Here is a 524,697-nt window from a genome sequence, read left to right as displayed (position 1 = left end):
CTGGCTGTCCCTGTTGTCTGTAGTGAAATATAAAAATTCACGTCTTTAACCTAATTAATGTAGGACGACTGGCCAGCAGATGGAGACAGTGGCCTGTCAATGATGTCCTGATTACAGAGAACGGCGCAAGAGTCGACTCATGTGTATTGGCTGTTGACTTGTGGGTTTAACAAAAAATAATTTTAAATAAATGCTCAGTGCACAGTAAATAAACGCTACAACTGTCTTTTAAAAACTCCCCATAACAATATTATGTATACACACACAGGACTTTATTGTGAATCTTGCAGGCAACATTTGATCACAACTGAAGACTGAGGGCCCTCTTCCCATCTGTGGGGTCTTCAGAGGTCATCATAGATGCACCAGTCTTCTAAAGTAGTAGATGGATACAGCAAATATGATTCAGCTTAGAAGCAACATGTTTGTCATTTAATGCCAAGGCAAGCTGATACAAAATATAGTGTACAGAATAGTATGGAAATTTAGAAAAATGTGCTGTTTTCTCTGTTTTTATTATCAAATTTAACATATAGCAGTACAATAAAACTGATACAAATATATTTTATTTTAATGCAGCAAAATTGTGTTTTTATAAGATGGATGCTTTAAAATCTCTTTAAACTTTGTGAAACTTTGAACCCTTTCAAATTATTTTGTTTTCAAATTAGTGTTTTTTTTTGTGTGTCAAGTCAAGTCAAGTCACCTTTATTTATATAGCGCTTTAAACAAAATACATTGCGTCAAAGCACTGAACAACATTCATTAGGAGAACAGTGTGTCAATAATGCAAAATGATAGTTAAAGCAGTTCATCATTGAATTCAGTGATGTCATCTCTGTTCATTTGAAATAGTGTCTGTGCATTTATTTGCAATCAAGTCAATGATATTGCTGTAGATGAAGTGACCCCAACTAAGCAAGCCAGAGGCGACAGCGGCAAGGAACCGAAACTCCATCGGTGACAGAATGGAGAAATAAACCTTGGGAGAAACCAGGCTCAGTTGGGGGGCCAGTTCTCCTCTGACCAGACGAAACCAGTAGTTCAATTCCAGGCTGCAGCAAAGTCAGATTGTGCAGAAGAATCATCTGTTTCCTGTGGTCTTGTCCTGGTGCTCCTCTGAGACAAGGTCTATACAGGGGATCTGTATCTGGGGCTCTAGTTGTCCTGGTCTCCGCTGTCTTTCAGGGATGTAGAGGTCCTTTCCTTTTCAGATCCGGGCGACTGCAGTGACCCTCTGATCTGGACACAGACTGGATCTGGTGGCCACGGTGACCTCGAAATAAGAGAGAAACAGACTAATATTAGCGTAGATGCCATTCTTCTAATGATGTAGAAAGTACATAGGGTGTTATGGGAAGTGTGTGTGTGTGTGTGTGTGTGTGTGTGTGTGTGTGTGTGAAAATGTCTCTGGCTCGCCGTTAAAGGGTTCGCTATCGATCTCAAGGTGAAGACATTATCAGTGTCTAATATGTATTTTCAAATGATCTTGGCTCAATTCATTGACAGATTGCAGATGTATCTGGCTTGCGTTCATGACAGGGAGGCCATAACTGGTTCAGAAGTGACAGAAAAGACTTTAGCAGGAGCTTCTAGAGTTGCTGTGTCAGTGCCATAAACTTTGAACCCTTAAATGTAAATATCAATGTTAATGTTTAATTATTTTAAACCATGCATTTTTAAAGTAAAGATCATAATTGGGCACTCGCAAGGCTTATTACATAATTATTAGACTGTCTGTTGTTTTAAATATTCCTAGGAGGTCTGTAATACTACTAGTTCTGCTGTAGGTGGCGCCACAGGGTATGAACTTGTGAGTGAGGAGAATAGCAGTCACCTCCCATCAGCTCTGTCGGTGCTTTTAACGGAGCAGGTGTGATGCTGAGCAGAAGAGGTCTGTGTAGTTACAGTGAATCAGAGCAGGAGCGCGTCATGGGACTCCAGTGCGCCAGAGAGGAGACGCGCGATCGGTGCGCCTGACTTACACACACTTTTCACGCAGTTTCTCACTAGTTCAGACTCGCAGATCGGATCCGTCTGATTTCTCTGACTTTTCTCAAAGTATTCTTTCTGGAAGGTCTTTTGATCAGCAGACATGAATTCTACATTTAACCAAACGGACAGCGGAATCTTCTCCAACCGGACTGAGGAGATCCTCCGGTGCTGTAACTTCTCGTCGGTGGTGACGGATAGCGGCTTATCGGCGGCGGCCCCGGATGAGAGGAGTCTCTTCATCATGAGAATAGTTCAGATAGCGGTGATGTGCGTCCTCTCCCTCACCGTAGTCTTCGGGATCTTTTTCCTGGGCTGTAACTTGCTCATCAAGTCGGAAGGAATGATAAACTTTTTGGTAACGGACCGGAGACCCTCCAAAGAGGTGGAAGCGGTCATCGTCGGTGCGTACTAGAGACATATGATTAGGATTATGCACTGCCATGTGTACCACCTGATGGACATGCATTTCGATGGCCTCTCTGCAAACAGGACACAGTGTTATGTCATGCTAAAAAAACAACAACTATTATTTGGAAATCAACTGAATTAACGCACTCTCTACATTCTGCGCACACGCCTTACATTCAAACTCTTCATCATGACACGAACCAGCCAGATTTAAGATCAGATACAGGCATGGAGTCTTACATTTGCCACTGAAAAAATACATATTTTTATGTGGAAACACAGGAGAGCTGTTGCACATATTGACTGATTTGTAATGGTCATGGATCTCCTATCTGTAAAACACATTGTGAGCACTGCACGGACTAATTATTTGTTGTTTAGCAAGATCAAAGCATCATGTTTAATACAATAAATTCATATTTCGAATATTTTTTTTTTCTGTCTTATTTGTTTTTATTAATAAATGTTGCTCCTTTTCACGAGCATTTCTGTGGAGATGTATTTACACTATAATACTAAATGTGCTTCATGTGGTAACAGCAATTTTCTAAGCCAAATATATTATTTAAAAAAAGAAAAGAAAAGAAACAAAAACAACAATGTACTGGACACTGAAGGTCATTTTAAGGGTCCCAATGAGTGTCTCCCTAAGGTATAAAAACAACACAAATTCAACTTTTACATTTTAAAACAAGTCTCACTGAAACATAGTTTGCTAATGTGTTAAAATATATTTTCGTTTTAGATTTTATTGATGATGCATGTTGACGTAAATTTCAAGTATCACTTAATCTGTACTGCTGCCGCAAAGTGAACTTTCTATTAAAGCAAATACAAAACTGTCTAGATTTCTGTTAGTATAATCTGTTTCTTTAAGTCTGCACATGATTTCACAGATCAGAATGATTGACACTGTTTCTTAATGTGGTGTGGTGGTAATGGATGTGGTGCTGAACAAGTAAGTAGTTTCCTATTTGTACCTGTCCTTTTCGATCTTCATGCCCTGTATAGACACAGCAAGATATTTGGGGACATTTATAAATAACACTCTATAAGACAAGTATACACACAAAACACTGACAGACCTTTTTCAGACCAGATAAATCTAAAGAAAGTACATAAGTCCCAAAGGTTTTACATAGAGGATAATGATAATTTACTGTTTTTTATTATCCAAAACTGAAATTACAGCATACAGTTTAAATTCTTTAGGTGATCGTTTAGTTCAGGTTTGTGAAATGTTTGTTTGAATGCACAATTAAGCAATGCAACAGTGCATTTTATAAGCAGGCATAAATGGGATTTCTGTTGCGCAGGTTTGGATAATTAAATGAAATTCATCAGAGGTTTGAGTTCAAAGGTAAACTAATTAAATTCAGTTAGCTGTTACTTAATCAGACAGCAACACAGCCCATCCTGTTTCAGCTTGGCTATCAATAACCTGTAATTTTCATAATGTTGATATCACCAAGATTGGACTAAATTAGACTGCATGAATGGGTAAATCTCTTCTAAATGTGTTTACCAGTGCAGGCGCAGGGCTGTTGATGAAAAAGGCCTGCCACTTTTAAGACACATCTATTTATAAGAGTGTCTGTGAGAGCTTGTTAACTTCACAATGAATAATTTTGCAGCAGTCGCTTCAGTACGGAGCCAGACACTATGCAGTGACATCAGCTTTAATAGAGAGAACCGTCGTTTTGATTTTACACTTCCCGTGAGAGACACGTACATATTCAGTGTCGATCATTTTTGATTCTGACTCAATATTGAAGATGTCCCGAAGAAAGAAAATGATACAATACTCATTAGCTGATTCATAACATTTGCATTTGGTTTAACATTTGCAGAGATCTCTCAGCCCTATTTGTGTGATTTGCAAGTGCTTTCAGGGCACTTAATGTGCACCTCATATTGAAGTTGTGGATTTAGAGCATATTTATTTAACAATAGAAGGCCAGTTGCATAATTTTTAGGACATGATTTTTGTATTTGAACATTTACTTTGTTTGGGGTTTATTGCCATCTGGTTTTGAAAAGAAGTATGAAAAACTATCCCCAAAGCTATCCATGTAAAAAAACATACATACACTTGCAGCATACAGGTGGATTTACATCTTAAAAGTATATTTTTAATTATAACAATAATACAAATTTGCTGATAATATGATATTAATGAAATAACAGGCCACTTAAGTGTCACTTAAAGAGAGCACACGTTTATGACGTTCACTTAATACACTTTTAAAATGTGCATGTAATAATGTCAAATTAAACATTTATCGTTAAAGTGCATTTAAAAGGATTGTTTATGTAATCTTTTGGCATGCTTTAAACAAATACAACACATATTCTAAAACACGTTAAGTAGCTTACATGATTGCAATTTGAACTGTTGTTTTATTCAATGTTAGTTAATATTATTAAAATGCAAGCTCATATTGTGAATGTTTAACTGTGAATATATTTAAATACATAACAGATTTTAATGAGCATTATTGCTTGTCAGTACATTTGGCAGTACACTTTAACAAAATTTCAAAGACAAAAAAGTAATCATGAACTTCCATAAAGATGTACTTAAGTCAAGTGTGTCAAGAAGCACTGTTAAGTAATAAACTAATTCAACAAATATCAAAACTTAATATGAAATTTAAATAAATTAAAATAGCATGCAGATGAGTGTCCAAAAACACAACCTTTCAGTTTGCATACTTTTTTAAAACATTTTATTTCTGTTTTTAGTATGCTTAAATGATAGACGTCAGATTTCTCTTGAAAACAATTTACTTCAAAGTTTAAATGTTTGGTATGGAAGGAAATGCTGGTGCATTGGCCTAAAATAGAGCAGATATTGTCTTCCTCGTGTCATGTCCGCTCCTGTCATGAGTCTGATGCAAGGGTGGCAATTGAAAGGACAGGGCGGCGCTAACACGAGGTGAGGCGATCGTTTCATTATTATTCTGCATGACTACTTCTAACCACATCTCCCAAAATGTACAGTGAATCATTGTGTGTTGTGCTGAAATGTTTTATCTAGACATTGATGGCACATGACGTAGAAATAGACTGGGACATGTAGACCTCAGAGACAAGTGTCTGATACAAAAACAGGGGTGCACAGTGAGTCTCATTTTCCAGACGTGAGCGATGATCACACGACGGAGCCCTGAGCTCCAGCTCATCCATCGGCTGATTGACAGATATGCTCAGAAGCTCAGCGGGGTTCATCAATGATCATGATGTTGATTGACAGCTCTAGACGGCACTGTGACAGAGACATCATTCCTGGCCCTGTGTTCTTCATGTACCTTTGAGAAAGAGAATTGTCACAAGTAATACTGTAAGAGTGTTAGAAAGAGTACGAGTTGGATTTCGTAGGTTTTAGGGAGTTTTACTGGAGAAGATTTAAAACATTATGATCTTTTACTGCAGTGGGTTTTAAAGGGATAATTCAAAAATGAAAATTTGCTGTTAATCTCCCATCCTCAATCCATCCAATATGTAGGGGTCGTATTTCTTTTTATGTAGAACAAAAAAGAAGATTTTAATCATCAATAATGTTACTTCATGATTCAGAAAATCAAAATGAATACCTGTGACTCTTGACGATGTATTGAGGTCTAAAGAGACTGAACATTACTTACATCATTAGCTTTAGCCTCAGGCAAACAAGGAAGTCTGATTCTTGTTTCGAAGAACTGATTCACTGATCCATCATAGACTGGTATCTTGGCTCATTTCTTAACTATAAGAACCTTAACATCATCAGGACCCACATGTATTCACTTTGCATTGCTTGATATGCATTTTTGACTGTTAATGTAAGGGTAGCTGTTAACTTGCAGTTGTACAAATCACTAAAAATGTATTTAAGCTAAAAATCTTCTTTATCATTTTACCGAAGTAAATTAATAGCTAATTTTATTTTTATTTTTATTTTATTTTTATTTGTTTATTTATTTATTTTTTATTTTTTTTTAGGGGGTTTGCTGGGGTGAACTATAATTTAATTGGTTTCAAAACAGGACCAAAACTGTTTGTGAAAATATATTTAAAAACTAACATTAAACTAAACCCAAACACTAAATCTTTAATAAGTCAATGATGTTAATAATGAATATAACACTATTTAAAATAAAGGTTCTAAAAGGGACGTTTTGCAGTGAGAAGTAATGGCACTTTTATTTTATTTTTTTTTATTTTTTTCACTATTGAGGAGCTTTTGTTAAATGAAAGGACATTACATTTCTTCATGGAACCACTAATACCAAAAAATAAGAATTGTTTAGAGACTTATTTGTCTAACTACACTGTATTAAAGACATACTGAACTGAAGTGTGACTTTAAACCTTTAAATAAGTTTGGTTTATTATTGGTTTCTAACATCACAAGTTTCCCTGCTGTCTTTGTGCGGTCAGTATCCGGTAGTTCACAGACAGCACCACATCACGTTTATCTTATAGGTACAAGTGAATCTGTATTTAGCATTGTTTGAGTTGATTCTTCTTTTGACTTTGACAGTATCTTTGCCGGCATCTGCCTGATGTCATTTAACTTGTTTGACAAATGAATCTGTGGCAAAATGCCATGAAGTTTGAGGGGATATTATATTTCTTCTGGAAATGTTTTTCCTCAAATCGGCTTGCCATTTCCATTTTTTTTCCTGAACTTTCTTTAATGGACAGTATTCTCCAAGATATATGTGAGAAGACATCAGTAAAACAACAACACCATTTGTCTCTGTTGTTCCTGAGCTGCAGCAATCGCATTGTTGCTTTGAGTAATTTGTCTGAATTCACTCATGATGTTTGATATTCACTCGTTTCACAGAATGATTTCACTTGAGGCGATGTTCTTTTGATTAGCTGCGCAGAAGCGACTGGCCTCGATCATAAAATCTATTTAGACTGAGAATCAAGCTCAGCCCTACTGCTCTTCAGTGCAGCATCTAAACTGATTTGGGCCTAACTTTGCTCCTGGATCCTTCAAAGTTTTCTCCAAGGTTTCTAGAAGATACTTGGGAATGCCTTTTGACTTAAAAGGGACAAATGCTGCATATTGTTTACACAATAGTTAAACATATTTAAAATGTTTAGTCTGTTTACGTTGGAATTGAGTTTATCACTTGTACTTGTTTGTTAACTTTAGGGATTGCAGTATTACACTGTGTGCTAACCAGGGACAATTTGTCTGTTCATACTAAAACAAAACTGCTGGACTCAGCTACATGATCACAGCTACTGTGATGTTGGACTTCACTGTGTTTAGAGATACCAAGCCATTTCCAAAACACAGAAGAGGACATTAGAAGAGTCAGATATGCCGTCATAGTGCCTAAACTCCTGCAAAATGACTGTTAATGGAAGATCTCATGCAGTCTGATAACAGAACAATCAGTCACATATAGCATTTTCCAAATTGTTGACCGAGTGAAAAGAAGTATAGAAGTATTTTCTAAGGTTACTGTTGCTCATATTTATGGTTAGTGATTTAAATTACCATGTTTTATAGTTTTATAAAAAAAAAGAAAAGAAAAAAAAAGATTATACTTGCAGAATGAAATGAATGAACTTTAAGTGTAAGTACACTTAAGTACACTTGCACGGCTGTTTCTTAAGTACACACTTAAGTACACAAATGAAAATTAGCCCATGATTTACTCACCATCAAGGCATCCTGGGTTTATATGACGTTCTTCTTTCAGACAAATCCAATTGGGGTTGTAATAAAAAATGTCCTGGATGTTCCAAGCTTTATAATGGCAGTAAATGGGGGAAGTCGTGGCCTAATGGTTAGAGGGTTGGACTCCCAATCGAAGGATTGTGAGTTCTGATCTCGGGCCGGACGGAATTGTGGGTGGGGGGAGTGCATGTACAGTTCTCTCTCCACCTTCAATACCACGACTTAGGTGCCCTTGAGCAAGGCATCGAACCCCCAACTGCTCCCCGGGCGCCGCAGCATAAATGGCTGCCCACTGCTCCGGGTGTGTGCTCACAGTGTGTGTGTGTGTGTGTGTGTGTGTGTGTGTGTGTGTGTGTTCACTGCTCTGTGTGTGTGCATTCCGGATGGGTTAAATGCAGAGAACAAATTCTGAGTATGGGTCACCATACTTGGCTGAATGTCACTTCACTTCACTTTAAATGGTTGTTTTTATTTATTTATTCATATTTTCCAACAGTCTAAAAGAAGTGCAATAATCTGGGGGCCTTCTAATCTACTGTATGCATTTTTGTAAAATAAAAAAATAATAGAAATTAGAAATTACTAACATTTCATATATATATATATATATATATATATATATATATATATATATATATATATATATATATATATATATATACAATGTTAGAAACAGTTTTATATAGCTTCCACTAACTGTTATATGCAAATCTATACAATCACAAGAAATTGCCTTTCCAGCGGATGACGTATGATATAAATATGAGGTATAGTATAGTATAGATATAAATCTATACAATCTATACAATCAGATTTGTAAAGAAAAATGTCAGAGGATTTCAATATACCAGCCCATGCAATTATAAAGCGTTTATTTTTAGAATTGGCCAAGACATTTTTTTTTACTCTGATTAGATTCATCTGAAAGAAGAAAGTCAAATACACCTAAGATGCCTTGAGGGTGAGTAAAAAAGTGCACTTTGCAATAACATTAAAATAAATGTTTAAACCATTATATCTTGACAATTATTTTTATTGTGCTTTGAACAATTGCACTTATCTTGATGCGTTGACTAATATACTGAGACTTATGTTAACCGTTGTGTAACTACAGTCAGTGTAACAGTAAACAAAATTTACTAAACTGCAGCTTTGTCATCACAAATGTGCAATTAGAAATACATTTAAATACATGTTATAAAAGTTGTAATACTAATGGCATTATAGCACTAAACGTCAACCATATTTCAAATGCAATAAAAGTTATTAAGTCCACTTAAGTGGGTCAAAAACTAAATCTTCAGTTTTTCATTTAATAGAAATGTAAACTATAAAACATTTTATTATTATTATTATTATTATTATTATTATTATTATTATTATTATTATTATAATTATTATTATTATTATATAACATGCAATTAAATGTCCAAAAACACTGCTTCAGTTTTAGTTATTTTAAAGTACATTATTTCCATAGAATTTAATTTTTTAATTTTTTAATCTATTTTCTTAATTATATCTATTTACTCCGTGATACATTTATAACTTTGCAGTAAAACTACTAAGTAACTGCAAAATCAATAAAAAAAAATAAATTGCAGTGTTCGCTTTCCCAGTCATCTGCTGAATAATAAATGATGAATTCGAGCAGTGGCCTCATCATTTACTGAGGTGTTTAATAGCGATATACATTATTCATAATCTGCTTGTCTCAGTCAACACGTCTCTTGTCTTTGTGCTGTTTGTGTTTTAGCTCATTCATATTTCAGCATGTTTGCCTTCCGGCAGGTCTTCGGCAGAAGCAGGTGTCATACTTGAGCTGTGAGGGACGACGACAGTTGATGACTTTAAAGATTAAGGTTGCTCTCCAGAGGGTCTGAGCTATGACAAACATACGGAAAAGTGCATAAATGTGTGTGTGTGTCCGGGAAATACTCGACTGCATCACCATAGCAACCCGACAGCTGTAACACAGATGGTTCACAAGAGAATCAGCAAAGATGCAGGTTTCCTGCAATAGTGTATCAACCTCCAAGAACTGAAATTGTTCTGCGTGAATAGAAACATTTGCTCATTGGCACTATCTGGCAGGCTGTTTATCTTTCTAGGTGATATTTACTTGCCCACCTGAAGTCTCAAGTTTTCTTGTCCTTAGATATTTAAATTAAATTAAATTAAATTAAATTAAATTAAATTAAATTAAATTAAATTAAATTAAATTAAATTAAATTAAATTAAATTAAATTAAATTAAATTTAGGTATTGGGTAGAGATTAAGGGATCTAAAATATGTCCATGCAGAATAAACAGCCAATATAATAGTAATATATACTAGCACCTAGTTAACAGTGAGAACTGGCTCGTATATTAAAGTGTTGAAATAATAAATAAACAAATAAATACATACATACATAAAATAAATTGTAACACTTTATAATAAGAGTACATGAAAACCATGTACTAATGCCTAAATTAGTACTTAATTAATCAAATAGGCCTACTAATGATTATTAAGGTTGTTAACTAATCATCAGTCAATGAAGAGCTGTCCTTAACACAGTGTACCTGTGGCTCAGTGGTAGAGCACTTTGTTAACAGTGTAAAACGTTGTGGGTTTGATTCCTAGGGGACACACATACTGGTAAAATAATAATAATTTTGTAGCCTGAATGCACACGTTGCTTTGGATAAAAATGTCTGCTAAATGCACAAATGTAATGCTGACTACAACTGGAGTCAAATGGATTCACGCATAAATAATGGCAGTTTCTGATTACGTTAGAACATGCTTGATATCCAATGCATTTATACATAACATGTATGGGTAATCTAAATCAAACAGCTTCTTGAAGAAACACTATGGTTTTGAAATAAATTAATATAATAATTTGAGCTTTTGACATCATCAGTTTTATTACTGATCTTGTCTGTTTTGTGTTGTTATTTTTTACCTTTAATTTTTCCCTAATGTCACTTATAATCAGCTAAATAAAATATAAAACCTCAACATTTGTAGAACAGTCCTGAAAAAATCCCTGGACACAGTTCCTTCGCTCTCTGACTCTCTGAAAACACACCACACTTCTTAATTGGGCTGTGTTAGTACTAGTGTATTTGATAGCAAATATAAATAAATCGTGCTGAGTTTATTTGGTAGTTAACAGTGAATTAATTATGACTGGGCCCCCTAAAGTAAAGAAATGTCAATATAATGCATTACCAAGCCACAAGTTAATGTTAGAGTATGGGTAGTTAATAATGATGTAACGAGGAGGCTGAGGCAGTATTAGAATTCATTTGCAGAAGTTTATTAGGGAACGATCTTATAAACAGAGTCATTAAACCAGGCAACGAGTCAGTACTGTAATGGCAGTCCGATCTTTCAACATGCACAAGGGGAATCCAGTTGCCATTGCTAGGAAATGCTTGTTTGATTACTGTGTTGAGACATGCTGCGTTTGGTCGTGTACTCTATCGCATACGTTGTCAGTGTCGTGCGCTTGCTTAGACCTTTGTCATGATAAACAGTAAAGTGTGTTCAGCGGTCGCAGCAGGCCCCAAGTTAAGCCTCGTGTGAAGTGTGAGTGAAAAGTCCATCGACTCTACCATGCGACTCCACCAGGCAGGGACACCGGCAAGGAATCAAGTATTGTTTGATTAATCCCTTTTCCTTCAACTTGTTTCATTTAAGTTTGATTTTTTTTTTTTTATAACCAATTCTTACTATGTGTTTCCAGATCCCTACTATCAGTACAACTTGCAAACCACATATCACACAATGAAGGCAGCCAGTCTTAACAACCTGCACACTTTGCCTATGTCTGCTAATACACTATTTCTTTATTTCTATTGGTCTCTGGAATTGCCAGTCTGCTGTAAACAAAGCCGATTTAATAACTTCCATTATTAGTCATTCAAAGCTTAATCTAATGGCCCTGACAGAGACTTGGACCCAACCAGAGGACACTGCTACACCTGCAGCACTCTCCAATAATTTCTCATTTTCCCACTCCCCCCGCTTTACTGGAAGAGGTGGAGGTACTGGTCTTCATCTCTAATGGTTGGAAATTTAATCCTTTACCATCTTTGGGTATCAACAGCTCCTTTGAATCCCATTTAGTTACTGTTACCTACCCTCTTAAAATACATTTTGTAGTGGTCTATCGACCCCTAGGTCCACTAGGTAACTATTTGGATGAATTAGATGTGCTCCATAGCCCTCCCAGTCCACCAAGTATTGGAGCTGACCCACTCTCCTTCTGGAGTCCAATAGCTCATTGACCTTGTAGGCTGGTGCTCCATCAACGTCCAGTGGTGGTGGTGGTTCTTGAGTCTCACTGTTAGGGTCAGAATCCGGACGGGCCAGTTTGAGTAGTGATACATGAAAGGATGGAGAGATATGATAGTTAACAGGAAGCTCTAGTTGGTATTTGACCTCATTTATTCCTCTTAGAATTTTGATAGTACTAACATACCTTGGGCTTAGCTTCCTGCTTGGTAGCTGCAACTTGAGGTCCCTTGTGGTGAGCCAGACCCACTGTCCTGGTTGGTAGGGAGGGTGTGGCCGACGTCGCTTGTTGGCCTGGAGACCATGGGACCATGGGACCATGGGAACATAGTGGCCAAGGATGAACTGGGAAGGAGTCAGACCTGTTGATAAGTGAGTCAGTGAGTTTGTGCATATTCTGCCCATAGGAGAAATTCTGACCGTAGATGCTGTTCTTGGCTGCAGTTGGAAAAGGGATATCGGCCAAGTGGTTTAGTCGTTCCACTTGTCCGTTTGCTTGTGGGAGGTAACCAGACGTTAGACTGACATTAATATCGTGGTGCTTGCAAAATGCTCTTCAAACTTGTGATGTGAACTGATGTGAACTGAGTACCTGTCACTGACGATATCTTCTGGGATGCCATAATTTCGGAACACATATTGAAACATAGCCTGTGTGGTTTCCATGGCTGTGGGGAGTCATTTTAAGGGGACCAAATGACATGATTTCAAAAACCGGTCTATGATGACTAATATGGCAGTGAAACCATTGGACAGGGGTAAGTCTGTGACAAAGTCAATGGAGAGATGGGACAAGGGACGTTAGGTCACTGTGAACTGGAATCAGGTGAAAAAGAGAGACCAGCGAGCTTGGTGTGGGTTGAGTATTTTGGCACCTTTGATATATTCCAGGTTCTTGTGGTCAGTTATCACCTGGAAGGGATGGAATGCTTCATGACATGGTTAATATGTTCCTCTTCAGACTTTGAGAAGATCAAGATGTCATCAATGTAGACTATGACATACTGGATTTGGAAGTCTCGGAAAAACTCATTGATAAATTATTGGGAGACTTTTGGAGTGTTGGCAAGTCCATATGGCATGACCTGATATTCGTAGTGACCCCTAGTGGTGAGGGATGGAATTTTCCATTTGTCTCTTTCTTTAATTCGGATCAGATTATATGCACTCCTTAGGTCGAGTTTGGTTTATATAATGGCCTCACTGAGTTGTTTGAGGGCTGAAGAAACCAGTGGCAGGGTTTTTTTTACATTTTTTTTTTTTTTTTACGGTGATGCTATTAAGTCCTCTACAGTCATAATAATGCATGGCCTCAGTCCTCCATCCTTTTTCTCCACAAAGAAGAATCCTGCTGCTGCTGGTGACATAGAGGGCTGAATGAATCCTGAACTCAAGGATTCCTCAAGTTGAGTGGGTATGTTATATTTGTTGATGATATCTATATGATTGAGGTTTAATGCGGCTCTGGAGTGAATCATCCTGTTAATGAGACAGACATGTCTTCAGTATGTAAGGTAAGGGGCAGTCTGAAAGACTGGTTACTAGGTACAGAGAAATGTTCCAGATTTACCATTGTGGAGTTTTGAGACTTGTGTGGGCATCCCTGACAATGGTGGCCTGGTTCACCGCAATAATATAAGTGACATAGGTTGTAAGGTGACATTTTCACCTTGATATCTCATTCTCAGATAGCTTGGCAAAACCCACTTGCATTGGCGCCTCGATGAACTTGGTGGGAGATGTAGGTATGGCTTGGGTAATAGCTGAGGTAACAGGTGGAATCTCTCTCATATGCCTTCTTTGTGGGGGTTGTCTCATCAGATTATCGTTGTGAGCGTTACAAAGTCAGTGAACAATAAACTTTCTCAAAGTGGGAACACGCTGACTCATGTTAAATAGTGTTAAACAGAAAGTGACTGTAGAAGCAGAGGGAGCGATGAACAGTCAGTAATCAGGCGAGGGCTCCCTCTGCTCCCTTTGTAAGTCATTACAAAATAATGCGTTGACAAACCATGAGTTAATGTTAGTGTATGGGTAATTAATAAAAGTTAGAGTTAGTAATGATTGGCTCTCAAAGTAAACTCATGACACAATGCACAAAAATTACCAAATAAAAACCCTTACATGCTGGAAGAGTCATCTTTATTCCTTCAGACCACCAGTACAATAGACAACGATAAAGGTAATTTATCCCAGGAAGTTGTCAGCATTTGACCTCCTGTAGTTTGTCTCCGTGCCTCTAGAGGTCCCCTGTGTTCCCTTCTGTCTTTGTTCTTCTTTGTCTACTCTTGTTAGCGTTATCCAGGTCACCTGTGTCTTGTTTCTGTTAGAGTATTTTAGCTGAGTCTTTCCCTTGTTTGACACTAGGTTTTTGAGTTCAGGCTGCATGATACCAGCTCTGTATTTACTAGTTCTTCCAAGTCTTCCCATGCTACCTCAAGTAAGGTGTTCCTAGTTATTTGTTTGTTCACATGCTCTTGATTTGTTTTCTCCCCTTGTGGAGTTTTTATTTTCCCTTGTGGTTTTGTTTTCCCATTATCTCTCTTGTTATTAATTCCTCTGTCTGAGAAGAATTTTTGTTGGATTTTTTGGCTTGCAAAGTCCTTTTTTTAATAAACCGATATTGCTTGGAGTACTGCCTTGAGTATTTCAATTGGGTCCAACACCTCAGCCTCTGTGGCCTAGTGGCAGATCTCTCACCCACCACACCAGAGACCCGAGTTCTAGCCCGGCCCGTGACAGAAGTGACTCAGATCCAGAGTCTAGCACAGATAGGGCTCCAGTTTCCACACTCAGCCCAGAGAGGGCTCCTGTTTCCAAGTCTAACCCAGAGAGGGCTGCTGTTCCCATCTCTGTCCAGGGAGGACCATAGATCCCAAGTCAAACCCAGGGAGGGCTGTTGTTCCCACTTCTGGTCCAGGGAGGGCCTCAGATCCCAAGTATAGCCCAAAGAGAGCTCCTGGTTCAACGTCCAGTCCAGTAAGAGCTCCTGTAACCACATTTATCCCAGAGTGGGCTGCTGTTCCCATATATGGCCCAGGGAGGGCCTCAGTTCCAGAGTTTGAACAAGAGAGAGCTGATTTTACTGTTTCTGGCCCAAGAAAGGCACTTGTTACCACATCCAGCTCAGAGAGGACAGCTGTTCCCAAGGAGACCCCAGGTTCAGCCCAGAGAGGGCTTTGATTTCCACATCAGGCCCAGAGAGAACTGCAATTCCCCGGTATGGCACAGGGAGGGCCTCGGGCCCAAATCCAGCTCAGAGATGGCTCTTGTTCTCAAGTCACGCCAAGAGAAGGCTTCGATTTCCACGTCAGACTCAGAAAGAACTGCAATTCCCCTGTATGAAGCAGGGGGGCCTCTGATTCCTGGGCTCAGCTCAGAAGATGCTCCTGCCCCCACATCACGCCCAGAAAAGGCAGCTGTTTCTATGTTTAGCCCAGGGAGGGCCTCAGACCCAGAATCCAGTTCAGAAAGGGCTACAGTTCTCACATCACACCTGAAGAGGGCTTCCATCACATAGTTGGCCTAGAGTTGGCTCCTGTACCTGAATCTGACCCAGAGAGTGCTCACGTTAACGAAGATAGCCCTGATAGCCCTCAGGTTCCCGTATGGAGCCCAGGATAGCTGTCCCTAAGTCTAGCCCAGAGAGAGATTCAGTTTCCAAATGCAGCCCAGAGAGGCTCCCCATTCTTGAGTACTGCCCTGAGTGAGCTTCCATCTCCAGGTCCAGTTCAGAGCCAAAGGGAGCTACCATCTCAGAATCAGATCAGAATCAGAACTAGCTTAATTCACCAGGTGTGGGTAAACACACAACAAACTTGTTGTGGGTTTTTTGTAAGGTGCTCCTGGTACATACATACATAAATACATACATGCATACACATCTGACATGAGAAGAGAAAATAAAAATACATTTAGCAAGACTTAGCAATAAACAATGTGTATGAATCTGGAACAGTAGATTGATTTATGTACAGATTTGTTCATTTTTACTCAATATAGAACTATATAAATAATAGAGATATGCATATGTATTTACATTTTACTTGAGAAAGCAATAATTAAAGATGTAGAATGATTTACGGAAATGAATTACAGAACACAGGTAATGATTCATTTGTTAGCTGTTAAGCTGAAGATGACATGGGGGAAAACAGTTTTTATGTGTAGATGTTCTAGTGCACAGAGATCTGTAGCGTCTGCCTAAGGGGAGAAGTGAAAACAGGTTGTGTCCGGGGTGAGGGGGGTCTTTGGTGAGGTTACCTGCCCATTTCTTCAATCTGGAGTTGTACTGAAGACTGGGCATGTGCACACTAGAGGTGTGAACCTACACTGGTCTCACGGTTCGGTTCGATTACGATTATCAAGTCATCGATTCAGTTCGATTCGATTATCTCGATGCATCACGATGCATTGATGATGCACTGCATCCTTATTTTTCAATTTTGCTTCACATGTATACAATTTTGTCAATAAATACAAGCAGTCTGATATATGAACTGAACCTTTAATTTTACCTGAAACACGCTTCTTGAATGTATCAAACATCAAATAAAACTCAAGTCTAGGCACAGAAGACAACAGCAGCATTAGATTAGAACACACAAATGTAAGTACTAAAAGTGCATAATGCAGGGAGTGTACTTAAATACTTATATAGTGTAGTGTACTTTCTTGTAAAACAACATTTAAATATTGACAAATGTATAAACATGAAATTAAATTACAAACAAGAAAAAAATAAACAAGAGGCAAAACCTAATTCAATATAATCAATATACAAAAAACTAAATATGCACTTCAGCAGTGTTTCGGATTCTGCCCAAAAGCCTGGAGAGCGCGCCCACTTTAAGCACGCGCTAGGATGCCAGATTCAGCGTATGCGCAAAGCATGTTACGTGAGGGAATTTTCCGAATTGAGCTGCAGCGATCATGTTCTACGCATTATCTGTTACGAGCACTACATCCTTATGTGATAGCTGCCATTCATCCACGACATGAGACAGTAGCTCTGCCAGATGAGCACCCGTGTGAGACTCATAAACGGCTTTCGTTTGCAGCACATGAGACAAAATCTTCCAGTCATCGCTAATGTAATGTGCCGTTTTCCACTACAGAAAAGGGCCGTATATCCTTTGCAATAGAAGATGACACTGCTCTGGTAATTCTCTGCCCTCTCACTGAGTTTGGCGGCAACGTTGATATAAGTTGATCAATTTTTGGCTGAGCTGAGCTGGATCCAAAATGGCACTGACAGGCGTTTGCAGCTCGGCGTGAAAACGACTGACGTGGTTTCTCATGTTGGTGGTATTACCCCCTGCATATTTATTTTTGCGTGACATGATTTGCACACAGCGTGTGTCTTGTCAAGGTCGGGCTTACCGTGTTGTTGATAAAAGCCGAAATGTGCCCAAATGTCGGCTTTTAAAGTGGTTGGAGCATTTTTTTATTGCACGCTCAGGCGTTTTGCCTCCCTCTGCCATTGTATGCCGCGACTAAGCACGCGGTGCTGACGTCAGAAATGCATCAGTACATTATAACCGGTTATGGGCTATTACTGAACCGAAACCGAATCGTCCTCGTCTGCATCGCGATGCACCGTAGAAACGATTAATTTTGACACCCCTAGTGCACACCAATGATATTTCTGCTGTCCTAACAGTCCTTTGCAGTCTTCTTAAATCTGATTTGCTGGTTGACCCAAACCAGACAGTTATAGAAGAGCACAGAACCAACTCAATAATAGCCAAGTAAAACTGTGTCATCTGTACCTGTGGCAGGTTGAACTTTTTCAGCTGACGAAAGAAGTACAACCACTACTGGGCCTTTTTCACAATGGAGTCAATGTGAATGTCCCACTTCAGGTCCTGAGAGATGGTTGTGCCCAGTAACCTGAATGACTCCACTGCAGCCACAGTGCTGTCCAAAGATGGTGAGTGGGGAGAGAGCAGGGGGTTTATCCTGAAGTCCACAATCATCTCCACAGTTTTGAGTGTGTTCAGCTCCAGGCTCCTCCTAAACCCCAACCCTCCCTCCACGGTTGACATGTCTACTGCATGAGGTCATGCCTTCTGGGAGGGGCGAGTAATGTTAGCACTGGCAGGGAGTCCCAGTCACCTCAGTCAGTGAGTCTCAGTCACCACAGTCACCACAGTCATCAGCTCCAGCGCACATCAGATCCCAATCACCAGAGCACTGATTGCCCACACCTGCCTCAGCTTATTAAACTTCCTATATCACCGCACTCTCCCCACTGCCTCATCATCTGGTCTATAGTTCGCCTTACTGAACTAAGCCTGACTCATTACCTTGCTACTTACCTGGGTTTACTCACCCTAAGATGCTCTTTCGCTTTACCACTCCCGTTCTCCACCGCTCTTTCACATCTCCGGATCACCTGCACAAGACAATCATCTTTTATGATTGGCTAAGAGACCTGAAACCTTTACATCTGCATATTTCTCACTGTCACAGCCCTCTGTGTTTCTGGCCAAAAGGCTGAGTTTGTTTTATGTTTTTGTACTTTGGTGTTAATAGTATAGCATAGTAAAGGAAACAGGGGCAAATAATGTTGAATGGGGCTGGGAAATAAAGTCTCTTATGTCGCAGGGTCGGTGATACAAACTGCACAAGGACGAAGGAAATCAACAAGAAGTCTCTTAATCAGATAAATCCAGGAGAACAGGCATATTAAAACCAACTTAACATAACAGGTTCTCTATGGGTTTGAGATCTGGGGAATTGCCTGGCCACATATCCAAACTTTCTATGTAATGATCTTCGAGCCACTTCTTACTAACTCTTGCTTTGTGACATGGTGCTCCATCATGCTGGAAAATGCACGCATAATCACCAAAGTGCTCGTGAGTCATTGGAAGAAGTCGTTCTTCCAGGACGTTTTGATACCATTCTTTATTCATAGCAGAGTTTTGGGGCAGAATTATGAGAGAGCCCAGTCCCTTGGTTTAAAAGCAACCCCACACATGGATGGTCTCAGGATTCTTAACAGTTGGCACGTCACAGGACTCATTGTAGCATTCACAGGAGATGTTCCTGGCACTTGCTGGACACACTGTGATGTCCTGAAGACTTCTCTATTGCAGTCAAACCTCTCTTCTTGAAGTTCATGATGATCCGGCAAATGGTTCTTTCAGGTGAAATATTCTTTGTAGCAATTTCCTTGCATGTGAGGCCATTTTGATGCAATGTGATGATGGCTGGACATGTGTCTTTGGAGGTAAACATTTCTAACAAGAATACATTGATTGGAAATGCTCCTTACTTCCTTTAATAGCAGTCAGTCTGCTCTTACAAATCTATTTAGTATGACAGTGATTTCACCAGAGTAGTACTCATTCACATTTGCACCTGTGCTGCTGATATGATTAGTCAGTTAATGTTAGCTGGTCATTTTGTGTCAGGATCAAACTTTTTTTTTTTTTTTCAGGTTATTTATTTATTTTTAGCATTATCTAAAATGCATTGATCACTACACAATAATCTAGAAACAATGTGAATGAACACCACAACAGCTTAAGCAGCAAACTTTTTTTTTTTTTTTTACACACAAAATGTATGTCACTGGGAATACTTTTGGCCATGACTATACACGCGCACCATGATTTAAAAAGTCACTAAGCTTAGCAATTTTGTAGACTTTTTCATAGATCAGTGATTCTGCTCTAAATTCCTGATAATGAAACTTCAAGATTGCAACAGAGTGACCGTCTCAAGTGCAGAGGTGTGGAGTCAAACTGCCTGCTTGTAGTCTGTAAAAAATATATACGAGCACTTTGGATGCTACAGTACCCAGGTCGTCACCACATGCTGTTTATAGGTCTGATTTAACCGTCCCAAACAGGGGAGAGCATAAGATATTGCTATCATTTTATAATTTTATAGGTGGATACAATTTATCTTCTGTCTCCAGACTGTGTAGGGAGGCTACTGGCAATACAGATAACAACATTATCCAAGTCATTTTCTTTTTTGAGGTGAAAGACAAAATTAAAGAAATATTTTCTCTCAGTTAGAGATAAAGTAAATTATCCATAGCTGTAGTGCTGTTTTAAGTATCTCTCTATCTAATTTACTCTCTTATGTCACTGAGAGCATCTGCGTGAATCTTTAATTATTATTATTTTATCTAAAAACACTGAGTCTCTCTATAGACTGTAAGTGCAGATTGGTCTTACTCTTCTGCTTCATCATGACTGCCCCATCTATATTTCAGTTTACATGAGATACTGCCCCTACTGTGCTTCATGTTCGTTTTGCAGGGTGAGTTGTTTTGGTGTTTTGGATTGTGATGCACTGGTTAATACATTCGCCTGTCTGTAATTTTAATTTAATGGACAATTTGAATAAAGATGACTCAATGTATTTTTTTTTTCTGCTGAGAAATACTCTGTTGTACAAGAAATATCCTACAGCATAAGTGGTGTATAGTATGTGGCCTTGGTGGTGTATTTAGTGATAGATTAATTTTTAATTTGTATCTACTAATTTATGCATTCGTTGGCCTACGTTCCCCTTCATACTGGCTGGCATGGCTATGAGAGAGACTATATATTTAAAATGGTGATGCACATGATAGTATTGGTCTTTCTTCTTCTTTTGGTGAGAGTATGTCAATTTATTTGTTGCAACATTAGCGAATGCTTAATAATTTCATGTCACTGCCAGTAACCACTGTGAACCCCAAAAAACTGAAAACTAGTCAGCTCTGTGAACGAAATGAGTATAACTATCTGAGCCCTTTCTCTTTTTTAGGTATATTAATATAAGGTATAATACCTCAATACAGTATAATAGGATGATTGAAAAAAATAGACTGTTGGTTACCAGCAAATTGGTCCTCCAGCTGTTCTTTATATGTACATTTAACTTTTCCAGCCTCTTATTGCTACCTGTCCCAACTTTTTTGGAATGCGTAGGTCTCATGAAATCCAAAATTAGCCAATATTTGGCATGACATTTCAAAATGTCTCACTTTCAACATTTGATATGTTATCTATATTCTATTGTGAATAAAATATAAGTTTATGAGATTTGTAAATTATTCTATTGCTTTTTTACTCACAATTTGTACAGTGTCCCAACTTTTTTGGAATCAGGTTTGTAACTGTTGTAACAATTTTGGCTACCCATGTACATGTACATGTTACTAAACCAAACCCAATCCAATCCTAACCCTATAGTAAGCACATTCTGTTAATTTTTATTAGGGAACCAGTTTGACCTTTTAACAAACTGGTTATTTGCGTGCATGCAGAGCTTGGTAGTAATGGATTACATGTAATCTGGATTACGTAATCAGATTCCAAAACTCAAGTACTTTTAATTAGATAAACTACTTAAAAATACTCGTAATAAGACTACAGTTACTTTTTTAAGAATTACATGATTACATATTATTTGCACAATGGTAATACGTCATTCACAATTCAATAATTCTCCTAAGTTTCTTTTTTTTATATTTATATTTTTTCCTAATAAACCTGCCACTTATATACATTCGTGATTCTTTGAGTTTTTCCGACGGAGAGTGGGAGGGGTGTCAGAATCACGCTCAGAAGAAATCAGCAACAAGAAAATGGACAATGGAGGGGAACGCACCGTGACTGAACATCAATGGATGTTCAGACATAATTTCATTTTTAAAGAAAGACATGGAAAAAATGTCACTATTCAGTGTAAACTCTGACTACCATGGATTAATTTTCTGTCCATGGAAACTGGCTCCTATTAGTACTTCTAATGCACATATTAACAGGTTATTCTGCATGATCATATTTTAGATCCCTTAATCTCTATATCATGCATAAACATAACAACTACTTCATTAACTATTAATACACATAAAATTTGGAGTTTATTGAAGCAAAAATCTTAGTTAATAAAAGTCAGTTAATAGTGGTAATTTGACCTGAAAATAAAGTCTGACCTTTATTTCATTAAGACAGGTGGTTGTGCTTTAGATGCTCTAGTGTGGAACAGAGGAGCTCAAGGAGGCAATATGAACCCTGATGTGAGCTGGCAGTGTTGTCTGCTCTTGAACGCTAAGTATTTCAAATGCAGACCTTGCTCTACATCTCTCTCTGTCTTTATGATGACCGAAGATGCTTTTATCCACACAAAAGGAAGGGGAGTGGTAGAAAGTGAAAGTGTGAAAGTTAAAGTTACATGACATGTGGCCAAGTATGGTGACCCATGCTTGGATTTAGTGCTCTGCATTTATCCCATCCATAGTGCACACACTCAGCAGTGAACACACACACTGTGAACACACACCCGGAGCAGTGAAGATAGAAGAGCTGTTCTGTGATCTGAGGGTTTGACGGATTCAGCTACTCCCATTATTAACAGGTGCATCAAGCATACAGCCATGCAATCTCTTTAGGCTAACATTTTTTTATTAGAATAGGACCCCTTTTTTTGGCAAGAAATTGCCCTATACACATTGCCCTATACTGTAAACTGACTTGATCTGAACAATGATAATGTTGCAACTTGCCAGAGACCACATCACACCTTCAGGGGTCTAGTGGAGTCCTAATGGGTAAGGGCTGTTTTATATATATATAAATATATATATATATATATAAATATATATATATATTATGTCTGATTGGTGTAATGAGTTATTTCTACCTGATACAAATCCATTCAAAATTTATACTGTTGGTATAAAGTGATGTATTTAGGATGATTCAGTAATCACAAATATAATTTTTGATTTTAAAAAAATCAGTTCCAACAGATATAAAGTACTAGAGACCCAGACTTGAGTAAAAGTACAAGTGCTCTATCAAAAAAGTGACTTGAGTAGAAGTTGAAGTGCTCTTTAAGCACCCACACTTAAGTAGAAGTACTAAAGTATTCAACATTTTTTTGTACTTAAGTATTGCAAGTAGTTTATTTTAAAATTTACTACTCAAGTACTGAAAGTAAAAGTACAAGTATTGTGTTATTCAGTTATTAAAGAAAGTAGTCTTTTAACATATTGTTTTATTATTTCAAATGATTAACCTAAAGGACAAATCACAATTCCTTTGACTGTAACTTTTTGTAAACAAAAAAACAGATTAAAGGGTTAGTTCTCCCAATTTGCAAAATTATGTCATTAATAACTCACCCTCATGTCGTTTCAAACCCGTAAGACCTCAGTTCATCTTCGGAACACAGTTTAAGATATTTTAGAGCTCTCAGTCCCTCCATTGAAGCTGTGTGTACGATATACTGTCCATGTCCAGAAAGGTAAGAAAAACATCATCAAAGTAGTCCATGTGACATCAAAGAGGGTCGGTTAGAATTTTTTGAAGCATCGAAAATTCATTTTGGTCCAAAAATAGCAAAGACTACGACTTTATTCAGCATTGTCTTCTCTTCCAGGTCTGTTGTGAGAGAGTTCAAAACAAAGCAGTTTGTGATATCCGGTTCGCGAATGAATCATTCGATGTAACCGGATCTTTTTGAACCAGTTCACCAAATCGAACTGAATAATTTTAAACGGTTCGTGTCTCCAATACGCATTAATCCACAAATGACTTAAGCTGTTCACTTTTTTAATGTGTCTGACACTCCCTCTGAGTTCAAACAAACCAATATCCCGGAGTAATTCATTGACTCAAACAGTACACTCACTGAACTGCTGTGAAGAGAGAACTGAAGATGAACACCGAGCCGAGCCAGATAATGACTCGTTCACGAGTCAAGAACCATTTCTGTCAGACGTGTCTGATTCGAGAACCGAGGAGCTGATGATACAGTGCATGTGTGATTCAGCATGAAGCAGACCGACACACAGAAGACGTTTCTCAATGTCAAGGATACTTCCTTGGCAGGACTGATCCTTCCAAGTCACTTCCTTCAGAGGCTAGGCGAGACTCCTCTTTAGCATTCAGAGAACACGTAAATGGAACAGGCTAGCAAGTGCACGTAATTGCATCATTACGTCAGTGAAAAGGTCCGTTTGAATGGTATCGTTAAATTACTTTGGACAACTTAACTAGTTATTTATAAAAGAAATGCAGATGATGCAACCAAGTAAACATTTTTTAAATGACAGGTCCAGTTCATTTAACCATTTGTATTTGTATAATTTACACTATCAATATGGTATTAATTTGTACTGGCATTTAAACGTTAAACTTTACTTATATTTACTACAGTTATAACAAATGTTTTGTAACGTAAATAAAAACCGTTAATGCTCCGACTCCGCTAGCGTTCGACATTTTTGAATTTTTGAACAAGACAGCAAACTGTGTGCATAGGATTGTGGGTGATTTGAGAGCGCGGAGAGCCCAAAGGATACACATATGCATCCTTTCCTGTTTATGGCATATTTTTCGAACAAAGGACTCAGTCCTTGGTTGAAATTACGAGGATCCTCAACATTGGAACAGTCCTTCGACGGATGTCGATGACGTAGCATCCTCGAAATACTGGCTTCTGAGGATCCTTCCTTGACATTGAGAAACACCTAGAGCGTCTGAACCGAACTGATTATTTTGGTGATTGATTCTGAACTGATTCTGTGCTAATGTTATGAGCCCAGGTAAACTGAAGGCTTGCAGTCATCTCCAATGAGCAAAAGAACCGGTGAACTGTTTTCTTCAACCGGTTTATTGAATCGAACTATCAGAAAGAACTACTGGTGATCCGAAAACTAATGCAACCGGTTCTTCATTCGTGAACGAGTCATTATCTGGCTCGGCTCGGTGTTCATCTCTCTCTTCACAGCAGTTCAGTCAGCACGCGCAGTCTTCTTAATCGCTTGATTCGCTCAATGATGTGCCAGCTTCATCAAACCTGCCATCTACAGTTCTGGCAGTGGTAATGTGGGTTTGTAATGGAATGATTCGTAACATTTTTTTTTAATTGTAACGAGTAACGATGCAGCAAATAAAAAATAAAAATATTGGAGTAAAAGTATTAAACTCATCGAAAATATGTACTGAAGTAAAAGTGGAAGTCGGAGAAAAAAATAATACTCTAGTAAAGTACAGATACGGCCTTTTAGTACTCAAGTACGGTAGTGCAGTAGTTCTACTTCGTTACTATACATCTCTGCAGATATTACTATTTTTAGTTGACTATTTTCAGTGTTAAGGAGGACCAACTCCCCATTAATGCCCATGGTTTTGAAAATAAATGTTTATCAAGTATAAAAGTGTGCATGTATAAACATAATTTTGTCTGTTTTAATTAGTTCACATATTATTGTTAAAGAAAAAAAAAGAACTTCAACTTTACTATTGGATACACTTTATTGTTTTACATTTTTGCTCCATATTCATTTTAATAGTCTAGGTTACATTTTATTTTAAGGTGTCTTTGTTAAAGTGTAACTGTACATTTAAGTACTGATTAATTTTAATTAACTACATGTACTTACTATATGGTTAGGGTTGGGGTTTGTTTTAGGATTACGTGTGTGTAATTATGCTTAATTTGTTGTTATTATTACAATACTAAGTGCATGTAACGTGTAATAAGGACACCTTAAAATAAAGTGTTACGCCTGTTTCACACATAATCTGTCTGCAGTGCATATGCATTGCATATTTTTTTATGCACCCATGTTAAAGGATTACAGTGTTCACACTTCACACGGTTGCGGCCCGTCAGTGCGTTCCAGGAGCGTTGCGTCTGCCGCAGTGCAGCGATCGTTTACGTACCGAGTCTATTTTTGCTGTGCTGCACACGCTGAATTAAAGTGACTGCGCATTGTTCGCGGTAAAAATGAACATAGATTGACACGGAAATGCAGTAATTTCACAATACATGTATACTAATTAAAGCCTATTTTGTTTCACATGTCACACATGGTTTTTCTGTCTAGGTTTAAAACAAGAAAAAGAGTTCATTATGTCCTGTGGGATAGCTTGTAATAAAGATTTAAATGCAAAAGGCACGATAGTCGACTCTTTCTGTCAGTGGTGTTTTAATTTAATAATATTTGCAATAACCTAACAAGAAAAGTAGGCTAATTGTTATGTTTAAATTTTTTGCCCTTGCTTGAGCAGCTCATTATATACAAACCTAGAAGTCAAATGCATGCATATGTTGAATATATTTATTGAGTTTAAGCTATGGCTATGATTATGAAAGTTAAACATTTACTGTTAAAAATTTACTAAAAGTTAGAAATGTTTACTGTTCTGTGATAAAAGAGTCACAATGCTGAAAATGATCAGCAATGTTTTTTTTTTGTTGTTGTTTTTTTTACATGATTTGAAATCTAAATAATGAACAAATGTTGAGTTTGTGGACTAAACAGCCGCAGATCAGTAGTGGAATGCAAACGCATCCTGTGTGAAAGCACAATGAGTCCGTGCTGCTTCTGGACCACATACGTAACGCACACGGACTGCATACGCACTGCAGACGGAGCATGTGTGAAACAGGCGTTACCATACTCTATCTTTCATTGCCATTATCATCAAAAAGTTAATCAAAATCATTATTTGACTATATTATTGTTGCAACACATCAGAATGATTCGGATCCATTAGCAGTTTTATTAGAGATAGTCAAACAATACAGGGGTCGAATACTGGCAAGGCAACACGGCAAAGACTAGGCAAGGGACAGAGTCATGACACATGTGAGAAATCAGGGCAGGCGACTAGCAAACGCAGTCCAGCAGAACAATCTGAGTAAGGGAACAGTCAGGAGATCAGGAAACAGATCGAGGTCAATCACAATAGAAAAACACGGGTAGAATGCTCAGTAATGACAGCCAGGGCAAATCAAGACTTCACAGAGAGTCAGTGTGTGTGAGTGGCTTAAATGTGTGTGTATAATGAGGTGCAGGTGTGTGGGTGTGATCAGTCTCAGGTATGAGGGATGATGGGAAATGGGAGTCAGAATAAAGGACTGTTAATATTTAGGAGATGGTTCCCTCTGGTAGTGCGGAGGAGGCAGTATGGGAGCCTCTGTAACAGAGCACTCCCCCTGCGAGCAGCTCTTGATGTGAGGAGCCATCATCAGGTTTCAGAAGTGATATATGGAATGTGGACGAGATACAGTAATTAGATGGCAGTTCTAAATGAAATGATACTGGAGTTATTTGTCTAGAAATTTTGAAGAGACCAACATACCTGGGACTGAGCTTTTTACATGGGAGCCGAAGATGTTAATCTTTTGTCAGGAGCCAAACCCACTGTCCGGGGGTGTATTCGGGACTGGGGTGTCAATGGTGGTTGGCTTGTTGTTCCTGTCATCTTACAGCATGAAGTAGGGGAGTATGAGCTCGATCTCAGACCTCTTTGCTGTGTTGTTACCAACCTGTGACAAAGGCCAGGTCATTGGGTTTGCCCGACCAGGTAAACTGGTGGTTGAAAACCTAGAATACATTTGAAGGCTGGCTTCACAGGTCAGTTCTGTGCGTATTCTGCCCATAGCAAATATCTGCTCCAGTCTGATTGATGCTGCTGACAGTCCGATCTGAGGAATCGCATAACCTCCTGATTCAGGTGTAGTGAATCAGCTCAAAGGGGAAATATGAATAATCAATAATAACTAGTTATGAGTAATTTTATATATATTTAGATCCGGTGTAAGTATTTACTTGACCTCCTTTTAAGGAAAATAACTTTCTTACTGTACAATACTACTCATAGCATGTAGCCAAAAATCTGCACAGGGACTTCAGTTATAAGCAAACAATGACCAGCCTCAAATGTGATACAAGTTAATGTGGCTTTATTAACAACTTAAACACTTAAACTAGTCTAACATACACACACACACATTCAGTGGGCATGGGAAAAAGGGTTAAAGCTTAAGCAGTGAAGAGAAGAGAAATAAAACACATGAAGCTATCATACAATTAGATATTCAGCAGATCTACAGCCTGAAGGAAACATAAGTTTCTTAGTTCAAACACACCTTTGTAAGAGGTGTATATAATACTTAATGTATCAATTAATAAGACTAAGAAAAAGAATTACCCCAAGGGGGAATTTTTTTTGGAATTCTCTGATAGAAAATATTAATTGGAAAAAAGAATGGCTCTTACCTTACACATTTTTTTTTTTATCACCAACAAGGTGAAAGAACTACACTTAAGAATTTTGCATAATATATATCCCACTAATGAAATTACATCTACATTTGGAAATGTTAAATTGAAATATAATTTCTGTAAAAGCAATAATGAGTCAATTGATCATCTTTTCTTAAATTGTTCCCTTGTTAAACAATTTTGGATGGAATTGTCAAAACTCCTTGTTTAAAAACTAAAATTAGATATTGATTTTGTATTGAGAGATGTAATTTGTTATTTTTCTCATTTTAATCATAAAATAGAATATATTGGAAACATATTTATTTTACTGCCAAATATTTTATTCATAAATGCAAGTTTGCTCTAAGAGTACCCAAATTAAATAATTTTCTATGTGACTTCAACTACTTAATTAAGACACTGAAAATAATTAAAAACAAAAAAAGTGTAAAACTTTTGAAACTGTATGATGGCTTTGGAAAATCAGTTTATGATAGTGAGAATGTTAGTTTTACCTTGGGAATTGAGAAGATCGGTGATGAAGTCAATGGCAATCTGAGACCAAGGATGTTGTGGCATGGGTAGTGGATTTAGCTGGCCAGCTGGGAGCTGTCTGTATGACTTGGAGGTGCAACAAATGATGCAGTTCCAGAGTCAGATTGTGTAATCCAGTATGGTGGGCACCAGAATTAGTTCTTAAGCAGACGAGCAGTGGTGGCGATTCCGGAATGACCTGACCTGTGCGTAGCATGTGCCTGTGTGAGTAGTCATTGTCGAAGGGGTTCAGGAACATATTGATAATATGATCTGATGTGACAAATGTGTTCCTCGAGGGTGTCTGAGTATATCAGTTTATCATCGATGTACACGATTACCCATCTGTCGAGCATGTCACGGAAGATATAATTCATGAAAGACTGTAAGATTGACGGACTGTTGGCTAAGCTGAAGGGCATAACCAATTATTCATAGTGCCTACTAGTGGTAGAGAATGTCATTTTCTATTCGCCCCCCTCTCAGATACGAATTAGGTTGTAGGCATTGCGTAGATCTAATTTGGTGCAATGATTGGCTCGGCAAAGCTGTTCTAGTGCTGCTGGAGCTAGGGGCAAATGGTAGTGAAATTTTATGCTAATATCATTGAGGTAATCACTGCATAGCTGTAATCCTACATCCTTTTTTTTTTTTTACAAAGAAGGACCCGGTGGCAGCCTTTGGATAATTATTCTTCAATTTAGGACTTCATGGCTTCACATGCGGGTTGTAAAAGGGGAGAAATATCCCTACTTTTAGGAGTAGTAGTGCCGGGCATTAAGTCTATGGCTCAATCAATAGAATGCTGTGTAGGGAGGCTTTGGCAACACCATAGTACTTGGGGGTGGATTTAAATCATCTGCATGCCAATCAGATATGAGAGGGACATTTCTGGGAGATTTGGTTATCTTAGACAGACAGTGATTTTGACATGTAGCATCCCATTGAATGATTTGTCCCTCTCTTCAAGAGATATATGGATTGTGTGTGCAGCCTGGGTAATCAGAGGGTAATTGTAAAATTGGGTGACTGGGTGATGTAGAATTGGATGTAGTCCGATTGTAGGGTTTCTATTTGTAACTTAGCTTCTTCAGTGATGCGTAGAACTCTTCCCTCTCTGAGGGGGCATCGGTCGAGTGCCTACACTGCCAGGGGGGAGTTACAAGAAGTTAGCTTAAAGGTATAGTTCACTGAAAAATTTAAATTATGTCATTAATAACTCACCCTCATGTCGTTCCAAACCAGTGAGACCTCCATTCATCTTCTGAACACAGTTTAAGATATTTTAGATATAATTGAGAGCTTTCTGTCCCTCCATTGAAAACGTATGTATGGTATACTGTCCATGTCCAGAAAGGTAATAAAAACATCATCATAGTAGTCACAAAGTAGTGACATCAGAGGGAATTTCTTTCTGTTTGAAGAAAACGGTTCACCGGTTCTTTTTCGCTCGACATTATGACGTCATTGGCAATGATTGCCCTTGATTCAAGCCTTCGGTTTACCCGCGTTCATAACACTAGCACAGAATCAGTTCAGAATCAATCACTAAAAGAATCAGTTCGGTTCAGATGCTCTGTGTGTCAGTCTGCTTCACACTGAATCACACATGTGCAGTATCATCAGTTCATCGGTTCTCGAATCGGACGCGTCCGACAGAAATGGTTCTTGACTCGAGAACGAGTCAATCTTTCGTTTCTTTGTCTGGCTTGGCTTGGCCTTCATCTTTAGTTCTCTCTTCACAGCAGTTCAGTCAGTGTACTGTTTGAGTACATGAATTAACTCCGGGATATTGGTTTATTTTGACTCAGAGGGAGTGTCAGACACATTAAAAAAGTTAACAGCTTAAGTCATTTGTGGATTAATGCTTATTGGAGACGCGAACCGTTTCAAACAATTCAGTTCGATTTGGTGAACTTTTTAAAGAAGATCCAGTAACATCTAGTGATTCATTTGCGAACCGGATATCACTAAACTGCAGTGTTGTGAACACACTCACAACAGACCCGCAAGAGAAGACAATTATGAATAAAGTAATAGTTTTTGCTATTTTTGGACCAAAATGTATTTTCGATGCTTACCATCTGATGTCACATGGACTACTTTGATGATGTTTTTGTAACCTTTCTGGACATGGACAGTATACATACATACGTTTTCAATAGAGGGACAGAAAGCTCTCGGACTAAATCTAAAATATCTTAAACTGTGTTCTGAAGATAAATGGAGGTCTTATGGGTTTGGAAGGATGTGAGGGTGAGTCATTAATGACATAATTTTCATTCTTCGGTGAACTAACCCTTTATATGTTGCAGAGCAAACTCATGTGAAACAAAGTTGCCAGCACCTCCTCAGTCTAATAAAGCGGTGGTAGTAATTGCTTTTACATTAAAAAGTAACTTGACTGATAACTTTATGCTTGATGTAGATGTAGTTATATGAGTGTTGGCACTCACCGATCGGGAATTGGGCCATGGAGGCACAAAGCAGGAAGATTTAATGTGTCCAGGCTGGACACAATAGAGGCACAGTTGGCTCTGCATGTGGCGCTCTCGCTCTTGGGGAGTGAGGTAACTGAATCCCAGCTGCATGGGTTCATCTACGGTGGCGTTTTCAGGTGTGGTATGGGGCATGGCTTGAGTAGAGCATCGGGAGCATATCAAATTATCAAATTGGATAGCAAGATCACTAAACTCACCCAGACTCTTTCCTTCATCCCGGCAGGCCAGCTCAATCTGAAGCTCTGAATTAAATTCCTTCCGGAACAGGAGTTTCATCGTAACCTCTACCCAAACAGTCTGGGCCACAAGAGTTCGGAAAGCCAATCCGTACTCGGCAGCCGGTTTTCTTCCCTAGATCTAAGTTTCCTGATTTTATTCAAGTCAAAATATGATGTAATATTGCTGACTCGACCTAAACACTAATTAATAGCAACAAAACTACATTATTGATTAAATCATGAGAAACTTATATTTAAGGTTACAGTATTTGAATAGCACATACTATTGAAAAATCCTTTGTGATTAAATGTGAATGGAATTGAGAGTGTCATTTCTCTGGATAGCTGCGGTGCCACCTGGACACTGTCATGGCCTGTCATTGTAGTGACAGCACGGCTTCCCACAACACCTGTTCAAATCAATTAGCAACACATGCTGTGTCTGCATAAGAGGGGGTCAACTCTAACCTCATAATCTCATGGGCTGACAAAAATAAAGCCATAAGGTTTGGCCATAGAGACTTCACTTTATGATCTGTAGGTTTGAGAAAGTGTCTCTTGATTTGAAGGAGCACTTATGTCATGAAGTTGGAGTTAAAGAGTGCAAAGCCGCCCTGGAATGCGATCACGAACAGACTGAGGGGGCACCGCTTCCTACCTCACATCAGGCCCCCACGTCAGCTAAGGATAACCCTGCCAGTAATACCCATATATTTTGTCCTTGCGGGGCCATTTTTGGTCCCCATGAGGTAACAAGATTATAAATCATACAGAAGGATTTTTTTTTTCTTTTAATCTATAAGAGCATAATGTTTTCTATTAGGGTAGGTTTAGGCATATTGGATGCAAATTACAGTTTTTACAGAATAAAAATCATTAAATCTATGGAATATCCCCATAAAAAAATGGAAGCTCATGTCTGTGTGTGTGCATGTGTGCCTGCGCGTGTGTCTCTCTGTGTGTGTGTGTGTGTGTGTGTGTGTGTGTGTGTGCACTATGTGTACTGTTAATGAAACAGGTTAGGGTTTCAGTTAGTTAGTTTTATGTGCTTGTAAAAACTGCCCAGGAGGACATCTGAACATATCTCTACCCGAAAGCATGATATTGGCTGAACAAAAGTGGTCTAGCTGCACAATGTTGCCCTGAGGCATTGAGTCATGTCCCTTTAAAGGCTTTGTACATTTCAGCTGAAAAAATAATAACAACTAAAAATTTTAACAGAGGCATTGGGTTGTGTTTTTGCTCCACAAGATAAATTCACAAAAGGTTTTTAAGTATTTTGAGCACAAAAAGAGAAACATAAAGAAATTTATAATACCATTGTTATACTGTCAAATTATCATTTATTATTGCATTTATTATTTATGATTTCACATGTTATGTGTAACCTTGTTAAACTGTTTTGCAACTGTATTTGCATGAATGAAAAACAGCTGCCTGGGGGTAGTAAAGCCAAGCTTTTATATTGTATGGGCGTCTGGTTTGATTTTATGCTTGTGTTATTTTAATAACAAAGCAAAGCAAACAAAATCTAGTTTTAATTATTAATAGATTAAGTGCTCACAGAGGTTTGGAAAAGAGGAGCAGAGAGACTGGTTTGTTCTGTGCCATCGCTCAGGCTTTATGTTGGTACAGTTCCAGCGATCATTACACGTGTACCACTGACTACATGACTCTGAAATATGGTAAGACTGAAGATCAATGTAAGCTGTTTTCCAATGTCCACTCACATGTCTCACAGAATACACCATCGGCTATACAGGGATTCACACACGACCATACTAACACTACTGGAACTCAGCTTTGATACCATAACAAAATTTAACGGGAAAAAAATAGTTTTTATGCACACACGCACAAAGAGGTTTTTATATAACGGTAACCTCTGAAAATAGCCTGTTAAAGCAATTTGTCAAATTTGTTTAGACTGTTTGAAATGTCACTTGGACTACAACAGTCCTGAGAAAACCTTCAGTATGTTACGTGTTCTGTGAACTACAGAAGAAATGACAATTTGTTTTAGCATTTCTGCAACTTTTTGTGAAGTCAAAATGATTCAACAGTCTGCCTGTTCTTTGATGAACATCTTTTTAAGAGAACTATAAATAGTATATGAAGTCAAATTTTTCAGGATGTCATTTTAAATGTCAGATGATCATGAGACATAAATTATGACTGTTTTGATGCAAATAAAGACAAATCCCTTGTGAATGTGCAGTTGTGTAAATATATAATAACATAAAAGTCCACTTCAGCATTATGGCAAACCTACAGAGGATAAGCCATTAAAGAATGAATGGGTGAATATTTAATATGTTCTAAATTACAATGTAAGAATATGTAATACAAATATGTAATAATGAATATATGTACATTTTCAGTGCAAATGACAGTAGTTTACCATAAATGTAATTTAAGTGCATTTATAGTTCAAAGACAACAGAAATAAATACGAAATTGTACTTAAGTCTTACTCAAGTGGTCCAAAACACAAACAAATACACAAAAAATTTATAATAATAATAATAATTTAAAATATATTTATTTAGAATTTAAATTACATTTTAAATAAGGTGATTAAAAATGTAATTCCGTTTGTACCTTAAGTTTATTATTACTGTAATAAGAACTCTTTTGAAAAGTGTTTTCACAAGGAACATCAGAAATGGATATCAGAGTAAGGAAAAAAATTGGATAAAAATGAAATGACCCTTTTAATTGCTCTAGGCATGTGTTGTAGTGTCACTGTAATTAGCTCTAACTAAACCCATGTTCCATACTAAAGGTTAAATTACAGCAGCTGGTTCCTGTAAACATTTAATATGTTTGCAGTAAACATCTAGCATGTGTGAGAAAGAGGACACCATCTGGAGTCACTCAGGACAAATATGTTGAATCCCCGAGACATCTGACCGAGACGTGACAGCAACCCAGCCCTGAAGATTGCCCCCATAGAGGTAAAGGGGGGAAAACTACACCTTCGTCACACAATCCTTCCCTGAACTCATCACTCCATCCTCTTCTCACATAACACAGACATCATGGTTGACTAGATGTTCAGGCAGCTCCTGAGCTCCACTGGGACAAATGCACCGGTCTATAATACATACAAAGAATACAAAACCTATTAAAACATTAATGCCAATTAAGTCCCACTAAAGAACAAGTCACTGTAAACTTTTTGGCAGCCATCCTAAAGTATTATTATTTATTTTATTTATTTTTTCTGATCCAACTTGCATATGTATAAATTGCAATCTAGACAATGCTAGTCATCAATGCTGGATAGCAGACAACAGTATATTTAAGTTTATGGCAAAATTAACAAATATGCAAGTTATCTCAATTACATCATTTGCAGCAGACTTAATTGGTATAGAGCTCTATTGGTAGTACTAATAAATATTTCTTAGAATAAATTTCTCTAGAGAAAGTTTTACTTTTAGAAGCTTTCTTCTGTACTTTATAGTTTTAAATATATAATGCAGGTACTAAAGCACTGAACATGCTGATGGAAGGCAAATTAATATATTAAGATAATCTAAATCTCATACAATTTAATAATCCTGTTAAATTTTAAAACAAGTTGTCGACCCTGTGACAGACCTTATTATAAAACACAGAGTATCCATTTGGGCAGAATTCACACATGTGCTCTCTCTCTCTCTCTCTCTCTCTCTCTCTCTCACACACACACACACACACACACACATGCTGCAGTATCTACCCTGTTTACACTAATGTATTCCTAATCAGGACTAACAATCTCAACACAGAGAGAGAGTAAAATGAAATATAAACATCTGGAACATCTGGATCTCAAGCATGATATTTCATTATTACAGAGACATTTGTATAGGTTTTATTTATATTTGAATTACTTTTTTACTGTACAATACATACAGTATTTAATATGATTTAATATACAGTAAATACACTATACTATATATTTATATAATCATGTAAATTCAGAAGCAAAGTTAACTGCAAAGAGTTCACAAACCCTCTAAATATGTCTAAATACGTGAATTTAGAAAATGTTTATCATATTCAGCCAGTAATTCCAGTAATATGTAAACTCATTTTTGTGCATCAGAAGGCTGTTTTGTTAGTACTCAAGAATCAGTGCTTGTTTCTTATGTAGCAAATCCTCACACTTAGACATTTAATTCTTCATGTTCAGACTGGTGTACTTCAGCTCATGGGTCATTTATTGAGTGTGTTTCTTGCAGTTTCTTCTTCATCTTGTTTTTCATCTTCCTATTGGCTTCATCTGTGACATTTCTGGGAAATGCACTCTGAGATAAACTCTGACTTGAGTGTGCTTTCTCATCCGTTTTGTTTCTCTCGTGGAGTGTGGGGAGTCTGTCTGGAGCCTGAAATCACCTCCTCGCTCTGCTCGTGTCACAGGGGTTTTTAGGGAGAGCAATTACCGCTGACATTTAGGAGAGTGCTCAAAGGGTCAGACGTTTTTATGCAACAATGATAAATTATCTCAACATTTTTAGATGTGGTAAATGTCTCATGCACTTAGTTCATTCTTTTCATCTGCATTTGCAGCTTGATTTTAGGGGGAAAACTGCACTGTGAATCAGGAGAGCTTTATGTGTTCAGAATTTCAAACCTGACAGATACATATGGCCTCAACAGAAACCACTAACAAGGTTTAAAGTAGGGGCCTGGTTGCATGAAAATCCTAAAGTGGTTTGACTAAAGGGTACTGTCACGGTTGGTAAACCATGATCTCGGGTTGTTACACTTTGTGGTGAATTCTGTGTGTTCCGCGTCTGCACTGATTAGTTGTGGGCGTCTCCGTTAATTGTATCAACAACAGCTGTCACTCATTACTCATCCACTATATAATGGCTTGTCTCAAGTCCTGTGTTTGTGAGATCGTTGTTTCATGTCTATGTGTTTACCCCCCGTCTGGCTTCTGTGTTGTTTGCGTTGGATGTCTATGTTTCCCCAGAACCTCATCCACTCTTCGCACGTTCACTCAGCCACGGACACTTAACTTCGGCTCTATTCGCCGCAGTTCCTGTGCCACTCTCTCCTGCTGCCTCACGCCGTCAACATCCGGATTCCTCACCTTCTCTCCACCACCGTCTGGACTTCTCACCGTTACACCATCCCTCTGGAGTGTCGCTGTCTCATCGTCATTGTGTGTTTATGTACCATCGTCATATCTTCTCATTAAAACCTGTAACTCGCTATTGTTTCCAGACTGTCCTTTCACCAGCTGTCACAGGTATCCCTGAGGGGGAAAAATCCCAAAGGCAAGGGGCCTTTTTACATTTAACTTTTACATTTACAGTAGGCTATACAATATTTGATAGTTGATTGTGTTAATTTGATTCCAGGTGTGCCTCGATCCTCCCTGATGGATGTTCCCTGTTCCTGGACTCCATTAAAGATTGTTTTGTGTATTTTGCATCTCTTTGTTCCTCTCTACGCATAGAGCATGACAGAAGACCCGACCAGAAACAGTTACCTCCGTTTGTCTCCCCTCCGTTTGTTTTCTGGCTTTTCTAAGTCATTTTGTTTCAGTTGTGTTGTCCCACAGATCCGCCTTTTGCTAAGAATACCTCCTCTTCCTGCTGGATCCAGGGGAGAAATCACTTGGGGCCCACACCAAATTGTTCTGGGTCCTGGCAAGCCTCATCAACTACCTGGATGACACGCTCTGTACGTTCTAAGATGCCAGTTTAAACATCTCAAATTTTGCCTCTTTTGTGGAGTACACACTAGCGAGAAATGATCTCTGCTCCCCACCAGTCACAAATAGCTTATCCCCAAAGCCACTCCTGACCCAGAGCCCAGCCCACCATCTTCCCGCGATACGGTGTATAAGACCGAGCTCACCAATGATGGAGAGACATTTCCCGCCACGAGCCAGAGCAGAGCCAAGCAACTGAGCATAGGATCACCCCGAAAGTTGAGCCCAACTCATCAGACCAGGTCCGAGAGCTGGCTACAGAGCCTACCATGTGGGAGAAAGCCAAAGATTGTCTGAGCGCGGTGAGGAGCTCTGCCCTCTGCATCGTGGCTGAGGGTGAGCTGAGTATGGAGCAGTGTTGGGGCCAAAACCGGGAGGGGTCTCTAATAGACTGGGAGTCTGAATTTAAGATTGAACTGTCCCCTCTCCTCTTTCCGTTATCTCCGTTGGTCCCGTCCAGCACTCCTTTGTCCTTGGTTCCCTCGTCCAGCCCTAAAGGGGCTTCAGATCCTCCAGTGCCTGCTTCTTGAAAGTGTCCTCCAGTGTTCACTCTTCAAAAATGCCCTCACTTCCACCCACTCCAATCCCTTACCTCTGCCTTCAGCCTCCGAGGCCTGTACTCCTCCTCCGTATACCCACTGGCTCCACCTCGGCTCCTATCTCTCTCGCCTCCACCATCACCCGTCGATCCATCACCTCGACCAGGCTCCCTCATCCCTCTGGCTCCACCTTGGTTGGGCTTCGACCCGACATCAAGTCAAGTCACCTTTATTTATATAAAGTTTTTAACAAAATAGATTGTGACAAAGCAGTTTTACAGCATTAAATAGGGAAATAGTGTGTCAATAATGCAAAAAGGCAGTTCATCATTGAATTCAGTGATGTCCTCATCCAGTTCAGTTCAGTTTAAATAGTTGTCACAGTGTCTGGTTTGTGTTCCCTGAGTAACCACTAGATGTTCTCCTTCCCCACGGTGTCTGTTACTTCCTGTAACACATTCCCCACGATCTCTGTCTTCTCATTGCACTCAGCTGTCACTAATCATTAATCATTGCACTCAGCCCATTCCCCGTTAGAGTTTGTCATTTCCCTGTGTATTTATACCCTGTCTGTCTTAGTATATGTCACGGAGTCCTTGTATAGTTATCACGACGTTTTTGTAGTCTTGCTCTTGCCTTATGTTTTTGTCTGTTTATGTTGTTGGATTGCTACTCTGATTTTTTACCCCTGCCTGGACTGTTTACGATTTGGATTACCCCTAATAAAAGACATACCTGCACGTGGATCTCTCTGTGTTTTCCTGTATCCCGATCGTGACAGAAGGATTTTCTTCCCCAGCCACCGAGCAGGAGAGAAGCAATCAGTTTGAGGGAACCCGCCTGGTCGTGTTTCACGGGATCAGGGGAGACGCTGAGGAGGGAATGGTTGAGAGGAGGCTCAACAGAGCTCTCCACTATGGCCCACCTTTGACACGGGGCTCATGTGGGACAGATCAGAGCCACCGTCTCATCATGGTGGATGGAGAAGGGAGAGGAAGCGCATGTCTGCCGAGCCAGCGCCACTGCCCATGATGTCCGCAAGTCCAGTGCCACTGCACAAGATGGCCACCAGCCCAGAGCCACTGCACAGAATGGCCGCCGGTCCAGCGACACTGCCCAAGATGGCCGCCAGCCCAGTGCCACAGCACAAAGTGGTCACCAGCCCCGCGCCACGATGCAGGATGGCTGCCAGCCCAGCGCCACTGCCCAAGATGGCCGCTGATAAATTCTTGGATAATTTTTCCATGCTGAACAAGATCCTAGAGATTCCCAGGAGTGTTCACGTCACGTCTGCTGATCCAGAGACTGTTTACGTCACATCTGCTGCACCAGCGCCACAGTACAATATGGGCTCAAGCCCATTGCCACTGCACAAGGTGGCCGTCAACCCAGAGCCACTGCCCAAGATGTCGACAATGTCGCTGGAAATTAAGTGTCTCCAACTAAGCAAGCCAGAGTCGACAGTGGCAGGGAACTAAAACTCCATCAGTGACAGAATGGAGAAAAAAACTTGGGAGAAACCAGGCTCAGTTGGGGGGCCAGTTCTCCTCTGACCAGATGAAACCAGCAGTTCAAATCCAAGCAGCAGAAAGGTCAGATTGTGCAGAAGAATCCTGTGATATTGTCCCAGTGTTTCCTGTGATATTGTCCCAGTAGTCGTCTGAGACAAGGTCTTTACTGAGGATTTGTCTCTGGGGCTCATCTAGTTCTCCTGGTCTCCACTGACATTCAAGGCTGTAGAGGCCCTCTCTAGGTGCTGATCCACCATGGTCTGGTCTGGATACGTACTGGATCTGGGTGACTGCTGTGAACATTTGATCTAGTTACAGACTGGATCTGGTGGCTGCGGTGACCTTGGAATAAGAGAGAAACAGACCAATATTAGTGTAGATGTCATTCTTCTAATGATGTAACAAGTACATCGGGTGTTACAGGAAGTGTTCCCGGTTCCAGTTTTCCTAATCAGTGCAGCCTAAAAATCCTTTAACCGATTTGAATTAAAAATGTGTTAGTGTGTTATGTGTAAGCCAGGTTAACCCTCTGAGGTCTAAGGGGGTTTTGGGGGCCTATAAAAGTTTTGACATGCCCTGACTTTTGTGCTTTTCTCAGTTGCTTATAAACATATACATGGCTATAGTCTAAAAACACTGTATTTAGCAAAAACTGGGCTACAATAATATATAAATAGCATGTATGTACATGCTTGTGTTTTTGAAAAACCATGTTTATGTGTGGTTAGTGAAAAACAAAAATGTTAAAGTCATGAAATAAGGTCATAAAACACATACAAAACATTTGTCCACAAGACTGTCAAATTCAAACCTGGAGCTTGCAGCTTAGTTTTTTTTGCTTCACAATGTTGTGAAAATCATTTGAAAGGGATGGGTCTTTAATCTAGGTTTAAACTAACAGAGTTTTGTGAACACAGCGCACATGGAGGACTATAGTGCAATAAGAGCTTGTTCAAATACTGAGGTGCTAAACCATTCAGGGCTTTATAAATAATAAGCAAGATAAAATTCTATACAATGTTTTATAGGGAGCCAGTGCAGTGTTGACAGGACCGGGTTAATATGGTCATACTTCCTGGTTCTAGTAAGAACTCTTGCTGCATTTTGGACTAACTGAGTTTGTTTACTAAGCATGCAGAACAACCACCCAATAAAGCATTAGAATAATCTAACCTTGAGGTCATGAGGTTCGCATTTGACATTGAGAGACATTGCCATCGCCATCGCCTCTGAACTCTTCTCCTCTGGCTACGCCTCGTCTCTCTATCCCACTGGCTCCATTAGACTCCTTCCTCCCGCATTTTTCTATGAAAGTTATCTGAAATTATTAAGATTAATTTGTTCAGACAGTTTAACTCTTGTCTCTAGTTTTTGTCAAATTGTATTAAGATTTGCTAAACTGTAGTGAATAAACTGTGATAATGTGAGAAATGTTGAAGGTGGCTGAATAATTTTGTCTCTATATTGTTTTGAAAGTGAAAGTGACATAACATTCAGCCAAGTATGTGTCAGGAGAAATGGGCAGGATTCAAATGCGGGTTTACACAAGGCTTTATTTAAAGCAGAGGAGTCAGAGCAGATGAGTCACGTTCACTGGATTACTCGTAGTGACTGGATGAATAGTCGAAGCATATGAATCACAGCCGATGAGTAACGCTCCACGGTAATTCGTATGACCTCTGAGACCGGAGTGATGAGGACAGGAAGCTTCCAAGAGCTCTGCGCTTTGTAAGAACAGGGGGCAGAGAAATCAGCTAAACACACTGGAGCCTGAGGACAAGACACGACAAAGGTGAGTGCCAAGAACATCTAGAAGATCGGAGCTATTGAAAAGAGTCAACAGTCTGACAATAGACAGAGAAACACAGGGAATGAAAAAGGGAAAAAATTAGAAGAACATAGAAAACAGGTGGCGAGCAATTAAAGTTCACAACACAGAAACAAGGAGGGCGGGGAAAACTCAAACAGGTAGACGCGGTCAGCTGACAAGTGATACAAACACACACACACACACACCAAAAAGGCAGGTGATTAGTCCCGAGACCCGACAGTACCCCACCTCCCAGGAGCGTCACCTGACGCTCTAGGAAGGGCCCTACCTCGATGCCGCCGGAAGTCCTCAATCAACGAGGGGTCCAGAATGTCCCGGGACGGCACCCAGCACCTCTCCTCTGGACCATACCCCTTCTAGTCCACAAGATACTGAAACCCCCTGCCGCGGCGGCGCTCATCGAGTAATCTCTTAACCGTATAGGTAGGAGATCCATCCACAAGACGACGGGGCGGGGGGGGGGGGGGGGGGGTGTTCCAACTACAAGCAGGATTAAGGGGGGAAGAGAACACCGGCTTGACCCTGGAAACATGAAACACCGGGTGAACCCGACCAAAAGTTGGAGGGAGCTTGAGCCTGATCGCCACCGGACTAACCACCTTGGTGATGCGGAATGGCCCAATGAATCTGGGTGCCAGCTTACGAGAAGGCGCCCGGAGAGGCAGATCCTTGGTAGAAAGCCAAACCCGCTAACCACACACATAGGCAGGAGGAGAGGACCGGCGACGATCAGCTGCGGTCTTGGTTCGGCCAGAGGTTTGGATCAGAATCCTCCTGACTTTCTCCCAGGTGCGACGGCAGCACTGGACGAAAGCCAGGGCGGATGGAACCGCTGCGTCGGGTTCCTGTGACGGGAACAGAGGTGGGTTATAACCAACAGAACACTCAAAAGGAGACATACCTGACGCGGCCACCGGAAGAGTGTTGTGAGCGTATTCTGCCCAGGAGAGCTGCTGGCACCAGGAACTCGGATTGTTGGATGCTAGACAGCGGAGCATTCTTCCTAGATCCTGGTTGGCCCGCTCACACTGCCCATTGGTCTGGGGATGAAACCCTGAAGACAGACTTGCAGACGCCCCAATCTGTCTACAAAATTCCCTCCATAACCGGGAGACGAACTGGGGACCCCTATCAGAAACCACATCCACCGGAAACCCATGGAGACGGAAGACGTGGTCCACCACCAGTTGGGCGGTCTCCCGGGCGGAGGGCAGCTTGGGCAGGGGGATAAAATGAAAAGCTTTGGAAAAGCGATCCACCACCGTGAGAACAACAGTGTTACCCTTCGACGGAGGAAGCCCAGAGACGAAATCAAGGGCGATGTGTGACCAAGGGCAGGAAGGGATAGGGAGAGGGGTTAGCAGACCATCAGGAGGGCAATTGACTGGCTTACTTTGGGCACATGTGAGGCAGGCCAACACAAACTGTCTAACATCGGCGGCCATAGTAGGCCACCAGAAACGCTGTCGGATGGCAGACAACGTTCTCCGAATACCTGGATGGCAGACTAACCTGGATGAGTGACCCCACTCAAGGACCTCAGAGCGCAGCGCAGCCGGCACCGGCACCGGCAACCTGCCCGCCGGGCACTCTCCTGGCTCCTGCACCCCTCGACCGGCCTCCTCAACTCACTGCTCGATACCCCCAAGAGCCCCGACCACCACCCCCTCAGGAAGGATGGCCTCGGCCGCAACCTCCCCCCCTGGAGCACCGAACAGACGAGAGAGGGCATCGGGTTTGGTGTTCTTAGAGCCCGGCCGGTACGAGAGGGTGAAGTTGAACCTGGCAAAGAAGAGCGCCCAACGGGCCTGACGCGAGCTCAGCCTCTTGGTCGAACGGACGTATTCCAGGTTCTTGTGATCCGTCCAGACCAAGAAGGGCTGCACTGACCCCTCCAACCAGTGACACCACTCACCCAAGGCCAATCGTACCGCCAACAGTTCTCTATTGCTGATGTCGTAGTTACATTCTGCAGGGCTGAGACGACGAGAGAAGAATGCACAAGGGTGGAGCTTCCCATCGTGGAGGGAACGCTGAGATAGAACTGCGCCAACCCCGACGTCCGAAGCTTCAACCTCAACAATGAACTGGGCTTCAGGATCTGGAACCAACAGAACAGGTGCAGAGACAAAACGGGACTTTAAAATGTCAAAGGCTACCTGCGTCTCCCGGTTCCATCTGAAGGACACCTTAGTGGAGGTTAAGGCTGTGAGCGGTGCAGCGATCTGACCAAAATTTCTGATGAATCGCCGGTAGAAGTTGGCAAAACCCAGGAATCGCTGCAGAGCCTTCCGGGAGTCAGGGACCGGCCACTGGGCGACAGCTTCAATCTTAGCGGGATCTGGCTTGATCCCCTCCGTATAAATAATGTGGCCAAGGAACGTAACTGACTCAGCGTGGAATTCACACTTCTCCGCCTTGACAAACAACTGATTTTCTAGTAACCGCTGGAGAACCCGTCTGACATGCTGGGTGTGTAATTGGAGAGAAGGGAAGAAAATCAAGATATCATCCAAATACACGAAGACAAATTGATTGATCATGTCACCCAACACGCTGTTGACGAGTCCCTGGAAAACGGCTGGAGCATTGGTAAGACCAAACGGAAGAACCAAGTACTCGTAGTGTCCCGAAGGGGTGTTAAACGCCGTCTTCCACTCATCCCCCTCCCGAATGCGCACAGAGTGGTAGGCGTTGCGCAGGTCTAACTTGGTGAAGACGCGAGCTCCCTGTATTAATTCAAAAGCAGAAGACATTAAAGGTAGGGGGTACCTGTTCTTAATAGTAATGTCATTCAAACCTCTGTAATCAATACAGGGGCGCAGGGAGCCGTCCTTCTTCTGAACAAAGAAAAAACCTGCACCAGCGGGAGAGGAGGAATGGCGGATGAGCCCAGCTTGAAGTGACTCACGTATATACTTGTCCATGGCCTCTCTTTCAGGACCCGAAAGGGAATATAAACGACCCTTAGGCGGAGAAGAACCCGGGAGAAGATCAATGTCACAGTCGTAGGGGCGATGCGGGGGTAGCCAGGTGGCCCGGGCCTTACTGAAGACCACCCGAAGATCATGCTACTCCGCAGGAACACCGGACAGGTCAGAGGGATCCTCCTGAGGAAGACAAGACACAGAGACAGGAGGAAAAACAGCACCCAAACATGACACGTGACAAGACTGACTCCAGGCTAACACGGAATTGTTGACCCAGTCAATGTGTGGATTGTGTTTCTGTAGCCATGGGTGTCCCAGAATTAAAGGGGCCTTAGGGGAATCAATAATAAACAGCTCAATCAGCTCGCTATGGCTATCAGCAATATGAAGGTTTAACTTGGGGGTGATGTGAGTGATGGTGGTAAGGGGACAGCCAGCTAATGACCATGCTGATACAGGACTAACCAAAGGAATAAGCGGTATTCTCCAACGTTGAGCAGAAGCAGCATCGAGGAAGTTCCCCTCAGCCCCTGAATCCACAAGGGCGAGTCCAGCGTGAGATTGACTCTGGACGGAGAGTTGGAATGGCAGCTGAGTCCGTGCAGCAGGAGAGCTTGAACTAAGAACCGTGCCCACCAGGACGCTCCGCCTCACTGGTGGACCCTGGCCCTTTAACGAACAGTGAAGAGCGAAGTGACCGCCCCCGCCGCAGTATAGACATGCCCCCGACGACAGACGCTCCTGCTTCTGTTGTGGTGTAAGCCGTAAACGACCCAACTGCATGGGCTCCTCCTCCGAGGGCTGTCGGCCGGCTGAACTGGCTGAAGAGGACTCTAGGTGGCGCCACGGGGCGGGAGTTTGCCGTTGTTAGCGGCGGCGGCTGAGACGGCCCTCAATACGGAGCGCAAGACTAATGAGGTTATCCAATTCCCGCGGGAGCTCTATGGCCGCGAGTTCATCTGAAATGGCGAAATCCAACCCCTCAAGAAAGCGGGCGCGCAGCGCGCTCTCATTCCAGCCACACGCTGCCGCTAAAGTCTGGAACTGGATGGCGTAATCAGTGACAGAGCTCCTCCCCTGAGTCAGACGCAATAACTGGGCCGCCGCCTCGTCTCCCTGAGCTGAGCGATCAAATAATTTGGCCATTTCTTGACTGAAATCCGTGAAGGTTGCACAACAGGAAGCCCGCGATCTCCATATGGCAATCCCCCATTCGCGGGCACGGCCCGAAAGAAGTGCAACTTCTGGCCTCTTCATTTGCGTAACGCCGGGGCTGCAGAGCGAAAACCAGCGAGCATTGGGAGAGAAACGCTTGACAGGCGTTAGGATCGCCATCATAGACCGGCGGATTGTTGGCATGAGGTTCGGGCTCGTGGGACATACCGGTGTGAAGAACGGATCCGCTCGTTGCCTCTCGCTGAAGACCGTCCACCCGTGCGAGGAGCTCGGAGACCCGGGCAGTGAGAGTGTCCACATTCCACGTGGTGGTGCCGAGCTGGGTGGCATGCTGTCCTAACAAGACTCCCTAGTGATCGAGAGCCGAGCGGAGTGGATCAGATCCCGCTGAATCCATGATCTGCTCAGACTGTTATGTCAGGAGAAATGGGCAGGATTCAAATGCGGGTTTACACAAGGCTTTATTTAAAGCAGAGGAGTCAGAGCAGATGAGTCACGTTCACTGGATTACTCGTAGTGACTGGATGAATAGTCGAAGCATATGAATCACAGCCGATGAGTAACGCTCCACGGTAATTCGTATGACCGCTGAGGACAGGAAGCTTCCAAGAGCTCTGCGCTTTGTAAGAACAGGGGGCAGAGAAATCAGCTAAACACACTGGAGCCTGAGGACAAGACACGACAAAGGTGAGTGCCAAGAACAGCTAGAAGATCAGAGCTATTGAAACGAGTCAACAGTCTGGCAATAGACAGAGAAACACAGGGAATGATAAAGCGAAAAAATTAGAAGAACATAGAAAACAGGTGGCGAGCAATTAAAGTTCACAACACAGAAACAAGGAGGGCGGGGAAAACTCAAACAGGTAGACGCGGTGAGCTGACAAGTGATACAAACACACACACAACACACACACACACCAAAAAGGCAGGTGATTAGTCCCGAGACCCGACAGTATGGTGACCCATACTCAGAATTCATGCTCTGCATTTAACCCATCCACACACACACACACACAGAGCAGTGGGCAGACATTTTTATGCTGCGGTGCCCGGGGAGCAGTTGGAGTTTCAATGCCTTGCTCAAGAGCACCTAAGTCGTGGTATTGAAGGTGGAGAGAGAACTGTACATGCACTCCCCCCACCTACAATTCCTGCCGGCCCGGGACTCTAACTCACAACCCTTTGATTGCGAGTCAGACTCTCTAACGATTAGGAGACGACTTCCCTTTCATATGTCTCCTAGCAAATATGTTTTTGTGTCCAGAATGACCTGAAAAGTTCTGAAAGTCCTGAAGAAGACTTGTGATGCACAATTTTAACTCTGTAATTTTTTACAAAGTTTACAAGAGTGTGATTCCTAGTGTTTTAAAATATGTTCAGAGACTGAGGTGAACTGGTAAAGCTGGTTCTGGTAGGACAAATGGGATGGGGGAATCCAGAGCCGTCGGTGGGGTGACCAGGGGGAACAGACACGTTGCACACACCTCAGGGTTCACACAGGAGGGGAAACTTGGAGGATGGAACGCTGGATACACACAGGAGAGACACTGGAGAAACACTGGAAAGACACTGGGATCTAGGAGAGGAATCAATGACAGGTAAGTTGCAAGTTTGGTATAGAGTCGGTACAAGTAGCTTAACAACCGGGTTCCGTAATGCAGCTATGAGATTGAACGGTGAGTGTGACAGAGGTGTGTGCTTTTATGTGGAGGTGAGCTGTTGAGGGAATGGTGTATAGGTGTCAGTGATTAGAACTCAGGTGAGGGAGTGCGTTGGGATTGGCTGATTGGTGAGCCTGATCGATCTGTGACAATATCACACACTATAATAATTTTAACAATACCTTATTTGGATCAATAAAACTGTGTGTCAGTACTTTTCCTTCTCAATTAACACAAAAACAGCCAATGCCTTTGAAATCAACTGAAGATCTGTTTTGGCCCCTTCACAGGCTAAAATGGCTACTTTTCGCATACTTACGCACTATTCTATGACGTTTTGTAGTATAAATAGTGTGAGTAGTGCATTCACACTGAATATTCCAAAAAGAAAAAAAGTTCATGCACTCAACTGTCGCAGCTGTACATGTTACATAACAAAGGGGGAGGGGATATCAGACTCCAATTATAAATAACAAAATAAATGTATATAATTCATACACTAGATTGAGTACATAGTGCATAAGTACGTAGTGTATGAGTGCATAGTGCATAGTGCATCATTTTGGGACGCATCTTAAGGACTTTGTGTAATTAGGAAATGCTTATGCAATAAGGGGCAAATACTTAATGACAATTTTATGGTGCTTTAAGAGGAACCATAAGAATCAAACTTTAAAAAATCAAACTTTACACTAAGGGTATCCTTTACCTTAACTATATATTTATTTATTTTACTCATTTGGAGGCCTTGATTCCTCAGGAAAATATATCAGCACAAATATATCATCTCCTCTGCCAACCTCAGGATCTGAGGTATAATTCATATCTCAACACAGTGTAGCAAGAGCTAAAGTTCAATATTTATGGTTGAGGCTTTGTTCAAACCTCTTGACTGTGAGTATAATAATATTGATTCTTGTTATGGTTGGCTGAGAGCTGAATCACATAGACGCTGGAATGCACACAAGTCATAGCTTTCATCTGAACTCACTGAACCAAAACAGATGCTAGTGTACTCATTAAACACTGAAATAATCAGGGTCACGTGAACATCAATTAAAAAGCCAATAAAGATGTCGCTTCATTATTTCTCACATAAGGTTTAGTCGCCAGCTCTGCTGAACAGTCATTGTGTAACCATGGCAACTCCAGATTGCTTCGGAGAAATGTGTGTTCCTGAAAGACTCGGGGACTTTAAAATGCCACAGGTATTCACATGCGATGCTTCCTTCTCTATCATATCCATACTGTGATGCCGTATCCTCATTTCTTGAATTTCTCTTCCACTGATGGCGGGCACTGTTTGCACAGATTGTCATGTTTGCATCATGTGGGCATTCAGCATGACAAGCTCAGCCATGTTTGTGGTCTCTCCATGAACTTCCCATCACAAGGTCAGTGTCGGTGTCCAGCGGCTGATCCAGACACTCACAGCAGTGTTAGAAAACCTGCCAGCATTCATCTCACTGTGGTCCTTGTGAAGCTAGCGGTCCGAAACATCTCAAAGCCTACTGTACGAAGTGTCTGATATTTTTCCCTATTGCCCAGTGCATTAATGGTGTTATTTGTAATGCTTTTGAAAAAAAGAAGCTTGCATAATTGTATTTAATTTGCATACTTCAAATCATAAAAGCATTTGTATAATATATACACTGAAAAATATGGTGCAGAAACTACTTTATATATACAGTATATGTGCGTGTGTGTGTGTGTGTGTGTACATGCTTGTCAGTACTTTCATCAGTACACTTTATTTCAAAAACTACTGAAGTAATTACGTATAAAGATGTCCTTTAGTCCTATTCAAGTGGGTTAAAGGGCACTCTTAAGTATAACTGGTCGAATTACTAATCAAACATTTTTATTTAATTGAAAATAACATACAATTTGTACACTTTGGCATACTTAAAATAAAACAGTGCTCCTTTGCTCTGCTGTATTAAAATAAATCATAAAATGTGAGACAACATTTATTGAGTACAGTACAGTATGCCATTGATTCTGTGTAGGCTAGGATTCACAGTATTAAAGGCTGCTTTGCTGGGGATGGGGATTGATTATCGTTGCTCAAACTGGGTCTGTCTCTCCATGCGTGTGAATCCAGAAGTTCTCTCAAATTATGTGTTCTGTCTGGCTCTGGGACAGACAGCAGCTCACAAGGGACACCCAGGGTCCAGAGGACACAGCTGTCAGAAAAACGTCCTTTAACAGACTGTAATGAGTTCACAAGAGAGTAGATAAAAGAGATGAACTAGCAATGAACAACGCTTCCACAGTGTTTATCATTCTTAGTTCTTATTCACTTCAACATGCTAATCCATTACTAACACATTGTATCTGTATCTGTTAATATTCTGTTAATAATATTCTGCTTGTTGTAGCCAATGCATTAACTAATGTCAACCAATACAATCTCATTGTAAAGTCTTACCCTAATTTTAAGCTTTTAAGCATTAATGATTAAGACTATGAGCAGCTAGGACTGCCTCATCTGTTATGCATTTATGCAGTGATTGCAAATGACTTAATGGCAATATAAGTTTTATCAAAAACCTTTCCTGCAAGTAATGATTAGTGTTTATTTTGTGTCATTTGTCTGATGTTGTGATGGATTGAGGTGCCAGATGTGTGACAGCAGCAGCGCTCTCCACTCTCATCCTCACAGAGAGCTGTGCTGACCTCAAATCAGATATTAAATATTAATACGATCCCTGATGTCTCCTTCTGTCTACCGCACACAGAGCGAGCAGATGTCACCCAAGAATTGGCCCGAAAAAAGTGAAGTTCAATGAATAGAATAATCACCCAAAGAATGGTTATTTCTTGAAGAAATAGAAATTTGACCTATCTTAATCTGATTTGCAACCAATGCAAATCTATTTATTCAATTGCTCCTGGAAGCTACACTGGATAGAAATGACAACCTTTTTATCCTTTAAATTGTATTTAAAAATAATGAAGACAGGCCCATTTGGCTTAATGTCTAACTAAGAAGGTATTGGGAGCTATTTTTATCCTTTTGAGTTATGATTGACTAAATTTGATAAACACTTCCTTTAGAAATCCATTTAAACAATTTGCTTGCATTTTGGCTCTTCTCTCTTTACTCTAAACAGGCAGTGGATTTCATTTTTATATCCAACTCGAGATCAGTTCTGAAAGTATGCGCGTGTGTGAGTGTGTGTGTGTGTGTGTGTGTGTCTTGTGCAAATACACCGTGCTCTGAATAGATTATGCAGTTTACAGATAAGAGATCTCAATCAAGAAAATGAACCGCTATTTCAGAAATTGTAAACCAAAATTCTATTACATAACAGTCATTCAGCTGTTAAAGAGCTGTTTGTTGTTTGATGTTTTTCTTTCTTTTTTTTTTAACTGGCACACTTCAAACCCCTCATCAGCTAGCTGTATTTGTTGTGTGATCCACTCTTATTAAATATGGATTTTCCCATCCTTCTGTTTGAATGCTGATAGCTGATTACTGTATAGCAAATCATTGTGAAAATGTTATTAATCAGAGTCTGCTCTTTTATTTTTCTATTTCAGTAACAACTTTGTCTCTCAACATTCTTTAGGAGTTTTAAAAAATAGACTAAAAAGTATTTTTGACAAAGTACAGAGCTATAAAATGAATGTGGTTAGTGGCTAGGATCATTTGTCTTTAGAACCAGGCAAGGAAATTAATATTGAATTTTTTATATATCTTCCGATCTGAGCATATAGTTTATATCATTATTGAAAGCTCATCTGAAACTCTAAAGTAGAAATCAAAGCACATCTGCTCACTCAATTAATCACACTGCTGTTTATGAAAACAATTGCAATATTAAAGAGATCTCAGTTGAGATTTTCCTTTTCTGGGCAAACTCAACTTTGCCTTGCACTTACATAAATATTTAAAAGGGACATGATAGGAACTTGTTTTTAAAGGAACTTATTTCCTAAAAAGCATTTAAGGACACATATCAAACTGCACTCTTCCTTAAAAAAAAAAAAAAAAAAAAAAAGTACAAAATGTGTTTCCCTGCAGGTGACAAAATCATAGCGAGCTTTCTGGCTGTTCAACAGTGTTCCATCAAAGCATGATGACAAGCATTGTGTTACGGCTGCAAACACATATCCATTCTGTGTTATAATATTTGCTGCTTCATACAAAGACACAAATACATCATGACAGGCTGTCAAGTACAATTACAACACCTGTCTATGATCAGAGGAGCTGACATTCTTTGGAGAGAGAGACCAATTCACAGAGCTTGTCAGAGAAAACTGCAAGAGAAATAAATAATTAAATAAAGCGCCTAAATGTCCTGGACATTTTGCACAGATTTATCTCTAGGCATTCTCCTATTCAGTCTGAACATAACATTTTCTTATGTTAAAGTGTCTAGAGAGAAGAAATGGAGGCAGCACCACGGGTGATAATTGGTGGTAATTGATCAATTTGTATGTGTGCAGCCAGAATTTTTGGTCACACTTTATTTGGTCCCACTTTATATTAGGTGGCCTTAACTACTATGTACTTACATAAAAAAAATTATACAATGTACTTACTGCGTTGGGATAGGGGTAAGGTTAGGGAGAGGGTTGGAGCTATGGGTAAGTTTAAGGGTGGGTTGAGGTGTAAAGTATGGGTCAACAGTGTAATTATAAATGTAATTACAGAAATTAAATACAGATGTAATTACATGTCGTTTTTTTTTTTCAATATAAGTACAATGTAAAAGGCCACTTAATATAAAGTGGGTCCCTTTATTTTAAGGTGTCCTTGTTACACATTACATGTACTTAGTATTATAATAACAATAACTTATGCATAATTACATGCAAGTAACCCTAATCCCAACCCTAACAATATAGTAAGTAGGCCTACATGTAATGAATATTAATCACATGTACAATTACACTGTAACTAGGACATATATTCTAACCACATACTAATTAGCTTGTCCACAACTGACCTGGCCCGTTGTTTCACAGACCCCCCAAAAAATAGAGCAAACTAACAACTGACACAACTACCCAAAAATTGTATCAGTCCCCCTCTGAGATCAGGGCTCTTGGAATCATCCTAAAAAAATAGGTTTGGGATAAACACACTGTTTTCAACTAAATAAATAAATAATAATAATGTGTTTTGGCTATTCATTTACAACACAATGGCATTTTTGAGTGCTGAAAACATACCCTTTTTTGAAACTGGTTTCAAAATGAAAGTCTTTAAAAGTGATTCATTATCGTCTCAATGTAAACTGTGTGAATTTGTGAAAATGGTGACCTCATACACATGCGTAGTGGTGCATAGTGTTTCTTTACAAAATGATAATATGGCTTTTTAATCATTTTTATGAATCTTTGTAAACAGGGGTCATGTTGACAACATTATCATCTGTATTCAAAACTTAAAAATTATTTTCCATTTTTAGTACAATGTTGTCATGTCATCATAGCCTACAATTGTACATTTTCATACTAATCACACTGTAATTTTTATTTTGCTGTGTTACTCAATCGCCACTTTTTGTCTAACACTTAGTTAGACAGTTATGTTGGTTGCACTTTATTTTACAGTATGTGTACTAACTTGTACTTATAGTGTACTTTCAGTGTATGTATCTAAGAAAGTTCTGGTAATACAAGGTAACTACATGAGGTAGGGTTAGGTTTAGGGGTAGGTTCAGGGTTAGTACCTAGTTATTACATAGTTATTGTAATTGCTGTAATAAGTACATAGTATGTACATGAGGAACAGGACTGTGAAATAAAGTGCTACCGTTATGTTTCCATGAGATTGGTTTGGAGAATCTATAAAACAGAGAAAGTTCTAATAGTTTGGGCTGAGCAGCTTCTGTTGGAGGCCAATGCAGATGGACAGTGTAACAGCAGTACAACAGCACGACGAGAGCTGTGTGTTAATGAAAAACCCTTTCCCTGTCGCTCTGGACAGATGTGCTGTGACCGCGGGGCTATAAAGAGACACAAAAAGTCCTCACTGCATGTATGAAGTCAATGATACACACACACACACACACACACACACTGGCAGACAAGCAGCCTCGCACTGGCAGCAGCCCAACTGTTTCCAAGAGATAAGCGTGACAACTGAGCGCTTCAGATGCCTCTAATTTAATAAGACGGAGAAAGATGGTTCACAACATTGCTATCTAATTAAGAATCTGGGCTCTCAACAACAACAAAAAGTTTCTAAACCAATGTGATGTTTACAGTGTATTAGTCTGGGTTGTGGTAGGTATTCAGTGTCAATCTGATAACACACTACAGAAGTTTATCTAGAAACTGCATTGTAACTAGACAGACGGGGTACAGTAGCTATTCTTCTGTGACTGACAGCAGGTGTGCACAGAAGAGGATGTTGTGTGATACTCACAGTGTGGATTGTGTATCATTGTGTGGGTGAATCACATTTCATTAGACCTTGTTTTAATGTGCATGAGTTACCAAGCAATGAATAAAGAAATGGTTGCCTGTGAAAATGATCAATTGATGATCAATAATAATTCAAATTATTCAAAAATACTGATCATGATATGCAGTGAATGGCCAATCAGAATTCAAATATACACTAAATGTCCTGTAGTTTTCACATAAAAACAGTAATATAAACATATTTTTAGAACTATATGTTCGGTTTACAGGTTAAAATATAATCTCTATAAGTTGAGGTAAATGCTAATATAAATGGGGCAAGTTGTCATGCACACAAACACAAATCACCATCATGGTTACACATATAATGCTAAAATAATGCAATAATAGAAGCATTTAGCAACATACAAAACCCTAATATATATATATACATAACATTTAGTTTAGAAACTATTAAAAAATAAAATGTTTGAACAAAAATATCATCAAACGTAAAGTATCAGAGGGAATTTGAATATAAGTTTAATGTTTTCACTGTAATTATAAGACTTAATCTTTTGTTACTTCCAAAAAAAAAAAGATCTTTGACAGAGGAAATACATAGTTCAAGCATGAAATGCAAACAAATCACTAATTGATTTATTTATACGCCATAGCCTATCAGGTGTACTTCCTAATCCACGTAAGCACATGTATAGTGTATCCTCGAGACTCCCCCCCCCCACACCCTCCCTCCGGGGGGGACCGCACACGGGGACCTGAGGGAACCTGGGGGTAGGACAGACGAGGCGAGAGAAAAGGAGATGGAAGGAGGAGCGACAGAGACTAGACAGGGGAGAGAGGAAAAAAAATAAATTCCGGTTCCCAGACGCACTGTTGCTCGGCCCTCCACCAGCTGGGTGATCTCCTCCGCGGTGCCTGGCGGTGGCACTGGACGGCCCTCGGCGGACGGCACAACACTCCTCCGCCACCTGGTGGACAGCGACGGCTCCTCCGGTTTTGGGAACCGGCGCCGACTCCTCCGCTCCCTCACGGACGGCAACCGCCCCTCCACATCGCGGGCGGCCGGCAGCGAGCTCGCCCGTCCCCTGCAACTCGCTCCAGCCCACCACCTCGGGCGTCCATGGCGGAACACTCCTCGCCAGCTCGATGGCACCGCGGATTCACCACAGCGGCGAGGGATCTTCAGCAGCGCATCCCTCCTTCTCCCGGGTTTCGGCACCACTGTAATGATAAAATCTCCATATTTATCCGGAAGAAGGAGGCAGGAACCAGCGCACAATCAATATTAAACTTTAATAATCACAAAATAAACACAAAACAGCGCATCAGCCCCTCACGGACGACTGATGTGCGAAAATAAAAAGCAAAACATAAAATAAAGCCCAGGCCTGGTCCTCTCTCGTCCTTCACTATAGTCGCTCCAGTTTTATATCCTTCCATCTCCTACATGGGACTCGAGACCGGTGAGTGTCGCTGATTTCCCAATCATTCCACCGGCCTCACTCCTCGTTCCGACGTCCCTTGGCCCCGCCCCACTTGTCACAAGTACGTTGCATGATTATTAGAGCTTACATTACCCCTCCTCCTCCCCAGTGCCACCTGTAGAGATATGCTGGGGTTCTCCTTTTTTCTTTCTTTTTTTTTTTTTTTTTGACTAAGCTGAATTAAATCATGCTTCTGTATATTACATCCCCATTCCAATAAATTCTAATTGAAACTTTCACTCTGAGATTTATCAAGACTGAACTTACGGTATGGTGGTCATGTATTATAGTCAAATGTTTGGACACATTTTCTTGTGATTATTATTTATTATTTTACATATTTAATTCCATTAAAACTATACAATAATTTGACACAAATGCATACACTGACTCATTAATTAAAACATTATCCAGACACACACAACAATGCTGTTGTCACAAGTTCACCAGCCTAATCACCGACTGCTCCCATATTAATCCACTCCACTACAATTCATTTTAATTAAAATAAAAAGTCAGAAAATATAGTACACATTTAAAAACTAATTTCAAGCATTTAAGCTGAAACAAAAAGTTTTTTAGTTCTTTATAAAAATGCATCATATCAGTTTGTCTAATGTATTACAATACAGTAGTAGTACAGTCTGGGATTTCTCATCAATGGGTTGTTATTAACATGTAATGGAGAGCCAGTAAAGAGAGCCAAAGGGATACTTTGATAGCTTTTGAGAGTGGAAGTCTTGATTAATCTGAGCCATGGCGATCTCAGAGCAGACTGTAATGAAATATCAAAAAGAGTATTCATACCAACGGGAGACTGTGGCTGTTTTCTCTCTGGGTTTTTGTTTGTGTGCTATTAAATTGTAACTCGGCAGAAAGGAGAGCCCTTCATCCGGTGTTTCAGCTCTGGGTTCGTGGCAGGCCAGCTCTACAGGCTCATTAAAGCTGGGAGCAGGTGCACTTTCATGAGTGAATATTATAATGCAATGTCAGTCAGAGAGCAGGTTAGCGTGGCCGCTACGACACTGTCTCTCTCTCAGAGCACCCACTGTACGCCATTAATCATTTCCATGGCTACAGCAAATCACAGGAGAAGCTAGTCAGTGCAAATCACATTAAAAGTTTTACATAACCCCCCTAAAACATTTAGCGACAGATCATCTCTGTGCTGGAAATATGACTTTATTTGTGAAGAGTAGAGAGAGAGAAAAACAACCGAGGGAAAAGCATTAGCAAATTCCTCTTGAGGAAGCGATGTCAGGAAATGTTTGAACAAACTAAATCATATGGAGTTTTTAAAAGCACTTGTGTGCACCCAAAATAGTTCTCCCAAAAATGTATATGTACTTCCCACTTAGACCATTGAAGAAGTTGTAGATGAGTTTCTTTCCTCATCTGAACAGAGACCAAACATCTGAAAAAAACATCACAATAATCCACAAGTAATTCACACTACTTTAATCCATCCGTTAATGTCTTGTGAAGAAAGCTCTCTGTTTAAGAAACAAATTCATCAATACATTTTGAATTTATTACACTTCCTGCCATCCTCGCACTTCCAAATCCACTGAAATATCTGTTTAAAACTGCTTTGGACTGTTTGTCATGTAAACAGTGCTTGATCTGTGCATATTTCGCTCCTGATTCAGACAACTTGCTAAGCTACTGCATAACAATATTATGGATAAAGTACTTTTAGTCAGAAGCAAAGTAGTCTTAATGATGTGGATGTGTTAATTACTAACATTTTTACTTCACAAGATATTTAATGTTAATATGGATTATACATTGTAATAGATTATTTTATCAGCTCTTTTACCTCTCATTCTGATGGCACCCATTCACTGCAGAGGATCCACTGATGAGCAAGTGATGAAAATCAACATATTCAGCAAATTATCATTCCCGTATGAATTATTTAAAGACATAGCTTGCCCTAATTTTTTTTTTATTTCTGTCATTTTCATTTTCTGTTATTTTCTTCATTCACTGACCCTTGTGTTGCAGTAACACATGTACAAAGGAAACTAAAGTTGGAAAAAAATAGTGAAAATTAAAAATGAAAGATAAATGGAAAACTTCCATGTATTAAGTAAAATTAATTCCTTTAAAATGCTTACTCAGTGTTGCCATCATGGATCAGTTCAGATTTAGTTTTCACATCCTTTTAGTTTGAGCTCCTATAAGTTCAACTCCTGTGGCCTGTTACATAAAACAAGTTTATTAAATAAGCCAGGTTTATTTTAGTTAGTTTGCATTATTGGCAGTTGATGTGGTTCAAAATGAGTCAGACTAACTGAAATAATCCTGGCTTATTTGCTAAATTTGTTTTATGAAAGAGGCCCCTGTTGTCTTTGTTGACAGAGCTGTTCATTGACTCGGTTACTTATTATGTTGCACCTGTTCTTTTATGTTCTTAATTATGTGTTTATATGCACTCGGTTTGTTCTGCCCTTTGCTCGGCAATGTCTTTGTTTTGATGATGCTGTTGTGTTCCTTCAAATTCTCTTCTTTGTTTTAATTGTTAATACATTTAAAAGCAGCATTTAGATCTGCCTCCCCTTGATTCCCCTTGACAGTTGCAGTCTGCAAAATGTAATCTGATATACTTAAAAAAAAATAACAAAAATAAATGCAAGGTCTAAACACAGTTACTATATAAATCCTTCAGATTATCACATTTAATGGCTCATCATAATGTCCTAAATGTTTAAAATCCTCTAATCTGATTGTTACGATGAATATTGTATTGCTTTAATAGTGTTGATAATAAGCATAAATGACGGATCTGAAATATTTGAAACTGTATCTTTAGGTTACTGTTATAGTTGATAGTTGTGGCATTTTAAAGCACATGTTTTTGTATGTGCTCGTCCAGTTGTAGCCCTGTAACGTCCACACAGACTAGTGACTGCCCCCAGCTGGACAGAGACTGAGAGCAGCATTTGGACACATACTGGAATCAGACATCGCCCTCAGAATCCCAAACATGAACCCATAGTAACAAGTCTAGTAACAAAACCAACCTAATAAATAAATATAGGTGGAAATAAACACAGTTTATATTCTCATCTCATTTTTGCATTATTGACACTGTTTCCTAATTAATGTTGTATAGTTGCTTTGACACAATCTGCATTGTTAAAAGCGCTATATAAATAAAGGTGACTTGACTTGACTTGACTCATGCAAAACACACTGGGACTACAGATTTAAATGCCACCAATATGCTTTCAGATCAATTTAGATCTCTGCTCCTTTTCTTCATCTCACACAGCGAAACATCCAGATACTGTCAGCCTCATTAATCAATTATGGATGCTTTTTGCCAAAGCAAATGATGGAGGCTATTAGTTTTTCCTCTCAAGCCCCCAGTCAGTGTTTTAGGGTGTCCCAGTTTCAAAAGTGAGGGATAGAGAGAGAGAGAGAGAGAGAGAGAGAGAGAGAGAGAGAGAGAGAGAGCATTCAGTCACTAATAGAAGGATCTGTCTTATTGACTGTACAGCCCACTATAACCATAGAGAGACGTTTAATTTGGTCTTCACTATCGGTTCATTTAAATTAATATTTAGTTAATTCACTATACTCTGTTTAATGTTTACGTTGAAAGATTTGTATGTTTGTCACAATAAATAAAATGTATTATTATTGTGTCAGAATATATATATATTTTTAAATCAAATTAAATCAAATAGAGAGAAAAACATAAGTTACTTATAAAGGGATCATTCATATCAAGATAGATGTATTTCTATTGCACTTTTCAAAATACACATTGTTTTAAAGTGCCCCTGTTGTAGATTTTTGAAAATGACCTTTAATGCAGTGTGTAATACAACTCTAAATAAATGAAAACATCCTGCAAAGTTTTAAATCTGAAAGTGCACCTTGAATAATGTAATGTCTCTCAAAAGAAAGAGTCAACTCTGAATCAATGAAATGAGTCATTTTTAAAACGAATCCCAAGTAGTGATGGTTGTAACACGTGCTGGTGTGTAAGTAAAGCACACAAGGAAGAATATATATCTAAAGAGTTATTTTAATTATCACGGGAGAAAAAGGGCACCATTAAAATATAACATCAATACATTAATAGCTTCCAGAGAGGAACTGAACAGACAGGGTTTTTAAACAAAAGAAAAGAAATGAGGGGAATGGAAACAGGTGGGAATTAATTAATTAACCAAAAGTTAAACAGAACTTGACCAAATAGGAATAACACAAAAGGAACAGAAAGTCCATGACTGTGACAGTTCGCCCCTCCCGGAACGGTGCGTCCTTGCACCAGCGGGGGGAGGGTGAGAGTTCTGGAGGTGGGCGTGGGGCAGGCAAGGGGCAGGCAATGAGGGAGCATGGAGCATGGAACCAGGGTGGAGTGGATGGAGGGAGGAGCCAAGGAGGAGCCATGGTGGAGGAGCTGAAAACCCCAGGGGGCCGAACTGACGGAGACTGCACCGATGGATGAGGAGCCCAGGATGGAGCAGAGCAGCTGCAGAGCCAGGGTGATGCAGAGGATCTGGAGGACCAAGACGGAGCAGAAGGCTCAGGAGACCAAGGTGGAGGCAAAGCACCGGAAGACCACTGCGGAGCCGAAATGACTGAGGATGGAGGTGGAGCCGGAGGGAAAGAGGAGCCTGGCAGAGCCGGAGGGATGGAGTGACTAGGTGAAGCCAGAGGAATGGAGTCCCGAGGTGGCGGATGGTCAACGACTGACCGGATCTGGAGGGATGAGGGAACCCGGTGGAGCTGCTGGGATGCCAGTCCATGATGGAGATGAGGGAGGAGGGAACCCGGTGGAGGTGGAGCCATGATGGAGACGAGGAGGCTAAGAGCCAAGGCAGAGCCGATGGGTAGGAGATCCGAGGTGGAGTCCAGGGCTCGCAGGCTGGAAGCAGAGACAGGGGATCCTCATGCCAAGGCGGAGCTGGAGACTGGAAGACACGAGGTGAACCAGAACGCCCAGACTGCGCTTACTGAGGGTGAGATGAAGGGCTGACAGGCACCAGCGGAGATGGAGCAGAGGAACTGACTGGTCAAGGAGGCGGGAGAGGGAGGCTGGGAGGGAACATAGGAGGATCAGGACTGGACGGAACCAGCAGAGATTCAGGAGAATTAGGAATTACCTCCCCAAACCAGTCATCCATTTGAAAAATGCCCATTAATTCATCCATATAATTTCCAGAAACCAATTGCAGCTCACTCTCAAGGAAAGTAATGAGGGGAATGGAAACAGGTGGGGATTAATTAATTAACAAAATGAGGAACGGAACTTGACCAAATAGGGACAACAGAAAAGGAACAGAAAGTCCATGACTGTGACAATGGGTCGCTCTTGAACGATTTTGAACAATTTAATCTTTAATGTGACTCGGGAAGAATGAGTTGTTTCGGGGAGTGGTTCGTTCAGTCACGCATGCGCTAAATTCTTAAGGTTCTGTACTGGAATTAGTCTAGTAGTTCACATGTCTGTCACATGGGTCTGGAACGACTCAAACCTGATGATTCATGAAATGAACTAATGAATTCTCTTTCCGGCTCATACTGCATAGGTTAAAGTTTATGGGGCTGTCACGTGATGAAAGAATTACTCAATCCCAAAGACTTCAGATGAGAGGTGGGGTGAACTAATCATAAACTGAATATCCAGGTAAGCAATGAATTAATCTTTTATGTTTCTTATAGCATTATAGTTTTGTATTGTTTGTAATGTTTGCGTAAGTAGTAGATGTGTTAGGGAAGTAACATGCAACATTTTAATAACATTTTGATAAAAATTAACGAAATGAACAAAATGACTCGAAAAAAGATTAGTTCATTTTGCTGAACGAGACTCAAAGGTCAGAATTGGTAGAATTATCCGACTAATCTCACTAATCCCAAGCCGTTTCATGTTGCCATCAATATACAAATGAATATAGATCAGTGGGCAAGATCAGAACTTAGATAAGGATTGTCCAAGAAGTTGCTATTTTTGTCCCTAAACTTTTTTAAAAAGTCTAAAAAGGGGTGATGAAGTCGCTAAATCTAGCTACAAACTTGCATCACTGCAAACTAAGCAAGAATGTGTTTAGAGTGAAAGCTGGTAAAAACAATCTTCTGAATATACAGTAGGCTTAATTGTAGTAATATGAGTTTTATTAATAATGTTATGTGTATGCCATTAGCCTCTTTAGGTCATACTTCTCAGCATATCAGCACTGATTTAGTCAGCATGCCCCAAGCTTCAGAAAGTCCAACAGAGGACCCTGTGGATCAGTTTGCTACCATAACCCAAGAAAAACATTTGATACAAGATCTGTTTTTACTGACACAAAGAAGATTGATGTTTTAACAACTTCAGTATGCACTTTAAGATTAATTGACATGGAAAAAGTTGTTAATGTGACACTGAGGAAAATATTTCTACAGTGCTGTAATCCTGACAGATTAATTTCAGAAAGCACAAATATTCCATGTAGCATCTCAACTGATATATGAATCCGTTTCACAACAACTCTTATTTTTCCTAGCACTTTCACAGGCATTCATTCCTGCACTCATGAAATTGGCACTGAGCTTAGTGAAGGAGGCTTTGGAACTGTTTATTCGGAGATTTGCATGGATGATCAGGTTGCAATAACAATTCCCTCCAAAGAGGATATCAAGTATATCCACCTTGTAAGTAGTATTTGCTCTCTCTGTTTTTCAGTTTCAAACATATCTTATTAACAATCAAAAACAACGTTTATCAATGGGCAAACTGTCAAAACTGTCAAACTGTTTATCCAGAGCTGCTCTAAAGTGTTATTCGTGAAATGATCTAACCATCATATGAATTGTCTTTCTTCTGTGAGGCTTATTCTGAAGCCCTTCCATCAGAGCTGCAAGATCAGCACTCGGAGGACGAGGAGACATACAGGAGCCTTGGACATTGAGACTAAACCAAAGGGTCTCAACAAAGTCCTCTCAGGCCTTTCCGGACGATGGAGGAACTGCTGGGTGAGGGGGATCCTCACTCTGGCTATGATCTCTGGCTTCTTCTGCAGTTTTTATCTGGGTCCCATGGCTCTGATGACGATAGTGTTGTGTTTAGATCAAGTGCTTCTATGAGATGATCACAATCGGTTATCACTGGCACCGCCTGCCATGGTTCAAAACGCTAAACTGGTACTTCCTGCTGTACGTGAACTACTTCCTCTATGGGGAAACCTTCACAGATAAGTTCTTCACTGTAGTGCAGAGGGAGGAGTCTATACACCTGCTCAGCCAATCCCAAGGTTTCATTCCCTTGGCACTGTACCTCGTCTGTTTGCTCTGAGTCTGGTGAAGAGATGCCATCGCCCGCAGTTCTACTAATGCTCAGCTGGACTCTTATGATTTTGGTGACTCTGTCCCAAATTAATAATTCAAAACCTGTTTGAGGACATGATCTGGTTTATAGTGCCCATCTCTTGCATTATTTATAATGGCTTACATGTTTGGCTTCTTTTTTTTGGTCGCACCCCTCTCAAGTTGTCTGCTAAGAAGGCAGAGGAGGGCTTAACCAGTGGCTTCTTCTCCAGTGTTGTGTTTGGAATAGACTTTTCTAGCTTCTACCGGACCAAAGGCTACAGATATTTAACTCGATCAAAGCCCATTTAATGGAAGAGGCAGCATATATTTATGGGCTGCCCCAAATCTGGGTGTATTTTGGAGGAGAGGCGAGACTCTGGACGAGTTTCTATATGAGGACCCAGATAGAGAGTTTCAAATCAACCAGTTTATTGATAGACAAGATGCTAATTCAAATAAGCAAAAGAACAGCAAGGCAGGCAGTAGAGCAGGAAGACCACCCAGGGGACGCTGTGGAGGGCAGAGCTGAAGTTGAAGAGATGGGGCAAAAGAGTGAGGAAGGGCAGTTTATGAGAACCAGGCAGTGTCTGCGAGGAGCAGAGCCCAGAAACAAGAGCTCTTGGAGTCCAGCTGAAGAGAATGATGAGGGTGAAATGAAGCATAGCACACACAAGACAGAGAAAAATAGACAGAGCACAATTTAGTTGTGTTTCTTTAAATTTCATTTAAAAAAGTTATGCCAATATGACAAAAATGTCTTATTTATGAATTAAATACCTTGAAATGTACCCTCAGTACAATATAAATAATTAAGTAAAATATACATTTTAAAGCACCAACCTTCTCGTATTTGTTTCATTAAAAAATGTAGAAGTGAATAAAATGAATCTCTTTTTACAAACTCAAAGTGCATTTTTCATGGCTGCAAATATTTGAAGCAGCACAGAATGTCACCATCTCCATCCTTTGAGTGGAGGCTCACTTTTGTTTGAGTACGACTCGTTGCATTTTCTGTGAATGAGGCCACGCGCTTCACACTGTGGTTTGACTGCTGTTGAAGAGATATAAGAAACTGCCTTGACAATAAAAGCAAAACCAACCACTCACCACTTTCCTCAGCCTCCATCAAAGTTCTGTCAGTTTCAGAACATTTGGTTCATGTTCCTACAGTGTGTGTTTGATTGGACATAGAAGTGTGACTGGGGTTTATGAGCAGCCTAAAGCCATGCCACAAGCGGGTAAAATAAGTATTGAACACATTCTCCCAGTAAATATATTTCTAAAGGTGCTGTTGACATGAAATTTCACTAGATGGAATGGTTTTGTTCAGTTTGAGTACATAATAAAACAATCAATCAGAGAAAGTAAAATAATAATTCCTGAATGAGGGAAAGGAGTAGCTGGACCAGGACAAGTGAGAAGAAGAGTAAAGGGAGAGAGGAGTGAGAATGTGAGATGTTGCTCAAAGGAGAGTAAGTGCCACTATCATAGACCATGTTATAAACCATGGTCTGTCATTAATGAGAGAGGCTGGTGAAAGAGTCCAGCTTATTTCAAACTGACCAAAGCAAATTAATGCATTTCATTAACGGCTATTATTGCAGTTGTCATGTACCACAGTATTACAAATTATGTCCCTACAAGTTACACTTGTTACACCTTCCACAAAGAAAGAAATGGCGAATGTCATATTTTCACATATATTCAACTAGATATTAGTGTTACAAATTATACAATAAAATACAGCTCTATTGTAATCTAATTATGGTATTAATTTAATTATAGCTACAAAACCTACCCTCAACCTTAACACTGCAGACTTTCAATTAAATAAAAAAAATACTGTAGTTCCATAATTAAAACACTATTGTTATTATGTTGATAACTTGAGGGCATACAAATATATGATGACCCTTTAACACATTTGAATGATATATTGCTCTTAATCTGTAATATAAAAAATGACAGAGTAATTTAAGGCATTATTTATTAGGCATTGTTTAATATGACAGCTTTTATAATGTAATATAAAAATTATATATATGTTTACTAAAATGTTTAATATAATGCACTTATTGTGTTCATGTATAGCAAACCACTTTTGCTGCTTTTGAGGAGGAATACATGTAAATTTAGGGTGGTCTGTTTGGGTTTAAGGGTGGGTTAAGGTGAGTCAACAGTGTAATCAGAGATGTAATTACAGAAATTGATTACAGATGGAATTACATGCAGGTATTTTTGTGGTGTAATATGGGCATTTCATATATTATAGTTTATATTATGCAATATAGTATTTAATTTAATGTAGAATATTATTACTATTATTTTATTTTATTTTTTTATCATGTGATTTCGGGGCACACAAGTTCTTGAACCAAATGAATAATGAAATATACTGTACTTATCTCCAAATACCACTCGAAAGTGATATTAGAGACGGAGCGTGGATTTAGTGTGTGCAAGTTTCTGGCCTGGGATGTGCACTTATTTCCTGTTGCATGCACATAGCCAAGATTAGATCAAGATTAAATCGTGATCGATTTTAATACCGTTTCCAGGTCCAAACCTCTACTTCATTTCAAGAATATATTTCAGTAGCTGTTCATGAACACTATTTTTTTATATTCATTCACTCCTTCATTCATGATTAAGTCATTTAATCATGCTTTTGGTTTTTGCCATTCCTGTTATATACCCCCCCCCCCCCCCCCCCTTTAACAGTCTCTGTTATTTGAAGTATCATTCATGTCTGAAAGATAAAAGCAATTTCCAGGCTGAAGATTATTGCTATTATTGTTTTATATGAGCAATAACAGACTTAGCAAACACCAATGATAATAAAACTACAGCTTGATTCTGTCATAAATAGACAGAATGTAAGGCACAGGCAAAGAGAGACCGTGCACTTACTGATTTATATTCATGAAATCAGGCATCTTCGGAGAGGCAGAGGTAGGGAGTCTGTCTGTCTTTCCCCTCAGTAATCAGCTTCTTTGTGTCGGGCTTGAGCTGAAATCACAGCATACAGAGACACAATCAGGAAGACACATTTAGACACGTCCAACCACTGAGAACAGACACGAGATAAGAGAGATGTTAGAAGGAGGAACTGGACAAACATACTGTCACACCTGCCACATTGTTAATGAAATTATCATTACATAGGAAACATTACACTTTGTTTCTGATTTCTATTTTGAATTAATGCTGCTTTTGAACCTTCTATTAATAAAACATTGTCCTCATCTGTAAGTCACTTTGGAGAAAAGTATCTGATAAATGACTGAATGTAAATGTAAAATAATCCTAAAAAAAAAAATGTATCATGGTTTCCACAAAAATATTAAGCAACAAAACTGTTTTTAATGCTGATAACTACAATAATAATGAAATATTTATTGAGCAGCAAATCAGCATATTATAATTAATTCTGAAGGATCATGTGTCACTAAATACTGAAGTAATGATGCTGAAAATCCAGCTGCACATCACAGCATATTATATTTTAAATTAAATTAAAATAGAATATTAGATTCTTATATTTCACAGTATTACCGTTTTTGTCTGTATTTTTGATCAAATAAATGCAGCGTTGATGAGCATAAGACACTTCTTAAAAAACCATTAAAAACTTTACCCAAACCTTTGAACAGTGTTCTGTGTATTTCAATTTGTTAACTTTACTTGAAAAAATCTTGCAAACTTGATGTCCCTGAGACAATAAGTTTACAGAATTTTATCTAGCATCGTTTACATATTGTATTCATAAACTGTTTTTTTTTTTTTTTTTTTTTTTTTGATGTTCCAAAATGTAATGTAAGAATAAAAAAATAAATAATAATAATTAAGGTAAGGCAAGTTTATTTATATAGCACATTTCATACAATATGGTACTTCAAAATGCTTTACATAAATGAAAGTAAAATAATCATAAAAAAAACATAACAATAAAAAAATGAATTTAAAAACTTTTAAAATGATTTAACATTTTATTAAAATTAATTATAGTTAAAACTAAATATAGAAAATGATTATACATAAAATACAGTGTTATCAGCGCACAGTGCTCGTTCAATAATTGTAGAGTTAAACAGAGTAGTTTTTGAGTCTAGATTTAAATGTGGCAAAAAAAAAAAAATAGCACATATCTCTTCTTGAAGTTGATTCCAACTGCGGGTGGCATGATAACTAAAAGTGGACTCCCCTTGTTTTGAGTGAACCCCTTGTTATTTCTAACTGACTCGATCCTAATGATCTGAGTGCTCTGTTTTTTCTGGTTTATATTCAGTGAACATACAGTTTCTGCTATGTATTTAGGTCTTGGGCCATTGAGTGAATTATCAACTAGTAAAAGTACTTTAAAATCAATCCTAAATGTAACTGGAAGCCAGTGTAAGGACCTGAGGACTGGTGTGATATGCTCAGATTTTCTGGTTCTAGTCAGCAGTGTTCTGGATCAGCTGCAGCTGTCTAATGGTCTTCTTGTGAAAGCCGGTGAGGAGCCCATTACAATAGTCCACCCTGCTGGTGATAAAGGCATGAACAAGTTTCTCCAAGTCTTGGCTGGAAACAAAACATCTAATTCTTGAGATGTTTTTTAAATGATAGTATGCTGATTTAGTTACAGCTTTGACATGACCACTGAAACTAAGGTCTGTCTCCAGAATCAAACAAAGATTCCTGACTTGATTATCAGTTGTTAGACCCCTAGAGTCAAGGTATGCATTCACCTTGAGAACTTCATCTTTGTATCCAAATGCAATGACTTCAGTTTTCTCTGTGTCATACTGAAGAAAATTCTGGCACATTCAACTGTTAATGTCATCAATGCATTGGCAAAGGGAGTCAATGGGGCTGTAGTCATTTGGAGATAAGGCTAGGTAAATCTGGGTATCATCAGCATAGCTGTGAATTTGGTTCTTTCTCATTATTTGACATAGTTGAAGCATATACAGGCTAAACAAGAGCGGTGCAAGAATTGAACCTTGTGGGACTGCACATGTCATGGACGTCCACTTAGACTAGGGTGATCATATTCGCCATTCATACAGGACACGTCCCAGCCAGGATTTAATAATGCCTAAAACATCCAGAGCAGCTTGAACAATAACATGCAGGTACTGTACATAATCGACCAATCGTGGGGCTGTGTGTGAGTAGGTGAGATCTAGAGGGAACGATCAAAGCGATGCAAATATGTGCACGTGTTTGTTCGTTCATTCGATTGAATTGAAGGCAGTTGAACCCCACTCCATTATCTGGCTACGCACAAATCCCAAAAAAAAAACAAAGTGCTTCAAGTCAAACGAACGAACACACACGTGAAAACGATTCGAAAGCATAAGGCGCCGTCTGCTCTACTCTTTATAGCTCTCATGAATGTAACACAACGATCAACATGCACGGTGCAAATAGCCAATTTATATTTTAGGATATTTTAGGCAATATTAAAATCCTGGCTGGGACGTGTCCCATATGAACGGCGCATATGGTCACCCTAACTTAGACTTTTTTCTCTACTATACTCACATAATAACCTCTCCCTAAGTGTGACCTGAACCAATTGGTTACCATCCATGATAGCCCGACCCAGTTTTTTCAGTCTCTGTAGAAATATCTTATGATTAACAGTGTCAAACACAGCACTGAGATCTAGTAATAGCACCACTGATATTTTGCCAGAATTAAAGTAAATATAATTTATTATCTTGATGAGTGCTGTCTCTGTGCTGTGATACGGTCAGAAACACAAAAATATCATATGGGTTTGAGTATTTGTTTAGCTTATTAAAACTACCAACTTCAATAACCTTGCCCTAAAGGAAGATTTGATATTGCTCTATAATTAACTCAATATGGTGTTATCAAGATTGATCTTTTTCAGAAGGGGCTTAACAACAGCGTTTTTCAGGGAGTTTGGAAAAGCCCCAGAAAGAAGTGAGGCGTTCTGCACCACTTTAAGAGATCTGCTTCTAAACAGTTATGCACACTATTAAAAAATATATGCCTGAAGTGTGTCAAGATAGCATATTGACGATTTAAGGTGCTGCACTATTTCTTCCAAAATTTTGCTATCAATTGCTTCAAAAAGAGACATATTTTCTTCTTTTTGAAATTACAGTCGAATCTATCTGTCCTCTGCATAACTTGAGGATGTACTAATCACCATTCTGATATTATTGATCTACTCAGAAAAGGAGGAAGCAAACTCATTGCATTTGCTGTCAGATAGCATTCAGTTCACTGGGAGTCTGACTTGGGGGTTTGTTAGTCTCTCAACAATAGCAAAATGAGCGTGAGTGTTTAACTTACTGTTTATAAGGTTTGAGAAGAAGGTCTGGCTAGCTGTTGCAAGTTCCACATTGAAAGCACAAAGGCTGTCTTTATAGATGCTATAGTGAATTTCAAGCTACATTTCAAGTGTCTTCCGGCCACATCCATTTAGCTTTTCTGCATTGTCTTTTCATACTCTGTACTGCTGTTAATTTTCTCGAGGTGATTTGTGTCTGCCAGTCTTCTTGCTGACTTTCACAGGAGCTATGTCATCAATAACATTCTTAACTTTTGAATTAAAGGGATCAAGGAGAAGATCAACAGAGTCTACAGACATGCTTAGTGTTAAAGACATAGCCTTCATCAATAGCACACTAGTGTTCTAGTTAGTAATACATCTCTTTCTGACAGAGACCGATTCAGTGGTAGCAGAGAACACAATTCTAGTTGGTATCATAATTTTGGCTCAATCTAATAAACATTGTTTATTATGGCAATAAATTTTTTATACTAGACAATCACAAAATGAACCATATAATCTTTGAAATATTTCTGTGAAACTTCATGTTTTTCCATAGGCTCCGTACAGGGGAATATTCTTCTACTTATTATAATAATCATATTGAACGCTTTGTATTCTAAAATATCTAATTATTGTTTAAGAAAAAAAAAGAACCCTGTACACAATCCATTAAGTTTTTTGTGGGGAATCTGGTGAGCTGATTATATCTCTCTTCTCAGGCAGACAGTGAAAACTCCTCCTCATTAGTGTCAGGGGCTCAGGTGAGAGATAACACACTCTGTTTGTGTGTGGGCATGTGTATGTGCTAATGTGATTTTGTTCATGAGAGTGCATTCTGGCACGAACCAATCTGTTTATGTGTGAGAGTGGAGAATGAGAATCGAGTCTGGTGCATATAGGACTGACAGTATTTGAACATTCTTAGCATCTGCTAAAAAAAAAAAAATATTTATTTTTCTTAGTACAAAGACATTTTACTTTAAAGGTGAGAAGTCCTCATGTTGCTCACTATAAGAGATGAATGTGTCCTTCTTGATGTCACGTTCACTTTTGAGAATGTCAAATGCTGATGTCTGCAGCTGTCCAGGCGTTAATGAGCGTGTGTTGTGTGTTTGACCCTGCTCTAATGAGTGGCAGATTGTGTGTGTGTTGCAGATGTCCAGTGTGTGACCACAGCAGCGGTGAGTGTTTCTTCACACATCCAGCTGATTTTCCAGTGGCTTTGAAGTCAGCTTTACCTCCAGGATCCACTGATGACACACAATTACATGAAAATTGCTCCCTGTTCCCTAAATGATTTCAGTGTCCCTGTCTAGTAGATGTCTGTGAACACCAAAATATGTTGAAACATTATATTTCTTCCAAGAAAACTGAAATGGCTTGCTGTTTGAAATGCTAGAAAAAAAAACAGTTTGATATGTTAATGATTGTGCTGTACTGAAGGATCAAACAGCAAATAAGTACCTTGATGTGAATGATGCCATGTAATAATAATAATAAAAATACTAGTAAGAAAATAAATAAATGAATAAATAAATAAAAACATAGTAATAATAATAAAAAAGTAAAATGAGTGAAAGGTTTGCAAGTAATAGGCTGCACTGCGAGAAAAAAATAAAGAAAAATAAATAAATAATTTCCAATACAAATAGCTAAATACACTCTGTACCTCATAATGACAAAATGCAAACAGAATTTTAAAAATGTCTGTTAATGAATTTAATTAATATCATATCTTAGTACTCAGTTGAAGCACATTTGGCAGCAATTACAGCCTCAAGTCTTTTCGGGAATGATGCAAAATGCTCAACTGGATTTAGGGATTCCCCTTTATGAAATTGATCTGCATCAAAAACGCTTTGGGAACAACTCTGCTTGACCTTGTTCTGAAGCACATGTGAAATCAGTCCAATAGAGCAGCGAGACGGCACGAGTGGGGTAACGTGAGCAACCAGGAAGCATAAAATTGCATCCGACAAAGTGCAAGTTAGCTTCTGCTCTTCAGTAGCACTTCGTGTATGTGTCAGTCTTATTTACTGTTGTCTGTCAGTCCTACAAGCATGTCCAAGTCAAATCTAAGTCTGTGGTGAACCAACAGCGTTTCAGATGCTGTGTTCCTCCCTGCCCATGGTATTTGGCAGCGGGGGATACACATGATCAGTGTTTCAGGGCTCAGTAGGCTCCAGCGAGCTAATGTTCCAGCTTCAACTGGGTCATTCCCATACTAGGGGGTCTTGAGCAGTCTCTGGTAATGGAACAAGAAGTAAACACTCTCTTGAGGAAGGGGGACATAGAAGGTATCCAGGTTCTACAACAGTACAGGTTCTTCGTCATTACGAAGAAGGATGGGGGATTATATCCCATCATAGATCTGCATCTTCTGAACTGCGCAATAAAATGCCTTCAGTTCAAGATGCTCACTGTCAAACAGATCATGTCTCAAATCAGGTCCGAGGACAGGTTTCTTACAATAGATTTCAAGGACGCATACTTCCACATATCCATCCTTCCTCAGCACTGGAATTTCCTGAGGTTTATTTTGGGTGCGAAGTATACCAGAATCGGGTGCTTCACTTTGGCCTGTCACTCTTAACCTGCACTTTCACAAATGTGTGGATGCTGCTATGGCTCTGCTCTAACTCCAGGGCATCCGCATACTCAATTACATCGACGACTCCATGCCGCAGACCTGGGTTCGAGGCCCGCTCGGAGCGAGTGTGAGGTGTGGTGGTGAGGACCCTGGAGAGAGGGGTTACACAAAGACTAAAGTCTCAAATCTAAAGACATATTCTTTATAAAAGTTAAGATTCGTCCACACCCCCCTAAAACAGCTAATTACAACATGCCCCCACATCTCTTCTTCACTATGTGGGAAGATTTGCATAATGCCGTCCATATGTTCACGCAAAGAAAGAAAGCATACCTTTTATTCGCGTTGTAGTGTTATTGTTGCCACCCCCGCCATTTTGAATAGATGCTGTGTCTTTCACTGTGAAATCGAAACTACTTTGTTTGGCCTTCCAAAAGAGGACTATATCCACTTCGTCATGCCTGGAACTGATCCGTGCTGGTCACTCAGGAAATACATCAATTTTGCACTGTGGATAGCCGGAAACGGTGAAACCCGGAGGCACAAAGTGACCCCCGTCGCCTCAGAGGGAACATCACCAGACCCCGCCGCTTCGTGAAGGTCTGAAGCAAGCCCCGCCTCCTCGGAGGGAACATCACCAGTCTCCGCCACTTTGGGAGCATTATGAGTAGGCACCTCCACCTCAGGGGGATGGACAGTGGGCACCACTACCTCAGGGACCTCAGCCGCCCCAACAAAGTCCCTGACATAGTCCTCAATTCATCGGTCTCTCTGGCAGACGTTGAGGAACTTCCCCGTTGGACCCATGTCTGGTGGATTATTCTGTCACGGCCGGGTCAGTGAACTCACCATGTAAACAGGGGTCTGGGTCCAGATGAAGGTCTTTATTATAAATTCACAAAAATAAACGGAGGCAAACACTATCTAGAAACTGACCACAGGTTCAAAAACAGAAACGGGTATATGACACAACTGCGGCAACCTAGTTTTTGCATCAGTCCACATATAAACAACTAATAATGCACCTAGAGAAGCATGGGAAAAGAGTATAAATAGCCAACAGAATGGGCAACAGCTGTGTGTGTGAACAGGTGTGCGGAGATAAGGGAAAGGAGTCTGGGAGGAAAGGACTCGTGACACATTTCTCCTGGAGGTGAAGCTGGATCAAGAACAGTTGTTACCAACAGGGCCATCCATTGGGGGGCGCATTCCCTTTTAAACAAAAGTAATAAACTGCATCTTCAATGGCTCAGATATCGGGAGTAAATGATGATTACATCCAGCAACAAAGCACCTCAATCGCTAGGATTCATTCTTGTCTACATCTGCTCCATTGGTGAAAGAATGACAGACGGATGGCAGCTCACTCAGAACAGGTCTGTGAAAAAATACCAGTGTCAATCAACAATTGTGGGAGGGGCCTTGGATTGTGTGGCGTCACACAGACAGGCAAATGAGAACGGCATGTTCTCAGAAAGTGATTTGGACGTGGTATTTTGGGATTAAAAAATAAAATAAAATAATAAACCACTGGATGGCTTTTTATCACTATAGGGTGGATGTGTAAACATACTGCCAACACACATCTATGTTCAATCACCATATAAAAGTGAATTTAGGTGTCCTTTAATGTTCAATTAAATTAAATTCAATTCAAGTTTATTTGTATAGCGCTTTTTACAATACAAATCGTTACAAACCAACTTTACAGGTAATTATGTTTCTACAGTATTTAGTAGTAGCTAGTAGTTTGTGCACATTTGACAGGATTTTAGAAAAAATAAAAAATAATAATAATACAAGACGTAGTCAGCTAGACGATGAACTATCAATATTATTAATTAATAGTTATTATATGATGCAGTCACACATGTTTTATTTAACTTTAGTTTAAAAGTTTTCAGCACCACTTTTGTCAACAGATTACATCACTGCAAAAAAAACAAAAAAAATAATAAAATAATAAAAAAAAAAAATATTTTTGAAAGAGTAATTAAAAAGCTGATTGGTGTACATAACAATATTTAAGTTTTTCTAATTCAGAATTTCATGTTTAATTTAGTGTGCTACTTTCCATTTCTCTGTAATCTTTTTAATCTTTCTTTCTTTTTCTCCCAGAAACACATGAAAAAAAATACTACAGTAATCTATAATAAAAAGTGTTTTTGAGCCATACTATAGTAAATTGTGTAATACTGTATATATTATAGTATTTACAACACTTTGTTAATGAATGTTACAGCATAGTATTAACTGATCAACTGCAATTAATACTGCAGTATACTTTTGTATTTACTATAGTAAACTGTAGTGTATTGTAGTATAATGTACCTTATAGCTGTAGAAAATGTAGTACAGTATTTGGGGTAAAATAATTTGTTTATATTACCACAGCAACTATATAATTACCACAACAAATTAATTCAAGTACTTAACTATAGTATGGTTCAAAAACAGTATAGTATTTCCTATAAATTACTATAGTATTTTGTCATGTATGTGAATGCTGCACAAGAAACATACTGTCTCAGCATCCAGCATGACAGGCCGATCAAATATTCTCTGCTCAGACACAGGTGAATTATTTTATAAACTATGAGTCACCTAGGCTTTTATCAGGGTCTAACATGTTTCAGTCTCAAAATTGCATCTTCCTCCCCCGGGCTCGAGAAAATAAATGTTACGGTAAATGGGAACAAGCGGCCAATTAAAGCAGCGTGATGGATGACCGTGGTGCTGAGACGACAGGCCGAGTTCCCTGACTACCTGCCGAGAGTTTAGAAATAGAGCATGTGTCACAGAGACCATTGTTTCCTGAGCATGCTGGGCGGCTGCATTGATTTCAGTCCCTTATCCTGCCAAAGTTTTACTTGTGAGATATTCCTCATGACTCACTCTGTTTGTAGTCTTAATGTATCTCAAATTTAAGTGAGCTCCCATTAATGAACAAGCAAAATGTCAGGAGCTCTCTAAGGTCTATTGCTGATCAGTGACATTTGTGTATTAGCATTTATTAAAGCTCTCTGTCTAATGTGATCCTTAATTAACCAATTATTATTATTTAATTTATTCATTTTGGCAATTACTGTCATCCAGAGAATAAATAGCTTACGAGTATGATGGATTAAATGTGTTAGCATAGTAAATCAAACTATTTTTTGTTTATAATTCATAATAATGAAGGATGTATGGAAGAATGAGACTTCAGTGGTTCAGTCTCATCAGTCAAATATATTTCAGTTCAGGATTATGATTGACAGAAAAATGCAAAGGACAGTTTCAACTGCAGGCCAAAGACTTAAAACTTTTTATTTATTTTTTGTCCTCTAGTCAGGTCTATTTGCTTTCAGGTCATCTATATAGAGTGCTGTAGTGATGACATATTTCTAGGACAGCCCAAAAGTTAACATCACCCTGGTTTTCTGCAGCAAATTCCCATTGGGATCATTAGTTGGTGTTTTTTTTTTTTTGTTTGTTTTTTTTTTCATTTAATTCATTCATTCATTCATTCATTCAAAAAAAAAAATAAAAAAAATAAAAAAAATAACATGTAAGAATCATAACCTTTTGTTTAACCTTTTGTTTAACCTTGTTAAACCTTTACAAATGACTGCAACTTTTTTTGTTGTTGTTACATTTTGAAGCCTTTGCCTAATTGGCTGAAGTAATAAGTGAAATGTAAGCTATAAGGAAATGACGCATGACTTCACCTTCACCAAGTTTATGGATAACGCTTCATTTAAAAAAACTTTATTATAAACTTTCAATTATAAACACAATGCTATTATGAAAGCGATGTGCGGAGTTTATCAGTTTGGTTTGATGCGTTTAATTAAATATCCCCGGAAACCCATTTATAGTCACTATATAGTCCCATGTAAACTTTATTACCTTAAAACCCACTCAAAATAAAATAAAATAAAAATAAATGAAAAAAAAAAAAAATAAATAAAAAAAATATGGGCGGGACTGTATGCTGGGACTATTTCATAAATAATATTTATAATCATAATATTTCGTTAATTTTTTATAATATTGAATTAATTCATATGTTTTTATTGCTGCATTATTACTGCATTTCTCTGTTGTTTTTCACACAGTTAACATTGCAGCTCATCGCTGGCTAAATGTCACTACTTGTTGTCTTCAGAACTGCCTAATTTTTTGTTTTTGTTTTCTGCTTCGAACTGGTGCATGGGTACTTCCTACGCAGTGTTGTTGCACTTGAGACATGCCTGCTGTAGCTTGAACCCGGCAGGCAGCAGCCAATCAGAGCGCAGGTTTTTGACTCGCGCTGTGCCGCTGCATGTTCACTCATCATGGTGAGTCTAAAAAACTGACAGTTTATTCACATAAACTCAAAACTGGCCTATTCTAGTATTTAAAAACTACACATATACACACTGACCGGTTTATTCGCTTGGGTTAAAGTATTGTACTGAAGAAATGGGCATATTACAGACAAAATAATTGTGGGTTAGCATGTAAGCTAATGCGAATGAGTGGTTGATGCTAAAGCTAAAGCTAACGAGTGTTTGAATGAGAGTTCGGATTTATTGTTATGATTATTAAAGCACGTGTGTTAGACGTGTTACATATCTGATTTTGTGAAACATTTACTCTTGTAAAAAGTTTGTTTATGATTATCTGTTTGCACTGATATTGATGGTACTGTGTTAGTCTAGATGATATGAACTCCATCACACTGACTTGTATGATAAACTGTGTTTTATTGATAATCGGCGACAGATAGTCCATCTGATTCCTGATGAAAGTGAGACGGAACTCTTGATTTGTCAAACTCGGATAAAGCTATGCGAAACTAGTGGAGTCTGAGTGACAGTGATTGAGATTTTAGATTCTTGATTTGTTAAGGACAGTAAGATTAGATTGTAAGACATATATCTGGTTTGTTATACATTTGAAGTATGTATATTAATACGCTTTAAGTTATGCTAGTTGGTTTGAGTGAAATACTTATGAAACGTCTGCCAGTGATAGTTCTGCTCACACAAGCTTGCATGTGTTGGGTGGTTCTGTCAGATCAGATAATGTTTGGGAAAACCTCATCACACTTTAAGCCAGTGATGTGCAGCATCTTTATCCGAGCTGTAGTGGTTACTGTAATGAACTCTCTTGTTAATAACAGTCTTGGACTGATGCTAATAGTGGCCCCAGTCAAGCACCACCTTTCCCTGGTGTAACGTTACCACCTTCAGGAATCCCCCTGCCCTTTGTAAGTTGGTGTTGGAAAGCTCTGTCTTATCGACTGCTTGGTTGTTTTCATTCTCATTCATGCCTTGAATTTATTTTTGTGTTTTCAAAGATGGGGCCACCAGGAATCCCGCCTCACTTCCCTCCAATGGGAATGCCACCAATGGGCCAGAGGCCGCCCAGCATGGCCCCCATGCCCCCGGGAATACTGCCCCCCATGATCCCCCCGATGGGAGCTCCACCCATGGCACAGGTAAGAGCTCATTTAACTTTCACAGATTTCACTTCGAAAGGGAGCAGTGCTTTTAAATCAGGGTTTTACATGCTAGCTTATAGACGTGGTAATTCACAAATGCAAAGTAGACCTAGCTGTACAAACAGTTGCATAGTGCCGCTGACATTGTACATCACATGACAGTGCCGTTTCGGTCATCTTTATTATGTATGGAGGATGGTAGTTATATTAATGGTCATAAAATAAGTTCTGCTTCAAATGCAAAAAAGCATATTTTCTGAGAGTACACCAATTTGGATGCAATGATTGTCATATGAGCAATATGTAGCTTTTGTGATTTTATTTTTATTAGCAATCTGTATTTTAAGTGTGTGTAGAATAGTAAAAGATTTTTTCATTTGTAATTAGTCATATTTTGGCTAATGATTTGAAGTTCAGTGGGTGCTTGATTTAAATAATAATAGAGTTAAAATTAGTATTTTTTTATTGATTCAGAAGTGATTGGAAAAATCAGTTTAGATCATCTCATTGATATCGTAATAGTGGTGTTGTTTTATTCGACACAAGCTCTGTATAAGAACTTAAAGGGATATTTCACCCACACAAAAAAAAAAACATGATTTCCTCACTCTCAAGCCATCCTAGATTTATGTTACTCTCTTCTTTCAGATGAATACAGTCAATATTAAATATTTAAGCACTTTATTTTGCCTTAAAATCTCAACCACCATTCACTGCATTTGTTAAGCTTGAAAGAGCCAGGACTTTTATTTTTTATGACTCCAGTTGTATTTGTCTGAAAGAAGAAAGTCATATAGAGCTAGAATATCTTGAGGGTGAGTAAATCATGGGGTAATTTTCATTTTTGGGTGAACTAGCCTTTAAGAGTTGAGTGTCTCAATATCAAGTGTTGTATTTTAGTGTTTGGATTTTTAAATTAATCTCTAGTAATGTTAAGTGAAACAAAATAAATACACATGCATAGGGATGCACCAGTTGACCGGCCATAAATCGGAACCGGACGGTTTTTGCTTAAAACACGCGATCGGCAATCGGACGGTTTTTTTTTTGGCCGTTTTTTTCCGGATGTTCGCTCGCGTGCACAGACTACATTGTAATCGTTCGCTATGTCATTTGTGTGGAAGAGTATTTCGAAATCTGTGCGCAGGACACGGGCAGCCGATCAGTACTGGAAATGCAGAGCTTCATGTCTGAGGCACAGATAGCAGGAAGCGATCATCCGTTGGTTTACTGGCGCACAAATAAGAGTCCCTTTCCTGCGCGCACTGAAGCTGCGCAAGCGTTTACTGTATCTGTCCGCACCCTGAACACGAGTAGACCGTGAAGAGATGTTCAGATCAACTTCTCACGTGTTGGATGAGAAACGGAACTGTGACAAAACTGAATGTTTTTTTTTTTTTTTTGGTAAATTAGAACTTGCATACACGTTTAAAAATCCAGAAGTAAACGTCAGTTCTGCATTAGGATGATTATTTTTATTTTACCTTAAAATTGCATAGACTTAATTTGATTTAAAAATCACCTGCTGTAGCATGCTGAAAAAAAAAAACTTTAATTATTAAAGGGTAATGATTCACATCTATATGTTTTTACTTGAGACAATAAGTTATTTATTTTTCACTGGCTCAAGTAAAAAAAAAAAAAAGATCATTTCCCTAATCTTTTTTTTTTATTGGATGAATGAAACACTTTGCATCTTTGGTTTATTTGCACCAACATTATTTGATTTTAACATTTTGGAATAATGTATTTATATAGCATACTTTTATTTAGTCTCACTGGTAAAGACCAGTTTTTTTTCATTTGAAACCAAACTTAAAAACTAAAACAAATACTTAATGGTGATTAAGAAACCTCTTACTGAATGTGTGTTGATTGTGTTGTGTGGACTGTAGAACTATGCAGTTGTTGCCTTTAATTTCACATGGTTACAGTTAATCTTTTAATTTAAGGCCAGTTCTCTGTAGTTTCAACCCAATTCAAAAACAAAAGCTAAATGCTGATGTTTGTAACATCTATGTTTGTATTGAATGTAGTCTACTTACTGTGCAGTTACTGCTGTTAATTTCAGGTAGTTACAGTTATTGTTTTCAATAGCCAAAAGCCAGTTTGGACTATTAAATACCAAATAAACATCTTGTTTATGCACACTTCCCTTCTTTCTTGTTTGTTGCTTAAAAGATTTTAAAAAATCGGAAATCGGGATCGGAATCAGCCAGTTTGCTTGTAAAAAAATCGGTATCGGATTCGACCATGAAAAGTCATGATCGTGCATCCCTACACATGCCTACTCACACACATAAAAGATACTGCTGTCTGTTTTTGCGATCTGGTCACTTGATTTTCTACAGATTTAATAATACCTCACACATAAATGTATTGTGCTGCATAGGGCTGTGCAAAAAATCAAATGTGATTTTCATGTGCATCTTGTCAGTAAAGGTGCTCCCGATTAGTAGTTTATCTCCAGTATGTGCGTTCAGATCAGGATTGCCAGGTTTTTAAAACAAAACTGTGATTCATTTCCGATAAGAGAGCTTAGTGAGCGCCGATGCTCCATAGAATTTGCGATGCATTGTGGGATTTATTCATGGAGCGAACTGGAATGATTTTCGCGATTGAGAAGGCCCTTAAAATGGGCAATAGAGCTGATTTAGATGCACCAGAATGTTCTCATCCTTTGGCGTGGATGCTTATACAGTTATTTTCATCATTTTTTCATCATTGATATGATAGTTATAGTGTTGTCTTACTGGCCCTGATGCTCCATGTGTGTGAGATGGGATGAATATCGTGTTAGAGGATGTTTTGGGCTGTGAGTGTGAGGATCAGACCGTAGACTACAGAGCACAGGATGTGCTTTACACCCCTCATCTCACACCTTGCTCTCCCCCTGTGCAGTGTGGGAGGGAAATTAGCAGTTCACATGAATTGTTCATGAATCTCTTTTCATAGATGCCAGCCATGCTACCACCAATGATACCAGGAATGATGATGCCCCCCCGACTGCCAGCTGCATCAATCCAGCCTACGGGACCGGTAAGCTAGCCGCTATATCACACTGCTCCTCCAGCGCCGGTTAAATATAGACCCTCACATGCTGTCAGAATAGGGTCTGAATAACCCTAATGAACACATCGCAAAGTGGGAAAGTGTCCCAATTTAGAATCAACACCCTTTTATATAGCTCTTACCCATGTGACACGAGTGATACTAGCGGAAGAGATCAGCTTGCTCTGCTCATTTATTTCAGTGTGTGATGCTGTACGTCTCCTTCCCTGCATTAGCACACTTTGTTAGTATTCAAATTTAGTTCGACTTTAACAAAGGCATCATATCATGGACATTTGTAGTCCAAGTCCATGCTGAACATTCGACATGCAGTTTTCAGAAATCATCATGATTGAAATCACAATCATAAGCTCAAACATCCACTTTTACAGGGTAATGGAAAACAACAATGCAAATTAAGGTATCATCAGGAAGCAAACATACTGTAACTTTCAGAGCATTCATCGGGGATGTTTACATGCACTCATTTATTCAATCCAAAAAGTCTTGATTTCTGTTTTTGAATGTTATTCATGTAACTGTGCATTACATCCGTTCTGAACAGAATCTCAGTGCTAGCTGCTGCTTTAGTAAGAGAGAAAATCAAAAATATGGCTGAAAAATGTAAACACCAAAATTCAGTCTCCTCTGTTGAACAGTTTGTCGACATATGCTACGTTTCAAAAGATTTTACTTCTATTGAAAAGTGAATAGTATGGTAAAAACAATATCATTTATTTGAAATGGATTATTTTTTTGTTATAGTGTCAAATTTTACTATCACTTTTGATCACTTTAATGCATCTTTAGCAAAATGAAAGTATTATTTAAAATCTTACCCCAAACTTTTGAACAGTGCAATAAATTTCAATCTCAGAGTAATTTAGTTTTGCAAAGAGGCTATTACTGATGAATGGGGGACCCTGGTGACCCTGGACCACCAAACTAGTCATAAGGGTCATCTGAAAGCTGAATAATTAAGCTTTCCATTTCTGTATGGTTTAAAAATCACCTATAAAGTTGTCCAAATGAAGTTCTTAGCATTACTAATCAAAAATTAAGTTTTAATATATTTACAGTAGGGAGTTTATAAAATATGTTCATGAAACATGAGCTTTACTTAATATTCTAATGATTTTTGGCATACAATAAAATATTTTTGACCCATACAATGTATTTCTGGCTATTGCTACAAATTTACCCCTGCTATTTATGACCTCTTTTGTGCTCCAGGGTCACATTTTAAATCTGTCTCCACCCAAAAATGCAAACATTATTAAAGTTAAACTAGCATTACAAAATTAAATGTTAAAGTACATGATATGACCCACTTAAAGTCTGCACTGCTAATGTATTTCCTTAAAAGGAAGGAAGTACCTACACATTAGCTGTGAGCAGCTCTGAATGAATAATGGTCATGGAGAGAAATGTGTGGAAAGTGACCAATCACTTAAAACAGAAAAGTTCAATTAAAGTGGCTTCATTCATTTGTGTTTCAAAGCACTACTTCACTAATGAATATGGATGAAAGGACACCGTTTCAGTTCAGTGTGTGTATATATAAGAAGAAACTATACGTGTGCCGTCCTTTTGTTTTGAACACACCTCCTCAGAGGAGATTGCGATCTGCTTTCATTTAATCAGCGATATTAAGCATCAAACAGCCTGACGTTACTTAAGCATATTAAATATTGATAGCTTCAGTAATAATTAGCACAGGCTTTGAGCTGAAGATGAAGCCATCTGATCAGATACAGAAACCAGCTGACGCTCCAGGAGCTGTCAGTCACCGTGTCATTTCCCTTTCCTGTAATTTGGGGTATGGAGAGTGCTAATGAAGTTATCTCTGATATCTTTAGATCTGCTCATGGACTAATTTAATTCTGACTGTGCTTTCTTGGATGATATGAAGTTTCAAGTCATTTAAAAGATAGCACACATGAATGGTTGACTTTTTGTAATGAGACGCACTTTCTCTTCATGTCCTTCTCAGCCTGGTGTGAGTCCAGTGGAGTCTGCAGGTGAGAGATGAAATAGTTTCAGGTGAAAATCATGTTGATTTATTATTTCTAAATGTAATCAGTGGTTTTGTTGTGTTTCAGCACCGGCTGCTCCTGGAACAGCTGTAAGAACAAATAACCAAACACGTTACTGTTAATATTGTTTAGTGGGGATTCTAATGTAAACAATACTTTTGTGTGTGTGTGTGTGTGTGTGTGTGTGTTTTCCTTCTTCATGGATTTTTTTCCCCTCCTAGAGCACCACATCAACTGAATCTGATGAACAGCCAAAAAAGGCAAGACACAATAAACAATTATTACACATTTCCCATCCCTACAGAGGAGGGAACTATAAGAGTTCAACTGTGAAATGCTATGGATGTAGTTAGAGCTTAACTGAACTAGCGACTGCAGGATGTGGCTGGTCAAATGACTGCTGATAACTAATCACTAATGATGTACTGAGCGAATTGTTCATGATGTCTCCTGCAGAAGTCAGTATGGACTGAGCACAAATCACTGGATGGAAAAACATATTACTACAACACAGAGACCAAACAATCCACCTGGGAGAAACCAGATGAACTCAAATCACCTGCAGAGGTAAAAAAAAAAAAAGTCAACACAGCCTTCTTGCTTACAGAGTCGTATTGCATCTGCCAATTACTGTTCATTCAGGAGGTCATGACCTTTAGGCATACTCTGCATTTGGGTCTCTAATGTATTACTGTTAAAACAAATTAAATAAATGCTCCCTGGAAACTACTGCAGTGAATAATGGGCAGGAGAGCAAACTGGAGCTAACATCACAAGAAAAATGCAGACAGACAAGACAGACCCAGCTGAAAACAAAACCCTACCGTTTATTCAATTTATATATGAATACGTTAAAATGAAAATAAAGAGGCAATACTGTTTGATATGATATTTCGTTTCGTTGTAATGCAGGCTATAGCATTTAACGTTAAACATTTCTGCAGCTATTAATATGTTTAAAAGAAAAAGGAAAGGAGGCAGTAGTGTTTGATATCGTTTTTGGACTTGCGTCGTCCCGTCTGGTGGTAGATCACAGACTCGAGTCCGAACTACCGAGGATGCAAGTCCGAAATTTGAATACTTTGTATTGAGAAACGCGTGCAGACCTACATCTCCAGACTATTTGCCTAATCTTCTCGGTACTTTAGACCGGAGTGGAAACACGGAAAGCAACAGGTCTGGGGGAAAAACAGAAATACAACTCAAACGTTTTGTTGTGTGCATGTCATTTTATCAAGGATTGCTTCTCTAATCTTGGCTTTTATCTTCTTAATTTGGACTAACAAGCTCTCCGAACCACAACCTGTAAGTACGATTGATACGTTATGTGTACATTTTCAATTGAGTGCTCAAATGTGATGTATGCCTAGTGCAACTTTAGGTTTCCAGGTAAAGCACATTACTGTTTTACTGAAGTAGTTCTGATAATTGGCTATCAACCTGCTATTTCCTAAGACTATGTTGATTAATGTAGAATTACATTATTCTAATTAAGTCATTTAAAAATGATTTAGTGTAGCACACAGTCTTTATAGTGGTTGTAAAATTGCTGTTTATTTTGCTGCACCGGCAGTTATAGGGTTAATGTGGAAGATTAATTTAATGATTAGGTTAATGCTGTTCTGCGTTCTGATTTAAAAGTTAAATCCAAGCGTCTTTTTGTCTGCCGTTCTTCAAAACATTACAGTAGACATATTTTGGTTTACATATCGTTTCATCAGTTAGTCACGTTAGCACTCGGCTAACATATCCACCATTATTGTTATAAGTGTTCAAAGTTTAGCACCTAAACTTAAGCTGTAGTCACAATTCGCTTGTATAAGTCTTTCTGTATTTTATGTCATTATTATAAGAACAAATTGCAGCACAATATTATTGTTTAATGTAAAGATGCTTTGTTAATGGCAGCACTTACTGGCTCAAGGTCTTCTCTGTGCCAATCACAACAGACTTGGCCAGCTGACCAATCAGAGCAGAGTATGCTTATGGAAGGGAGGGGTTAGCTCCGATCTTGCTTGGATCAAACCTTTTCCTAATCATAGGCAAATGACTCTGGGAAAATTACAATGTTAACTGAGCTTAGATGCATTTGAACCTGTTGTTGGGACTCCAACACATTAGGACACTTTTTTTAAAATACCATATGACCTGCTCTTTAAGGGTAGTGGACTCCCCCATGACTTGCACTGGTCAATGCATTGATTTCTATAAAGTTTTCTATAAAGACAGCTTCAGTTTTTCCACACGGTTGTTTTTTACCCCTCATCACCAGCTTCATCCTTGAGCTATAGCTCGTGACCGGAAGAGAAGAGGATTCATTTTGAGGCGGAGGGGAGGTTAATGTTTTGATTAAAGATTATCAGGGCACATGAATAATAATAATAATAATAATAATAATGTACTGCACAAATAAATTATTTAATAAACACTATTCAATTAAAAATAAGATTGATTTCATGGTCTTTAACGATGTGGGATATGACATTATCAGTATTTTGCCAAAAACCCAACAAAACACTTTTATGCTGTGTTCACACCAAACGTGAATAGAGCGTCAAATTCCCGTCTACCGCATCTAGTTTGCCGCTTGAACATTTTGAGATCATTCGCTTCATTCGCGCATTAAATTAACTTCATAACAGACGCGAATTAGCATCACGGGGGGGCTTCTGCCAGCTGAGTTCACTCAACATTTTCAATCGCCATTTTATTCGGATATTTTTCAAAATATTACTGTTATCGTGTCATGAAATGTAGTTTTAAAAGTATTTTAGGCGAGAATGTAATTGTTTTAAACTCAAATATGCAGTTTATTTATAAAGACAGTATCTATTTAAAAAAAATGTGTTTCGCCGATTTCGGAGATGAGCTCCATGCGATCAGGGGGAGCTCAGAGCTCGTGTATCCACCGAGAGCAGCCTCACCTCGGCTAGATCTTCTGACATTTGCCGCTGGCTCTGATTTCTCTTTAGTGGTTAAACATAAAATATAATTAGTTTGGGGTAAAACGAAACGTTTCTTATCTTTGACCTTTATTCAATTAATCTATTAATGTTATATATATATATATATATATATATATAGGTCCTTTTTATTCCTGTCCCTATAGAAAAATGAACTTTTGTCATATAGCTCTGGATGACTGCTCACTGACAACATCAGTCGTTCCTCCATGTTGAATGAGTGACTCCTAGCAGGCTCCTGATTGGTTAACACGGCGCGAATTGACGGCAAAGTTAAAATGTTTCTACTCGGGCGGCAGACGCGAATTCGTGTCAAACGCTTAAATACACAAAATTCGCGTCATTGAGGCAAATTTGCGTCTTCTGCACTGCGCTAAATGCCTCATTCGCGCCGCCAGACCTCCAGACGCGCGTAGACGCGCCTTTGCATTGACTTAACATTTAAATCATTCGCGCCAGACGCTCTATTCGCGTTTGGTGTGAACACAGCATTACAGAGTGCCGTGAAGTCTAGTAGATTAGACTAGTGAGTGTGCGCATTTATACTGCATTCTTTCACTGTGTGATTCCTTCTGTTAAAATGCATTCAGAATGATCACAAAATTGAAGATTCTGGGGCTGAAAAATTTATATATTTATATAGTTTCATGTAGTAAATCAATATCACACAGAGTGATGTTTTTTCCTCAAAAAATCAGCATGATTAATGATTTTATTTTACAACAGTTCAATAAACAATAACTTAATAAAGAGACTTGTGTTTTAGACACCACATTGTTTTGCTCTATTTCGACAACAAAAATAATTCCAAACACTGCTCAGAGACACAAAACTGTGCTTTGGAGGCTATGACTGTGTTTCGTACCTGAATGAATCAACCGTACAAATGATTTGGGTCAATCGCAATGACCCACCTGCTGGCGGTTTTAATTTCACATTTAAAGTCTCTATTTTTACTTTAATTTTTTAATGAGTATTCAATGCAGTTAAATGCACCAAAGTCCTGCATTAAATGGTGTGTAAATCAGTGGTTCTCAAAGTGTGGGGTGCACGAATACTGCAGGGGGCAGAGGCCATCAGCAGAAAAAGAGAAGAACTAAAACAGTAAACAGCCAAAGACGTAACTTAAAATGGGAGATTGATCAGTTTGTGAAAGGGAAGAGAAAAGCCATAGATAAATGTTTTGGTATTGTCTGAATTTCATATTCTTTTAAAACATAATAATAAAATATGTAATCTAGAATATGCAATATCTTTATTTTTATCCAAAGGTTTATCATTTGTTTTGAATAGTTGTGTATTTTGAAACCAAATGAAAGAGTTTGTGTTTTGCAGCAAATGTTGTCCAAATGTCTGTGGAAAGAGTATAAGTCGGACAACGGCAAGCCCTACTACTACAACTCCCAGACCAAAGAGTCTCGCTGGACTAAACCCAAGGAGCTGGAGGACCTGGAGGGTCAGTCTACTAAACAACTAGCATTATCACACACATGCAGAAATCTCACGAGGAAATGGTTTAACTTTTTTTCTCTCTCTCTCTCTCTCTCTCTCTTTTTTTATTTCAGCGATGATAAAGGCAGAAGAAAACGGGTGAGCATCAGCTTTATTTAATAAGACCTTAAAGGGTTAGTTCACCCAAAAAAACCTGTGTGTCTCTTTTAATCTAAATTAATCTATATCAATTGAGTGATTAAATGGTGAACGTTTAATTTGGGCCTTCTATATATATATATATATATATATATATATATATATCTGGCTACATAGACTCATTTAATGTGGTAAGTTCAAGCTCAAACATGCTTGCTTTGACAGGGTTAATTCATGACAGAATAAACATTTTTAGGTGAACTTTCCTTATAATGTAATGATAGATTTACTGAAAGCAGTTTTAGGTTTCAAAATGGCTGACTATTCGTGGAAAACGGTCTGTTGTTGGCAAAGGTTGATGTAGATTCAACATTACCGGTCATTTTACACAAATTAATGGCTTAATATTGAATTAAAACATTAATAAAAAATAAATACATTATTATAATTTTTTTTTTTTTTCAGGGTCAGTGTAGACTTTTATTGTAATTCAAGTTTTTTTTAATTCCATAAATAAATAAATAAATAAATAAAATAAAAACACACACACCCCATTCAGTATTTATTTATTTATTTATTTTAAAGAAATTCAGAGATTATCCCACTATAATAATTTGTGTGTGTGTGTGTGTGTGGTGAAGGACGGCTGATGTTGTGGCTCCTGGCACCACCCCTGCTCTCACATCTCAGAGCGAGTCGTCTGTTACCGTGGCAGCAGTTGCTGAGACAGAGGCTACCATGGCAACAGTCGCCACAGAGGAACAGCCGTCTCATGTGCCTGCTCCGGTTGCTGATGTCAGCAGTGATGTCACAGTTAACTCCACTGAGGACACGCCCAGCGTAGAGACGCAGCCCAGGTACTGAACCCTCAACACCCAGAACATCCTCTCACATCACTCACTTCCCTTTGATACTGGGAGGTCAATCATATTTTACCAAAGAAGTGAATGCTTCTGTTCAACAAGGATGCATTAAATAGATCAAAATCTGAAGTAATGTCATTTGTAATGTACAAAAGATTTTAAAATAAATGCTGTTCTTACAAACTTTATATTCGTCAAAGAATCCTGACAAAACAATGAAAATTCAGCTTTGCCATCACAGGAACTTTAATATACATTTAAATAAAAATTGGTTTGTAATAATATTTTGCGATAAGACTTTTTTAAATTGTGTTTTTGCACAAATAAATGCAGACTTGGAGAGCATAAAACCTTTTTTGACAGTTATTGCTATGGTGAAAATAGTTAGATTACAAAGCATATTGTGAAAACAATCGAATTGATATAATTGCTTTTAAAATATCTTGTTTTATTTATTTATTTATTTTTATTTTTTGCAGTAATGATGTTTCTAAGGAGGAGAGACCTGAGCTGGTAAAGAAAGTTTACAAGTGGAACACAAAAGAGGAGGCAAAGCAGGCATTTAAAGAACTGCTGAAGGAAAAGGTAATTCTCTCGCTCTCTCTCGCCCCCCCCCCCTCTATCTCTGTGTCTCTCTCTCTCTCTCTCTCTCTCTCTCTCTCTCTCTCTCTGTCGCCCCCCCCCCCCCATCTCTGTGTCTCTCTCTCTCTCTCTCTCTCTCTCTCTCTCTCTCTCTCTCTCTCTCTCTCTCTCTCTCGCCCCCCCCCATCTCTCTCTCTCTCTCTCTCTCTCTCTCTCGCCCCCCCCCCCCCCATCTCTCTCTCTCTCTCTCTCTCTCTCACTCTCTGTCTCTCTCGTAGTGAAGAGGGAGGTGTTGATATTCTGGCTGGGTCTTTCTAAATTTAGTGTGTTTTAATTTGGCACACAAAGTGCTCCTGAGAGAGCCGCGGCTGTTTAATTGCGGTTGGTGTGATTAGACTGGAGTGAGTGAAACAGAGGACGCAGGAATCGCACGCTTCACAGAGCCCTGACGGTCTGTCAGAAACACACTCAGAGACCACGAACAAACCAGTGTTTGTGATTCTCCAAACCTCTTCTGTTATTTTCCCAGTGGACGCCATTTATGCCTCTCAACAATAAGACAAGAAATCAAATGATGTTCAGTATGTTGGAAAGTGTATTACTCATGAACAATAACGTGTTGATTACTAATTAGGTTCTTTAGAAAGCTAAAAAACATGCATTGAGTAAGAAGTAAGCTGTAGCTTTGGAGAAGACTAACTTTGCATCTCTCTCCCTCCTTGTGTCTACAGGGCGTTTCCTCCAATGCATCATGGGAGCAGGCAATGAAGCTGATAATTAACGACCCTCGTTACAGGTATCCAAACACTGCACACAGCATTAATGACATTTAATAGCATTTAAATCCTGTGCACTGTTCAGTGTGTCCCTGCTGTTCTTCACTGAACCGCTCACTGTGTGTGTGTGTGTGTGTGTGTGTGTGTGTGTGTGTGTGTGTGCGCAGTGCTCTGCCCAAGCTGAGTGAAAAGAAACAGGCGTTCAATGCTTATAAAGTCCAGACAGAGAAAGAGGAAAAGGAGGAAGCCAGAATCAAATACAAGGAGTCTAAAGAGACTTTCCAGCGCTTCCTGGAGAACCACGAGAAGATGACCTCCACCACACGATACAAGTGAGCTTTTAAAGCTGATGACAACCTTCTTCAAGGCATCGCTGTTCAATCACAATGCACAAACAGCACTCTCATCTTGAATCCAGTATTACTCTACACAGTGATTGATTAAAATCACATCAGCAGTGCTCTCGTGGTGACTTTCTGGGAGGTTTTGGTGATGTTACTGGTGTAAATCTCACCTGTATATAGCGCTGCTGTTTGTCGAGAGTCTGCACTGTGTCACATTAATTTCTAGTTCTGTGATTAATATGCTGTAATATCACTGCCCCCTGCTGACTAGTTTATGACTCGCAGAAGCGTTCTTTCACAAGGATAAAACCATGCTTTGTTAAATATCAGGGCAAAGCTGTTGTTCTGGGGTGAGTAAGTTTGTGTGGTCTTGTGCAGGAAAGCGGAGCAGATGTTTGGCGATCAGGACGTGTGGTCCTGTGTCCCCGAGAGAGACCGGCTGGAGATCTACGAAGATGTGCTCTTTTATTTAGCAAAGAAAGAGAAGGTTTGATCAGCTGATTCTGTTTATTAGTGATTAATCGAACGGTTTAAATGCTGATATCACTTTCATTTGGATTCATTTATAATATGCAAACGTTAATTATGAAGCTATAAACCAGATGTGGGAAAGATCATTTACACGCAGTGGCTTATTATAATTCTGAAACTTTAGCAACTGCAGTAAACATTGTCAAGAAGTAATTGTGTTTATTAGAAGAAAATAAGTCAGTCATATTAGTCATTAGTTGAGCAGTAGGCTGTTTACATTCGCTAATATAAGCAAAAATGTAGTTTAATTTGATTTGAAATTCACTTGATTTGTGCCTACTGGTCTCCATATATAAGATTATCTCCTTAAACGCCCTGATACAATCAATATGTGACCCTGGAGCACAAAACTTGAGCAGTCTTGAGGAGCACTGGTATATGTGTAGCAATAACAATATGGGTCAGAATTATTGATTTTTTTTTAAGCCAAAACTCATTAGGATATAAGTAAAGCTCATGTTCCATGAAGATATTTTGTACATTTCCTATTGTAAATGTGTCAAAATGTAATATTTGTTTAGTAAATGCATTGCTAAGAACTTCATTTGGACAACTTTTAAAGTTTTATTTTTTATTTTATTTTTTTTGCTCCCTCAGATTCTCAAATAGTTGTATCTCGTTCGAATATTTTCCTGTCCTAACAAACCATACATCACTGGAAAGATTATTTATTTAGCTTTCACATAATGTATGAATGTCATTTACAAAAAATTGACCCTTCTGACTGGTTTTGTGGTCCAGGGTCACACATGTGAGTGTTTTTGCATCATGAAAGGAAATTATGATTAATTGTCAAGAAAATAATGGAATTTATAAACAGTGCAACAATTCTTTCATGCTCTTAAAGTCAGTTCGGTTTTTGTATGCATATGTTACACAAAAACTTCTAACACCGAACAACTGCTAAGATTTTGGAGTTGTATATTTATGCTTTACTTTTTGTTCATCAAAAAACAAAAAAGCCCTCTCTATAGAGTTCTTGTCCTGTCTGACATCTAATGTGACAAGATCCTAACTCGATGCTTTCTTTCAGGAACAAGCCAAGCAGCTGAGGAAGAGGAACTGGGAAGCTCTGAAGAACATTTTGGACAATATGGCCAATGTGACGTACAGAACGACGTGGTCTGAGGCCCAGCAGTACCTTCTGGATAACCCCACCTTTGCTGAAGACGAGGAGCTGCAGAGTATGAACACACACACACACACACACACACACGGTGATGCTTTTAACCCGCATAATGAGATCGAGTGTGTTTGATATAGAGGAAGCTTTCATCTTCCTGTGTGTGTGTGCTTTAGACATGGACAAGGAAGATGCTCTGATCTGTTTCGAGGAACACATCCGTGCTCTTGAGAAAGAGGAGGAGGAAGAGAAACAGAAGACTCTGCTGCGAGAGAGACGCAGACAGCGCAAGAACCGAGAGTCTTTCCAGGTGACACACACACACACACACACACACGTGTGACTCGGTCCTGGTTCGTCCAGCTTTCTAATATGAAAAGCTCTCACCTTAATGAACTGGAACTTGATGCAGGAATATCAGCTGATGTCTGTCATGACAGAGGATCTGTTTGACCGAGTTTAGGGTCCTGCAGATCATTGTGCAGAGAGAAAATAAATCAATAATTAAGCAAGTCAACATCACTGGCGTGTTTAAGGCAATTTATCGAGAATGACTGATAACTGGCAGTGTATCATTAATGTGGGATCAAACTGAGTACAGCAACTGATGCTGAATTGCCAACCACACATTTAGAAATGATTTATTTAAATCTCCCATTTTATTTTCTACTGACACCGTTGCAGACTGGTTTGGATCAAATAATTGTGTGCTTGTATGCAATTTTGAAACGCTGAAATTCCCACCAAAGCAAACTAAGCATAACACACATTTTTTCTTGCTGAAAACATTATCAGTATTAATGCTTCGTTCTCTTGAACGGCTAAACCAAGAGGACTGAGGAGTAAAGGACAAGAGCTCTGGCATGTTTGTGAAGCGTTGTGTGTGTGTTTCAGAAATTCCTGGATGAGCTTCACGATCACGGGCAGCTGCACTCCATGTCTGCCTGGATGGAGATGTACCCAACCGTCAGCGCTGATATCCGCTTCAACAACATGCTGGGCCAGCCAGGTCTCTCTCTCTCACACACACACACACACACACACACACCAACACTCAGAGCGTGGCAGGCTTTGATGCTGATGAATAACACATGGAAAGGGTCCTGTCCTCATCTCTCACTCAGTGTCTCTGTTTCAGCGGCACAGTCTGTGAACTCCACATGGCACTTAAATACATTATCCTATGATTAAGTCTACATTACTTAACATAATAGTTGTTTATTGAAATATATCATAATTTATGATGAGTTGCTTTTAGATTGTGGTGTTTTTTTATAGTAACAAGTTTCTCAGTCGCGTTATGCTTTGTGTGTATATATATATTTAGGCTCCACCCCTCTGGACTTATTCAAGTTTTACGTGGAGGATCTGAAAGCTCGTTATCATGATGAGAAGAGAATCATTAAAGACATCCTGAAGGTGAGTGAGAGACTGTGACGGTCAGTGTTTGACATCAGATCGGTGCTGAAGCTCTCGATGAAGTGTGTGTGTGTGTGTGTGTGTGTGTGCAGGATAAGGGCTTGCTGGTGGAGATCAACACGGGCTTTGAGGAGTTTGGCTCAGTGATCAGCTCAGATAAACGCGCCACCACGCTGGATGCAGGAAACATCAAACTGGCCTTCAATAGTGTGAGCAGACTGCCCTTTTTAGAGAAAGTGAAGTGAATATATAATGTTACAATACTGAAAACTTCCAGATGTATAGTGTTAACAGTTGAGCACCAATAATAGTTGACAACAATTGAGAACCAAATCAGCATATTAGAATGGTTTTTGATGGGTAAAAATTGATAGCCTGAATGCACTGTAAGTCGCTTTGGATAAAAGCATCTGCTAAATGCATAAATTATTTTTTTAATTTAATTTTAATAAGTGTGACACTTATGACTTGAGTAATGATGCTGAAAATACAGCTTTGCCATCTTAAATGTTAAACGTCATGTAAAACATACCTCGTATTATAAAACTGAAAGTCGAAAACAAAGGAGCAGTAGAATTAAAATCAGTCGAAAGTAATAAGAGGAAATACAAAAGCAAAGCTAATTAACAATATTTTGGTTGCACTTTATTATACAGTACGTGTACTAACGTACTTGTAGTGTACTAACGTACTTGTAGTGTACTTACAGTGTATGTATCTAAGAAAGTTCTGGTAATACAAGGGTAACTACATGGGGTAGGGTTAGGTTTAGGGGTAGGTTCAGGGTTAGTACCTAGTTATTACATAGTTATTGTATTTACTATAATAAGTACATAGTATGTACATGAGGAACAGGACTGTAAAATAAAGGGCTGCCAATATTTCTATCAGTTCCTAGAGTTGGGAGCAGAGCACATTTCCTGATTAATGCCCTGTGTTTGATGTCTCTGTGTGTTTTAGTTGCTGGAGAAAGCTGAAGCACGCGAGAGGGAGAGAGAGAAGGAGGAGGCCAGGAAGATGAAGAGGAAGGAGGCGGCGTTTAAGAGCATGCTGAAACAGGCCACGCCCCCTCTAGAGCCCGAGGCCACATGGGAGGGGGTATGTCATGCTATCACAATTAATATCAACGATTAGATAATTAGTGAACTAGACCGGGTCCTTCCTCTGCTGATCTGGTGTGAATGACGTGTGTTGATTCTGACTCAGACACGAGAGCGCTTCCTGAAAGAGCCTGCGTTTGAGGACATCACGCTGGAGTCCGAGAGGAAGAGGATATTCAAAGACTTCATGCATGTGTTAGAGGTAGGATAGAGTTATAAACACTTTTAAAGCAACCAGGGCTGGATTTTCCAAAAGCATCATGAGCTTAAGTACATAGTAGACACATTGAAACCAACGGAGCTAGGATCAACTTGGGCTTGCGATGCTTTTGGGAAACGCAGGTAAGATTCAGATTTAAAAGAATTGCCTCAGGGCTGGGTGTGTATTCATGTTAAGTAACTGTTAGACTTTTAAAAGCCTTTCAGGTATTCAGTAATGTCTGTGATCTCTGTCTACAGCACGAGTGTCAACATCATCATTCAAAGACTAAAAAACACTCGAAGAAATCCAAGAAACACCACAGAAAACGTTCCCGATCTCGATCAGTGAGTCTCATTTCTCATCTGCCATTCTGCCATTGAAATGGCCTTGTGTGGGACGTTATATGACTGTATCTCTGAAGAGAACCGACTGTGTTCAGAAGAGTTTCTTCTTCATAACTGCTGTATAATGCCTAATACAGTGCAGCACTGCTTTGGGGACCTACTGTCAGAGAACGAATTTCCGTTTCTAAAAGCAGCTTCGCAGTAATAAACTGGAGAATAATAGAATCAATGATGCAAACTTTATTACGTATGAGACAAATCCAAATAATGCTGTGAAGCAGCTCTAAAAAGTCATGTTTCAGCTGCGAGCAGTTCAGTCTTGATTCAGTTTAATAGCTGAGCATAAAAAACATCTGCATGAAACAGAAACAGCAGACGAGCTGAACGAGATGCAGATTCACTCTCTGCCAGCAGGTGGCGCTTAAATCGTTTCCTCGGTTACCGCTGTAAACAAAGCAGCGCTGCACTTATGAACTTTAATATGCTTTATACAGAGGCAAGAGGAAAATAAAAAATGCCATCTAAACTTTTCTAAAGACAGTAATTTAAGTCGATTTTCAAGCGGTTAATCGCTCCATCCCTACTAATAAGAGTATTATTTGAATTATGATCCAGTCTGGAGATCTGAGGTATGCATTTACTCAGGTCTCACTCCTGTGTGTTTGTTCACCGAAGGGCTCGGAGTCAGAGGAGGATGAGTATCAATCGAAGAAGAAGAAACGCTCTGCTTCCAAATCTCCATCCGAGCACTCGTCCTCTGGGGAATCTGGTCAGTGAGGTTTAGGATCGATATCAGTGTCCTGCACAACACATCAATACTGAATACATCATGACCATGATCTTGATCTTTACAGAGAGGAGTTACAAGAAATCGAAGAAACACAAGAAGAAGGGAAAGAAAAGACGACACAAATCGGTGAGTAGCGAACGACTCAAACTCTCCAATGCTTTTCTGACTTAACCTGCAAGTGATTTGACATATGACACACACACTACCCATTGGATTGGCTTCGTTTAGTATATTTAAGCGTATAATTATGACATACTGATTATAATTCCAGTTTAAATAATGATAGTTATAAGTTGGATTCAGTTGGATTGTATATAGTTGTTTTCACAATACAAGTAATGATTGTAAGGTTTTCAAATGGCCTTAGCTGAATTGGTTGGCCATCATTTATTGATTAACAAGTGTCTGTCTCTGGGATTGAATGTACAGTGTATTAAATATGAGTGAACCATGGTCTGTGTTCAGTTTATGATGCTGAATGAAACTCGCATTCATTTAATAACATTGTTTTATAAAGACTATTATAGGATAGTTGGCAGTATGGGTAATATCACACTTTTTTTGCAGGGCTCCCCTGAGTCTGAAGGAGAGAAAGAGCGGAAAGGAAGAGAGAAAGAGAAGGATAAAGAGAATGACAAATCCAGAGGGAAGACACGTGGAGAATCCAAACAGAAATCGCCCAAAAGAAAGAGTACAAAAGAAGAGGTAAGCGGTGGTTTCTGAGACTCCTCTCCTCACACCCAGGCGAGATCTGAATCGCTCTGTCTGTCTCTCAGGGTGGATGGGATACGTCCGGGAGCGAGCTGAGTGAAGGAGAGCTGGAGAAGAGGAGGCGCACGCTCCTGGAGCAGCTGGACGCACCGTAAATCACTCTCTGTCAGTCTCTCTCACATTCCTGTCATGTGTTTGCATCGAGGGTTGGCTGTGAATCCTTCGACCGTCGTGTCGTCTCTCTGAGAGGAAGTTTGTCTGAACATCAGCACTCTTGATTTTGTAAGATTATTTTCAAAGGTTGGAAGTGTTACGTTGCCTTTAACTGCAGAACCCTTTTTTAGTTAGTTGTATATTTGTTATTGCCAATAGTTTTAAACATCACCGGTAATATGGGACAAAATGAACAGCCCTGCATAAACACAACTATTATTCAACTTCACATTAATCTGTAAGATGTCTGTAAAAGCCATTTTTGAAAAACATTTTTTTGTCTGCAGCATTGTTTTCAACTTGAATTTTGACAATAAACTCTAAAATAATGCATTTTTGTCGCTCTGTTCTCTGGAGATCCAAACCTGCTCATTATCATCTTTTTGTAAATCATATTTTCTTCAGTTACTTCACTGCCACTGAGGTTTTAGAAGTCAGTTGACAATTTCTGACTAAAATCTGTCAATTCAGTTAAAGAAAATCGATATTGACTATATTTATTTATATATATATATATATATATATATATATATATATATATATATATATATATATAAATCCAAAGCTTATAATTGCATATATGGAATGCATTAAGGTTGCAGATGTGATTTGAGAGACTATAAAACTAAACAAATAACTGTAGGCTACTTTAGTGCTGCAAAAGTATTGTACTTCTCAGCTGGCCAATCAAATCAAAGGAAGGTGGGAAGCCTAGAGTGACCTATTTTTAGATGCCTAGTCAAAGCGAAGTTATTTACATTAATTTCATAAAGAAATGCACATGGATATAAAAAAGTGTCACATGCTTCATGTTAAAAATAACTGTTAAACGCTATCCATCCATCAAACAAGCGTGTACTTGGATATTTCCATCTGTATTGCTTGAATTGATGGTGAACTGTAGTACAGGCCGTACAATACCTGCTATAAATGTCAGGTGTCTGTTAAAACATGGTCTTTTGCTCAAAAATATCTGGCTGTATTGCTTCCTAGCTTTGAATGTGGAAATGACCATGCTCCAGTTAAGCGGTGTTGAAACATGTGAACTAAACACACCACGATCAGCAGGCCTATAAATATGTTTTATAAAATAAATACAATTAGCTGGGTGATTTTGTCAATAAAATGATTTTACTATGAACTACTTTTATTTGGAGTGAGCGGTACAGGGGGAATGGCTTCCTCCAGAGCAGGTCAGCTGTGTGGTCAAAACCTTTTAAGTTTGCTCAAACCAAATTCATATTTACTAGCTTGGGAAGCCACAGAAATGGGCTTTATGCGAAGGGCCATAAGTCTATTATTCTGTGAAAATGCATTGACTTGATCTGTCGTCTTTGCATTGCAGACTGGATCTTGACCTTACGTTTTTTTTTAAGAGGGCAACATCCTACTTCAGTTCACTCGCTCAAGAACAACACAGAAGACTAGCATTGTGTAAATAGTTTAATTGTACACTGAGAAATCATACAATCATCTTTAATTTATTTTTCTTCAGTACTGTAAGCATTCAATGCCTAGATACATAGATTTTAGGGGGAAATGCCAGTTGAATCCAGTTTTTCTAAGTGGAATGTAGAGAGATGAGACAGACGCCTATAATTCTACTACTGCATCTGATTTCTGACATGCTTTAATATAGAAGGGACGTTCTAGTGTGATGTGGCTGCATGTCTAAAAGACCTAGTTCAAGTTTTCACTTTTATTAAATATACAAAATGCAGGAAAAAAAAAGAGAGATAAAACTATAAGTTAAAAGGAAGTAGTACAGAAAGAATATTAAACAGTATTGTTTTTAAACAGTATGTACAATATTAGGAGATCAAAAAGTTAAAAAGATGCAAAAATGTTATCAAAATATCTGTACATTTAGTAAACGCTTTTTGTGTGTGTGTGATTTAATATTTTTGTTTTTAAATAGAATAGATCTCAAGAAATGTGAATTTTCATTTGTGCAGGTCATTATTAGAACCACACAAACTTCAGTTTATATAACGGGCCTTATTTCCCATGACCTAGAACGTACATGACCTAGAGCCTGATCTCGTGTAGTGAAGAACAAGAGCCAACGTCACCGACTAACATCTGTCAATCACCATAGACTCCATATTTAATCATCTGTGTATAAAACAATATTCCATTTACCTCAGTGCACTTCCAATGGAAGTGTTTAGTTAAAGCACTTTTTGAGCTGACATGTTTTGTAATTTTAGCAGACTACTGTGGACTTCTAGTTATGTTAACTCTGGTAACTTCTGTTCTGACAAAGTTATCCAGTTACATGATCTTGACAGGAGTGTTATATTGCTGGTTAAGACAACGATGGTTTTAAAACAGAACAATCAAATACTTCTCCATCACAGTAGTCAAGTCAACATGGATGAAGTCTTGAGGTTTTAATTTAAAAACTACTTGTGCATTTGTTCCTGTGCAATGCCTTGCCCCATAAACTTTCATTTGAAGTGCTTTCATGTAAACGAGATTTTGGCAGAGCACAGAGCTTCACCTGTGTTGAACATGTCAATGAACTTTTGGAAATGACTCTTCTGACTCCATCATTTGTAAAGGCTGCAGACTTTTTCTGCTCTTTGGTTTAGGTAATCCTAACCAACCCACAGTTTGAAGACCAAAGCCTAATGCAGTCTTGCTTGTGCACCATTTTAATTAAGACGTGTAAGCTGTCTTTCAGAAACACAAGGTACTGGAGTTCTGCTGCCTCTGGTTTAGATTTCACATTTGCCTTTGACCCATGTACATCATTTTACATATAACACTTCTTCCCTACTTGACCGAACTCCATCTAATGCTGTCCATTCACAGCCCCCTGCAGTAACTCCACCATGACTGTGATCAACACCACCTGATTAGGGTTGGACCAGGATGTCAATTAGTCCAACAGACGACTGACTAGTGTGTTCGTTTATAATGATTTTTAAAGGGGGGTCTCGTTCCAGTACCCACACTTGTGATCTTTGTGACCACTTCAAAGCCATTTCCAACCCGATCTCATGCCAATTTTTACATATTTTAAGAAGTGGGATATTTGTATAACCTTGTTTAAACTCGTACGACTTTTGTTAAATCGTATGTATTTTACAAGTTCCCCAATTTGTATGAATTCATTCTGCCACTGGGGTGTAAACAAATCGTGTAAAAGTTGATACACAAATTCATACGAACTGGTGGTGAGATTTCCTGAATTCAAAGTTTTTACAGAGCTTTATTTACACATTTGGATTTTCAATACTTTGCATTTGAAGCACAAACTTGTAAATGACTGTTCAGACAACAATTTAATTGTAGCTTTGGCATTTTCAGACCTGGGATAGTCTTGTGTACTTCCTGTTGTTTACACATGCTCTCAAGTGGCCAAGACACAGGTGTGGGTCTTGGGAACAACACATTTAAATACCTTCAAATCAGGAATGTCATTATTGTGTCCACTGAGTTGCACCCTACAGCATGTCAAGCCATCAACACATTTTTACTAACTCTTACACAATTTTTTAAACATTTCAAATGATTCTTAACCTGTATTTCATTCTGTTTGGCTCTATCTTTGTTTTTTGTTTCGTTTGTTACACAAGAACGGCACAATTAAACAGGCTCTGACAGACACTACAGGATTTCTTTCTTAAGACAGACCAGTAGATTTGGGAAACCTGGTAGGTTTTGATTCATGGCAAAAGCACTGGAATGTAAGAAACAATCGTACAAGTTCATGATACTTAAACTGTTTTACATTCAGACACCTTCTCAAGAAAACACTGATCTCACCATACAACTGAAGCGGAATAAGATAAATGACAGATCAAGACATCATTTGTCATATAAAAATTCACAGACAGAAGACAATGACTAAAACATGTATGATTCAACACCTGATGGGACAGATGTTAAATGTAGGCACTTGGTTTTCAGACCGGCTGTTATCTTCATCAGTCCTTCATTAGCTCCTCCTCCACTCCTTCAGCCCATCCAATCACATCCACTCTGCCCTTGTCACATGACCATCTCTGCATTGTTCATTGGTCGCAAATTCTGATCATCAAAACGTCTTCGAATGCTCCTTCTGACAGCGTCAGCACGCCTGTAAGGCTGGTTTCTCAGATCTGGTGCAGGAGGAACAGAATAAAAGGATGTAAGTATTTGAGTTTAGATCCTCTGGACATGCTGGTGGTCAACTGGGCAAAGCAGCTTGAGTTTTTACTGGATTAACTACTTTTTTCAGCTTCTGAATTAGATGGGAATGGAGACTATGGTGTTCTCTTGAGCTCAAATGCTACAGGAAGTAACTTTTATGACGATTACTTTTAACAAACTTTTTTGGGGGGTTTTAACAGATTACAGTAGTCTTAGCATAAACTATACAGCATGGCAATGCCAAGGTCATGGGTTTGATTCCCAGGCAAAGCAGGATTTCCTTAAATGCACTCCAAGTTGTGAAATGCAGTCTAAGTTGTGTAAGAGGCTGTGATTTAGCTGCAGATAATCACAGCAGTACTAATACTGACTGCAGAAAACAGTTCAGTAACAAGATGTGAATTTTGCATAAAGTTTAGATACACACAACAACACACAATAATGTGTTTGACTGAATCAGAGTTTTTGAACAAACTGTCTGAATGAATGATTCAATGACTCTTGCCTATTGCCACCTACTGGCATATTTATGAAATGTACTCTGTTACTAATGTAACCTCGGTTCCCTAGGATAAGGGAATGAGTACTGAGTCGGCTAAGATGCTATGGGGAAAACTCCTTTTTCTCATGGGATCCTCAGGAAACTTCGACTGAAGCAATGACTGAGTCCTGCAGCACGGCCAGCAATGCAGTACTCATTCCTGTATATCAGGAAACCAACGTTACATTAGAAACCGAGTATGTTCCCTCTGATACTTCACTCGTACTGTGTCTGCTAAGATGCAATGGGTAACCAGTACAATCCCACCATGCTATGATAGAGGAACGACTAATACTTGAACTTGCCTTAAGCACCAAACAGGGCCCAGACTGACCAAGTATTTTGCAGGGAAGCCCTTCAAGAGGAAATATGGCCAATCTCACAGAGTTCGGCCCAGTGTTGAGTAAACATTCCAAGAGATTTTCATACAGCCTCGGAACTCAGAGAGGGCCAAAAGCATACAGTGAAGAAGGCAAATGGTTTAAGCACTGGCTTTACCATATAGCAAAAGTGAGCCCATTATGCAGAAAGGATTCAGGCCTGAAAGGCCTAGACAGTACTGAAGGGGTGGCATGCGAAGCAGGCCCAACTGAAGTACCAGAAACGAAGAGGCCATGAGGCCCAGCATCTTCTGAAATGCCTTGAGAGAGCAAGGGGCTCCAACTTTGAATGAGGCCACGAGTTGCTAAATTGGCTGAGGGACAGAGCACTCTTGGCCTAGGCATTCTTAGTAGCTCAGGAGGAAGGATCAGTGAGATAGTAGCTCGTCCTCCAACGGGGCCAGGATTAGCCAGTTATTGGGGTAATTCAGAATGCAGATTCTCATCTGTCTCAGCGGGGAAAGAGCTGCATCCATGCACTTCGTAAAAGTGCGAGGAGCTAGGGATAGTCCAGAGGGAAGGACTGTGTATTGATATGCCACTCCCTCAAAGGCGAAACTCAAAAATTGTCTGTGGTGAGGGGCTATCTAGATGTGAAAGTCTTTCAGATCCAGCAAAAAGAACCAGTCCCCTGGGCATTCTTGCTAGAGGATCTGTTTCAATGTATTCATCCTGAACTATGGCTCATTTCACCAGAAAATTAATCACCTTGGCATGCAGGACTTGTGCGTCCTTGCTCTGTACCAAGTTGGCGACCAGACCGCTGAATCATGGGGGTCTTTGAGCGAATTGAAATGTATAATCTCGTATAACCTCATTTTATTATCCCCAAAACCCAGTCTGACACTCTGGGGATGGCATGCCAGGCTTCAGCCTGTGTGGCAAGGGATTATTGTAGATCAGTTCAAGTGACGGGCCACCTTGTGGAGACCCGATGTTCAAGATAAGCGGAAGAGAAAATTTGCTCTCTTTATGAAAATGTTAAATTTTTCTCACTGTAACAGCGATGGGTTGTCTGGGCACTATTTGAACGGGCCCAGATTTTACCAAGATATTTACCACAAACACATTGCCCTCGGCATCTGGAGGTGAACAGGAGTACTTGGAGGAACAACAGAGGATGTTTGGGGTGTGTTCCAGTGACAGCAAGACTTTTCCCCCTCCTCTTCCTGTCCCTCAGATCAGGATGACACCTGAGGGGCCGGGTCCAGCATTAGCTTGGGCCAGGGTCCCTGGCGTTTAGTAAATGGATAGCATCTGGCTGAGCAGGAGCGATGATGGGGCTCAGGTTTAGAAGCTGGAGACACAGCCAACGATGAGGGCTTAGTGTGCTGCTGAGTCTTGGGGCAACTGTCAGCAGCTGCTGAACTGAACACATGTCAGGAAGTGTCGCATTGCCTGGGAAAAGGTCTGCGCTGCGGTGAAACAGTCAGTGAACCCTTCATCTGCAGGTCCAAACAGGCCAGAGGGGGTGACCAAGGAGTTGAGGAAGAGGACCTTATCCTTGATCTCTGTGAGGGTCAACAATAGGTGGCGCTTGATCACCACAAGACTGGCCATGGACCTGCTGATCGCCTGAGCCATCATCATGGTGGCGCGCAATGCTAGGTCGGTTGTGCTGCGCAGCTCCCTAAAAGCTGTAGGACCGCCATCAAGTGAAGCACAGAGGCCACTTGTCCAGCTGATGAGTAGGCCCTTCCAGCAAGCACTGAAGTCATTCTGCACCGGTTGGACGGGTGGGCGGCCTATGTCTTCCAGCCAATGGTCATGGGCGGGTAGAGATGCGCAGCCACTGACTCATCCAGGGAGGCAGTCTGTGAGACCCTTTTTCTTTGGCACTGTCAACAAATGTGAGGGCGGACCGATTAAGGGGCCCCACTGCTTTTTCCTCACAGGCTCCTGGGAGGAAGGAAGTGGGAGGGCACAAGGGGCGGAGTTACTTTCTGAAAAGAAAGCTATCCACGTGTGCAGTGAGGCAAGACTCATATCCTTGCAATGAGGACATTCAGTCTTGTTGAGTGCAGCTTCAGCAGACAGTGGCAGGGGACTGGGAAGACCACAGCTGCAGCAGATGCTTAAGGCAGCCGGAGAGCGGCAAAGTCAGTCGAGCAAGAAGGGGTCTTGATCAGCTGCGAGGCTTTGTTCATGGCGAAGGCTTCGAGTCTCTTAAAGAAGATCTTGCAGTCATTGCTGAAGGAGAAGAAATCTTAGGATCCTCTTGAATGAACCCAATGGTTCGTTTTTAATTCACTGCACAAACAAATGGCTGTGCAGTTACACTGCATTATTGAAAAGGCTTCAGTATTTGGAGAAAAAATATTTTCCTCATTGCATCTTAGCAGATGCAGTGTGAGTGAAGTATCGACAGGGAACTTGCTTGTGACTCTGTTTGCAAAAAGATAAGTATAAAAGCCATTTTGTGTATATTATTAATAATTATAAATAATACATTGACGTTCTAACATTTTTAAAGTGTTAATTAATTTTGGGGCCAGTGTACCTACTACAGAAGCTTAACTCAAGTTTTTAATGGCAATAATGCGAACTCAACTATCTTTAAGTGTGGATCAGTTCAACATGAGACTACACAGGCAGATTCTCTTTGTCTCAGGTCATGGCATCACCTAATCAAACTAATTTACAAATGAAATCAGTTCAACAGGGTGATGTACATGAGTACCTGGAATTCGGCCCTTGAGGGTCAGAACTCAATAGGCCTGACGTGTGTTAAGTAGAACGACAGATAGAAAGAGAACACAAAAAGATGGCTTTTGTATTCAGTGTCAAAAGCAACTCATCTACGATGGATGGAGAAGAATGAAAGACAAATAATAATAAAGAGAGAGATGCTTGCCAGGTCTGAGTAGCATCCACTGGGGTACTACTGGAAGAGTTCCTTACCCTCGAGTGCACATTGGGAAATTTAGTAATATTATTCTTCTTTAAGGCTGAGTGGAGAGGAAACAAAAATGGAGGTTAGATCGGAGTAGAGTGGACCAGACGCAAGTCAACTGCCCAGGGCTCAAAGAGGAAAGGTCAAAGGCCACAGGCAGCCGCTGGAGGGTGTTACTGAAGCTCTGCTAATACTGCGGTTATAAACTCTATGACTCAAGCTGCTCTGCGCAATGGCTCCAGCGTCCAGACACAACAAAGTGACGTCTGTGTGGTCACTACATGTTTAAAAATTGAAACCAATTACAATGTGTCAAGCCTCCCAGAAGTGCATTGTTATAGGCCAGAATGAACAGTAAGTGAAGCTCAAGTAGTCATGGTGCTTGGTGAAAACTAAAAGCAATGCAACGCAAGTGAATCTCACAAAAATATCCTCCCAGTCAAATATCATCACAATGTTTAAATGTATTTTACATAAAGTGAATGAGCCCTGTAATACAGTAAGTCCTTTTTTTGAGTTAAATTATGACTTGGATAGGATGTTTTTGGTGAGATTTAACCCTAAATTTAATAGCAGAAGTACATTTGAATGAGAAATGTAATTCAACCTGTGCAAATACATACAGTGAAGCAAATGAACAGAACATGCTTATGAGAGAAAACCATCCCAACATGCAAGTTAATCACATCTGCAACACATGGACTCATTTCCCATCAGAGCAGGATAAGATGGATGAAGAGTGAGAAAATGCAGAGAAACAGCATAATGTGAATAGCTACAAAATTCAATGATATTATATATTATACATACTCACAATGACATGGACAAATGAACACACGAGCAAACAATAATGTCACAAACAATGCCCAACATGCCAGCATCACAAACATGACTGTTTCTTAAGTGCTTTTTGAGTAATGATCATCCAGCTGTTTGTTTTAGTTCCACTTTATATTAGGTTGCCTCAACTACTATGTACTTACACTTACATTAATAATTTGGTACAATGCACTTGTTGTGCACATACATGTTTTTGCATTGTACTTAAAAAATACCTGCATGTAATTACATCTGCGATTAATTTCAGTAATTACATTTATACTTGCACTGTTGACCCATCCCTTACACCTTCACCACCAAACCTGTCCCTAAACTTACCCGTAAGATATTCCACCAAAATAGCAGCACATACAGTATTTTGCCATACAGTATCAACACAATAAGTATTGACACTTCATTCGAAACACAGCTGAAATGTACATAGGGTTAATTCTAAACCTTTGACGTGTTTGGGTTTTTGTGACATTATATTTCCTCTTAATACATTCATGTTACAATGATAAATGTGAATTTATGACACACTCCATGCAAAAGAAATCTGCGGTCTCCACATATGATCGCCACCACAAACCCCCCTTCATGCAGGAGTTTAGTTGGAAAAAGAAAGGAAAAATGAACACGCCCATGACATCACATCCATACGCCGGCCCACATCCAGAAGGGTCACCCCACAGGGAAATAAAACCAGGAATGTGAAGTGTGACACACACACACAGAATGAAAGAGAGCAGCTTTATCCAGCGACCTTTAAGAGAGAGAGAGTCTAAGCTTTAGAAGTGGAGCTCCTCGTTGAAGTAACGCGAGCTGCGTTTGGCCGTGCGCGCAGTAAAGGGGGCAGTCTTCAGCACTGCGTCCAGACGAAACACACACACACACACAAACAACACAGGGTTTAACTGCCAGAGCAACAAGCACAATGTTAGTGCACAACATTTCTACACATAACAGCACACACTAATAATCACATGGTACTATAGCAGCTATTATATTAAGCTCAAACTAGCTATTGCAATATGGATTATTACACACACGCCTAAAATAGAAATGCAGCTGTCAAGAGAAATACACAAAGGTTTTATACTACAAAATATTCTCTGATTCTGTTTCCTTAAATACTATAGGCTCATTACCAAGATTGGTTGTCATGGTTAGAATAAAAAAAAAAAAAAAAAAAACTTCTATAAAGGGGTCATATCATTGAATTCACATTTACATTTCACAGTTACAGTCACAGTTATTTTGAATAAATACATTTGTAATAATAGTTTTAAAATAATCCTTGAGTCCACAGTGTAGAAAACTTGCATTTAAATTATCTATCTATCTATCTATCTATCTATCTATCTATCTATCTATCTATCTATCTATCTATCTATCTATCTATCTATCTATCTATCTATCTATCTATCTATCTATCTATCTATCCTTTGATGACATTAATATTTTAATAATGGTTAGTCTATGTTCAAAGTTATATAAGGTTTACCCTCTTTTTTAATTTATTTTTTTAAGTTTTTTTGTCACTCTTCTGATGATCTGACTGTCTATAGGCGGGAATATAAAAATGTGGAAGTTTGATCAAAAGTCGCGTAGTTTTAACAAAAACACTGGAACTGTCGAAAAATGCAACTTTAATGCAAATGCACGTGTCCAACTCTTTCTGCATGCAGTACCCTCGTGTAATTGCTATGCACTATTTTGGATTTCTGAGCTGTTTTGATGGTTTTTATAGTTACAAAATGTAAACTCTATTATTGCTAATCTCTAATCTACTAAAAAATCTACAAGGCATGAAGATATTGAGACACTAACATTGAGATCTAAACATGAACATCATGATTGATTTTCCAAACATGTTTAATGTGAAATGCACTAAACAAATGAATATATGACCCCTTTAGGCCTACACGAATCACTGGCCACACAGCGTTTAGTAGCTGTTCTCCAGCCCACAGCTGTAAGCAGTAACAGCACACACACATTCAGCCTGTAATCACACTGCTCAGAAAATTGTTATCGAGCAGTGAAGCTTTCCTCCAGTCACAGAGAGCTAGTTAGTGGCTCAAACTAACTAATGTTTTACAGCAACAGTGAGTTACCTGTGATGATGTCCTCAATGGCTCCGTCTTTACCCTCATACACATGTCTGCTGTCCTTCACCTGCTTCTTCCTCAGCTCCGCAATCAGCTCCTGCTGCTGACGCTTACTCTTGTGAGAGGGAGACTGAACACACACACAATCACACGCCACAGATCAACAATTCATGCAGAATGGCCAGTCTTCAATCTACAAACCTCTACAAATGCTCATCTAACTGGAGAAAAATGTGTTTAAACACAGTCACACTTACAGAGGAAGTTAAAATACCATAAAAATGGGTCTCCAGAGAGGACTGGGAAATGCACACACACACACACACACACACACACACACACACGTTTCTGTGAATTGTGGGGACTTCTATTACTGTTATACTGACCAAACGATATGTTCTAACCCCTAACCCTAATCCCTATCCTTACAGAAAACCTGTTTGCACTGTTAAACTTTCAGATAAACAGCATTTACTATTTTTAATCACACACACACACACACTTTTGTACCTTCTGATCCTCTAGCGCCATCATAGCTTCTTGCTCAATCAGCTTCTCCATCATCATCTGCTCCTGTCTCTTCCTCTGTTCATTATCCTCCTCTGCTTGCTGACAGAGAGAAAATACCCATCAGTGAGGCGTTTCGATGATCGATACTGTTCATACGACTGGAGAAACTAGTGAAGCAGACGATGCAATGGTGTGATTGGATGAAGCGAGGCAGGCAATTGGTCGCTTTACCCTGTATGCTTTCACAAAGCGCACAAACACTGGGAAAAACACGGACGGCGGTGTTGTTTTGGCGTTTTCTCCAAAGAATTTCACCACTTCATCGAAGGCATCCTGAGAGAATGAGATACGAAAAGACACGGAAATAAACAACATTCACAATCACATGACTCTTCAAATTTCCATTTTTAATAACAATATGATGCAGGTGTCAAATGATAGTTAAAACCCTTTATATGAATCAAACAGTGTTCTGAAGAGACATACTTGCTCAATATGAAGAACATGTTCAATTGAGGTTTTTATTCATATCTGTACATACACACAGCTCATCAAATATGGTGAAGCAAAGCTCAAATTAACTTTAAGAAAGTTGTCGAAGGTCAGATTTGAGCCATTTTGCATCATATTTTCAATATATGCTTCATTTGAACTGGCGAGGAACTGCTGGGTTTTGAAATGTATATTATGTTTTTATGATTTTATGATAGTATCAAATGGAAAGCAAGATTCTCATGATGTTTGACTGATTGATTGAGTTGATTGAGCGGATGTGTGTGCTGTGTTCACCGCACCTGAGCGATCTTGGCGTCATCCTGGAGTTTTTTGAGTTTATTCTCATTTTGCTGGATGAAATCTCTGAGCAGTGTGTTGTGGCCGTGCATGCTGTACTCTCTCCTCATCAGATCCATCCCTCTCTGAAGCTCCTTCACGTCTAATAACACATTCTCCAGAGACACTGGGGAACACACAGACAGAAGTCATTCGGCTGAGATCTGTTCGGTCAAACTCTGATGTTTAGTGTAAACTGAATCAAACTGTCAGCATGAGGTGTTTCGTACCTGCTGCAGCTTTCTCCACATAGTTCAGCTCATTATAGAAGAGCGACACCTGCTGGTATTTATCCTTCACTACATTTGCGATATAGTGCAGGAGAGTCATCTTGCGGTCTGTTGATTTAGTGTCTAATAACTGGAACAGGAAAACATGCATGAATTATAAAATCATAATTGAAGGACATATATGAATGTGTTGTTTTACCTCAGAAGAAGAATGCAACTAGATTAGAGGAAGTATTACAGCTATTTGGTGCAACTGATTTTCATCAGCCATTTAAATGAATGCTATTATAATATTATAATTAAAATGCATCGTGGTGGTCATATGCATGCTATAAATAACAACAAGGATTGTAATAAATAGGAGGTGTTTTTGCTTGTGCATTCATAATTAATAAAGATTAACTCTTTGTTTTACTATGTAATGCTATGTGAAGTGTACCAGGTCTAAGCTCTGCAGTTTGAAGCCGTACACCGCTCCTCGTTTACTGCTGTTCATGTAGTTTCCCAGAGCCAAGATGATCTGAGAGAGAAACACACGCTCGATAAACACACGCACAGTCTGGAGAAAAATGAATCAGAGCAGAAGTGAAACACTCACTTCCAGGATCTTCTTGAGCTTTTGTGAGGACTTGATGGAGACAGACGCTGCAATAACGGCGTGAAGTTGCTGTTCAGACAAACACAAGAGACAATAATAGAAGCTGTGCAAAGGTCCAGATGACCATTATGATTAAAACTAGCTACCTTTAAAGCTAGCTTAAAAACAATTGAGTAGCAGTTAATAATGTTAGATTACATGAAAAATACCCCTACAGCATCTGTTCATCTTAGTTAATGTTAAGCTCAGCACTTACACAACACATAATAAAAAAAAATCATCAAATAAAAATAAGTTTTTGTTAATATTATACACTGGACCTGAGCTAACACGATCTAACAGTTGCATTTGTATTCACTAACTTTAACAAAAATGAATATGTACTGTAACAAATGTCTCATTGCTAGTTAATACATAACATTTTTTAAAGTGTTGTCAAAAATTATGAAACATCCAAAGTGATGCTATATGCACCAATTCAACTATATTACAACAATATTTGAGAAATATTAGATCATCAGTAACTATAAACTAATACTTGGTCCTAAACTAGCGACATCTACTGCTTAAATAAACTCTCATTTCTATATAATGTGTTTATTCACTGTTTATCGCTAGAGCAATACAATCTTTCAAACAATGAAAGTGTCTGCAAGTTTTGGTCAAATTAATATACTAGTTTGACCTTAGTTTGAGTTAGTTATTATTGAGTTAGTTCTTTTACTTTATTTTATAACATGGTTTTAATGGGAAGCATCATGTGAAGAAGGGTTATGAAAGATTCAAGAGACGGGTATTATGAAGAAATGAGGAGATCCTCGGGCTTGTCTTAGTTATTTCATGGTGCAGCCAGCTCTTACGGGAGTGAGCATCTGAACACTTTCTGTGAAGTTGCCCACGAACGCCATGATGGTCATCTTCTGCATGAGACGCTCGATCTTGCTGAAGTGGATCATGAAGCGGTCCTCATCCGTCAGGTTCTCCAGAGGTTTGCGCTCCTTCTCGTACTGACGGAGAACTTTCAGCTCCGCTTCCGTCGGAACGAACCTCATCAAACACTCCACGAAATCCACCGGGAGCGTCCGCAGGTCAAACCTCACACACACACACACACACACAGATCAAAGCATTATCCTCATCAGTCTTCACACAGCTGCAGTTATCAGTCCAAATATCAAATATTTGACTGATTCTAGGGATGCTGGTGATCTGTTGTACTGTATATACTCTGTGAATTACATCTGAATGGCTCTGCAGATCTCCTCTGATGTCTTGCCCACTTTTCTGAGCGTGATGGCCAGGTTTTTGGCTCGGTTGGAGTCCAGCAGCGAGACTTTACATGGTCCTTTCTGAGAGGTCTTCTGTTTGCTGGAGGTGATGTCTATGGCAGGCCCCTGTGCTTTCGTCTTAAACATCTCCTCAAACTCATCCACATTCAGATCCTGGAAAGACCAACCACAGTCACGGTTCACCGTTAAACTCACCGATCTATAAAATAACAGCCAGCCTGGGATCCCAGCAAATCAACATTATTCAGTATATAAAGAAAAACAAACTATTAATACAGTCAGGGCCAGACATACACAGTCTCCTCACACTGGGACATTCAACACCCATGCAAATATCTGTAGCGTACTATGTACAAAAATGATTTTGAATTATTCTGAGGCTGCATCTATTCAATCAAAAATGCTGTAAAAACAACAACAACACAAAGTAAGTGGTGAAACATTATCACAGTTTGAAATGCATGAATTATGCATTGAATGCACTTTAATGCCTTCATATTGCATCATATACTGTGCATCGAAAAAAAAACATGTTTCCATGCTTTTCTCAGTGTTTCCACCGCCGTGTCTGTCTCACCTCCAGGATTCGTTCGTCATCGATCTCGTTGAACACAGTGCCGTTGATCTGATTGGGCTTCAGCGCCACCCAGTTAAACACCGGCATACGAAACTTAGTCTTGATGGGTTTCTTGATCTTCACAGCTGCACACACGACAGAAAGCACAGGTCAACGAGCTGACGCCAGTCGCACAAACACAAGTGAAGAACAGCAGGCGCAGGTCTGAACGTGACGGGGAGACACGTGAACATCAAACCTTTGATACTCTCAGACGATAGCTCATAGTTGTCAATTCATTTTATATTTTAGTTCATTTTTAACAATAACTTTTTTTTTTTTTTAAATAAACAATAATAAAGATATTATATAATGACAGTACATTGAAGATTTGAAAATAACTACAAATAAACTATATTAATTACTGCATTCCCCCCAGAGAGATGCAGTGGTAACCTTAACATTTCATTTTATGATTTAAAGTTTTAAAGCAATCTAAATCTAAATTTAAATCTAAAAAGCAAAAGACTTTTATAATCTTTTGGATTTTAAAAATATAATATATAACACATTAATGAATAAATCAGTATATAAACAGAATATTTAACTTAAGCGTCATGTCATGTAAGCTATATTTTCTGAGCATTAAATCAAAACATACTCATGATTTTATGGCATCAATTACTGCTTTAATCATAAACACAGTCATATTATTTGTGGATTTTGCTCTGTCTTAAACTGTGCTCAGAAAAGATACTGTCAACTGCTTACACACACACACACACACACACACACACACACACACACATATATATATATATATATATATATATATATATATATATATATATATATATATATATATATATATATATATATATATATATAAAAGTGCCTCTTTTTTTTAATCTTTACACACAAATCCAAGAATTGCACACACAAAATGCAAAATGCCTCACATCTCTTGCAAAATGAAGCACTGCATTCAAAATATCACAAGCATATCAAAAAAAAAAAAAAAAAAACTTTACCGTCAAATCAATTCCTGTTAGGTTTTTGTGTGTTACATAGAGAATTGTGTGTGTTGTGTTTTGCAAAAAGTGTTTTCTGAGTCAACGGGCGAGAATTAGTGTATGGTTTGGCAGATTTGGTGTGTGCTTCTGCTGTTTGAGTGTTAGCTTTCAGAAACTGTGTGACAAGTAAAGATTTAGTGTGTAAGCAGTTGAATAAAAAAAAAAAAAAACATATATAATAAAAAAAAAATGTATTTATGGCTGCCTATTCGTTTGTTTTATTTGTGATTTATATAAATACCAGGAAAAGGGTTAGAGAAAATGTATGAAATGTGACTGAAAGCTTAATTAAAAACTATGAAAGAGCGTTTCTGAGCAGTGTGTTTGTCCTGTGTGTTTAGGCGATGAGACAGACCCTCATGGCTGCTCTTTTACACATGAGGATGTGACTCAAACAGTGTCTCAGAACGAGAATGAGTCGAATGCAGGCTCACACTTCCCAAAAATAACCCAGTTAATGACACACACACACACACACACACACACTGCTCTGATCAAAGGCTATGGAGATGAATGAGAGCAGGTTTGAGGTGAGCTGTGGGTTATGGATGATATGATGGTGTGATATCAGGCCATGCAGAAAGTGTGGCCAGAAAAACCAGAATAAACTCTCAGTGTGTGTAAAACATTCCTGAATTTACGCAACTATGTCCTTATCTGACGATCAGTCTCACGGCACACTGTTTCAACATGCAAACACAACACTATCAAACACTTACACAGCGGACATGGCATTTTCAGTCTTACTGCCTTATGATGCACATCTATTTATATAAAGGGACAATCAAATGTTAAATGTGGTCAATTGACAAAAGTTGATTAAAAGTAATTGTATAAATGGCTCAGAAAAGTGAAGTTAGTTTATAGGAAACTTTCTTTTTTTCTGGCAAATGCTACTTGCTTTCATGTTTTATTTTCAATGCAATGACATTCTGGTATTTGTAAGAGTGTCAGAAACAGTCTACAGAAGCCAGTGAATCCAGAAGTGAATGCTCTCCATCCTTCAGTTTGTGTTGTAGGTGAAACTGTGCTTGTGTTTACTGGAGTTCTGCCGTTCTTAATAGCAACTTAATGACAAATAGATGTGTAGATGTGGAGCTGATGTGAACTGTAGTTTTGTTTTCCGTGAGGTTGCGGTTCATGGCTTGAGCTCTGGAAAGAGGGATAAGAGCTAACATCTCATGGAACATGTGGTCTCATAGGTTGGCATTACAGTCCTGTTATTTGCTGACCTCTGTAAGCAAGGTCTAAAGAATGTTCCTCTCTGGTTTTTAAATGGTAAAGACATTTCTGCAAAACAGCCTCCAATTTCACGCTCAGTTTCAAGAGGAACAACCAGCAACGCAGCTTCACAGACACTGTCCGATCAAGATTACAGAGGAGCTGAGTGTGTTTTCTTAGAGACTAAAATACCATGACGGCACACACACACACACACACACACATATAAGACATGACGCAGCAAACCTACAGCACAGTTTGATGGGTCCCTCTATGGCGGCGCGACAGGCAGAGCAGACATGAGCAGAGAGAAAGACGTGGTTAAAAAGCAAATAAAACACAGCCTCTGATTCTGAAGATCTGATTGGTCTTTCCCTACAGTGTGCATTACCACTGAATCCTCAATACTGATCGTTTCATAAGGAACGATAAAGGTCATTTGTAGGGAGAAGTTACTTACCAACAAACTGTGGAGTAAAACACAACTTTTTATAATAAAAAGAAATTAAGTGAAGGCTTGGATAAAAAAAGCTGTTCAGATTTACTCTGCACTATGTACGTAGACTACCATTTGGTGTCAAGACTTTTTTTTTTTTTATTCAGCAAGGATGCATTAAATTGATCAAAAGTTAGAGAAAATGCATTTCTAATGTTGCAAAAAATGTAGTTAATTTAGGCAACATTTTCAGCCAAAAACGGGCAACTTTGTTATGCATTTCGCCTGATTGTTTATACGACAATGGCATTCTGGGGACTGAAAACGCATATTTTTGAAAATGGGTTTCAATGTTTTTTTGTTTCTTCACAAGTTTTTTAAAAACACTGTTGATTTGAAAGGCAAGCGCAGACAAACACGCACAACAATGGCGGAGTATGTGCTACGGTTGTCGCGGCTCAAGAGTTTGCTAACGCTTTAGCAAAGTCTGGATTTAATCATGTAAACGTAATCTTCAGTTCCCTACAGGTACTGTGTACTAACAAGGTGACAGCGCCAACTACTGGCCTGGTGTATGTAGGGGAGAGCAGGGGCGAAAGTACCATTTTTCAGAAAAACTTCATTTTAAAAGAATCTTGTAGACAGAGATATATTTCTGCTGTGGCCAGTAACTCAGAAGTGTGGTCTAACAATACCAGGTGGTATTTTGTAGAAATGTAGAAAGACTTCAGTATAATTTCACTTTGAACATAAGTTGAACATTGTTACTTTCGACCCCATCGGTTGGGACGAAAGTAACACACAGGAGGGTCAAATGTAACACAACAATATAAGCTAGATTTTTTTTCTGTTAGTCTTATTTTTCTTAAGTATACCTGATTGTGACCTTGTCAATAAATAACTGCAAACATATTTTGTCCTTTATCTTTTCAAAAAAATTATTAAATTACATTTTCATAGTTTAAGTTTCATCAGATGTCTTAAAACCTGACTGTATTTTTATTGTAAATTTCTATGTATTTTTATATAATAATAAAAAAATTCTACAGAATGCACAATATAAAAATGTAATCACATTAGCATAATAAAAAAACTCTAAACATAATGTAACAGTAGGACTATTTATGTTTCCATCCAGCTGTTTTTATGCATGAATTGAAAATGTGCATTAAAACATCTGGAAACACTGCAAATTCACAGGTGGAGGTGTAAAGGCTAAGATACGGCTAAAACCGAAATATAAATGTGACGTAGCAGCTGCCCAGAGAGAGATGTTCCTCTATGTCCAGAAACACAGTCTCAAAAACATCTGGATAAAACCAGACCTCTGTCTGTCTTTCCGAACCTCACTCAGACATATTATTTTGGTATAATATGACATAAACATTTTAAGAAATGATGCAAGACACAGAAATTTACAATATAGCTTGCACTGGAACAAAATAAATACTTTTTGTGACTGTAGCGGGACAAAAGTAACAACTGTTACTTTCATCCCGACAGGAACTCCTGACATTTAAACTCGATTTAATTTTATATTAAAAAAATTTGAAAATGCAAACTTTAGGATGTGTTAAAGCACTAAATAACCTGTAGATTGATCACTACTTTGACACATGAAACAAGAAAAACAACACGACTAATAAAAAAAAAAATACCGCTTCAATAATTTACTTTTTGTACTCGAAAACAGTTCTACGGACCTAACTTCGGGAAACGATGAGGAAATTACATGATATTTCTCAGCTCCGTCAAGGATTGCATTCTGAACATGCTGTCATAGCTGGGAATGCAAATGCAGAAAGAGGCTCGGAGAAAATCGCCTTGTTACTTTCACCCCGGTTCTCCCCTAGTACAGCCTTTCTTGTCCGTTTTCACAGATATGTGTAAGCGTGAAACTTAAGAAAAAACATTGTCATGTACATGTAGCCTAAAACTTGTTTTTATTTTTCTTGAAGAATAAAATGTTTGATTTTTTAAAAATGTTTTATTTTTTATTTTATTTTATCTGATATACTGTACAGTCAATGAGATTGTGACTCACACAGCAGACCAGAAGTGATTCACTCGAGCTTGTTCAGACATAAACCTAACAAACCGCTTGAGCTGTGAGGACTGTTATCAGCGATCGACGAGAGGAGACAGTGTGACAGCGCAGACGTGAACTTGAAACACAAACTAACGCACACTTCAGGCTCCTTCAGAAGGCTGTGGCATATCTGGGGTTTTCCTCCTCTCATGTCACTGTTTCGGTTCACTGTATCTCAGTCTGCACATGTGATGATGGCTGTTGATGACTGTTGTGGTTTTGTTTTTAGTGTGGAGCAGGTTTATTACCTGCCAGTCCTGAGTTCATGATGACGGTGGGAGATCCACAGCCTGGAAGTGGAGGAGCCATGGGGGGCGGCGGAGGGGGCATAGGGGCAGATATATCCACAGCGGGGAGAGGAGGAGGAGGAGGAGGAGCGGATGGACCGTTTGGGACTGGAAAACACAAGAAGGAGAAAGCAGGTTCTTTTAAGTCTCCTTGTTACACGTCACATGTATTTACTATTACAATAACAATACATTAAACATAATTACATGAAAGCAACCCTAAGCCAAACTCTAACCATGTAGTTAGTACATGCATTCAATTAATATTACTCAGTACTTAAATGTATAATTACACCGTAACAAGAACACCTTATAATAAAGTGTAGCTGCGGGTTTCATTCGGTTTATAAATTTGACTGATTTTGAATAATTCACTTCGTAAAATTCAACCAAAAAATATATATTCTTGTATATTACACTTTGCTTTTAGCACTGGATGATGACATCACTGATGACATCACTGATGAACTGCCCTTTTGCATCAATGTTTTCCTATTTAATGCTGTTCAGTCGCTTTGTTACAATCTGTATCATTAAAAGCGCTATATAAACACAAGTGACTTGACTTGATTTGACTAATATCTCATTTCTCCTCTTTAAACATCACATGCCAAACACACTGTGGTCGGTCTCTTTATATACTGGCTATGTTAGATGATTTCGTCCTGTCTAAATGGATGTATGTTAACCAGAATAAGCTGCACTGAGATTCATTTTCAGAGGTAATTTTTAAACCTTTATAAGGGGCGATCTTAAAAATGTCCTTATTAAAATGTATCTGTGTTGCCTTTTATGTTAAAGACTTGCATTGAACTACTTCAATCGGTCTAATCGATCAGAAGACTGTAGGCTGCTACCAATGCAATTTTAACATGCACAAGTAGAAACAGATTCGATTTTGGCCAAAAGTGGACAGCAGCAAAGTATTTTTACTCTGCTTTAAAAGTGTATTTTTAAGTATCTATACTTTATCAGTATTTATTTTTTATTTTTTTATGTTTTACTTCACGGCATTCGAATGCACAATACTGCACTTTTTACTGCACTACATTTCATATGTAATATAATTTAATACATAATTACATTAGAAAATTAGAAATCTAGTTCCTTTTCTAATTTTACTCCAGTAAAAGTGTTTCTACGGGGCCACGCACATGACATGCAGGAAAATATAGTAGGCTAAATTGTGCGCATGATTTACTAATTCATTTCCCTCAATTTGATAAATTCTGACGTTTTAGTATAATGAGGGAACGAATTAGTAAATTGTGTGCACAATTTATTTATTTTTTCTTGCATGTCATGCGTGGGGCTCCGCATGTTTCAAATAAATGATATTAATATAAATATTAATTTTAAATGTTCTTAAATAGTAAAGGTAAACACAACAACAACAACTTTATTTTATGTAATGTAGTAATGCAGTAAAAAAAGTATAACATTATGCATTGGAATTAGTACAGATACTTTTTAAATCTACTCGAGTATTTACTGTCCACCTCAAGCAAAACATAGTGATACAAGAAATCCGAATAGAATAAAGTAGACTATTACAATGTCAAACTCACATCCAGTGTATAGATTTAGGAGAGGTCACTCACGTGTCTCTGGCATTGGAGGAGGTGGAGGGGGCGGTGGAGGATCAGGCACGGTCAGGCCCTGTGCCGCCCCCTCACTGGACCCCCCAGCTACGCCCTGTGACCCTGGCAGATGCCCGTTCCCCTGTGGAGGGGGCGTCAGGATGGCAATGTCCCCGTCCGCTTTCTTCTGGATCTTGATGGTTCCCTGTTTCTCCAGCTCGTGGATCTTCTTCTCCAGGTTGCTCTGTTTCTGAATGGCCTCGTCCTTCTCCTTCACCATCCTCCGCAGGGTGTGCACCTGAGAGCTGGCGTCTTTATACACCTCCTGTCCCCACAGGGAGAAGTTTGAGTTAAAGCAAACTCCTGGGAGTCTGTCTGACAAGCGGCTAACTGATTGAATTAAATGTAATATCTGAATATATAAACGGGGCTGCACAATTAATAGAACTAAAACTGTTTATCACAAGCTGCGTATATAATCTGTAATAATGCATAACATGACCATTAACTGACATGAGAGAGAGCAAGTTATTTTTATTTGTTTATATTTTTATGAGCTGTTCAAATCAATATGAAACAACATTTTTTTTAAAAAGACTTCAGTAATTAAATGGAGGAATAAAAATGGGCACTGCATTAGAATAAAGTCATGCATGTATACTAAAGGTTGCACTTTATTCTACAGAATGTGTACTTAACAGTGTACCTACTTATTAATTATTAATACATATTATGTGCATGCGCACCATGACTGTAAAATAAAGTGTTATCAATGCTTCTTTATTCAAATTTGTTATTGTTATTGTTATCTGCTATTATTGACATAACCTTTATTACATAAATTATATTGTTAACTGCTGGAAAGCAGCACTAATACTGATTCACATTAATAGTTAATAAGGCTCAGGTGACATCAGTGGAACATTTTTTTTTTCGAGACAGTTTTGATGTTTTCTTTGGTGATGAGCACTGCATGTGTTATGAAAAGTACAGTAAAGAGTGGTACAAGTGTACATTTGGAGAGGGAAGGTTCTACAGATATTGTGAAATAAGTTTTAAGCATTGAAGAACCCATAATGAAACAAACCGCATTTCAAGAAATCATGGGGATGTGATGTAAGGACGCATCATTTACCCGGACAGAGTCCAGCTCTTTATTTTTTTGCATCAGTTGTTTCTCCAGCTCAACGATTTTTGCCATCGCCTCGTTCTCTGTGTCCTGCAACTTCTCCGTCAGCTAGAAAACCACCAACAAGAATCAACCAGAAATAAGATTCACAAAGACACAAACAAGTCACGCCGAGACAGAGCACCTAAATCTCAAAAGAGTCCGGCCAGGGTTGCATAAATATTCAACTTCATGTTGACAGCAATATCTCTTTAGTATATCTGAATTCTTGACCATGCGGTACACTGTCAAAATCAATGCCACACTATTGAGGAAATTACCTCAGGTCAGGAATTCATCCTTTGGCCATCTGTCACAAAAGGTCAAAGGTCAAGCAACATGTATGACAGGGTCCTATGATGCTGCATTATCATTAAAGGCTTTGAGCTGAACTCAATACTGCTCATGTGAGCTCATGTTGTTGGGCAGGTGGTGCACTGAATGGTATTCGCTCCTGAATATGGCACTGAAATGATTGTTTTTCTGGATTCTATTGGAAGCTTTTATTGAGTGTAGCTGTAAAACCAGTACTAACATGAGACATGTTCTCCTCCAGCTCCTCCACTCTCTCCAGCGCTGCGTTCTTGGTCTCTGCGTCCTCTAACAGAGCCCCCACATCAAACACGTTATCCAGGTACGCCTGAATCTGCACATGCAGCTTATCGCTCTCGGTGTGCTTCAGTTTCTACTCAAAGACAGCCACAGAGAGAGAGAGAGAGAGAGTGAGGGATCCTCACTAAACATTAGCGTCAGGAGACTCAGCTCTGAAGTTTACTCACGTCCAGATACTCGTCCAGACCCAGCTTGGTGAAGTCGTACTGTAAGTGCACTCTGAAATTCATGTCTTCCACAGAATGAACCACAATGTTTATGAACTGCATGCATGCAACCTGAAAAACAATACACACCGTACTACACTTCATCCCAATAAACCAGATACTTTCTGTTGATTTATTGATGAAAAAAAAAAGAGTTTTAACTATAGAAATGAAAATGCATAGCAATAAGAATCTTAATTATTACTCTTATTTAATTATTTTTTCTGTACAGCTGTGGATTGGGGCTATATATATATACATATATGTACATGGAAATGTGTATATTTGGATGGCCGTCTAACCCATACCATGAAGTCAAAGTTGTTATCTTCATTCTTGAAATGCTCCATGAGTTTCTCAAACCGCTGATCTTCTAAACACACCTGCAAAGCAAGAAAGAAGTAGCTCATGCAGTGAGATAGATCATTAAAATAATGCCCAGACAAAATGGGAATGGGATTTGATCATTGAGTGATCATCTAGAACACAAACTACAGCTTTTAAACAGAAAACAGTGCCTCTGTAATTCTGTAATCTGAAGGTGAATCATTTGTGTGTGTGTGTGTGTGTGTGTTAGAAATATCATTAGTGTGTATGTACCTCTTTAAAATGATCAAAGGCGGAGAGAATGATCTCGTGACCTCCTCGAACCAGACACACAGCAGCCAGCAGCTCCAGAACCAGAGCTTTAGTTCTGCAATAACACAATTATCATATATTATATATATATATATATATTTTTTTTTTTTTTTTTTTTTTTTTTTTTGAAGATACAGCCGATTTACACTACATTTCAAAGGTTTGGGGTCAGAAATGCATAACTGTTTTCACCATCTGAGCAGCAAATCAACATATTAGAGTGTTTTCTAAAGGATCACAGGATCACTGAAGACTGGGGGAATGATGCTGAAAATGTAAGCTTTGTTAATGAGATTAAATAGCATTTTAAAAATATATTAAAACAGAAAACAGTTCATTTAAATTGTCAGAATATTTCACAATATTTACTGTTTTTTTATCACATAAATTTAGCTTTAGTGAGCATACGAGACTTGTTTCAAACTAAAAAAAAAACACTTTGACCCTTTACACAGATGGCATAAAGAACCTGCACACTGAGATTATGGGGACTGTTGTTGTAGCTGCCAGTATTTATGACTCTGTGAAAGAGGAGGAATTAAAGCGGTGGATTCTGGGAAAGTAGCCTCTCTTTCAGAGACACACACACACACACACACACACACACACACACACACACACACACACACACATTTACTCCAGCTCACTGGGTTACCTGGGATTCTTATTGTTCAGACTTAGTGCAATTTCATTCACAGCATGAGGGTGAGACATGACCATGTTGAAGCCATACTGAGAGAAAGACAGAGAGAGAGGACTAATTAGTAAACATGGCAGGATCTCCAAGATTTATTATCTGAACATAAAACACGAGTAAGACCAAACAGCTTTATGAATCTGTGTGTGTGTGACTGTGTGTGACTGTGTGTGTATGTACGGGTTTTCTGTATAGAAGCACAGAATGTCTTGACTAATGAACTGAAACATGTTAAGCAGCTGATCCTCACTGTTTGTGATCTTTTTTCTTTAATTATGATAATGTCAACAGGTATTTTGTGAGTGTTAGAAGTTGGGTGATTTTAGCTATCGAAATGACAGAGATTTGGGGGAAGTTTACATTTGACACCAATGTACAAGTCGTACGACAGAGAGAATGTATTTAATACTACAGGAACTTCAGTATTACACAAATTAATACATTAATTTGACATCAAATATACAATAAAACACTGCATAATCTCTGTATTTAATAACTCGTTTTAACACCAAGCACATCCCACAATTGATTTAATTCATGCATGTTTATCACACTGACTTACTGATAATAACTTTAAGTAGTTTTGTGCTTTTTATGATTATTTAGCAGTTGAATTAATTATAAAGTTTGACGAAAAGGTGTCATTTTGTTGATTTTGCATTGTACTCTATGATCTGGAAAGCCCTATGAGAGGTCTTTACTAAAATAAATCCAAAGGTGTGTGTGTGTGTTTCACCTGGTAGTTCATGATGGCTCGTAGGCACATGATACACACATGAAGGTCGTCTTTCTTACACACTAATCTGGAATTCTTCAGTGTCCTCCGGCTGGGTAACGTGTTAGACCTGAGAGCAGAACAACAGCTGAAGTTTATTAACCGGTGAAATCAGTGGTTCATCACACATTACGAAAATACCGTCATCATTTAGACACCCTTGTGCTGTTCCAATCCCATTTGACTCTAGTTCTTCTGTGGAACACAGAAGATGTTTAGCAGAATGTCTGAGCTGTTCACTTTCACTTTCACTGCACAGAAAAGAAGCAGCTTTAACATTCCTCAAAACATCTCCTTTTGTTTTCAACAGAAGAAAATAAAGGTTTGGAACAACATGAGGATGATGGTATAGCTATCACACACCCTGTCAATCAAAAGTTTGGGGTAAGTAAGACTTTTTTAATATTGCTGAAAAGTATCAAAATGTCCACCAAGACTACATTAATCTGATGGAAAAAAAAATACATTTTTAAATATTTTTTTTATATTTTTATTTATTTTATTTTTTCTTAATGATGAATATTCAGCAGCAGAGTTCAAAAGAAACTCTACCTTGATAAATGTATTTGCTTTCAAAAAGTTTAAATATTAATTTCTTTAAAAACATAAAAAAAATCTCACTGACCCCAGACTTTTGAAAGGTTGTTCTTTATTTTAAAAAGCAAACTATTATTTTAAACATTAACTACTTTTCAAGATTGAAATGATTAAAAGCATGAAAAAGATGCATGATTTTCCTGTAAACTCAAATCTAGAGTCATATCCTGATGAAGACTCACAAGACTGAATCAAGACTGAATCAAGGTCTTTAAATGCAACAAGTGGTGTGTTTAGGTCTGTCAGCAGCTTTTCCTGTGAGCGATGTGTGAGGATCTGCATTGTCTTACAGCGCTCTGTGCAGAACACAACAGCAGCGTCATTGACATGCACGCCAGCCTTCGGGCCCGAGCCAAAGGCTTTTATGTGCGAGAATAGAGACGCACAGCAACAGATGAACACAAAGAACACACAGAAACATAGGTATAAAACAAAAACACATTTCACTAACTCTCACCAATCGACAAGGACATACACACACATAGAACTCACACACACAAGACAAAATTACGCTCGCAACAAACAGGCTCACAAACAGACCGGAGAAGGTTTACACACACAAACTAAGACAAAGGGCACACAGTTCTTTACAAGACTGTCACAAGACGAGCTTGGCGTGATTTTCTGAAAACACACACACAAACATAATGCAATGAGGAAACGTCTTGTAACACACATAGGTTTGCACTAGAGCTGTGTGATATGCATCATCTATATCTATGATAATACTGGGATTGTTGTTTTAACCAAGTGGAAGCCTAAAGTCATGCAATTTTGCAGAAAACAAACAAGAACACTTCCACTTTCACTGTGATGTAGCCTGGCAGACTACATTTCATAAAACATGGTTCACGTATTGATTGTATAATGTATGACACAGTGAAGCAATGCCGTAAACACAAGTGTGCAGGTGTGCAGTTTTCCCCAATATCAGCATGATTGATAATTTGATATTTATTTTGTTCATCAGTTCAATAAAATTAAATAAATATAGTGAGTTTCTGCTCTATTTTCACCAAAGAAAATCACTCCAAACAAAACCACGACAGAGCTGTTGTGCGTCGACAAACAGTGGTGTGTCATTACTGAATGAATTCGCATTTTTGAATGATCCAGTCATAAAGAAAGTCAACTACTTCGTTCCTAAATCAAAAAGACATTTGAATCAATCAGCTGAATTAATGACTCATTAATGCAGTGAACTCACATCAACTGGTGGTTTTAGTTTCATATTTAAAATATATATTTTTTAAATGTTATCATTATTTATGCAATTGTAATTGCAGTTTAAATACTTCTAAATACTGCTTTTGCATTACACAAAGGATACTGATTTCATTTGATTGGTAACAGTAATGTCTTACTCCAATTTAATTCATTGATTAAATGTAAGAAACTGACATAAAATAAGAGGCAAAAATCAGTCACACTTTATTTTAGGGTCCAATTCTCACTATTAACTAACCATAACTATGACTTTTGCCTCAATTAACTCCTTATTTGCTGCTTATTAATAGTTTATAAGGTAGTTGTTAAGTTTAGGGTATTGGGTAGGATTATGGATGTCATGCATTATATGTACTTTATACTAATTTTTCGTCTTTCAGCTCTGACGTGAGCGGGAATGATAATGTGTGAATGTCTTTACAAAGTTACGGTCTGCTTACATGTCAGTTGTAACTGCACCTTCTAATCTCTTTTGTCCAGATCATCACAAGCAGCTCTTGCAGAGAGTGTAATGTCTTTATCACGCTGTATTTCTGGATGTCTAACTGTGCTCATCCAGAGCCTCGTATCTGTCAGGGGGTTTCACAAACACACGCTTTAACACGTCCTCTACCGAAGCAAAAGTTGACACTCCAAGGTACGTGGTTTATGATAAGAGAACAGAAAATCATTTGGTCTCGTCTGTCAGTTTGAAATAAATAAATAACTCTAAAGAACCTACAGTTACAAATTTAGTTTTTTTTTAGTTTCTAAAAGTTTTTTTCGAGTATGGCTCTGTGTGATGTTAGATGGAGCGGAATTTCCTTATATGGGTCCTGAGCAGGGGCGATTCTAGGATTTTTTCAACTGGGGGGCACAAGAGGGGCCACGATTAATACAGAGGGGCCAATCTTGTGTTGTTTGAACTGTATATCCAAATCATTTCAAGAGTTCAGTAACCTTTAAAATCAGTAATAAACAGTGATACCCTATTATATTTTAATAGCAGGTATTCACTGCTCTAAATTAAAAAAAAAAATCAAATACAATTTGTATTAACTTTTCACTTTACAAAAGTGAAAGAAAAACTGTAATAAATAAAATAATCCAATGTAGGAATAGTGTACAACTCACAAATAATAATAATATAATTTATTTATAATAGCCTTATATAATATATATATATATATATATAATAGCCTTATTTATATAAATGCAGAATAACATTAATAATTCATAGAAATAAATACACAATTAATTAATTAATATAACTAATATAAATTTAATATAATTTCATTATATGTTTTTGTTTATTATCCACATCCCATTCAATTTGCATAGCAGCAGTTGCAGTAAATTTGCATTGATGAATAAACAAAATCAACTTATGTCAAGGCTAATTAATCTTGAGCATATTGATTTAAAAATATCATATATCCATACTTTGTTGGAAAGCTACTTGTTCAAAAAGGTAGCTTTAATTTAACATGTAAAATATGTGGATCCTATAAAACAGTTTAGAATAGCTTAATTAGTCCAGTGTTATTTTAGTATTAGTTATTTATTTTGCTATTTAATCATGCATTAAATAATTATGTATGATTTTTTTGAGAATGTTTCTGGGTGTCATCAAATGACGTTTTGTCAATAACTTCTGTGAAGGGAGGGAGAGAGCTAGAGAGAGAGCTTTCCAGGGTGCAGACAGCAATCGCGGAGCACCATGGTGATTTAGAACGGCAACTGAATTTATTAGGAATCTACAGACGCAAATAAACTAAAGGTGTAGAAAAATAAAGACCTATATGTGTATTTTGGACTTTTTTTCACCACAAGTCTGAAAGAAGACATTTTACTGAAGACAAACAGCCCCAAATCTCAAAATTGACCAGTAAAAAAAACGATGTTTTTGCATGTGTCTCACCCATTATAGACCCATATAGAAAAAAAGTCTCAAGTGTGGAGCGTTAGATAAACATTACACGATTTGTTTTGTCACCTCACTTGAATGAAAAAAGTCGCTAATCGACTGCATGATTCAATAATGACTTTATTAGAATTGCTATTATAGTTTTTTTTAAAAACCATTGCTTTAAATTGCGTTGTTGCCTATATCGGAGCGTTCGGCCGAAAAAAAAAAAAGTAAATCGTAACGCAGTAAACCCCTTTTACATTCAGCATCAGAGGAGCATAGTAAATATAATGATTCGCATCTTGGTCTGCTCTAGGAGATAACATCGTCATCGAACCTGGTCTGTCTAACACCGAAAGACGTTAACGTTAGTACCAAACACTTCTTGCACTGCAACAACTCGCTAATTGAAAAACATAAGCTATTTAAAATAGGTGCTTTTTTCGTTGGAAAAGAGCAGCTCGCTATTCTTGGTCCTCGTTGAGAAGCATCGCGACGCAATCATGAGTTATTTACTAAACTGAAAGATTATAATTTGAATTTGTGAGTGACAGACAAGTAGAAGGGTGGGGGCACACTGGGGGGCCAATCAGTTTTCAGGAGGGGCCAGTGCCCCCATGGCCCCTCCCCTGGCTACGCCACTGGTCCTGAGGGCACGTCTGCCGGAAGAGCGAGCGCTCCCGTATAGCAGAGCATTGAGAGGCTGAGCACAGACAATCACTGATCAGAGCGAGAGCGTCGCGAAATGTCACAAAGGAGTGTGTTTTTGGTTGCCAGGGCAAGACAACCCTGCACAGATTACCAAAAGAGAAACAGCATTAAGGGACCAGTGGATGGAGTTTATTTTTACAGAGCATCAACGGAGTTGTGCAAGTGTTTGTGTTTGTTCCCTGCATTTCGAAGATGCTTGTTTTACAAACAAGGCCCAGTTTGACGCTGGATTTGCACATGGTTTATTTCTTAAGGATAATGCAGTCCCAACGAAAAAGGGTCACGATCGTGTGTTGGAACCGCATGCGGTGAGTAAAACTGCTTCAAATACTGTTAACTGTTAACAAATGTTGTTAACTTAGCTATCGGCGTGTAAGCACATCAAGTAAACAACATGCGATGTTGTCATCAAACTGCACTTTCCACATGTACAGCTAAAAAAAAAAAAAAAAAGACGACATAAAGTGGAACTTAGTCATTTTCCAAAACCGCTAAGCAAATATATACAGTTTCAGTACATACCACATAGAGACGTCGTTGCTGATGCTGCTCTTGTTAAATTTCAGCCTCTGGATCTGATTCTGGATCATAAATATACACTGAATCTGACTGTTAGCCATGGTTTGTTTTGGATGTTTTTTTCCTCACGGTAATGTCACAGCTTCCAAACGCTCTCAATGCAAAAGCCTACTCGTGCTCGTGATTCTTTAGCTCCGCCCACACGTCACGCCTCCAGACGGTCATGTTTTTCCGGGAAAAATCGGTACAGACTATCTTTCTCTTATGAATATAATAAAACTGAAGACTTTTTGGAGTTATGAAGGATGCAGTACTACTCTATAGGTACTCAAGATTAACAGGAGATTGAGTGAAAACGAGCATTTCACCCCCCCCTTTAACTATCAAATAAGATTGCTGAACAGTTAATTTAAATTGAGCTCAATAATGCCACTTTTGTCTTCTGTAGAGCTACTCTAGTATAGTTAAAAATTAAGTTTTTGTTGCTTGCGAATTTTGTGACATTGACACTGATTATTACTGTGAAGCTGCTCTGAAGAAATCTGTATTGTATAAAGTGCTATATAAATAAACATGACATGACTTGACTGCACTGTAAGTGTCCAAATTGTGTTTTTAGTGGTATAATCTCTGATAAGATGCTACAGATGCAAGTTTCCTATAGGTTGAGTTTGCTCTGTGTAAACAGATTTCTGCAGATATTGACATCATGTGCCTATTGTGATGAAGGAGCTGGAAGACTGGATATAAATTTACAAACACAAGTTTAGCGAGTGAATTCATCACACTCGTCACGTGCTGTGTCCTGACTCATCTTGTGACTTTACTTCCAATAAGTGTGTATTTAAAGCAAATCCCGTTGCAGTATTTTGCCACGAAGACTTCCTCTGGAAGCGCATCACTACAAATGAGTGCTCCTTTATTATTATAAACTGAAGACCGAAAACCTTATATTATGATATGAGTAATCTTATTTCACAGTAATTATATATATATATATCACAATATAGTTATTTTTGGATTAAATAGGGTCTTTGTTATATTGAATTTTTTGATACCAAAATTTTGTCAGTAATATCACAAAAAGAGTACTAGCCTAAATGAATGAATGAATGGATAAATAGATAAAAACTCAAGCTCACTGAAGACTAACAAACAGTCAAATAAGCATAATAAATTATTTATAAACAATAGGACATTAATATGTTGTTTGATTAATATGAACGAGAGAGAGCAGGAATTTGAGACTGCTGTCACTTTAAGAACTGCCCGGGTCCAATATAAATTCCCACTATTAATTAGTTGCTTATTAGCATGCATGTTATTAAAATACTGGCTGTTTATAGTACTTATAAAGCACATATTATGCATGATATGATTCTACATGTGTATTCCTACCCATGAGCTTAACAACTACCTTACTAACTATTAAAGCATCAAATGAGAGTTTATTGAGGCAGAGTCGTAGTTACTGGTTTGTTAATAATAAGAACTGCACCTTTAAATAAAGTGTGACCCAGATGTGTTTTCTTTCTCAGCTGTTCGTTTCAGTTAAGAGCTAAATGACTGTGTTTACAAGGATACTAGAGGAGGGCGTATGTGGACACAAACAAGGGTGTGTATTTAACTGTTCAGGGCCTATAAAGCAGCAAGAATAACTCAATGCTATGAGCAGCGTTTTCATGTGCGCACGGCTCTCGAACAACACAAAATAACGAAATGACAAACAAACATTATAATAACTACCTACCTACTAGACACGATTAACACCATGTATATCCATGTATACAGTAAACCCATCTCAATTATAATGGATTTTCCCCATAGTTATAATACATTACAACTCTTAAGAACTGTTTAAGATCTAAACAATATCCTACAAGTAGAAAAAGCCTTCTTGTAAACATACAGTACATGTGGTCATTTTATATATATATATTTTTTTACAGCCGTACGTTATCATGAACGTGTTACATATATGACATTGGTTTGCACATTTTTTATTTTAATATAAAAAAATAATGCATTGTTTGTTAATGTTAATGGCTTAAACTTAAACTAGCTCACGCCGAAATTAACATTAGCCTCACTCGAAACACTCAAATATGTGAACACCCACTCCTAAAAACTCAGATATAATCCATTATAACACATATGAATATAACATGGTGTTAATCAAATCGCAAATATTTACTATTGTAATGTATTATGACTGAGATGATACAACAAATTATTATAAATATATTTTTTTATAAATAATGCATGCATTGTAATGCCTTTTGAAAGCCTTTGTAATGAATTATAAATACATGTTTCAGAGAAGAGTTACTGTAACATGAAGCTATATTATAAACAGTAGGTATCAATAGTCAACTCAGTAACTCTAACTCTAACTCTAACACTACACTATTTTATTTTATTTCTACATAATTCTATAAAAATCTACAAATCTGAGCTAAAATGAAACACTACATGCAGCAGACATACCCTGGTTTCTCTGAGCACTTTGGGCATTGTGGATGAGTCTGTGTTCTTCAGGAAGGCATTGGGAAATTTGAGAATGACTCTTAAATGTCTGAATACAACATATGATTAACATAAGAGCTGAGGGAAAGCATGGAAACTAAACTACTGTATGTGGGCAGAACCAGATTAATGCAATCACACCACTGGATGTAAAGTTTGTGTTGATAAATGATGAAGTGAACTGATAAATCCACTGCACAACACCATGATCTGATAGAGAAGGAAAATGAGTGATTCTGCCTGACAGACTACATCTGAGGCTGCAGGTACACAGCTAGCTACTGAACTCTGCTAGTCTAGCCTCAACAGTTCAGCACGTACGAGAGACACGGAGGGGAGAGGAGACTCTATCTAAAGGACCATACGAACATGCCTTGTGCTGCAGACGGGAACACACAACAGGAAACTGCAGACAGAGCGACAACTGCATTAATTACAGACCAATTTAACAGAACCTGTGACAGATTTCAGCAAAATGATCAGAGCAAAGGATGTTTTATTCATGTAAAGGAACACATAATTAATGAAACTGTACACCCAAAGCAAATTATAAGCACGTATAGTTTTCATGAATGCCCGTTCACATCAAGAAAGATAATTAGATCAATAACTATACAATGATAACTACACTGGCATCCACACCAAGCTCTGCTAGATGTAAGCCCGCACTGCAGGGTTATTGATGCAAAAAAAAAAAAAAAACAAAAGCAAAAAAAGTTTATTTTGAACTGTTATCCGTGTATATAGTCTAACACTAAACTAAAACTATTCAACAACTAAAACTTAAACCCTAAAAAAATGTTACTTGAAATACATTATATGTAAAAAATAATTAAATAAATAATTTTAGTTTAGTTGAGTTTCCATTGAAACATTTCCATTTAGTTTAACTTGAGGTACTGAAATAACTAAAACTAAAATAAAAATAAATAATACAAAAAACATATAGATAAAAAAAATAGAATTATTATTAAAAGTAAAAAAAAAAAAAAAAAAAAATATATATATATATATATATATATATATATATATATATATATATATATATATATATATATATATATATATATATATTATTAAAAGTAGTTAGAATTATCATCTATGTGAACAGTAAATGTAGAACGGGTGGTCTTCATTATGAATACTATTTTCAGTATTATCTCTAAGACCACTGAACTATTTGGCCAGTAAAAAAAAAAAAAAAAAAAAAAAAAAAAAAAAAATATATATATATATATATATATATATATATATATATATATAAAATACTAAGCCTACATTTATTTCTTTATAAAACTTGCTTATTCGGGGGGAGTCAGATCACACTGCATTAGCTCTGTTTTGTCTTACACTGTTGAAGATGCATGTCTCAAACATTAGCAGAATAGATATGAGCCCAGAAGAAACGACTGATCAGAATTCTAAAATTAGACTCTAGAATCCTCTAACTACTGCATGAGGGTTCGACCGTAATCCAGTTCAAGCGACAGGGGCTTAACATATAGACCCCATTCAAACAGATCCCCCCAGGCTCCGTGTAAATACTTCTGTCCCGTCATCAGGCTGCTCCATGACAGACAGGCAAGCTCCTGTAATAATACTCATGCGGTGGTGATGTGTCAGCTGTCCATTCTTCATCAGAATAAAACCGTCTAAACCAGTTCTGTGAGTCAGTGGCCAGACGGACAGACAGACACACGTTGACTGTTTCCTAAGCCATTTAAGGGCTTACAGGCCCCATGACTATACAAAAGAGCCTTTCAGAAATCACATGGAGTCCGTACACACTCTCTGCAGTCGGACAAACCATTTCACGTTCAGATTTGAACTATAAGACACTATCAGCATCTTGTTGGCTATGATTCTGCTGTAATAACAAAACATCAGTTCATGTGTTCACACCTTATGGTTGAATGTCTGCTGGCTCTGGAGATGCTGCTGCCTGTGACAGCTGATGAGAGGTGGTTTCCTCCGTGGAGATCTTCAATCGATCGATTCCAGGGTTTGGATTTATCCACAGAGTTTTCTGTGCTGCTCTCAGAACTGTCACCGTCATACCTGTCAAACACACGACAGCAGGGGCTCAGGACTTACCGAAATAACAATATTATATTGTTTTGTTGTTGTTGTTGTTGTTGTTGTTGTAAATCTTCTTGAAACATGGGACATTTGCTTACATGCACTGCAAAAATTAATCCTAACCCTAATTCACTTGATGTATTAATACTTTCATAAAATAAAACAATACTTTAAAAATTATGGTGAAACAATAATAATAATACATTTTTTCATTTATATATTTTTTTTTTGTAAAACGCAATATTTTTTTCACATTTTCACCTTTATATGTTGTGTTTACTTATGTGTATAGCATGAACACATTTATTAAAATGTGTGTAGTTGATGATTTTATCAATCAATCAATCAATGCATACTGAACTGGCTAATTACACTATTGTCGTCTTTTTTTTATATTTTGATCAAAAGTGAAAGTAAAGACTTACATTGTAACAAGAGCATGTGTACCAAAGAAATGCCTTTTGGGGGACAATACAATTGAGTAAGTAAGTAATTAAGTAATGAGTTAAGAGAATTTTTAAACACACTAACACATCTTATAGTGTGTATAGTATGTTGTGTTGTACACTGGGGAGTGATATCAGTCCTTTCCCCAAAAATACACTAAAACATTAATTATCAGGTTATAAAATACTATTGGTTGTAAATGATATCTTGTGGCTTGACCTGATCTCAGTGAACAGGCTGTGCACACACACACACACACACACACACAGAGCAGCGGTCTGGGTGAAAGGAGCCATTGTGTTCATTGTGTTCATGTTCAGTACAATCACGGGTGACTTACGTGACAGCATACTGTGCAAATGACAGATACTCCACCAACACATCCAAACCCTTATTCTCTTCATTCAGAAACTCCCGCACCCACCTAAACAGAGAGAGAGAGAGAGAGAGAGAGAGAGAGTTAAAAAAACCTGTCAATCAAAGTGTGTATGCATTACTGTATTACTTTGATGTTTTATCATTACTACATTATAGTGCTGTATCACGAATTATACCACTAGTAAGCATGCAGTAGTTAGACTAGATAATGCAGGAGACTCCACAGAGCTCACAGTGTGTCCCAGCATTAAGAGACCACACTTCCAGACGGAGACAGATATCATGAAAAATGCAGCATGGAACAGTGTCTCAGTAGGTTAAAAAACAGCTTCAACGCAGTTCAGAGATTGAAAGCAAAGGTTTCTGTAGCTGGATTTCTCCCTCAGAGCAGCAGCAATGAGAGATACTACAAAGACACGGCAGAGACATCCCAGAATACTGCACACACACACACACACACACACACACACATGCACAACAAACTTACAATCACATTGACAAAGACCGAGAGGATCCCAGAAATGATCAAAAGCCAGTTTGCACCTTTTCTTAGCAGGGAAAAGTAGGCCAACACTTGAAAACCTCACAGTTGTGAAAGAAAAAAAGAGTTATGTCTCTATTTCTTTAGATTTTCTAATGAGCAGTTTAACTCATATGTGACTAAATGCATTTATCTGAACATTATGATTAAACTACAGAATATACAACTAGTCTCATAAGTACATTGTTAAGTCTGTATACATTAGCATTGCATGGTTCTCGGGATACTCCATTTAAGTCAAATATTGCACTCTGTATTATTTTCAAAGGGTTTATTTTGTATTAATGATCAGATGATTGTACATTATCCCTTAAAATATAACTTTAACATAATGAACCAATGGGAGAAACATTGTTTGGGGAAACAAGGAACACATATGTGACTCTAGGGACAGGGTTTGAGTTACCATTCGGTTGTTTTGTGTTTTTCGAACCCTTAGTGAGCAGATAATACTGCTTTATCTCATCTAGATTAACTAGATCATTTTTGTAATCTAGTTTAGGACCATACGGCAGCTAAATCTCTGTGGGTTTTCAAGCAGCTCGAGGGGTTCTGGGATTGTTTGTCTGTTCTGAACAACCGTTGAAATAATTAAACTATTATAACATTAATTTATGTAATGGCAAGGAAAGAGTGTGTGCTGATCGGTACTGGAATATCACATCTTCCTGTTTTCCAACCTCGCCAAGTTCCATTAGACTTTCTACATCCGGTCAATCCTAGTTAGGTTAGGAACAGTTGGCTGTTAAATGCAATGCCTCACACAAAAAAGCATGATTTCAGCTTCATTGCATCTTACATGAGGACTTCTGGAGTGTGTCTGTGTTACTCAGAGCAGTGATCACAGGTCCAGTGTCAGCAGTATTTAATGAACATGCATACACACAGATGAACTCACCCTATGTGATTGGTCCGTAATGAGATTTCCAGCTCCCGCAGGACCTGCGTCGACTCCTGCACTCTCCTCCTGAACTTCTGCAAAAGAAAGAAAGAAGAAAAAGCCTTTACAGCAGTTTTCATCTACTAGGCTTAATAACAATGAGAAAGAAGTCTCTTTGCAATTGTCTCTCATAGCTATTATCTAATAACAAAAGCATTAAACAAATAGCAAATGGGAAAAAGACAAACGTAATCTCATATATGTACTCTACACTGACGCTGTCAAAGGATTAATCAATTCCAAAATAAAAGTTGTGATTTATATAATACATGTGTGTGTACTGTGTATATTTATTATGTATATATAAACACACACACACACACACACACACACACACACACACGCTTTACATAGTCAGGGGGTATCTCCTCATCCACCACCAGTGTGCAGCATCCACCTGGATGACGCGACGGCAGCCATATTGCGCCAGAACACCCACCACACACCAGCTTACTGGTGGAGAGGAGACAGAGTGATGGAGCCAATCAGCAGATATGGGGATTGATAGGAGGCCATGATGGTTGGAGGCCAATGGGCAATTTAGCCAGGATGCCGAGGTTACACCTCTACTTTTTTTGAAAAACATCCTGGAATTTTTAATGACCACAGAGAGTCAGGACCTCAGTTTAACGTCTCATACGAAGGATGGTGCTTGTTGACAGTATAGTGTCCCCGTCACTACACTGGGGTGCTAGGACCCACACAGACCACAGGGTGAGCGCCCCCTGCTGGTCTCACTTAACACCTCTTACAGCCTAGTTTTCCCAGGAGGTCTCCCATCCAGGTACTGACTGGGGAAATATTTTCAACAGCAGAAGGAACGGCACTCCTAGCCGTAACGAGGGGACTTCACCCAACTGAAGAAGGAACGGCACTCCTAGCCGTAACGAGGGGACTTCACCCAACTGAAGAAGGAATGGCACTCCTAGCCGTGACGAGGGGACTTCACCCAACTGAAGAAGGAATGGCACTCCTAGCCGTGACGAGGGGACTTCATCTGACTGTAAATAAAGGTGACTTGACTTGACTGAAGAGGGAACGCACTCCTAGCTGAGACGAGGGAACTGGATCCAACAGAAGATAGAACGGCACGCCTGCAGTGATAGAGTAGCTGAGTCTTACTGCGAGGGGAACGGCCCTCCTGGCCGTGGCAAGGACATTTAATCTAACTGAAGAGGGAATGGCACTCCTGGCTGTGTATCTAGGACTCAGATCATTGGCAGGTGACTTTACTGGGAGATACTCTGGACTCTGAGCCTTTATTGGGAACTGGTCAGTGCCGGGAGCTCACATTGGACTCTGGTCAGGCACAGATACCCTATCTAGGTCAAACTCTGCAACAGAAGCCCTCTCTGGGCTAAACTCCGGGACAGAAGCCGTTTCTGGGCTAGACTCGGGACAGGAGCCCTCTCTGAACTCAACTCCAGAATGCAAGCTTTCTCTAGACTCTGGTCCGGACTCTGGGGGACTCTGGGGCAGGAGCTGACACTGGAGCTAATCCATTTCTGGTTTCTGGGACTGGAACGAACTAAAAGGCTGGTCTGGACACTGAAAAAGGCTCTGGGATGGCGACCATTTTGGGTGAGGACTGGTGGTTAGCGGACTTGATAGGCGATGACTAAAGGTCAGCAGCCTGTTGCATGCTCTGGCTAACCAGCTTACAGCAATATCTGTTTGCTCACAATTATCTAGAAATGTGTAGTTGAATTGTGAATGTACGTTGTTGTTATTACTTGGAGTTATGATAAAGAATAGAGCAATACATTGGTGCACAAACTGCAGTGCTTTATCAATTAGTTTCTGCATTGGACTAACACATAATAGCACATATTTTGGCTGTTTACTACCAAGCTGTGGTCTAAGTAATGGTGATGGGTGTTCAGTTTTCGACATGAGTTGCATGAATTACTAATTTTACTTTTTTTATTAAAGTTTTATGGAGAGATTTCGACAATGTCTCGAACTGTGTTCAGATTTTCCAAAGATGCCAAAGTCAGCAATCAAAAGATCTCAGCATGAACTCAAACCTAGTCTATGTTTGTCAGCTATTGCTCAATTAGCATTTTTAATTATTATTTTATCTACATTTTAATCGTTCATTTTTACTTATTATTTAAAAATCAGAGATAAAGTGATTCTTAAATAAAACAAAATTGGGTAAATTTAACAATAACCCAGACACATTATTTGTCACATTCACTCTGTGTTCAAAGTAATGGGTGTTCTGGGATGTTTTCTCCAGTCAGTCTCATAATAGTATTGGGTCCAAACTGTGGGCCCAGTTTTGTTCTCTGTAGCCATGGTTACAGTGGTTTTGTGGCCGACCCAATCACGTGTCAGGTGAAATGCATGTGAAACCACCGTCCAATGAGAGAGACACACTGCTTTCATCAGCTGCATGAGATACGTTGCCAAATCTGAACTGGAAACTGCTGCTGCAGTTCTGCAACACTAATTAGACGGCAGCCTTGACGATGAGTGGAAGGCCAGGCATTAATAATCAATTTGATTCACTGATGTCAGACACTGAAATAATTGCATCAAAGGGTGTCAGAGAGGAAATGGCAGTGAAAAAGACAGGCAGACAGCATTAGATAGAAGGCATATTCGTATACTATATGCTTCAAGTATGTATTTAGATGGTGATAGGAATGTATACTTTTAAGTACGTAACAAAATAATAGCCTACACCAATACTGAAACATAATAGCCATGCTATAAAATTATACCTTGATAACACACACCCGCACATTTGTTACATAGTGTTTATGTTTACAAATTAGCATCTAGTTAAATCCATCAAATTAAAGTCAAGATGAAAAAAAATATATAACGTATTTACTTTCTAAATAAATGTTTCTGGTTTTATTCTATTAAAAGAAAAAAAGTGGTTACACTTTATTTTAAGGTGGTTTTGTTGCAGTGTAATTATACATAGAAGAACCGAGTAACATTATTTAACTACATGTACTTACTATATGGTTAGGGTCAGGATTAGGGTTTGGATTAGGGATACATCCATGCAATTATGAATAATGTATTGCTATTATAATAGTTAACAGTGCATGTAATGTGTAACAAGGAAACCTTAAAATAAATTGTAACCAAAAATGTTTGTCTTTTTAATGCCTCTCGTCACTGAAATCACCATACATCTGTTTTCCCCTGTCCAGGCCGGGATTGCTAAACTGCCAAATATGTATTAGGGCTTTTGTTTTACTTTTGTTTTCATACCTGCTGTAGGTAATGACTGAACAGTAGTTTGACCAATGGTGAGCAAGCATTGTACATTATGGACCAATCGGCTTGCGAGAAGGTGGGAACTACAAAGAATGGTCAAAGCAATGTAAACTACTTTCAACATGACTAATTATTTAATGAATGAGGACTGTAAAGAGCACATCTGTAGAAAAAATAAAAAAGCCAAAACCCAGACGTCTTAGAAACCCCATCCAGCAAAAAGACGTCGTATGTATGGTTACCATATTTTAACCTCTCCTAAACAAACTGAAGTAGAGACATCTACTTAAAAAAATCCCGGTCTACATTTTCCCTCACTGAATATCCAGTCTCATTTGAGAATATGTCATATTAATTAAATAACACAAGTAGTAAATGCCATTTCAAATTGACTTTTAAAGTTCATTATACTTTCACCTGAAATCAAGCATTTCTAAAAAGTCAATCACAAGACCATCCTGGTTCAAAAGTCCACTTGATAAATTATATTTAAGATGGATATTATGCTAATTGGTACAGAAAGGGACAAGTAAAGAGACAGACGTATAAACACAACAGAAATGGTGAAACAGAGAAACGGAGGGGAGTGTGTGCTCTCTTGTTCCCAGCGTGGGTGTGTTTGGCACATGTGGAGTGCAGTGTGTGTTTTCAGAGCTCACGCTCCCACCTCGACTTTAAACATTCCCAGCTGTGGAGAGAGAGAGGCAAAGAGAATGGGAAAAAGACAGCAGTTCTCCAGAGATGTCATCCTGGAATGGTATCAGTGGCACAGACATTCCTCAGGACCCTCTGGATCGACCCTCTTCCTGCTGCGATCTCATTGGCCGAGAGCTGCGCAGGGAATGCACTGCATGTAAAGCTCTCGGCGCACACAAAGTAACAATTGTTCACGTCTGCAGAAAAGAGCCATTGGCAGAACTTACAGCCATAACTCTCTCTCCCTCCCTGCCTGTTCCCCACTTTCATTATATTTGTCCTCTACTTTTTCTTGGACTCTCTGTTTCCCTCAGTTTTTTTTTATGCGTGGTGCCTCAAGTCTTTCGTCCTCCCTTTCTCTTTCACCACATCTCCTAATAATGCCCCATCCCATGGTGTCTGTCTCATTTCTCTCTTGTTCTCTCTTTCTGTCAGCTTAGGGACATGACGTCAACTGTCGAGATCAGATCAAGAACACCTTCAGATACCACACCACATAAACACAATAATATCTGACCTTCAATATTTAATCACATCTGTCTTCACTTCATTTCCGGTCTCTCCTCGTTTCTTCCAAGTCCTTGTCACTCCTCTTCTTACCTTTCCTCTCATCCTGTCTCATAGCTTCTTCTTTTTTAAAGTTAAGTTTTTATGACTTATCTTCAGGGTGACATCATAATTTATTATCATAATGTCACAGAGGTCCCACTTAAAGTCAAGTTTTTGAGCCAAATTACCATGAACTCTTAACAACCCAGGGTCCACTGAGTGGCCCTAAAATGAGCTTCAATATGTAGCCATTGCCATGTTTTTATACATTGGACAGGCACGCATTGCTGCATTTTTATTATGTTGCTTCAGGTATGTATTGCAGAGGTTCAGAATTAAAATGTCTTGCGAGTGTCTCTAAAATGTTAATGCATTATCGTTTTGCAAATACCCCCTACACCAAACCCAACCCTAAACGTACCTGATAGTGTTATGTGACACTAACATTCAAAAGTATGTTAGAATTGTTTTAAGGTCATAACATAGTATTGTGCAATGAACTGAGGCTTTCTTATTTGAAACTCGAGTATAAAGTTTTCACTGGCTCTAGTGTTAATTTCACCTGGAAACTTCACCAATTTTTTACACATAGGTATGCTTTTTGAGTTTTGCGCTCTTGTGCACTAATACCATCTTTGCAAAGAATCACAAACTCACAAATCTGCTCAAAAGCTGTTCAAACTGTTAAGATCAGAAAGATTTTGCTGCAAATGAATCTCCACTCATTTCTTATGTGTGATTTGAAGGTACACACAGCTAAAAGTACAAAATACGACTGGTCTCAACCTCTGGTTGCAAGGCCAAAGACAGCCCAGAGTGTGTTCATCGATTGTCTAAAATATTGCATGTAAAGAGACTTTTTTACTCTACCACATTTTACTCTAGTCTTTAGTTGGACTGATGTTTAGGAGTAACTCATAGTTTCCCTTAGCAGGAAGTAGAATGTAAGCTGTTCCTGTCCATAGCCAGCTGTCACAGTGTTGATACACTATAAGGACAGCACTAGTCAAGATAAATGAGTTATCAGAAGTTATTTCCCATCTGAGGTCACCCATCCTTAACACGTACACACATGTGCTGCTCCAAACTGGATTTGAGGGAATGAGACCAGAACTCACCTTCCTGGTCACGGCTGGGTCAAGATAACCCTGCAGCTTGTGGATGTATGTGTGAGGAGGATTCTTCACCTGGAATCGTTCCTGGAAGAGAGAGATATGGAGATTTATACTAAATTGTGTTTACACCTCTAATTAAAATCCTCCATCTCAGTGCCGTTCATTGGCTGACCGTATTGCATTAGAAGTTGCAATAAAAGATTGATGCAGACTGCGTTATTGATTTATTTTTAAGCCAAAACATTTGTTTTCAGAGCGTAACTGGGTTGGCAGATTACATACAGTATGGGATTAGGGTTAGGGTTTACAGAAATACAAGCACACTGCTTTAGAGAGATTAGTCAGCATTCAGACTTAACTACTATCACCTGACCAACTGTGTGAGGACACAGATACAGGCATTCAGTCAAACAAATACACATGTATTTCAACTATATAGTAATACAAACTGTATATCAAGCCAAGCAAATATCTAAATATATAGATATATTTTGCCAATTAACAACACTCATTAACAGTTTTTTTTTTACAGTTTGCATTATACAAAATCATTATTATCCCCATTAGTATGTTTCCTTATCAAACTTAGCAAACACTCCAGATCTTACAAAGGAAATGCTAGATCATTTAAGTAACAGTAAGTAGCGTTATTAATAATTGTGATTAATAATGATTATGTTTAATGATTATTATTAATCATTTATGAATAATAACTATTCATACTAATAGTTATAGTATATTCCATATCAAATATGTATTCCATCCTGTCACACACTTTCCCTTGGCAACAGCCAATCAACAACAGCACATAACAGGAAAGAGGAAGAGACCTAGTTCCCTTCAAAACAACACAAGGCCCCTGCACACACACACACACACACCACATCAGTCACGGATAACACAATGACATTTAACATGTGGCCAGCGTGTGTGTGTGTGTGTGAAGCTAACACAAGAGCAAGATTCTTCTTAGAGTCTGGAGTGGGTTGTAAGGAACAAAACGAGTTGATGTAAGAGAAAGTATATCATTTTTAACATTAGTATAAAAACCGCAAGCATTTTCTACACTAGAAGAACATACAGTATAAGTTAGGAAGTGCTCTATAAAGCAAACCTTTTATAATTGTCACTGTTTTTAGTGCTAGCAGTGGCAGGTCATCTGATCTCAACATACAAAATATTTATAACACGATGGCCAGAATAGTTCACCATTTCTGTCAATACGAGAAAAAGAAACACAAAACAGACGAGTTGTGTTGTCTTCATGAGAACAAGATTGAGATAATATGTTATGTCTGCAGGGACACAAGGTCACCTGAGGAACAAACAGTGACTCAATGGAGTACAGATTGCTTACACTTGTCTCACTCAAATGCTTGGTGAAATCCTAAATACATGACTGGGATCCATGGAAGTTATTTCTATGGGCACAACATGTGGCACCATGTTAAAGTTTAGCCATAAAGGAAAATGCTTTAATCATTTACTCAACCTCATGACTTTGTTTATTTGGCAGAACACAAAAGACGGCATTTTGAAGGATGTTTTGTCAATCCAATGACAGTCAGAGGGGTCCAAAAAAACACTTGTAATGATATGTGGGTGCGTAAACGATGACAAAAATGTTATTTTGGGGTGAACTACAGGTGACAATACCCCTGTAGTATCTTAAGGTTATGTATCTAGTCCATAGTTCAACCCATGCAAGTCCCAAACCTGCAACCATTCAAGCTGAGCAAGCATTACTGACCAGTCGCTCTGGGATTACATAAACCTTCAGTTCTATAGCTTCTAGCTGCACTTTACTCTGGATGAAAGACTGAGAGAACGGAGGAGGTAAGAGAAGGAGAGAATGTATTACCTGGTCACAAATGAGTTCCCATTTCTTCTCGTTGTCGTACTGTCGTAGTAATCTTGCTTTGTCTGGAGGCAGGTTCATTGAGTTCTGTGTAAAAACACATGGAGAGAGAGAAGTTAGTTAAAGTCCTGGCACTTCCACAGCTAGAAAAATGACAACGGATTAATAAATTAATTATAGCAATGTAAATCTCACAGATATATTTTTTTTTTTTGGGGGGGGGACCCTAACCCTAACCTCTTAAAAAAGAATAAAGTAAGAGAGAAAATTTACTGCAAAATGCTTAAACTAGTACAATTCTTAAAATTATTCTTTGAAAAAAAAAAAAAAAAAAAAGGACAGTAATGTAATACAACAAGTTCAATACAGCCAAATCTAAATCCAAATCGTTCTTAAACCTTTAAGTATTAATTCTCACAATCATTTGCATGCAAAGGCTGCAACGTGTTGCAACAACATTGGAAACTGGAAAGCATTCGGAGGAAAAGAAAAAAGAAGTTTCTCTTTGAGGAAATTATAATTGCTGGGAAGGAAATTCTCCTTGGGAGGCTGATTATATCAGGATGGGAACAAGTGGCAGAGGCTGCTTCAGCGATGACAATAGGTAAAATATTGTAGTAGATATGCAGAATTTAAAAAAATAATAATTGTTCATGCTAAATATTTAAAACAACCAAATCAATGCATAACCTCTTACCATTAAATATTTAAGACAAGTTAAAGGTCATCCTAACAATGAATTCTTTTAAGGATTTGATTTCTTTTTTTTACACAGTCTTGTATTTTTTATTTATTTTATCTTAGTTTTAGACGAGGATCTGATTGATGTGTTCACGAAATCTTCACCCCCCCCCCCCCCCCAACAACCTCTGTGAAGTAAATTAAATGAATACATTGGCTAATTCCAGAACCAATGACTTCAAATACTAATAATAATAATATGTAGTGCTCTATAATCAGAGTCTATGAATGATGCCACTTAATCAATCCAATGACATTCTCTCTGCAACAGTTTGCTATTGCACTGTTAGCTTTGTCTTTTTCAATAGGAGTGATTTTGTGCTGGAGATGTTTCTGCTCAAACACACAGCCCATCTGCACATGTGTGCGCTCAAACTCCAAACATGTGCTGAGATCAGACCTCCGCCTCTTACACAAGCGCTGTCCTCTACGTCTGCCCTACTTTCACACATCTGCTGCATGGAACTCCCCCAAAATACTGCAGTCACCCGAGCCCCATCCGTACCCCACCCAACACAAACACACGCCTCCCTCTCCAACCGTGTGCTGATGTGAACACTAACCCACTGCTGTTACATGACATCTTCTGTTTATCTGTGTGTGTAGACGTGGGCTGCTCTTGTTGTTTTTCTCTGTAGGTTTCCAGAGCAGTGTCATATCCACACAGGGAGGCTATGTTGTGTTTTCCAGCCTCAACACAGCAGCTGTTGGCCAGAGGGAAACCCAACACTTCAAATCTGATCTATACACGCAAAGCCAAACCATCGTAATGGTTTTGAAGACTGGTTTTATCAGCGTTTGACTGGGCAGCATCCTCACTGAATCCAGACCTCTCCAGCATTTACTCACAGCTGATTGCAACAGAGTTAAGCTAACCGTGTGATACATGTCTCTCATAAATATTAAGGAAAACTGATTAATCATTATGTGATTCACCATATATGATCTAGATTTTCCAATTTGCTTGCATTATAAGAGAGAAAAAGTATGGTAATGAGTAAATGTATTTGTAGTATACTTAGCATGACATAAATGCATTTCAGATACATTTGAGTGTATTTCGTTTTCACTCGGGGAGTTTCCCCTTATCTCTCTTTGAAAAGCCAAACATGAAGTTTCTGGTTCGATGCTTGTGGACAGACACTGATGAAGGCTGTGTAATATGATATTGCTATGACAACAGAGAAACCTAAATCTAATATGCAAGGCCAGATGTCTGACAAATGAAATAAAGATCTGCAGATCTACGGAGCTGTATTTGATAGGCAAATCCGTACCCTGAACAAATACACACGCTTGCTGAGCTGATCAATCATGCAAGTTCATGCCAAGTTCAAGTTTACAAAACAGCCGGCCCAATCCACACCAAAGTAACACCCTAATCTATCTTCAATGTTTCAGAGGCACATGATATAGACTCCTGGTGAACAAACATATCTAGACCGGGCAGATCATTTGTCATATCTGATGTAGTTAATTATATTTCCAAATGCAGATGGATAATTAGACAAGTAGATCCTGGCAGAGACAGATCGCCCACAGTCCGCTCACTGACCGTCTGATGATTATTACACACCTAAACAAGAGCTGGGCTCAACCCACTGATTCCAGTCAGTTCTGAAGACACAAAGGGTTCTGTATCTGTGAAGAGTCCAGCACTATTTAGGTTTAAATGGATACAAAATCTGATTACAAACTCTAAACAAATGTATTACATTTGTTGATAACACATTAGTATAGGAACCAATTCTCACTATTAATGAGTTGCTTATTAACATGCATATTACTAGACTAATGGCTGTTTATTAGTACTTAAAAAGCATATATTAATACCTTATTCTGCATGACCATATTCTAGATCACTTAACCCAACCCACTATTATTCTACTAAATTTTAATAAGCATATGCGACCCTTAAGTAGCACGAGTATATTTGTAGCATTAGTCAACAATACACAGTATGGGTCAAAATGATCAATATTTCTTTTATGCCAAAAATCATTAGGATATTAAGTAAAGATCATGTTCCATTTTTTACCGTAAATATATCAAAACTTAATTTTTGATTAGTAATATGCATTTCTAAGGACTTCATTTGGACAAATCTATGGGTGATTTTCTCAATATTTAGTTTTTTTTTTTTTTTTTTTTTTTTTTTTTTTTTTGCACCTTTCCAGATTTTAGAATAGTTGTTTCTCGGCCAAATATTGTCCTCATAAAAAAAAACATAGATCAATGGAAATCTTATTTATTCAGCTTTCAGATGATGTATAAATCTCAATTCCGGACACATTTACCATTATGACTGGTTTTGTGGTCCAGGGTCACATATAGTTAAAAAGTCATAGTTAATAGTAAGAATTGGTCCCCAAACTAAAGTGTCACCCCTATTTATTGTTGTCTGTACAATCATTTGGATAGAATAAACTCAATAGTCTAACATCTGAGCATTACTGATTTGGGATTTATTTTCTCTTAAACATAGCATTAAAATATGCTCTTTTTCTGTCCGAGTGCTTGTTTCTTGATCAGAATAAGTTGCAATGTGGACCAGACTTTATATTGACAATAAAAAAAAGGTCTGGCACTGCAAACAATTTGTTTAAAAGCATTGAAATAAATGTTTCAACATCTGAACTTAAGTGTCAAAAACTAAATATACCACCACTTCTGAGTCATCACAACCATATTTACCACCAGAAAATATGACTCTAAGATGGAAAACCCACTCATTTGGAAAAGAAGTTTCCAGGAACAACTGCTTAGCTGGCACACTGATGTCGTCTTGTAGGTATGGTCAGTTTGACCCTAAAAACCGAGCTCTGGCAGTACTTTGATCACCTGTGTCTGAGTGGCTTCGATGGGACGATCTCAAACATCCTGACCGCTCAAAAATCAAAATAAGCACCTACACATGCACCCCGCCCTGACCCAAACACCACTAAACACAGCTCTCCCAAAACTAGCACAGCTTGAGCATGAATAAAAGAGGGAGATATCATCATCATCATCACTTCATAGTGTGTGCAGGATTTAATGACGTGAGAAAGAAAACTTAGAGTTCAAATGAAGTAATGTACCATGCAACTCTGAAAAATGTGCAATCTTGTCATGCTTTTTAGACCATGGTAGCTATCTGTGTAACTATCGGCGCTCTATTATAGGTTGAAATTCTTTACAGTGCAAGTCAAGAAAGAACATGTTACATCAACGTTACAACATTTACATCAATCTTCCAAACAGAATTTAGAGTATTAACTTTTCAGTTTTTTATTTAACTTTTTGTTTTTTTTTCAGGTTCAGTAAAGATGAAGCTGTATTTGCATGAATGTATGCCTTTAGCTTGGTACTCAACAGGTTCCAAATTAAGAGAGATAATAATCAAATGAGATAAAGCACCTGTCATTTATAAGGTATTAGACTTGCTAGAAAGAAATGCTTTATGGTCCAATAACGACATTACCCCAAGAGATTTCCATAAAGAAAGAGGGGTGAATCTCTAGCTTATCATTACGAGAGTCATAATAGGACACACGGAAAGATAAATGAGCCTTTGTGCCAAAGTTTCCTAACTAAGAATTTCCTTCTGTTTTGGTCCCAGTTTAGACCTGATCTCTGGTCTATTTGGAGAACACTAATGAATCATGATTTTAGTCTATTTCTGAAGGGCTAATGTCTTGCTAAATTCAGCTCCAGTCTTCCCAAACACACCTGCCTGAAAATTTCTAGTTTCAAGCAGAGGTGTATGTTGTTTGATGGATGCATCTGTAGTGAATGTACAGTATGTTATGGCTTTAACAGGGCACTGCTATGATAGAGATCACATTAAACATTACACTTTAAAGTTATGAACAGGTGTCAACACCTCTAAACAAAGTCCCTCTATGGCAGCATAAATTTCCCTTTCTTGTCTCAGAATCACTGGATTTGTTAAATGAAGTCTCTGTCTGGTGTGAGTCTTGGATCTGAAGAGTTTCTCAGCATAAGGAGGAAGAGAGCAGCTCGCTCAGACTCAAATCTCTGCTCTTTCCTCTCAGTCAGGCATGTGATCACTCTTTATCACATTTCTCTGTGTCTGGTGGCGTCCAGACTGTCTCTTCCAGTGGACCAAAAACCCTATTAGTCTGGACTGAACTTTTATAGTAATAAATACCACCTGTGGTAAATCACAGTAAAAAAAAAAAATAGCAAATTCAAACAATGAATGTCATTTGGAGCTCTACGATGTGGAGCGACTGATCTTCAGTCGTAGCCTAGCGAGTGAGCACAAGCATCCCTTCCTCTTTATTACTAGTTTTAAAGTGAAATAAACATGAATGAACAAATCATGCATCACCAAACACAGTTTAAATTACTAAAAGACATCATTAACAGCTTGTAAACAATATGCATTGCTTGAGATATATCACACTATATACTCATTATATTTTACTTAAATTTATAAATCTATTATGAAACAAGTTATGGCGGCCACTGTGTCAATGTTTATATTTCAGCAAGATATAAGTTATAGAAGTTAATTTAAAAACTGCATTAGGGTTGCAAAGGGGTGGAACATTTTCTGAAACTTTCCAAAAATCCCTGTAATGTTAGCAAAAATTTCCACCCTAACCTGCATTATGTGCAATTTACATGTTTGCATACACATTTTTAATTTGAATGTTGATTATTATAGTTAAATAATTTAATATAAATAAATAGTTAAATAAAAAAATAAATAGTAATTGAATTTAAGTTTGGGCTCTGTTGTTAACTGTCACCTTATAGTAATGTAAAAGGGCCCCTATAGTTAAAAGCAGAAGCTGAGGTCAATTTTTATCTCTAAGAAAGTTTGAATTGTAACTGAATATCTTTAAATAAAAAGAAATTTGTCCAGTAATCCATTGTTTAGCTTTTTTTCCTCCTGCTCTACCGACATCATACTGAACCGTCGAGGTATGTACCAAACCGTCATATTGTATATATATATATATATATATATATATATATATATATATATATATATATATATATATATATATATATATATATATACTGCTTTTTTAGTTATCTTCCTGTTGTATCCAAAATCCTTAGCATATCCAAAACCTCCGAACAACTTGATGATGTAACAAAAAACTATGGACTCTCTCTTTTCTAGCACTTTAAATACAGTTGCTCCCTTACGCTTAAGGAAGGTTAAGAAAAACAGTTTGACACCGTGGTATAAAGAGCACACTCGCACCCTAAAGAGAGCAGCCCGAAAAATGGAGCACAGCTGGAGGAAAACAAAACTAGAGGTATTTTGTATTGCTTGGCGGGAAAGTAACCTATCCTACAGAAAAACATTAAAAACTGCTAGATCGGATTATTTTTCTTCTCTTTTAGAAGAAAACAAACATAACCCCAGGTATTTATTCAATACAGTGGCTAAATTAACGAAAAATAAAGCCTCAACAAGTGTTGAGATTTCCCAACACCACAGCAGTAATGACTTTATGAACTACTTTACTTCTAAAATCGATACTATTAGAGATAAAATTGCAACCATCAGCTACAGTATCTCATCAGACAGTGCACTATAGACCCCCTGAGGAACAGTTCCACTCATTCTCTACTATAGGAGAGGAAGAATTTTAAAAACTTGTTAAATCATCTAAACCAACAACATGTATGTTAGACCCTATACCATCTAAGCTCCTAAAAGAGGTGCTTCAGACATCATAGATCCTCTTCTGACTATTATTAATTCCTCATTGTCATTAGGATATGTCCCCAAAACCTTCAAACTGGCTGTTATTAAGCCTCTCATCGAAAAAACACAACTTGACCCCAAAGAACTAGTTAATTATAGACCAATCTCGAATCTCCCTTTTCTGTCCAAGATACTAGAAAAGGTGGTATCCTCACAATTATATTCCTTCTTAGAGAAAAATGGTATATGTGAGGATTTCCAGTCAGGATTTAGAGCGTATCATAGTACTGAGACTGCTCTCCTTAGAGTTACAAATGATCTGCTCTTATCATCTGATCGTGGGTGTATCGCTGTATTAGTTTTATTGGATCTTAGTGCTGCGTTTGACACAATTGACCACAATATTCTTTTGCATAGACTTGAACACTTTGTTGGCATCAGTGGAAGTGCATTAGCATGGTTTAAATCGTGCTTATATGACCGCCATCAGTTCGTAGCAGTGAATAAAGATGTATCATATCAATCACAAGTGCAGTATGGAGTACCTCAAGGCTCAGTACTAGGGCCGCTACTCTTCACGCGTTATATGTTACCCTTGGGAGATCTCATCAGGAAACATGGTGTTAGCTTTCACTGTTATGCTGATGATACTCAGCTCTATATTTCTTCGCAGCCCGGTGAAACACACCAATTTCAAAAACTAATGGAATGCATAGTCGATATAAAAAAACTGGATGACGAGTAATTTCTTACTTTCTAAATTCTGAAAAAAACAGAGGTGTTAATTATAGTACCAAAAAACTCTGCTTGTAATAACCTAGAACACTGTCTAAGACTTGATGGCTGCTCTGTCAATTCTTCGTCATCAGTTAGGAACCTCGGTGTGCTATTTGATCACAATCTTTCCTTGTAAATCTGCATTTTTCCATCTCAAAATATATCTAAATTGAATGAGCTCCTTTTACATTATAATCCTCTAAGTCCACTATGTTCTCAAAACTCAGGCAATTTGATAATACCTAGAATATCAAAATCAACTACGAGCGGCAGATCCTTTTGCTATTTGATGCCTAAACTCTGGAATAACCTACCTAACATTGTTCGGGAGGCAGACACACTCTTGCAGTTTAAATCTACATTAAAGACCCATCTCTTTAACCTGGCTTACACATAACATACTAATATGCTTTTAATATCCAAATCCGTTAAAGATTTTTAGGCTGCATTAATTAGGTCAAGCGTATACATATCCAGGCCAGATGGTGGATCAGCACCTAGAAAGGACCTCTACTGCCCTGAAAGACAGCGGAGACCAGGACAACTAGAGCCCCAGATACAGATCCCCTGTAAAGACCTTGTCTCAGAGGAGCACCAGGACAAGATCACAGGAAACAGATGAGTCTTCTTCACAATCCGACTTTGCTGCGGTCTGGAATTGAACTACTGGTTTCGTCTGGTCAGAGGAGAACTGGCCCCCAACTGAGCCTGGTTTCTCCCAAGGTTTTTTTTCTCCATTCTGTCACCGATGGAGTTTCGGTTCCCTGCCGCTGTCACCTCTGGCTTGCTTAGTTGGGGTCACTTCATCTACAGCGATATCGTTGACTTGATTGCAAATAAATGCATAGACACTATTTAACTGAACAGAGATGACATCACTGAATTCAATGATGAACTGCCTTTAACTATTATTTTGCATTATTGACACACTGTTTTCCTAATTAATGTTGCTCAGTTGCTTTGATGCAATGTATTTTGTTTAAAGCGCTATATAAATAAAGGTGACTTGACTTGAACTTGAATATATATATATATATATATATATATATATATATATACATTAAAAAGCAATTACTAAATGTAACAATTTAACATCCTTAATATCTGCCAATTTCTCTTCATCATAAAAAGACCCATTTTAATCAACAGTTTTGCCAGTAGTTTTGAGGGGAAACTGCGTAACAAGAAAGTCTCCATCTGGTACAAAAGTCCTCCCGCTCTTTACAGGCTTAACTAAACGATATCCCTACTTACAGATTAATGGCTAAATCCATTCCTGCAGAAACACTTGATGTTCCTCACTAATGTTTTCAAGAAACTGGTCAACAATTGACCGTATCAGTGACATCTGTACAGAGTGCAGTCAGAATCTGTCAGCACAGGGAAGTCAGCGACTGCAAACAGATGAGACCTCACACAGGAAATGATCTCTGTTTCTGTCTTTCGGTCCAAAGAATAAACGCTCCTCACAGATTTAGCCAGGTGGCGAGTGTCGTCCCGTAATTAGCGCAACATGTTTCCGTAATCCGGCCGATTCTGCGGGGCTACCCAGGTGTCCCCATCTGCTAGTGGATTAGTAGTGTAATCTCAGACCCCCGCTGTCTGCTCCACCCCAAAACAGACAATGAAAACTAGCTTACTACTTAGTGAATACTACACAATATCTACTGTACAGTATACTGGCCAAATTAATCCTTTAAATACTGTACAGTTAAGATGATTTATTCTCTTTTCCAGCAGCCAATTTATTTCTCCCTCTTTTATTCCCTTTCCAGGTGATATATCTCACTACACATCTGTCAGGTATATGATTCTGATCGGTCATTCTGCAATCAAACTGTATAATATAATCCTCAGAGGTGACTGATGTCCTAGAAATGTGTGCTAGTTTAATGTCTCTTGTATCACTTTTGTGTTCATTAACTTTAAATCAGTTTAGCACATCCATTTGGCAAACTGTTATATAATAAGTGGAGTAATTTCTGGTCATTTTGATTGTGTTGAGGTCCTGATCATTTTGATAATGACTGTACATGGTCTCTTAATGATATTGAAAATGATGTTTTAATTGTGTTTTGGGTTAATGATGTTTTAATTAAGGTTGGGGGTAAATATGCTTTGTTTCCTGCACATATATGACCACGTTTCAATTAGTGACTTCTACTATGTAGTAAAAGTATGTAGTTTGTGCTCTCACACAAGAAGCATTGAGTTCAGTTTGTCTTAAAGCCTTTATCAGATCCATCAACAGATAATACTAGACGCAGCTTGAAACTTAATGCAGCTATGCGCAGATCTGCTATCCAAGCAGCTTTTACAGGTACTTATCTATTTAAGTCACTTGTCCCAAAAGAAAGAAAGAAAGAAAGAAAGAAAGAAAGAAAGTAGAGTAAGTGAGGAGCAGAGTTGTAAAAGGGTGGGCTGCTGGATTATGATCATTCAGTCTCAAGTGTCTCAGCACACTAATAGTATGAAATGCTAAAGCATCACAATTACTAAGAGTAACCACAAACATAAACTCTAGAAACCAACAGACAACAACACAGCTGAGAAAAAACATCATAAACTGATTCCATTCATATAAAATCCATCATGTTACTTTATTATTACTGCGCTTAAAGGCTTCTGTCCAGAGTCGGCTGTACACATGTGATTTGTGCTGTCCTGTACAAATGCTGTTTGTGGGATCGAACCATATGACCCCAGTCTTGAGTAACACCCACGGCAGAATGTGAGGCATCAACTGTCTTTTTTGTTAGACTAAAAAAAGACATCTTAGTTAAGAACTGGAATGGTGGCATTCAAATAAATGCAAACCTTGAGCTAATTTTGACAATGTCTGTGCTGTTTCTCACTGAATGCGACCCAACATGTTTAGACACTGCCAGAACTTTCTAAGAAGACCACAACAATGATTAACTAGATTCAGTTGGTGGTTAATTTCAGTTGGTGAGTATGTCTAAAACTCTAAAAAGTCTAAAAAGGTTCAACTGGGTGACTTAAAACATCAGTCAATTCTTTGTGTTTGCGGAGACAAATATCAAACGTGAGAAGTGACTGGCTCGGAGTTTTATGTGTGTTGTAAAGGGTTCCACAAAATCCCCCTGAGATCTGACCGTCACACTCTGACAGAGCAGAACACACTGCTAATTCACACTCAGGACCTTTTAACCTCGTCACATGACACATCGCATCCATCTGAACCATTACACATGCAGCAAGACATACAGAGACAGACACTACCAGAACAAGATGGAGAGAGACGGTTTGATTTGTTAACAGTAGAAAAATTCAAAAACACAATTTTGTTCAAAGTTAATTCGTTTTTTGTTTATAATACATTAACTAATGTCAATTTAATTTAATTTGAAACGTTAAAATTGTATAAAAAAATAAACTAATTAAAATATTTTTAGAAATTGGTATTAAATTAATACTAATAAATAAATAAATAAATAAAATATTATTAATTAATTAATTAATACTCATCTCCAAACTCAACAAAAATGTGTTGAAGTCAATCAGCGTAAGATAAAAATGATCGCAAGTGTATTTATTTCTTGTCTCGGCAGTGTTTAGCACAGATGGCGTTGCTATGAAAAGCTTGTTTTGTTTACTGTGTTGAGATGTGCTGAGATCGCGTTTGGTCTCGTACAGTATCGCATACCTTTTTATCAGTGTCGTGCACTTGCTTAGCCATTTGTTGTGATAAACAGTAAAGTGTGTTCAGCTGAATTCATTTTCCATTTTGTCAAATGGGTATAAAAAAAGGATAGTGTGGCGATAGTGTAGTTTACACTCGCGGCAGAGTGTAAAGACCAACAACTCTACCGTGCAGGGACAACAGAAGGGACATAACTATCACTTTTGATTCGTCCTCTTTTCTACACCTTGCTTAATTTTCGTTTCAGTTTTAATGACCAACTCTATTTACTATTATTACCACTCACAAACCAAGCATCACACACTATAGGCAGCACAATCCTAACAACCTGCGTACTTTGCCTATATTCTCTGGGTATTAACAGCTCATTTGAATCACATTCAATTACTTTGACACACCCTTTTAAAATCCATTTTGTAGTTGTTTATCAACCCCAGGACCACTGGGTAACTTCTTGGATGAATTAGATGTGCTGCTCTCATCCTTTCCTGAGGATGGTATTCCCCTAGTTTTGCTTGGAGACTTCAACATCCACCTAGATAAAAACTTCCACACTCTGCTTGCCTCTTTTGATCTCAAGGGCATGTTAACTGCAGCTACTCACAAACCATCAACCAACTAAACCTTATTTACACATGACACTGCTCCACTGATCATGTACTCCACTACACACCTCGGATCACTTCCTCCTCACTCTTAAACACGGTTCCTGAAACAACACATACCCCTCCACATGTCAACTTTCGATGTAACCTATGCTCACTCACCCTCCCAGCTATCTGCTATGGTTTCATCTTCACTTCCTCCCGCTAAACAGTTAGCATCTCTTGATGCTTACAGTGCTACTGATACTTTCTGCTCCAATCTTACATCTTGTTTAGACACTGTCTGCCCCTTGTCTTCCAGGCCAGCCCATACCCCTTCTGCCCCTTGGCTGTCTGTTGTTCTCCGCGAACATCGCTCTAAGCTCAGTGCTGCTGGAAGGATTTGGTGCAAATCCTACTTACCGTAATGTGTATCAGTCACTCCTCTCTTCCTTCCCTGCTAATATCTCCAATGCTAAAAGGACCTACTATCATAGCTAAATTAACAATTCGTTTAACTCTTGCATGCTCTTTAAAACATTTGTCCTCCATCATTTGTCCTCCTCCTCCTCTTGATTATATCACTCTGCTGAGAAACAACATTTTTAAAAGTTCCTAGAATGCTACAAATTGTAACAATATTTAGTCCACGCCCCATCCAGTGAAACGCACAATTTACAAGATTTTAAGAGCATGAAAATCTGACTAAATCCCCATGAGAACCTACAGTGTTACACATAATCGAACACAACAGGTAAATGCCATTATCGTGGAGTAAATATATTTACTCTGCTTTTTAAAAATGCCATGTAGCCTGTGTTTCATATGCGTTCGGCCAATCAGCGTAAACTTATATCACTGATATTTCCTATAGAACTGTTTTAGACTCTACTCTGAAGTAGGAGCTAAATTAGTTCCCCCAAACACAGTTCCTAAAACCAAGTAAGTTCCTAGTTCCTGCTGTATGAACGTGCCAAAAACTAGGAACTTCCGCCATTAGTTTTAGGAACTATGAAAAGGTTTCTCCAGTGCAAAAGCACCTAATGATAGCAGCTTTTCTGCAAAACAGGTAGTACCGATTTAGTTCAATAGCTGCTGATGGAGGTCCAGTGTGTATTTATGTAAGCACTCTGGGAAGGACATCAAAGGTTCCTATTTCCAACATGTTTTGAAGCGCTAAGCATTGCAGCCAATCACAGACATTTCTGTTGAGCGCATGAGCGCAATGGCCAACCAGCCAAGTTTAGTTAATTAGTCAAAATTAGTTTTGTGTGGAATCCATGGCAGCTTTCATTGGCCAACATTTTGACCGACAAACAGCCAATCAAATTTCATTTCATTCAGCATCGCGTTTTTTGTTGCCACAGTAACAGGCCGTTATTTTAACGGTGTGTAAAACTCTTTAAAATATTTTAAAGATTCTATGCTGCAAACTTTAAATATTTCTTTACTTTACTTATTAAATGTTTATTTGATCCTGATAAGTGATTGTCGTCACAATTGTAAACTCAACGGCGCGTCATCTTTGTTTCCAGGTTGAGCATTAAAGAACGCAGCACACACGTCTCCCGGGAATCCTGTAGAATTCAACCAATCCGATGACAACTTTGACACTCCTGAAGTATTTCCACTTTTGTGCCCCATATGCATCAGACGTTTAACCAACGTAGGCATGACGTCTAAGGCTGACTAGTCAAAATATACTACGCTCACAAATCCTTCCATCATAACAAACAAAGCGTAAATAGAAAGTAGAACAGACAGACAGACATTTCTTCATGCAACACAGCACACACTGGAAAGTTTCTGGATTGATAACAGTGTTTAAATGTGAAACTGAATTTAAAACTTTTGAACCATAGCAACAGAAAGGACAAAAAAACAGATACTGCATTCGTTCTTGTAGCTTAGACATTAAATATATAAATCCCAATCTTTTTTGTTGGTTTTCTCGGTACCAAAATTGGACCTGAGAACTTTAACATTACTGGTACTGGTCCCAACTAACCAAATGTTGGCATTGTGACAACACATACTCATTTATAAACAGAATAGGCTACTTTTCATAGAAATCTGCATGCCTGGCAACCTCATGTGGGTCACAATCAGTTTAGTTTGATTTAATCAAGGTATCCTTGGACACAAATGTATGTCAAATGACATTTTTAAAAGCAAGCAGCATGTTGTTTGCCTTACATGTCCCACAGTCAGGCTCATGCTCTCTAAGTAGACAGCTCCTAACCAGAATAAGCTGCAATGTGAAGCAGAATTATAAATTCTGGCTGTATTCTATACATGGCCACTATAACTCAAATGAACCTTGTTTCCCTCATGATGCATTGCGGGCACAAGGACACCAAATATCAGGATCCTGAATTGGCACAAAAGCAAACCTCCCTAAGATCAAATGACAGGAACTTGCATTTGTCAAGCTGGATCTGTACAAACTAGTTATTCAACAATCGTATTCGCACTTTTCTTCATCTCTCTCTTTTTGAGCAATTAAGTACTCTTATGCTTTGGTACAGTCAGGATAACATCCGGATTCACAAACACTTGGCCTGGCCAAAGAAAACACCCACACACACTTCCCCACCATCTGTGCATGGAGCTCGGGCCACGCTGGAGCTGCTCGCAGCTGTCACCTTGGCCGACACCGTTATCCTGAAAGCTCCCATAATGCACTGCATGACAATGACGAGGGCAGAGAGCCCAGCATCCAGTCTGAGCAGTCACTGTTCACTGATGAAGATGCCAGACTGGCCTGTGACATCATCTCCTCGCGCTCAGTACAGTGAGTGACACAATACATGAGACAAAAGAGCAAACAATGTGTGGCACTCGGAGTTAATCAGTACACAGATACCCATCACATCTACTGATCGTGCAGGTCTTTCAGGGCTATAAAACAACCATAAAACGGGCTAAATTGCACCCTTAGATTTTATGAGGGTCTCTTAGGTTCGCTGCCTGCTTGAGAGTTTGATAGGCTACTGAAATCAACAGGCAGTACTATTACTATTAGAAATCATTAACCATCATTTGTTTTGCTGGCATACATGCTTTTGAGCTGTTAAATATATTTTTGACTTGAATAAAACAAGATGAGTTAGACTATTATTTTTAGGTGACCTTGTTTTCAGTGTGGCAGGTTTAGAGCATTGGTATGCATTGATATGATTTTTATTTATTTATTTTATTTATTTATTTTTTTATGGAATTTTAATGGAACTTATTGTACAAGAGATAAATGTTGATATCTTATACAGTATGTATACGTTCAGGGCAAAAGACTGTGATATTCTTAATTTACATTTAAATGTAAAAATGTCCAAAGTGGCGACTGAATCATAAGTTGAATCATAAACTGAAATATTTTTGAGCATACTAAAGAGTTGACTGACATCCAACTGGCGTTGAATTTGAAACTTAACCCAGATCTAATTTTGTTCAAACCCAGAACACTATTAATTATAATATCAGTTATTCTCATTATCATTTTTTTTTTTATTAATATTGAAATATAATTAAAACATAGCAATACATTTAAGTCATAATTGTTGTAAGAGATTGTATGACAGTCTGGTTAAACGCTTAAAGGAAGACCTGATACAGTGTATCTGATCTACTACATTATATACTATATACAGTGGGGCTCGAAAGTTTGGGCCCCCCTTGCAGAATCTGTGAAAATGCGAGTAATTTTCAAAAAAATAAGAGAGATCATACTAAATGCATGTTATATTTTATTTAGTACTGTCCTGAGTAAGATATTGTACATAAAAGATATTAACATTTAGTCCACAAGACAAAAAAAATGCTGAAATTATTAAAATAACCCCACTCAAAAGTTTGGGAACCCTTGGTTCTTAGTACTGTATTCTGTTACCTGATGATCCTCGACTGTCTTTCTGTTTTGTGATGGTTGTGCATGACTCCCTTGTTTGTTCTGAAAAGTTAAACTGAGAACTGTTCTTCAGAAAAAATATTTAAGGTCCTGCAGTTTTCCAGCATCTTTGCATATTTGAACCCTTTCAAGCTGTATAGTTTTTATTCATATCAATTTTACTTTACATTTAAATCATTTTGTTATGTGCTTTTTTTGTGTGTTTTGTTTTCATTTGTGTAATATTTTTAAATAATTTGAGCACTTCAACTATAAAAATCCCTAGCCTTTCTCTCACCCCTCCAGCTAGAGTTGATATTCTGCTCTACTATGGCTAATTAGCTGAGAGAACAGCCTGCCCCTAAACGACCCTGTGGGACCCTGGATGGACAGACAGAAGAGAGGAGAGGAAGGTCCTGCGGGCTCGTGCCAGGCTCTGCTCTGAGACTGAATAAAGAGTGTGTGTGTGTGTGTCTGGCGGCTGCACAGGAGCCACAGCTGTTCTCAAGCGTCTGCTGAAGGGTGAGCAGCTATTGTTCAGTTAGATTCATTAAGAGTCAGCAGAACAGGCCTGTGACCACAACACAACACAAACATGACTTTGCTTAAACAGTACAAAACATAAAACATATTGATTGATAGATTTTTAAAACTTACTGACCTAAAGAGAAAGCGAACATCACATTTAGAAAAAAACAAATTTGATTTAGTTGCAAAGCAGAACAAAGTGTAGTGTTCATCACTACAGTCTTCAGTGTCACGTGATCCTTCAGAAATTATTCTGATATGCTGATCTTCTGATCAATGTCGAACTTACCATCAAACTTACAGCTTTATAACACAGTCTAGAACCAGAATATCAACACAGTTCTGTTTCGCAAACACTAAAGGCTGTTGTCTGAAGCACAACAGGACTGGTAAAAGACAGATATTATAGTATTATGACATAAGCTTTCAATGATGTAACGCTGATGTCATCGACATATTGTCTAGCACCAGTGCTCACTCTAAACACTTTACGTACACATGTTTGACAAATAATGGACTTATTCTTCCAATGAACAACTGACATTACAAAAAGGACAGTAGACAAATGAAATACACAATAGAGAACGTTACTCTAAGAGAAAAGTCAGCAGGCTGCACATTACATCACTTTCCCAAATAACTCAATCCATTCGATTACAGAAGAAGTGTGCTTTTAAAGTGTATATATACTGTATAGGAGTATATAAAGGAGATAGGCTCGTTATCATAATGGAGGCTATAATATAACATGTAAGTCAAATGTTGAGTATGATGTGTATGAATTGTGTTCTCCAAACTGAAATTAGCATATATTCGGAAGCCAAGACTTTCGGGAAGCTGTTGGATAACAAGTGAACATAATAAAATGACACCTACATACATACATGAGTCATCCGTGCACACTGTTCCCAGGACGAGGTTAAACAGCGTTTTTTATATGCCATAACTGATTAATAAAATGTCTTGTTTTGATATTTTTGTGTTACTTTCGTGTTTAATAATGTGAAACCATCTCTACTTATTTTGTTACTCAAGCAAACATAGAGATATTGTCTGAAAATCATACTTTCTTTATAACTCAGCGAACACAACTTTAGTGAAGTTTCTTTGTTCATTAGGATCATTCTCTCTATTTTTAACCAGAGCTAAATTCTCAGAGGGGATTCTGTAAAGCCCGTATGGGGGGTTGCCCCCTCTTTACAGGACAAACAGTCTCCGTGTTTAATTCACAGCATCTGGCTAACAAAAGCACACTGAGTGATCCTTTAATAGAGGACTCAAGACTCGGCTCACTCTGTGTGGCCCGCACACCGCTCGAAAATTGGCCTTCCCTTCTCTTCAGATGATTAAACATGAAGACAGTCAAACTGAGAGATCAAATGCTCCTTTTTGCATCAAGCACAATCACAGTTGAATGAGGAAACTGTGGTAAACATGATACGAAAATCACTACAACATGAACTCGAAGAAAAAAGACAACCACAAACTCCAACTCTGTAATATCTCAGTTGTTCCTTCTACACAATAATCTGATTCATTTGAGAGCGAATGGAGAAAAGACCTGTCGAAACTCAGATCGGATTTGCCAGAAGTAAGAGACAAGCATTTCTCATTGAATACTTTCAAGAGCAACTAATGCAATCTATTATATCCACTGAACTGTACCTTTATCCTTTTGGGACATTTTCCAAGATGTTTCATTAATTTTGTTCATGTGAAATTGGCTTCTGAGAACCATAAGCAAAAGAATAGCATAAATGTTAACGCAAATGTTTAAATAAAGTGAACTTAAGGGCTTTTGCTGGTGCATGCTGTTAGTAAATATTGTTTTGTATAAATATTATTTTTTTATAAATATTCATTTATTTATTTTTAATCATTGCATTTAAACTTGTTACGTTTGTTTTAATGAATTAGCCTTTTCTCAACTCACCGACCCCTACAGTTCTCCCGTCACAAACCCTCGGGGATTCATGAGCCCCAGTTTGGGATTCTTTGCTTTGAAAGTTTAATATTCACACACAACCCAACAATCAGACAAAAAAAAGACATAATACAGAAGAGCACATATCATAATAACCCACTGATTAAAACAAGCCCTTTTAATGTACTGATCTGAGTAAATGCATATTAAAATCTCAGCTATAAACTTCCACAGCGTTTCCATCGAGCGATTCATGGAAAAACTACTGCATTTTTACAGATATATGTCACCTTCCTGCAGCCCAATGAGAAATGTTAGACAGTAAGCCAACATCTGACTCATATTGGGGGGATTTGGTGGTCTAGGAAATCTAATGTCTGACATTTCAGTGGTAGATTTAGGGACACATTGCATAATAAGTGCGTAAGATGAGGTAGACAAACAGCACGACTCACTTATAAACAGAGCCATCTGTGCAGGGCTTTAGTCAAGCTCATGAGCTCATTTTTAAAAGGTGAAAGTGAATCTCTACAACATTATTTTTGAAGCAAATGTCTAAATGACTTGTTTCAATCAAGGTAAGTCTTGTGTTTTGGAACAGAGATTTTCCTGTTGTTTCTCAGATTAATTACTCATGGCAAACCTGACTGTCTTACAAGCAATAAACTTGCATTGTGAGACACATTCCTCTTTAAAGCTGTAGTGAAGCCCATCGTCGTTCTTTACCATGCAGAAACGGTGAACAGCAGTGTGCGACTGCTATAGTAACCACACTAATGAGAACTAATTCACAAACTACAGCTGAAGAAAAAAGACTGCTGGGCAAAGACTGAACATGATACCAAGAAACAACTGAACCCAGTACAGTTGTTAAATGTGTTAAAAATTACTGTGACTGAAAATGAGATGATCTGAATTGATAAAACATGAAGGTGCCCTATCGTACACCTGGCGCAAAGAGCGGAGCAGGTGTTTTTGCTCATTTTTTATTTTATTAAAAGGCGTGTAAATAATATGCATCTATAGGTGGGTGCACCGCGTGCGTACACTTTGCTTATTGCACGAAGAGGGACATGCAGGAACTAGCCATGGTGCAATTGCAACTGGCTTTTATAGGGGATGGGAGATGAGACTCTAATTGGTTTATTGCATGTTAGGCCCAAAAAACACCCATTACTCATTAAAAGAATAGGGCCAACCCGTTTAGACCATGTGCCCAGCCGCGCCAACCATTTTCCCATCATTAAACTATCAAAAGTGAATTCGGACATTCCCTGAGTGCACCTGCACCGTGCACTTTCAACTATGTGCTTAGATCGTAAAAATAGGGACCGAAGACTGTAAGAGTGTACGGTTACAAACCCAGCGTCATTTAGTACAACTATATGTAAGCTATATTTCCCTAAAAAATATACAAAGCAAAATATGTTTGCTTGATCATCCTTACTAACTAATGCAGTGTGTTTAGAGAAGGAATATATATATATAAATATATATATATATATATATACATATTTTTTTTAATTCTAACACCAGCTGTTTTTAAAGATGAGGAGTTTTATTCCACTTGACCTGCTATAGCCTAGTTGTCTGCACATTATAAAGTGGGATAGGAGAAAATATGTTAACATCAAAAACACCACACACACACACACACACACACACACACAAAGTCAAATAACAAACGGCCTCGTTTTCATGGCCGAGGTCACATGTTGAGTTGCTGTGAGCTCTGATTTCAGAGCAGTACTGCAGCATGAACTGTGCAGCAAGACTAAAGGGCTTTTCTCAGTGGACATTAGTTAAAAAGACACTCCCTTCACTGTTTTAGATGAGTAATAGATATATTAGATGATAATGTTGACTAAGGGTGAGCGAAACAGCACTCTTTTGGTGTCTCGTGACAAGCCTAAATCTTCAACTATGTAACTTTCATTGATTTACCTGTTTGCCTATACAGTATACAGTATACAGTATATTACATATACATTTATATACAGTTTGTGTATTCAATCCCTGTCTTTGAGTTTATTTCTAGCATACAAATTTGGGGTCAAATCTGTGTTTTAGACAAAATAAGACAAATTGCAAAAACTGAGTGAATTGTGATATATTATGAATGAACCTGACCTCCTAAATCAGCCAAAAGCAAAGAATGACCCAAAAGAACCCTAAACACACACTGAATCCCTGAGATTTCAAAATCTAGCATCTAATATCTGGATCTAACTAATGGAATAAAAAAGTGCCAACTCCACAAAACATTATACAGTATGAGCTGAAAATCATCCTGACCCAGTTGGACTCAAAATATCTTTCCATCAACACGAAGAAAGCTAGAAACACGGCAAGCAGCTACTTATGAAGTCTGAGAACATGTAAGATGCATCATAAAAGCAGATGAAGAAATATCACCTCTACTGCTCAGATGCATGACAATAAATCTGATCATTCAGCTTCAAAAATTGCTTCACAGTAGCACATTGCTTATTACAATTATTGTGACTTTGATGCACTAAGTTTTACCCAAGCTATATAAATGCACAGTTGGTTTTAATTCAGATCTGTGTTTGTTGCAGCTGAGCAGCTTGAACTCAATGAAGATTACACTAGCTGGCTTGTGACCCCCAGGTCATTTCAGTTCAAGACCTTTATATTCAAGACTATCTGCTATCTGCTAACCGTCAGAAATTCCTCTCAGAGAGAAAGCAGCACTCAAGCAGGAGTCGATAAAAGGATCTTTCTCACTCAGTAAGGTCCGTGGGTTGACACGCACCAGGGCTTTAATAGCAGTAAATAGCACTCAAAGCTGCGATTACAGTGCTAAAGTGTTCCTAATGTCTCAACCACAGCCTGCCAAGAAAAAAGACATCATCTCTGCGAGCGGCCGCCAGTCTCTGACAGGACACTTCTCCCAGAGAGACGTGCGCTCTGCATCACTGATCGCTCGACTCTGCATGAGGACTCAAACATTGTCAAATAAACTCTGCGGGTGATTAACAGTGACACTAGAGAATGGTTAGGGTAAATATTATCTGTATTTCTGCATAGGTTTAACCTACAATCTTAAAAATGTTGGGAATAAAAAATAAAATTACAGTCAGGTGTGTGATTAGCAATGTATGGGCTGGAATTTCGGACATGTTTGTAATGTTTTAATATCTTGATCCCTTGTAGTCATATATAGTAGATTAGAGCTGGGCGATGATAATATAGTATACATATTGTGATGATGTAAACAATCAAGCAGTTTAGACTGACTTAACTTTATGTGAGTATACTACAGGTAAAGTTGAATATACTGATATGTCCAACTGTACAGCATATATAGCACTTTGCAATAATATACTTTAGATCTTGCAAAACAGAGCTGGGATTTGCTTTATATATATATATATATATATATATATATATATATATATATATAGTTCCAAAATTTATGAAGAGTTCATTTGCAAAAAACATGTTTTTCTTTTTCTTTTTTTTATCCTGCATTCCAATTAACATCAATCAAACTGAAGTTGGTTTGTTTTGATTAAATAATAATAAACAAAAACATACAGCTAACTAACACAATAAAACACCATTAAAAACAAGATTTCTGTATATTAATCAAATCTGTCTGTTTTTGCTAATACACTCATAACTTGACATATATTGTCAATAATACGGTTTAAATTATGCATTATTATTATAATATATAATCAAATATATTATAAACAACCAAGCAGTTGAGATTTTCTAAGTGATATATATTGTTATACATGAGTAGGTAAAATAGGACATACTCATAGCAGTTGGAGTTATAAATTGCTTTTATTTTTACAAATATTTTTAATGTTGTGATATTGAGCTTTACAAAACCAGTTTATAACTATTTGTATGACAACTCTGTTACTATTTGATGTGTACCTAAATGTTACTCAGTTAGAAACAGAAAATGTTTCTAAATACCTTCTTCCAAACGACCACAGTTTAGTTTGTTCCAAATATATACTACATAAACACTACAGTTTGGTGTTTTATTTTGAAACGATGACCATTTGGCTGTACATGTAATGCATTACCCCTTACTTTAATATATTACACTTAAAACAATAACATCTTTGGCCAAAAATTGAAGAACAATGATCATGTAGTCTTCTGTGATTCTCACATACACAGAGAAACATGGTTATTATTATTAATAAGACGCAGATCGTGATGGCTAGTCAAGACGATGGCATTCCAAAGCAGTGCTCTCTGAGACCATGAGAGACAGGTGATCTCGAAACACACAGATTGGGAAAAAAAAGATGCTGGAAGCAGACAGTGACGTCCGCCATGACAGAGCAGGATTCACGAGGTGCGGATGCGATTAAACCACCACGAATAAAGACACACACTCAGGGACTCCAGGTGGCCAAACACATAGAAAGTAAGTGAGAAAGAGAGTGTTTTCTCCCTAAGGATAATCGATGGAACGACTCATTTGGCCTTCTCAATTGGACAAATAACCACAGCCTGAGGATCTGAGGGACAAAACTCCCCCAATTCCACCACTAGCTGCTCTCCAGCTCTCTGAATGAGTGTGTGTTCATTGAAAGGGGTTGTCTAGTGCTAGTGAAGCATTAGGTCTGACCTACATTTATATGTCCCCATAAAACCAGGTCTAGCACACTTCAGGTAGCTGCATATTAATCGAAGACATTCCTCGCATTCTTCAGACACACACGGAGGCAAAGCATCACAGATTCCAACTTCATGACATCATTTCCTGTGCCATAATTGAGTCAGCATTAAGCTAAAAAGAATGGAAACAGCCAAGACAATGGCACATGATGCTAGAGTTTAAATCAGTGATGACATTATTATATTATTATATTAAATAACACATACTTGAATATCTGACATATGGATAATTATCAAGAAAAAACAAATCTGCAGCACTCTCAGCCCCAAAGACAGAACGATTTATGTCTTTACGAACACAATAACATCAAACTGAAATATTAATAAACACAGTTCATCTGCATTTGTTCTTTCATCCGAGCTGAAGTTGTTTACAACAGGTGACTGAACATCTCTGAACAAAAAAACCCAGAGACACACCTGCATTTCAAACAAAAAGTACCATAGCCTTTTAGTACCATGGTATTCTTTGAAGTATAAAACTATTGGCATATGACAAGTGATGATTAAATTTAGTACCAGTAAAGAGTATATCAAAGTACTGGTATTACCATCAAATACAATGGGACAGTCCATCTCCAGTTTTATGACTAATGTACGTCCACAAAACTGATTTATAAACTTCTTTTAACAGACCAGTGTAAAGAATAGAATAGAATAGAATAGAATAGAATAGAATAGAATAGAACTAAAATGACATATCAAACCGCTTTATATGTCAAAAATGGATCCATATACTTGTGAATGTAAGTAAATAAAATAACTAGGCTACTATCACGTTAACAGAACAGAATAGAAGCAAAGTAAACAACTATTTACATGCATTCAAAACAAACTGATATACTTCTAAATGTAAATAAATAAAAGAACAACTACTACCCAGCTAACATAATTAAAGCCTAAAGTAAAATGGCAAAGTTAGCATCTTTTTCGATGTCTACAAACTTAATAGAATAGAATAGAATAGAATAGAATAGAATAGAATAGAATAGAATAGAATAGAATAGAAGTGCAACAAAGAAAGAAGTGAGAAGCCAGTGCAGATTTCTCTCTAGCTGTTGAGCTGATAATAGAGTCATTACAGACCAGGACGAGCGCAAATCTGTCCTCCAGCTCGGCCGGCTCGGGCATGGGCAGTTTGAGGGGCATGTGGTGTCCTCTGGGGTCCGTGTGTTGGTTCAAGCTCCCTGCGTTCCCCATCTCTCCTCCAGTATCGCAGTCCCACTCTTATTCTGCGGGTCTGTCCTGTGTGTGTCCGGTCTCCGTTATCACTGTCTGTGCGACTTTCTCTTCAACACTTCACTGAGGTCAGCAGCAGCAGGGACCGTGCGCAGCTGCATTATAACTTCACACAAATAACATGTCCTATTCGCGTATTGCACAATGTTTGCACCACTCCCAGTGAGATCTTCTGTTCTCCATGGTTCAGACTCCGAAACGAAGTTCAGCGGGACTCCGAGGCGCTGGCGCTTCAGCTCCGCCCCCCCGAGCGCGAGCGCACTTCCCAACACTGCTACAGCGAGGCTTTGCTCATTAATTATTCATGAGATTCGCTTGGGACAGTGGCTGATTAAATCACCGTAAAAACATTGTCAGCAGTCATTTGAATGATTGATTATAGTCAATGTACAACATGAGCAAATAAAATAGATAAAGGTAATTGTCTTCGCTCTCTTTTCTTTTTACAGTGATAACATTAGGCTACAGAATAGAGAACAATCAAGGGAAGAGAAACACGCAAGGGGAATTACAATCGAACAAACAAGTCAAAATTCTAAATATGGTACATAAATAATTAAAACACACATTCCTCGCAATTGTTTTCAACTCTAGCCGACAGCTTGAGGAAGACACCTGTGGAATCGCACGTCACCAAAGCTTTAAAAATCCTTATTCTGTAGCCTTGAAAATTGTAGGTTTAATTTAATTTAATTCGGAAAATAAGGCAATTGTGGCTTTTCATTGTTGTCTTTATATCTCACTTTTGCTCCCTTATTTTGTCTCCAAGAAGACAAAGTCTTTGCATTTAAATATACATTTGTTAAAAGTGAATTTGGACTCATAGATGGTTACACTGTTTGCCAACTACCTACTTAAGTCTTTACAATGATCCTTTCATCACTAGTCACCATGATTGAGTCATGTGATAATTGTATGGTTAAATGCTAATCTTTCTGTATTTTGAGACACATTGTCGAGCTCCATGTGTGGTATAGAGACCTTCATACAAGAGACACAGGCAGCCCACAGCTGCTGAAACCCAAGACCCTTAAGAGGTCTAAGGGCACTACAAGGACTTATAAAATGCCAAAAATAAAGGAGGAAGAATAAAATCTCTGTTGCAGGAAAGGTGATACAAAACTATTCTGTGAGCTAGATGAAGGACGCAGTGTCCTTAAAGTCCATATACTTCATACAGGGACACAAATGATCCCTCATTTTACACCATGTTTGCTGTCACACAGACAGGAGCTGAACTCATTCACATTCAGTCTTCTATTTCAAAGTAAACTCAACAATGGGACCTGAAATGTTGTGTGGATTACTTCTCTTCCCAGGACTCGGTTAAAGTCTTGTCTCTGTTGCAGAATTTCAGAATTGTGACCCGAATTTTATACCGTAAATATATCAAAAAAAAAATAATAATTTTATTAGTAAAATATGCATTGTTAAGATTATTATTATTATTTATTTATTTATTTTATTTTATTTTATTTTATTTTTTGACAACTTTAAAGGCGATTTTCTCAATATTTAGATTTATTTTAAATGGAAAGCTTATGTATTCAGCTTGATATATAAATCTCGATTAAAAAAAAAATAATAATAAATAAATAAATAAATAAATAAATAAAAAGGAGAAAGAAAGGGGTTTTATGGTCCAGGGTCAAAAATGTTGTTTTTTTTTGTCTAAAAATGAGACAAGACCACAGCTCCATCTAGTGAACAGTGAGACATGATGAGGTTACATTTTTACGCTTCCTTTATTTTGGAATTCGTTTAGTAAAATAATGTTTAATGAATTGTGTCCTTTAATATTTTCCTTAGTTGTATAAAAGCAGCAATGATGCACTAGATTGTCAGTCAGTCATAAAAAAAAAAAAAAAAAAAAAAAAAAAAAAAAACTTTCAAATGACTTTTTATGTGAGAACAACAATTTACAGTATGTTTGTGATCAGAATTTATTCTTTAAAAGTGAATAACTACATTTGTAGTGTTCTCATTACAAAGCAATCAAACATGAATATAAATCTAAAAAAAAGAAAAATAAAGAAATATAATCTACAGACATTCCTAATCAAATAAACATGTGTCTCCAAATATCTGCTGAGTGCTGCTACTGTGACAGATGGTGAGAGGAGGAAAATGTCTCCAAACAAACACACAACCTTACATGAGTTTACAGTGCTTAAATAAAGACAGGAAGTGCAGCTCAGCTCGACACAGTCACGAGCGATGGTCATCACACAAACACATGTGAGTTTAGAAAAGCTTGGTTGGAATGACAATGAAGAACAAGTGAAGTAATATTGATGTCATGTGATAAACAAATCCGATATCTGACTTTGGCTGTTGCATGAATACATAAAGAACAAACTGGAAGTGCAATGAAGGAAATCTGAGGTCTTCATCATCCTCATCATCTGAAAGTCCGAAAAATAGTGGGAATAAAAGCACCACGTGTGAAAGAGAGACATGACAAAGCGGTTGTCTACTCCTCCTCCTCCTCCTCCTCCTCCTCCTCTTCCTCTCCTGCTCCCATCACCTCCACGATGAGTTCGGCGGTGCAGGTGGCCTCCCCGACGCTGTTCATGGCCTTGCAGGTGTACTTTGCATCATCATCACCGCTGACCTCAGAAATAACAAGACTGCAATTTCCATCTTCATCATAATCGATCTGAAAATGGCGCGTCTCTTTAATCGGCTGGTCATCCTTATACCACACCACCTCAGGGTCAGGGTAACCTGAGAGCAAACAGTTACAAAATACACATATTCAAATATAAATAAATGCATGCATACCAACAGATTTTACGTTTTATTTAGCAAAGACACATCAAAACTGATAAAGGGATTTAGTTACACAACACTGCTGCTCTTTTGCATGAAGGTGTCCTCAAAGACACTAAGCAGCACAACTGTTTTCAACACTGATATTAATAATCAGAAATGTTTCTCGAGGAGCATGTTGTACTGATTTCTGAAGGATCGTCTGGCACTGAAGACTGGAGTAATGATGCTGTAAATACAGCTTCGATCACAGGAATAAATTACATTTTACATAAAGAAAATTATGGTATTGGAAGTGTAATATTATTTCATAATAATACTGTTTTTACTGCATAAAATACTTACTATTAAAAACATTAAAACATCTTACCAACCTAAACATTTTAGAAGTAGTGCACTTAAAGATGAAGCTTGTCTATGCCTCTAGTGGCACCAAATATAATGCAAAAGTACAAAAGGATTGTTTGAAATGCTATTCATAATATTTCTAGAATTGGAAAATGGCTGTGAGCTGTCTGTCATATTGGAAAGTCATCTTCAACATTTGCATTTTATTTCACACCACAGTTATTCACATTTAATCGATGCACCAGACCTTATCAATTTATTTCACCTTCAATTTTGCAGTCGAACCGAGCAGCACTGCCTTCCACCACCTCGACGTCTTTAATAACAGAGCTGAACGTGGGTTTCATTAGAGGTTTCTCCACCAATTCAGCAGAAAACTGTTTATCCTCTGTTACGACAGACAAATACTCCACTTTAATACAAGACATATACTGTAGTATGATAACTCTCTGCAGTTGTAACAGTACTAATAACCAGGTTAAACATCTCATACATTTCATTTCAGCATGCTTAAAATGAAATAATAGAAAATAATAAAAAAAAAAACTGTTTGAAATTAAGTGAGAATTGGATGTAATATTTTTAGACACTTCACTGCATGTTGTTTATAATTAAATGTAAATGATTTAGAATGTATATTAAATGCAGTGTGTTCTTTTGACCTATTCAAGTTGAATTTAGGTATATTTTATTATCTCATAATTACTAATATGGTTAAAGCACCTTGCTGAATGTACGGATAAGCATTTAAGGTACACTAAAATATAATTTAATGTAATTTCAATTTAAAACGAGTATGTCACACATTCAAATATATTTGTGATTGCACATTTATAAACAAACTGTAAAATGATGAAATACATTTCAAATATGTTTTAAAATTCTAAATAACATGACAGTTAATATTATAATTACATTAACAATCTAAGATCTTTACACCAGCGAAAGATAAGGATACTAATTTAGAGCATGACAAAAACATCATTAAAAGATTATTTAAAATGAACAAAAATCTAAAAATGTCTTTTGAATTTAATTTTAATTGTTTGTAATTTTACTAAAATGGCACTTTTAAAAGCAATTTTAGCAATATTAATAAAAAAAAGCTCTACGTTTAAGTGGTCTTCTATTTAATTGATATATTATATTATATGCATAATTGAACACATTTTAAGATTGACATGCAGTATTTTCAGTAAGCACACTTCTCTATCACAAGGGCTTACTGTGATAGCAATTCACTGGCTGAGTCAGTATTAGTCTTGTATGCAAGGACAGAAACGTTGTGCACCTTCAGTGGGGGAGCCTTTTTTAGCATGAACACCCGCCAACAATGCCATGTTAGACAGTCGACCGATGGCTCGAACCGCATGCCCTGTTTTCTGGAGAAGAGAGAGCAAAAGACTTATGACTTTATATACAGAACTCACTGTATGATAAGAAGCTCATTTTAATCAGACTATCAACAGGCCTAATACAAGGAGAAAAACCAACATTTTATGTCAGATGATAATCGTTTAGCTCCTGACCTGCCACTTTCTTCTCAGAATGTATTTCTTCATCCTCTCTTTGGAAAGCTTCTTGACCTCCATGTTGGTGGTGTCCTGTTTGAGCCAGGGGTGCTGGAAACACTGATCACAGCTCAGGCGAGCTCTGCACACACACACACACACACACACGTTATGTTAATTACACTCTGAGGACAAGAAACTGATGAAACTGTAAAAAGAAGATGTGTTGCCTCAATCAGATGTTCAATCAGATGTTCAAAATGACTCGAGGACATTTTTTTGTTTTGTTTTGTTTTTCAAGTATTTTCTGAAGGCACTCACTTCATGTCTTTCTTCAGCAGGTTACTGATAAAGTCTTTGGCCTCGTCTGAGATCTCGTCAAACGCCTCGTCCTCAAAGTCCCAGGTGGCTGAGGTCACGTTAGACAGCGTCTCGTTATCATTGTCCCCCATGAAGGGAGACAAACCACTGACGCTAAAGAGAACAAGAAACAATCAAAGAACAAATAAGTAGAACTACACAAACCACACGCTAATATATCTGGCACTTAATATATATCAGATTTTCTAAAATGAAATATCGATAGTGAAATATTAGAAATAATACTGTACTTGCAGAAACGTATTATAATAATGAAATAATAAATGTAAACTGCACGACTATGTTTTTAACCCATTTAAGTAGATTTTTTTAAACATGCATTTTGTATTAAAGTCAAATGAAAGTTTTACTTTTAAAATACATTTTAAATCATAATATCATACATGATATGTAAAAATTGATAGCCTGAATGCACTGTAAGTCGCTTTGGATAAAAGCGTCTGCTAAATGCATAAATGTAATGTAATGTAATGTAAATCATTGTTTTAATAATCTGTCGTTGTGCCTTAAACAATGTTGACTAACGTACTAAAGCACATGTAAAGTGCTCGATTATGATATTAACTATAGTGTGATATAGGATATTATATTTAAAGTCAATTAAATTAAAATGTACTAATTGCAACTTCAGGTTTCTATAGAAATGACATTAAATTATATTTTAGTTACCTTGAATGCGTGTCAGTACATTTGACGAAACACTAAATATATATATATATATATATATATATATATATATATATATATATATATATATATATATATATATATATATATATATATATATATATTGAAGTAATTATGAAATTACAAATAGGGTTGCACTTGAGTCCTTAAGTGGGTCATTAAAATACTCTAAGGTTCAACTAATTGCATTTTGCATAAATTTAAACTATATTACATTTTAATTTATACTCTTTGCAATTCATGTTAATGCAGTTAAATGTCTAAAAACAGTCAACAATAGAAGTGTCGTACTCTCAGCTTATGTCTGCATTTATTCCACAGAATTTTACCATAAAATAAGCATGAGAACTTGCACTGCATAGAAAATGGGATAAAGTCTGCAGATGTCATGGTGATAAAGGTGATTTCTCTTCACAATGGTTGTGTACTCACAGGATGTAGCAGATGACTCCTATACTCCACATGTCTGTGGCGTAACTGATGGCCTCATAATTGATGACCTCCGGAGCCACAAACTCTGGGGTCCCGAACAGGACTTTCAGAGAGCCGGCGTTCTCTACAGCCAGACCAAGCACACAAAACAACCCACAGTTCCATTATTCCATTTTAGAACTAGACATGTTCTTAGAACTTCAATTTGAAATAAATAAATATATAAGTAAATGTTTTCAATTACATTTTCCAAATGTTAAAATTATAAGAAATTATAGTCAGCCTCGACCCAGCTTCCACTCCACAATATGTTTGATCATGCTCATTTCCCAAGATGGCTTAATTATTATAAAGAAGAAGAAAGTCAACAGTTATGTTGTTTGTAGACCATTTGGGATGATCACATCATGAGCAAATGGTGAGCGATTGTTAGATTGGGACAGGTGTGTGACACTGAGAACCATCTCAGACAAAGGGGTGCCAGAACTAAATTAACATACAGACTACAGCTTCATTTACATGAAGGGTAGTAAACTGCAAATCTTTAAAAGGTTAGGATGTTCTGGGTTCATTCTGACTCCGTTGAACCCAAGGTACTACATGTACTGTGTCACTGCTATGCTGCAATAAACATCTTCATCAAGATCTTCACCATCCTCATCACTATTTCTTACACTCTGTTAAAACACAGTGTGAGGGGTTTCTACTGACCCAGTCTGCGTGCCAGTCCGAAGTCAATGAGTTTGATTTTGCTGCCGGTCTTATTGACACACATGATGTTCTCAGGTTTGAGATCCAGGTGGACGATGCCTTTCTTATGGATGAAACTGACTCCATCCACAATCTGAAGCATGTATTTGATCACCTCTCTCTCCGTCAGCTCGAAGTCCTCGTCTATGATCCTCTCAAACAGCTCTCCTCCAGAGACCCTGAGGAACACATTCACATACAGTACGAGCTGTGAAATACTGACAGCCTCAAACAGAAATGTAATCATCTTTGACAAAACTCTGTTTATGTGCTATTTGACTTCATTTAGAAGTTCTCTGGGATTTCTTGACTTCAGATCTTCCTAGGAAGTTCAGGAATCGAAATGGCATGATGCTTTGTAGGGACACAAATGAACATGTAGAGCAAAATCTTATTTTACTGACTTTTCACTTACACATCTCCGGCTAACAAGACACTTAATCGCATCTTAATAACTTCTAAACAATATACTAATTAGTTCGGATATATCGGATTTAAACCAGTGTTTGCATAACAGTCAATAAGTCAATGAAAATAATTTCTATTGCAATTCTATTTAAACATTTGTGTTATATAAAGAAATGCATAAAAACTGTGTATTTAAAAACAATCACAATAATGCTAATAATTCAATGGCTATATCACTAAAATAATAGCATTCTTTTTTTGAGCTGTTGTTTACAGGCTTGATATGGTGAAAGCCAAAAAAACTAGAAAACAATAAATTCACATTCACTAAGTTAAGATTAAAGCTCATTAAATACATATACACTTACATTTCCAGCACCATTACAATGTCCGTCTTTCCCTCGAAAGCGTCTACACACTGCACAAGCTTTGGGTGACGGAGGTCATTCATGATCGCTATTTCCTGTCTGACATTGTCTTTTTCTTTGGCAGAATATGCTTTTATGAATTTCCCAGCCCACGCCTTTTTGGTGGATTTTTCTATCAGTTTGAAAACAGTCCCGAATTTCCCTCTAAAGAAAGAGAGAAAGAAAGAAGAATGAAAACATGCTAACTTTCAGATCCTGTTTTTGTTTTTTTGACAGATTATAGGACAACGGAAAAGTAGAAGGATGGCAGCAGAATGTCATTACTGTTTCAGTGTTATTTGATACTCACGTGCCCAGTCTGTCTTCCACATCATACAGGTCCTTCACCTTCACGTCTGTCCTGATCGTCACACTCCTGTAATCCGGCTCCTTCTCTGACTCTGAAGAGAGGGAATGGATCCCTATCATTCTGGACTGACTATAATCTGTCAAATTGCAATATTTAACTCTCATTTATCTCAGCTGATGGGGGTATTTGAAAAACCTTCCTGTAATAATTCAGAATGAAATATCACATTCTAACAGCACAAAACTAAAACACAAACATGTGCCTTTCATGAGAGAAATACACTTCGACATGATGTCAGACCTTTTGTAAAGATACCCCTGAAATTATTATTATTATTCAGGGATAATTATTAAAAAAAGTTATTTTTTGTAATTATTAGATTTGTTTATATTCATAAGGTCAAATGATTTGAAAAATGCCTCTGTTTAAGCAATTTATTAAAAGTAAAAACTTGAAAATAATTTGAACTATGCAATTGTTTGAGATTTACAGTGCAATGCTTTTCTGTATCTGACATACATATGTTGTATTTGACACGTATGGTTATATGTACAACCTCACCGTCTCATCTAATGAAAGGAAAGAAAAACAAAAACAAAAAGAGCAGAGAAACTTGACACTTACGATTTCAAAGATTACATTTCACAAACATGATGACACATACCATCATCTGAGGGCTCAGCTTCATCTTTATTTTCTGTAAAAGAAACAGCATTTTATTACAGCACATTTGTTTTATATAAATGTTAAATTAATACATTTTACTTCATTTTATTTATTAGCCTATTTTTATTTGAAGTTAACCTATTTAATCCCACTGCTCACAATAGTGACAGTAAAAATGTTACTTTAGTGCATTTTCTGTTAATATGGAAAAATAAAGTGTTACAATTTAACACTTTATTTTAATATGTGCCAGTGTCACATGGTTAGTGCAAACTGTCACATGACCAGAGCAGTTTATTTCCTGTGAACAGCTGATGGCTGCATCGTAGCTCCAAAACAAAAGGCTAGTAAAATATGTTAACATAAAGATTTTTGGTACACATTATCATTAAGGTTTCTAGTATTAATATGTAAATTCACAATTATTCAGTTTAGTTGAGTGTGGACATTAGGGGTTACTTATGACAAATCATTTTGATATTTTCATGTCTGAGCAAAATTTGGGATTAAATGAGTGAAGATCCATTCTTTGTGACTCCTGTAATACTGTTGATATCCTGAAGGTGGCGCTCACCCTCCTCGGCCTCCGGTCCCACCTGCACGGGCGCAGACTCAGCGCTGGGCTCTCCCACACCATAAATATTGACTGCCCTCACTCGAAACTTGTACTGTCTGTCTGGAAGCAGGTTCTGCACGTTATAGGAGGTGCTGTTACAGGACGCCAGATCTGTCCACTTCATGTCCACAGAGCTCCACATCTCCAGGTTGTAGGTCTGGACGGCGCTGCCCCCGTCGTATGTCGGCCCGTACCAGGACAGTGTGAGGCTGGACTTACGGATGTCTGAGGCTGCCGGGACACGGGCAGGAGGGTCGGGCTTATCTGGGAAGACCAAGACAGAAGCTGGATTGCATCCTAAAATTGACTAAAGTAGCCAGCTCACCCACATGTGCACTGCTTGCAGCCAGCATTTCAGCCCAGCATCGTGTGGACTTTCTATAAGTGGACTGTCAGTTTTGTCTGTAAACATGCACCTGAAACTGCCTGAGGTTTAAGGTCAAATGTCAAAACCATTTCTAATCCATTAATGCCAGGCAGTACAGCTCAGATTTCTAGCCATGCTCGTTCTATGAAAGTCAGTAAGTAACAGGTCAGGGGGAATGGTGATGAAGGGGTATTTCTACTGGCATTAAAAAATAAAATAAAAATGCATTACATATTTGTCAAAATATGACAAAGTGAGTGGGTTTATATTATGGTAAACAGTTTCAGTCTATTGTCTATAAATGTTCAGTCTGTAGTTTTACTAACTACTGCCATCCTCAATGTGGTCACTGTCACTGCTCTTTCATTCACAACATTTTTTTATTTAAAATGTTCTATTCAGCATTGTAATCAGCAAGTGGTGGACAACAGTGAAGTGTATTTACTTTATTATTGGACTTAAGTACATGTTAAATGTATCTGTACTTATTACCAAATATTGTTCCTTTGAAGATGTTGTTATTTTGAACTGATGATCTTTTCAGCTGCTAGTTTCAAATGATATAAACGAGCATGTTTGCATGGCATTCCTGTTAACACATTCTTTCTTAATGTGAATCTGTAAATCTGACAAAATCTGTCATTTTTTGTCACTAAATATTTACACAAATTTAGTTTTAATTTTATTTATTTTATTTTATTTTCAATCATTTGCAAACTTGAATTATCGGTAAACTAAATTGATTTCATTATTTTAACGCAATACATATTAAATGTCTGCACTGCATTTTTATCGACTAGTTCTGGCTAATGATGGTTGCAATTGCAAGTTATACAGTCAAAATTGTGAGTTATGAACTGACAATTGTGAGATAAAAAGAAAGTCCAAATTGTGAGATTAAAAAGTCACAATTATCTTGTTTAATTGGTGTTCTAACAAATCTCATCTTGAGTAAAACTCATTCTTGTTGACAAATGTTGTCTGCAATGTGTAAACACGATGGCTACTATAGCTCTAAATATGAACATTAAAATATTTTCATCTCACTTTTACAAAGACAGATTTAGAAGTCCTAAAAATAAATAAAAACTGAAATGCAAGCTCAAAATATGACGCAAACCTTTTTTTGTTTGTTTGGTGTGAAAGGGCTTTATTATATATTAAAAACATACGAGCAAGCCAAGTCCAGATGAGAAAAAGTAACCCAAAAGTAAAACAACACAGTACTAAATAAAAAGTAGCTACTGTAAGTAATACAATTAGTTACTTTTGTGGGGATTAACTTTATTATTAACTCAGTCTAATTATTGTAATGCAATACTTTTAAAACTAAAATTCCACCGCAATGAAAATCACATTATACTCGTCCCAAATTATTTTTAATGCACATAATGTCTTTATCCTGGGCTGGAACATTGTGTATTGTGCATCTTTCAGCACAACATCTGTCTTTCTGATCATATGCTTTATATAGCCTAGAGAGCTAAAAGATCACACTTTCTCTTTCCATTTGCTAATTTTTGTCAAACACTGTATTTCATCGAGGCAACTTTGTAAATGCCTTCAGTCAACTGTTTTGGTTTTGAACCGGGTGCAATACCTGTGAGTTGTTCTGTGCGCCTTACATTCTTACTTCACCCATGTATTAAATCAGTGTCCTTGAAAGTGTGCAGTTTTCTAACATATTTACTTTAACTTTCTTTGGTAATATCAACTTAATGTTTTCAGATGCATCTGAAATTACAAAAACATATGCATATATTTAATTGTTTGATCAAAATTATTGCTAAATTTGGTAGTCACTGGATATTGTTGGTTAATCCTTATTGGACCCCCCCCCCAATTCACCCCCCCCCCCAGTGTCCACTAGCGTCCACACTTACCTACTATAGTGAGGTTGAGTGCGGCCTGTCTCACGCCGCAGCTGTTCTTGAGCTCGATGGTGTAGCAGCCGCAGTGCTCCTGCTGGCCTTCTGTGATGGTCAGCTGACTGCTGCTGTCTGTGCTCACGATCGAGATGCCCTGACCTTCCTGAATCTGAAGGAGCGGAGGTGTGCATAAACAACACATACACGCGTGCCAGTTGCAGACATGGGCTACTTTGAACATTAGAGCTTACTAGTGTGATCATTGTGAAATAGCAGAATGTTGAAAGCATTGAAAACGGACTGGTGAGTCAGTGAATGAATGTGCATCTGCTTCTTTAAGTATGAGCATACAGAAGTGTTTCTCTCTCGGTCAGGGTTTCTGCACATGTTAAAAGTTGAAAGGACACTTACTGGTTTGCGGAACTTGAGCCAGGTGCAGCTGATGGGCTGAGCTCCAGTGAACCTGCACAGCAGACTGACCTCCTGACCCGCCAGGATCTTCATATCGTCTGGAAACTGCAGGATCTGAGGAGGAGCACCTGACACACACAGGCCACTTATACAGACAGCTTGGGCTCTGTTTATGTTTCACGAAGATCCATTTGCTCGCACAAGCAGATAGAAATGCATTGAACGACCCCACAGCAGACTGCATTTGTAGAAAATATAAAAGTGAGATTTAAAGTATGTGCCGCTATGAGAAGTTCACCTGTGCTCCCCCTGAAACACATCAAATCAAATGTGCTTGCAATTTTAAATGCACAAAAACTTCTGGGAAACTAAATGCTAAAAATACTTAAATGCTAAAACGGTTCCAGGATCAAACGTTTCAGTAACATTAAACATAAACATTCTTCTTACTGTAGATGCACAAACTAAATCATCATTTTGATGGAGGAACCTCTGCTCATACACTGCAATTCTAATCAAACTTTGTCAGTAACTTGGTTTACATTACAAAAAAAGGAAAGAAAATAAATCATTCAACTGGACAATAATAATAATAATAATAATAATAATAATAATAATAATAATAATAATAATAATAATAATAATATTATTATTATTATTATTATTATTATTATTATTATTATTATTATATAGTGTTTCCTCTTTGTAATTAAGATTAGTTTTGTTACCTTAATTAGTAGTTTTTTTATTCTTTTTTTAGGTTACACTTGCATGATTGCAATGCAATTATCCATTCAAGTACTGAGTAATATTAATTAATGGCATGTACCTACTATATGGCTAGGGTTAGGATTAGGATTAGGGTTAGGGTTTGCCTTAGGGTTACTTGTAAAGTTATTATGCATTATTCATTGTAATTATAATAGTAAGTACATGTCACATGTAACAAGGACACCTTGAAATAAAGTCTTATCTTTTTTACAACAAGAATCACAAAATGATTTTCTGTTGCAATCAACAGCATGCGACAGAAATACACACTGAAAGTAGTTTAACCCAGAATTGTATCTTTAAAGCATGGAGATGGTGATTGATTTGACCTTACCTTGTTTAGGAAGCGTTTTGGGTGTAGGTTTCTTTATTCTGGCCTCATCTGAAGTGAATAACAGAAGAAATAAACACAGATCAGATTATTACATGACAGTTAACAAAGAAAATAAGCTCGACATACAACCTCAGTCCAGAGAAGCGATTGTGAGCTCCAGGGGGTTTCTATAATAACCCCTATAAATACAACTAATTATATACTATAACACCTGAAAAGAGACAGAAATGTAAAAGTTTTTGGAGGGATGCTCATTTTTAAATCATACCCTATTTATTGCATCAAAGTTTGCTAATACTATAATAATGGGGTGGATAATTTTATCAGTTGTTTTTTATACATGCAAACATATATATTGCCCACCAAACGTGTTATCTTAGGATAGTCAAGATTAAAAAAGCCAGTACCTGACTGCCAGCTCCAGTGGAGCAGAAGGTAAAACGTTTATCATATTATATTGATGTGATCGACCCGGGTTCGAATTTGCCTTTTTGGCAATTTTTTTTTTTCTCCCTTTTGAAATTTCAAATCACATCAGAAAAGCATTTAGTTTCAATGAAAAATAAGTAAATAATCAAAAAGTTATGGGTAGGAGGCATCCATTAATAAGTTATTATTGCATTCTATTTTATAATGTACCACAATACTGAGGTGCAGATAATTGCCACTATTTGCAGTAAGTAGTATAAATAGCAGAAAATCCTGCTATTTTAACATAGTATAAATAGAATCTATAGATATTTGCACTTAGTGTAAACAGCCGCTGTCTTTTTTGATTATTACGTTACCAGACTAATGCCGGCGATGCTACAGTATGTCGGCCAGATGTTGATATTAAAATAAACAGAAACCTATAAATAAATAAAATAAACCAAAAGTATTTCAAATATTTTGGAAATAATGTAAGATAATGTTATCGCTGACCCTAAACCGCAGCTTCCTACCTTATTAACTTTCTAAAGTGTTAAGTTTAGCGGGAAAACAAGTAAAAAAAAAAAAAGCTTATAAGAGGCTGCATCTCGCGCTCTCGCTCACAACTCTCTGAAGACTCGTTCACTTTGGAAGCGTCTCGCAGCGATTATTTTCATACCACGGATGCTAAACATTCTGAATTATACATGCAGACATTCAAATGAGGAGTCTAGCAGCAAATTAGTCAATCGGAGAACAAATTTAAGTTTCGAACATGAAAAATTTACAGAGGTCCGGACCTCGGTGACCTCATAGCTGGCTACGGGCATGCAAGTCAGATATGGGGATTTATATGAATTGATGTAATCATGATGTTGACCAGCTGATGGTACTTTATCTTAAATTACTTTGCGTTTGATATACCTTCAGGTTTCAAATCTCACCCACACAAATGTTAACACTGACCAGTAGATCTGCTCATAGAGTATCTGAGACAACATGCTCTCTCACGTTTAGAAAACTTGAAGAAGGGAGGGCAGAATGAGAGGAAAGGAGAGATGTTTTTCTCTGGATGTTCTAGGAGAGATCAGCTGCTAAGGTTCTGTGCTCTTTGCCTTTTTTGGTCATACTAAAAATATCTCCAACTAGAATCCAGGAAATAGCTTTTGGCACTATTTATTTGACATCTGATCGCTGTCATGAAACAATGTGATGGCAAAGCCAATAAACACAAGCCTGGAGCTGCAGCGGTGGCAATGAAGATATTCTGATCTGCAGCGATGTCAAACTTCGAAGGAGTTTTTCTGTCAGTTGTAAGACATTCCAATCTCATCCCTCTCTGAGAGGCCATTCTCTCATTCATTTCTCTCTTTCTCTCTAGCCGTGGAAATGAAAACATCCTCTTTCCAACACAAAACTATTTTTGTTTCTGGCTCAAAATGGCCTTTCAGTGAGCTTTCACCTGAATCGCTAAAATATGGGCAAAACAGACCTCGAGCTAAGCCTAATCCTAATTTATAAACAGAAATAATGGAGTTAATCATATAGTACTTTCAGAGTAAATCAATTTTAGCACAAATATAGTAAAATCTGCAGATTTCCAATGCCTTTACATAATATATGTATGTGTAGAGTGTTTATTCTTTATGTATACATAAATACACACACAAAAAGTACACTATATATATTTTGAAAATATTTACATGTATATACATTTATATATTAATATTATTATATTTTATTTGATATATAAATATAATTAAACATAAATGTTTCTTAATTATATACATGCATATGTTTGTATTTATATATATAATGACAGCATATATATATATATATATATATATATATATATATATATATATATATATATATATATATATATATATATATATATATATATATATATATATATATATATATATATATATTATGCTGTCATTACAGTATGTTCATACATTTCGGTGTTTGTCCAAATGTTTGTCCAAATTACTAAAACGATTAGACTAGATTGGACTAGGGCTAAATATTTAAAATCGCTGAAGTTATCTAATGACTCACTCTCAAATCGTTTGTGTTTTGTGTCTACAGAAAGGGAAGCAATACTAAGTGGTTAACCGTACTACTTCATGTAAACATTCAACAAATAAACAAATCTCCACTGGTAACTGAATACACAGTTTAAACTACTCATTTGGAGTAAACACTCTGACATGAAAATAAGGATACAAGAATGGTAAGTACAGCCCTTTCAATTGGTTGAACTGTTGTACTGGGTGTTCAGCCAACAAACCTATCAGATACTTCCCAAAAAATTCCAGTGGACCAAATAAAATAAATAAATAAATACAATGCATGAGAACACTTTAGATGTGACCTTAAAACTATACAGCCTATTAAACATAGCTAAATCCTACCTAAATCATTAATTTCCTTGTTGTCATTCACATCAGATTAAAAATATAGTCTACTCACTCTAAGCAGTAAATAGGCAAAAGATGATGTTCCTTACATATTCTGCATGCAGAAGCTTATAGTAATGTTATGTTGGTAATCTAATAAACAAATTAACTGAATATAAGTCGTTGTACATGGTAGCAGGTAATATTAATGTCAAATGTGTTTCTCACATACTTTATTCTCTGTGCTAAGCATTACTGGCATATTCTTTTAACTACTCAGGACCAACAAATGGCAACATTTGCAAATTAGGCTGAATTTGGCAGTTGGATCTAGATCACTGGGAACACAACATATAATATTCAAAATGCCCCAGTAAACCTTAACAGTTAACATAAAGATCCAACAAAATCCAGTAAGCTTTGTGGTTAGGCATAAATGTAGATCACAAGTTTATTAGACCAATACAGAGGCAGTGAGTAAAGGCAAAGTCAGAGCAAATGCTTTAGGATACCAAACGACACACACAGGGCAACACCATCCCACTATATTATGTTTCAGAATGTTTAGTCTACATTGTCTGAGGCCACAGGATCAAACATATCTGACAAAGTCAAGACACTTAGATAAATAGATAATCTCTGCCCTTTTCTGCTTCAACAAATCATCCAATATAACACCACTTCACACTGTCAACCACTGCTGAAAATAAGCAGACAGACTAAAAGAAAGAAACACACAGTGAATCCAACGTATTCACTCAAACACCTGCATGGTGATGTATGGTGACACATAATAAAAATAAGAACGTTTAGTTAAAGGTATAAAATCTGACAGTAGAACAGTTGCATTGGTGCCGTGACCCAGATGGGAGTGAGGTTTGGGAGGGGGGCGGTGAGTGCAATTGAGGTCAGCGAGTAGGTGGTGTGTGGGTAAACCTAACACCCCTGATCTCAAGAGATGTATTAGCGACTGACACTAGTGGCTACAGTCATTTAGTCTCCTTATTAGTGCGTCCGCTTCCCATGCCAGAGACCTGGGTTTGAGGCCCACTCGGAGCAAGAACGAGGTGTGGCTGTGAGGACCCTGGAGAGAGGGGTTACACATGCCAAAGGATTTGAACATTCAAATCAATGGCAGCACATACTGTACTTAGTGGGATGAGTTGGTTTCAAATAACCAATTTCTGTGGAATGGTAACAATGATGCTTGCAAGCACAACTAATAAAATAGAAAACCGAACTAAGCCATTATGACAGAGGAACATAGCACAATAAGGACTCCAATCCACCAGAGGTACTTGGAGGTTAGAGTTTTCCATTATCCATGACACCACTGCTTATTTTTATAGCTTCACGATTTTTATTCACAGATTTTCCATGACTGCAAACAACTCAATGACCGAATGTAACCTCTTCGGTGGAGGACCTGCCTAACCTTCACTTAATACAAAATCACTGGAAACCTTCTACTGTCAGCCTCAGCCATCAATTGCTAGCTTGTTTATTCTCAGCAAAAGATACACATAGAACTATGGCATATATATAATTAATCAGTAAAATACCTCTCTAAAAACTAAGCATCAAACATGAGTCACTACCTCATAAAGACTGACCCTGTGACATTAAAATTGATATATGGAAACTAGGGCTAATCATCTGTGTTCCTGTGTCCTGAGACATGCATGTGTACAGCAGAATATAAATCAAAATGAAATGTTGCAAGGAACTGATTTGAAGCATTAGATGGTCAGCAGGTGCATTACCACTCACTCAAGAGTGTCAGCCAAATAAACGCTCACAAATGATCATGAAAGATTTGACTGCAGTGCTTGTTCCAGCCCAAAACTTTTTCTTCATAGTGAAAGCCTCACTTCATTCTTTAAAGAGTAAACAATCATTAATATCCCTGAGGCATATGATACATGTCTCTTAAGAGATGAGTGCACACATCAACAGTTTTATCCACTTCTGAAGATAAAGTTCAAGACATACAGTGAAAAACATAACAGCCTGCTGAGGGAAGGCAAAAAGTAGACTCTCTAGTATATAAAACCCTTTACAAGACAATCTGAAGAATGTTAGGTATGTTAAAAACACTGATGTTAGAAAACTCATACAACACTCCTCGCAGAGTAAGAGTCTTGATCGAGCCCATACATGGAAATCCAAAGCGGGTTTTGCCAAGCAGTCATGCAGTAAGAGTCATGATCCCTCTCTTTCTCACTACTGTCAGAAACATATCTCTAAAGCAAGCCTTTGTTCACTCTCCATTTTTGTCTGCCTCTTTCTTAATTGTTGAGGTTGTTTAAAATGTAAAATCAGTCATTGGCAGCAGTCTCCAGCAGCCTTGTCAAACATCTCCTCCGATGAAAAGTGTCAGATGTGAACAACCGGTTTAACAGTGAAGATTGACCTCCTACAGAGACTTTGTTTTATAGTATGCTAGTCTATGCTATACTATACTATAATATATTACAACCTCTGGGCTATGCAAAAATAATAGTCCAGTCTGAAATGTTATTTTGTTCACTACAGTTTTCATCGTTCCCTGAATCTGCAGATAATTATGAAAGAGGCAACATGCAGACGGCTGTCTTTGTTTGTTTGAGTTTTTACAGTTTTTCAACTGCTTACACACATTTTCAAAACATTTGCCTCTTTTTTCAAAGCTTTACACACAAATCCATGAACTGCACACACAAAATGCAAAATGCCTCAAATCTTCCAAAATGAAGCACCGCATTCAAAATATCACAAACTCATCTCAAAAACAAACATTTGCAAACATCTTTGCCATAATATTAAAATTGTTAGATTTTTGTGTGTTACATAGAAAACTGTGTGTTTTGTTTTTCACAAGTGTTTTATGAAATTGAAAGAAGGGTGAGAATTAGTGTATGTGTGTGTGCTGCAGTGGGAAAGGTTCACATCTCCCACGCCACTCCATATTGGGATATAAAAAAGGAAGTACATATTTTGGAAACTCACTCTCTGTGGTCGGGGTTGATGGCTTCCTGCTCCGCTTATCAGCTGGTGTGGAAACACTGGGATCTGAACACAGACAGACAGAATACAGAGAGTAACACGGAGAACAAAATTAGAATCAAGTTCATGTGACCACCATGAAATCAGTGTATTATGAGTCCTCTATTGCTAAGACCAAAACTAAGGGCAAAAAGTCAAACCTGAGGTTAAAAGGTGGAATTAGGAGAAGCTTTATTAGCCATTATTGCAAGTGACGAATAATATTAAAGCAATTAAATAAAACCAGCATGCTGCCATTTAAAATTGAAAATTGAAAATAATGATATCTCCAGGTCAAGGTGTTTTTAATGCCGGACAGATATGTCTAGAGACATCTGACGTCTTTTAAAATTAGAGACTGATAGATGAATGTAGGGACATGTCCTATAAAGCGGGAAAGAGAGAACTAGTGATGGTTGCAGAGACATGGACTGTTAAGCATAACATAAGTAGATACAACTGTAGGGACATTCCCAGTAAAGCAGGACAGCGAAATCTGGACAGGAGATCTATAAATATATAAACCGTAAAGACAAGTCATGGGAATCAGAAGAGAGAGAACAAGATGGCTTTAGGGATGGAGGGATATGGAAACAAACACAGGGATAGACTATGATCAGGTATTGGCTGACATAAACAGGACAAAAAGATCTGAAATGGATGGATCTAAAGATGATTGTTGGGACATGTCACATATAGCAGAAGAGAAAGTGAGATGACCTTATCCTGGACAAATGGACCTAGAAACAGTTCTCTAAATCAAGACTGACTGTTAGAAAATGTCTTGTTAAGTTGGATAAACAGATCCAAAGACAGCTCAAAACATCCTCTAAAATGGAATAAAGAGATTCAAAACAGTTGTGAAGACTTGAAAACCAGAACACAGAGAAGGAGACAGTTGTAGAGACACATCCAACAGGAGAGACATAGAAATCCTGTTAAGATAAACAGAGAACCAGAGATGTTTAGAGACAGCTGTAAAGACATATTCTACAAAGTGGAAAAAGGAGATCTTAGGACATGCAAGAGACGTTATGCAGGCTGATCTGGTCAGTAATTACCGGAAGATGCAGAGCTCAGACAAGGCCTCAAGGGAAATGGACAAACACAATGTCCAGCCCAAAACAGACAGACTGAAAACATAATACTCTCCTAGACCATAAAGATTTAAATGAAAAACGTCAAATTGTTTGTGCAAAAAAAAAAAAAAAGAAAACAACTACATTTTTGACACTTTTTAACACAGGCTACAGTACTACACCTCATCTCTCTATAGAGTTTTATAGAGTGGATACAGGAAGAGCATGCAGTAAACTCATTTATTGCACTGGTATGTAATAAGATACACTCACCATCCACTAGGACCATACAGGAACACTCTGTCTTGCCCTCGTTGGTCTCGGCCCTGCATACATACTGTCCTTCGTCTTCAGGCAGAGCTTTATCAATGCTCAGAGAGCACTTACCACCTACACACACACACACACACACACACACATTTATTATACAGTTAAATTAGTCCCTTCATCTAAGACATGGTTAACTTGTTTAGAAAGTCTCTCTTGCATGAATGATGTCAAAGACATCATATGAGGCAAATTACAGATGATGTTGGTAGTTCCTAAAGCAGAACTTCCATTTAATATTGCAGTAATCCATACATGCATATTTTAACTTCTCTTGGTCACAACACTGGTAAACTTGAGTCAGATAAAGTTTTTGTCAAACACACAGGGATAGTAATGGCCCAAGGGTCCAAACCACAGCCCTCAGTCTACAACTACAAAATACATTCCTCTTCTGATATCGCAAACATCATTACTGATAGCCCTATCGCATGCTGAAATACCTTGAATAAACACTCATCCAATTACACTCCTGCCATTTTATTGCCGTGACCACTGTTGAAAGATTTAGTTATGAACAGTTAGTTCTGGTCCTCGTGTCTGATTGGACAAGTGGCATTCAAGGAGTGTTTGTTTGCAGGAAAGTTATGTTTCACATAGGCAAATTTAGTCCAGCATTGGTGAACTGTTTGAAACACCAGGTATTCAATATTAACTTCTTGTTTAGAGAGCTGTTGTATAAAATGAATATCAAACCATGATTACCTCTGGTCTGCTGATGTTTGAATCATGTACTGTACTCAAGCATATAAACGAATCGAGCCCATCTCTGTTGATAAAATGAGCATATGCAGGTTAGGTACATTTTGAAGCTGGTTTAAACTGTCCATGTGCTGGTCCTAAGCAACTAGCTCCAGCTCAGGACCAGCTTAGGACCAGCACATGACCAGCAGTCATGCTTCAAAACATACTATACCTAACCAGTATATGCTGGATTTTTCAAAATGGCTGATAAACTTCCCAGTGCCAAACTTCATCCATGACAAATTAGTCCTCTTATGTAATATCAAAAAATGTGAAATGCAACACTGACCCTCATCAGCAATGATGATGAATTTGGACGGTTTGATGAGTTTTCCATCAAGCGTCCATGTCACTTTAGCAGGAGACTCAGATGAGAGTTGGCACTGAAGATGCAAACGTTCCCCATCCAATACCCTCACATCACTCAGTTTTTGCGTAAAAACGAGCTCTTTCTTTCCAGCTGCTTTAGTTTTTTCCTTTATCCCTCCATCCACACAATTAACATCGTTTTTCTTTCCTCGGGTGTCTTTATCGCCTTGGCTTTCTCCATTCCTGTCCAGGCATGGTTGTTTTTTCTTGTTACCTAACACGGATCTGAAGTCAACAGCTTCAGTTTTGTTGGCTTGTGTTTTCACTAAGGATCCGAGACCGGGTTTTGGTCCTTGGCTCCCCTTCTTTCCCAGCACTGCTCTGAAGTCCACTTGCTGTGGAGAGTTGACCTTGCGTTCCTCTTCTGTCTGGGTCTTGGGCTTGATCTGCCGTTGGAGGTTCCCCCTGAAGTCCATCTGCTCGGCCGTGATCTCCTTCAGGTCTTCCTCAGAGACGCTCTTAGTGGTGACCTTGCGGCCGAGCACAGTTCTGAAGTCAATCTGTTCGGCCTCCTGCTGTCGGATCTGGTCTTCCCGATGCTCCTTTGTCTCCACGCGCCGTTTGAGAAGCCCACGGCTGGCACAGCCCTCCTCTTCTTCCGGATCCTTACTGTTGTGTTCCCAGAGTGGCTCAGAGAGTGACACTGCAGTGCTGGGAGTCTCCGGCTGTCCTCCCCTGCCTGCCGCTGTCCTCTCCACCCCTCGACTGCTGCAGGAAGAATGAAGAAAAAACACAGAGATGGTTAAAGCCCCTGCTAGCTCAGCCCACACTGGAGAGCGGCTTAATCGAGAGGGAGAGTTAGTTCAACAGGACAGAGTTGCATCAGAGATGACTTCAGAGACCTTATAGGGAAATGAGACCCAAATGAGGCCCCTAGATGAACCCACACAACAGCACAGCTGAGAGAGGAAGCATAAACAGAGCGTTTGGTCATAAAGAGAGATTATGTAGATTAAGTGCAGGGCTCGAGGGGTAAGGGCTGTAAATATAGCTTTGGGGCAGAGGAGAGCAAGAGTAGAAGGAGAATGTACCGTTTATGAGAATCGTCAACAGATGACATGGGGTCCTCGCAGATGTGCAGAGCTGCCACTGATCTGCACTCTCCTACTTTATTCCTGAGATCAACAAAAGAAATTTGACCGCTAATGTTCATTTATTGTAAACTGTTGAATTTTAAAGTAAATGAGGAACTAAGAAAACACAATCATTCCTGATATCACAACGCTGTTTCCGAGCATAATTTCATTGCATGTGAACTTAAAAGCATGGATCTCGTGAATTTTATATATATATATATATATATATATATATATATATATATATATAAAAAAAAAAAATCTATGTGTAATGTGCATTTCTCTTTGCAAATTATCTTTGTCTAATCCTCATTTCTTACAGTTTATTTTACTGATGCAATGTCTTGGTATTAAAATCTGAATAAATTTAAAGCATTTCAACAAATACTAACATAATGTAGCAATACTTCAAAATTGAAAAAGTTCTTAAAATATTTTTTTCTATTTTTATTGTTATGTGTATTATTATTTTTGCATGGTCATTAAAATTTGAAGAAGAAAAGAAGTGTTCATAAAAATAATGTCACAATGTAAAACATAGAAGAATATAAACAATCAAACAAATAAATAAATAAATAAAAGTTTTTATTTGGGCCAGAGTTTATTTGATACTTTTTCATTTTGGGCTAAGTGTCAAATATTTCACATCTTTACATAAAATCAACAAAATTAAATTCAAATCCAAACCTTAAAGAATAATCTTAAAAACTTTTTTTAAACTTTATAATTTTGAAGCAAAACATTTAGATTTTGTGAACAAATAAATGTTACTGTTTTTTTTTTAATGCTTCCATACATTTTCAAGTCTTTACATTTTTTTTTTCAAAACATTACACACAAATCCAATAATTGCTCATACAAAATGAAGTACGTCATTCAAAATATCCCAAAAGTATCTCAAAAGCAACCATTTGCAAACACCTTTTGCTTTAACATTAATTCCTGTTAGATTTTTGTGTATTACACAGAGAACTCTGTGTTTTGTTTTGCAAAAAGTGTCTTTCAGAAATTGTGACAAGTAAAGATTTTGTATGAAAGCAGCTGAAAAACTGTAAGATCTCAAAGTGAGTCAATGATGATTTTAATATCCATGTTGATAATGGAAAAGATGCATTGGGATCAGAATTTATAGACATTCTGACCTCTATTGGGGTTAGACAACATGTTTCAGGACCTACTCATTGTCGAAATCATACTCTAGATTTAATACTGTCACATGGAATTGATGTTGATAGTGTTGAAATTATGCAGCCAAGTGATGATATCTCAGATCATTATTTAGTTTTGTGCAAACTTCATATAGCCAAAATTGTAAATTCTACTTCTTGTTACAAGTATGGTAGAACCATCACTTCTACCACAAAAGACTGCTTTGTTAAGTTATCTTCCTGATGTATACAAATTTCTTAGCATACCCAAAACCTCAGAACAACTTGATGATGTAACAAAAACTATGGACTCTCTCTTTTCTAGCATTTCAAATACAGTTGCTCCTTTACGCTTAAGGAAGGTTAAGGAAACCAGTATGGCACCATGGTATAATGAGCATACTCGCACCCTAAAGAGAGCAGCCCGAAAAATGGAGCACAGCTGGAGGAAAACAAAACTAGAGGTATTTCTTATTGCTTGGCGGGAAAGTAACCTATCCTACAGAAAAGCATTAAAAACTGCTAGATCCCATTACTTTTCTTCTCTTTTAGAAGAAAACAAACATAACCCCAGGTATTTAGTTAACGAAAAATAAAGCCTCAACAAGTGTTGACATTTCCAAACATCACAGCAGTAATGACTTTATGAACTACTTTACTTCTAAAATCGATACTATTAGAGATAAAATTGCAACCATTCAGCCGTCAGCTACAGTATCACATCAGACAGTCATCATTCTCTGCTATAGGAGAGGAAGAATTGTATAAACTTGTCAAATCATCTAAACCAACAACATGTATGTTAGACCTTATACCATCTAAGCTCCTAAAAGAGGTCCTTCCAGAAGTCATAGATCCTCTTCTGACTATTATTAATTCCTCATTGTTATTAGGATATGTCCCCAAAACCTTCAAACTGGCTGTTATTAAGCATCTCATCAAAAAAAACACAACTTGACCCCAAAGAACTAGTTAATTATAGACCAATCTTGAATCTCCCTTTTCTGTCCAAGATACTAGAAAAGGTTATATCCTCACAATTATATTCCTTCTTAGAGAAAAATGGTATATGTGAGGATTTCCAGTCAGGATTTAGACTGTATCATAGTACTGAGACTGCTCTCCTTAGAGTTACAAATGACCTGCTCTTATCATCTGATCGTGGTTGTATCTCTCTATTAGTTCTATTGGATCTTAGTGCTGCGTTTGAAACAATTGACCGCAACATTCTTTTGCATAGAATTGAACACTTCGTTGGCATTAATGGAAGTGCATAAGCATGGTTTAAATCATACTTATATGACCGCCATCAGTTTGTAGCAGTGAATGAAGATGTATCATATCGATCACAAGTGCAGTATGGAGTACCTCAAGGCTCAGTACTAAGGCCGCTCTCTTCATGCTTTATATGTTACTCTTGGGAGATATCATCAGGAAACATGGTGTTAGCTTTCACTGTTATGCTGATGATACTCAGCTCTATATTTCTTCGCCCGGCCCGGTGAAACACACCAGTTTGAAAAACTAATGGAATGCATAGTCGAAAAACTGGATGAAGAGTAATTTTTTACTGCTAAATTCTGAAAAAACAGAGGTGTTAATAATAGGACCTAAAAGCTCTGCATATAATAACCTAGAACACTGTCTAAGACATGATGGCTGCTCTGTCAATCCTTCTATTTGATCGCAATCTTTCCTTAGAAAGCCACGTTTCTAGCATTTGTAAAACTGCATTTTTCCATCTCAAAAATATATCAAAATTACGGCCTATGCTCTCAAGGTCAAATGCATAAATGTTAATCCATGCATTTATAACCTCAAGGTTAGATTATTGTAATGCTTTATTGGGTGGTTGTTCTGCACGCAAATACTGCACTGGTTCCCTATCAAACATTGTATAGATTTTAAAATATTGCTTATTACTTATGAAGCCCTGAATGGTCTTAGCACCTCAGTGTTTGAATGAGCTCCTTTTACATTATAATCCTCTATGTCCGCTACATTCTAAAAACCCAGGCAATTTGATTATACCTAAAATATCAAAATCAACTGCGGGTGGCAGATCCTCTTCCTATTTGGCACCTAAACTCTGAAATAACCTACCTAACATTGTTCGGGATGCAGACACACTCTTGCAGTTTAAATCTAGATTAAAGACCCATCTCTTCAACCTGGCTTACACATAACATACTAATATGCTTCTAATATCCAAATCCGTTAAAGGATTTTTAGGCTGCATAAATTAGGTAAACCAGAAACCGGGAACACTTCCCATAACACCGTACTTTCTACATCATTAGAAGAATGGCATCTACGCTAATATCAATCTGTTTCTCTCTTATTCCGAGGTCACCGTGGCAACCAGATCCAGTGTGTATCCAGATCAGAGGGTCACTGCAGTCACCTGGATCCAGTACGTATCCAGACCAGATGGTGGATCAGCACCTAGAAAGGACCTCTACTGCCCTGAAAGACAGCGGAGACCAGGACAACTAGAGCCCCAGATACAGATCCCCTGTAAAGACGTTGTCTCAGAGGACCACCAGGACAAGCCCACAGGAAACAGATGATTCTTCTGCACAATCTGACTTTGCTGCAGCCTGGAATTGAACTACTGGTTTCGTCTGGTCAGAGGAGAACTAACCCCCCAACTGAGCCTGGTTTCTCCCAAGGTTTTTTTCTCCATTCTGTCACCGATGGAGTTTCGGTTCCTTGCCGCTGTCGCCTCTGGCTTGCTTAGATGTGGTCACTTCATCTACAGTGATATCGTTGACTTGATTGCAAATAAATGCACAGACACTATTTAAACTAAACAGAGATGACATCAATGAATTCAATGAAGAACTGCCTTTAACTATCATTGTGCATTATTGACACACTGTTTTCCAAATGAATGTTGTTCAGTTCCTTTGACGCAATGTATTTTGTTTAAAGCACTATATAAATAAAGGTGACTTGACTTGACTTAGATTATTATTATTTTTTAACAATTCTTACTTGAGATGAATCTCATAGTTTCCAGCATGATATGTCTTCACTTTCCTGATGAGCAATGAGACAACGTCTTCCTTCTGTAGAATCTCAAAGTCTCCACCTCCAGATATGACCTGCCCATCCTTCATCCAGAGGAATTCTGGGAAGGGGTCACCAGCGATCGCACAGGACAGCAGAGCATGTTGACCCAGGGAGGCAGCAGTGGACTTGGTTTTAGTGATAAACCATGGCTGAACTCCATCTTGAGGCTCTGTGAGCAACAAACCAAGATTTACATCCATATTCAACGATTATATCAGCATATTTTACTTCAGTATCTAGTTGAAAATCATACCTACTTTGGTAATATATTTAATTATGTGATATTTCAGTGTGATTTGTACCTTGTACGGTGAGTGAGGCTTCGGTCCGAGCGACTCCGGCTTCATTCCACACCTCACAGGTGTAAGTCCCTGTGTCCTCAGGAAACACTTCCTGTATGAAGAGAGTATGCTGACAGCCCTTCCTCTCAAAATGGAAATCCTCAGACTCTTGGATCTCTTTTCCATTATGCAGCCAGATCACCTCAGGGGCAGGATTTCCTACACAACACACATCACACTTGCAATGATTAAGAATATTAGGGTTAGAGACAATGAATGGAGGTCAGTGGGACGAAATAAAGAATAATCAACAGCACTGGACTGATTTTAATTGAAAGGATTTACAAGCCACAGTACTGACACTTAAAGCATCAATAGCGAGGAAAAAACACCTGCTTTAATTTTTTCATATGACTTCATAAGGTCGCATGTCCATGCAAATAAACAGTCAGGAGAACCCTCAGCGTTAAACAGGAAGTGCTCTCAGTTATATAATCACCACAGTTAAATCCTCTGCTCAAACTCTCGACCCAACACGCAAATGCGGAGTTAAATGATGCCTCTTAAGGGAGTACAAAGGAAATTCCATTAATTACAGCTAAACACGGCAAAAGACACAGTATCAAGAAATATGTGAAATAGATATCGGAATTTCTTGATGTATAGGACAGATTTGACTGCAAACCTGCATTGGTATATGATCTGCATCAATGAATTGCTCAGGGCAACAGTGACAGAAAAAGCCTTACAATTTCATACAGAGAGACAAATAAACAAACAAATAAATAAATAAACATTTTGAACAACATCTATATACACTGCTGTTCAAAGGTTTGGGATCAGTAGGACTTTTACCTTTTTTTTTTAAGAAGTTTCGGTAACACTTTAAAATTAGGCTGTGTTAGTTCATGTATTAATGAACTAACAATGAACAATACATGAATTAATGAATATTAATCCACTTTGTTATTGTCCGTTAAAAATACAGTTATTGATAGTTAGTTCTTGCTAATTCACAGTGCATTAACTAATGTTAACAAGCACAATTTTTGATTTGAATAATGCATTAGTAAATGTTGAAATTTACATTAATAAAAATTGTAGAACGATTGTTTATATTTGATTATAATTTCAAATGAAATATATTCCTGTGATGCAAAGCTACATTTACAGCATCATTCCTCCAGTTTTCAGTTTCACATCATCTGGCAGAAATCATTCTAAAAGGCTGATTTATTATCAATATTGGAAATAATAATTTTCTGGAACCTGTGATACTTATTTTTTTTTTTTTTATAAATAAAAAGTAAAAAACGAAATAAAAATAAAATAAACAGCATTTATTCAAAATATATATACAAATGTATATATATATATATATATATATATATATATATATATATATATATATATATATATATATATATATATATATATGAATAAACTGTATAGTTTAATATAATTATATTTAATTAAATATTTAATATAAAGGTATGCAATATCATGTGTATTATTTATTTTATTAATGGATGATTTAATGTAATTATGTGATAAAAAGGCTATCAAACTGTTATATTAAATGGTTTTCATAAAAGTTTAAATTACTCTGAACATAAAATCCAGCAGGAAAATGTAACAGCTTAATGAAAAAGGTAATTTCTGACAATGGTATCCATTATGCATAATAATAATAATAATAATAATAATAATAATAATGATAATAATAATAATAATAATAATAATAATAATAATAATAATAATAATTAAACAAATAAAATAAAATAAAATACAATAAAATACAATTCTTACTCTGCTCTTCTCCAAAGGCTGACGTTTCATACCTGTCACTTCCACGGTCATTGTGACCTGACAGCCGTCCATGACTCTGAGATCCTGCAGACCTCTGAGGAACACCGGGACAGACGGCCTCCTCACATCAGTCACAGGAGGAGCAGCAGACCTCTTAACACCTGCTTTAGCTGGACAGCAACATACACACTTCATAAACTAGGGTGATCATATTTGAGTATTTAAAAAAAAAAGACAAAAAAATACATGAAACATTTTCTAAAACCATTAGCTTGTTAAAATACCACAGATCTATTCTAGATTTTTTTCCCCATCAATTGGTTATTAGTACATGAATTTCATTTTTATGTATTTATTTATTTTTTATATATATATTTATGTATGTGTATTTTATTCGCATCTTATGTTGTGTTGTTGTTGTCTCTGTGAACTGGAAGCTTGTGACACTAAAACAAATTCCTTGTACAGAATGTGCAAATATATTTGGCAATAAAGCTCTTTCTGATTCTGATTCTGATTATATCTTCAAGCAGTCCATGCACACACAGCAGCTTCTTTGCTGACAGTGTCCTCTTCAGAGTCAGTCACATGATTATTCCACATGAGAAAAGTTGGGCGACATCCTGTGTCAAACATGTTAGAACTATTAGATGATGTTAATGGATGTTGCAGGCCGTGGAGATGCCGTATCATGAGGTCAGTTGGGAATACAGCTGTTTTATATGACGCTACTGCTCCTCCCTTAATCTGCTCCCCAATATAAGTGTGAACACACATCATACTGGAACTACTTATTCATCACATATACAGTATTGTTCAAAATAATAGCAGTACAATGTGACTAACCAGAATAATCAAGGTTTTTCGTATATTTTTTTATTGCTACGTGGCAAACAAGTTACCAGTAGGTTCAGTAGATTCTCAGAAAACAAATGAGACCCAGCATTCATGATATGCACGCTCTTAAGGCTGTGCAATTGGGCAATTAGTTGAATTAGTTGAAAGGGGTGTGTTCAAAAAAATAGCAGTGTGGCATTCAATCACTGAGGTCATCAATTTTGTGAAGAAACAGGTGTGAATCAGGTGGCCCCTATTTAAGGATGAAGCCAACACTTGTTGAACATGCATTTGAAAGCTGAGGAAAATGGGTCGTTCAAGACATTGTTCAGAAGAACAGCGTACTTTGATTAAAAAGTTGATTAGAGAGGGGAAAACCTATAAAGAGGTGCAAAAAATGATAGGCTGTTCAGCTAAAATGATCTCCAATGCCTTAAAATGGAGAGCAAAACCAGAGAGACGTGGAAGAAAACGGAAGACAACCATCAAAATGGATAGAAGAATAACCAGAATGGCAAAGGCTCAGCCAATGATCACCTCCAGGATGATCAAAGACAGTCTGGAGTTACCTGTAAGTTCTGTGACAGTTAGAAGATGTCTGTGTGAAGCTAATCTATTTTCAAGAATCCCCCGCAAAGTCCCTCTGTTAAAAAAAAGGCATGTGCAGAAGAGGTTACCATTTGCCAAAGAACACATCAACTGGCCTAAAGAGAAATGGAGGAACATTTTGTGGACTGATGAGAGTAAAATTGTTCTTTTTGGGTCCAAGGGCCACAGGCAGTTTGTGAGACGACCCCCAAACTCTGAATTCAAGCCACAGTACACAGTAAAGACAGTGAAGCATGGAGGTGCAAGCATCATGATATGGGCATGTTTCTCCTACTATGGTGTTGGGCCTATTTATCGCATACCAGGGATCATGGATCAGTTTGCATATGTTAAAATACTTGAAGAGGTCATGTTGCCCTATGCTGAAGAGGACATGCCCTTGAAATGGTTGTTTCAACAAGACAATGACCCAAAACACACTAGTAAACGGGCAAAGTCTTGGTTTCAAACCAACAAAATTAATGTTATGGAGTGGCCAGCCCAATCTCCAGACCTTAATCCAATTGAGAACTTGTGGGGTGATATCAAAAATGCTGTTTCTGAAGCAAAACCAAGAAATGTGAACGAATTGTGGAATGTTGTTAAAGAATCATGGAGTGGAATAACAGCTGAGAGGTGCCACAAGTTGGTTGACTCCATGCCACACAGATGTCAAGCAGTTTTAAAAAACTGTGGTCATACAACTAAATATTAGTTTAGTGATTCACAGGATTGCTAAATCCCAGAAAAAAAAAAAATGTTTGTTCAAAATAGTTTTGAGTTTGTACAGTCAAAGGTAGACACTGCTATTTTTTTGAACACACCCCTTTCAACTAATTGCCCAATTGCACAGCCTTAAGAGCGTGCATATCATGAATGCTGGGTCTTGTTTGTTTTCTGACAATCTACTGAACCTACTGGTAACTTGTTTGCCACATAGCAATAAAAAATATAACAAAAACCTTGATTATTCTGGTTAGTCACATTGTACTGCTATTATTTTGAACAATACTGTATATGGCAATATATATCATACTTTATAATCATCAACCTCATTATATCATTATTTTTTCAGTAATATGAATCTCAGCAGGTCAGATTTCAGATTTTAACTATATGAAACCCCACAATTGTAAATAAAGAGCTATTTCTACAATTAAAAAAAAATATTTATTCGTATAAATTAATGAATTTAGTTTGACATATTGATGCTAATTTAACTAATTTAGGTGTTACACAACTAAACCTCAGTCTCCAGATACACAGTGTCTGTGGTTCTCATTAAAACATTAGAATTATTGATGTTTACAGTTAGAATATGAACTGGCTGCCAATGACCAAATTACAGCCATGCAAACGTTCAGCTCAGTTCGGCAGCACTTGTGAAGCTGCTTACGTGTAGATTGTAATAATAAAGCGATTGTTTGCATTTATTTTACAAAACTGGACACAACATATTTTCCACTAAATAATTTCAACATTCATATTTACAGTAAAAGTGTCTGAATGACTAAAGAGGAACAGTGCTGCAGGACCAGCTTTCAGTGAACACTATTTAAATGTTGCACAAACAGCTCATTGGCTGCAGAATCAGCAGAGGCCAATTAACTTATCCCATGTAATAAATTATGTGATATCTAACAGATTGCACACAAAAGACTTATTGCTGCATGATTTTATTGCTGTGTGTGTGTGTGTGTGAGAGAGAGAGAGAGAGAGAGAGAGAGAGAGAGAGAGAGAGAGTGTATGTGTTGGTTTTGCCCTCTTGATGTTTTAGTTTCACCCTGTCATTGCTGTGTACTTTTTTCTGCATTGTGTCACATTTACATTTACATTTAATTATTGAGCAGACACCTTTATCCAAAGTCATGGGGGAAGTTGTGGCCCAGTGGTTAGAGTTTGACTAATAACCTTGGGGTTGTGGGTTCGAGTCTCGGGCAGGCAATACCATGACTGAGGTGCCCTTGAGCAAGGCACCAAACCCCCAACTGCTCCCCGGGTGCTGCACCAAAAATGGCTGCCCACTGCTCCGGGTGTGTGTTCACTGCTATGTGTGTGCACTTTGGATGGGTTAAATGCAGAGCATGAATTCTGAGTATGGGTCACCATACTTGGCTGTATGTCACGTCACTTTTTTTCATTTTCAAAGCGACTTACAAATGAGAACAATAGAATCAATCAGACCAATGAGTTAACAACAACAGTATACAAGTGCCACGACAAGTCTCTGTTGGTCTAGCTATGTTTTTTTTGTTTTTTTTTTGTCAAGAATAGAATAGAATAGACAAGAAAAGGTAAGTGCTAGCATTAGTTGGTCAAGTGCTGGCAAAAAAAGATTAATCTTATATGTTTTTTGAAAATAAGTAAAGACTCGAAATGAGATTGGGAGGTCATTCCACCAGCTGGGCACAGTCCAGGAAAAGGTCAGTGAGAGTGATTTTGAACCTCTTTGGGATGGCACCAAAAGGCGTCATTACCTTGCAGAACGCAAGCTTCTGGAGGGTGCATAAGTTTGAACCAGTGAGTTTAGGTAAGTTGGTGCCGTGCCAGTGGTCATCTTGCATGGCAATCATCAGTACCTTGAATTTGATGTGAGTGGCTACTGATAGCCAGTGTAACCTGATAAGGAGAGGAGTAACGTGATATTTTTTGTTTCATTGAATAACTCTTGCTACTGCATTCTGGATCAGTTGCAGAGGCTTGATAGTACATGCAGGAAGGCCCACCAGGAGAATACTACAACAATCCAGTCTGGAGCGAACAAGAGCTTGGACAACAAGTTGTGTGGCTTGCTCTGACAGGAAGGGTCTAGTCTTCCTAATGTTGTATAAGGCAAATCTGCAGGACCGGGTCATTGTACCAATATGGTCTGTGAAGCTTAACTGATGATCCATGACAACTCCTAGGTTTCTGGCTGTCCTGGAAGGAGTTATGGTTGACGAACCCAGGTTTATAGAGTAGTTGTGATGAAACAATGGGTAAGCTGATTAGCTAATTGTCTTAGTAAGGTTGAGCTGAAGGTGATGGTCATTCATTTAGCTAGAAATTTACATTTACATTTATTCATTTAGCAGACGCTTTTATCCAAAGCGACTTACAGATGAAGACATTGGAAGCAATCAAAAACAACAAAAAGAGCAATGATATATAAGTGCTATAACAAGTCTCAGTTAGGTTAACACAGTACATGTAGCATGGGTTTTTAAATAATATAATAATTAAAAAGAAAACAGATAGAATAAAAATAAATAAATAAATAAAAGAATAAAGCAAGCTAGTTAGAGGTCTGTACACACACACACATACATATACAATTGCATAATAAATGAAAAGAAAATAGAATACAAAAAGATTAGAAAGGTAGTTATATTTTTTAAAGAATATAATTAGAATAGTGAGTGTTAAAGTTAGAGGGTCAAATAAAGATGGAAGAGATGGGTTTTAAGCCGATTCTTGAAGATGGCTAAGGACTCAGCTGCTCGGATTGAGTTGGGGAGTTCATTCCACCAGAAGGGAACATTTAATTTAAAAGTCTGTAAAAGTGACTTTGTGCTTCTTTGGGATGGCACAATCAAGCGACATTTAAAATGAAATGTCTGAAATGACATTAAGCAATGTCGCTCAGATAGGCTGCAATGTGAGCAGCAACTGTCGGATCATCTGATTGGAATGAGAAATAGAGTTGAGTGTCATCAGCATGGCAGTGATAGGAAAAGCCATGCTTCTGAATGAAAGATCCTAATGACGTCATGTAGATGGAGAAGAAAAGTGGTCCAACCACTGAGCCTTGAGGATTCCCAGTAGCAAGAAGTTGTGACTTAGAAACCTCACTCCTCCAAGACACCGTGAAGGATTTATCTTAAAGGTAGGATTTAAACCACATGAGTGCGGTTCCAGAGATGACCATCTTTCTGAGGGTGGACAGGAGAATCTGGTGATTGACTGTGTCAAAAGCAGTAGACAGATCCAGCAAGATAAGTACTGAGGATTTGGAAGCTGCTCTTGCCAGTTGCAAGGCTTAAGTAACCAAGAGCAGGGCAGTCTCAATTGAGTGTCTGGTATTAAAGCCAGATTAGTTGCTGTCCAGGAGATTGTTCTGTACAAGAAACATTGAGAGTTGGTTGAACACAACTCGCCCAAGTGTATTTGCAATGAATGGAAGTAGGGATAACGGTCTGTAGTTTTCTAAAAGTGCTGTATTTAGAGATGGTTCCCTTTCAAGGGGACTTCGAACTGCGTCATCTAGGGGGCGCTATAAGGGAACACCTCATCATGAGCCATGTCTGAAGCATACATTGAAAAAACAGTTGGCCAGCGACAGCCTCTGACGTCACCACCGGTGCAACTATACATAAGCAGCGGGAGAACACGTCACCCTCTTCTTTGTCTTCATTGACAGTTTTTTTTTTTTTTTTTACCGTACAGCATCTAGGAGTGCATGTTTCTCATCAGAGGCTTTGCTCTGATACCTGCAGTTCACACGGCTCGCATCCTGTGTTGTGACTTTTGTGTGTGTGTAGTGAAGAGAAAGTGCAAGCGTTCAGCTCTTGAGGTAGTTGGATGTGCTTTGCTCCACTCATTGTGATGTATTCGCAAGACTCAGAGGGGATGTGAGTATTTCAATATTTACCAGTGTTTATAGCAACATTTATAGTGCATTCACCTCTAGCGGGAATCGCGGTACATACACCACAGCAGTTTTTGCTCGATTTCTGTGATAATCTAGTGAATGGGCGGAGCATGTTTAGCTCCCGTGGGAGCTGAATAAATGCTGCGCATTGTGTCGCGGTGAGAACATGTAAAGAACCTGACAGGAAATTTTTCCCTCTCAGTAATTTCCTTTTGTTTATGCTGCACCTCGGCTTAAATTTTGTTTAAAATAAAACATAAAAAACCATGTTAAGCAAGCACTAGAAAAATGTTTAGAGGATGTGTGCATCCATGTCATCGTTGTTTGATACCCGATGACACACAATCTCAGAGTTGGTTGTTTGGCCTAAGAGCATGCATGCAATGTCCTTGAGGGGGCAATTTGCGTGCATTTGTGAGCGTTTAAAAATAAAATAAAAGTATCCGCTCTCTGTTGTCTCTCTTTTAGAGGAATGAGAGGCAGACATCTGCTTCCCTCAAGCTGTTGAGGTTATGGAACACTCCATGGCAAGGTTGGTAACGCCACGAGGTCGTCTCGATGAGTGTTAACTTCCTGGCCATAGCCCTCCAGCTCAGGAGAGCCTTCCATTTCTTCCTGATCTCCTTACAGAGATCAAGCAGAAAAGGAAGAGGCCATTTTTCTTGTGCGATTCCAGCATACCAGTATGCAATATCGAGGTGATGCACAGAAACAATTTCAGGGTGAGGTAGCGGAGTTGCATCACCCTGGCAAACATCTGGAAGATAGTAAGGCTTTCTTCTTGATGCTCCGGTCTCGTCTTCCGAATTTTTCAGTACCTCCGTTGAGACAGTGGTCGAGACGTTCAGGGAAGTGAAAGCATGTTCAGCGGCCTTCTATCCTTCATGAACAACCAGGGGTCCTGGACTGTCTCAGTCTGAGGATCAGAGACAGGCACAGAAAGCTAGTATCATGGCTCGTGCTCCTCCCCCACCTTTGGGTAGGTGTAGGAGGAATCGTGGGTCAAAGGAGGATAGGCAAAGGGAGGTGATCCAGACAAGGTGTCATCACTGTTGTCTGGATCGGAGTGATATTTGAGTATCTGCTCGCTCCCTTTGGGGGTTTTTACATCTTCCCCTTCCTAATTCCCCTATAACCACCAGCTCTCCACCTGACCGAGGTTAGGTGGGACTGCATTACGGTCTCCTCTTGAGCGGGGCTCCAGTGCGGGAACCAGGGTGGGTGAGTATGATCCATTATTCTTGATCCTCAGGCCCGTCATGGCACTGCAAGGAATTTCTGGGATGTCTGGCCAATTCACCCTGAGGGGCCTCCTGGTTGCTTGGATACCCCTTCTTGCTGATGCATTAAGGGGGAAGTGGAGGTGGCAGTTATGGAAGTCTTCTTGTAAATGCTGTCTCAGGTGATGCTCCCCTCACCAGAGGTTTGTAAATTTGAGCTTGCCTCTCCCATGCGGTTCGGCACCTCTGCGAAGCTTAGGAAGCTTTAAGTACACACACTAAACTCTGTGTACTTTCTGAAAACCATATAATGGTGAGTGTGCACGTTGAACACTCCAAACACTTTCTAAAACCCACATAAGTGGTAAGTGTGTACGCAAGACTCTGCACACTTTCTGAAATCCAATAGGGTAAGGGTTACGCACTCAGCTTCAATCCCTTTCTTCAAGATGATTAGACCTTATTTCCTTGGGCTCCACACACCAAGTGTGTTTTTATTAATACACTTCAAGCATCGCTTCCCTCAACATGAATCGCTATTGTGAGCTTGGCGCTTCCCCTTAAGTGCCTGAGTTCTCTCCCCTTGTGAGGAGTTGAATTCCTCACTCCAGTGACTGTTCTCATGGTAGTTTAGCAACGCTCCCCTTTACCAAAAAGGTTTCCTATGAGCGCACTACTCTCTTTCTGAATTCTGAGTTCGCGTCTAACATGAGAGTTGAGTTCTCTGTTTTTCCCAGAGCACCTGGCATCCAACAGCATCAGGTAAAGTAGGCCCTTCCTTCGCCTCTCTGATGCGCTGGGTTTTTGGCTAGCTTGCAGTACTCTTACCCTTCTGATTCTCATGATCAGGCTGTAGGTCGTGCCAACTCTCTTGTTGAGAGCTGTGGTTGTGCTCCCTCAGCTAGGCAGCCTGCTGCTGACCGTTCCGGCATGGAATATGCTGCAGGTTGGGCAAAGTTGTGAAAGTTGGATGTTTGTTCCTCCCCTCAGCTAGATATTTACTGCAAGCCGCTCCAGCATTATTACCATAGATCAAGTCTATGACTCTCAAACATAGTTTTGGGATGCACCATTCCATCTATGAGCTGCTCTGTCAAAGTGCCATGACAGACCCCCCCCCCAACTTAGAACATTATTTAAAACCCATGTACCTATGTATCCTCGGATACCTATCTAAACAGGGTGTTGCCACTAGGATCTGTTGAGACAGTTCCTTCCGCAAGCTTATGCAAAAGCAAGAAGTAGCCCCTGTGCGACAGGCAAGACTTAAGTATAGTAAAAAATGCTAAGTTGGGTATGTGGCCTAGGCTTTTGGCTATAAGGGATAATGTCATGGACAGCCTTCTTACGTCCCAGGGGCAACTCCCATGGAAATGGTATAGTTGGTACTTAGTGCTCACCATGATTCTTGCCTGCACTCCCCTCAGAATGGCGGCATGGGTATACTGTTCCCCATAGCGCCCCCTAGAGGACGCAGTTCGAAGTTCCCTTGAAAGGGAACGTCTCAGATTACAAATGTAACCATGCTTCACTGAGTAGGGAATGAGAAACTGCATCCTCTATCTTCCTGCTATGCTTTTGATGCAAGCTTCAGACGAAGAAACGAAGAAGTGGTTGACGTGTTCTCCAGGTGCTTATTTATTCTCCCGGTGCTTCAGACATGGGTCACGATGAGGCGTTTCCCATACTGCCCCCTAGAGGACGCAGTGTCTCATTCCCTACTCAGGGAACCATGGTTACATTTGTAACCTGAGACGTTTCTTAAGCAGTGGGCTTACCCAAGCCTGCTTATATGCTGAGGAAAATGTACCAGAGTGAAGTGAGGTGTTGATTATATGAGTAAGTGAAGGTATGACTGAAGAAGAAATGGCTGGAAGGAGGTGAGTGGGGATAGGATCAGGTGGACAAGTAGTAGGATAATTGGAAAGGATAAGTTTGGAAACGTCTGTGTCTGAGAGTGGAGAGAAGGAGGAGATAAATTGTGTGTTAGTCGTTATGAAGTTATCATCATTCTGCGGTGTTGAGAATTGGTCATTGATGGTTCTTGTCTTATTTTTGAAGAAAACTGAAAAGTCATCGGCTGTCAGAGTCGATTAAGGAGGAAGTGGAGGAGGACAAAGAAGAAAAGAAAAAGTTTTGAAAAGTGTGCGAGAGTCAGAACAGTTGTTAATTTTGTTGTGGTAGTATGATGTTTTAGACATTTGCAAAGAAGAAAAAGAGGAGAGACAGATACACACTGAGATCGGTAGAGTTACTTGATTAATGCCATTTCCTCTCTGCAACCCTGAGTTTAGAGTGACATCAGAGAGACGGGGGGCAGATGGGGTAATATGTGCTGGATGTGTCTGGATGACAGTGGGCAAAAGTTGTCCAAGCAAGAGTTAAGAGTGGACCAAAGAGTGTCAGTAGCACTCTGTAAAACTGAGAGGGTGAAGGAAGTGAGGATGAAACCAAAGAGAATGGGCAAGAGGGAGAGAGTGAGCGTAGGTTGCATCGAAAGGTGACCTGCTGTGGTGTGTGTGCCATTTCAGGAGTAAGTGTGAGGTTAGAAGTTAAAAGGAAGTGGTCTGAGGTGTGCAGACCACTGTGTCAGATTCGTAGATTGTACACTGAATTCTTCTCTGAATTTTTTGTGTTTTTATCTATTTCTCATTCATTTTCTATGTTCAGTCATTTTTAGTCTGCTTGACTCATGCCCTAAATTTTTTGTGTGTTCACATTCCAAATGCCATAAAAGTCACCAAGTTTTGTACCATTCCGGTGAAGCTGTGATTTTTTTAAATTCAAAAGTGACTAGATAAAGATAAAAAATCTATTTTTACTTTAAAATATTTTTAAATGTTTACACAGATGCATGTATCTAGCACAGACAGCACACTGGACAGTCTTCATGATTTTATGTGTTACTTGAAAGCTATTACTCACAGCTATAGTACAATGAAAACACCACTAAAGGGTTTAGTGAAAAAAGTTTAGTGAAAAATGCAGTGTTTGCATTGTCAGTATTTAGGTAATAAATAAATAATGTCCTTATACACTGTTTTGAAATACTCCTTCCTATCTATTTCTTGCTTCTAAATGCAGTATCACGCAATTACATTAAAGCATATTGTCTGAAAACACATTAGTGACAAAGTCATAAAACTGATATTCAGGGAGAAAGTGTAATTTCTCTTCAAGCTGTCCTCTGAGACTCGGCCGCTGAAGAATGTATGAGTGTGGGAAAAGACTGGTATTTGACATTTTTAACCCACTTGAACATGGAACTTCCACCATTAGACAGCCTCACAGACTACAAGAGAGCAGATGTTTCTCTAATCCTGAGGACCTTAAAATAACTTGCAGAAAACACATCCACGGTACTCACTGATCAGCTGCACACATAGAAAACTCCTCCTGCAGTGTAAGAGAGCAGTTAAAAGAGTTTTGGGGGAAGAAATGTATTTGGAACATCTGACAGAATCATATAATAACTTTTAAAATTCAAACAACACCATCTGCTTTATCTTGGTGTTAGAAAGGTTCCAGAAAAAACGAAACAAAAACAGGATTGTTTATTTCGTTGATATAAACTTTGTTTATAATAAGTTTGTTATTGCTATTATGTTATAATCAGTTGTTTTCATTTTTGTCATAACTTTTTAACGTTTGATAAAAGTGGGATTGCATTTTTTGGACCATTCTGCATAGTCTGGGCTCAGATGTTATATAAACAAAAACATGATTCACTAACATTTTTCACCCACAAACTGTCACAATACCATTTGCATTAATTTAATTTAAAACAATGTTTTTAGGAAATGTTTAGGTTTAAAGTGTGTCTGAGCTATTTTTACTTCAAGTAAATCGTCCTAGTTTTAATTTTTCTGTCTAATGCAAAGCAATTCAGACATCCATGCCACATATGCCTTCAGCATCCAACAATTTTTTATGCTAAATGTACTGCCAAATACTAACACAGAGAAAGGGGACGTGTGTCTTACCTTTAACCAGCACATGAGCTGTACACACAGCTGTGCCCTGATTATTCACTGCGACACAAGAATACATGCCTGCATCATCCAGAACAGCTGCCTTGACTGTCAGCAGAGCCATACTGTTCTCAAACACAGTGTGGGGATATGGAACAGGCTGATCTGAAAATACAGAACAATAAAAGACTGCATCAGCAATTGACCAACAAATCAAGTGCTGAGAAATTTGTAACATAACTTATCCCACTTAGACAGAGATGTGGATGACACTTAATAAATGATGCAAAAGTTGAGATGGATAGAGTGCAAATCATGTGTATAAAATTGCAGCTAACAAGGTTATCATAAAGAGAATATAGAGTGACGATATATATATATATATATATATATATATATATATATATATATATATATATATATATATATATATATATATATATATATATATATATTAGGGGTGCTCCGATCATGATCAGCCGATCGTTAATGCGCATCTCGTCAGTAAAGCCGGTTCTCTAATCAGCGGTTATTTCCATCAGGTACGTGATTTCACATAGAGCAGCTGTTACCACACAGAGCCATTGTTAATAGAGAAGATGCGCAAATCCACTTCATTTTCAGCGTTTTTTGGCACATCTTCTCAGTTAACAACGGCTCTGTGTAGTAACAGCTGCTCTATGTGAAATCACGCACCTGATGGAATTAACCGTTGATTAGAGAACCGGCTTTACTGACAAGATGCTGTCACGGGAGGAGCACAAGACAGACACAGTGGGCGTGGCGTCAGGCCTCGGAGAGGCTTTTATTAACAGAAATCATAAAACAAACAGGGAATAAAAGTGGCAAAAGGGGAAAAGTGTCCAAAATAACAGGGAATCTGGTGTCCTCGTCGTGCTGCGGGATTTGTGTAGGTCGGGCAGTGTTCATCAAGGAAGGGTCCAGGCAAGGGGCGGAGTCCGGCGGCCGCACGCGCTCCCCTCCTTGGTCCGGGGCGCGAGGGGCGGCGGCTTCTCCTAGCGGCCGCGTCTCTCTCGTTGGCCGCGGCGCTGGTAGGGGATGGACGGCCCGGCATCCTGGCCCGTCGGCCGTGTATACGGGTGCGGTTCCCATCCGGATCGCGGGTCCGGCAGCTCACGTCTTGGTGGCGCGGGAGTCCCTCAACGCACCCTTCCTGGACCCACGAGGACACCAGTGTGCATGCACGGGGAAGAGACCGGTCTCCTGAGGAGAGGCGCGTTGGGCTTTTAAACAGCGGCGGGGATGAGGCTCCATTCACATCAGGTGTGCCCCATCACACGCCGCCAGCCCTGACTCGTCCAGCGCCCCTCCTCTCACACACCCACTCCAGTCGGGAGCCTGGTGAAGGGCGGCGATTTAGGACGGGGTGCCGGTGACAATCAGGGAGGAGGCAGCTGACTCGTCACATTCCCCCTCCCAAGCGACATCCCCGTCCCCAGGGCGCCACCCACACGGGAGTGCTACCATCCTCAACCAGACTCCAAACGGTCGGAGTGGGCAGGGATTCCTCTCCGGGCGGTCCTCCCTCTCGCAGCGCGCCGGAACAGGGACAGAGAAACCGGGTTTTAGTGACAGCCTCAACCAACCACAGGGTAAAATGACAATGGAAAAGTCACTTACCCCTTGTGTGGCTGGGAGGCTGTCCCCAGTTTTCCTCCGTCCCAGTCTGGGTTCTCACGAACGTTTGCAAGCGAGAGGGAGTGACGTCACCAGACGTTTCCCCACTGCGCTGTCTAGGCTCCGCCTGCCCGCATTCTCCACCAGTGTCACGGGAGGAGCACAAGACAGACACAGTGGGCGTGGCGTCAGGCCTCGGAGAGGCTTTTATTAACAGAAATCATAAAACAAACAGGGAATAAAAGTGGCAAAAGGGGAAAAGTGTCCAAAATAACAGGGAATCTGGTGTCCTCGTCGTGCTGCGGGATTTGTGTAGGTCGGGCAGTGTTCATCAAGGAAGGGTCCAGGCAAGGGGCGGAGTCCGGCGGCCGCACGCGCTCCCCTCCTTGGTCCGGGGCGCGAGGGGCGGCGGCTTCTCCTAGCGGCCGCGTCTCTCTCGTTGGCCGCGGCGCTGGTAGGGGATGGACGGCCCGGCATCCTGGCCCGTCGGCCGTGTATACGGGTGCGGTTCCCATCCGGATCGCGGGTCCGGCAGCTCACGTCTTGGTGGCGCGGGAGTCCCTCAACGCACCCTTCCTGGACCCACGAGGACACCAGTGTGCATGCACGGGGAAGAGACCGGTCTCCTGAGGAGAGGCGCGTTGGGCTTTTAAACAGCGGCGGGGATGAGGCTCCATTCACATCAGGTGTGCCCCATCACACGCCGCCAGCCCTGACTCGTCCAGCGCCCCTCCTCTCACACACCCACTCCAGTCGGGAGCCTGGTGAAGGGCGGCGATTTAGGACGGGGTGCCGGTGACAATCAGGGAGGAGGCAGCTGACTCGTCACAATGCGCATTAACGATCGGCCGATCGTGATCGGAGCACCCCTAATATATATATATATATTTATATACAGTATATATAACCGAGAAGTTCCCTTTCAGTCGGTCACGTTCTATGTTACGTCAGAAAGAGACTGACGAATGGGGTCCATTACAAAATGCCACATGGCTGTCTTCCAGTGACCCTCGTGAATGGTAGCACCCTGTCACGAGGCCAGCACAAGTGAGGGCCTATAGCTTACACAGAATAGACTGGGTAGCATATTCCAGCTGGACGTATGCTAGCAGGTTGCCTGCTCGTAGGAGGACTTACAAAAGGCAAGTATCAACCAAGGTGGTAATATGCATGAACAGGCAGGTACCTAGCCTGCAGGGTGGAAGTTTCAACTACAGAGCTGGCAAGGGGCTTGCCAAGGGAAAGACACATGATGTGAAGAGACTTACTGTAGACAAACACATGTGGGATTGCCTGGAAAGGGGATTCACAACACATGGAGACACCTAGTCCCATACAGGCTGACCGAAGGGGCATGTAGGCAAGTGCTGGACATCAACAGTGCTGGAGGAACCCAGGGTTCTGAACTGAGGAACTTACCTGAGGGGAATAGCGCACGCATCCAGTCTGCGGAGTGGAATGGCGAACCAAGCAGATTGACACCAAGCAGGTCAATTGGCCAGGGAGGGGCTGTCGCAAGGAGTACAAGTTGGGGGGAACCAGGTCCGGCTGGGCCAAAAAGGCTGGGCCAAAAAGGCGCAACCATGAGGACCTGCTCTTCGTCCTCCCTGATCTTGCACAACGTATGTGCAAGAAGGCTCACTGGGGGAAACAAATACTTGCGCAATCCCAGCGGCCAGCTGTGTGCCAGAGCGTCCATGCCAAGGGTGCCCTCGGTCAGGGAGTGGCACAACTGGCAGTGGGAATTTTCGGGAAAGGCATACAGGTCTACCTGAGCATCTCCGAAGCTTTCCCAAATCAGCTGAACTGACTGGGGGTGGAGTCTCCATTCCCCAGGGTGAGACTGCTGCCGTGAGAGCTCGTCGGCTGCACGATTGAGCCTGCCTAGGATGTGAATTGCATGAAGCAACCTCAGATGCTTCTGACTCCACAAGAGGAGATGGCGAGCGAGTTGCGACTTGCGGCGTGAGCGTAGACCACCCTGACAGTTGATGTACGCTACGGTCGCAGTGTTGTCCGTATGGACCAGAACGTGCTTGTCCTTCAGCAGGGCCCTGAAGCGGTGCAGAGCAAGCCGTACTGTTAGCAACTCAAGGCAATTGACATGCCACTGGTCCCGTCCAGGAGCCTGACGCAGCATGCCCCTTGCACATGGCACCCCAGCCCGTGGCAGAGGCATCTGTTGACACAAAAACATGTCTGGACACAGGTTCTAGGGTCAAGTCAGCCCGTAGAAATGAGGGGTCCATCCGTGGGGTGAAGGTTCGGAGGCAGGCCAGAGTGACGGTCACTCAGAGCATGCCCAGTTGTCATGCCCATCTTGGGACTAGGTCGTAAGCCAGTGCTGAAACGGTCTCATATGGAGTAACCCAAGTGGTATGACTGCCGCCGCGTATGCTATATGCCCTCTGATACAGTTTCAGTGGAAGTGCTCTCTTGCCCTCAAATTGTCTCAGGCAATTCAGCAGTGACTGCGTGCGCTCGTTCATAAGCAACTTGCACATGGTGACCGAGTCTATTTCTATACCGAGAAAATAGATCCTCTGCACAGGGGAGAGATTGCTCTTTTCCCAGTTGACCTGAAGGCCCAGCCGGGACGAGGTGTCTGAGCACCAGATCCATGTGCTCGCACAACCATGCTTGAGAGTGAGCTAGAATCAGCCAGTTGTCGAGGTAGTTGATGATACCTACACCTCATTCCCTGAGAGGAGCCAGGGCTCCCTCCGCGACTTTCATAAAGACACGGGGAGACAGGACCAACCCGAATGGGAGAACCTTGTACTGTAATTCCTTCCCCTCAAAAGCAAACTGAAGAAACGATCTGAGTTGAGGAAGAATGGAGACGTGAAAGTACGCGTCCTCCAGGTCTGTCAGCCTGGAAGATCGGGGAGTAATGTCCGATCAGACTCCCTGATGTCTGCCAGGGTCAGCCATAGGTGGCGCTTCTGGAGCACCAAAGTGGACATCAGTGGACCCGGAAAGAGAGAGGTCGTTAGCTGTGCGCGCCTCCTGCAAAACCCCTGGGTCAGCACTGCACTCGTGCAGCTCTTTCAGCAGCTTGGCCTGGTAAAATTGAAGGGTGGCCAAGGCGTGCAGGGCCGAAGCGGCCTGACCCGCAGTTCTGTAAGCCTTGGCCACACTGTGGATGAGAACTTACAGGCCTTGGAGGGAAGCTTGGGACCACCATGCCATGCGGAGGTGCTCTGAGGACACAGTTGCATCACAACTGAACACTCCACTGGGGGAATCCCAGCATACCCCTGGCCACTCTGCCATCGAGGGCAGTGAAGGCGGAGGAAGCACCAGAATGGTTTCGGGCAGTTAAAGGTGCCCCCCATGAACTGATCACTTTCTGGTGCACTTCCGGAAAGAAAGGAACCAGCTGGGGTTGCTGAGGATCAGCACCAGCTGCCCCCAGGAACCAGTCATCTAGCCTCGAGCACTCGGGGCAGGGTGGAGGATTCCAGTCAAGCCCAATGCACTCAGCTGCCCAGGAAATCACGGCTGTAAGCTCGGGATTGGACTCGGGCAACACTGGCACTCCCGAGGGAGGCAACGCAGCCGAATCCATATCTCCCCAATACTCAAGCCCGCCTTGTGATTCGGTGATCTTAAGGTCTTCCTCCTGAGCCCCGAATGAGATCCAGAGGGCCCAGGAACTCATCCAAACTCAACCGGCTGTGTCGTTTGTGAGGGGGGTGTGGCCCGAGGAGGCTGGCTTGTCGGGGAAGCCCACACGGTAACCCTCAGATCACCTTGGCCACCAGCTGAAGTAGCACTCTCACGAGAAGAGGAGCTAGAACGGTGTGTGGCAGAGGGGACTCTGTACCTTTAAGATAATCAGGCTCAATCTTAACGCAGATAGGGTCGTGTCACCGCAATGAGAACATGAGTCATCCACGAATGCAGTGTCAGCGTGCTCTCGATGCAAATTCCACAGACCAAGGTACTCAACATACCATTGGCTCATTTTGTAACCACTCGAAGGTGATTGGACTCTCAGGCAAGATCCCATTCGTCAGTTTCTTTCTGACGTCACGTAGAATGTGACCGACTGAAAGGGAACATTATTATTGCTATCTAATTAACACAAGTTTAAAGCCAGTCAGCAGATAACCAACAAGTTCAATCAGCAGAAGTAAAATTCTGAGAGTTTAAATGAGCATGACTATAAACACAACAGGAGGACTCGTGAGTGCATGGGTTTTATTGTTCAGTGTGATTATATTTCATGTCCCAGAAAACCTCTGTATTCCCATTTAGACACTTTTTTAAGAAATAAAGAAAAAAAAAACATAAAAATATAAATAAATACAGCAAAAATACACAAGGAGAGAATCATGAGTTCGTGTTAACCACAGACCTTATTTCAGGCATTTAACCAACACACAGTTCGGTCTAAATTGATCTCCAGTGATTGTGCCCTCTGGTGGCACTGGTAGGATAACTTTGTTATTGCATCCGTCAAATTATGAAAGAACAGAACAGCATATAAGCATGCTACTCATACTGTGTCTCTTTGCAGTAGGATTCTCATTGTTAAATGCTTTTGCTTGTAAACTGTTTTCCTTGCTAAAAAACATAGAGACCACCGGGATTCAAAGAGCATTCCTCTCAATATCATGAGGAAAAGCTTCTTCTTCCTCTTTTTCTGACTTTCTTTTTGTAAAACCCAGTTTTTCCAGGGATTGCTGCTCTCTCTCTTAGATATCTGACTTACCAAGTCCATCTGCGCGTAATGTTTCAGGGTGAGTGATGCATGTTTTGCCTTTATATGGTTGTAAGGTCCCATATTTGCTCAAAGGCCCCTGCTGCGGCTCACAGTTTCTCAGGGAAACCCAGAGTCAAACTCAAGAGATATTCATCCAGGCTGTAGTGTACCACAGTATTACAGTCAGTGTGTTCCAGAACAGCTTAGAATCTACTGTTCATATATAATTAAAACTGCTGAACTAAATGGTAAATAATTAAAGTGGCAGAAAAAGCCCATTGTGTACATTAAATCTATTTACAAAAATAATATTAGCATGCATATAATATAATTTACATCATTTTTAGTATTGTTTGCTCAAATAAGCATCATTATTACTTTTGCTTATGTCTCTTTCTTTATCTTTTTCTTCCTCAAAATCTTTTTCCACTTGCACAATCGTAAGTTTCCACAGTTGTTAAAAGTTCTTATGGAACCAAAGATGCCTATAAATAATTTGTATTGTTAAGAGTGCACAGACATTAATGAAATAGTGCACATGGAGCTTGTGGAGTAGACAATAATAGACAATAATAAAAAGGGCATTAAAAAAGAGCTGAGAAACTCCATAGAGATGCAGTGAGGGACCCAAGTCACATCTAGAGACCAATATCACAGAGATTCGGGAATGGGCTGTTTTCCACAGTGAACAACATCTTTGTGTTGGAGATGTAACAGTGAGATGTATTCCACAAAATTAAGTTTTATATATCCAAAATCCCTGTAAACCTCTTATAGTGCAAGCGGTTTGGAGAATGGATGGATGACATATTTAGGTTTGTTTTAAATTGTTATTAGATGCTGGGATAATGTGACATTTTAGATTATTGTTGTATGTTTTTAATGTTTTAGGTTTGGCAGCATTGTTCAGACTCATTAGGAAGCCAAAATGTTGAAATTAAAATGTCAATACAATTAAGTTTAACAAAATTAGAGTGGCACTATTGCTATAGTCGTCGCTATAAAACTCAGCTATAAGACTGTGGTTGCATTCACAATTTCACATGAACAGCAATTATAGACAAAGTATAAATATAGGCTATGCCTATTTTAGATGGAAAGAGAACAGAGTGACACACACACACACACAAACCTTCATAACCCTTCTGTTTCAGACATGGGCAGAGACAGATATCTAGCAATTTATCTCTCTATGGCATACAGTAGTAGGTCAGGAATATTTAGACTAAAAAGAGTCATCTAAATGCATCTTTGTAAAGTACTTTTTTCCTTTTTTGGGTTTTTGAAACCAAAATAATGATCTTTAAAAAAGCATCATATTACCCCTTTAAAAGTTTGCTTAACTGTTTAGAAGCAGATCTCTTAGAAGTGCTGAATACCTCTATTCTTTCTGGGACTTTTCAAAACTCCCTGAAAACTGCAGTTGTTAAACCCCTTCTGAAAAAAAGCACTCTTAGTAACACCATATTGAGCAACTATCAAACCAATATCAAATCTTCCTTTTATTGGCAAGATTATTGAAAAGGAAGTTGTTAATCCGCTGAACAACTACTTAAACTCAAATTGATACTAGGGCAATTTTCAGTCTAGATTCTAACCACATCACAGCATAGAGACAGTGTTCATTAAGATTATAAATGCTATTTGCTTTAATTCTAATTCTGGCAAAATATCAGTAATGGTATTACTAGATCTCAGTGCTGCATTTGACACTGTCAATCATTACATATTACTAGAGAGACTGGAAAACTGGGCCTGACTTTCTGGGATGGTAATCAAATGGTTCAAGTCATACTTAGAAGGGAGAGGTTATTATGTGAGTATAGTAGAGCATAAGTTTAAGTGGACGTCCGTGACATGTGGAGTCCCACAAGGCTCAATTATTGCACCACTCTTGTTAAGTCTGTATATGCTCCCACTAACTGAAATAATGAGAAAGAACCAATCACAGCTATGCTGGGGTGATTCTGGAGACAGGCCTTAGTTTCTGTCCTCATGTCAAAGCAGTATCTAAACCAACAACATGTTTATTAGATCCTGTATCCACTAAATTACAGAAATAGTTGTTACCTGTAGCCGAAGAACCGATTCTCAATATTATTAACTTGTCGTTATCTTTAAGTCACGTCGCAAAACCATTTAAGCTGGTGGATATTAAGCCTATTATTAAGAAACCAAAACTAGATCCTAGTGAACTGGCAAAATATAGGCCTATTTCAAATCTTCCATTTATGTCAAAAATTTAAGAAAAAAGTTGTTTCTGCTCAATTGAGCTCCTTCCTGCAAAAAAAAAAAAAGAAAAAAAAATGTGTATGAAGAATTTCAGTCAGATTTCAGGCCCGACCATAGCACAGAAACTGCACTTGTTAAAATTACAAGTGACTTGCTTTTTGTGTCAGATCAAGGCTGCATCTCATTGCTAGTTTTACTTGATCTGAGTGCTGGGTTCGACACCATAGATCATAGATCATGACATGTTCATGAAAAACTCATAGATAGATTACAAAACTATACAGGTATTCAAGGGCAGGGTGTAAAATGGTTTAGATCCTACCTGTCTGATTGCTACCATTTTGTTTATTTAAATGGGGAGTCATCTCGTTTATCTCCAGTTAAATATGGAGTGCCACAAGGATCCATCCTAGGTCCCCTTCTATTTTCAATATACATGTTTCCCCTTGGTAATATCATTAGAAAATACGGGATTAGTTTTCATTGTTATGCATGATACTCAGCTGTATATCTCAACAAAACCAGATGAAACTTCAAAATTATCTAAGCTAACAAAGTGTGTTAAAAATGTAAAGGAATGGATGACCAATAATTTTCTTCTAACAAATTCGGATAAGACAGAGATATTAATTATTGGACCAAAAAACAGTACACAGAATCTTGTAGACAACAATTTGCAACTAGACGGATATACTGTTATTTCTTCTACAGTCCAAAATCTAGGTGTTATATTAGACAGCAACTTGTCTTTTGAAAATTATATTTCCCATGTTACAAAAACTGCATTCTTCCATCTTAGAAATATTGCCAAGATACTAAACATGTTACCTGTTTCTGATGTAGAAAAGCTAGTTCATGCATTCATGACCTCTAGACTGGACTATTGTGACGCACTTCTAGGTGGTTGTCCTGCTTCTTCAATAAATGCGCTAGGTAGTCCACAATGCAGTCCTTACCAGGTCAAGAGAATATGATCATATTACCCTAATTTTACAGTCTCTGCACTGGCTACCTATTAAGTTCTGTATCAGTTACAAATTCTCATTACTTACCTAAATGGTTTAGCTCCTGCATATCTAACTAGCCTTATATCACATTGAAATCCATCACGCTCCCTAAGGTCACAAAATGCTGGACTTTTGGTAGTTCCTAGGATAGCCAAGTCCACTAAAGGAGGTAGAGCTTTTTCAGATTTGGCTCCCAAACTCTGGAATAGCCTTCCTGATAATGTTCGGGGTTCAGACACACTCTCTATGTTTAAATCTAGATTAAAAAAATGCATGTCTTTCGCCAAGCATTCGAATAATGCATCTGACTCCAGTTGCATCTGATCAAATGTGCATTCTTATTCTTTAGCTTGGGTTAAACTAATAAATTTTACTTTGTTGGAACAGCAGCTATGCTAATGATGTCTCTATTTGTTTCTCTGTTTTGTGTAACTAAGTTTTACACAAGCTCCAGTCTGGATCCAGAACACCTGAGAAGAGATGATGCTGACTGTGGCGAGTGGGGCGGGGCCGAGAGGCGTGGGAACGAGGAGTGAGGCCAGGTGTAGTGATTGGAGATGAGCTGCAACTGCGCCCCACCGCTGGTATCGAGTCCCATGTAGGAGATGGAAGGATATAAAACTGGAGCGACTATAGTGAAGGACGAGAGAGGAACAGGCCTGGGACATTATTTTATGTTTGCTTTTTATTTTGTGCGCACCAGTCGTCCGTGAGGGGCTGGTGCGCTGTTTTGTGTTTATTTTTGAATTTGTATCAACAAACAGGGTTAACAAATATTGCTACAAGTGTGACTGCATCATATAATAATTGCTGTTTATAATGTGTCACGCTGTCTAGTCTCTGTTTCCCTGAGTGTCCACTTGTGGGCTCACTTCCCCTTAGGCACTTCACCGTAGGCACTAGAATTCCACTAGTCTTGTCCTTTCATCACAGGTATTGCACTCCTGCTAATTGCACCAGGTGCATTAATTGTCTTTAGCCTCCCTATATTTACCAGTCTTTTCCTGTTGTCTGTATGGAGTCCTTTCCATTTGTATCCCAGTCTTCTCATCCTGCGAGATTCTTCATTGTCTTCTCGTCCTCAGAGACCCCTCGTTTTCCGAGTTCCCGTTCCATTCCCTTTCCTGTTCCTTCCTTTGTTTGTCTTGTTTTTGGACTGCTTTCTGGTTTTGACCTTGGCTTGTTTTGGATTACGTTTTGGATTACCCCATTAAAACATACCTGCTATAGAATCTTTCTCTCTCTCCCTATGTTCATCTGGATCGCGATCGTCACAGAAGGACTCCATCTTTTAGATACAGCGGTATGTCTTTTTAAGTTTCTTCCCCAGCCACCGAGCGGGATAGGAGTGGTTTTGAGGGAACCCGCCTGGTTGTTTTCTGTGGGACCAGGGGAGGTCGCAAAGGAGTTAGTGGTCGAGAGGAGGTCCAGCATCGCTCTCCACCATGGCCCCCCTTCGACCCTGGGCTCGTGTGAAACGGATCGGAGCTGCCGTCTCACCATGGCGGAAAGAGAGAGGAGAGGAAGCGCACGAGATGGCCACGAGAAGGTCACCGTTGACCTTTTAGAGTCAAGTCAAGTCACTGTTGATCATCAAGGACAGAGACAAGTCACTGGTGAAATTCAAGGACAGAGTCAAGTCACAAAGGAGTTAGTGTTCGAGAGGAGGTCCAGCATCGCACTCCACCATGGCCGCCCTCCGCCCCTGGGCTCGTGTGGAATGGATTGGAGCCGCCGTCTCACCATTGCGGAAAGATAGGGGAGAGGAAGCTTGCGCCTGCCGATCCAACGCCACTACACGAGATGGCTGCCAGCCCAGCGCCGCTGATAAAGATGACCACCAGCCCAGCGCAGAATGGCCGCTGGCCCAGCGCCGCTGCCCATGATGGCCGCCAGCCCAGCGCTGCTATGCGGAATGGCCGGCGGCCCAGCGCCACTGCCCAGGATGGCCGCCAGCCCAGCACTGCAGCCCAGGATGGCCGCCAGCCCAGAGCCACTGCCCATGATGGCCGCCAGCCCAGCGCCATGGGACAAGATGGCAGCCAGCCCAGCACCTCAGCACAAGGTGGTCACCAGCCTAGCACCACAATGCAAGAAGGCCGCCAGCACAGCGCCCCAGCACAAGATGGCCGCCAGCTCAGCATCAAGACACAAGATGGACGCAAGCCCAGCACCAAAGCATAAGATGGTCGCTAGCCCAGCGCCACTGCCCAGGATGGCCGCCAGCCCAGCGTCACAGCACAATAAACTTTGTGCTGTGAATTGCCAGATCGGCTTTCACCGTGGACAAAGCAGAGTCAAGCCTGGGTTTGACACACGGTTGCCGCAAGCTCCTTTGTTTTATTTACAACACTGTTCCAGAACATTTTAACCTAAAAATTCAGATATGCGCAGAGCATTTTACAGAGGATTGTTTCCTGATCTGCCAGCTGTTCTGACTCATAGACTATTTTTTGTATTAAAATAATTTTCCACTGATTCAAACGCGAGTTTTGAGCTGTGTAGAGTAGGGCTTGTTGTTTGTCTTTTCTCCGATCACAAATGCAGACATGGCTCTATGTTTACGTGGCGCAATACAACACAACACATAAAAAGACAGTATAAATCATTATAATCAGTAATTACACTGAACAAAAACATAAACGCAACACTGTTGTTTTTGTCCCCATTTTTCATGAACTGAACTCAAAGATATAATTTCTCTCAAATATTGTTCACAAATCTGTCTAAATCTGTGTTAGTGAGCACTTCTCCTTTGCTGAGATAATCCATCCACCTCACAGGTGTGGCATATCAAGATGCTGATTAGACGGCATGATTATTACACAGGTGTGCCTTAGGCTGGCCACAATAAAAGACCACTCTAAAATGTGCAGGGGGATCAGAAAACCAGTCAGTATCTGATGTGACCACCATTTACCTCACGCAGTGCAACACATCTCCTTCGCATAGAGTTGATCTGGTTGTTGATTGTGGCCTGTGGAATGTTGGTCCCCTGGATATTGTCAGGAACTGGAACATGCTGTCATATTCGCCAATCCAGAACATCCCAAACATGCTCAATGGGTGACATGTCCGGTAAGTATACTGGCCATACAAGAACTGGGATGTTTTCAGCTTCCAGGAATTGTGTACAATTGTATACTTGCAATATGGGGCTGTGCATTATCATGCTGCAAAATGAGGTGATGGTCGTGGATGAATGGCACAACAATGGGCCTCAGGATCTTTTCACTGTATCTCTGTGCATTCAAAATGCCATCAATAAAATGCACCTGTGTTCATTGGCCATAACATACGCCTGCCCATACCAAACCGCTCACCCACACCATACCATACAGGCTGTCTGCCATCTGCCCTGTACAGTGAAAACCGGGATTCATCCGTGAATAGAACAGCTCTCCAAAGTACCAGAAACCATCGAATGAGAGCATTTGCCCACTCAAGTCGGATACGACAACAAACTGCAGTCAGGTCGAGACCCCAATGAGGACAACGAGCATGCAGATGAGCTTCCCTGAGCCGGTTTCTGACACTGGGCAGAAACTCTTTGGTTCTGCAAACCAATTGTAGCAGCAGCTGCACATTTTAGAGTGGCCTTTTATTGTGGCCAGCCTAAGGCACACCTGTGCGATAACCATGCTGTCTAATCAGCATCTTAAAATACTTTACCACACCTGTGAGGTGGATGGATTATCTCTGCAAAGCAGAAGTGCTCACTAATACAGATTTAGACAGATTTGTGAACAACATTTGGAGAGAAATAGGCCTTTTATGTACATAGAAAAAGTCTTTGAGTTAAGCTCATGAAAAATGGGGGCAAAAACAAAAGTGTTGTGGGACCCACTTTATATTAAGTGGCCTTAACTACTACGTACTTACATTTTAATTAATAATTTAGTACAATGTACTTATTGTGTACATACATGTTTTTACATTGTACTTATATAAAAAAAAACGACATGTAATTACATCTGTATTTCATTTCTGTAATTACATTTATAATTACACTGTTGACCCATACTTTACACCTTAACCCACCCTAAAACTTACCCACACCTCCAACCCTCTCCCTAACCTTACCCCATCCCACCTCAATAGCAGCAAAAGTGTTTTAAAATACAATATGAACACAATAAGTACATTGTACTTATTTTTTATGTAAGTACATAGTAGTTAAGGCCACCTATAAATATAAAGTGTGTTGTGTTTATAATATTGTTCAGTGTATGTAATAATAATAATAATAATAATAATAATAATAATAATAATAATAATAATAATAATAATAATAATGTTCTTTTTAGGAACATCATATGACTCTTTTAAATATATATATTTTTAAAAATAATTTTAAAAGTTTAGAATTCCTTGTTGTATTGTTTTGATTATTTTACTTCCTTTTATGTAAAGCACTCAATTACCATTGTGTATGAAATGTGCTATAGAAATAAATAAATATAAATAAACTTTTATTTACACAACTGACATTAAGTCTGGTCCACAAGTTGTTTAGGCTAAAAACAATCCTACACCATGGTAGCTTGTTTGTTTTATTATTGTATTTTTTTTTTTCTATAATCAAAATACTATTATCATTTTTAGCTTCTGTGTTTAAATATGTCTGTATATTTTATGGATTTTATTTCAGTTTTACTTATTTTAGTACATAAAATTTAAGATTTGTTTATATTTTGTTTTATTTCATTTAACAATAATTTTATTTCAAGTAACAAAAATGTTTTAGTGTAATTCTAATGGTTTTATGTGATATTTAGGGCGGAATATATGTACAATAATTAATTTATTATTTTGGGTTCAATCTAACTAAGTAAATTGTAAATGCAAAACAATAATATTGATAGACTAGTACACAATGCTTAAAGGTTTAAAGAATAAGATAGATTAGTGCAGTGAATGAACAGACAGTGAGGCGTCTGATTCAGTACAAGCTGAAACTAATCTGACTGATATTACACAACATTTTAAAGTTCTGCTGGGCGCTAAACTGAAGAACTACTGGATAAGTGGCCTCTCAAACAGTGCATGCTCTTACCGTTGTGCAGCCAGGTGAGCTCAGGCAGTGGTTTGCCCTCCACTGAACACTGCAGCATGAAGTCCTGTCCCTCTAACACTGAACAATCCTTCAGAGGAGAGCTGAACACAGGGGGCTTCACCTCCACCCTCACACCTACAACACACAAACATAACTGAACATCTGAAACAAACCAATAGGTGGCACTGTCACACTAATAATAATTATTATTATTAACATTAACATTAATATTAATATTGAATGCTAAAAATAGTGTCCATACACACACAAACATGTATCAAAATAATACACTGATCAAAATAATTAGTGAAGGCATGGAAAATGTCTCTAACAAAATTTCTGTTTTAAATAAATGCAGTTCTTTTGAGCATAAAAAAGATCTAAACAAATGTATTACAGACAGTTTCCTCAAAAACAATGATAAAAAAAAATATATATATATAATAAAATAAAATATACAAATATAATCTTATAAAATGTATGTAGAAAAATAATAGAATAATTAGAAAAATCTAATAATGACACACTACAGGACTGAGATGTCACTGCTTAACATGTTACCTTATAATGAACAATCATTTTTCATTTTTATTGTTGTACTTAAATGGCAGTCCATAATTGTAGATGTATAAAGTACCTACGTTTGACAGTCAGGCTCCAGTGGGCCTCAGTCTTTCCTCTTTTGTTAGCAGCGGTGCAGCTGTACTGTCCCGTGTCAGTAATGTGAGCGCTCTCCAGACACAGGACGTGCAGACTGCCCTCCTGTCGTGTGCTGATGCCTGATCTCTGTCTGACTGGAGCTCCATCCTTCACCCAGCTCACTGTCGGCACTGGAGACCCAGACACTGAGAGAGAGCAAAGCAGCACAACATTGACCTAAATCTGTCATACAAAGTAACACAACTTCCCACAACATCTGCAGCTCTTCTTAAATATTTCATTCAAATTGTTATGTAAATGTTTCATGGTAAACTATCTCTGTAAGGCAATTTTTTTTCATAAATAAATAAATTAATAAATACAAAAATTAATATTGTTTACATTTATATTAAGCTGAGTGTTTTTGAACCAACTTTACAACGCATTTAATTTCATAATTAATTGTCTTTGAAATATGGTTAAAGTGAACTACTGAATGTACCAGGATTTAAGGGTAAGGTTAAAATATACTTTTATATTATTTCTATTAAAATTTATATGTCATGTATTTAAATATATTTATAGTTACACATTTGTAGATGAAGCTGCAATTTATTATAAATTGGAACAAAACACTACAGATAAAATTATAATCAACTACTTTGTGATTTAATATATTTAGTCAATCCATCAAAATGAGCTTAATTCTTTACATTTATTTTAAAACGTAGTGTTTTAAAACAAACCAATCATACTTAACACAATTTGGCACAGGTTACACAAAATAATTGATTAAAGGGGGGGTGAAATGCTCGTTTTCACTCAATATCATGTTAATCTTGAGTACCTACAGAGTAGTACTGCATCCTTCATAACTCCAAAAAGTCTTTAGTTTTATTATATTCATAAGAGAAAGATAGTCTGTACCGATTTTTCCCAGAAAAACACGACCGGCTGGAGGTGTGACGTGTGGGCGGAGCTAAAGAATCACGAGCGCCAGTAGGCTTTTGTGTTGAGAGCGTTTGGAAGCTATGACATTACGTGAGGACAAAACCAATCAAAACAAACCATGGCTAACAGTCAGATTCAGTGTATATTTATGATCCAGAATCAGATCCAGAGGCTGAAATTTAACAAGAGCAGCAACAGCGTCTCTATGTGGTATGTACTGAAACTGTATATATTTGCTTAGCGGTTTTGGAAAATGACTAAGTTCCACTTTGTCGTCTTTTTTTTTTTAAGCTGTACATGTGGAAAGTGCAGTTTGATGACAACATCAATCAATCAATCAATCAATCAATCACCTTTATTTATATAGTGCTTTAAACAAAATACATTGCGCCAAAGCACTGAACAACATTAATTTGGAAAACAGTGTCTCAATAATGCAAAATGATAGTTAAAGGCAGTTCATCATTGAATTCAGTGATGTCATCTCTGTTCAGTTGAAATAGTGTCTGTTTTTATTTGCAATCAAGTCAATGATATCGCTGTAGATGAAGTGACCCCAACTAAGCAAGCCAGAGGCGACAGCGGCAAGGAACCGAAACTCCATCGGTGACAGAATGGAGAAAAAAACCTTGGGAGAAACCAGGCTCAGTTGGGGGCCAGTTCTCCTCTGACCAGACGAAACCAGTAGTTCAATTCCAGGCTGCAGCAAAGTCAGATTGTGCAGAAGAATCATCTGTTTCCTGTGGTCTTGTCCTGGTGCTCCTCTGAGACAAGGTCTTTACAGGGGATCTGTATCTGGGGCTCTAGTTGTCCTGGTCTCCGCTGTCTTTCAGGGCAGTAGAGGTCCTTTCTAGGTGCTGATCCACCATCTGGTCTGGATACGTACTGGATCCGGGTGACTGCAGTGACCCTCTGATCTGGACACAGACTGGATCTGGTGGCCACGGTGACCTCGGAACAAGAGAGAAACAGACAAATATTGGCGTAGATGCCATTCTTCTAATGATGTAGAAAGTACGGTGTTATGTGAAGTGTTCCGGTTCCAGTTTACCTAATTAATGCAGCCTAAAAATCCTTTAACGGATTTGGATATTAAAAGCATATTAGTATGTTATGTGTATGCCAGGTTAAAGAGATGGGTCTTTAATCTAGATTTAAACTGCAAGAGTGTGTCTGCCTCCCGAACAATGTTAGGTAGGTTATTCCAGAGTTTAGGCGCCAAATAGGAAAAGGATCTGCCGCCCGCAGTTGATTTTGATATTCTAGGTATTATCAAATTACCTGAGTTTTGAGAACGTAGCGGACGTAGAGGAGTATAATGTAAAAGGAGCTCATTCAAATACTGAGGTGCTAAACCATTCAGGGCTTTATAAGTAATAAGCAATATTTTAAAATCTATACGATGTTTGATAGGGAGCCAGTGCAGTGTGGACAGGACCGGGCTAATATGGTCATACTTCCTGGTTCTAGTAAGAACTCTTGCTGCTGCATTTTGGACTAGCTGTAGTTTGTTTACCAAGCGTGCAGAACAACCACCCAATAAAGCATTACAATAGTCTAACTTTGAAGTCATAAATGCATGGATTAACATTTCTGCATTTGACATTGAGAGCATAGGCCGTAATTTAGATATATTTTTGAGATGGAAAAATGCAGTTTTACAAATGCTAGAAACGTGGCTTTCTAAGGAAAGATTGCGATCAAGTAGCACACCTAGGTTCCTAACTGATGACGAAGAATTGACAGAGCAACCATCAAGTCTTAGACAGTGTTCTAGGTTATTACAAGTAGAGTTTTTAGGCTCTATGATTAACACCTCTGTTTTTTCTGAATTTAGCAGTAAGAAATTACTCGTCATCCAATTTTTTTATATCGACTATGCATTCCATTAGTTTTTCAAATTGGTGTGTTTCACCGGGCTGCGAGGAAATATAGAGCTGCGTATCATCAGCATAACAGTGAAAGCTAACACCATGTTTCCTGATGATATCTCCCAAGGGTAACATATAAAGCGTGAAGAGAAGCGGCCCTAGAACTGAGCCTTGAGGTACTCCATACTGCACTTGTGATCGATATGATACATCTTCATTCATTGCTATGAACTGATGGCGGTCATATAAGTAAGATTTAAACCATGCTAATGCACTTCCACTGATGCCAACAAAGTGTTCAAGTCTATGCAAAAGAATGTTGTGGTCAATTGTGTCAAACGCAGCACTAAGATCCAATAAAACTAATAGAGAGATACACCCACGATCAGATGATAAGAGCAGATCATTTGTAACTCTAAGGAGAGCAGTTTCAGTACTATGATACGGTCTAAATCCTGACTGGAAATCCTCACATATTCCATTTTTCTCTAAGAAGGAATATAATTGTGAGGATACCACCTTTTCTAGTATCTTGGACAGAAAAGGGAGATTCGAGATTGGTCTATAATTAACTAGTTCTCTGGGGTCAAGTTGTGGCTTTTTTATGAGAGGCTTAATAACAGCAAGTTTGAAGGTTTTGGGGACATATCCTAATGACAATGAGGAATTAATAATAGTCAGAAGAGGACCTATGACTTCTGTCTAACATACATGTTGTAAGTTTAGATGATTTAACAAGTTTATACAATTCTTCCTCTCCTATAGTAGAGAACATCGCATGTTGTTTACTTGATGTGCTTACGCGCCGATAGCTAAGTTAACAACACAGAGATATTTGAAGCAGTTTAACTCACCGCCTGTGGTTCCAACACACGATCATGATCCTTTTTCGTTGGGACTGCATTATCCTTAAGAAATAAACGATGTGCAAATCCAGCATCAAACTGGGCCTTGTTTGTAAAACAAGCATCTTCGAAATGCAGGGGAACAAACACAAACACTTGCACAACTCCGTTGATGCTCTGTAAAAATAAACTCCATCCACTGGTCCCTTAATGCTGTTTCTCTTTTGGTAATCTGTGCAGGGTTGTCTTGCTCTGGCAACCAAAAACACAATTCTTTTGTGACATTTCGCGACGCTCTCGCTCTGATCAGTGAAGTCTGTTGTGCTCTCATTGCTCTGCTATACGGGAGCGCGCGCTCTTCCGGCAGAAGTGCCTCAGGACCCATATAAGGAAATTCCGCTCCATCTAAGGTCACACAGAGCCATACTCGAAAAAAACTTTCCGAAACTTGTGACAAACCTGAAGGAGTATTTTTGGAACAGAAATACTCCTTCAAACGTACAACTTAATTTTTGAAATGTTTAGCATGGGAATCCAACTCTTTAACAGTGTAAAAACCTCAGTATGCATGAAATAGCATTTCACCCCCCCCCCTTTAAGTATCTTCTGGCCAGAGGTTATAGTGCAGACATGTGAGCTGCTGCTGGGCAGTGATTTAGACTGATTTTAGAGTGGTTTTTAGGTGTATTCTGACTAATCAGCATCAATACCAGAAGTAAATAACCTGCAACTCTATAGCTGATTCCGGTCATTTCAGTTCATTAACTCACCTTGGCATCTGAACGTGACCTTTTGACCCTGCACAGCCTCTTGACTCTCAGGCTGGGATTCAAAAGTGGGTGGAGTTTCTAGAAAGTCTGTTGTGCTCTCTTTGGTTGAGTCTCCGCTGGACTCCTGCTGTGATGCTTCAGGAATCTCTTCTGGAGCTCTTCTTTTGCCATGCGACTCTTTCTTTACAACGTTTCGACTTCTTTCATTCACAAACATCGATGTCTTTTGACCAGCTGCCGATCTTCCATCTGTGGAAATGCTGATAGGTTGTGAGGATGGTGTTGGTGTTATTTTTGGTTCCTCTGTTCTGGTCACTGACTGAACACTGGCTACAGTAGTAGTGGACAGTGGTGCTCGTGTCTCTGTGGATGCAGTTCGGAAGGATGTGCTAGAAGCTTTCTGTTCAGTGTCCAGACCATTGGTGCTGTGCTTGACCACAGATTGTGTAGAGAGATCTTGAGATGGTTTGGGCATGCTATGGAGAGAAACAAGTGAACAATCATTGCTGACTGTAAAGATGCAAAGATACGAACTGGGGTCTGGGGACCATCTGAGGACCACAAGGGAGAATAAGTAAATAAATAAATAAAACAAGCAAATTCGCATGTACATAAATATATAAATACAGTACTATAACAGTACAATACAGTAAATACAGTACTGTAATCACTAAGGGAAAACCTCATATTTTCCATATAATTTGGGATTTTACTTAAAGAAACTACATAGATTACTTTTTTTTTTATTTTATGATGGAGGATGCCTACTACTGAATTGTTCTTAATTGTCATACTGCTCATGAGATAAAAGTTTGTCCACCAAGTTGATGCAAGTTATACGATTCAACATGTAGATTACATAAAATGTAGACATTAGTGCTGTCTAATGATTAATCAAGATTAATCACATCCAAAACAAAAGTTGTTGTTTACATAATGTGTTTGTACTATGTTTATTTATTATGTATATATAGATACACACACATACAGTATATATTTAGAAAATATCTACATTGATATATTTATGTTCATATAATTTATATTATGCATAAATATATTTAATATATAAATATATTTTTCTTAAACATATACATGGATTTGTGTGTGTATTTATATATACAGTACAGACCAAAAGTTTGGACACACCTTCTCATTCAAAGAGTTTTCTTTATTTTCATGACTATGAAAACTGTAGAGTCACAATGAAGAAGAGTGATGGGGTGCTGCGCCAGATGACCTGGCCTCCACAGTCACCGGACCTGAACCCAATCGAGATGGTTTAGGGGTGAGATGGACCGCAGACAGAAGGAAAAAGGGCCAACAAGTGCTAAGCATCTCTCGGGGAACTCCTTCAAGACTGTTGGAAGACCATTTCAGGTGACTACCTCTTGAAGCTCATCAAGAGAAAGCCAAGAGTGTGCAAAGCAGTAATCAAAGCAAAAAGTGGCTACTTTGAAGAACCTACAATATGACATATTTTCAGTTGTTTCACACTTTTTTGTTATGTATATAATTCCATATATAATTCCACATGTGTTAATTCATAGTTTTGATGTCTTCATGGTTAATCTACAATTTTCATAGTCATGAAAATAAAGAAAACTCTTTGATTGAGAATGTGTGTCCAAACTTTTGGTCTGTACTGTACATAATAAATATACACTCATTTTATGTAAACGGAAACTTTAAGTTTGGATGCAATTAGACATATAATATTTTTGAAATATTTTTCAGAAAGTACAGTTCATTAGACTTTAAATGAAAAAAGAAATACTACATGTATGTGTAAATTCTGTCTGGTCTTTGAAATTTGGTATTTTGTTGTCATTTTATAGTGGCAAGCTGTAAATTAAAGGACTAAACAAAAGCTCTTCACTTACATGACTGTTTCAGGGACTCCATCTGCAAAAGAACAACAGAATAAACTATAAAAACTTCAGAATCTGAACTGTTAGCTGTTTCGCTGCGCTAGATAGACAGTAATGAAACCCATACACTGTAGTTATTGCTCTGACATCTGTTCTGTTACCAAAAAGGACCCGAGGCACCGGCCTTATTGGCGGCCCTCTCTGGTTGCAATTGTGAGAAGTAATATGCAAACAACTCTTTTCAAAATATGAGAAACAAAGTTGCAATAAACTGTGAGCTGAAATATTGAGAATTAATTCTTAATTTACAAAACACTTCACAAAAGAGAGCAAAAGTTTTTATTCAAAGCCCCTGGAGAAATTGGCGTTCAGCCTTATCTGATTCTCTATCACTCTAGATCCCTCTGTGTTACCTTGAGCAATGAGTTCAGCGGCTGCAGAGGCTTTCCCAGCACTGTTGGCCACCAGACAAGTGTAGACACCAGCGTCCTCTGAGCACATGTGGCGTATCTCCAGGAAATGCATTCCTGACCTCTCAAATATGTTAAAGTGATCTGACTGCTGGATCTTCTCTTCTCCCTGAAAGAGGAAATGCAGTGGAGAAATATACTACGACCAAACCTGTGACTTCAGATGCTCTTTAAACATGCATCACCTTATACCACTGCACCAGTGGCTGGGGTCGTCCCGTGATCTTGGCTGAGAATTTGCCGCTCTGTCCCAATTTGAGATACAAGCGAGAAGGTTTAGTCACAAACTTTGGGGGGCTTTCACCCCAGATACTGGGTCTGTTCTCTACCGCAGGAATACCCAGAGATCCACTGCCGACAGAAGAAAGAAAACATAGAGGAATACAAATGTATTACATTAATATGCTGTTTCTTGTTCTTCAAAACAAAACATATTTGCTGCCATCTCATGAATCACTGCAAATCATCAAATCATATCAGCAATGAAAAAAATGGCAGTACCAGCAATCAGTCAACCAACCAATCAACCAATCAGTCAACCAATCAACCAATCAGTCAACCAATCAACCAATCAGTGAACCAATCAATCAACCAATCAACCAATCAGTCAACAAATCAATCAATCAACCAATCAATCAACCAATCAATCAATCAATCAATCAATCAATCAATCAGCCAACCAATCAATGTTAAACAGGGTATACTCATTACCAAAATAATTTGGTGTGTTGTGTATGTCATATTCAAGCATGCAATTTCCTCTTTTCAGGCAGTATGTATCTCACCCTGCTCTGTTGGAGGAAGGAAGACTGTATTTTTTCCCTGCATTCCCTGTGTGGGATGGAAAAGGATATTCATTATACTCTAAATAGAAAGTATACACTTATCCATAAACACACATAATTCATTAGAAACATAAAAAGCAGATATTCCCCACTCTTCTTTCTCAGTTTCCCCTTCTTTTGTAAACATGGCTTGAGCAGGGCTGCTATTATCTGCAGCTTGTTGTAAAATACTTGAATAGCTCCATATGTTTGTGTTTTTGTGAGGTATGCTGGAGGAAGTTTATTAAGGATTTATTAGTCTATAAATCAGTACAGATGTGCTGCATCTCTGACTGTGGATAGATTTACTTTAGGCAAAAAGAGTGTAAAATGAGAAATGCAGAATACACTGTAATGTAAACTGTTGATTTGTGTTTATTCTACACTGTAATATTTAAAGGGTTTCTGCCACAGTGTTATGTAATTAGCATTTCCTGTACTGAGATTATTCATATCAGTATAGGAATATAAAATGCTTCATTGTATATGTATTCATTTATTTATTTGTTTGTTTGCCATAACAGAGAAAGAGAAAATTAAATAAAATACAGTTGAAAAAAAATAAATAAAAATAAACAGCAAGTGGTAAGACATAATGCAAGAATGCATTTTTTTTTTCTTTAACACACTTATTTTCCAATGAGGTACAACAAATACACTTAAATCAATGTATATTTTCTGAAAATGTGTTATCTTATTTGTATTCATTTACTTATTTCTTAGTCTATGGAATAGATTATGTTTTAATCCTAACATGAATTGTTTTCCCTGATTTTTCTAGAGCACCCACTCAAGATAAAGCTGAGTTCCATCAAGGTGATGCTTTACCTTCCACAATGATCTCCACTGTGACCTGGCATCTCCCAGCATCATTGACGGCTTCACAGGTGTACCGTCCTCCATCATCATCCTGGACATCCTGGACCACCAGACGAAAGCTTCCACGGGCACTTTGTTCCATAGAATAATGATCTCCTGCTATCAGTAGCTTCTCATTCCTAAACCAGCAAACCTGGGGCTCTGGAAAACCACGCACCTGACAGAGATCACACATACACACAGAAATGTAAAATCAGTCAAAACCTACATAAAGGTAATTATGTCTTTCTCTGTTGCAAAGGCACACAACCGCACAAACGCAGTGATTAGATCAGCAGTAATTAGTCAACACAACTGTCCAAGCAAACGAGTGAGACACAGATATATGGTAAGTATCCTGTCACTAACATTCCTAAGTCTGACCAAAGGAAGTTAGTGGATGTTTAAAGCAAGCCAAGACTGTGCTCCATAATTGAAAGTTTCAATGAGACAAATATGAACAGCATTCTGGACATGCTTAAAACCCAATGAATAGAAATGGGAACAGCCTTCATTATTAGTTACTCAGTAACTGATTATCAGTGTTGTCCTACTTATAGACCAAATGGCAGAGAGTAATGCTACTTATTTTATTAGAGCACTCATTTGTTTCTGCCACATGATTGACATCCAGTGGTAACTAGGATTTACACAAGCTTCAGTCTGGATCCAGAACACATGAGAAGAGATTATGCAAACCCCTCAGGGGACCCCAGATGATGCCAACCCTGGTACAACATAAACGACCAAATTTTGCATCAAGTTTGATTGCAACATATACAGGTGCATCTCAATAAATTAGAATGTCATGGAAAAGTTCATTTCAGTAATTCAACTCAAATTGTGAAACTTGTGTAAATAAATTCAATGCAAATAGACTGAATTAGTTTAAGTCTTTGGTTATTTTAATTATGAAGAATTTGGTTCACATTTAACATTTAATGGAGTCTTAGGTGGTCCATTTTGTTATCCAGTGAGCGTACATTAGCCAATAGTACTGATGGGAGAGCTGGTCGGCTTTGATTAGATTTGATTTGACATTTTCATTATTGGATTGCTTTATTTCACTCATCATTAATAAATGGTTTGTTGTCTTTTCCTTCTTTCTCTCTTTTGCAAACACTTAACCATCTTAATACACACACATGCTAAAACATAAACGCAACAAAATAACATCAAATTAACAAGGGACATAACATATTTGGGATATTTGGAAACATACACTTCTAAAGTGTTACTGAAATTTCATATCAGATGCAGCACGTCTCTTTCAGTATGTATGGTTATGCCAGAAATAAAAACAAATACTTATGAAAAAGTGCAAAAAATGAACCATGGTAGATTTACGACCATGGTTTGTTGGATATAGTGCTATAATAATACCAGAGGTGCACTAGTCTAGCTCCTGGGGGATCAGATTCTTCCTGAGTTAAGCTCCAGCCTGCTATAACACAACAGCCTGGAAGTTTTTCTTTTTGTAATCCAAGGCTACTGTATGTCTACAAGCCTAGCAAGCTGACTTGTTGCCTCACTGCCCTGTTTGCACCCGAAGGTACCTCCCTGAATTTATTTTGGACAGACTTCTGATGATGCACTGAAGTCGGATAGACAGTAATTTATGAGTTGAACACCCATGAATGACACCACGAGTCATTATTACGAGTGGGAAACTCAAAATTTCTTTAAGCCTAGCGTTACTGAGTGGGATGCAGCCAAATACTATGGATAGATATGCAGCTTCTGTTTTAACGGTAATTTTGTTGGAATTAATTTTTTTTTCCATATAAAGTAAAACTATGAAAGTAGTACATCATTTTATAGTTTTGTATATTTATCATAGAACATATTAATTCAGTTTACATCACCTTCATGACTAAAAACAGAAAAAAGCAAAAACACAATGATGCACATTCTTTGTTCCTTGTATTGTAGATGTAGAGTTTAAAACAATGATTGAATAGTATGTAGAAAAGTTAAATCGCCATCTTTTTCCTACCAAAGTGACTTGAAGAGCACTTGCATCATAATTTCAACATGTCAACTCATAAATACGAACTTCCCAGGAGCATACATTAACACACAAACTGGCTACCAAGCAATAATTTTTTTTGATTTTATTTAAAAAATCACAGACTAGAAAGCACAAGACAGTGGGATATTATTTTTTTCATCTTTCAGATGGGCCTGCATGTTTATTGTAAAAATGTAAAAGACCTTGATAGCTAGTTTAGGTGTGTTTAATCAGGGCTAGAGTCCTGCAAGGGTCCATTTTTAGAGACCTGCCAAACATTAACGGGTCTGGGCGGGTGCGGATATAATTTTTATATTATCACGGGTGCCAGGTCGGATCTGGTGCTGAACTTTGCAGGTACGGGCGGGCGCGAGTCTCCAAAAATGGAACCGTGCAGGACTCTTGCCCTGATTAAACACACCTAAACTAGCTATCAAGGTCTTTTAAATTACAATACAAATTTTTTTAATTAAATAAAAATGTTTTACTAATTATTTTTTTATCTCGCACCTCTCTCAACATGTGCTAATGAAACGAAAGTGTGCTTTGTTTTGCGCCATTCGAGTAGCCTACCATCCGCACCTAAGTAGGCTATGGAACCTGATAACTATACGCAAATAGACCTATTAATGCAAAAAAAAAAAAAAAAGAACAAGAAAAATTACATCCGGAGCCTGTTGCTCACAAATTATTCATTTAATTTCCCTTAAGGTTAATGTGCAGGAAAATTATATCATCCACAGTCCCAGGTTTAAGTTGCGTTCTCCGTTCTTCAATTACAAATCTGTGGTAAAAGTCTCTCTCTTGCAGTGGTGGTGACCTGATGGGTCAAATGTCATGTAGTTGTTGCATTTGTGTAATGGTAATTTAGACATACAAATATTGCGCGTGAATTTTAGGAATGTCAAAATCCACCCATTTCAGCCACTTTTATGCGGGTATCCGCGGGTACCCGACCCGTTGCAGGACTCTAATCAGGGCTGGAGCATGCTAGCCCTCCAGAAGCAGGGCACCTCTTCAAAGACTACTAGGGTAATACAGTAATGCTATAATAATTCCATATATGCACTTTCATGCTGAAATATAAACATTCCTTTTTAAACCTTACCAGATTGTTACACAGTTGCAGAGATGTTCTGTTAAGTATAAATTGATGTTATGTAATAAAATTAGGACTGAACATGCCTTAGCGTGTAGTACACTAACCATACATTATTTTCATTCATTCAGAGAAGTATTTGTCTTTTGCAGCATTGAATGTCTATCGATAATAGATCAGCACAATGAAAGGAGCACCTGATCCGTCTATAATAGAACAAGCACAAATGCCTGAGTCATTAGGATGGAAGCAGTACAACTGTGCTTCAGAGCTCAGACACTCTCATGTCCACTTCACTGATCTCTTTCTGCTTGTTTTCTTTCAGTTCTGTCAATCATTACAAATCTGCAGGCTGTACATGTCTAATAAAGACACCATATGGATGATCTTCCTCCATTCAGCCTCTCTTTTACCAATGCTGGCATGTCTCATTTCCACAGATCTCAGTGAAATTGTTTAACATTGCACATTGGAAGAGAACCAGAGTAAAATCGCAAAACACAACCTTCCTCTCCATCTGCAAACAAGCAGCATTGAACATCCACTTTACATTAAACAAAAATCAGAGGAAACTGGTAACCACTCCAAGCTGCAATGGATTTCAGATCGAATATACAAATTTATACGGTTTGATGGCTTAGTAGACAGTAGATTGATTCCAGATGCCCTTCCAAAATTCCTAAGAGGAGAATAAAAACTTTACCATACAGCAAGGGTTTCTAGTAGCATGTCAAGACTAGCCGTTCTTCCTTTCAGTCAAAAGTTACCTCCCGGTGACAGGTCCACTTTAGTGCAGATTTGCCCAAAAATAGCAATATCAGCTCTGAATTCTCTATTGAATCAGAGCAGCGCTGGAATTTCCTCTATGTCTGCTGCTGGTTTTTCTTGTGTACAGTCTCACAGTTTGAAGACTTGTGGTCAGGATCTCTACCTCAAAAATCCTGCAGGACTCAAATCTGATGCTGAGCGAAAGAAAAACACAGGGTTGCTTGAACAAAAACTCTGCTTTATTGTTTGTTTTCTCTCACACAACTCATACTGACAGCACAAGTGGGGAAAGTAAGTCTTCAGCAGAGCTAGACGATAGAAACTGTAGCTAACTGTTGCTAATGATGTTATGCAGGTGGTGGAGAAATAAATTCCACTAATTATTTCATGAACTACTTATTTCCAGAAGTATGATTCCACTGTGGCATCCTCATACAGTATTGTTCAAAATAATAGCAGTACAATGTGACTAACCAGAATAATCAAGGTTTTTAGTATATTTTTTATTGCTACGTGGTAAACAAGTTACCAGTAGGTTCAGTAGATTGTCAGAAAACAAACAAGACCCAGCATTCATGATATGCACGCTCTTAAGGCTGTGCAATTGGGCAATTAGTTGAAAGGGGTGTGTTAAAAAAAATAGCAGTGTCTACCTTTGACTGTACAAACTCAACTATTTTGTACAAACATTTTTTTTTTTCTGGGATTTAGCAATCCTGTGAATCACTAAACTAATATTTAGTTGTATGACCACAGTTTTTTAAAACTGCTTGACATCTGTGTGGCATGGAGTCAACCAACTTGTGGCACCTCTCAGCTGTTATTCCACTCCATGATTCTTTAACAACATTCCACAATTCATTCACATTTCTTGGTTTTGCTTCAGAAACAGCACTTTTGATATCACCCCACGAGTTCTCAATTGGATTAAGGTCTGGAGATTGGGCTGGCCACTCCATAACATTAATTTTGTTGGTTTGGAACCAAGACTTTGCCCGTTTACTAGTGTGTTTTGGGTCATTGTCTTGTTGAAACAACCATTTCAAGGGCATGTCCTCTTCAGCATAGGGCAACATGACCTCTTCAAGTATTTTAACATATGCAAACTGATCCATGATCCCTGGTATGCGATAAATAGGCCCAACACCATAGTAGGAGAAACATGCCCATATCATGATGCTTGCACCTCCATGCTTCACTGTGTACTGGGGCTTGAATTCAGAGTTTGGGGGTCGTCTCACAAACTGCCTGTGGCCCTTGGACCCAAAAAGAACAATTTTACTCTCATCAGTCCACAAAATGTTCCTCCATTTCTCTTTAGGCCAGTTGATGTGTTCTTTGGCAAATTGTAACCTCTTCTGCACATGCCTTTTTTTTTAACAGAGGGACTTTGCGGGGGATTCTTGAAAATAGATTAGCTTCACACAGACGTCTTCTAACTGTCACAGTACTTACAGGTAACTCCAGACTGTCTTTGATCATCCTGGAGGTGATCACTGGCTGAGCCTTTGCCATTCTGGTTATTCTTCTATCCATTTTGATGGTTGTCTTCCGTTTTCTTCCACGTCTCTCTGGTTTTGCTCTCCATTTTAAGGCATTGGAGATCATTTTAGCTGAACAGCCTATCATTTTTTGAACCTCTTTATAGGTTTTCCCCTCTCTAATCAACTTTTTAATCAAAGTACGCTGTTCTTCTGAACAATGTCTTGAACGACCCATTTTCCTCAGCTTTCAAATGCATGTTCAACAAGTGTTGGCTTCATCCTTAAATAGGGGCCACCTGATTCACACCGGTTTCTTCACAAAATTGATGACCTCAGTGATTGAATGCCACACTGCTATTTTTTTGAACACACCCCTTTCAACTAATTCAACTAATTGCCCAATTGCACAGCCTTAAGAGCGTGCATATCATGAATGCTGGGTCTCATTTGTTTTCTGAGAATCTACTGAACCTTCTGGTAACTTGTTTGCCACGTAGCAATAAAAAAATATACGAAAAACCTTGATTATTCTGGTTAGTCACATTGTACTGCTATTATTTTGAACAATACTGTACTTTTGGTATTCCCCAGGGGCTCTAAACTAGAAAACATGCTTACTATTATTTTGACAAGTTAAAAGGATTCAAATAAAATTTGCATATATACAGAAGGAAAGATTGTGCACGATACATCAGTACATAGCTTACTTACACTACATGGCCACTGAATGCTTAAATCTGATTGGCTGATGAACTTTCTAAGGTGTGAAATCATTTTCAGGGAAACGCACAGCGAACATAGTTCCAGGCAAGTCTCGACTGCATAACATGTCTGTATCACTTCGCCATATGATTTGAGTTATGTCAAAGGTCCTTACAGCCTAAAACAGTAAAAGAACCAAAACCCACAAAAATGAAAGTACATTTCCATGTTCTTGCCATAAAATTATGTTTTATTATGTATGGAAAGCATAGCCTACTCTACCTCTCTCCCTTACAGACTCACATAGTTTGCATACATTAACATACACCCTAATGTTGTTAGTGCTACTCTGGCAATTTGATCAGTAACATTTAAACATTTAATTTAAAACCTACTTGTATTCTCACAAACGAGGTAACAACAATGGCGCTGTTCATTGAAGAAAATTAACATAAAATTTCACTACAAGTAAAGACATTGCTTCCGAACACTTCTTGAATATATTAACTGCATTACTCTGCTATCAACATTTCAAGCCTCTGTTACTAGGTCTAAAATTATATTTGAAATTTGCAATGGAGGCGCTGTACAAAATTTGGAAGAAATTAATCTTTCTCCTCTTCACGTCGCGTCATGGTCGCATCACCACATTGGACATGCATTATTATCTAAGAATTCAGCGGCCCATCGTCAATTATTCCTTACTTATTTTGCTTTTCACTAACGATCTAAATAGAGGTTAGATTTCCAACAACACAACTTGTCACACTATTTGCAAATGTTTGTTGGGAGTATGGTTTATGGAAATTTCGGAATTGTTAAAATATGTCACAACTGGGTTGTAGTAATGCAACAGATGAGGAAGTAGGAAATACATGTTATATTTATTAAATCAGGAATACATAGGAACACGAGATCAGACAAAAAAAACTGAAAGAAACAGGGAGTATATATAGCCTACACAGAATAAACAAGGGAACTAATGAAAAAAAATGAACAGCAGGTGAACTGCATAATTTACTAATAGGTATAGAAAAACTGACAAGAACTCAGACAGGCACAACAAGAGCAAAAGGAAAGGAAAGGAAAGGAAAGGAAAGGAAAGGAAAGGAAAGGAAAGGAAAGGAAAGGAAAGGAAAGGAAAGGGGTATTGAGGGTGGAAGAGAGCACTGGTCATTTACTGCCCCCACCCACTCTTGCAGAAATATATCTTATCTGGTCCCATTCCCGTCTGCAACATTCATGTTTTGTCCCTTTCCCACCCGCAAGTATCGCATAAAAGTAACCTATATAGATTTTTTTCAGTACATCAAAGAAATTTACATGAAATGGTTCTATAATATCTCCTAAGCTCCACAACATCCCAGCATAAACACTCCCGATAAAACATTTGTTATTTAGGCTAAGCATCACTTTTATTTTTAAAAGAAAAACAAGCATCGGCTGCTGTGTGCATGGTTTGGCATGGCAGAATGTGAGCATTGTGCTTCCTTTATTATCACTAAAAGCTGACATCTCAGTTGATTGCAATCTCATAAAGGCTCATGAATCCTCTCATTTTAACACACTAAGTGTAGACACTGTGAAAGATTAATTGTGCATATATTTATTGTGTTGCTATAACACAATAAACATATGCACAATGAATCTTTCACATTGTCTAGTGTGTTAAAATGAGAGGATTCATGAGCCACAATTTCAGCTCTGCGGTCATTAGATTCTAACTTAATCACCTCTGATTGGCCATTGCATTCCAGAAATCAGCGGAGTCTGTGATTAGCTACATTATGCAAACCCTTTAAACACGTGTTACAAATATAAAGTTGTCCCACTCCACACTCTGTTGCGTTTGGACCCTCGGGAGTGCAGGTCTCTACCTGCAACCAATTAGGTTAAAAGTCAGACTCTCTAACCATTAGGCCACCCTACTGCCCCCTTCTGAAAAACAGAACTGAACAGAGCATAATCATGACACTATATTAGTAACAAGTTATAATAATTGGCTAACAATGCTTTTGGGAAACACACCCCTGGGCAGTTGGCAAAGAATTGCTGTGTGGTTGATTATTTCGATCTCACTGGAAAACTTGAACTATTTTGCAAAGTGGTGATTTCATATGATTGTGTACAATGTATGATTTTTAGAAAGAACGGGGATCCCAAACTCCACCCTGAAATATAACCATCACAGAGGCATAAGCAGATTGTACAAGAACTTAAGAGTGATACAAATTAGCCACTAATTGTGACGATCGTGTTCCAGAGAGACACAGGGAGAGAGAGATCCAAAAGCAGGTATGTTTATTGGGGTAATCCAAAATGTAATCCAAAACAAGCCAAGGTCAAAACCAGAAAGCAGTCCAAAACAACCAAAGGAAGTAAAAGGAAAGGGAACGGAACAGGAACTAGGAAAACGAGGGGTCTCGGAGGACAAGAAGACAATGAAGAATCTCGGAGGACGAGAAGACTGGAAACACAAAAGGTAAGGACTCAATACAGACAACATGAAAAGACTGGTTAATATAGGGAGGCTAATGACAATTAAGTGAAGGCACCTGGTGCAATTAGCAGGAGTGCAATTACTGTGATGAAAGGACAAGACTAGTGGAATTCTAGTGCCTACGGTGAAGCGCCTAAGGGGAAGTGAGCCCACTATTGTACACCCTCCTCCACGGAGCAGCTGCCAGATGCTCCACCCGAACCCAAGGGAAGACCAAAGACACAAAGAGACCAGTAGGGAGATGGAGCGGTGGAGGACCGGGGGAGGGATGGAGGGCCAGGTAAAATGTGGAAAACAGAGACAAAAGGACCAGGTAAAAAGGGGAAACAAAGACAAGACGACCAGGTAAAATGGGGAAACTGAGACAAGAGGACCAGGTAAAATGGGGAAACAGAGACAAGAGAAGTGCAACACAAAACAAGGAGTCCAGGAGGGAGGTGGACTGACGGAGGATCAGGGGGAGGGACGGAGGGCCAGTGGGGAGGCGCTGGTAGTTCCACAGAGCCATGAAAAGACTCTGGTAACCCCATGGTGTTTATACTGGATTCCAGATCAATGCTGACTTGACTCTGCTCATGAAGATCATTGGTGGCCTGACTCTGCTCATTAAGATCATTGGTGACTTGCATTTGTTCATGAAGATCAATGGTGACTTGCATTTGTTCATGAAGATTAATGGATACTTGCCTTTGCCCATGAAGATAGTCGGTGACTGGACCCTGCTCACGAAGAATACTGGTGACTGGGCATTGCCCTTGAATTTCATTGGTGACTTGCCCTTGTCCATGAATTTCACCGGGGACTTGACTCTGGAGTGTCAACGGTGACTAGTCCTGACTCTGGAAGGTCAACGGTGCCTAACCTTGACTCTGGAAGATCAACGGTGACTAGTCCTGATTCAGGAAGGTCAACGGTGACTAACTCTGACTCTGGAAGGTCAACGGTGACTAGTCCTGACTCTGGAAGGTCAACGGTGACTAGTCCTGACTCTGGAAGGTCAACAGTGACTAACCCTGACTCTGGAAGATCAACTGTGACTAGCCCTGACTCTGGAGGGTCAAAGGTGACTAGTCCTGACTCTGGAGGGTCAACGGTGACTAACCCTGACTCTGGAAGGTCAACGGGAACCTGACTCGACTCTGGAGGGTCAATGAGAACCTGACTTGACTCTGGAGGGTCAACCAGAACCCGACTCAACTCAGGAGGGTCAACGGGAACCTGACTCAACTCTGGAGGGTCAACAGGAACCTGACTTGACTCTGGAGTGTCAACTGTGGCTGTCATTCTGTGAAGAGGTGCTGGACACAGGGTGAGAGAGATCCAAAAGCAGGTATGTTTATTGGGGTAATCCAAAACATAATCCAAAACAAGCCAAGGTCAAAACCAGAAAGCAGTCCAAAACAAACAAAGGAAGGAACAGGAAAGGGAACGGAACAGGAACTAGGAAAATGAGGGGTCTCGGAGGACGAGAAGACAATGAAGAATCTCCGAGGGTGAGAAGACTGGAAACACGAAAGGTAAGGACTCCATACAGAGAACATGAAAATACTGGTAATTATAGGGAGGCTAATGACAATTAAGTGAAGGCACCTGGTGCAATTAGCAGGAGTGCAATTACTGTGATGAAGGGACAAGGCTAGTGGGAATCTAGTGCCTACGGTGAAGTGCCTAAGGGGAAGTGAGCCCACTAGTGGACACCCAGGGAAACAGAGACTAGACAGCATGACACTAATTCGCCAAAACATAAAATACTTATGGATTGCCATGATGTTGTGTTGGGCTGACAGTGTTCTGGGTGATTTTTTACTGGTGTAAGTCTGTTACCCAAGCCTGTATCATATTCTGGTCTCTAGATGACATTGGGAGCTGTTAGAAAACTAATATCACACCTCTCTTCAATAAACTGCATGAGTTATAATCTCTTTCAATGCATGAAGAGTTACATGCTGAAAAAATATAGAGTTTTTTTTCCTTGTTATGGTGTAATTATAATTTAAGCTCTGAGTAATTTTAATAACTACATGTACTAATGTAAGGGTTAGGATTAGGGTTTTACTTATATGGTTACTTGCATGTAATTATGTATTATATATTTTTAGATATTATAATAGTAAATACATGTAACATGAAACAATTATGCTCATACTGTATTAATAATAGCTCAACAAACCTTAATAAACACTACTAAATGCACTCTCTGTGGCTAGTGCCTTGAGATTAATGCATTGTGACTGACAGTAAGTGGTCAATTATTTTTCAGGGACACTGTATATGCACATTCAACCACAAAAGCAACAGCATAAGACAAGACCATATACTCAGCTTTTTTTTTAATATGTCAATAATAAATGTTTTATTATTATTTGTATTTTTTTATGCTACAGGATCACAAGTAATCAAATCCCACTCATCTTTTAAACTGCTGCCCAAAATGCATTCCTGGGAACATCGAACTGCTCAGACATGCTCCGAGGCGTCTCACAAGATTTCTCATCTAGAAGCCAAACCGAGACACAATGCAGAGAATGACCAGCTGGAAAGTTTTTTTTTTTTATGTTCTTGCATGCTTTTTAATGGGATATAATTTGTTTTTCAACAGACATTTCTTGTTTGTAGTCTAAACATGATGACAACCACCCAACTAAAACAATGTTGATGGATATTGTTCTGGAGTCTGAGATGTGATTTCATAAATAAGAGTGCAGACTGATGCTCCATGCAGAGTTCGGACGTTCTCTGAACTGATCTGGAGTCAGTATTGGGGATGTCCCACCTGGCTCTCATTATGAGGCCTCAGACAAATATTCACTAATGACCTGCTGTTACTGAAATACAGCCAAAACTTTACATAGCACTACTAACCATATATTATAAAAGAGTCACTGTATGCTCAATTTAGTGTATTCTGAGCTGTCCGTTCAGTAATGTACACATGCCACACACTCTGATAAACAATCCACTCACAGATTTATGAACGAAGTGTAATCTGACTATTATGAGTATAAACTAGTCTTGCATTTACTACACCATTTGCCATATATGAGTGACAGTTTTCACCTCATTGGAAAAACATGCCTGTGGTGACATTTCAGCTTTCAGCTTTCAGCATTCAGCATGAAATGTCCAGTGAGTTGCAGTAAAAATTTGCTTATATTCACTTAAACAGATGAATGTAAATCTGGCAAAGTTTTAATATTTTGGCTTGAATGTACTGTATCCATTTGGAAAACAAATGGTTTGTTGCATGTTCGGATATAATACCACCTACATTAAACCTAACTGATAGTGTCAACAAAACAAAAATTATGTAAAAACCTATTTACTGTGGCAATTTATGCAATTTAGCTTGCTTCTACAGGTCTTTGAGCTCTTTTATTATAACATGTGTTTCATTTTTAGTTTGGTGGAGTTCAGGAATACTCAGCATGACTAATGAGGCTTTAGGGTATGCACAACCAAAAATGAAAACAAATGCATTAAATGGTTTAAGCTGAATTACTTTTGAGGAAGGAAAAGCAGAACTGAGATGAATTTTAATACAGTCCTCCCTTTCATGCATTGTGAACGCCTCTCATAGCTCCAGCGGGTGGCACACGGTCGCTCTGAACGCCCCTCAGGTCATGAAGGTTTACGCTGTAAACTGATACACACCGCTCACATTCCACTGAGTAGTGGGCCGGAACATCAGGCTGTTGTTTGACAGAGAACTCAACCTCATGTTTCTCTCTCCCTCTCTCTTTCCTGTTATCACTTTTTCCTGGCTTCACCTTCACTGTTAAAACCTGGCGAGGTCACACACCTGAAATACTGCAGTACAATCAGTCCAGAGGCTCCCAGAGCACTCAAACACACTGATATCATTAACACATGCTCCTCTCTCTTACTCAGAACTCAAGCTCTTTTCTGTATAGATATTACCAAAATAGCTTGCTATTGCTTTAAAATATAGGAGCACAATGATTTTTATATAAATGCATCATTAGGTACACTATGTTTGAACACATTAGAGTGAATTTGTGATTCTCATTAATGTGAAACCTTTTGAACTAAATATGTTCACATGTCTTTACAAAAAAGCATCTGAATTTTTGTAATGGGTGAGTTACAGTAACTCCTTCAATGCAGTTTAAAAGTTATGGGTGTATATATTTATATTTCCCTTTATCTTTTCTTTATGGATCAACCTTTGCCCTTTGCACCAGGAGCATTTCTGTTACTAAAACATACTCTAAGTTATATAGCTGTGAACAATTTCTGGTTTAGGCCAATTGTTGTAATGGTAACAAACAATTCACGGAATCACACAATTCATTTAAATTTCTAGTTAACTAACTCCATAATAACAGATTTTGTTTAGGTGAACTCTATTGCCCCCTTGAGTATTGGAGTATTGGAGTTTTTGCCCTTGAAAAGTAGGTAGCCAGCTGACTTCAGATATTGTTTAGATTTATTATTGTTTAGATTTCCTAACAATGGCATGTTTTAAAATCTATGTTATTTATCCTTACCAGTTAAGGTACTGTATATATATATATATATATATATATATATATATATATATATATATATATATATATATATCAACATATTTTGGTGAACAAGTATTAGTGGGAAATTAGAAACAACTGATGTATTAGAACTGCTGTGATGAAAAAGGACAGAAAAAGATGAATAAGAGGGTGAGAAAGAAAAGAGAGAGGAAAAGCAATAAGTTCATGGAAGTAAAAGTCGACCACGTCTGTTTCCGATAAGCTCCCGTTCAATCCCAGTGTTCAGAAAGTCAGTGTCTCACTGCCTCTCACAGAGTGATCATTACTACTGTCACTATGGCTTGTACAGGTTAGTGACACACTAATAGTATTAAACTTATGCTTGTATTTTATAAGTGCATTAATTATCCTAAAATTATGTTCCATTTTGAGAAGAGGCGAGCTGTTTTAAGCAATCACATATTTAATTAACGCTTGCTGCAAGAATCTAATATTATAAGTGGGGCGGAGCTAGGTGACTCTGACTCCTTTGGTCACCCTGATTTTAACCTCTGCCTCCCCAGTCTGCTTGAGGGCCCCTACCTGGCCACAAATATGCTGGAAGTTTCAAAATCAACAAAACCAAACCTGTTTCGAAATATTAGACACCACTCCCAAATACGTACAGCATAATGACTGATATTGTTTATATTCAGAAAGTTTTTTTTCTATACAAAATAGATGGAATAACCACAGAAACTTCCAGTCTTCCAAAATTAAAATAAGGCCTAACGTCTGAAACATGATGTATTGTTGCCACTGTTGCTCTTTCCAGCCATAAGAAATGAGCTATGTGCTTCTCCGTCCCTGTGAGAGAGGTGTCTGGCAGGTTTATTGTGGATTCTCTTTCCTGATTAGATTGCTGCTGAACTGGATCTGTCTGAGGTCCTATGAAGAGTTTTAAAGCATGTCTCCCTCTACAATATCAAAGTAATATTGTAGTTTCTTATGGTTTTGTCCTTGTCCCTCTGTGTGTGTGTGTGTGTATGTGTGTGTGTGGTCAGTGATCTCAGACAACATGGACACAGATTGCCCACAGTCTGTTTATACACTGCTGATGCATCTTGTAAAATGTCAAAAACACATGTAACAATAAGATTTTTAACTTTGTACTATATTCTGCTATAATCAATTTAAGAAAACCCCGCCCTTAAGAGTATTGTAAAACATATACAGATTTTTGATGATCACTTCACATGTCAGTCAGACAGTCATTTCCTGTTTAATAGGGTGGCTCTTGGACAGATAAACTAAAGTCCTCAGGTCTGATTCTGTGAGATGTGTTAGATCTCAGTGTAACATGTTCTCATGAGAACTAGAAAAAGGTCTCTGCACATGGTGCCCTGAACTTTTACACTCCACAATAAATCTAGCACAAAAGGTTCCAAAAGTTCATGGGGTTTAAGGATTCCCAAAGTACATGCCAAAGACATTTAAAACATTTCATAGTGTGTGTGCATATATATAATCCCATTATTAAACATTAAACATCAACATATTATTTTGACTGTACATGTTAAAGGAAGAGCTGATTCATGAATGCATATTTAGTCATAATTTTACTTACCCTTATGTTGATCCAAAACTGTAAGACTATGGTTGATCTTTGAAACACAAATTAAGATATTTGTGATGAAACTTGAGAGGTTTCCATGCCTAGGTTGTTTGAATCTGGCACAATGTTGAAAATACTTTTTCATGCAGTGTGTAACACTGTGATTGAAAACATCCTGCAAAGTTTTAAATCTGAAAGTGCACAGAGTATAAAGTTATTGTTTCTCAAAAGAAAGAGTCAACTCTGAATTATTGAAATGAGTCATTTTTAAAACAAATCCCAAGCTCTTTAACATTAAACATTAGCATATTATCCTGACTACCAGAAAAAAAAAAAAAAAAATTGTGAATTTAGTATTTTGTCATGACTTTACTTTAAGAGCATTACAAAAAAAAAAAAATACATTTTCTTTTTTATACCAAACTTTATATAAAGATGATTCTCAACTATGTAATAAAATATTTTTTTTTCAAACCAATTTTCTTTATGCAAAATGTGTGTAAAATGGCTGTTTTTTTTTCTTCATTGTATACAATGTGCCTATAAACTGTATCTAATTTGAATATTGTTTTGTGGCAACATGGAATGAACAATAAGTGCAATAATGGGAGTAATAATTAGCAAGATTTTCATTATAACATCTAATATTTAATAATTAATAGGAATATTGATATATAATTTGTTCTCTTCCCATTTTTTGTGTCTCCCAAAATGTACTAAACATGCTCTTAAGTCAGATTTAAAACATTTCCATAAGGGTGTTACACTTGATCACTAAATTAATGTCAGCCATCTTTAAAGACCAAGAAGAGGGAGTGGTCATGGTGAAACATCCAATCATTTGGTATGTCTGAAAAGCCCCGAAAAATGTGCTCTGTACAGGACATCCAGATTGTGACTGTGGCATTTGAGAGAAATCGCTAAAACATAATATCCTCTACAGATGACAAAACTCCATAGCTGGAGTCAGGACACACAATAATCCATGTTCTACATAAATTCTATTCATGTACCTTACAAACTACAAACAAATTCTATTCAGTTCGAGTCTGTGGAATTCGGGACTAAATGATTGTGCAGCGATTTAAACAAACACAGACATGTGTGCGAATTAAAATGTTCTGTTCTGCATTAATATATAAGAAATTGCTCATGAAAAAAGGAATCCATGCATTTGTGCATCAGGCGACATGCGTGCATTGACATCTTGCTCGAGTCAATCGTGTTCTGTTCATTTGGATTTTGAGACTTCATTTTCACAATTTGCTGTATTTCACAATGCCCACACACACAGCTACCAATGAACAAGGTTCTGTGCAATTCCTTATTTACACTATTGGAAAAAGTTTGCTAATGTAGCGATTAAAATGTGCATTTGTCAGACGATCAGGAGGTGTTGCATTGTGTTTTCTTTGTTTCTGTTTATTTTGGCTATTCCCCTCTGCCCATAAAAATTAAATAAAGATGTTTTCTTGAACTTGTTCTAAATTAACTTGTCTTAAGACATAGAATAGCTTATAGTAATTTTGCAAAACAAGAAATTTGTGATGGTACGTTGTTTTTTTTTTTTTTTTCAACAGCACGTTGTCAATTATTCCTTCCTTCTATTATTATTATTAGCCTATTTTATTGTTGTTGTTATTAAAGAGATATTATAGTCGCTCATTTAAGACATTTACATGTATTTTCAATTGATTAAACTAATAAATTAACTTAAAGGGGTCATATGATGTGTGTATTTGGTGTAATGAAATGTGTTTATGCAGTGTAAGGTTTAAGAAACACATTATTTTCCACGTACTGTACATAATTTTTTCTCCTCTATGCTCCACCTTTCTGAAACGCATCATTTTTTACAAATCTCTTCCATCTGAAAAGCGCGGTATGCTCTGATAGGCCAGCTATCCAGTGCGTTGTGATTGTCCGAATGGATGGAAATATCATGCAGCCAATCGGACCAATCACTGCAGATTAGCATCACCCAAAGGATAGGTTTGGAAAAATGAATCATTGAGCAAATCATTTGGGAGTTGTTGAGCAAGTAAGGTAAAATGAATGCATATTATTAAACAATGACATTTTTTTGACCATGCATGCATTTCAAAATGTTGTTGGGAAATCCAAATCCAAAATATGAACCTTTCATTACCCATAGGGGCACTTAAAACTTTCTTTAGTATTCATTGATTATTACCAGCATCTCTTGTCTCTTCTTATAGTCCGGAGTAGCACTCAAAACTTTCCATTGTGGACAACAGAACAACCTTATTTCATTGTTTAAGCTAATTCATTGAGTTTATAAAACTAGTTTATTATTTGTATATACATTATACACCTACATGTATAACAATTCCACAGAAGGGCATCAGTGTCCACATTGTCTGGTCAAAACTTTAATGCACGAAGCATTACTTAATTAAGGACACTTAATTTCTGGCAATATTATCGACTTGATTGCACAAATACTATTTGAACTGAACAGAGCTGGATGATGACATCAATGATGTTAATCAATGATGAACTGACTTTAACTGAAAAATTGATTATCAGTCCTCAGTTGCATTATCGATACACTACTTTCTTGATTAACACTGTAAAGCTGTTTTGACACAATCTGTATTGTATAAAGCGCTATATAAATAAAGGTGACTTGAGTTGACTCCAAAAAGGTCATATGTTTTGTCAAATGAATTCATATGTTACAATACTGCAGTGAAACCATGCGTCAGTGTAACTTTTGATGCTTGACTTCACCTCTCTGTGCCCTGAAAGAAAACGGGAAGGAGTCACAAGACAAAGGTATTTTAATCCGTTTGTGCTCTTTCTGCTGTCTCACATAACTGCTAGAACAGACCACAACAAAATGAGAACTCACAATCCCAAAGTTACATTCAGCCCTTTAATATGAGGAATATGACTTTTATATCTTGGAATAAAATATTTAATTGTAAATAAGTTTCATTACATCTGAATGAAAACGATCAGAACTCAAAACACCCCACCAGTCTGAAAAAAAAAAAAATTATATTATTATATATTATTATTATTATTTCTATTAAACTGCAAAAAGATCTTGTTTCAAACTTCCACAAGCATCACTTCCTGATGTAGACAGATGAGGGGAACAGATGTGTATTTATCACCATTTATTATTATTATATCCTAATTAATATTGGAATTAATATTATTTTGAGGCACCTTTAAGCTGCTACAAATTCAAATGAAAAACTGACTTCAGTCAACAGCTGAAATGAAATTAAGATAGTGCAGTGTGTTGTTTTCAGGTGTTGTTCTCAGCCTAGGAATGTTAGCTAAGAACAAAAACAGACACCGTCTGTGTAAAAATGGATATAAATTCTGCCAAAGTGCTAATACATGAAGATAGAGGAGATCCTGACAGACTTTCCACTGACAGCCTTAACAAATTCACTCCAATCAGCAGCAGTATCTGTGCTCAGGGATTTCCTGTGTCTGCTAGAACACTTTGTGCTTGAGGAGCAATTATGAGTTATACTTGCAGAAAACCCATGCCATATGGAAGTACTACAGGTAGCAAAAACTCTCAGAAACTCAAGACTGTGTGACCTTAAATGGAATGTCTGATATTCTGCATGTCAAAAAAAATTACACTAAATAAGAAAGACAACTCGATTTCCCTTTCTGGCGTTCACTCCGATGTTGTGTCCAGTGTAAGACACTATGGCTCACTCTTGACGGCCCAAACACCTCTGACATCTTTGAGAAAAAGCCAATGAAACTGCCTGTGCAGAATTTGCATACAGTAGGTGGACAGCCAAAATTACTCTTACTGCCGCGTGTATGGCTGCAGCAGGGCCACGGCATTAAAGGTGGGGTAAGAGAGTTTTCCAAAACGCTTCAGAAAACTGATTTGGGCAAAACAAAATTGTAGCCAATCAGCAGCCGTTGAAAATCATTTGAAATGTGTGTCAATAAATCATAAAAAGAATGCAGCTGCAGTTTTCTGTCGTATTTGTCATTTTGTGCCGCACCGTATCCAGTGATAGACCATAACTATGTATATATAGTGTAGGCATATATCATAGTGTAGACAGCATCACTGATTATAATGAGTTCTATAGTATTGTATCACGCCATGCCACTTGCGATCAATGTAGACATGTAGTAACATTGGTTTTGCTTTGTTTCACAGAAAAAGCGTTGCCAGGGTTGCGCATGTATGTGTGGGGAGAAGCTATCAAAATAGGGGCGTGTTTGTATTGGTGATTTCAAATGTCCACAATGGCTACCAGAAATCGCTTCCCCACATTTAACTACACGTTACTCGTGTGTTAAAGACGTTCACTAAACTACCGCCAGGTGGCACAAAGTTGTCATCAACAATAACGGACAACCAAACAGGAGGATTAACAGGGGAAACAGTAGACCTGGAACCTGAGCCCTTCCTGGGCTGAACTGGGGATCAGGATAGCGCTTACATGTTGCTGGCACTGGAGGGCGCTCTGGAGGACAGACGTGCCCCCCTCAGAAGACGTGTCCTCGTGCCATAACATCAAAGGGGAGGGAGGGGGTAGCCGCTCTGGAGATCCCTCAGGAGATCCCTCAGGACACACATGGGACAGTGGCCCTCCAGAGTGGCACCTGTTTGGGGCACCATGGCTGAGCAGAGGACTTGGGACGCCATGGCAAAGCACCCACTGAGGCTGCAGCCCCAGCCTCTACCTCAGCCTTTATGGCTGGAGCCCTACTACGCCCCAACCCCCTCCCCAAACTGCATTTGTCCAGTGTGACACTGACACTCTAAATATACGAATAGAGGAAGGTCCAGTGTGAGACCCCGGGTAAAGTGAGAGCAGTGTGAAACGTGAAGCATTTACATTATTCCATGTTTCCTGGGTTTCCAATAACCCAAGGTTAGCTATAGTTCAGATGTGAAGTAATTTCTCTGCATGGTCTGAGATAACATTCATGTCTGTACTATAAAAAGTGCACAAATTTTGATGTTTACTCCCTCAGACTCTCTCCTTCTCTCTGGCCTCATACACTCTTAAAGGGGTCATCGGATGCCCATTTTCCACAAGTTGATATGAATCTTTATGGTCTAAATAAAAAGTCTATAACATACTTTGGTTAAAAATTCTCAATGGTACTGTAAAACAACACCTTTTTGCCATCTCTAAAACAGCTCTTTTCACAGTGACCCATTTCTGTGCATGTCTCCTTAAATGCATATGAGCTCTGCTCACTCCGCCCCTCTTTTCCATTGGGTGACAAGCCATTCTGTTTACCACATTTAGTCACTAAACTTGCTAACTAGCACATTATTAGGAAAGGCAATTGGCAAAACTTCATAAAAAAATAATTTAACTCACTTCTTCTGTATGTGAAGCTGTATCACAAATGATTTGCCTGAACATAGATGCTTTTAAGATAGCGGTGTTTAAATGAATCATTGCATCAATGCATCGCAATGTGGACATGGACAATTCTCGCGGCTGCGGTTAAACAGACTTGCATTTCTGAAAACTGTTATGATATGAAATTAATGTAAACACTATCAGTTATGTTTTCAGAACAGGACAAAACATCTATGTCAAAACAGATCTGTGCATTAGTGTGTGAATGCAGCCTATTAAAACTGCCACTGTCTATGGTCTCATCAGTAACACAGCTGCATCTCAATGAATGAGAATGTCATGGAAAAGTTAATTTAGTTCAGTAATTCAACTCATGTATTAAATACATTTAATGTATACAGACTGAAGTACTTTTTGGTTTTAAGTTTTTGGTTATTTTAATAGTGATGATTTTGGCTAAAATTTAACAAAAACCCACCTATCAACAAAATATAATATGGCGACATGCCAATCAGTTAATCAATTCAAAACACCTGTAAAGGTTTCCTGAGCCATCAAGATGGTCTCTCAGTTTGGTTCACTATGCTATACAATCATGGGAAAGACTGCTGATCTGACAGTCGTCCAGAAGACAATCATTGACACCCTTCACAAGGAGTGTAAGCCACAAACATTCATTGCCAATGAAGCTGGTTGTTCACAGAGTGCTGTATCCAAGTATGTTAGCAGAAAGTTGAGTGGAAGGAAAAAGTGTGGAAGAAAAAGACGAGATGATAACCAACCAAGAGAACCGCAGCCTTGTGAGGATTGTCAAGCAAAATAATTCGAGTGAACTTCACAAGGAATGGACAGAGGCTGGGGTCAAGGCATACAGACGTGTCAGGAAATTTGGCTACAGTGTTCGTAGTCCTCTTGTCAAGCCACTCCTGACCCACAGACAACATCAGAGGCATCTTTCCTGGGCTAAGGAGAAGAAGAACTGGACTGTTGCCCAGTGGACCAAAGTCCTCTTTTCAGATGAGAGCGTTTCATTTGGAAATCAAGGTCATAGAGTCTGGAGGAAGGGTGGAGAAGCTCATAGCCAAAGTTGCTTGAAGTCCAGTGTTAAGATTCCACACTCTGTAATGATTTGGGGTGCAATGTCATCTGCTGGTGTTGGTCCATTGAGTTTTTTGAAAACCACTGCACCCATTTACTAAAAGCACCAAAGGTTGGTTAAATGACTATGGTGTTGGTGTGCTTGACTGGCCAGCAAACTCACCAGACCTGAACCCCTTCGAGAGAATCTATGGGCTATTGTCAATAGGCAAATGAGAAACAAGAGACCAAAAAATGCACATGAGCTGAAGGCCACTGTCAAAGAAACCTGGGCTTCCATATCACCTCAGCAGTGCCACAAACTGATCACCTCCATGCTACATCGAATTGAGGCAGCAATTAAAGCAAAAGGAGCCCCTACCAAGTATTGAGTACAGGTACAGTAAATGAACATACTTTTATTGGTCTTATGAAGTATTCTGATTTGCTGAGATAGTGAATTGGTGGGTGTGACGAGTTGGGCAGGGCCTAGAGCCGTGGGAACGGGTCGAGGCCGGTGGAGTAACTGGAAATGAGTGGCACATGAAAGGTGAATGGCATCACTGCAAAAACAGAGACTTTACAGCACACACTGCTGCTTTCTCCTGTGTTTGCCTGCTGTGTCAGTCTGAGGCCGCAAAGAAGTGTCCAAACGCACCTCCTCCTGTCCACACTGTCAGAGTGTAATGAAACACAGATGTGTGTCTGATAAGAATATTCAAAAGAAAAAATCATCATATAATCTTGCATAATATTTTATATCTCTCTGCTATCAGCTAAGGACAAGGGAGGACGGCTTGATATTCCAAAAGAAGGGTCACATATTTTTGTAAACTATTAGAAAAACAGGGCCATCTGTTGACTACTGCCAGCTGTTATATATGCTGTAGACAGCAAGGCAGGTCTCTAGGTGTTGGAATAGAGCTAGTTTCTATAATAGATTATTGTTGGGAGTCTTGAATGAAAATCATTTGCAGACACAGTGTTTGCTTCATTACACTACTGGGGATCAGTTTCTGGTGGACTAGGATGGCTATAAAGAATCTCTCTCACCTTCCCTTCAAGGCGTGCGGTACCCCCTTGGCAGATGCGGGTATTACGTGGCGGGAGGGTAAAAACAGGGGGCTCTTTGCTGTGGGAACCTCGTCCCAGAGTCAGAGTCGTCTTGGAGACATGAGATCCCGTAACAAACTGAACATCACCCATCGTTCTGCAAACACAAGAACATCAGAAGAGTTTTAAATTCCATTTCAGTTTAATTTAAGTAGCAGAAAGACAAAAAAAAAAAAAAAAAAACTAAACGGGTACAAAAAGTCAGTGCATTCTCAATAAAAAGATAACTCATTAATTAAAATGATGAACCAACTGTAGTTTACATCGTTTTTTTTTTTTTTTTTTTTTTTTTTTACATGGACAATGATCCCTCCATTGAGTTTCAGGATTGTTTTGAACGTCACATGACCTATACTAAATTCGTCATGTTCACACAGAGAATTTAGGACTATATATGTTTATCCTTTTAATAGGCCTTCTAGAGCAATATGTTTTTCATAATGCAGTTACTATATAGTGGTCATAAGGATTTGTTTATTTATTCATTTATTTATTGCATGTATTTGTTGTCACATAACCACTGTCTCCTTTCTCTTTTTCTATGCTTTCTCCTTGCAGCTTAATGTGAAGACAATAAGTGATTCACTGATAGGTTGAATTAATGGTATATGGAGAAGTGTTTGGAGAAACCCATTTGAATTCCAGTTGGTAATGCTAGTGGCACAAAGATGTCACATTTACACTAACACTAAAAATAAGTATGTGTTATAACATAAGTTATAACATTAAAAATATTTATTAATCAACTCTTATGAAAAAAATATATTACCTAGCACAAACATGTAGTCAAGTTTAAACCTGAACTTAACTTCATTATCCAAGTAAACCTTCTAGCTGACCACAGACCAAGTGATACAATATGTTATACTTTAAACGGTATTCATAAATCTGCATCTTCCCTTAAAACGTCAGGAACTCATTCACAACCAAAAATTTAAGCTGATTTATGAGCATGCAGCAAAAAGATCTTTGCTGAAACATGTCATATTTGACCTCTGAGTTAAAGTGTAACCATATGGTAGGCCTTTCCTAAATCCAGTGGACAGACTATACCATGACAAATGTACTTGCATATTTTACACATACAAGCACAGGCACACTCGATGCACGTCAAACAGCAAGTGAAAACACAGCCATTTCCTCTTTAAGAGGTCTGCAGATTGTAACACATGGGGTGACCACAACACATTAACCAGCCGCAGTGAGCAGTCAGCACAGGCTGTGGACTTCAGACTTACATAGAGGATGTTTTACATTTGATTTATTTGGGTAATCAACGGAATCAATCAACTACCACCATGAGTGACTAGCATCCGAATTCTGAAGAGTACTTTTATAACCAAAACACACTTAACTCTGATAACAAACAGACTTGTATAAAAAGCTCCAGTGTGAATGCACCCTTAATCAGTCACCGTGCATTAATTATTCCTTCATCTGGATCTCCCGAAAGGATGTTTTATAACTTTAATTAAAGGGTTTAAATGTGACAGAGTACAGCATGCATTCAAGGCATGCAACCTCACAGGATAGGTAAATACAGCTGGATGTTTGATGGGCTTCCCTTTCTCTCCGCCTCTCTCTGTTCAGATTTTTCACCATTGTGCTTATTGGCAGACACCAGACATGCTTTCACATGGTTGTTTCTGAGTAATACATGCCAGTGTTATGCTTAACTCTTAATACGGCCAACTGGTCCATCTTCAGCCTGTTCTCAACTACTACTTGAGCTCATACAAAGTGTTTTGTGGTAGTTATATTAATTAACCACCAATTGCAAGGCAACTGTGTAGATCTAGGACTATTTTGCATCTATATGTATATATTTTGCAAGAGTGTTTACTTATTTAGACTTGTAAACACAACAAAGGCTCCTTATGGCATAGACACTGTCCAGCATCCCATAATTCCAGTCCACCAAATAGAAACATTTCCAGAAACCTGCATTACTCTATTACAAATTTAAATGAGTGAGCTACTTTACTTTGTTCTGTTTCTTTACTATTTATCTAAAAGGAACCTGAGTTAAAGCCTTATATTACAGTATTACTCTGTCTAATCTCTCATACCTCATGAGTTCCATTCAAAAGCTTGTTGCAATCAATAGCTGGGTTTCCATCACCCTGCTTTTATGCACATCAGAATCGAGTGATGGAAATGCTGAATTTTGAATGAAAATGCTTCAATTCACAAAAAAAAAAAAATTAAAATAAAAATTAAACTCACTTGAGGTGGTTTTTAATTTGTCCAGAAAAAGGGTTAATGCGAATAATGGGAGATGGAAATGCATCTTGCGAATAAATTCCTCCAAGCACATAAAAATGTCATGTGACTTCTTGCTATGGGATGGAGCAAAATCTGTCAGCAAAGTATCTCTGTATTATTGCCTCCCAGAATTGTTAAATGACTGCGTTCAAAAACAGCAGCATCCACCTCCGAAAGCAATTAATTGTGCTTCTTCTGCTCATTCTGAGGTGCAGATAGTTTATTATAGAGGAAAATTATTATATTCAGTAGTTTCTCCCACTTATGTATAATGCCAGTTCAGGAAGTGACGACGTTGTTCTCTTTGACTCGTTGGATGGAAACGGTGCTTGTTCACAAATGTTGTGCGATAGTCCAATTTTGCACATAAGTAAAATTCGCAACTTTGGATGGGAAAGTTGGATAATCATGATTTGTCCAGGACAGGCCAACTTCAGTCCTGGAGAGACAAGTCCTACAGAGTTTCGCTCTAACGCAGACAAAAATCGCTGTATAAAGCTACATCCAGAGGAGTTTTTATCAAGGTTGGAGCAAAACTGATGTTGGCCAACACATCATCAAACAGAATCGCTAAAATCATTGTCTCTCAAACAAAAATGAAACATTCTCATTGTTAGTCTCCCTGTGTTTGGACAGACAGAAAACCACTGCCCTAACAAGACTCAAGGGTGCAGTCCATTGACTTTGTATTGGGGGAAGCTGTCTCCTTGTCATTTTTGACTTATAACACAAAACAACAATATCTAAATGCTGCTGTGTGACAAGGTGTACAGCAAATAAGCTAAAACCCAGAACTACATTTTTATAAGCTGTCGACTCTAAAAACGAGTTTTGAAGGACACAAATATTTGTAGGGTTCAGGGTATTTCATGTTGGGCCATTCAGTTTCTCAAACAAAAGGAAGGTAAGGAAGAGGCATGCGCGTAATTTGCAGGGGGTTAAGGGGGTCATGACCCCCCCAAAAATCAGATCCAACTAATATAACTAATATAGAGGGTGCCAGGCACTGTGTAGAACCAAAGTCACTGAATTGTAACTTAAGTTGCTGTTTGCTCCAAAATAGTCACCCGTTTTGGGGGGGATTGCATAATTAAATTATGCAAATAAGCATCTTACCTTTGACACAAGAAAATAAATAAATAAATATGCCGTGAGTTTAACCCCCCCAATGGTAGACCCAAAGTTACGCCCTTGGGAAGAGGGATACTGACATAGGCCAATAAAATGCAGTTTCTCAATATATCTCCTCCTCTAAGGTTCACACAGGATGATGAAAAAATCCTTTGACGTGGTTAAAAATAATGAATGTTTCCTGCCGCCGATTACGTTTCCCTCCAGTGGGCGTAGTTCTCAGAGTAAGACCCCAAAATTAAAATTCTGTCTTTAATTACTCACCTTTGTGTCATTCCGAACTCAAAAGGGTCAGAGAGCTCTAAGAACGCATCGCAATTATCTTAATTTGTGTTCCGAAGATGAATGGAGGTCTTACAGATTTGGAACGACATGAGGGAGAGTAATTCATTACAATATATATATATATATATATATATATATATATATATATATATATATATATATATATATATATATATATATATATATATTGGGGTGGAGTAACCCTTTAAACACTTGTTTTTTTGGGTCGACAGCTTATAAAAACGTAGTTCTGTTTTTTTTCTTTAGCTTGCTTGCTGTACACCTTGACACAGAACAGCTTTTAGACATTATTCTGTGTTTTTGGTATAAGTCAGAAATGACAAGGAGGCAGCTGTCCCAGTGGGCATTACTAGCTCAATAATCAGAACGTGTGAGTTACAACAAACTATGCAAACGCTTCCTGCTCTACCAAGACAGAGACATGCAAAAGACCAAACATCTCCAACTGCACCAGTCAACCAAACTGAGATCTATGAATGCCAATGTCTCTCAAAAACAACTGCATGTCTGGATAATGACCAAGCTCTTTCAATCGGCTAACACAACTGATTGTTTTCACTGATGGTATTTTCCTTTCACATGGCATTTATGGCCCAGGTGATTGGCTCAGAAAGTTCTGTGGTCTAATGAGAAAAGATGTCAGATTCCACATCCAGCACTTCCAGTGATGCGTGCATCAGAAAAGCAACTGCGATGAGAGATGAATGCTAATGCTAATGGATAGATTTCTCCACTTGATATAGACCTCCTCGTGTTTCTCTGTAAAAATATAGATAAGGTCAGCAAATGTATGATGCCTGTTTTAAAATCTTTTCAGATTGTATATTTAGTTGCCTTTTATAATTTACAGTTGTGACTGTATTTCTAACCAGCTGCTGTTCATGACCCTATCTAGTCACTCATCAACTGAGAACTACTGCATATTAACTAGCTGGTACATATTCAGCACAAAAGTCTTGAAGCTAATACTCTATGGATGCACATCTACAACATTAATTTCTAACCAGACAAACAACATGTTTGTAAATGATATGGCCATATATGGTGAGGTGTATTTTTGTCTGTGACTGTAAACATGCCATTCTTTAGAAATAATGGTGTATTATCAGCAAAGCCTCAGTCAGGCATATGTTTTTTGTTTCTGGGTGTAAGTTTAGGCACTGATAACATGAACAGAGCCAGAGCTTTATCACTTTTCCACTGCACAGTACATATTCCACTGACTCTGTGTGTGTGTGTGTGTGTGTGTGGGTTGTGCTGATGCTGTTTAGAATGGCTCCCAGTCAATAATGACCTGATTCAACAAACATATTAATGATATTATCTGCAGGCTGTGAGGCCAGGACTTTCAGGAAAGGAAAGTGTTTCATAAAACATCATGATACTCGGATCAAAAAATCTGAAAACACTACAAATGTTTAATCTGGACTATAGTTACATCCAGTAACGTAATGCAAATGCCATGTGACTTGAGCCACAGAAAAATAACGTCATGACAGCAGCGACTGGCTGCTGCTTCTGCCACAAGAACATGGACAGTCTCAAACATTTTAAAGGTAGCAGACAAAAAAAATAAATAAAAAAAATAAAGTATATATATATATATATATATATATATATATATATATATATGTATATATATATATATATATATATATATATATATATATATATATATATATATATATATTCACACTGCTAAGAACCCTACAAAACCACTTAGCACTGGTAAAACATCTACTTTATGTTGAAACAATTGTGATTCAAGTGTTTGAAAAACTTTTAAAGAATATATTTAAGTGCAAACTGAGTATTCTGAATTTGTCAACACTAAATCGTTGCATGTCAGTCAATGAATGTCAATTGCAATTAAAACGTAAGTGTCTGTTATATTTTAAATGTATATTTAATGCAATTCAGGTTTTTTTTTTCAGTGTGTAAGTGTATCTCTATATGTACTTTCATGATTACTTTGTTTTGTACTGTATCTATGTACTGGAAAGCATTTAATGTAAGCTAAAATCTGAAATGAAAATGCAAACTATTTAATTTATATTGAAAATGACACAATTGAATTCATAATTGTAAAATTTATTAACTTGTAATATCAAATAATGTAGTTAAAATGATAAACAAGTACTCTACATGTGCTTTAATGTGTTAGAAACACATAAAAAATAAGCGCTTTTTTAAAGCACAAAAAAAAAGAAAAAGAAAAAGATTATTATTCCATACCACCATTGGCATTATTAGTAGTTTAACTGACATTACAAATTGCACTCTTGAAAGTGTACTCTCTTAAGGGATATATATATATATATATATATATATATATATATATATATATATATATATATATATATATATATATATATATATATAATATTCTATAAATTTTTTATCCCATGTATTTTAACTATACACTACACTCAAAAAACATAAATACATAAATAAATGCAAAGCTGTCACTGGAGTGGTATCCTGAGGTAGCTATTCCTAAATATGACATATTAGTGCTTTAAAGGTACATACATAAATTGTACATTTTGTGACACTTTTTTTTGTTTCTTTGTGTTTATATACAACACAGGAATCTCTGAACACGGTGACATCATATGTGTGTGTAATATGTGTTGTCTATGTAGACATGCGCAGCACGTGTCGATTTTAAAAGCAAGTGTGAATGAACAAACTAACACTTCTTCAGCAAAGTGTGGATTTACTTCACCAACAGCAGAGACGCATCATATAACACATATACTGTTTACTAACAAGTGACAGCGCCAACTACTGGTCTGGTGTATGTTATACAGCATTTTTTGGTCGTTTTCATGGATACATGTATGTGTAAATGTGAATCAATTTGAAAATGTTGTTACAATAAAACTTTTTAAAAATGCAAGGGAAAAATGTTTCAGTTTTTCACTACTCCGGTGTCGTGTAAACGTAACCTAAATGTATTTTCAGTGGGGATTTTCTTGACCATCAGGTCATTTACCTCCCAGAGCTAGTGTGATCACACGAGGCAAGCCATTCACACACAGGTGTCTGTTCATCCACCTGAACTGAGTGAGGTCACTGTGCACACATCTCACTCTCTCTGCCACACTTAGTTCCTGGATGCCACATACACACACTCTCTGCTCATTAACTGTTAACGCAACATTCAAGTGAAATTAAATTATAATCAGAACCAGAAGCGTGATTACAGATTAGTATGGCATTCCTATAACACAAATATCAAGATGATGATCTCAGTGTGAAATCAAGTCCAAATCAATCCTCAAGGCATGATTAGTCCAGATTTCAGCTCTGAATGAGTGAACAAGTGACACTTTATAAATCTCCTAAATGACCAATAGAGGGAATATTTCAGTGAATGAATGAATGTTTCATCCTTCTATGGTTGTCCTTGGGATCATGAGTTTTGGCCATCAGACAGATGACTCTTGGGTACTTCAGTATAAAGAGGGAGTTCATGGGTGACTCGATGACAGCAAGGTTTTAGGATCATTTGGCAGCATGACAAGGCCAAATCGTCTCCCTTCCATGCAGCACAGTGTTTGACAGTAGGTTTGAAGTGTTTGTGGAGAAACACGGAGTATAATGACCGTTCAGTCTGTTCTCATGACATTGTTCTACAAATATTGTGGATTGTTCAAATGTAACTTTAAGAACGCAAACCAGAGCTGCCAGAGAACAGGCTTTATCCTCCCTCACGCTCTTTTCTGGACTGTACTTTAACATCTAACATACACTAACAACCATTTAGGGTTGGTTCAATGTTTTCAACATTAAATTAAATAATAGAATATTATTAGGTAACACTTTATTTTGATAGTCCACTTCAGACATTCTACTAGCAGTAAGTAACTTTGCAACTACATGTCAACTAGCAGTTAGTAGAGTATTAGCAGACTGTCTGCTTAATATCTTCTAACACTTTCTTTGTCAACTAACTGTCAACTTATACTAAACCTACCCCTACCCCTAACACTAACCCTAAACCTACCCTAACAGTCTACTCTGAGTGCTAGTAGACATTTAGTTCAAAATTTCTGAGATTTAGTTGATATGTAGTTGACAAGTAGCAACAAAGTTACTTATAGTCAGTAGAATGTCTAAAGTGGACTATTGAAATAAAGTGTAACCTAATATTTTAATGTACATTACTAGTCAATAGTTTGAAGTCGTGTTCACAAAGGCTGCAATTATTAGATTAGAATACAGTACAATTTACAACTTAGACTGTTGTATTTGAATATAGTTTAAAATATAATTTACTCCCGTGAGGTTAAAGCCGAAGTTGCAGGATCATTATTTCTGTCTTCAGCATCACATGATCCTTCAGAAATCATTCTAGTCTGAGAATTTGATGCTCAAGAAATATTTCTGAAAAATTTGTGCTGTGCAATATTTTTGGGAGACCATTATACGTTTTGTTTAATTTGAATATTTTGTAAAATAAAAAATAAATATCATGTCTCTCTTTCTCTCTCTCTCACACACACACAGTGAATTTTCAAAGACTGCTCCGGACAGGAGTTTTCCATTTTCATCAGTGTTCTCTGTTTGTAAATCATCCCGAAGAATGCAGAACATAAAGAACGATTGCTTTCCAATTGTTCAGAAATGGCCTTATAATTCTAGTCAGACTGATGACAACCTTCTTTGTTGATCTATCCACATTCATGTTGTTCTGATTCACGACAGGGAAACTAGGCAGCAGAACGTGGCTCAGTCATGGTTTCAGCATTTTTGGCTTCCTTTGCTTCTGGATAAATAATAACAACAAAATCTGTTATGTGTTATCCGAGACATAGAGTTGTATAATTATAGAAGCCGGTGAAGACCAGATGATTGTTGTTTATGCTGTATTATGTAAAAAATTAAAGAAAAAATAAGTTGTAGTATGACTGTTGTTGACTGTTGAGGGTACGAGGGTTAAACATGCTCTGAATGATGTGTGGTTCTGCCTCAGGTAAAACAATGTAATCAAGCCCCAAAAATGCTCTGTCCTGTCAGAAAACACAGACTGGTAGTGAGGCGACTTGCTAAATGCAATCTGTATAGATTTGTCTACACATAACAAGAGGAAACAGTTGTATTCATTGACTCACAACACATGCAGATAAAAGACATGAACGAGCCTGATGCTGTCCTTATTGAAACACAATAAAGAGCAGCACCTGACCTGCAGATGACCATTTAAAGCACTGAATCGAACACATCTGGAGTGAGGGGAGCCTACTAAAAAGTGATCATACCAGTCACAGTTCAGGAAAATGACAGCAGAAATACAACTCACCCTTAATACTGTACATAATCAACTTACTAAAGAGCAAAAGTCTATTCATTAACCTCTGAAACAGAGGCTTCATTCATCCTCATGGGCATCGTTGTACATCATGCATTCACCGGGACACTTTTCCTGTTCTGGGAATTTAACCACAGCATTGGATCAAAGACATCCGACCGGAATCAACATCACATGTATGTTGATTAGGAGTAATTATACATGATAATGTTGCAATGTGACCACACGATATACATCTTACAGTTTATTGTGTGACATCCACATATTTCGTGCGTTCATCAAAATCAAAAAAAAATGTTCACACTTAAATATGAACTTGATTTGAAATAGCAATGCAAGCATCTATGATGCAGGACCTTGTCTCCTAACTACTTTTCTTAATAATTTGTTTGCTTCATTGACTTTTAAGCAGCGTTTTATTTTATTTTATTTTTTCAATTGACAGACTACACAGAGAGAGAAAATCTTTGGTACTTCTCAACTTTTTTTTCAGAATTTCAGAATATCTTTCTTTCTTTCTTTCTTTCTTTCTTTCTTTCTTTCTTACTTTCTTTCTTCTTTCTTTCTTTCTTTCTAACATGTGACATTTTAAAGTGTGTCTTAAAAGAGTTTTGGTGACACAGTTAAACTATACAGTTCTTCTAAAACTCAGCATGTAACAAAACAGCATCCCGATGTACATTTCACCTTGTATCATAATGAACAACTTATGTAAAATTCTCATTGACTAAAAAATAAATAAACACATAAAAAAGCCAAGCTTTCTAAGTGTTAATGTCAAACTTCCAAAATCTCCAAAAAGTACTCAGTCTCCTCTCCATTCAAGAAGTGCATTAGCTTTACCAATATCTGAGTGTGAGATTAAGATTTCTTCCAGGGAAACGTCATCCCATATTAAGCTGAGGACATAAAGAGTCAGAGTAAACTCACCCAGACAGCCGTGTTAGACTGGAGAGATTAGTGTCCGTCATTCACAGGGGTTCAGCGGGACACAGTGGTCCTGACTCTGATCTGCTCTCAACGGGTTCTCCCTGTCGGCACCCAACTCGCTGGCATGGGTCCTAACATCCCAGGCTGAGAGTTCCTCATTGGTCGCAGGGTTATAGCAGAAGGGGGAGGACTGAACACTGAACACACTAAAAATGAGATGTGTGCCTTGCTGCTTTTCTGTTTTTCTTTAAAGCCAGAGGAATGTGAATGTAGTACATGATTTGCATTGGCTATGCAATATTTATACCCAAGGCTTCCTTTGAATATGTGTATGAAGCAGTGTTTAGATAAAACTTTAGTTTAGGGACCAGTTCTCACTTTAGCTAGTTGTTTATTAGCATGCATATTGCCTATTTATTAGTACTTATAAAGTTCAAACAGCATTAATGTCTTATTCTGCATGACCATATTCTATATATTAACTCTACCCTATACCTAAACTAAACAACTAATTGCTAACTATAAAATAAATAAATAAATAAAAAAACAGAGAATAGTTGAATTGGACATTAAACTAAAGTGTGACCAGTATTTATTACAGCATTTATATTTATTATATAACAGTGTAATATATAATGTGTCTAATTCTGTCAAAAACACTGTACTGTATATTTGAAAGTTTAGGGTCAATAAGAGTTTTATTTTTAAAAGAAAAAAAAAAATATTCAGCTTAGATGCATTTGATTGATTCAAAGTGACAGTATAAAGGTTTTTTTTTTTTCTTTTTTTTTATGTTCTTTTGAACTTGCTATTCATCAAAGAACCCTAAAAACAAGTGTCAGGGATTTCACACAAAAAAAAAGAAAAACAACAAAAACAAAAAAATTCAAGCAGCAAAACACATTTTTAACACTGAAAATAATTCTAAAGGCTGTCAACAAAGCATAAAGCCTTTGGCAGAGCACCAGGCTATAGATTAATATGTGACATGTGGAATAGCCATCTTGTGTATGTCTCCGTGTGGTTGGGTTCGTATGGATTTTGACTGAATACAAAAAAAGTCTCCTACCTGAGGGATCTTTGTTAACACTGACTAATGAGAGGACAGAAAGACTTGTGCAAGAACCAGAAGTGACTGTGTGTCATTGAAAATAAGAACTCTCTGAATGACGGCTTCAATATATCAGTGTACAAACTGATAAAACAGTTAAAGGATTAGTTCCTACAAAAATGATGAGATTGCACTTACTGTACATCCACAATCATCACACTTACATTCATAAACCCACTGCTGATGTTCAGATCTACAGAGATCTTGAGAATCTTTACTGAGGAAACTATTGCGCCACCTGGAGGATTTCAAGAAATACTGGCATTCAAACAAAGAGCACCATCAAAGAATGTGAGTTCGCCAAATGTAGTCTCTTTTGAAAGCGTGTAGTTTACATTATTTGGGTGTTTATTGTAAACATAGGCGTGTGGAGGCTCTTATCTGCAAATGTGTTCCAGTAAGAGGAGGCTCCCCAGCATGGGCTGCACTTCCAGGGACACAAAGCGTCCACAGGAAACAGAAATAAACACTCTCAGGGAGAACTGCCCTGGACCCTAAACAAAACATCTGCCTGGAAGAGAGAGAAAAACTGATGGACTGATAGAGGATTATATGGCGATTCTGTACATTTAAAGAGACAGTACACTCAAAAATGAGGATGAGTATATAATGGCAGAAGTGTAGTTATGGCTTTAGTATTTATATAAACGTTCATATGCTGAATTATTTAAAGACCCTTTGTTTTTTTTAACACTGTTTACATGTGACTCTAGTGTTTGTAATATGTCTAAAGACAAACAGTGTGTTAATTCTTCAGATAACGTAATTGTTAAACTGTTTAAAATGGAACTGAATAAGGCACAGGTGACAATAAACAGTAAACCAACGAGGGAACCAAGAAAAGCTTTGACTTGTCGTTCCTATTTTGGGACTTCAGCGAACTGGGACTTCTTTCTTGTATCTTCAGGATCCACGGTTCAGATTTAATTGTCTTCCTGTTGGCTCTGGCTGTGGTTAGTGCTTTGATTCTCATTTATCTACTTATCACTGCAGTTCCCACAGAGATTTCCAGCCTGAGTCAGCAGTGCTTCCAGGTTTGATTACTTCTGCTAACAGACACGGTAACTTGCTGATTTTGCATTCATACAGTAAAATAAAGTGATACAGTAGTCAAAAAGTTACAAGATCTGTCATTATACACACACTGATGTTGGTGTTTTTTTACACAGTTCTTTGATTATAACACAAATTAATAGTGACCCTTTTTGTCAAAAAGTATTATATACAAAGCTTGAAACAAGTGGAAGAGTAATGTGAAGCTGCACCTTCTAAAAAACAAAAAAGGACACTTTAGCATACTTTTAAAAATAGTAATTATTGGAGAATAAGTTGTTTTTGATAATTGAACTACATAATCATTGCAAATTTTAAATAACTAGTTAAAATAACTAGCTGAAACTTTTCCATCTCTTTACTTTTGTATGTAATTTTGCAAATACTTCTATTATATTTGAAACTCGTATCATGAAACATGCTACAACAAGTGTGCTGTTGAATGTGCTGACAAGCATTTAGAGTCAATTAAAATACACTAAAGTGTATTTAATACAGTAAAACGACCAAGTGTAAACACTAAGTGTATTTGATCTTTTGAAACTATTTAAATACATTTGTAATTATAAATTAGCTATTCAGTACATTTAAAATATATTAACTTAGGATTTATTTTTTTGAAAAGCATGCCGTAGTTAACATTATAATGAATGTTGCTCATATCACAGATGTCCAGTATGCTAGTCAACACATCAAAATAAGTGTACTTCAAAGCATGACAAAAGATTGTTAAATCATAATTATTTAAAATGTGATTAAACATGCACGCTCTTTCAATAAGTGCCCCTTTATTTAATATTATATTAATGCAGTTTTCTTAAGTTTGCTTTTAAGAATTCATTCCCTCTGCACAGTATACATTCAATACCGTTAAAGGCACTCGAGTACAAAAACTAAACAAAACTCAAATCTTGTAGCAGTGTAACATGATCGACAGAAATAAACCTGGCCACATATTTTACAATATAGGATATTCCTCAACTATTTATTCCCTTGCGCTGTATTTTTGAACAGCTTTGTTCTCCAAAGCCACTTACAGTACATGCATTCAAGGTTCACGTTTGATCAGTTCATTCTCTGGGAATCGAATCAGTGACCTTGCATAGCGGACGCCAGATAAAGCACCTCTATCCCTTTCAGGAAATTCCCATCTGGTTCTGTTAGCCAGCTCATCTTGTAGCAAGTGGAGGCTCGGGAACGAATCAAGAGACACAGAGACCCACAGTGGTCTCTTAAATATATGTTTCAAAAGGGTAATGGACCTGGTTGCAGTATACAGTCAGAGGGCATATAGTCACCATAGAGTACTTCATATTGAACATTATAGTCATCATAACTGTTGATGTAAACTGGAGTTTATAGTCATAGATCGAACATTGTACACCCATTCACTTCAATATATTACAACACTATTAAATAAAGAGGGTAAGACTGCTGTGATGGACATGATGAGAAACAACTGTATCAAGGGGAGAATGAGAGAAAGAATGAACAGATGTTTGTGATGAAACACTTCTCTGAGTATCTCACCCAATAACAGTAAACTCACCCGGGGAGCCATTCCTCAACACCTGACCATAAACATGTCATTGCTTCTGTTCGGCACGGCTCATCTCTCACAGCGAACAGATGCGGGTCAGCACTCGCTTTAACCTTCCCAAATACTGGAGTTTATGGTGTGAAAACTGTGCTGAAGAAAACCTTTTATAAGCACTAGAGAGTTCGATTCACTTTCTCAGAAGTCCACCTGCTTCAAGAAATAGCTTCGGTTTAAAAAACATAATGCAAATCATTCAGATACTATCGTTTTATTTGAATGCTGCAGTACTTTGTCAGAGATTTCAGCTAGATAGAGTCTTGTATGTGACGTGGTGTATAATTCTGGCATTTATATAGCTAAACCATCTGCTGAATGTTTGAGTTACAGAGGCCTGTTGGGTGGCTGAAGGAAGCTGGTATTGTGCCCGCTTAGAGTCAGCTAGCGACAGATCTCCTGGCACACGCGCACACACACACACACACACACACACACACACACACTCTAGAATACACTGCCAAAAGTGTCCATGGTAACAGGAAGAGCTGGAAGCAAAATGACGAGACGTTTGTTGAGTAATCACATCGGGTTCCCATTTTGGTCCTGATCAAAAACAGGATACATTTTATATATATTTAAACACTGTGTATATAATTATTGTAAAACCATTATGTATGTATGTATGTATCTATCTGTCATGAAAAAAAATATATATAATGATTTGCAAGAGAAATTTATAAGACGTCCAGGTGAAATTACTAGTATTGATCTGAAATGTAATTTTTATTCATTTATTTTTTGTATAAGATTTACTCAACTTTAAATACAAAAGTGGTTATATCACAATAAAATAAAAATAAAAAAATTGCAGAATCCTAATCATAGGCAAAATCATAAATGAAGAAAACAAAATAAATTAAGAAGAAACGAAGTAAACAAGGGTTTATTTCTTTCTTTTAGTACAGTTCAAACTGGCATTAACTGGAATAAGGGTATTTTTTTTTTTCAAAACTGAGATTTATGCATCATCTGAATAAATATGCTTTTCACTGATGTATTTTTAGGATACAACTATTTGAAATCTGGAATCTGAAAATCACCTTTAAAGTTGTCTAAATGAAGTCCTAGCAATGCATATTACTACATTTACAAAATATCTTCATGGAACATGATCTTTACTTCATATCCTAATGATTTTTGGCATAAAGGAACAATCAATAATTTTGACCTATTCACTGTATTTATGGCTATTGCTACAAAAATACCTGTAAAACTCATGACTGCTTTTTGTGCTCCAGGGACACATGTAGTTTTTACCTAGTCTTTGTACCTAGCTTTATATCATTCTAGTTAATGATTTGATTCTTGGAGACATTTACAAATAAGGTGCACAGTGTTTCTGAACCACCCAAAACAATTGATTTCAACTGTGATGTTTAGTATCAGTCGCCAGGGGGCAGTAAATCATCAGTATCTCTCCTCTACAGAGACCCCACAACCAGTTGGTTTGAAATGTTCTCAGAAACAAACAATTTTCAACACTAAATAATAAAACCGTTATTTTAAAATGCATTTACGAACTGCATTTTATATATCAATTCTAAAGAACGAAACAAACAAACAAACAAAATCTATTCAAAACAAATTGAACTATTTCCCCATTATCAGCTACTATAGCTTACGAAGTAATATATTAAATCTATTTACTGAGATAAATGTGCTTAGATGCACACGTGCTTCCTATTTATTATGAAAATACATGTTCTCAGCATTAATAGAACATTCATCAATAGCCTGAAGATTGCTTGAGTGAAGGGGGCGTGATACAGAGGGAGGGTACACACACACACACACACACACACGTTTCCCTTCTGCTCTCCATTGTTGGAAAACTAGCCTACACTCCACAGCCGCAAACACAGTCTCTGGCGCTCCGGGGGGGCATCTGAGCGAGTATGCTTATGTTTCTAAAATATCTCATTAACTTTTGAAAGAAAATATTTATAAGAGAGGAAAAGAGTGACCAACAAGCCCTTGCTTCACATTATTCAGGATTCATGACATCATTCGCTTTGACGGTCAGGATCGCGCTCTGTCCCGTCTGACACACTCAGACCGCGCGCCGCTTTGTGTGGAGCTGATCCGACTCGTTTCCGCGAATCGGTTCTTTTGAACAGTTCATTTAAATGTAGAGATTCAAAAAATAATAATCATCATCATCATCATTATAGGTAATTTACGTCACACCCGACCCGTACCATTTAACATTTGGAAATCTTTAATATATGCAATGCAATTATTTATTGTGTTTTAGCCTGCTGTTTTAGCCTTAATTCACCTACAGCATTTTTTTATGTGTTTTATAGTTCACACTAATCGAGATTACCATTAAGTCCTGTTTAATTTACTCTTCTTTGCAAATTGAAAATAGCACTGAGATAAGTTGTTTCCTGCACAAATTTCTTAACTCTACTCACTTACTCTGCGCCCCATTAATCAACACATCCGAAAACTCGAACAATGAGGATCATGTTCAGCAGCTCTTGACTCAATCAGCGTCGGACAGGACTGAAACAACAGTTCAGTGCTTTTGAGAACCGCTCCGACCGGATCAGACCAATTCGCTAAAGAAGCGATCAGTCCGATTGAAGAACCAGTTCAAAAGAACCGACTCACAAGAATCCTAAAGAGCGATCGGAGGAGGAGAGGCGCATCTGGAGACAATAGAAGGCGATGCGGAGCTGCGCTTTGTCGCTCTGATCGAGGGCTGTGCCGTCAAAACACAGACATATAGAGATGATGGAGCGCTGAATCTGGATATATCCCCCGTTATCTTGAACTGTGAGATCTAAGAGAAAAGATGAATTCTGCTGAAGCGGCGGAGGACGGACCCAATGATTCAGACACGGATGCCTTCTTCAAAACAGGTAGATGAGAGGAGAGATGGAGAGACCGTGAGCTCTTGTTTTATTTATCATCCCTGCTTCATGATGGTTAACTCCCAGTTACCTTCGCAATGTCGGCTATTCCTCTTGGATTTACCAAGTGCTCATTGTTTTTATTTTCATAGATATTTAGTCATATTTTATTACATTTATTGTTAATTATTCCATTTGTATTTCGTTTATTTGGCGCTTTTTTGGCTGTAGCTGTGTTTGTGGAGAACACTAAATTGAAACCTCATTGAGAATGAGATAGACCTTTAATGAACTCAAAATGATGTTGAAGAAAAAGACTAAATTGAAACTAATGGGATAAATCATGGTTTGAGGATGCTGAGCTTTAGTACTGTTGTCCTGTTGGGATTGACAGCTCCATTGCTCTGAAAACCCAGCCCAGCCCATATCTCCTGAACAGCACTGACGGATAACTTCTCATGCATTATTTCTCAGGATTGTGTTTATCAGTTTGTATTCTGTAGTAGGCGACATAGCTGGTTCGTTGCCATATATTAAGTCTGTCTAAGTGTCAAATCACTGTCACTTTTGTGAATTTAACTGGGCTTCATGCTGGGCTCATGGGACAGGGATTGGGAAGGCGCTAATAACAAAAACACCTGTGTTTAATTGGTGTCATTTATCTAAAAGCTCATTGCTTGTGAGTGTTGAAAGTGCCACAGAGTTGTTGCTGGGATGCGTGCTTTACCCCAGTTTAAGAGAGGCTTTTATAGCTAAATTGCTTAAAAATCAGTCTCTTCTATGAGCTCTTGGTCTTTTAAAGATTAGTCAATGAAGTCAGGAGTTTACAGATTTTAGGTCTGGCGATTCTGTAATTGTTGCCACATGCCTATTTGTAACAAGCAAATTCCCGGTAATGTGTATTTCAGTCATTTATGTTGCTCTTATTGTCTTTGCAATGTGAACATAAATATTTATAATGTGTATGCTGAGTTGAGTGCAGTTGTCATATATTAGCAATGATGTCACAACAGTCCTTGACGTACGGGGTCAGAATAGAGGCAAGAGCTTGTATCGTGTGCAGTGTTTCTGGAGTTTACAAAGAGGAAATGGCTGGGAGAAATGCTAATGTTAAAGTAAGTGGTCCAGGCTGTAAGACCCCTGCTGAGGAGTGATGCATAAACCCTGCAGCTTTACACAGCGGGCTATAGGTCAGGATTCTGGTACACTACAATCACTCTCTCTCTCTCTCTCTCTCTCTCTTACACACACACACACAAACAGAAAACACATCTACACACACTGCATAACACAAATCACAAACTTTTTTTCCATTTGTTACCTCATCTACACAACTGTGCTGCATGCCTTCTGAATGTGAGCTTGGTTCAAGGTGAGGTTCTTTGGAGGAAGTGTGTGAAGTAGCTCAGTTTTAGAGCTGAAGGTCATATCTTCAAGAACAGGCTGATAAATAACAAAGAGTTTCAGAGAAAACCCGCAAACTACAGAAAGAATAATAGTTGGAACCCACGGACGTTGGGAGTGTGGAAATGTTGAGAGATTGAAACAGATTTGTTCATAATCTGAAGTTTCTCTTTCATGGTTTTGCAGAGCTTGCTGCCATAATAAAGTGCTGCCAGGGTTTTGTTTTGTGGTTGATAGTGTGTTCAAGGTGACCACAACAAAGTCTCTATAATATTCCATCCCTAATTCATGGGAAAACATAGCTATTTTATGAGGCACCAAAGTTGTATGAATTTGTGCAATGTGAATCGTACGAAAAACATAAGGCATGAGGGTCCACCCCTAAAAATAACCACGACTGGGGTGTAAACTAGCCACCAATTCACCAAAATGTAAAATAGTTACAAATTGCCATGAGATGTGTCAGATATTCTGGCGTCCCTCCATCGATGTTAGTGGGATTATTATTTCATCTGCTTTGTATGTAAAACCAATCACAAAGTAATAGCAAACTTCCTCGACTAGCTGCACGATTTAAATATCGCTCATGTCTGTTGCACAATGGTTCAGATTCACAATTATTTTTTTGACAAAATGAGATTTAAGACAAATTAGAAATTAAATGTATCATTTTATTATTGCTTGGACAAACTACTGCATGTTTCTTTGTGAAATTGAAATATAACGCTATAATAATATACTAATATAGCACTTGCTTATCATTGCTCTTTTGTTGGTTTTGATTGCTTCTTTTGTCCTCAATTGTAAGTCGCTTTGGATAAAAGTGTCTACTAAATATCAAAATGTAAATAAAATGTAAATATAAATAACAAATTGGAATTTTAAAACAAGCCCCAAATCAAATAAATAAGTAACACATATGAATTAAATATCTTCATATAAACAAAATAAGTTTTTTTTTTCTGTGCTCTTTCTATTTAAAACTAAAAGCAACCACTGCATTTTAATCATGATCCAAACAAAGATGCTGTATACATGATGCAACAAGAGCAGATTTTAATCTAAATTAGATTAAAATTTCAGTTTTGTGAAACTACAGTATACATAAAAAAAAATATATATATATATATATATTACCGCTGTAAACAAAGCAGCGCTGCACTTATGAACTTTAATATGCTTTATACAGAGGCAAGAGGAAAATAAAAAATACCATCTAAACTTTTCTAAAGACAGTAAGTTCCCCTCAGACATACATTCGTATAAACTCCTACACCTGACTGAATCGTGATTGTTTGGCATCTCAACCGATTTTTACATCATTTATTTATCGATTTACAACTGGCCCGGGGTTAATTGTTACATCTCTAGTTCCATAGCAATATAAAAGAAGCTTTTCTCACCTAGAGCAAGTAAAGAACAAAGCAGGCTATTTTTAAGCCTGATCATAAAGACATCGTTGAGTTGCGTAGAGCATTGGTTTTGAGATCTCCAGTACCAATGATCTGCAGATGTTTGGAGGTCTGGGTGAGGTTTCAAAGAGCAGAGGGGTTTTTACTGTGGTTTTACCCGGTGGAGGGGAGGACATCTGCCTGCAGAACACAGCCTATGGATATACAGATACATCCTGGCAGCCTGTGCCCCTGGGGCCAACAAAAAGACAGGAGGATATAATGGAGGAAGAGAGGACCGAGTGAATGGGACCATAAATCCTCCCTCTTCTTGCCACATCCAGTTGTAGTGGGTGTTTGCCCTCCTAGAGAAAAGACGTTACGTGGCTGAGTGAACAGTAATCCATTCACAAGCACCACATTCAGCGATCTGAAGAGGGTTTTATACCTTCAGCCACATGTATTCAGTATTTCTGGTTAGATTAACCTCTATACAAGCACAGGACTATGTGCCCTTGTGAAAAATAAGCACACTTTTAAACAGAGTTTTTATCATGGAAATAAATTTAAAAGAATATACTTTATATTGGAACATATTACAACCAAATGAACATTCTATTTTGTGGTACTGATTTAAATTGGTTGCTATTCTTGGTATGAAGAGGTTAGCTGCTGAGAAATTAGAGAACGACCTCTCTCCTCTCAACTGTGTTGATTGTCATGTTTAGACCCCTCCTTTATCATTCTTCCTGTTATGAGCATGTACTTCCTTCTGAAGTCCTCTTTAGCACTGCTTATTAAGTGACTGTGTGAAACTGCCTCACAACATCAGATGAGGCGAATCATGCACTGATGAAAGGATTTTCGTTGTGAAGCTTTGTGTCCCCTCTAAAGCGTTTATTAATTAATTACATAATCAATCACCTGATTAATACATTGGTTGCAGGTAGGCCAGGCTTTAAGGGCCATGAAGAAGATTATTTAATAATCCAGTCCAGAAGTGCTGCATTGTTTTTGACAGGGTTTAGTGATGGCTTTGTTCAGCAGGCAGCACAAATTTATTGGCGTTTCCAACTCACATACTTTTTGCTGTATGTGGTTTGGAATCCAATTAAAAAATAGATTTCTGGATTTTTGGAAGTAAACAGATGGTCCAGACTGTAACATCATAGTTAAAGTACATTTAGTGCCTCATTTCATTCTTTTACACTCATACGTAGCTTTGAATGTGTAATGAATTGAGATTGAGTTCATATAAGCATGCATGCATGTTTAAATACAGATGCTTATGTTGCCTGATGTGCCTCTCTAGTTTATATCACATCTCTTGACATTGTACTGACGCTTAAGTCATAACTTAGGCAACTGATTATTGACTATATCTGAACAAATGATCTGATTTCATCAGTGCAGACAGTCAAAACTTGATTTGTGGTGAGAACTTTGATAACCTTCTGCAACAAATGAGCATTTTGGCATAACTGGCAATTTTTGGCCAAACGTTGACCAACATGTTCCAGTAGCTGGAAAATGTTTTGACTGTGGCAGCAATGGACAAACAGTTGTTGCACTTTTTACGAAAGTAAAAATGATTATTGGAAAACCACAAAAAAGGTCACTTTCAAACAATAACTGTTCAGACCAAAACATTTGGGAAATTTAGATTTAAAAATCTAATTGGATTTCTGTATAGTGTGAGTATAATGCAAGAGCTTAGTTATGAGGGTGAGCTAATGAGAATTGATTTGGTCTTAAAGCATGAATCAGCCTTTATCCTCTAAATGTGATGCTGCACTGATGGTGCAGACCTGGTTTGGTTTTTGGCAAATCTGGATCTGTTTCCACTCAGTGAAGTCAGAAGGGAAAAGTGGAAACTGGCTTTGGCAAGTAAATAAAGCGTACTCGCCAGTTGGCCAGCCACTGTTATAATGCCGCTATTCGCTGTAAACATACAAGGGAAGAGTGGCAACATAATTCTCTTGAAATGTGATATACATTCCTATAATAAAGTGTGGATTGCAATTTTTTTTATGTTTTCAAAAGAAGTCTCTTATTCTCACTGTTTTTTTTTTTTTTTTTGTTATTGTTAAAAAACAGTTAAAACAAAGTCATATTGGGAATATTATCACAATTTAAAAGAACGGTTTATTTTGATCAGCTGCCACATGATCCTTCATAAATCATATCAAGTCAAGAAACAGTTTTCATTATTATCATTGTTGAAAACAATATTAGAGCTTACCTTTGCAACTGAATGCATGTATTACTATTACTGAAATATCTTTTAATTTAACATATTTACAAAAGGGACTTTTAAGTATTTTAAGAAACATTGTCATGAACATATACTCTCTTCAAGTGTATTTCATTTATATTTTTATTATAATCTTTGAGAGAGAAAGATAACAATTCAAACATCAGTTGTAATATACATGCTTTGCTTGAATGCTTCTATATGTGTTCATGTGTGCATGAGACAAGGCTGGAAACTGTAGATAAAATCCTACAATGCCACAGTCTGATTCAGCCTGATTAGACTGACACACAGCAAGAGACACGCACAGCCGGTGCTGGAAAAAGCCTTGGCTTCCTGCCAAAGTGTGTGTGTGTGTGTGTGAACACCCCCCTTTCCCCCACACCATGCTGTCTGTGCCCCGCTCTTAGGCTTCAGTGTGAGGAAGAACAATAGAGCCTGATGCTCCATTATCAGCGTGCACACACACACACACACACACACACACACACACACACACACACACACACACAATACACTCCACTGACGGCCAGCATGTGTCTGTCTGTCTGCCACATCACCTCTTTTGCCTTTCATTTCTTGTGGTTTTCTCTGTTTTCCAGTTTGCATTTTCCATTCATTTAATCTCTTTACCTCTCCATCTCTCTCTTTCACACACACACTCTTGTCTAGCTAACACACTCTAGACTTCAATTGTTTTATATAAAGATCACTATTATTACTTCAGACTAACCGAACACAAACCCCACCCACATTTTTTTCTAAATCAGGACGTCCCCAAACTCACATCTGGGGACACATTTGTCCACAAACCATAGCTAAGGAATCAAACACACATTGCTAAGTAATTACACAGACATACACACGTTTGCCAAATGAGGATGTGTGTCCAAGATATTTTAATTTGCTTCTGGGGACAATTTGATCTTTTTTAGTTTTCTCTTAACTAGAGCTATAAGTAACACCTAACCCCAACAGAAACACACGCACACACACACACAGTGTGGCAGATGGCTAATTGGCTGGTTAGAGGCAGTGGGTGTATAGCGCGAGTGAGAGCAGATCTGAGTGGATTATAGAGTCATGATATGACGTTGAGGGAGTTGGGCTTTAGTGAGAGGGATCCCCATTTCCGCAGTCTGCTCCTGTGCTACGTAAGCGTGGACGGACACTTAGCACTGCAGGCTAATGGAGTCAGATCTCATTAGCTGATCCCCGGCTTTGAATGAGGCTTTTAGATGGATTGAGGCAACTATTCCCTCGAGGCATGTGAGTCTGCATCTGTGCTCCACTGATAAAGATGCTCCACTCGCCATTCCAACAGCTAATTCTGCTTATTCCTAGTGTGTGATGGCAGATTATTACACATGCACATTTCAACTACATGTCTCACCTTCAGGCCTTTAAAAGGCTCAACGATAAATCAGACCCAAGGTGATGTGTGCTGACAAAAGTTTTGACACATTTGAAATAGTTAACCCTGAGTCATCCTAAACTGTGGGTTAACGTTATTTGCATATTTGTGGCGTCAACAGCCATGACTGGATGACTGCAGCACATGAGTGGTTTAAATAACCAGCTTGTGTTGCGCTTTTGCATCAGTGAGAAAAAATGTTGACACGCTGGCTGTTTTTCAGTGCAAAGGGTTTCTGTGACTGTACAAAGTTTGAGTTTTAAGGCACGCACTCCAGAGCAGGGCTTCATAACCCCAGGTTATGAATCACCCTTCTGAATTACAAAGGTAAAACACTTTACCCAAGGTTAAAAGCGACAGTAAACTGGGGTTAAATGCAGTGTGAAAAGCCCTAAACAGTCCAAATCCTGCTTTGTGAAAAATATCAATTCTCACTTATATTTTAGTCTAATTTTGCTGATATATTAAATAAATCTCATTTGTGATTATGGTTTTCTTATGGATAAGACCCTCTTCTTCTCGAGAAACACTTTTGGTTGTGTAAGGGTTGTTGTTGCATTGCATGCTCTTCAGATCAGCTTTTTGATGTCTGAACTGTGTAAAGCCTTGACTTTGTGCTTAGATTGAAGCTAGGAAATTAAACATTTCTTGTGGAAATTATAGGAAACTTGTTTTTTCGCTATGATATGTAAATGTGTCCTGTAGAACCCTTAGTTGTAGTTGGGACCTTTATTTAAAAAAAAGTATATATCTGCTGCTAAATAAAACAAAATCACTTAAATGCAGAAAACTATCTAGGGGTTCAGGTGGAAAAAGTATAGTCTATTTTGGATGCATTTTACACTTCATCAGAACACCTGCTCTAGCTGTTTCTGCTGGATTTGACGTTTCGATTAATCTGTAGTCAATCAACTTTATAACAGAGAAGTTTGAGAACATCTCCACGCTTTCATGATTTATGTTGTTTAATGAAATGAGACACCCAGGCTTTTGAAACTGCTTCTCAGTTGCTCCCCATTGATCTTGAAAAGAAGCACAGTCCCGCAGATCTACTCCAAACATATGTGCAGTCAAATGATGTGTGAAATGCATTTTTTTCTCCCCACTCTCCAACATAAGCTTCTCATAAGTTGATCTAGCATCTATCAGACATATGAAAACCATTCAAACATTTTAATTTGAACAGACACAGATATGTTATGTGCTCCGTTCTTTAGGTATTCGCTTTGTCTAAGATGTTTCTCCTTCAGTAAAAATATAAACAGACACAAATGAGGCAAATGTCGACATATAGTAAGAGTATACAATTAATATGAATAGGATCATTCAGATCACTTGATCTTGGAAGAATTTCATGAGAATAGGTCCTATTGAGATCTCTAGCTTTTATTAGGGAACTTTGATTGATAATGTCCAAATTTCAGTTTGAGACACCGTTGAGATCTCTTCTGAAACACGAGAGCTGGTTACTAGGATTAAGAGATTATGAGAAAGTCTGAGAAAGAGTAGAATTGAATCAAAAGGCCTCCATTCATTAAATCTTCATGTCTAGTTGAAGCAGTTGAGATCTCATGTGAGATGTTTCTTTCTTATGGATGTCTGTGTCTGCCAGGTTTCTCTGAAGGGTGCACAGCTCTGATAGAAAGAGGAAATGAAAATACCTGACCTATTGAAACAGTTCCATTGGAAAGAACATGATTCCTTCTTTATTGTTTTCACCGGGTGGGGGGTGCCATGAGCTAACCTCACCTAGGCAGAATGCACACGCTCACATGGCCACAGGCTCCATGAGGATTCATGCAGGGAACCAGAGAGTACTCATGCATATTTAATCTACTGCTAGCTGAGAGAGAGATGATTTCAGAGACAGAGACAAGGAGAACAAGAGAGTCGCTTGCAGTCAGCCATTAGTGGCATTTGCTTAGATATACCGTGCTTGAATTTGAACTGTGATTGATATAATGTTGACCCATTTATGATATAGACATAAAGGGCTCCTCAAATCATCAGTGATCAGACATACAGTTTGTAAATAAGTTTGCAAATGGGTGTTTGTGTAATCAATACGTGAACCATTTTAGTTTCCCCAAGAAACTTTATGTGAACAGTTAGAAAAAAAAACATTATTAAAAAAAGACATTATGTTCTGGAAATCCTCAACCCTCCCACCACCCGCTATAAAGAACCTTTTGTGCAATGGATGTTCTTCACAAAACCATCAATGTCAATAAAGAAACCATAGTTTTAAGTGTGTAGTAACCAACCACAACACCTTGCTGTTGATATAAGAAAGGGGCAGTGTTTAAGCAGACTACATGATCTGAGCATATGTCACCAGTCTCTCACTTCATCTGAAAATTGATCAATTTTCAATCAATTTTTTCACCATAAATAACATGCTTTTAAAAAGCTAGATTTTTATTTCATGCCAACTTTAAAACCATTCAGACCACTTTATGACTCCGTAGCAATGTGCTGGAACTCTTAGCAACACTCTCATCTTCTTAAGAACATGTAAAAATGCTATTTCTCTGATTTTACATATGGTAATTTCTTCACCCTGCAGTGCAACGCAGACTAGTTGTGTTCTTTCAGCTACAGTAATGTTCAAGTGCTCTGTTGTTGAGATGAAATTGTGAGGAGTTCAGCACTGCAGGGCAGGAGACTGCTGTGTTCAGCACACACACACACACACGGACTCACTCTCTCACACACACACACACACACACGGACTCACACACAAGCATGAAAGTGTAGGGTAAGCCAGCTAAGGCGAACAGACTGTCTGATGCAAGAAGAGCTGCTTGGCTAATGCATTTAGAGCGTTATATTTCACTGGGAGAGAGGCGAGTGGACAGAGAGATATAAACACAGTGATGCTTGATGGAGGATGTCTGTGACAGAGAGCTCCAATCAGTGGCTGTTCCTGAAAAAGAAGTACTTTAGCATACTTTCAGAAAGAGTACTTAAAAATAATAAAATAATATGCCAAGCAAATAGAATGTTTTTTGCCACATATTTGTATGTTAACAGCAATTCAATGAAAATGTTTTATATTATATGCAATTAACTAAATTTACAGTGCTTTTTTACTCACTTAAGTATATCTTTATATGTAATAAGGGGAAGAGGATTTGTGCAGGGGACAGAACCACACAGAACCTGTGGCTGGTTTACGATGGTCCAGCTGGTTTCTCAGCCTGGCCAAGCTGACAAGTGCCAGACCAGTTTGGAAGACCAGCTAACCAAGGTAGCAGAGTAAGCATGTTTTAATGTAAAGCATTGTGGCTTCAGTGTGCTGAGCTGGCATGGTTGTGCATATGTTTTTCTAGGGTCAACGCCCGCTCAGCTGAAGACGATAAACAATGACCGTAGCAGTGTGCGAGCATGTACTGTATGTGGACATGGATGACTATTTCTTGGCACTCTTCAGCAGCACACTGAAACTATAAACAGCCTGTGTTTATAAAATCCCAGAAAACAGAAAAACGTGCTGTCAGGAGTGAGTTTTTCAAATTTCCAACAATTATGATGTTTACAAAACGTTATTTCCGTGACTCCAGTTATATATTCTGTGAAGTGCATTCAAACCCAGTCCTGAGATTCAGTGTGGTTTGACGAATCTCATGGATATAATGAAGTGAACATCATGAGACTGAAATGCAGTTTTTTTCTGTTTGTTTTTTCGTTACAGAGAGGGGTAGTAATATCTTTTCACATTGTAAACTACACCGGCCAATCAAGTGCCCAGAGCCACTTCTGTTACATACAACTACAGTACAACTTGGTGTCTCTAACTGTTGTTTAAGGTGTAATACTTTTACAGTATCAACCAACATATCCTCTTGGCAATTCAAAGCTACTTTACATTTTGATGAATCAATGGCTAATTGTAGGAATTGTAATGTTTTGAAGAATAGCAGCTGGTTTAAGCTGGACCTGAGCTGGTCCTAACAAGGAGCAAGTTGCTTAGGACCAACTTAGGACCAGCACATGACCAGCTTATAACCTTATAACCAGCTTAGAACTTGCTCCTTTTGTTCTTGCATTTACTAACTGAGACTTGTCATAGCACTTACATATCATTTCTCTTTTGTTGATTTTGATTGCTTCCATTATTCTCATTTGTAAGTCGCTTTGGATAAAAGTGTCTGCTAAATGAATAAATGTAAATAAGCAGCTCAAACCAGCTGACATGCTCCAAAACAAACCAGCATATTGAATGTTTTATTTTATGTATTTATTTATTTTTATTTTTTTTATCAGGGGATTTACAACTGCATGTTGCTTAGATGTGTAAGTGGGCAATTTTTGTGTCTAAATATGCTGCAATTTGTACTGACAGTTACAAAATTTTCTCAGTGCTTCCAAAGCACAAGAGTCAATCAACAAATCATGCAGGTATTACTATGCATTAGCTCTAAATGAGACATGAAGGCTCTACGCAGGTGGACTGATGTGTGCAGAGGGCTGTAAATCCCTGCTCCTTCTCTCAGGGCGTTATAAAACTCTGAGATGTGTTTGAGATGGTTTGCAATGATATCACCCTCCTCATGTCTGTCTAGAGAGAGAAATGCGCTCCCCATTGACAAACTCTGCCAAAACCCTCATATATTTCTGCTTTCTGGAAACATCTGGAAAAACTATCCATTCTAAGAGAGAGAGAGAAAGACCCTCTTGTTGAAATCCTGAGGGGAAAATGTCTTACAGATAAGTAACATGCAGCTGGTTTCCTACCAAAAACAAGTGTGTGATTGTGGAACATGGACCGCTGGAGAAGGCTTTCTGTGAGGTGCTGTTTCACTCCTGATTCGCTCTTCTTTAGAGAAGCAAAGAAAATGACCAGCGCTCTGGGTGGAAAATCCTCACTCAACTATAAGAGCACTCTGGCTGTCACTAGTGTAATCATTGATGGTTGAGTCGGACTGAGTCACTGGCATGGAGCACCCAGCCTTTATTTTTTACTCAGATGTGTGAATACTGTGTGTATTTGGGGGATTGTGCTGGAGTGGAGCACAGCTGGTATATTAATGAACTCACCGGGAGCTTTGGCACAGTAAACCATACGGCTGACTGCCAGTAAGAACTAACTGTAGTGTTTAAGAATGGAGAGAAAGACAAAGAAGCTGTCAGAGCCAGCTTCAAACAACCTGATCCGTGTCACTTTAGATATAGGGTTAGAAATGATTCAGTGCCCTTATGAAAGTTTTACATTGTTACTATTAGTAACCAAGTTCAGTAAGGTTTAGATCTACTATCTGTCAAAATAGTTAGTGGTGTCTGCCAAGGCAGCAGTTCACAATGACCAAATTCAGGTTTAGGGTTTGAATGTGCCAGTGCTTCCTCAGAGTTTCTACCTTATTTAAGCCAAATAAGTAATTTAGTGTATGTGATTTTTTTTGCAGTTCTTGCTTTGGTTCATAACTTAAGAGTATAGAAGGACATTGTAGTAATTATCAAGCCATATGTAGAGACCATGTGTATATTTCCAGTACAGCGCAGTTTAACTAGCTGCATGCTTAACCAGCATAGTACAATGTATAACTAGCTAGCACACAACTGTCTCCTGAACATAGTCTGATCTCCACCATTTTTACTATGTTGTATCAACAATATAGAATGTGCATTAATGACATCAGACAGACGTTTTGAAGTAGTAATATCTACTAATTAATTCTATTAATTAATCACACACATTATATGCTCTAATTAATCTGAGATAATGACTTATAATTCGCTATTTTTTTTGTTCCCTGTCATTTTGCTTTATTTAATGATTGGATTCATCACAGTTTCCCTTTTACGGCTTACCCCTGGGTTACACATTTGCACCCCTTTTCAAAAAGGGCTCCTATCATAGACACACCAAAATATATAGATTTTTTTTGTATTTTTAAATGGCATGGATGATATAGATTGAACTATATCTTTATCTTGCTTATTGTGCCCAAGAGCATCATTTATTTAAACCCACATGTCTTACTAACAAGAAACTCTGTTTCTGGCGGCAAGTTGAGAACTGTAATTTCAACAATGTAAGTTTGCAATGCTATTTGCAAATGTTTGTTTGAACTGTGGTTTCAGGAAACACCGAATCATTGAACTATGTTGGTTATGATGGAACTTGTGACCATAGTTAGCTCACAATGCTTTTGGGAAATTCACCCCAGATTTTCATGGGCTCTTTTTATTCAGATAAGTAAGTCACCACCTAGCAACTAACCCTTACACCTTAGCAACCACCTATTATTGCGCTGGCAATCACTCTACTGTGGCAGGTTTTGCATCATTTACTTTTTTTTCTGAAAGTGAAAAACATAGTATTTCTCTTTTTTGTATTACACATGGCTGTAAACGGTTTAAAATATACCAGATTTTATATTATAGTAACAATAAATGTTGTAACTATGGCATTTTGGAGGACACAATGGTTGCTATGAACTGTAAGTATGTGAGAGAGTGTGTCATTGTATGAAGGCAGTAAGTGAACAGAGAGCAGACGGTTCATATAAACCACAAGAAACTGCAGTATTTGGAATCTGCTGTTTGATCGCACTCACATTGCACTTGAAAACGTATAATATGACTCATTTGAGATTCTTAACATGATACATGTGTAGTGCCTTGAGCAAAGGAATAAAATCAATAAAACTAATAAATTGCATCTCACAAAAACAGAAGAAAAAAAAAAACTGATAGTGTGTTGGTTGGTATATGTGGAAATAAATATACTAATGCAAACATTCAGACTGGCTACTGTGATGCATTTAACAATCTCCAGTGTCTGAAATGTTGGAATTTGCATCCTAAAAGTATGTGGTGAGGGAAATAAGAGCTCTGGATAGAGCGGCACTCCAGGACTGATTTCATATTGTACAGTCAGGCAAACGCACTCATTCCTACCCCATCATAAAGGAACCGCTTATACAAAAATTGCCATTATTTCACCCCATGACTGCTGTTTTACTGTGGAACTAAAAAGGAGAAATGATTTGAATGATTTTTATTCAGCTCTTTTCCTTACAGCAGCAATTCACTGTGGCTACAATTGCAAAATGCAAAAATTGCAAAATAAAATGTGGTTATATGTGGCAATAAGATTGGGTAAATAATAACATAATTTTAGGTACACTGTTTCTTTAAGGAATAATGCTGAAGTCTGGGGTATGCTGGTTGTTTCATACTGAGGTTGGGATGGCAGACATGCATGTGTGTGTGTGTGTGTGTGTGTGTGTGTTCCTACTTTGAAAAAGTTTGGACATTTGGCATTCAACTTGGATGTAAAAGACCTGAAATGCTGACTTGTATTAAGATGACATGGGAAAGAATCTACTTTTGACAATGACTCAAGTCTAGTCATGTCTTATTGCGGTGGTCTGTAGCATTTGACTGCTGCTGCCCTACATTGTGTTGGCAAGCACTTGGCCAACTGAATTTTTCCACTTTCTTAACTAAAGGGAAATGATGGATTTCTCAACTCCATTGTGTTTTAACAAGCAGCCAAGTGCCCTTTAGTGTTTGAGCATTTTTAGCATGCATGTGTCTGGATTCTAAAAGTATATTTAAAAACAGATGCCACCAGCAATTAAAGCTCATTTTCTTATATGTGGCCGTCTCCAAGGCAACCACACCACATGCTCTGGATGCATTGAATGAGAAAGACCATTGAACCACAATTGACTAAACAGATTGTACACACAGTACCACTGTATATTTTATTAGCAGAAGTTGGCTGAATGATTTTAAAGGTGCACTTAGTAAGTTTTATGTTCTCCAGGCACTTCTTCATCTCAGAGGTTTTGGACTTTGTACTGACACCTATTGGTGTGGATGCATGAGGTTTATAACTGTTCATGTTTTGTTACTGTTTCTCTCTGGTTTTATAAAGCACATATCCATTGAATATATCCTTCCATCTATGGATGAACAATACTTTTGCCCTTTTTAAATGTCCGCTAATGGAGATCTATGTTATTTTAAGCCTGATGGTGTAGTTACAGCATCTACCACCCTGTTGAAAAAAAAAACAGCATATGTTGGCTAGGTATGTTTTGAAGCATGGCAGCTGGTTTGAGTTGGTTAAAGCTGGTCCTGAGCTGGTAATAATCTGTTTATGAGCAGGAGCTAGTTGCTTAGGACAAGCTTAAGACCAGCACATGACCAGCTTAAACCAGCTCATAATCAGCTGCCATGCTTCAAAACATACCTAACCAGCATATGCTGTTCCTCTTCAGGAACTCGAGCTGTGTCGGAGGATACTTTGGAAACGCTTTTCCGCGTGACCGATTCTGAGCCACGTGTGTAATCAGTCCAATAGATCCTGTGGAAGGAATGCAGACTGGCGAATCCCTATCTTCTTCCTCAACCATCAGATCCGGTGCCCGCCCTCACGGTTTTGGAAGTCTGCGCTGCGGTCCTTCTTCCCAGGGAGAGGGCACGACAGTCTGCCTGTCTTTCTCCAAGGACATTGATATGAAGGGTGTCAGTGAGCTCGCCAGTTGCACAAGCATCAGTTGCACAATCATCAGTTACACAAGCATATTATGCTTGATATTATAATGAGCAGCATTAACGGGGAGTGAAGCTTGTGCAGTCGGCTCTTGGGGGGCTGATTGTGCTTTTTTGTTTTAGGCTCAGCTCGCAGCTTCCAGTCTCTCAAGGTTGCTGAGACCATCCTCCAATCCAGAGATCCCTCCATGAGGTAACTGTATGCCTTGAGGTGGAAACTTTACACCTCCTGGTGCTGAGACCACCAGCTCGACCCAGTTAACTACCCGGGTGGTACAGTTCTGGAGTTCCTGCAGGCCCTTCTCTCTGCAGGGTTGACACACTCCATTCTGAGGGTCTACGTGGCAGCCATTGCAGCCTACCGCGCCCTTCTAGGTGGCAAGTCAGTGGGCAGACATGTTTCCTATGGAGTTCACTGATGCTGAGGCCTCCCGGCCAGAAGAAGCTTATGCTAAGCGGTGGATCAGGATGCAATCCTGAAGCCTCGAATCTTCTGGTCTCCCCTCTCTTGGGGGTCAAGACTCACTCCTTCTGAAGTTTAACCATTGGGCGAGATGTCCCCGTTTACTTGTCAGGCTCCTGGATTCTCCTCTCGCATTAGCTGTGCTCTTCTATACTAGGCAGAGATTTGAAAGTCTGGCAGCATGGGCATAGTCGTTCCCATAGCGTCCTCCGATGTAGCTCGAGTTCCTGAGGAGGAACGTCTCAGGTTACGCATGTAACCATGGTTCCTCGAGTGAACAAGATGCTGTGTTTCGGGGCCATACTTCTGGCATCCCTGTCGGTGCTAGCTTCATTTCTGGAGGCTGACGCAGGTTTCACTCCACTTGCTTTTAAGCTTCCTGTTCGCCACGTGATTACGCACGTGGTTCAGAGCCAGTCATGATGAAGGGCATTCCCAAAGCTTCCTCGGACACAGCGTCTCATCCCCCAAGGAACCATGGTTACATGCGTAACCTGAGACATTTTTTTATTTTTCCAACAGGGTAGCAGGGAATAACCAGATCAACCTTGACCCTTTTGGAAGAAACAGACTAAAATAGACCATATAAATAATCTGAATTGGATATCTTCAGCCTTTTTGCTGAACCATCAATATTGATTGTATGGATGTTGTTTGAAATGGTTTCTGCATATAATGTGTGTAAATTATATAATGAACTCATCACACTAATAATACTGACAATGTAAGCAGTGTGTGATGCTAGCTTTGATTAGAATTGATGACATAAACAGGCTGCACCAAGAATCGACCTAGCTGTGTCAATAACAATTATGGACAGAGTGAGAGTCGTGATTTTCAGGTCACTCATATTAGGTCATACAGTGCTGGTCAGGAGGTATTGACATTTGATGTGTATTAAAAATAGGCTATGATTTCATAACTTTAGCAGCATACAGTATACTGATGATCAAAATGTTTTTGTTTAGTTCCCTCCAGCGGTGAAACTTATGTGGAATGATACTTTCTCTGCTGGATGCTGCATATGTATCACCGAAAGAAAACAAAATAACACTATTTTTGGAAGATAGGCCCTAAAATAGACTGCAGTTCTAAAATGATTGTGTGTATTGGGACATCATGACAAACCGTTATGTTGCAGCATTGTTTAAAAACTGCTTTGTAAGTCGTGAAAAAAGCATATATTGTGTGGTCCAAATCTCTCATTAGTGAGGTTTGCTAAAGCAAGTATTGCTATAAGCTATTTAGGGGGTTTTCAATTATTATATTTTGGACTGTAACTGATCCCACAGTGCTTGTGCTACAAAGTGCATGATACCGCAAATAACGTGATGTATTTGCTTCTTGACAATGCAAAGCTATATTGCAAGTATGCCTTTATTAAAAAGAACAAAACAAAACAACAACATTATTTTAATAAATATATATTTTTTTTATTAAAAACATAATTTCAAGAAATGTATGTAACAATATATTAATGGATTTATTTATTTGGTCTCATTTATTTCAATGTATTATTTTTTTTTATTTTTCTCTCCAATTTTCATATAACCTGTTCAGTTGTGCTTTAAATAGACGTTGGTTGTAGGATTCTTTAAGAATCAATAACTATAGGAGCTTTAACTAATATTCTTGTAAGAGTAGTATAATTATCTTATGCAGGTCCAAATGCCGAAGACCAGGTTTCAATGCTTAGATCCCAAATGCAAAGTTAAAACTGTGCTAACATGCATTCACTGTGTCCTGTAGTACAGTATACTGAAAATTCATGATTGTAACCTTTATCTTCATATTGAAATCTTACCAGACAGCAATTCTTGTCTGACAAGAGTATACAGTGTAAAAACATTTATGAATGAATAGGAAACAATGCATGAATAAATTAATAGTGCTCATAAACAGCTGTTGAGATCATATTCTGACTTGAAATGGACCAGAAGGTTGGACTTGGAAACAGGAGTTGAAACATAACGTCTCATCAAGAAGATATGGCAGACAGCTTAGGAACAGTCGCTAATGTGATCTTTACATATAGATTTGCATTTAAAAATCATATTTTAAATACTTTCATCGTCTTAAGTCTTTTTAATAAGTGTATGCTGAATTAATGTGTACAAAGTTTATCAGAAGTGTGTTTTCCAACCATTGTCTAACAATGACTCATGACATTTAGTGAGATAAATTGATTGTTATCTAATAAAGAAAAGCAGCAATCAGAAGCCTTTTTCCATCAATCATGTCTGTGAAAGCTATTCTCACTAAAGAGCCGCCTTCACTTCCTGATTATATTACCACTGGAGCCCTAAACTTTCTCTTGCATTCTGCAGTACACTTGAGATGCTATTAATAGCGTTATTTAAAGTCTTCCTGTTTCCTAGCCTAGTGTGCTTTAAGTGGTCTGGGTGCGTTTTGTGGGCTCTTTGTGTTCTAGAAATCTAGAACTGCGGTGAGGGAACGGCTGCTGACTCAGGCTGCTCTCTGTGACATCATCGGTAGCAGGCACTGAGGTCATCACTCCAGCCACAGCATTAGCTGAGTGAGTGAGAGTGGTTTAAGGATAATGGAATTATATCCCCGCCACAGAAAGGAGCTAGATATTGATGGCTTGCCTTTACTTACGACACATACTTACCTATGAGATTTGATGTCCTCTGGGACTGTGGAGACAAAAAGACCTGTTTGTTTTGTGTAGGTTGTGCTTGTGCAACACCATGTCTTTGTGTCTGCTGAAAAGGCTGCACATGGGGCTCAGAGTGGAGTGAAACACGTACTTGTCATCCTGTGGTAATGGAGGAGGGTTGGTCATTGCAAATACTGTAGCTGTGATTTATTTGATTTATTGTCCTCAGCTGTGTATCATTTGGTGTAATGGCAGGAAAGAGAGCTCTGCTAATGCCATGGAAACAATGGATTAGGTCTCTCACTTTAAAGCAATTATCCAAAAATGTACGCTATGCAAAGCCTGGGTGTACGCTACCAAAAATAGCCGGAGCTCATGGAGGTAAAACAATCACTCACTCTCTTACCACAGGAACCTACGGCCTCCAACTGCTGGTGCTGGAATCTGTTCCAAGACCTAGCTGCCTACCAAGACAGCATTTTGAGGTATTATCGTCCTCCTAACACAAAGATTGTTTCAAAAAGTTAGCAGTATAATTATTCTGGCTTTTAAGACACTTTATTTTGGTCAAATTTGGTGTAAGGTTGCAATTTAACTACACTGACTTCTTCACTATATTTTTAGAGTGACAGTAATTTAGCCTTTCCAGCAATGAGTTACTCTGTAAGTCAACATATAATCAAACCCAACAATTCATATATTCATGCCGTGGCTTGCAAAAGAATGCATTGTTTAAATTACCTTTTTTCACATCAATATATCCTTCATACATCATAATGATGAAGCAAAAACAGATCTGTGATAATTTTATTAAATATGAAAAAGATCCTGAAGTTAGTAGATTGCATAAGTATTCATCCCCTTGACTCAGTTCTTAGTTGAAGCCTCAAGTATTTTTGGGTATGATGCGACAAGCTTTGCACATCAGCATTTGGCAATTATCTGCCATTCTTCTCACATCTTTACCTATCAAGCTCGGTCAAGTTGGAAGGGGCACATTTTCAGGTTTCTCAAGAGATGTTTGATTGGGTTCGAGAACGAGAACGAGTCAGTCTTTCCTTCATTATCTACCTGGGCTCAGTGTTCATCTTCAGTTCTCTCTTCACAGCAGTTCAGTCAGTGTACTGTTTGAGTAAATGAATTACTCCGGGATATTGGTTTGTTTTAACTTAGAAGGAGTGTCAGCCACATTAAAAAAGTTAACAGCTTAAGTCATTTGTGGATTAATGCGTATTGGAGACACAAACCGTTTAAAACAATTCAGTTAGATTTGGTGAACTGGTTCAAAAAGATCCGGTTACATCGAATGATTCATTCGCGAACCGGATATCACAAACTGCTTTGTTTTGAACTCTCTCACAACAGACACGGAAGAGAAGACAATGCTGAATAAAGTTGTAGTTTTTGCTATTTTTGGACCAAAATGTATTTCCGATGCTTCAAAATATTCTAACTGACCCTCTGATGTCACATGGACTTCTTTGAAGATGTTTTTCTTACCTTTCTGGACATGGACAGTATACCGTACACACAGTTTCAATGGAGGGACTGAGAGCTCTCGGACTAAATCTAAAATATCTTAAACTGTGTCCCGAAGATAAACTGAGGTCTCATAGGTTTGGAATGACATGGAGGTGAGTTATTAATGACATCATTTTGATTATTGGGTGAACTAACCCTAACCCTAACATGGTAAAGTCAAAGTGTATATTTGTCAATGTGAATAATTTTTGGTCTCATTTTATTTAATTTTTTTACATTTTACTGGTTGTCGACTGTATAAAGTTTCTTTAATTTGGATAAACATTAAGGACACCGACAGCAGATAGTAAATTAAGCACAGTTACTTTAAGAGACAATGTATCATTATAATTATACACATCCAAATTCTTTGGCCACTGTTTACTTTCACTTTACACATAGCTGCCAGTTATTTCAAGGATACTCTCCAAGACGGGTATTTTGACATAATTTTCTATGCATTTATCGTTACAAGAGCAAGAAGAGGCAAATTTCGGTGTTCAAGCACTTTAAGACGCATTTCTCTGTCTGTGCCCTCAAACTGCAAATTGTATTTGTTCGTTTAGGTGAAGGAGAGCTCTGTTCGGTGTTGCTGACTGTGAGACGTGGCTCTCTGTATGCGCAGCGAACACGGCGCACGAGTACTCAGTTTAGTTTTTCCACGTCTTGTGTTTGAATGCTTTAAACTCTTCTGAATGTTTAAATGGGCAAGGCTCAAAAACATGTTTAAATGATAAGATTTTGTGACGATGCGCAGCCCATTAACTGTACTGTGGCCCCACCTCAGCTGTGGGCCCCTATAATCGTCACCTCCTTTCACCCCACTAGCGACAGCCCAGCTTCTGTGAACCTTCATTGTAGCATTTTTTTTTTTCTGAACTCTTCTCCAGGTCTGTGGATTGACACAATCCTTTATCTGAGCTTTACCATCAGTTTTTGACCTCAGGGCTTGGTTTTTGGCTGTTGTAAGCTCCTGAATAAATTTCTTGAAAGTGACGTTACACCAACAGATTTTTCTTCGATTCCGCATGAAGTATATCTATGTAGGCATTGGACGGCAAGACAGCTCATTAGAGTTTGGAAAAAGTGAATGCTGGAGGCTTTTCCACAGGGCTGTGTATTAGAAAGGCAAATTCTGTGAAGAGCTTGGAGTTTCAGAGAGACAGAACTGATGTGATGTGACTATAGAAAGACTGTGGATGGGTTGTAATTTGCATTGCAGAGTCAATCTCAGATTACCTACATTATGCATGAACCCCCCAGTGGATGTGTGCAGCTGATATTCTTTGGCATTTTGAATGTGTGTGTGATCGTGCTTTGGATAGGCTTCAGTGAGTGTGTTCTCATTCATACTTCGGCCCAGAGCACTGCTAATGCCATTTATCCCTTTCAAGTGGCTCTGATGATGAAATTAGTCTATTTGGCATGTTTTAGACCTGGCCTGCTCTCAAGCCTCAAACATGAAAGACAGAAAGAGAGCGCGGGGCTGAACAAGAGATGTAAAAGTAATAATGAAGCTGTGTTTCCAAATTAGCTGCTGGTGAAAAGATGGAATTCTCATTTGGAGCTCCAGAAAGTCTGAAGGCCTCAGGCGGAGTGAAATGCCATCACCTGTCTGGCAGACATCTGCATTAGATCTCTTTCCTCATTTACAGAAAACACACCTCAGCTTCAGCCATCAGGACATCTGGAAATGAAGGAAACTTTCAGAGAGAAAAATAATGAAGACTGATGTGAATGAGCCCTGAACATTTGGGTGACAGTACTATAGCCCTCTCATTTAACTCTGCCTTGTTCTGTCTGTCGTAAACACTTTCTTGTGCAGATGGTTTTGTAAAAGCATTAAAATCGAATTAGCAGAAGTAATATGAAATTCATTTAGGCAGTCTGCATTAACTATAACAGTTTCCTCTGTGCTGCAATAACTATAAAATTAGATTTTGAGACCTTTGAGAGCTGTCAACTCAGTGTGATGTTTTAATGCCATTTTTTTTTTCAGTCATATTTCCTGAACAAATCCTCAGTCTGTTGCTGACCAGAAAAAGCAGAGACTCCTACCCCAAACTCATACCATTGGTTGTACCAATGTTACTACACCAAGCTGGGGTACACTTTCCATACAAAAAGACAACATGCTGATAACTAATACAGTACAAAGCAGCTGAATGAATTAACAAGCTCTAAACTGCATGTTTTTGTTTATTTATTTATTTGTTTGTTTTGCTGAAGAGCATGCCCTTCACATTCTCATGTCATGCTAACAATAACTAGGCTAGTAACCACAGGTCAGGAGCTGTAGCTAACACCACACAACTTTGTGATGTTTGCAAATGTTTGTTGGAGCAATGGACTTGGGATACTCAGACATTGAAAAAAATGCAATATTTACTTAAAGTCGTCAGTGCATATCAAGCTGCGTGTTAATATTAGTATTAGTAATAAGTATTTTAACATCATAAAAATACATACAACACTTTTAAATTATACTGTATCTTTAAATGCTTCCAGCATCTGCAATAAATATTACATCTCATTAACTTATACACTGATGTGTAGGCGTTCTCAATGCTTAATAAAATCTGAAGCATAAAGGATGACAAGGGAGAAAAATAATATAATAGTTTACTTGTAAACTTGTTTAAATGTTAATAAGACATTGGCTGAATCCAAGAAATAGTGTGTACCCCGGTGGTGATACAGTACTAAAAATGTCATCTCAATACCGCAGACATCTTCACAAACTGTTTGTGCTTGTAAAAAAGCTTAGCATCTAGCTAGCATTACCATTTATTGTACTAAAATGTATTATATAACTGTTAGGTTCAAAGATTTGAAAACGACTGTGGCAGCTTTGGCATCCTCACCATTTATTTTTTAAAAGTTTGTGGGCAATATTAGTCCAAAAATCATGCACGGTTGCCAACATCTAAAATCCTCTGGAAACCGTATGCCATTCAATAACTTTAATGTACTGTTTCCAGCACACTATGGCTTGGGACTCACTAATTCTAATTAATGTACTCACATACTAAGTTAGACAGATGTGAATTGGGATTTAGCCACAGGCTAAATGATGGATCCAGGCTAACTCTTTTTTAAAACAAAGACAGAATCAGTAACTCAATTCATTAATCATCCAGATTTGAGCTACTGCCGAGGGGCTGTCTGTGTCCTGACCTGAGATCAGGTCCAACTTGTCTCTTTTGTTTCCTCATTTAATCGTTAGGCTATTGAAGCTATTTGGCTTGCTGTCTACAGTGGAGAGGCTCGAGGAAGTGGCTTCTCAAACTTCTAAATTATTCTGGTGCAAATCTTGCTCCTGAAGAGCTACCATCCTTCAGAGTTCAGCTCCAATCCCAATCCAAAAGACTTGAACCAGTTAATCAAGCTGTTCAGGGTTACTTAAAATTACAGACAAGTGTGTTGGAGTAGGGTTAAAACTAGTCTCAGCCTCAGACATCACACCCACAGCTGTTGGCTAAACGTCTGATGCATGTGGGACACAAAAGTCCCTTCAGGAACACTTGTGTAGAAGTCGTCATAGGATTGGTTTAATTCTACAGGATTTCTGCGAGTCGTGTGTGTGACACTATAATGTTCCACCTTGAAACAAAGATAGCATGGTGCCAAACCCCCTCACGAAGAAGAAACTGTGATGACGAGCCCTTATCAGGATCAATTAAGGGGGGGTGAAATGCTATTTCATGCATACTGAGTTTTTTGCACTGTTAAAGAGTTGGATTCCCATGCTAAACATGGACAAAGTTTCAAAAATTACGTTGTACGTTTGAAGGAGTATTTTTGTCCCAAAAATACTCCTTCCGGTTTGTCACAAGTTTTGGAAAGTTTTTTTTTTTTTTTTTTTTTCGAGTATGGCTCGGTGTGACATTAGATGGAGCAGAATTTCCTTATATGGGTCCTAAGGCACTTCTGCCGGAAGAGTGCGCGCTCCCGTATAGCAGAGCAGAGACATTCACTGATCAGAGCGAGAGACCGAATTGTCACAAAAGAAGTGTGTTTTTGGTTGCCACGGCAAGACAACCCTGCACAGATTACCAAAAAAAAAAAAAAAAAAACAGCATTAAGGGACCAGTGGATGGAGTTTATTTTTACAGAGCATCAACGGAGTTGTGCAAGTGTTTGTGTTTGTTCCCTGCATTTCGAAGATGCTTGTTTTACAAACAAGGCCCAGTTTGACGCCGGATTTGCACATCGTTTATTTCTTAAGGATGATGCAATCCCAACGAAAAAGGGTCACGATCGTGTGTTGGAACCGCAGGCGGTGAGTAAAACTGCTTCAAATATCTCTGTGTTGTTAACTTAGCTATCGGCGCGTAAGCACATCAAGTAAACAACATGCGATGTTGTCATCAAACTGCACTTTCTACATGTACAGCTTATAAAAAAAAAAAAGACGACAAAGTGGAACTTAGTCATTTTCCAAAACCGCTAAGCAAATATATACAGTTTCAGTTCATACCACATAGAGACGCTGTTGCTGATGCTGCTCTTGTTCAATTTCAGCCTCTGGATCTGATTCTGGATCATAAATATACGCTGAATCTGACCGTTAGCCATGGTTTGTTTTGGATGATGTTTTTTTCCCTCACGGTAATGTCACAGTTTCCAAACGCTCTCAACGCAAAAGCCTACTGGCGCTCGTGATTCTTTAGCTCCGCCCACACGTCACGCCTCCAGACACTCGTGTTTTTCCGGGAAAACCGGTACATACTATCTTTCTCTTATAAATATAATAAAACTAAAGACTTTTTGGAGTTATGAAGGATGCAGTACTACTCTGTAGGTACTCAAGATTAACAGGATATTGAGTGAAAATGAGCATTTCATCCACCCCCCCCCCCCCCCCCTTTAAACTCTGGATTTTCAAAAGTATGTGAAATATTTAAAGATTGGGCCATAGAATCTTTAAAATATGTCTGAGAGTTTTACACACGGTCTGTTATAGTGGTGACATTTCCAACCCTTGAAACGTGATGATGAATGAAACGAACTGTGATTTGTTGTTTGACATGTTGGTCAAACGACCTCAAGGGTGGGCATTAGGCAATGAAAGCTGCCTTGAATTACAGACCTTCAGCTGAAGGTCTGGCTACGTGAGAATAGTTTGGAACTGACATCTGCAGGTAATGCCCTTACAAAAATTAACCATGTTTTTACTAAATAATTAAACCACAAAAAACATGGTTACTATAGTTAAACCATGGTAACCACAAATTAACAATGGCTGTGCTACAATGGTTTTGTAGTAAAACTGTGGTTAAACAAATGGTAAATAATAAGCCAAAAAATTAGTAGGGTACATATTACTATGTGGTACTAATATGCACCCATTTGGGTTGATAAAGTACAGAGCTGTCCCTGTAAGGGAGGGATGCGCAAACCTGCAAAGTTTAGATGCAACCAACTCTAAAACACTTGCCTGAAAGTATATAGTGAGTCTGAAGACATTGAATAGCTGGTTCAAGGGTTGGAGCTAAACTCAGTGGTCCTCCAGGAACATGTTTGGACACCCCTGCCATAAGAGTTGGGGGATGCTGAAAAAGCTGATGACCTAGCAAGGTGATAATATGCTCCATCTGAAAGTTTAGGTGGGTTCACTCCTATTGAAATAACATTTAAGACCTCAATTAGGCCACATAAATCTTGCTCTTGATCCTATTTTGGAAACCTTGGCCTAGTGATTTTCTCTGGAACTGATCTTGTGTGGTTTTTATTTTGGTGGTGAAGAGGAGAGGTGCTTTTATTCCTTTTGGATTGAGGGCTGATATATGTAGGCTGTCTCTGTGGAGAAATTGAGAAAACATTTAGAAATATTTACATTTATTCATTTAGCTGACGTTTTTATCCAAAGCGACTTACAATTCCTATATATGTCAGAGGTCGGACACCTCTGGAGCATTTAGGGGTTAAGTGTCTTGCTCAGGGACACATTGGTGTCTCAAAGTGGATTCGAACCCGGGTCTCTCACACCAGAGGCCACCCCCGTAAGAAATATATTTAATCATATGTAATTATAAATGTAGATTATGCATTATTTCAAAATATCTACTGTTAGAGTTTATGTGTGACTAACGGAAGATGTTTGAAGATGAAGTTGTGCCACAGCTGTGGATGTCTGTCTTGAAGTCTCTGAGTTATTCTTCCTAGCTGATGCTGGGGGCGGCTCTGATACCCATCAGCCAGCTTAAGGACTGTGGTACAAGTGTCTTGGTGGCAGCTGAGAGACTGTTATCTGAGTGTGTTTCTGTCTGCGGTTCTCAGCAGCTGATACCCTGCACACAGAGGAAGTCTCTCAACGCGTGTCTCTGTCTTGCTGCTGGACGCCAGACTCTTTTTAAGAGTCCACATCTGACACAGGACCATTCACACGTGCCACTGTCAAGTTCAAGCGTGGGAGGAAATTAACAGCTGAAACTGTTAGACTTTTTATCTTTTCCGGATGGGACTGACTAAATTAGGTTATCATCTGTTCAGGCTTTTACAGTTTTTTATATCAACTGTGCACCAACTGCAATTAAACAGAGCATTACAATGAATTATTATTATGTTTATTTCAAAACCATGGTTGGAAATGTGGTTCTCCATAACAGTTTCCACTCCTTTACCTTCAACTAATTGCTGGAACATAGCATTTGGGATTTGCTCATATTCAAGAGCATTAGTGAGGTCAAGAAGCGATGTTGGGTGATGGAGTCTGGCTCACAATTTCAATGCATCCCAAATGTGCTCAGTGGGCTTTATGCAAGGCCAATCATGTTTTCCATGCCAAAGTCAGTAAATATTTTTTCTAATGGACTTAACTTCTTACACGAGGGTATTGTCAAGCTGAAATGGAAAAGCCAAACCAAGTCAGAAGTGCACAATACTCTAAAATGCTAATGGGTAAACTTTTATTTTAAGGATTATTTGCCACGATTACCTAGCATGCATATGACTAGAATCGTGGCTGTTAATTAATACTTATAAAACACATATTAATGCCTTATTATACTGCATTAGCATATTTTAGATACCCTGAGCCTAACCCATATCAAAACTTGCTGCTACCTTTCGAAATATTGATACAGCAAATTAAATGTTTAAAATCGCGATAAAAGTTGTAGTTAGTGGTTTGTTAATAGCGAGAATTGGACCTTAAAATAAAGTTTGACCGAAAGTTTTTCACTCTAAAGACATCGAGTGTTAGAGTCAATTTAAGACCCAGGGACATGCTTTCCCTAAAATATCACTAGGTTAGAAATACATACAAGCCAACTAGACCTGTGTCAAAATGCACTCTCAACTTTGATTTAAATTGCTTCCTTAATCCAGAGCTCGGTGAAACGAATGTGTGTGTGTTGTGACGGGGAGGCCGAAACAGCAACTACAGCTGAATAAGCATGCAACACGCTGCACATGGTTTTGGTTTTCTTCATGTTGTGCTGTACCTTTTGAAATGTTTTGAGGTTAATGTCTTGGTCGAACAGGGGGGATTATATTTTAAATAAACAGATCAGTAACTCTAACAGCTTTAAATGTGTGCCTTGGGGAAATATGTAAAATGTTTATTTTTCATTTTCATGTTGAGAAATGTGAAGAACTGTTTGTGCTCGGGGCCGTTCCTCTAATGGCAGGCACAAATGCACACTGCTCAGAGTTTAATGGTCTGAGGTTGTTTTGGATTTGAGGTATTTTTGAGGTACCTGTTTAAGCATTCCGTGTTTTTGTTGCCCGCTGATTCTGAGGCTGTTAGCATAGTTGAGCTACAGCTCAATCTGAGACACTGGTGTAAAATTGTTATACTGGTAAATTCTAAAAGGACTGAAAGAAATTTTAGACCCTGTAAGGTATTCAGAGTAACTCAGATATGGGAAAATATGCCGTTTTATAATGAGCTTTTAAACTTGATGCCTCGGGCCAGGCGTGCCTTATAGAGATATTACTTTCAAAAGCCTATAAACTCTTTAGAAAATGTTTGAAATACTTTCATGAAGCTCCATCTTTACCCTGTAAGTAAACATTTGCAATTGTAAACTTGGAAAGTTGGCTGATAATAAACATGCCTGCTTGGCTGATTAAGAAGTGTTACTTTTCCCTTTTTTTAATAAATGGAACACCCTTGTCAATGAATCAAAGTCATTTTCTACTTGAAATGTTTAAGTGAATTTCAAATAAGTATTAAAAGAAATCAATGTCACTATCCTGCTGCACACGGTTATTGTCCACACTGCTTTGTAGAAAACTGCATCAAATGGTTTGTCATGAATAAACCAAGCTTTCCATTGATGTATGGTTTATTAGAATCAGACAATATTTGGCCCGAGATACAGCTATTTGAAATATTGTTTTGATATATTTATGGTAGGAAATGTACAAAATATCTTAATGGAACATGATCTTTACTTGATATTCGAATGATTTTTATGAGAAAAGAAAAATCATTAATTTTGAACCATACAGTGTATTTTGGCTATTGCTACAAACATACTGTACCTGTGTGGTCCAGGGTAACATTATTATTATTATTATTATTATTTTATATTATTGGATGGAATCATTTTGGAGAGTAGGGGTATTTATAGAAACCCTACAACCACATAAAATAAGAATCAAGCTAAGAAATGAACTGACCTTTCATTAGTCATAGTGAGGCATGTGCTGGTGTGGAGGCCTCTGTTCATCTAACACAGAGAAACTAGACCCTAGTGGATAGAAGGAGGGTCAAAGGTTGCCTGCCGCAGCTGTCACTCCTGCACCACAGCTCCCACCTGCCTGTCCTCCTGTCATTAATAAAGCCGCATGTGACAACTGAGAACCATACAGTGATTGGGGTATGATATCTCTCAGTGACCAAGGGATGGAAATAACCACCTCTGTGACTCCAAGATACAAAGTACTAAGGACAGGGATGTGGAGGCTCACATAATCATATCCATATATTCTATTGTCAGAGTTAGGAGAGTCAATCTCATATATGAACAGAGTAGACATATATTGCTCAGGGGTTGCTTTTCATACACCCTTAAAACTAAAGGTGCTTAAAAGGTTCTTCACAGCAATGCCATATTAGAACCATTTAGTCAAAGGTTATTTAAAGAACCATCTCTTTTATTACCATTTTATAATCTGAAGAACCTTCTCTCGCCACAAAGAAGCTTTTGTGAAACGGAAAGGTTCTTCAGATGTTAAAGGTTCTTTATGGAACCATTTAGTCCAAAAAGGTTCTTGTATGACATCGTGAAGCATCGTGAGTGTACAGTATATCAGGAGAGTCAAAGCAGGTTTTAGGTATGTTTCACAAGTTTGACTTAATGGTAAACAAACTTGGCTTGTTGTTCTCAATGAAGGTTTGAACCCGAGGCTTGTCAAGCGAGGTTTTAATCTTCAAGTCTATTAAAATATTCCCATTTTATTAAAATTTTGTACTGCTCCACTACTGACAGAGATGAAAGCATTAAGTAGTTTTGGTTTGAGTTCTAATGTTTCCAGTGGGATCTTAAAAGATACTGACATCAGTAATGAGGGTGTAGAGCAGTGAGAATATACTTATATTAATCATAAATCAGTTGCCTGTATCACCCACTGTCTCTTGTTTGCTTCTGTGATCTGTTATTAATGAAGTTCTCATAAAACAACATCAAACAGCAGAAGTCTTTTGTTTTTCCGTCTTCTGTCGCAGTAGTCTGATCACTCAGAACGATGTCTTTGTGTTTTGTTCTTTTGTGGATTTTATTTGGAGCTGTTCATCTGTCAGAGCCCTTTGAGCTACTCTGTCTGGCTGATCTCTCATTTTCTTGAAAATGCTATTAAATTGGATAAATCTGTTACTAAAGGGATACTCCACCCAAAAATGAATATTCTCTCCTCATTTACTCACCCTCATGCCATCCCAGATGTATAGGACTTTCTATCTTCATGTAAAACTCAATTTCACTTAATTTGAGAAAAGGATCTCAAGTAGGTCACATCTTCTATCAACCGAGGGTAATTATAAAAATGTGCTTTCACTCCAGCTTCCATCTGAAATGAACAGCATTGGCAGTAAAAGACCAACAATGTTTATTACTTTTCCATTATGATTAGAGGATGAACTATTAATTCATAAAGAACTGTTTAAATACATATGTTGATGCTTGCATCACATAACAAGCTTAATCACTTAATCACTTACCCCCCAAACTTAGTTTGTCTTCTGAACACAATTTAAGATATTTTGGATGAAACCCGGGAGGCTTGTGACTGTCCCAAATAAACTACACTGTCAAGGTCCATAAAAGAATGAAAAGCATCGTCAGAATAGTCCATCTGCCATCAGTGATTCAACTTTAATGTTGCTTCATAATGTTACGGTTGAGACTTTTTTTTTTTTTTTTAAACAACTGACATTACAATTTTAGCACCATTAACACCCCACCCACCATTGATCTAGGATCTACAGTTTCAATGCGACTGTAAACTTCTGTGAAGTAATGTTCTGTGATGCTTATAAAAGACAAAGTTTTAAACCCTTATTGTAGTGTAATGGATGATTGACAGGTGGGCACTGTGGTCCATCAGTGCATCAGTACAGATTAGCATTTACCTTCCTGTCTACAGCAGAGATCTCGACTAATTATGGCATCCAAGGGTGAGAAGTAGTTAGTTGATCTACATTTAGTACTTCATGCTTCTAAAACAGGAAGAACAGTACTCATACTACACCTAAAAAAGTGTAGAAAAATGCACATTTCAGTGTGGAAGCATATATGCATGTGTAGGCCTTATGAATATTTTAAGACGCGGTGCATCTGGGCTGCGATGGCTATTTCTTGTCACAAATGAATCAGAAGCCTCCTCTGAATCTGACATTTTACAGAACTTTTTCACGCTCTATGTGACATATCTGCATATTTCGTGGCAGTGATTATATGGGTGGCCAGCTGTGGCATTTATGAGACTGGCCATGTACGAACTGGATGAGAGTTCAACCGCATTCTCCGCAGGAGACTGTCCAAACCGAGGCTACGCTCACACAGCAGGAGAACACGCTTGTCAGACTCGTTGTAGAGTGATACATTTGGTTACATTCTCACACGCCACTTGATGCTAATGTGTTTTTATTTTTTTATTTCAAATGGGGTTCTGGTAACTCTATGATATGGGAATATGAGTCATCTGAATGTTTCATATCCAGACGCTGTCATCTACCAGAACTGCTCCCATCATTTTTGTTTCCTGGCTATGAGACAAAAACTACACTCTACACTCGTTTTTAAAACCACTATCTAGTAATTACGATTTGACAAATAAACTTGTGGCCAGTAAGAGATAAACTGGTTAGAGATTTTCTCTCTAGGGGGTTTTATCAAGACACTAGTATTATAGCTCTAATAACTGTAATTACAGCACATCAGTGAGCGTTCTCTCATATATAAAACTGTGTTAGCATGACACATAATTCAAATCTGAGGATATAGCAGTGTGCTGGACACATGATGTGATTCATTACAGAGAAAGATGTGAATTCAGCCATCTATTTAATTATCTATGTCTTCTATCTGTATCTGTACTATTTAAAATGATTCACTTATGAATTGACCTAATAAGTTTGTGAATGTGCAATAAGGGAATTGTGGGAAAACTCTTACGCTCACAATACTGTTCTGAAGAAAGGAAATATGTACAGTATTTGATAGAAGTATTATGCTCCCCAAAGATGCATTTATTTGATCAAAAATCAGTATTTTTTTTGTTGTTGTTGTAACATGTGATCAAAGCTGAATTTTTAGTGAATGAATTTTTTCATGAATCATTCTAATGTGCTGATTTTCTGCTATTTTTTTAATTGTTGTTCAATTCAATGAATGGTTCTTAGTATTATCAGTCTTAAAAACCGTGCTACATTTCTTTACATGATTCTATGATTAATAGAAATTTAATTTATTTGAAAATGAATTTAGGATCTAAGTTGCTCTACAATGGATTCATGACTGTTTTCCAGTCAGACTTTGTGGTCTAGACCTGCCTCACTTTCTCTCTGTGTCTGTGTGTGTGTGTGTGTGTGTGTGTGTGTGTGTGTGTGCGCGTGCGTGTGTGTGTCCTCATTCTCTTGTCCTGTTATGGCACTTGTGAGTATGTGTGTATTCATGTTCTAACTATGAAAAATACTTCCCCTCAAATTCTGCCCCAAAGCAGAATTGTAGTTTACATCATTGGTAATACCATAGGATTTTAATATGGACCATGGTTTTGAATTATTACCACAGATATGAATCCTTGTATTTACATGGTACTCTTCAAAAGAATGCCAAAAAAATGTTAAATGTAATATCAAACATTTAATGTTATAATAAAGTACATTGCATGTGCTTTAGTAAGTTTTCAGTCGCTTACAAGCATTGTTGGATTCAGACAAAATGCATTCAATGACCACATTTCTCAAAATCCATGAACACTTTTGTCATTCGTACTACACAACTTGCAAAACACTTTTCAGCACAAAAGCACACACCAAATCTGCAAAGCCTACACTAATTATCGGTTTTCATAAAACACTTACAAAACACAACACACAGGTTATGCTTCATTTTGCAAGAGATGTGAGGCATTCTGCATTTTTTGTGTGCAATTCTTGAATTTGTGGGTAAAGATTTGAGAGAAAAAAAAAGATGCTAAGTTTTGAAATTGTGTGAAGCTGTTGAAAAAAAAAGCAGTTGGGTGGGAACCTGGTGGTCAGTTAATGAACAGAGATACCTTGATGGCTGTATTTAGGAACAAATTTATCATCAAGATTAGAAGTTGGGCTCATTTGGCTTGGGTCAGTAAGGAATAAAACACCCTATCAACCTACAAACCTCTCTGAACGCTGTAGCTGCCTCACAGAAAGCAGCCAGGACCTCCTAGCACAGTTTCACACAGCGGCAAACAGCACTTCTTCAGAGAACGTGAGACTAGTTTAATCTGCAGCTTTATAATCTGATAGCCGTGTCTTTTTTCTCCCGGCTGATTGTGTTAATGTGTTCTGGGCTTCTATTGGTCTGGGACACTCACAGATGCATTAGGATAATTTAACTGCCAGAACAGGAAATAATACAATCTATCGTTACAGACACTGGTCGCTCAAAGCCTGTCTGAGAGCCTTTCTGAGTCGCGCGCGTGTGTGTGTGTGTGTGTGTGTGTCCTGAGGGACTGGAGGAGAGAAGACTCACGATCTGTCCATCCTTTTGTTTCCACACCGATCTTGTTCATTGGTGAATGGCTAAATGCCCCTCTATCGCTGTTCTTTACCCAGCATGCATCACTGTCACAGGTCTCGCTGGTGCACAAAGGCAAATGTGTACATGCATGTATCCCAGCATGCTCTCCTTGTCACTGCAGTGCTTGTAAACTAGACACTTTACAAGGTTCTGTCTGTTTATGTTTTGATTCATCTACATTTCTCTGTTTTCTGTCTATTTTGCTCTCTCTCTCTCTCTCTCTCTCTCTCTCTTTATCTTGCTTGTTCACTCTCTCTCTCTCTCTCTCTCTCTCTCTCTCTCTTTCTCTTGTTCGCTCTCTCTCCCCCTCTGAGCTTCAGTAATGTAATAAATTGACCTATTTTGTCTTGATTATGTCTCTTAGCAACAGATCTCCATCAGTATGTTTCAGCCAGGTGCAGAGACAGCAAGCAGCACTTAAGCAGCACTCCTGAGTCATGTTAAGTTTCATTTTCACCTCTGTGTGTGTGTGTGCGTGTGTGTGTGTGTGTGTGTGTGTGTGTGTGTGTGTGTGAGTGATGCACTACTCTGAAGAAGTGTGTGTGTTTTGTGTGCATGAATACGAAATGGTTTGGATTTGGCTGGTGACATGCAAACTTTTTAAGCATTTCTATGATGTGGATTTTGGAAATGAACATAGCTGTATCAGATTGATGTGTCCTCATGTAAATGAAAAATGAAATTTTGTCATTTCTGTGCCCTAAGGGAATTTTTTTTTTTTTTTTTTTTTTTTTTTTTTGGACCTGAACATGTCCAGTTCATATTTCACCCCAAGTTCAAAATAAATTATACAAAATCTTTAAAGAAATATCATGTGAAACATTATTTATGTCATGTAAAACAATATAATATATACTGTATGTATATATATATATATATATATATATATATATATATATATATATATATATATATATATATATATATTGCTAGAAAAAGATAAGTTTAAAGTTATGGATCATTTTGATGAGATTTATATCTGTTAACCTTATTTTATACTGAAAATATAATAATGCTTAATGACTATTTTAGTTTTATTATTGGCTCATGCAACTCCAACATTCAAATAAGCTTTATAAAAATATTCAGGGGACTTAACTATTGTGCTATTTGTGATATCATCTAATGAATAAATTAATGAATAAGCTAAAAAAAAAAAGAAAAAAACCTGCATACATACATAAATAAATATGTGAGACTGAATGAAACTTTAGCGGTTATAGCAACATAGTTTGTGTGTATCTGAGCAGTCATCTGTTGAATTCCTCTCAGTGTAAGTGCTGTATGATGATTTTATCTTCCGTGAGCTCTGGAGGTGAGACAGGTCAGTGTGGATCTTCTAGCTGAGCTAATGCAAACATCTCAGTCTTTCCACAGCGTGATGTGAGCTGAATGAACACAGCTCGACGGGGTTATGAAGGGTGGGATAATATTGTTGTAGCATATGCTGACTCTTGTCTCTTTGCTTTCTTTTGGCCAGGGTGCATTCTGGGTTTCAGTTTAGCTTCCTTTGATATACTGTACAAGTGGCGTTTCGTGATGGCTAAACTTACCAGCACAGTCATTTCAGCTGAACATGTTTAATCTTCATTCATCCTCTGTAGAATTACATTTCACATCTAGAATAAATCTCTGAACTACTCTGCATGTAACATTATTATTGTTGAGCACAACACTGTTTAGAGTATAAATATAAGTATTTGATGACACAGTAACATTATCTGTGTGTAGAGCAGTGTGTCTGTGTGTGTGTGTGTGTGTGTGTGTGGCCTCACCTGGTATAGTCTGGTTTTGTTTGGCTAATGTGGGGTCAAACGATCCAGGAAGCACTGGTCACAGCTGTGGTCCACACACACACACACACACACACACACACACACACACACACACACAGAGAGAGAGAGAGAGAGAGAGAGAGAGAGAGATAGCTTGAACCAAATTTCTCAACAATGCTACATTGCAAAATATAACACACATCTGCCCTTTTACATTTGCTGACAATAACACAGATATTATTCCTGCATGTATTCATACATGAACTTATTCTGTGCTGTGAAGATGTTCCACGTCTGAGATTTCAGATTCCAAAGCTCTCTTGTGTGCCGACGGTGATATTTGTTGTGCTTTCTGAGGTTCGGGATCATTTTAGTGTGGTGCTTTAGTACAAGCACGCTGTTATGCAAATGAGCTGTTACCTTGGTAATGAGTGACAGCGGATGACAGTGTTGCGGTCTGCATGTAAATGAGCAGAGTAGGCGGGGTTTGTTTGCATCTAATGGCACTAGCTTGCTCTCTTCACTGATCAAATGGATTTAAAGTGGTCAGATTCAAATGCATTGGGCATTCAAAACAGAGTTTCTGGAAAATGGATCAAACTACTAGGTCAGTCAACTACATGAACATTGTGTTACCTGTGCTAGTATTGGGAAAATATGATTTCAGTGTAGATGTATTATGGATGAGTGAAATAAGACAACTATATTAACAAATCTAGTTTAAAACAACTTTTTTAACATGAAATATGGTATTTGTTTAATGCTGGTTTTGTTTTATTTAAAAAAAAAAAAATCCTTAGTGGCATTTTGTACAAAAATATTATAAAGTATTGAAATGTTTTCTTGTTCCATCAACTTGTACATGAGTGTTATGTATGAGTGTACAAAATGTGATCATTTAAATTTATATATATATATATATATATATATATATATATATATATATATATATATATATATATATATATATATATATATATATATATAAATGTCACAAATATCATTTATTTTTGAGTCAGGAATACCATGGTTTTCTTAGGGTAAGTGCTTTCGAAAGACCTTGGCATATCCGATTTTTTTTTCATTTTATTTTTTTTATTTTTTTTGGAGAACTGAATATCCTTGACACACAATCATTGTGTTTATTTCCTGGTTTTCTTGTCATATGACAACTAAACATCTATTGAACATATTTGAAAACAAGTCTATTCAGTACATTCCCTTTTAAAAGACAAACTATTTATCTTTTAAGCCAGTCTATGCATTTTTACAGTCTCTCTTTTTTAACAGTCTCTAGACAGTTGCATTGTTACTTTGTTACAGAATATATCAAAGTTGTGTCTGTCAAACACGAGCTGTGCTATAAACCATTATATAGATGTATCCGCCTCCCCATGGTGCATTATCAGAAATAAACAGTTTTGTTCTCAGTCGTTTCATGTTGTCCTTCTTGCATTGTTGAGCAGAGGCCATTGTTTCATAGTTTCTGTCACTTCAGTGTTTAATCCAGAACACAAGAATCTGCTCGTTCCTGCTTTTCTGCTTGTGTTCATCAGCTGGAGCACGCTGTGGCCGTGTATTCTGCTGTTTGTGGTGGGGAAAACCCAGAGCCCTTGATTTAGATATTTCACGGTCACTGTATGCCATTTATCACTGCGTGTTTCCTGAAACTGATTCTAGGATGTGTCATGCATCTCCATTCTGCTATTCTTCATGGGCCTAATTAGTGGAGGGCTCTTTTGTTCTTCTGTGTGTTCATTGTGTGCAGAATGAGTGTAGAGTCACAGATGCTCTGTGTTGAATGCGAGGCTGAGGATTGTGTGAAGTTACTTGAATCCCAGTCTCAAAACAGAGTCATCTGCCTTCCCTTAATTGTACTGAATGTGCACTTGTAGTGTCCTTTAAATCTTTAGAGTACAGGCTATATATTTTTTACGGTTAGTATTCAGGCTGTGCAGGCAGCTCACTAGTGTTTGGAACAGAGCCAGCGTCCGTTAGCGTGAGAGTGAGGGTTAAATGAAACGTCTCCTGGATGACTGCTGCTCAGTATATGAGTGTATATGAGAGAGACACTACATCCTTCTCTCTCGGTCTCTCAGTGATGGAGAGATGATGACAGATGAGGTATCGAGCTCAGTGTCTGGAATGAAGATGGAGTAGAAACATCTCTGCTTTCTCTGCAGCTCTTTCTGAAGAAAAGCTCCGCTCAAGTAGTTTACGGAGAGAGAATAGAGAAAATAAAGGAACGATCGACTGAATGTAGTCTGGGTTATAAAGTGCACCTTGAGCTGATGTATATGGATCCTGTTTCTGCCACCAAAGGAGAAAAAATCAAAAGGGCAATTGCGACTTTTTCACCCACAAATCAGATTTTTTCTTCTTCTCAGAATTGCATGAAATTCAGAAACTGTGAAATATATTTGCAATTCTGATAAAATCATAATTCTGAGGAATAAAGTCAGAATTCCAAGAATTATTCTCACAAATTTAGTTTATATCTTTATATGAGTTTACATCTCACAATTCAGATTGAGTTTTATTCTAGCAATATTTTTAAACCTAGCAATTGTTGTTTACATCTCTCAGTTATGAGAAAAAAAGTCAGAATTGTGAGTTTAAATCATGCAATTCTGAAAAAAAACGTCTGATTTGTGAAATGTAATCTATCTATCTATCTATCTATCTATCTATCTATCTATCTATCTATCTATCTATCTATATACAATGCAGATAATAAAAAATTTATGATTAGTGTGTTTTCATTCTAAATATTGGGTGCAAAGCTTGTTATAAAAATGCTTCTCAGTCCAGACGGATGTGTAACATTCCTCCAGGATTTATAACTGGGATAAAAACACAAACAGAAGACTGAACTGAATGGCAAAGATTTTTAGTGAACCCCCAGACTCCTGGAGCTCGGAGAGAAAGAAAACAAACACTACTGCCCAGTGAGAGAGAGAGAGAGACAGGAGGGAAATAAAGTCATTATCCATAAAGTCTTCCCTGCTATGACAAGGCAATACACTTCCATGAGACACACACACTCAAACACACTGTTAAATCTCTAATAAGCTCTAATAAGTTCATGACAGGGACAAGTGTGAAATTTGCTCTAGGAATAGTGTGAATGGTTTAATTAAGACCATTAAAACTAATGAGATTTGGAAGAAAATGTGAGTTACACTGTGTAAAATTCACTTCCATATTCCCAGTGAGAAGTTTTCAGGTGTATGCTTTGTTTACTGGGTTCACAGTATATTAGTGCAAAAACTGTTGTGTGTGTGTGTGTGTGTGTGTGTGTGCGCTTTGGCGGCTAAGTGTGTATTACTGTATGCGTTTGTAGGTTTTATTTTGCACAGAAGTACGAATTATGTAAATAATATACTTAGTTGTGGACTGGATGCTGTAATTTAGTACATTTAATATATTAACTTTCAATATCAGGTAAAATTATAAGTGACTTGACGTGGTTTAGTATGTTAGTCAGCACATCACAATAAGTGTACTTTTTTAGCATGACAAAATATGGTAACACTTTAAAATAAGGATCCATTAGTTAATGTTAGTTAACTACTTTCGTTAACATGACCTAAGCAAGAACAATCCTTCTACAGAATTTATAAGTCTTAGTTCATGTTAATTTCAACATTTACTAATGCATTATTTAAATCAAAAGTTGTGATTGTTAACATTAGTTAATGCACTGTGAATTACCATGAACTAACAATGAATAACTGTATTTTCATTAACTAACATTAACGAAGATGAATAAATACAGTAATAAATGTATTATTCATTGTTTGTTCATGTTAATTAATACATTAACTAACATTAACTAATGGAACCTTATTCTAAAGTGTTACCCAAAATATTATTAAAACAATGATTACAAATCCCCAGTAACCCACAGTATCACAAACCAAGCTTAAGCTTAGTCCCAGACTAAAATGCATGTCTGAGCTGTTTTAACTGAAGGAAACTAGCACTGGTGTATCTTAAGATATGTCAGTGCCATTGTTTTGTCACTGATTCACACCAGTCAGTAATTCTGAACCCTAGCCCTGTATATTAAATCAGGCCTAAAACCTTTAATTTAACATTACAAAATGCACTTTATACGTATATAGTGTTAAAAGCTTTTTATATGTATTTTATCAATATTATATTATCTGCAAGTAGAGCATTTTTAAGTATGCTTTTAAGATTTGAAGTACACTTTCATTGAAGTTAAGCACATCTCGTCACATAATGGGCAGGATTTGCTGTTTTGTGTTTACACGACTTTAAGAAGCAAGTTCATGAAAGCAACGCCATGATGACAGACTGCTGTTAAAATAAATCTGCTGATGTGTTTGTGTGCAGATTGCATCAGACAGTTAGTGGATGTAATATGTGCAGTCTACGGCAGCCGCAGACATTTATTGCCGTGAAAAAATGTGAAGATTTCCCTTAAAGGAGGTTTAAGTTAAAGATCTGGTTAACCTCTTGGGACGTTTTCCCAGGATTATTGCCCGAAGTACGGCTAGGTTAGTAACACACATATGCTCATTTCTCATTAGAAGACACAGTCAGACCTCACAAGAGGATACAGGCCAGTGTGTGAAGAAATATGTCAGCGTTTAACACATTGAACTCCAAATCATCAACGTGTTAATTTCCCAGCAACACCTCTTTATTTGCTGTTGACCCCTTCCCCCTTTCCCCCAGTGGTTTTTCATGAGCTGTCTTTACATGGCTCGATCTGTGTGTCCTCTCTGTCTCTCTCTAAGTGTCGTGTGTGTTTTTCAGGTCTCGGCTGAGGTGCAGCGTCCTGGTTTTAAGGCTCTCTAAGGAACTCTGTCAGTGCTGTCAGTAGATTGCCACTTCTTGGTTTCTGCTGCTCGCGTGCGCTTCATTCACTCTCAGCTTTCACAGCGTTCCTCTGTTTACAATCTCACTTCAGCAAAGATGGCGGTTGGGGATATTGCTCCCACGCTGACTCGCATCAACACGGCTCTCCTCTGTTGTTTTAAACAGATACAGCAGACGAGATTTTGAAAAGGGTCTTTTAGGGGGTTAATGGACATTATTTGTTTCTCTGTGTGTAGTGTATGCAGTATATTGAGTATAAGTGTATTTTTATGTATCTCAGCGGGTCAGATCACCCCACACTGCTTCACTAGCTGTGGTTCATTACTATTTAAATGAGTTTATTACTGTGGAAAATACAGCTTGACCCACCTGAACTCACTCACAGGACCCGTTACATTTAATATGTCTCATCTATGACTACGTTTACAAGCTGTTAAAATTCGGGTTATGGTCGGGTTAAGGTCACTATTCGGGTTTCTGAAACATTCGGGATAACCCGTTTACATGCCTGAGCAGAGAGAGTCACTCCTGTATACATGGAGTTTGTAATCAGTCGCCAATATCCCGATGTAAATGGCGACGCACGGTTAGCGTCTGGACATACGGACAACATTCAACTTGTTTACTTCCGCTATTCTGCACGCAGGGGTTTTTTATGAGCAGTCTCTACTCAAAAGACCAAGATTCCTTGCGAATAGAACATGCGCAGAACAAACATTTTGATGGGGATATGCCGAAACGCGTTAACAAGACCAAATATCCAGGTTAGAAAAGGGGTACCCCAGGTATAATATCCCGGTTTTTAAAAACCGGGATATGAGCATATCCGGGTTTTTGCCGGTGTTTACATGGCCGTGCGCGTCCGGGTTATTGCTAATATCCCGGTTTTGAACGGGTTATTGGCTGCATGTAAACGTAGTCTATGATTCATGTATAGGGCTGACAACAGTGAGTGAATCTTACCTGCTTATGGATAGACTGTATCTTGCACATATTCTGTGGGCCTTCACCATGTTACAATAAGTCACTTTAATTGTATATTACATGCCATCATTAAGATACAACTGATACAAGCAGCGATGCATTACCGCGGTGCAAGCACCTGAAGGCCTTCATGACTTCTATGCTGTCAGGGGTCTCAGCTAAAGTCTAATTATATATAGAGAATATGATGACACACACACACACACACACACACACACACAGAGAGAGAGAGAGTAATGAAAAGGTTGAACTATATTACTTAACACACACTCTATTACTTAATATAGACTAAGCGTGCTCACACATTATGTTGTAGATATAGATATTAGAAATAACTTACATGTTATAAATTGCTTACCGCAAGTGTCCCGTTTATAATATTTTGTCAGGTTTCAATTTAGTCATAATGTGGCATATTTGTTAAAACTGATATTTATGTATAAATTAACTGGTTAACTATGTGACTAAATGTGAATTAAAATGTAATAATAATGATTTTAAACAGATTTTTTTTTTTTTCAGCACTATGTGTACTAATGTAAAATGATAGGATAAAGATGGATAAAGTTGAAGGAGATCTTGGGTTTGAGACTTTAGTCTTAGAAACTTTACAGATCTTCTTTATGCACCAAGAGCTTGTAACACTCTAAAGAGAAATGAGAAATTGAATCAAAATATATTGCCTTAAAATATTGTAAAATATTAATTCTGCAACAATTTAGGCTACATTTAACACAATAAATAAGCCTTAACGGAGTAAATTATCCTGTTAAATTACAGGATAATGTTATGGCAGAAAGTTACCAGTACATTTTCTTTTCTTTTCTTTTCTTTTCTTTTCTTTTCTTTTCTTTTCTTTTCTTTTCTTTTCTTTTCTTTTCTTTTGAGTTAACACTAACACAATAATAGTATACCAGTCAAATATTTGTTTATTAGGAATAGGAAACTGTTTTACTTGTAAAACACATCCAGTAATTCTCATCTGCATCTCATTTAATCTTTGCACTTATTTAGCAAATGTTTTCGTTTTCATTTGTATTTATTTATTTAAAGTAACAAGAAAATGACTTTTCATGATGGTTTTCATGAGATTTACACAAGTGGTTTTGAACTAAGTTTGTATGTTTCTTAATTATTGCTGTTGTATCTTATTTGTGTAATTCAGTCAACAGCAGAAATTAGTTTCACATCTCTTTGGCTTCTTATGAACAAGACTTCAAACTTGCTACTCTGATCCAGTGTGTGTGTGTGTGTGTAATGTCTATCATGCTGTACTGATGAGAAAGCTGTGTCTCGTGACCCTGAGATGTAGGAGTCTGGCTGGACCGCTGTGATGTAGCCGCAGTATTTTCCGGTGAGGGTCGACTGCGGTCTCATCGTGACCAGGCTGTAATTAACACAAGGCTAAAAGACAACGAGGGACAGCAGACAGAAAAAGACCTCCATTCTTCACAGATAATTACAAAGCAGACAACAAACAAGCAGAAAGTTGACTTTGAACATTGTTTGTGATCTTACCCCACAATACAATGAATGTGCATCTGATGGTCTTCGGAGAGACTCAGAGACAGACAGATGTTTCCCATGAGCCCACAGACAGACCTTTACCCTTTGTCTTTAAACTTGCAACGGCATGAGGGCTGCAACAGTAAATGATTGTCATAAAGTCAATCTGTTTAGCATCAACATTATTCATTTGGCAATTGTGTTTTAAGAGATCTTCTGCTGAAGGAATAAAATATAACATAGACTAGAGTGCACTTTTGAGATAAACATTAAAAGATAAGATCAGCTATATCTAGTATTTGTGTTTGAGTGTGTTAGGAGCATTAGGAGATGTGTGCAGTAAGAGACCAGATGTGGAAACAAACAGATGTGCATCCGGGCCATACCCAAAGAGAAAATATAGAACATATAGAGTCTGAATAAATCAGTTTGGACACACTTTATTTTAAGGTCCAGTTCTCACTATTAACAAACCATTAACTTGGTTAACCAAAGTTTAGGTATTGGGTAGGATTATGAATATAGAATATGCTCATGCAGAATATGTGCTTCTATAAGCACTAATAAACAGCCAATATGTTAATTATAGGCATGCTAATAAACAACTAGTTACTAGCAATGATTGTTCCCTATACTAAAGAGTTAGCTTCATTTTTGTAATAGTCTGCCAATCACAAAAAAAAGCCTTACCTTCAGACATATGTATGACTTTTTTAATATAGTAAACTTGCTTGGTAGCCCACCTGGTGCAGCACTTGAAATGCAGTGCATTCAGGTACACGTGCAATGAAATCATGATAAAAGAGCTAAAATACTTGTAGAAGCAAGCTACAATGACATGGTTGTTTCAGCAAATGCATTTTTACCGCCACATTTGCTTTTCCTGACATTATCGTTTTGGTTTTGTCACGGTGCATTCATGAACCGTGACAGGTTTATCATGCTTTTAGTGCCACTCACTCAATATTTCATTTTGAAAGTGTCACAAAATATGCAAGAAGCAGCGTAATCACATTTAATCGCCCCAGGCATGTTTTTCTAAAGAGCTGGTGCCGATTCATTCTTGTGGTGGTGCTGTGGAAGCTGAACAGTTTAAATGTTAAATGCATGTCCAGGTCTTGTTTAGGGAATAGGCTAGTATTTTTCTTTCTCTGTTCTTTGTAGGCATCTCTCTTGAGAGCAGGTCACCCTGTGAGATGCAAAACATGTCTCAAATCTCAGTATGAACACCTTGCGAGTGCTTTGGAGGATTTACTTAACAGATGTTTCTCAATAAATCCATCTTACAGCCATCCAGTAGCAGACCCACCTGTGCGATACAGACCTGGCAGAGAACCATCCAATCAGTTGATAGAAACGGAGCAGCTCTGCACGAGTTGGCACCAGGCTTTCACTTCGATGTGTATGTGTGATGCCTTGGTATGTGTGAAACACGCAGGATTCCCCCTGATCATCTTCAGAGCTGCATGTCTGTGTTAAATAAAGCAACACCTGCTGTCTTGTTGCAGTCATTTAACTCCCACGTTTGTCTCCGGGGATGGATAGGGCTGCTGGAGAGATCAATCGAGTCTCTTCTGTCGTAGGGAAGCTGCGAACAAGCGTTTAACCACCTGGCCACTCTCGGTAATTACTATACCAGTATCAGTGCTTCAGCTGGGATGAATCCAGGATGTTGCATTTGATGTTTTCATATGTTGTCTACAACCATTACAGAACTCAAATTTAGCTAATGATGCTTAACGTTACTCTATTGTAGGGTTTGATAGTCAGTTAAATTAATCATTCACCCAAAGATAATTTTTTCATTATATACATTTTGTGCCAAATCCGATTTACACAAACACACACACACACAAACACACACGCAAAATATTTAAGCTTACATAGAAGGTGTATGTATTTGAATTACATATACAATAGACATTCATTTTAATTGCACAGTTTTTAAGTAAATAATGAACTTTATGTGATGCATATTTGTTAGTCATGCATTCATGAAACAGGTAGAATTATTGCCCTCATAAAATGATAATAATCATATTTTTCAAAATGGATTTGCTTACATTTTGTTTATATATTACATAATGCATTTTACAATCCACTTACATTCCATGCTTACATATGTGTCCATGTTTCCATTTGTAAATATTGTAAAAAATTATATTTGTGAATTAATTTAATAGTTCAGTGGCATTTTGTGAAGCAGCATAGAAAACATCAAAATAAAAATATATTTGAGAACATATTTTGGCTTTAATAATAAGTGACATCTGTGCTTCAGCACCACCAGCTGCTACATTTCTATTCATAAAACCGTTTTATGTCACTAATGTCAAAAGTAATTGGTTGAGAATTTGCATTTTGGAAGAAATTATTCCAAAAGCTGGATTTTCCAAACTAAGGTCTGCGGCTTGCTGAAATTATTGAAATGTTAACAATTATTAAAAGAAATGAATGAAAAAAAAAACAAAAATGAAACATCAAGGAACCATGAATATGCAAACATGTTGTAAAATTACACAATCTCAAGGTTCTTCAAAGATGTGAGGTAGACCAATTTTTAAGCATGGAAACCCTGCTTGCTATATGTTTACGTTAACTTTTGCACAATAAAAAGCATTACTTTTGGTAATAATTAACAAGTGCTAACAATAACATAAGCTTCACATTTCTGCTTTTAAACCCCTTAGAAAGCCTCATCTCACATATTTGAGGGACTACTCAATGAGGGACTAAATTTATTTAAAAGTTTATCCATACTTAATGTACTCATGTGGCTATAGTAATAGAATGATATCTTTCAAGCATTTAGGCTCTAACATTATGCAGGGCATGCATGCGCTCTTACATCAGTGGCCAGCTCTCTCTGTTCACTGCTACATGATCTCAGAGTCAGGCTGCTCTCAGATCAGTGCCGGCTGTCTGGCAGCCGCTCGGCCAACAGATGGACGGCAGACTGAGTTTCACAGAGAACACGTGTGTGCTGGAGGGAGCGTGTCACGACGGAGCCAGATCCTGATCTCAGAGCAGGACTGTCACAACAGGGTTTGATTTTCAGTAATAGAACAGAGGACTGTGATTATGCAAACCAGTGCCTGACAATGATGTCACACTCACACACACAACAGCTCGAAGCCATGTTGTTCATTGCTGATTGATTTAGAGTAAACTTTATTTTATTCAAGCACAACAGTGCGTCTTGCAGTATTTTGGATATTCGTGTTACGTCAAGTGTTCCATTACAAAATTGCTTAGTTATGATCACCATAATTTCTAAGGATGAATGGACCACTGACTGCATTGCTTGCCAAATTGCAATACATTCGGTCGGGTGCGACTAATGTTGTGGATGCTATGTGGGTACTGATGCTCTGAATGGTTTTTTCCACTGTGCCCCAGTAAAATATCACTCGTAAATTCGGTCACACTTTATTTTATGGTCAATTTTTGCTATTACCAAATGACTAACTATAATTTTTCCTCACTAAACTCCTTATTTACTGCTTATTAATAGTCAGTAATGGTACATTCACATGGTGCATTGGCATTGACGCTTGATAGAGGGCGTTTCTGAAGCTTGGTGCTGACGCAACCATCATAGTGCAAGAGCCAATCACATTAGTTTTCTAGAGCTGCATGATCGCGATTGGCTGGCATCTGCACCAGGGTATTTGCATGAGGCAAAGTGATTGGCTAACGCCTGTGTTGGCGGTTGAAAATTTTTCAACATCTGCCCTGATCAATGGACCCAACGTGACATGCCCACAGTTCAGTTCGTCAATGCTTGACGTTTAATGATTGTGATTAGGTATGTAGAATATTGTCATACCGAATGTTTTATAAGCACTAATAAACAGTCTATATGTTAATAAAAGGCATGCTAATAAACAACTAGTTAATAGTGATAATTGGTCCCTATACTAACGTTTTAGCATAATTTCTTGTCTGGCAATGGAGATGCCATACACTGACCTTAGAGAGTCATGCTCTTTTAAACTGTTGGAATATTTCTTTGTTAAATCTTGTTGTGAAGAAGGCTTGTCTGACTTGTATAGTTCAGAATGGTTTGTAAGCTCTCTAACAGTGGATGGCAGGTGTCTTCTGTTAAGGATGAAGTCTTACAGTCTGGATCCAAGGTGGTGACCTACTGTCTGTGTTTCCTGTACACTTCCCCCTTCCTCAGTTGGTTAACTCCAACATCTCAAACTAAATTGAAAAGACATGTTACAGATGCTCATGAGCAAATTCTACAAGAGAATGATCCGAATGACTAAGCATTTTCATCAAAAGCGATTTTCCGGAAAGACTCAACTCATAGCATAAATTATTCAAGCGTTTGACCTTCTGGACTGGCATTCTCTGACACGACAAGACTTTGACAATCCTCCTCCTCATCTGAATGGGGAAGACCACTGCTGTATCCATGGAGATTTCCAGTATTCCATGAAGTGGGAGGAATTGAAAGATGATTGACAGGTTGTGAACGCTCCGCTGCCCTGTTACCAGATGACTGACACAAATGGTGAAGGGCGTAGTGTGTTAAAATGGATTTTGTGAGGTGTGTGTGACATTTTTGAATTACACACACACACTGGCTCAATTTAACCATGCCCCATTTGCCATCTGAGATTTATCCTCTAGGGCAGTGAAGTTAAGTGTCAGTGTGGGTAAATACATGCTCTCTCTGCTTTAGAAAATGTTCTGCATGTGTCCTCTCCCTCTGTGTATGGTCAAGGCCCATTAACTCCAAACAGCAAAGAGGCTTCAATATGACATCGCCTGAATAACAATAGCATTTTGGCTCATGCCTCAATGTCAGCTATATTTAGAGAGCTACCTTCAACCTCTCACAGGCGTTCATTCTCAGCTCTTTTTAAAGGTGTTTATAAATGGATAGTTCCAGCTGTAAAACCTGAATGGATGAACTATGTTGTGACATAGCACACCATAAAAGCTTACAGTTAGCCTATAGCGTTTACATTTTTTTCTCCAAAAAATAACAGATATAACAAAATAAAACAATTTAAGTATCATGGATGGCAGTTAAAATGCATTGTTGTTATAGTAGTTTTGCTTTGGTTAACACTTACGGATATGTTTACAGTTGGGTTTTGGATTAGGTATATTATTTTCCAACATGATAGAACCTTTTAGAGGCACTCACTGGACATTTTAATTCTGAACTGCTGCAGGATATACTGTACGTAAAGCAGCGTTTTAAAAATGCAGCAATGCTTGCATGTACCAATTTAATAAGAATATGCCATGGACACTTTTATTTTGAAACTGTGTTGCAGAAATGTAACCAAAAAACACATTTTTAATTAACCTAGATTGGCATTACTAGGTGTGGTTATTTGGTAGTTACATAGATATGGCTCTTTCGATGTAAATTTATCGAATTTGTAATATTTTTTAATCATATTCTAGATGAAATTTGCCAATCTAAATGCTTGAAAAAAGTAGTAGAATATCTTTTTCAACAGGCCGCCTACGGGGGCAGTTACACACCATAGTACAATACAGTTTTTATCATATAGACTTTACCATATTTAAAGTGGTCATAAGAATCACTTTTACATATTATTTGACTATAACGGTGTCTTCACAACAACCCTATAATTATAAAAACCCAGTTTTAACCCAGCGCTACCAATTTTTACCCAAAGCATGTTTTAGACTTTTCATGACGACCCTAAAGGATCATATTAACTTGTGGGAAATGGGCATCCAATGACCACTTTAAGATGTTTTTAGACCTAGCAATACCCATCAGTCATGGTAAAATAAGCATAATGCATGGCCTCTCGTGCTTGTTGATTCAGGAGTCTGTTTTGTGTCGGAGGTGATGTGTTTTTGGCTGTACAGTGTTACTGCCAAATGACAAATGACTTCCTCTCTACTCTTGGGGGTTTTCACCCTTAGTCAGGACTGCTGCTGTCACACGTTTCATTATAACTATGGTCTAATGTCCTGAGAGGGCTGGTGAATCTGATTAGTGTCCAATTAGTTTTCATGAAGACAATGAAATTTTGCACATGTGTAATTCCAGTTGTCAGCTTTCCCCATTTCTCCAATCGGCATCGGCTCTTATTACCATGACTACAAATGAGCTGGAATTTGTGTTAGTGGTCTTGTGGGCTACTTGGCGGCATTCCAGAACTCATTCCTTTAATCTCAGTGGCTGCCAGGGAAATCACCTGCATACTGCATATGTATAAATGAATGACGGCTCCGTGCTCAATGATTTTAGATGAGCGAAATTATATAAAGTTGCTTCCATCCCTTTCTTAGTATTACATTTTTTGGTATTTATAAAGAATATATTTTAAGCAGTGCTTCACTAACCAGGGAGGATCCCCTAAAAATCCCTTTTTTTAACATTTTTTACAGCTTCCTCATTCGTGAAGTATTTATCCCATGTTCCTAATTTGTTTGCCGCTAGCTCCCAGTTGGTGTAACTTTATCTTTAGGATGTTGTTGATACAGTTCTGCAAAAAACAACAACAAAAAAAAAAGATTGATGGCTTCAACAAAGGCATGCATTGATTAATAGTAGGTCTCACAGTAGGTCTGTCTTAAAGACTGGAATGAAATCATTAAAAAACAATTACTCTATGGAGAAAATGAAAAAAATGAAAAGGACTTTTAATTCTGGAACCCGGCTGTTGTGTGTTGTCTTCTAAATGAATTATGCAAATCAGTTGATGAAGAAAAGAAAATAAGCATGCAGTTCATCTTCAAATGCATTTCTGCCTTTCGTAAGCAACAGAAGATACTTGCATTTTACCCGGAACACAAATTAAATACAATTGACCTTAATCTTCAAATTCCAAAAGTTTTCATCCCCAGCTTTTAATTCATCTGGTTTCCTTCTGGAGCATCAGTGATAGTTTGAACCTTTTTTAATAATTGTGTTGGACTGCCTCAATTGTCCTCAGTGTGAAAAGATGTATCTCAAAATCATACAGTCACTGCTGGAAAGGGTTCAAATATGCAAAGATGGTGGAAAAATCTGCAGGACCTTAAATATTTTTCTAAAGAGCAGTTCTCAGTTTAACTGTTCAGAAAAAACAAGGGAGTCATGCACAACCATCACAAAACAGAAAGACAGTCGTGGATCATCCAGGTAACAGCACACAGTAAGAACCAAGGGTTCCCAAACTTTTGAATGGGGTTATTTGAATAATTTCAGCATTTACTTATTTTTTTGTGTTGTGGACTAAATGTAAACATCTTTTATGTACAATATCTTACTCAGGAAAGTACTAAATGTATTCAATAATAACATGTATTCCAATCATTTAGTATGATATCTCTTATTTTGTTAAAATTATTCAAATTTTCACAGATTCTGCAAAGGGTTGCCAAACTTTCACATGCCACGGTATAATTTTGCCACATAGCTAGAATCTAGTGAGAGGAAGTGTGGCCCCTGTGTTGATAAGAAATAAAATATATTGAGATACTAGTTAGAGCAGCCTTACGATCCTTTATCTTGAATACCAACATATTCTCAAAGCTTACAGATAGTGATAGATAAGAAAATAATTAAACTGGTGTAATTTATTTCGGTTGACATCAGTGAGCATTTATTAAAGGGGTCATATGATTCGATTTTATTTTTTCCTTTCTCTTTGGAGTGTTTTGGTCCATAAAGAAGATCTGAAGAGATCTAAAATGTCCCCACATCTCTAGGTCACTGTGTGGGAAGATTTGCATAACACCGCCCAGATCTTCATGCAAAGAAAGAAGGCTCATTGTAGTGTTGGTGTTGCCGCCGCCATGTCCTATAGACACTGTGTGTTTCAGTGTGAAAGCAAAACTACTTTGTTTAGCCTTCCAATAGCGGGCGATATCCACTTCATCATGTCTGAAGCCAATCTGTGCTGGTCGCTGAGAAAATACATAAACTTTGCACTGTGGATCGCCGGATCGGCTTTCACCATGGACGCTCCAGCTGGACAAGACATCACAATATGTTAAGAGGTGTAACATTTCCATTACATGCTTGATGTATTTGGCCAATCACAATGCACTGGATAGCTGGCCAATCAGAGCACACCTCACTTTTCAGACTGATAAGCGTTTTAAATATCAATGCGTTTCAAAAGACGGGGCATAGAGGAGAAACAATAATGTACAGTGGAAAATAATGTGTTTTTTTTTTTTTTTACCTCAAACCTCATAAACACATTTCATTACACCAAATACACCAAATAAAAATTATTTTTAGCAGCATCATATGACCCCTATAATAAATAGTTGATATCTGGGAAACAGATAGTAGTGCAGTACAGGTAGATGGAATAGTTTAAGTCTGTGTGTGTGAGTGGGAGTATGTCAAGCCTCAGAAATGGTGTAGCACTAATGAGTGTTGACAGTGACTCGGATAACGAGCATTTCCCATGAGGCTGATTCCCACTTGGGATATCAGGCTCCCGCAGGTAGCATCCACTCCTCACCAGCAGGAAAATCTAAAGACGTGCGATCCGGGATTAGCATAGCGTTCCATCTACTGTTGACAGTGCTGTACATGCATTCACATGGGAATCCCAATTTATTCAGAGTGCTATTGAAACCAGCAGGACAGACTGAAGCTATTCATGACCATTGGCGACTCGTGGGTTTTAAAATAGAGGAGGCACACTTATTGTATTGGTCTGGGGATCCCTGCCGAGTGTTATTATTATTATTATTTGCTTAACCACTTTAAAATGGCTTTTTGGTGGCTTTTAGTCAGAAAACGTAAAGAAAATATATTCAATATTGCTACTCATCATAAATACTTGGTAAATTGTCAAATAATCAGCCCAGCTGCTACGGGAGATGTTCAAACTAATAGCACGTCGTTTACGTCTCTATGATGATTGGTTGATAAACAAGACGGGAGGCTAGCCTCTTCTATGATGTTCCTTTTCTCAACACTCCTCAGCGCTGAAAGTGAACACTCAATGCTGATTAGCAATTTATTTATTTTTTTAACAATGGAGGCACGAGCACTCATCTTTTCCCCGGCCTCCCCCTCCCCTTCTCTATCACTTAATGGTTGTAATTACATCAGCAGATTCTTGGTTACTCTTGTGTTTTGTGGATTTGGCACATTCGCGATAGAAAACTGTGTTGTAGTAGCTATATGTATTTTTTTTTTTTATTATTATTATTTATACATCATCTGAAAGCTGAATAAGCTTTTAAATAGATGTATGGTATTAGTATAGGGTGATATTTGGCTGAACTATATGAAAATTTGGAATCTGAGAGCTCCAAAAAATCTAAACATTGAGAAATTTGCCTTTAAATTTGTTCAAATGAGGTCCTTGGCAATGCATATTAATTTAAGTTTTGATATATTTTCAGTGGGAAATTTACAAAATATATTCATGGAACATGATCTTTACTTAATATCCTAGTGATTTTTGGTATAAAAGGAAAATCAATATTTTTGACCCATACAATGTATTTTTGGCTATTACTACAAATATAACCATGTGACTTAAGACTTAAGGTTCCCTTTCGATACTTCACTCATACTGCGTATGGGGAAAAGCTCCTTTTTTCCTCGATACTGAAGCCTTTTTTCAATAACGCAGTGCAACTGCACTGCCATTGGTTTAATCTGTAAACTTTTTTAAACCAATGACAGCGCTGCGTAGCTGCGCGAGCCTGTGGCGATGCAGCGCGCCAAAGCCCGCCAGAATGGGCGGGGCGAATGGCTATATAAGCAGGCAATCGCCAGAGGAAATCAGATCTTACTCCTTCAGCGACGACTTCACTTCGTTGGATCTCTGCTGAACGCCTTCGCCTGGAACGAGCTCTCGCCGTCGAAGAGGCACCGCAGCGGACCAGCTGAGACCGCCGACCGCCTGCAGCGCCGGCGTACTCGCAGACAGCCGCTCTCAGCGCCGATCTCGGGCCGCCCGCTTCCCGCTTCCGGCCGCTTCTCAGCGATCTCCTGCCGCCATCCGGCGATCCTAAAAGAGCTTTTTCCAGCGGTTTTCACCGCTCTAAAAGAGCGTTTCTAACGCCGTTTTAACGGCGACGGCCATGCCGCGCCACAGCTGTGGCACATGCAGAGCCCCTCTGCATGAGGACGACGGCCATGGTGAGTGTGTTTTCTGCCTGGGTAAACCCCATGCTGAGGCTGCACTCACTGAGACTTCATGCTGCTTTTGTGAAAGCATGAGTCTCGCCTCTCTGCGCTCGCGGATTGCTTTCTTTAATGAAAGTAATCCCGCCCCTCGCGCCCTCCCGTCTTTTTCCTCCCGCGAGCCGGCCAGGAAAAGACAGCGGGGAAGAGGGGCCCAGCGCCCGGATTTGGGTGAGCTCACGCCGGCTCAGCGCCCGCGTGCCTCACCCTCTCCAATGAGAGAGCCGTCCCCTGTCCTCTTCTCACGCCCAGAGCAGCGTCCCTCGGCTGAAGCGAGCGACCTCGTCTCTTTTGGCGGATCGGAGGACGAGCCGCTTGACGACTCCATGTCACTCGCGGCTTCTGAAACGGAGGACTGGGCCGGCGATTCTGACCCCGCCCACCTGCCGTCACTGGAGCCCATCGACGCCAGAGCTGGGATGGATGCCGAGCTTCTCCGCATCCTCTCCAAGGCCGTTGAGGAACTCCATTTGGAGTGGGCCCCCCCTGAAGAGCCGACACGCAGCAGGCTGGACGAGTGGTACCTGCCAGGACGCCGCCAGGCCCCCCGCCAGCGACCTGCCCCATTCTTCCCTGAGGTTCATGACGAGCTGACAAAGTCGTGGCGCGCCCCCTACTCGGCCCGCCTACGCACTTCCTCTGCAGCTCTCAGCTCAGTAGATGGCTCTCAGGAGAAGGGCTATGAGCAATTGCCGCCCCTGGATGAGGCCGTGGCTGCTCACCTCTGTCCCCCCGCGGCTGTGGGGTGGAAAAATAAGAGAGCCCTTCCTTCCAAGCCATGCAGGACGACCTCTGCCATGGCTGGCAGGGCCTACACTTCTGCGGGCCAAGCCGCTTCATCTCTGCACACCATGGCCATATTGCAGGTGTTCCAGGCAAAGCTTCTCCGTTCCCTGGATGAGTCTAGCTGTAGTGAACCTGCTTTCCGTGACCTCCGCAGCGCCACTGATTTGGCTCTGCGCGCCACGAAAGCCACGGCCCAGGCCATCGGACGATCCATGGCCAACCTGGTTGTGCTGGAGCGCCACCTCTGGCTCAACCTAACAGAGATTAAGGAGAGCGACAAAGTGGCCTTTCTCGATGCCCCAGTCTCTCCATGCGGCCTCTTCGGACCAGCGGTAGAAGGGTTTACAGAACGCTTCACTGCAGCACAGAAGTCGTCCCAAGCCATGCGACACTTCCTGCCCAAGCGCTCCACCTCTGCCCCGAGTCGCCCCAGGACTGCGCCGACTCAGCACCAGAGCAAACCTGCCCCTTCTACCCCCCAGGCGGCACCCCCTAAGGAGCAGCACCCAGCTCGCCCCACTAGGCGCGCTAAACCGCCTAGACGTCAGGGCCCCCGGCAAAGGATTGTGCTGGACCCGACGCCCTCTAAATCCTCCTGATCGTTGGGGAAGAAAGAGGAAGGGGCAAAGTCCCGCTGCGGCCGGACCACCCCAGAAGCTCTCTCGCCTGTCTGCTGTGCGACCTGGGCCCACTGTTGTTGCGTCCACGCAAAGCGCCGTTGTTATGGCGAACACAATAAATATTTCACATTTTCAAAAAGAGAGCACTTTTCCCCTTCCACACTCGTCGGTGTTCAGGCCCCTGATCAGCGGTCTGCCATCCGACACTATCCAGCCCCTTGTCACGCGGGCCGAGGCCTGGCAGGCCATCCCCGGAGTGTCCAAGTGGGTGTTGGGGATAATAAAACACGGATACTCACTGCAGTTCGCCCGAAGACCCCCGCGTTTTCGCGGAGTGATTCCCACCTCGGTAGAGCCGGACGATGCTCAGGTCCTCCGCACCGAAGTGATGACGCTGTTAAGGAAGGGAGCCATAGAGATAGTTCCTCCCTCAGACAGCGGGTCGGGGTTCTACAGCCGTTATTTCCTTGTCCCCAAGAAAGATGGCGGTCTCAGACCCATCTTAGACCTCAGACATCTGAACCTTTCTCTCATGAAACGGAAGTTCAAGATGTTGACACTGAAGCAGATCCTCACGCAGATTTGCCCCGAGGACTGGTTCTTCTCGCTGGACCTGAAAGATGCTTACTTTCACATCCAGATAGCCCCCCATCACAGACGATTCTTGAGGTTCGCGTTCGAAGGTGTGGCTTACCAATATACAGTCCTTCCCTTTGGGCTGTCTCTAGCTCCCCGCACTTTCACGAAGTGCATGAACGAGGCGCTCTCCCCTCTGAGACAGATGGGAATTCGCATTCTGAACTATCTCGACGACTGGCTCATTCTAGCCCAGTCACGAACCGAGCTAGACCACAACAGATCCATGCTCCTGAGCCACTTACAGTGCCTAGGACTCAGGGTCAATTTCGCCAAGAGCTCACTGCTCCCCAGCCAACGTATTACGTTCCTGGGAGCAGTTTTCGACTCCGTCAATATGAGGGCGGTCATATCACCAGAGCGCGCTCTTGTACTTCAGCAGCTCGCGGCCTCTGTCAAGAACAAAGCCTGTTTCCCTCTGAAGTTCTTTCAGAGGATGCTAGGGCTGATGGCTTCCGCCTCCCCAGTTTTACAGCTCGGCCTCCTACGAATGCGGCCCTTGCAGTACTGGCTGAAACTCCGGGTCCCACCTCATGCTTGGCGGCACGGCCGCTTTCGCATCAGGGTCAACCAGGCCTGTCTAGCAGCCCTGGAGCCTTGGATGAACCCTGTTTGGTTCAGTCGTGGAGTACCCCTACAGGCGGTTTCCAGAAGGACGGTACTCTCAACAGATGCGTCCAACCTGGGTTGGGGTGCTCTGTGCGAGGGCAGACCAGCCTTCGGCTCGTGGTCGCACGAAGAAAGCCATCTTCATATCAACTGCCTCGAGATGCTGGCAGTGGAACGAGCCCTTCAATCCTTTCAGGCAATCTTGGAAGGGCGCCACATCCTAGTCCAGTCGGACAGCATGACAGTGGTGTCCTACATAAATCACCAAGGCGGCCTTTCGTCCAGCCGCCTCTGCGCACTGGCAAAGCGCCTCTTGGAATGGGCATTACCCAGGTTGCGATCGCTCAAGGCGACACACATACCTGGCAAGACGAATCTGGGAGCAGACATGCTTTCACGGAGCAATGTCCCCTCGGACGAGTGGATGCTCCATCCCCAGACAGTTCTCAAAATCTGGGAGATTTTCGGGAAGGCAGAGGTCGACCTCTTCGCCTCAGAAAGCAACTCTCATTGCCCAACTTATTTTTCAAAGGAAACAGATGCACTGGCCCACAACTGGCCCAGCCTCCTTCTTTATGCTTTCCCCCCGATTGCTCTGATCCCTCAGGTCATCAGACGAGTCAGGGAAGACAGACACAGAGTCCTCCTAGTGGCCCCACTCTGGAGGACCCAAGTTTGGTCCTCGGAGCTTTTCAGGCTTTCCATGAAAGCCCCATGGCCGATCCCCCTGAGGCGGGACCTCCTCTCTCAGGCGAACAGGACAATCTGGCATCCACAGCCAGAACTCTGGGCTCTGCATGTATGGTCCCTCGATGGGAGCCTCTGAGCCTCCCCGGGGACGTACTACACACCATTGCTCAGGCAAGAGCCCCGTCTACAAGACGCCTCTATGCCCAAAAATGGTCAGTCTTTGTTGACTGGTGCTTAGCACAAAACAAAGACCCTGTTGAGTGTGATGTATCTCCGATACTGTCATTTCTCCAGGAGCGTCTAGAAAAGGGTCTCCCCCCTTCCACACTCAAAGTGTACGTAGCAGCCATTGCAGCATTTCATGCTCCTATTGCTGGCCAATCAGTGGGTCGACACAGCCTCATTGTGCATTTCCTGAGAGGTGCTAGGCGGTTGAAGCCCCCACGCCCTCTTACCGTTCCCACTTGGGACCTTCACACGGTCCTTGGAGCACTCAAAGGACCTCCCTTTGAACCGCTGCGGTCAGCTGACCTTCGGCCCCTAACGCTCAAAACCGCTCTGCTACTTGCTCTAGCATCGGTCAAGCGTGTTGGCGATTTGCAGGCCCTCTCGGTGAGCCCTGCATGCCTTGAGTTTGGGCCCAATGACTCTAAGGTCATTTTAAAACCCAGGCATGGCTACGTACCTAAAGTGCTCTCGACGCCATTCAGAGCACAGGTAATTTCCCTCTCAGCTCTGCCTCCGTTGTCAGGTGAGCGGGAGCTGGATTTACTCTGCCCAGTGAGGGCTTTGAGAATTTACATTGAGCGGTCTCAGCCGTTCAGGCAATCTGACCAGCTTTTTGTCTGCTTTGGTGACCGCACCAAAGGGTCTTCGGTCTCAAAGCAACGCCTCTCGCGTTGGATAGTTGAAGCTATCGCTCTATGTTACTCCTCTATGGGCCTTGAGTGCCCCATAGGAGTTAGAGCCCACTCTACTAGAGGGATGGCCTCTTCATGGGCCTGGTCTAGTGGTGTCTCTATCAAGGACATCTGTGAGGCGGCCGGCTGGTCCTCGCCGTCCACTTTTGTCAGGTTCTATAACTTGGATATCCCGACCTTGCATGCTCGGGTTCTTTCGGTTTGATACGACAGCCTCTAGCAGACTCTGTCATCATACCACCTCCAGGGAGCTAGCTCCCTCTCAGCAGTGTAGCGTCAAGGGTTCGATGGCTCCGGCCCTCTCACTTATCCTCTGGACCCCAGGGTGTTCAAGTTAAGTCTTGTCGTTCCCTACCGTGGCACGGCGCGGTTGAATTCGTTCCCCATACGCAGTATGAGTGAAGTATCGAAAGGGAACGTACTCGGTTACGAACGTAACCTCGGTTCCCTGAGATACGGAACGAGTACTGCGTTATATGCCGTGCCACGAGGCTGCGGGTTCAGTGTCGTCGCTTCAGTCGTATGACCTGATTTCCTCTGGCGATTGCCTGCTTATATAGCCATTCGCCCCGCCCATTCTGGCGGGCTTTGGCGCGCTGCATCGCCACAGGCTCGCGCAGCTACGCAGCGCTGTCATTGGTTTAAAAAAGTTTACAGATTAAACCAATGGCAGTGCAGTTGCACTGCGTTATTGAAAAAAGGCTTCAGTATCGAGGAAAAAAGGAGCTTTTCCCCATACGCAGTACTCGTTCCGTATCTCAGGGAACCGAGGTTACGTTCGTAACCGAGTACGTTTTTGTAAGGAGCTTGTAGCAAGCAGGCAATATGTGAACAGATTTTTGCATGAAGCCATCATAACCCTCTGAAGATCTGAAGGGAATATCAGATATCTTGTTTGGGGGTTTTGGTGCAACAGCTGCAGTGAACGAATTTATTTTTCCTGTGTTTCCTCTTGAGCGAGGAAGATTCCCTAAAACACAGGAGAACATGTGTCTGGCTAGTTCATTGACTGTGCTACTTAGTGTGTTTACACCTGCTAGAAACATCTATCCCAGGTGGTCCGATCCAAAATGGTCAGCAGAGACGGATTACAATTTACACCTGGTATTAACACACATCTCAAAGCCTGTCCATTGACCACTAGTGATTCAATTTGCTGGGGTCTTTACGCTGATGTCAGGCCTTCAGAAGGTCTCTTGTGTTTTGTAGATGCATATGCATGCCCTTAGGAAAAAAGAATTGTACTTAATTGTTCTGACTGTGCATTGGATGTGCAAACAGTATTTAACAGTACACTTTAACCATATTTAAAAGATAAGAAATTATATAGATTTGTGTGTACTTAAGCCCTACTAAAATGGGCAGGAAAAAAAGCACTCTAAAGTTAACTGCATTAAATATACATAAAAAAAAAAAAAAAAATATATATATATATATATATATATATATATATATATATATATATATATATATATATATATATATATATATTCAAGTGGCCAAAATCATTGCATTTAGTTTGCACTTAAGTATAGTATTTCCACAATAAATGCTATTTTTGAAAGCATGTTAAAGTGTATTTCTTTTACAAGGACGACCAAGATGTTAAAACATTACTTGTTGCAGCTTTACTAAGATTTGTGCTCTACACATTCTATAAACAGAGTTTCATTTTTGTTACATTTGTGTTTACAAATTTGTAAAGGGATAAAACAAATCAAGCTTCAGTACCTTATCCATAAATCTCCTTTTAAGACTACCTCAGCAATCCGTAACTGATGGCTAACTGTATCTTGAATGGTTTTCATGAAGAAAGGAAACAGGGCTGTAGACGAAACATAAAGAGATCCAGCTGGAGATGTTGTGATGAAAACAATCAGAGAATTGACTGATTATTAATGAAAAGCATATGCATTTCTCTCTCATTCGGATAATAGCTTGCAGACTCGTGGGTATCCCTTTGTTTTGAAGTTCACATACAATATGTGGTTTTGTCATTTATAAATTGTCTCCTGTCGGTATAAGCAGTGTCTCTCATGGCAATTAAGGCTTTTTCGCTGCAAATCAAGATGAAATAAAATCATATCAAAGCCAGTGCACCGTTGTACAACTTTTTCCTCATTAATTAATAATTAACTGTGGTTTAAGTGCTGGAAGGAGAGTGTGTTCTGGCATAAAGAGAAGAACATTCTTTTTGTTCTTATTCATTTGTGTGAATCAGTCCATGCCACGGGCCTCTGGTGCTCTGTTTGGGGAACGATGGGATCACCTGAAGTGTGTCTTTGGCAAAGACTTTGCTTGGATGTCTATTCAGGTCAGGATTACTGTGATCTGCATTATGATAAGTGCATTTACACACAAACAAGCACCTACAGTATTAATGCTGTCAGGTGATATCCAGGACTTAATCTAGCTTTGTTTAACTCAAATTTAATGTGCTTGAAAATGATTCCAGGCAACCCGTAACCTGGGTTTTTCCAACCTTAAACCCGTGAAAGTGCACTGGAATGTCAAACCCGTCACACAGCACGCGAAACAACGATGGAAGCCCCTACGAACAATATTGCCTACCGTGTTTATGCAAGTGGTACATGTAGAAAAAATATATATTAGGACAATGTAACGTTGCAATAAAATTAATAACCTAGCTACAATTCCTTGTGCTCAGGAAGTTTGCCATGCCTTGCCTGGAACGGTACAAAGTCGTTAGTCTTGGTTTGAAATCGTGACTTACGAGCTCACAAACCTGCCTGGAACGCAGCATCAGTATGGTGGGTGCATAAATTATTCAATTGCAATAAATTATCCTTTGGTATCTCATTAGTATTCCAATATGGTTGCATTAATATTCAAGTGATGTGGTGTGACTTCTTGTGTGTATAATGTGTGTAATGCCGTTGTACTGGGTTTGTCGTGTTGTTTTTTTCGGTGACATTAGTGAGGTTTGGTCATATTGGTGGCAGTCCTGGTGGCACATTGATTCTCCTCTCAGCTTCTAATTAGCAGTGTGCCATGCATTCTCCATCAATAGTTCATTGATTTTTAAGTGTTTTTGCATGTGACGGGAATGTCATGAGGTTTTGGTTGGAAAACTGTCAGAGAGAAAAACAAGAAGCCATGTAATGAAAGGGTGAAGGTTGCATGTGATAACCATTGCTGACATGCATATGGTGCAGCTCCGTGCATTTAGAGGATGTATGTTTGTGTGTGTGTGTGTGTGTGTATTTGCATCGTTTGTTAGATTGTTAGATAGCAGGAGTCAGTTATGAGTTAAAAGTGCCAAGCTCTCTTTTAATGATATGTGTATGTATATAGGCCTGAGGATAATCATTGCCTGATTTTTTTTTGGGTGTAAACATGCCTTTAATTAGTGCTGTTTTCTAAGGCTGTTGGATTTAAACTAACCATTAACCCTAAGTATTAAACCAACTCTAAGTCATGAATGATACTTCAGATCATACAGTTTATGCTGTTTCTTTTCTAAATACAGGTTTTTTTTTTTTTGTTTGTTTTTTTTTTTTTTTGTTTTTTGCCATGTTGAAGAAAAAAAATCTGATAGACTTGTTTTGAAAGTGGGGACCTGAATCATATTGAGAAGCCAGAAAATAACAGAGATTTTAAAGTGCGCACTTTTGAGGTGGGCATTAAGCAATTTTCAAAAAACCCCTAGCAAACACATTGTACCACCCTAGCAACCACCTAGAACTCATTAGCAACTGCACAGCAGCACACTAACAACAGTATGAGATAATAGCAACAACACGCTGACAAACACCAAAAACACTATCTTCTGTAGTTGTGCTGCCTTCTCTTACACAGAGCATGTAACAATCTGTGATCCGTCTTGTTGCGAGCTTTGATTTTCATTCATCTTCCTTCAGTACAAAAGCAGAACTCTTTCGTTTGCTGTCTCAGCTCACTGACTGTACTTAGTAAACGTACTTAGTATCTTAGTGCTTATTATCAAAAAGTACTTAAAAACAATAGTAAATAAAAGTAGGACTCAAGTGCAATTTTATGTGCAATTTCAATATTACATCTGCTGTCTTTGAAATATGTTTTAATTCAATGTATGGCTACCTTAGTGTACCTGTAGCTCAATTGGTAGAGCATTGCATTATCCAACGCAAGGTTGGGGGTTCGATTCCCCGGGAACACATGATAGGTAAAAATTGTTAGCCTGAATGCACTGTAGGTCGCTTTGGATAAAAGCATCTGCTAAATGCATAATTTTAATTTAATGTATAAATGCAACATTGAACAACAAATGCTTTAGTATGTTAGTCAACAAATCAAAACAAATTGACTTATTTTTTTATTTTTATTTTATTAAGTCAACTTAAGTGTATTAAGAAACATGAAAGTATGCTTTCTTAAGTACACTTAAGTGGCCTTTTATCAATATTATATAAAAAAAATATATTTTACAAATTATTATTATACATATTATACTAATTATTAACGAGTAACAAATTAGTTGAATGGGTTTATTGAGGCAAAAGTCAAATTTAATGGTATCTTAATGACGAGAATTGGACCTTAAAATAAAGTGTGACCAGCACATTCAGTACAATTAAGTGCACTTCTTTTTCACAGCGGAGAGCAGGAATGATCTTACAAACTCTCTATTTGTTTGTAATGTCTAAAAGATTTATGGCATTAGTCATCTTGATCCATAATCTCTTCCATTACAGAACATTAGCAAACATGTGTGTCATTGACCTAATAGATGTGCACTGAGGCATGCAGGCATATTTCAGACGTCAAGTACAGTACAGAGACCCCGTGTGTCCCCAACAGCTTGATTTACTGAGTCGATATGGAGATCCGTTTAAATGGGATTTGTGTTTTCTTTAATCCAATCTCTGGATTCTGTGTTATGGAGTACCTGGACCTCCTTTTTGCTTTTCTCTCCAGGGAGATACAAAGCATCTGATCAGCATATGGCCACTTGCCTACATTACTACAAGCTATAAACTGAGATTGCTCTGAAGATATCAGTGTTTAAATGTGTGCGTGTTATAATAAATGTTTCAGCTGTACTAGAGTCATGCTGGAGAAAGCTTCTTTCAGTGGGTTGGGCTTGACCTGGTTTCTCTGTAGAAGAGTAGCTGGGGGTCACGGTGTCCTTAACAACAGGAGGTGGGGGTTCGAGCAGATTTCTGTGGCGCTACTGTTTGGTGTGAGTGTTTATTAGAGGTTTCGGTAACACTTTATAATAACTGCATGCTATTAATCATTAGTTAAGCATTAGGAAACTGTTAATTCATCATTTATAAAGCATTAATAGACATTTATAAGCAGTTTACAAATACAGATATACATGCTTTATACCTGATTTAAAAGCATATCTATAATGTATTTAATAATTGTTTTTTCATACTTTATTAATGATCAATTTATGATTTCTAAATTAAGTATAGCATTATTTACACACCAGTTATTAAGGAGTTGTCAGTGGTTCATAAGATCACTTAGAAATTGTAAGTACATGATTAATAAACTATTTAAATGTGCATTCATCTTTTTATTCAGACATATAGTAATAGTTACTTATAGTGTTAATAAATGGTTTATTAACATGTATTTCTACTGTAATTCAGGGTTAATTCATGTAGTTGTTAGTTAACTATTTTTGTGAGCTCATCTAAAGTGAGGACTATTTATGCCTTGTAAAGCTTTTACAAATGAGATTTAAAGGCTGTTAATATTTCTATGTTCTGTATCACTGTGTTGTGTTTGTTTCTGTTTTTTGTTTAGAAGATAACTGAGCCTTTAAATATCATTTATAAATGCTTTACAAGGCATAACTAGTCCTCACTTTAGATGAGCTCACATAAATAGTTAACTGACCACTACTAAATGCTTTATAACTACCTGAATTTACTACATTTCTTTTGATCTTATGAATCACTGGCAACTCCTAAATAACTGGTTTGTAAATAATGCTATACTTCATTGAGAAATGATAAATTGATCATGAATAAAGTATGAAATTACACATTATAGATATGCTTTTAAATCAAGAATAAAGCATTTATATCTGTATTTATAAACTGATTATTACTGTCTATTAATGCTTTATAAATTATGAATTATCTGTTTACTAATGCTCAATTAATGATTAATAGTGTGCAGTTATTATAAATTGTTACCGAGGTTTCTTGGCTCATTATCTCATAGTAACAAATACCCAGATTCTAGTGAAGACAACTCTTGGAGTTGGTATGTCAGTGTGCACGCAAGATCTGCTTACGCTGCTGTTGCAGAGCAAATTTGGAGACTTGCTACCAGTAGAAAAAAATCATACATGCTGCTGGTGCCCAGAAAAATAAAAAAATAAATGTCTCCCCAGCAAAGAGTGTTACATTTTAACATGTGCACATGAAAAATACTAGTGCATTTCAGTCTGTCTATTTACTGCCATTTCTTTGATATTTATTATGAAATTTAATTGCAAGAGTCAAAATAGTTTTGTCTCCAAATTATTTTTTTCAGTGTCACTATTAAAATAAAGTTAAGCATAAAATCTTCTGCAAACTGTGGTTTATTTCGTGACAAAGAGCTCATTGTTCTGCTTTCAGTTCTGTAGACGACTCTTAAGAAATGCTCTTTCCTCGCGATACACATTCAGTATGGTGAAAACATTGACAGTAAATGCTTGACATTGATTCAGTGCTTGCCAGCTGTCTCTTAACAAAGAATACATCTATGCTGTGTTAAATAGATGGAAATGAGGCTCTATTCAAGACACAAAGCCGGATGATGTCACATTCACTTGATTCACTTTATAAGGAACTCTTAGGAAATCTTTACAGGGTCTGAGCTATTGCACGCAGTAGGATACTGTATTAAACTTCTCTGAGCACACTTTTTAACTAAGTTAATTATACTTCTGGTTTATTATCAGTGTATCGAAGACCATAGTGAAAAGGGAGTGAAGACGCTTTAAATGTCAGGGATGTCAGGAAGAATTACTGAAAGCACAAAGGACAGCGTTTGTCAAATAATGTCAGTCAGCACATACAGGCTGAATACTATTTGAAAAGTACAGCCAAAGTTATATAAAAGTTGTGTAATATTTCAACACAAATGCTGAGATCATATTACAGTTTTTCACTTACACAGAGAAAAGTCCAACCACAGGAATTACAGTATGTTAGTATACTTGAAAGGTATCCCCACCTCAAAAGGACAATTTAGGCAAATTTAAAGCTCAGATAACACATTTTTACTAAATAATTTAGCCAAAATATCATGTTTCTGCTTTTAGAGTCCTTTATTGCACTTGGCCCATAGACTCTCAATGTAAGCGTGTTACTGTAAAGATGATAAAAATAAGGACAAGTCAACGTTTTTTTTTCTGATGATTGATATTTTTCCACTAAAACATGTTGTCAATAGAGTTTAAGTTATGTAGCAAACTGCTTCATTAACACTATAGAATGAGGTGATAAATGCGAAAGAGCAACTGAGAAGATACACACAAAAAAGGCTATTGATGTTCCTAGAAACATGATGAGGTGCTGTGAAAACAGGGCTCTACAGATGACATATCAATGTCTTGCTCTGAATATCTAGAGAGAGAGAGAGAGAGAGAGAGAGGTACGGGAAAGTGCACTTCCCCTCTAGCCTTCATAAATTCTGCAGTCGCTCTGAAGGAGGACAGATAGTTTGAGCACTAATGCAGGTGTTTGAATGATATGAGCGCAGACAGACGGCCGCTCTTTTATCTGATGCTGTCTCTCATTTTAATGGGGCTGAGCTTTAGTCTTCCTGTAATCCAATCCCTCATTTCTGCCCCATTACAGCTCTTCATCTCTCAGTCACATCCCTCACTTTTTCTCCTCATTTTCTCATTCACTCTTTCGTCCCACCTCTCAAACACCACTCACCCTGTTATTAGAGGTGGAGAGAGTACAGATTTCTTTCCTAATGACTCTCACCTGATTTAGCAAGCATTTTCAGAAGTTAGGAGCCATGTACTAAAATAGTGTTGAGGTAGTGTATGAAGCAGTGTGCAGCAAAGTAAACATTTTAAACTGTAACATTCATGTCATGTACATTTTAAATAAAAAATGGTATTTCACATTTTATTCATATTTCAATTTTTTTAATGCATTTTTTTTTTGTGTGTGTGAAAATGTTTTCAATGTAAAGGATTATTAGTTCACCCAAAAATTATCCCATAAATTACTCACCCTCAACTCATCCTAGGTTTATATGACTTTGTTCTTTCAGACGAATCCAGTCAGAGTTATATACACAATTGCCTTTGATTTTTCAAGCTGTTAATGGCACTCAGTGGGTTTTGCACTGCATTAGTCCAAAAGAAGTTAAATAAAAAGTGCCCATCCAAAAAGTGTCTCACAGGGCTCCAGGGGGTAAACAAAGTCCTCCTTTAGCAAATCAATGTGTTTTTGTAAGAAAAATATCAATTTTTAACGTGTAATTATCACTTAAATATTTCTTGTGCTCAATGTTGTACATAGAAGCATTTCCGGGGGAATGACGAATGAGGTCGGTTTTGCACATGCACCGCTCAGAAGTGACGAACACAGAAACGCAGAGGAAAGATCAAAACAAAATAATGATCACTTATTAGAAGTTAAGAACAAGGATTTGTAAAGAAGAATATCGGAGGATTTCAATATAAGCCAAGTGGAGACTGGTTTTCCTTTGCAAAAGTAAGAAAACTTTGCTTCCTCTGCTCCTGTTAATGAACGTTGTTTTTCATGAGGCTCACCGGTGCATGCACAACGCTGACCTCATATGTCATCTGCCCAGAGCTTCTTCTGTGTACAACTGTTGGCGCGAGCTAGATTAAAGAGATTATTACATTTTTAATATGGATATATTTCTTAGAAAAACACATTGATTCACTACAGGAGGCCCTTGTTGCTACAGAGACACTTTTTTATGGATGGGAGCTTTTTATTTAACTTATCTTGGACTGATGCAGTGCAACACCCAACGAGTGACGGTAAACAGCTTGAAAGATCAGAGACGATTTTCATTTTAACTCCCACTGGATTCGTCTGAAAGAAGAAAGTCATAAACACCTAGGATGACTTGAGTGAGAGTAATTGATGGACTAATTTTAATTTTGGGTGGACTAACCCTTAAAGCATCTGGTCAAATAACAGGGAAGAAAGAGATGCCAATGATGTCAACCATTAATGGACATTTGTGGTTTTGTGGCTTTTAGTCCATGTCTGTTAATCTAAAAAACCTGAGAGAAAGCATTTCACAGGCTTTTTCCTTCTGGTAAAACAGATCAGAAACAGTGCCACAATTATATTACAATGCCTCTTGCAGATTGTGCACCAATTTCGAAGTGAAGCGTCCATTGGCATTTCTCTGAAACAGATCATTTGCATCAACAGATCAATGGAACAACATTGCATTATCGTGATACTCGGTCTACGTATCTTGGCAATTAGGACATTTAATGTCCAGTGAATTGTGCTCAAATGTTAATAGTCATTTTGATTTGAAAATAGCACACCACCTAAACTAACCTAACAGTTAACAAAAGCAAATTTGAGATAAAAATTCATTTGTTTTTATTTTTTATTTATATATATATTTTTTTATTATTTTACTGTCATTCGAACCTGAGAACTTCACATTATGCAGTGCTGTACAGGGTGAGGTACCAAGCAAGTTTACTAAGTAAGAAAAGCAACTCATATCCAGCTGGATATGTGATGCAAATTTCAATACAGTTTAAGTTTGTAAATCATGCAATAGAGTAATATTCTTTTGAGGTCAAAATAGCATAGTATTGTGCAAAGAACTGTATAGAAATAAGTCTTTATTAGTCAATAACCTGCCTTTGTAATCATATTTTTATGTTTTACTGAAACTAGCATTAATTTCAGTTTTAAAACTGCAGTGATAGATGGAGAGTTTTGCAAAAAATTATAGGTAGATGAATGTCTCCAATGAGCCTGATCCAAATGTGAATGTTACTCACCATTAATTATACTAATACTAGCTATAGCAAGTACCAAATCTTTGGTTGCGCTTAATTATCCATGTTGGAATGTTTCTAATCATCTGCTGAACTACATCTGCCTTCAATCTGATGCAATCTTCAAGCAGCTCTTACATGATCATGTTCCTCTCTGAACCTCGTTGATTAGCAGAGTCGCCAGCGTGTCTTTGATGTGAAGAATCAGCAGCATTGATCCGCTCCTCAGGGAGGAGTCTAGTACTGAGGAGACACCTTGCTTCAGACGGCTTCATCCTGAGTGTTTATGATGGCTCTTATCATCAGGATAGTAAGATTAAAAAGTCCAGACTGAAAGAGAGAGGGGCTTGGTCATGATAAATGGAGATAAGGAGACAGAAAGAAGATTGTTTATTGTAGACCCAGTGGAACCTTTATTGCTCTGGGTTGTGTTTTCATAGCCCAGAAAACCTAATGGAGCTCTCAGTTATCTTTATGGTATCCTGATCTTAAGGATCAACTTAAATGTTTCATGCATGTCTCCCAAAACCCCTTAGAGGGAAAAAAAAAAGACCTAATTGTTGTCCATTTTATAATTGCTTTATATTAAGTGAAACACTTCTGTTGAAATGATGTTTTTACATCATCAGTGTTACTGTATGATGACCAATCAACATCCAGAATCAGTGCTACAGTATACACATTATACTACAGGGTATGAGTGCTTCTCAATGAGAAGATTGCATCCTAGTAGGGTCAAGCATCTGCGATACAATCAGCCACCATTATAGACTGTCTCAGTTTGAAGGATCCTATTTTGCATTTGCAATTATGCATATTTTGAAGCATCCCATTGGTGATCCAATCACCCACAATCCTCTGAACACTTTCCAATTAATAAAAACGAAAAGAAATAACTTGCAGCAGTAAATTCATACTGAGCTTGTCCAATTTCATTTCAATGCAAGTTTTTCTCCTGTTTTAATATAAATCACATAATATTAATTTGGCCATGATGGAAACCACTGGGAGGCCACCAATGGTTCTCAATTACTGCGTTGCATTAATAGAAAGTTGGTTAATATAAAGAGTTTTAATATAAAGAATTATAAATCTAATTAAACTTTATTTTACTTGTGCTTTATTTTACTTTTTCTTTTTTTTCTTCTTTTTTTTGTGCACAATGAACATTTTTTATATTAAGCCTAAAATGTGTTTGATGAGCATTGTATGATCCTTGAATGATATCTGAATAATCACTAGGGTGTTTAATACTGTGGAAATGTAATGAGTGATGAGATTACAAATGAAAATAGCATCACTTTTTCTTCTCTTTCATTCTCAGGGTCTTTCAGAAGTGAAGGAATTAAAGCGTCTGATGTCCTTCCTGTGCTGAGAGAAAAAGTAGCGTTTGTATCAGGTAAGTGTGAGATCTAGTCTCATTTCACTCTTTTGTTATTTGCTCACACATTTAGAAAATGACTGATGTTTGACACTGAGCCTTCCTCATTTGGCTCTGGTGTTTGGTGATCTGTAATGATCTGCTCTTAACTGACACTGATGTGATGGGCCTCTCCTCACTTCTATCAAACATCTGTCTCTCAGGGCGGGTGAAGAGGGGTTTTCTCGAAACTTCACAGATTTTAACCTGCGGCTGTTTCACATGTTAACAGCTGGCTGAATTTAGCGAGCTTGTTCAAGCATGCCATGCAGAAGTCAAAATATTGGATTTAAGGCACAGTGATTTGTGTGCTAGTTAATCTTGTGAGATGTGAGATACAGCAGCCATCAAATGCCTACAATCCAACCACTGTCTGTCCGTCTGCAATCAAAGTCGAATGCTTTGTGATGTGAAACTGCCATAATGAGTATTATATGAGTTCTCTCTTACCTACATGTATCAATGAAATGTATCTCAAAATCAAGGTGTTCAGGACACTTTATTTAGGGGAAAAATGAGGGATGAATCTCTAGAGGTGTCAGCACAATCTCTACCGTTTGTTATCATGGTTCCAGTTCTCTAGTCACTATTAGCTATAACTGCATCTAATGCTCTCATCTAATGATCTCATCCTCGCTTTCCCTCAAAACCTGCTTGATTAGAGTTGTCCTTCATTTCTGTAGCACACAAAGTTAAGTATAAAAGTTTAGTAAGCCTAAATAGGAGCAATGGTAATTAGGTGAAATAGATAGCCTGTTTGGTGATATCTTCTCAGTCTTATTTAGTCCAAAATAGTTGATGGTAAAAACAATTGCGGTGGCTAGAAATTAACCATGAAAAAAGTATAGTGAAAATGTTTTCAGTATTACAGCATGGCATAATGACGCCTGTATAAATCATAATTTATAACTATATGTTTCCTTACAGATAGCATTTGCTTTTCCTCCCACCTCATATTCTTTCCATCACAAAAGTCTACTCGAAGTTTCTCAGAACATTTCTCAGGGGAACAGAACGAGAGAATGCAGATGTTTTAAATAGTAATGTTTCAAAACATTAAAGTAATGACAAAAATAAGAAGAAACTGAACAATTTAAATTTAAATATATGTAATTTGTCACTCAGGGTCCTCTGGAAATCTCCTTTTACTATGTTTAACAATAAACAATACAGCGATTCATAGTTTGTACTTCCAGAACACAGAACAAAATTACATATTTGATACTATTTGCTTTTTTTTGTTTGTTTTGCAGGAGGTCGTGATAAGAGAGGTGGTCCCATCCTGACCTTCCCTGCCAGGAGTAACCATGACCGAATAAAACAGGAGGACCTGAGACGACTCGTCACGTACCTGTCCACTGTACCCAGGTCAGCTTAATGTTCATGTGTGGATCAAACAATCTGCAGAGCATTATGGATGTAAATGTGTCTTTATTCTGTATAAACGGGTCTCTGCTCTGCCCTTCTGGGCTGTTTTCAGAGCAGAGAGTCTCAGCTCTTGCCTTACAAGAATCATACGGCATAGTACAATATTAGTCTGCATTATGTATCTTATTAAAGGATCTCAGTGTAAAATATTCACAGCACAGGAATTTGAATAAACTCTGCCATACTGTGGTTTTGTTCTCTAAGCTCCTCACTGAGAGAATTATTCAAGAACAAGCATTTACATTCCTACAGTGCAAAGTTGTGTTTGCAGGATCGGGAGCTGAGTGGCGTAACTCTTGTTCGACATGTCTCTGATTAGCTGTGTTGCTGAGTAATTGACATTAACTTATTTTATATATAATTATAAAAAAATGCAGTTTTGATAAGCTCATAGTATCTAGTGTACTATTAGAAATTAATCTGTACAGTATTTGCAGGTTCTTATGTAAATGTATATTAAGGCCAAATCCCAATTCTATTTTCGACTTTTATTAAATACAGTTTAAATACTGAATCGCTACATTATATTTTCCAGCAACGAGAGGATAAAATTGCTGTTTTTATGTAAACTCACTCTAAAAAGAGAAACGTGCATACACACAACTTCCATCTCTTTCTCTCTCTCTCTCTGTCTCTCTCTCTCTCTCTCTCTCTTTCTCTCGAATTGGCAATATTTGAGAAAAGGGTTTAGCGATTTCTAATTATTGGGGTGACTCGCCCCCCTCAATGTCTACGGTGGTTATCGCCCTGATCAGACATGAAAATATGTTGTTGTACTATCGTGCAGTCTATAATGATATGACGTTAGCAAATATTATATATTTTTTTCTTTGAGTAATATGACCATTAATAACTTCAAACTATCTCAGGCTACAAACCATTAAACTTAAAACTTAATTAAACTCCTTAAACTTCTTTAACTTTTTCAACTTCAAATTTTCTGGCCTGGCTTTCTCAAGCCAAATAAATTTCTATTTTAAACCATGACATTTTAAAGTTCTTGAAGGAGCCTGTCCTCCAACAAAAAATGACCATATAGGTAATTTTGTGCAAGCATTTATTACGACCTATATTTACATTCTAAAGTTAAAAATAATAATAGTATCGCGTTGCGTCTGTCGTCATGAATTGACATATAACGTCATTACCAATCAAAATGCACGTTTATTTAAATGCAATGTGTGGGCGTTTTACACCGATCTCACAGTATTTCTACATATTTTACTACTGAAGGTGGCTTATTCGTTCGAATGACCACACCTAACCCCACCCCTAAACCTAACCCTCACAGAAATCATGCTAAATTATGATTTATTGAGCATATACATTTTCGTTCACGTCTGTTCCCTGGGATCGAACCCATGATAGCATGATTACATATCAAGGTATAATCTATAATCTACATATCATAAGCAATAATCTACTAACTGAGCTACACGAAACGCAAACCAGAGGGCAAATAAAAGAGTAAAAAACATTAATATGAAAACAACCTTTTGCCGATAGGGGCGCAATTGTAGTATATGCTCTGATGGGTCGTATTTCAGGGATTTGGACAAACGACCTGTACGAGCGTATTGGTTGGAGGACAGGTTGTCTTGAAGTTATGGTGTCCTAAAAAAATTATTTCTTTCTTTCTTTCTTTCTTTCTTTCTTTCTTTCTTTCTTTCTTTCTTTCTTTCTTTCTTTCTTTTTCTGTCTCTTTAAAATGATCTGAATTGCAGCCTGTAAATAATAGTGACAACCTTAAATTCTTAAAAAGTCATGAATTTCAAAAGAATTATGTCTTATTTAGTTGGTTAGCTCACTGAAGGTTAGCTTTTATCTCTTTAAAATGATTCACAAACCACTAGAAAAGGCCTGACAGTTCATTGATCTGAAAGTGTTTGACCCCTGAATAGACTGAACAAATAATGACATCTTGTCTTCTGCTGCGTTACTGCTGTGCTCTTTTGTAAAAGTGCATTACTTGGGTGTAAACCTGTCAACATTAATTGAAATATCCTGTTAGAATATTTAGATGAACTGGCTCCTTTGCATTAAATTGTCAGGTCTGGTATGGTGCCAGTGTGTTTCGGGCTGGTGTTATAAACCTCACTGGGCCACTGATCATTGCTGTCACTGCCCTCAGATGTCAGCATCAAAGCCTGTGAGCTAAGCAGTGAACAATGATGGACTTGATGCAAGTTTAATTAGGAGAAAGAGAGAAAGAAACTGAAGAGAGGGAGAGCCCCATCTCTTTAAGCCTTTCCCACAAGCCATGATTCATCAGTTTTGATGTGTTTTGAGCTTCTGTCCCCTTTAGCTGCTCTTTAACGCAAAACAGCTTTCAGCTCCACACAGATGAATTGAGAGAAGCGATGCTGGTTCTCTGAGAGGTATCGGTTACCCTGTTTCATGACGTCATGTGGTTAAGTGTCTTGAACTTCTGTGTTTAGTATAGGATCCCTTTGCATTAACTAGACCTTCCATTCTGTCAACCAAAAGATCTCCTCATCAGCAAAGCAGAACAAGTCATCCACGTACATTATGGGTGTATAAATATCACAGTAGACACAGTCCCAGCCCAGTTCGATTTCCGCTCGGGAGCAGCGCTTGCATCATCAGTGTCAGATGGATCAGCGTAAAGAAGTGCAGGCTGCTGGTTTGGTGAAGAAGGGAAATCAATGTTATTGAGTCAGCTTGCTAAACCCCTTCAGGCTATGATTCATGCCCTGTGCTTCCTGCGCTGGCATATGATATAGTGTTTGTGACACGCTCTTTTGATTCTTGTCTGCGTTCATGTTGGCCTTAAAATGAGTATTCTGTCATCGTTTGCTCACCATGATGCCGGCATGACTGACTGGAGAACAAAAATAGATTTTTTTAAAAAGAATGTAGGCATACTTTAAAGCTTCAAAAGGACAAAAGGCATCATAAATGTATCCATCTTGTGCTCTACAAGTTCCAAATAGAACAAAATTATATGGGTTTGGAACAGTGGGTTTATTAGTGGCTAAGCTGGATTTGAAATGAACACTAAGCATGATTTATAAATAAAACTGGACAGTTTGCCAAATATAAGATTGGAAAAATCAAATATGAAATAAAAAGTGTGGTATAGAAATCATCACAAGCAGAAGAAAAATGTGGGTCACACTTTATTTTAGGGTCCAATTCTCACTATTCACTAACCATTAACTATGACTTTTGCCATAATTAACTCCTTATTTGCTGCTTATTAATAGTTTATAAGGTAGTTGTTAAGTTTAGGGTATTGGGTAGGATTATGGATGTCATGCGTTATATGTACTTTATAAGCACTAATAAACAGCCAATATGTTAATAATAGACATGCTAATAAGCAACTAGTTATTAGTGTGAATTGGACCCTATACTAAAGTGTTACCAAAATTAGATATAATGGCTGTGAATTAACACTTTTTTAACAGTTTGTTTCAGCATTTTGGTTAAATCATGGCCACATTACTTTGTGCTAATTTGTTCTCAATTTTTAGGTGAATCGTGGCTTTGTTGAACTCATTTGCTCCCTTGTTAATTTGGTTTAAACATGTCCATGATTCACAAAGAAGCAAATTAGTCCAACTATTAGGCTGTGATTTAACAAAAGCGAGGGAACATACTGATAGGGTTGAATTGATGATAGATGGACATTTTGTTCTACAGCAGGGGTTCTGGAGGGACAGTGTCCTACAGATTTTAGCTCCAACCATCTCCAAAACTCACCCAGTAACTACTCTTCTAGTGCATCTAAAGACATTGATTAGCTGGTTCAGGTGTGTTTAAGAAAGTTTGGAGATAAATTCTGCAGGACAGTGGTCCGGGAACAGGTTTGGACATCTACATGCTCATACTGAAAACAACAAAATGTCTAACTATTATTCATTTATGTTTACCACAGACCTTATATTGGAGAATTAGTCTTTTGTGTTTGACCAAAGAGCTGCAGGACAATATATTGTTTCCTCACATATCATGTGCGTCTCTCCGTAAATAAACCAAGTTTTACATTTTTTTTTCTTGCATTTTCTGAGATGTAGATTAGCTTATTAAAATATTATTAAAATATTAGCTTGACTTAAATATGTACTTACATTTAAATTCATGATTTGGTACAATGCACTGATTGTGTACATACTTTTTTTTTTTTTTTTTTTACATTGTACTTATATTTAAAAAAGAATGCTCGCATATAATTGATTTATGTAATTACTTGTTTTTTATATTATCACTGTTGACCCATCGCTTTCACCTTAACCCACCCTTAAACCTTCCCATAGCACCAAAGCTGTCCCTAACCGTACCCATATCCCACCTCAATAGCAACAAAAGTGATTTACAGTACAATATGAACACAATAGTATAGTAGTTAAGACCTCTTAATATAAAGTTTAACTGAAAAACAAAAGATGAAGAGGTCTGTGATGGCATTTGGTGAGCGTGAAGTTCTTTGTTTTTCTTGAGTTAGTTTGTATGGGATGAAGACTGGAGGCGGTGTTAAGTGTTTATGTCCAGCTATTGAATTACTCAACACAGAGTCGACAGTGTGTCTTTGGCAGAAGTTCATCCCATCGCAGGAGTAAAGTGTTTAAAATTTACGGCTGTTGTTTTTGACTTGATTCCCACACAGACCTCAGAATGGCAGGAACTGAACGAGGTTTAAGGGTGCGATTATGTAGTTCCTAAACACACAGTGTTTTACCGACTTTCTGTCATCTTTATTTCCTCTTTGAGGCATACGGAAATCTTTGTGTTGTTAATTTTACCGTCACCGAAGCACTGGTGAGTTATTTTTATCTTCCAATCTCTGAGCGCTACTTCAAAAAGCATGAGCCAGAAATAGAAGCCGTGCTGTTTCCGCTTAAGCTGATGAGAACAAACCCTCGAGGAACGTTTTAAATGGTGTCCAAACAAATCACACTGTTGTGTTCCTAGATGATATTTTGTTGAAGAGATTCTGAGTGATTGCATTTACATGGAAATGCAAGAACCAAAGTGGCTCAAATGCAATAAAGAGGCCAAATGTGCAGCACTTTATGATCTGAAGGACACACTAGTACTCCTGTACTGTACACTCACTCCTCTCTCTCTTGCTCTCTGTGATTGTCCTTTTCTCTGGGTCAAGTGACTCATTTAATATGAGTCAGACAGGAAAACTGATCAAAAGTGGCCCACACTCTCAGCATTTTGTATAAGAAGCTCATTGAAGACAACATTTCAGTTTTCAAAATCATGTCATTATCAGTTCCAAATTCTTTTATAAAGGCTTAAAACTATACATATACATGAGCAGGATATTATCAAAACCTAACCAATAAGTAGGCCTCAGGGAATCACTGGGCCCCATCTGATATTGGGCAAACAGATTTTGCAGACACAGTCTATTTGTGTTTGAGGTTACTATTTTTCTATTTTAAAGTCTTTTTGCTGCGTTAAACTCTGGATGGGTTGTTAATGCAGATTGATGATATTCACGGATTCTTGGCATAAGCTGATTGGTTCATGTTTCATACGCAGCTATTGAGCTTACTGCTTTATTTTAAATGGCTGGTTAACGTTCACTAGAGTTCCTCTGAAACCCTCCTCCTTCCCCAGCTCCACCTGTATAGATCTGCCATGGGGTTATTTGATATGCTATTTTTGCAACAGCAGTGTGTCTTAAATACTCACAGCACCATACGGCTCATGTCGGCAGTAGCAAGTACCTATACTTGCTTTGTACTTTTCTTACAGGACTAACACATTAGAGCAAGATCGGCTTGTTAAAGTGAGTTTGTTTTGTAAGAAGTGACAGAGTCAAAACTCATGTTATTGTGTTGCAACTCATGTAGCTCATGTGAAAGTTATCTGGTTACTGTGGAAATAAGGAGTCTGTTCAGCCCTTTTGGGGTTGTTTGGCATTCGGTAGATAGTCCCACAGAATCCCATGGTTGGCCTGTTGGTTATGGGGTGTTGGATTATTTGTTAAATATAACAAACAAAAACAACAACAATAATAATAATGACTGAACATTTCTGCTTCTCTGTCTGTTTCAGTGAGGACGTGTGTAAGAGGGGTTTCACTGTGATTATTGATATGCGTGGCTCTAAGTGGGACCTGATAAAGCCATTACTGAAGACCCTGCAGGAAGCGTTTCCAGCTGAGATCTGCGTAGCTCTCATCATCAAACCAGACAACTTCTGGCAGAAACAGAAGACCAACTTTGGCAGTGCCAAGTTCACTTTTGAGGTACAAATGCAGTTATTGAGTAACCGTCTATCCTTCTGATCCACTTTCTCTCTTAGTGAACATACTGCAGACTGTTATAATTCATTTATTGCTCACATCAAACATCAGGCAGGCTGTCCTTACCTTCAGCCTAAACTGACATGTCTGTTTCTACCTTCTGGCTTACAGACTAGCATGGTATCCGTGGAGGGGTTGACCAAACTCGTGGACCCGTCTCAGTTAACAGAGGACTTTGAGGGATCTCTGGAATATAATCATGAGGAATGGATTGAGCTCCGTGTCGCTCTCGAGGAGTTCCTGGCCAGCGCCATTCACCTTCTCTCCCGCCTGGAAGATCTGCAGGAGATGCTGGCTAAGAAAGAGTTCCCGGTGGATGTGGAAGGATCTCGGAGACTCATCGATGAGCACACTCAGCTGAAGAAGAAGGTGATGAAGGCTCCAGTGGAAGAGCTGGACCACGAGGGCCAGAGGCTCTTGCAGTGCATCCGCTCCAGCGATGGCTTCTCAGGGAGGAACTGTATTTCAGGAAGTGCCGACTTCCAGAGTGTGGTTCCCAAGATCGCCAGTCTGCTGGATAAACTCCACAGCACCAGACAGCACCTGCACCAGATGTGGCATCTCAGAAAACTGAAGCTGGATCAGTGTTTTCAGCTCCGATTGTTTGAACAAGACGCTGAGAAGGTAAGTGAGCACTGGTTTAACTTGGTATGAGTTGACAAAATTATGGCTGTTTACTGTGTAAATCAGTGAGTGAATGAGTAATTAAGTGGGTAAGTGATTAAATAAATGAATAAATAACAAGTAGTGACACTGAATAAGGGGACAGATACAGTTATGCTAAGGCACGTGTTGCCACCCAAAACTGGTTTATTTCACTTTTTTCCCCAATTAATTTAGTTTGTCTGTGTAGTGAAACGGACTCAGTTTTGTTGCTGATAAAATGGATATAAATAGCAGTTGTCACTCTATATGTACCATTAATTTGTCTTAAAATAGATGATATTTAAATGCTTAGGTTTATGATGAGGGCCAAAGCATATAGTGCATGAATGAAAGATGTACAACATTCCTTTTAAAGCTTGATGTTTCATATTTTATACTCGGATGCAAAAAAAATATAAAAAATAAATGCTTTAGTGTAGTAAGTATATAAACTTATATAAAAATCATTGAAGATTTTACAGCCACAAGAAAAATGTCTAAAGGGGGACATTTTAAAATGATACTGAAATGCCTTTTTTTTGTTTTGTTTTTTTGATAAAACAATTTAATCAATCAGACGACTTAGCAGATTGTGGGCAACAATATTTCCAGAAAAGTTCTGATCATGTTGATAATGTAGAGTCCTCAGAAATTAGCATGAAATTGTAGGCTTTATAGGGTTAAAAGTGTGACCTCACACTAACTCCACCCACTTCATGATAGCAGTGAGTTTGAGATTAATTTTCAGAGATAAGGTGAAGGGCCGGAGGGGCCGCTCACAGGGGCCCGTCTGATGCTGAGTACACATAAGTGCTTTGTGTTGATGACTTCATTTCGTTCAAAGTGCAGGCGTTTATTTTTATCTCCCACACAACCTTTCACTCATCGCCGGTGAACATGATTGAATATCATTTGTCTGTCAATGTGCCAGGCCTCCTTGTGTCAAAAGGCTAAGAGCGAGCAGTCATTATGCTAATTAATACCAACTTCTCTTAGAACGAGCTCAGACCTATTAGATTAAAGCGGCCATTTAATGTAATAAGAATGCCGGCAGTCAAATACATGATCAATTATGCTGTCTCTCAGCTCTTATCTTGATTACAAGTTCAAACTCTAATTAAATATTTATTTAGGACAGTTATTCGGTATTGGAGGATACATTGTTTATAACTCATTGGAGGCCATGGCGGTGAAACATGTGGACAGAATTTTAATGACTTTGGTATTTGCATATTTGTTTATTATTCATTACGGTGCATTTCCATCTATCAATTAAATTATTCTTATGAATTAATTAATTCAACGCATAAGGCTTTGATGTGTAAAGTATGTACCGTTGCAACAGTATAAGATTTAGAATGGATTTGTGCATTAATTGGAAATAAAATTAGATTTTCTTATTTTTTGGGCTCCAGGTAAAAGAACTATTGTAGAAGATTTAGAATTTAGAATTTTCTGCATAAATTAAATAAAATATTAAAAAATTAAATTTATGCATTTAGCAGATGCTTTAATCCTTAATAAACTTACAGTGTATTAAGCTATCAATTTTTACCTTTCATGTGTTCCCGGGGAATCAAACCCCCAACTTTGCGCTAGCTTGTTTGCTAACGCACACTCTACCAGTTGAGCTACAGGAACACTAAATTGTTCCTGCACTTAATTAGTCTTAGTCTATATCCTTAATGGCAGAAATAATAATTTAATGGCTAAAATTACTACTACTAATAATGGTAAACCTTAAAAGGATCACATACTTTTTCTTGCAACTGTATGTGGCTTAAATGATGTCACTGGGGGAATGGCAAACACTGACATTGACATAAAACCATTTATGATGCAGACTGTGTTGCTAGATGAATGTTCTAGACAACATAATCCTTTAAAAGGTCCTACAACTGATATCTGTGCTTTTTGCGCAGCACATTATCAACACGTGGATTAATCTAAATTAGACGGCCTGTCATGACAATACAGCAAACCCTGCTGATTGTACAAAATAATCCTTCATTTCTCCTACTAAAACTAAAACACTCTTATCTAAATGGATTCCTTATCGTCTGTTGAAACAAAATGGTTAAGATTTGTACACTTGTCATTCTGTTATCTGTTCTTAGCCTGTCGTGTGTTAGTCTGTGTGTTTTATTAATTATGCATGCTGTCAGGTTCATAACAAACCCCCAACTGTGGTGGTATGTAAACTTCATAAAGGAATGGTGCAGGATTGTGTGTAATGACCCTGTGTTCTCGTCTCTCTGTAGATGTTTGACTGGATCAGTCACAATAAGGAATTGTTTCTTCAGAGCCACACAGAGATCGGCGTGAGCTACCAGCATGCTATGGAGCTGCAGACTCAACACAACCACTTTGCCATGAACTCCATGGTATGTCATGCTGACGCTCGTGGAAGTCTTTTAACTTAATGTTCAGTGAATATGTATTTATACCAAATCGCCAATTCTCTAAATCATAAAATGCACTACTTAAGAATTATTACAAGAGTGTGTCGTTCATACCATTTAAAGGGATAGTTCGTGGAAAAAATATTCTGTCATCATTTATTCAGTCTTAAGACTCATTGAAACATGAACATCATATTTGTCTGTGCATTGCACACAGCCACAATTTTCAAGCTTCAAAAAGTTAATATAAATACTCTGTAAAAGTAATGCAAATTAAACGAGTGGAATTATCCAAATCATCAGAAGACACAATCATTTTATAAATTTCATATTAAATGTGCTTGCTTGATATACAAGAATCAAATGTGTATCAAGCAAGCATATCGTTTGGGCTTCTTTTTTTATATATTGGTACGTTTTAGTCATGTAAGAAAGATATTGTAAAGCATGAGTTGAATGAACATAATTATACGGATGAGTTTCTGAGTTGGAGATGTGTCAGTGAGAAATATGTTGATACAGAATTCCTAAAAATTGCTTACAAATTTAAGATTTATTTTACTTTCATAATAAATAAAACAGCTTGTGAATAGTCACTTACATGTTATAGCTTACAGATGCCACAGACATTTTTACGGAGCAGGTGGTGGAATTTTTTACAAATTTGGAATTTTTGCATTTTTAAAAAAAAAAACAGTAGGCTATAATTCTGATCATTAAAGAGCTTGAAAAACATTATTGTAAAACACATCATTTGTGTTTCACTATAAAACTGATTTTGAAAGCTGAGACATTAAAGGCCTACCAAAAGCACAAAGCTATTGTGCCAATAGCAAAGTAGCTATTGGTTTGCTGCATAGCGCACTACAAATAATGAAACACATAACAAACATGAAATATTTATTTCACATAATATTTCGACTTTATTCTTGAAACATTTCAACTTCATTCTAGTAGTGTTTCAACTTTATTCTCAAAACTTTTGGACTTCATTCTCGTAATATTTTGTCTTTATTATCGTAAATAATACTTTATTCTCAAAATATTGCGACTTTAATCTCGTAACCTTACATTTAAAAAAAAAGTAACATGGCACTAAAACGCTGTCGTATTATTGTGTCTCTTTTAAAGAAGGATTAAACTGTTTGATTCATATGGGTTACATGTACACTGTTTATATGAACATTTCAAATCTTTTTGGTTGTGTGAATTTTCAATGGATGGACAAAAGTGATGAGAGAATATAAAAAAATAACAATATTTGTGGTCCAAAGATGAGTAAAAGTCTTATGGGTTTGAAACAACACTAGGGCGTATAAATTATTATTATTATTATTATTATTATTATTTTTTTTTTAGTTGATTTAATTGTCCCTTCAGGAGGGTGGCTGAGCTGGTCCACCAGTTTCCCACAATCATAGCAAAGGTGGTCTACCAGCCTGTATGCAGTTTATTCAGCCTGATTGGTTCTCTGATGCTCACAGTATGTCGTGAAGCTCCTCGTTCAGAGAGCTGTCTTCTGCTCAGCTAGGATTCCTCCTACCACTTTCATCAATCTCCCAAACACACTCACGCTGCTCGTTCATCTTCCCCTTCTTTATCCCAGCATGACTGTTGTTTTATGCCTCATTAAACTGTGATTCCAATATGAGTGTGTTTGTGTTCACAGTGTCATTAATCTGATCAGGTTAAATGAAAGGCTTGCTCTTTTGTTATTAACGCATTTGAATGGCTATAGTTCAGACTATAAATTGGATGAGAGGTGTTTGAAGCTATGTGCACAATGTCATTAAAAAGTTTCATTTTTAATGTTTTTATTTGATAAAAAACACGGAAAAATGGTAATATTGTGAAATATTGCAATTTATTTCTGTTAGGCAAAGCTGAATTGTCATTATTTAAAATATACATCTTTTGTAACAATATACACATAAAAGAACTTCTGGTAACACTTTATTTAAAAGTGTCCCACGTTGCATGTACTTGCTAATATAATAACAATTAATAATGCATAAGTACATGCAAGTAACCATAAAACAAACCCTAATCCTAACCCTAACCATATAGTAAGTACATGTAGTTAATTAATATTACTCAGTACTAAAATTTATAATTACACTGTTAAAAGGACACCTTACAAAAAGCGTTTTGGATACTTTTTTTTCTTTCTTTTTTTAAAGAAATTAATATTTTGGACCCATTTTATATTATGTGGCCTTAACTATTATGTATTTACATTTTAATTAATAATTTATTACAATGTACTTATTGTGTATATAGATGTTTTTACATTGTACTTATATTTAAAAAAAACGACATTTAATTACATCTTTATTTAATTTCTGTAATTACATTTATAATTACACTGTTGACCCATACTTTACACCTTAACCCACCCTTAAACTTACCCATACCTCCAACCCTCTCCCTAACCTTACCCCTATCCCACCTCAATAGCAGCAAAAGTGTTTTACAACACAATATGAACACAATAAGTACATTGTACTTATTTTTTTATGTAAGTACATAGTAGTTAAGGCCACCTAATATAAAGTGGGACCAATATTTTTTAATGTTTAATTGATAAAAAGTGATAGTAAAGACGTTTATTGTTAGAAAAGATTTCTAGTTTAAGTAAATGCTGTTCTTTTTATCTTTTTGTTGATCAAAGAGTCCTGAGTATCACAGATTAATATTAAGCATCACAACTGTTTCCAACATTGATAATAATTCAGCACATCAGAATGATTTCTGAAGGATCATGTGACACTGAAGTCTGGAGTAATGATGATACTGAAAAATCAGGAATACATTTAATTTGGAAAATGGAAAAAAAACATTATTTTATATTGCTTATTTTAATGACATGCACACTGTAACATACAACCTCCAGTGATTTATTGATGTATTCAAATATTGGATTCTCTCTAGTTTATATGACTTGCTCTTCTGCAGTGTTTGTTAATGTTCAGATGCTGTCTGATCTCATGTTTCCCAGAATGCATATGTGAACATAAACCGCATCATGTCGGTGGCATCGCGGCTGTCGGAGGCGGGTCACTACGCATCTCAACAGATCAAACAGATCAGCACTCAACTCGATCAGGAGTGGAAGAGCTTCGCCGCTGCTCTCGATGAACGCAGCACCATCCTCGCCATGTCAGCCGTCTTCCATCAGAAATCCGAGCAGGTGTCTGATTTCTTATTTCTCATCTGTAGCTCTCAGAAACACTGGTGGCCGTGGTGTTGTAGTTTCTAATGGCCTGTGTCTGTGCAGTTTCTGTCTGGTGTGGAAGCGTGGTGTAAGATGTGCAGTGAAGGCGGCCTCCCGTCAGAGATGCAGGATCTGGAGTTGGCCATTCATCACCATCAGACACTTTATGAACAAGTCACTCAAGCGTATACAGAGGTGAGAACTCAAATCTGCATGATATCCTGTATTTGAATTTACACCCGATTTAGGCTGTTTAGCAGATGCACTTCTTAGCATCTGATTTCCTTTTAGTAAACATGACAAAAAAAATGACAGAAAGTGGTTGAATGACACAAACAGAATTCATTCATTCATTTTTTGCCTGTTTTAATTTTTATTTCGAGTTCAATAAATAAAATACTGGAATTCTTGGGAGAAAAGTGAATGAGTGTTACTTTAAAATATGTTGTATTTGAGAAGAATTTAGTATGAAAACAGTTAATTAGTGAACCATAATTTGATGGTTAAAAACATAGACTACATTTACAAGCTGTTAAAATTCGGGTTATGGTCGAGTTAAGGTCACTATTCGGGTTTCTGAAACATTTGGGATAACCCGTTTACATGCGTGAGCAGAGAGAGTCACTCCTGTATACATGGAGTTTGTAATCAGTCGCCAATATCCCGATGTAAACGGCGACGCACGGTTAGCGTCTGGACATACGGACAACATTCAACTTGTTTACTTCCGCTATTCTGCACGCAGGGTTTTTTTATGCGCAGTCTCTACTCAAAAGACCAAGATTCCTTGCGAATAGAACATGCGCAGAACACACATTTTGATGGGGATATGCCGAAACGCGTTAACAAGACCAAATATCCGGGTTAGAAAAGGGGTACCCCAGGTATAATGAGCATATCCGGGTTTTTGCCGGTGTTTACATGGCCGTGCGCGACCGGGTTATTGCTAATATTCTGGTTTTGAACTGGTTATTGGCTGCATGTAAACATAGTCATAGTTAAACACCACTGTATTAAAGGGATAGTTCACCCAAAAAATGAAAATTATGTTGTTAATGCAAAAAAAAATGATTTATATTGCATCCACTAATAATTTGATATAAATAAATAAATACAAAATACTGTACCAATGCAAATATGTTATAATTATGCATAGCGATATAAATGCCCACTGGAATCCAATGCACTACTTTTAAAATAACACTAATTTGAAAGGACAGTTAAAGGGATAGTTCACCAAAAATATAAATGCTGTCATTAATTACTCCCCCTTGTGTCGTTCTAAACCCATAAGATCTTTGTTCATCTTCAGAAAACAAATTAAGATATTTTTTGATGAATTCTGAGAGGTTTTTGACCCTCCCATAGATAGCAAGTACACTACCACAGTCAAGGTCATCAGTAAAAAAAGGGTTGTACTAATTCCACGAAGCATTTACAAGAATGCTTTTTTTGCGCAAAGAAAATAAAAATAATGCTTTATTCAACAATTGGTCACTTCCCTGTGACCCTATAGCACCATTTTGGAAAGTATCAAATATGTAAACAACGTACGTACACGAATACATTGTTTTCGTTCAGATCAAATCATAAATAACATAGACAACATATCTGTGTTTGCGTTCAGTGGATACTCTCCAAGGGAGGAGAAGGGAGTAGAATGATTTCTGGAAAGTCTCTGTGCTTATGTTAAATAATCAGCTTACAGATGTACTAATGTTGTTTGAACTCAAAGAAATGATTGAACCAGCCCTAATTAATCTGAAGACACAACAGGAAAACAATGCCACGATGTTGTTGTACCTCTACCCCTCAAACTAAGATTGTCCTGTTCATCCTTGTGTTTCCAGGTCCTCAGTCGTTTACCCATGACTCTGTTTATTGATCTGACATTAGAGATTGTGCTCTGTTGTAGATCTCATTTAAAACATAGCGTCATTCACTGTCACACTGTCATATTGAGCTCAGTACACAATACAATATTAAGGTTAGTTTCACTCAATCAAATAAGCACTGGGTTTCTGCTGGTCTTTCAGTTTCCAACAAATGGCAGTGAGCAATGCTGAGTGAGTTACACGCCTATAAATATTTTTTTTTTTTTTTGTTAGGGGTTAGTTGTTTTACAGATCACAAACACAAGTAGTACTTGGCTAGTAATGCTTATCGCTTTAGTAGTTATGTTTATCTCATTAAACACTAACACCTTCAGTAATGAAAAGATGACTGAAATTAACTGTTGAAATTGTATTTTAATTGTTTATACTTATTTAGAAAATGACAGTGTTTTAGTGCTACTTAAAGAAAAAAATCAAATATTACAAGATTCAAATTGTAAAAAATAAAAAAAATGAATAAAAAAAAAATTAAGAAATTAAGAGAATAAAAGGAAAATATTTAGAGAATAAAGTCAAATTTACCAGAATAAAGTTTAAATTATTCTCGTAATTTAGATTTTATTCTCAAAATAAGTCTCGTATTGATGTGACATTATTTACATTATTTGGAATGTTTTCTAAAAATATTATGACTTTAATCTCGCAATCTGATATATATATATATATATATATATATATATATATATATTATATTATTTTATCTTTTTTTATTAATTTTTTACCATGGCACTAAAACGCCGCAGTATTATAAAGCAATCTTTGAATATGTGAAAATCACAAACGCAAAAGACAGTATTTATATATTTGTGGCTCTGGACAGAAAACAACAAATAGAGATTCTAGAGCTGATTCTTTAAAAATTAAGTTTGTTGTGAAATTAAAATATTTTAGACAGACACATTTAAAATAATAATAATAATAATAACAATAATAATAATAATAATAATTTGGTGCCATTTCTGTTTGGTCAACATGATTATAAAGATCTCTTAAGCCATTTAAGACAAATACACTACAGTTCATAAGGTTAGGATCGGTAAGATTTTTAAAAATTATTAAAAACAAGTCTCTTATGCCCTCCAAAGCTGCATTTATTTGAACAAAATACATGAAATATTGTGAAATGTTTTTACAATTTAAAATGTTTTGTGTAAGCCGTGATGCAGTTTTCAGGATTCTTTGAAGATTAGGAAGTTCAAAAGAAGAACATGTTTTTGAAATAGAAACCATCTCTAACATTATGATTGATCTCCTTTGCTCAGGTTATCCCTGCTGATTGATAGTTCTCATTTCTTTCTCTCTCTGCAGGTGAGTCAGGATGGCAAGGCTTTGCTGGACGTTCTTCAGCGGCCGTTGAGTCCCGGTAACTCAGAGTCTCTGACTGCAACTGCTAACTACTCTAAAGCTGTGCACTGTATTCTGGACGTGGTCCATGAGGTCCTGCATCACCAGAGACGTCTGGAGAGCATCTGGCAGCACCGTAAAGTCCGTCTGCATCAGAGACTGCAGCTCTGTGTCTTTCAGCAGGATGTCCAACAGGTAGATAAATGTTCACATATGTCTAGACTTTCTCAATAACTTGGAACTTAGATGCAGCAGTTTTGCACTGCAATGTACAGCGAACGCTATATGTATGTATGTATGCTATAGCATACTATAAATATGGTAAAATGCTGTGATATACTGTATCAGATCTGATGCCATAACTTTACCATGGTTCCACCCCAGTACTTTAAAGGTGACACATCGTGCAAATCTGACTAAATGATATAATCGGGTCCCCGGTGCAGCTACCCACCTAAGAAAGAAAAAATAATAATAATTCCTTGCAATGTCTTTCCCAGCTGTTTACCTTCACAGACATAACATGTGTGTTTTTGTAACTTGCGTGTTTTTACCAAAAACTTGTGTGTATATGATAGTTTAAGAGCAATAGGACATGAAAGAGAAGTTAGTGTAGTACTCAAATGCCATGTGATGTGTGTGTGCTTTCGGATATGTGAACTCAGGAGACCGTATATGGGTTAGAACGCATGATTTCAGCATGATAGACAGACAGAGTTTTTTTTTTTTTTTTAGCAGAGTATCTGAGGTACGAGACATTTAAAGAGACATGCACGAAAACAGCATGTTTCTGCTTCCGCTGAAAATAGGCATTTTCAAAATGATCTAATTAATTATCTGTGGGTATTTTGAGCTGAAACATCACCGGGGACACCTGAGACTTACATTTTTTAAAAAGGGGCATAATAAGTCTCCTTTAATGAATGAAAAATAGTTTTCATCCATAATTTTAAAGTGCAGAATGCTGAATGAGGAAATTTGTCAACACTTCACCATAAATTCAGAGATGTACAGTTTTCTGCTCAGCGTCCACTTTTTCTTCGAGTTTGTTCAGTGTTGGAAATTTGCCCAGAGGAGCAGTTAATATCTCTCCATTAGCCTCTTTCAGCGGGTCTGTGGCAGCTCTGGGCCTGGATTCAGCTCGAGCTTTATCAGGCCAAATCAATATCTGAAGCAGAACCAAAGAGCTAAAGAGCCAAAGAGGCCAAACCCAGCCCAGACAGGGGCCAGATTCAGGCCAGATGCAGGACAGAGAGGGGCACAGATGATACCCTTCATTACACTGACCATAAAACAGACATTACTTCACTCCTGTATCAGTTTCAGTCATTATGAGCACTGTATGTTTGGCTTTTAGTCCTCTCCGTTCTCTCTTCTGAATCTTCTGACTCCAGAGTGATAAACTTTATGCACTTGTAGTGTACTTAAAATTTCAAAAGCATATATTCATAAAAAATTAAAATAAAAAAACTCTTAAGTGCACTTAAAGAGAACACACTTTTTTTTAAAACATGCACTTTGTTATAATCTTAAATTAACTAAAATGAAGGTATTGAAAGTAAATATATTTCAAATGTACTAAACTGCAACTTTATCTTTACTAATGTGCAATTAAAATATATGTGAATGTAAGACAAAGTACACTTTAACCATATTTCAGAGGTAATAGTAGTAATTATGAAGTTATTTATAAAGATGTACTTAAGTTGGTTTAAAAAGTACTCTAAAATTAAGCTAATTGCATTTAATTTAAATACAAAACATTTACATTAATTGCAATGAACATCCAATGAAGTGTCCAAAAACATTAAGTTAATTTCAAACTTAATTATATTATTTTAGTATTTTAGTAAGTTTGGTAAGTATATTGTTACCCATTCCTGCATAATAAAAATATTACTGACAAATATTTGTTTAAACATTATTGTAAAACATCTAGATCAGAACCCATGGATATAAGACAATATACAGTAAATGTTTTTGTCTGCACACGTTCAGACGCAGTTGGTAATGATTATATCAAATTGATTTGATATACCGTGTTTCAGATCTGTTCACCCACTGCTTTGTAGATTTATCATGGAAATAATGTAATTTTTCTACTGCGTTCGATGAGTGTTTAAAGTTGATCTGTCCTGCTGATTGGTTAAAGCATCAGATTTTCTGATATGTGTCGATTGGAGTTAGATTTCACCCTTCAAATGCTGATCAGGTTAAACACGCTAAACACTTTAAACACAAACATACAGCTCGGATAAACCTGGATCATTGATTTGAATGAGATATCAACATACTGGATGTTTTCTGAGAGACAGGTTGTTATTATTACCCATATTTGGTGATGTTAGTTTGCCTAACCTTGAAATGTTTGCAATTCTTGAGAAATGGAGGCTGAGAGGTGGCCAAATGTCTTGAAGTGTGCAGTTAAATACGGGTAATGAGTAGGTTGAGTTATTTAGAGTAAATGAACAGACCTCCCACGCTTGTACACATTCAAGCCCTGTTTGTGTACAAATGCTACTAGTTGCAGTTAAAGGAAAAGTTCACCACAAAAATGAGGACTTTAATCCTGAAAACCAAGCGGCAACCCCCTGCTCTCTCTTATGAATCCAACACAGAAGTGACTTCACTTAAACTGTAATTCGACAACTGACTGCTTGAGGCTGGCTGCAAAAGGGAGTCGATCCCGTAGACTCCCCATGTTAAAATGGCCATCTTTAGCAGAAAAAAAAAAACAACTTGGTTAAAAAAATTATTTTGGTCTATATAGCTAATTTTGCCCTTCATGACAACTCTGAGGGGGGTGTTTTTTTATTTTATTTCTTATTATTATTATTATTATTTTATATATTATATATATACATATACAGTATATATATATATATATACATATATATATATATATATATATGTATATATATATATATATATATATATATATATATGTAGATCATCCTTTTTAATGATATTAAGCCTCAAAGTTCTGCATAATTAAGGGCGTGGCCGCTTGAGTGACAAGGCCCACTCCGCCCACTTTGCTCTTCAGAACAGTACGGGTGATGACACAGACACTACATCCATGTTTTTATAGACGGTTTCAACGGCAACAACATTAACAAACGTTACTGCGCATCCGCGCTTTTTTGGCCCTAACTTAACTTCTGGTAGACTTCCAAATAGAATCAATAACAACAGGCAAGTTCCTCTAGAGTAGATTTTTTTTTTTTTTTTTATAACAAACTAAATATGTTTGCTGCATAAATCAGGTGGACTTAATGAAAATGCAAATTAATTATTTCCGAGCAGGAGATCCATAAAGCGCGAGAAATAGAGGTTTCCCCAGTAACAGCTGTAAATAAAGCAGAGCTACTACCCTCACAAACACTGTGTTATCAGGCATATAACATGCAAGTCTTTCTTCAGAAATACAGTGATATAAAAACACCCGTGCCTCGCTTTGATATTTAAACATATAAATGTAAGCAATTATTATTATTAAACGTTCGATCAGTTTTAAAATCATGGCGAGTCTCCAAAAATAAATAAATGTATGGGAAACACATCCCGCAGCACAACCACCTGAGCCCAACTTCAGTCTACTCATCACCTTGACTTTAACTGCGTTTGTAGAAGGCACCGCAGCCAGAACGATATACATAACACAGACCGGAAGTTAATTTAGGGCCAGGCGCGTGCGCCCGATGAAACCGTCTATACAGTCTATGCTGAAAGTGTTCTTTTTTAGAGCTTGAGAGTCAACATTCTGCTAAACATTGGTCTTTATATTCTTTTAGGAGGAATGCTCATTTCTGCATGAGCTGTTTCTTTTTAAAACACTCTTGTGTCTGTTGGCATTCAACACACTGCCCCCCAGAGCTCTTCCTGTGCCCCAGTCTGTGCCCGTTGGGGTTAGTGGTGAATTGGCTGTGGTTAGTAGTGAGTCATGAGGTTATCAGCAGAACACACGAGTGCTCTTGACTCGATTACCTGGGAAACCATGATAACTGCTGTGAATGAGGGCTGTGAGTCATAGCGAGACAGACTGCTTTACACCCATGAGATCCTGGTCCACTGCTATCAGTCTGACATTATACATGTATATCTTAGAGTCGCTCTTTTATACACATACTTAAATTTTCCTGTGTTTTTCTGGTAGAGGTCAAAATGGTTTCTTGCCATTTATTTTAGACCAATGTGTCAGACAAGTTTCTTTATGAAAATGTCATCATTTACAACATTCAGTTGCAATTATTTGGGCAACCCCAAGGTTAAATTAGGTCTTCTTCTTCTGCATAGTTTCAACTAAATAGATCAATTTAGTTATTTAGTTAGTTACAAATTTCAGGTTAGTATAACTATACATTTAGTTGAAGAGTCTTTCTGCTAATCTGAAATTGCTTTTATTTATCTACTGTACATCCCTAATCCTAACCTATACCTAATCAAATGAAAAATTTAAAAAAGTATTTTTATATCACAATTCTACGTTTATATCTTACAAATCTAAAAATGTTCCCCTCACAATTCTGAGAAAGAGAGAGAGAGAAAAAAAAAAAAAGAATTCCGAGATATTACAGAACTGCTAGATGTAAAGTCATAATTTTGAGAAAAAATTCAAAATAGTGAGATGCAAACTGCAAGTCAGAATTGTGAAATGTAAATTCCCAATTATAGGTTTGTAATTTAGAATTATGATATATAAGCTCAGAACTGTGAGGAAAAAAAGTGGGAATTGTAAGATATTCCAAAAAAAGTCAGAAGAAATAAAAGGTTGCAACTATCTTTTTTATGTTGTATAAGTAAGCTATCATAATTTGAAACCATTTTTTTTTACAAAGATTTTTCCTTATCATCATCTTGGACATCATTATTTGTTTTCCCCTAAAACAGGAGAAATTGCAGCAGTTCTGAATGTTTACTAAATACTCCAATCTGTTCAGTTTATTATGTATTTTCCTTGATTATTCCTAGTACTTGATTATTATCATAATTTTGATTTGCTTTATGTAAACAGACATTACAAACACAATCAATAGTTCAATGAAGACAGCACAGATTTCTGGAGTCAATCATCTTGGAAATCACAATGACTGATGGTCGTACACAAATGCCTGATTGTTATTGAATTATAAGTTTATTTATTTGGCCTAGCAGGTGTTTGGACTGATTGATGTAATGGGTGCCATCTGTGAACTCCAGACTGTTGCCTTGAGCAGTCGTATCCTGTGATGGACTCATCATGCAGAGCTATATTTATCTCATCAGTCTCTGTTAATGTGCGTGTGAAAGAAGGAAGCTGTTTTTAGAACATGCACTGGTTGCTTTAATCAATGTAGCCGAAACAAGAACTCATTGACGCAATGAACACGCAAATACACAAGTGAAAGTAGTAGAAGAACCACAGATACCATGACTGTAACTGGGAAAAGTGGTCAGATTCTTTGTTGTAATTCCTAAAGAAAAAAGAAAAAAGAAACTGTAGATACATATTGGTTATATTATTTAACTAACCCATAAGAGCAGACATTTTTGTTTATGTTTTACACCTAGGTACCTGCATAAAATAAAAGTCACTTATGAGATTAATTAAAAGTTTCTCCCTAAACACCAATGAGAACAAATTGAGACTTTTACTTCTCAGATTTTTCTCTGGGAGGAAAATAGCCCACTGATATTGTCTCCTATAGAGTTCAGGAGAAGGATTATAAAGTAGAGGATATTTATCTAGAGGTTTTACATTTAAATGTATTCATTTTGCTTTAGGCATGCTAAATTGAGCAGCAATTGTTGGATCATCAGGACAGAATGAGAGGTAGAGTTGAGTCTCATTAGCATAGCAGTGATATGAAAAGCCATGTTTTTGAATGACAGAAACTAGTGATGCCATGTAGACAGAGAAGAGAAGTGGTCCAAGAACTGAGCCCTGAGGTACCCCAGTAGTTAGATGTTGTGACTTATATGCCTCACCCCTTCAAGTTACTGTACTTTAAGGGAATCTAGGAGAAATATAAAAGACAAAGTTGACATGTAACTTAATCTAAACTGACAACTGCATTATGTCTTCTTTTTATGCGTGTATAAATACATACAGAATATACATAAATACATTAAAAGAAAACAGTTTGTTCTTTGAATATATATTTTTAACCTTTTATCAGTGTTTAGTTTGAGATTGGCAGCAGTACTGGAGCTCTGCATTTTGATTGTGTTGTCTGATTGACAGTTTTATCAGTCTAATCAGAGGATGATTTTGGAATAATGTTCTTGGTAAAATACTGTCCTTAGGGATAAAGATAAAGCTTCTTTGAATCACCTTTGGACAGAAGACCAATGCTGATTGATCACTCTCTCTTCATATGCCCCTGAGAGTATACGATCAGTCACAGGAACTGAGCATTAGCCTGTTTGTGTGTTTTCCTAAATAACCGCCTTTCTATGTGTCACATCAGTATGTGTCTCTTTCAGCTCTGTGTTGTTGTGGTTGTTGTTTTCATGCTCTGAATGGATTGTTTGTGTTTGTATGTTGCAGGTTATTGACTGGATAGAGAATCATGGAGAGGCTTTCCTCAGTAAACACACAGGTGTGGGCAAATCCCTGCACAGAGCCAGAGCCCTGCAGAAACGCCACGATGACTTTGAGGAGGTGGCACAGGTGAGATATCAGCCACATTTGATCAGATTCATCCAAACCAGACATATTCAAGGCAGTCATCATTCTCATCTAAACCACTTATTTTTAGATTGAATGTCCTGACATTGGACCCACTTTATATTAAGTGGCCTTAACTACTATGTACTTACATTTTAATTAATAATTTAGTGAAAAGTACTTATTGTGTACATACATGTTTTTACATTGTACTTATATTTAAAAAAAAATGACATGTAATTACATCTGTATTTAATTTCTGTAATTACATTTATAATTACACTGTTGACCCATACTTTACACCTTAACCCACCCTTAAACTTACCCATACCTCCAACCCTCTCCCTAACCTTACCCCATCCCACCTCAATAGCAGCAAAAGTGTTTTACAATACAATATGAACACAATAAGTACATTGTACTTATTTTTTTATGTAAGTTCATAGTAGTTAAGGCCACCTAATATAAAGTGGGACCCTGACATTTGCCAAATATGGTAACCCATAATCAGATTTGGTGCTCTGCATTCAACCCATCCAAGTGCACACACAACAGTGAGTAGGGAACACACTGTGAACACACACCCGGAGCTGCGGGCAGCTATAGATCCAGCGCCCGGGGAGCAACTGGGGGTTCAGTATCTTGCTCAAGGGCACTTCAGCCATGGGTATTGAGGGTGGAAGAGAGCACTGTTCATTAACTCCCCCCGCCCCAACTACAACTCATGCCATCACCGAGACTCAAACCTGTGACCTTTAGGTTGCAAATCCAACTCTAACCATTAGGCCACCGCTGCCCCATCCTTGAATCATTCAGTTAGATCCATCCAAAAACAATTAAATACAGAGTTTATCAGACAATGTGTGCAATTTTGAATTTTTTTATTTTTTATTTAATAGTCAATTAAGTAATCACGTTTATTTAACAGACAACCCTGAAATAACAAGTAAAAAGTAATATATAAATTTTTCAATTGAAATGAAAACTCAGATTAACATGGAAGAGATGTAATTTATCGCTTATCATGGTGTGCCTAGTTTAGTCACAGTCTAACAGTACAACTGGAATCAGATGCTGACAAATGTAAGCCTGAGTCTTATGTGTCTCACTGGCACACATCTGCTGTGACTTCTGCCATTCAAATACATTGTTTCTATCATGAGCATTTCACATACTGCACAAATCTCAAACAGACCCCACTAGCCACAAGAAGACAATCCTCTCGATAATTACAGGAAGAGTCTTTTAATGCATGTCCCTTTAGTGACATTTTCTCAAATTATGTTGTGAAGATGTCAGCATATAGGTGGTAGCGCAGCGAACATACGAGCTTCAGAGGACAGCACACACTTCAGCTCCATCAAAAGAGCTTCACAGATGGTTTCCTTTACTGGATGGGCCATGAGTCCAGAAGATATTGTATACTTTGACTATAAAGTAGTTTCAAATGACTCAATATTACAGTTCATCCTAAGCACTTGTAATTAATATTGACACTGGATGTATTTTGTTGTTGTAGACTCATCTCTGGAGAAAGTTTTATGGAAATACTAGTCGCTTTTTGGGTATGCAAAAGAGATATGTATTTTCAGGCTGTTGCTTCTAAGTTGCACTCAAGACAAAGGCCAAGTAAACCTATTTGAATGTTGATTTTATTGGTACAAGCCTCCCTAATTTTGTGTTGTTGAACAAAGAAAGCAACTGGACTACTGGACTTGTTGATTCTCCTTTTTATGGCTTGTATAGCAGGATGATGCATTAAGGACATATTTCACACTATTCTAGATTTTTAGTTCACTTCTAATATTAGTCAAGGTTTATAGCACTAAAACAGCCGTAATTCAATTAGTCATGACTGTTATACACCACTAAGAATTAAAAAAATTCCTGTTTTTGCTGCTTTAACATTAAGACTTCTGTATGTAAACAATCTCTATTGTGATTGGATAACCTCGACGTTCTAGTGTCATTGTACTCTTTTGCAGTCAAGATCCCCAAGTCAAAATACATTAATTTTCTATGGTGAAACTGATTTTTAGTCTTTCAAAAGAGACTTACCATAATATATTAAATTAAATATTATTTGCCATCATATAAGTATTATTATCATTATTACATTTATTCAGTGAGGATGGATTAAATTGATAAAAAGAAACATTTTTAATGTTTTTTATTTTATTTTTATTTTTATTTGACATTGATTATAATAAAAAAAATGTTTATTGAGCTGCAATTAGAATTAATTGTAAAGGATCATGAAGACTGGAGTAATGATGCTGAACATTCAGCTTTAACATCACAGGAATAAATTACATTTCAAAATATTTTTAAAAAAATCGCTTTTTTTTTTTTTTTTTTTTTTTTTTTTTTTATAAATGCAGCCTTTGCGAGCATAAGATACTTTGTTCACAGATTAGTTTATGTGACTAATTCTCACTATTAACTATTAACCTATGACTTTTGCCTCAATAAACTTCGAGTTTGCTGCATATTAATAGTTAATACGATTATTTTAAGTTGTTAAGTTTAGGTATGGTTTAGGGTTAATGACACTAAAATATTGTCATGCAGAATAAATAATATGTGCTTTATAAGTGCTAATAAACAGCCAATATTCTAGTAATATGCATGCTAATAAGCAGCTAGTTAATAGTGAGAATTGGTCCCTAAACTAAAGTTTTACTGAGACAAATTGTAAGCCATGTTGACCAAATTACCAGTGAAGAACTACATAACCCATAATCTAAAATTAACCATTCGGGGTGTTTTCGGAACTTTAATTACAGCTCTCAACTTGTAGTTAGAAGCACAGTTTCATGCGGACATCAAGAAATCATGCTTGATGACATGACATCACATGATTAATTAGTAGAAGTTAATACTTCACCACATGTACATGCATAATATAATCAATCATAGTTCTATATTGTTGAACCAATGTGGTTTGAATGACAGAGATGTGACCATGTTCGGGAAAAAGTTATGACCAGCTAGTTAGTTTCTACAGCGATGCATCGTCCTACACTTGTTAAGCAGTGAATTACTTCATTGTACGGGAAACAGAAAATGTTAGAATCTTACTACTCAATGCTCCCATGTACAAACCTGACTCCAAAAAAGTCGGGACAGTGTACAAATTGTGAGTAAAAAAGGAATCGAATAATTTAGAAATCTCATAAAGTTATATTTTATTCACAATAGAATATAGATAACATATCAGATGTTGAAAGTAAGACATTTTGAAATGCCATGCCAAATATTAGATTATTTTGGATTTCATGAGAGCTACACATTCCAAAAAAGTTGAGACAGGTAGCAATAAGAGGCTGGAAAAGTTAAATGTACATATAAGGAAAAGCCGGAGGACCAATTTGCAACTTATTAGGTCAATTGGGAACATGATTGGGTATAAAAAGAGCCTCTCACAGTGGCAGTGTCTCTCAGAAGTCAAGATGGGCAGAGGATCACCAGTTCCCCCAAAGCTGCGGTGAAAAATAGTGGAGCAATATCAGGAAGGAGTTGCTCAGAGAAAAATTGCAAAGAGTTTGAAGTTATCATCATATACAGTGAATAATATCATCCAAAGATTCAGAGAATCTGGAACAATCTCTGTGCGTAAGGGTCAAGGCCGGAAAACCATACTGGATGACTGTGATCTACAGGCCCTTAGACGGCACTGCATCACATACAAGAATGCTACTGTAATGGAAATCATAACATGGGCTCAGGAATACTTCCAGAAAACACTGTCGGTGAACACAATCCACCGTTTCATTCGCCGTTGCTGGCTAAAACTCTATAGGTAAAAAAAGAAGCCATATCTAAACATGATCCAGAAGCACAGGTGTTTTCTCTGGGCCAAGGCTCATTTAAAATGGACCGTGGCAAAGTGGAAAACTGTTCTGTGTCAGACGAATCAAAATTTGAAGTTCTTTTTGGAAAACTGGGACGCTATGTCACCTGGACTAAAGAGTACCAGGACAACCCAAGTTGTTACCAGCACTCAGTTCAGAAGCCTGCATCTCTGATGGTATGGGGATGCATGAGTGTGTGTGGCATTGGCAGCTTACACATCTGGAAATGCACCATCAATGCTGAAAGGTATATCCAAGTTCTAGAACAACTTATGCTCCCATCCAGACATCGTCTCTTTCAGAGAAGACCTTGCATTTTCCAGCATGACAATGCCAGACCACATACTGCATCAATTACAACATCATGGCTGTGTAGAAGAAGGATCCGGGTACTGAAATGGCCAGCCTGCAGTCCAGATCACTCATATAAAACATTTGGTGCATCATAAAGAGGAAGATGTGACAAAGAAGACCTAAGACAGTTGAGCAACTAGAAGCCTGTATTAGACAAGAATGGGACAACATTACTATTCCTAAACTTGAGCAACTTGTCTCCTCCGTCCCCAGACGTTTGCAGACTGTTATAAAAAGAAGAGAGGATGCCACACAGTGGTAAACATGGCCTTGTCCCAACTTTTTTGAGATGTGTTGATGCCATGAAATTTAAAATCAACTTATTTTTCCCTTAAAATAATAAATGTTTTCAGTTTAAACATTTGATATGTCATCTATGTTGTATTCTGAATAAAATATTGACATTTGAAACTTCCACATCATTGCATTCTGTTTTTATTCACAGTTTGTACAGTGTCCCAAATTTTTTGGAATCGGGTTTGTACAAACTAGACAAATTTGAATAGATCTCACACCTTTTGTCATTTTAAATAGGATTAGATCCTGCTGAACTGATAGTTTTTAAACAAAGTGATGTTAAATATATAGCACAATATTAATCTGACAGCGCACCGAAGAGATGAAGATCACTGGACACTAAGACCTGCCTCTCACATCCTCATAATTCCCCTGAGAATAATTCATAATATCCCAGATGACAGATCGTGAGTCTCAGTGTCATGAGAAGGGCTCGAGACAATCTGACTCCGTCTAAATAAGCCAAAGGGATTTGTTTTGGCTCAGCCATTATTGGAAACCAGCGAGACATATGCAGCTTTTGTTATTCTGACATCTGCTTATCAGACATATAATATCCAAGAACAGACTGATGAAGATGAAGAGCTGAGACTAAAACACCTCTAGACACTTTCAGGCCAAATGCTGCTGGAGTGAGTGATTCATGTCTAATTTGTCTTAGGTATGTACATGTGTGTTTGTGTGTGTGTCATCAAGAGGAAATCAGGAATGTTGCATATACTGTATAATAGATTTTTAGTGCTATTAACCCCAAACCAATCCCTAGTGTATCTTAAAGCTGAAATATATCACTCGATGTGGAAAAAACTGTCGCTAGTTCTCAGCTTTTTTACTGTTATATTATTAGACAAGTTTATGGATTACTGTATGTACAGAAAACGAAGGAAAAATGAAGATTCACTTCATCAATCAACTTAGATAGCACTGACTCAGTAACACCTATATTACAGGATGAAAGGAGTTATGCAAATCCTCTCACATCGTGATGTAGACATGTGGGGGCGTGTTAGAATGAGCCGTTTTAGGAGGGTGTGGTTGACTCTTAACTTTTAAAAAATGTATAAAGTCTCTTTGGATTTGAGTCTTTGCAACTTTACAGATCTCACTCCATAAAGAAAGGAAAAATCTAATTGCATCATATGACCCCTTTAATTAACTACTTGTACTTACAATATGGTTAGAGTTAGGACTATGGTTAGGTTTAAGGTTACTTGCGTGCAATTATGCATAATTAATTACTATTATAATATTAAGTACATGTAACATGTTACCAAAAACACTTCTGTTATAAACTTGAGAGAAATTAACTCTGAACTAGTATATCTGCAAGGCTGTATTCATGCGTACTCAGCTAATATTTGCCAGTGAAACAGATTCAATCTCTCACAAGAAATGAAATGTTGTAACTGTGTTTAATGAAGGATTGAATCCCTCTGGAGCTGTGAATGTGTTGTCGTTCTCCACAGTCACAGCAGTTGAATACATATGTTATTATCTCATGTTAATTAGCAACCTCTCCTGACAGTGCCTTACCTTGTGTCTCACAGAGAGGAACAGTGGGGTCTAGATGCTCCTTTCCCAGAAGCCAGTGCGCCTCTATGCCTCTGTTTTTTGGCTGTGTTAGGGCCACAGGGTGATAATCCATGATAAGTGTTTGTTCTGATGGGGTTCGTGCTGATTGTCCTTGTGAGGCATTAAATGTGTCTTGGCTTTTCAGCAGTGCTGTATTATAGAGACCAATTCTTACTATTAACTAGTTGCTTATTAGCATGCCCATTAATAATATATTAGTTGTTTATTAGTACTTATAAGACACATATTCTGGATGACTGTATTCAATGTCCATAATCCTACCCAATACATAAACTTAACAAAAACCTTACTAACTATTATTGAGCAGCAAATTAGTACTTTATTGAGGCAAAAGTCATAGTTAATGGTATGTTAATAGGTAGAATTGGACCTTAAAATAAAGTGTGACAAATTACAAATTTAATTAAATCTATGCATTTAGCAGACGCTTTTATCCAAAGCGTCTTACAGTGCATTCAGGCTGTCAATTTTTACATGTTCGCGGGGAATCGAACCCCCAACCTTGCGCTTGATAAAGCAATGCTCCACTAATTGAGCTACATCAACACTGTATATGTATATGTACAGTTAGGTCAATACACTGTATATATTTGGACACAGGCACAATTTTTATTATTTTAGCTGTTTGTCAAAACATATTCAAGGTATACAGTTATATAATGAATATGAGCTCAATGTGATTAACAGCATTCGTTGAAATACAATTTTGTATCAGTGGAATAAAAATATGAGTAAATTATCATTTTAATTACTGCAAGAACTTATGAGTAGGGCTGCACGATGTGTTGTTTAAGCATCGATATCGCGATGTACGAATCCACGATAGTCACATCGCAGGATGTGGGATGTAGGCTGCCATAGTTGATCCGTTATTCATTAACTGTACAGGCCAGCTGCTCCTGGCCCTTGACCAATGTGATTCGCGGAGAGCGTGAGAGAGAGAGCGCGCGAGAGAGGGAAAGAGAAAGAGAGAGAGTGCGACAAACAATAAGAGCGCTGTCTTGCTCTCTCTCCCTCGCATATATTAATCAATTGACACGATGGTGTCGAATCCTTTAAAATGAGAATTTAAATCTGCTCACCCCATTTTTGTTAGTAAGAAAAAATTTGATTAGATTTCATATCGCAATATATATCGCAGAAAATTTAAATATCGCAATGTCATTTTTTCCCAATATCATGCAGCCCTACTTATGAGTAACTTTATAAGTATATCTTGAACTAAATTACAACACTAACTTTGAAACACTGACACCATTATTATTGAACTGAATTCAATCAAACTGAACTGAGCTAAGTAATGAATCCATTGTCTTCTTTAGAGCTGAAATTGATTTGTTTCATAACTGATTCATTTTACAACAGTAGCACTGTTGTTCTTTTTTATTGCTGTGAAGCTGGTTTGAAACAATCTGCATTGTATAAAGCACTATCTAATGAAATGTATCTGTATCTGAATGTAAAGAGTCATTGATCGAGTTTTGCCTTGTCTTCTCTCTCCCGGACCAGAACACCTACACTAATGCAGATAAACTCCTGGAGGCGGCCGAGCAGTTGGCCCAGACGGGCGAGTGTGACCCCGAGGAGATCTATAAGGCGGCGCGGCACCTGGAGGTCCGGATCCAGGACTTCGTCAGGAGAGTGGAACAAAGAAAACTCTTGCTGGACATGTCCGTCTCCTTCCACACACACACTAAAGAGGTAAGACTGACACACATGCCAGGTGGATTACAGAGGAATGCTGGGAGGTTTTGCTGAGCAGTGCCAGATGTGCTAGAAGACCTCTCCAGATGCCAATCAGGACCTTGTGTGAAATGTTAAATGCTTTTGCCATTACGTAATTCATGACATGTTTAAGGCACTTTGCTGCAGCAGTCAATAGCCGTGATTATTAGTGATTTATTATGCAGTAATGTGACATCACGCTACATCCATCACCTCATGCACCCTGCGTTTGAGAAGGACAGAGAGTGTAAATATGTTGGAGGGTTAAGTGGCACAATCCATCTTTCTGGGGGGTTTGGTGCTGCGCTTGTCTCATGGAGCTCTAGCGTGAGCTATAGTTTTGTTGATGTATGGTGATCGTAGGAGTGTGGTTTTCTCACGACTGACTCTGATGTCCTGATATCACTCGCTCTCTCTGTGGAGACTAAGATCTTGTAAAACGCTAATTTATTTCAAGGTGAATAACAAAATGCTTAATGTATGCTTATGCATAAGCATCCTTACTGAATACAAGTTTTCCTCTCTATAAGAATTCATTCTAATATGCTGATTTGGTGCTCAAGAAATATGTCTTATTAAGGGTTCAGAGCTTGCTCTTTTATATTTTCATAATAGACTTAATGAAGTTCATTGATTTAGTTCTCACTCAGTAAGTATCAACTTTAGCCCTATTCAGATGGTAATTGTTCCTCATGTGGATGCCTGTAACAATTAATTAACATGGCACCTCAGCTATAAAACTCAGATTCTTATAAATATCAAACTTGGATTCAGTAACACAGTAAAGATGCAAGTTGTGTGATCCTATGAGGACTGCACGGCTCACGTGGCCAGTCACATTATTATCTGCTTTAATAAAAATATCATATGAAATAATGAGAATAAATGGATATTTAATAATATCCTATTAATTAATTAATTATACAATCTTCTGTTTAAAAAAAATGAAAATAGATATGCTATAATTAATGGTGAGAGAGAAACCCCAACATCCTTGATTCGGAGAGCAATAAAATCACAGAATAGCTCCTGTAAATGTTAAAAATAGTTTGCATCCCCATGATAAACAATTACTGTCCGAATTGGGTTTTGTTTCTCCTCAAATTTAAAAAATAACAGGCCGTAAGTCCTTTGTTAATATACATATTTTAGAGTGCTTATTTGTCATATGGTGTAGCATATGAAAATAGAAACAGAGTATTTGCCAGTTTTAATGTTTATTTATCTTTTTACATTCTTATGTAATACATATGTTATTACCTTGTAATAAATCAACTAACTGTAGTTCTAGTAAGTGGTACACATGTAAGACTCGGCCTTGCTCATTAGCTGCTATCTGTTTGGATTTTTTTGTTTGGTTAAATGTGTTACAGTAGTGTTTATACTCAACACATTCCATTTCACAGCTGTTTGTGTGTGTTGAGAGTAAAAAGCGCTACATTATATGAGCTGACACTAACATCAGCGGTTCTTGGCTAAAAGAGGTTCTCCTGCAGGCCAAACATTTACAATGTTTCACACTGGCCTGGAGAGTTTCTCCACCGTCCTACTGAAAGAGGTCACAGCACATGCCCTCAGAAGTGCTCAGGTTTAGCAGCATTCCAGAAACACTTCATTTCAGCCGGGAAACCCACACACACTCTTAAGATCAGTGTGAGGTGAAGGCAGACTCTGTAAATGGTTTTGACAGAGAACAAACTCGGCAGGCATATTATACAACTTGAGCAGTTGTATAATATACCTTGATAGTACACATACACTGTAAAAAAATGACCGTGGATTTAACAGTAAAAAGCTGTAAAAATGCTACAGTAAAAACCCGTTCAATGATTAACGGTAAATGTCCCTACTATTTATGGTGAAAAACTGTTTTGGAAAATACATGCTATTTTACAGTAGAATACCATTTTTGGAATTAAAAAAAGAATGTATAATTTACAGTAAATAACTGTAAATTGACATCCCCAGAGCTTCCTGCATTTCAAATTTGATGTTTGTTTTTTGTTTTTCTATAAACTGATTCTTCTTAGTTTTTTTATTTTTATTTTTTATTTTTTTCTTATCACTTGAGTACGTTAAGGTTGTATGTTACATCTAATGTTGTTAAATGAATGTTTATTGCATTATTAAAGTTTCATGTGTGTCACCATGATGGTGTTATTTCTATATATCTTATTATTTAAAAGCTGCTTGTGATAGGCTGTGGTTCATCGTATGACTCCCATCAGCACCTGCTTTTGGTGATTATTAGTGTATTACAAAGTTGCAAAACAGATTTCATAACTTCAGTAGATTGGTATATTTACATTGTATCAGTTAATGAAATTATGGTATTTAACTGTGAATTTAAGGTAAAACCGTAAAACCAAAAATGCTGCTACCATATATGTATATATTCTGGCAACCACTGCTGCCGTTTATTTTACCATCAATTTTATATTATTTATTTTATTTTATTTTTTTACAGTGTACATATTTCAGGTTTATGCTAGATAGTTTTGTGTCTGAACAAAATATAATGATGTTATGTTCCTTTAAATGGGTCATGAACTGAGAAATCAAATTTCCCTTCATCTTTTATAACAGGTCATTGTACTAAAACAGCTTATATTGAAGCCAGTCTTGCAAAATCACAGCTTGTGGAATGTGCCACTTTGTGACTTAATAGTGTGGATAAACACCAGCTCCGCAGAGGAAGATCAGCGCCTGCTTCTACATCACTGCCTGTCTAGCCCCGCCCACCGATTAGAAATTACTGCCTGTTTAGCCCCACCCACCTATTCTACATCTATAACAATTATATATATATATATATATATATATATATATATATATATATATATATATATATATATATATATATATATATATATATATACACATTAGGTTTATAATTTCCAGCTGCAATGGAAATAACCCTTTTTTATCTTGTTGTTCTGCTTCAGTGGTCTCCTAGCAATCTGAAGTGTATTTTTAATTCATAATGTGACCAGATTGCCCACAGATACAGTTACTATGGAAACCAAAGGGATGGCAACATCACATTTGTGCTTTTTAACTTTAGTAACCCTTTAAGAGAGGCATGCCATGTCAACTGTGTTTGAAACCAATGTAAAGTGAAATGAACTCTTGAAGTGGCATGCAGGCCATGTTTATTTCTGTAAGGAATCCCTTTATATCCTTGCTGTGTGGTTTGATTTAATGTATCCATTGTGTTTAGCTTTACCCTTACGTGGGCGATTTCCTGCATTCTAAAACTTGTCGTATGCATTGCTGTTCAGAGCTCTCGTGTGTGATTCACATGAAAAATATTCCTTCGTGTGTCTCAAGCCGCTGTTGGGGGAATCATCTATCATAAATATCACATCCTCCTGCAGAGCTGCTCTACGCCTGCAACATGTTAAAGCTAAACACGAACAGCCTCCTCACGGTAGATTTGGAAAGGCCTTATTCATCATTACAGGCTCTCGATCTGCATCTGGCAGAGCTGATGTTCCCACGCTCATGGAGAATCTGGGAATGTCAGGGATTGATCGGAAATTCTTAAAACATCATGGGAATTCTATACTCTTATCAAATAATCACGAGCGTCATGGCAATTCATTGTTCAAAGGTGTAAACACTGTGAAGGGAAATGTGTGTTTATCAAACATGCCTGTGTGACTGATATTCTCTGGTCCTGTTCAGTAACTCAATCCATTAGCAAGATTGGCTCCATGAGTTGTTTCTCATAAGTTAATTAATTGCGGGCAAAATTAATTCAAAGCATTTTAATTCCTCCTCATGGAACAGTGAGAATGTGTTAACAGAACCGTCAAAAGCAGCAGAAAGGTGACATACGTTTATTTATAGGGGAACCCCAATCATGGCACTCGCTGCATCAGTTCTGGTGGTTTTTGCTCATTCTTGATTTAAAAGAAAATGCACACAAATTGTTATGATATTGGCTCATGAAACTGTATATGTCATGATAAGATTATTTGGACATTATTTGGAATTAAATGTAGGGGTCCCTTCTTTCTTCTTCACTTCTGCTTATCAAGGCTAAACATATTTATTTATTTATTTATTTATTTATTTATTTATTTATTTATTTATTTTACCAAATAGACCATTCAAATAGTTGGGGTTATTAAGCATAAATAAATAAATAAATAAATAAATAAATAAATAATTTAAAAAATTATAACAAAACCAACAGGGTTTCAAAAAATTGGTAAAATTGTAAATACTTGTATAGCGCTACATCACTGCTACATCATGACATCATTGAATCAAAAATGAACTGACTTTAACTGGAAAACTGACTTTTTTTTTTTTTTTTGTATTCTCTTTGTGCATTATCAGCACGATTGTTTCCTGTTTAAGGTAAAGGTGGCTTGACTTAAAAGCTTCAAAAGCTTTCTGCTTTAAATAAATACAATCTATTTCATTAAAACTGTTTCCAATATTATTAATAAAAATAACTATTATTAATAACTGAGCAACAATAACAATTGATAATAGTAGCAGTGCAGCAAATCATAGAATATTAGCATATTAGAATGATTTCCGAAGGATCAAACCAGCAACATTATGTGTCCTGCACTGACCTGGAAACACGACACAACACAGCACTCCAGTGTTTGAGGGAATTTGGTTCTGATTTTTAATGAACTCTCTGAATCATTTCTATACTGTTTAATCTTTTAGACTGAAATGTTAAAAATGGAAGCAGCTTGAGTAATGAGAGCGTATATTTCTGGCTGCTCTCTAATATTGGATTCAGGACAGATTATTGTTAGATGAGCGTTATAATCTGTGCAGACAGGTCACTCCATCTCTGTAGAGAAGTTTAGAAACTTTTTTTAGGTCTTTGCAGGCGTAAGTGTGTTTCTGTGCTCGTATTTGGGTCAGGTTTGGACTCCACTGTAGAGAATAAATGTTAAATAAAAAGACAACTAAATAAAATACTTAAGTCTCATTGAAAATATAAATTTGCATTATATTTAGGAGGAATATCATGAGGAAATACTGTCACTGAAAGCCTGTGCATGTGTTGATGTGTATATATGTGTGTGTTTCAGCTGTGGACGTGGATGGAGGACCTGCAGAAGGAGCTTCTGGAAGAAGTTTGCTCTGATTCGGTGGATTCGGTTCAGGAGCTGATCAAACAGTTTCAGCAGCAGCAGACGGCCACGCTCGAGGCCACACTCAACGTCATTAAAGAGGGAGAAGACCTAATGCAACAACTCAGGTATCAACACACACCCACGAGTTTACACACTTAAAAATACTTTTCAAAATCTCTCTTTAAAAGGCTGCATAACAGATATTAAAATATTTTCCAAAAATAGACAAAATAACTTATTTTACACAAATTATCCTGCTCAAATGTTTACATACCCTTGATATAAACCTCTAAATGCAATGATCAGTATCAAAAATCAAATGAGTCTAAACTTTTAAACAGAATTAAATATCTGGAAGCTCAACTACATTTTGTCTTGTTGGATGTACAGGTACTATACAGTAAATTATGCATAATTACTTATTAACATAGTAACTTAAAAAGTAAGTAACCCTAAACCCAAACCCTAGCACTAATCTTAACCCTATAGTATTTGTTTGTGTAATTACACTTGTAACCCAAGTTTAAAGACATTCTATTCATCAGAATATGTAACAGCTTTGAGTGGCTGTCAGGAAATATTACTTAATGGTGTAGTTACAGCAGAAGCTTATTGAAATGTGCTCACCTGTCAAACATTGAGCCCTTGAACAACTAGTAAAGTGTATTTACAGTAAATATGGTGAAAAACTTAAGTCTACCAGTCAAACAGTGCTCAGTGTTCTGTGTTAAAATGAAGGAATTCTCTTTAAGGTTGATAGAAATGTTTATACACTGAACAATTGCGTCCCGGCAGAAAATTTTATTTTTTAAGTGTGCAGCATTGTGAAATGGTAATGGTAACACTTTATTTAAAGGTGTCTTTGTTATGCATGTTACATGAACTTACTAATATAGTAACAGTAAATTATGCATAATTACATGCAATTAACCCTAAGCTGTACTCTAACCGTATAGTACAGTAAGTACATGTAGCTCATTAATATTACTCAGCACTTAAATGTATAATTACACTGTAACAACGACTCCTTGCTATAACCCTTAACATGTATGCAACTGTAACACTGTTTTAAAAGCATAGCCATATCAATAAAACATCCCATGATACTAGAGTGTCATTTACTAAAGCCATCTGCATAAAGTTACATTCAGGCTCACAGAAAATTCCAGTGATAAGAAGACAGATTGAAAAATAAATGTATGTAAAACTGCCCCAGTTATTGCAATCAGTTGTAAGTGCATTAGTGCAAATGTGCTTCCAAATAAATTGTATCAAGTCTGTGCTTTTTTTTTGTGTTTTACACACTGTCATAGATATGATGTTTATAAATATTTAGGGTAACACTTTAGTATAGGGTCCAATTCACACTAATAACTAGTTGCTTATTAGCATGTCTATTATTAACATATTGGCTGTTTATTAGTGCTTATAAAGTACATATAATGCATGACATCCATAATCCTACCCAATACCCTAAACTTAACAACTACCTTATAAACTATTAATAAGCAGCAAATAAGGAGTTAATTGTGGCAAAAGTCATAGTTAATGGTTAGTTAATAGTGAGAATTGGACCCTAAAATAAAGTGTGACCATATTGGGTTGTGTATTTGCCAGAATATTTCTTTAGTATAAGCAAATTGTAATGGTTGTAGATTCCCCTAACCACCTAACACACTCTTAACACAGAGATTCAGCGATGAGCAGTAATAAGATGCCTCACACCAGCTCTATCGCTCACATCGAGGGCGTCCTACAGCAGCTAGACGAGGCCCAGGGCCACATGGAGGAGCTCTTCCACGAGAGGAAGATCAAACTCGACATCTTCCTGCAGCTGCGCATCTTTGAGCAGTACACCATTGAGGTGAAGTGTGTGTGTGTGTGTGTGGGTGTGGGTGTGTGTGTGTGTTTGCATGCTAGATGGATCATTTCAATCATTTTCCCCAGAGATTTAAGAAAAATTAACAAATAACTCTTGATCTTGAACCAAAACAACTGACACTGAGATAAATTGAAAAATAAGAGCATTTTAAAAAGTAAATATAATACTCATCCCACAAAGCATTGTGAATGATGAAATGGACTCAATAGAACCAACCTGTCCTCCAACCAATACACTCGTACAGGTCGTTTGTCCAAATCCCTGAAACACGACCCATCAGAGTGTATACTACAGCTGCGCCCCTATCGGCAAAAGGTTGTTTTCATATTAATGTTTTGTACTCTTTTACTTACTCTCTGGTTTGCGTTTCGTGTAGCTCAGTTAGTAGATTATTGCGTTATACCTTGATATGTAATTATGCTATCATGGGTTCGATCCCGGGAAACAGACGTGCACGAAAATGTATATGCTCAATAAATCATAATTTAGCATGATTTCTGTGAGGGTTAGGTTTAGGGGTGGGGTTAGGTGTGGTCATTCGAACGAATTAGCCACCTACAGTAGTAAAATATGTAGAAATACTGTGAGATCGGTGTAAAAAGCCCACACATTGCATTTAAATAAGTGTGCGTTTTGATTGGTAATGACGTTATATGTCAATTCATGACGACAGACGCAACGCGATACTATTATTAATTGTATGCCTGCTAGAGGGCGCTTCACTTTTAAACGTAAATATAGTTCGTAATAAGGTGCTTGAACAGATGACCTATATGGTCGTTTTTTGTTGGAGGACAGGCTCGATAGAACTGTTGACGCTAAATATAAAATACTATAAATTTAAAGCCATAAAATTCTCAAATATTATCTAACATATAAGTAGTTTGAGAGATTAGCTGTGTTTCCATTCACCTTTTCTTTATGCGCATTTTGGATGATCGCATAAAACAACGCTGGATGGAGCGTGAAGATGCTCATAAATTCTAAAGATTTGCATTAAAAAAAAAATATGCGCACAACTAAATGTGATAAACTTTTTATGATAGAAACACATTTACAGAATAAATTGCACCATGCACATTGAAAATGTCATGTGTTTTAGTCGTTCTGAAATGACTGAGGAATGTCTGTCATCAAAGTATTTCTGTATAATTACTTTCTTATATGGCTGCGTTCCCAAACAGAAGGCATCCACCTCTAAAAGCAATGACCGCATTTATTGTGTAATGTTTCCTAGTTTTCTTAGAGATATTTAGTGTCAGTTTATCAGGAAGTGACGATTTTGTTATCTTTGATTGAAGCCTTGCTTTATTCACAAATGTTTTATGCAATATTTAAATTTTGTGCATAAGTTAAATTTGCATATTTGGCTGGAAACGTAACTAATTACTGTTAAAAACAAAACAAAACTGTGCTTACAGATCATATATTGATGAAACCACTACTAAACTAAACTGTACTTAAATAAATTGTACTGTACCTTCATGACTATGTTTTTTTTTTTTAACACACTTAAGTATACTTGTAAAACGTACACTATGATGTAATAATGTGAAAGTGTCTCTCTAACTGTCTCTCCTGTCCTGCAGGTAACGGCGGAGTTAGACGCGTGGAATGAGGACCTGGTTCGTCAGGTAAATGAGTTTACCACAGAAGAGCCCAGTCTGGCTGAACAGAGACTCCAGCGGCACGCAGAGAGAAAACTGGCCATGAACAACATGACCTACGAGGTCATGCAGCAGGGTCAAGACCTGCATCAGTACATCATGGAGGTCCAAGCTTCAGGTGAGAGAGATGAAAAAGTTTTGTTGGTACCAACCACAGTGTGTTCCTGATGTATTTTGCACACAACAATGCCCAGGGGCTGGATTCACAAACTTCTTCTTAAAGAAAGAAGTTAAGGGATTTCTTAGGATAAATTCCAAGAGGTTTGTAGTGTAATTCTTAAAAATTCCAAAAACATTAAAATAAAAAAATGTCACTCCATACTTAATCATGACTGTTTATTGTTTCTTTCATCGTATGATTTCCGAGCACTCGTGCACATCCCTAGTCAGAGTATCATGTATTATATATAGCTAGTGCAATGCTGCAATGCCTAATTTTAAGTTAATTTGAAACAAACCAATAAATTCATTAAACATCACATCAATGGAGACAAACTTTGCAATTTTTTGTGCAAATCTGCACACACCTCCTTAGGGTTAGATTTAGGGGTGGACCTTCATGATGAGGTTTACTTACAAATATATATGCTTTCACACAAGTCAGATCATGCAGGTTTACATGAAATCATACACTCGTACAATACTCATGAAGTCGGATGATAAAGATATAGATGCAGAGGAGAGAGATGGAGACAGGAGAGTCAGGTGGCAGTGTGTCATTGATATATGGCAGTCCACAGAAACACAGCAAGATCAACCAATAGGATTCAGTCTCCTCTGTGCTGTGATCTCAAATGTGCGGCACTAATGATGCTCAGTACAAGCTTTCTTTTCAGTGTAAAGAAGTGAGTTATTAAAATGAAATGAGACAAAATGTCACCCCTTTATTCAGGGCTGTGTCTGTCTTTAACCCACATTTTCTCTTCCTCTCTACTCTTATCTTCATACCGTCCCTACGTTCAGCCCTGTGTCTCATAGATATTTTTAACACTGGGAACAGACTTCCTCTCCTCAAACTGCTGACCCAGCTCTCACCCCCCTCTTTCTCACACATGGATCTTGGCCGAGGACACGCTCTTATGTCCAGGCTTTGGACGCCGTCTGTTCCAGACATTACTGTGACAATCTCTCACACATGCCTGTGTGTCCGATGGCTGTGTCTGATTCTGCTGCTGGGACAACATTTACAATCACAGAAATCAAAGAAACTTTACTGGATTCTCTATATGCATATCAACTGTGATTCATTCATTCATACATTTATTAATTCCTAATTACTTAAACTAATCATCCCAACTGTAGTTCTAGTAAGAAGTAAACATTTTAAATATAATTAGAAATTCAAATTCAGGCAATTAATTTATTTGAATTATTTTTCAGTAAAATATATATAAAAATGAAAGATAGATCTGATTAGGAAAGGTAGGTCTGATTAGGTTAGGTTATGGTATGGTAGGGTAGGTTCGATTAAGTTAGGGTAGGTTAGGCTAGGTTAAGTTAGGGTAGGTTCGATTAGGTAAGGTTAGGTTAGGTTACGGAAGGTTTGATTAGGTTAGGTTAAGTTAGGGTAGGGTGGTTTTGATTAGGTTAGGGTAGTCTAGGTTAAGTTAGGGTAGGGTAGGCTATGTTAAATTAGGGTAGGTTCGATTATGTTATGTTAGGGTACGCTAGGTTAAGTTAGTGTTGAGTAAATTCGATTAGGTTAGGGTAGGTTAGGTTAAGTTAGGGTAAGTTAAGTTAGATTAGGTTAGGGTAGGTTCGATCAAGTTATGTCAGGGTAGGTTCAATCAGGTTAGGTTAGGTTAGGTTAGTTTAGGTTCGGCTAGGTTAGGTTAGGGTAGGTTAAGTTAAGTTAAGTTAGGTTAGGGTAGGGTAGGGTAGGTTAGGTTAGGGTAAGTTAGGTAGGTTTTATTAGGTTAGGTTAGGTATATATATATATATTTGTTTGATATTTCTGTTTATTTTTAAAGACATATTTTATTTGTTTATTGTTAATTCTCTGGTATACCTCATTCTGAATGATCAGTTGGATCATTCTGTGGTTGACGTATTTGTTCTTAGATTTATATTTTTTAACTTATTTGTATATTTAATTGGTTATCCTCACATTCCTATATGACTTCACACACTTTAAGTTTTATTTTGCTGACTCTACATAGTCCCTAAATTAAATTAGCCTTGAATGTTAATCTATGATATACTGTAGAATCTGAAAGAGGAGAGCGGATTTTAAGTGGATTTGAACTAGTGGATTTGAACTAGCTTCCACACTGCCACCCAGTGGTGATGAGCTGTAAACGTGTTCAGAAAATAACGATTCTGCAGGAATATCACCAGAAGTGTGTATTTTTTTGTGATATCCAGGCATTGAGCTGACTGGTGAGAAGGAGGTGGATCTAGCCACTCAAGTTCAGGAGCTGTTGGAGTTTCTTAATGAGAAACAGCATGAGCTGGACGTGAGCGCTGAACACACACAGAAACATCTGGAGCAGTGTGTGCAGCTGCGCCACCTACAGGCTGAGGTTAAACAGGTAACACACTGAATAATCAACACCCCGAATGACACTCAGAAACTTTAGAAAGGAGACAGAAGTCATGCACAGTAAGTGACTTCTATAGCAGCTCACTAAACACGTTCTCCAATATCTGCTTATCCCTCTCGATGCCAAAAGTGAAACTTTATCAATGGAAAATGCTTCTGCTGTTTGGCTACTCAAAGTTATATTTATTGTTCCGTTTTCTTCATATTCTTAGTGCAGTCTTGGGATAAAGTTCAAGTTCAATGTAAAAGTCTTTACTGTCACTTCAGTTTAATCTGCCCCTTGCTTAATAAATAAATACATACTGTGCATAAATACATACATAATTAATCATCCTGAGCCCAGACTTTGGACAGTATAGTATGTGTGTTTTCCGTTTACCCATATGGCCACGGCTCTTCAAAGAGGACTCACCCTCACTGATCCATTTATCAAAAATAATAAAATATTGGTTGATTATGAGGTTCCTTCTCTGCTCTCTCACGCTCTTGATGTATCACAGATCTGGGCTCTCGTGTGAGAGACATTCAGTGTGGCTTTCAGAGCTAATCTCAACCAGAGGGCCAAAGTGATGTCGCCAGGAACAGCCTTTAAGTGTCTGCCACTACACGAGCGCTAATGGAGAGAAATGAGCAGAGAGAGTTATGAATTCTGCTCAGTCTCCTCGGGATATCAGTCCACTCTGAGAGTCACATATTCAGATCAGACTGACAGACTGTAATATCATGCAGATGATCCAATCTAACTTCTCGCAAACACTTATTTCTGAGTGCACTTCAGATCAAATAGATAGATGAAAAAGTACTGCATGCACATGTGAAGTACTTCAATCAAGCAGCGTCTAGTGCATTATTTGACATTATATTTAAAGTATATATACATTAGTTAACCTTATATGGTTTTCAGTACATTCGGCAGTACACCACGGTCTCACTCCATCTCATCATATTTTGATGCTTGGTCAGGACACCTTGGCGTCTCTTTTCAAAGCACAGGCTCATTCATTGTTTTCAGTTGTTTGCCTCAATTTAATGGTTTTCATGCATTTGTATTAAATATAAATAATTTTATATAAATGTATGCTTTCAATATAAACAACATACAATATAAAACATGTAACAGAAAAATAAAAGTACAGTCACACGTATTTCTTGCAAAAACCAACCACAAACAAACTGTATAAAAGCATTACAAACATGTTGTGTTGCATTCCAAGTCTTCTGAAGCCATGTGATACCTTTATGCGAAGATGAGAGTAAAACACAAGGTTTTAATCGCTTAAAATGATCCCGATCTATTAACACGCTCACATTACGTCTCATTCAAAAAGATTCTCCTGTAGCATCATGCAATCGGTCATGAAAGAGCCAGTGGCTGACGAAGGCTTCTTCTGGCAGCATTTTCTGAATTTGCACACAGTTTCACGGCGGACTGAGGTGGCGATCGTGTCTATTCCATAAACAAATCAATCGTTCTTCCTCGAAAGACTTCTTTTTGAATAATTCTTGACAGTAGTTGTATCTGCCTGTTATATATTATGTCTTATTGACAAACGGTGGGTTAAGGGGCAGGGATTGGGTTACATTGAAAAATCACACCACAACATATCTGCAATAATGACAATATTTTTGCTCAATATATAATTTAATCATGACGATAAGCCTTTTGCGTCAGCATATTGATGCTAAGGGTTTCTTATTTAAAGCAATGGAGGACCCTGCATGCTGAGAAATAGGGGAACCCTGTACGTCATAAGTGAAGCCAAAGTGTCCTGACCAAGCGTCAAAATGTGACAAGTTGGAGTGAGCTTGTTTTGGTATTTCAAAGAAATTTGAATTATAAACTTGAATTTAAAGACATACTTAAATCATGCGTATATACAAAAAAAAAAAAGAAAAAAACATGTTCAGCTCATTGCATATAATGTAAATGTCAAATGTAATACATTTTAATATATTTCACTTAATACTGCTTGTAACAAATGTACAAAAAACACTACATTTACTGTAGTAATTCACATGCATGCATATTCTTAGTATATTATATTATTTAAAGTATATGTTTCCGTACTCTTTACTCTTTTTAAAAGTATTTCAAATTGTAATTCTTTTTCACAAAGATTTGTTGATGTATTGAATAAGGTCATGTTTATATTGTGTGCTGTGTTTCAGTGCTAAAGTCGTGTTTGTTGTGATGTGTGTTAGGTTCTGGGTTGGATTCGTAATGGTGAGTCTATGTTGGATGCCAGTATGGTGAACGCAAGTTCACTGTCAGAGGCCGAACAACTACAGAGAGAACATGAGCAGTTCCAACTGGCCATAGAGGTAAACACACACACACGCACACACACACACACACACACACATGAACACACAGGCTCTATCCCCCACTGTCTCAGTTTCTCTCTTTGTACATTCTGAACATTTTTTTTTTTTCGAAACTTTTATCTGTGATACATCTATAGTATCAGTACTTCAGCCCTGACCCTTACATAGATGAGTAAAGTCCATTCAACCATCCTTCTCTCTCTCTCTCTCTCTCTCTCTCTCTCTCTCTTTCTTTCAATCTCTCTTGTTCTTTTTTAAAGGGCATATGAAGGAAATAGAAAAACAGGAGTAGTCTACTATATGCACATCTCCTCTCTTGAGTTTTAGTCCAAAACCTTCCTTCTATGTGCCCTCGGCATACAGTTTAACACTGAGGGATGTATGGAAGTGATTACTCTGAGGATATTCCAAACAGATCCAGCAGGAATTGTTCATTCATAAAATTTAACACAGGGATCAAAAACATTCTCCTGAAGGATTTATGACCCACAGACAGTCTAGAGCGGCTCCACTGTTTTACTGCAATTCACGGCTTTTTCTTTGGAGAGTGCTGTGTAAACTTGGTGATATAAGAGCAGATTCTGGCAGACAATATTCACTCTCAATCATTTTAGTGTTAAGATAGTTTTCAAGTAAAGCAAAGGTATGACTCATGCTTTATGCAATCGGTCTGTGTCTTTCAGTACAGTAGTCGTGTCATTCATCACAGGACTTGGCAGTGGTCTCTATTTCCTGCTTTGGACAAGGTTCTACCTGCACAGCTCTGCTAGTAAATGTCCATAGCTGACTATTAATATTTTCCTTCACCATGACAATGCCAGCAGACAAAACACAGGCCAACGTCTGACTGTAGAAAACCTAGTCAGCTGTCAGCGGTCTGGAGTAGGAGGGCTGCTGGACGATGTCCCATAAAAGATGCTCAGATGATCTACTCTAATAGTTATTTACTTTTAATTATCTGTCTCCTTTAATTCTTGTGATTTAAGAGTTTATTCAATTTTATTTAAGTCAACTATTGTTTTATATATGCTGCCTTAAAATGGGCTGGAAATGAAAAAAAATAAATAATCACGATCAGAATTACTAGAGGCAACAGCAATAATCAAAAGTTTATTGTCAAGCAAGAACATATTGAAAAATACAAGACAAATGGCATTGGTAACACTTTAGAATAGGGAACACTTATTCACTATTAACTATGAATTTCCCCTCATAAATTCCTAATTTGCTGCTTATTAATAGTTAGGAAGGTAGTTGTTAAGTTTAGGTATTGGGCAGGACAAGGGATGGAGAATAAGGTCACATAGAATAAGGCATTAATATGTGCTTAATTAGTACTAATAATTGGCTAATTTTATATAATAGTAATATGCATGCTAATAAGCAACTAGAAGAGACAGTCTCAACCCAGCAGGTTGAGTAGAAAAAAATAACCCACCATTAAAAACTACCCAGCACCTGCGAAAAAATATAAAAAATAACCTAATAAAATGACCCAACAGGCTGAACCCAGCTTTTTTCAGTGTACACGGTGAAACTCTGGGTATCTTGTGTGTGATCTGAAGTAATGTTTCTGTTATATTTCATGAGAAATTGGTTATTTGAATCAATAATTCTGCAAATGCAAGGTTTCTTTAAGTTTTTCACATTTGACTTATGTGTTTGGACGTTGTGAAAAATGACATCAAGGTTCTGAAATTGGCGACGAAATTAATGCAAAAAAACTGTAAATGTAATGCAGTGAAAAATATAATATTTTGTTTAACCCAACCTTCTGGGCAGTAACCCAACCGCTGGGTTTGTCCATATTTTACCCAGCGCTGGGTGGTATTTAACACATAATTTTTTGTACAGATGCTTTACCTAAATGTATGCAAAAATACTTCATTACGGTCCACCACTGTATGACAGTGGCGTGGTTAGTGCCACCTCCAGGCTAAGGTATATTTAACTTGCTGTTCTTTGTCTCTCTTCTCTCCCTGTAGTCTTTGTTCCACGCCAACTCTCTTCAGAAGACCCATCAGAGCGCACTGCAGGTGCAGCAGAAGGCCGAGATCTTGTTACAGGCCGGACACTTCGACCCGGAGGCCATCCGCAGCTGTGCTGAGAAGGTGGCAGTACATTGGCAGCAGCTCATGCTGAAGATGGAAGACAGACTCAAGCTGGTTAACGCCTCTGTAGCCTTCTACAAGACATCAGAACAGGTGATGAGAAACACACACACACACACACATATCAGCTGATCCTCTTGGCTTCTGCATCACTTCACCATTGCTGATACAACCCTAGAAGACTTACAGTACTACAAAAGACAGCCAGGTGTCCCAAGATTAGTTTCAGTGGCACATTACCAATGTGAAAAAGTGGGTGCTTATTGTGTTGAATACACATTATGGGTGTGGAAATTTCTGCAGGTGATTTATTAACAATGCGCAAATTACAGAACACAGATGCAACATCTTACTTACATATCAACCAACATAATATACCAAGCACAGTGCAAATTATCATAGTCGTGAATAGTGTTGTCACAGTACCAAAATTTCAGTATTCGGTACCGATACCAGTGAAAATCCACGGTTTTCGGTACCAATTTCGGTACCAAAGCAAAACACAAAAATATGCTAATAAAAAAAAAACTTTTATCTCTAAAAATAAAACCAACGACATTCTTTATACTAATATACAATTGTGTTTAAAGTTTTTCTACAAGTAATATAATTATGAAAAAAAGTAAACAAGTTTCACCCACATTTAATTTCTTTTAATTAATGAAATTTAAACACATTATATTTTTTGTAAATAAAGGGGATTTGCTATTAAAATTAAAACATGGAAGAAATATAAGTTTTATGAATTCTGTCAACAGTAGTAGCAGTATCACATACATTCTACTAAATAACAGTAATATTTCTAACACAATGCCTTTATGTAAAAATTAACTTTTATTTTGACACTGGTTTTAGTCAAATGAAACGGTAAAATGCTTGTGAAGTGACTCACAACAGTTGTGGTGTTGTTTATGTATTTATGTCCTCATTGAGATGACAGATGTTGAAATTACTGCAAGCATCACACGCTTCAATCTATGTAGTAAACAAACCCGCACATCTCTGCCATTCATTCATTCACACAGAGACGCGCAGAACATTGATTCATATTTCAACCAACATTTGCGGCTTAACATTTACAGATACTGGTCCATATGGAGATTTGATTTGATTAATTTATGCTAACTTTGACAAATTCCATGACTGTCCATATTAAAGCTGAAATAGGGAACTTTTGATGCTCTAGCGGTTAATAAACAGAACTGCTTGCGTCTTGCGGAAGAACATCGTAGCCGGATCTACTTCTCTCTGTTTATGTCTATGAAGAATCACAAAGGTACTGGGTTACTCCGCCGCGGTATCCCCGAAGCAATCTAAAAAATTGCTTCGGAAAATGGAAAATGGATTCATGGTGTACTCGCTTATTATATACATTTTTCTACATTTTGAACACAAACAAAGTTACGGACCGCAGCTCTGATTGGTTATTTTTTACCGGGAGTGATGGAGTTTCTGCAAATGGCAATAGGAGCACTGGGAGGAGCCAGAGGAGCTTGATTTTTTTTACAGATTATCTGTCTCATATTCTACTATCAGAACATAATGACAGGTTTAATAAATATGTAAAAAATATTTTTTTTTTACAAAAGTTCCCTACAGCACCTTTAATATGTAAGTTTAATTTTCATGACTGGATTTTTTGATTCTGTCCATGTTTTCTACTTTACGGAAATTATAACTCTGTATGCGTTAAGAACCGGGTTCACCGGGTACTCTGTACCGCCGGTACTTAAAGAAACCTGGTACCGTCACATTTTCATTTTTTTAGTACCGACTTGGTACCGAAGTACCGGGTATTTTGACAACACTAGTCGCGAATAAACAATAAAGCAATAAATAAACCACAGTATGTTGAAAAGAACCAGAGGCCTAAAAATGAAGAATAGCTAGAAGTTTTGATTAAGCTGGTATTGCTTGATTCTTAGTTGAGGGTTCCAAGTCTTCTATTTCCTGAAGCAAATTAAAAATAACATGACTTGGCAAATGATATGTTTGGACAATGTTTTCTTCTTGCTTTCTAAATAAATTAATACATGTGGAGAAAAAATCCTTTCCCTTCTACCACACGCTCTCTGTAACAAAAATAATTGCAGCCTTTTCAAGCACAAAATAGAATTCTTCACTGCACATCTTTAGTAAAACCTGACTATTTTAATTCCAGAAGATGGTTTGCACTGGCACAAGCTTTTAGTAAAACTGGCCCTAACTGTCCAACAACTTTCCATTCAGATTGTACTTAAGTATATTCCTTCCAAGTATATTATCTCATACTAAGTACTCTTTTTAAAAGTATGCTATGATTATGCATAGTAAGGGGACACTTGATGGTTCAAAAACTCTCCCATTAAGCAAGAACCATGCTGGGGTCTAGTCTCCAAAACAATTTCATAGTTTTATAATAAAAGATTCAATTTAAATGTGTTTTAAGGTGTCCTTGTTACACAAATTTAATATACTTACTATTATAATAACACTTAATAATGCATAATTACATGCAAGTAACCCTAACCCTAAACCTAACCCTAACCATATAGTAAGGTCAGAACCCTGCGTCATGCTAAATGTCATGCGAATGGCTTATTCACAGGTGTGCAGCGTGCTGGAGAGTCTGGAGCAGGAGTACCGCAGAGACGAGGACTGGTGTGGAGCCCATGATAAACTGGGATCTTCAGCAGAGATGGATCATGTGCTGCCGCTCATCAGCAAACACCTGGAGCAGAAAGAGGCTTTTCTCAAGGTCACCCTTAAACTGAACTGAACTGATCTCTCAAAATCTCTATCAGTATCAGTCAGCACAAAGTTACCAACTTTATAATGACAATCAATCACAAAAGAGTCTCTTGCAATCTCCTGTTGAGAAATCCAGCATGTTTTGAAGCATGAATGCTGGTCTAAGCTGGTCATGTGTTGGTCATGTGATGGTCCTGAGCTAGTTGCATAGGACTAGCTTAAACCAGCTCAAGCCAGCAGCCATGCTTCAAAACATACCTAACCAGCATATGCTTGATTTTTCAAGAACATTTAGATCAGAGGATCTCTAATGTAATAAAGAGGCTCTGTTTTAGATCTGTAAAGTCTGCTGTGTTCCTCAGGCATGTACTCTGGCCAGGCGAAATGCTGAGGTTTTTCTGAAATATATCCACCGGAATAATGTCAGCAGTCAGGGATCATCCAGCAACCCCCGCGGCCCTGAGCAACAGGTCAAAGGTCAGAGCTTCAAAGCTGATAAAATCACAATCTGATGAATATGTCTCCATCTTTTAATATTCTCTTTTTTTTTTAGCTTAGAATTCTTTATTCTTGATATATCCAGTAATTCATTTATTAATGTTTATAATTTGTCATGTGTGATGTGGTGCGTTTGTACAGCCATCCTGAATGAACTGCTGCAGAGGGAAAACAGAGTTCTGCATTTCTGGACCATGAAGAAGCGGCGTCTGGATCAGTGTCAGCAGTATGTGGTGTTTGAACGCAGTGCCAAACAGGTGAAAACACTTCACTGTGTGTGTGTGTGTGTGTGTGTGTGTGTGTGTGTGTGTGTGTGTGTCTTTGCAGACTCTATACTGCACTTTTTTTAGTTTGTGTTTTTATCTTCATCTGCATGAAAGTGTATGAGGTGTGCTTTTGTGAAGACATATAGAAGACACATTATTGACATTAGTGTTAGACAGCATACTGTAGTATGGAGTTGTATTTCTGTGGAATGGACAACCGATGCTGTGAGACGCAAAGTGACACACTGGGTCAAATGATGTAGTTCAGATTTAAAAACATCCATTGAGAACTTCTCTATTTTGTTGTGCTTCTTCTAGCTTTTTGTAAATGGTCACTAAAAAATATTCTTCCTATTTAATATTATTTCCTATTTAAGATATTAAATGAGCTACAGTAAGTATTTAGCGTCTTAAGATATTTCATATCTTATATGAATAATTCATAAAAAAAAAAAAGAAAAGTCAAGATAAAATAAAAAATAAATAAAAAAAAGTTAGATTGGTTAGGAACAGGATTAGGGCAAGGCAAGACAAGGTAATGAAACCATCTCAAGATTGAAGTCATTATAATATGTTCCATGTTCACTTTATTTATAGAGCACATATTAATACAACAGATGTTGACCACAGTGCTGTACATGAGACAATACAGAATAACAATAAAAACACACTATCATAACAACACACAAACACAAATAAAACCTCAGATTCAATGGGCCAATTGGTAAAAAACAGTTTCACGACTAACACCGCACTCATGTTGTCACACCCCTGGGGTCTCATTTATAAAACTCTCTATAGATTTCATCCTAAAAGTGTTTTAAACAATTTAAATAAAAAAATAAATGTATGCAGTTTTGCTGATGAACATCGTTTAGCCATTTTTTGTGGAAATTTTGAAGATTATTCTCAAAAAAATCTGAAAAGTATATAGTCCTGGCCATTTTCACAGCCTCAAAATAACAGAATAAACTCGTTAAATTAATATACGTTAATATACATTAAGCTCTGACATATTTGGAAGAATAAAGGTAAAATGCTGGCAGAAATACTGTAGTTCCATTCAGATAATTTGTTCACACATTCACTTTATTGTAATATTAGAACATTCTTCATTGGGTTCTTTGGATTGGCCGAATGCTTGGTGTGTGTGAATCCCAGACCTCACAGGACACTTGAGCTGTACAGACTGATCTGTGTGTTGATCCGGATCATCTGATGGAGTCTGTCTCTCTCTGTCTCAGGCGTTAGAGTGGATCGAGGAGGCAGGAGAGGTGTATCTCGCCTCTCACACGTCCCCTGGAGACTCGGTGGAGAAAACTCAGGAACTGCTTAAAGAATATGAAGAAGTCCGCGTCTCTGCCAAGGTACAGAGACACAAACACTTCCTCCTGAAATCACTATTATTCTTGGGTAACCATACGAGCCATTTTCCCAGGATGTGTCCTTCCCAGGATTTCTATTTTGCCTAAAACATCCAAAGTAGTTTGACCAATAACATGCAGGTATCGTACATAAGTGACCAATCATGGTGTGTGAGAAGGTGAGATCTACAGAGAACGATCAAAGCAATGCAAATACACGTACATGTTAGGTTTGCTCGTTCGTTCCACTTGAAGCATCGCTGTGCACCGATCATTGTATGAAACCAAAGTACCAAGAGAGATTTGAATGCATAAGAAGCCATCTGCTCTGCTCTATATAGCTTTCATGAATGTCATACAACGATCGATCTGCACAGTGCAAACAGACAAAACCTGGATATTTTAGGCAACATAGAAATCCTGGCAAAGACAAGTCATTCTCTCTGAGGAACTTTTAAAATATGCTTAATGTTACTTGGCTTGATCTGATGCATGTTGAGCATAAATTATCAAACTACACACTCACACACATAGTGTTCATGTGTGATGCAGCAAACTAAAGAGAAAGTGAAGATGTTGATCCAGCTGGCAGATAATTTTGTGGAGAAGGGTCACACACACGTCACCGAGCTGAAGAAGTGGGTGACGGCAGTGGACAAGCGCTACAGAGATTTCTCCCTGCGCATGGGCAAATACCGCTGCAGTCTGGAGAACGCTCTGGGCATCAGCTCTGAGGTACTGCACATAACCAGCAATAATAATAATAATTATTATTATTATTAATAATATATATTTTTATTTATTTATTTATTTATTTATTTTCAAGCTCTTTAACCTGTACTGTATCGCTGATAGAAAAGTCCTTGTTTTATATCAATTAATAAATCAATACATTTTCATAAACTATGTAGCTACTTTTATACCTGAACTGTATATCAGTATTTTATAGCAAAAGTAAAAAGCATAAGGTTTTTTAGACAAGACAAATTTAAATTTAGACAAGATCACTCTGTCTGTGATCTGATCATTTTAAGCTGCTAAACTCAAGGAAAGTTTTTAGTTTTGATTTAAACTTTTTATAACAAATATATAATTTATTCATTCATTCATTTTTTTTTTTTTTTTTTTTTTTTTTTGTAATACTAAAATTATTAGGAAATGATTGTGCTTTTAAAACTAAACTCTTTCCCAACCTGTCATGTTGGTCACAGATGAAATGGAGAGCACATCTAATGCAGTGTGTTATCTTGTGTGTTTTGACAAACGTATCGGTTCATACTGTGTGCATAGACTGAACACACATAGCAGTACGTCCTGGACATAACCATGTGGATTTTTTTGTTTGTGTGTCTCTGTGTTTCAGGATAATAAGGATCTGGAGCTGGATATCATTCCAGCCAGCCTGACTGACCCAGAGGTCAAACTGCGTGACCCCAACCACGAGATCAACGAGGAAAAGAGGAAATCAGCCCGGAAGAAAGAGTAAGAGATCCAGACACAGCTCCACACACACACACACACACATCACAGTTTCAGACTCGTATAATCACTCTCTGCTTTGTGTCGGTGCAGGTTTATTATTGCAGAGCTGTTACAGACAGAAAAGGCTTATGTGAGGGACTTGCATGAATGTTTAGAGGTAAGTGTTTCATTTTTATTAATATTATTAAATATTTCTTTAAACATTTTTGCAGCTCTGCCTTTAAGTCTTCTATATCTATGTCTATATGTACACTGAAATCCATTGTTTCTTTAAAGAAATACGTTTGCCATGATACGACCCATTTAAGATCCTTAGGTCTTTATTGTACATTGAGATATTGCATGCCAATGATCGCAGACAGTAAATTCCTGCGGCTACTCACTTCTTTCTGTGTGATTTATGTATTAGACGTATTTGTGGGGGATGACCAATGGCGTAGAGGAAATCCCTCCAGGAATCGCCAACAAAGAGCACATCATCTTTGGAAACATCCAGGAGATTTACGACTTCCATAATAAGTTAGTTTTTCTCATTACAATATTAGCCCATAAGCCACACTGAGCTTTTTATCAGCATACAAACAGTTTTCTTATTTTCTCAGAAGAAAGAGGTGATTAATATGCTTTTAAAATTAAAAAGATTCCATGTGCAAATTGTGTATCCCATTTGATATGAAAATTCAGTGATTACGACTCATTTGCATGTTGTTTTGTGTTTATTATAGTATATTTCTGAAAGAGCTGATTAATTATGAGCAGTTACCTGAGGATGTGGGCCATTGCTTTGTTACATGGGTGAGTGTTTCAAAATACTACATTTGTGCAGGAAATTATGTCATTGTTTATTTTAACCTAACAATGAACCTAACAACTTTTTTCAACTACAATTTTTAAAGCAGACAATTAATAAAAACTTTATTTGTTTCTTTATTTATGTATTTATTTGTTCATTGTTTTTTGTTTTGTTTTTATTGATTGATTTTACAGTGCCCTTATTATACTTTATATATTTACTAGAATAATAGCAGTAAATTATACGTAATTACAAGTAACTGACCCTGACCATATAGCATGTATGTGATATACTTTACTTTATTTTCAACTAATATATATATATATATATATATATATATATATATATATATATATATATATATATATATATATATATATATATATATATATATATATATATATATATATATATACTTTTTTATAGCAAGAATTAAAAAAAATCAGTCAAACACTTTGAATATTCACTGAAATTAATTATGACATCTTTTTGTTTTCCTTTGACATGCTGAATTAAAGCTTGTGTGTTTGTTTCAGGCTGATAAGTTTAATATTTATGTGACATACTGCAAAAACAAGCCAGATTCCAGTCAGCTCATCCTAGAGCATGCTGGGAGTTTTTTTGACGTGAGTACACATGAGTTTTTGAAATCATCAGTTTGTATTGTATCATGTATAATGTATTTTTACTTCTTTTGTATCTTCAGCAATTTGCTTACATGAGTTTCTTTATTTTTTTTATTTTACTTTTTACAGTAGTAAATTTAGCTGAAACGAAATGAAATGACTCATTGATGTTCAGAAGAGCACTATGAAGTGGTCAGTAGATGGTGTCAGTGAGTCACGGTTGCTCTATTCAGATATGATGATCGTTTTTGTCTGCTCTGAACAGGAGATTCAGAAGAGACATGGTCTGATCAACTCTATATCATCATACCTCATCAAACCTGTGCAGAGAATCACCAAATACCAGCTGTTGCTCAAGGTAGCGTGCGTCTCACAGACATACAGAGTTTGCTTTGAGAAGGTCAGTACAGTACAGTGTGTGCTTACAGGAGCTGCTGTCCTGCTGTGAAGAAGGCAAAGGTGAAATTAAAGATGGGCTGGAGGTCATGCTGAGTGTCCCAAAGAGAGCCAATGATGCCATGCACGTCAGCATGCTGGAGGGTACAACCTCCCCGAGAACACACGCACACACACTTACACTCACACTTTCCACTGATGCGCTTAAGCCTTCAGTCTCTGACCTGATGTTTTCTTTCGTCAGGTTTTGATGAGAATCTGGATGTTCAGGGTGAACTCTTCCTGCAGGACACCTTCCAGGTGTGGGACCCCAAATCACTGATCCGTAAAGGACGAGACCGCCACCTCTTCCTCTTCGAGATCTCCCTTGTCTTCAGCAAAGAAATCAAAGACTCAGCGGGACGATCCAAATACATTTACAAGAACAAACTACTGGTACCTAATTATATCACTCAGTCTACACATATATACAGCTGCTCAAAAGTTTGGGGTCTGTACGATTTTTGTGTTAAATTTAATGTAATTTTTTTTTTAACTGCTTACACACTAAATCTTTACTTTCCACACAGTTTCTGAACAGCAGAAGCACACACTCAAACATCAGAAGCAAACACCAAATCTGCAAAACCATACACTAATTCTCAGCCTGTGACTCAGTTTTCAATTTCATAAAACACTTTTTGCAAAACACAACACACACAATTCTCTATGTAACACACAAAAATCATTCTCATTCCCTATTATCAGGGAACCAAGGTTACACGCGTAACCTGAGACGTTCCCTTTCGAAAGGGAACTCCACGCTGCTTCCTCTAGAGGCCGCTATTGCAACGGTATCCCCAGGTCAGGACTTGAGGAACAGCATCCCTACCAGCGAAACCGCTAGGCTTTATGGCAGACTCAAGCTCCAAACAGTATAGACTAACTCACAAGCCAAAGTCTGGAGCTCTAAGAGAGGAGATCTCAGCATAACGACTCTCTAAACCGAGAGGAGACCTGGCTAGAGGCAGTTAGCGAGGCTCAAAGAAAGAGCCTACAAACTCATGTCACCACCCATGATGGAGCTCTGAGAGCGAAGGCTTCAGCAGGATGACTCGCTTAAAAGAGAGGAAGCTAGAGTACTAAGCTAAGAGTACTAACCATGCTCCTAAGTGTCATAATCGGCACAAAGGCCCTCAGATGAGGGGCCACAGAGCTCTAATGAGAGAGCACTAGGAACTGTAATCTCAGCATAGCAACCCTCAAAGGTGGGGAGCTACCAGGCAGAAGAACAGCTGATAAGGGAGGCTCACAGAGAGCATCACAACCTGGGCTGAGAGGATGAGGAGGCACAAATCAGGAGCCTCCTTCACCAATAACGTAGATAACCCACATTATACACTGTTCCTATTCTGTAAAAAAAAATTTACACAAAAAGGAATTCTGGAAGAAAAAGCATTTCTCATCAGATTCCTTCCATGCCCCGCCTACAATCCCCTGCTTAACTGCCTCGGCAGCCACGAGACCTGAAACGCAAGTGAGAGGTGCTAAACTTGGGCATTCTCAATGCAATCACATCTCGCAGCGTGACTATCTCTCATCTGAGAGCCACACACACTCTGTTTAAACACTTAATTCCCTCAACAATCAGGCAAGAACAGAAACCGCCACAAAATCCAGTCATGCTGACAGTTCTCCCATAGCGCCCTCTAGAAGACGCAGTGTGGAGTCCCCTTTGGAAAGGGAAATTAGGCTTTTTACATTTTGTGTGTGCAATTTTTTTTCTGGGATTTGTGTGTAAAGTAAAAAAAAAAAAAAACTTTTGCAAATGTTAGCAGATGGTGAGGAGTCTATTATACTAAGACAGCATAATAGTTAACTATAATCAAATTTAATGCATAGCTGCTGAATAAATGTATTAAATTCTGAAGTCCCTGAAATGTTTGAGACATTTGGTATTCCGTCTTTTATTGCACATTTTTGTTGAAATATGTGAAAATGTCATCAAGGTAAGTTAACATAGATCAGGGTTTGCCAAAGTTGTCCAGATTTATCAAAGTTTTAAAGCCATTATTAAAAATTGGTTGAAAACTAAAAACAAAACAAAAAATTTCCTTCAGGAATTAATTGCTGAATTAATGATAAAACTCTCATAAAGTATCTGGTAGCTATTTCTAGAGAAAAAAATAAATCCAGTTTGAGCCCTTTTTGAGATCATTTCAATTTCATAAATGAAAGGAAAGCCCCATGGGAGTTGTATCTGAATATTACGTTTCCATCTGTTTTACAACATTGTGTAACTCTGAGTGTTTCTACACGTACCTGGAAGCAGTCCGTACAGGTGTGTGAACCAGATGGGGCGTCTGTCGATCCAGATGTGCCTTTGGGTTCCCTCTGGTCATCTGGAGTTGTCTCGCAAACACAATTTAAGACTCTATTTAGGATTTTACTTAGGAAATACTTTCCATTTTATTAGAGTTCCACCTTTAGTTAAGTTCACTCTCACTTTTAAATGCTCCATATTAAATACATTTTCAGTGCATACTGAATTAATTTTAATATCTGTTCTGATTTTGCAGACTTCTGAATTGGGGGTGACAGAACATGTGGAAGGAGACCCGTGTAAATTTGCCCTGTGGGTGGGACGCACCCCCTCATCCGACAACAAGACTGTCCTTAAGGTACATTATTGTATTTACCATTTTATTAGAAGTAAATTACTTCTGGAGTGGTAAGTGTTCATATGTCAGTGAAATTAGCAAAGATTTTCATAAACATTTCCCGCTTTTTTTCATGATGGTTGTGTCGTCCTGCTGTTCTACAGTTGGAGTAAAACACGAATCTTCTGTTTGTAATGTGCTTGACTGTGTCTGTGTCAGGCGTCCAGTATCGAGGTGAAACAAGAATGGATTAAAAACATCCGAGAGGTGATCCAGGAGAGAATCATTCACCTGAAGGGGGCGCTGAAGGAACCAATCCGTGTCCCCAAAACCCCAGCCAAACCCCGCAACAACAGCAGGAGGTCAGACACTGTCCACCACTGCATACTGAACTTACATACTCTACACACACAGTCCTGAACATTAATATTAACATAATCTCAGCTCTCAAAGATACTGCATGTGTACGCATTGCTGTTTGTAGATCCTGCTCCTTCTCTTTTTTTTTTTTCTTTTTTTTTTAAGTGATCAGATCATTTGTATGTCACTTTGGATCAGGAAGAATGAGACCAAACACTATTCATAAATATTTTTCTAACCAATATGCCATCTTTCTAACTAATATTGCCATCTTGTCTGTCCTCATGCAAGCTTCAATTGCTTGTTAAAATGTGTACATAATGGAACAAGGATGTGCAGTGTTTTAGTACAACATTTCTGAAAATATATATATTCTTATAGCCATTTATATAAAAATGCACATCAGAAACATTTTTATTCTTACAAGATTTTGTTAGTAAAATAAATAATAGAATGAAGTTGTGCTTTCTAATGAATTTGGATGAAACACACAATTTCAAGAAAAAAGCATGAAGCTCCACACATAATTATTACAATCAGTGGAGTGTAAGGATTGGATGAGATCTTAAATATTCATACGATATGTCAATAGTAATTTTTGCCTTGTCTAAAATACTATGCTCTCACAGTTATCCAGCAAGAGCAAGGACTGACTGTAATCTAATGAATATTCTTCTTTGTTTGGATTTGTTATTCAGCTTCGGGCACATCCCTGATCAGGAGGTCATTTATTTGTGTGTTTGGTTGCAGGGATGCTGGTGAGGATGCTGACAGTCAGGGAGATGGCAGCAGTCAGCCGGACACCATCTCCATCGCTTCCAGAACCTCTCAGAACACTGTGGACAGTGACAAGGTACAAACGCACAGATCTGACCTCTGACCTCTGCAGCTGCTCTCTGTTCTACTGAGCTGAGGCATCAGAAGCCAACCTTTGAGTTATTTAGATATCCTTTATAGACATATTTGCCTGTTGTGCTCACTATATAAACTTCATACAGTAAAAATAGTATGAGTAGTATGTTAACTACTGAATGAATTCTTAGCTAAATTCTGACCTGAACCACATACTACTATGTTTTGCACTACAAAGCTATAAAACGAGTTAGAGTAGCATACTAGAATGCAGATCTTTCCAGTAAAAATTAGACCCTAACTCCAGACTCCGCCCCCTGAAGGGTCAGGTGATCCATGATTGACAGGTGTATGTCACACAGGGTTTGCCTGCTTTAGTAATGGAGCAGGTGCTGTCATGCTCCAGCACAGATGATGAGCGGTAAACAGATGTTAGACAGTCATGTTCAACCATGAAAAGTCTATTCAAACTGTGTGCTGGATTCAGCCCTCACAGGAGCTATGAGACGCCCTATCAAATCAAAGTAAGACACACTGAACGTGTGTTTGTGCTGGTCTTTTAGGCATTTCCACAATAGCCTGTGGTGTTTTATGAGCTGTGCGTGTTTGTGTTGTGAGTTTAGTTTGTTTTGGAGATGACCGCATCGCTGTGACTTTTGTTGTTGTTTTGTAAAAGAGGAAGCGGAAGAGCACACTTATGCCTTAATACTGTCAGACATCGACTGACTGGAGACATTAGAGTGTAAATAGTTTTGAGATGGACAGTGATGGCTGACTGCTTGAATAATCATCTAGTAACCCCCTAAATCTATTTATTCTAGATTAAAACCTCTAGTATGCTAAAACGTTCTCATACACTTTAATTATAGGCTGTGCTCTGGAACGCTTTGAATGGATCAAAACTTGGTGACTTTTTATAGAAAGGCAACCTGAAGGGAGGAAAAGCTAGTCTAAAGGGTCATTGTCATGGCTTTATGGTCAAAATTAACCTAGCATAAAAAACTAATAGGTAAACACTGAGCAATTTTTAACATGTTGAATAATCTGTATCGACAGTATATATCAACCATAATGTTGAACAAACACTGTGTCCTTTCTGATGCTTAATTTTCGCCAAACTAATGGCTGCTGATGACTATTTGAATTGAATTCAGCCAAAGTGTGCTCTTGTAAGTGTTCGTTAAATGCGTAACAGTAATTATGTTAGTACATAGGTCTGCTCATGTCTGAAAATAATATATGAAAAACTAAAAATTATAACAAAAACATTGTAGCTTTATTTAGATGTATATAGATTTGTTTAGTTCATGTTTAAATTAATGTAAAAACTAAAATGAACCACTGGTCTAGATAAATATCTAGCTGAAACAGCCATCTCACTGGTCTTTTTTCACAAGTTGGCAGCAACCTGGTCCAATACATGTTAGATTCTTAAATTTGCTTAAGATTTTAGCTTACAGAAGATTTCTACTGTAGTGACGTTCATTTGTTTATAGAAATGATGGTGAAATGAATAAATCTGCATGTCAATATATTTAAAATGTAAATCTGAAATTCCCAAATAAGTGCATCATTTTACTGTTTTTACTTTAAAGAAATTAGTTTTCTTTCATTAAAAAAAAAAAAAAAAAAAATTAAGAAATAAAGAAACCTATACAAAAAGTGTTTAAAGGTCAGGGTCAAGAGTGGACACCAACTCTTAAGCACAGTAATTTAACAACTTTAAGGGTTAATAATATATATATATATTATTATTTTTATTTTTTTATTATTTATTTTTTGTATTTTTTACTAGGGCCTTTTTAGTCTAGGTCTCAGCCTGGTGTGTGTTTGCTATTTTAACCAGACAATGAAGATGTTCAGAGCCTTCATTTTCTAATGCATTGTATATTCTGTGATATAACACATGCATCACACAAGTTCAGGTGCATGATGGCTGTTTCCACACAGGTTTCCTGAAGTGCCGTATTGAGCTAAAGTCGGTTCCCTGATGTTTTCTGGCTGATGGAAGCTAAAGACACATTCACAGTGTGTGTGTGTGTGTGTGTGTGTGTGTGTGTGTGTGGTGTCTCTCTGGAATAAGAGTTTCCTTCATTCTCTCACAACAGCTCGGTCTGTTTATCACTGTACACTGTGGAAATCACATTCATCATACTGCATAATGATGCTTTTATCTGTACAGCTCCTGCTGAACGCATGTCACAAGACCATCATACGGCATTAGATATTTCTTTCTGGATTCGTCTTAAGATGAAACCGTATTTAGATTTTTCATTAAAATATGCAGTTTTCATCCTTTGGGTATGGAATGATTTTAAAAGCAAATGTGAGTTGTGACAGATGTTTTCTTTAGTAGTCGATCCATATGCCTTTGATTTAAATCATTCGCAACAGCAAGAGTCACGCAGTCATTCTTACATTGTGATTAAAGCCATGTGCCATCTGTTTCAACACATACTAACTGTTCATGTCAGATTAGTTTTCTACAGTATGTACTGTATGACAGGGTATGGAGTTGTTTTGCACACAATTTTAAATATTCCCGAAAGTTTGATTGTCACAATGCTATACCACATGGTTTAAAGTACACACAATATGAAAAGTAAAACAAAAAATCTACTTAACAGTTACACAGCTACACTTGTAATAATGATTACAGGAAGCACAAGCTTTGTGCTCAAAATGAGCCTTAAATGCTGTGAATTAAGCCCAAATGTACGTGGTACAGATCCATTTCCAAAATTGCAAACTTAAAATTATAAACAATTTCATTTATATTTTGAACACTGAACTAGGTTTCCATTTCAGAAATCTGTTCACCTTTACATACAGGCATGAGCATGGGTAAACCAAAAAGACAAATGAAGACACATGAGATACAACCAAAGGTGTTCATTAATGAGAAGAGCAGCCTCACTGAGCTTTAACCTCTACTGAACTCAACCAATCAGAGATGCTTCAGAGAGAGAGAGAGAGAGAGAGAGAGGGAGAAGAGAGAGAGCGAGAGCGAGAGAGAAAGCAAGGACAGGGTCGTGGAAGGAGGACAGATAAGTCATCATGCCAAAGTGGATGAGTTTTAAACTTTTCAAAGAGAGCAGTCGTGTAAGTGAGCTTCTTCTAATCATTTTTCTTTCTTTCTTGACTCTATAAGCCAAGTGCAGTATAATGGTCTCCGTGTGTGTGTGTGTGTGTGTGTGTGTGTGTGTGTGTGAGAGAGGATATCAGGGCTTTATTGACAGAGCGTGTGAGCCGGTTGTCTGGGATCACGCTGGTTGAAGGTGTGGAGACTAGTTATTTTCTGAGCGCTGTGCTGTTCCAAAAAAATGGACACTCTTTTTGTATAGGTGTTACTTCCCATGTTATAAGTTGTATTAATTGTTAAAAGTGATATGTGAAATGAGTGTTACTGAAGCACAAAAACTGTCCCTCAGATGTTAGTTTTTAAAATGTGTGTGTGCCTGTCTGTGTCTGTATCTGTGTGTGTGTGTGTGTGTGTGTGTGTGTGTGTGTGTGTGTGTGTGTGTGTGTGTGTGTGCCTGTCTGTCTGTCTGTCTGTCTGTCTGTGTCTGTCTGTATGTATGTCTGTCCGTCTGTATGTGTGTGTGTGTCTGTATCTGTGTGTTGTCTGTGTGTGTGTGTGTGTGTGTGTGTGTGTGTGTGTCTGTCTGTCTGTCTGTCTGTGTCTGTATGTATGTCTGTCTGTCTGTATGTGTGTGTCTGTCTGTCTCTCTGTGTGTGTGTGTGTGTGTGTGTCTGTCTATCTGTCTGTGACTCTGTCTGTCTGTGACTGTGTCTATCTGTCTGTCTCTCTGTCTGTGTATGTTTCTGTGTGTCTGTGTCTGTCTGTCTGTCTGTCTGCATGCGTGTGTGTGCGTGCGTGTGTGTGTAAGAACATGTAAATGTTACACTGAGGTTGATGTAGCAGTGGCAGGAAGTGGATTATTCACACAGTCGACTCACTCTGACATAATCTCCCATACACACCCTCGTTTTTACTATCATATTTAAAATGAAAGGAAAATTTTCTTTTTTTTTTATTCTCCCTGAATACTTATTGTGTTAAATCAATTTAAATATGTGAACAAAGTATGTGTATTTTAAAATATACCTCAGAATAATGGGCCAAAATATATATTTGGTAAAACATGTTTCAAAATATATTTATGTAAAAAAAAAAAAAAAAAAAAATTCACACTGTCACATAGCATATATTTAAACTGCATTCTGGCCAGAATATGCATGTATTTATTTATTTGCTCTATGGGATATGTTTGGGGTTCTCACATGTCTCATAACATAAAATATATTACATTTTCTTGATGTCATTGGGTCTGATATTTGATTTTGTGATATTATAAACAGAGATTAAACTAAATGGAAAGCAGTGTTTAGAAAGCTCCTATAATTGTTCTTTGGAAGTGGCACGTCTACCTGCAGGCTCTTCATACTGCTCAGAGACTCAGTTGATCTCCGTGATAAAGCCCTGCAATCTGTGAGACATTTCCCATCAAGCCCTTGTGACGTTTATGTCCTTTCTGACACGTGATATTCTCCTTCTGAGACCCCAAATTACCTAGCAACCGGCCTTTCCTCTCGATCGCTACAGCGACCTGATACTCTGCCAAGCAGATGGTGCGAGAGTGTGGACGAGGAAGCAGACTGAACACATCTGCTGAACACCAACCACAACTACATACTCAATGCCAAAACCCCCTACATAAAGCTTGTTGCATACGTTTAGTTAAGTCCACTGGTTAACTATGGAAACACGTTTCTGCCACAGGAAACTAATAAATAAATAATTAAATAAATATAAGAGAATTGAAATTAAAGTTGAATAAAGGTGAAATTGCAAGAAAAAGTTTTGTAATATAATTGTAGCTTTTTTATTTTCCTTTTTTTCCCCATATTAATCAGTGACATTCCATTCAATGCCATTTGAATTCTAGAAAATCTGAAAAATTTAAGAAATGTCTTGTACCACAGAAATAGTAGTTTAATAGCAGCAGTGGCAGGAACAGTTATTATTTTCTTTTCTTTCCACTTTATATTATTTGTTCCATTTGTTTATTGTATTCTTTAATTTAACTTTTAGTTTTTTTATTGTATATATAAAATATTTTTATTTTATTTCATTGTATTTAAATAAATTTAAGTTATTTATTATTATTATTATTATTATTATTATTATTATTATTATTATTATTATTATTATTATTATTATTATTGTTGTTATTTTTTTCTGTTCTTTTAACATCCATTGAGTTTAAATAAGTTATAATTGGGTAAAGTATTTAAATTTTGCCTTTATGTCTTTGCGGTACATCCCTGCTAGAATAGAAATGCTTCTTGTATTAATCATCTAAAAGTGTGGTCAGGATCACTGCAGAATGGAATAATCTTAGACTCATTCTGCTGTCTAGTTCAGTAATCACTGGAGGAATATGAACTCTTAATTAAACACTGAGCAGTGGCCTGCTGTTACTCTGAGAACTGTCATCCGGGAACATTGTGGACATTTCCTCATTCACTGGCAAGTCAATTCACCTTTATTTATATAGCGCTTTAAACAAAATACATTGCGTCAAAGCAACTGAACAACATTCATTAGGAAAACAGTGTGTCAATAATGTAAAATGATAGTTAAAGGCAGTTCATCATTGAATTCAGTGATGTCATCTCTATTCAGTTAAATAGTGTCTGTGCATTTATTTGCAATCAAGTCAACGATATCACTGTAGATGAAGTGACCCCAACTAAGCAAGCCAGAGGCGACAGCGGCAAGGAACCAAAACTCCATCGATGACAGAATGGAGAAAAAACCTTGGGAGAAACCAGGCTCATTTGGGGGGCCAGTTCTCCTCTGACCAGACGAAACCAGTAGTTCAATTCCAGGCTGCAGCAAAGTCAGATTGTGCAGAAGAATCATCTGTTTTCTGTGGTCTTGTCCTGGTGGTCCTCTGAGACAAGGTCTTTACAGGGGATCTGTATCTGTGGCTCTAGTCGTCCTGGTCTCCGCTGTCTTTCAAGGCAGTAGAGGTCCTTTCTAGGTGCTGATCCACCATCTGGTCTGGATACGTACTGGATCTGGGTGACTGCAGTGACCCTCTGATCTGGATACAGACTGGATCTGGTGGCTTCGGTGACCTCGGAATAAGAGAGAAACAGACTAATATTAGCGTAGATGCCATTCTTCTAATGATGTAGCAAGTACATCGGGTGTTATGGGAAGTGTTCCCGGTTCCGGTTTACCTAATTAATGCAGACTAATAATCCTTAACGGATTTGGATATTAAAAGCATATAAGTATGTTATGTGTAAACCAGGTTAAAGAGATGGGTCTCTAATCTAGATTTAAACTGCAAGAGTGTGTCTGCCTCCCGAAACAATGTTAGGTAGGTTATTCCAGAGTTTAGGCACTAAATAGGAAAAGCATCTGCCGCCCGCAGTTGATTTTGATATTCTAGGTATTATCAAATTGCCTGAGTTTTGAGAATGCAGCGGGCGTGGAAGATTATATTGTTACAAGAGCTCATTCAAATACTGGGGTGCTAAACCATTCAGGGCTTTATAAGTAATAAGCAATATTTTAAAATCTATACGATTTGTGTAGATGTTGACATCTATACGATTTGTGTAGATGTTGACAGTGCAGTGTGGACAGGACCGGGCTAATATGGTCATACTTCCTGGTTCTAGTAAGAACTCTTGCTGCTGCATTTTGGACTAGCTGTAGTTTGTTTACTAAGCGTGCAGAACAACCACGCAATAAAGCATTACAATAATCTACCCTTGAAGTCATAAATGCATGGATTAACATTTCTGCATTTGACATTGAGAGCATAGGCCATAATTTAGATATATTTTTTAGATGGAAAAATGCAGTTTTACAAATGCTAGAAACGTGGCTTTCTAAGGAAAGATTGCGATCAAGTAGCACACCTAGGTTCCTAACTGATGACGAAGAATTGACAGAGCAGCCATCAAGTCTTAGACAGTGTTCTAGGTTATTACAAGCAGAGTTTTTAGGTCCTATAATTAACACCTCTGTTTTTTCAGAATTTAGCAGTAAGAAATTACTTGTCATCCAGTTTTTTATATCAACTATGCATTCCATTAGTTTTCAAATTTGCGTTTCACCGGGCCGTGAAGAAATATAGAGCTGCGTATCATCAGCATAACAGTGAAAGCTAACACCATGTTTCCTGATGATATCGCCCAAGAGTAACATATAAAGCGTGAAGAGTAGCAGCCCTAGTACTGAGCCTTGAGGTACTCCATACTGCACTTGAGATCGATATGATACATCTTCATTCAATGCTACGAACTGATGGCGGTCATATAAGTACGATTTAAATCATGCTAATGCACTTCCACTGATGCCAACAAAGTGTTCAAGTCTATGCAAAAGAATGCTGTGGTCAATTGTGTCAAACGCAGCACTAAGATCCAATAAAACTAATAGAGAGATACACCCACAATCAGATGATAATAGCAGATCATTTGTAACTCTAAGGAGAGCAGTCTCAGTACTATGATATGGTCTAAATCCTCATAGATACCATTTTTCTCTAAGAAGGAATATACTGTAATTGTGAGGATACTACCTTTTCTAGCATCTTGGACAGAAATGGGAGTAGGGAAATAGTTCTTTGGGGTCAAGTTGTGTTTTTTGATGAGAGGCTTAATAGCAGCCATTTTGAAGGCTTTTGGGGACATATCCTAATGACAACAAAGAATTTATAATTGTCAGAATAGGATCTATGACTTCTGGAAGCACTTCTTTTAGGAGCTTAGATGGTATAGGGTCTAACATACATGTTGTTGGTTTAGATGATTTAACAATTTTATACAATTCTTCCTCTCCTATAGTAGAGAATGAGTGGAACTGTTCCTCAGGGGGTCTATAGTGCACTGTCTGATGTGATACTGTAGCTGACGGCTGAATGGTTGCAATTTTATCTCTAATAGTATTGATTTTAGAAGTAAAGTAGTCCATAAGGTCATTACTGCTGTGTATGTTTGTTTTCTTCTAAAAGAGAAGAAAAGTAATCTAGCAGTTTTTCATGCTTTTCTGTAGCATAGGTTACTTTCTAGATCTGAGCATTGTATTGGGACTGTTCTGTCAGTGTTTGTGTGGCTTGTTTGGCTGATGGTGTGTTGTTGAGTAAATATCAGCAGGAGCTGGATTAAACCGCATTCTCATTTATAGTGCCTTGTGATGTCAGCATGACATCATGTCCCAGTTTGTAATTTGTACATTTTGTCTTGTGAGGTTTTTGACCTGACTGATTTATTGTGGACACAGGTGTAATCAGACACAGTAATCACAGCTTTGGTTTATCACATGAACACAACTAGAATTCTCACAACTTTTCATGAACCCCTACCTGTGTTGTTTGATGTATTTGTTTAAATGGCGCTTAAATAATTTTTATACACTATTGTACTATCATGAATATAGCTACTTATTGAACTACTTTAAATATAATTTATTCTTCACAATAATTATTCAACTGTAACTGTAACCATTTGGTTAATAGATCATTGTGTGATATAGTTTAGAGTTTTATCAGCCATTGCATATCATGTAAATAAATGGAATATTAGTTGATCCATGCAGAAAAAAAAAGACTTGATTTTGATTTTGACCTGATAGTGAGCCTGTTATAGTTAGCTAAAACCTCTGTTTTAAAAAGGTTATTTTGGTTATTGAAGAGCTCTTCTTGAATAGCTGGATAATTCAGCAGATGTCTGAGTGTTAATGCATGTGATTAACACCTGTCTGTTTACCTGAGTCTTTGAGCAGTGGATCTTCCGCTGATGTTTGATTACTAAAACTAAGCATTGCACAAATATATTACCATCAATTTTTAATAATGTTTTATTATGAATATATGTAAATTCATTCAAATTACATACCAGTAGTCACACCTCTGACCTCATGTGTGATACTTTCACAGCTGACTTGGCATCCATGTTAAACGTCTATAATGATGAAACACGTGGACTTGCCAAAAACAATAATGTGCATGTGAGCCAGATCAGTCTTTTTGCTGTTAATATTTGAGAGCTCGAGAAACTGTAAAACTGATAAGAGAGTAGAGTTCCGAGTACACTCTGAGTAGAGTTCATGTATCCAGCAGCTATAACACACACATGCACACACACACACACACACAGATGTTTGTTTTTGTGAAAAGTGGGTTCATACAACCCTCACAGGAAACTTTGTGCATTTTTACTTTCTCAAAAAAACTCATTCTGTATGATTTATAAGCATTTTGAAAAATGGGGACATGGGTTATGTCCTCATAAGTCACCCTCTCCTTGTAATACCTGTGTCATACCCATGTCATTATACAGAGTTGTGTCCTGATATGACACAGAAACAAGAGCACACACACACACATACACATACACGCACGCACTCATTCACTCACACTGTGTTTCTCTCTTCAATCACTGCTGAAATGTCACATCTGATCAGGAATCAGTTTCCTGTTTTTGAAGAGTCCTTACTGTAACAGACTTCCTCCTCCACATCTCTCTTATTCTTAGTGTCTCTCTTGTTTTTCCTAATTTAATTCCTCATGCACTAAATGTCCTTTTTATTTTGAGTCTGTAGAAACACAATATGCCAGTATTGAAACATTTGTATAATATGATATTGTACACTATATTTATTTCTTGACCACTCTGCTATCTGTGACCCTGGAGCACAAAAGCAGTCTTAAGTCTCTGGGGTATATTTGTAACAAAAGCCAACAATACATTGTACTGTATGTTGTGTCAAAATTATCGATTTTTCTCTTATGCCAAAAATCATTAGGATGTTAAGTAAAGATCATGTTCCATGAAGATATTTTACGAATTTTCTATCATAAATATATCAAAACTAGTTTTTGATTAGTAATATGCCTTGCAAAGAATTCATTTGGAAAACTTTAAAGGCGATTTTCTCAATGTTCAAACCTCAGATTCCAGACTTATTTATTCAGACATATGAATCTGAATTTAAAAATGACCATTATGACTGGTTTTGTGGTCCAGGATCACGTTTGATTTGTGTGTTAACATCTAACTGAATGCATGAACTGATTTCCCCCTCCCCACTTTTAAACTCACTTACACCTAAAATTTGGCACAAGCCCCCACTAAAACCCTTCTGTGTGTTCCTCTGCTCTGCGCTCCAGCTCTCGGGAGGGTGCGAGCTGACGGTGGTCCTGCAGGACTTCATGGCGAGCAGTGCGTCTGAGCTCAGTGTCCAGACCGGTCAGACGGTGGAGCTGTTGGAGCGGCCCAGCGAGCGGCCGGGATGGTGTCTGGTCCGGACCACAGACAAGACCCCCCTTCAGGAGGGACTGGTGCCCAGCAGCACTCTGTGCATCTCTCACTCTCGCAGCAGTGTGGAGATGGACTGCTTTTTCCCAGCAGGCAAAGGTAAGAGCAGGAGCCTCTCAATCGACTGAAAGATCCTCGATTCTGCTCTGGTGGTTAGGAGATAAGAATATGATTTTTCTCCATTTACAGTATACTCTGCTGTTCAAAAGTTTGGGGATTGGTAAGATTTGTCTAAATATTTTTGAAAGTAGTCTCTTTTGCTCACCAAGTCTGTATTTATTTGAGTAGAAATACAGTAAAATGGTAATAATGTTAAATATTCTTACAATTTAAATGAACTGTTTTCAAGATTAATATATTTTAAAATGTAATTTATTTTCTGTGAGTCAAAGCTGAATTTTCATCATCACAGTGTCACATGATCTTTCAGAAACGATTGTAATATAGCTGTTTAAGAAATATATTATCAATCTTGAAAACAATTGCTTCTTAATATTTGTGCAAAAAGTTCAAAAGAGCAGCAGTTATTAAAAAAATCATTAATGTAACACAAATCTGTCATGTTTGATCAGTTGAATGCATCTTTTCTAAATACGAGAATCAGTTTCTTTCAAAAACATATCTTAGTGACCTCAAACACTTGAACGATACTGTACATAAGTTATAACCTATGTTTTCATTTTGGACATACATAACTTTTTTTCCCTAACCTGATCAACTAGTGAGTAAAGAAGATGTTGGCGGCTTGTTTGTAGATTGCATTGCATTGTGGGCTACAGTGTTCCAGTTCTGTTTGTATGCCAGAAGAAGCTTTTGACCAAAAGATTACACAATGACCACGTTGACACTACAACTCTTGACCCCTAGAGGTCACCATAACTCAACTCTGTCATGAGAAGTCACTGGGGTATTGGACAGAAATGGCAGAACTCACAGCATTAGCATGTTTGTCTCCGTGCGAGAATGTCTTGATGTCTTGATGGCCTCGGTAAACACATGATGCTAGACACACTGCTGTTTAATTTCGGTAACATGAGATCATGATACACACAGATAGACTGAGGCTATTTACCCCAAACAGTGCTGTGATCCTATTAGCATCAGCACGGGATACAGCACTGAAAATGATTTATTTAAATAACTGATAATATTATAACTTTTATAATGAGACATATTTCACAGTAAATCAGGATGAGGAAATAACATAGAGGAATCATGCGTAAAACCACAAACATGAATTAAGGAAGTGAATGGTCTGTTTGCTTATTGACTGCAGATCAACATTCCTGTTGGTTCTTTCCTCATTAATGGAATAATCTAAAGTCTCGCATTATTAATCACTTTTACTATTACTCGCACTGGAATGCCCAAAAAATGGGAAGTAATGTACGTTTTCTCTGGAATGTGGAACATTCCATTTCCTTATGCATGTTCCAGTTTTAGTGATCTTTTATTTGCTGTAACTCCTGTGATTAATTTGCTGAAGAGGAAATGTCAGTGTCTTCTATAGCTTTCTGCAGCCTCGAGAAGCATAATTCATGGAATGACGGCCAAGTTATTTATTTATTTATTTTTTGTTTGTTTTTATTTAAAGATTATTTTTAAGACCAGTTATCTTTTGAATGAATATTCTGTTAACATTATTGGAAGAACATGCTCATACGAGAGAATCTTACAGAGTTCTGAGAATTTTGCCTGTTAGCTTTGGGTTTGAATTTCTCGTCCTTTTAGCCTCCTGGGTCTGAGGTCAGGTTAGATGGCTGAGTTGTTTGATTGTTGTGTACAGAGGAGTGTGTGAGGGAAGGCTGTTTTGCACAGCGCCTTTAATATTGGGTCTGTTTTAGAGTCTGCCTGATTAGCATAACTCCTCCTGTCTGTTGTGATGGGATACTGCGTGACATTACCATAAAGAGTCCACTGCGAAATGCAAAAAGGGCCTAATGTAGAGCACCTAGCAAGATGCCTCAGTGTGGAAATGAAGGCAGATTCCATGCAGCTCTGCAACATAATGCAGCTATTGCAGTCAGAAGTGGTTATTTGAGAAATTCTTCTCCATTTGATGATGCTGTCCATCTAAGAGTGAGGCGTGTGGGGCTGAACTCCTTCTCTAGAGCCCTAAACACACTGCATGATACCTGGCTGTCCCCAGGGCTGTAGCTGGGGTTTGCGGGGCCCCGGTGCAGGTTGTACAAGTGGGCCCTGTTTGAAATTGTTTCACTTGTATGTTCGTTCTGTTTGTTTATTTGTGCTATTTACAGAAAGTTTAAGGTTTTTGTTTTTTTCAAGTCTGGAGTAATCTGATGTAAAACAGCACTGCATAGTCTTCGCTGTTAAAATTAATGTACAGTCTTAACCAAATGTATTCAGACACCTTTAACATGTCTCACATTATCACAGTTTATTTGCTATAGTTTAGAAAATGGTAATAAAATATGACAAGAACTCAGAGTTAAACTGTGTCAGAACAATTCATCTTGATAATGTCAGTTAGTATGACAGGATTTACACAACTATCAGTACTTTGTTGAACAATTACTAAGCAATGCTTAATTTAGTTTTGCTGTCTGTGAGACGTGGCTCTCTGCGTGTGCACCGAACACGGCTTCTCCGTTGAGTTTTGAGTGTTTAAATTAGCCAGAAAAAAGACACGTGTAAATGATAAGCTTTCGTGACGATGCACGGCATCTTTTTAGGCATCTTTGGTCTCAGCCGTGGGCCCCTATAATCGTCACCACCTTTCACCCCACTAGCGACGGCCCTGGATGTCCCAGACAAAAGCCTGGCATCATGAAACAATCGTGGTAATTTCTGTGATCGTGGCTCCTAATTATCATTGTGACTTGGCGCTAAAACATAAATATGCTTACCTCAAGCTTTAATCCTTACTCTTTCACCGCTTCCTCTTGTTTTCAGCACACATTAAAAAAATACAACTGCTAAAGTGTGATTTATTATGCTCTTTTTGTTTGTTACTAGCACATGCTGATAACGTTTTAATCTATATAGTAGCGTGCGTCGTAGCCTACGAGTCACTAGGTGTCATCATTGTACAGTCTGCATGCATGTCCTAGCCAAGTTTATTAGATCCATGTCTCACAGTGTGACATGTAGTGATCTTCTAGAATTGCTTAACAGGGGCAGTGTGTCTCTGCGACTAGACAGCTGTAACAAAACACATGCCAAACCAGCACATGGCCATGTACTCGGAGATGTTGATCAAGATGTTTCCTATAGATCGAATGCATCTCACCGGTCAGCAGCAGAGGGTTCGGTTTCATTGCAGTTTGCTAATGTTTGAGTGGATGTTCATGATCTACTGAACTGACAAAACTCTGGAGCTGTAACCTCCACTCTTGTGAGAAATTAAGTTTTAAAATGAGCACTTATTTCGGAAATAACATACTTTAATAGAACACATTAAAGTGCAATATTATTATTTTTTTGGTAACACTTTATTTTAAGGTGTTCTTGTTACACAGTACATGTACTTAATATTTTAATAACAATATGTCATGCATAATTACATGCAAGTAACCCTATGCCAAACCCTAATCCTAACCCTAACCATAAATTAAGTACATGTAGTTAATTAATATTTCTCAGCATTTACTCAGAATATTACTTTCATTTTTTTTTTTACTTCAGTACAGTAAGATTTACTATTATATGTAATTTCATAATTATAGTATATAGTGAGTTTGAAATGTAAATTAATTGTGCCGACAAGAATTTAAACTAAACTAATTTGTAATACTTTTTACAATTATATTGATTATTTAAATCTAATGATTAAATATCTACTTTTAAGTAAATGTTTTAATTTCATATTATTACAAAGTGTAATATACTTTGTATAAAAAAAAAACAAAAAAAAAAAAACATTGTAAGTGCACTTTTAGCATGTTATGATACAGTCATGAATGTATACTCTCTTTTTGGTCTTTTATTTCATCATGTATTATATTTTTATTTTCTTAAGTTATCATTTTGTCATTATTGGCACACTATTTTCCTATTCAACACTTTAAAGTTGCTTTGACACAATCTGTATTGTTAAAAGCGCTATATAAATAAAGGTGGCTTGACTTGACAAGTGCACATCCAATACAATTATGCACACTTCTTTCACAGTTTTTCATGTTTCTACACCATTTTATTATAGTTACAACAATGGCTGATTTGTTAGGTCTATCTGGAATCCCACACATAGACCTTTAACTGCTATTGATTGGTTGGTTGGTTGATTGATTTTTTTTGTGGATACATGACATCAGTGTGGACAATCACACTAACTATCAACACGATTCGCATGGTGGGGTTTACATGTCTAAATGCATGTAGGTGCTATTGCACATAAGGGTTGTTTATTCTATCATGCAGTTATCAGTTTTGTACATCTCTGACCTGAATGTGTTGTTTATTACTTAGAAACAGACAGGAACGGAAAGTGTTTCTTTCTATTGTGCGTTGATTCCTGTCATTCCAGTACTGCGTCACACAGCAGGTGACAAGTCTCCTGATAACACGGTATAACCTGTTGCCACACACACAACAACAATAGCCAGTCTTGTATTGTAATCTTCACTCATTCTGACATGAACTTTAGGCATAAGTGAGTCTTTTCTCTCTTGTCCAGTTCAGAAGTTCAGCTCAAGTTATCTGCATGGGAACGTGTGTTTCAGTTTTCACTGGCTTCTCATTTATAGAGTGTTCAGAGAAGTAAAGGGAGAACAGAGTCGGAGAGAGTATCGACCCCTGTGGTACCCCGTAAGCATACTATAGCTGGACACATTGCCATGGGTTCATGTTTTCACGTCCAGCAAACTGACTGCGGCCTTTGTCTTAAAGTGAAACATGAGAGAGTCCTGTTGCTCCGCCTCTCGCTCTCTCTCTCTCTCTCTCTCTCTCTGTAAAGTCAAGCTGAATGAGAGTAATTACTCATTGGCGCGGGTGCAGTCTTCCAGGAACATCTCTGTGTGTTGAGACATGCATCTCTGAACGGTCATGAGGAGTGATAAGGGTGTGCACCCCTGCTGCGGCTGGATTCTCACTAAATGCTGCTGCTGCTGCTGTCAAGAGGGAGGTGGGTTTCACAGATGCTCTTTCAGACCTGCTCAGTGCAGAACTAATGTACATAGTACAAGTTTGTGGCACGACAAAGGCTTTATACATATGGCGTATACATATACTCAGCTGGTTCACCTAGCGATCTGCTGAAGTGAAGAAGTGTGCTCAACTGAATGTTTATGTGAACTTGTAGTGTACTTCAGCTCTTAAAAGTGTATTTGGTAACACTTTATACTGTGGTGCCCTTGTTAAACGTTCCATTTACTTACTATTCTAACAACAATTAATTATACAGAATTTCAAGCAGGTAATTCTAAGCCAAACCTTAATCATAACCTAACCATATAGTAAGTATATATAGTTAATTAATATTACTCCGCACTTAACTGTATAATTACACTGTAACAACGACATATTAAAATAAAGTGTAACAGTATGATTTTATATTAAAAAGGCTACTTAAGTGTTCTTTAAGTTCATTACAGTAAAACAAACTTTTAATAATGTGAAAATAAAAGTTTTACTTTAAAGTACATTTTAAATTATTGTATTAATAATCATTAGTTGTTTTTTTTATGCACACCGTTTTTGCTGTTGACTAAGATACTAAAGTGTGTATAAAGATGTTCATTTTAATTGTAACGTGTTATTTGATTTGACATTTCAAGTTAACATATATTATTAACATAACATAACATATATTTAAATGCATGACATACAAGTTTCTGTTGCAATGAAATTTAAATATATTTTAGTATACCATAAACACTAAATGTAGATTTTGACATTTTAATGTTCACTAAATATATTTCAAAGAAATAATTATGAAATTACATATAATAATTACATATGTTTATGTTCAACTAATTGTGTTTGATATGCAATTATTTAAACTATATAACATTTAATTACAAATAGCATGCAAAAAAGTCTGGAAACATTAAATTCAGTCTTATTTAAGTAAATTATCTTCATATTGAGTGCAAAAATATGCCAAAGTGTGCTTCTTTTTCCAGGATAAACGTGATAAAATGAACATATCTTTTAAAATATATTTTTAGTTACAATGTGTGCTGTATATGTAACCATTATAATGTTCGTCAGAGGGTTAATTAAGTTTTAGGTGTTGCATATAATAATTATTATTACCATTATTATGTTGTTGTTGAAAACAGCACAGTAGAAGATTTTCAGGTTTCTTGATAAATAGAAAGTTCAAAAGTACAGCATTTATAAGAAACATTATAAATGTCTTTAGCATCACTGCTGATCAATTTAAAGCATCCTTGCAAAATAGAAGTGTTAATTTCTATTATTTCTGTTAGATTTATACATTAAATCTGTCCAGATGAAGTTCTTAGCAATGCATATTACTAATCAAAAATTAGGTTTTGATATATTTACAGTAGGAAATGTACAAAATATCTTCATGGAACATGAACTTTACTTAATATCATAATGATTTTTGGCATAAAACAAAAATGTATAATTTTGACCTATATAATGTATTTTTGGCTATTGCTACAAATATTCCTAGAGCCACTTATGACTTATTGTTGTGACAAATAAGAATACATACAAGTTTTCCCTAAAGTTGCTCAAATGTTATGAGCTCAGAAAAACTCTGAGTTTAAATGGTTTTAGATGAAATATATCGTTTCACCACAGAAACCGATGGCAGCTGAATAGTGTCAGAGTGCAGAGCGTTTACAATATTATTGAAATAAATACTTTTAAGTATTTGTTACTTACATAATAAGCTTTATCTTGCATGTCTTTCGTATCTCTGGCTCATGGTTTAAAATGATATTGACTGTAGAGCTGCGGTTGTTTACTCTGTCTTGTGTCATGAGTAGATGATGCACACGCGTGTGTGTTGATGTCATGCTGAAGTTCCTCTCTGCTCCTCTCTAATGTGAGCTAAAGTGCTCTCTCTCTCTCTCTCTCTCTCTCTCTCTCTCTCTCTCTCTCTCCATACTGATTAACTCGGGAAGTTGTCCTGCAGAAAGAGACAGGGCTAAAAACACAACCTCTGTTGTGTTGTAATTGCATCACATAGCACAGCTGCAACTTGGGCTTTGTTCAGACCATCAGTCCAAAAATCTGATTTTGTATGCATATCCAATTGGAATCTGATAATATTTAGCAAGTGCGAACGGCAAAAAATTATGTGAAATATGATTTTTACAAATCCAAAATGGCATTCCTGTACTCGTTTTCAGTCTGATTAGATTCCAATCGGATACACAAATAAGATCTGGACTAACAGTCTGAACAAGGGAACTTTTTATTTCTCGTCACACTCCACCACACTTCTGCAAGATTCAGTCCCGCTCTCACTAAAAAGGAGTTTTATTTCTTTCCGCTCCCACCTGCAATTGTTACTTTTCATCTCACTCCCACTCAAAAAAAAATCCCACAGGTAGAGATCTACATGGACTTTTCAGTCCCTTTAAAGTCTCACTTGACTGTTGTTTCTGTCTAAATAATCCAAGATAAATCTAAAAATAAATGAAAGACAGATAATGCAGTATAATGTTGTGAGCACAGACTTGAAATACTCTAAAATCCAGCATAATAAGCTAAATAAACTGATTATTAGACTTAGTTTAATTATGAAAGCTGTATTACACCCCAGGTGAAAAATAATTCTATTAAAAATATACTTTAATAAAGTGTACTAAGTATATTTTTTACATTTTGTACTATTTTCGTCAAATCCAAGTATAGTTAAGTGTATTCAATTATGCATTAACTTCAACTTAAAATCTATTTGATTACACTTCTAGTGTAAATAGTATACTAAAATGGAACAACTTTTTTTAAACTTCAAGTGCACTGAAATATACTAATGAAAATCAAGATTCATGAGCAATTAAGCACACTAACAGTACAATTGAATTGTATTGACATTCTAATGGAAATACACTTAAAAAGGCATTGCAGTGCAAATTATAGTTGTGTTTAAGTACATTTTGTGAATACTGCTATCATACTTATAATTACCATAAACTGTTAATTTAGTATGCCGCTGTAACATTTCAAGTGATCTACAAATGTACTTCCTAACTATATTTAGTGATTTTAAAGTGTCCCACTATGACAATAATAATGTTTTTGAAGTGAAGTTCAATTACAACCTAAACGTCATAGACACGTACTTTCAGTGCAATGTTATTATAGTTTAAGGTAGAAACAAATTGAAAGTACATTTCATTTGTAATTTTATCCCCATTTTGTTATACTTAAGCATGAATGTTGGTATTACACTACAAGTGTATTCTATTACAATTCAGTTCAAGTACATTAAAATCAACAGATTACAAATTGAATTTCAGAAAATCTTCTTTATTATTAACACAAAAGTAACACACAAAAGCAGATATTTGCAAAAAGAGGAACCTTGAACAGTCGACTATCTCTGAAATGCCGGGAACAGAACAATGGCAAAACAACTTACTACAAATGCATATCTAGCTCTGACTTGAGTTACTAGAGGACTTGTAGCTCTTATTGCTGCACTTCCTCCATAGAAGGGCCCGGATCTCTGCCACCTCGGTGTTGGGGATTCGCTCGCTCACTGCATCTGTGAAAACAGGAAAGAGACATGGGGATGAATTAAAACAGGATAGACAATGCATAACATTGAAATACAATCATTGATGATAATGGATTTGTTAAATCAATCTTGACAATGGATTTGGATTCATAACTATGACATTACTGTACCTTTAGAGAGTTCAAAACAAAGTGGTTTGTGATATCCGGTTCGCGAACGAATCATTCAATGTTACCGGATCTTTTTGAACCAGTTCACCAAATTGAACTGAATCATTTTAAACGGTTCGCGTCTCCAATAGGCATTAATCCATAAATTACTTAAGCGGTTAACTTTAACTGTTAACTTACACTCGCTCTGGAGTTAAAACAAACCAATATCCCGGAGTAATTCATTTACTCAAACAGTACACTGACTGAACTGCGGTGAAGGGAGAACTGAAGATGAACACCGAGCAGAGCCAGATAATGACTCGTTCACGAGTCAAGAACAGTTTCTGTCAGACGCGTTCGATTCATGAACCGAGGAGCTGATGATACTGCGCATGTGTGATTTAGTGTGAAGCAGACCGACACACAGAGTGTCTGAACCGAACTGATTCTTTTGGTGATTGATTCTGAACTGATTCTGTGCTAATGTTATGAGCCCAGGTAAACTGAAAGCTGAATCAAGGGCAATCATCGCCAATGACGCCATTACGTCGAGCGCAAAAGAACCGGTGAACCGTTTTCTTCAACCGGTTTACTGAATCAAACTGTCCGAAAGAAGTCAATGTTTTGTTCGTTATCTGGCTCGGCTCGGTGTTCATCTTCAGTTCTCTCTTCACAGCAGTTCAGTCAGTGTACTGTTTGAGTGCATGCATTACTCCGGGATATTGGTTTGTTTGAACTCAGAGGGAGTGTCAGCCACATTAAAAAAAAAAAAAAAGTTAACAGCTTAAGTCATTTGTAGATTAATGCCTATTGGAGACGCGAACCGTTTAAAACGATTCAGTTCAATTTGGTGAACTGGTTCAAAAAGATCTGCTTACATCGAATGATTCGTTCGCGAAACGGATATCACAAACTGCTGTGTTTTGAACTCTCTCTCACAACAGACACGGAAGAGAAGACAATGCTGAATAAAGAAGTAGTTTCTGTTATTTTTGCACCAAAATGTATTTTCGATGCTTCAAAATATTCTAACTGACCCTCTGATGTCACATGGACTACTTTGATGATGTTTTTCTTACCTTTCTGGACATGGACAGTAGACCGTACACACAGTTTCAATAGAGGGACTGAGAGCTCTCGGACTAAATCTAAAATATCTTAAACTGTGTTCTGAAGATAAACGGAAGGTCTTACGGGTTTGGAACGACATGATGGCAAGTTATTAATGACAAAATTTTGCTATTTTGCTATAACTAACCCGTTAACAGTGGGATGCATGTCTTCAATACATAAAGTTGATTTCAGGACCTCAATGACTATGACTGCAGGTGTATGGGAGGGTTTAGATGGTGGCAGAGATAACCCTGGCATCACTAGCATACATATACACCCACCCACCTTTCAGAGCCTTTAAACTGTCCTCATCCAGTTCAACAAAAACTGCAGGCACTGTCCCAGGCCGCTGAGACTCCACCTGAGGGATGGCGTCCTCCTCCTCCTCACTGGTGTTAATCACCTATGCAGAAAACATCAACCTAATTACCTTAAACAACAATGTCAGCTATACACTCCTAATCATACACATGCCAAAACACAATTTTAGTGGTGCGAGTAGAAATGAACAGTTCATACACTCTTGAATAGTAACTAATTTTCACAAAAATGCAGTTCTGCTACAATCACAAGCTTTACCCTGAGCACCAAGGGCATATAGGTTTGTAGCTTGTGTTTGGACTTTGGTACTAGTACATAATTAAATTAAAGCACAAAGTGCGATAGTACATGCATTTCAGCACAAATAGGCTATGATCCATCACTGTAAACTCTGTAAAATTTTCTGGGGAACACTGCACATTTGATGAAGTCAGTTACATTTTTAAACTTACCATTTTTCGTTTTTTGGGAGGATCAAAAATATCACAACATGTGTCATCAGAATCAGACTCATATCTAGCAGGAGTAGAATGGAGTTGTCTTGTAGCTTGCTGTTTGAGGTCCCTCTTGAGCTGTTCGCCTATCTTGGCCATCTGTGAACCAGACTGACAACATACATCTTGTTTAAGAGAATGATTTTGAAAATGTCCACACCACCACTTTAATTAAAGTCACACACCGTCGAGGAATGTGAACAGCAAATGAAGATATATTATTCAAAATAGACCAGATAATATAAAATATATTCAAATAGAAAGTAGTTATTTTAAATCGTAAAAATATTGCACGATATTACTGCTAAATGCAGGCTTGGTGAGCAGAAGAGACTTCTTTAAAAAAACCAAAAAAAAAGAAAAAAACTTAAGTTACAATCAAAAACTTTTGACTGGTAGAGTAATCTCTCTTAAAATACCTTACTTTTATCATGGGTTATGATAATCAAAACAGTCCTGAGCTAGAATGAGCTTTGATATCTGCAAACCAAATTATCACTTTAATCAAATATTTAATAATAATAATAATAATAATAATAATAATAATAATGTTTAATACCGTAAAACTGCTTGATTTAAATAAAAAAAAACTATAGATGTGACGTGAATGCTTTACTGAGCTCGTGCAAACATCCACATCGGTGTAATAAGATGCATTTTTAACTGCTACTTTCATACTGCTGTGAATTTTGTTTGTTGTTTTTTCGTTATTGAAAGGAAAGCGAGTGTCATATTTTCATATCCAAATGCCATTCTGTTCGGCTTGGTGCATTTCTGACATAGTAAAAGAAATGGACGCAGCGACCCCATTGGAACTCAACTGAGGCAAGTGAAGCCCATTTTTAGCGTTTTTTAGCACTTCCGTTTCGGACGCGCAGACTCAAACGAAGCTTGACGACGTCAGCAACCTGTCTGACAGATATTAATCTTCTAGTAGCTGTGCGTGCAAACTGCCATCGTTAATCTTGCAGAGACGGCGAGCTTGAGCGGGGAGTTCTTTGGCGTGAATGAGCAGGAGTAAGTATTCTGATTAATTATTTTGTATAGCATTTTAAAATGTAACGCCATTATGCCATATTAAGTTAATTGCCTGCGAGCTTCTCCTCCTGTGTGTACGGTAATGCGACAGAGTCGAGTGGTTATGCGGCAATCATTAGCCTATTTTTTACAAAAACTGTTTCTACGGGGCCATAATGTAACATAGAAGGTAATGGAGCCCTTTATACATTGTCGTGTATCTTTAGAAATAAATAATGGACAAACAAGAGTCTTTAAACACCTCAGATGTAAAGTTATTCGCTGTCAAAGTGACGCCAAAATGAATGGGAGTCAATGGGAATGCTAATGTAAGTGAAGTTCTGCTACAAGATGGTGGCACGCGGCCGACTTCAACTTCCGGTCGACTTCCTTGCCGCCTGGTTTCTGAGTGCTGTTTCTCTTCTCTTGAATTGCATCGAGGGGAGCTGAATTACTGTCTTGCGCAACAGTGTCACACTGGTCAAACCGCATTAGTGCATGCTCTAAATTAGGTCAAAATAAATAAAACGGCTACTTGACAACAAAAATATTTGTCAACAATTTTTTTTGACAATATTGTCGACTAATCGTTTCAGCCCTACTGGAATCACAATGTTCCATAACTGTTAAGTCATAATTCAAACTTACAGTCATTCCTTGCTTCACCACCCCCTTCTCCTGGCCACACTGACTGGAAGACCATATATCCCCCCATTTGAGAAAAGCGACACGCTTCTGGACTACTTTGTAGTTTTCTGTGAAGACACATAAAAATACAAATACAGTGTGACCTTTTAATAAGAAAAAAAAAAAAATAATAATTCAAGACAGCAATGTCACTGTCATTTAATGTATTTGTACTTTATTACTTTCATCAGTATTAGGCACTAATGTCCATACCACATTACGGGAGGGGGGGGGGGGGGGGTTCCATCCCTCTTGTACATTCAAAATGTCTCCTTGACACAACTTTATTTGTCCTATATTTTAGCCTGTTGCACCTTATACATGGGTTGTCCCCGACAACCGAATGACTTTAACTTTGTCTTAACTAATTATCAGAATTTGTATTAAATGGTCATGCTGACGCATGATGCATATCGACGACGAATTCCATTATACTAACGTTACTAGCTAAACCTTCACTAGAACCTAAGCCAAACACTTCAAAGATAAGCTATGGGTCTGTAAACGCTAGTGTTGGAGCGTTCTCTGTAGGATGACTTATTAATTATGGCGTTTTTCCATTACATGATGGTACCTGCTCGACTCGCCAGTAACGTTACGCTACATGACAGTAGTCGGTTAGTTAATGTTACAAAAAGTATTCCGAATATTTCAAATATTTCAGAACTTACCCGCCATGAACAGCAGTTTGGCTGCAACCGGCTTCGGATCTTGCCTGCGTTTAGCTGGCAAAATCACCTCTATCCAGCCTTCCTGGGACTGGATGTCTTCCTTGCAAGTCACTGTAACACCAGCATTTATATATGCATCCTGTATAATAGATGTACTCTCTCCAATAACGGAGCCGTCAACGAAATAAAACAACCCATACATGGTGCTAACTTTACCTTGTTACCGCCTGAGTTTCAGTGATGAATTTCAAACATTAACCGTTACTATATGGCTGCTGGAGCTAATTGCCTCCAAGACTTCTACATACTGATTGGATGTCGATGATGCTGCGCACACTGATTGGATGTGGTAACCGACTGGGGGGTAGGTCCAATTCCTGGGTCCATTAGTAGCCATTTATTGCTTAGTAGGGCTGTTCGATTCCACAATTTTTGCAATCGATTCCGATTCCAATTCCTGGTCCTGGAATCGAATGGAACGATTCCTCACTGCTGTTTTCCATTATTTATTTATTTTAGATTAAAAGGAACCTAATCTCACCATGATGACTGTAGGATAGGTCGTATAATGTATCCTTCCTATAATATGAAGCTGGAAAAAAGTTTTTTCAGCTTTGCCCGTGAAATTAGTCATAGCCCAGCTCAGCAGGGACATGCGTTTATGGCATGAATTAAATAAGACATAGAGACACAACACTTAATATTGCATCAAGCTTTGTGTATGAAGTGCAATATTCTGTCTGAGTGCAATATAGTGTATGCCATCCATCCAGAGTCATTGACACGCAAATGTGTCATGGTTGAATCCAAGGAGAAGGTATATGTTATTCCTCTGCCAAACAACATTGAACGAGACTAATGTGGCATCAAGAAAATTGAATACTGCCAAGAAGTCCCAAAATTCCTGAGACCTATTGAATTGACTTGTAAATACAATATCTGTACAAAGAATTACTGTTCTTTACCTGTTACATAAAGTGACCCTTCTTTCAATAAAGTGTGTGTGCATTAATACAAGATGTAACAGTAAACAAAATTAACTTGTCTTACTCACTGCAGCATTGTAGCATATGACCCTTTAAGAAATCAGCCTAACAATATCAATACACTGCCAATTAGTAGGCTACAGTAAATTAATAATTATCTAAATTTCCACTAAAACTGTTTGCATCTTTGCATATTTTATGACAGTACTGTGATATGCTAAAAAACTACACTTATATTTAGTGCACTTTGTTTACAGTGTACTAAGATTACACTACAGATGAAGTGAAATCATTGTACACGTTAATAAATTATACTTTGTATTACAAATAAACTTACATACTAAAAGTACACAAAATTACCACTATACATTTTTATATTTTAACATATTTTATGAGAGTACTCTGATATGCAACTAGAAATACACTTATTTTAGAGTGTACTGTATAAAGTGTACAAAATTCACACTTTTAATGAAGTGAGAACATAGTACACTTTTAAAAAGTATACTAACAATTAATTTCCAAAAAATATACTTCCCATAAGTACACTGAATTGCCACTCTAAGTATGTCAAATTTAATATACTTAAAATGTTTTATCTTCAATACAATTTAAAATACATTAATAACAAAGTACACTTTCAAAAAGTACATTTAAAAAATAATTTGATTACTGATAAATTAGTATACTTATTGTTTGGACTATTAAGTTGAACTTAACTACATCTTTTTTTGAAGTATACTTTTAAAAAGTACAAATCAAATACTCTTTAAATAAAGTACAACAAGTAGAAGCATACTTCTTTTATAATTCATTTACTTTATTCACATTTCAAATACACTAAAGTATACTACTTTTTTACCTGGGACTATTGTTGCTGTATTGTGTTTTTCCCATTGAATACTCAAATTACACATTCATTTTTGTATTAACATTATTGTCATAGTATTGCATACTTCTGGGTCTGAGGTCGTGAATGGCTTTGAGTAAACCATCCTGGTTGTCATCTAGTAATTGTTCTAATTGTTGCATGGCGTGAATGCATCAATGCAGTGCACTTATTACAGGCTATGTCCTCTGTATTAATCTGAGATTCTCATCAGGGGTTATAATGGGTGATAGTTCATCTGTTTTATTAAACCGTCTCACTTTATCTTAAGGGCCAGTTCTTGCTATCAACCAGCCATTAACTTTGACTTTTGCCTCAATTAACTCCTCTAATACCCTGCTCTTTAATAGCTAGTAAGGTAGCTGATAAGTTTAAGTATTGGGTAGAATTAGGGATGTAGAATTTGGTCATGCAGAATAAGGCATTAATATGTGCTTTATAAGCAGGGTTGCTAATGTTCACAACAAATCTCACCCAATTGCTACTCAAAACTAGCCCAGTCACATTTCAAGCATGACAAGGATAAAAAAATACATTTTATTTGAATTTTTTGGTGGGGTTCCCCTGGTAAAATTGACATTGCAATGGATAAATATCACATTATTTGGGCCGCTTCAACACTTACATAAGAAATCAACCAATGGCAACAGTGTTAAAGTAGCCCAATTCTGCAGGAAAACCACAGACATGGCAACACTGTTTATAAGTTTTAATAAACAGCCTATGTATTAATAAGCATGCTAATAAGCAACTAGTTAATAGTGAGAATCGGCTCCTATACTAAAGTGTTACATACTAAACAACTTGTCGTTTATAAAGGGGTTAGGTGTCTTGGTAAAGGATCCCACCTTAAAAATGTAGTGTTTGCTTGATGTAAATGACCCTCCGTATGTGTTCAGCTTCAGCAGGTTGATGGTCAGCTGGAGACAGTGTCTCTCGGTCCAGCGTCCCGCTGAGACGTGGGGCGCACCATATCTGTATTGCCAGATTCATGTTGCATCTTCTAGTAGTTACACAGACTCAAGGTGTAGATAACCAGGGCATTATCACAGTATATACTATTCAGCGTGTAGAAATGTGCCCAGTGTGCATGGCCTGGATGTTTTGCATGCTTTACAGTCTTACAAAAGACAAAATGTGGAAAAAAAAATGCAAAAAATCAAGTAGGACGTGTCCTTGTCTACACCTCATGGAGTTTAACACAAGGTGAAGATCAGTTTTTCGGGCACTGTGTCACTTGTAGTATTTCGACTGTGAGACACAACAAGTGTGCATCACTTTGGCTTTAGTATCACTAATGAACTGAACTATTATAGTTTTTGTTAATAATCTGAATGAGATTTTTTTTGGTCCCACCTAATATTAAGTGGCCTTAACTACTATGTACTTACATCAAGAAATAAGTACAGTCCTGTTCCTCATATTCATACTATGTACTTTTTTATAGTAATTACAATAACTATGTAACAACTAGGTACTAACCCTGAACCTAACCCTACCCCATATAGTTACCCTGTATTACCAGAACTTTCTTAGATAAATACACTGTAAGTACACTATAAGTACATGTTAGTACACGTACTATAAAATAAAGTGCAACAATGCATTTATTGTGTTCATACTGTAAACTCGCAAATCACATACTTGCAAATCACCGTATGCAGATTAATTTAAAAGTTTTAGTAATTTTTCATGTATTTGTCATGTATATGCATTATAGACTTCTATTATAATAATAATTATATGCAAGTACATGCAAGTAACCCTTAGCCAAACCCTAGCCATATAGTAAGTACATATAGTTAATTAATATCACTTTTAACAAGGGCATCTTAAAATCTCAAAAAAGTGTAACTGTTACTTTGATTACACTTGTTACATAATTATGCAAAATGATCTGTTAATTTGCAGCCTGGTCTGTCTGTCCAGGGGTTGAACATGACTCCTGCGGTCTTTGAAGAGTAACTTAGTTCAAATCCTCTTTTCATCAGAAGAGCTTTAGTGGCTCTTTGAAGGCGGCTCTAAGAGAGAGATAATGTGGGAACATGGGAATGATTCCCTTGTTTTTCTTCCTCTTGAGCGCATGGGAAATTTACAATTTAATTTGCCTGTAATGTACAGTCAGCAGAAATGTGTGGGGAGGTGTGAGGTGTTGTCAGTTTAAAGCATGTGAAACTCCTCACCTATGAATGGAATGTGGTCCGTCTGGACTGCCTTTGTGTTTCAGAACCGGCTCGGCTCAGGAGAATCTGTTTGTCTGAAGTATCTGTAAAAATGGCAAAAGTTTTAAAACATGACTGGGTTTCTATTGACAGCGAGGAATGTCAGTGCAAAGACACAACAGCAGATAAAAGAGGACACATCTGCCTGTTTGCTTCAGTGAAGACTAAACCAAGTCATGTGGGAGATGCCACATTGTTTGACAGATGAGGCAATTTATGAATAGATGGTACAAATTTCTCAGATATGAGTTCCTTAAATTTAAAGTGAAAGCTGAATCCAAAATCAAGTGTGGAATTTCTTATAGTTGTCTCTGCATATTAAGTCGAGTTATGATACATTATTTATACTGTGGGGGTTATAATTTATTTAATATAAATAATATATTTAAATATTAAATATTAATTTATAATATAAACTTGCATACAGTATTAGTTGTAATAATTAGTTTACAGCCTTTTGTACCTGTTAGTGTCATTTTTTTCTCTCAGTGAAACTGCATTTCTTGCTAAGTATCATGGTTATGTTCCTCATATTTTAGGTCTGGTGCCTTAAAGGAATAGTTCACCTCATATAAATTCTGTCATCATTTTACTTATTACCTCATGTTGTTCCAAACCTGTATAATTTCCTTTCTTATGTTGAACACAAAAGAAGATATTTTAAAGAATGCTAAATCAAACTGTTGTTGGCCATCCATAGTATTTTTCCCCTTAATAAGGTATTCAATGGGGGCCAACAATTTTTTGATTCAGAATTCTTCAAAATACCTTCTTATAAAGATTTGGGACCAAGATGGTGCTTGATGCTTGAATCCCCAGTTGTTTTCCAGTTTTTTTGATTCTCAAACATGATCAGTTTTACCAGAGATTAACTGCTGAACATTAGATCTGCTGAGCTTCCAGCTGTTTAGAGCGGACCGCGATGCAGAAACAACAGGAAAATCATGTGGCGGTAGGACATGAGTGTTAAAGAAGATGTGTTGTAGTACCTATTTACAGTAGAAGCTCTCTTCAATAACTGTAAACCATTCTATTCACCGCAAGAGTTTTCTTCGTTCCTTCTTGTGAGTCTTTACATTCCTCCGCAAACATACATTAGCTTGGCTTTGCAAAAACTCTTTAATCATTCACAGAGACAGAACAACAACACCCAGACTCTGTTATAATCGTTCTTGGGGACTTTTATAAAGCAAATCTTTCGCATGAACTTCCAAAATACAGAAAGCATGTTACATGTTCCACCAGAGACCGTAATACATTGGACCATTGTTACTCCACAAAAAAGGATGCATATCGCTCCATCCCACGTGCAGCTTTGAGGCTCTCTGATCACTGTTTGGTTCAAGAGGACTAATGAAGCAGACCAGGATTTACAAGACTGTTTCAATCTCACTGATTGGTGTGTTTTTGAAGCCATCATTCCCATCCCAAAGAAACCCAAAATTACTGGACTTAATGACTACAGACCTGTGGTTCTAACATCTGTGGCCATAAAATCATTTGAAATAATAATTGTTGGCTTATCTGAAGGACATGACTGGATCCTTACTGGACCCCCCTGAAGACCGCCTATAGAGCAAACAGGTCTGTGGATAATACAGACAATTTGGGGTGGCATTACATCCTGCAACCTCTTGACAGACCAGGGACTATGTGAGGATCCTGTTTGTGGACTTTAGCTGGGGTTTTAACACTGTCATTTCAAACCTCCTTTTACCCAAACTAATTCTCTCCATGCCCACGTCTGTCTGTCAGTGGATAACCAGCTTTCTGACAGACAGGCAACAGCTAGTAAAGCTGGGAAAATTCTCATCCAGCACCTGTACGGTCGGCACTGGAACACCTCAGTGCTGTGTTCTCTCCCCACTTCTCTTCTCCCTCTACACCAGGGATGGCAAACATCGGTCCTGGAGAGCTGTAGTCCTGACGTTCGCTACCCCTGTTTTTTTTTTTACCAATGACTGTACCTCTAAAGTCCCCTCTGTCAAGCTAATGAAGTGTCCAGATGACACCAGACTCATCTGCCTCATTCAGGACGGTGGCGAGTCTGCTTACAGAAAGGAAGTTAAAGAGCTGGCTCTCTGGTGCACTCTAAACAACCTGGTGCTTAACACACTCAAAACAGTGGAGATGATCGTGGACTTCAGGAGAACTCCCCCAACTCACCATCATGAACAACAGTGTAACAACAGTGAAGTCATTCAGATTCCTGGGCAACTCCATCTTTCAGGACCTGAAGTGGGACATTCACATTGACTCCATTGTAAAAAAGGCAGAGCAGAGGTTGTACCTTCACCAACTGAGAACGTTAAGTCTGCCACAGGAACTGCTGAAACAGTTGTACTCTGCCATCATTGAATCCGTCCTCTGCATTTCAGTAACTGACTGGTTCAGCATAGCTAGCAAATCTGACCTCAGAAGTTTACGTCGGATAGTCGGGACTGCTGAGCAAATCACTGGTACAACCCCTCCCTACTCTCCAAGAACTGTACTTATCCAGAGTGAACAAAAGGTCTAGCAAAATCACTCTGGACCCCTCATATCCAACACACTCCCTCTTTTAACTATTGCCATCTGGTAAGCATTTATTTTACACACAGACTTATTTACATTTTAAATTGCACCTAACATACCTGTACATACTAAATTGTTGAATTTAATATTGGTTTTGTATATTGTGTTTTTGTTGTTTTGCACATTGTCTATTTTGTCTATTTATATATTATTATTATTTTTATTATCTGTGTCTTGTCTTGTTATTCTGTCGCACTGTGGACATAATTTAAATTTTTGAGGTGAACTAATCCTTTAATGTGAGAAATATTTGTCTAAATTAAGTTGGGTTAGTGTCAATGGGTAGCTGGTTTTGCTTTGTAGTAAAAGTAGTCCTATAATGCTGCTTTCTGTGGAAATGTGATCACTTAAAAGAACAAAGAACTCCCTCTGTCTGTCTCTCAGTTACTGAGGCAGCAGCAGGAGAAGAGTGTGTGTAAAGGGCAGTGCTTAATGACTGCTCTCATTAAAGCTCTCATCTTTACTCCACACATAATCACACACTCACAAGACTGAATGAAATGGCTCGTGTTGTATTGAGCCTGGTGAGACAAACACAGAACAGTGTGAGTGGCATGTGAAGAGCAGCGTTCGTTCTGTTTAACCATGATGCTCAGTTCATACGACTGTGATTTCTGCTGAATCAGTGTGTTGTAGCAGAAATTCACTTATGTTTTTATCACAAGCTTTATGACCAACTCTCACAAGGTCAGTTCTTCTAATGAGTCAGCCATTAAAGGCCGTACTCAACACACAAATGTCATCAACACAATGGGCGTTTGAAGAACAAGTTCTAATGCTGGTAATGATACTTGATCTTATCATGAATCAGGAATGTATGCGCAAGAGAGAAAAATACATGGAATTTTTTCAGTGATGCTTCAGTGAGAGATAAGGACAATTTGTTAGAAATTTTAACATGTTAAATAGTGCATGATTCGAATTAGGAATGCACTAACATTTAAAATTAGGCTAATAACCACAGTAATTTCATATGATGAGTAAGTTAAAAACTGTTTGTCTGTCTCCTGTTTGTTACCTAGTCAGATGGACACTGATCGTTTTAAAACCTGCTGATATTAGCAGTTATGTTATTTATATGTACCAGTGCTTTTCTTGAAGGAAATGTGAATTTATTAAAAAATAAATAAATGTAATTGTAATTCAGAGATCACCAATTTTTAAACACACGGCAAAAAAGACTTTGTTACTGTAACCTACGATTGTTTTAAATGATATAGCAGTTACAACGTCAAAGAGTTAGATTCAATGTAATGCTTTAATATTGTGGATAATGAATGCTTGAGCTTCTTCTACACCACAAGAATATTGACTTTGCTAGGTGTGTGATTTGCATTTGTGGCATGTGATCAATAACTTTGAACAAATGTGGGTATACTGTAGTGTTACATCTGAAGAGAATAGCAGTACTGTGGTGTAGGTGTTTTTTCAGTTCTTATTTGAAATGTGACACTGCTGTAAACATAATTCGTTGGATTATTTTGATTTCTCATTTTAATTTCCTTTTAAACAGATAAACCTGTCTAGTAATACACTCTGAGAATGCAGTTGAACATTGTAAAAAGTAATAGAAACTGGATGATGTTGTTGCTTATATATTGAGAAGAAAGCGGGTCGAGCACTGAACCTTGAGGCACCCCTGTGGAAAGTTAATGCGACTTAAACACCACTGCTCTCCAAAATAACCCTGAATGAGTACATAGTGCAGATTTAAAGGGACCCAGGCTTGAGATGATACAGAGGGGGGTTTGGTAGTCTGTTTTGAAAGCTGGGAGATTGAGGATTGATCATCTGAAAGTGGGTCTTGCAAACTGCAGAGCTTCCGGACTGAGTCTCTATTAAATGTCCTCTTTTGACACTTGACTAAAGCAATTTTTTTTCTGTGGCAGGAAAGAAGACAGCTGATTGAAATTGAATTAAGTGATTTTGAATGAGCCTGGGAGGAAATAAATATGTCACTAGTTGGGGGTTAATTAAATTAATTCAAACTTAACTCTCATGATAAACTTTACTAAATAATTTATAAAGGTTCCTTGTATGTTAGATTTCCATTGTATGTTTATTATTGTAAATGTGTTTTCAGCTTGTTTTCTGTTTAACAATCTGAGGGGAGAATCTTTGAAATATGGTAATCAACAACATGCCACAGATGCTGTCCATGTAAACTCCCCAAAAAGAATAAACACTGTGGCTTTTTGGTGCTTTGAAAACATTGTTCTGTTTGTTTGAGCATCCCAACCATTATGTCAACCAGAGGTGTCAGTTTGCGGTGGAACTGTCTGTTTTTTCTGGCCATTGGGTGGATGGGTGGAGTATTGGAGAATCTTATTTTTCCCTACCAGTATTTTTACAATTGGAAATTCCAGGAAGGCAGAAATTACAAATCTTAAGTTGTATTTAACATGGAGTATTCCTTAAAAGTTGTTTTAGGCCTGATCATAATCTTCATAATGAACTTTACTTTCATTCACCCTTCTTCTCTGTTCTTTGTCCTACAGAAAACTATGCGGTTAGCGGCCCAGAAGGGAAGACAGAGTCTGTGACCACACTGCAGCCACAGGCGTCCCTGAACTCCCTGCATAGCAGCTCCCCTGGACCCAAGCGTTCTGGAAATACACTGAAGAAGTGGTTGACCAGCCCTGTCCGGCGCCTCAGTCACGGCAGTAACATCAAGAAGATCCCTAGCAAACAAAAGCAGAAACGTGATGGACGAAAGAGCATAGATCTGGGGCCACCTGAACTACAGGATGACACCCTGGAGGAGGTACTGTTCATTTGTTCAACTCACTGGAAAGATAATATTTTATATACTACACTGGGGAAAAACTTACAGCCATCTGATTGAATTAAATGATATTTCCACAACCCTAACTTTTCACCTTATTTTTATATCATGGCAATCCAGGGAACTTCAAACAGTACTATTATTACTATGGTATGTCCACCAAATCATGATGGTAATTACTCTCCCTGCAATACAGAGAATTGACTGTGTTTTTTTTCCTCCATTTCCCACATGGCCAGACCAGCACCTTTTTGCCTATTTAGTTGTTTTGCATTGGTGTTTTTTAATTTTTTTTATTTCAGCATTAACTCCTTTTTTTTTCAATAGGAAATACATTAACACTTAAAAAAATAAATAAATAAATAAATAAACTGATTTGTAACAATAGAAATAATGATTTACAAAGTTTTTAACTACACATCAGTAACGGCTGTTACATAAATCCAGTCCAATCTTATCAGTGAAGTCAGGACAGATTGAGCTATCACCATAGTTTGTTTAATTAAAGAATGTTGGGTAACTCTTTAGTGTAGGGACCACTTCTTACTAGTAACGAATTCCTTATTAGCTTGCTTATTATTATCATATTTGTTGTTTATTAGTACTTACATTTTCATGAGAACTCCCCAAAACAAGCTTTGTTGTCAATAGTTTACATTTGTGTAGCAGCATGTGGTGACGGTAGACAGCAGTTTGTACGTCAGAGTGTTTTATAACCGCTCCTTCATTCTCCATCACAATTTTTTCTATGCAATCATGACTGTACAGAGAAAAGTAGGCCTGTTGTTCTGTATGCTGTATTAATGGCGTATTAAAGGGCTGCTATGGCTCGGTCAGCAGCCGTTCAGATCGGAGGGTGATGATTAGCCTGACTTTTTAAAGCTGTGCACTATATAATGTGCTGGTACAAAAGAGCCTCTGTATTTCTCAAGCAGGGTATGTGAACCCCACCACAATGGACCATATTAACCATGTCTGCTGTCTTTCAGAGCAAATTCTTCAACAACAAACTCTGAGCATTTAAACTAGTACACTGAAGCCAACTAATATAGCAATAAACCAATTGAGTTACAGCGATTTAAAGGTACAATTTGTAAGATATTTGAAGTAAAATATCCAAAAACCGCTATGCTAGTGTTATATATTTTTTCCATTGACACGGGGCAGTTCAGTCACCGGTCAATGACGTTAGTTCTTCTTCTTCTTAGTTTTATGACAGATTGCAATCATGGCTTATCAGGTGCATACCGCCACCTACTGTATCGGAGTATGTAGCATGGATATGAATTTAATGACATTAGTTACCCTTTGTTACCGCCTTTACTGACGTAGAAACCACATGACAACAGTGTCGTGGACAACTGCGGAAGTAGCTTCGCGACAAACTTCAACTAGAAAGAGATGCCAATCTCGCTTGTGTTTTACTCGACAGGTGAGTTGTTTTGTTTCGTATCTTTACGGAAAACATATGCTATTATAACGATCAATAAGATTAGTATTATGGGGCATACACGCCAAACGCGGGGGATCACGTCTCTAGACCCACGCGAAGACACGTTTAATCCATAGTCTGATTGCGTCTTTGCATTGACTTTGTATGTAATCTACTCGCGCAAAACGTTGAACTTGCGTTAAATCCATGATTTATGTTTCCGTCTGATTTGATGGCCGTCAGCGGTTGGGTCGAAGACAACAAATCCCATCATTCCACGCCTCTTCTTAGCGTCATCAAACCACGCAATTGTTATTGTTTTGGTAGTGTGCAACCTGTACCTTTAATCACAGGCATAAGTGTGATAATATCATTGCAATGTGTTACCTCATGTCGTTTACGGTCCTCAATAATATGATTTCATTAGTATGACATCAGTGTTCCATAAGCAACATAATTATTAATGATTGTTCTATAAACTATATTTTGAGGTGCATATGCTTTTTTATTATTTATTTATTTTTTGGTGTTCTTAGTTCTATTTGATGATTATTCATCACTGAAAGTAATAGCACAATTTGAGATATTTATTCTGGCAAGTATTATGTACATTAGCTTCTCTGTTTGACATTCAAAGATATTTTTTTACAAATGATTAGACCTTGTGAAAAAGTCATTCATTTTAGCATACATTTAAAAAAATAATACCAAAAATTACAAAAAGTTATATATTTTAAGACTTTTAAAACTTTTGTATTATAGTTTAGATTTGTATTAAATGCAATTAGTATTTTTTTTTTCACCAACTTAAGTAGGACTTAAGTAGATATTTGTATACAATTTCAAAATTTGCTTCTGTTGTAGTGATGTGTCGTTCGTGAACGAATCATTCTTTTTGAACGAATCTTTTAGGTGAAGGAATCGTTCTCGTTCACGTAATCCACTGACTCATATTTCTCGTTCAGTGAAGTTCCTCCCTCCACAGCAGCGCGACGCTATTAACAGAGTATGTGATTTGTTGAATGTAGTGAACGAATACGCCCTTCAATGAACGAGTTTCAAATGAGTCTGAACTAGATCTAGAGATCTTATCGTTCGTGAATGAAATTATTGAACTGGTACCCATGTCATTCGTGAATGAGTTGAATGAGCTGATACATCTCGTTCGTGAATGAAATGACTGAACTGGCACACATGTCGTTCGTGCACGAGTTGAATGATACATGTCGTTCGTGAATGAAATGACTGAACTGATACACACATGTCATTCGTGAATGAAATGAACTGGTACATTATCTCGTTCGTGAACGAAATTAATTAGAGTAAACCGGGTTAATCTGTCATTTAGCATGTCAATCTTGCAAAAATGCAAAGCGCTGTGCACATACGCTTGTTTTGATATTTAGCAACTCCGCTTAATCCCCGATTTATGAATGTGAATATATAATATACAAACTGTCTGACCAAACAATTAAAATGCTAATTAGGCAAGAACACCTTGTGTTTTGTTCATCTGAACAACTTAATTAGACTTTATATATTGAATGCGATTATACACACATTGTAATAAAGCCAGATCAGTTTTTGTAACAAGTTAATACGTTCGTTGACTTAAGACATAACACATAATACACTCTTTTTTTGCCATCTGCTGACTTATTTTGTGTAATACGAAGAAATGGTCACTGAACGAATCAGTGAACGATTCTGAACGAATCATTTTGGTGAACAAACTGAAAATGATCGAATATCTAGAAAGAATCATAATTTCCACCACTATTCTGTTGTTTTTTAAAAAAGATTTCATTGTAAACTAATCTATATAATGTCATTTCTATTCAAACATGTATATCATGTATTTATATTTGTATTTATTAGGTGTGGGCAAGTTAACATGTTATCGCATTAACTTAATTAATGGCGACAATTATTTTATTGTGTATTAATGGAGGTTTATTATTATTATTATTATTATTATTATTATTATTATTATTATTATTTTCTTTTATTATTATTATTATTATTATGAAAGTCCATTGCTTACTGGCTCTGAATACACACAGACAAACCATGGGTCACAGGAGGGGTGGGATGTTGATAAGTACTGGCTTGGGATAGGTGCACACGTCTCAACCAATGAGAGCATTTGGGGAGGGCCTAAGACTGCAGCAGCACTCACATGAACACTCATGATAAAATTATTTCGACTTCGCCTCAACATCCTCAAACCACTGTTCACTGTTATTTTGAGCAGAAAATTGTTTCGTCTATCAAGTGTTGTTACGCCACACTCATGCTGGACTCATAGAGCATAACTGTTTTTTTCTATAACAAGCTATAAAATATTTTCTATAAAAATGTTAATGCCCTGGCAGTGGCAAATAGCATTGGTTTTATATTTAATTTGATTACATTGATGTTGAGGTTGAGATTTCCAATAAATATTTTAAATGCTAAAGTACCGCTGTAAAAAAAGCACCTTATTTGTTGTGTTTGCAAACCAAATGTCATTGCATTTTTGTTCATATAGCAGTACTCTTAAATGAAAAAAGTGCACAATACACTACTTTTGGATTAATTGTTGAATTATGTGCATAACAATGTGATCCAGTTCAGAAAAAAATGCTGCCCAGTACTAGTAATTATATGTTCACAATAATAAAGTTGCAATTAGTGCATTCAAAATATGGTAACTTAATGTTGGAAAATAACATAAAAAATACCATACTACAGTATATTTTCAATTTATATCAGTTTTTTTTTTTTAAATGTGCTTTTTATTATGGGAGTCAACATCCAAATAAATGCTATTCTTATTAAAATAAATGTAAATCATTTTTAAAAAACATTATTCAAACATTATTTAATACATACTTTAATATGAACATTTGATTTGACACTATTGCAAAGTGCTTTTTTAGAATGAGTGCACTTTTATTCATGAATACATACTCTTTATGCACACGATATAACAAATTGTGAGTTTGCTGATTGACTTCTTCTTGTGTTTGCAGAGAGTGCGTAAAGTAGAAGGAACACTCTCCAAATCTTCATCAGGGATGCACAGCGGAGGAGAGGAAGAGCCTGAGGACGAGTCCCACACTCCCCTCCCTCCACCAATGGAGATCATCAAAGACCCATCTGCTCAGGAAGAGAAGGTACACACACAACAGAGAGGGAGAAGTGTGAGTAGAGTCATGTCACAGGAGAGGTCGGCGGGGTTATTAATGTGGAGTGAGATTTATTAAATGAGCACTGGTTCACTCATCAAGAGTTCATAACTATCTCCACCTGCCTCCCTCATAGCACCCAGACCCCCCCCCCCGCCCACACACACACACACACACACACAGAGAGTGGCTTTACTAACACTGTATTTCTTCCCTGTTGTCAATGTCGCCAGTAACTGCTGGGGTGGAAGCTCCTTGTCTCACATTCAACGAACCACAAGTCAACTCTAATGTTGCAATGAAGCTTAAATTATGCAGTTGTGAAACCTTTACTGTTGCACTCAACTCTGGCGCTTTCACACGCTGTGCCTTGAGATTGCAGTTGTAATGCGTTTACAACCCAATGCTGCTTGACATGGTAAATCTCAAAAAGAACCTGACCTTATTTCCCTCCAAAATCAAAAGTAAAAAAGCATTTCAGAATGAAACTAAAGACCTACTCACCGAAACTCCAAGAGCTTACAGAACAGGAGGGATTGGTGAAAAGACCATTATGATTGCTTGCATTCCCACATTTATTATTATTATTCATGGAACCCAGATTATCGCTATCATTTTTGTTTGTTTTGTAATAACCTTTATTTTAATTTATTATTATTATTAGTAGTAGTAGTAGTAGTAGTAGTAGTCGTATTAGTTTTATTATTATACCTCTGTATGGTAACGTAGTAAGAAATCCAATTCTCACAAGATGTTTTTAATGCTTAAATAAAAATGAATGCTTTTATTTATCAAGGATGAATTAAAAAGTGACGTATGATTTGCATTCCAAATAAATATGGCTCATTCTGTTCTATTCTTAATTTCTATTAATCAAAGAATCGTAAAAATGTGTCCACAATAAATATTAAGCAGCACAACTCTTTTCAACATTGATGATAATCGGAAATGTTTCTTGAGTAGCAAATCAGTATATTAAACTGTTTCACAAATGAATGCAGCCTTTGGAAACATAAGAGACTTCTTATATAGAGACAAATATTTATAGACCCCACAGTTTTGAACAGTAGTTTATGCAACATATACTTTCGTAAAATATAAATATTATACATTAGATCTGTTTTACCATTAAAAATAATCATAACAATCAAAATTGGGTCAACATGACTAATTGTCATAAAAATTATTATAGTGTCACTTTGCACAATTTGTAAAGGTCTTAAAAGTAGGTTTCATTTTCTATATGGAGACTATAATTAGTTTTTTTTTTTTTATTTTGGGGGTGAAATGTTTGGTTTGTTCTTGGCATGGCCTTTGCTTCTCTTCTCCCAAAGCAAAGCTTGATAAACTGGGCTAACCCAGCATCTTGAGCACTTGCTGTTCTGATCTGCCTGTGTGTTCTTTCCTTCTCCTCCTCCTCACCTGCTGTCATATAGTCGTCTGTGCTGCTGGCTTCACGGCAGAGCTCGGCTGATGTCCCCAGTGCTGCTGAGCTTGTCAGTGCTATAGAAAAACTGGTCAAAACTAAGATGGTGAGTGTGCCACTGAACCCGAGCAGGGAGGTTTGATAGATTAACCTCCTGCAGGCTTTCCTTGCTTCCTTTCTGTTTTCTCTTGCTCTGATACAATCACTAACTCTTGCACTACTGAGATCACATGCACAGGTCTTTTGTTCTATGCAGCTGTATATTTTCACTGTACTCTTGGCCTCATTTATAGGTGTAGACAAACCTGCCAGGATGCTGACATGCTAATCTGTGCTATCTAGTCTTGCCATTGTGTTCGTTTCTTTGTCCATCGGCTTGCTCTATTCAAAGATTCAGTTTTCATTAAAGCTGCTATATGCATAAAATGTCTCTATTATCGGACAATCTCCAAAACATGGGTCCTGAGAAAAAAAGTTCCCTTAAATTATTATTATTATTTTTCTTATCTAGAAATTTTCTCTATTAGCTGGACATTCCAGCCACTGAGTAAAAACATTCTTCATACCAGACCTGTTTAACACACACACAAAAAAAGTGTGTAACTTTTAACTTTACTGATCTTTTTATATTTCATTTGATCTTTGACCTTTACCTGAGAATATTTTTAGAGTGCTGTGTTGTTTACCGATAAATTATATTAAAGCATTTAAGAAATTCTCATGCAGAACAGTTAAGTTCTTAAGAATAATGTAATATAATCGAATAGAATAATGAAATAATAGTAGCAGTTATTGCTTATGAATTCCCTTTTTGATCTTAATTATTTATTAGGTTTATAATATAATATTATATAAATAATATAATATAATATAATATAATATAATATAATATAATATAATATAATAATAATATAATATAATATAATATAATATAATATAATATAATATAATATAATATAATATAACAGCACTTCTGGAGCCTCCTTTTAGAGGCATTCATATAAAGAAAAGAAAAAAATTATAATCTGAATTTCTAGTATAATGACAAGGGAATGCCTTCAGCGTGACCGGTGTCTGAAGCATACATCTAAACACGACAATGATAAGGTGAGCACTAAATACCAACAAGTCAGAGGGGCTGACCCCTAGGACGTTTTGATGGCTCTTAGTGATATAACCCTGCACAGCCAAAGTGCATTAAAGAGAGAAACCTGTAAGGGCTGGCTTCTATAAAGCCCGAGCTAAGGCTTGGATTCATACATAAACAGGAGAGATTGGTGAACAAGTCATCATCCAGATATGGCTAGTTCAAAGAACCCTGAAGAGCATAGGCCTCAACCACAACTGCTTCAGGGAACTCCAGAGAGTGGAGACTAGAACACTACAGGGGGCGATATGAGATATGAGAGACTAGCACCATCAGAAAAGGGGTGGTACAACCCCCCAGGAGCAATATTCTCGACTCTCCACAGAGAGGAGAAACAGACATCCCATTCAGATTGTAATGGCCCACCTACAGAGAGGGGAGCACCATGCTCAGAACTCAAATAGAGCTCCAATAGGGGGAGCTGCAGATTCCCACCACAGAAATTATTGACCAAGGAAGTCACAAAAAGGCTTCACCACTTGGTGTGATCATAAAAGGAAGAATGGGACCAGCGCTCTCTGCCCTCAGGCTGAGGCAAGCCCTCAGGCTCAACCAAAAATCCCAGCTCAGGTCTAATGAGACCAAGCAACAAAGGGAGTACATCAGGAGACAGCGCCTCCGGAATAAGCTCAAGAGGTTGCAGCATTTATACTGGGGACATGATTGACCAAGAAAGCTTCTCAGGGAAGCCTAACAAGAGTCAGAGTCAGAGTCCAGCCAGCACAGGGTTTACAAGCCATCAGGATCCTACCAGTCAACATAAGTGATGCATCCTCAGTGAGGCTCACTGGAAGAGGAAAATAAAAGCTTACATCTAGGAATGAAGCCATAATACATACATGTTAGAAAAAATAATCTGAGCAGAGACTGAGATGGTGTAACAATGCAAGACAGGAGACACTGCAAAAAAAAAAAAAAAGCTAGTCAGATCATTTACAGCTAGCAATAACAAATGAAGACATGGATCATACTCACCCACCATGGCTCCTGCGCCTGTCTCTCCCGGACCTTCAGTAGATAGTTGAGACACAGCTATGAGACACAGAAGCTAACCTGAACATCAATGGGCCAGCCGGAGACTGCAATAGAGGTTCTTAACCCCAATTAGGCGAGGAAGAGTTAACAGGGAATTGGGAGAGAAAGATGAGAATGGAAGGTCTATCCTAGTCTGGACAAGAGTGTTGGGAATGCCTCGTCTGCATTACCTCCCTAAGGGTCTTGGCTCTGACCCTTCTACTCACGCCACCTTCTAGACCTGCCCATCTTCTGAACCTGTCTCTGATCCTTAGACCAAGACAGGCTAGACCCCTTTGTTAGGGCTGAGACCTGGGCCTTAGTGGAATGAAGGACTTGAAAGCAGCCGAGAGGGTCAGCATGTCTGCCTGGTAGGCTTGCAAAATTGCCATGGTACTGTATGCAACGAAGCCACAGACTAACCTGCTGCTTCGTAAGCTTGCCATTCAGAAAAAGTCTGAATGGTAAGGAGGGAGCCCTAAGAGAAGATGTTTCTCCCATAGCAGGCTAGCATCTCTTCAATGGGTAACTTATCATATCCGCATGGGAGAATGGATTTTTCCAAGTCTTCTTGATCTCCACATGAAGATCAGGAAGAAATGGAAGGCTCACCTGAGCTGGAGGGTCATGTTCAGAAAGATATCTCTCATCGAGCCGACCACGAGGTGTCACCTCTCTAGTCCGCTTCCACTGCAAATCAAGCATTGCCATGGTGCATTCCTTAACCTCAAGCAGCTCCTCATACGCAGGGCAGGAGGTTTCGAGAGGACTCAGTCTCAACTTCCTCATCCATATCCAACATCTCCTGCTCTTCCTGGCTGGGATCCAGCAGAGCACTAGCCGCTGGATCAGATGACGTCAGAGAAAAAGCGTAATCTTCCAACAGCTCACTTTTGTCCACAACCTTCTTTAATTAATTGGCCAGGTCCACCTGAGAACCCCATGAGCTCAGTTTCCTTCGTGCCTCAGTGGCGGCAGGTCCTGAGCCCTGAGGAACCATGGCTGTCCTTCTTGTCTCGAAAAGAGGGCCAAAAGATGGGAAAAAAGCTCCTTATGAACGTATGCCACCCTCTTAAGCATGTCATGCATGTGCTCTTCACCAAACAAACAACGTAAAAATTGTGTGTGTCATCGGGTGTCAAATAATGCAAAATAACACACTTCTTAAACGCCTTGCTAGTGCTAGTATTTTCCATATTAGTAACAAACAGAACAGCGTTCTTACCAGCATGCAGTTCAAACAAACAGTCCCTGAAGACGAAGAAGAGGATGGTGTGTTCTCCTGGTGCGCTTTTATACTGGTCATGCCAGTAATGACGTCATAAGCTTTCACCGACCAATATCGTTGTCATGTATAGATGTATGTTTCATACACCAGTCACACTAAAGGCATTGCCCGTAGCGACCTCTAGAGCATGCAGTTTGAAACTCCCTCGGAAGAGAACCATGTGGGTTTTTGGTGATCACATATAAGTCTAATGTAGTCTATCCCTGTGTATAAATTCGCACATCTAACCTAAATAGTGTTCAGGATCTATTGGTGTACTAATCTTGATTGCTTTTTATGGCAGAAGGCATGCAAATGTTATATATATATTTAAGATATATTTATTAGAACATGAATTATAAAGAAAGCTGTCTCTTATTTGCTTAAAGTACACAAGCTTGTGCATTCATGCATTATGTTCATCCTTAGCTGTCATATATTGCAGGCCTTTTGTGGTAAAGTAATAAAATCCTCCCAAACTTGCTGGTTTATTATGGCTTACTCTGTGGCCCAGAGTGATGCTTTTCCCCCTTTGAATCCTCTGAGCAGTTTTGATGGTGTTTACTGTAGTTTAGGGCCATGTTGCATATAAACCATTAAATTGCTGTGTTTGTTCTCCCAGATCAGACCTGGCTCTTCTAAATAATGACTGTTTGTCTCATCTCTGTTGCTCTAGACGCTGGAGCCAGGCTCATACCCAGGATTCAGTTCAGTGAACCCAGCAGAGCAGAGCCCAGCACCGCCCAGAAACCCTGAACTGGAGCAGAAAGCCAAAGCTCTGCGTGGACGAATGTAAGACACACACTCTTCACTCATGTGACTTGGTCTGGGAGTAATTTCTACAAACATTACAGTCTGATGTCAGGTCACAGTGACCAAAGCAAAGGTTGTTTGTTTGTGCTGCAAATGCAGTGTAAAGCAAACTTCTTTATTAATTTCTTATTCATAAATTATATTTGTATAGTTCTCCCAGGTACGTTATCCTAATATATAATGTATATGTCTTGGCACACATATTGTACATGCATTTCCCTGCGTTGCATTATTTATTTATTTTGGTAAATATTTACGTTTCATTTATTTTATCTTTTTAAATGAAAAAAAAAATCCATATTATTATATTAAAATGTATAAATTAATGGTTATTTGTTTATTTAGTGGGAACTAGTGCGGAAAACATACTGGTTATTTGTTAACTAGATTTTTACCTTATTTACATTTTTACATACACTGCTGAAAAAAATATATTCGGAAAAAAAATTATATACAGTGTATATATATTATTTTTATTATTTATATATATATATATATATTTAAAGCCATTTTAGAGTGAGCACATACATGCTAATATATTGTCAAAAGATTGAGAATTTTTCTTTCACTTTGCCCTTAAAGGGAAGTGTGATGTTGCTAAACCTGATACATTTTCATAGATTATGAAAATGTAGATTAGTTATTTTGTGCCTGTGCAAAAGTCTTTAATAAAAAATATGTTTGTTCTATTGTAGGTTTGTTGTGAATGAATTAGTCCAGACAGAAAAAGACTACGTGAAAGATTTGGGTATCGTGGTTGAGGTGAGAATAGCTGACATCCTGACAGTATAACATCACTGACCTATCAGTAAGCCACTCCCCCCAAAGCAGATGAGCCAATGGCAGTCGAGTATCAGTTGTACAGAGAGCGAAACTCTGACATCTTTGGGTTTTAGCGCCATAGAGAAACACTGGAAGATCTGAAGGTGTTTATGCTACAAAAATGAAAAAAATGTTGTGTATTTTTATATACAGTATCCCTCTATGGCTTATTTAAGTTCCGCTTGAATGGTGCCCCTTTGTGTCCAAGATCAATCAAAAACATATAGGGACAAGGGGGCGGGGCTTACTGATAGATCAATTCTGTGGCTATATGCATATTTTGACTTTAGCATGAAGATGCTGAATTAAAATACTCTACTATTGCTATTCTTCTTCATTTGTCTCTGTTGTGATCTGTTAAGATCAAAGCCATTTGCATCTTCCTCATTTGGCATCATCAGCTGTGTAATTACGTATTTGCATTTGCATTGCATCAGTGTTTGCTCAGGGTGAATGTGCTCTCATCCTAGTGTTCATTTATCATTTACAGCTGATGTGGTCAGACATGTGAAACACTGTCGCCTTTATGAACTTGTGTGTATATTTGTTAAAAGTGGTGACTCATTTATATGAAATCTTTTGTTTGTTTGTTTTTCTGAAGGAGTTTATGAAGATAATAGAGGAGAAAGGAGTTCCTGATGATATGAAAGGAAAAGATAAGATCGTCTTTGGAAACATCCACCAAATCTATGACTGGCACAAAGAGTAAGCACCTCAGATTCTCTCAGCTCCTCTTAATGAAACTTTACCAACATTAAATTAATGTAATATTCATTCGCTGTCTGAAGTTTTTTTGTTGGTGAGCTGGAGAAATGTCTTGAAGATCATGAAAAACTGCCTGGGCTGTTCAGTAAACATGTGAGTATGTGACCGACATCAGGTCTGAGGCGTTAGCTGTGTAAAGGCATTACTCGTCAAGTGTTTCATTTCTATGTGTTCAGGAGAGAAGACTGCACATGTATGTGGTTTACTGCCAGAACAAACCCAAATCTGAATTCATTGTTGCAGAATACGATTCATACTTCGAGGTAAGACACAATTTATATTACTGCAAAAGAGTGCTGCAGTGATGAGGGATTTTTGTAGACAGACGTTAATAGGATTTGTTTTATTTCATTGGCTTTTAGATTATTGCAGTAAATGAGATCTGTGACCAAAAAAAAAAAAAATGTCTCAAGAGGATTAGGGCTGTCAGAAACAAAATTCTAATTATGAATATTCATCTCATTTAAAGTAAAAATCCACATTCAAATGCAAAAATTGCAAATTTAGTTTTTCAGCTATTGTATAATAAGAGTATAATCTTTAGAATGAACACAACTTTAGTGAATATTGTAGCCTATAGACAATCAGCAAAAGTAAAAGCTAATCTTATATGTGACCCTGGACTACAAAACGAGTCATTGGGGTACATTTTTCAAGACTGAGATTTATACATCATCTGGAAGCTGAATAAATAATATTTCCATTTATGCATGGTTTATTAGGACAATATATGGCCGATATACAACTATTTGAAAATCTGGAAACTGAGGTTGCAAAAAAAATAAAAAATCTAAATATTGAGAAAATCACCTTTAAAGTTGTCTAAGTGAAGTTCTTAGCAATGCATATTTCTAATCAAAAATTAAGTTTTTTTATATATATATTGAAGGTAGGAAATTAACAAAAAAATCTTCATGCAACATGATCTTTACCTAATCTTTACTTTGTGATATCGTTAACTGGATTGAAATAAATGCACAGACACTATTTAACTGAACAGAGATGACATCACTGAATTCAATGATGAACTGCCTTTAACTATCATTTTGCATTATTGACACACTGCTTTCCTAATGAATGTTGTTCAGTTGCTTTGACGCAATGTATTTTGTTTAAAGTGCTATATAAATAAAAGTGACTTGACTTAATATCCTAATGATTTTTGGCATAAAAGAAAAATCTCTAATTTTGACCCATTCAGTGTATTTTTGGCTGTTCTTACAAATATACCCAGTGACTTAAGACTGCTTTTGTGCTCCAGGGTCACAGATACGAGTTATATACAAACTACACTACAGTCACTGACACTTACAGTAGCTAGAGTCAACTTCTTCAATCGTTGTTTAGAACATTGGAAAGTGTAAATTAGTATAGTTTACAAAAGCATGATTGTGAACACAAGACGGCTGTAAAAAGATGTGTTCAGTGTGATGACATTTAAGGTCCCAACAACTTCTATATTCCCATTTAGCCACTTGTTTGGGACAAGTAACATTAACTCTGGGACAATGTAATCAGGATTTAATAGGAGTTGGGACTCTATAATATCACTCTTAAATGTGTAAAAGTTTAAAATCGTATGTCTGTTTTGGTTCAAAGGAGATTCAAAAAGACGTCAGCTCAAGACTGAGCATCAGTGATTTTCTCATTAAACCCATTCAGAGAATTACTAAATACCAACTGTTACTAAAGGTACAGTAAAAAAGTTGTTGATGCTAATAATGTTTTATTGATGTGTATAATTTCTAATATAATTAATTTGTTAATATTTTTATCGCTTAAGGACTTTCTGAAGTACAGCGCAAAGGCAGGGTTGGATTGTCAGGATATAGAGGTAACAATGAAGCTGAAGTACATGCCTTAAATAATAAAAGAATGGTTAGTCATAAACTTGTTGTTGAAGCAGCTTGTGATACAGGTTTCTGTTTGCTTTCTCTGTCACAGAAAGCAGTAGACCTGATGTCCCAGGTGCCCAAGCTGTGCAATGACATGATGAACCTGGGAAGACTGCAGGGATTCGAGGTACACTGAAAACTTCACTGCACTTGTGCTGAACTTTAATCAAAGCAAGCGCGCTGAAAAGACATTGTAATAGGTTACATTGATTTTACCATGATTAAGAGGTGTACTACTGTCATCAGTTACTGACCTTCATCTTTGAAACATATGGGTTTAGAACAACATGTGGGTGACAGTGGCAGAATTGGACATTTTAGGGCTTTAATAGTATTTTAACATGAATCAAGAGTTCTCCACAGTTGGAGGATTTAATGTTTGAGACTCTGTCCGACTGATGTGTTGGTGTGCTTCAGGGGAAGTTGACGAGTCAGGGGAAGCTCTTGCAGCAGGAGACGTTCTTCGTAACGGAGCAGGACTCTGGGGTTCTGTCCCGCAGTAAGGAGCGCAGGGTCTTCCTGTTTGAACAGATCATCATCTTCAGCGAGCTCTTACGCAAAGGCTCGTCCACGCCAGGATACCAGTTTAAAAAGAGCATCAAGGTAACCACACCACTCTTAGTCGTTTGCTCTTGTCGCCAAAGTGTTATTATTTTATGCATACCGATTTTTTTAACCCACATATCAACACACACACATGTGCCAGTGCCTTGACGATCTTTTGCACTAAAAAGTTTGTCCACTTGGTAGCAACACTACCTAGTGAGAGCAGAAATGAAACTTATGCCGCGTTTCCACCAAAATTATCCGGAACATTTGTACCAGGAACTTTTTTTCCCAGGAATTTTTTCCTTCTAGACCAGTTGCTTTCTGCGTTTCCACCGCGGTGTAAAGTACCGGGAAGGTAGATTAGCATTTTTTATTTTCAGTTTAACATATAGATAAATTGAATACAGGCCAAATAAAACCTGTTAGATTTACCCCGCAGCTGAATTATATTTTATGTTTAACCACTAAAGACACATCAGAGCCAGCGACACACATCAGAAGGTCTAGCCGAGGAGAGCTCACCGTCTACGAGATCGGCGAAACACATTTTTAAATAGGTGCTGTCTTTATAAATAAACCATAGATTTGAGTTTTAAACAACTACATTCTCGCCTGAAATACTTTTAAAATTACATTTCATGACACAATAACAGTAATATTTTGAAAATGATCCGAATAAATGGTGGTTGAACTCAACCAATCAGCATGTTTAGCGCCCAAGTCCCGCCCCCAAAAGTTCCGGAACTTTTAAAAAGTACCACCTCGCCAGCAGGGACTTTCTGAGGGGCATTGTTTTACTCAGAACTTTATTTAGTTCCTGGTTCCTGCGGTGGAAACACACCAAGTACCAGGCCAAAGTCCCTAGTTCCTGGGTAAAGTTCCTGCGGTGGAAACGCGGCATTAGAAATGAAACTTGTATTTGTGAAGTTCAGTTGTGCTTCACTCTAAATGCCACCTACTAGTGATACCTATAAATGCAATGAAAACACAGCCCAAACATGCCTAAAAACACCTTTTACAAAACATTGCAAATGTTCCTTTTAAAGTGTAATCTATTAAAATATAATGAACAAATCATCTTATACCATTAGACATGAAGTGTCTGTATTATACCTCTAATTGTAATTTTTTTTTTTTGTTTTTTTTTTTTGAGAGAGAGCTTGGATATTCAGACCAATATGAGACTATTAACTACAACTCTTCCTTTTTGTTCTTCAAATGTGTCTTTAAAAATATCTTCATAATAATAAAACTGATCAGAGATGAGGTAAAAACCATGTAGACGCTAGTTTATGGGTTTACAGAGACCGCCCCCTAGCAGCGAAACGTTGAAAGCAGGTGTGATAGTGACTTGTGTTGTGTGCAGGTGAGCTTCCTCGGCCTGGAGGAGCATGTGGAAAACGATCCGTGTAAGTTTGTGCTGTCGTGTCGTGGGTCAGCCGAACGGTTCACCCTGCAAGCTGCAAACACTGACGTCAAACAGGTCTGGGTTCAGCATATCACCAAGCTGCTAGACCTGCAGAGTAACTTCTTGTCAGGTAGGACGTCACATCGAAATGAATATAACAAACTCTCCTGAGCTGTTGAAAGCATTGGTGCATCTGTCTACAGCTCTGCAGTCTCCCATCGAGTATCAGAAGGAGCGCAGCGGATCTCAGTCTCTGACCCGAAACTCCCCCAGCGGCGGGCGGACGGGGCAGTCCAACAGCCGGCCCAGCTCCACTGTGTCCCTCGGGGCAGAGAAACCCTCTCTGTCTGGACGGAGCCCCACTCCAGTAAAGCTAACTACCTCAAGCAGTGGTCCATGCCACGACAGATACCACAGGGTGAGGACACAGCACCTCTGCGAACATTAGAGTTCATGGTGGCTCCATAGAAAACCCCGGTTGAATGATGTTGTTTTTCTCTGGGTTGTGTCTGTAGAACATTATTTGCGTGACTCATCCGTGATTTTCAGATGGATGTTAATTCATAGACTACATAAGTGCAGGCAGAAGCCCACCTGTAGATAGTCACATGAACATATTCCCAAATAATGCTGAGGAACCGTTACAGTCCACCGGCTCATTTTGACAGCTTACATAACTGGATTCAACTGGAACAAACCCTCTGTTGCTTCCAAGTGGTGTCTAAAATATAAAAAAATCACAATGAAATGGAATAGTGAGAAATCTTTTCTCATGTATTTTGGCACACATATTAACTATGTGCACATACTAACCCTGAGCCTACTCCTAAACCTAACCTTGACCCACGTAGGGGTTACCGTAAGTGCAGTGTACTGCAAGTGCACATTCTGTAAAGTTAAGAAAAGGTGCCAATGTGTTCCTGACTACTGAAGTTTAAGGTTTGGTTGACATATTTTGTGTGTGTGTTCCCTACAGCAGTTTGACGGTGCGGGCTGTAACGGTACGTCGTCCTCCCTGATGGTGACTCAGGACTATAATGCACTGAAAGAGAACGAGATCTGCGTCACGCAGGGTGAGACGGTGCAGATCCTGGCCACTAACCAGCAGAACATGTACCTGGTGTACCGACCCGCTAACAGCCAGTCGCCGGCCGCGGAGGGCTGGGTCCCGGGACACATCCTGGGCCCCCTCACTAAACCCCTCATAGACACTGCTGCAGACTCAAACATCAAGTAAGTGTCAATCAGCACTCACTGGAGCTCTGGTTGGATTGTTTAAGACTGCACGCCCGTTTTTGAACACCCCCACCCCATTCTGTTGGAACTAACCCGGATGATTTGGACCCTTTTGCACGGGAAGTTTTGATTTTCTTCTTGAGCTGTGTGTTTGTTCTTGGCCAGAAGCTTAAAACAAAGACAGATAAATGTTGAAAGGACTTTAGCGAAGCCGCGCCGTTGTTGTTTTGTAGACTGAGGATTTGTGAAGAATCTTACATCAGTGTGGAAACGGACACGTCTGGACACTTATTTCAGTTCCTAACACCCTTTTTTTGTTGTTGTTTATTTGTTTTTTTGTTGATATAATTTTTGTTCGTGTAAAAAGTGGGAAAAAAATAAAAAGTGCAAGAAAGGCCTTCTGAAGAATTCGGCCTGTTTCTCCTGATGGAGAGCACGTACTGTTGACTATGGCATTTTTATTATTATTTTTTAATATATATATATAGGTTGTGTATTTGTTTTAATTGTATTTTTGTATAGATTTTGTTTTTCTTCTACAGATCACATGTTGGCCATTTACTGTAAATACTGTTGGTTTGTTTACTGTTTGTAGCACATTCCTGTCAAGAGCTTTTTGCACTATTTAAGTGAACCTTTACTAATGAAGTCAGGTTTGTGCAATAGAACTACAGTTGCAATGTTGTAGTGTAACTAATGATTTTAAATGCATTATATTAAATATGTAAAATAAAATTTTGACATGCGCATGACTTAACACATCAACTACACTGTTTTGTTTTTGCTTTCATAATTTCACGAAGTATAATATATTTAACACAGTACATTTTAAGAAATCTTTTTTGTGTAGAGTGTATAAGTGGTGCACCTTATTTTGATTTCTTTCTTTAATTTGTTTCATTTTGTAATGTAGTGTGTAGAAGACTTATTTTGTGTTTGTACTAACCTCTCCGGTCCTTGACAGTAAAGGTTTGTGTCCACCATGGTGTAAGGATATAGCTTTATACAGATATAGCTTTATAAACAGACTACTTTTCTAAGTTTTGGAGTCTGTAAGGTATTTTGGAAGAAATCTCTTATGCAAATCAAGGCTGTGTTTATTTGATCAAAAATATAATTGAAACTGAATTATTGCAAATTACTAATATTATTATCACAGTTTAAAATGACAGTATTCCATAACACTTAAAGCCTTTGTGTATAATGCATTATAAAAATAGTTTTAATGCACTAAATATGCCTTGTAATGCAACTTATAATGCATTGTACAATCTCATGAATAACTGTAACCACAGTTAAAACATTGTAACACTTATCAATTCATTGCTACATTATGCATTTTAAATTCAGTTTAAATAATTATGAAAAATTAGAGTGCATTATACTCTTTAATAGGGTTATTATACTCTTTAATAACCCTGATCAGTTTAATGCACCATTGCTAAAAGAATTAATTTCTTTAAAAGATAGATAAACAAACAAACAAACACCCGTCTTATTGACTCCAAACTTTTGAATGATCTGATAGATTCTAGAGTACTAAATATGAAGAAAAAAATCAGTTATCCTTGTGTGATACTGAAATACAGTGTGTTGAAGGATTTCTAGTTTAAGAGGTCTCTGGAAATGGATGATTTTCTGCCAATGTTAAAAATAGGTTAATGGTATAGAGTGTCTTGCTTTCTCTTTTTGTGGACCCTCCTATTTCCCTGCTGAGAAGCTGTTTCCCGTCAAGCACTTGAAGTTGCTTTTCCTCGCTGTTAGATTTGCATTTCCTCCAGCATATGTGGGTTTGATGTGATGAAACTTGATGTTTTGACACAACAGGAAATCTCTCTCGTGGAACACGCTCCGTGCTCGCAAGCGTGCAGAGAAGGACTGTGCGCCCCTCAAAAGTGACATTAAAGTTGAGAATGGACTGCGTAAGCCAAAGGAAATTCTCAGCAGCAAAGTCACTGTGAAAGTGAGTAGGATGATGAGGGTGTGTGTGTGTGTGTGTGTGGGCTGCATCCTCACCTGTGTGGAAACACTGAACCTTTCACTGACCCCGCTTGCATTTGTCCAATGAAACAATGTTTCAAATATGAGCTTTTTTATGTGTTTTACATTTAAAAGTTGAATGATCACTGCATAATCTGCTAACAATTTAAGAGGAATACAAGAACGTGTCACTTAAAATATAAAGGTTGGGTAGGGTTTGTTTGATTTTTACACCAACATTTCAGGCTTAGTCTTTTAATAATCTCAATTATTTTGTCAAATGTATTTAATAAACTTATTATTATTATTATTATTATTTAGTCAAATGCCACAATATCAAAGTTCCATTTTCTTAATTTGTAATTGATGACACTAATAAGTAATTAATTTCAAGATAAGGATTGTTGTCTTCCTGTCATTTTGGCCTGGATTTCTGTGTCCCTTTTTTTACTGTAAGTGTGTAACATTCTTCTCTCTCAGCCCAAACCACAGGATTCCCGCAGCTCAGACGAGTCCGATTATGAGGATGAACTAGACCCCAAAACTAGTATGGAGGTAGAGATACTGATCTCCGTGCATGCTGCCCAATAAGATTTTTATTTTATTATTTTTTTTTATATTTTTGTAATTGTTATTTTGTAATAAACTTAATTTATTAGTAAATAGATACTAAAGCTCTTATCTAAAGATATATCTAAACCTATTTTTATATGGGTGTTGTTTTTATTTGGCCTAGTTGTTGTTGGTAAGTTTTTATTTTAACTAATTGTGTGGAGTGACTGACATTTTCACACCAAGGACAATATCTATAATGTTTTCATAACCATTCAAATTTTATAAAACAAGGGATTTCACAGCACAGCTAAGTTAAAATCACTTTCATTCACACATCAGAATAAAATAAATAACCATATCGCACACCCATAATAAGCAAGGCAAGTTTATTTACAGTATTTAGCACATTTCATACACAATGATAATTCAAAGTGCTTTACATAAGAAGAGAAAAAAAACAAAATCACAACAATAAAACAAGGATTTTAAAAACTTTGAAAATGATTTTAAATGTATTAAAGGTTTAAAATTAATTCAAAACAGCGAAGAATAGAAAATTATTAATATAGTGCAATCAGTTCAGATATTGCATAATGCTCATTAAATAAATGCATCTAAACAGATGAGTTTTAGCACATCTGATCTCTTCTGGAAGCTGACTCCAACTTGTTTTGAGTGAACCCTTGGTATTTCTAACTGACTCGATCCTAATGATCTGAGTGGTCTGTTAGGTTTATATTCAGTGAACATATCTGCTATGTATTTAGGTTTTGGGCCATTGAGTGACTTATAAACGAGTAAAAGTACTTTAAAATCAATCCTAAATGTAACTGGAAGCCAGTGTAAGGACCTGAGGACTGGTGTGATATGCTCAGATTTTCTGGATCTAGTCAGCAGTGTTCTGGATCAGCTGCAGCTGTCTAATGGTCTTCTTGTGAAGGCCAGTGAGAAGCCCATTACAATAGTCCACCCTTCTGGTGATAAAGGCATGAACAAGTGTCTCCAAGTCTTGACTGGAAACAAAACATCTAATTTTTGCGATGTTTTTTTAGATGATAGTATGCTGATTTAGTTACTGCTTTGACATGACCACTGAAACTAAGGTCTGTCTCCAGAATCACACCAAGATTCCTGACCTGATTTTTAGTTGTTTGACCCCTAGAGTCAAGGTATGAATTCACCTTGAGAACCTAAGTTTTGTTTCCAAATGCAATGACTTCAGTATTTTCCTTGTTTAACTGAAGAAAGTTCTGGCACATTAAATGCATTGGCAGAGTCAATGGGGCTGTAGTCATTTGGAGATAAGGCTAGGTAAATCTGGGTATCATCAGCATAGCTGTGATAGGCAATTATTATTCATTATTTAACTTAGTGGAAGCATATACAGGCTAAACAAGAGCGGTGCAAGAATTGAGCCTTGTGGTACTCCGCATGTCATGGACGTCCACTTAGACTTATGCTCTCCTAGACTCACATAATAGCCTCTCCCTTCTAAGTATGACCTGGGGGGTTCAATGCCTTGCTCAAGGGCACCTAAGTCATGTTATTGAAGGTGGATAGAGAACTGTACATGCACTCCCCCCACCCACAATTCCTGCCGGCCCGAGACTCGAACTCACAACCCTTCAATTGTGAGTCCGACTTTCTACTGGGCCATGACTTCCCACACTTCTTTTTGACATTGCTGTCTGAACTCTGCATAACTTGAGGATGTACTAATTGCCTTTCTGATATTATTGATCATCTAAGAAAAAATTTTCCGGACTATAAGTCACACTTTTTTTCAAAGTTTGGCTGGTCCTGCGACTTATAGTCAGGTGTGTCTTATTTATCAAAATTATTTTGACATGAACCGAGAGAAATTAACCAACAGAAATGAATCAATAGAAAAAATTACCGTCTACAGCCGCCAGAGGGCGCTTGGTTCTAAATAAATGCGACTTATAGTCCAGTTCGACTTATTTATGTTTTTTTCCTCATCATGATGTATTTTTGGACTAATGTGACTTATACTCAGGTGCGACTTATAGTCCGAAAAATACTGCAGTCTCTCTTCAGTAGCAAAAAGAGTATTAGTCTTTTTTAAGTTACTGTTTATAAGGTTTGAGAAGAAAGTTTGTCTAGCTGTTGCAAGTTCCACATTGAAAGCATGAAGACTGCCTTTATAGATGCTATAGTAAATTTCAAGTTTTGTCTTCTACCACATCCGCTCAGCTTTTATGCATTGTGTTTTAATACTCTGAACTGCTGTTGATTTTCTCCAAGCTGATTTATGTCTGCCAGTCTTCTTGCTGACTTTCACAGGAGCTATGTCATCAATAACATTTTTAACTTTTTAGTTTAAGGAATCAAGGAGAAGAATAGCAGAATCTGCAGAAATGCTTGGTGTTAGAGATATAGCCTCCATAAATAGCACACTTGTGTTTTCATTAATGCATCTCTTTCTGACAGAGACAGATCTAGATTCAGTGCTAGCAGAGATCAATGTATCAATGAAAATACAGAAGTGATCAGATAGTGCTACGCCCTGAATTCAGTTAAATTCAAGTTTATTTGTATAGCGCTTTTTACAATACAAATTGTTACAAAGCAATTTTACAGAAAATTATGTTTCTACAATATTTAGTAATAGCTTATAAGTGGTGACTGTCGGTTTGTGCACGTATGACAGGATTTGTAGAAAAATGTATACAAGTCGTAGTCATCCAGATGATGACCATTATTAATATTATTAATAATTAATAATTATTATATGATTCAGTCACACTTGTAGCAATATTTGTTAGTTCTGTTGTTGTTTCAGGGTTAGCATCATCTGAGGTCCTCTGAGGGTCAGCATCATCTCTTCTCAGGTGTTCTGGATCCAGACTGGAGCTTGTGTAAATCCTAGCTACCACGGGATGTTAATCCCTTGGCAAAACATAGAAACAAACAGAGAGAGTGTGTCTGAACCCCGAACATTATCAGGAAGGCTATTCCAGAGTTTGGGAGCCAAATTTGAAAAAGCTCTACCTCCTTTGGTGGTCTTAGGGTGCGTGATGGATTGTAACGTAGTAGAAGGCTAGTTAGGTACGCAGGAGCTAAACCATTTAGAGCCTTAAAGGTAAGTAATGATAATTTGTAACTGATACGGAGCTTAATAGGTAGCCAGTGCAGAGACTGTAAAATTGGGGTAATATGATCATAATTTCTTGACCTGGTAAGAACTCTAGACACTGCATTTTGGACTACCTGTAGCTTGTTTATTGACGAAGCAGAACAACCACCTAGAAGTGCATTACAATAGTCCAGTCTAGAGGTCATAAATGCATGAACTAGCTTTTCTGCATCAGAAACAGATAACATGTTTCGTAGCTTGGCAATGTTTCTAAGATAGAAGAATGGAGTTTTTGTAACATGGGAAATATGATTTTCAAAAGACAAATTGCTGTCTAATGTAACACCCAGATTTCTGACTGTAGAGGAAGTAACAGTATATCCGTCTAGTTGCAGATTGTAATCTACAAGATTCTGTGTAGTGTTATTTGGTCCAATAAATAATATCTCTGTCTTATCCTAATTTGATTGGAACAAATTATTGGTCATCCAATCTTTTAAATTTTTAACACACTCTGTTAGCTTAGATAATTGGGAAGTTTCATCTGGTCTCGTTGAGATATATAGCTGAGTATCATCAGCATAACAGTGGAAGCTAATTCCGAATTTTCTAATATTACCAAGGGGCAACATGTATATTGAAAATAGAAGGGGACCTAGGACAGATCCTTGTGGCACTCCATATTTTACTGGAGATAAATGAGATGACTCCCCATTTAAGTAAATAAAATGGTAGCGATCGGACAGGTAGGATCTAAACCATCTTAGAGCCTGCCCTTGAATGCCTGTATAGTTTTGTAATCGATCTATGAGTATGTCATGATATATGGTGTCGAACGCAGCACTAAGATCAAGTAAGACTAGAAATGAGATGCAGCCTTGGTCTGACGCAAGGAGCAGATCATTTGTGATTTTAACAAGTGCAGTTTCTGTGCTATGGTGGGGACCTGAAACGTGACTGAAATTATTCATACAGATAATGTTGGTGCAGGAAGGTGCTCAATTGAGCAGACACAACTTTTTCTAAAATTTTAGACATAAATGGAAGATTTGAAATAGGCCTATAATTTGCCAGTTCACTAGGATCTAGTTTTGGTTTCTTAATAAGAGGCTTGATAACCGCCAGCTTGAATGGTTTTGGGACGTGACCTAAAGATAACGACGAGTTAATGATATTGAGAAGCGGTTCTTCGGCTACAGGTAACAGCTCTTTCAGTAATTTAGTGGGTACAGGATCTAATAAACATGTTGCTGGTTTAGATACAGTGATAAGTGTATTTAGCTCTTCCTGTCCTATGGTTGTAAAGCATTACAGTTTATCTTTGGGTGCGATGGATGAAACTGAAGTGTTAGATGCTGTAGAATCTACATTCGCTATTGTATTTCTAATATTATCTATTTTATCAGTGAAAAAATTCATAAAGTCATTACTATTAAACGTTGATGGAATATTTGAATCAGGTGGCGTCTGGTAATTTGTTAATTTAGCCACTGTGCTAAATAAAAACCTTGGATTGTTTTGGTTATTTTCAATGAGTTTGTGGATATGCTCTGCCCTAGCAGTTTTTAGAGCCTGTCTATAGCTGGACATACTGTTTATCAATGCAATTCTTAAAAACTTCCAAGTTAGTTTTTCTCCATTTGTGTTCAAGACTACGAGTTACTTTCTTGAGAGAGTGAGTATTACTCTTATACCATGGCACAGCACGTTTTTCTCTAACCTTTTTCAATTTGATGGGGGCAATTTGATCAGGCTCCTGAAGTCCCTCTTCAGCGTCTCCGTCTGCCGCAGCGTGAAGTACGACCGCTCTGGGGCTCTCTTCAGTTGACAATGTCTTAAAGACAATGGATAAAATGTTTAGACCTCTACTGATGAGTAAATCTAGAGAGTGTCTACATTTGTGTGTTGGTCCATGCACATACTGAATCAGGTCAAACGTTTAAAACAGTTATAATTTATTTTGTAGTTTTGTTTTCTGCATTATCTATGTGAATATTAAGATTCCCTGCAATAGCAAAACAGTAAAACTCTGAGGAAATCATTGATAACATGTCTGTGAACTCTAGTACCTTAATAACAGGTATCATCTGCTAATGTAGTTATTGTTTTAGTTATCTGTATATTGTTCTTGGTGTGAATGGGCCTTAACCAGAGTGAAAAGCTTTTGGCAAAATTCAGAAAGAAATAATGAATTAAAATCTTAAATCTTACTGCATAGTGGACAGTATATTCAGCACTGAAAAATCTAGAATTTACTTAAATAAGGATCAAATTTGTTTGTTTTTTTGGTTCCTCTAGAGCAGAAAGACCAGATGAGACCTCTGTCAGAAAAAAAAAAACGACTGGCTCTTATAACTCAAAGAGGGACAGCCACCATATTACATGCTGCCAATCAAATAATACTTATTATATATAATATATATATATATATACCATATAGATTATGGTTGATATTTTTAATAGAAATAATTTTTAATCCAAGTCAGAGCACACTGTGTTTCTGAAAATTCTGGGTGTATTTGGTCTCAATTCAGGATTTGACATACTACACAATAATAGCACGCTGCAGAAATGAGAGTTTGTAGCATGTTAGTATGCTATTTTGAACATACACAATGGCTGAAATCGAAATAGCATACTAATGTTCAACATTTACAATTCCCCCAGATCTTGAAATGGAAAAAAATAGAATGAGTTGTATGTCATTTTAAATACAGCCAGTGTCTATCATGTCATGTCAACATAGGGTACTGCCCCCTGTTGGCTCATGCTGACATGGCACAACATAAAACTTCCTCCCTTTTTGATAAAGTCATATACGTTCATTATATGACTCTCTGATAGTCTGTAATGCTTAAAGCATGCACCTTTAACACTCATCTGTCTGTTTTGCAGTTACTGAACCCTAATTTCATCCAAGAGGGTGAGTTTATTAATGCACAGATGCTGTGATGTAGTTTATTTGTATGTTCTGCTAGTATATATTGTGATCATACAAATGTCACCTGTAGCTTGTTTTAGAAATGGAATTAAAGATTTTCTTGAATGAAGCAAGATGAAAGAGAAGATTCATCAGAGTGACATTGTGCTGTATATTGATGCACAGTGGCTCCGGAGTTCCTGACGCCTCTAGCTGATGTGACGTGTGCTCTGGGGGAGACGGTGGTCCTGTGCTGTAAAGTCTGTGCTCGACCCAAGCCCACAATCACCCTGAAAGGACCCGATCAAAGTCTGCTGGTCAACAATAACAGATTCACGATCAATATCAGGTATAAATCCACAATCATTCCCAATGTAAATCTGTCACTGCAGTACTTTTCAGAAGGGTCACCTTTGTACTTATTTACCTCTAAAGTGGGCATATTATTACCTAAAAGGCACATTTGTGCCTGTGTATATGTTAGTCCTAATGCTGTCAAATGATTAATCGCCATTAATCACATCCAAAATATGTTTTTATTTTTTACATTATGTATATTATGCTAACATTTTTTTTTTCTGAAATATATACATGCATGTGTGACCATTTTATTTATTCCCACATATATTATGTAAACAAAAACTTTTATGATATTGTTCATGTTCATGATATTTCTGAAAGTAGCTTTCTAGAGTAATGCTCTCTCTGTGTGCTGTGCCTGCTCAACCTCAGGGAATCAGGTGATATAGTGCTGAAGATCTGTAATCTGATGCCTCAGGATACTGGCATCTACACATGTGTAGCTGTGAATGATCACGGCACTGCCTCCTCATCTGCATCTATTAAAGTACAAGGTAAAAAGAAACAAAAGGGGAAAAAGATGGGGAGTTTACAGCTTATCGTTCCACATGTTTGAATGTCTTCACCTTCTCTGGTTCAGGTATCCCAGCTGCCCCTGCTCGGCCTGTGGCACAGGAAGCCAGCAGCACAGCAGTGATTGTCCACTGGCTTCCTCCAGCCAGCTCAGGAAACTCTGCCATCTCCAGCTACACTGTGGAATACAGGCAGGAAGGTAAACAATTACACAGCTGTAAATTCCCAGCAGTCTTAACATAGCCGAACATCCACTGGGAGAAGTGAGAACTACTGTCTGCTTTATGTTCCAATGAGAGAAACTTAAAATGGTCATATAATTGCTCTTTTGATGTAAAGTGTACATATTAGTAATTTATTGTCACATCACATGATCCTCCAGAAATAAAATAAAAAACTGTCATATTAAAGTTTTATATGTTTGTAAGTTTTGTGTGTATGTATTTGTGTGCAGACTCTCTGGTGTGGCAGAAGTCGGTGGTATCCACTGCAGACATGTGTGTGAAGATTGAGAATCTGATTCCTGGTGGCCATTATCAGTTCAGAGTCAGTGCCAGTAACCCCTGGGGCATCAGTCCACCTAGTGAACCCTCAAACATGGTGACATTACCCAGCACAGGTCAATACACTCACATCAAACATAAGTACCTTTCCAAATTGTACCGTCTTCCTGTCTATTGTAGATAGCTGTATCATAACTGAAATTGATTATCTTGAAAGGCTCTTGAAAGTGTATTAGTTTGGAAAGAACATGATATTCTAGAGTAGTTTATCTATAAAAGCAAATTATTGCTGTTTATTCAGTGCTGCGCATACAATATTTATATGAAGAGTGTATTTAAAAAACTGGATAACCCAACTGCAGTTTGATTGAGATTAACTGGAATGCACATTGAAAAAACATGCTTTTGTTAAAAACTGAGTTCTCTTGCAAACATTTGTTTGGTACCTCACTATGGGAATTACCTCGGGCGTGACCAATCCTGGAAGCACCAATTACACAATGTCTGTCGGTTGACAGACCAATCACGACAGTGATGAGGGAGTCCCGCCTCCTTAATATATACCACTGCATAACGGTCCCCACCTCATTCTTGTTATCTTCCCTATGAAGATCTTTTGGAAGCTATCCTCAGCAGATCCTCGATGAGTTGCCAATAAACTGTTCATGGACGAGCCGACTTTTAGGTACGTCACCAAATGTGGCTGCTTTTTGGATGGGAAAATACTCTCTGTTAACGTGTATATTTTTCTGCTGTTTTTTATTTAGCAGTGCGGACCAGCGCGTCAAGGCGGGTTCTAATTTTTTTTTATAATTTGCGGTAAGACCTATTACCGAGAGGCACGTTGTGGTGATCTCGTTAATCTCTTGGTTCGCATCTTTGTTATGGCGACTATGAGCCCATCCAGCAGCACAGCGAAAGGGAAAGATCCCTCTCATCTAAAGACTCTCACCGTCTGTGCATAGCGTGTTTGTGAGTTAGACATGCACAGGCTGCACTCACTAATCCCGAGTGCTGCCCACACTGCTCTCAGTTCCCGTTAAGAGTTTTTGGAGAGTCCACCAATAAAGGGGACCCAAGTTTTTATTTGCCTGCCGCGGAATTGAACAAGGTTGCTCCGCAGGCTCAGTACAGCTGGGGAACTTCCTACCCTCTTTGAATCACACCCTTTGGCAGGGGACAAAGAGGAGGATGAAGATGATGAGATGATTGCCCATCTCTTAGAGGAGGATATAGAGGATGATGAAGAGGACGCTATCCTCCCTCCTAATATTTCTTCCAGGCCTGGCAGTGCGATCTGTGAGTACCCCTCCCCCATGCCAGGGGAACTGGACCTTATTGAAATGTGTAGAAGAGCGGCTGCTAAACTCTCTATCAACTGGCCATCTCAGCAAGATGGCCAGGGTACAAAGAGGGATTTATATAGTGGGAAGAGGCTGCCATTGCGTTCTTCCCCAGTCAAGCAGCTGCTACCAGCCATCCCAGCATGTGTCACAGAGATAAGGAGCTACTGGGACAAACCCTTCTCACATAGGGCTCCTGTTAAAGGTTTTTCTCGGCTGGACGTTCATAATATGGAAGTGAATCGGGTAACTATCTCCTAAACTATCTCGATTGGGTTCAGGTCCGTTGACTGTGGACGCCAGGTCATCTGGCGCAGCACCCCATCACTCTCCTTCATTGTGACTCTACAATTTTCATAGTCATGAAAATAAAGAAAACTCTTTGAATGAGAAGGTGTGTCCAAACTTTTGGTCTGTACTGTATGAATTGGCTTGTGTCTCATTTAAAAGGATTAGGCTTCAAAATAAACAACACAAAAAGCTGCTTAGTGCCCATGCAGGAAATAATTTACCTGGGTCTCAGGCTGAACTCAGACCTGTACCAGCCATTACCAGAGGAGCGCATCAGGTCAATTAGTGGTTGTGCCTCCCTTTTCCAGAAAGGGAACAATGTCCCATTCAGACTATGTTTACATCTTCTAGTCCTGATGGCCTCGGCAGTGTCGGTCATCCCATTGGGACTGTTACGGATGAGAGAGTTTCAGCGCTGGGTAGCGGCACAGTGATTGCCTCAACTGCAAAGTGATAAGTGTCATCACATTGTTTGCGTGCTCTCCGCTGCTGGAGGGATCGCATTTTTCTGGAATCAGGGACTCCGCTGGGAGCTATTTCTCTGAGAAAGGTGGTAACGATGGATGCATCGCTCACAGGCTGGGGTGCAGTGTGCGAGGGCAGAATAGTGAAAGAAAGATGGCCCATCTTGCTACAGAACACACATATAAACTTCCTGGAATTGTTAACAGTGTTTCTAGTAATTAAACATTTCGTGCAGTTCTTACAGAATCACCAGATTTTGGTCAGATCGGACAAAACAACAGCTGTGGCAAATATAAATCGCCAAGGGGGAACACATTCTACACAGCTTCACAGTCTAGCATACCGACCCATTGTGTGGGGCTTGAAACATTTTCATTCATTCTGAGCGACTCATGTCCCGGTAATAATGAATGTCGGGGCAGATCTCCTGTCTAGGGGGAATCCTCGGTATGGAGACTGGACTCTCCACCATCAGGTAGTGAACAAGTTTTGGGAGAGGTTCGGTCAAGCTGCTGTAGATCTATTCACCTCGCACAAATACCCATTGCCCCCTATTCTTTTCACTGGCGAGAGACAGTGCACCGATGTGTGTGGATGCTTTGGCTCACCCGTAGCCAAACGTACTGCTTTACTCGTTTCCTCCTCTGAGTCTGATCATACCAACTCTAAAAAGAGTAAGAGAAGAGTAAGTTGTGGCTGACGGAGATAACACAGCCCCTGCGCGATCAGCCCTGGCCTCTCCCGTTGTGCAGAGACCTCCTCTCACAAACTCACGGAGAGATTTTTCACCTGGCACTGGACAAAGTGGCTCTTTGGGCCTGGCCTGTGAGAAGTTGAATTTAAGTGTTACAGGTTTGCCTCCGAGGGTGATTTCAACAATTCAAAATGCGAGAGCAGCTTCGACGCGTTCTGTATATCTTTTCCATGTTTAGTAGCAGAGGTGTTGTGTTTTCCACAAGAACTTTAAAATAAGGGGAGAGCCTTCTCTACCATTAATCGAGTCAACTTTCGCCTGCTGACAGTTGGATTTACTGGCTTTTCATAGCCCCCCTTTTTCCTCGTTGAAAGATGAGTGGCTTCATTTTTTGTGCCCTGTCCATGTGTTGTGTCACCACGTGGACAGGATGAAGGGATTACATTTACATTTATTCATTTAGCAGACGCTTTTATCCAAAGCGACTTACAGATGAGTACAGTGGAAGCAATCAAAAACAACAAAGGAGCAATGATATATAAGTGCAATAACAAGTCTCAGTTAGGTTAACACAATACACCTAGCATGGGATTTTATATAATAATGTAAATAATATAATATAAAGAAAACAGAATAGAGCAAGCTAGTGTTCTTGAAGATGGCTAAGGACTCAGCCTTCCGTATTGAGTTGGGGAGGTCATTCAACCAGGAGGGAACATTTAATTTAAAAGTCTGTAAAAGTGACTTTGTGCTTCTTTGGGATGGCACAATCAAGCGACGTTCACTTGCAGAACGCAAGCTTCTAGAGGGTACATAAGGCTGTTACCCAAAGTAACAAATTTAGGTAAATGGGTGCAGAGCCAGTGGTAGTTTTGTAGGCAAACATCAATGCCTTGAATTTTATACGAGCAGCTATTGGAAGCCAGTGCAAATTGATAAACAGAGGTGTGACATGTATTATTTTTGGCTCATTAAAAATTAATCTTGCTGCCGCGTTCTGAATTAATTGTAAATGTTTGATAGAATTGGCTGGAAGACCTGCCAAGAGGGCATTGCAATAGTCCAGCCTGGACAGAACAAGAGCTTGAACAAGGAGTTGTGCAGCATGTTCCGAAAGAGAGGGCTTGTTCTTCTTGATGTTGAATAAAGCAAATCTGCAGGATCGGACAGTTTTAGCAATGTGGTCTGAAAAAGTCAGCTGATCATCAATCATAACTCCAAGGCTTCTAGCTGTTTTAGAAGGAGTTATGATTGATGTGCCTAACTTGATGGTGGAATTGTGATGGAACTATGGGTTTGCTGGAATCACAAGCAGTTCTGTCTTGGCAAGGTTGAGTTGAAGGTGATGGTCCATCATCCAGGAAGAAATGTCTGTTAGACAAGCTGAGATGCGAATAGCTACTGTCGGATCATCAGGATGGAATGTGAGGTAGAGTTGAGTGTCATCAGCATAGCAGTGGTATGAAAAGCCATGTTTCTTAATGACAGAACCTAATGATGCCATGTAGACAGAGAAGAGAAGGGGTCCAAGAACTGAGCCCTGAGGCACCCCAGTAGTTAGATGTTGTGACTTGGACACCTCACGTCTCCAAGATACTTTGAAGGACCTATCTGATAGGTAAGACTGAAAACATTGAAGTGTGGTTCTTGAGATTCCTTTTGCCAGTAGGGTTGATAGGTGGATCTGGTGGTTAACCGTGTCAAAAGCAGCGGATAGATCGAGCAGGATAAGTACTGAAGATTTGGATTCCGCTCTTGCCAGTCTTAGAGCTTCAACAACTGAGAGCAAGGCACTGTTAGTTGAATGTCCACTTCTGTTGTTGCTGTCAAGGAGGTTGTTTTGTGTGAGAAATGTAGAGACTTGGTTGAACACAGTTCGTTCAAGTGTTTTTGCAATGAAAAGAAGAAGGGAAACTGGTCTGTAGTTCTCTAAAAGAGATGGATTGAGGTTGGGTTTCTTAAGTAGTGTAGTTATACGTGCCTGTCTAAATGATGAGTGAAAAACACCTGTAAGAGCCATATGTTATTCATTTTATTTGTTTTTTTATATAGATGTGGAATAAATAAGTAATTGTGTGTTAAGAATTGTAAAATAATTATAAAAGTAAATAACTGAACATGTGCATTATATTTCATATTGACAATGATTTCATTTCCGGCCAGGACCGTTAGTTTTTTTTTGTGATGCAATATTGAAGCGAAACAGTTTTTTGACCGTGTAACATTTTTCCAGTTAATTTTGTTATTAAATTTTACCTAAAGAAAGTTTCTGGACTACGGAATGTTATTCGAGTTCAAATCACGCTTACACATGAGGAAGAAGCAAGAAGGATAAAAATTTGATGGATTGCAATCACAACACCAGTGTGGAGGGATGTGTTGATGATGTGAGTGAGTGCAGGTACAACTGCAGGAGAAATGGCTTGAAGGAGATGAGATGGAATAGGATCAAGTGGACAAGTTGTAGGGTGATTAGAAAGGATGAGTTTTGAGACTTCTGCCTCAGAGAGTGAAGAGAAGGATGTAAATGAGTGTAATTTTGCTGGTGATATGAGCTTGACTGATTGTGGTGTGGAAAATTGTGCACTAATGTGTTTAATTTTATTAATGAAAAACGTTGAGAGTCATCAGCTATTAGAGATGAAGCAGGAGGGGGAGGATGAGGACAAAGAAGTGAGGAAAATGTTTTAAAAAGCATGCGTTAGACGAATTGTTAATTTTGTTATGGTAGTATGTCATTTTAGCAGTGAAGACATTAGCAGAGAAAAAAAGATAGAAGTGACTGATACATATTAAGGTGAGTAGTATTTCTGGATTTGCGCCAGAACAGTGTTCAGATAACCAAGGGGCAGAAGGGGTGTTACGGGCTGGCCTGGAAGATAAGGGGCAAACAGTGTCTAAACAAGATGTAAGAGTGGAGCAGAAAGTATCAGTAGCACTGTTAGCATCCAAAGAAGCAAACAGTATAGGGGAAGGAAGTGAAGATGAAACCATTGCAGAAAGCCTGGAGGGTGAAAGTGTGCGTAGGTTACGTCAAAGATGACAAATGGGAGGGGTAAGTGAAGTGTCAGGGACCATGTTGAGGTTAAGAGTGAGGAGGAAGTGATCTGACATGTGCAATGGAGTAACCAGAACATGATCAGTAGAGCAGTGTCGTGTATAAATAAGGTCCAGTTGGTTCCATGATTTGAAAAGTAGTAGTAGTTGACACTCGGTTGAGATCAAAAGAGGCAAGCAGAGAGTGGAAATCAGCAAACAGAGGTTTATCTAGATGGATGTTGAAATCCCCAAGTATAACTAGGAGAGTACCATCCTCAGGAAAGGTTGAGAGAAACACATCTAATTCATCCAAAAAGTTACCCAGTGGTCCTGGGGGTCAATAGACAACTACAAAATGTATTTTAAAAGGTTAGGTAACAGTAACTGAATGAGATTCAAAGGAGCTGTTGATACCGAAAGATGGTAAAGGATTAAATTTCCAATCATTAGAGATTACCAGACCAGTACCTCCACCTCTTCCAGTCAAACAGGGGGAGTGGGAAAATGAGAAATTATTGGAGAGTGTCGCAGGTGTAGCAGTGTCCTCTGGTTGGGTCCAAGTCTCTGTCAGGGCCATTAGATTAAGCTTTGAATGACTAATAATAGAAGTAATTAAATCGCTTTGTTTACAGCAGACTGGCAATTCCAGAGACCAATAGAAAAAGAAAGTAGTTTATTAGCAGATATAGGCAGTTTGGAAGTGTGCAGGTTGTTAAGATTGCTCTGTCTACATTGTGTGATGTGTGGTTTGCGAGTGGTAGTGATAGTAGGGATCTGGAAACACATAGTAAGATTTGGTTATAAACAAAAAACAACTGAAACAGAAATGAAAAAAGAGAAAGAAAAAGAGATTAATCAAAACAATACTTATATTCCCTGCCGATGTCCCTGTCCGGTGGAGTCAATGGTATTTACACTCTTCAGTCTTCATAAGATGAGGGCTTAACTGGAGGGCTATATATACTATAGCGGTATACTAATCTTTTTTAAACGCGACAAAACGGAAATTTAATTCAGCTGAACACACTTTACTGTTTATCACAACAAAGGTCTAAGCAAGCGCACAACACTTACAATGTATGCGATAGAGTACGAGACCAAACGCAGCACGTCTCAACACAGTAAACAAACAAGTGTTTCCTAGCAATGACAACTGCGCTAAACACTAATGAGACAAGAAATAAATACACTTACGATCTGCTTTAAAATTTCCACTGATTTAACTGCTTCTCACAAAGGGTATTTCTTTACACTCTCTTGGCTGGCACTTGAACATACTTTACTGATTATCACAACAAAGGTCTAGGCAAGCGCACAACACTGACAACGTATGCGATAGAGTACGGATTAAGTAGAGTTATCAGTTATTTGTTTCATGGGCTGATTCTCATAAGGCTAAACCTATTTCTCGTAAACGCCTGTCCCACTGACTGGTGGAAGGTATTATATTTTGTTATAATAGCATGGGTCTAAGTCCTCCAGAGGGCTGAAGGCTCATAGTGCCCACGGGTTAGCCACCTCGTGGGCGTTGTTTAAAGGTGTATCAATTCGAGACATTTGTGTGGTGGTGAGTTGGGCTCCGCCACACTTCAGGTTTTATAGGCTGGATGTTTAAGAGCCTTCATTAGCTTATTCCATCCTTGTAAAAAAAAGGGGCCTCATGTTACTGTTTTCACACATTACTGAGTTGGTTGGCATGCCTGCTTCGGACTGCATATCTGAAATACGGGAGTTGTCTATATCCCATAGTGAGATTACCGAACGAATGTTTGAAAGAGAACTTAAGGTTACTCATGTAACCCCCCGGTTCTCTAATAACACGAGTGAGGTATCTCACCACACTTCCCTCCTTGCAAGTAGCACGGGAAAGAGATATGCTGAGAATGAGGTGCAGACCATTATACAGTGCGGTATATATTGGGAAGGCGGGACTCCCTCATCACCGTCGTGATTGGTCTGTCAACCAACAGACGTGGTGTGATTGGTGCTTCTAGGATTGATCACGCCTGAGACAATTCCCATATTGAGGTACCTCGTTATCAGAGAACTGGGGTTACGGGAGTAACCTAAAGTTATCTGTTTTTGTAAATAAACTATTTATTTATCCTTTTTTTTCTCTTTAATGAAGCCTCATCATACGATGGCACTGGAATCCAGTGGAAAGACAACTTTGAATCTGCATTCACAGAATTATGTGAAATTGGAAGGTATAGTCTTTTTATGTTACTTTTTTTTTTAACAAAAGGCAGTCCATCATTCTTTATCCTGTCAGTAACAAATTCCGCTGACTCATGTTTTCTGTTTTAGGGGTCGTTTCTCAGTGGTGAGGAAGTGTCTCAGTAAAGCCAGTAAGAAGGAGGTTGCTGTGAAGTTTGTCAATAAGAAGATGCAGAAGAAAGAGCAGGTGGGCCATGAGGCCGATATCCTGCGTCACGTCCAGCATCCGCAGCTGGTGGCACTGATTGATACCTATGAGTCTGCAATAGCCTACATGCTGGTTCTTGAGCTGTGAGTAAATCCATTTAAAAAGCAAAGACACTTCCATTGACCACCCATTTCACAATTATGGGACTAGATGGGGGCAGTGCATCATGGCACAATTCCAGGGGCCCTGATTAGACAGAAGGCACGACATGGGATTATCCTATGCCTTGATGAACAAAATGAAGAAGGATCATACAAATCATGCTTTCTGCAATAATCTAAAAGCCAACAGGGAAAAAAGCCTATGGACAATTTTGCTAAAGTAACCAGGAAGATGCTCGCTCCCAGAATGACCTACAAAATGATGTTATCCCTGCAGAATTGTATAGATGGCAGTAGAGCTCTAAGATTCAACATATTCTTAATCTATTTATTTAATATTCAGTAAAAAAAAAAAAAAATTCCCAATGAGATTTTAGTCTGTTAGAATGAAATGGGATGAACATTCTTGTGGAACACCAATCTCTTTTTCTGCAAACAAAACAAACTCAAGCGGAATTTAATTTTAAGAATGACCTGCAATGATATGATCATATTTATGTGTGTTCAGGGTTGAGGATGGGCGTCTGCTGGACTATCTGGTGGCTCACGATGAGTTGATGGAGGAGAAGGTGGCATTCTTCATTAAAGACACTCTGGAAGCTCTGCAGCACCTGCACACATGCAGAGTAGCTCACCTGGACCTCAAGGTAAAACATCATTCCACCACATCAGTATGCAAAATAAAATAACAGCTTATTTATTTAAAAAAGTTATCATTTAGCAGATGCTTGTCCAAATCAACCCACTCAGAAAACCTTAGCAACTGCACAGCAATGCTCTAGCAGCCAACATGATGTGTAGCAACCATGCGGCAGTGTTCTAAAACCCTACTGTAAATAAAACCTAATAACCTTAGTGCAATACCCCAGCATACCAAGGTCCTAGCAACATCTTTGAAACCTAGAACACCCCTGCAGGCTAAATACCTAAATAAAACCAAAGACTGTATACACCATGATGTGTGCAAGATGCAAGATTTCAAGATTTGTAAAAGAGGCCAGCTGGTAAGAGCTGTGTATGGGGAGTAGAATCGTAGGGGTTACACTGGTGCCGTGACCCGGATGGGAGTGATATTTAGGGGGGTGAGTGTTACGGAGACCGGCTGGTAAGAGCTGTGAATGGGGAGCAGAACCGTAGGGGTTACATTAGTGCTGTCACCTAACCCTAACCCTAATGTGGGTAAACTTCACTCTCCTGGTTTCAAGAGGCACACTAGCAAATGACTCTAGGTCTTTAGCATCCTTGTTAGCCCACCTCCCATGCCAGAAACACAGGTTCTGAGACTGGTGCTTGGCACCGCACATGTGCATTGGCTGGACCAACCAAAAAATGTTATTTGAGTGTAAGAAATAGCAGTTAAACAACAGTTAATATCAGATTTCATTACTGATTTGAAATATGCTATTGAAATGTAGGACGTTTATGAGATTTCTGTATTTCTCCATTCAAGTAGATTGGAGTTGGTCTTACATGTTTAAAATACAGTAGCTTTCTTTGAAAAGGACTTTGATAAAAACCCATCAACCACACAGCAATGTGTTAAAAGCACTCAGAACACTTTAATAACCGCATAGCCTGCAACACCCTGGCAAACATCCACATTACTAGCATTTTAAGTTTTGTAAAAACATGCACACACTACACTCTTAAAAATAATTTATTGGCATCAGTGGTTTCACAAAGAACCTTTTCCATCCATGGAAACTTCCCATTCCACAAAAAGGTTCTTTATAGTGGAAAAAGGTTCTTTAGATTCTTAAAATGTTTTTCAAACTCAGAAAAAATGGTTCTTTTAATAAATGTTACATGAAAGTTTTTTTTTGGAAGAAACAAAACTGGTTCTTCTATGGGTGTTAAGTTGGTGAGCAATAAAGAAGAGTTTTGACACCTTGTGTCTTGAGTTTTCAACTCTTTCTCATTCTTCAGCCTGAAAATCTGTTGGTGGACCTCCATGTGCCGGTGCCCTGCGTGAAGCTCTCAGATCTGGGCGATGCTGTACAGGTTTCGAGTCACCGCTACGTGCATCTCCTCCTGGGGAACCCTGAGTTTGCCGCTCCAGAGCTCATCCAGGGCACCCCGGTGTCCCTGTCCACAGACGTGTGGAGTGTAGGGGTGCTGGCCTACGTCATGCTCAGTGGAGTCTCCCCATTCCTGGACGAGAGTCTGGAGGAGACCTGCGTCAACATCTGCAGGCTGGACTTCTGCTTTCCTGAGGAGTATTTCAGTGACATTAGCCAGGCCGCTAAAGACTTCATTGTGTCCACGCTTCACCAGGACCCCAGGAAGAGGCCCAGCTCAGCCACATGTCTGCAACATCCATGGGTCAGCGCTCACAGTGGAGATTACTCTAAAACACCACTGGACACAGTCAGACTCGCTGCGTTTATAGACCGACGCAAACAGCTACATGATGTCAGACCTGTGACAAACGTTAAAGGACTGGTCAGCAGCAGTATGGGACACACCTTATGAGAGGAGAACGTGGGCTGGAGGAAAGAGATTCTAGCATGTTACATGCTTTGTCAACAATAGATATCATTTACATTATATATCATATCATTAGGAATGTGCACTAACTGTACACAGTGTTTCCTGTACCGTTTATTGGCCTGCTCCATTATGACTTGTGGCCCGGGGAGTTAATAGATCGAGAAAATACAAGTAAACTGGAATTGTGGGAATTGCAGTAGTTGCAGAGCCTAGGAGTAGTAACATCACTGGATGTCATATTAAAGATTAGGGTGGTATGTTTTAGTGCTTTCAGAGTCCTAAACAGACCAGTAGTTGGGTGTTGTTGTACATTCAGTTGTATTGCGAGGGTTTTAAAGGAAAAGTTTGACCAAAAATGAGAATTCTGTCATCACTTACTCGTGCTGTTCCAGATTCATAAGAAATGCTAAAACAAAACAAGTTTGAATCTTTCCATTCAATGAAAGTAAACCAAAAATTTCATTTATGTTCACATATATTCAGATATGGCACATCAGGTTTGATTTCTATGATGCTGAATGGCTTTGGTTGTCTCATTTATCATAACCAACTGCAACATGCCAGTTTGAATATGCCTATCTGCAAATGTTATTTTAGAGATCCAATGGGAAGGGAGCAGTCAATTCCTCAATTTTATGAGCCTTTTAGCTCATATTTGGAGCTGAGTATACATCATTACTCATTTAATTTCTAATTCAAACATGGGTTTTGAGCGACATGAGTAAATGAATGATGACTCAATGTAATACAATGTGGTTGACGATTGGATGTGATAAGAAATGTTGTGATTCTACATCTGGCAGCAGATATATTTTTCACAGGATCATTAAGATAATTTAAAGAATGTAGAATATTTGACAGGTAGGAATTATTGTACAAATACCTGCATGTAGAAATAATTGATCGTCCACCATTTAACCTGTAATGTATTCAGTTTTCATAGTATGGGGTCATGAGTATCATCATTGTCATTAGGCATAATGAGGAATTTGAATGTTTTACAATAGAAAAATATAAATTGAATAGAATGTTGTTGTCTTGAAATGACAGACTAAAGTTATTACAGTTCATCGCCTATTTTAAAAGTCTGCAGTCAAGATTTTTAAACCTTTTTTATTTTATTTATTTATTCATTTTATTTTTTTGCAAGGTCTGTTTTGCTCACAAAAAAATATTGTGGATTATTATTGTTCAATATAACTGTTTACTGTAAACAGTTCTTCTTGCTAGCAATGATGTAGAAAACTTGTTGTACTTTTATTTCCAAGACCCATTAATAGACTTTTCTATCACTTTGATTAATTTTATGCACCCTCAATTAATAAAATGATTGATTAGTTTAAACGATAAGAAAACTCTTACTCAAACAACTTTTTAAATCTTAATTTAATAATTTATAAAATACCCACACCATGACCAGGAAAAAGCCCCAAAAGCCTTAAACATGATTTCTTGTTTAATTCATAATTTCTAAACACATTGATGTATTGTAGGAATGTGCAGATATGCCATGTGTAATGTGTTCATGTGTGACTGTATAATCGTTCTGTATGTTGAATGTGCCGTCGGAGGTGTAATATGTTAAACTGACACTGCAGCCATGTTTCAGCTTTGACAGGCCAGACGCACATATTTCAAAAGGAAGCCTAATAGACCGGTTTAGGGAGTACAGTGAGTGATTACACATAATGACAGTTCAGCATGACACACCTGTGAATACTGCATTGGGACAATCGTTACATCTCATGTTTAACCTCATCAGCTCCTGCTGTATACAGCTTCTGCTCTGCATTAATAACATCTCCATAATATTTGGCCCTAGATTCATTTCACCACTCTAAAACAACCAACATCAAACTATCCCAAACGTGATTCAGTTTCTATTTTAACAGTAGTTGTCACCCAAACTAGATCCATTGAAAAACATCTCAGGAGATCTCTGAAAAATAAAGCCAGATCTGCTCTTTACATCTTTACTTCACGCATATACCCCTGCAATAGGATTGTATAGAAGCCTGTGTGTAAAATGTGCAAACAAAACAGAAATATTGTTTTTCTTGATTCATATGGGCTGTTTGTTTGTTACTGAATGTTTAATAAACTGTGCTTTGTTTTTAGAAAAGGTTTTCTTTATGTTGTGGTTTTATAAATGCTAGCGAGCATTCTTATCTTAGTATATGCTATTTTAATATATTATAAATGTTAATATTACATCCTCGTTCCACAAAATGAAAGTATAAAAGCATATTTACATTTATCTTTGTGGTACATAACCCAATTCAATTCTAATAATATATCTAATTTTTTTGTAAAAGAAAAGGTTTACATTTTGTTAAAATTGCTTTCCTTGATCTGGAATCTGTATTACACTAAATTAGCATGTGATGAGTTCATTTCACTTCATGATTTCATATGTGTGTGCGTTTTGTAAGATGTTAAATTTCTAGAATGGTAGCTACAAGCAATAAATGCATTTAGTAATATTATCATTCAAGTATTATTATTATTCCCATGGTGGTTTCTGATCACTTTGGCACCCTAAGAAAGAGGCTCAGGCTCCCAAAATCCACTGTGGAAAAGTGTCCTTAAGTGAAAGTCAAACTAGACAGAATGGTGAGGTGTGGCATAATTGAAGAAATTATGGAAGCAACGGAATGGTGTTCATCAATGATGCCAGTTGTGGAAAAAATAAATAAATAAATAAATATTATATATATATATATATATATATATATATATATATATATATATATATATATATACATATATATATATATATATATATATATACATATATATATATATACATATATATATATATATATATATATATATATATATATATATATATATATATATATATATATATATATACATATATATATACATATATATATATATATATATACATATATATATACATATATATATATATATATATACATATATATATATATATATATATATATATATTTTTTTTTTTTTTTTTTTTATATATATATATATAATAATACATTTTTTTTTGTAATGCGCTTTTATTAAACCCAAAGCGCTACAGTAATAAAGTAATAAATAAAATAAAACAAAACATCAAAAGCAATACAACAATTCATTAAAGAAAGACAGTCTTGAATAAATGTGACTTAATCAACTTTTTAAAATCACCCAGCGTTGGTGCATTTCTGATGTGCAGAGGAAGTACATTCCATAGCTTAGGGGCTTTATATGAAAAGGCTCTTTCCCCCATGGTCTTTAGCTTACATGATGGCTGGTGAAGTGAAAGAGAGTTAGTAGAGCAAAGAGAGCGTGATGGAACATAAGGACTGATGAGATCACAAAGATACTCAGGTGCACTCCCATGAAGTGCCTTGTATGTTAAAATAAGAATTTTAAAAACAATTCTCGCATTTACGGGAAGCCAGTGTAATTGTGAAAGAACCGATGTAATGTGTTCACGAGGAGAAGTACAAGTGAGCACACGAGCGGCAGAATTTTGTATATACTGAAGCTTGCTCAACGATTTAGCTGGAAGGCCAGAGAACAAGGCATTACAATAATCTAACCTAGTTGTTATGAAGGCATGTATAAGCCTTTCTGTGTCTGCAAAAGAGAGAAAAGATCTAAGTCGCTATGTTTCTCAGGTGGAAAAATGCAGTTTTAGAGATGTGTTTTATGTGTGCTTCAAATGATAGTTGTGGATCAAAAATGACACCAATATTTCATACCTGTGAAGTGGGGATTACCGTACAGGAATCAACAATCAAACTGATCTGCTCGGCCTTACGAGTAGCTGCCGCACTGTACCAATCTGCATCAGTTCAGTTTTAAAGATGGTCCTGAAGACACTCTAATGCTGGACTGAAGTATAATGATGAAACATGTCTGCTAAGACAAACACAGATTCAGTTTCTGGGACATGGCAGAGGTTGAAGCTATAATGAATATTCAGTCTCTACAAAATGTAACTGAAGTAAAGAAGTGATGATGGTTATAGATCATTATCTAGGAAGATTTCTACCTGGTTTGGCTAAGACAACCCAGAAGCTCAATGATTTCCTAAAAAGGGGTGCAAAACTCCACAGCCCTAACAAATTTATTTTCAACCCTAGTGCAGTCTGGAAAGGGTTCCTCTTCCAACATCTAGATGGATGATTGTGACCCATAGCTTACTGTTCATGTCACTTAAACAAGATACACTCAGATTGAAAATGTACGTCTCAGCATAGTTTGAGAGGTGCAAGGTTCTCCAAATATCTTTGTCATTTATATAAACCACAAGCTGTTGATTCCACTCAGCACTGGTTTCACATAGTACAATTTTCAATTTTCCCTTATTGGTGTTGAACAGACTCCAGACTCAAGCTGCTCTCTGCCGGCAGCCACCCACTTGGACACCCTAATAATAACCTCCATTGCCATGGTAAATGCAAGTAGGCAGATAGTGCCTTCTGCCATTATGCCCATCTCAAGATGTTACCATGGGGCGGTAAAATCTGGCCATAGCAGTGGCAAATCTCCATTCAAGGGATGGTAAAAGTCTTTAAAGGGGCCACTCTATATTTTCCCATGTTAAAGGCATTTGTTCTTGAGAGTGTATATTGCATAATAGTACACACATCACATTTCCATAGCATCTTCGCTCACATCTAAAAAATGGAGCAATGGTGTTGATGTTTGGAAATGACCAGAGCAGGGGTGTGGAGGATTGGCAAGCTGAAGCTCATTCTCTGTGAGGAGATGTCCAACATTGATTGCTATGGACAGTTACATTATAAGACATGCCCAGGGTCAGATGAGGATGATCGACCCAAAGGACACTATTATCACAAACCATGATGGATAATCAACTATGGTACAGCCAAGCAATGTATTTTGGGTCTGTGAATGTGTCAAGATGTAAAAAAATTAAATAAAATAAAATAAAAGAGGCCAATGCATGAGTCAAACCAGTCTTCAGAAACTCAAGGCAAATGATGGATCTTTTGAATCTTTATTTCAGCATTTAATATTCCCTGATCTATAAATTCCATGATCCATGAATATTCAAAAAATATTTTACAATAACCACAAATATTAATATAATTTTTTTTCCTAGGTTTTTTGTTACTATAGCAAGTGTTTTTTTTTTTTTATATATAAAGTGAAGAAAGTAAAAAATAAACATAATGATTTGTGGAAATCATCAAAAACAATATATTAATGAATACCTGAAATAATAAATGATAAAATGCATTTCTTTCAAAGATTCAGCGAAGAATCACTCAGGAATTATTGAAATAATCCAGAAAAATTAATACAGGTCAAAACAGGTCAAACAAAATGATTTGTGGAAGTCAAAAACAACATATTTAAAGATCTGGAATAGTAAATGATAGAAAATAAAATACAGAGATTTAGCAAAGAAAAACTCACCCATAAATGAAATAACATGAAAATGAATTTGGGCCATATACAATATAGAGTTTGGGTGAAGTCAAACATAAATAACAACATATTTTTAAACCTTTGAAGGATCAACTATATCGGATGCTTTCAGATTCACCATTGCTTTGTGACTGTTTCGCTTTGTCTGGAACGACTGTATACAATGCTTATTTGAACAGCCAATTTAATCATACATGCGATTGCAGTTGGGAATTTGCCAATTTAATACTTTAACTGAGCCAATCTAATGACATTTCGAGCATAATTAGAAAACAGAATCAAACATATGGAAATTTGATTTATGCACAAATGCAGCAAAAACTCCAGTACAATCGGCTGATATTTAAACACTCATAACTGACCTGAATTCAGAGGGGGACATGGACCTCATCTGATATAGTCGAAACACATTAGCCAAACAATCAATGCATATTTATATTTGTGCTCTGAGGAGCATCAGATGTTTACATTTACAATGTATTGTAAATTTTCAGCGTTGAGCAGAGTAGCCAATCACAGACTGTGTTGATTTCTTGAACACAAAGGCCAATCAGAGGTGTTTAGGTTAGAATCCACTCTAGGTTTTGTTCTCTCAGCTCCAAAATAGGCTTAATTTTGTTTGTGGTGATAAAAAGATATAACTTAGCTACATTTTTTCTATGACCGTTTGTGCAATCTTCCACAAAGGAAGATGAATGATGCCTAACATTAGTGGACAAACTTTTTTTGTTGAGTCATAAAGACTTGTTTACTAGTAAATGTATTCGCCTAAAATAGGCTCAGAAACCAGCGTGCTTGTGTCAGATAAGCAAATCTCACCCTACCACCTGACCTGACCCACCCCACTGTATAAATCAAACCACAAAACCTCGCGAGAAAAACGCGAACTACACAAAGTGGTCTTACAAAACCTCGCGAGAAAGACCCTAAACACTCTAAAACACAAAAATGACATTCCTCGAAGGCGCTTGTTGACTTTTACACCGTTTTTATCCAGTTTGTGGTCGACTTACAAAACTGATGAATCCTCCATTGAAACGCGTTCTTCATATATTAGCACATCTGTGCCTTTTTGTAGAAAACTGTACACTAAAAATCTAAGCGTTTTAATCTCTTATTTACAAATTGAAGTCCCATTCATCCAAATTTACATTTAACCCAGTAATCTCGCTAAAATCATTTAATAATATCAGCAATCGCAAACACCTGATTGGGCAATCTTAACTAGCGCTAAGAAAAGTAACAGTTACCACGTGATAGTGAACGCAACATACGCAGTGGAAAGTTACATTTTTGGTGCAACTGGAAATTTCAAATATTTTGTTCATAACATTTTAAATTCATCCATATAGAAATATTGGAAAATTTAAATTTTTATTTGAACAAAATAGTTTATAGTTAGTAAGAGAAACTACACAGTGGGAAGTTTTTTATTATATCTGGTCAGTTAGATTTTTTTTTACAATTAAAAGGTTTACTGCACTTTATACAAAACCTCTGCTGTAGCATTTTGTATCTTACATTTTTTTTTTTTTTTTTTTGCAATTTAAATTTAGTTCATTTATGATACATTTATTTTGCTGTTTCTCACGGGATAAAAGCATCTGCTATTTGTAAACGTCTTACTAAATATAAATGTAATTTCTTTCTTTCTTTTTTTTTTAATAATTACAAACAAAGATTGCAGTATGTTCAAAACAAATATGAAAAAAAAAAAAAAGCTTAAGAAATCGACAGAAAAGGATTAGGCTAAAAAAAGGAAAGATACAAATACAGATACAAATATATTAAGGAAGAATACATGGCACAAGTTCTAGGTGTTTTATAGATTTCTTGATTATTAAGTATATTTACATTTATTATCACATCTGGAATATATGTCATTTAATCTCAGAAATGGTTAAGCTGTTTCCAGAGTTCCTCGATATCTCGGTCTCACGCCACTCTCGCGATACCCGCAAAAGGGCCGTAGCAACAAGATCTCGCGAGAAGCGCCGCGATCACAGCAACAAGACAACCAAAATAAAGTGAGCACAACAAACCCGTAGCGCATGATGGCGGCCTTGCTGCTGCGCCGGGACAAGAGATCCACTGCCGCCCATCTGAAGGCTGACCTGAAGAGGACTGACAACAGCTCGGGGCTGCGGCAGCTGCGGGAGCTGCTGGATAGCGTGCTGCACCCGGAGCGGGGCTCGGAGCCGGAGGCGCTAGAGTGGTGTAAATGGCTGCTGGCTGGAGGCGACGGCTTCGACGAGTTCTGCCGGACCGTCCGATCCTACGATAACGCCACCCTCTGTGGGCTGGTGTGGACCGCCAACTTCGTGGCGTACCGCTGCCGGACCTGCGGCATCTCTCCGTGCATGTCGTTATGCGCGGAGTGCTTCAATAACGGCGACCACACGGGCCACGATTTTAACATGTTCCGGAGTCAGGCCGGCGGGGCCTGTGACTGCGGGGACGGGAACGTGATGAGAGAGAGCGGGTCAGTACACTCACAGACGGACACGGGCTGAGTCTCAGACCCTCCACAGAGAGCTGGCATTCTGGACCGCGTTTAGGCGCATCCCGAGCCGGCCGCAGATCAACGTTAGGCGGTTAAAATCAGCGTCGTTCTGGAGATCACAATGTCAAACCCTCCACATTACTATTATTATTATTATTGAGCATCACAACACAACCATATCACAAAACCTGGAGCCCAAAACCAGTCACAAGGGTCCATTTTTGGAATTGAGATTTAGAAATCATATCAAAGCTGAATAAATACATTTTAATTGATGTAGGTTTAGTATGAGGACAATATTTGGTTCAGATACAAGTATTTGAAAATCTGGAATCTGAGTCTGCAAACAAATCTTAATACTGAGAGAATCGCCTTTACATCTGTCCAAATGAAGTTCTTAGCAATGCATATTACTAATCAAAAATAAGTTTGAATATATTTACGATATGGAATTCACAATATCTTAATGGAACATGATCTTTATTTAATATCCTAATGATTTTGGCATAAGATAAATCAACAATTTTGACCCCTACAGTGTATTATTGGCTGTTGCTGCTGCTACTTGACACTGGTTTTGTGCTCCAGAGTCACAAATGACCAGCTGCATTTATGGGTCCCAGTCTCCAGCCTGATGTGCTGACTACATAGACAGCATCTTAATAGCTTGATACAGGTGTATTCATATCATAGAAATCAAAGTCTCTTAAATTTGTAATCTAAGTCTCCAGCAGTGTGTTCCAAATCTGTAGCATTCTTGTCATTTTTTTATAGCTGCATTCTGTATCTGACAAAGAAAAGTACTAAAACTGTAATCTTAACATAAGATCAAAATATAAATGGAAAAAAAAAGTCATATTTAATTCACAATATTAAAGATATAATCTTGTTTTTATTCTAAAACAACACTTATCATAAGATCTACAGCAGTATTAATCACAACACCTTGCATGTTGACTACCCATACAACATTTTAGTTGTATGATATATTAGGCGATTTCTTAATATGCACTATATGGGTGTGTAATAATCTCAACCATGTATGCGGTCTATTTAGTCCTCATTATCAGCACAATCTGTGGTCCTCATAACAGTGGCTTGTTGATATCACATTATAGTTTCGGTCTGGTTCAGCAGCATCACAAGAGTTTCACAGAGAAGCAGAAATCTTCGGCATCACTTAATGAGCGCTCTACCTAGACCGTGTTTACGGGAAACCATGTTTAGGATCATCCCGACTCGTGTATTTTACACAAGTCTCAAAACTCAGTGAGCAGCTCACCGATTAAGGACGGTATTCGTGGATGTCAGTGTTTCTGTATTTCTGTGCATCAGGCTAGTGACCTGAGTGACTTCTCTAGGGCGTCAATACACTGCGTCCAACCTCTTGTGCTGCTTGAGACGTCAACTCAAATATCTGTCCTGAATTGACACCATTTTTGGATATTGTCACAAACTTACCAAGACAGAAAGAATGAAAACGCTGGTCTGCATCTTATTATAGAGGTGTTGTAGTTCAGCATTATTTTTGCCGGCATAGACACCAGGATTATTAGCTGGTTTGATTCTCAGACTCGACTAGGATTCTCAGTGTTTACTTTTCTGAATCAGCCGTATTTTTATGCAAAGCACCGTCAAACCCAGTGAGCTTTGGTTTGGACCATTGGTGTTTCTGGGCACCAAAGAGATATATATGGCGGGTGTTTCCGATCTTCCTGACCTAATAGTGTAGGGTGGGCTGTGGCACCTGATCACTGCCTTACAGAGAGAGTGACACAGTCTGGGTTATTTTTAACCCACCCACAGGGTCAGTGACTGGTGTCTTCCCTTCCTCCTCTCACTCTACACACTGCACAGGGCCTTCACTTTAACACTTGTGCTGTGAGACAGACGGACAAATGTGTGGAGGTTCACTACTGGGGGCCGGATATGACCGCTGTCAGATGGAGCTCAGAAGATTTGTTGTATTTTATCAGTAAAGGGTTTAATTATCACTAAATGTTCTGCTGTACTGGAATGAGGGATATTGGCACATTTGGCAGTTTTATTCTTGGAAGGAGTGTAGTGTGACAAAAAACAAACAAAAAAAACCCTAAACTAATGCTTTTGCTATTGAGAGCGACATCGCACTACTTGCATGTTCTTTCTGATTCAAAGTGACTGTCCACTAGACCAAGTCATCTCTATTCTTATTTAAAAACCCATGGTCGTCTTAGCCATGTTTCCTCCTTCCAGATTAATCTTTAGGTTATCAGTACTATGTGACATGACCGGTGCTTTAAATGCTAAAACAGCACTGTGGGCTTCCAGAGCTTAAATAAGCCATGCACTGAAATTATTGGATGGGAGAACCACTACAAGCAATGTTTTGGAAATTTAGTTCTACCATCAGAAACTGCTTGAACTAATGGGATTTAAAAAGAAAGTTCACCCGAAAATTAAAATGACCCCATGATTTACTCGCCCTCAAGCCATCCTAGGTGTATATGACAATCTTCTTTCAGATGAATACAACCGGAGTTGTATTAAATAATGTCCAGGCCAATCCATGCTTTTATAATAGAGGTGGTAAAAAATTGCACCTGTCCATTACAAAAGAAATCCACATGGCTCTGGGAGGTTAAAGGTACAATTTGTAAGACATTTGCAGTAAAATATCCCAAAACAACTAGGCTAGTGTTATATATTTTGTCCAGCTGATTACTAACAATATCTCTAATGTATTCAACTACTTGTAAATCATGAGAAAATTCCCATTCTAAACAGTGACACGGGGCAGTGCATGTGCCAATCAGTGTGATGTTAGTTACCCCCTTTACTGACGTAGAAACCACATGACAACAGTGTTGTGGAAAAATGCGGAAGTAGCTTCGCGACAAATTTTACCTAGAAAGAGATGCCGATCTCGCTTGTGTTTTACTCGATCGGTGAGTTGTTTTGATTTGTATCTTTACAGAAAACATATGCTATTATAACGATCAATAAGATAAGTATTATGGGGCATACACGGTAAACGCAGGGCATCGCGTCTGCTTTGCATTGACTTTGTATGTAATCTACTCGCGCAAATAGTTGAACTCGCGTTAAATCCATGATTTAACTTTCCGTCTGATTGATGGCCGTCAGCGGTTGGGAAGAAGACAACAAATCCCATCATTCCACGCCTCTTCTTAGCGTCATCAAACCACGCGATTGTTATTGTTTTGGAAGTGTGCCCTCTAGTGGCAGGTCCTACAACCTCTACCTTTAATAAAGGCCTTATGAAGGGACGCAGTGCATTTGTGTGAGGAAAAATATACATATTTACAACTTTATAAACTTTAATCTCTAGCTTCCGCTAACTGTCGTATGAACGTTCATGAGAGAGAGGCATCCAGATCGGTTCACTGCTTGCATTTCATTGTGACTTTAACAGCCAGTACTTTTGTGAGGGGGACAACTCTACCCATAATTCTAAACAGAGATTGACCAATCAGAGCAGTCACTGTTACCATGGAAAAGATAAAACAGCAAAAAATGAACTCTGCAGCAGCCACTGACTCCCATGAAGCATTGTGATTGGTGTAATTGAAACTTACTCTCCACACTCCCAGTCTACTTGCATACTTCTATTGCTTGTTAAGTCTGACGTCACGTAGCAGTGCTTCCGTGTCCAAACGCTCTATCAGTTACCACGAGAAAACAACAAAAGGTGCTAATATAAACTCACAATTTGATAGAATACTAGCGAAAAAGTTATAATCTTAACCTTTAACTCCATACTGAAGTCCCAGATAGCCAGACAATGAAAATTTAAATATAAAAAAAATATATAAAAATTATTTGTTTGGGACGCTGTGAGCAGGGAGACTGTAGTGTATACCGTAAGTTTGAAAGCGTTTAGCTTAAATGATTAATATGAATAAACAGTGCTCATAAACGGCTGCTGAGGTAGTATTCTCAAGTGAAGCGAGTTGAGGCTTGGACCCGGAAACGGCGCTTCTTACGTCATCACTTAACAACCGAATATGTATAAACATTTTGCAATACAGACAATTGTTTTTATGTTTATAATTTAGAACTCACTTGAATAGAATAGTGAATGCCATTTTATGTATTTTTCAGTGTTTTCCACTGCCTTACACTCTATTTGTAGCAGCACGCCCCCATATATATTATATATTTTATGTGTGAAATCATTTTCTGCCAGCAGGAGGCACTTTTAGAGCAGGAGAGATAGTGGTTTCTCCCGTAACTGCTGTACACGAAGCAGAGCTCTGCTCACAAACACTGCTTTATCAGGCGTTATATGCAAGATGAAATGGAAATGACATCGAAGATGTTCTATAGACAGTCAGTTTCCTTCTGAAATACAGTGATATACAAACACCTGTCCCGGTTTTTGAATTTCATGCATGCAGTGCTCAAGTTTTTTCAACAAAGTCAAAGCTTTTTAGAAAATCTATTTGTGCCAGTCAGTTTTGATATTGTGTCAGCCCACCACAAATAAATAAATGTATGGGAAACCCTGGTACTTTATATTATGGCTGTTGCATTGCTTCATGGGATAAGTGGTGCATTCCCAATTTAAAAAAAATAAAAAAAAATAAACTCTCATAGATGAAAATACACTGTTGTATAATGATATTTTTTTAAGTGCTAATATAACACAGATCTTTTATTTCTACACCTCGTCTATGTTTGTGAAAAACCTGAAGAAGTTTATATTCTGTAGTGCATTGACCCGTCTGAAAACAGACTGGGACCTCAGACATCAGGTAGATAGGATCAAAACATTCTTTAATGCAGGCAAGACTGGGGTTTTTCCAGTATATGAATTTGTATTTATTACAATGAAAATATAAGTTTTGTACACTAAACGGCAAATTCATGAATTTCTAATTGAAGTTCTCTTGTGTGACAGGTTTTGCAGTAGGCATCGGTTAAAAACGGGAGAGAATGTGCCATCGGTCCCTCGGGATCTGCTGCTCATGTCTGAGATGGTGCTGCCGCGGTTTATCATCACTATCATTCAGTACCTGAGAGACGGCTACACGGAGCCAGGTGAGGACGCCATATCACACCTCAAAGAAATATTTCACCTAAAAAATAGGATTTGTTGCTAAATTTCACCCTCAGGCCATTCAAGATGCAGAGGAGTTTGTTTCATTATGGTAATAGATTTGGAGAAATTGTGTCACTAGCTAACTACTCGAGCCTCTGCAGTGGATGGGTGCCGTCAGAGTGAGAGTCCAAACATCTGATAAAAACATCACAATAATCCACACCACTCCAGTTCATCAGTTAATGCCTTGAGAAGTAAAGAGCTGCATGTTTGTAAAAATATATCAAGACAGTTTAAATTTATCATCACTTCAGACCAATTTATAAGTCCATAATAAACAATGCTTTATCCAGTGTAAAAGTTCTTATTTCAGCTGGATGCAATGGTATGACGTTAAAAGCGTCTTGATGGATTTGTTACAGCTTTTGGCTTCACGTGATTATTAGATGTTTCTGTGGATTATTATAATGATGTTATTGTCAGCTGGACTCATTCTGAAGGCATCTGTGAGCGAGTGATGCTTGAGGGTCAGTAAATCTGGAGGTTTTTTAATGTCAGAATGTTGTTGATCAAACTCTTTTCTGTACCTGTTGTCCTCTGTATTTATTTTCAATGTCTCTCCATATTGTCTACCCATATTTTTGTCCGTAGTTAATGGGAATCAAAACATTCAGTCTTCATTAATTTTTAATGTTCATGTACTGATGTAACTATTTCAGAGAGCACATGAAATGGTTTCTCGAGCATAAAAGCATCATATGTTGATGTATTTCCTATTGGAACAGTTGGGGCGGGGTGTGTTAAAGGCTTGTCCTTCCATGATGGGGCCATCAATAAGTTTGGTCCATTTTCCTTTTGGAGAAATTCTGTATTTTAAAATGTTTGTCTGCATAAGGCTACAATGGTAATGTATCCATTAGAGTGCTTCCAAGCTCATAGACATGAACTAAAAGCCACAATAATCCAATTTTCACTTCATCTGTTTAGGATATGAAACACCCCAGCAATGTGAAATAACGTCAAATGCTTTCTCTGTGGTTTTGAGTAGTATTAACCCCATGTGTGTGGTGTGTACTGGCTGAGCCTGCTAATCGTGCCCACTGGGGCGACATATGCTGCTTTATTTTGTCTCACACACACACAATCATCTTATCATGTGCTGACAGAGTCGCCCGCTGACAGAGATCTGCAGAAGGTTCTTCAGCAGTTAGACCTGCACATATCCTTCTTAGAAGAGCTCACCAAGATGGGCGGGGCCATGCGCACCGTTCTCACCAAGATCCTAACCAATCAGCAGACCTTTAAAGAACTGAGCATGGGTGAGTATGTCTGAAGTGTGTTGGGATTGTCTGTAGTGTAGCTGAAAAAGTCAAGTAAAAAAACGTATATATTCCAGTGACCTTTATGATTGGCCGTCGTCTTCTAATGTGAAACAAATAGTGGTATTTACTGCATTGAAATGTGCAATGATCATGGATCTTGTTAAACTTAGGATTGTTTGGGAGCCTTAAACATCACAATGTTTGGCATCTTTCTGCTAATCAAATGTGATCCTGGAGCACAAAAACAGTCATTGTATTTGTTGCAATAGCCAAAAATATAGTGTATATGGGTTTATAATTTTATAATTATAAATTTTTCTTTTATGCCAAAAATCATTAATATATGAAGTAAAGATCATGTTCCATGAAGACATTTTAAGTTTCCTACCATAAATATTTCAAAACTGAATTTCTGATTAGTAATATGCATTGCTAAGAACTTCATTTGGACAATTTTAAAGGCGATTTTCTTAATGTTTACATGTTTTTGCACACTCAGATTCTAGATTTTTAAATAGTTGTTTCTCGACCAAAAATTGTCCGATCCTAATAAACCATACATCAATGGAAACTTATTTATTCAGCTTTTAGTTGATTGATAAAAAAAAAAAGTGGTCCAGGGTCACAAATGTTTAGGATAATAGCATAAATAGCATTGCTGGAAAAATCCCCCTTTTGAACCTTATTTTAGCACACGTATCCTACATCCTACAGTACCTCCCCATCACTTAATGTTTCTGGACTGCTGTTACTGACTTCTATGCATTGATGTATTTTGGTTTTTAACATGATCACATTTTTTTTTTTTTTTGATCTGAGAAAGATGTTTTGTGTTGTTTTTAACACTTTATATGACCCCGTTTAGAAAGAGCCAAACTCCTTTTCAGTTTCGTGTTCACACTTTTATATTATCCCACACCCACAGGTCAAGAGGAGAATGTTTATGCGAAGAGGAACTATGAGAAGTATCTGTCAGCATTGAAGAGTTCAGGTTTGGTGTCAGTGGAGGAGAAAGGAGCAGGAGCTGGGGCAACAGACACCCCAGCTGGGGCAGGAGCGCTCGGTCTACTGGGTAACACCTGCTGCCTCCTCTGTGCTTCATTCCTGATGGGGCAGTAGGGATATTAATCCTATCTTTCTGCATGTTTCTTATTATTTCAGGAGCTACTGCTGCTGCCAGTCTAGAGGACTCTAGTAAAGAGGTAGGCACACAGACTTGTGGGATAGATCAAATGTGACCCAGCTAGCAGCCAAAACAAGCACAGCAGGGTGTGTCTTCCCTTTGTCATTGTTGAGAACGCAGCCTTCTTTTTTTGGACACTGAACCAGTTTGTTAAAGGGTTGTTTTAGCTGTTCTCATTGTTGAGAAGAGCGGGTCAGATTAAAAGTGGTTGATGTCTTTGTTTGACAGGAGGATCAGGATGGACTGCAGGGTGTGGGTCAGAGGAAAAGAGTGAAGCTCAGTAGCAGTACCAAAGGTAGATCCCTAGACATCTCATGAACAGTTATTCCTCAATTAATGTACTGTAGTAACAAAACACTTCCATCTCCTTGCCCTCTTCCTGTTTTGTTAGATCCATCCATAATGGACACCCTGAAACATAAATGTTTTTTAGAAGAGTTGTTGTTTTGGACTATTAAGTATGAATTTCCACAGAAGATGGTCACTTTTTTGCTCAACATGTTGCCAGATCAGGATTACAAGGTATTTAATGCTGTTAAACTCTTACATATCTTGCATCCCTATTAATTTTGGATCCTGCATATTACGGATTGATAACTGAATTGGCTGATAATGGTTTTAAATGTAAGTATCGGCCAGATATTACAGATTATGCCGTTATGTCTTGCCAATAAGAGGATTGGGTTAACTCGTATGTGCTAAGGGTGTGCTAGTGATCAGTGTGGCTCATTCTTGAAGCAGAGATTGGCCTGAATTAGGGATATGCCGGTATCAAAATTTCCTTTTGGTAATGCTTTTATCACGGTATACGGTATTATCTTACTATTGAAGTTTAGTTTAAAAAAAGTGGTCAATACAGTATAACAGATTAAATAACTTTTTTTTCTTTTTCTTATAACAAAATTACTGAACAAATACAATAAAGCAAAACATATAAAGTTAAAAAGTTTTACACGGATTAAAGTGCATAAGAACTATAAAGACCAATCAGTATCACTTTACAATAAGATCTCATTCGTAAACCATTAACATTCACAATGAGCAATAGCTACAGTACATTTGCTACAGAAGTTATTAATCTTTGTTTCATGTTAGCTCATTAAATAACAGCGGCAACTTTCGATTTTAACGTGTTATTAAATATTGGAATACTTAAGATTAATGAATGTTCAGAAGATATTAATTGGCAGTTTAACTAATAAATTAACTAATGAAGCCCTAATGTAATGTGTGAACGAACAATAAAGAAGCAAAACACTTTCAAACAATATCTAGGACATGTTGTCGTCCAGATTAAAAAGGAAAAAAAAAGGAAAAAAAAAAAAAAATAGCCTTTTCAATATTTGGCTCGGTGATGAACACCATATTGAATACACAAATCTAAATTTAAAATTATATACACTCCTGAACAAAATCTTAAGACCATGGGATGCATCGCAAGTTTTACACATTTCGCACTAGTGGATCATAACCGGGTTGTAAGTGCTGCTTCAAAATGCCAAAAGAAAAAACAGGATCAAAAGACAAAAAATAGAGAGTAGGCAATTTATTGAAAACTGCATTTAAAGTCAAACAGTCTGTTCATCAGCTGATCAAAAGTTTAAGACCATTGCCCAAAAATAAACTCACAACAAAACTAAAAGTGTCAAAAAAGGACTCAGTAGTGAGTAGCCCCACCGTTCTTGTTGATCACTTCAAACACTCGTTTCGGCATGCTTGATGTGACTGTTTCCAGGAGGCTGGTGGGAACGTTGGTCCATGTGGTGAAGATGGCTTCACGAAGGGCATCCACGGTCTGGAACTGACGTCCGTTTTTGTAAACTTCCCTTGCCATCCATCCCCAAATGTTCTCAATGGGATTTAGATCAGGGGAACACGCAGGATGGTCCAAAAGAGCAACGTTATTCTCCTGGAAGAAGTCCTTTGTCAGGCGGGCGTTGTGAATTGCAGCGTTGTCCTGTTGAAAGACCCAGTCATTACCACACAGACGGGGCCCCTCGGTCAAGAGGGATGCCCGCTGCAACAGATCCACATAGCTAGTCGCCGTTTTACGCCTCTGCACAACCTGAAGCTCCATTTTCCAATTGAAGGAAAAAGCACCCCAGATCATGATGGAGCCTACTCCACTGTGCCGCGTAGAAAACATCTCAGGTGGGATCTCCTTGTCATGCCAGTAACGTTGGAAACCATCAGGACCATCCAGGTTAAATTTTTTCTCGTCAGAGAATAAAACTTTCTTCCACCTTTCAATGTCCCATGTTTGGTGCTCCCTTGCAAATTCCAAACGGGCAAGTTTGTGTCGTGGGAGGAGACGTGGCCTTTGAAGACGTTTTTTGTTCTTGAAGCCCTTCTCTAGCAGATGACGTCTTATGGTTATTGGGCTGCAGTCAGCATCAGTAAGGGCCTTAATTTGGGTCGAGGATCGACCTGTGTCTTCACGGACAACCCGTCGGATCCTGCGGTTCAGTGCAGGTGAAATCTTTTTGGGTCTACCACTTGACTTTTTTGTCCCATAACTCTCAGGATTTTTTAAGAAATGTAAAATGACTGTCTTACTGCGTCCAACCTCGGCAGCGATGGCGCGTTGTGTGAGACCTTGCTTGTGCAGCTCAACAATCCTGCCACGTTCAAAAAGAGAAAGCCTTTTTGCCTTTGCCATCAGGAGATCTTGACAGTATGACTGCTTGAAAAACAATGACATGAAAGCCATATTTTTGTGCAGATTTGACCTTTTTATGGCTATGGTCTTAAACTTTTGATCAGCTGATGAACAGCCTGTTTGACCTTAAATGCAGTTTTCAATAAATTGCCTACTCTCTATTTTTTATCTCTTGCTCCTGTTTCTTCTTTTGGCATTTTGAAGCAGCACTTACAACCCGGTTATGATCCACTAGTGCGAAATGTGTAAAATTTGCAAGCATCCCCTGGTCTTAAGATTTTGATCAGGAGTGTAAATGTGTTTTAGAAAGTAGCTGCAGTTTCTGCAGTTTAGCGCCATCTGCTGTCAGAGCGTGAATGTGCTTGCATACAGAGCATCATGCGTGCTTGTTTACATCAGAGAGCACGTGTCTTTCAAGCATCATGCATCGGTGTTGTGCATTTTGACCAGTTGATGGGAAAATTAATCTTAAAATGCATTCAAAATTCAGAGTAATTTGTGATCTATAATTATTCACTGTATTTAGAAGCGCCCACAATAACAATATCGTGCATATTAATCACCGTGATATTTAGCATTACCAAATACAGGCACATGTCTGGCCTGAATTAGGGTTGGGCCAATAGAATATGCCATCGTCCATCACGATGTTAAGATGTTCCTTCGGCATATTGGATATCGGCAAAAATCCAATATCGTGCATCCCTGAAAATTTACAAAAATTTTAAATCGCTAGTAAAATTTGAGTTATGCTTTCTGCAACTGTGGGATTGTTAATATTGTACATAACGTTCAGCTCGTGCAACCGGCCCATGAACTCAAAGTATTATTTTCAGATTTTCTTTTTTAACCAAAATCTGTAACGTGGACTTCCTGCTCCTGTGCCGCAGATCACGTTCACTAAAACATTTGTACAGCACTATGCCTTCATCATGAAGACCCTCATGAAGAGCCACGAGTCGGACACCATGTCCAACCGCATCGTTCACATCAGCGTGCAGCTCTTCAGCAACGAGGAGCTGGCCCGACACGTCACAGAGGAGTGCCAGCTACTGGACATCATGGTCACCGTGCTCCTCTACATGATGGAGAGCTGCCTCATCAAGAGCGAACTGCAAGGTAACACAACAAACACAGTGGATGCCGTGTTCAAAATGGCTTTTTATACCATGTGCCATTTGCCAAGTTATTGGATTGCTGGCTACAAAGTGTCTTAATGCCTTCGATCTGTCCCAGATGAGGAGAACAATCGTCACGTGGTGGTGAACTGTGGTGAAGCTCTACTGAAGAATAACACCTACTGGCCTTTAGTTAGTGATTTTATTAATATCCTCTCACACCAAAGTGTGGCCAAGCGCTTCCTGGAGGATCAATCTCTGTTGATGCTCTGGATGAGTTTCGTCTCCTTCTTCCAAGGTCAGTGACCGAGAGAAAATCCTGCGGTCAGAGAGTTTTGGTTTTGAAATTCTGTAGTGCTTTTTCCTTCAGTCCTATAAATAGCAAAATGCACATGAATTAGTGATTGCTTGAGATTGATATTGTGACTGTACTTCGAATATGTCTTGAATGCTAACTACATAGTGAAATGCATTCAGGACTGTTGATTTAAGAAAGGTCATTAAGGTTTATTGATTAGAATTAAAGTGCTTCTGTTACAGCGGACACTTGATCTCAGTGAGTCAGTGATTCACTCTGATGTTAGGGATTTCCTCTCTGTGCCTTCTGCTGTGTTAGGGATGAATCTGAACAAGAGAGAGCTGAATGAGCACGTGGAGTTCGAGTCTCAGACGTATTATGCAGCGTTTGCAGCCGAGCTGGAGGCCTGTGCTCAGCCCATGTGGGGTCTCCTGACACACTGCAAAGTCAAAGTGAGGCTCCGTTCGTCTCTACACGCATCACACTCCAGCATCTTTAGATTTTTAAAATGCTCTTGTTTAGATGCTACACACAGAGGTCTGTTTTAGCGTTTAATCATGTGTTATTGCACAATTGTGTCTTCTAGAGTTATTTTCGTCGTACAATAGGTGTATGTATCTCGGTTGCTTTTAGGGGCCAGTCACAGAACACATCTTTGCTTTAAAGGGGTCATCGGATGCAAAATCCGCTTTTACATGTTGTTTAAACATAAATGTGTGTTGGCAGTGTCCGTACCATCCGTAACATTGTGTGTTTTTGGCAAGGTAAAAAGGGTGTTGATTTACACTACTACTGAGAAATTTTAACCAAAGCATGTTATAGACTCTTCATTAAGACCCTAAAGAATCATAAGGACTTGTTGGAAATGGGCATCCGATGACTCCTTAAAAAAAAAAATCCAAGCAGTAGAATGGAGTCGTGCGCAAAGTGCTGCAAACATCTGTTCAGTGATCAAACACCTCTGTCTGGTGCAGAACAATCTTGTCTAATATAACTTATTACTTTTTATTTATCTATTAATTAGTTTTTACCATGAAAAAAAGCATATAAGATGCTGACATGGCAAGGCATTAAATAAAGGCAGCATATTTTCTTAGCGATGGATGCTATTTACAATAAGTGTAAATAGCTACAGGTTCTATTTACACTGTTAAAACAACAGGATTGTATGCTATTCATACTAATTATTGCATATAGTGTCAATTATCTGCACCACAGTATTGTAGTACACTATAAAACCATATGCAATAATAACTTATTCAAATTATTAAATGGATGCCACTAGGGATGTTCATTTCAACCAGTTAACCGACCGTTAATAATTTTGATCGATTAATACAATTAAAATAGGCCTACGCTATGCGCGCATATATGTGTGTGTGTTTTTAGAGAGACAGGAAAAAAGCATAAGTCGGGTTTTATTATTTAAATCAGATATGGGCCTAAAGCCGATGCAACAAATGTTTACAAACATTATAATAAACACAGGCAGCTAGGATATTTTAGTTCCCCTCACTCCACAACAATCCTTTCTATTAACAGTATTTAGAAAAGAGTAAGAATTAAAAATATAAGAAGCTATAGCAATATAAATGACAAGGCAAAACTAATTAATTTAGGCTAAAACTAAAATGAAACCAGCGTTGGGTCTCTCATTCGACACAAAATCAAATGTTTCCGTATTTGCGATGTATTTGAATGCCAAATTATTATTTATATACTTCACTCGCTCTCCAATATCCACGTAAACAAATGTTTTGGATAACATCACGGCGGTACGGTGATAACATTTAACGGCAGACATTTTACTACCGTATTTTACGGACTATAAGTCAATTTTTTTTCATAGTTTGGCTGGTCCTGCGACTTATTTAGCTAAATTAATTTAACATGAACCGAGAGAAATGAACATTACCATCTACAACCGCTATATATATATATATATATCTCTATCTCGATCTATCTTTATGATGTGATATGATGAACTTGTGAATCCTCATGTTCTGTTGTTTGCTGCTTGTTTGCTAATTTGCGCATGTAAAATTAATTCCTGGGAAACAAATGTTGGTATTTTTAACTGGTTGCAGACACTTATCCTTTCTAATTTAATTCAGTTTCCACACCAGCTAACGGTTAACAATCAATTAAGGAGCATCGGTTGTCGGTTAGGAAAAATAACCGAAATGAGCCTCCCTAGATGCCACCTTACTGGGACAATAAAGCCCTCCACAACACCTGACCATACCTGATACTTCATTTTCAACTTCTCTGATGTGATTTGAAAAGGGAGGAAAAAGACTCGGGTCAGTCGTGTCAAAGTGACTGCGACACACGTTTTACCCTCTGCTCCACGGGATCTGTCGACTGTCTTTTGTAATGTTGACTAGCCGAATCACATGCTGATGGGAATAGCCTCTGCCAACAAGGCGGCCTATTTGTACTTAGTGTAAATAGACACCCCGTTAAATAAAAATATACCACTACTGTTCTGTCTAGTGCAGGTTTACAGTAATAAAACAATGCTGTAGCAGTGCAGTGAAATTAATAATGGTGTTGTGTGAACAGCACCTTGTTAGTAGAGCTCTTAAAGAGACTTGTGTGTGAACTAAACCTCTTGTGTTTTATCAGGAAACCCAAGAGTACACGAAGACAGTGGTGCGGTACTGTCTGGAAACCCTCCAGATGTGGTTTGATGCCATTGGGTTTGTAGATGAGGTACGGTCTTGATGTTTACGCTGTTAGATTGTCTTGATCGATGTGGAACCGGCGAGTAACCCCCTCCGTGTCTCTGTCACAGCCTGCCCTCAACCAGCTGACCTTTCACTTACCGCTCCACAGATACTACGCCATGTTCCTCAGCAAGGTGATCAACCCGGGATCTAGTGATCTTTCAATTGGGTCTGTTTGAAGCCTTTTTTTTCTTGAAACTATTGTGTTTTTCGTTGTTTTGTAGGGAGTGAAGTGTCAAGGTCTGGATTTAGACAGTTTGCTTCCTGATCAGGAGATGCTTATGAAGATCATGGTCCACCCTCTTCAGATACAGGTAATACACAATGAAGGTGAATAAGAGATTAATAAGAGAAGAATGATTCTTCTGCTGTCCAGACTACAAATATCTCATAAAAGGAGCCGATATGACTGCAGTTGAATAAAATAGGACAGTTTCTACATTTAAAAATAATTAAATATTGAACACTATTCAGTTTGTTTTTAAAAGTTGCTAAATAAAACAAAACAGGAAATTGTCATTTTTCATTTGTTCCAGTTTAAAAAATAAAACGGTTTAAAACATTTTGGTTTATGATGTAATAGTGCGCTTCTGATTTGGATCAAATTCGTGTGCAAGGCTTCATTTTGCCGGTCGGTGTATTAATGCGGCTGAAGCAGAGGACATTGTGTTGTGTAAGATTGCAGCCGTTTGTCATAAATCTTCTCTGATGTCTCGTGTTTCACGTCTGGCATTGACCGTGTTATGGAGCTAATGCCACAGCGTGTGATAAGCAGGCCATGTGTTGATCTCTCTCTGTGTGTGTGTGTGTGTGCGTGTGTGTGTGTGTGCAGGCTAGCCTGTCTGAGATCCACAGTAACATGTGGGTGAGAAACGGGCTGCAGATTAAAGGTCAGGCCATGACTTATGTCCAGTCTCACTTCTGTAACTCCATGATTGACCCGGACATCTACCTCCTGCAGGTAACACGCTGACACCCTCGCGCTCGCTCGCTCACCTCACACTTCTGTGCTGAAATAGGGGTTCATCCAGGGGCCAGAATTATTGATTTTATGTTGATTATTTGGCACATCATTCAATTATTTTGATGTAATCAATTGGCAGCCCTAATTTATTATTTGTACCACTTTGTTCATAAGTCAAAGCCGTTTTGCCGCCTTTGATTTTGCTTTTTTTTTTTTATATAAAACCAAATGCAAAGGTCAGTTTCACTTACAGCATCAAAACATAAATATTTACAATAAATATTAATATTTTTATAGACAACATGATTGTTTCTCATGTTTCCATTTCCATGGCTTGATAATGTGAGGAATATTCCTTCTTTTTCCTATAATCTTTCTTTGTTAATTTTCCCTTGAGGTAAAAGTTGTTTCTGAGGCACACCGGAGACGGCAGCACATTTTCTTCAGTAGACCGTTTTTTTGATGATCATTTCTGTCCAGTCCGCTCGTTTTATCACGTTTAGCCATGGCAGCAGATGTGCATCACATTTCTAATTTGAGGCTGTATTACATCGATTCTGGCACCCAACATCACATCAAGATGATATTTTAAGTCCTTTTTTAAGCAGATTCCCCTTTGCTTTTCTGCCTCAGCTGACCTTAGTTACCTGTGAATGGCCTGGGCATGTGCCACTCAACAAAACAACAGGCCAATCAGAAGAGAGGCTCATGAATATTAATTAGATCGGCTAAAATCAGCCTGTTCTTAGTAGACCTCCTGAGAAAGAAGCTGTGAAAATATAATGAGATGGTTTCCGGTAATTATACCGCAAATATATATTCTTCAGGACATCAAAACCTAAAATAAAACTCTAGAAAAGTGTACAGTTTGGGATCTTTAATGCAGTCTTTATAGATGTATAATTATCTTCAAGAATCTGCTGAAACGCATCTCTTTCATCTTTATCTAACTCTAGCACTTTCTATTCTAATTCTATTCTTATGCCCCTTTTAGAATTACACTCGATTCATTTACTAACATCTTGCTTTCTTTAAATGTACTATACATTGAACAATGTTCCACAATTCCTCTGGCATTAATGAGAGTAGCATGGCTTATTTGGGTCTGTTTGTGTTCTTCAGGTGTGTGCGTCCAGACTGGATCCAGATTACTTCATCTCCTCTGTGTTTGAGAGGTGCGTCTCCGTCTCTGTCTTGGTTTGTGTGCTCACACTCAGTGATGGCTGCTGAAAGCGATGTTTTTCTCCGTCAGGTTCAAGGTGGTGGACTTGCTGACGATGGCGTCTCAGCATCAGAACGCAGTGCTGGACTCGGAGCAGGAGAGACCCATGCTGGAGGGAGCGCTCACCTTCCTGGTCATCCTCAGCAGTCTCCGAGTACACTTAGGTGCACAGCTTCTCACAGCATCTCTAATACACTGCTCCTGAATCTTAGGCTTCAGGAATATGACTGAATGCCATTACATTCACTTATATCTGGTTCTATATAAGAGCTGTTAAATATAATGGGACTCACTCCTGCGAGCGGACTCTCTCGTCATACAGCGTGATGGCACGAGCTTGTCTTGTGTGTTTTGATATTAACTCCTGTCTTTCTCTCTCCGTGTGTCATCGCAGGAATGTCTGATGATGAGATTTTGAGAGCCGAGATGGTGTCGCAGCTGTGTATGAATGACCGTACCCACAGTTCCCTGCTGGATCTTGTATCCTTTCATCATGAAAACACGTACTCACAGAAGCTCTGCTTTGATTGTGTTTTTGCAAGCACTGGTACATCTTGTCATCAGATTGTACTTGGTTTTGTATCATGAGATTCACATACCCCTAGACCCCCACCCCCCTTCCAAAAAGAGGCACTTTATCAAAATTAAGCACAAAATCATGTGTGACCCTGGAGCACAAAACTAGTCAGGTTGCATGGGTATGTTTGTAGCAATAGCCAAAAAAGCATGGGGCAAGTATGGGGGCAAAATTATAAAAAAAAAAAAAAAAAAAAATCTGTGCAGCTTTCATATTAATTATAAATCTCGATTTCAAAAAATGTACCCTTATGACTGGTTTCATTGTCCAGTTTCGTTGTGTAATAGTTGTGGTTAAAAGGGTTCATCATCTGTTTGATTAAGTGTATTTTGTGACTAACTGCATTATTTTTACTGTACATTCCTGCCATTGTCACCACTTACAACCTACTGCTAAATATAATGCAGAAACCTGCCGTTTTTTGTATTGGTATCGTGAAAAGAGAATTGAATGGAGTTGAACCTCTTCTAATATTTCGAAGACATTAGCTGGGGTTTGATGCTTGTCCTTGACTGCGGCTGTAGATCCCGGAAAACCCCAACCCTAAGAGCGGTGTGGTGCCGGGCAGCTGTAGTTTTGAGGAGATGCTGGCTGCTGTCGCTGATTTTAAAGCCCCGGTGTTTGAGCCTGGAGGATCCATGCAGCAGGGCATGTACACCCCTAAAGGTGACGCACCTTATCCCTTGAGATGTTGTGTGTAGCTCTCATTACCTGCAGATGGCGCTGTGACTCTATGATTGCGCTGTTGGACACATTTCTCTGCATTAGGACAGAAGCATCTGCTCTCTAGCAATAAGTTGGCTCTTTGTTTCTGTTGCCTGTTACAGAACGTGACCAAACAGATTTCTGTACTTTTAAAATTCAGCTCTAATTGATATTTATTAAGATTTAAAAAATACAAAAATTCTGAAGAAGTCTATTAAGCTCACCAAGGTTGCATTTGAAGAAAAAGTCATTATAAAATATTTTAATATTTTCAAATATTATTCAAATTTAAATTAACGTTTTGTTATAATATTATATATTTTTTAAAAAGTCTATTTTAAAAATATTATTCATTCCTGCATTTTTTTTTTATTTTTTTTTTTTTATTGATGATCCAGTCTTCAATGTCACATGATCAATCAGAAATTGTTCTTTTATGCTGATTAGACAAATAAATAGTGTTTATTGACATGTTTTTCATCTGTCCAGTCACTGTAACTAATGACACGAGTTTAGGTAACACACCAACTACATATCAGGATATTTCATGTCTGATCCATTCATTCAATCAATGTAATCAAGAGTTATACAGTGTTTAAACCAGAAGTCATTTTCCCAAACATGTTTTTATCTAGAACTATGACTGTATTGTGGTCTGAGCTTATTGCTGTGCTCTCTCCACATGGTGGCAGACTGAGGCTGTTTCAAAACTAACTAACACTGTGTTTATTCCGTGTGTGTGTGTGTGTGTGTGTTCCAGCGGAGGTCTGGGAGAAAGAGTTTGACCCTATAATGGTGATTCTACGCACAGTGTACCGCAGAGACGTGCAGTCGGCCATGGATCGATACGGAGCATTGTGAGTCTCTGAAGACCTCCTCATTTTAACATTCACTTTATTATTTAAACGCTATGCACCATAGGTCTGTGTCACTGATTTCTTAATGTATAGCTTATAAATGCACGCAAATCCGGCACAGTTTATACAAATGTGTATTCTATTGGGGCAGAGATTTTCCTGTGACTAGACAAGACATAAATGGACTATAGTTGGCAGTCGCTAAGGAGGAAATGAGACTAGGAATAGTTTAATCTAGTAATGCTGGTAAACCACTGCTGTGGAGCATTCAGTCTCTGAGATGTGCTCATTGATCATCCTGGACCCAAACCGAGGAGAAGACCTTGAGTTTGAGGGTCGCTCTGGGATGGAGGGAATTATCTTCAGGGTCACTACTTCTCTTGTTCTGAGGTGTTCGTGGAGGGACTTGCTCCTGAAATGGGTTTTCCCAATTAGAGTCATGTCACGGAGAATCAATGCATCACACCTCAAATACAGATTCCCTCTCCAACCCCAGCCTTTACACACACTACATCACTTCCTGTGTATCTCAGCCACCTCAGGATGTTCCATATGTATGGCAGTAAAAGATGACTCCAAAACATGAGTTTTTATTCTACTGAATAGTCCTCTTCTTATTTATTTGACTTATTTCACTTTTATTTCATATTTAGTTATTTTATTTGATATATTTTACATATTTAGCCATACAAGTTTTTATTTTTTTAAATCAACGTAAAACTGAAACTCATAATACTTTCCCCCATGTCATTCCACTTTATTGCACAGAACTTAATTTCTAAACTTATTTGTATTGTTTTCGTTGTATGTATGGATTACTTGGATTGTTACCGAGATCTGGTGAAAATTTTATGTCAACAGCACCTTTAGAAATATATTTACAGAGAAAAATGGTGATATGTTCAAAACTTATTTTACCTGCTGTGTGTATGTGTTTATATTTATTCATTTATTTCTTTTAAATGCACAAATATAGAATGTTGGAAAAAAGATAAGCGTGTCTTATATGAGAGTGAACCACCAGTAGGTGGCAGCAATTCTTAATGAGTGAGTCATTGAGTCATTCATTCAAACGATTCAGACTGATTCATTCAAGGATGAAACAAATGGCTTTATGAGCGGGCCACTGACCAGTTGCGCGACAATTTTACTGTGATCTTTGTTTTGAACTTTTTTCGTTCAATTTGAACTACTTGTTTGAACTCTTGCATAAAATCAATTTCAAATTCGCCATTGTGGTTTTCAGGGAAAACTTCTGTCTCTTGGTCACATTGTGTTGCTTAACTAGGCTATTTACTACAAATATGAAAACTAGGTTACATTTTTACCGCAGTATGTTTCATCTTTGTGCAGTTGTTCTCCACAAAACCCCTCAACTGGAGCGACCTTTTCACTGTTGATTATCCATTATCAGTTACCGTTTAAACCTAATAAAATAATCAGAATCATTCTTGCCGAAATGTAAATTTTAATCTGATTAGTCGAATTCTTTCACTTGCCCCTTCAAAAAATCAGTTTATCCACACAAGCATTAATGTGGAGCTCTGTTACTGTAGGCTTTATGAGATTCATGTGGTAATGTAAAGCCCTGGCATTAACATTCATCTTTAGCATGCATGGCATTAGTAATGACTGCTGAAATAGAAGTTATTTTTCTGTGTCATCTGTACTTTAAAAGCGTATTCAGCAGCCTGGTTAAATTATAGTTTTGCAATGTCTGCAAAATCAACAAGAAATGCGCAAGTGTTAGAAAGAAAGATGTCATGTACTGTAAGTGGTTTGTCAGTTTGTGAATATGTTTCGGTTGTGCTTGTGTCCGGCTGCTGGATGATGGATTACCTGTCAAGAGGACTAAATATTTAGTATCCCTTGTTCCTTTCGATGCTAATGGAGTCAGTGATGTCTTTAAAACAGGGCAGCTCACGTTTTGTTTGCAGTTTGAATTGTGTCAGCTGCATTCATGTCCTCCATAACATCAGCTGTGCATTGTAACGTGGTTTATACACGTCTGTACTTTAACAATACATGATTTACTGGAATCTTTCATTTACAAAGTGTGTCATACTTCATCCTTAAACACAAGATGGATCAAAAGCCCAAACATATTGGGAATGTGCTGGTCAACCTTTTCCATATAATGGAAAGTGAATGCAGACTTTTAGTTGTAAGTTGACAAAAGCAAATTCACTTGATTTTATCTCCACAGTAGTTTTTAATAAAGGTTGGCGTCAGTGTAAAATATTGATGTTACTGTTGATGTCCCCAAATATTTGACATCTACTGAAAAGTTCAGCGAGTAAGACCTTAAATCTGGGTCTTTTCCTCACACAAGCTGTTGTATGACTTCAGAAGACAAGCTATGGACAAGGTTTATAATTTATTTAAAAAAAAATAATAAAAATGATGCTAGAATGGTTATTTTGGTGTGATATCTTAATGTTGCGTTTCAGGATTACGCTTAAATACCCCAAATTATTTGTTTTCTATTTCTATTTTTTTTTTTTTTTTTTACATATTAGTATGGAAACTATGCTAAAGTAATTTGCATTGTTTAATGATTGTCTAATAAGTACTTTTGCCGTTTGTAGTTTGAAACAGTCAGGCGTTCAAACGGGGAACCCCTGGCCGCCCTATAAGGAGAGGACCCCTCTGCACCCCTGCTATAAAGGACTGGTGCGCCTTCTGCACTGCAAAACCCTGCATATAGTCATCTTTACACTGCTTTACAAGGTGAAGCTTATCCTGGAATAAAACCTGTGTGTGTGTGGGGGGGGGGGGGGTTCATTTTAAATGCAGATGTCTGGCCATCTAGAAGCAGCAAATACATGGTTTTCCCATTGTCTCTTCACCCCGTTAACATGCTTATGTTGTTTAGATCTGGATGGATCATCAGAACATGTCTGAACATGTGTTGTGTATGGTGCTCTACCTGATAGAACTTGGTCTTGATAATCAGGTCCAGGATGACAAAGTGGAAGAGGTAAGCTTTCTTTTCCTAAAAGAGACTGGTCTAGTCTCAGAGTCGTTTAGCACGTACTTCATTATTGCCAGTACTTCATCTGTAAATTGGACAGTGCTGGAACTCAAAGGGCACAGCGACCTCAGGTTCCTGAACACGCAATGATCACATCCTTAAAATAACACGCGGCTTGCTGTGGTGCTTACAGGCCTCACTTTCAAATAATTTATGTGGTCTACATATGGTGGCAATAATTACAAATAACTTTTGGCTACCGGCATTAATCTACAAATTACACAATCACACAAATATTATATTTAAAATTTAAAACGCAACATTTGAGTAAAGCATTACTGGATGTTCTTGCCAGTGTTTTAACATCTCTAGACAATTTAATAAACATTTATTTTATGATTACATATTTAGCTGCTTGCATCTTACCATGCACTTGATTGGCAATCAAATCAAAACAAATAATTTTGACGTACAGACTGCAGCTCATTATGTTATTATTTTATAGCAAAGCTGATTTATAATTTCAAACTAGAGGACGACTGATTGTGGATTTTAGGAATAATGATAGCTAGTTTGGACCACACTGGCCGTTACCGATTAATCAACCAATAGTTTTTACGATGAAAACTGCAATAGTGCTATACTATTTAAAAACCCCTTTGAACCATACTTTGCAAATAAAAAGAAAGTAATGATAAATATCACCTTAATAAATTACCTTTATTTATAATATTAATTCTTTAATATTATAAATGGATCATTGAAACATCTACACAAAGGCCTTAGCATTAAAATAGTTTCGTATGGATATTGTTTGTATTTTCTTAGACTTTATTTGCTTTTTTTTTTTAGAAAACCTAATGACCATTAAATCCAAATAATGCACATTGACATGGATTTTTGCCAATTCCAGCTGACGATTATCGGTGCCGATTAATCGGTCGACCTCTTTTACAAACAGTGGGCTAAAACAAATACAGCATACCTGGAATAATTTTTTTAAAAAGCTTTAAGTTCCAATCTGTTTGCATTGGGTTTCGATTTCCCTGGAAACAAAGTTGTGTCCTAACACACTCAACTGAGCCAGCACACTGTACTTACTCTATCAGCACTTAACTAGTTGAATCAGTGTTAGTCCAGAACAGAACACCTTCTGACTTGATTATTAGTGGCAGCTGAAAGCCCAAGCATTAGTTAAGGATGCCAGACTGGTGTTTTGTCCGTCTCGCGGAGATGTTTTTTCCTGCTCTGTGGTAGGAGCCCTGTATTGAGGAGCACTGCCATGACAGCTGGTTCCCGGGCACCAGTCTGCTGTCTAACCTCCATCACGTCATCAACTTCGTGCGGGTCCGAGTGCCAGAGACGGCACCTGAGGTGGAGAGGAAGAGAGAGAGGGAGAGAGAACGAGAAACTCCAGCCAGCACCAGCTCTGAGAGCAGCAGCTTCGGACAGGTGAGCCGCACTCTCTCTCAGGTGTGAGCGTCGTCTGACTGTCACAGAGCTCATCACATCACTCTCGTTTCACAGAGTTCCCGAAGGCTGACGGGAAATTGGAGAGAGGTAGAAGGATTTGGGAATGTGGTGTGAAATGATCTCTAGAGTTCAGTTTGGATTGGTTTGCACTCGTTTTGTTATTCATAGACCAGCTCGTTTCTTGTCATTAATATTTCCAATAATTATTCTGACACAAGTGGGTCTGTGACAAATAAGCTTGTCTGAGATTCTGAAAAAGGGAAGAAAATAAATTGCTTAAATTATATGCCAATATTTTACAAATGTAATGTTTGCAACAAAAAAAAAACAAAAAAAAAAAACTTTTAATTAAATGTCAGATGTTGTAAACAAGTAACAATTTTAATACATCACCGTGAGTATCTGATGGATGATTTTAAACATTTAAGTTATCTTCAATTACAAATAATGACATTTTAATAATGGATATTACAGTTGTTGCTTAAAATATTAAAATAAGAATATGACCGCTTCACTACTTTTTAATAAAAGAATTAAGTTTTGACGAGTAACTAGGGACACTCAGTTCAAAAGACTTGGATCAGTAATATCTTTATTTTTTATTTTTTTCCTTACTAAATAATTATTTTATGCTCATCCAGGCTGCATTTATTTGATCAAAAATACAGAAAAAAAAACAATAAAAAAAATAACATTTCTATTTTAATATACTTTAAAATATGTTTTAATCCCTTTGTGGCAAAGCAGATTTTTCATTTTCACTTGTCTTGTGTAGATTTTTTTTAACAATTAATAATGTGTTTGTCATTTAAAGAGATTTATTCAAGTATTTGGTTATCTAAAGAAATTGCACACAGATCCAGAATCACTAAATTTAATCGGATGTCATTGACCCAATTGCAAATAAATGTACAGGAAATGGAGCACTGGTCATAATGTACTTCTAGTTTTTCTGAGATTGTGTGTGTTTCTGTGCATTGTAAACTGTTCCAGTTTTCTCCTGCTTGGTTTGTTTGATGTGTTCAGAAATGTCAGAAATGTGTTTGCCAGAGATGAGTTATGAGAGGTAGTTTTCTTTAACTGCATGCGTGATGTATAGTGATCTAATGAGTCTTGAGCCCAGCGGTCAGCGGTTCACTGCTCATCGTTAAATATCCACCCGCTTCAGTGAGACCAGCATACTAATTAAACACACTGACACCTCCCATAAGAGTCAGTACTCAATATGTGCAAAGGAGTTGATTTCAGAATATGTTCTTCAATTGTGGGTCAGAAATTACATTTAAAATGGAAAGGTTTTTATGAGCAATGTCCGTCAGTAACCTTCACCTTATTACTTCTACTGCCCATTCTGATTTTTAATATTTATCTGGCCCTTGCTAAGACCATGCATTAAAATGATTCAACAGCCGGACTAATAATAGCATGTGTATTCCTTGCTGTGAGCGACTGACCAAGCACATTTCTCCTCAGCGCGTGAGCTGTCTGTGACCGTGTGTCTGTGGTCTCTCCTCAGAACCTGCGTGAAGCTCAGGTGTTCAGTCTAGTGGCGGAGCGCAGAAGGAAGTTCCAGGAGATCATAAACCGCAGTAACCACGAGGCCAGTCAGGCGGTGCGGCCCAAGTCCTCGTCCTCTCGCTCGCTGCCGCCCGGCTCGCCTCCGCAGCTGGTGACCGAGATCCTGGAGATCGGTGAGAGCATGCTGTCTCTCCTGGTCAAGCTGCACCAGAAACTGTCTGGCAAGCAGAACTCTCTGTCTCTGAGCTGGCTGGCCGAGGCGGATCCGGCCCATCATCCGCACGGAGATGGGTTAACAGCCATCGAAAGGATCCTGGCCAAAGCTGCCGCCCGGAGCCGGCACAGCAAGAGGTGCCTCCAGGAGATCTGTGGGAAGGTGTGTCCACCCATACCGCCCAAAAAGAACAGTCCTGGAGATAAGAAGAGCATGGACAAGGAAGAGAGGTGTGTGTGTGTGTGTGTGTGTGTGTGTGTGTGTGTGTGTGTGTGTGTGCGCTCCCAAAAATATCATTTCTGACCACAAAACCAGTCAATAAGGGTCAACTTTTCGAAATTGAGATGTATACATCATCTGAAAGTTGAGTAAATAATCTTTCCATTGATGTATGTTTGTTAGGAGGACATTATTTGGCCGAGATACAACCATTTGAAAATCTGAAATCTGAGGATGCCAAAAAAAAAATAAATCTAATCATTGAGGAAAATCACCTTTAAAGTTGAGTTGTCCAAAAGAAGTCCTTAGTAATGCAATTACTAATCAACAATATAGTTTTGATGTATTTACAGCAGGAAGATATCGTCACGGTAAATTAACTTTACATAATATCCTAATGATTTTTTTGCATAAAAGAAAAACCTATATTTTTTGACCTATACAATGTATTTTGGGCTATTGCTTCAAATATACCCCAGCTTAAGACTGGTCTTTTGCTCCAGAATCACATATGTATATATTTTTCACCCATACTCGAAGTGTCAGAATTAATTAAACATGTTGCCTGCAAACCCAACCCACTATACAGTAGTGTGCATGTTGTCTGGACTAGGTTCCCATAAAGCATTATTGGAGGACTTTGCTCATTTGTTTGTCCCTGACATTGTCAGCGGGAAACTCTTGAAGCGTGTACTTCCTGTCTGTATTAGTTTATGCCCCTCTATAATGTGTCTGTTCCTCCCATCCAAATAACAAAGGAGAGAGACTGACAATGACACAAGGCTCTCATCTAATCAAGGTTGCCTGTATGCTGGCAGTGGACAGAATTTGTTGTATTGAACTGATTATTAGGGTCAATGGTATTCTCACATGTTAGAGTAATGTTGGAGGGACAAACAGACAGACAAACTATGAGTGTTGGTGCACATTTTCTGAGGCAGAGAATTATACAGGCTTTTCTTCAATGAACAAATGGTTTTCTGTAGGGGGTGAAAAATGTATTTAATGTGATTGCAGTGCACTGCATTGGATTCTACATCTGACTTTTTTTTTCTTCATCTCGATTTCTCTGTGGTCCATGTATAAGCCCAATCCTTTGTCACAAATAAAGGGAATTTTTTTTTTTTTTTTTTTTTTTGGAATAAAAGAATATGCGAGGCTAGAAGAAAATACAAGTTTAGTGGCTTTCTGCCAAAATGCAGCTTCGTCACGGTACAGCTTGTTACGCAAATGTGACTGGAGTCTTAAGTTTCTGGGAATATTTGTAGCAAAAGCCAATAAAACATTGTATGGGGGAAAATGAGAGACTTTTTTTTTTTTATGCCAAAAACCATTATTTAAAGGTGATTATCTCAGTATTTAGATTTGTTTGCACCCTCAGATTGCAAATTTTCAAATAGTTGCATCTCAGCCAAATATTGTCCTCCTAACAAACCATATATCATCTGCATCTGAAGTTGTGTTTCGTTATATTTACAAAGACTCTTCAGAGGTGGCATTTATCCATTTACACAGCAAGTTGTTAACGGATTGGGTTTGTTTATGAACTCTTTTATAAAATCAGTATCACTTATGCAATCGTGAAATAACAAGAAATTGAAATTACCATATATCAACCAGAATTTCAACTGGTCCATCCCTAACTAATGAGCATTTCCATTGGACTTAATGATCGACCATTTTCAAAATCCATCCAAATCCATCCTTCAAACAGTCACCGACTGTAGTCAGGTTATCATCACATGTCAACATTTCAAAACCATTTGACTGTAACCCATCATTCATAGCTTTTGAAAATAAACCTTTCATAATTAACAGTTAATAATGAGGCAAATCATTTCTGTTTTGACATCTGCAGGCGTCAAAGGGCCAGAGAGAGACAGCAGAAGCTGCTGGCGGAGTTTGCCTCCAGGCAGAAGAGCTTCATGGAGACTGCCATGGATGTTGGTGAGCTTGAACACGAGTTGAAGTTGTTTGCTGACCTTTATTAAACACGTCTGATGAGTCTCTCCAGCGGTTAATTAGCAGATGATCAGTTTGATGTTGATTTTAGATTTTCATTCTGACGTTTGTCTGAACTGAAGACTTGGACATGTGATGTTTTCACCTTATCTTTGAGTCTGTCTGTGACTGTATGTATGTATTTGAGATGTGCAAAACCCGACTCGTGTGTGGGGGGGCATTTAAATGAGATTTGTTCTTGCAATGAAAAATAGCCAAGCAACATAACTGACTGCAGACATCTTGAGAAACCTTTTTAATGTGTGGAATTTAGAATTTCCGTTTTTGCCTCAAATAACACTTACAGAACGCACAGAAATGAAAAAGGGATGTATGGACTTATCTAACTCTGGGGGATAATGTGAATAAGCTAAAGTCCCAAAAAGTCGGAGTGTTCCTTTTAGTTTCAGTTAGTCTGTTTAAATGTATCAAAATTGTAAAATTTAAAAGGCTAATTAAAAGGTTAATTAAAATAGATTATAGTGAAAGCACTGCATTTTAATGTATTAATGAATATTATTGTAGCTTCATGTATGGGGATTAAGTGAATAGCAAATCTCGATTTAGACAAATTTGTGTACACTTCTGGTTTTAATGATATGCTCTCTACTGTAGTGTTCTTAACTCTTACGTCCATTACTACACCGTTTCGCACGTAGATTAGAGGACGAGGTAAAGGTGCAGAAGTCCTTGAAGGCTGAAGCTGTGGGCTGTAATCTTACTCTCTTGAAGGAAGGTGACTCTAATTGCCTCCGTTCTGCCCTTCACACTGTGTGTGTGTGTGTGTGTGTGTGTGTGTGTGAGATTCTCAGGGGCCGTACTACTGCGTGTTGGTCCCCGAGATCAGAAGAAAATTCAGTGACACCACGTTTAAGACATGAGTGATGAAGGTTTAATATAAGCCTTACTAAAATATCTCTGTACAGTCAATATCATATCCTACACATGACCCCCCCCCCCCCCACCCATGTACTGTGTATGGGATGATTTACAAGATTCTCTTTCGAGATTGTAGCTACTAGGGTTATTTGAGATCGTCAAAACTTTAGTACCAATTGTAATATGTTAAAGAAATGTATAGTGGTCGACCGATATATCGGCAAGGCAGAAATTTGGCATTCTTTAAGAAACAAGAAATCAATATTGTCAGCCCAGCAATAGCATCCACACAGCTGACATGTTTAGCTGTTGTAGTTTATCCACGTTGTGTGCACAAAATACATTGACACAATCATTGTACCATTGGAGAAACATTAATTAAATGTTACCGTTTCAGTCAATGATTTTTGGCCCTCCAAAACCAAAAATTTACCTCCTGCCGATTGTTTCGGTGGCTGAAATTTCTGTGTGTCACACATTTTTTTTGAAAAAAAGTATATCTGATCTTTTTAGAGAAACAGGATTTGTCTTGTTCGCCTGAAGTCAACAACCAATGCTAAACTTATGTTGAGATTTGACTGAAATATTAGCTTCAGATGCTGACATTGAGCAGTGTCTGTATTATAGATGTAATCTCACGCCTGCGATTGTCAGAATAAAACATTCTCCTGAGCTCTGATGTACAGGCTCCATTTGTTTTCCAGATTTGAATCAAAGGTCACTTTGGACAGGAATATTTCCACTGGAATTCTGAGATAAATTGGGCCAGCATTTCGAGCATCTGTGCATATGGTAATGAATCTCAGAGCAGAACTGGATGACTTCTCTTAACCGTGAAAGCACCGTCAACACTGAATACTGTAAAAGGGGTATGAGGTTCATAAATTAAAACCAGTTCTAATTTAAGAGAACTTGAGAGCCAAAATATTATCTCGCATAGTCACTACCTTTGTTATCTACATGAAGCTTTACGAAGTCGACTTTCATGTGCTTGCTTTCTTTTGGAAAGTAATATTAGGTGAGAAAAGAAATTCTCCATCGGTGTTTTCATGAGTTTACCTACTTTCAGGGGAACACAAAAGCATTCAAATATATAATGTTCAATTTGTTTCTTGCTGAAAATAAGAATTACCCATTAACCATTTTGACATTTATTATAGGCTTCAGCTGCCCTTTTGCTACCCCCAGGAACACATTGATTTGAAATGAATCTTTTTAATAATTTTAGGTTAGTTTAGTAAGGTGTAGGATAATAATTCAATGTCCTAAATCTCTCAGAGTTCAAACTTTGCTTTTTATCGCTATGAAAACGTCTCCTGTGTTAAGCTGTTTTTTTTTTTTTTCTGCTTAATAGCTTTGTCTTAATTACTTTATTTATTGGTAATCTAGTGGTCTGCTTCATTAAACTTGTTCACTGTATGATGAGAGCTTGACTGAGGTGTGTATTAAGGCTGGAGATTGAACTGTACATCTGGGCAATGGCTTTTGTGTTTTTGATGAACAAGTACTTCTGGATTTAAAAAAAAAAAAACAGGTAGATGGATTTGAATGAAATTATGGTTGAATTCAACAAGAAGTAGTTTCACCCTCATGATATTTGAGATTTTGACCTGTTTTACTGTGTATAAATGTCATGAATTGTCCGCCCATGAGGACTAGTTGTCACAGTGTTGAGATCCAGGCAGACCGCCTCGGGCAAACACGGTCACATTAACTCCCCAGAACAAACGTTTCATTTCCACATACACTTCTGTCTCTGTCTGAGCACCTACAGCTATAAATCAATCAAACACATGGTGACATTTACAAAGCCTCTATTTGCTCTGATATTGAACATGTTCTTTAACATTTAGGAGTAATTTAGAAAAGGTAATTAATCCCCAAGAATATGTCAGTCAGGAATAGTGCATATCAGCAGTGTTTGACCGGGAATGCTACTTTTAAAGCTATGTAAATATGAGTAACTATTATGCAATACGTCCCTAATTTCTTTCTTTTCACTGGTGAAATGTAACAAAGTAATAATACTTTGCTCTTTTGTTGGAAATATCTGTACTTCTCTTGAGTTTTTATATTTTTGTCATTATCTTTATCTAAATACACAGTTGTCATGATGAAATCACTAAGTTTTAGGTACATGTTTTAGGATACTGTGTTTAGATCCTGACCTTCACAGATAGCAGAATGATCTGCTCATTTTGCACATGCCGTACAAAAACAGGGTTTACACACTACATTAGCTTCGTTGTTACTGTGTTTAATGCATGACCGCATTAACCTCCATTTAAATGTTTGTTAATTTAACCAGGAGAGGGCAAAAAATAATTCAAATCCACATTATATAACTAATTAAGTTTTGCCAATCTACCGCACTCAGAATTCATGTGCATTTATTGGATTTTACACCCGTCTTCTCTCACTCTCATGCTTGGCTTCTCTCCGTTTTGGTTTTGTGTAAAACCCTTAGAAAAAAGTACTGTGAGACCATGGTGCAGTGGGATGCCACGGTAGTGAATGATATGTTATTGATCACCTAGGGAAAGAGGTCCAGATTGATCTTCATTGTTGCTTTAAAATCTAGTGATTGGTCTTGATTTGATTGAACAGATTGGTTATACAATACTTTTCATTATCAAATTAAATTATCTGAACTCAGTCTTTCAGTATTCAACTTGGTGAGGAGGAATGCACAGAATTTGCTCGAAATGCAGCTTAATTTTGCTGCCTGTATTTTGGAACAGCCTTCAGACCTTTGGTGCCTTCAAATGCTGTAGATTATTTTTGGGCAGCTCTGTAGTTGCCCTTTTTTTTTTTTCTTTTTTTTTTAAGAGAACTCATGGGATCTACCAGTCTCAGATGTGCTCTATATAATCCTATTTGTTTGTTATCTGACGGTGTTGTTTGGTGTTGTGTTTAACAGAGTCCCCTGAAACGGATGCAGTGATGGACATGGGCTCTGCAGAAGCTCTGGACTCAGAGGTTCTCTATGACTGTGTGATCTGTGGTCAAAGCGGCCCGTCTACTGAAGACAGACCCACAGGACTGGTGGTACTGCTGCAGGCCTCATCAGGTATCACGCGTCTTTTAGTATTAACAATTAGGGCTGCACGATGTGTCGTCTAGGCATCGATATCGCGATGTACGAATCCAGAATAGTCACATTGCAGGATGTGCGATGTAGGCTGTCGTAGTTGATCCGTTATTCATTAACTGTATGGGCCAGCTGCTTCCCGACCCTTGACCAATGTGATTCGCAGAGAGAGAGAGAGAGACGATATGATATATCGCAATATATATCCCTGAAAAATAAAATATCGCAATGTCATTTTTTCCCAATATCGTGCAGTCCTATTAACAATGTATCGGTGTTTATCTCACCAGTGGTCTCTGAAGCCGGTCGCACACCGGACAAGAAGCGCAGCACTGTGTCATGTCTTTGCATTGTTTTGAGTCATTGCCAGGCTCAGCCGGTATGTGTACTCTTATAGAAAACAATGGACAAATTCCAAACACCCTTGAAGGGCACTTCGGGAAGGGGACGCCATTTGTAGGGACTTTCCAAACGAAAGTGAACGACTGAATCTCTTCAGTAAGGACACTTCCAGAAGTCCGTTAGCGAAGGGAACGTAATGGTCATTTCACATTTACATTACATTTAGTCATTTAGCAGACGCCTGTATCCAAATGAGGACAATGGAAGCTATCAAAAACAACAAAAGAGCAATGATATATTAGTGCTATAACAAGTCTCAGTTAGCTTAAACGCAGTACACGTAGCATGGAAGTGATTTCCGTTTGTGATCATGTGATCTTCACACAGGAGATTGAGCAATGCATTTTGAAGCAAAGTTGAGGTTGATGCTCACTTACGTTTGGAGTTCGCCCAATGTGTTCAAATTTTAAAGACTGGGTGTGATGCGAAGCTGTATTAAACGTACCGGACATCATCTTTGTGTTTTTGTTTGTGTTAAATTAAGTTTAGTTTCTGCTCTATTCTAGGTCTGTAACAGGCAGTTAGACGAGCGTTACAGCTTTCCATCTGCAGGTGGCAGATTGCAGTGATCCAGATCACTGGAGCTCTTTAACTCTACATTAACCCACCCACGACTTTAAATCCACCCACTTTGCACTACTTGTTTTAACAACAGTGTTTAATTGCTTCATTAATCAAGCATTGTGGACTCTTAGCAGGTAGTTTTCTCCCACCACAGTCCTGTGATAAAATTAACCTTCTGTTTTATGAACACTCACTGGTCTATGATTGGTCTGATTTGTGACTTTAGTATTCTTGAAATTCCTCAAGGTCAAGACGGTAATTTTAGCTGTGTTTGTAGCAATCTTGTTTGACCCTATAGAGCTTAAATCTTGAAGATTTGATGGACTAACAGGATGCTGATTTACTCTATTTTTAATTTGTATTGCTGAGTGTTTGGTATGGTGGGATTTGGAGGCAGTGTGACGTGCATTACAGTTTTGACTTGGACATGGTACTTCATTATAGGATGCAAATGGAGAATGTCATAAATGTGATGATGGCAGCTAATTAGCATATGATTGGCATTTCTAAAGCGCGTGTATGTGTGTGTATTTCAGTGTTGGGGCACCGCTGTCGTAGTGACACACCAAAGCGATTGCCTACTACTGATGAGGAACATATCTACCCCGTGGACACATGTGGAGCGGCCCATGATGTTAGGCTGACCCTTATGCAGCGCTACTTTAAAGATGTATGTACCACATATAAACACTCTTTCTAAAACATTAGTTTTTTAATTGAAGCATATAAATACAATATGACTGTCTAAGCATACAGTTTCATTTGGGTTACGTATATACTTTAATAACTCAATAAACCACAAGGGGCCAATGCATTACAGTGATATTACCATGGCTAAGGGTTGTTAATCACGTAGTAAAATCACTGTCTTGGGTGTCTTATTGCTTTTATAAAATTAGCAATTACAATAAACAATTATTCTGCAAGGTAATGGAGCTCATTATCCCCACTGCAGATAGTTTACAGCTGTGTGCATGTAAAAATGTGTGGATATACAAGCTATTTTACAGCAGCGTAAAACATTTGTATTGTATATTATTATAGTATTGCATACCTTATCATCCTCACCTTGCAAACTAAAGCTTTATTTTCATTAGAGTTCAGTACATCAAGAGTTTAATACAATCAAAATGTAATGTTATCTCTTTTATTAGCTCATGAATGATGTTAGTTTTTTTTTTTTCTCTCTCTAATGCTTAATTTCCCAGAGTTCATGTCTGCAGTCTGTGTCTATTGGCTGGGATGGGGGTGTGTATGTGCAGACGTGCGGTCACACTCTGCATATAGACTGTCACAAGTCCTACATGGAGTCCTTACGGGTAAGAATTCATCAGCTGTTCATACTGAAGACGATACTGTAAAGAGTTATAACTTATCAAGTGACTTTCAGTTTTTAGAGGATCAGACTTGGAGATTATATAACGGATCATATCAAACAGATAGCATTACATCTATTTTTAAGAATGAGTCATCTGTTAAACCTCATTAAATGAACAGTGTTTGTTTGTTTCTTCAGAACGACCAGGTCCTTCAGGGGTTTTCTGTGGATAAAGGTGAGTTCACCTGTCCGCTGTGTCGTCAGTTCGCCAACAGTGTTTTGCCCTGTCGTCCTGGCCGTGGGATGGAGACGGGCGCCTGGCACACTCCCAGTAACAAGAGCATGTCCACACTGGTGAGGGAAGTCGAGGACCTTCAGGAGCAGCTGGGCATTTTCCCAGTAAGCGCCAGCCTAAAGCAGAGAGATCCTATACTGGTATTTATTAGAGCGCTCTCCCCTCCCCTCTTTTCTGTTTTGTGCATCTCATCCCTCCATCCTGATTCAGAGTAAGAACTGGTGTGCCACTCACCTCCATGTGATCCTTCACGCCCCGCCGAACGTTGCTGTGGTTTAACATCTCATAACTCAAGATAGTATCATAGACTTGCATGTCAGGCCATTAAACTCTGCTCTGAAAAACAGAGAAGCCTTCACGGAGTGACTGACTTTTTAACTTTTTTCCCCTCCCAGGCGGAGTCAAATCTGAGTAAAGAGATGGAATCTGTTATAAAGGACATTAAAAACACCACGCAGAAAAAATACATGGATTATGGGAAGAACCCAGGGTCACCTGACAATGACTTCCTGTTCATGTACTCTGTGGCCAGGTAAGAAAGAGCCATGAAATGCATTTTTTATTGATAGGCCTAAACTTGAATTTTTGTCATTATGTGTGCCATTAGAAGGAAGCTCAATCTGTTTCGTTAGTAGCTGTTTCCTGGAGGAATTGTGTTGCTTGTGAAATGCATGTTAATTCATCATTGACAAAAGGCATATTGACTATATTTACCTGCTCGTATAGTTTGTCCACATGGGTTTATTAAACATTATCTGCTTTTTCGATAAGGTCGACCAATACTGAATTTTACCGATAGCTAGGTTGGACAAAACTGGCGATACAGATTAATTAACCAATAGTTTATAAAATGGATACTGAACAAAAACTAAAATAGTCCTTTATTTATAAAATAAAATAAAAAAACAACAACTAAACCATACTAATAGTAGTAGTAATAATGAAAACAACAGTAAGGGGCGGTTCACATATCGCGCCTAAAAAAGCGTGGAAAACGCTAGGCGCGCCATTTTCTCCTCCTTTCCAAAGCGCTCGGGCATAAGAGCACCTGAGGCGTCTGTCTTTGCTAAGCAACCATGACGCTCTCTCTCCATGAAGGTGCGGAAATTTCAGCAAAGGATAAATGGATTTGCAGCTCTAAAAATCGCTTGCAGTAGCTCTGCTACTAAATTTATTTCAAAATTGCCATCAATATACAGCTATGGTCACCTGTTCCTTCATCTCGGCTGAGCTTTCAATGTTGTTACGGGAAAGGATGAAGCTGAATGTTTAGTTCTTGTCACATGACCCGTGGTGCGCTTGCGGCATTCTGAAAAGTTGATATGTTTTTAACTTGATGCGGTGCGGCCGCTTCCATTATGAGCGCGCATACCGCGCACCTACATTGGAAATAACGAACTTGTGCGCGCAAAAGACGCGATATGTGAACGGCCCCTAATAGTACATTTTGAAATTACCACACACTAATAGGGCCCTATGAAATCAGTAGAATTTTTTTCCTAGATTCCATTTTATGGAAATATATGTTTATACATGTTTAATGTTTCTGGACTATTTAATTTTTTTCCATTTTAATTTTTCTCCACTTATTTTTAATAGTTAAATTAAAATGTATTAATTATGAAGCAAGTCTAATTAATTAAAATCATGAAAATTTTTTATTTTTTTCTCACCATATTTATTTTTATTGTCATCAAATTCTGTTTTAGCATGTCTAATTATTTGAACGAATTTATGTAATTTCTTTTTTTAATGGATTTTGCCAATTGTTCCAGCAATCAACTGTTGTTGCCTATTAATCGGTCAACCTCTACTTTTTTTTTGTTCTTTGAATCATTCCTTCATTTGTTTATTTGTTCAAAAATTCCATTATTTTGTTTGTTTCAATTTACTTTTCAGCTTGTGCTCTCCTCTTTGTTCTTTGCATCTTTCAATCTGTGTTAATCTTTTTTGTTTTTGTTTTTTTGGTCATTTTTGGCTTTTGTTATCTTCTAATTATTGTTTGTATTTTTTTTTGTATTTGTTTGTTTGTGACTGGTTTGTTATTTTATTTCTTTGTGGTTTTGTCTGTCTTTCCCTTCCCTCCCCTCCTAAATATATTTATACCTTATTGGCTTAAGGTAAAAATGTTACTGGATCATTGGACCGGTTGATCATTTCCTGCTTAGCTGATATGGTCCACATACTGACCCTCTCTCTCTCTCTCTCTCTCTCTCTCTCTCTCTCTCTCTCTCTTTTTCTCTCTCTCTCTCTCTCTCTCTCTCTCTCTCTCTCTCTCTCTCTCTCTCTCTCTCTCTCTCTCTCAGGACTAATCTGGAGTTAGAGTTGGTCCATCGTGGGGGGAATCTGTGCAGTGGAGGGGCCAGTGCTGCTGCCAAACGCTCCTGTCTCAGTGAGTGCCTCTCTTTTTCGCTCTCCCTCTTTCAGTTTTTTTGTGTATATAAATAGTAGGGTACTATAGTCTTTCATACTTGTTTAAATGCAAGAAATATAAGAAACACATTATTTAATGCGTTTTACTTTTGCATTACTTCTAGATTGATTTTAAGTTGCTCAAGCAAGTGGCAAAACATTTCATCTACTTTCCTTACATTATCACAAACTTACCAGTGACAGAAACAGTCAGCTCTACTGCCTTTTCTTCTGCATTTAAATCTTTATTACAAGCAATCCTGCGGTTTATAAAGGAATTTTTTTTCCTACCTCCATGAGTACCATCTATTATCGCTTTTATCTAAAAGTCCTATTTTCCTTTAAACTTAGCCAAAACCTATAACCTGTGCGTTGACTATGAAACACGGTAGACTTTAATTATATGCATTTGTGGTCTAATTACTACATTTTCGCTTCACTCCTTGTTCATATTTACTGGAAACAATGTGCTATCACTTTAATTTGGTGTGTGACCTGAATGCACTGCCAACGAAGTAATGTGAACCTGACGTTATGTGTGCGCTGTGAGTGTGCATGAGTGCACAGGAGAGCTTGCTAGCGTTGAATAGTTCAATCTCTGGCAAGAATTAAAAAGACATGCGATTTATAAACTTTAGTGACAAGGGGACTTTTGTCCATGATTCATGTGTGAGGCAATATGATGCATTAAGGATGATGCTGATGGACACGGGGAGAATATCGAGACTGATGTTGGTGCGTTTTTGCAGTCCAGTCCAGACCAGTCAATCAACACACATCCAAACACTGGCTCTGTATAAATAAGTGTGTGTGCAGTCTTTGAGCTCTTGTGAAAAAATCCCCATGCTCAAGCACAGCTGAAGAGATTTCACACTCCAGCAATGCAGCCATTTTCTGAGCTACATTAAACACACATCCACCGAGAGGGCCAGATTTACTCAGTCTCAGTACATTAGAGATCAGATCGGCAAGGGAACAAGAAAACTGAAAGTATGGACAAAGAAAGAGAAAGTGCATGGCACTTGTGACCAGAGTGGTTGCTAGGATGCCATTGTTTTTTTTGGTTTTGATTTGTTTTTTATGATTTTGTTGTTTTTCAAAATTGTTATGCAGTATCAATTCCGTTTTATTTCAGTTTATTTCAGAGACTTGTTCTAATGTAAATGGCTGGTAAAATTTAGTTGGCTTACAGAATGAGTATTTTATGCTACTGCTATCAGATTACCCTGCAGTTAGCCTTCAGGAGGTTGTATTCAGGAGATTTTGAGTTTAGTTTGAAGTTAATTCTCTAGATGTTAGTGTAGATGGGAAATTTAACTGCTAAAGGCATTTTTTGACTCGTGTAAATGGACCAACACCTCAAACAATAGTGCAGACGTTCTTCTCGCATGCCCTTGCATTGCTATTTCTGTGAAGGATTTTGTAGAAAATGTTATACTTAATTGACCAGTAAGCTGTTGTTAGCTGTTCCTCTTCTAATTTTTTGGATTTAAAATGCTGTGAATGAATGAATACTTTTATCAAGTCGTAGGTATCTATAGGTGGTGCTATTGCTCTCTCCATGAGTCTGTAGATGAGCCAGCTAGTCGTAGCTGGGCGCCGCGGACAGACGCCGAATGGCGCCGCCGGTGTGTGTACTCACATAGAGAATAATGTGTTCGAATTTTAAAGACGTGGCGCGACGCGACGCGACGCTGCGCTTCTCGTCCGGTGTGCGACCCCCTTTACTGCAGAGAGTATGCCAGATGTGCATTATTAAGGGGGTCGCACACCGGACGAGAAGCGCAGCGCCGCGTCGCGTCGCGCCACGTCTTTAAAATTCGAACACATTATTCTCTATGTGAGTACACACACCGGCGGCGCCATTCGGCGTCTGTCCGCGGCGCCCAGCTACTACTCAGAACGCTGTTCAAATTTCTGCCGCGCCACAGAGCGCCATCCGCATAGTTTTATATTAAAAAACCCAGATGTTATAAACTGAAACTGAAATTAAAGTACAGCACACTTGTTTCATTCAAATAAAACATTACAAAGTGTTTGGTTACGTTTTCAGCAGCACAGTTGCCTAGACAACAGATACAACAAAACAATAACATACTTATTATAATAACACAGATTCTTTTCATTAATTAACGTTCAAAACTCCGCTTTTATCAATTAAAATCATATATTTAAAATTAAAATAATAGATGAAGTTAAAACTCTCCCATCTTGCTGCGAAATTGAGCTCACGCATATAGAATGTGCGCGTCCAGTGTGCGATACCTCGAGTTGTCCTACATGTGGCGCGACGCGGCGCGTCTCGTCCGGTGTGCGACCGCCTTAAGAACTCAGAGTCTGTAAAGTCTGTGTGATGTCACATCTTATATTGCATTCAGGGGATATTAAATTAGACATTTTAAAGGCTGAAATAATGTAAAATGACATTAGACCTCATCTAAATTGCACTGTACTGCTCACAGAAGTACTGTAGGTTAATTAGTGTGATTTAGTGTGTGGTCAGAAGTATGGCTCTAGGATTTCTTAGGCATCTTGGGAATAGAAAAGTAAAATTATGTTTGCTTCATACAATTTGTTTTGTGTAATTCGATCAGTAGTCTCGTGTTATCTCAAAATTGACTATTTAGCATGTTTATCCAATGTTATCCAATTTTGATGATTCAAAAGATTTTTGAGCAGAGTAAATATGAAGTTGAAATGCGTGGCTTTGGAAATGAATGGTCAAGTCAAGCATAGCTTAAAGAATACTTGAATTAGCCTCTGTATGTCTATACAAAAGTATACTCAAGTAAAACATTTACAATTAGAAAATTAGAGCTTACAACTCATGGAAGTAAAAAAAAAAAAAAAAAAATCCAGTATCTCAAGATTTGAATAGCCATGCTATTCGAGTATAAATGTTGAGTAACTCTTGTTCTGTGAAACCACAATAATGGGGAAGACTGCTGACTTGGCAGTTGTCCAGAAGACTATCATTGACACCCTCCACAAAGAGAGTTAGTCACAGAAGGTCATCACTGAAAGGGCTGGATGTTCAGAGTGCTGTATCAAAGCATATTAAATGCAAAGTTGACTTGAAGGAAGAAATTGGGTAGGAATACTGAATCTTGAAAATACTGTCAAGCAAAGCTGATTCAAACACTTGGGAGAGCTTCACAAGGATTGGACTGAAGCTGGAGTCAGTGCATGAAGAGTCAAACGCTCAGTCGTCTTCAGGAAAAGGGCAGCAAAGCCACTTTTTGAAACCGAAACCATGTCCGAAGCATCTTACCTGGGCTAAGGAGAAAAAGACTGCGTTGTTGCTCAGTGGTTCAGATAAATTAAACCTTGCATTTCATCTGGAAATCTAGGTATGGAGTTTGGTGGAAGACTGGAGAGGCACAGAATCCAAGCTGCTTGAAGTCCAGAGTGAAGTTTCTGAAGTCAGTGATGATTTGGGGAGCTGTGACGTCTGCTGGTGTTGGTCCATTGTCTTTTATCAAGTCCAAAGTCAATGCAGCCCATCTACAAGGAGATTTTGGAGCACTTTATGCTTCTATCTGCTGACCAGCTTCATGGAGATGCTGATTTCATTTTGCAGCAGGACTTTAGCACCTGCCCACAGTGGGGGAAAAAAAAAAATACTTCCAAGTGGTTTGCTGACCATAATATTACTGTGCTTGATTGGCCAGCCAACATGCCTGACCTGAAACCCATATGAAATCTGTGGGATATGTTCAAGAGAAAGATAAGAAACCGTAGATAACATCTGAATACTCATTAGTCCTCAGCAGAACCGAAGACTGATCGCTTCATGCCTCACCTCACTGATGCTTGACCCCCAACCAAGTACTAAGTGCAGAAATGAACACACTTTAAAGAACTTAAACTTTTCTGTTTTGCAGATCCTTTTTGAGGTCCACCGGAGATTGATCTTAGGAAATATTCTAATATTTTGAGACACTGGATGTTTGACTTTCATGAGCTGAAAGCTATAATCGTCAAAATGAAAACAAATAACAATTTGAAAAGTTTTTTTTTTTGATTTGTTGATTTTTTTTAATCAAATTAAAAGTCCGTTATTTGCTAAACTATACAGACCCCAAGACTTTAAACGGTGGTGTATATCTATACTGCAGAACTAGCAGAAGGTCTGTTCATCAGGCTTTGCTTCTGAAGTAGAGGTCTTCACGGGTCCAAAGATTTGTGCCTGAACCCGAAAAAGACCCGACTCGGACCGGTCTATTATTTCAAAAGCTGGACCCAAACTCAACTTGAAGACACAGACCTGACCGGGCCCTATTGTCACACATTCCACCTTAAATTGCTATTACAAGCCAATAAACCTGTTGTGAAAAATACAACTTGTTGTCTTACCTAATTTAAGGAGCTGTAGTCTCTCTTCATTGTACCTGACTGCTTTGATGCATTACAATCCTCCGACAAAAAAAAGTTATCCATGTTATTCCTCTCGTTATTCCAAGTCCAAGCTTAATCCACTCATTATTTCAGCTTCAAAAGTCCACTTGATGTCACGGTACCGGATGACAAATGCGTTTGAACTATACTAACCACTGCTCGATCAGTGCCATGGCCGCTGACGTTATTTATTTGCTATCATCTCTGTGCTCTCTGCTCTGCGTCAAGTCTGAATCTGACCACTAAAACTTTACGATTAAACGTTTCATTTATATCATTATAAAAATGGGAGAAAATGAAAAGCACGGTTTGGCGGTCGAAGTGTCCCTCACTGATTGCCATAGAAACATGAAACTCGCTTGAGACTGCACATGTTTGCTAGCTGGATCAACCTAAAACATGCTTTAATGCAATTTGAGCGTCATAGAAAACATTAATGTTACAGTTCACCTCAGATTGTGTTGCTGATTTGAAATATATTAAATATGAGTGTGTCTACAAGCATTATTCCTGTGCATGCACTTGCATTAACTCTGATAACTATTCTGAAGCCCCTTCTGGCGTCTGGTGGGTTTGTGAGCTACAGGTAGGGGGCAGCAGTGATCCACAACAAACGTTGAAGGCATTGATCAGTGTGTAAGAGACCGGTCTTCATGAGGTCTGATAATATGTCTCATCCTCCTACATGGCTGGAGGCTCTACGCAAACTCCATTCATCATGTTAGACACACTAACACTGTGTGTGTGTGTGTGTTTCAGATCAGCTGTTTCATGTGCTGGCCATGCACATGCGTCTCTACAGCATAGATTCAGCTTACAACCCCTGGACCAGACTCACACAGAGCACACACAGCAGAGACACCGAGTGAGTACACACACACACACACACACACACACACACACACCATCACATTTCCTGAACTGAGATCCTTTATAAAATGATAAACTGCTAAACTCTCTGTGTAGGACTGCACTACTCACAATCCTAAACTGAGATCCTCCAATCAGAGAGGTTACTGTAATCATGGAAATTCATTTTTTGACAAAAGAAATCCGACTCCCACAATGAAGGATATATCTATATTTTTTGTTTTTTTGTTTTAATGTTTTCAATATTGATCATCAGAAATGTTTATTGAGCAGCAAACTAGCATATTAGAATGATTTCTGAAGATCATGTGACACTGAAAACGAGTAATTATGCTGAAAATTTAATCATGTATGTGTATTAATCTCTCTCTCTCTCTCTCTCTCTCTCTCTCTCTCTCTCTCTCTCTCTCTCTCTCTCTCTCTCTCTCTCTCTCTCTCTCTCTCTCTCTCTCTCTCTCTCTCTCTATATATATATATATATATATATATATATATATATATATATATATATATATATATATATATATAGATGATTCTGCTTTCACTAGCTTTTTATGCTGTGTCTCTGCTGCTGCATCTTTTTGAGAGAGAGAGAGAGACTGGTGCAAATGGGGTTTCCATAGATACCAATAACTGCAGCATCTGGCAAATTATGGTGTGCAGCAGTACATTTGATGAGTGCTGCGCTTTATTTTGAGGGTTTATAGCTGTGTGGAGGTTACCGCTCACCGCGTCTCCTGTTTAAAAGGCACTTAACACTCTTGGGCTGCTTAAATGGGCTCATTTCTCCTGCGTCGGGGCGGTAAGACAGGGTTTTCACCTGTGCGTCTCTTAGGACTCTTCAGAGGGGAGGCAGCTGTGCCTATAAATACCTTGTTAGAGGCTTTTGAAGGAAAACTCTGTCACTGGACCCCTCAGGCACTTGAGCCGAGCTATTAATACAGCCATTGGAATAAAACCACTGCTCTCCCTGTGATCACTCATCATCTGTTTTTCTTTTCTGAGAGGTAGAATTAAGACGAATAAAGTCGTTCTTTATATGCTCAGATCTCATTGCATTATTTCGAAGTATCATCTGCATTCAAATGCTGCACAAGCTTTTTGCTCCGTGTCTTTTCGTCAGCTGGTGATGTGGTCATTTTAGTGTGAGTAACCACAGATATAGTGCATCAAGTGAACTGTAAATATAATCCATTAAATTGGGAAATCAGAAAATGTCAGAATAGTTTACTTATAACTTGTGAAATGTTATGTTTGGTGAATTCTGCTCTAATGGACCACAGTTTGTCCCACACACTCAAATAAACATCTGCTCAAAGAATATTTTCTGTTTACATTTTAATTGTCGTCTTGGGTTTCTGTAGCCTGTCCACCTACTGCACATTTACAGTGAAACCCTTTTGAAAGAACTGGAAGCCACAGTGAACCGTCCTCTTCTTACATGTGTTTCTGAAGCATTGAGTGTTGTATAATTGTGTGTTTTTTGTGCAGGTACTGTGAAGAACGTCCTGAGGTGCCCATGCTCTTCAGAGACGTCCCGTCCCTCCTCATCATCTTCATCCTCACCATGCCTCAGCCTTTACGCAAAGGTAACACACACACACACACATACACATACACACACACAAACAGTACATTGTTTTACACATGCATGCATAACATCACAAGTACACAAAATCTTCCTCTTTCCCCTGGGCATGGGTTAAGTCTTCAGATGGGCCATGACTGTCATTTGGTTGATCACTGGGCATTGATTGAAGCTCAAATAAGAATCGAGTGTTTTGTCGCTGTGAGCAAGGGATCGATTGGAGTCCATCATTCTGAAGACTCTCGACAATAAAGCTTGCATTAGAATAGAAACGTGCTGTGCATGTGTTAGAGAATAGCTTTTACAAAGACACTGGTTTGTGTGACAGAGAGGTGTCATTATCTCTGAGGAATGTTAATGGAGTGTGTGTGTGTGTGTGTCTTTCTCATCACACAGCCTGGCCTAACACCTGCTTCATGCACACAAGTGCTAATTACCCTCTCTTAAAAAATCTGATGTCCTTTTTCTGTACACCGTCACATAATTGATTTCTGTGTCCTAACAAAAGACCTGTGATTCTCTTGAAAGCTCTGGGGTCTGTAGAGCTCTCTGAGTGAGTGTCTTTTATTGGTGCTTTTATTCAAGGATATAAACAACATTTTTACATTTGGGGAGACCAAAGTAAAAGCTTAAGAACCTGCTTTATATATATATATATATATATATATATGTATATATATATGTGTATATATATATATATATATATGTGTGTATATATATATATATATATATATATATATATATATATATATATATATGTGTATATATATGTATGTTTGAATAGAAAACAGCTATTCTGAGTTTCACAGTATTGCTGTTTTAACACACACACACACACATATATATATATATATATATATATATATATATATATATATATATATATATATATATATATATATATATACATTTTTGCAAATGAATTCTTCATATATTTATGTATTAGGCTAACTGAGACTTGTCGTAGCATTTGCATATTATTGCCCTTTTGCTGATTTTGATTGCTTCTGTTGTCATTATTTTTAAGTCGCTTTGGGTAAAAGCATCTTCTAAATGACTATGTAAACAAAGGCTATGGCTTCTGGTGCTCTGATATGATAACCGTGCTGTGTGTGTTTGTGTGCAGAGCACTTCACGTGTGTGGTGAAGGTGTTGTACAGTCTGCAGTACACACAGGCTCTGGCCGCTCTGTCCGTCAGGTTCAGTCGTGAAGAGAGGCTCGCCTGGAGCAACACTGGAGCTGCCAAGAAGGTGCGCAAATTACCCGTCAGATTCAGTTGATGTTTGGTCATTAGTAGCTGCATTTCCACTGTCGGGCCAGTAGCACCGAGGTCAGAATAGCGCAGGGTTTCCACAGTCAGGGCCCTGAAGCACCGATGCGCGTCACTAAAACACGCCATTTACACGCCTCTCAGAACAACATCATACAACCCCATCATTTCACAAACAAAGAGAAGTTACCAGAAAACTAAGAAATAAATCACTGGAATATACACGATCACAAAATGAACTGTTTGTTCGCATGATTTAAATATTTAAAATCAAAGGCATTGTTGTTTTACTATAGAATACGTGATACATTGATCATAATGAATGAATTTATCAGGCTTGAAAAATAGTCAGAAATGTATTTCTATTTTATTTATTAATTTTTTAATGCTTATGAAGATAGCCTGCTTATTCAGTCGGGTCTGTTTCTGTTTGTTTGCCTATATACGTCACGTTTAGGATGAATGATAATATCTCTGTTTTTATAAAAGCTCCCGAACAAAATCATTATTATATTTTTATGATAGGAAACGTGGAGCTATAACTCTCGAGACGAGATTTATGACCGATAATAGAAGTTACTAAAGTTAAGGCCCCGAGGAAGTCCCGACGAGGCACGCTCAAGCCCCGGAAGTGACGGTGGAAACGCGGCTGGCCCTTGCACGCACTAGCATGCCCGCTTTTAGCCCGACAGTGGAAACGCAGCTAGTGTGTATATTTGTATTGTTTATTATTCAAAGGCTCAATGTGGCTCATCCAGTCAGATTTCAAAGCTGGAACTATCGGTTTTATAATGATTAAATTGCACATTAAAAGCCTTGAGGATAAGCTAATTTTATTAAGAGAGAGAATGCGTTATTGGCCCTCAGTGCTATTTGTTTAAGGGGCTGATGGTAATAATGTTCAGATAAGCCAGAGAGAGGAAATCCTTCACATAAATCTCACTTTTCATTAGCGCAGAAGAGATCATTAGCAATGGTTCTGCACTCCATTAAAACGACTCTTTTTGGGGCTTTGTGGGAAATGAATGGAGTAATGTGAAGAGTCAGACTGCTTTAATTCCACATTATAGAGTCACACGTCATCCCGCTCTCTGCCTGAAATTTGCATTGCTTTTGCAGTTTGCTGACATTTAAAATAACACGTTGAATGGGTTTCAAACCTTTAGCAAGTTGCCTTCCTAGATAGCATTATAGGTGCTTTCAGATATTTAAAAAAATGTTGTTTAAATTAAATGTTCAGTCTCCACTGTGACGGCAAGCAATGGTTTCTAGGTAGTCATCCTCACTAGGATTAAAAAAAATTCAGTCCAGTTGGTAAAATAACAGTGATTCCAGTCTGAAGGAAGAGATTTAAAACCCTGTTCTCTCTCATTATGCTGTTTCACACGCAGAACACGCCAAACTCTGACAAATCATGGGAGTCGCTCCTGGGTCACGTGATCTCTGAGCTGACGAAGGCCAAAGATGTGTATGACACCAGCTCTGAGGAAGCACTGGTTGTGAGTCACCCTTTAATATCACCACCGCAAACTTTCTAGTTTGGACATTATTCATTTATATACAGTGCAGTAGAGTCGACCTAACAAAACATGCTAATAATTTGATTTGCCTTTATGATTAATCTTACAAAGTAGATTTACTGGGCAAAAAAAAAAACAGTGCATAAGCCGTTATAATGAGAATATGTTGTGCAGGCAAGAAGAAAAGATGTAGACACTTATCCGAGGGACCCATTGTTGAACTTGTTTTGCAGACATGACATATGAACTGTACATCTTTTCACTTTCCTCAGCTGTTGCTTTTACAAGACAGCAAAAACTAGTGAAATTCAGTCTTTTACTAGTCAAGTCCTTTTTTAATTTTTCATCCCAAATCAGGATACGTTACAGTAAAACAAAATTAACTTAAATCATTAAATTGATTGTTTATGAGCAAGGACGTTTTGGGGTCAGTAAGGTTTATTTTATTGTCCATTTTTGTCAGCAAAGCGGCATTTATTTGATCAAAAATTCAGTAAAAAGAGTTATATTATTAAATTATTGCAATACATAATACCTTTTTTGTTTGGATATATATATACATTTTAAAAATGTATTGTATTCTTGTGATGGCAAAGCTAAATTTGAGCAGCCATTACTCCTCTCTTACTGCTATTATTAGATTGAAACTTCAAAAATAACATTTTATTCTAAACCTATATTTTTGTAACAATGTGAAATTGCAGTAACTTTCGAATCAAATAAATGCAATCTTGCTGAATAAAAGTATTACTTTATTTTAAAATAACTTTGAAGTGCATACTGGTTTTTATATGAAGTACCTAAAGTCTTAAGACAACCAGCCAAAGAGGAACATGCACTGTTATTTGAGCCTGAAGCTTGTTCTGGTCTCCTGAGGAAGCTCTTGTGTGCTGTTATTAATGATGTCTTCTTCTCTGTGTAGTTGAGCTCCAGTGTGTGGTCTCCTCAGTCCATCGAGTTCAGCCTGCAGCAGTTCTGTCTGCCCTTCCTGAGACTGTCCTGTCTACTGCAGCACCACCTGTATGGAGACAGCTTACCCGGCTGCCTGGTACACACACATTAAACCTGCTGCTTAAATCAAGACGTCCCGTAGCCGGATTCACACAGTTGACAGACGTGGGTGTCTGTGTTCACAGGTGGAGGAGGAGTTCTCTCTGCTGGCCGGGTGTCTGGGTTTGGCTGGTTCTGCTCAGTCCAGTGCTGCGTGTCTGGAGTGGAACATCAGTGCTTTCGATCTGATCAGTCAGTGGTGTTCAGAAGTCATCGCTCTGTCTGATGCTCCCACCCAGCAGTCCGTGGTCAGTGTTTGTGTCTCCTGTCATCTTTCTTTGCACCCTGATTTAATCACTGTGCGCTAAGCATCGTATCTGATAAAGCAATAAGCCCTGTGAAGCCGTGGTTAAACACCCCCTTAGCTGTTATAAATTCACTGTAAACCACAGCTTCACAGGGCTTATTGCTTTTTATAAAACGGTTACTCTATATTCGTAGTAAGGTTTCACAAAATAAAATGGAGCAAATAACATGTAATGAAATGATTAAAAACAGTGTCCTTCCACCAAACAGAATTTTTGTTTTTTACAATGTTACTAAAAAGAGAGTTTTGACTGGAAGTGAAATGTCATTTCATGGGGCATCTGAATGATTATGTTTTGTCTCTCTTCAGTCTCTTTTAGTTCAGGATCCGCAGTGGGCCGCCCCTCGCCTCCTGCACCTGCCAGACAACTACAACACCATCTTCCAGTACTACCACAGCAAATCCTGCACCAGCTGCGGCAAGACCCCCAAAGACCCCGCGCTGTGCCTGGTGTGCGGCGCCTTCGTCTGTCTGAAGGGGCACTGCTGTAAACAACAGGGCGTCTGTGAGTGTGTGCTGGTGAGTGTGAGGCTAAATCTGCACGCTTCAGTTTGAAAGAGCCTTACACTGATGATTATAATTATATATGTGTGTTTATTTCTATCCTAAGCACTCTCAGCACTGTGGAGCAGCGACTGGTATCTTCCTCCTGATTAACGCCTCGGTCATCATTATCATCCGAGGCCATCGCTTCTGTCTGTGGGGGTCTGTGTATCTGGACGCTCATGGAGAGGAGGACAGAGACCTACGGTAATCTTCTCAATGCTCTGATGGACACACATTGCATCTAGATTTAATTCTCAGGTGCCAGCAGCTGGGTCAGAAATGTACTTTTCCATTAAAGAGCTATATTTGCGCCCTGGGGATTTACTGAGGGCAGTTTTTATAATTACTACATTAAATTAATGCTAAATACTTAAATGCAGAATGTGTGCAGAACAGTTAGCTATCGATGAAGTGGACGGTGATGTGAGGTCTGCACTCTCGCAAAAACTCTCATTCTAATTACCGAATCTGTTTACGTTGCATAATAAATCTTCTTAAAATGTGTATCTGAACTTTAATGATGAGAGAATTCACAAGAGTGCAGAATTCAGTCAGTGAATGGAATGGGGTTGCTGAGGGGTGGACAATTCCCAGTAAACTTTACAAAAATCCCTGTAATTTTTTTTTTTTTTTAAATCCTGGAAAGTTTCCAACATTTTTGGAATATTTCTGAAATTTACTGGAAATTTTTCACCTTTTTTGCGTCCCTAGTGAAGACACGCACTGAACAATACTGGCTTGATTGGCCATCACATTGAATAGAATCAATAGAAACACGTGATTGATTTCATTTCTCAGTGCTGCTGCAAAGAAGACATCTGATGCAATGTGATCCGATCGAAATGTACTTGCTGTAAATTGGCATTTTTCAGATAAAAATGTAATTCATGTTCACTTTTAATGTCTCTGCACACTGAGTCGGAAATTTTCATATGCTTTTTTTTTTTTTTTTTCGTATTCGAAATCCTAAAAATGTGTCATGCACAGAAACCTTGCACACCGAGTCCGATGCATATTAATGAATCAGTTGTGGAAAAAATTCACACAACAGCACTAAATGGAGTCATCAAGGAGTGAGAAAAGAAACAGAAAAGAAAAATTGGGTTCATCCAATCCTGAGACATAGAGAGAAGCTACGGAGAGTTCCCAGTCAGGAGCAGCGGGATTATCCCGGACGATTCAAAGTTTACTTCAGGGTGTCAGTGGCTCAGTTTGATGATTTCAAAAAGAAGACTACTTGACAGTCGCCATTCTGGATTTTGGCGTTCGCTTGTACGGTGGCTCTGAACTGTCAAAACACCTCAAAATGCTTGCTACGGGTGCGAAAAATCCAACCCGATCCAAATTTATTCATGACTGATGAATATTTTGGAGGCAGTGTATAAACGTGATTGACATAATGTGGGGTCATATTTATTTTTTAACGTGCGAAAATTTTGCAGTGACCTTTAATCTTGCATTTTGTTTATTTTGTGCCATTCTTGCCCCCAGTAGTCTTTGTATTTGTGAAGCAGAGTTAATTTCCCTGTTCATTTCTCTAATAAAGAAAATGGTTTCCATTTCCTGCTGTAACCTCTTTTTTTTTTTTTTTCTCATTATCCATAGTCGAGGAAAGCCTCTGTATTTATGTGAGGAGAGATACCGCGTTCTGGAGCAGCAGTGGGTCTCGCACACCTTCGATCACATCAACAAGCGCTGGGGTCCCCACTACAATGGACTTTAACAGCTCAGCCCACGTACGTCCTGGAGAGGACCGCTCTCATGATGTCAGTGCCAGCCTCTGATGATTTCTGTCATGTAATTATAAAGAAAACCTGCATTGAGTTGGCCACAGCCTGGGTTCATGTCAAGTGTACAATCAAGCGTGTGTGTTTGCGTGTGTTTTAAAGTGATTTTTCGTGTGGATTTAGAGGGGGAAATTAGTTTTGTCCCAGCAAGCTGAAGGTGCAAGCTCACTGAATGAATCTTTGTCTAGTCTGTTGGACACACAGAGTGGAATAATACTCCCGTTCTTTTAACTTTTGGAAAACTGACATGGTTTTTGAGGAAACAAAAAAAAAATTTTGGCCAATGTTAAACAAGTCATGTACAGATATCAGAATGAATATCAAAACCTTGAATGCTAAAGGTACCAAGACTCTCAACATAACATATCCCCCACACCACACCACGACCACATCATGCTATTTGAGTTGAAGCACATCTCATAAGACGAAATATCAACCGATTAGAGCTAAAGCAAGGTTTGTCTGACTCGAGGTGTAGTTGCAGTCATCCTCAGGAATTTTATTTTATATTTTCTTTTCTTTTGTTTGGTAGTCTCAGATAAAAGATTTTAATATATAAGTGCTGCTATTCATTGTTTGAAAAAAGTAAATTATAGCTTTGTAAAAATATTTTTACAATTTGCATCTTTTTTTCTTTTTCTTTTCCTAATGAAGGTTTTGTTTTTGATGGTGGTTGGCTGGTCTGTTAAGTTCATTATGAAAATAAATAAAAATATCCCCTACAACCTTGTAGCACATATTTAATGGCTAGAGACCGAGCTAGTCATTAAATAATGATCTGTGGCTCTTTCCCCCCATTCATAAGGGTAACCTTTAAATATAAATAAGATATAATAATAATAATAATAATAAAATAAAATGAAAATTTGCATTAAGAAAATGAAGTTTATTTTAGAATAAAGTATCTGTGCATCATTTTCTTAACGGTTGAACATAATTTGCCCCAAATTCTTAATGTAAACAATCTTGATGTTTCTTCTCCTTTTTCTTCTTCGTAGTAGGTGTGTGTGTGTGTGTGTGTGTGTGTAAGAGAGAGAGGAGTCTATTTGTTTCTTTATTGTAAAGAGTGGGCAGATGTGTTTAATTTGTCCTGAAAATAATGCAATACAATTAAAGTTCAGAAAATCAGCTTGTTTTTTTTTTTTTTAGGGGTAAGGTGAAATAACGATCTGGGGATATTATTGAATATTCCTAAAATTCACCGAACAATAACCAGAAAATTTATCTACATAACCACCAAGTCAGTTGTCCCTCAAAGTTTGATTTTCTTCACAATATTCTAATTACATGATGTCTGGACTGGTGTCAGATGGTCCATAGGGGGCAGTTTTTGCCATTACCCAGAGTTTTGGTTCAAATTGCCATTCGATGGCTGTTCTGTTGGTCTTATACATCTAGTGGCTTGATGCACATTTGCAAAAACCTCTGAAGTTAAGAAAGTTATTCATAATTGTCTTGACTGAGTTTTGTAGCAGCTGGCTTCTATGGCCTAATTTCTCCTCCTCTAGGGTTTTGCAGGTAGTGACGTTTTCTCTTGTTTAAAGACATTGTGTTGTTGTGACTATATTTAAATGCGCACACCACTCAGGATATTGAATTCCTGATCTGAAGTGTTCCTGAGAAAAGGGTTGTCACTTTGTTCTACTTCTTCAAACTCGGCCAGATTGTGTGTAGATCCTTTATGCAAAAGTATCAAGACCAAATAAAAGCATAATAATACTATCTGTTTTTATGTTATCAGAAAGTAAAGAAAAAAGATAATTTAGAACTTGATACAAATTGACATTTTAGCTAAGGCTAGTTTTCCAGTCCAATACACATGGTGTTCCTCAAAGCTCTGTCCTTGGACCATCTTTGATTGTGTAATCTGTAATTGTAGAGAGGGCATTGTGCATGCACAAGTTAACTATTTGAAAATGCATTAAAATGGATCATGTCAAATTGAATATTGCAGCCCAGTCCGGTGATGGACATGTATGGTGGGGCACACAATTTCTTTATTTTATGCAGCTCCTGCGTTAGCAAATGGTTTAGTTTAAGTACTCTCTCATTTAATCCTTGTCCCCTTAAAAAGTAAGATCAAGTTTCACATTGACATAAAATGACCCCAATCTAAACCTTATTGTGATTCACCTTGTCTGACTCCACGTTGAGAGTTCTTGGGGAAAAAAAAGACGAGAAAATTGTCCCTTCCTTTTTGTTTTAATTGTATATAGAAATTAAGTACACACATTTAAATGAAGTTTGCAGCAGAGTTTCCATGTGATATTGAGTGTGTCTCTTTTGATTGTGGTTCACAATCAAAACAATGGCATCAGTGGAGCCCTTGCAATAAGAATAATCAGTGTGATTAACAGTGACACATGTGATGTCCATCTATATTGAGGGCATTTTGCTTTTTGTTTGTTTCCTGCTGAAAACAGACAAGCACCCTCAACACCACACACACACACCAGGAAAGCATGTTTGGTTTGTATTGATCAGTTTGATTGGTAGATATTGTTTATCATTGCTGCGATCATACCATGCTGGAGGGATGATGTTTTCAGTGCACTTGAAGTTTGCTTTCTTGTCTAATGTTTCTTGATTTCTTGCATGCTGCGCTTATTCTATTTAAGTATTTTTTTTTTTTTAAAGAGTTTTTACTCTCCTTCCCAACTTTGTATAGACAGACAGTTGTGGTAAGTGTGATGGGTGGATAATGCTGGTGTGTTCTCCTGCAGTGAATGCTTGTCAGGCAGGCAGTAATACAGTACATTACTGTAGGTGCTGATTCAGACTTTATGATGTCATCTCTGAAAGGGTGACTTTTAATGACATTTAACGCAAAATGTAACATATGTGAATAAAATATACAGATGCTCTGATATGCCTATGTGTACTTTTGTCTTTTTTTTTTTTTTTTTCTTTTTTAAAACTTAATCCAGAAATGTTACATTTTGTCTATTAAAAATATTATATAAATAAAACATCATACAAAAAGTAATTAACTAATACAATATTGTATAAAATATTTATATAGATACATTGTAAAAATATTCGGTAAAATATACAGTAAAAAAACTGGCAGCTTTGGTTGCCAGAATTATCCCGTAAAAAATATGGTAACACAAGTTTTAGGTTTAATGGTTTTACCTTAAATGTACAGTTTAATACCATAAATCAACTGATATACTATTAATATACCAACTTCTTGAAGTACTGTAATCTGTTTTGAACCTTTGTATAAAACTGGTAACCACTAAAGGCAGGTGTTGATGGGAACGCCACTTGATGAAAGCAAGCCCATCACAATCAGCTTTTAAATAATAGGTCCACAGTGACATTCACATAGACACTAAAT

The 524,697-nt window shown here is 38.2% G+C and overlaps 6 protein-coding genes and 1 long non-coding RNA gene across 19 annotated transcripts; 5 read left to right on the top strand and 2 right to left on the bottom strand.

The window, feature by feature from the left end:
• The first annotated feature begins 1,862 nt into the window (after positions 1-1,862).
• On the top strand, positions 1,863-2,554 carry LOC127964638 (protein reprimo A). The gene has a single exon (XM_052564903.1). It carries the CDS (start codon positions 2,096-2,098, stop codon positions 2,405-2,407), a length of 312 nt encoding a protein of 103 aa, XP_052420863.1. The 5' UTR covers positions 1,863-2,095; the 3' UTR covers positions 2,408-2,554.
• Positions 2,555-75,247: 72,693 nt separating this feature from the next.
• LOC127964626 (pre-mRNA-processing factor 40 homolog A-like) lies at positions 75,248-95,526 on the top strand. 2 transcript variants are annotated; one of them, XM_052564887.1, is made up of 27 exons: positions 75,322-75,407; positions 76,235-76,321; positions 76,412-76,552; positions 79,511-79,594; positions 81,600-81,627; positions 81,709-81,731; positions 81,864-81,902; positions 82,099-82,209; positions 85,941-86,061; positions 86,171-86,195; positions 86,837-87,052; positions 87,538-87,643; positions 88,372-88,436; positions 88,584-88,748; positions 89,139-89,247; positions 90,325-90,475; positions 90,591-90,724; positions 91,309-91,423; positions 91,742-91,833; positions 91,926-92,042; positions 92,794-92,931; positions 93,040-93,135; positions 93,393-93,479; positions 94,155-94,248; positions 94,334-94,395; positions 94,837-94,974; positions 95,046-95,526. In XM_052564887.1, the coding sequence occupies exons 1-27, from the start codon at positions 75,405-75,407 to the stop codon at positions 95,133-95,135; spliced, it is 2,637 nt and encodes an 878-aa protein (XP_052420847.1). In that variant the 5' UTR covers positions 75,322-75,404; the 3' UTR covers positions 95,136-95,526. The 2 variants fall into 2 exon arrangements, with proteins under 2 accessions (XP_052420848.1, XP_052420847.1); XM_052564888.1 differs by lacking the exon at positions 76,235-76,321 and having other exon boundaries at positions 75,248-75,407.
• A 1,097-nt stretch (positions 95,527-96,623) lies between these two features.
• Positions 96,624-164,124, bottom strand: LOC127964624 (formin-like protein 2). Of its 6 annotated transcripts, none has more exons than XM_052564886.1 (28): positions 163,724-164,112; positions 140,192-140,275; positions 138,334-138,414; positions 132,689-132,765; positions 131,212-131,295; positions 130,248-130,403; positions 120,839-120,947; positions 120,061-120,137; positions 119,367-119,460; positions 119,075-119,149; positions 118,728-118,838; positions 118,484-118,633; positions 117,916-118,017; positions 116,802-117,105; positions 115,162-115,308; positions 112,639-112,659; positions 110,116-110,240; positions 109,489-109,691; positions 109,110-109,344; positions 108,250-108,318; positions 108,091-108,171; positions 107,652-107,781; positions 107,385-107,548; positions 106,822-106,923; positions 106,591-106,689; positions 106,087-106,210; positions 103,156-103,202; positions 96,624-99,302 (listed from the first exon to the last, which is right to left on the bottom strand). In XM_052564886.1, exons 1-28 carry the CDS (start codon positions 163,835-163,837, stop codon positions 99,297-99,299), a joined length of 3,171 nt encoding a protein of 1,056 aa, XP_052420846.1. In that variant the 5' UTR covers positions 163,838-164,112; the 3' UTR covers positions 96,624-99,296. The 6 variants fall into 6 exon arrangements, with proteins under 6 accessions (XP_052420846.1, XP_052420844.1, XP_052420841.1 ...); XM_052564884.1 differs by lacking the exon at positions 103,156-103,202 and adding an exon at positions 104,733-104,834 and having other exon boundaries at positions 163,724-164,111; XM_052564881.1 differs by lacking the exon at positions 103,156-103,202.
• Positions 133,096-141,975, top strand: LOC127964641 (uncharacterized). Its single transcript, XR_008155091.1, has 2 exons — positions 133,096-134,311; positions 141,568-141,975. It is a non-coding gene; the product is annotated as an uncharacterized LOC127964641 (long non-coding RNA).
• A 1,677-nt stretch (positions 164,125-165,801) lies between the features above and the next one.
• On the bottom strand, positions 165,802-259,927 carry LOC127964623 (myosin light chain kinase, smooth muscle-like). Of its 2 annotated transcripts, none has more exons than XM_052564879.1 (32): positions 259,770-259,927; positions 249,761-249,917; positions 227,617-227,824; positions 226,750-226,795; positions 226,150-226,315; positions 225,908-226,073; positions 225,507-225,528; positions 223,627-224,102; positions 219,192-219,395; positions 218,551-218,685; positions 203,919-204,071; positions 192,693-192,830; positions 190,873-191,070; positions 190,493-190,739; positions 186,303-186,386; positions 185,192-185,979; positions 184,105-184,221; positions 182,717-182,779; positions 176,916-176,963; positions 175,811-175,938; positions 175,415-175,568; positions 173,123-173,428; positions 172,547-172,579; positions 171,883-171,973; positions 171,534-171,737; positions 170,719-170,936; positions 170,008-170,131; positions 168,829-168,981; positions 168,526-168,649; positions 168,288-168,378; positions 167,262-167,384; positions 165,802-166,603 (listed from the first exon to the last, which is right to left on the bottom strand). In XM_052564879.1, exons 1-32 carry the CDS (start codon positions 259,808-259,810, stop codon positions 166,350-166,352), a joined length of 5,460 nt encoding a protein of 1,819 aa, XP_052420839.1. In that variant the 5' UTR covers positions 259,811-259,927; the 3' UTR covers positions 165,802-166,349. The 2 variants fall into 2 exon arrangements, with proteins under 2 accessions (XP_052420839.1, XP_052420840.1); XM_052564880.1 differs by having other exon boundaries at positions 185,192-185,976.
• A 6,120-nt stretch (positions 259,928-266,047) lies between these two features.
• Positions 266,048-466,538, top strand: LOC127964620 (kalirin). Of its 2 annotated transcripts, XM_052564873.1 has the most exons (60): positions 266,048-266,397; positions 334,026-334,100; positions 335,375-335,489; positions 341,586-341,778; positions 341,947-342,459; positions 344,742-344,864; positions 347,881-348,072; positions 348,160-348,291; positions 351,300-351,530; positions 357,865-357,987; positions 365,592-365,783; positions 370,874-371,043; positions 372,608-372,782; positions 374,390-374,585; positions 376,832-376,998; positions 379,212-379,331; positions 381,320-381,538; positions 384,033-384,182; positions 384,538-384,652; positions 384,815-384,930; positions 386,184-386,306; positions 386,856-387,038; positions 387,667-387,785; positions 387,876-387,942; positions 388,195-388,304; positions 388,511-388,580; positions 389,115-389,204; positions 389,470-389,562; positions 389,633-389,744; positions 389,845-390,035; positions 392,159-392,260; positions 392,459-392,601; positions 393,350-393,452; positions 403,648-403,894; positions 426,046-426,311; positions 430,779-430,922; positions 432,371-432,466; positions 436,465-436,580; positions 437,297-437,363; positions 438,025-438,128; positions 438,212-438,281; positions 438,365-438,451; positions 439,788-439,880; positions 439,972-440,022; positions 440,133-440,210; positions 440,501-440,686; positions 441,999-442,170; positions 442,244-442,458; positions 443,017-443,273; positions 445,104-445,239; positions 445,737-445,811; positions 451,804-451,831; positions 452,015-452,177; positions 452,561-452,682; positions 452,769-452,900; positions 453,156-453,320; positions 461,165-461,243; positions 461,344-461,544; positions 462,071-462,209; positions 463,489-466,538. In XM_052564873.1, exons 1-60 carry the CDS (start codon positions 266,331-266,333, stop codon positions 464,032-464,034), a joined length of 8,925 nt encoding a protein of 2,974 aa, XP_052420833.1. In that variant the 5' UTR covers positions 266,048-266,330; the 3' UTR covers positions 464,035-466,538. The 2 variants fall into 2 exon arrangements, with proteins under 2 accessions (XP_052420833.1, XP_052420834.1); XM_052564874.1 differs by lacking the exon at positions 432,371-432,466 and having other exon boundaries at positions 266,049-266,397.
• A 4,924-nt stretch (positions 466,539-471,462) lies between these two features.
• Positions 471,463-524,221, top strand: LOC127964621 (E3 ubiquitin-protein ligase ubr3). Of its 5 annotated transcripts, XR_008155089.1 has the most exons (41): positions 471,467-471,958; positions 476,883-477,022; positions 478,190-478,342; positions 479,271-479,417; positions 479,507-479,547; positions 479,757-479,823; positions 479,920-480,050; positions 483,078-483,306; positions 483,424-483,603; positions 483,922-484,055; positions 486,232-486,318; positions 486,401-486,466; positions 486,557-486,646; positions 487,165-487,293; positions 488,419-488,471; positions 488,549-488,682; positions 488,913-488,998; positions 489,620-489,761; positions 490,561-490,657; positions 493,246-493,387; positions 493,533-493,637; positions 494,889-495,083; positions 495,159-495,191; positions 496,621-497,066; positions 498,914-499,002; positions 502,856-503,005; positions 504,529-504,662; positions 505,201-505,311; positions 505,509-505,745; positions 506,001-506,137; positions 507,912-507,997; positions 513,175-513,280; positions 514,777-514,874; positions 516,000-516,124; positions 517,536-517,643; positions 518,587-518,712; positions 518,801-518,962; positions 519,331-519,540; positions 519,632-519,771; positions 521,173-523,382; positions 523,429-524,221. XR_008155089.1 is itself a non-coding variant. In XM_052564877.1 (40 exons), the coding sequence occupies exons 1-40, from the start codon at positions 471,528-471,530 to the stop codon at positions 521,288-521,290; spliced, it is 5,559 nt and encodes a 1,852-aa protein (XP_052420837.1). In that variant the 5' UTR covers positions 471,467-471,527; the 3' UTR covers positions 521,291-524,221. The 5 variants fall into 5 exon arrangements, 4 of the variants coding, with proteins under 4 accessions (XP_052420838.1, XP_052420837.1, XP_052420835.1 ...); XM_052564877.1 differs by having other exon boundaries at positions 505,509-505,709; positions 521,173-524,221; XM_052564875.1 differs by having other exon boundaries at positions 521,173-524,221.
• The last annotated feature ends 476 nt before the right edge of the window (positions 524,222-524,697 follow it).

The sequence above is a fragment of the Carassius gibelio genome, chromosome B9 (genome assembly GCF_023724105.1).
Source record: "Carassius gibelio isolate Cgi1373 ecotype wild population from Czech Republic chromosome B9, carGib1.2-hapl.c, whole genome shotgun sequence".
Taxonomy (NCBI): Eukaryota; Metazoa; Chordata; class Actinopteri; order Cypriniformes; family Cyprinidae; genus Carassius; species Carassius gibelio.
Note: the sequence above shows the minus strand (reverse complement) of the source record. Positions and strands in the feature narration are given on the sequence as shown.

Bases quoted from the DNA above. Each gene is read 5' to 3' on its own strand.
- LOC127964638 (XM_052564903.1), top strand. From the start codon at position 2,096: ATGAATTCTACATTTAACCAAACGGACAGCGGAATCTTCTCCAACCGG.
- LOC127964626 (XM_052564887.1), top strand. The intron at 82,210-85,940 runs GTAAAAAAAAAA...TGTGTTTTGCAG, and splicing joins AACTCAAATCACCTGCAGAG to CAAATGTTGTCCAAATGTCT. The intron at 91,834-91,925 runs GTGAGTGAGAGA...GTGTGTGTGCAG, and splicing joins TCATTAAAGACATCCTGAAG to GATAAGGGCTTGCTGGTGGA.
- LOC127964624 (XM_052564881.1), bottom strand. From the start codon at position 163,837: ATGGGGAACGCAGGGAGCTTGAACCAACACACGGACCCCAGAGGACAC. The intron at 118,018-118,483 runs GTTAGTACTGGT...GTGGTTTTCTAG, and splicing joins TGGAGGAGAACATGTCTCAT to CTGACGGAGAAGTTGCAGGA. The intron at 112,660-115,161 runs GTAATAAACCTG...GCGCCGCCATAG, and splicing joins CATGAACTCAGGACTGGCAG to AGGGACCCATCAAACTGTGC.
- LOC127964623 (XM_052564879.1), bottom strand. From the start codon at position 259,810: ATGACGGACACTAATCTCTCCAGTCTAACACGGCTGTCTGG. The intron at 226,796-227,616 runs GTAAAGCATCAC...CATCCCACACAG, and splicing joins AGTGGAGATCATTGTGGAAG to GGAATGCAGGGAAAAAATAC. The intron at 185,980-186,302 runs GTACATTCTCCT...TTCTTCCTGCAG, and splicing joins GTTGACGATTCTCATAAACG to CAGTCGAGGGGTGGAGAGGA.
- LOC127964620 (XM_052564873.1), top strand. From the start codon at position 266,331: ATGAATTCTGCTGAAGCGGCGGAGGACGGACCCAATGATTCAGACACG. The intron at 371,044-372,607 runs GTATCAACACAC...CTCTTAACACAG, and splicing joins GACCTAATGCAACAACTCAG to AGATTCAGCGATGAGCAGTA. The intron at 432,467-436,464 runs GTGAGTGTGCCA...CTGTTGCTCTAG, and splicing joins AACTGGTCAAAACTAAGATG to ACGCTGGAGCCAGGCTCATA.
- LOC127964621 (XM_052564875.1), top strand. From the start codon at position 471,528: ATGATGGCGGCCTTGCTGCTGCGCCGGGACAAGAGATCCACTGCCGCC. The intron at 477,023-478,189 runs GTGAGGACGCCA...ATGTGCTGACAG, and splicing joins AGACGGCTACACGGAGCCAG to AGTCGCCCGCTGACAGAGAT. The intron at 495,084-495,158 runs GTGAGCCGCACT...CTCGTTTCACAG, and splicing joins AGAGCAGCAGCTTCGGACAG to AGTTCCCGAAGGCTGACGGG.